Source organism: Anopheles gambiae, chromosome 2, assembly GCF_943734735.2.
Source record: "Anopheles gambiae chromosome 2, idAnoGambNW_F1_1, whole genome shotgun sequence".
In the NCBI taxonomy this organism is placed as follows: domain Eukaryota; kingdom Metazoa; phylum Arthropoda; class Insecta; order Diptera; family Culicidae; genus Anopheles; species Anopheles gambiae.
This window is the reverse complement of record NC_064601.1, coordinates 106,201,108-106,716,365: the sequence shown is the minus strand read 5'-3', so window position 1 is coordinate 106,716,365 and position 515,258 is coordinate 106,201,108. Positions and strand designations below refer to the sequence as shown.

At 46.2% G+C, this 515,258-nt stretch overlaps 25 protein-coding genes and 4 long non-coding RNA genes across 62 annotated transcripts in view; 12 read left to right on the top strand and 17 right to left on the bottom strand.

Moving 5' to 3' along the window:
• Window positions 1–1,688, bottom strand: part of LOC4576429 (putative uncharacterized protein DDB_G0271606) — a 6,329-nt gene extending 4,641 nt beyond the window's left edge. The window contains exons 1-2 of the mRNA XM_001237162.3: window positions 701–1,688; window positions 1–625 (exon numbers count right to left, since the gene is read on the bottom strand). The exon at window positions 1–625 is cut by the window's left edge and continues 202 nt beyond it. Of these exons, the coding sequence (XP_001237163.3) occupies window positions 1–625; window positions 701–841 (766 nt within the window). The 5' untranslated portion in view covers window positions 842–1,688. The remainder of the gene's footprint in view (window positions 626–700) is intronic.
• A 774-nt stretch (window positions 1,689–2,462) lies between these two features.
• Window positions 2,463–25,047, bottom strand: LOC1270304 (uncharacterized). The gene is made up of 9 exons (XM_061645044.1): window positions 24,182–25,047; window positions 16,580–17,945; window positions 7,937–8,117; window positions 4,752–4,881; window positions 4,263–4,403; window positions 4,051–4,120; window positions 3,786–3,943; window positions 3,502–3,709; window positions 2,463–3,118 (listed from the first exon to the last, which is right to left on the bottom strand). The coding sequence occupies exons 2-9, from the start codon at window positions 17,935–17,937 to the stop codon at window positions 2,941–2,943; spliced, it is 2,424 nt and encodes an 807-aa protein (XP_061501028.1). The 5' UTR covers window positions 17,938–17,945; window positions 24,182–25,047; the 3' UTR covers window positions 2,463–2,940.
• Window positions 25,048–29,100: 4,053 nt separating this feature from the next.
• On the top strand, window positions 29,101–35,688 carry LOC5666866 (uncharacterized). Of its 4 annotated transcripts, none has more exons than XM_061644627.1 (3): window positions 29,101–29,255; window positions 32,390–32,538; window positions 32,614–35,688. In XM_061644627.1, exons 2-3 carry the CDS (start codon window positions 32,390–32,392, stop codon window positions 35,474–35,476), a joined length of 3,012 nt encoding a protein of 1,003 aa, XP_061500611.1. In that variant the 5' UTR covers window positions 29,101–29,255; the 3' UTR covers window positions 35,477–35,688. The 4 variants fall into 4 exon arrangements, with proteins under 4 accessions (XP_061500611.1, XP_061500612.1, XP_061500610.1 ...); XM_061644628.1 differs by having other exon boundaries at window positions 29,101–29,271; XM_061644626.1 differs by lacking the exon at window positions 29,101–29,255 and adding an exon at window positions 29,320–31,836.
• Window positions 35,689–38,676: 2,988 nt separating this feature from the next.
• On the bottom strand, window positions 38,677–45,042 carry LOC1270305 (U1 small nuclear ribonucleoprotein 70 kDa). The gene is made up of 6 exons (XM_565448.4): window positions 44,674–45,042; window positions 44,423–44,605; window positions 44,197–44,341; window positions 40,475–40,729; window positions 39,992–40,387; window positions 38,677–39,692 (listed from the first exon to the last, which is right to left on the bottom strand). Exons 1-6 carry the CDS (start codon window positions 44,815–44,817, stop codon window positions 39,508–39,510), a joined length of 1,308 nt encoding a protein of 435 aa, XP_565448.4. The 5' UTR covers window positions 44,818–45,042; the 3' UTR covers window positions 38,677–39,507.
• A 318-nt stretch (window positions 45,043–45,360) lies between these two features.
• On the top strand, window positions 45,361–166,193 carry LOC1270308 (uncharacterized). Of its 8 annotated transcripts, none has more exons than XM_061643672.1 (12): window positions 45,361–45,480; window positions 46,693–47,272; window positions 48,843–48,927; window positions 141,139–141,251; window positions 155,033–155,184; window positions 156,311–156,460; window positions 160,431–160,601; window positions 160,666–160,845; window positions 161,211–163,277; window positions 163,370–163,492; window positions 163,573–163,708; window positions 163,804–166,193. In XM_061643672.1, the coding sequence occupies exons 2-12, from the start codon at window positions 47,263–47,265 to the stop codon at window positions 164,787–164,789; spliced, it is 4,173 nt and encodes a 1,390-aa protein (XP_061499656.1). In that variant the 5' UTR covers window positions 45,361–45,480; window positions 46,693–47,262; the 3' UTR covers window positions 164,790–166,193. The 8 variants fall into 8 exon arrangements, with proteins under 8 accessions (XP_061499656.1, XP_061499657.1, XP_061499659.1 ...); XM_061643673.1 differs by having other exon boundaries at window positions 45,393–45,475; XM_061643675.1 differs by having other exon boundaries at window positions 45,416–45,480; window positions 47,012–47,272.
• LOC133391268 (uncharacterized) lies at window positions 100,961–101,644 on the top strand. The gene is made up of 2 exons (XR_009764750.1): window positions 100,961–101,082; window positions 101,265–101,644. It is a non-coding gene; the product is annotated as an uncharacterized LOC133391268 (long non-coding RNA).
• LOC133391266 (uncharacterized) lies at window positions 100,975–104,233 on the bottom strand. The gene is made up of 2 exons (XR_009764748.1): window positions 101,944–104,233; window positions 100,975–101,645 (listed from the first exon to the last, which is right to left on the bottom strand). It is a non-coding gene; the product is annotated as an uncharacterized LOC133391266 (long non-coding RNA).
• An 86-nt stretch (window positions 166,194–166,279) lies between the features above and the next one.
• LOC3290227 (histone-lysine N-methyltransferase 2D) lies at window positions 166,280–168,536 on the bottom strand. Of its 2 annotated transcripts, XM_565451.3 has the most exons (5): window positions 168,097–168,533; window positions 167,925–167,989; window positions 167,725–167,847; window positions 167,216–167,635; window positions 166,280–167,146 (listed from the first exon to the last, which is right to left on the bottom strand). In XM_565451.3, the coding sequence occupies exons 1-5, from the start codon at window positions 168,215–168,217 to the stop codon at window positions 166,685–166,687; spliced, it is 1,191 nt and encodes a 396-aa protein (XP_565451.3). In that variant the 5' UTR covers window positions 168,218–168,533; the 3' UTR covers window positions 166,280–166,684. The 2 variants fall into 2 exon arrangements, with proteins under 2 accessions (XP_565451.3, XP_061499670.1); XM_061643686.1 differs by having other exon boundaries at window positions 166,280–167,635; window positions 168,097–168,536.
• Window positions 168,537–168,827: 291 nt separating this feature from the next.
• On the top strand, window positions 168,828–176,802 carry LOC4576385 (uncharacterized). Of its 2 annotated transcripts, XR_009764747.1 has the most exons (3): window positions 168,828–169,186; window positions 169,257–170,472; window positions 176,562–176,802. XR_009764747.1 is itself a non-coding variant. In XM_001237164.3 (2 exons), exons 1-2 carry the CDS (start codon window positions 169,037–169,039, stop codon window positions 170,175–170,177), a joined length of 1,071 nt encoding a protein of 356 aa, XP_001237165.3. In that variant the 5' UTR covers window positions 168,828–169,036; the 3' UTR covers window positions 170,178–176,510. The 2 variants fall into 2 exon arrangements, 1 of the variants encoding a protein (XP_001237165.3); XM_001237164.3 differs by lacking the exon at window positions 176,562–176,802 and having other exon boundaries at window positions 169,257–176,510.
• Window positions 176,803–178,009: 1,207 nt separating this feature from the next.
• Window positions 178,010–192,713, top strand: LOC1270310 (nuclear factor NF-kappa-B p110 subunit). Of its 8 annotated transcripts, none has more exons than XM_061643682.1 (10): window positions 178,010–178,156; window positions 178,878–179,089; window positions 184,567–185,043; window positions 185,137–185,772; window positions 185,861–185,965; window positions 186,055–186,750; window positions 186,827–187,094; window positions 188,052–188,499; window positions 188,581–189,186; window positions 189,275–192,713. In XM_061643682.1, the coding sequence occupies exons 2-10, from the start codon at window positions 179,044–179,046 to the stop codon at window positions 189,377–189,379; spliced, it is 3,387 nt and encodes a 1,128-aa protein (XP_061499666.1). In that variant the 5' UTR covers window positions 178,010–178,156; window positions 178,878–179,043; the 3' UTR covers window positions 189,380–192,713. The 8 variants fall into 8 exon arrangements, with proteins under 8 accessions (XP_061499666.1, XP_308995.4, XP_061499665.1 ...); XM_308995.5 differs by having other exon boundaries at window positions 178,017–178,145; XM_061643681.1 differs by having other exon boundaries at window positions 178,040–178,201.
• On the bottom strand, window positions 189,773–209,028 carry LOC1270312 (myosin light chain kinase 2, skeletal/cardiac muscle). 3 transcript variants are annotated; one of them, XM_061643689.1, is made up of 5 exons: window positions 208,404–209,028; window positions 194,260–194,554; window positions 193,811–193,952; window positions 193,517–193,716; window positions 189,773–190,684 (listed from the first exon to the last, which is right to left on the bottom strand). In XM_061643689.1, the coding sequence occupies exons 1-5, from the start codon at window positions 208,435–208,437 to the stop codon at window positions 190,339–190,341; spliced, it is 1,017 nt and encodes a 338-aa protein (XP_061499673.1). In that variant the 5' UTR covers window positions 208,438–209,028; the 3' UTR covers window positions 189,773–190,338. The 3 variants fall into 3 exon arrangements, with proteins under 3 accessions (XP_061499673.1, XP_061499671.1, XP_061499674.1); XM_061643687.1 differs by lacking the exon at window positions 208,404–209,028 and adding an exon at window positions 195,701–195,768; XM_061643690.1 differs by lacking the exon at window positions 208,404–209,028 and adding an exon at window positions 195,398–195,647.
• Window positions 193,760–208,228, top strand: LOC133391267 (uncharacterized). Its single transcript, XR_009764749.1, has 2 exons — window positions 193,760–194,081; window positions 194,199–208,228. It is a non-coding gene; the product is annotated as an uncharacterized LOC133391267 (long non-coding RNA).
• A 1,461-nt stretch (window positions 209,029–210,489) lies between the features above and the next one.
• On the bottom strand, window positions 210,490–213,849 carry LOC1270313 (ninjurin-A). Of its 3 annotated transcripts, none has more exons than XM_061644313.1 (5): window positions 213,587–213,849; window positions 213,217–213,454; window positions 211,689–211,727; window positions 211,383–211,628; window positions 210,490–211,306 (listed from the first exon to the last, which is right to left on the bottom strand). In XM_061644313.1, the coding sequence occupies exons 2-5, from the start codon at window positions 213,370–213,372 to the stop codon at window positions 210,935–210,937; spliced, it is 813 nt and encodes a 270-aa protein (XP_061500297.1). In that variant the 5' UTR covers window positions 213,373–213,454; window positions 213,587–213,849; the 3' UTR covers window positions 210,490–210,934. The 3 variants fall into 3 exon arrangements, with proteins under 3 accessions (XP_061500297.1, XP_061500298.1, XP_061500295.1); XM_061644314.1 differs by having other exon boundaries at window positions 213,558–213,848; XM_061644311.1 differs by having other exon boundaries at window positions 211,383–211,727; window positions 213,587–213,848.
• Window positions 213,850–216,517: 2,668 nt separating this feature from the next.
• On the bottom strand, window positions 216,518–217,936 carry LOC4576528 (ninjurin-A). Its single transcript, XM_001237165.2, has 2 exons — window positions 217,671–217,936; window positions 216,518–217,590 (listed from the first exon to the last, which is right to left on the bottom strand). Exons 1-2 carry the CDS (start codon window positions 217,707–217,709, stop codon window positions 217,219–217,221), a joined length of 411 nt encoding a protein of 136 aa, XP_001237166.1. The 5' UTR covers window positions 217,710–217,936; the 3' UTR covers window positions 216,518–217,218.
• A 97-nt stretch (window positions 217,937–218,033) lies between these two features.
• Window positions 218,034–219,639, bottom strand: LOC1270315 (microfibril-associated glycoprotein 4). Its single transcript, XM_308999.5, has 2 exons — window positions 218,334–219,639; window positions 218,034–218,249 (listed from the first exon to the last, which is right to left on the bottom strand). Exons 1-2 carry the CDS (start codon window positions 219,308–219,310, stop codon window positions 218,117–218,119), a joined length of 1,110 nt encoding a protein of 369 aa, XP_308999.5. The 5' UTR covers window positions 219,311–219,639; the 3' UTR covers window positions 218,034–218,116.
• An 895-nt stretch (window positions 219,640–220,534) lies between these two features.
• LOC5666899 (tight junction-associated protein 1) lies at window positions 220,535–241,341 on the top strand. Of its 2 annotated transcripts, XM_061641689.1 has the most exons (5): window positions 220,554–221,448; window positions 226,388–226,723; window positions 234,664–234,747; window positions 235,024–235,219; window positions 238,182–241,341. In XM_061641689.1, exons 1-5 carry the CDS (start codon window positions 221,428–221,430, stop codon window positions 238,325–238,327), a joined length of 783 nt encoding a protein of 260 aa, XP_061497673.1. In that variant the 5' UTR covers window positions 220,554–221,427; the 3' UTR covers window positions 238,328–241,341. The 2 variants fall into 2 exon arrangements, with proteins under 2 accessions (XP_061497674.1, XP_061497673.1); XM_061641690.1 differs by lacking the exon at window positions 238,182–241,341 and having other exon boundaries at window positions 220,535–221,448; window positions 235,024–236,259.
• Window positions 241,342–241,487: 146 nt separating this feature from the next.
• On the top strand, window positions 241,488–249,725 carry LOC133391103 (uncharacterized). Its single transcript, XM_061641688.1, has 2 exons — window positions 241,488–243,376; window positions 244,373–249,725. The coding sequence occupies exons 1-2, from the start codon at window positions 242,312–242,314 to the stop codon at window positions 246,023–246,025; spliced, it is 2,718 nt and encodes a 905-aa protein (XP_061497672.1). The 5' UTR covers window positions 241,488–242,311; the 3' UTR covers window positions 246,026–249,725.
• Window positions 249,726–264,689: 14,964 nt separating this feature from the next.
• Window positions 264,690–267,900, top strand: LOC133391200 (probable serine/threonine-protein kinase kinX). Its single transcript, XM_061643043.1, has one exon. The coding sequence runs from the start codon at window positions 264,965–264,967 to the stop codon at window positions 266,987–266,989; it is 2,025 nt and encodes a 674-aa protein (XP_061499027.1). The 5' UTR covers window positions 264,690–264,964; the 3' UTR covers window positions 266,990–267,900.
• Window positions 267,901–272,755: 4,855 nt separating this feature from the next.
• Window positions 272,756–275,492, bottom strand: LOC1270319 (uncharacterized). Of its 3 annotated transcripts, XM_309003.4 has the most exons (4): window positions 275,077–275,492; window positions 274,882–274,999; window positions 274,263–274,418; window positions 272,756–273,803 (listed from the first exon to the last, which is right to left on the bottom strand). In XM_309003.4, the coding sequence occupies exon 4, from the start codon at window positions 273,786–273,788 to the stop codon at window positions 272,991–272,993; it is 798 nt and encodes a 265-aa protein (XP_309003.3). In that variant the 5' UTR covers window positions 273,789–273,803; window positions 274,263–274,418; window positions 274,882–274,999; window positions 275,077–275,492; the 3' UTR covers window positions 272,756–272,990. The 3 variants fall into 3 exon arrangements, with proteins under 3 accessions (XP_309003.3, XP_061499030.1, XP_061499028.1); XM_061643046.1 differs by having other exon boundaries at window positions 272,756–274,999; window positions 275,077–275,329; XM_061643044.1 differs by lacking the exons at window positions 274,263–274,418; window positions 274,882–274,999; window positions 275,077–275,492 and adding an exon at window positions 273,922–274,218.
• Window positions 275,493–277,766: 2,274 nt separating this feature from the next.
• LOC3290224 (uncharacterized) lies at window positions 277,767–282,483 on the bottom strand. Of its 4 annotated transcripts, none has more exons than XM_061643040.1 (5): window positions 281,823–282,483; window positions 280,458–280,724; window positions 280,100–280,395; window positions 278,602–280,033; window positions 277,767–278,510 (listed from the first exon to the last, which is right to left on the bottom strand). In XM_061643040.1, exons 1-5 carry the CDS (start codon window positions 281,854–281,856, stop codon window positions 278,458–278,460), a joined length of 2,082 nt encoding a protein of 693 aa, XP_061499024.1. In that variant the 5' UTR covers window positions 281,857–282,483; the 3' UTR covers window positions 277,767–278,457. The 4 variants fall into 4 exon arrangements, with proteins under 4 accessions (XP_061499024.1, XP_061499025.1, XP_565459.3 ...); XM_061643041.1 differs by having other exon boundaries at window positions 280,109–280,395; XM_565459.3 differs by having other exon boundaries at window positions 278,602–280,395.
• A 6,583-nt stretch (window positions 282,484–289,066) lies between these two features.
• On the bottom strand, window positions 289,067–295,208 carry LOC3290220 (uncharacterized). The gene is made up of 4 exons (XM_565460.3): window positions 294,924–295,208; window positions 291,232–291,357; window positions 290,840–291,130; window positions 289,067–289,337 (listed from the first exon to the last, which is right to left on the bottom strand). Exons 1-4 carry the CDS (start codon window positions 294,967–294,969, stop codon window positions 289,306–289,308), a joined length of 495 nt encoding a protein of 164 aa, XP_565460.3. The 5' UTR covers window positions 294,970–295,208; the 3' UTR covers window positions 289,067–289,305.
• A 9,628-nt stretch (window positions 295,209–304,836) lies between these two features.
• LOC133391263 (homeotic protein female sterile) lies at window positions 304,837–447,616 on the top strand. Its single transcript, XM_061643670.1, has 5 exons — window positions 304,837–306,385; window positions 309,359–310,617; window positions 426,632–426,822; window positions 436,071–436,733; window positions 439,225–447,616. The coding sequence occupies exons 2-5, from the start codon at window positions 309,852–309,854 to the stop codon at window positions 440,173–440,175; spliced, it is 2,571 nt and encodes an 856-aa protein (XP_061499654.1). The 5' UTR covers window positions 304,837–306,385; window positions 309,359–309,851; the 3' UTR covers window positions 440,176–447,616.
• Window positions 426,810–429,390, bottom strand: LOC3290223 (uncharacterized). The gene has a single exon (XM_061643671.1). It carries the CDS (start codon window positions 427,437–427,439, stop codon window positions 426,849–426,851), a length of 591 nt encoding a protein of 196 aa, XP_061499655.1. The 5' UTR covers window positions 427,440–429,390; the 3' UTR covers window positions 426,810–426,848.
• Window positions 430,128–436,171, bottom strand: LOC133391264 (uncharacterized). Its single transcript, XR_009764746.1, has 2 exons — window positions 436,041–436,171; window positions 430,128–430,961 (listed from the first exon to the last, which is right to left on the bottom strand). It is a non-coding gene; the product is annotated as an uncharacterized LOC133391264 (long non-coding RNA).
• Window positions 447,617–472,758: 25,142 nt separating the features above from the next.
• On the bottom strand, window positions 472,759–493,951 carry LOC1270324 (zinc finger protein GLI2). Of its 2 annotated transcripts, XM_061642821.1 has the most exons (4): window positions 493,541–493,951; window positions 477,078–477,656; window positions 475,076–475,349; window positions 472,759–475,000 (listed from the first exon to the last, which is right to left on the bottom strand). In XM_061642821.1, exons 2-4 carry the CDS (start codon window positions 477,653–477,655, stop codon window positions 474,356–474,358), a joined length of 1,497 nt encoding a protein of 498 aa, XP_061498805.1. In that variant the 5' UTR covers window position 477,656; window positions 493,541–493,951; the 3' UTR covers window positions 472,759–474,355. The 2 variants fall into 2 exon arrangements, with proteins under 2 accessions (XP_061498805.1, XP_309008.5); XM_309008.5 differs by lacking the exon at window positions 493,541–493,951 and having other exon boundaries at window positions 477,078–479,266.
• LOC1270325 (cilia- and flagella-associated protein 44) lies at window positions 484,263–492,459 on the top strand. 2 transcript variants are annotated; one of them, XM_061642820.1, is made up of 10 exons: window positions 484,263–484,572; window positions 484,662–484,824; window positions 484,904–485,213; window positions 485,275–486,766; window positions 486,847–487,485; window positions 487,555–487,662; window positions 487,743–487,778; window positions 487,988–488,171; window positions 488,232–489,932; window positions 489,996–492,459. In XM_061642820.1, the coding sequence occupies exons 1-10, from the start codon at window positions 484,457–484,459 to the stop codon at window positions 491,019–491,021; spliced, it is 5,775 nt and encodes a 1,924-aa protein (XP_061498804.1). In that variant the 5' UTR covers window positions 484,263–484,456; the 3' UTR covers window positions 491,022–492,459. The 2 variants fall into 2 exon arrangements, with proteins under 2 accessions (XP_061498804.1, XP_309009.5); XM_309009.5 differs by lacking the exon at window positions 487,743–487,778.
• Window positions 493,952–496,155: 2,204 nt separating the features above from the next.
• On the top strand, window positions 496,156–497,263 carry LOC4576547 (uncharacterized). The gene has a single exon (XM_001237166.3). It carries the CDS (start codon window positions 496,217–496,219, stop codon window positions 497,147–497,149), a length of 933 nt encoding a protein of 310 aa, XP_001237167.3. The 5' UTR covers window positions 496,156–496,216; the 3' UTR covers window positions 497,150–497,263.
• On the bottom strand, window positions 497,264–502,363 carry LOC1270326 (THO complex subunit 4). Its single transcript, XM_309011.5, has 4 exons — window positions 501,834–502,363; window positions 499,092–499,320; window positions 498,796–499,002; window positions 497,264–498,705 (listed from the first exon to the last, which is right to left on the bottom strand). Exons 1-4 carry the CDS (start codon window positions 502,089–502,091, stop codon window positions 498,584–498,586), a joined length of 816 nt encoding a protein of 271 aa, XP_309011.4. The 5' UTR covers window positions 502,092–502,363; the 3' UTR covers window positions 497,264–498,583.
• A 4,723-nt stretch (window positions 502,364–507,086) lies between these two features.
• LOC1270327 (DE-cadherin) lies at window positions 507,087–513,226 on the bottom strand. 3 transcript variants are annotated; one of them, XM_061646484.1, is made up of 3 exons: window positions 512,715–513,224; window positions 512,245–512,325; window positions 507,087–511,421 (listed from the first exon to the last, which is right to left on the bottom strand). In XM_061646484.1, exon 3 carries the CDS (start codon window positions 511,374–511,376, stop codon window positions 508,233–508,235), a length of 3,144 nt encoding a protein of 1,047 aa, XP_061502468.1. In that variant the 5' UTR covers window positions 511,377–511,421; window positions 512,245–512,325; window positions 512,715–513,224; the 3' UTR covers window positions 507,087–508,232. The 3 variants fall into 3 exon arrangements, with proteins under 3 accessions (XP_061502468.1, XP_061502467.1, XP_061502466.1); XM_061646483.1 differs by having other exon boundaries at window positions 512,245–513,226; XM_061646482.1 differs by lacking the exon at window positions 512,245–512,325 and having other exon boundaries at window positions 512,715–513,223.
• Between the last annotated feature and the right edge of the window lie 2,032 nt (window positions 513,227–515,258).

The following is a 515,258-nucleotide window of genomic DNA, read 5'->3' as shown; positions in this document are numbered from 1 at the left end:
CCTGTACCGCTCGGTTAGCATTGTCACCATCGGTCTTGATGCCAACCGCCTGTATGATCGAGCTGAGAAAGTCACTGCCGGTGTTTGCTGCCATCAGAGCAGGCGGCTGCTGTACGGTTGTTAGCGAAATCGTTGGCATGGCTGTGCCGGCATTGCTCACTACCGTGCCCACCGTACTGCCGTTGACCGTTTGGACCACGCTTTTCGGCACGCTGTTTATCAGTATCGGCGCCGTGGTACTTATTTGCTGCTGCTGTTGTCTTTGCTGCTGCTGCTGTGGTTGTTGCTGTTGCTGCTGCTGCTGCTGCTGCTGTTGTTGCCGTTGCTGCTGTTGTTTTTGTTGCTGATGCTGCTGCTGCTGTTTCGCTTGCGTTGTTCTAACCACCGGCACCGAGGGTGAGATATGTACCACACTTGTCTGCGGCCGTGCCACCGTCTGGGGCAGCTCCTTCGCCTTCACATCGCGGATGTAAACTTCTCCACCGTTCTCTACGCTCGGGGAATTGAGACAGCTTTCCAGCAAGCTTTGCGCCTTTACGGCCGTTTCGCGGAACTCTTCGAGCGCTTCCACCTGCTTTAGACAGGCAGTACATACTGATTTCGGCAGACGATCCGTCTCGTTGATCTAAAAAAAAAGGGGAAAAAGTGCATTAGCTTAGTGCTACTAATCGGTACGCGATTAAATTAACATTATCCTTACATTTATACGCAACGATTCGGTTATCTTGTTGTGTATTTTCTTCCTGCGGCCCTCCTCCGAGTAGATGCCCACCCGCGCCACATTACTGCTCGCGCACAGGCGGCACAGCTCGGAAAAGTAAACCTTCTTGTACTCGGCCATTGCTGCACTGGAATGGTTCTGGCTCGGACGACCGCTGCGACCACAGCATTCGTGCCCTTGCGGAGCAGCACCACCGTGCGTTCGGGACTGTGTTGGGTGTAAATGACTAGAAGACAGCGCGATACGCGCCACAACTGATACCGCACTTTTCCCGCGCTAGGTTAACCTCTTTTCGCTTTGTTGTTTATCATCTTTTTTTTTGCACAAATTGTACATCAACACATGCCGTTTTGGCGACTACCACCCCTCCATAAATGCACACACACACACGCACACAATTACAAGCGCGCACACTGTTACCTGCGAAGCAAACACCCGCCAAGCTTGCTTGATGCGAACAAACACACAGCGGGAGGAAAAGGACTGTCACAAGCGCGTCACACACAAATAATGCACTTTGCAAACGCGTTCCCACAAACAATTCAACAATAAGGATACACAGTTTTGCTGCCAGCCAGGCCCTTGTCTTGTCGAACGCAACAACAAACCGCCCCCACCACCTTAACAGTAGCGAAGAAGAAGAAAAAAAGAAACGGAAGCGTCTAATCAATTGCACTAGCACCAAAAGGAACACCACCACCACCACCACCGACTATTGGTTCGGCTCGTTCAACAATGCACGGTACGGCACAACACATCTCGCAACTCCATCGCCGACAGAATCCACCGAAAGCCGCAATCACATAAAACACACGCCCGCGTGCACTTCATTCGACTTTTCCTACCGAGGCACGAAAAATTTCCAGCCCCGACGCCTGAGGTTTGCTTTGAGGGTTTTTTTTGTTTTTAATTTTACCCCGTTCTGACAAAACAGCGAGCTCACGCACACACACGCACACACCAACAGTACGGGAGGTATCGTTTGGTGAAACCAAGGTTAATAGTGCGCTGCTGCTTGCTTGCTTTTTGACAATTTAGCATGAATGACGTTTGCGGGAGGTGAAATATTTCACGTTTGAAAATGTTCGGTACGAAATGATTGCCATTTTATCGAATAACTATGGGGATAATTTGAAAAGAGAAGTAGCTTAAAGCAAAGAAAATACTTTTCTCAATGTGTCGAAATAAACATTCAGTTTTGTAGAGTTATATTTAAATTATATGTTCATATTGAAGTTATATATGGTCGCGTGGATGACTGACTACATTTGAAATGGCAGTTATTATTATTATTGAATAGAGACAGCGCGTCCCACCATGCAGGTCTCAACTTACACGACTTCATTATATGCCCGTCAAGCACCGTATGGACTAACCATCCTGCTAAGGGGTAAATCGATACTTCACTGATATCAAACCGCAGTAGTAGTTAGGGCCGACCTAGACCGACTAATTAGTGATGAATGGGCGCCAACTAAAGGAATAGTAGTAACATATGGGACGCGTAATGCTGGAAAAGCAGTCGAATAATTTAAATTACCGTATCTTCATTTTGTCTGGCGTAGAAGACATGAACGAGGTTACACTACGTACAAGCTCCTGGTACTAAGTAAAACTAATTTTCAATCCTTGACACAGGAATGATGATGGAAATAGCCGGGAAATGAACCTCATTCGATATTTACAGGAGTAGGAACGTCGAATAAACTAAAAAAAAATATTATAAGTAACCACATATCACTGTTGTTTTCATCCTGCATTGTTGTTAAAAATAAACTTTATTTCACTGCTCAATTTCCGGATCGATTATTCTAATGCATCTAATTATTATCACTGTTGAAGGGCATTTTCCTCCCCATACAGCTTATATTTTACATCGTACATATAACATACCGCTATGTATTTTTAGATAATTTCTTACTTTCCACTCATACACTAATGAACCTCGCACCTGTGGACAGATCACTTAAATGCTAGTGGGTGTTACATTTACTTCACATACGAATCATTGTATCTTTTACCTAGAGGTTCGATACAAACTACCATCCTCGTTGGATGGTGGGTACATTGAGGAGAAGACGAGATGTCGCATCAACAGAGAGCTTTCATCGCCATATCGTGCGCATTATAGTATTCTAGAAGACTAAATATCTCAATCTCTTCTGTACAGTTTCAAACGCAGACACACACACACACACACACAGGTCTGGAGAGCTCGTCTAGTTCCGTACCTTCGCCCTGACCGGTACCGGCGAGTGTGATGGCGTTCCATTCCGGCTGTCGGTGGTGCTGCCATCCACTGAAGCACGCCGCACCGTTTCGGCCGATCCGTTGGATTCCAGCGATGCTTCATACTTTTTGATGAGTGCATTATTGTTTGCATACGTCACCTCAAGTCTACGATGAAGCAGGGATTAAAAAGATGATCAATCTTAAATTGCTCAACCACCAACTCCCCCAAAAACCAAACGTCTCCCGAAGCGCATGCAGAACAATGTGGCTAATCCGTTCTCCTTATGCCGATAGTTTGGATGAGTTTGGCCAATAAGGTAAAGCGAAATTTGAAACATGCAGGTCTTATCTGACCTTATTGTTAGCGGAGGACGGCCTCGATGAAAGCATGAAGGACGAGTTAGTCAATTCAGAGTGAGGTTAGTTAGCTTGGCAATTGAATGAATTCAGCGTTTGGTGTACAGCGGTTGTTAGTCATCCGATCAACACGGTGTACCTAAACCGCAAGCGATTTCCCTTCTTTTTTGTTTGGCTCTGTGAACGCTTACTTTGGTACTTCCAACGGTCGGATCAAGCTCTGTATGATCTTCCGATTGGCCGATAGTGCCGGACCACTCACGCACAGTGTGGCCGACTTCAGATAGTTGACCAGATCCTTGGTGTAGTTCTCTTCGCCCTCCTTGCTGACCACCGCCTTCGTGTCCTTGGAGGAGTTAAAGTTGAACGGAAATACTTTGCGGAACTTGGAGCGAAAGCCTGCAAAAATGAAACGAAACACCGATGCGGTAAGACCACCTCGAGCACCAAACAGAATGGACCACTGGAAACATACCATTTTGCGTTGGCTGTGGCGTAATGCTGCAGCTGCGTGCCTTGAGCGCATTCTTGTCCACCGGTAGGTTGATGTCGTGCGACCACCGACCGCACGGTGTCGATTTGTCCAGCAGTCGGGCCCGGGCGCACTGTTCTATCGTTTCGGCACAGGTGTGCCTGTCGGGTGATGATGTAAAAACGGAGAAGGGAGGAAAAGAGAAAAACGACTCAGGATGATTAGATCCCGTTTGCTTGCCTGTCGGGACGGGGTTTGCTTTGCTTACCTGCCGCAAAAGCGTGCCCACTGTTCCGCCCTAAATCCTCGTCCGGTATCGGTTTCGACTGGCGATGCCCCTGTCCGAGGGAGGGAAAACACGTAATGACGAAAGCAAACGGAAAAACACGGACGCCGCAAATCGGGTGGGGGGAACAGCAAGAAAGGTAAATGGAAAATATCTTCACCGAATAACGTACGGCTCACCGGTCTGACACTTACCAGCAAAGAGCAGCAGCTTGGCACAGCGCGTCCTGCCCTGGAGGGCGGCCTTCATCAGCGGCGTGAAGCCGAGGTTGTTCTTTGGATCGATGATCAGGCTGCGACACTTGGTGATCAGCATGTTGACCACGTCCGAAAGGCCTGGTGTGAGCGGGAAGAGATAAGGGGGTAAATAGCATTAAGCTAGTTTGGCTTTCGGCTGTCCAGTTTTTGATTGGAGGATCCAATGACTCATCTCTGAGGATTTGAAGGATCTAAACTCATTTTAAATTTCATTTTAGACAGTTGCTCAGTGTTACAATTGTTACTGCCAGTAGTGTATGCTACCAACATCACCACACCTCATGGCCAATGACCTCAAAGAAGGCTAATCATACAACACGCACTTGATACATTTCAAACTAACACCTTCTGCATACATATATTTTCAAAAGTTCCGAAACATGAACATGTTGCATATCAATAAACCATTCCACCCCGTACACTTACCGGCCTGGGCAGCAAAGTGCAGCGGCGTGTTGCCCTCGTTGTCCGGTTTGTTGACATCGATGCCGGGCAGTTGCAGGAACAGCTCCAAAAAGTTGGTTAAGTTCGTCGAGCAGATGTACGAGATGGCCGTCTGGAAGTAGCGGGAAAGGGACAAACGATCAGACCTCTACGTACCAGCACGCTATGTCACGTATGTATGGAGTTACATGGGGTGAATTTATTATTTTTACGATTGCCAAACAAACACGAACTGGGACCAACCGACCACCGTTTCCCGGTGTACTCGGAAGTTGGACCGCAGAGTATAGGAAGTAGCCAGCTGTCACGTTGCGACACGCAGAAGGTTAGGTAAAGGTGTTTTGCAACCGATCAACATACTAATTATTGCGATCAAAATTCGATGTATGTCAAGTTTCTGTCAATTTTAGGTACTATTTAAAAGCAAATCATTAGATAATCTTTTATAGAATTGGAAAATAGTTTGTAATGTGCTCGTTTGAATACGACACAAATATAGTCTCTCGCGAAACAACAATGTACAGACACGTTAAGCCTAATATTTACATTTACTATAAATAGAAAAGACCAGAAGGCCAAACCGGATTAAATCGCTTCTACAACCGTAAGGTCAAGTTGTATTGACGAGTCTTGATTGTAATGACGAGATTTGAAAATAAAATCATCAAGGTTTTCGTCTTCTATCAAAGGTTGTTGCTAGCGATATTATGAAAACAAAAGCATATTCGAACCATAATTTACATCCAATCGCCGGATGATGAAACCGAATAATAACAAGCTTATAATAAAAGCGTTACAGTTCCATTGAAATCATGTAGAATTTTTCTAAGCACGTGGCAAGGTTTGGCAAAATATTGCAAAACAACAACATGTACATGGTTCCGCTCATAATACGGCACACGCTGGTGCACGAACAGCACGAACTGTGGCGTAGAAAACAAACAGGAAAAAGGATCGGCCAAGCCAACAAAATCCAAGCATTTTAATGCATTCCACTGCCACCGTCCCGTCGCTTCAATTGTGCCATGGGAACTAGCTAATAAATGCCACCTACAGGCACCAAAAAAACACAAACACGATTTGCGATCTGCCCTGATGGTCGGGGGAAAACCTTTCTTTCATCTGTCGAGCACGAAATGGATTACAATTATTAACCGGACCGGCGGGACCCCGTTAACACGTCCCTCCGCCAGCGGGAGGCGGAAAATGTGACGCCCATCAACAGCGTAAACAAATTGCGCCGTTCGCATCGAGTCCGACTTTTCCAAACCCCATTTACACCATCGTGAAGAGCACAAAACGATCGGTTTTCTTTCATTTTTGTTGTTGTTGTCTGCTTGCCGTTGTTTTTTTGCATAGATCGTTGCAGTGGTATAGTGTTGCACTTATTAGAAGAAGAATATTGTTCTTGTCTAGAATAACATTTAAAATTTTCCACCTTCCACCCCACTCCAATCACACCGCTGTTCAGCATCGTGATCAACGTGCAAATAGTTTACAAATCACCGCTCGGAATGGGCCGGCAAGGGACGGAAAAACAAACGCTCCAAAGGCGGACGGTAGTGTAAACGTATTGTTGTTTTACGCTAGTTTCGCCACCTTTGCTTGTTGTCCTTTGTGGCTGCACCGTGGAGTTTATGTGCCTTTTAATAGCTCCCCGGAAAACTATAAACCCAGTGGCATAGATGCTGCTAACGCGGACTTACGAATTTCCTTTTCCCACGTGTTTGTAAAGCGGAGAAATTATTTACTACCGAGCAGAATTCATGGCACAAACGGTCACCCTATTATGGTCTCCGGTCTGTTTATCTCTACGTGTGTGTGTGTGTGTTTGTCGGGAAATGACTGCTTTTCGAAAGGTTTCTTTTTCAAGATGAAACAGTCTCAGATGGGTAAAAGTAGCAAAAAGCGTCATGTTTGAATGGTCAGTCGTGGATGATTCACTTGGATGGCCGAGCGGGAAGATCTGGTTTGCTGGCGTGTGTGTTTAAATGGACTAAACCGATCTGGTGCCCCATGCCCCACGAAAACATCCACGCCGACACAATGCGGCAATGGGAAAGCGATTAAAAACCTTCCAATTGAGTCAAGATTTGCGCGGCGGCTGCGACCGATCACGTCAATGCTGCAAATAGCTCAAGCTGACTCGGGCGGCACACCGTGGAACGGTTAATTAATCTCGGGCAAAAGCCGGCAAAGCTTTTCCAGGAAGCATTAGCTTTAAAAACTACATTTCATTGCGAACTGAACAAGAATTGTTAGCAGTTGTATACTGGACGAGAATTGTGGGCATTTTCAAGCATACTCGCAATTATATAAGCAAAGAACAAAACGATATTCATTTCAATTTACAACACTGTACCTTTACAGATACAGAAATGTGATGCTGTGTGCATAATGCAAGCCTGTCAAGTCCGATGACACGCTCCAATTCGTTGCTATGCTATGCTCATTTGAGAGAGTTTCAATTATTATCCTGAATCGTACGAGAGCTATCACTCAGCAGTGTGCGCCGAGCGTACGAAAGGAACATTGGAGCCATTGCTCTTCTATAGACACGCTGGGAAAAGGACAATAATTTGCACTTTATTTACACCCCAAGGCCAAATAAGGAAAATGGTGCATTTCCATACCACTTGAAGGTATGTTATGTGTGTTACCATCCACACCGGTGGATACAGGGTTTCCCACGATAGATTGGTTGGTTCCCACGATTTATTGGTGCGTTCCCACGATTTTTTGGTCATTTCCCATAATTTTTTGGTAGCAACCCACGATTTATTGGTCGGTTCCCAAATATTATTGGTCGGTTCCCAAATATTATTGGTCGTTTCCCAAATATTATTGGTCGGTTCCCAAATATAATATAATATAATACCGACCAATAATATTTGGGAAACGACCAATAATATTTGGGAACCGACCAATAATATTTGGGAACCGACCAATAAATCGTGGGTTGCTACCAAAAAATTATGGGAAATGACCAAAAAATCGTGGGAACGCACCAATAAATCGTGGGAACCAACCAATCTATCGTGGGAAACCCTGTAAAGATACATCCGGCTAAGCTATACTGATTGATACTATTGTGTAATATTTGTTTTCAAATGTGTTCATTCTTAAGAAATTCGATAAAATTTCTCCAAATAACGTGAAATACATACCCTTCCGCTGCGATCCGTTGAGTTGAGATTCTCCTTTGAGATACCATTCTCCAGTATGTCTCGGAACACTTCCTTCAGCAGATACTCGTTAGCGTCGCGCGATGCCCGCAGCAGCGTCGTCACCGTCGGCACCTGTTCGAGACTCATCCTGAGGGCGCGTATTCGCGAGCTGAGTGTTGGACTGAAAGAAGAAAAATAGAAACGAATGACAAACAGATCTTGAGTAAAGGTCCAAAGAATGATTGCTAGTTTCTTAAAAAAACGCCCCAATTATAGTAAATTAATGACGTCAATTTTCGACCCAATTGCAACAGCGACCCCGGGACTGCTCAGGGCATTTAAAAGAAGTATTTCTTCTCCTCCCAAACCACAAAGTTGGCTTCAACTCCATTGCACCATTGCAACCGGCTTAATTTCGTTCCAAATGGCCCATGTCACTCGGCAACTCGGGAAGGGATTTTGTACACCCCTCGCATATTCCCGCCTGTGTTGCATCGCAAAACGGAGCATTGCATCAGAGTCTTTCACACCGAATGCCGTTGACCGAGCAGCGTGTGCTTTACCCATGTGTGTGTGTGTGTATTTGGGTCCTGCCCAAGCGAACAGCATCTCTTACACGAGCTCCACAAAACCAAGACGTGAAAAGGCGACGAAAGCAAGCAATACACACACACACCCAACCCGGTAAAAAGGGCGGTGTTTATGCTGCGGCGAGGGCAGTAAAGTAGTACAACATTTCCCACATGGGGATCCCACTAACCACAGCAATCATGTTTTATTTTTTCTCTGCTACATTCCCAAACTACGCACCGGCTGCTTTCGCCAGTTTCTTGCCCTCGATCAATCGATATAAATAGCAGTTCTTGGGCACCGAGTGCTGCAGCAGCACAACCGCCGTCGGACGGCGTTGCTTCACTACCAAATCACGGGGTTAACATCACAGTTACATGTCACCTCCCCACGAAAGAAGGAAGGAGAGGGGCGGTTCATCTCTCTCACCGTAAAGTGCATTGCTGACGCAATACTCTTAGCGGGCTGCGTTTCGTGGAAGTACATCGTTTCCGGTGCGAGCGCGTACAGTGCCATCGCGTACTGCCCAGTGTACTACTACTGCAAGTACCGCCGTTCCAGAAACTCTCCATCCGCGCCATTCCATTCTACCTACCAGCAGTTGAGCGAAGTTGATGAGTGATTTGTATTTTAATAGGCTCATTAATTGAGACGAGACGCACGCCGAATGGGTCAGAAAGCAAACAAGCCATCAAGCCAAACGCAATTACACGTAAGTCGCTTAGGCTGAGGTCACAGTGGTACAAGTCGCATACTAATGAGCGCTGCTTAAGGAAGACTTTAAGGAGGAGCTGGTGTCGTTGAAATTTACCTTCAATGCACCTTGACGGCATGGTTAGGTGCGAATGATTGCAATACTAATCCAATAACTTGTTCAATGATCCATTAGATCGTTTACTAACAGAATAATTAGATAAAATGCTTACCGCGTCTATTTGACTACATCCAGAGATATTTCTAATTCCCTCACTATGTGTACCACGTAACACACAATAGCTGTTTACACTGACTTTAAACTCGTTACGTGCACCGACACGTTGAAACAGATGTTCGGTACACTAGCTAAATTCCTTTTAAATCCTTTCAATCTCTTTGAAGTGTTACAAAAACACCAAACCAAAAATGCGCTCTTTCGCTCTGGTTGGAGCGCCTTCAAGATGCGTGTAGATGCGTAGTAGCGCAAAGTGGAACCCGTCCGAAGTGCAAACATGACGCTTGGGGAATAGTATTTTTAAACACTTACTCGAAAACGATCGTACGCACCCGGCACATGCCACAGATGGCATTAGCGATAATAGCACGCTTGTGAACAAGTGGTTGTGAACAACGGGATAGGTCGTCCATTGGTTACAAGGGCAGAGATTATCTTCTTTGATCGTTACTACAAAGGAGATCGTGTTTAGGATGTGGTGGAATGGTGTTGAAAGATGCTGAATTTCTATAACAATTGTACATCACACCGTTGGTCGTTTGTTTGGTCTAAAATTTCCAAGAATTTTGAGCGGTGTTCTACAGATCAATGTTGCAACGGATCAATCATCGATCGGGTTCGATCAAGCCGATTAATCGATCAACCAGATGGCTACACTTTCTCGACGTGCGATGATGGATACCGTTTTTGTCTGAATTTCCCGTAAGAAAATCAATGCTAAGCCCCAGCTTACATGCGATCTTCAGAGGATAGGATCTCCCGACATTGTTGATCTCCCATCAAGTGTGGCCGGCTGATAGGGACCGGGATCACTTGGTGAGACGTCAGCAGCCACATGTGGTATGGGTTACGGTTTTCCGCGAACGAAGAAGAAACGTGTTCGCACGAAACGTGTCTGTCAGTGATCGCCGCCTTGCTAGACTCGAATCTCGACGAATTTGATGCTCCACTGAACGCTGAAGACGTAGAGCACACATATTGCGTCTTAGCTCCTATCAACGTTGTAAAAAGAAGGTCAAAAAAGTGCAAAACCATAAGCGAAACACACGACCAAAAAACTGAACCCGGGACGCATCATCAAATGTACTGGTTTGGGGCAGAGATTTCGTAACCGCTCGGTACAGTCGTACGTACGGGCACGGGGTACAATCACTTCTAACCTCCAATCTGTGGCAGGCATTCTAGTTCGATGTTTACGTTTGTGGCATTCGGAGGTATGCTATTTTTTATTTATTTTCATACCCCCCATCCCATCACTCTCACTCTCTCTCTTTCTCTCTCTCTCTCTCTCTGGTACTACCATACCGATAGTGAAAGTTATGCGGCACGACCTCTTGGCGGGGTTTCGGTTTCGGCTGATAACGGTGCTAGCGGTAAATGTTAGCAAACTTCAAACCATTCCTTCCTTCACTCAATGTCACTAAAGAAACAGCGGCGATTAACTAATACACTGTATGGGGCAAGATGTGCCAGCCAGATAGGAGGGTTGTGATGTATGCATGTGCAAACTGGCAATAGCAACTGGATTGATGTTTAATTAGCTTTCCTGGACATCGGACCATTAGTTGTGGAGCGTTTTTCTATCAGCCTGTGTAAATGAAACCCGACACAGCTTTCGTGCACGAGCGGTAGTTTAAATACGGTATGATAAATTATCACAACATTAACGTCCTTGCCGCATACACAATAAACACACACACACACACAGATACACACGATCTGCTTGTATTTTCCCTTGGGAAGGGGCAAAGACGAATCTTTGTGGAGTTGGCAAGTTTGCACAGGCGTTGAAGCGGTGTCCATTTTTCATCTTCATTTCCAGCGCGGCAGTACACGCCCGAAAATCCCCAGTCCTGTACAAATAGGTCCATCCATGTTCTACCCAGAAGAGTGGTGATGGGGTTACTCTGTGGTGGGGCTTTAAAAAAAACCTCCATATCATCCCTCTTTTGCAAGCGAAATTGCTGCGAAACACGTCATCACGCTGCCGGATCGCTGCGGCTCGAACTGGCCGCCGGACCGAAGACGCAGAGGTGGTGGCCGGCATGTGCGATACATTCATCTCTTTGGTGGGTAAATATTTATCCTACAACGTTTCTTTCTACCGGCGCGGCGTTGCCGTTGGTTCGTTGGTGGTAAATTTTGCTTCCAGTTTCTCGCCAGCTCACACACCTTCAGCGGTTTTAAGCAATTTTTAGATATAATTGTTTCTTCGTTTGAACAGCCGGGACGGGAAGTGACAATGGCATACTTTGTAGATCACCCACCCAATCCACCCGGCGTAATTCGTGGCGGGTCAATTGATAGGGAATTTAATTTGTACAGCGCGCGATCTTCCTGCCTCCGTAGCTTCGTTGATTGATTGTACCTTGTGAGGGGAATTGGTCGTTCTCTCGCCATGCACTGCTTTACTCAACGTCGGACGCAACTGGACCGCATTTCTTCCGTGTTCCAACTACTAAACGCTTGCTGGACTGCTGGACTGCTATTAATAACGCCACTGCGATCGATCGATATGGACGATAAATCAGACGAAGATGCATGCCTGGAAGGTACAACCCCTTTGAAGATCACTTAGCGTGAGAGGCTGGCGCAGTGATAAAAGCAACCCACTCTTCCTCTTCTGCAGATCCCGGCGATAATTCTCGCACGTAAAGCTGTCGTGGGGCAGCTAAAACAAGTGAGTTTGTTTATTTTCGTACGTGGGGAGGCGGTCAAAATGGTTCACTTCACTCCCCCGCGGATTTTCTGCCCGCATCGAAGTGCCCGCTAGGTCCGCCACAGAGCGCCACAGTTTTCGCACAGGTAGCGCTGCTTCTGTTTGGCTGTTAGTATTTATCCATTTTGTAGTATTAGAATCTGCAGTGCAATGTTTAACTGAGGCGCTCTAAGTAAATAGCTTCTGCTGCTATGACTGCTTTGAGTAATGTGTGCGATAAGTGATTGTGCGTGTGTGTGTGTGTGTGTGCAGGTGTATTTATCGCAAAATACTCAAACAAATCTTCCGGTAGGCGAACATAAAAATGGGCTCGATGATAGGTTTCCGACCAGACCGATGATGCTTGTTTGTTTGCAAATCTGGCCAGCTTTTGATTTACGAACTGACGGGTGGAGCAATCTCCCTCTCTCTCTCTCTCTCTCTCTCTCTCTCTCTCTCTCTCTCTCTCTCTCTCTCTCTCTCTCTCTCTCTCTCTCTCTCCCTCTCTCTCTCTTTCTCTCTCTCTCTCTCTCTCTCTCTCTCTCTCTGTCTGTCTGGGTCAAAATCTTTGTTCCACCGACGTGCGTATTATCAGCTGCCAATTACCGCACATGCACAAGCTGCAGGGTGGTGCGTGCCGAGTCAATTTCAGATACCGATCTGGACCATTATTTATCGCGCAACTCCGGAGCTGTTGGAGCTAATTACTCTCTGTGTGTGTGTGCTTTGGCCGTACCCGATGGCTCGTGGAATCCCATTTCTCAAGTCACATTCAGCGTCTGCCAGCTGCAATTGAGTTGACATATCTTTGTTCGCGATCGCAAAACGATCGAGCGAAGGTTCATCGTTTACAGCAACTTCCCCCCCCCCCCCTCCACCCCTTTTTGGAATCAACGGTTGGTGAGAAGTTTACCATACGACCGACGTAGCTCAGTGTTTACAAACTGTTACCTACCGCTTGTTGATAATTACTTTCTTCCGGCCATCTTGTTCAGGCGCTTCCGGTGTTTTGGATGGTGAACCTCGAAAAACGCCTTGCAGTATGCAACTGTCGTTGCACGAGCGGACTTTTACGATGCAGACTATTAGTTGTATAGACATCCGCCATCAGCAACTTTGATTTATGTGAATTTGCCGTCGTTTGGCTCGTTGTACAGTTTTGCAAGGTTTCACAGCGGCAGTGCTGTAACCACTGTCTACCGTGTTTTTTTATTTGCCGGATGATGATGATGATGATGATCACGATACTATCGGTGTTGTGTGGTTTATTCTACCTTTAATTATCTCACTCCTCACCTCAACCATGGCCATAAATAATGTGGGACGCGCGGTGTGCACGCTTTCGTTCATAATCGCCTATCGAAATCGATCTGGGCTGCCAACGACGCCGTCGCCGCCGCCGCCGCCACGGTTGCCGAAGCTGTTAACACATCGCACGGCCTGTTCGTTTTCATGCATGTCTTTTATTTCAACATTTCTGTGATGACAGTTTTCCTCCCAATTTCCCTGCTCCCAATTTCCCTGCTCCCAATTGGGAGGGCGTAGGAGGGAAAGGTGCTGTGCAAAAATAAAAATCACACACACACACACACACACACACACATGTGCGGACCTACCGAGCGCGAATGTTTGTTCCAATTTTTCGCCTCCATTTCGAAGGACTACAGCCCTCGGCTGTGGGATGAGGTTGCGTTTTTCGGTAGCCGATCGTTAATGTCAAATGCCACACGGCCACTCTCAGTCAGTTACGCTTCCCGCCGTACTTTTGGGGGTTCGGTGGAGCGTGATGGGTGTGGCATTTTTTTCTGTATTATATTTTCACCTTTTTTAAACCCTCCTCCGATCCGTCCTACCACCTACCTCCCTTCCAGACAGCGTTCGTGGGGGATCGATGCTGGATTGATATTTTTAACGGACAGCGTGCAGTCCGTGTTTGTTTACCTATTCATTTCCGCGGCCCAATAAGTGGCGTTTAATTATATTTATGTGCTGTGTGTGTGTGTAGCTCTCCCCTTGCGCTCTTGCTCTTTCGCTTGCTGATTTTTTTTCTCCACCCTTGAGTTGCTAAAGAGTTTCTGCACTCGCGTGGTGCGGCCGGCGGAAAAGCTATGAAGGGCAAATGGAAACCGACAGAACATTTGCACCCGGATTTAACATTTCCAAATCGATCGCTATCTGTTTCGTGCCCGGTCGCCGGTTGAATGATTAAGCAGGTGAGTTTTTTTGGGGGGAGAAAGAAAGGCATCGAAAATTGAACCGTTAATATCGGCAGCACGCGTGTGCAACGATAAACATGCGAGTAATTGCTGCTATCGGGGAAATTGAGTTACCCGAATAATTATGGAACGTGTATTAAGGACAGGATTAATCGTAATTGAACGTCCTACGGTGAGCTGTTAAGCCATCACGTGCAGGATGTGATTCTCGATAGTGCAAGGGATGTAAGAAGAATTGAAAATATAGATCAGATTTTATAATTAATTCATTGCATAAGACTCAAAATTGCCTCGGACAACACAGTTCATATGTAAATTACAATATTATTTGTGGCCCATCAGACATAAAAGACATCGTAATCGATTCATAAAACACAAGAATCAACATCAACCACATCCGATACGACGATGCCCCGATCATGCTTCAGCCGCCCGATCGATCATCAACCGACGAGCTCGTTTCGCTCAAAATTCACCATCAAATTAATGCAGCCCGCATACACCGCGAACCACAGTGGTGCAGTTTGAAAATAAATATAACTCACGATTTATACTGCCCGTGCTGTTATGCCCGCGGCGTGCTGCGCTCCGACTGCGTCCGGCACACACCGTGACGCACGTGTTTCAGCTGCGCCGCTGGAGAAAGGCGTACGAAAGCGGCAACTAACGGTCGGTGTCGGCTGGAGCTTCTGCGAACTTTTTTTTTTGTTATTGGCCAACGCACAAACGCGGTAGTTCGTGGAATTATTTATCGCCCCAGTTGTCCACACACCCCACACACACACACACACACAGGCACGAAATTCGCGAACTAATAAAACCACGGAAGTTGATTATTATTAGCCAGCGTGGTGGATTTTCTCGAAAAGTCAAACCACAAACAACTGCATGCCCGCGTTCAGGAGACTGGGAAGTGAAACGGAAAACAATAGCCAATGCTGTATAAATTGCACACAAACGTACACGCACGACGTCGTAATCACACTCGAGGGAAAGACTCACGGAGACGAGCGAACGAGCACGACCGTACACTACGAGCTGTTGGATGGTGAATGAGCCAAACGGCTCGGCTGGTTGGTTTAAAACGCGCCAGACGGCCAGCAATCCCGTACAACATGGTGAGGATTTTTGACGTTCGATTATCGCTGCATCTCGCTCATTTGCTCTACCCGGCCTTTGCTTGCCTACAATGCTCGTTTCGCAGTGAGCTTTTGTAAGTCCCTCTCCCACTTCACTTCGAACACTTCGTCCACCATTGTCCATACGCCTTTTGTTGTGATGGTGAGAATGTTGTCCACCAACACAATCGCACACCAGTGCGAGCTTTTTAGCGGCCTTCTTGAACTCACCAAAAACCCTCACAACGCTTTTCGAAAACGATCACCAGCGATTTGGAGCTGGCGATCGTTTATCTATATAAATCTATATAAATGGTCATATGATCAGATACGTGAGCATCAACACCAACGACCATTATACAAATCTTGCTTCAGTGCTGGTGGTTTATATTGGAGTTTAGTATTTAAGCATCGTTAAAAGTGCTTTAACGGCTTTCCCCGATTTCCTCAGCGCCTCAAAGCCACCAGCGAATGAAGACAGTACGTAAAACGCCACCACCGGAACAGCTGATACGATAGCAAGTGGGATGGCAGAGCGAAGATGTAAATATAGCAATGAGGGGGACGTGGAGGGAATGGTGATGGGTATATATTTTTTAAATTTTGGCCATTTAATTTTCTCCACCAACCAATCGCACTCCAGTGAGCACAAACCCTCACTCAAAACGTCAAAAACCGTCGCAACTACTTACAAAAAGCATCGCTAGCGAGAGAAAATCCCACCAATTTGGAGCGTGCGCGTGGAATTGAAATGTTTCATGCGTCGCAGCCAGTCTGCGAAAGCTTGCAAGCAGCCGGTGTGAAATATTTCGAGCTTTAAGTGCATACCGTTCGCAGGGGTTGAGATTCATCGAATTGATTTACGTTGTTTAATGAATTGTTTAACGATTTTAATTTTATATAGTTATGGTAATACTTAGACCAATAAAATGGTCACATGCACCTTAGTCATAGGCAACAGTAAACATTGCTTAGTAAACAAAATGGCTAAATTAAGGAAGATGACGAGGTTCTCTCATAAGTTTAATACTGAACTGCTCATTGCCAATATTATAATCAGAGCATTTCGAACGGTTTGCAAACACATTTAAATCAGTAGCTTCCACTTACCTTTTCGTCTCCGACTTGCCTCGGTCCGGCCCCATTAGCACCGTTGTACTGACCGGTGCGCTCGGCTCGTGGTTGGCACTTTCCAGCTTCTTCAGCGCTCGATTCGTACGCCACCGCTCGACAAAGTCCCAAAACTGTGCCGTATTACGATCGCGTCCCAGGTTCGTATCTCGCGCACACCTAAACTTGCCATCGTCCACCAGGCCGCCCTTGAGCAAATCGTTCCCATTCGCCGACTGATCGCCGGCCGTCGTCCCGTTCCGTTCGTCACCAGTGCCCGTCCCGCTACCAACACCACCATTACCGTCCTGCTCACTGTCCTCAAACTCGTCCTCCTCCTCGTCGTTCAGCGTGGCCGAAACGGCCGTCTCCATGCCCTCGTACCGATCGGTGTACTCTGGCACGGCCAAAAACTGTCCGCCCTTGCCGTACATCGAACGATGGTTCCCGTTTCCAGCCGGCTGTCCCGACTGTCGAATAATACTAGACACGTTGATCTCCTCAATCCGCCGATCCTTTGCGTCCCCACCTCCGCCGTTCATCTCACCCGACTTGCCGTGGGTCGTGCTATCCTGTCCCCTCGCCAACGCACCGTCCATCGGTGCCAGGTGTGGCGAGATGAGTGACTTTGACTGTCGCCCGGCCGGTCCAGCCACACCGCCCGGCAGCTTGCCCATCGATTTCGCACGCGTCCTCGCCGTTAGGGGAGCCTTCGCCGGGTGCGTCTGCGATCCGCTGCTCGCGATCGTGCGCAGTATGATGGTGGGCTTCTTGGTCGGGTGGTTCCACAGCCCGCCAAGATCGTCGCCCGATCGCTGCCGACTACCGGCATTGTTGTTCACGTCCTCCGAGCTGGGGAACTTTTGATTGATCGATGGCAAGGATTTCAGCGACCTGCTCGCTCCGGTGCCTCCGGACAGTGACGCGGAGCTGTTGTTGCCGGCCTTCTGGGCGAAGGCTTTCTGGCGTGCCGTTTTCGCCTCGTTCGAGCTGCCCGGCGAACCCTTGGGCGACGACAGCTCACTGCCACTGTCGAGCGAGCTTACCGAGGGCCGCAGATGGAGGACGATCTTGTTGTTCAGCTCCTTTGGCTTGAAGCCGGCCGAGCTGGCGTGCAGGCTGGCGGTGGCGGACGTCGGTGTGGGCGTGATTTGGAGCGATTGGTGGGCCCGCGTCTGGGCGGCGGTGGCAGCTGCGGTTTGCTGCGACTGGCTGATGAGCGTCCCGTTCACGTACTGCATCGTACCGTGGGCCATGCGCTGCTTCTGGACGGGCGTCGTCGAGGGTACGGCCGGGACGGCTGGTTCGGGCAGGGAAAACCGTACCTTCCGGTTTGTTTTCGGCGGTGATCCATCCATTTGTACAGCTGAAATGGGGGAGTAAGGGTAGAAAGTTTTATTTATTTTCTCACTGTCGAATCGCAAATAACGCAGGAAAATAATCAAAAGCGAAAACTTTATTGCAGTTGTGCTTGTGGGATTTATTTCTTTCCCTCCCCCAGCATCGCTGTTTTGATAACATCTGTCACGTACTGGTTTATGGTTGTGGGTTGTTGTTGTTATACACTTCTTTAACACCACACGTGCAGTTCGTCCCGTAGCATGGATACACCGAGGGCAAAAAAGAAGCGAAAAACGATGCCATAAATCAAATCTAACCAGCAAAGTGGGACTGCACAGGGGGGAAATAACAATAACCAGATGGGACGCTGCTGTAGCGTTCAACTTTCTGTTTTGTTTCGTTCGGTCTTAACCGATTTAAAAGCTGAAAAATACGCACAGCATCTGTTTCATGGCATTGTGGGACAACACCAATTTAATTGACAAAGGTGCGTTTTATTTTCTTCGAAGATCGAAACACATTGAATCATTAGAAGGCTTTAAGAATAATTATACGAATAACGTTTCCTTTATTTAAACGTACACATCAACAAGGAATAATTTATTTCCCCAACGCGTCCATAGTGTGTGTATAAATAACAAACGCTACCAAGGAGGAGGAGGAGGAAAACAAACGAAAGCAATCAATTTTTTCTTTTCTTTCACACCAATGTGCGATAAAATGGTATTGCCAATGGCAATGGTCGTGTTTTGCATCAACAAATGTGACTCATAATTACAAATTTAACGCCAATGGTAATAATAATAATAAACTTCGCTTTCGCCACATCGTAAATCTTATTGGTTTTATGTCGAATTAGTAGCAGTTCGTGGGAAAGGATGTGCACAGCAATAATGTTTGGCACCAGAGGTATTTGATTGTTTTTTAGCGAATCATAAAAGTAAAAAGAAGTCCCTGATTCTCTCATAAATAAGTAAAGTTCTCTATATATGTTCAAACAATGAAACCGAACAAATCTGGAACAATAAACTATCGCTCCACTTGTCAGCGACAGTTCCCCGTTCGAATAGACATATGTAAAGCAGGTTAGATCGAGTGTCAATTTGGTTAAAAGCACGTATCGGTAATCTCACGACACCGACGTGTCTCCGTGTTTCGGTTCGCGCGTTTTTTTTTCCATACCCCACACCGGAACCGTGCACCAGAACGTTTGCCCATTTTCGTTCCGGGCCGTGTCGTGTTTGCACGCTCATCCGTTCGGGGGAGTGAAAAGTGAATCGAGCAGCTTGATCGAGATTGTGCGTTTGTGTGAGTGTGTTTTCCACATTCAACCCCCCGGAATGACGTACGCCAAGCACCGTAGAATGACGCATGTATGCCACTGGGATAGGCAGTAGGTTCGATCGAAAAATGGCCCCCCCAAAAAACACTTGCGCACCTAAAAGGCGCGGGATTCGGTTTAATCTTTGCTCGATTTTGCCTGCTGTTCTGTTGTTGATCGGCAATTTGTTTTCCAGCCCGGCGATGGTATGCGAGATCCGCCTTGCGTTATTTTGCTATTCCATACACCTTTTCCCTCTCTTTCCCATCCATCTAAAAGGCAACTTTTGGCGAGACGAGTGGCATGAGTTGCCGAAACCTGCTGCAGGAACAAACGAACACGAACTATGGGCCGATTGGAAATTTTCCATCGAATGAAGTGGTTCCTAGCCCCTCCAATCCCTGCTATTTCCTCCCCTTTCGCTTCGGTGTACACATTCCTCCCGCCCGACAGGTCACACTCGGAAGCGTCGATTATTGATTACGTCGTTTGGTGTCCGTGTTGCAAACTCTAACACTTTATTTATTTCTTTGCCATTTTTGTTATTCCGAAGCGAACGCGAAGGGACGCGATTTTTTGTTTTGCGTGAGTGAGTTTTACCCCTTTTGTTTTGTGCTTCCCATTTGTTTGTTGCCCCGTACGTCCCCGGGCAAGGAGCGGTGGGAAGGTGCGATAGGACGAAGGACGGAATGGGCAAAGAGCACGCTATAATAGAGATAATTATTGGCTGAAGTCATTGCCCTTTAGGTAAGGCCCTTCAAATGGAATGAAGTGAGTAAAAAAACTACTTTGTATTGATGCGGCATGCACGTGAAACAATTTCAACGCACACCAGGCGCCTCCATCGCTTTTTTGTCAAGGCGAAAATATAAAGCAATCATAAACAGCTAACTACGAAATAGACATTTAAATAAATTTTTTTAGTTTCAAGTTTAAGGTTTCTCAATTGATTTGAGTATAGGCTTCTTCTCCTCAATGTCTAAATCATACAAAAATAACTACAAATATATTATTTTTAACATTCAGCCTAACTCGGAACATTAAGGCTTAGCTTAAGGATAGCTTCTATCTGAGGAAGCATCACAGCGCTTTAAAAATCAGGCAGTTATTCTTAAAAAAATTGGCAGAAACTCAAGCAATATTATTATTAATTTTTGAATCTAGTGTTCTAAAGCTAGGTTAGTGGATTGAATAAGCGTTTAGGAAGTCGACATAAATTACAAACACAATCTGTTTCCTAACATTTAAGACTAATGACTATAATTATTCAATTTCAGCATCATTTTTTGACAATTTTGGCTAGTTGCGTGAACATTATGTTTAGGAAAAGCGACTGTTCGACTTTTAGTGGAGCTTACATAATTCACGCCTTTGCTAGACAGTTAAAGGTATACAATTTAAAGCTTTTTTTAAGATAACGATTTGAAGAATTTTTGCTTCCAGAAGCATTGCTAAAGAGTATCCTCGTCGCTGTTTGAAGAAAGTATTCCGATACGAGCTTTAATCAACTGTCCAGAAAGGCACAAAGTCAAAAGATGGTTAGAAGTATAAGCTGTCCAACAGCCGGCACTTTCACCGCAACCATTCCAACACTAAGCCCATCAATGCCTCAAGGTCACATGTTTTAAACCAATTTTCCTTTTGGATTCCCCCCTTCAAAGTGGGCACATTGGCACTGCTCATTGCTCTGCATTGCTTCTCATTTTGCCAACGATTTAGTGCCCAAATTGTTGCCATTCAGGTTCAGTTATCCCCTTTTATCCTCTTCGCTGTAATATCGTTTGTAGAAAAAGCTCATCAATCAGCGACTGCTTTGATGCCACTGCAAAGCACACGCGACAACACGCAAGAAGTTGTTTTTTTTTGCACACTCCGCTCAAGGTGAAACCGTGTAGGTATCTGCGCAAGCAAAACATAGCAAAAGTAACACTTTGAAGGTTCTTCTTCACTGTGGGACTGGTTGGAAGGATGTATCCATACCGTGGAGCGCCCGATAGCGTGACCGAGCGCTGTAGTTGTAATCGAATTCGCTACACTTTGCTCACATTATCTGGCGGTGCTTTATACGAGGCCGCCCCTTTCAGTTGTGTGAATAGTTTTGCCACACTAAGACGCTGGGGTGGCTTTTCACACTCTCGTCGGCCAAAAAGTGGCTTCATTATGCGGCGTGTGGGTGTGTGCCCGGGGGGTTTCTATGATGGTGCGATATTTACGCCAACATGATTGGAATGATCGTAGCACTAAAGGATCACACGCTTGCCGCCATTAGCAGCATGACTTCTTGAGTGTCTTTTGTGCGTTCGTCGTTAGTTACGTGTTGTCGCAGCAGTAGGACGGGTCGACCGAAGAGTCTCGTGCTGCTTCGACTCCCCCTAAATAGACACACGTTTGTCGTATCCCATTACACCGTGATGAATGGGCGCTGGGCACGCCTGGGCGGGGGAATTAATACGGGCGGTAATTTATGTATCGTGCCAGCATAGTGCGAGCATCGCGTGTGTTCGAAGTTGGAGTAGGTAATGGTTGAACCGAGCCTACCCGCTGCGGGGAAGGCAGTTTTATTTCAAATCCAAACCGGGTCACACACTAACCGCCAAGTGTCGGTTACAACCGGTCCCCCGTCAAGGGGTAGCAGAACGGGAAGAGTTTGTAGAATCATTACTCCAGTAATCGCTTTTCCAATTCAAGGTGTTCCGTATCACACTTTGTCACACACGCACACGTGGCACATTCGTTTGAAGCTACCTCCCGTGTGGGTCACGTGTAATATGCTCCCGATTTAATGCACTTAGCAGAACTCCATCAAACTCCTTATGCAATGTTGGGCGCCCCCATCACTAGAATGCCTTACAGACTGGTGTACAGGACCACGTGACCTTCGAGAACCTGGAAGTGTCTGATACCCGATGCACATTCACCGACCCGAGCAATGTTTGCAACGTTAAATCGATTTTCTTCGCTTCTTAGTGCAGGCCGGTTTTCCGCAAAACTAAATCCCCTCGCTTGTGTGTGTGTGTGTGTGTGTGTGTGTGTGTGTTTATGTGTGTGTATTTGCAAGCGCACTGGGCACACGATCCGCGCAATAAAGAACGGGCGGCGTTCATACGCGTGGAAATTGAAAGTGACGCGCGGACACGCGGACAAACGCGAGTCGAGAAAGTGAAACAAAGGCAAAAAAAGACATGAGCGGGAATAGCAAAATCCAATCTATTTTTGCACTGACTGTTTGCTGTTTTTCCCCTTCTTTATTCGCACAAGTCACTTGCTAACGCACCCGAGGGGGACAGCTCAAATGTTTGCACACATGACCTATTAAAAGACGGCGTACCGGTCAGCGCCAATTGTCCGTGGGAGGGAAGTTTGCGGGGTGACTGTACTGAAGTTCACTTGTATTTTTGCACTGCAGCTTAGGGGTTTGTTTGGTTTTATGAATGATTTTTTTTATTAGAAAAAAATATTAGTAGTAGTGTTGTTGCTTTCGAAATTTTTACAATTCTTGTTTGAAAGGTTTGAGAAGGATTCGGCAGAATTTAGGGAATCATGCTGACAGTATGTTTAAATCTACGAATTTACATGAGTTCCATAGAATTGGAGACGCCACAGTTTCAACTGATTCCTAGTTGTATGTAGCCCAAACATCTTCAACAAATCTTTCATAAGGATTCGACTACAAGAGTAATGGAACTTTGTAATAAATGTAAAGAAATGTCAATCAATAATGGAGCTCAAGCAGTCAGGAAATATTATCAATGGATATTTCATTTAATGTTTTTAATAATTTATAGTTACAGGGTTTTTCAGAGGTTCTACTAGTTGTGGGACACTTTCGTGACTCTTTCTTGTGGGAAATTAACTGTATTTGAATAAATGATGAGAATTTCTCTACATGGCACTCATTTTACACAAATCCAACAGGAATTTCCAATGAGAATGTCCAAAAAGTGTGCCAAATAGTGCAATTCCCATCGTTCAAAGTTCATTTCCCATAAGAAACAGTCCTACTACTATGAAAACTCCCTGAAAACAACAGTTTCATTATCCAGTATATGTTTAAATTCCACCCCAATATCAAGCAAATAATTAAGTTACAACGAAACCATTTCAAAGGAACATAACCTCCACTTCCATCAGCTGGTAGACGCGGAATGTACGCATCTAAAGGTGGAATTCCCTTCACCATCGCTGTTTACTTTTGAACGAGGTCAAACAGTAACCCTAAACACGCATCCCATCCCTCCCGAAATACCTTTCGACGCCAATCGCCACCAACGGCCGCCAAAGCAAAGCCAACCGCAACAACAAAAACCCCGCGAAGAAGATTGATCTATTTTCGTACCGATATCGCTTCACCCACGCTTGAAGCAGCCACACCGCCCCAGCGTCCAGTAGCCGAACCGGACATGCCGTCCAAAACATGCCAAGCGATCCCATTTTGCGCTCGATTAGCGTTTTTTTTTTGTGTGCGGTTTGCCACGGTCCAAAAATGTTCCCTACTTCAACTTTGTAAAGCTTTTTCCTCTCTCTTTCTCTCTGTTTTTTTCTCTCCCTTACACTCACTCGACCGGTGGTCTGATGGACGACTTACACTAAATGGTCTGGTGGAACGAGTCTAATGAGCTATGAATTAACCTTTTCCGCCTTCCCGATAGGTCACGGCGACGGACGGCGTGGGATGCTGCGAAGGACGTGAAGATGCGTTTATTTTTATGCCAAAAACGGTCGGTGCCTTGGTCGGTGAAGGTTGTCCCGGCTATTAATAACCTTGACACTAAGTTGCAAGTAAACGACGACGACGACGACGACAACGACTTGCTGCCACGGGATGCGTCTCAGTAAAGCAAATGTGGAAATAATGGAAAACCTATACCTCTTTGTAGGCTTGTTGGTAAAACACACACACATTAACTCTATTGTCTACGGTTATTTAAATTATATTTTACCTTTTTAAAAATTCTGTTGGTTTTTTTATGTTCAATCAGCTGCAAAAGGTACTCGTAAATGGCACGTTCTTTCAACTACTTCAGCATAATTGCACCAGCGTGTGAAGGGCACCTGTTTCCTTCACGGCGGAAAATCACATTTAACAGTTGCAAGTTTTTCTCCTTTCGACCCTTTAAGGGTAGGTTATGGTTTGACCCCTTCTCCGTTTAGTTGCACCCTTTAATTGTGGCCCACAACCATTAAATCTAGTAACCATTTGCTTTCTATTCACGTGCACGCCTCCTGCGACGGTGGATCGAAACCGGATCCATCAACTGTTTACCCCCGCGCACGGTTCAACTACCTTTTGCGTGTGCTTTGCTCTGGTTTCATTCTGTAGCCTCCATCGCTTCCCGAAACGCTTCCCCCAGCTCTTTCCTCTCACTTCCGTGACACTGACGGGTGTGTTGTGTCAAGCCCCGGTGGGCTCCAAAACACTCACTTCACAAAATCAGCACCAGACACCCGGTACCCGGCCAGCCGACCGCCACAACACAGCGACAACCGCGACGCGAGTTGACGAGAACTTCACCAAGGGGGTGCTGCTACCGCCACTGTTTGCTTTGATAGGCGCTGTTTTTTTTGATGATGCTTTTGTGTTTTCTCATTCCTTCATTTTGACACACTTCGCACAACACTTGTCAGTCGCACTTGCCCGGTGGTGCCGGTGGTCGGTAAATTCGGCACCATTAGCCGAACGATCCAGAAGCAGCTTGGTGGAGCGGGTAAGGCGGAATGGAAATTTACACTCATACACCTCAAAAAACCCACACACACAACTCGTTTTTCACGTTTGAAGGAAAAACTGCACGAACAACCTACACGACGTCCGTCGATGGTGGCGCGAACCGTGAAACACTCGTCGACACCTCCGGTGCGCCTCCGTCGACGGTTGGACGGAAAATGAGGAAAAACTGAAAAGCGCTGCAATGTTTTTATAGCCAAAGAGGTGTGCGCGCACACACATAGAGACGTTCCGAGCCGGCGTCGCGTCGTTTCACGCAGTCCAGAGCGGAAAGGCGAATTTTGAAGCGAACGAACGGACCCGACCCGGGGCGTAACGGCGTGGTGAGAATTTGTGTTGATTTTTTTTTTAAAGAAAAACGGGAAAATGTTAACTAACGCGGCGGCTAGAAGTTGAGCAAAGAGTTGAGGCAGGTCTAGGGTTTCTGTATTTATTGTTAGAAAATTGCCTTGTTTTAAACTTACCCTTCCCTGTTGTCTTATGAGATTTACCTTGCCAAGGGTTATCGGTCGCCGTAAATACTCATTCGGGCGACGTAAACCCTCAATTGGGCACTGTCATTTCTATTACAGCCTTGTGAAGTATAAATCGAACATAGTAAAGAACGAAAGCGGCCAAAAAGATTTTTGGTCGTAAAATTCTTGTTCGCAAAATCCTTGGTTGCAAAAGGCTTTGTCACAAAATTCTTAATCGCAAAATTTTTCGTCACAAAATTCCTGGTCACAAAATTCTAGGTCGAAAATTCCGAAATAGGCCACTTTCATTGTTTACTATACCTGATTAATACTTCACAAGGTTCGAATAGAAATGATAGTGTTAAATTGAGAGTTTACATTGTCCAGATGAGTATTTGCGGCGTTCCAGTGCCGAATTGGCTAGATAAACCCTGTATTTTGTATTTAATGTATTTATTATTCAATATTTAGAGAGATTTCATTATATATTATGACGAATCCTATAGTACACATACCCAAGATCTATGTTCGGACCCACTTGACCTCAAATCTGTTCCTATCAGTGGAAAAATTGCATTGGAAAGATACGAGGTTAGGTTAGGTGGTCTTATAAACGTGTAAGGATCTCCTAAAGTAGTCCGGATCTCCTTGATTAATAAGCAGAAAATAAGGATGATATTGTCCATTCTACCATTATAACCACAATTGAAATGCAATGAGACTAATTATAAATCATCTTTTTTGTACGGACCTTCAATGAACTTTTTGGCAATCCTTTTTCCCACCACAATCCACATACTTCACACCTTGCGTGGTTCTCAATCTTCAAATTCAACGTCGAACTCATAAAACAACCTGTACCGCGTGCCAGCGAGATAGCATGCCAAAAAGAGCATCACGCAGAGCATCGATTTGCCGTGACCATCGCATACCCAACGAGTCCCAGCATTGCCCAACGGGAGGAAGGGTCCAGTCCTTCGCTATTTATTTACACGAAATCATAATCCCACCAGCCAGTGCCACCAGCCAGTGCCGACGTCGTCATCGTTGGTCTGCCCTTACTGCGCTGAATGGCCCTGAAGCGTGCTGGCATCGTGAAATGAAATTTAAATAAAATACAAATCCCGCCAAACACGCTCGGCCAATGCACCCGCGGGCGCCTGCAACCGGAAACAAATCCTCCACCACCAACCAACCAACCAACCAAGGGTTGTGTGTAAATATTTTAATGGCTTCGAGTCGATTCATGACTCATAAACATGCTGACATGCATGAGCCCGGCAGCCTTGTACGGTGAACCGGTGAGGAATCGATCGTACTAATGTGTTCGGGCGATCATCTTCACCTTTGACCCAGTGACGGGCTACTAGTGGCTGTAAACAGTTTTACACCCCATCTCACCTCGTTATGATGTACTTTGCGGAAGGCAGTTTTACGATGGTGAGCCATATGTGTGGATCACATGGAGCGTTTGTTGGTTGGAGCTGGGACTGGGTACAGATGTGACACACACACCGTAGCATGAAGGCCGTTGCTACGTAGATATGGAAACATGGGGCAAAACGGACAAGCAAATGAATTTATTACTATACCCAATAATTATTCTTCTATTTATTGTTCATTAATGAAATAAAAGTAATAAAAGCCTTCCAAATAACACAATAATCGAAACATCAAAATATCACAGGTTCGTGTTTCGTTTTTTGACTGAGACAGGTCCAGATACAGTTCATGATGTGGAACAAGCTCAGTATTCAGTTCGAAGGCCGGTATGGATTGAGGATCAATTTAAAGAACAGTATGAGTTCAGAATCTGTTCCAGGATGGCTGGGGAATCAGTTCCAGGATCATTATGGATTAAGGACCCGTTTCAAGTTCAATATGGATTCAGAATGAGTTACAAAATCAATACGGGTTAAGGACCCTTTCAAAAGCCGGTAAGGGGTAAGTGTTCGTAATTATTCGAAAGTTAGCATAGATCTAGGATATTCATATTCATATTCATATTTATTTGTCTACCTTTTGGTTACACAAATGCTTAAATAATACTTATTACCTATGTTCCTAACCTAACAAAAATTAACACGAATTATCAAAAATTTGAGAAAAAAAAATTTTTTTTAGAAAATTAGAATCTAAAATTTAAAAATTAAAAATAAAAATTAAAAATTAAAAATTAAGGCAGCACGGGATTATGGAGGGTTCTGATGCGGGATCGGAAAGAGGATAAGGGAAGGTTGAAATATGTTCGTGAATCTATGGGTATAGGTTCAGGATCAGTTCTTAGACCAACATGAGGTTAGGATCAGGTCCAGAACAATTGTAGGTTTAGTAGTTTCAGTTCAGCAGGGGTTCGATATCAGTTTCAGGACCGTTACGGAATATGGATCAGTTCCAGGATCATTTCGCGTTAAGAACCCTTTCAAAGGCCGGTATGGGTTCAGGATCCGTTCTAAGATTAGTATTAAAATCAGGATTAGTTCCAGGACTATAATAGGTTATAGGAATCAATTTCAGCACCAACATGGGTTCGGTGAATTCTGTATAGGTGTATGGTCAGGTCCAGCGTGGAATCTTCCTGGATCGACAAGGGTTTGGGAGCAGTTCCAGGACAAATATGTGTTTTTGTATCAGTGCGTTGAATTCAAGAGGAACCTAGAAATTGAATTGTCATAAAAATGCTGTTATGCGCATCCTGGAGTTATTATTTACTCTCTAAAACTATACTGCGAAGCCATCTAACCTGACAAAATAACGTGTTAAGGGCAAAATGGAAGAAGTGCCAAAGCCTAAAAAAAATCTCCTTTACAATTTGCACGAATTGTAGTAACACTTAATAAAGCTTGTTTTTGTACTTAAAATAAACATAGTTAAAAGTGTATTCAAACATAGTGTACTTAAAAAATAACATAGTTCTACATCTACAACTAAATTCATATTTTTTTCATTGGTTTTAAAATAATCGATTATAAAACATACATAATTTACCTGTCTAATCATACTCAACAAAAGAGGTTTCCATTGTACCCTGCTTTCCCATACATATGCGTCTCCCATTCCATACCACTATTAAGGGTTAAACGAGGCATGCGACAGTGCACTTACACCAGTGTCACCAGTGTAAAGTCTTGCATGCAGTTCACCTGGGTGTGCGTAAGTGCCGCACCGTGACGTCATCGTGGCGTTACATTCAACGGTCCAATAACCGATTGCACCCTCCCGGTCGGTTAAGGGTGCCGTCTACCTTCATAGCATACCAAACGGTTTAATCGAGAAACGAGCAATCGCGAGAATGATTTTAACAGCGTAGAGACTATCCAAAGCGACGAAACTGATGTGAGATTGAGAATGAGAGAGAATGACCTCCACCTGCACTGAGAGCCGCTCTGCTCTCGATCGGCAGCTTCCCCTACAAAAAAAAAACCTCCCAAGCGGTGGGGAACGGATAATGCACCACACACCACCACCACTCTACCCCCTCGTCGTTGCCGTCGTCGTGTAAAGTGTTTGCACAAACAATAGAACGTTTGCCTTTCCCGCTGCCCTTTCCCGCTCTAATTCCAGACCCCACCCATTCCCTCATTCGTGATCGTTCGTTCAGCAAAAGGAGGGGGTAGAGTGGGGGATTTAAGGCGAGAAATGCGCCATCGCGGGCGATGCACGATGATAAAATATGCCCCGTGTGCGGTGTGTTAGTCTTCGCCCGGTACCGATCGCGATCGCACCGTGTTGGAGCAAGTTTTTAGAGCCGTTCGGCAAAACAGAAAAGAAACACGGTTCAGACACAACCGAAGCGCGCACACACCGCAACACGCCACGGGGCCCCCTGGAAAGGTGAGCCGGTACCAAGGTGCAACTGGCAAGGGTCAGAGGGGTGAGCCGAGCGGCCATAAACCCGTTCCGTTCTAGTTCGTGAAGTGGGGGGGGGGGCCTTAGATTCGTGAATAGTTGTGAAGCGAAAGGGAAGGAAGTGTGCCCCTGTGGAGACAAGACGTTTGATTAGCAAGCCGTTGAAACACTCTGTTGTTCATACCGACGATTAGGGTTGGCGTTGGGGAGTGTTTTCGTCCGTTTGATGTGGCTGTTATCGTAACCAAAACAAAAATCGAGGGGTGGGGGGAATTTTATCCAGCAAAGCCTTGGAGCGCCATTGTGGCGGGAAGGTTACCGATTGGCAGTTTTTGATACCACTTTTCTGTTATTCTGTGAGTGTTTGTGAGTGTGTGTGTAGGTCTGTACGAAATTCAATTACCCTCCCAAAACACCCCAACTTTTGCAAATAGCACAATCACGATGATCACGTTTTGCGAGCAAGAATCGTTCCTCTTAAATCGCCGTCGTACTCAACTCAACGTCACAATTAAGATCACTCATTACCGATTGTCACCCTGCGCGCAATTAACCGACGCAAAGCGCAAAAAGGAAACGAACCCAAGACGGGCGCCGCGTCGTGATGAGTCGCAAGTTGTACCGCGATGGATGACATCATCATCATTAACATCGGTTTTGAATATACTGCGCCGGTTCGTTTGCACATCACTGTGTGGGCTTTGAGTGTGTGTGTGTGTGTGTGTGTGTGTGTGTGTGTGTGTGTGTGTGTGTTTTTAATTCTCCATCCCGCCCTGTGTGTGCCCTGCTGTGTTTATACGTATGACCTCCAGCCATGTGGCCCGGTAGTCATCGGTCAGGTAGCACTGGAAATGGCGCCTCAGAGGAGCACGAGCAAGCGAGAGTCATCGAACGCGTGTATCGCTTGCGGAATGAGCTGTGCCGTGTGTGTGTGTGTGTTTCAGAATGGAATGTAAACAAATGGCATCCGTGCAAACGTGCGAATCAACGTAGCTGTGTATGATTGTAGCAAGAGAAAAGCATTTAGAACCACCGGACACCGGTGTGAGTTGCAAAACTATATGCCCCACTCTCCCGTGCCCGTGGGGAGATGATCGTGTCATGTGACCGACACGATCACGTAATCACGTTTCACGCCTCGCAGATCGGACCTACTAATCGGGTGGGATATTAGGGTGAGACCCGGCGAGTTTGGAGCCTATTACGCTTTTCACTCTAAAAACTGGAAAATCATTTATTGGACAACAATTTTTGAGACCTCCGGAACCGATCACTAACTTGCTGATTGTCATCGTAATGATATCTCCAATCGGATCCGATCAAAGGTTGAGAACGAGGTTCGCGTCGTGTCATCATCGAGCTGATGTACATCATGGGAATAGAGCCTCCACTTACTGGTATCACAAAACACCCCGCCGTGATTGTTAGCGATTCCGTTGACGAGGTGTGTACAACCGTGTGTACAATTTACTGACCGACCGATATCGGCCCTCCCGCTTTGTGTTCATTACCACTGCCACCGTAATGTTACGTACGTGACATGACACACACGGGAGGGAGGGAAGGAGAGTGGGGTAAAAGGTACTTGTCCGCGGCTTATTACAGCTGTTTTGTAGTCATTTATCAGAGGTTTTTGCTGTTGTTGCTCGTAACATCGTTTGGAGCGGATGGGACATTGGTGACTTCCTCGTTGCATCACGAGTTGAATGTCTGGATGGTTCGTTGAGAACATCACGTTATCTTTGCCCAACTCCCAGTTGTATTGTGGAGTTGTGTTCTTTAAGAACATCTGATCTCTAGTAGGAATAGGTATGATCCTTTGACTTACATGATACGTTTTCACGCAGTAACGATCTCCACGGATTTCCCTAGTGTAACGAGTACAATCAACAAACGGTTGCCATTTGCCTTCTATTGACCTACACAAACACACACACACACACACACACCCCTCTTCCAAGGTTCAAGGCAGTGCACATCATCACAAGACCTTTTAGAACCTTCTCCAAATAAACGTCCCCCATTCCATTTGCCAATTATCCAAACACCCAGTTTGAACGCGCAATTATCGGGCGCATGCAAATTTCGTATCATAATTGTGTCGCTAGATTGGACATTTGGTGCATTGCATTCAATCGGTGGCTTCTTCAATCGCCGGGCCTCCAGATCTTTCCCCATCCGCCCCACAACCCATAGACAAGGTTGTTGTTGCAGCACCCTGGGTGCTAGGCATCATACAGAGGAGTGAAGAAAACAGCCAATCCCCAAGTTCGGGGGGCCACATTTTCAAACGGAAGCTAATTGGTTCGAACCGTCCAACCGTCGAGTGAGGGGGGGAGGTACGTAGCGGGGGCCGGGGTCTACAATTAGCACAACCGAGAAGCTGGAAGAAGTCGCGTTCGGCTCCCAACCGTTGGCGGAGGCGCAAATGTGAGATGTAAACATGGGGCGAGCGATGCGAACTCTAAATGTTGACTATTAGCAGCACGAGCAGTGGATAAGGTGATAAGAAATCACTCGGGACAGGTTTTGTGGATAGCAGAGTGCTCCATCACATCACAATTCGGTAAAAAATGGGAGTATTTTTGGTACATTGAATGAGATCATCTGCTGTTGTCTTGTATGCGGTGAACTCTTCAGGAATTGGGGTCTATTCCAATGGTTTTGCAGTAAAAAACGGCGTTTTTCTTTCAATTGGAAATAAGATTTGGCGTTGAGTGAGTAGTAGTTTACCTTTCTTGGAGCAAGAGCTTGAGTGTTTCCTGTCCTATCCTGTCCACTTGTCATCGAAAATGCGAGGAGGTCGTGGAACTATTATATTCCGTGGGGGAATATGACTAATAACAAGTTGCCGTAAAAGGCGTGTTCCGTACGCGAGGTACAGGCAGCAGCGTCATCGCAGCTTCCGAGAGAGAGAGTGAGCGAGCCATTGACGGGTTTTGATGTCTCCCATTGGCATCGTGTGTTGATTGTGTCATTAAATTACATCAATCTGTGATCTGCAGCGGGGCAAGGGGTCACCTAGCAAAGGTCAATTTGTCTGGAGCAAGAGCAACAGTTGACCGTGTTCGTCAATTTCCGTCACTTACTTCTTGTCACATCACTCGTTCCCGTTTCAGATGGGCAACACACTGTGCAAAGAGCCACGGTCAGGCTCGTCCCCCGGCACGGGCAGTGCATTCAGCAACTTCAGCAGCGTAATCTGCCCGAACGGACTCGGCAAGGGCAAAACGCATCCGATGCGCAAAACGTACTTCACGCGCAGCGCGTAAGTAACTCACCACGCCTCTCGGGGCCACTTCCAGTTTTCCTTTTTCAATGTGTCCATTCTTCTCCTCCCCAGTGTTGATGCGTCAAAGAAAACGACCTCCGCCACCGGTTGGCAGAGCGTGGGACTGTTCGTGCCGGACGGTTCCGGCCGCCAGGCAGCGAAAGTAATCGACACACCGCCGGTAGCCCCGCCGCGCAAGAAGCGTGGCGCCACGCTGGACGGACGCTACCGATCGGACGAGGCGCTGAAGGTGAAGAACGGATTTCAGGACGTTTTCGGGCGCGAAAGCCGTCGGCACTCGTGCGACATTTCGTCCGTGACGCGGCCGGCCAGTGTGCCACCGCCACGGCCCGACGATGTGGCGGCCCTGCCAGCCCGACAAACGTCCTGCTTCGAGATCGACGCCAGCAACGATGCGTTTAGTGACTTTTCCAAGGTTCCCACGACGGCGGAGCTGGAGCGTACGCCCTCCACCTCACAGATACCGCGCGTGGGCAATCGAAAGTCGGACAAGTTCTTTGGCGAGCGGCTGGCCGACTCGCTGTCGCTCGAGCAGGAGGGTCAGCAAGGCGCGGAAGTGCGAAAGCAGCCGAGAAGGGAAAAATCCTCCGCCTCGAGCTTGGTGCGGGATGATGTAGATAAGATCGAGAAGTTTGTCGAAAGCACGGAGACTTCGGCGGAGGTAAAACAGAAACCGGAAAAGAAGCCCACCGCAAGCGACGAACCTGCCGCTGCCCCCGAAAAGCCCGAAGGTGAGGAAGATCTAATGAAGTACATCGATCGTACGGTGGCCAAGGACAATCAGATCGGTCGGCGGGCCGAGTTTCTGATGGCCATGCTGGAGGACTACAACGATAGCGTGCGGTACGAGGGCATGGAACCGGTCGAGGAGCCGCTGATCGTGCCGAAGCGCCGCAAGAGCAAGCACATCTGCGACGATCACGACCACATGCACGACAAGCTGCACGCGCACGAGCGGGACGCATCGGCCGGCGGTGTCGTGCGGACGGAAGTGTCCATCGAGCAGGCTCCGCGCAAACCGAGCCGTGATTTCTCCCGCTACAAACCGATCGATGCGGCGGAACCACACGGCTCCTCGGACGGATCGGACGTCGAGCAGGGTAGTGTGGTGCGACCGGCTCGAACCAAGCAAAAGCAGCGTGAAAGTGCCCCTCGTGCAGCACCACCACAAACACCACCTCCACCAGCGCCGCCCCGGTTCCAGAAGAGCCACTCGGAGACACAGTTTACCAACGCCGCCTCCTCCTCGACACAGCTGGCACAACCGGCGCAAGATGACGACGAACCGAAGGCGCACACACCGCGCATGCTGAAGCGCATCATCTCCATGCCGGCTACCGAGCATCTGGACAAGGTGCCATCCCGTCCGGACACGCCGCAACGTCCCACCCTGACGAAAAGCTCCAGCTCTGGCTCGTTCTCCGTCGTGGACCTGCAGCGTACGCGCATCAGCGTGGAACGGTTCACGCCGGAAGATTTCGTGCACCGGGCCGGCGCGGACGAGCTGGTCAAACCAAAGTCGAAGCTAACGACGCGCAAGATTTCGTGGAAGTCGAACGAACCGCCGACACCGGTAGCCACCGATGGGCCAGCCGGTGCCAGCTTCACGATCGGTGGCACCACCGTGGTCACGACGTCCGCTCCCCCGGAGGTACCGGCCCGCCATCGCTCGGACGCATCCCGGACCGAACCGGAACCGGCAGCGCCAGCCAAATCCGCCCCAACGTCCGCCGCCTCCTTCCTGGTGGACGACGTGCAGGACAGCAGCCTGCGCCAGTTCTGTCTCGGTTCGTTCCTCGAGTCGAGCCGGGTGTTGCCCCATCACGACGTGGTCAACGTGCTGGACTGCGTGTACAGCGCCACCGACAACAAGGAAAACATTCTCGAACAGTTTCAAACCTTCCTGGAGGAGGCACTGACGGCCGAGCTGAACGCGCCCAACCCGACCAACCCGAACGTGCGCAAGCTGCGCGAGAAGCTGTCCCAGGCGCAAGAAGCTGCGGACGGCGATAGCCAGCTGGAAAACGAAAGCATCAAGCTGGCCGGATCTAGCCGCACATCCTGCTCCTCCTCGGAAATGGACGACTGTTTCGATCCGGAGTTTGAGAAGATCGAAAAGTCGGAAGTGGTCGGCGAGCTGCCAAAGATAGAGCACGGTACGAGGCACGGCAAGCGTCGCGATAGCATCGAGTACATGAGCGATTGGTTCGGAGGCGAGTCGGACGGTTCCACGACGATGCTGTCCTCGATTGGAGCGGATGAGGCGAAGGTAAGCGTACCGAAGCCAGCGCCCAACGGCAGTGGGCGCAGGGAAAGCATCGACGATGTGGGCGGCTGGTTCGCCAATCACAACGCGCTGCGTCCCTCGTTTGGGGAAGAGTTTGAGGAACCGAGCCGCCGGTTACGACGCGGATCGGATGGGTTCCTCGGGTACGATCTGCAGCGCCAGTATCCGTTCGGCAAGGGGCGCGAACGGTCCGACTCGCTGTCCGCCGAAATGTTTGAAGACATCACGAAGCTGCACGAGCAACGATCCGACCAGCAGCAGCAGGAGCCAGCACGGCCCGTTCCGCAGCATCCGCAGCGGAAGAAGATGCTCGAGCACCGGAACAGCTCCGATGCGCTGCTGATGAAAGTACTAACACGCTCGAACCGGACACAGCAGCATACTAGCAGCGACGAGATACAGGAAAACACGCCAGCTGAGAAGGGCGATGAAAGTGATCCGCTGCTGAACGAAGGTAACACACAGCACCGGGACACCGTTTCCGAAAGCATGCCGGCACAGGTTGCAGCTGAAGCAACGAAACGGGAAGTACCGTCGAAGGAGACACCAGCCGTAAGGACGGACGCTGAGCATGGTGAACATTCCACGCTGCTGAAGTTCCTATCGAAGGAAAAACTGATCGAGTGAAAACAAAAACAAAAAATGCCTGGCTCGTCTAACACCCGAGTTCGAAATTAGTCAGTATTACTATTTGTTACCGCACCGCAGCCAAGAGTGAGAGTGGCCTGTGGCATCATTCTCGGAGTGAAATGTTACACGCTTGATGCACTGCAAACTGTTCAATAATACGTTATTCTTGCCTTATTTTAGTGATAGAATAAATGAAGTTGCAAAATAGAGATCGATTTGTATTGGTGAAATTGGAGATATTGAGAAAAACGTCTTATACGGTGCTACAACCGCTTTGCGGTCTAGATCTGCTGGATGAGTATCCAATCTGTTATCCCGGTCTTAATGATGGACGCATCTACACCATCAGGCTACCTTAACTACGGCCTAGCACTCCCTCTCTGTCCTGGTTGACGCCTAAAAGGACTTTTCGGTCTACGTCCTGGTCTAGGAATGATACTGTTAAGGTACGATATAGTCCCAGCGACAGGTAGTCCTTTGAGATGAACTGGTCTATCAGGCTATAGAATGACCGGTTGATCTTTGCCTCGTTTATTTGCAATCTGAGGTTCTCTGCCGCCTACTCTATCCCTTGGTAGGCTGGCTTCATCTACATAGGAGAGCCGTAGTTTAATGACGTCTATATCATAAGCATATGCCAAGAACTGAGTTGACTTATAGCAGATTATTCCCGAAGTCGCCGTCGGGAAGATCGTCGTACATCGTATTGCATCAGTCATCAAGGTGTATGTGAGTACTGATAGTGTTATACTCTTATTCGGCGCTACAACCGCTTTGCGGTCTAGGCCTTACTCAGGAGTGTCCGAAACCGCTCACGGACTTTCGCCTTCTATCTTGATACGCTGCGCGACAGTGAGGTCGCCGTACATCTCGTATAGCTCTTCGTTATAACGGCTTCTCCAGTGTCCTTCCACACACACGGGGCCAAAACTCTTTCTGAGCATCTTGCTTTCGAACGCGGCCAAGAGGGTTTCGTCATACTTGGACAGTGTCCATGTCTCAGAGATGTATGTGAGTACCGGTACTGTATAGGTGCTATATAGTCCCAGCTTCGTCCGTCACGAGAGGTTGTTTTAGGAGAACTGATTTCTCAGGCTGTAGAATGACCGGTTGGCAGCCAGCATCCTTTCGCGCAACTCAGCTTTCATGGTTTTGTCGTTGCTGACCTTTGACCCCAGATAGGTGATTTCTGGAACGACTTCAAACGTGCGTTCACCTATCTGTACGTCACGTCTACGTAAGTTTAGATTATTTATTGGGAGGGCCGCTGATGTTGCCACCATCAGTTTGGTCTTTGCCTCGTTTATCTGCAATCCGAGGATCTCTGCCACCGGCTTCTACTACATAGGAGAGCCGCAGGCCAATGATGTCTATATCATCAGCGTATACCAGAAACTGGGTTGACTTATTCTCGAAGTCTCTACGCTATCAAGCGCCAAGTTGAATAGGAGATAAGCGTACCTGTTCTCCCTGGCGTAGACCTTCGGTGGTAGCAAAAGACCCTGAGAGTTTTCCATCCACCATCACCTGACAAGTCATTCTAACTAGCCTTATAAGTTTTGCCAGGAATTCAAATGAGCTCATTGCGTCGTACAGCTTTACCCAGGCTAAGCAGCTATCATATGCGGCTTTGAATCAATTAATAGATGGTACAGTAACGGACATTAAGATAGGACCCTTTTTTTTCAATGCACCGTGCACTTGTTTTGCCACGTTACTCGTGTTTGTGTGTGTGTATGTGTGTATTTGTGTGTGTATGTGTGTGTGTGAGTGTGTGTGTGTGTGTCTGTTTGTGTGTTTGTGTGTGTGTGTGTGTGTGTGTGTGTGTGTAGTAGTAGAAAGTGAATGTGCTTTTTAATGTGTATTTGCAAGTGCGCGGGTTTGTGTCTAAAAAACATAGCTTGCCATGATGTCATATTGCGTTGAAATTATTCTTATTATGTGTGTTATCATGTGAAACATTGTGCGTTTACACTTGGATAAAAACTAAAGTTTGCATCGACAGCAGCCCTTGTTCCTCGGACGAAAACGCAGGTGTGCTGTTTCATGAATGTGAATGCGACACCGGTGCGAAATGGACACACGCACAATAGCAATGAACTCGGCATTCTCTCACAGGTGTTTCTCCAGTGCACGCCATTGAAAGGCCTTCGTGCATCTCTGCGTTGCACGTTGTGTGCGAATGGTAAACTTTGTGCGTGCATTGAGCTGGCGCGCAGTTGTTCTTTTCAATGGGCGTTTTGTTTCATGAGCGCGGCAGTATTCTGTTCTCGATTTTGAAGGGAAGACGCTTACTCGCGTACTCGTTGATAGTTTTTATCCATGCGATGTTTTCGCTGCTCGACAACGATGTAATGCATCGCGTATAGAAGTAGAACGCAGGCAGAGCACGGGATCAGCCGTGTCCAAGTTTTTAACCAGTGCGTTCTTGACGGTCCAAGCAAGCAATGTTAGTAACAATGGGTCGAGGTAAACGTTGTACCGATTATCAGCGCCATATGTAAAAGCGAATGGCTGCTGCTGGCATTAAGCGCAAAAGGATCGAGTTCGTAATGGAACGATCGCGCACTTTTGTGGCAAACGCGCTTCGGACAACCGAAACGTGCTTAGACAACTGAAACGCGCTTGGACAACCGAAACGCGCAAGTCAACCGGATGTCCTCAGAAGACCACGGCGAAAGAAGACCGTAACATTGTTAATATATCGAAAACACACTGATCGCGAGGGCGGTGGTCCTGCTTATCACACCAAAAACCTAACCCAAAACACAAAAAAGCTACTTACAAATCTATCCGAAACGACCTACTTGTGAAACAAACACACACATCAATACACATTCAAACATACATCCACACACACACACACACACATGCACACACACATACACACACATCCACACACACACACACACATGCACACACACATACACACACACACACATACACACACATACACACACACACACACACACACACACACAAACACATACAAACCACACATAAACTTGGCCCAACGGGTGCACGGTGCGTTAAAAACCCAATGCCCTATCTTTCTGTCCGATACTGTACTTGTTATGTCTGTATTCTGTCATCTTCTCCAAGATCTGTCGCATGGTAATAAAGTAACTAAAGAACAGTAAGTATGTTTTGAGTTCTTTCAAAAAGAGTTCAACTGTAATACAATATGAAACATTTGGTTTACCTCGTTGTTTTTTCTTTACTTCTAGCTTTATTTACCTATCCAAACACAGTGCTACAAGAAAATTCGGACGTGATGTGTCTCGCCCATAACCGTGGTTTGTTTGGAAACTATTGCATTTAAGAGCCGACGTAGAGTGTGCGATTAATTGCGCTTACTGTTTGGCATTTGGACACGATTTGCCGGAGCTATATTGTTAGGTTGGGGGCAGTCGTTTTAGAATTCGCTCAAGCAATGTGTGTTACACGCGATGCATATCAAGAAGGTGCACATTGTATGCTCCTTAATTTACCCCGCGCCTTACCACATTAAATGCACACATATAAAACAATTTCAACTTACACCGAGAGAACCCTCTTACGCACGGTGGGCAAACAACTGGTATACCGATTTTCGTACAACCTGAACGGAGAAAATGACCTTACCTTACCTCGCAAATTGGAATACCTGGTAGCACTAAGCTCGGGCCCGGACATAATGAGCGCCCGCGATTTTTAAGCAATTCTTTGACCATGCAGAGGCCGTTTCGCCAACCCAGTGTAAAGTACATTTAAAGATTATAGTGTAGAACACGCCGCGTAGCACTGCTTGTATTGTGCACGAAGCATATCTCCACACCGCCACGGTTTGCAGGAGAAGAAATGATTACGACCTAAGAACGTTTAAACCTACAAAAAACTGCACAATTCGTTTCTGCATGTCACCTCCCTTCCCGTTTCGTGTGTGTGTGTAAGCTGGAAGCTGCATCAGAAAGGCGCGTCTCGACGGACAATCACCAGTGAGAAACCGGAACTGGTTCGTCCTCACCATACACACTGTTACAGCCCCGCTAGTAGCCCTGGCCATCGTCATAGTCGCCGTCGTCATCGTCACCATTCCCGGTAACGTAGCCGCGTCCATTATCCGCTCGCAGATGTGGAGGAGGTTCGTTCGGGCGATACTTTTCTTCCTCCCCGTCCTCATACTTAACCTGCAACTGGTACTGTGAGTACTGGGCACTGTAGTCGGGATAATCTGGTGAGACAGAGAGAGAGAATAGTAAAAAGTTAACATTAGTGTTTGTGCAATGTTGGAACAATTTTTAACATTAATGAAGCATTTTTCATGCCCGCTGAGAAAAATGTACGAAAATTAGATACTACCAAGCAGTTAACCGCTTCACAACTGATAGCCCTGAAAATTCGCTTAAGTGCCTAAGCACTACTCTAGCAACGTCCGCATGGGGATCAACGCAGCAGCACCCCTTATGCTCATCACAGGAACTGCCACGGATCGTGTTGCATGGACAATGGACATAAACCCCCTACACTTACCATCGATCGGTTCCTCCTTGATCTTGATCTCCCCTTCCCGGAACTCCGGTTTGCGCTCCTTACGCTCCGCTCCACCGTTGCCGGATGCGCCGCCACCACCACCACCACCACCACCACCGCGTTCACCACGATCGCGATCGCCCCGATCACGGTCGCCCCGCTTGTTGTGGCGGCTTTTCTCCGCCCGATCGCGATCCCGCGAACGGCTACGCTTGCGCTTGCGATCCTTGTCCCGGTCCCGGCTGCGATCACGCTCCCGGTCCCGCTCCTTCTCCCACCGATCGCCACGATCGTCCACTTCGCGCTCGCGGCTACGCCTTCGCCTGCTGCGATCCTTCGACCGGCTGCGGTGGCGCCGATCACGATCACGAGAACGAGATCTTCGGCGCTCGAACCCTGTGGAACGAGGAGGAGGAAGAAGAAGACAAAAGGATTAGTGTGTCTATTAAGGTCTTAAGGGAAAAGCTCCATTGCGTCACTTACGATTATTCTCCGGTCGATCCCGTTCCCGACGATCGCGATCCTCCCGTTCGCGCTCGAGCCTGTACCGCTCCCGCTCGCGCTCATTGTCCTCCCGGCCCGAGTGCTTGATGTTAACGTCCGGTCCACCGCGCCGCGTACCACCCAGCCCGCCGCCCAAACGCCTCGGCAGCCATCCCTTCACTGTGCGGGCCCGCTCCACGTCCACCAGTACGCGCTTACCGTCTATTTTCTTACCGTCCGCATGTTTGTAGGCCGCTGTGTGTGTGTTTTACGCCCGTGACGGGATGATGGCATTGCAGAACCGAGGAAGTGGGTGGGGGGGTGTTTTATCGTTCAATACATTTTCATACACATTCGATTGTACAACGCGCGTAGAGCAGAGGGAGGGGGGAGTTATGACACACAGTGACACACAGTGACAATAGGCGACAGGGCGGGAAAAAGAGAGTCAAAAGAAAACAGAAAATAGTACAAATCGAAGATCGAGAACACACGTCGGCACGCGGGAGCCCCTGGGCCAACAACACTTTCCCGGGTTTTGTGTGTGTGTTTTTTTTTTTGCCGACAGTCGACATGCCGCGCACAACGACACACGAAGCGAAGGTATATGATTTTTTTTGTTTGGACGGGGAGGATCAATGTTACGAGAGATGGCAACTGCACTTTCTGGCGATTTTCACGAAAGGACAAGTTCATACAATATAACACAACAGGTGTGAGATTCGTCGATGTAAACACACAGTTTTACTAGCGTTCCTAACAGAAGCAGATACATCGTAGGAGAGGAAATGTTCTTACAGAGTTCTGGGCGTTCATGAAAACCTCCTAACTAAACAATGAATCACTTTCACCGCAATCATCTTTGCAATCAAGGTTCAACTTTTAGGCGATACCTACCCGCGCGAAGAACTTATAGCGATTACCATAAACTTTGGGGACGGCAACAGCCACTAAAGGGAAGTCTCAACTACCAAAATGTTCGTTTTTTGTTTTATCGCACCTCTTCTCAATCAGTCAGTTTAGTTTTGCTGTACCATTTACCTGCATTGTGCGCACCATACTTACGTAAGGGGAGTAGGGAAAAAAGGTTGCCAAAATTTGCGCAGAAAACAAACGGTCCGAAAATTATCCCTTCCTTATATGTGTCCGTCCACGCGTGTGCATTTTTTTACGCAGCGGCGTCGGAACGTGTGAGTAGAGGGTGGGAAGGACGAAGGCGTACCACCGCTAACAGACGTTTTAAAAAAAAACACACAAACAAATGGTATGACCGCGTGGTGTACCTACTAACCACCGGGCGGCGGGGCTGCGCGGTATCATGGTATAATGAACCCTTTTGTGGCAAGCATAACCGTTGCCTTTTCGGTTATGCTGCCGGAAAGTGTTTGAAACTGGTTCCTGTATCCAGATGATTTTAGTAATGTATTGTAGCTTGTTTTTTTTTGTTTTTAAAAGTACTTTTTGTTACCATACATCGTTTACACCTCCAGTTTACGGCAAACATACTAACCCATACTTATTTCTTTTATCATTTACACTAACCATAACAGCAGCAGCAAACAGCAGACAGCCTTCCGGATCGCCAACAAACACACCCGAATGCAAATAGCAAGATTTAAAGAAAGGACTTACACGTTTCGTTTGCTTCTAACTTACAACATACAGCATAGGTCCCCAGAGCTTACTATCGTTTGAACACCAGTATATCACAATCAGCTTACCGTTTGCGAATACTTACACGGTTTTTTATTTTGTGGCGTGTACGAAGCGTTTCCGTTCCGGGGTGGCGGATTTTGTTTTGTTTGTTTTGCGATAGAAAGTGTATGCATTTATACGAAGCATCAAATCATTATATATTCACAGTGGGTGCAAAATTGCAATCTCAAAGCCTGACGTCATTCCGGTAAGCTCCAAAAGGAGCTCCAAAGTGAGTGCATTTGCCGTTCCGGCAAAATGCACAAAAACTATCCACTGAACCAAACATAGATCAGCGATTATTCAACACATTTTGCTTGCAAAATAAGCAAAACTATCGACAAGATCGTTTGCAAATGCTGCACTTTTCACCAGTCACCAGTGCCGCAAAACGACGCTGTTAATGTCATACAAAATTCTGATTGAAACAAAATAAATGTCAGCGTTACGTACTCAATTGTGATAATCAAAGGAGATGCTCAAACAGTTTGTGGAACCAATACTTGCTTGGTGACATTTTAGCAACCAACGCTTGGTCAGTCTTTTTGTCATGACTTTTTTACTGTATTCAATTCTGCACTGACATATTCATGACAAATTCCTACTGAAACAAAATAATGTCAGCGTCACGAGCTCTACTTTAACAAACAACTAACGTAGTGGCTAAAGCCTACGACTTCAAGCAACGAAAATGCGTTATAATTTCACTGAAAATCTCGAAATTCGACTCATGCTAATGTTCGAGATACTCTATTGCCTCCGGTTCGCATTAACAGCGTATATCGGGGAGTGCATGTATTCCAAAAATGTCAGTGATTATCACCGACTGAAAATGTCATGACCAAGTGAGTGACCAAGAGTTGGGTGCTAAACAAATTGTATATGATTGATCCACCAACTGTTTGAGTATCACCTCTGATCATCTCAGCCGTATACGTGAGCTGATTTGAGCTTCGTTTCAGTCATGAGTGTTGGTGACTGAAGCAGTGGCATTTGGCAGCACTGTTCACGGCCACGAAAAAAATCATGTTATGCTTGCGCCGGCATTAAGCTCAGCTTGTCAGTAAGAGAATCTGGTTTGACTCAAGCACTCGCACGGGTATCAACAATGACCATCAAGCTACCACGGATATGTTCATTGTTTTCGGTGGTGATTATCACGAGATTCTCATGACATTTTGCAGCACTGCCTGTCACTATGTCGGACAGACCCGAAGAGAGCTACACTATCGCGCAAGTAAAGCATCGCTTCACGTGTTCTGCTGCTGTATGGATGAAAAGGTTTGCTTGTTTTTTTTTTTGTTTTGGAACCAGAAACTATGTAGTGACCGACTGGGAATTTGCTATTTTATATCATTTCTTACCACACTCGCTTTGGAACCTACTACACATACAAACCTACCGACCGCAATCACCCAGGCGCATTACCTCTCGAAACAGAGTACCGATAATTTGCGTGTTTGCTTTTCTTGCAAAGTTGTAAGAGTTCCGCCAGAGCGAAATCTACAATGAAAAAATGGTAACTCAAGCAAAAGTATCGTGTTAGATTTTGTGTTCGACTCAAACCTTTCTTACGTTGCTTGCTTCCATGACATTCCGGTGGGTTTTTGGGCACACCCTTTCAAATCAAACCACAGCAGGGCATGCAATCCTTTTGTAGTGGAAACTAAATTCAAACTGTCTCTAAATCACCTCGCAGAAGAGTGGTTGAGGCTAGCAGCCCATACCACACCACAAGAGACCACCAAGTTATCGGTAGAACGGGTACACACTATCGATAGTGGTTTCCCGCATAAAAAAGAGAGGAGGGGGGAAACGGACGCACAATAGAGGTCGTGCAGATGGCAGTTAACCTACGGGGAGGGTGATTATTTACACACCGATCGCGTGTATGCTAGATCGCGCGGAAGGAAAAGGTCGTTTTGGGATGGATGGAATCACGACGCCACCCTTGGACCCAGCTGTTTCCAGCCAGAGCAGGGGGAGGGGCAACCGTGGTTCTATAGTATTCAGCTCCCGGTACTTACCATGCATGTCTCGTTCATGTTCATACTCAATAAAGGCGTATCCGCGCGGCTTGCCCGTGTCCTTGTCGTTGATCATGATAATCTTCTTAATGTTACCGTAAATTTCAAATTCTCTCCGCAGCTTCGATTCCGAGGTGTCATAGTTCTGCAAAGGGGTAAAGTGAAAGCATGAGCGTGACGCTGCCTTGTGGCCCCGTCGGAATTGGCCTATTTGGCCTCTACCTACAATCCGAGCGACGAACAGTGTTTTGAAGGGATCCTCCGTCGCTTCCAGCAGCTGGTTCGGATCCCAGGTGGCAATCTCCCGCTCGAGCTTGTAGGCGACCTGTTCCGCCCGCTCCCTGCGACGCCTTTCCACACGCTCCTCGCGGGTTTCGACGCGCGTCGGCGGTGGCGTATCTTTCGGATCCTGTGTGTGTGTGTGGAAGGTTTGTTTACATTGACATTCGATGTCCACCTCTACGCCCTGCAACTTACCTCAAAACAGTCGAGAAACGCTCCCACCCCCAGGTAGCCCTGCGACTTCTTCTCGTGGGGCAGCTTGTCGGGCGGCGGAAGGTACGGGATGGGGTCGCGGGGTGCGAAAAGGGCAAGCAAGTTCGGGGGTAAATACTGCGTCATTGTGGACCGCTTTTTTCACTCAACTTTTCCACCCAATTGATGGGGCAGACTTTCGAACTCGTTGTTGCCGTACGCTAAACGTGCTAAACACCGTTTTAGAACATTGGAAACACAATTTTCCGTGCACTGGGAAAAGCCTTATTTTCTCTTCAGCAGCCACACGCACACTGCATCGTACGGGTACAATGGCGTGAACGAGAAGAAGAAGAAGCATATCACTTTGCTGAACTGACAGCGGAAATGTCAATTGTGAATGGAACGCTTGCCGAAACGCTTCAACTTTCAAACGAACCGTTGCGGTGTGCAAGAAAATGTGTCTCGTGAAAATGTAGTCCAATCGTTGGCGGTCACACTGTTTCTTTCTCGGCACATTTTCTGCCCAGTCTCAGTAACACAACTTTATATAAAAATAAGCAGTTTAACTAGCGACCCTTTTTTCAAAATTAAGTTCCGCTAGCGAATTTCGCAGAAAAGGTTTCGTGTGGAAGCGTTGTCACAGCCCGGTGAAAAGTATTGCACCCTCGCGGCCCGTCACGCCTGCTGTCAGCCAAAAGCAAGCAGCTCTCCTGTCACAAAACGTGTGTATGTGTGCCAGTGTTTGTGTGTGCCCTTTAAAGCGAGAAGAAAACGCGAATACGCATCTCGGTCGTTTTTGGATGTGAGGTAAAATTACGCGCTATAACCCCCGGACACTTTCAACACTTCCGTGTGCAGCTTGGTGCGTGTGTGTGTGTGTGTGTGTGGCTGCACACCCGCTGCTGCAATTCGGTGCAGTGACCTGCGTGCAGCAAAGGGGCAGGCACAGGCAAGCGACAAATAAACAAACCTCGCGGCTGCCTCGCCACACGGACACGGTGCACGTAATCGTGTGGTGTGTTCCTCGCCCGTACCTACATACACACAAACACATACACGCACAGCGAGCTGGTGCTGCTGCTGGAGCCCTTGCGAAGAAGTGCGTGGTGGCGTAGTAGAAAACAGAAGCAGCAGTGTTTTGTTGTGCCGTGTTTTTCCCCCCACTCTCTTTCGCGTAATTCCTTCGACACAGGAGCTTCCCCACCCTGCAGTCGCTTTCCACACGGTCAATGGACGCACGCACGCACGCACGAAAGTGTTGTGTGCATTGTGAAATAGTAGTAGTGGTGGTGGTGGTGGTGGTGGTGGTGGTGGTTGGGTGCGTACAGCAAGCGCGGAAACGGAGGGCGGATTGTGTGTGTGTGTGCGCGAGCGAACGAACGAGCGCGGGTGCACACACCAATTCTGCTGCTGCTGGCCCGTCCCGTCTGTGATAGCCATTTTGCTTTGGCAGCCGAGAGAGTGCGTGCCCCCCCCCAGTGCACAGTGCGAAGAAACAAAGAAACATTCAAGCACGGACACACACATGCCAGCAGCAGCAGCGCCAGTGAAGAACGATTTATCCGTTCTTGGTGGCAAACAGTGGACAAAATATTAGGAGCCCTTCTTGCGTGTGTGCGGACATGTCGTCGTCGTCGTCGTTGTTGCGATCTTATCTGTTGCGAGCAGAGCTTACATTTGTCGCGCTATCAGCAGATATTGCATCCCCCCTTCCACGCCACTGCCCCTTACCAATCAAGCCCCGATGCCGTTTTAGTGAAGCAAATTCCAAGCAATGACAGGTCTCCATAGTGTTTTTTTTTGCGTATTTGTTTCCTTCTTCTTCTACGTTTTCCTGGCGCACACCGGCAAAGACGAGAGGCAGCAATCCAAGGAGCCCATACCCATGCCCTTGTGGCGCTTGGCGCAGCTTCTTTTGCAGCCTAATTTTGACACTCTTAGCAGACAGTTTTTAATGTCCCTCGCTTCCCCCCTACTAGTACGTCCCTGTATAATAAATGAATTTCTTTTCGATTTTAGGTAATCTGTTGTGTGTACATCATCGCACACACCGAACACTCTGGGTAACGCGTGCTCTCTCTCTCCCTCTCGCTCCCCCTCTGTGTGGCAGTGTTTAGATGTGTGTGCCGTACACGACGCCGGTGCCCGTTCGAATTCCCGCAATCCTTTCTTCGTCCTTCCGTGTTTGGTGCGCTCGTGAAAAAAGTGTATTTCTACGTGCTCTCAACCCCACCCCTAACCCCGGTAGTCGTTGTTTCGTAGTGAGTGAGTGTGCGTTTTTTTCTTTTCTCTATTTGCGATCTGTGCTTTGTGAAAACTGATTGTGCTGTGTGACTAGGTTGAGAGCACGAACCCTGAACAAGTGTGGTGCTACAGCTTGAAAGTTACTGTAACGGTGCGCCGTGCAGCTGTATTGGGAAGCGAACCCTTTCCCCCCGCCCGGCACCTTGTTTGAATGCCCCAGCAGCAAGCGGTGCGGGAAGTCACAGAAAGCGTCCCCATCCGTCCCCCGTCCCAGTGTGATCTGTCCGTGTTCCAGCCACAAACATTGACGGCAAGCGGGTCCGCTTCCGTGCCGCGGCAGAGAAAATGTTTTTCGGTAAGTGTAACGTTTAAACGGCGCAATTGAATTGCTGCACTTTTGCCACAGGGTTTGCTGTTTGATGTCCGTCGCTGGCACACTTTTCTTGGCGCGCAAAGTCCTTCAATCATTGAACATCGGAATGAATCGATTTACCTGACGAACTCAGCATCACCACGGACGAGCGTTGGAGCGAAAGTCACGATAATGGGATGTACGATATTTTAGTCTTACTAATCGGACTGTTGTAATCATGATGTGTCCCCCGTAAGGGCGTAAGAAAAAGATAGGGCAAAGGCTGATAAGTTTTTTTTTGTTATTTTGGTGCGTGTGCAACCTGTGCACGGAAACAGTCCAAATCTAGCCGTGCGCGAGAGTACGCAGGCAAGCAAAAAGTCCAGTAGCACACACACACACACACACACACACGCGAATGGCACGCCATAGTACGGTCGGGAGGAACCGGCAGCGGCAAGCTGCCGGCACCGGGAGCCACCGGGTGTGGAATGATAAGCGCGATAGGAGGAGTGGTTTTAAACTCGCACCAAATCTACACACCACCAGCAAGCAGCAGCAGCAGCAGCTCGGTACGGAAGGCGAGGTTAGCGGCGTACGCTGTAACAACGATTACAGCCGCTGCCGCCACCGCCACTACTAACACCATCGCTGCTGGTAGGTTGTGCTTTTGCCCGGGAGTGTGCGATACGTACCCCCGATATATGCTGGTTCGGTGTGTTCGATGTTGCGTATCGGCAGCATGGATCAGAAGAACCGTTAACACCGAGACGGAGATTATGTTACTTGCTTTGTGCAAATGAAGCTGGTTATCTAGCTAGCTTTGCGTTGGTGCTAGTGTGCAAGCTTGTAAGAGTTTGGAAAAAGTGTGGTTTAAAGGTTTAGAACAATAACGAACGTTTGAATGTACAGCTGAGTCAGAATGTAAAGATTACAACGGTGTGCTGAGGCAATGTGCTTGAGTGGAAAAGTTGTTTGGTAAGCGGTTGATACGCTTATCTGGAATTTTATCGATGAAAAGCAGATAAAACCTTACGTGATGCAGTCCAGCGTGTGTTGGTCATCATCTGTGATTGGGATTTCCGCGGACTGAATTATTTGTTTTTTTTTTTTTTGTTTGTGATGAAAAATGATCCATATTGGCTCGTTTTCGTGGAACTTGTACTTGTCCATATTTAGCTTACTTTATCCCAATGCAAGATAGGTAAACAATTAAGCGAACAGCAACAAATAATCAAACAATGGAAAAGAAATGGTTTTGAAACAAACCGCAAAATTAAACACCGATCAAAGCGCCATCTGTTGGATTCGCCCCACACACGCACACCATTGAGCAGTTTACGAAAACCGCCGCTCGTATGCACGCTGGCGCTAGTGTGCACCATGGGGAAGCGAAAGTAAAATGTGCTCGCTCGTACGGCGGCTCGACGGGGCCGGTGGTAAAGGCCAAGACATCAACCCAGCTTAAAATTTCACCACTAATTCACCACCTGATGCTGTACTTGCCTATTTCCCCACAGTTTGCCATTCTAATGTTTAATGCAAAATTTTCCTTCTTTTTGTGTGTTTACAGCTCCAAATTTCGGTGAATTGTTCAACGAGAATGATCCAGTTAATTCCCTGAAGAAGATTGCTACTGCCAAGGAAAAACATGCAAGGTATGTGGGTTTGAATGTTCCGCTAGCTCTATGGTGCGATAAAAATGATTTTCAACTGTTCCGGTTTTCAGTATTGATTTGGTTCGGTTCTACACACAGAAATTAATTTTTAAGCATTTAATTTATTTTATTATTATTATTTTAAAAGTGATGAATAATGCGCGTAGCATACGCACAGTGCACAGAATAGTTCTCTACTCTTGCTTAAGCCGTGGAGTCAACTTCCCCCCCAAAAAAACCAAACCGAGGTCACCGAGGTTTCAAAATCGCGCACGGCGCGTAAACAACGAAGCAAGCGAGAGGGCACCAAGAAGAAAGTAGTGCACCAGCCGCACCGGCCTCCGTACATTGGAAATGTATGCGCAAAACCGCGCTAACAATGTTGCACCGACCGAGTGTGGTCGGTCTGCTGGGCTGGCCGTGTACATTATGCGAATCAGAAATGCGACGTCGGCCGTTTTGACTACCTCAACATGAAGCGCCTTAAAGATGCTGCTGATGGCTGGCAAGCAAAGATTGCATACGGTGTGCAGCCCAAAGAGCAGTGCAATTAAAGCGCAGTGCAATGGCAACATTCGCCATACGGAGCGACACATATCCCCGGCGGCACCGGCCGGCTAGCCATTCCCCCCCCCCCCCCCCCCCGCCGTCCCGGAACGCTGGAACGATGTACCGTGCTAAAATGTGTTTCCTACACTGGGGGAATGCGTGCAGTGGAGCGCAGAACGAAGCGAACGTGTGGAGCGGGCAGACCTTCAACACAGACCGGAAGCGATTCCCAATTTGCCGCGACCGAAGGAGCGACGAGCGTTGTCTAGACGTGGCGTTGTTGCATATGTGTGTGTGTGTCTGGGTGTGCTCTTCTTTTCTCAGTGTGCATGTGCAACCGGAGTAGCAGCAGCAGCAGCAGCAGCACTGCCTTTAAGATGCTGTTGCGCCGGCAATGCGCCACGTTTTTCGTACGCAGCGCCGGTACCGGTGAGACGGGTCGGGTTTATACATATATATATAATTATAATTCGGCTGTGCGACGGATTGAATTTTCGCCAGTCCATTTTGCGTGCATCTTCTTGCTCTGCATGCTGCGTTCGCGCCAATATAATCTACAGTGCGGTACCGATTTTGTTGCCGGGAAGCGAAGAAGCGTTGCTTATTTGAAAGTTTTGCAACACATTTTGTTGCTATATGATGAAGAAACTTGTATGTTCAAAATATATGTAAAGCAGTTCTTCTTTCGCTTTTTGTATAGTAAAAATCAAACAAGCCGGGGCCCACTTGAATGATATCGAACTGCGAAAGACAGGCGATGCGGCGAGCGTACGAAGATTTACGACGGGTGCCGGCATCCGCAACCATACAAAACCCGATTGCATTTCGCTCGATCGTGTTTGATGTGCAGCTCCTGTGGGGCAGGGAGGGAGGGGAGGGAAGATTGTTCATTTTTTTTTTGTTGCAATTCGCGCCTTTTCTAAAACGCGCAGCGGGTGGTGCGTTGGTGCGAGCTGTTTGTCTGTTGCGGTTTTGCCGTTTTTGAAGGCTTTGAACGTTTTCTTTGGCTTTCAGTGAGTATGTGTGTGTGTGTTGATTTTGTTTTTGTTATATTTATATTTTTAGCCACAACACACTTTTTGGCAAACTCTGTCTGATGAGACTGATTTGCTGCTTCTTGTGGCTTCGGCGCTTGTTCTTTCTCAACGGTCGTCTTGTTTTTTTTTTTCTCTCTCTCGCCCGTCTCGTCTTCATTGACTGTGTGCCCGTGTGTGTGTGTATTTACACACACACACGAGCACAAAATTCGAACATAATTTTAGCACACCGGCGTTGCGCGCCCGAAACTGTCTAGACGCGCAGCACGCATCCCACCACCACCCCACCACAACCCAGCCCCGAAGTGTTTGGGCAGCGCGCGCGCGCGCTTAAAACTAATTTTTTCGCATTTGTTTTGCAATCTATTTTCGGGCCGCGCGTGTTTTATTATGTACGCATGATTGTGTGCGTTTTTTTGCATTTTGTTAGTGCGTCCGACTATTGATGGCTGAGGTGGCTGATTCGATTCGAGCATTTGACTGCTGCTTGAAAAGTAAGAAATTGTTAAGGTCTATCAAAACACAAACGCGAGACAGCACAAGAGTATGTGTTTGTTAAACCTAATTAGGGTAAAGCTTGCCAACGAATAGAAGCCCGACGAATTGTTCAATATTGTTTTTTTCGTGTTTCTTGTACTTTTAAAAGCAAAAAACGTTCCTAACCACCTCTCCATTTCCTTGCAGTTGTGTGCAGTGCGCTTCGGACAGGGCGGACTGCCATCAGGAACACACACACATACATCATAGAGACTGTATCGAATATCGCACAATTATGCCATGGTCTGTACGACGGGCGCGCGCGCGCAACTTGCAACAATGTAGTGCGTATGCTTGCGCATAAGGAGGCCGACGAACAAAACGACGAACAGTGTCGAGACACACACACACACACACACATACGCAGACCGGTGGTGGGAAACGGAACCGATAAGGAAAAGTGCAAACCCACCACCCTTTCGGTGAGAGTGCCGCTTTCTAGCCTGCTCGCCACTGGCCCCAAAGGATCCAGCGGGGCTTGCTGGAGATGGGGCGTGAAATTGGTGACAAAACACGGGCTGAGAAGGAGCAGGCTACAACGCTGCAAGACGAAGCGTGTGTGTGCAAACCCCTATACACACACAGACACACATACTGCACCGGCGGTAACCCTTAGCCCCGTGTGCGACGCCGCGGAACGGTGGTGTGGCGGGTGCGCGCGGCTGCAAAACCAGACGACGAGGTCGACGGACGATGGTCTCGTCTCGGCTTTCGACGAGTTCCCGACCTACTTCAATGTGTCTGGCGCGTTTCATTTCTTTCCCTGCGTGCGGTTCTTTCTCTTTTTTTTTTGCATGCTGCCGCTGCTGCAGTCGTGTGTGTGTGTGTGTGTTTGCGCCAGGTTACTTAAAATGTGGCCCCTTTCCGTTGCCTCCTTGCACGCATGCAATGTACGCGCGAGCGCGCCGGCGATGTCACAGTGACACACCGCCCGCCCGCTCTCCCCGAGGGTCACACACACACACACACACACCTAATGAACGTCACTGTCCAGGAGCTGGGGCGAAGCGGGACCGTGTGTGTGTGTGTGTGCGTTTGTATGTGACAATCCGAATGGGGTAGCGAAAAAAGGGTGCGTCGGAAGGGAAGATGGAACAGACAAGCCATCAGACAGGCTTTAGGGGCAATGGGGGAATGGCTCGAGAGGGGAGGAGGGGTCTGGTGCTGCATGCACCCAACACCCATTTGTTGGGTGGTGAGATAGATGCAAAGCAGTTGCTGCCGCGTCTCTCTTCTTTGGTTTTTAGACAAACTGTCTCTCTCTCTCTTTTTACTCCTTTTTTCATCTCTCCCTCTCGCCTGGGAGATGCAGTGAAAAGTGCATGCGAAAAAGGGGTGAACACGTTTTTCGACCTCCTCACCGGTCCCGGTTTACCCTCTCCCCCTCCCGACAGGATGTGTTTTGTGTCGCAGAGAAGGAGAGAGAGAGAGAGAGGGAGATGCGTGCGTATATGTATCCTTTTGTCTGTTCCGGTTGGCAAAAATTGCCGACTAGGTTGGAACAGATTCAGGGCAACGGGCTGAATCCTGAATTCGGCGCGTGCAGCGGACATCAAAACTAAACCCCACGGGTATGCACGAGCATGCTGCAAAACTTTACTCCAAATTGTGCAAAAAGCTTGTGTTATGCCTGCGTGTGTGTACGTACGTATGTGTTCCAGAAAGGGTTAAAACCCTTTCGGGGATTGCGCACCAGGTTGCGGGTTTAAGAGGCCGCCGGTGGAAGCTGCTGCTGCTGCTCCTCGCGCACATTGAACGAGTTTTGTGGCCGTTTTGCAACGTCTGTCTGGCCGGCAAAAAAAAAGGGGTAAAGGGTCCTTCTGAGCCATCCAAACTCTGTTCGTGTGTGTGTGTGTGTGTGTGTGCTCGATGGCCATTCTCATCTTTTCAATTGGTCCTTCAAAGCCAGTATCTGCACGTTTCGGCGACGTGCGTCCGATCGTGCGTCCAACCAGCTGACAGAGGGACTTGCAAAGGATCCGGAACGGTGCAATCGAAATCATCCTGCAGCGACTGCATATATGTGTGTGTGTGTGTGTGTGTGTGTGTGTGGCTCTTTTTTTTGGGTAGACCTCCAGCAAAGAGGCATAATTATAATCGAATTTATTTGGAGTTAGCTAGCCCGCACACAAACGACCAGGGCGCAGGGGGGTTTGCTTTAGCTAAGGGATGAAGGTGAAGGAACCCCTTTCTCTGCGACAACTGGTGTAACAGTGAGTGGTGGTAGAACGGCCACATTGGTGCTGTTAATTGCGATTGCGGCCCCTGGTGGTGGTGGTGCCGTATGATCCTGAACCCGTTTTGCTTTTGTCCGACGCATACACACACACACTGCTAGGTAATGTGTTAATGTGCGCGGTAGGGTTAATATCCTGTTTCTCACTCGTCCTCGGCGGTTTGATGGAACGCACAGGAACGATTTTACAATTGTGCGTACGCAATAAACACACACACACACCCGGTCACTCGGGTCACTGTAAATCCAAACTTCATTATATTACGATTTATTTCCTCGATAACACCGGGGCGCGCACGGGCTTATCCCGCGCGCGGGTTGGGTGGTTTTGTGTGGCAATGTCCGGCCAGTTGTAGAAAATGATCACATTTTAATTAGAAATCTTGCACTGGTCGGAAGGTCAAGCGCGCGAGGTTGCTAGGAGTGCATCAAGAGAGGGTTAGGTTTAAATTAATTAGCGTTCTTGAAGTAATTGCATTACTTGAAGAAGGTACATTAAATGGTGGAGCGAAAGTGAGCGTGAAAATATGTTTAATTTTTAAAATAATTTTTCACATTTTTTCATCAAATTGTGGGGTCTTATACACCTAATGATGAATTATTTCAGTAAAAGTTGAAGACATTTAAAGCACATTAAATGCTTTTATTTAAATAAACATTTAGTTCAATCCAAGAGGGGGGAAATTTCAATATTGCCGGTAAAAAGCGAACAAAATACGTTTTAAATGTACAGCTTAATGGTAGAAAATGTTGCAATTCGTTGGAAAATAGTATTTATTTTCATTTTAGCTTCATTTTGGATGGTTATTTTACTTAAATATTAAATATCTTTAATATCATTGACGTCACGTTCTCTTGTAGTGGTGGGAGCTCGGAATCGGACCGGAATCGATTCCGGAGCCGATTCCGAAGCCGACTGTGGAGTTAACTCCGAGTTGAATCCGGAATCGGAGTCGGCTCAGGAATCGGAATTGATCTGGGAATCGCAATTTGCTCCGGAAACGGAATCAGAGTTGACTCCAGCATTGGAATTAGCTCCAGAATGAGAATCAGAATTGAACAACTACGAGAAGAAGCGACATCAGTCCGGGAATCTCCGTGAGAATGGATCGTTTACAAGTGAATTTGGATTCTTTGTGGCTTTCAATACGTAGTATTGACAGGGACACGTCTATTGTACAGGGACGGTCCGATTGTAGAGTCGTCAATTCGTACGACTTAACAGAATGTCCGTCATAGGTTCAACCCGCATATGGACCATCCCACCGTAGCATGGACAGACTGTGCCCGTCCACGTGAATAAAGACTTTAGAGGCCGGCATGTTCCGGTAAGACGTTTATGCCAAATAGAAGATCATTGGACCCAAACGCGTATTCTTACGGAGATGTCGAAACCGGCTCCGATTCCGAAGCCGATTCCGGAATCGATTCCAGTAAACTTTGAAGCTAGCCGGAATCGATTCCGACGAAAATTTAATTTTCCCCATCACTATTCTCTTGATCACTGAATGTGACTTCATTATTTTCTCTTGTTTTTCTCGAATTTGTAGACAAAAAGCTGATCTTTATGAAATGCGAATTATTAAGACACGATGGTGAATTTCGATGCTTTCTCGTTTGAAATCAGTTTTAAAACTCACACTTAAGCTCAATTTTAGCGTGCAGATAAACCAGCCTTGATCGTATCGGAGCTGTGTGCATTATTAAAATTAATACTTTTTAACATTTTGTCGTGCATAATGTAACTACAATACAGCAAACAGTGTGTATTAATAAGCATCTAATTGCTTGCGAGAGTCGCACTACGAATGAACGTCCTTGTCGATGGTGCGAATATATGAATCTTGCTCGTAAAACAATCGACCCTGTTAATGATGCTTGTTAGTGTCTTACCAACCACTCCCTACCACTCATATGTGCACCATATGTTGATAGATTTTTGGTGAAAATTTAGCTTTTTTTTAGGCCATTGACACGCCATAATGCTGCCGGTTTCTTTTTTCTTCATTATTCCCCCCCCAAAAGGTTTGCCTCCTTTTGGTGCGGCGCACCGTCATCCCTTTTATCCCCCCCCCCCCCCCCCAAAACAGCCGTCCACCGGCAGCCAATGGGCTTTTCCAATTATTGGCTTTAATTTATTTTGAATAATAAAATTAAAAATGCCCTTCGTTCCTCTTTGCCTCTGTGTGATGCACGGCAAAGACGGCGGATGGTGATGGCTGCGGCGCGGTGTCATTAATGCACCGCTGATCCTGCTGCCTGCTCGCTGTTAAAATGCATTCCGTCACATACACAGGACACCAAGGGGGAAAGAGGGGGAGGGGCTAGCGGCAGCAAACGGTATGTGTGTGCGCTCACAGCACGAAGGAAGCACAAGAAATGCACCCCAAAATTGCGGCAGCAGCCACAGGAGGGGAGGGCGGGGCGCGGAAAAGAAGCCGCGCGCAGCACTCGGAACGGTAATTTCGAGTTGTAAAACGTACAGACGGGTGAAATGGGGGGGGGGGGGGGGAAGGGTGCACCTGGAGGAGCACCCCCAGGTTGTGTCCGTCGTCTGTGTGGTGTATAAAATTGTCCGAAAATTATGTGTGTATAATGGGATGGAATTACAAACATAAAAACGGCATCGTAAAAGTGGAAAGAATTTTATTCTTCCCGTTTCAGGGGTTTGCTCAGCTTTCTAATGAAGAAAGGAGAGTGTAGAGCGAAAGGGGGGGGGGGGGGAGCGTTGACGGAATTTGTGCATTCCGTCGTGTGTGTGTGTGCATTTGCACCCGTGGTGGCGAGCCCTGCTGCGCTTAGTCATGTGGTAAAGAAGTTATTTTGTTTTGCTTTAGTTTGGGCGCTTTTTGGGGGGGGGGGGGGGGGTTTGTTTCTGGTAACGAGCGCAGCGGGTGTGTTCATTTCCATTTTTATGTGTTGTTTATTTGCTCCCTACGACCGGCTGCAATGCGTGAAAGCTTTCGCTACCAAATGGCGAACAGAAGGAGGAGGATTGGAATGAAAAGCGTGTAAGAAGTGTGCGGAAAGAGATGCATTTTTGTGTTTTTATGACAAATGGACAAAGCGCTGTCAAAAACATCAGTCATCAGTTGTTTATTTTTTGTCGAAGAATCCTTTTTGAAAGAATTTTGGAGCAAATTGCATCATTCGGTTTAGACATTTCTTCACTAGTGTCTCTTTTAGTAAAATTTCCCTTGCCTATTCGATGCCTCAACAACGATACAACCGGACCTCTAATACCTTTCCAGGACACTCTCAAACACCCCATTAGTTCCGTCTGCTAATTTATCGGTCGTTTGATGCACTTTATTAGTGATAGTTAATGATCGAGAACATTCTCCTTCTCTAGCAGCAGCCAGCGCTTTGCCCCGGCGCTGACGTCTCGTAAATTTGATCAATTTAGCGAGAGTAGAAATGTGTTTTGCTTCGATAGGCATGATATCTCCAAGGGGGAGGGGGAGGATCAAAAATTTGTCCTACCCTACTGTTTATTGATTAGACAGGGAAGCGAACGCCTTGGTAGAGCGTGTTCATCCTAGCAGTGAGCCACCTTTTGCCGTTAATAATTTTGCTCCCCTCGTGGACCTTTTTTTTCGGGCTTCCGATTCCTTTCGATAGTCAAACCGAACGACTGAGGAAGTGTTATCGATTCGATCTTAAGCCACCTTTAGGGACATGTCGCTGTTCCCGTTCAGTTGGCAACGTATTTGAGGGGAATACACTATTGATATCCTAACGTCCTGGAGCCTCGGACCCCTCGAGTGTTGTTGTACAGATGGCGCCGAACCAATTGCGATCACGATCGCGAAGAGCGAAACATGTTAGTTAAGGTGTGTTGATGTGGGATTAAAAGAAAAAGGCAGATTACAGTCACACTCCTTGTGTGTAATGCCCGAATGTTCGCTCTTGGTAATGAGGCGGGGAAATGTGTATCTTTTTACCATCAAATAAAAGGGACAGTGGCGTTCGTATTCCTCGTTTTCGGTAGCGTATGCTATACTTTGCCGCATGCTTTCTTGGATCTTTGATTAGTGTATACACACTACAGCCGCACACACCTGTCGCTTGTAAGCACCTTGAATCCTGCTCACTGATATGATGAGGTAGCCATCTGTGAGTGTGTTTACGTTTCTGTTGGAGGAACGTCTTCGTTCGTGGGTCACACATGATAGAGAAAAACAGGTCAACGATCTTATTGTATAGGGCACGTGCCCTCCAATGCTTTGTTTCCAAAAACCTTCAACTCCGATGATGATGGCTGAAAGCAATTGAACGATTCGTCGTCCTAATATACTCTCTTTTTGAAGAGAAATCTGAACCTTTACTTGAGGTTCAAATTACCTTCCTGTGCGCGCATTTAATGGTGTTGTTGTGAGCTTGGTTAGTTTTGGTGCAGTTTTGGTCATCAAATGAACTGATCAAAGCGTTTCTCTCAAGAGTCTTGAACCCAGTACGAGCTTGTAAGTTAACTCCGGCCTCCGAATTACACTACGATGGTAATCCCACAGGGGCAAGCCTATACGCTACCAGGTTCATATTATTTTCACCTTTCCCATCGTTATCTTTACCGTGTTTGTTCTTCGGTAAACTGTCCCGTAGCGAATGCGGCCAACGATTCAATCAAATCGTGTGCTTGCCCGTGTTTGAATGTTTCGTTTGCTTCCCTTCCCCCCCCCCCCCCCCCCTATTCAGCACGTCAATCGGTTTGCTGTTGGTTGGAACAATTTAACGGAAAATAAGCGATGCTGCCAATTAATGGTTTGAAATGAAAATTAATGATCACTGGCGCAGGGTGCGCGCCCTCTCGTTTTTCGCAGGTTGAGTCGTACGGCGTTTCCTCCTGCCCTCGGAGTACGGAGAAAAATCGGTCGTTTGCAAAACGCCACTGCTGCACCAGGACAGGGAGCAAGCACGCTGCACTCATCCATCATTGCAACTTTCCGCTTGCGGATGATGCGGTTTGATGACAATCGGTGCGGGTGCGTGCGGTGTGTGTGTGTCACTGAAAGTCGAAGCGTACCAGTACGTCGCTCACCGGGTTGTGTCCACCCTACCCTACTACACACACACACATAGCCGTCCACACCCTACACGCCCACATATGGGATCGGTTTTTGGCCGTTTGGCGAACATGTGGATGGGAAAAGGCGCACTCCCAATCAGCCGGCAAAAATGAGAAATTGATCATCCTTTCAATATGGTAACAGATGTGCGCGCTTGCACCACCACCACCATCACTACGCTGCATCTGCAGTTTGTATCCAAAAAAAAAGGGGGAAAAAGGTCCGAAAGGACACGGGTTGGGTGTGTTAAGCTTTTGCCTTACCGTGCCGTACGGTGCCAAAAAAAAAAAAAATGAAGGGGTTCTGTTTAAAGTTGTTTGAGCAGCAGTCAAACAAGGAAACGATCCTCTTTCTCTCTTTTTTAATGTATGATTAGAACATTGCAAACATGCGCAGCTGATTGGCAATATATAGAATGACAATTTATCGATTGCAGCTAATCAGCTTTCCGGGCAAGCAGCTCGTTTTATGCAAGTTCAGCAGCGCACTTTCTCTGCTTCGATATGGTCGTTCTTCGACGTGTGTAATACGTGCTGTATTAGTTTCAATTAACTCTTGCGCTCAATATTTCATCGCGAACGGTAAGCTAATGCACATACACACCATTGGGTTCTTCTGAAACCCTTTGCTAAGAGGTAAGAGCGTGAAGGGACAGCGAACGTGATAGAGAATACAGCTAAATCTGATAAGAAACTAGCTGTTCCAATCAGCCATCTTGCTGCCTTGCTGGTCCTCGGAAGATCATCGGCAGAAGTTAAGATAGTTCGTGCTCTGATATCTATTTTTAATCTAATCAGTTCCTTTTCCAATTATGCCGTGAACAGAAGGATATTGTTATATTGACCAATTTCATTACCGAAGTAAAATACAATGAGCTTGTAAATCGTAATCCGAGCTGTTGAGCTGAAGACGTTCACGTCCAAAAAGTCTGAATTTTTACTAGTTAGGTTTCATCCGTTGAGTTCTATTTGAATTTCTAGACCAAAACTGCTTCACGCCCTGTTCTACGCCTAACAGCGCTGGTGACAGCAAGCCCATAATTGTTGGGAACATCAACAGCAAAAAAACATACAAACTTCCTCCCGAAGCGCAGCTTCCACACGAAGTACGCTGGGAAGCGTACGATGCACCTCGGTGTAATCTATTTCATGTGTCATCCAACTTCCGGCTGTCGCTGTCGATTTTGTTGCCGTAAATGTCATTTCGATTCAAACATCTGTCCGTGTTTTTTTCTGCTGTCTTCTTTTTCTTCTTTTTCTGTGCTGTCTTCCTGCTGCATAACGAGATGTAGAAGCGCATTTGCTGCGATGCATCAGAGCGCGACCACGGCGCTCAGTGAGTGCGAGAGAGCAATCACGGTGTCTCACTGCTGCTCACCCTGGCTCGGTGTCCTTTTTCCTGGAAAAGCCGAAGTCGGAGTGAGTGCCTCCAGTTGTGCCGTGTGTCGGGATGTTGCCGAGATCACACCGGCATGGTGGTACTGTACACCCAGTTGTGTTGAGACCTCCGAAAACCTCTGGACGGAAAGAAGGGCCCAAAAATGAACAGTAATGAAGGGTAGGGCGAGCAGACCAAACCAAGCCAAGCCTGGTTGTTTCGAGCGGATGCGGCGCTGTACCGATTCTCGACGGTCCTGTGGGACCTAAGCTCACACATACATACATAGAAACACACACACCCAAGCGTGCGTACGTACGTACTAGATATTAGCCCTAAACACTCACACACACATTTGAATAGACAGTACAGAGGAGAAAGGAAGAAAGGGAAGGAAGGAAAAAAAAAGTTATTTGAAATTGTTGTATGATGATATGCCAGTTCGTAATGCATTTAAAATTTCAAACACAAACAAGCTTGAGAGTTGCAGAGAAAGAGCGAGCTAGAGTTTAGAGAGGAAAGAGAAGGACAGCGATTGTTTAAAACGGATTGGCTTTGCCCGCTCGGTCGGAAGGTGAGAAGCCCGAAAGTGGGAAACAAGGACCCTGGCAGAAGAATACTCCCTGGCCCGGGGATTCGAGTACGCAGGAGAAGAAGCAACGGTAGGGGAAGAGGAGAAAGGACCCGTAAAACCCAAGCCCTCTCGACGGCACGCAGATGTTATAGGTGTGTGCTGTCGGACGGATCGGATGGATTACAACACACATCATCGTGTGTTTCGTGTTATTTTCTTCTTTATCGGGGAGCGTTCGTCGCAGCCCCGACCGCCATGTCGCTCACAACACCGCACGTTCAGCTGTCGCCGGTGGTACACGGTCTCGCGGTGGCCTGGGTAGTGGCTGGTGGCTGGAATGGGGCGCGCTTTTTTGGCTTTCCTCCTGGAGCAAGCTTTGAGCGATTCGATTCGAGCACTTCGAGCTCTCTCTCTCTCTGGACAGGAGAAGGAAGTGTTGCAGTGTTGTAGGTCGCGCAAATAATTGCAACCAGCGACTAATGATGGCTCATTTGTTGCATGTTTCCGAAATGCAAATGAGCGGGCAGCGTGCGTACACAACATGTTAACGGATGCGAGCTCGAACGAGAAGCGATTTGTTTTCGTTTAGTTTTGGTGCTTTTTGTGTGTATTATTTTGGAGTAAGGTAGGGGAGTAGGGGTTGGGAAAAGAATGACCAAAAGTGTAGTAATGAGTCGTGTTGATTTCTGCATCCTTAGAGCTAGTTAGAGTTTGAGTTAAAATTGAACCTCCATTAGTTACGCTAACTGCAGCGATTAGGCATAATGCGGGAGGGGCGGCGCCGGTATGTGTTTCGAGTTCTTTTTAACTGTTAAAGGCATTATTGACATTCACATGACTATTATTACAGCCATTATCTACGGTAATTGTCTTCTTCATTTAAAAAATTAAGATCATTTTACGACTCCTGAGATCATCCGTAGGTCTCGTTAACGACTGTGTTAATTCAATTTACTGCTTAAATTTGCACATTTTGCAATGCATTTTATAATTTTCTTTTTTGTAATGCAATGCATTTTATAATTTTCTTTTAATAATTTTAACTGTTGAGAGTTCTAAATGACAAATTCCGTATTGCTTCAAACTACGGACACTTTAGGCATTTTTGGCATTTAATATTTTCTTATTCATTCAATTTTAATCGCTCAAACCGCTTTATAACTCACTTTACTACAGCAAACCTTCAACATTGAAGGAAAAATAAAAGGATCTAAATTTTTTTCTCGAAACGTTGCATAAAATCTTGCGATATTTTGCAAATTTGCAACGATATATATGTAAATAATGCCGCACAGTTTCGAGTAAAGTTTCAAATTACGGACGTTTTGATTCGAATTACGCACAGCCTCAAAATTTCGTCTATAATCTTCAATTTCACACTCACACTACAGTTTTTAGTGTTTAATTTATTTTAAGATACAAACACCCAATTCTGAGTGATTTTGAGTGATCCTCCTAGACCGGCGCAGAATTAACAGTCTTAAAAACAAGGGGGTTTGGGTCTTTTGCAATTTTTAAGTATTTGAGTACGCGTGAAATTTGTAAAATTAATTTTAACAATTTAGCATAAAACTAACTCTCTTTCGTATGATACGTGCTAGTGATGTGCTCTCTGGAGCGCACCCACGTCTCCGATCCGGCTCCGACTATTGTTAGTCCGATTTCGACTCCGGCAAAATGAAACCAGTAGATCCGCCGGGAGTTGAAGTCGCCCTGAGTCGTCTGGAGTCGCCCGGAGTCGCCCGAAGTCGCCCAGAGTCGCCCAGAGTCACTACACTCACTCTGAACAACTCCGAGGACTCCGGACGACTCCGAATAATGCAATGCGGACCTATCTTCCGGAGTCGATTCCGAATTTATCGGAGTCGGATCGGAGCCGACTCCCGATTTTTGCCAACTTTACCCATCACTACTATGTACTCTTACCTCTTATTGGACTTCATTGCTTTTGCCAGTGATGAGGTACTGCTATCTGTCTGGGTTGTTCGTTGCTGTTGCATTTTAATTTGCCATCGTTTGAAATCACCGACCAACGTGTTTAATTATTCGTGCATGGGTGTGTGTTATGGAATCACAAAATTAAATCAATTAATGTTAAATTCAATTAGCTTCACAATCTAAACTAAAATTCCTGCACTTTTGCTGCAAACGGCTTGAAGGGGTGCGCGCTCACCTCCCTACCAGCGAAAAAGGACACCAAAACGGTGGGGCAAAATCGATTTTTGATGTAATAACGCCAATGAGACGAAATAACCATTCCTTTTGCTTCCTTCCGCCAGTCTGCGCACATCCATCAATGGTGGTGTACAATTAATTCGATATTGAAACGAAACGGGAAGTGTTTATTCGAAATCCGTATTGCATAAATTAGCGGCCCAGGATCGATAATAATCGCATTAATACAAGGGAGAGAAGGAAGGCACCGTTTAGTGCAGGACTTTGCCCACCGAAGTGTTGTTGTTTTCAGATAGAATGTTGGTGGTGGTGGGTGCTGTGGGTCGGTCACCCTTTCTCAACAAAAACCGGGGGTTAGCGTTTGCGATAAAGTGGACGTGTAAAGCTCGATTAGTTGACGGATTTTCCGGTTCTCTCCTTTGGCAGTTGCACACAAGTGCCCGTGCTAAATTGGGACGGTATATTTATGGCTGTATGTGTGTGTGTGTGTGTTGCATAAATGAGAAATTAATTTTTCGATTCTCCACCCCTTTTGATCGATTGGTGGATATGAATCTGAATTTCGGTTCTATTTCTACCCCACATTGAATTGGAAATAATTCTACAGGGGCACGGCACAGCAAGCAAATCTTTTCGGAAGTGATGATTTTCTTCAACTGTATGTGCTTGTGTATGTTTTCTCCTCTCTCTGTGCGTGCAATCCCAACGTGTGTGAAAAGTTATCCTCCAACGAGCATGCCTTGGGCCAAGCGAATGTGCGAATTTATTCCCGGTCCCATTTGCTGTGGGCCGGAAGTAACGAACAGCGCTCTACAGAAACGCTCGATTGCACGCGCCGCCTCTCTCTACCGCCTGGAATGTTATATGTGTGTGTGTGCGGGAAACAAATTTGCATACATTATGAAATGATTAAATAAAATTTATTTACCACCAGGGTGCCGTTCGAAGCGGTGAAGCATAATTTACGACAGCGCCCTCAAACACACACACACACACGCTGGTTGGTGTGGGAGTGGGGACCATGGACGCTCTAGGCAGCCGAGGGGAGAGGGGTATTTAGCCCCCGAGGGTGAAAACATGCCGTTGCAGATTAAGCTAAAGATGCGCGAGCTATGGGCAAAGAGGGCTCTCGGTGGTAAAAGAAGGATTGGGAATTTGTCGTTTAGTTTTACATATTTCAATCATGATAGAGACATGTGTGTGTGTGTCTTCTAGTTGTACGATGAAGATGAGAATGTCAGGATAATGTTAGCGAAACAGTGAGTGAATATAGTATAGGGGTTAGTTAAGAGATGTGAGATAAAATCTGCAAAGAAAGGTAGAGGTTAATAAGGCGAAAAACGTATCATCTGACGCTTCTTATCTGCGTATATGTATCTTATTAGAGAAAAAGGTGATGATGAAATGGGTACTCAGAATGAAAAGAAAAGTAAAAATGTCAGTGGAAATATCTAAGCGCTCGATTAGATGAAAACTGAGGCTTTTCTGTGTCGATGAAGTTAACGTGGCTTATATGTGTTTGATTGCATTTATCAAAATATCGATCAACATGTATAAGATTTGATACGAAATGAAATGATTCGCTAAATATTTACATTGTTTTCGTCAATAAAAAATTACATTTCAGTTAGCTTTTGTCATTTGCAGCTGACATCAAAATCTTTAATCATCAAAAATCTGAAGATTTATGAGAAGTAAAATAAAAAAAAGTATTTAATATTACGTTAACTATTTCAATTCAAATCAAAAACATCCAGGATGGAAGGTTCTTTTGATTGAATACAGTTTTTTTTAAAGATTTGTTTTTTATTTATTTTCTTATATTTTTCTTTATTTCTGTCAATAATATTGTGATTATTTCGACTAGACGGCGTAAGCCATCATATTTTGCTGCTGCTTGTTTTATCTGTTGAGGTACAGTTTTCAGTGAAAATATTGTTGTGATTTGTAGTTTCGAACCTGCAACCACTGTTATGTAGGACTGAACGCTTCGACACGGAACCATAGTGTCACTCATCTAGGTAGACGCTAAACAGCATATTTAAATGCAATGGTCCATGCATTTCAAAGGTGACTGATTTTTGTGGGAACTATGTGCGATTAGATTTTCTTGCATAAAAGAAATCTAAATGACGTTCATGAAAACATGCTTCCTTGCCTGTTAAAGATATTTTACTCACTTCAAGAACAGAGCATTTTATTCCAACGCTGCCGTAACAATTATTGTCAAAACCATAGCAACGGCTCCACTACTCTGACACCCGTTTTCATCCAAGAACACCCAAGCCGGCTAAAGCTTTTACATTTGTCATATTAATTTTAGTTCCCCACGCCCCTCCCTAAAACCGTCTTCCATCCAAACTTGTCCGGGACAGGGCAGATAGACGTTCCTGTTTTCTATTGTGTTTCAGGCTGCGCTTACAATAATCCCGCGCGCAGCAATTGTGGCCGAACAATGAAATGCATTTTCTTGCAGAATACAATTAAGCGATGGGCCGATCGGTCAGCAAGGCGGGCTTTTCGGGAGGGGTCAGTTTTTATGTTGGGCACGGGCGCATAATTGCATTTTAATCATTCGTCTGGTGGATGGATGATGTTGAGAGTTTTAGACGACGTTCGGTAAATTCTGAATGCTCTAAAAAGTAAAGAATGTACACGAGTGCTGTTGGCGATGGTAGAAGAGTCTGGTTGAGGGAAAACTCTGTAAAATTGAATCCTTCTATAGTAAGGTTCGCCGTACTCTCCATGTCTACCCGCTCCACCCCAGCAGGCAAGTATAATGAATTTCTCTTCAAAGGGTTGCTGCCGGATTCAGATATTGCTGTGTTTTAATTTTCCGTGCTTTGAACGAGAACTTTCCACGGCTTTTGGGGTGGGATGAAAAGTCGGTGGCGAAGAATATATTGAATATCTCCACACCAAGCAAGAAGACAGGAGAAATCCTGCTCCTGTCGTCGGTCTTACTGGAGCTTCCGTTGGCAGTGTAGCCGGCGAGCGAGCAAGGAGGTGTGCAACAGTATGCCCGAGAGCAGCGAGGTACATACATCCGATGCGTTTCATTTGCAGCTGCCACAGAAATTTGTGCCTTCGAGGGAATGAAAAATGAAAGAGAAAACGAATCCCGCTGGCGTTTTTCAGCGTCGTCGCTGCTTCACAAAACGCCTAGACTAGGTGTGGGTGTGGCGGAAAGGGACAATGCACAATCCCTCCGCTGAGCTGGGATACAGTTTCGTGTTTCAAGTCGATTGCCACGTGCCATGGCCAGCCGTCGATTGGGGCTTTTCGACTTTTAAGCACAACGTTTGATTTATTTAGAAATTTCCCTTGTCACGGAACGCGCACACCGTGCAAGTTGTGAACGAGTTCGCTCTAATCAATTGCTTTATTTTATCCGCGCCTTTATAAATGTAATATGTCCGTATTGCATCTATCATTTCAAATTTATTGCCGTGGGTGTTTTTGTGGTTTTCTAAAATGATATTTAACAAATTTTCCAACGCTTCCTCGCCATTCCTTTCAGAACCGTCTCAGAAAGGTTTCCTCTCGTGCGCTGTCACTATGGCTTGTGGTTTGGTTCGTGCGTCTGGTTCCGCAAGGATGGCAGCTGCAACTCGCCAGCAAACGAAGGGATCCCGCCACATGCGCCTCCTAGCTAGTGTGTGTGTGTCGCGCGCGTTCCTTTGCGTGTTTCTTTGGGAAGCAAAGAAAGAAAAAAACGCTTGGGCACGTGGTAAGCCGCCGGCAAACAGACGGCACAACGGCAGGATACCTTGGTGCGCTGCTCTGGTTCTTTTGCGATCCGACGGCTCGATTATTGGCTGGGTTTACGACGTTTCTCGATTCCTGGGGGCACCTCAGAGGGGCACAGGAAGGAAAAAATAAATTACAATCTTGGTAGAATCTTGCCGAAATTATTCATTTATTGCATTTAGCCCGTTTCGGATCCGGTCGGATCGGCCCCAGTTTCTCGGATGCATTGACCCGGGTTCGTTAGCTCTGGAAAGCTGTCGCTCGTTTATGTTACAGCTGTTCCGATACGTTTGTTTCTGGGCGTTTGAATCCTTCTTTTTTTTGGGGGCAACATTTGCAAAATTTAATAAATCGATGGGTTTTGAATTTTTAGATGGCTTTTGTTGCATTGAAATAACATTTGTTTGCTCCACACGCATTTTGAAGGAGTTCAAAGCTAAAAAATCTATTTTTTAAAATATTTATTATACCTTTGTATGCTCCGTAAACCGCGATTCGCGATGTGAAGGCTTTATTATTTAAATTAAATTGAATATGTGCGTTAAAAAAGTGGTCTGACGGAGTTATAAAATAAGATGATGTATTGCAGCTGTTTTCAATAATTATAAACGTTACAAAGAACGGATTGATACGTTTAATGTAGTAAAATTAATGGCTAAAAAGATTGCTTGCTTCATTATTTGTCCGCTCTGTCATTCGCTATTTAATTATGGTCGTCGCCATCCTTAATGGATGTCGTATGCAAATGTTTAGTAGAACAAATGCGTATAAAGCACACACCACGTCAAAGCTATCAAGTGTAAGAGTATATTGCTTTAGGAGTTTCTTGTGTTTGGGTATTCTACTACGAAGCAGGTCAAAAACATCGTTCCAGTTGTCAGCAGATGTTATTAACTTCATCAAAAAAAAAACTGAAAGCCAGAATATAATTCCATGACCTGAGCGTGAATTCATCTTCCTTCGTTGTTCCTTCACGGTTGCTCTGCTTGGACGCTTCGATACGGGCGGGCGGGCGGGCGGGGCGGGGTGTCGCGCTGTTACAACTCGCGCACAACCGCGCACTACAGCTTGATATCGGGCTCGTGCCATCGATTCGAAAAGGGAAAACTGACCGGGGCGGTGGTGGTGGTGCTGGTGAGCACTTTTGAAAAGTGTGCCATCGCACGTGCGCGAAGAAGCTTCATCGCATGTGTTTGCCCATGCCCCCTCTACATCACCGGGATGCTTGCTGTTGCGAGATGCCGCCGCCGCAACTGTTCAAAGCACAAGCAGCAGCACACGAAATAAATAAGAATTATGTCCGCGAACCATCTGCTGTGTTGGGAACAGCTATGCGGTTTGTGGGGGGCAAAATCGCACACACACACACATAAACACGCGGGGAAGCCCGTGGTTCCAGGGTGGAGGCGCTCGTCGCCCGATCGAAGCGTCCAAAGGGACAGGTGGTTTTTGGCGTTCGGCCTTTCTGCCAATCGTTTGGCACGAACCGCTTGCACCGGTTGCGTACGGGTACGGCTGTTGTTTGTAGGGGGTTGTTTTTATATATTCTTGCCAGTGTCAAGAAGGGGGGTTTTTGGAGCTCGCATGCATAATTGTGACCGTGTGTGTGTGCTGAACGATCTTCATTTGGCAAGGGTCCTCTAGTCGATTTTTTGGGGCTCTTATTTTTTCTTCTATATCACGTCCGGAAGGGGTTAAGTTCGATGCATCACAATTATCGCTTGTAGTGAGATGCCGATCTGCAGTAAGCACGTTTCGTCGATCACATTGTGGATCTTTTCCAGAAAAAAAAGACTTCTTCTACCCTGCAGGAGTGAAGTCATTACGGCGACAGTAATGATGACTGATGTATGTTAAAATGGTTTGAGGCGTTCTGTGTTTTTCATTCCGTTGTGTTCCATTGCAGTATTCATCTTGTGTGTGTGTTTTTTTTAAAGCAGCATTAGTGCCTTTTAATTATAAAGTTGTTAATTGATATTGGTTTTACTCAAGATGCAGTTACAAAGATAGTGTGAAGATGTAAATGATCTATCTGAAAATATGATAATTTAAATTACCGGTTGGTTCAGCGTTTACTTTGTTTTACGATCAATAATTAAGGTTGCAATTTACATGGAATTTTCGGAAATCACTTCAATCCTATTAATTGTAAAAGTTTGACAAGTGTGGACAGTTTAGTTTACAACAAATCATTTGATCAGCATGCGATGAAATGTTCACTGCTACTTCCATTCCTTACTTATTTTTGTTCTTCAACGAAGCTCAGAAATGATGCAACTAACGGTGCAACAGGCTAGATCAGTGCATAATGCATTAGTCGAGTGTCGCGCATTTTACACCTTCCCGTCGTTTGGACAGGCGTACGCGTTGCGTCATGAATGTAAATTTGCATTCTCATACCTGAAGTTCCGGTTTCGATCGAAGCCGTTCGAGCGGAAGCGTCGTTGAGACACATTTGTCGCTGGTACTTCACCGCGGTTCTGATGAGTGTTGCAACCGGAGATTCACTTCCGCAATGAGCGTTTACTATTACGGCAACACTTATTGGTATCGTGGCAAACAGTTGAAATACACTGTAAACCATACTTTGGATTGAATTTTGTGTATGAAACCAATGAATTAAAGTGTTTTTTTGTACTTCAAAATGGTTACTTTGAGGAAAATTGTTGGAGAACCTGTGTCTGTATGTCTTTGTGTTGCGAGTATATTTAATGGTTTTACATTTATAAGACTGTACTACAATTGACATCCACTGGAAGGTTGGTTTGCTGGGGCTTTAAATTCGTCCAAAAATATTACCCTTCGAAAGCTTCCTGTCATAAACGCAAACGATCTTAATTTTAAATATACCAACAGCCGGATTTAAGTCTTTTCCTTCCACGACCCGCTTCACTCTGCTCCCTTCTGTACGCTGCTCAAGCAGCGTGCACAGCTATACCTTTTGTAAAAAAAAAGAAAAACAAACGAGTCAGGAAGAGTAATTTCTTAAGGCTCGCTCACACTGACGATCAGCTTACACCGATGCAGCTGCTGCTGCGGGCCGTGTACGAAACACACAAATTTGGAGAACGGGGCGCTGCGAGCGCGTGCCAACACACGAAGCGCGCCCGAAAACAATTGGTTTGATTTGTGCGGCCGAGTGTGTCTTGGGAAAAAGAAAAAAAAAACTGCATATCCAGCTTGCACAGAATTACAGCCGTGGATGGGAGGCGAAAGGGGAAGAAAACGATAAGTCTTTTTGTTGAGTGTATGAATTTTCGCTGCAAATTTGGAACTGAAAAGCTAACGAAATGTGTGATGGACAGGCAGGCAGGCGACTGCAGGAACTCCTGCTACAGGGAACTGCTTTTCGCTTCAACACTATGTGCAGGAGAATACCGTCAAACCAGGGGTCAAAACTGAAGAGATTCGTGGTGGCGAGAGGTCGATGAGAGGAGTAGGCGTTTACAGGCCAAACAACAAAAAAGAAGCAGAAAATCCCCGAAATCAAGCAAACGCCAGGTGTGATACGGGAAGAAAAGGACGCATTTGTGGCTCTGGTGTAACCGGTGGGCAAGGGCCAGAGAGCCAGTGGTAGTAGCAAAAGATCTAAGGTGGAGTGTTAAACATAAAGCAACTCAACAAGGAGGATGTAAAAAAACACACACACACCAACACATAGCTGTGGGCACGTGGCACATCGTGGTTTGCGGGCGCAAGATGCACAGTCGTTGCATCCTGCGTTTCGTGTTATTTTTTTTGCTTTTTTCGTTCGACTCGGCTTCCATAACAAGCAAAGGCACTCTCTGCTTCCTCAGACGGTGAAGGTGGACGGCGGCGGCGGCTGCAGCATACATACCCGCCTTGACATTGAATTGAATAAAAGCTGAGCGCCAGGTGGTGCCGTTCAGCCGTTTTTGTGAAGGATTTTTTTCTTTTTGGGGTTGTTGTCAGAGTGTTGTTAGCTGTTCTTCGCTGGTTCCACCTTTTTTTTTTCTGCACATGCTGGTCCCGCGGGACACGAGACACATGTGGCTGTGTACGATCTGTCATCACCGTCGCAATGTCAATGTCGTCCGGTGCACGTCTATCCCTTTTTGTGTGTGCCAAACAGAATCAAATTGAGGTAGATGCTATAATTTTGAAGTTCAGTTTCCAAGAAAACGATTCTTTTCTTTCCCCACTGCATTTGGCATTACAATGGTTTTTGAGTCTTATTCTGGCTTCAGGGCTTAGACTTTTCAAAACTTTGTGATTTAAGCGTACTGAGGCGTGTGTTCGTGTCAAATCTGCAATGGTAGGACGACGACAGTTGGTGGGAAATCGATTGTGCGTTTGCGTACAGCATTTAAATGTGTAATGAATATCTCTCAAGAAGCTCGCAGCAGCTCACACACGATGTAACTGCGTTCTTTTATGGCTACATTAATGTGCTCAGCTTTTCACATCCTTTCAATACCACCCGGCCTAAGACGTTTGGGCGGCGTAATTTGTTTCTTATCTCACTTCGCTGCAGACAGCTGCCGCGCTTTCACCGTTCAGATTCGCTTCCAAACGAGCCGAAATGCGGTTTTTGTTCTTTAGCCGTGCAGTGCGATAGAATTGAAAAGCGGTCCTTTCCTTCGCTCCATTTCCATAAGCCAACGCTGTCTGTGTGTGTGTGTGGCTGTGTTTTGTGTGCCTTGGTTGTGCAAATGTCTATGGTGAAAAGATGCCGGGTCCGGGTGTGCCGTTGCGAACCCACCTCCTAAAAGGATATTTGTTGCAAATTCGTTGCATCTCATCGATCTCTCTCTCTCTGCTCCTCACCTGCAGCTGTCCGGGGTGCGTGTGTGTGTTCAGCACGTCCCGGCAACGAAACGATCCTTCAACCATTACTGTTGAGTGTGTGTCTGTGTGTGAAAATGCTTTCTTTTTGCGTCTTGCTTCGGATGCCAGTTCCCATCAGGATGGGCGTCTTTTATTGAAACCTTTTCTACGGGATCTCGGCTTTCTTCTTGGAGTTTTTGCTATGTTGCTTTCTTTTGCTTTCTTGTTGCAATTTTCTCCAACGTTCAGGAATAGAGAAGTGTGTGGCCTAATAGTGGTGCGGCAGGGTTACACCTCACGGATCGAAATTCGTTCGACGAGCTTTAAATAGATCGCTTTCCGTCCAGATGTGCTCCCGGACGTGTCACGGTGATTCAATTATATGAAGATAAATCTCCCAATGCACACCGACCACCATCACTATCGGGCACGGTTGTTGCTTTTGCAGTGTGTGATTTACGAGGGGAGTGAATGCTGCCATCCCGCTGTAGGGAAAGGTGTACCCATTGGTTGAGTAATAATGCACAATAATTCCTCGTGCAGTGTGGGCAAAGGCAGGAAAGGGGGTTCCATTTTCTTTCGGTAAATTTGGCAATTCTGTCTAGGTTTTTTTCCCTCTGTGAGTGTAATAGGCAAGAGGTGCAAAAATGTATAAAAGAGCACCGCTTTAAGATATATTATTGTATCATTAATTGTGCTAGCATTGAGGAGAACGCGATTAGGTTTCTTTTTGCCTATTTCTGTGCATTTTTTTTTTGTTTGTTCCTTGCTCAAACCCTCGGGCTTTAATGTGGGCTGGGATCCCAAAATTGGATCATGGGAACTTGCAACAATGTGCCTCTGATTTGCCACACTCACACACAGGATGTGGTCGTTGTTGGCGAAGGGAAGGGAAAGGGCCGGGGAAGGATTACGTTCACATTGATTGCCCTGTGTTGTGCAAATTTGTCCCCATAAAAAGGTACATAATTATTCGATAAAAAGATAAACATGAACGCTTCGAGCGACAGGAAGTGCATCGGAGATCCTGCAGGACGGGAAGTGAAGCGAGCGAGCAGAGAAACATTTGTTGTACGGTCCCGTTTTAGTGTGTGAGTGAATGTACCACGTCAACCGAAATGACACGGAAGCGGAAGAAGCCACGCTTTCCTGTGTCGGTTGTGAGAGACAACCCGCAGAATCATTGACAGAGCAGACAGTGAGCTGTCAAAATTGTACACACATCGAGCGAGTGACGAGCAGTGTAGTGCCAAGGAAGAGGCCTCCCCGCATCCAAACGGGGCATACAGGCTGAGGTACTGGAGTGCCAGCCTTTTTGCTTTGGTGCTTCTCGTTTCACTGGCATCGATTCGGGTATTGATATCCGATTACATACTGGTGTTAATGGGCCGTAGGTTTTCTGTCCGCCACGTTCTTCTCATATAACACCACAGACGCACCAAAAATGAGAAGGCGTTTGCAAAAATCAGGATCATTCCTGAGTCCCCCTTGCAAAAGCCTAAATGAATGCGATTGATTGTTTTCAAATGCTTTTCGGAAGCAATGATGGGTAGGAGCTATATCCAGCAAATGTTGCAGAATGCGACCCGCTCGAACAGGACGTGACAGTTTTTGGCAAAAATGGTACCATTTATCGGTGGTGTCAAAATCATTTCATCGCAAAGTTGGCAAATCAATCCAATGGGTTCCTGTCACTGTTTTTAGAATTGGATGGGCTGAGATACGTTAGGGGTTTGATGGCTTTTGATCAAAATGGGCAATGTGTCGAACTCGTACGATTCGCTATTTGTGGATCGATGTCTGTCACAGATCGGAAGCACGTCTGATGTTGAATACGATGGTACGCAGAATGGTTGTTGAATTAGGGCTTTTGAAATATGAAGCATGGTTCATAATTGTTATTTAATTTGTATCATCATAAAACATTACGTTGCCAAGAAATTGACATATGTTAAGGTGTCTTTGAGACATTTACTGTGATGTTTGTCCTATATACTATGATTGTTGTCAGTGGAACATACTTAGCTTATGATCTCTATTGAATGATCCTAATTCATCCTACTATTGGGATAGTTAAACTTCAACTCCAACAAATATAGGCTTTTCTCCTAATATCTTCTAATAACAGTGGAAAATTTTGGAATTATTTGATGCTCTAGACATTTACCAGAACAGTAATGCTTCTAATTCTAATTTGTTTTAGTGTATACTAAATTTATGTATGCTTTAATTTTTGATCATTGACATAACATTTTATGAGCAACATTTTAATTCTTTCTTTAACCCTTTCCTCATTCCAGGTATGTTCCAAGTTTCCGGTTTCATCTGCAAAGTAATTGTTTATGAAGCGGTTTATACTTATGACGCTAATGTGGTAAGCAATTCTTGTAATTTTGGTATACAAATATTCCATTTTGTTTCACTCAATTGCTTTATTTCGTTGAGTTTCCAACCTTTTATTGGAGTTAAAACCTTTTAATTGAGTTTCAACTTCTTCTTCTTCTTCTTCTTTGATACAACAACCGTTGTCGGTCAAGATCTGCCTGTACCACTAGTGGGCTTGGCATTCAGTGACTCATTGATTTACCCATAGCAGGATAGTTAGTCCTACTTATGGATGAGTCTCCAATACTGTCGTATATAATCTTGAAGTTTCAAACAAAGTGCATACTATTTATTTCCATTCTTTGAACACGCTAGTCATTATTTCCAATTTTCTGTACCGTAATTAGCTACCATGCTGATCGATCTTTCCCGGCCATATCCTAATGATCTTGGGATCTTAATGTGGTTCTAGTTATCTTTCTAGCAAAGATGAGGGTTCAATGTCGTACAATGTGTTGAAGATAGTTTTCAAATTCTTTTGCCATTCTAGAAAAGATCATGTTGGAAATGCATTTGCGATCCTCATCTTTTATGGTCTGGCCACATATGAGGGTTGAGCCTAAGCTACTTGATTAGCAATCAGCTGCTCCACCTGAAGGTAGTTCCCATGCACTATAGCTGATTACAAGTTATGATTATGCCTATTTTTGGAGGAACCGAAAGGAAACGGTTCCTAGATGTGTCAGAGATTTGTTTTAATGTTTTCACACATTTCCGTAAGCCCACTCATTTGCCCTCCGCCGGCATTCGGCACCGTGGGAACATTCATTACGATCAACGTCAAACAAAAAAAAAAGATTATTGCCGTGCGGCAAAACACAGAAGATATGAGTGCGCCAGCCACAGCAAATGAGTCTTCCTTTCCGGTGCGAGTGTGTTTGGCTAAGGGTTTTTTTTCTCCTTCTAAGATAAATATCATTTACTTCTTTCTATTGCTTTTGTTTCTCCGTCTGACACACACTGCCCTTCAATCGCTCGAAGTGTCATGCACATTTTCGCAAAGGTGTAATACTTAAGAGGGCTAGGGGGGAGGGGGGAATTGTTTCTGAGGCCGTAAAATCTATCATGTCAATACACAAAAGCCGTCTAATTGAAGGACACAAGGCACGCATGCCGCACGGCGCAGCGTAGTAGCGTTTCGCACACTCCCTTGAAAATCGGGTTGGCAGGATGTAAAAATGGAAAATAAACTTGATTTTTTTCTTTCTCTCGCTTTCTTGCGTTCTCCTCTTCGCCGTTACAGTATTGGCAAGAGAGGGTTCTTCCTATTATACTTCCGCATTACGAATCCTTTTCAAGCGACGAGACGAGACAGGACGAAGGCCGATACAGATATGGATACGACCCCTTGGATTGCAGCCCGCTTGTCTGCCCTTTTGGAAAGGAGGGCCTCTTGGACAAGGGGCGTGACAAGAGAAGTGAGGTGTTTAATTTTACAGGCATTAGAGACATGTATGTATCGCTAGAATCATCGATAGGGGGAAGGAAAGTGGGTACGCACACACATACACACAAAAGAGAGAGGACGCGATAATCTGCAACGAAAGGAAATTAATTGCGAAAAAAAAAACGACTACGGCGGGTACTGTATTGAAGAGGAAATTTATTAACTGACACTCGAGAAAACCGATACTAAAAAAGGTTGCTGTTGATTTAGAGTCTGTTTTATGTTTATATTCATATGCTATAGGCAGCAAGGATGATATTGTAGAATTTTCATTTTAACCGTGCTTGTACAAATAATATTTTCTTGAGATTGATTTCGAATGAAATTCGTTTATATCGATCGGTTCTAAACTCAAATAATTGCGTAAATTACTCGTAAAACATAATTACGCTTGCAATACGTGTGGGGACTCATCCAAACTTCGAGTGCAGCATACATAAGACAGGATGTGAATAATTAGATATGTATGTTGTGTTGCTTTGCATCATTCTTTCCGCCTTCAAACGATCGTGTATAATCGGGTCGAGCAGATCTTTGATCACTGCACGAAACCTCTGCAACGATGGGAACTCGAGCCTTTTTTGGCTTGGCTCTTACCTCCCTCTCAAATGCAAAAAAAGGCTTCCTTTACCTTGTGTGCCTTTTTTTCAGTTTCATCATTTGTTTAACAAAAAGGATTGACATCAAACGCGCAGCATAAAATCTCCGCGGCGCGATCGGTCGTGCCTGCGCCTCGGTGCGGGACGGTTCGCTCGTCTCGCGCGTCTCTTTTCTCCTCCCCGGTGTCGCTGGGTCACGCTCTCGTGCATCGCGTTATGTGTTTCAACACCTCCATTAAGCAAAAAATATTACCTTTTGTCTCTTCTCTTCAGCTTCGGGACCTTCTGTCGAGGGTTTTTTGTGTTTTTTTTGTGGGGTAGTGGGACCTCCTGATGGCTGACGGTTCTCTTCTCGTTAAAGACCGGCATTTGTCTTGTTTCCTGCGAAATTCAAATCAGCTCAGCGCACCACTCTCACACAACGGCGCTCTGGCCCGATGCTAATGTTCTTGCCGTAGGTGTGCGTGTGTGTATAGCCATTTTTTCTACTCTTCCTTGATCCCATCTTCACCTCGGTGATGGAGCGAATGGAGTTGGAACGGTTGGATCGGTGGTCCCTTCACTGTGCGCGCGGTGTTAATGGTGGCGCCACCGCCACCAAAAGTGTTGCATTCCAAGGGGCCTGTGCTGTTCTGCTCCACAGAGGGGGCGCGGGAGCGAGATCCTTTGGGAGCGGGGGGGCATCTTCTGGTGGGGTTTTTCCCAGCAGCCCTACTGCCAGCGAGCGATACTCGTTAGCTGGCGGCATCTTCCTCTGAACCAGGTATGCGCACATACACACAAACACAGCATTCGTTCTGGATTTGGTAATCAGCAGTTTGAGCTGGAGCCCGCAGGGCACAACCAACAAGATTGGGGGGAATATTGGGATCGTTTTCGTCTGGTTTTTTTGTTGCTGTTGTTTTTTTATTTGTTGACGGTGGCTCGTTTGCTGCGGCCCTGTCTTGAGGCGGAGACGAGGAGGGCAGAGAAAAGCGGGTGGTTGCGCCCGTAAGCGTTTGCTATCGTAATTTTCTCTCTTTTGGCGGCCTTTGTCTCGCCGAACTGCAACGTCAGGCCATCAGGCTCGGGGAGCTTGTTGCATCTGCATTCGCGCTCGGAGCATCAGGATAGGAGGTATGAGTGCGGTGGAGTGAACGATGCCTTTGGCAACCAGTAAATTTATCCCGTCGGTTTGAGTTGAGGCAGCGCTCATCTGCAGTTCCCACCAGTCCCAGAGATATACAGTGTGATCTCAATTCTGATCAACAAAGAAAGAAATTATTGGAGATGTAGATGTCCTATTTGTTCAACTACTATGTTAATAGTATATTTGTGCTTTTCTGATGTTCGGTTACGGTAAGTTAATTGCCAAATACTCACTTGGAATGTTGAAATGTCCAGACACAATTCTCAGCACCTACTGTGCACCCAGTTCGGACATTAGTTCCTCTCCACACCACACTCTCGGCTTGGCACGGGGTGGCCACCCGAGATTGGGTTATTATTTGGTGCAGAAAGGCAGACATTCTCGCCCTCTCTCTCTCCGCCTCTCCCCTTCTCCCTCTGTCCACGTCTTGTTCGATGCACTTTCGCATTCCTCCTTCGCTTGTGGTGGAATCTTGTTTTGTTGTCAGTCTGTTTCTTTATACGCTTCGTTCTCATCACACACACACACACACACATCTCACCGAACACCCCGGGGTTGGTCGGTTTGATTTCCTTTTCGGCATGCTGGCTGCCAGCCCCACCAACCGCCACTCCAGCCAGGCCGGGGAAGGGAAGGGGAGAGTGAGAACATTAATAACCACGATGAGATGATAACAAGGGCGCGTCGGTTGGTGTGTGCAAGGCGCGAGACCTGTGCGCCACTTTTTGACCTGCAGGTTTTTATTTTTTGGTGTTGGTTTGTGGGCCACGGAGTATCCGGGTAAGGAGGAGCCAGGAACGAGGTTCGTCGGTAGGTCGATGGCACCTTCTCAAAATCTGATACCGACGATCGAGCGAGCGGGATGGGGACCGAGCAGCGAGTGTTTTAAATGTGTTTCAATCCTTTTGCGGTGTGATGTGTGTCTCCCCCTCCCTGGGGGGGGGGGGGGGGGGGGGGTGAGGCAGCCTGGGAAGCCGATCTTGTTGTTGCTTTTCGTTTCGTATTTTGTTGTCGATAAAAAGGTTGTAGCCGCCGTTTTTCGACGAATTTCGGGGAGAGAGAGAGAAAAAAAACACATCTAACATTCCTTTCGCTGCCTTTAGCATACACACGTCCACCAGTGGCCGATTGGGGGTGGTGGGGAGAGTTTCCAGCCGATGTCTTGGCAGGAGAAGGACGAGGGATGACGATCGTTCATGGTTATGCGTTGCGCGCGTAGGAATTTTAATTAAATCGCGTTCAATTCGGTCACAACTGGTAGCGGCTAGCAGCGGGCGAAGCGAACGAGATCGGCGATGAGGATTCGGCGTCACGGAGACACACAGCCAGTGTCCGGCAATTGTCGTCCGACTTGCGCTGCCGTGTCCCCGTTGGCTCATTCATTATCCCTGGAAATATGGTACAGCTCATCATACACACAGTGCGGCGTTCTTTTTTTTTGTGCGCGCGAGTACCCTCTCATGATGACTCATGCCGAATACAGTGGACACAGACACGGAGTTCGACACCAACCGAGCTGTATGTGCCACTGGGTGGGTGGTGTCGTAGGGTTTTCAGTAGGATGTACTAAAAAGTTGGTGGTTTTAAAATGGCACTTGTGCCGAGTAGGTTAGTGATTCAGCCATTCACGCTCCCGTCTATATTAGTCAGCTGGCGCCTCATTCTCTCTTGCTCTTCGCTCGTGCCGCAACGGTCCTGATCTCGGTGGTGGTGTGGTTGTGACGTCGGTTGCAACGGTTTGCTCTTGTATCCGGGGATGCATGATTCGTCTCACTGCCCTTCTTGGAACGAGGCTTAACGACAAACCAAATCGTTGTAAAGAGTTATTCGCATTTCGCAGTTCGATTGCGCGTTACAGTGTTCTCCTCTCCCCAGAGCACACCAACGTAAGGTTTGGGCGGACAGAAGAAACACAAAGTGATGACGTGGGCCCGTGGTGTGATGCGATGACGCATGCGACACTCTAATCGCGCACTGCAATTGGCTACATGAGCTCGCTGTTGTGTACTCGACAAAGCATTGGCATTGACGCACGGCGGAAGAATGAACATTCCTTTTTCGTGAACTCCGGGTGTATCAGCTTGCTTCTCTCCCTGGGGTGGTAGAACGCAAAGGAGATGTCCACGAAAAAAAAAACCACTACATCATCGCACCGCTTTCCAGCTGGTTTGGGACCGAAATTCTTAATGGATGGTGTGGTGGAGATGACCCGCCACTTCCTAGGTTAGCGAGCCGCGGGTGCGAGCTGTGGTGCGATAGCCAAGAGGCTATCAGGTTCCTATCAGCATCGATGGCCTCCGGGAGCATCGGTGGTGGTGTGCGTCTGCCGGCTGCGAGTCGTAGTTGGTGGCGTTCGGTCCAAAGTACGCCATCAACGTACACCAGAGATCATGAATGTTCGCTCCGTCCGATGCCACCGGGGGTTTGAAGTTGTCAAAGCTTGCAGGCCTATGCTCGTCAGGTTTTTTTATTTACTGCTATATATGTGTGTGTTTGTGTGTTGTATTCCTCGTACAGCAACGACATTTCATTCACAATATTCCAACGCGTCTGTATGCGTTGTAGCAGCCTCCTTCCTGCGTTTGGAGCATCAGGCAGCAGGCTCACTCCCTCTCGCAGACATGGGCCTGGAACTCAGTCGCACTCGTAGCTATGATTTGTGAATGGAATAGCCACAACAACACAACCGGAGCCACGGGCGAGCGTCGAGAGGGCGCCATAAAATGTGGAAGGAGCGTGAACAAGGCGCAAAAGGTGAAAGCTGGGCAGGCATGCCGCTTTGGCTGTTGGTTTTGTGTTTTGTGGGCACCTATTTGTTGACGGCCCAAGTCCTACGAGCGTCGGTTCGTTGTATATCGCGTTTGCCTCATTTCTGAGCTGGCCCCAGAATCAGGGCGCATGCCGGCTCGTGGACTTAAGTTACCGACCGACAGACACACACACACACACCTCTGACACCATCCTGCCACCTCCTACCCCGATGTCTTCACAGAGAAAGAACTTGTGTATGCTCGACGTGGACCTCCACAGACCCACCACGGATGACAGTAAATAGAGAGCGTCAGGGAGAGAGAGATGAGAGGGCGAACGCATGGGGAAGGGGTGTAAAAAAAGAAGATGAAAAACGTGTAAACAAAAAAGGCTAGAAAAGGCGCCCTATTTTCACCGCGCACCGTGGTTGGGGCCGTCCGCACTCCATCGCTAGAGCATCCCCATTGGCGGTGGGGAGGGCTGAAGTTGTGGGGATAGTGTTGTCTTACGCCTTTCTCATCATCTTCCATGCCTAACAGGAAATGCTCGACGCATTCCACACATTCCGATGGTGATCGTAAGCGTCATATAGTCGTCAGACACAGCAAACAAGCAGGAGCGCGGGTAGGCAGAGGAAAAGGCATGTGTGGTGTGCTAGGGAGGTGCCCTAGCTAAAGCGCGAAGCGTTGGTTTAACTGTTTGGCTGCGTACGTGCGTCCCGGGGTACGCAGCCTGTTGTTTCAAATATTCAGTTTTGTTATCGGCTGCGGGTTAAAGGGAAGGAGGATCTTTAAACTGTTCCAACAAAATCCAAACAAGTGCGTACGGAAAGTGTAAAGACTGTTGGAGCATTACACATATTTAGGTCTTCATGTGGTTCTGTTTTCCCAGGAAAAGTTTGTCGGCGCCCGATCGCAATGGTTCCATCGTTGTATGTTGTCCATCACACTTGGGGCGCGCTGCATACCGGCACGTTCGTGACCGATCAGTAAGGTGTAACCTAGTTTTGTTGCACTTTGTCGCCGTGTTGTGTTGTGCCGGACGCGCTCATCCTTTCCCCGACCCCCATTGGCACATGCTACGTAGCACATGTACCAGAAGAAGTGTGCCGACACATTGCTACATTGCATTTTGAATGAACACAGACTCGCACACATTCGATCGTTCCTTTCTCTCATCTGAAACCCGTCACAGCCGCACCAGCAGAGGAGAAGACGGACGTGCGATGCACACTGCGGGGTGCAGAGCAGTAGTATTGCGCGCCTGAAAACCAGGCGCAGGAATTTCGTCCGCTTCCTATCCTGAGCCACCGATTAACAGCGCGCGAAGAGAGAAAGAGAGACAGATCCCCTACTGACTGCTGATGTTGGTAGGTCGGAGCGGCTTTCATTTCGGGAAGCCAGCAGCATGCCAATCGTGACCGATGGTGGTGGAGGTTGGTTGTTCATTATCATCCGATGTGTTTACACACATGCGCCTCCGTTTTAGGGAAGATGTGCGCTCGTGCTGTCCAAGTGGCCGTGTTGAAAGAAAGTCGAGGAAAGAGCCACCGTACCCGGCCCTCCTCCTGAGTGCGTACACCCTGCCGACTTGGTTTACCCCTTTCCAAGGAAATTTGATGCACCGATGACCGATGGAGAAATTTAAGCGAGTCTTTCTCGCGAGATGGGCGGCAGTGCAAGAAGCTTTTCTTGCCAGGGCGCCAATGACGGTCTGCGCGCGCGCATATGCTAAACATCTTACCTCCACCTCGCATCCCAATTGGAATGTGCTCCACACAAGCACGCGTCTGGATACGAAAACGAGGTTCTGGAAGCTAACGGAGCTAACCGTACGGCTGGGCTAACTGGTGCCGTCGGTCGAGCTGCATAATAAAAAGTGCAGCCAACGCTGCAGACACGGAGGGACATTAAAACGTCCGCGAGGCGAATTGGACTTTTTATTGGAATTAATTTGCTAAATTTACATGCATTGCAGTGGCCGGACGGTGCGATGCGAGTTTGCGTACCCACCCCGTTGCCAATAAGTCGTTTGCGTAGAGAAGATGAGCAAGAGTACGTAAGAACCGATTGTTGCAAGCTCTGTTCAACAATTTGAAAGAGGTTTGAAAAGTATTTTTCAACGATTAATTACTTGAGCTGTGAACAATGTTTTGAATAGATCCAATGAACATCATTACGTAGCATGTCAAATCTGACAGCTATCATATGTCACAACGAATAGCTACAACTGTTCCGGCACTATCAGGCGTATACTATTCTTGCAAACGAATCATCTATGTGACTCTAGATAGTCCAAGTCTAAATAAGAGTAAGTCTCTGAATATGGAAATTCAAACATAAGATTGAACAACTGTGAAGAATACATAATTTCTCGCAAAACAAAAGTCATCTAGATGTCAACTTGACGACTTTTTTGTTTGAAAATAGTTCATTTTGGAGTTGAATTTCTCGGCTCAAATCTAAGCAAAATTCTGAATAGAATTAACCTATATATGTCTATTATCTTGTAATTCATCATGTATCTTCAGACTGTTGATGGGGTATCTATTTAGAACTTCTCAATACTCCAGACATTATCGTATATCTTGTATTTTTATTAACAAGAAGAGATACAACAGTCTTCAGTGTACAGTCAGTTGACAGATGCCTTACATTTGTCAGCGTACACATATCCAGTGGTGACCATTAGCTATCCGTGATGAATGAATCGATTTGATTTATGTCGCGAGACATTTTATTGAGGATATCTACCGCCACCTAGCTCCACCGAAACCCGGCGGACACCTGGAAACACTTCACTCAACTGGCTAGAGGTGCGATTAACGCCCGATTCCGTGTGTATGCCCGATATGTTTATCAAACATTGAACCATTCTTCGAATTCTCAAATAAGCCCCACGATGTCCCAACACAACATTAAGAACCGCAAATCGCGTTCGTCCGTTACGAAATATGGGTGCTTTTTTTGTTGGCCCCCGCCCGGCACCACCGTACAGCTTATCACACTTCCGTTGAAGTAAGTGTTCGATTCCGAAGAAGCGCTGGGAGCGATTATTTACCGAACGCTTCAAAATATTGACCGCGCGTCGTGCGGTTGGTCCGAAAAGGTGATAAAGGTCTCCCGGCTGGTGCTTCTGCTGCTCCTGCTGCTACGCCCGGTATTGACGGCCTGCTCGTTGATGTTGGGCCACCGTCTTGATCAAATTTATGGAGTGAAATCCAAAGCAGGATGAAGAAGCGACACTAAAAAAGAAACAGATCTCTTATGCTATCGCTGTGCTCCAGAGTTGATAGTGGAGTCTTTTTTTTCATTTTTTTCTTTGCTTTCTATATGTGATAGTTAGCTGGCAACACCTTTTTATCACACTCGGCTGTCGTGTTATGCTTCGTGGTATGCAGGTATGCTTTCGACATGGTTCTAGTTCTTCTCCGTCCGGTGCTCCGGTGCTAGAGAAAGATAGGTGGCCAGTGGATTGCCCCAAGGAGGAAGAGCATGAAAAAAACGCACTGCTGCTGTTGGGGGGCGACTATTTGCATTTTTGAGGGCTTGTTTACTTTTCGGTTCCGTCTGCAATCACGCCTCCCATCGCGTCGCACCTATGTGCGCACGCACACCTTCCCGGAGGACTTGTTGGGCCGTGCGTTGTGGTTCCCCCGTGCACAAGAGAACTTGAAGCTGTGGGAAGACGGCAATCATATTCACAGCGGCAGTGGGTCCGGGCGCCCCCTGCTGTACCTTTGGCTCTCCCCCGTGTCGATTCCCCGGGTAATATATTATTGTTAGCCAAGCTGCGCCACACATGCTGCCGCCGTCGCGCGTTGTGTTTGAACGGCGCTGCGCTCGCACTGTTGTAGTGGATGGACTCTAAAGCCGGTGAGGTGTGGTGTACGGGTGGTTACCGTTATTGAGGTCAACCCTGATCGAGGATGGTGTCAATGGTGGTGGTGGTGGTGGAGGGTGGGGCATAGAACAGCAGCAGGGTACGGGTGCAAAGCAGAGGAAACCCTTTTTTGAATGGAGCATACCGACGACTGAGGCAAACCACACACCCATACACAACACATGAATGAAGCAATTTCATTCATACTTTCTCGCGAGACACACACAACGTGGTCGGTTTCCGTCCCTTCGCCTCGCGGATCACCACCCTCCTGCCGTCCACCGGGGGCGGTCCACTGTGGGTGCATTACGATGCGACGCCTATATACATCCGCTAAGTGTGCTTGTTGCTGTTGTTGTTGTGCCTACTACTAATACTACTACTGCTACTACTGCTGCTTCTACTCGCGCTTTTGCCGTGCACTGTAGGCGTTAGGCCCTGGTGGCCCCAGGTTGCACGCACGCATATGCTCCGCACGAAGGTGGGTGTAAAACAAAAGTCAGTCGGGGGTGGTATGCCGGTGATGAGGGAGTGCGGACACTAGTTGAGAGATCGTGTCGGTAGCATTTAGTAACCGTAACGGCGGATGGCAATCCACAATGTGTGTGTGTGTTGTTTCACGGTGGCGCAACAGGGGTCCAATACGGAGCAATTTGTATCGTTACGAAAATCTATGCCGGCCGCCGCCACTTCCTGTCTACAGCGGGAGGTCGGGGCATAAATCGCGTGCGGCATTCTCGGGAGGAAGTCTTGGAATGTATGTCGGACACGGTCGGAAATTCTGGGATGGACGTAATTCTTCCTGCGATTTGTTTTAGTACAGCTTATCCAGTTAGTGGATGTGATAAGGGCTATTATTTGTCTTAATTATGGTAATAGTAGCGACATCAATTTTAGTGATTTTGATGTATTGAATGTGATTTTGGAAATAGAGACACATTGGAATATTAGCGAAATCTTTCATAGCTCATTTTAAAAAGATGATCTGTTAACCCAAGTAAGTTATTTTTCTGTCCAACTAATAGGATAAGTTCTACTTATTTATGAGAGAGATATAGAAATGGTAGCATGTAGATTTTAGTATGTTTTTATATGGTAGGTTTGATTTTTGGGTACATCTTCAATCAATTGAAGTGTTCTGTTCAAGTGATTTGTTATTTGTTATTCAGGCTATAAAACTAACTCCTTCAAATGAACAATTCATTCACTTATCTACGTCTCTATTTGAAGTATGTGTTTGTTATAAATATGGAATAATTTGTGTATTACGGAAGTTATTTTTAAGTCGCTTCAGTAAGGTGACAGAATAACTTAGTATCGGTCGGTAATGTCGATATAGATCGTTATAACTTCTTCTTACTTTGCCGGTCAATTTCACCTCATAGACATGATTGTTTGATAATGAATTTTCAATGAATCAATCAATAGGTGCGTTAGAACCCATTTTTGTCTGAAAGTCACTAATGTCCTCTTAGCAGATTATATTTCAATTTTACAAGGTATTTGAGTTGATTTGTGACAGTTTATAGGTTATATTACAAGATAAAAAACTAAATCCTGTCGCTTTAGGAGTACCAACTTAGGAGATTCCTTAGAGGAGGTTTCAAAATCGCCATCACATTCATAATATTTTAAGTACTTTCCATTTAATTGTCGACAAATGAATGCCACGAACACATTGTTTTAGAAACGGCATAGTCTAAGATTATAAAAAAGTTATCAATTGTAAAAAAAGATTATTTAGAGGAAAATTTACTGGCAACGACTGCATAATTAACTGTTGAAAGTACATATTGCTTACCTTTCAAGTAATATCTCCTCGGCTAATGGAGAAACTCTTACTTGCAGTTGCTTTGGATAAGGTGTCGCTTATCTGCAATGCATGCGCGCGATCAGTATTCACTCCAATCCCACCGAAAACTGCTGAATCGCTTCCATATTGTGCAAATAAATGCATACCCATACCCCTCGAGTTCACATTTATTGCACTCTCTGAGTCGTTCGTATCTGCACTTTTCGGCGATTGCATATCAACAAACGGATGCGATAGACGTTTCGATTGCTGTTTGCCTACTGCTTGAGAGTGCACAATTTTCGATGCCCACGACTCCCATTGAGCATGAAATATGCTGTTTTTTTGTGGCTATTAGCGTTACGATGTACCGCTGCTGGTAAATATTCGCAATTTTTGGAGAAACAAAAATTGGTAAAACCACTTAAGCGCCACCGAGGGGGGAAATGGATTGTTAAATGAGGTCATCAACTTTCCGCCCAAAATTGTGTTCTGATCGAAGGGAGGAGTGGGGGCTGTTCGTGCAGTGCAGCGAGGTCGGCTCAACCGTCATTACACATCATCATCACCGGTCGGTCAATCACTTCGATCCTCCTCGGTGCTGCACTTCCCCGGCTGCTGCTCTCTGCACAAATGAACACCGGAAATAGCCTCCCTTCATATGTAACCTACCCTCCGCCATGTTTATTGCTTTCTGAGTCGCGCGGTGGAAGCAGATTATACAATTCAAACGGAACGCATCGTGTGTATGCGCGCGCGCGCATATTAGTGCATTTGCAACGGGCTTGCCCAACGCATCAGCGAACCTAAGAATGATGGTGGTGTTGGTAGAGTGTGTGTAGAGAGAGAGAGAGAGAGAGAGAGAGAGAGAGAGAGGGAGAAAGAGAGAGAAAACGCGAACAAGAGAAAAAAAACAGTCAGTAGTAAGCATCATCAGTGTTGCCGTCACCACCAGCACACCACCACTGCCATACGATCATAAAAGATTAGTTCAAATATGACGCGGATTTTCATTCATAAATCTCATTCGCGCTGGGAGTCGAGTGGGTCCCAGCACCCAGCACACGGGGGCGGGCACGGGAAGGAGAGGTGTGCATCAGACCGAACGAACGTTGGCTCTTTTTCTATTTTGTTTTGTTTTCTGTCTACATATAGAAATATATGGCTGTGTGTCCAAAGGCGCTTGTGGAATGAGAAAATGGTAAAGATAACCGACGTTCGTGCGCGCGCTCGCGCTCTTAGAGAAGTGTGCTGCACATGCACATCCGTAGAAGAGTCGCGCATAGCTTAGCGTAAGCGTGTACCTTTAGCTTGCAGCTTCGTGCATTTCGTTGCACCACGGCGGTTGTCGCGGATTGGATGCGGTTTTGGGGATGGCGCACTACTGCCTCCGTGTGCTCCAATGTGCTCCTTTCCACGCGCTCTGCCACATTCTTTCCAGCGGACTTTCTTTTTTCAGCAGTTTGTTCCGCACAAACAGCAGACGGAGACGATACAGATCGTTGACGTTTCGTACTTCTTCGGAGTGATGGGACGAGGAAGAAGAGTTAGCTTGTGTTGCAAAAATGCGCGACGGCGATGCTCCTGTGTGGTAATGTGTTGTATGCCCCGGAAAGTGCATTTCATTTAAATGCCCAGCGAAATACGATCCGTTGGTAGGATTTCGATGGCTGCTGATGATGGCTGCCAATCAGATTTGCTCCAGTAGTTGATTTATGCACTATTTGCTACAGGCAAACTTCATCTACATAATATATATAAAGATAAATAAATGAGACATTTGAAGACATTATTAATATAGCTAGTTAATCCCAAAACTTTAGACTATTGAAATCTTTGAAAATTCTACAGTAAACGTTAGTAATTAGCAATATATATAAAACTAAGAGAGAACACACAAAAAACCGTTGACAGTTGAGTTTGAATTTGGAGAATTCCGTTCCAGGCCCGCGCAAAACAACTCCGACCTTTGTGTCCTCCGTTTGTGCCTACCCGCGCATGCAAGAGATCCTATCAATGCACCAGCGGGTTCGATCGGTATGCAGCATACAGTGTGGTAGGAGTACGCAGAAGAAGAAGGAAGGTCAGTAATCACGACGTGGCAAGCTGCGAAAAAAACAACAAAGCGCAGACGGGAACATAAAACGAACGGGCGCAACGCGGATTCCTTCTCCAATTCCTTTGTAAGCCCACCGAGTGTCCTGCGGCTGCTGCCGTCAGTTTGTGCTCTCTCTGTCTTTCATTCTGTTTGCTTTTATTGCACTCCCCAGGCGGTGGGGATGCAACAGATCAACTTGCGCGTCGGCGTCCCCGATCGTACAAAGTTTTGGCAGCGAGGACCGTCCGCGAGACGCGCACCAAACAAAGTGCAATCACGTTGCACTGCGCCAAAGCCTCGCCGACTATCCGCACCGAGCTGGCCGTTGAGCAAGAAGGTAGTGGAGGACGACGCAGCGGTTGTAAGGTCCTCGTGCGGTTGCATTCCACGACGAAACTTGTTTTTGTTGCTTTCGGGAATCGTATTATTCCTTCTCCGTCTCGCTTGTGTTTGCGTTTGCTTGGCTCGTACGGCGCATACGTGTTTGTCTGAGACGCGCCATAGTATATGGTTGCAGTTCATTGAACAGAAAATTAAATGCATGTGGTCATGTTACACACGGAGGCACTCATACCGTCGTGGCACTCTTATTGTTCGGTGTGTGTTCGTAGTGTCTTGGGTCGTGACAGGATCGATTCATAAGAATTCTTCGCGGTTCACAATTTTCAGTTCTGTTGTTTGGAAAATGGGTATGGATGTTTTATTTGATCATTTCAAAAATCCATAAACAATCTTCATTACGACCAGTCTTTGAAATTTGTCTTTGAGCCTTAAGGAACTACAGGAAATTTCAATATGACAAGGATCTTATTAGATCTGGTATTGTTGGTACGGTTTGAAAGAGAATTCAGAGTTACTTGTAGACTTTTAAGGACAACACTAAATGCTTTAAGGTACATGCTTAAAGCTTGCTTCCACGAGTCATTTTTCTGCAAGCATTATTGTCTCAAAAATGCAGTAAAAATGGTCTGGTTAAGTAAGACATAAAATAAATGATTCTCCTTCGTATCGTTGGCAGAACACGATCCATCCCAATCCTTAAATACTCGCCGGTACCGCCATTCTACCACATATTTCCCCATCCATGCACCCGGGTCCTTCAAAATCCTACCCGACAACCGCGCCCTGGTCATTGTTATCTCTCGATTGCAACTGCCTACCAAATTATTATGTTGCTTTCTCTTCTTTCCTGGGCCCCGTGGCCTCGAACTCCAACTATTCTCAAAATCCTCCTGCTCCAATCGGCGTCGGTTCCTTTTTTGCGAGTTTTATTACGCTTCTACTCCTTTATTTCCAACGACGCGTCTCCCTGTCCACCTTCCCGGTCCATCTACGGTCGAAATCCTCTCGCAACCCTCCGACGATGAGATGGTATCGATTGCCGAGAGTCGTAAAAGAATGCACTCTCGTAAAATCGCACACACACACACACACACACACACAAGCAACAGAAACGTAACTGCTCTGGCAACTATTGCAGTTTGGATTTCGTTACACACGATGATGGGCTACGCTGGTCAAACGAGGACATTGGATGCATTTTTGGCTGCTTCTTCTGCATGTTCTACCGCGTTTTTTTGCCTCGTTCCATTCACCGTTCCACTGACGGGCTCTTGCTTTGATTGTTTTTTTTGTTGTTGTTGGTTTGTTTTCCCGCCAAATATCTTTGCAGCGATCGTGTCGTGGCGAGGCTTTGACTTTTGGGAGGTGTTCCTTTTCCTGGAACGTGGGTAGTCCTTAAATGGGGACTTGAAGAGGTATTGGGCAGAAGACGAAATAAAAACAAAATCATCGCAAAAGTGAAGGAGGAGACGGTGGGAATGGACGGAATAAGGAGATTTCGGTGCGTACAAACAAGGAGGCTTGTCTGCGCCACCGACTGCAGCAAATCGACTCGCTCGATTCGCTTCCCTTTCTTCTCGTTCCACCGACGTCGGGTTGCGGCGAGTGCATTCCTTGCAGTCTGGGATTTTTGGTAGTCTGGCTGGTTCGTTGTTTCTCGGGTGTTAGTTTTGCTGACTTGAGGTGAGATTGACCGACACGAACTGGAGACGTTCGCTTCCTTTGGCTTCAAAGTTTTGTGAGGAAAGTCGCTTGACGGATTCTATCTGGATATTGTTATAATTGTGAGCCTTTCACTCATTGGCTACATCGTCTGTTTTGTATCTCTGCGGTAGTTATTGATTAGCATGCAGTTTTCCTTCGTTGGTTAGAAGTTGAAAAGTGCAATTTCAATTCCACCAGTTTCACTTGTGCACGAATAAAATCAACTCGAAAATGTAACTACAGTTTTCACGTGTTATTCCCTAGACAGACTCAGATTTATTTACCGCTTTTTTTACATCCGTTTTTTTGTACGACCGTAAAAACACAGCCGATTGCTGGCTAGTCGCGCTTGAGTCATGTGTTGAGTAAAGTGTTTTTGAAAATTGTATTTTCTTACATACTAATAAACTACTCAGCCCGTGAGTCACCTTCATTTGCTTAAAACCATCGATGTATTTAGCGCGTGACTCAGTGGGCAAAAAATAATAACTGAGAATTTTCTGCTAGTCATTCAATTTTCCGACATTTTATCGATTTTAAATTAGTTCGTCCGATTGTAGCTATCCTTGCAACAAGCACTCAATGAATCATTCCTGGTTGGAAATGAGTGAACGCTTTATGAATAAAGCATCTTTTAAATAGATTTTTCTGTAGCATTACAGAAAGAAGACACAGTTTAAAGTACGCATAGATGCTCAGCAGAGGAATTTTCAAGCTCAAGATTCCGGATGTTTGAATTTTACGCACTATTTGAGTGGATCAATTGCCTAGAAATGAAAGTGAAATTTCCTCCTAATGAAACGTGCGAACAAAAGTCAAGACAGGGAAAAGCGGCCCTGAAAATAGGCCGCTCCTTTAATTTGTGATCATCTTTCGCTCTCTCCATTCAATGTTTCCCCTATGCTCTCCATCGGGGTTTGCTTCGGAAAAGCTCTACTGCAGGAGGAGAAGTCTACTACCACTGTAGAGCCTGTGGTATGCCGACAAAGCTGTACCTTCTAATGTTTCAAACACTGTGTCGTAGCATGCGTGCCTGTTTTCGATCGAATTTTACTCGGCCAGGATTGCGATGCGTAGCCGTTTGTGAAGTTGAGATCCTATTCAAAAAGGCTCGAAAAGCAATGTCAAGCACAGAAAGTGGCTCACCGGAAAGGCTCCACCATGAAGCGCATGTGCGCCGCCAGGTAGAGTAGTTGGTGGTGCAGGGCTGGCCGGTACGATGTGACCAAGGGGTGGCGTGTACAAACCACTGTGCAAGAGAGAAAGGCTGGCAGTGGTGGGAGGTCGCTTTGGATTTCATTTCACGTTAAACAACCCCCTTCTCTGCTTCGCTCGTGAGTATGGCATGGCAGTGTGTGTGTGAATTGTTGGTCCGTTTGTTCCGGCTTCTAGGGTGTATGCGTTTCATTCTTTAGCATTTTGCATTTTACACAAGCCCCGCTAGGGCGGTCTGTGTTGAAGGGGATGGCCCGTTCGAAGCGGTGTGAGTGTGCTGCGTTTGGCTGGGATTGGCGCCAATTTCAAAGTTTGCAGTTCTGTTCTGCATTACTTTGTAGCTGTTCCGTTTGCTGTCAAAAATGTTGAAAATGACATATATTGATGATTGGAACAGTTGCTGAAATTGGTTGGAAATTCACCAAAAAGATTAAGAACTGTTTCAGAATGCATCCAGAAGTACAGTTCATCACTAACAAAGCTCACAGAATTGGTGTATCCAGTAAACCTTTGGCTTGTATGAGCCTCACTATCGAAATATGATATAAAAAAACCCACTGGATTATATTTCCTTACTAGAGCCCTCAATCCCAAATTCCTAGGCATTTTTAGAGCAAGGTCAAAGCAGCGGTAAATGATGTGAACCGGAATGAAATGGGTTGTTGATATAGAGGTGCGGGCAGGAGGAAGTTGCCTGTGGCAACGGTAAAAATGAGGTTCGGAAAATTAGAAGCTGCGTAGTAGACCGCGGCAACCTTGTATCAACTCATTTAAACGCTTCATTCTGGCCGCTCTTCATCGCTGGGGCTGGTGGGATGCTCATTTCTCGTGCGTGCGCGCGTACACGAGTGTAGTTTCGAAGCAGTCTCTCCCTCTCTCTGCTATCGTCCGTAAGAGGAGGGGGAGGGGAGTTTCTCTCGCGTTACGGTAGATCCACCAACATCTTGAAATAACTCCCTTCTCTTTAGGAACTTGCACTTAATGCGGGTGAGTGGAGGCGCTCTAGTAGCAGCAGTGGACGGTTTGTGAGGTAAGATTTGCTGCCCAGCTTAGACACTCACGTCTCGCGACTCTTTTACGTTCTAACCGGTGGCTCTTTCAGGGCGTATAATCTACCAACCTTCGGGTGCCATATGTGGTGGAGATGTTTTGCAATGGACATCTAATGAAGGGGTCATCCCATCTTTGTATCAAAACATTACATCCAGAACTAGAACATATCAATGTATCCTATTGTATTATCTTTAGTTAGATTTTGATATCCAAACTGACTCTCGTACAGCGCTGATAGTTTCACCAGACTCGAAGTAGCACCAATTGAAATGATATCCACCCCTATCGGAGTGTTTTTACCCTTTGCTTATAAGTCACTCACTCTCAGCGAGTCACAATAACTGCGAGAGCACAGCCCCAACGCTGTAATCGCTGTCGCCACCATCGTCATCATCGTCATCATCATCATCATTCATAGCGTCATTTTAACCATCGCCATTCGGTTGAAGGGGTAACTCAAGAGAGAGAGAGAGAGATAGATAGATAGAGAGGGACACACTTTCTTCTATTTTATCTTACCAATTTGCCACCCTTGCGGCTCTTACCCTTATCGGAGGGTGGAGCACTCACGCGACAATATGCTCTCGGTCGGGTGGCTCTCGCGAACTCGGCTGTACCATACACCCAGTCTCTCGCCTTGGCAGTGGAGCAGCAAGGGAGGGTGGGATGGGGGGTGGCAAGATAGGGGTGGAGTGTGTGACGCGACATCGCTCCCCAAGATGTGGGGAGCATATGCTGCGAATGCGGATGGAGCCGTGGATGGATCGTGCGAAATTCGCGTCGTGCGTCGCGCGTACCCGGACTAAATGCGCAATTTGCTTCGACCGCGGTCGGTGCTGGCCAGGGTGCCGCCGGCCCCGAAAGGGATGTGTCCGTCAAGGTTGATCGTGAATTAAATTGAATTCGGCCATCTTGTGGTTCGCCCATGTCGGTTTAGAAGACGGTCGTTTTAAGGCGAGTAGGTGCGGGAGCGGAAGACCGACGTGATTACGGTCGTGTATGATGATGTTGTGCTTGATGGTTAGGCTTGATGGTGTAGAGACAGAACGTGCTATACGAGGTTGCATGAATAGAAAAGATAATAGATTATGTTCATAAATTTGTTGAATATTTACGCATTATTGGTAAAATAATTCTTATTATTCTTATTTAGATACAACTGTAGGCATGCAGGCAAAATACAGAAGATAATCAATTGTTCAAAGCAAAGCGTGCATTAAATATTGCTTTATTATCACAGCAGGCCATTTCTGTATTTAAACTTCATCAAACGAGCAGATAAAGTGCTTTCCTTAAGCTTGGTAATCCAAAAATGGAGACAGAATCGTTACATTATGACTTATAGAATGAAACGCTGATGCGGTTGTTTATTGTGTTAAATGAAATGTGTTAATTGTTACAATATGCATTTTTTTTACTATGGGTCCTTGAAATTATATGTTTTATGTTTCAGCATTTCTTCACACATCTTACAACATATTTGATGGAAAAAAGGTTTATCAACAGATTAATATAACTATGATATACAATAACTTTATCTTAATCTAAATCCTAATGATATATCACAGTAGCAATAATAAGACGTTGGAAACGATTAAAACGATTCATTTGCAAGAATATGAGTTTAGATTTCCATATTGTTATGTTCTCTGTATACGTTCCACACTTGGAATTTCCTTTCGAAAATGGTCGACAATATATTGTTAGATATCTCGTTTGAATTTCAAGTTTAAGTATCGTATGTCAATATTAAAGCATAGATCTGTTGTATAGCTTTGAATGCCTTGAATTCTGAGTAAATTCGTGTTATAAAATGGTTTACTAGACAGCACATTATCGTGTCATGAAGTCTCAATCGCTGATACCGCTTCTTACATTTAACTCGATTGAGGACATGATTCAGCTATCTGTATATTGTTCTTACATACTTCAATAGTAGGACCTTCGGAAAGATAATTATTTCTTCGGTCTTGGTATCTTTAATGTGTAAACATAGTAAATTTAACATAAAAAACAATTTTTGAACGATATTAAAACGAACAACGATGCTGAAAGATATGTAGGTCTGTGCCTAACTTATTTGTTGTTTCTTGTTGCTTCTTTATTGACATTGCTTTATTGGGGTTTTATGATTCTAGCCACATTTTCTATATTGAGTTTGATACTTGGTGACTGAAATCATGTCAACACTCCATACAAAACCTCACGATCGCTTCAACCTCAGAGTTTCAGCCTAGTTTATTTTAGCCTGGAAACAAATACCGATTCTTCGCAGGCTCCATCAGGCAAGTCATGAATGTTAGATTTTTTTTTTGACTGAAACACAAATACATTGTCAATATATGTTAAGAACTGTTTGATTCAATATTTCCAAATTTTATCAAAAGTTTTATGATCCATGTGAAATTATAAAACTTGTCGGAATTGTCAAATGGATACAGCATTCTGTTTTCTAGCTTAAATTATTGAAGATGGTCCTATACTATAGGTGTTATAAGAAACCAGCACAGTGTTGGATAAGGAGTTTGAGGAGAAGATAGTAGAATGGAATGAAGGATGATTAGGAGAGGCTATAATCAAAGAAGTGGGATATGGAGCTGAACATACGCATGTCCGCATGGCAAAGGATCTATTATTTCTGAGGCTACTCAAATTCATCTGTTGAAATTCGTTCAAATCTGAAAAGTCGTTTTAGTGTATCCATGAGCAGTCAAAAATTGACTAGAGCGATTTTAGTTTCTGGTTTATGTTGCACATAATTGCGAAGTGAAGCCGGTCTCGTGGTACAGTCGTCAACTTGTACGACTTAACAACAGGCCCGTCATGGCGCTGCTATGGCGGGTAATCCAAAAGTCACTGTAAGCCAACCTCGTAAGTGGTACAGGCAACCCCTAGATCGAGATCGGTTGTTGTGCCAAAGAAGAAGAAGAAAAATTATAAAGTACTTGAGTAGATAATGTTGTCAGTCACTGTGGTCAATTCGTCCTTTTATTGCATATTTTTCAAAACATCTATGATATGATTTTCTTTCCCTTACAAACATTCCAGCAATGCAATGTAAGGTACAAATGTATCACCCACGTGGTGTTAACAGATAGCCGAAAATGGTATTGATCAAGCAGTCGGATATTAGTTGTCCGATCTCCACGCCCCTGCGGTGGGGAAGACTGATAAATGGGAACGACTAAACGGCGGTGAGGCAAGCGCATATATAAGCCAAATGCATTTAACGATGCAGCCGCAGCTGTTGTTGTGGCGCGCGTACGGTGTCCTATTTTAAGCTTCGCGCTTCCAAACTCAAGACACAATGCGCGTTTGATCTAACGCCATCGCGACTGTGGCTGGAAGGGAAATTGCGTTACTACTGGCTGTTACGCGCACCCCGGAAAAGTCTATCGCGCGATAAACAGCGGGAAAAATGTGCCCGCTCCCCCGAATGTTGTCGGCAACTGGAGACACCCGGTGCTGCAGAGTGGAGGGAGAGGAACGTACCGCCGTGCCTAACAAGGGGGTCGGCGTGCGTTGTCATCCCACGCGCGCCTAGACCCTGCCTGTGTCTTGGCAACCGCAAGTTCTCCTTCATTTCCACCCAGCACAAGACGGATGTGCGTGTGTGTCTCACCCCAGTTTTTTCTTTCCTTTCCCGGGACTCATTTGTCTTCACGTCTGGCTTCAACTCATCATCACACACCCGCCATCCTGCCGCTACCGTACGCAGTTTCGCTCCCTCCCCCCTTCTTTGCGTTCACTGCAGTAGCAGTGTTTTCCGTTTTCCACATCCGTTCGCTTGCGTATGCCAGGGAAAACGACTACCGACCCTTCCATTCCTCTGGCCGAGGAATTTCCCCGTCCGTGATCGTGACTGGGGCGGGAGGAAAAAGAAAATCTTCCGAAAATGTCTTGCTCCCATTCTTGATCTCGGCGGGCACCCCCATGGACTGCTATTGCTGCAACGGTACCATGTGTGTGTGTGTGTGTGTGTATGTGTGCATTCCGCTGCATGCGCTACTGCAGTGTCATCAGTGTACCCGCGCACATTTTCAACAACAACACCAAAATTGAAAGGGGGAACGGAAATGCTCACGTCCGCTTCTGCTTAATGGGCACGGGGTACGTGTGTGTGTGCAGGGGTATAGTTTAAAAATAGGCAAACCACGCGACAACTGAGAGATGCAGTCTCCGGTTTGATGGTGAAAAAAAAAGGATCCCCCTCGAATTTTCCAATTTCCCTTAGGGGTCTCTGCATCGCTGGTAAGGGAACGCCGCACAGACACAGTCGTTTTGTCGTTGGACTAATACACACATTCTATGGGGTCGTTCGCCCTGTGCCCCTGTTAGACAGGACGGGTCTAGATGGAATACGAAACCGTGTTTAGCCCCCTCGGTTGGAATAAATGCAACTATTGCATCGAAGGGGGGGGGACGCGACGCGCGCATATTGATTGCATTTGATTTTTGGGGTTTGGTAGCAATGCGCGCACAAGACGTCTTTTGTCGTTTCTGTCCTGTGTGTTTGACAGGTCGCATTTTCTATTCTGGGACCGACTGACGGACTGACTGACTGCACACTCCGCGTAGCATTACCTTCCTGGCCGGTTGCACCGTTTATCGTACCCGATTGCCGGTTTAATAGGTTGCAATTCGTGCGTAATAAGATTGGGGGACAGCGGCTGTGACGCCACGCACACGCATGTGATGATTATTTTAAATCTTTCCATTTGCCTCCCGAGAGCCAGGGGGACGTGGTCTTTGGTGCGTTTAAATCTATTACCGTTCTGCTGAAAAATTGTCCCCGTAAAACGCATCGTAAGTCTCGCAGAGTATCTGCTTGAGGGCGAAGCAGGGAAATGGATTTCAAACGCGCGCAACAACACCCTATACATGTACGCTGTGTGTCCAGAAACGTTAAGAAAGTAATGTTCTTAACAGAGCGCAATAAACGGTGATAGAGAATGGAGGAACGAGAGAATCTTCAAAATCTTTTTCGAGAAGATGTAACCGGGGGAAGGTAAAATACTGCTTTCATCTTTTGTAACGACGATCTAAAGGTTTTAAATTGCTATTGTTTTAATTTGAAATGAAACATATAGATTTAGTAAAAGAAACTAATTTCATGAAAAAGCTATGGGATTCACAAGGTTTTAGATCAGGCCCGATCATAGTTGCAGTTTGTTGCACCGCATGCATTATCCGTGCTATCAAGATCCTAAGGTTAAAGACCGCTATCGAGATGGTGTTAGTTTTGGACCATAATCTATGTGATCCTTATTTTGTCCATGAAATTGAGTACACTTTACCATTGTCCTTGAAGGATGTTATATTTTTGCAGTAGGTACGCTTTACGATCAAAACGTAGAATAATTATTTTATGGTAATCCTATTCCTATTATGTAATGAGACTCAATTTAAATTTGAAAGCAACTAGTTTATTGAAATATGAAATTCATACCTCAAATATGAAATATGAAACCATATAACAATCGGTAATGTTTCAATAATTTATGTTTCATAAACAATGCAACTTTTTTTCTTCTGACTAACCTAGTATCGGCCTCTAGGTACCAAAGGGTTTGTGCTAAAGTATACTTGAAATCGAACATAAAATTGATGTTAAGCAATACCAAACCTCATTAAAACGCTTTACAGCATCATGAGCCTTGCTTATTGCGAAAATCTTAGTATCTTGCTTAGTACGAATGAAACATGCCCAATGATTAAGCATTAAATCAATAATTTAGCATTTATTCAGCTACGCTGAATGTGATTTGATAACGGATTAGTTGTTTATTGCCTTTAGACGATTAATTGTCTTGTTATATGCGCGTAAACATAATTAAGTATGTTGAAAAGCAAAATTACACATTAAATACACAGCAAATTGAATATGAGCTGTTAAAAACCATTAAACCATTAAAAACCAGCACGTCTACCTATGTAAATAAAGATGATTTGCTTGTGAATAGGTGGAATAGCAAGCACTAGTTGCAACAATCAACAAAACCATCAAAACTTTGTTACCAGTGTGGTTCGAATAACACTGCACAAAACTTATTTATTTCGTGTACATTGCAGCATTTTGAATCCTTTGTCATGCTGCAAGCATAATACTGCAAACTCAAACCTAACAAACAAACAAAAAACGGAATGAAATTCCAGAAATATGCCAAAGTTTTCTATTTTCTCATATTTCAACCTTGTCCCACAAGCGAGGGCGGTGGAGCCGAGGATTAGATACGATTTTACAATAGCCGTTTACTCCTCGTAATTCTTCGGAATTCCAGTAGAATTTCATACAACGGAAGAATGGTGTGAGTTGGTTTGGCAAAAGCATCCGTAATCGTTTTTCCAGATAACGTCAGATGTCAGCTCGTTGGAGTACTGGCTAACTCTGGCCAGCACGTACGTAAATCTCTACGGTTGGTCACATTTCTTTGCTTTCGCAAGGGATGAAATGTCCTTTTCTTTGCACACTTTATTGGAATCCAGTAGTCTGTAACTTTCGTAAGATGAGGTATACCTGATGTTCCTAACCGGTGTCTTAAGAGTGCTCTGTTCCTGTAGTGTTTTCTTCTTCAAAATTAGATTATGTTTCGTTTATATGGAATATTTATTCCGTTGCTATGAAAATAGACTATTTAATAGTCTTTAAACATTTCGTTAGCAATCACATTTAATGTAATGCCAACTATCATAATATTGCAATCATTTTTGAAATACAATGGGACTTTTTTCTTCTTTGATTGGGTTATGATTTGTTTCTTTCTTTATACACAATCAAATTTAGGTTTTAAACGTTCAAAAGTTGCTGCCATAAGTTTGAATAGTCATTTAAATGTTTCCTTAGATTAGATAGAATATTTCTTTAGTTTTTCTTTGAATCTAACATCGACTGAAGTATATTATATACTCTCCGAATAACACAAATTCTCATAATTACTAAATTACGTTCAACAGTTGAACCTGATCGTGGCTGCAAAATTCCCCAATTGAACGATCCTTACCTAGTAGCCTTGAAAAGTGTTGCCCAAAAGCGACAAAAAAGCTCCACCACCAATAGCAGCAGCAGCAGCAGCAGCAGCAGCACGAAGCTCTCCCTTTCCACGATGGCGACCCGCGGCTCCCATTTTGTTTTTTCGCCGTCAACGCTTGCGCCATTTGCCTGTCCCTCTTGGGGCCGTGTGTCGAAGTGTGCATGTGTATGTGTGCGTGGGGTGCGTCTCACGCGGTGTGCGGCACGTTATACGCGTTTGCAAAATCTCAACCCGTACAAAAAAAAAAAAAATAAGAAGAACGGACACACTCTCACACACGACCACATATTCGTGTGATTCGAATTTGCGTGCTCCCGCGAAATATCATCTCGCCGGTTCTTTTTGAGCGTTTTTTTTTTCTTCGCTTTGCTCTTTTCACCACCTTCTTGCTCAATCAATGGTGGGCGAGTGAAAGAAATGGCACATCCGTCATCATCCTGCCTACGCACACACACACACACACATGCAAAGGGGTAAGTTGTATGAAATAATTGGCGAACACCGCCCCAATGAGTGCCCAGTGTGGGTTCTGTTTCTGGCAGTGTGAAGAGAGGAGGATGAAATGAAGATTTCCGGACAACAGGGGGTGATAACACGTTTTTCCCCAGTGCCAAACGCGTGGTGCTGAGAGTCCCACGCTCGGGTCGCGCGCGTACACCGAACTTTCATTTTGTTTTTGCGTATCTGGCCCCGTGGGTAGAAGGAGCTCTCTCCCGCGCACGGGTAGCTCTTCTCTTGGGAGCCGCGTTTGCGCTAGCGGAATGAGCGTTTGCGAAAACTGAGCAAGAAGTGAGTGATTTTTGGGGATGAAGATGATCGTGTCGCGAATTTTGGGGGGCCGTTTTTCGTCACGTACCATCTGAGTTCCTGCCGTGCGATTGGAGAGAAGTCAGATGCGTAAAAAACGGGGGACGATAGCTCTCACGCAAAAATAAGAGGGTACTGCTCTCTGGGTTCTTCTTCCATTTTTTTTGCACACACCATTCCCAAAAAAAAAAAAAAAAAAAAAAAAACAACGGAGAGAATGTTATCGTTGGCCGCACTGTTTCGTTGACCGATAGTAGTAGAATTGTTGTTGGTTTTCATTTGCAAAAAAACATCAACCACCACCACTACTACTGCTTGACGATAAAACCAACTGTACGACTTTGTAAGAATGCCGGCGGGCAAGGTGAAGGAGACGCATTCATCATCATGTGATGGAATTTTCGATGATTCCGACGGGAGAGCGAAAAGGATAGAGAGAGACCAAGATCGAGAGAGAGAGAGCGAGATAGAGAGAGACCCAAGAAATAAAATCTTGTCATGAATGTGTGTTGTAGTTTGTACGAAAATGGATCGATTATGCTTCAAGAAACCGCAAAGAAAGCAGTAAAAATGGTTTAGAGATATCCAATTGTTGGTACTTTGCTATTGCCATCCAGTAACTTGTTTTGCTGTTCTCATAGCTCACATTAGATTAACGCAAGTTCCTTACGTTCCGCCATACTCAGCAAAAGAAAGGTTTAAATTTGAATGGTTCAAGCAAATGCAAAATGCCTCAAACGGAAGATTCTTCAACATCAACCCGATTTGAGACAGCAATTTGAGACAGGCTAAAACAGCGTGAAATACGCGAGCGCCTTATCGCATCATCCGCGAGCACATTACAACTGTGGGTACCCCCATCGCATCCCTTTGTGGCCACTTCCCCTTGCGCAGTCTTCCGTATGGTGGCTACGGCTCGCCGGCTAACTCTGCGTACGCTGTTGTAGTATCGATCTGTTTTAGCCATATTGTTTGGTGGTAGTAGCTTCTCACGCGGTTGTCTTAAAACCCTCCAATGCTCTGCGCTCTATATGTATGTGTGTTTGCAGTAGCCGTGTCGGAGGCGAGATGTGGGAGCAAGAAACTCACAAGTAGCGCTTCACAGTGACATTGATAAAAAGTTGTTTGGATTCAGCTTGAGGAAAAGGGGCTCGGGGGTGACAACATTTCGCGAACCATCTCCCATGGTTGAGAAATGAGAAACTTAAAAAAAAACTCACACACCCTCGCACAAACACAATCTCAACCTAGAAACTAGCGCGAGAGACAAATGCCGGACAGCTAAAGCAAATTCGCAGTAGTCGTGCGTGTCTTGTCTACTCTTAAGTGTTAACTCACTCACACGTTCTCCCTTTGGCTCTAACCTCTCCGGAGCGTATGAGCAAGTGCGTACCCAAAACCGGTGGGCCTGCGAGACGAGCCTTGGGCACACCAAAAACACGCTGCGGCGAGGAAACGTCTGAGAAACTGAGCTTGCTAAAGCAGTGTTGTGGATTTTTTCTCTTTCTCTCTTTTTCTCTTTCTCTCTCTTTCTCTTTTCTCTCTTCTCTCTTCTCTCTTCTCTCTTTCGGGTGTCCCACCAGCCACCCACCACTCACGTTGAGCGTTGGTACGATGCCCCAGGTCCGCTAATCTTGTCGCGGTTAAGATTTTAACGACGCCATTTCGGATGACGACGGGCAGCCTCCCCGCGATCCCGTATGGGTGACTCCGGTTGATAAGCTGCTTTGGTGAATTAAAACTCCATTTTTATTGAATTCAAGGCCCGCCGCAACTTTGCCGGGTAGGGCTGTGTCTTACCAAAGCAGCTGGAACTGTGATGTGGTACACGGTAAGCCTAGAAACAAAATCCAAAAAAGTAAAAATAGCTCCGGATAATAAGCTATTTTGAAAGCGGGCAAATATTTGGCGTACGGATTGTGAGGACGACTCTCTGTGTGAAGCAATGGCTTTCGGGGCGCTGCCAACTCCCGAACCTGATCCCGAATAATTCAAGCGCGATTTTGTTCGCAGATGGGTCGCTCCGATGTCGTCATCCGGCTAGACGTTTGCTGGTGGCGCGTACCGCAGGTGAAGATATTACGCGCATGTCCTGCTGTTGCTCCAACAGGATATCGTCACAGGACCCGGAGCGGTGGGTGTACACAAGAAATCTTCTTTTCCTCCGGCCCGTTGCTGTGTGCTGCTCCTCTCGACAGGGCGTTTTTCGGTGTGGAAAAGGATGCGAACCTCTAAAAAAATCAAACCTTTGCAGTACAGTGCACTGCTGAAGGGCCGGGCGTGGTCATGAATGTGATTGTGCGAACAGTAATGAGTTGCAGGAGATTTGACGCCTCTTTTGTAGAACTCTTTTTGATAATAAACATATTGTGAGGGGATTTAGTATCTTGTAATCTTTTTTACTTCATATTCTCTCTATAGTTAGTATTCAAAGCTCTTTCTGTGATCTTCTAAAGTTCGCATGGATTTCATGTCTTACACATGGTTTTCAGTTGGTTCAAATGATTTTTTGTGGACAATAATTTTGATTCTACGGTTAATTACAATATCTGTACTGTTGTAATTTTTATTTGCTTAGATATTTGGCGTAATTGAACTGTTTTTTTTTGTGTATGTTGATACATACATTGACAAAAGCTGAACTACTCTGCTGAGATTTCCAGAAAGTAAGAAAGTTACCATTGAACCCAACTGCATTCTTCCAGTTTTTTCACACTGTACAATTCTAACAATGTACGTAATTGTTGAAGATTTTACGCAAAATATCTTCCGAACACCCAGAAAGATGAAAAAGTACCTAAAAGAGGTCAATTTGTATCACCCGGTTCAACATTCATTCAACAATATCCTTCTCGAAAATGAATAATCAATCCTTGCTTTTTCTTCTTTTCAATGTCTGCTCATCACATACCTTCCGTTCACAAACTCTATTAGTACTATTGAACATCAAATTCGGTGGAAGCAGTTAATTCTTCGTATCACAGTTGATCTCTCAGAATTGCGCCATTCATGGAAGATCAAACGTCTTGTGTTAGAAATTGTTCTATCCTGCTCACTTGTTACACTTTTTTGCACCACGGTGACAAACACGGCATACAAAACAACACGCAAGTACACACTTCCTTATAGCGCCAAATTCCAATCGCAAGCGACTCCAGGAACCAGGTTTGTGGTTAGACCGTTGCAGACCACTACCTTCCTGGAAGAGTGATCGTACATAAAACGATCGTGTACCGCCACTGCGAACGCCGTACCAACGAACTGCACCAACACAAACGCACACAATCGGTAAGATGCACCCACCTCTTCTCCTGGCTGAGGAATGCATTCCTATTTCGAATCGTTTAGACCTCGATGTTTGTGCTGTGCTGTGGCTTCTACGTACTCCGTGCTCCAGGTACACGGAACCACCCTGCGCTGCGAGAAAACAACTTTCCGAGCTCGCTCCGGCACCAGCACTGGGCTGGATGATGTGGTGCTTCCTCCGTTTGTGACAATCCCTTCAACCTGTTCTTGCAGATCAGTAGCCCTATGGCAAGAGGAAAAGAGCAAGGTAGAAACAAAACCAAAAGTATGGCAAGGGTGGAAAAAGGCAAGGAATCAAGAATGTTTTATTGACTGATGCATACTAGGGACACACTATTTGCTGTTGCTCTTGTCTCTTGCTTTCCTTTTTTTTCCTCTTGCTTTTCCTCTAGAACTCTAGAACAATGCACAACTATTCATTATACAAAAGCGCATCGGAAAATGAGTTTCAGAATGTAGCGAAACAAAACAAAATAAAAAATAGAAAACAAATCTAACCCCACCACCAGAAGCGGAAGATGACAGACCAAACAAAACATTGCACCGCAGCTCGGGCAGTGGAAGCTTTCCAAGAAGGAAATGCATAGTTTGGATGAAAGGTGTGTGGGCTTTTGTTCCCTTTCTTCGTCCAGTGCCGAGTGACAGCAAATGATATGTGCAGTTCGGTTTCTTGGATCTGTTCTAGAGCGCGCGGCTGAAATTGTAGAAGTCAGTGTGGGAAAGGGATGCAGCAAGAAAAGAAAAAAAACAACAAAACATTCACCACTCGCTGCACCGCTGCAGCGGGATAAAATGGTGAAGCCAGCTTGCCAGTGAAAGAAGAAGAAAAATTAAACAGCGCACAGCATCTCTGCTATTGTCGCCGGTGGAACTGGAAGTTAGAACCGCCGCGAACTAACTCACCGCGGAACGATTCCCTGCACCTACTTCTCAGCAGATTATTTCCCGCTGGAATGCGCGGTGTCTATACACCTTCCTATCTTCTGCATCCTCCTTCTGCTGGCTGGAATTTCTCGACGAACGGAGAGATGAATAAATAAAAATAAAAATATAGGTATAACCGTACGGGAACGAAAAAAAAAAACGGGTGGCACACAACAAGGAGGATTCCAGTTTCTATTCTTCTGTTTTCGTTTGGTGGCAGTGCATTTCGTTGCCGCTCTGTGCACCACTTCGTCAGTTTGCTGGCACTGGTGCAGAGCGCACTTTTTTATTTACTTTTTATTTGTTTCCTTTCGCTACTTTTCCGCTGTTGAAATAATGCGGCTTTCGGAGGAACGACGACCTCACAGCGTTCTCAGCTCCCGGCTGCTTTTGCTGCTGACTGTGCTTTGCAGATGAAGTGATGAGGACGGTAAGGGTAAAGAATGCCGAATGCGCATTGATCGATAAAGTGCATCCGTAACGTTGCCATAGTCTTACGTCAATTAAACGTCTTACAGTTTAACTGCATTCTTGGTTGCACTTGCTTGCCGATGGCTCGTGCTTGCTTTCGAGATGGATATTTTCACATATTTTTCATTAGACCATTAGACCAGAAGTATAATAGAAGGAACAACCACCTGTAGACATTATCAACGTATTAAATATTTAATATTTCATTACTCGAATTCATTGGAAATATGAAATGCAATCAAACATATCCTGCTGGTCTATTTTAGTTCACTATATATATACGCCCATATACACCGTGACTTACGTTTTGATCGTTCTTTCTTTTCTTTACTTTCAGGTTTGTATTTGTTCTTTTTCTCTCTTCAAGAGTAGTAAACTGAAGCAGCAATTGTGTTGTAAGTAAGAGCCGACAATGATCCTTCTGATAAATTAATCTAAAAAAATCTGACAATTCAGCCACTGTTAACGGAAATATCCATCAGCCGAATATTCTCATACCAAAATGACAGTTGCGCCAAGATGGATTTGAAATAGTTCGGAACATTGTATTACGTTGGAAAACGTCGTTTTAAATGATTTGAATAGAAACATCTTTGACAAATACATTTTTAAGCACTAAAACATCAATGATACGGGATCTAACTTGCAACGAATGAGCCTATGTTTATGTTACTTTAATGTTGGAATGCTGAAGTTAGTTTGACGCGTGGATTTGTAGGGAGTGTAGCTTCATTTAGAAACGTCAAAATCTCAGTGAGATATTAGCTAGGATCGTAAAACTTCTCTATATCACATTATGCTGCTCTTAGAAAGGATCACCTTATGTAACCTCGTTGCGGATTATCGATTAAAAGAAACAAGGCGAAAAATACTGTTCATTGTTACTTAAATTATGTAACGTAGCAATAATTGCTTGTAGTACAGCTACCCCAAATTGCTATAACAACTAACAAATATAAATAATGATGCAGTATATTGGGAATCATTCCGTGGAATCTTAAATCACGTACTAGTCTTCTCTCAACTAGATGGTTTCAAAAGCGCCCGTTTTTAGCATTCAATGTTTTGGACTTTTTTTATCGTAAAACAGTTACTGGCGCCCTTTCCGTTTTAAGTTCGTAGGATGATATTTTAGCCTGTCAGCCTGTTTGCATTGTATAGCAGTTTTCGAGCAGCTATCTAAGGCGGCACTCTGGCACCAATCGAACACGACATCGAACATGAAAAATGTATGGAATTTGACATGTTCGATTAGATAACCATTTTTTCCAGTTCGATGTCTTGCCATTGTTTTGATCAGGTACTCGAATCTAATTCTAGCTTTTAGGCCAAATAATCTAGGCTGAAAATCGCAGGTTTGTTTTGTGTGTGGTTTTGTATGGAGTGTTTACATGATTTCAGCCTCCAACTGTCAAACTTCATATAAAAAAGCTAGCTAGAATCGTGAAGGGCCCCACTGTTGGTTTCACATGTGTGTACATGGCTCAGTAGTGTGGTTTCTGCGTTGCATCAAACAGTACTACCACCCAATGTACCAATGTTCGAAGCGCGCGCGCTCTGTTGCTATGAACAGGTTTGGTTTTATACCAAAAACCAAAATCCTCGAACGCAAAAATATTGTGAGAAGGTGGTTTGTTTGACTCAGTGGACATGGAAAATGGTTCTCATTTTCCATCTTCGCTCTCCCAGTTCGTTCGCTCTCGTTTCTCCCATATTAGCTCTCTGCGCTCGTAAGGATATGCGGTGGGAAAGTGTCCTGTTTTTGGAGAGCGCGACGCGGGACCATGCTCTCTCCGATTGCAAATTGCTGCTAGTGACGGCTCCCCGAAACCTGAGGGAAACTTGCCGGTAAAACATTGCGACTCGCCCCATTAAAGGAAAATAAAACCCATACACACGTAGCGGCGAAACTGTGTGTGTGTGTGTTTGCCTGGTCCGTCTTTACACACCAGGTTAGGGCATGTGTCCACAGAGACCGGAGGGGGGCAATAGACGCAAGGATACTCTCGCGCTGCTGGGAAATGTGAGGGCGCGTGCGGGTTCTCGGTACCGCTCAATGTGTTTTCCCGATTCTGGTCGTGCGGGTGCAAAACTGTGTACACACAGAAAGGTTCGAAAATTGCGAAAAATCGCTAAAAGAGAAGTTTTTCACGATTACAAAAGTAGTTAAATACAACAGACATGATGCATCAAGTGGAAAGGTGTTGTTTGGTGCTTTTCAAGCTGTATTAATGTCATCTTTCGGCCTACAGACAGTAGAATGCATCTATATGTGGATTTAGATAGGATATCGCAGAAATGGCGTAATGTGCACTAGTACCTCGTGAATGATGCGTGGAAGATGCTGCAAAAAGCTTGTGTTAGTGTGCAGTAGACTAACACGAGTGAAGTGAAGTGGACTTACGAACAAGCAAATAGGCTGTGTCCATGCGTATGGGACGAGCGATAAGTGTGACTTTATGAAACGAAAACTCACAAAATTGTTTGGCAATAATTTAGTTATGGCGGTGCTTGTTACCTTTCTTGGTAGTTTTATCAGTTATTTGATTTAATATTTATGTGTTCATTGTGTTTGTTTACAACGTTCTGTCCCATGTTGCGCATCGGCATTGATTTCAATGTGTTTTGTTACGCCTTTGCAAAAGCATTTTCAGTCTGTAGTGCATATATTAACAATTAAATCACAAAATGGTTGAGTTTAATGATCATATTTTGCCAAAAAACCTTATTTTATAACCAATTTTTCTGTGTACATTCGTGTAAAAATCATATTCCACACAAGTGTGCTCATGAGAGTTCTTTTGATTCTCTCTCTCTGCTGGATACATACTAACAGGGATTTAAACAGTGAGTGAGAGAGTGATTTCCACAACACAGGGAGAGAAATAAAAACGCCATCACACATACACATACATACCGCGCAAGAGAGGAAAGAACTTTCTCCAAAATGTGATAAATCAAAAAAAGGAAAAATGAAGACGTTGAGGAACGCGGGGTAGGAGGAACAGAGAAGCATCGCCCCCTGCGTAAGAAGGCTACGAATTTTAGGAGCATAATCGATAATTTTCCGTCTATTCACCCATGTCTGCATCCTTGTAGTACGTCTCTGCACGTATATGATGAAACGGAGTGGTTGAGAGTCTTTTTACTGTAGAGCACTACCACTACCCTTGAAGGCTTTTTGAGGTGTGGTAGTAATAGAAGCTTGAACGTAGAATTAAAATGTTAATATACAAACGATTTCGTTGGAAAATATATGATGATTTTCAAGAGATCTTTTGCGGACCTGATGGTGGAACTCCTGAAAGGCGACAATGTGGTCTTATTTGAATCACTTATCTTTATTTCGTGCTAGCGCATGTGGACTACTTAGCCTTACAGACTCAGCTGAAAGGATTAGGGTAGTATCACAAGTAAACCAAGCTTAAGGATTAGGTTTGCAAGATGTTTTTCTCTGCTGTGTTTCATAGTTGTACATGAAAGTAATGATAAAAGCAAAAACTCGAGAGTAAAAACTCGATATAAAGCTTACGCTATCTCTTTCTATCTCTCTATCTCTCTCTTCCTACTTCTTTTGCGCTCTTTTCTCATCCCCAAACAGTGGGAAGAAAAACTCTCCAACAAATGCACTCTCCAAACGAGGCACGAACGCCCATAATGTGGCTGTATAGGTGAAGAAAACCCTCACCCCAAGGATGTACACTGGCTGGGGATGTATGCGTGTGTTAGTGTCCAGCTTTTTATACAGCACAAACATATTTAAGCATCCCGACAGGCGCACAAAAGCATTGCCTCTAAGAGTGAGTCCCCTTCGTGTAGACAATTTTCTTCGCAGGTTAGCCCAATTGTTCCACTAAACCAACTTAAATGTTTTACCCACTCTTGGGGCCTGTTTTTTATGTTTGTCGATTTCTCTGCCGTGGCTGTAACGGTGTCATTCGTGGGATGGTAGCATGTAACTTTTGTTGCTGACAGGTTAGGGCGGTAACGGTGTACCAGGGCTGGGGGTATGGTTCACTTGTGTATAGGGTTACAATGGGAATTAGCCCACAAGCCACAGAAACTCCCAGATTATACTGATCAAGCTTTGGTTGGCGGGTGGAGCGTTGGAGGGCAAATGTTAGCTATTTTTGTGCCATTCGAGAGCCGGTTATTGTAGAAGGCATTTTTAGACGACAAATCCCTTTCTCCATTTTCCACCTTTTTTACGATCTACGTGAACCCACGAGCCTGGTTGTTACCGGCGTGTATTTTTACACCTGTGTTACTGTGTCCTTTCGGTTTCAAGTTCACCCTTGTGTTTGTACATTGAGTTATAAGATGTTGAACTTTTTCGTATAGATTTTCTTAACATTTCTTGAATTTATTGTAGGTTTTTGGTTGTTTTTTTTTATAATTTCTTTGCGTATAGTTTTTGTGTATAAACCTTATTTATTTATTGGAAAAATTCTTACTGATAAGCTAATGTCTTGCTATGTGTAATTCAGATCATGTGTGCCAAAAGATAGTGTTATACAACGATGTACATTGACTGACTCACAATGCCTCTAATGCTATAAGTGATCCCAATAAGCCATGCAAAGCATGTCCTTCGCACACAAGCGCAGGGCCTCCGCGCGCGGTCTTTTAGTGGGGCAACCGAACAGCTCCTCCAACACAATAAATGAGGACGATTATCACCACCATTCTTCACCGTTTTTGCCGATGGACGGCAGTGCCGAAACCGGCACCGACAGGTACGCCGCCATAATATCCGCCATTGCGGCAACCGAACAGCAGGAGCTGGAGCGCTGCAACGAGCGCAACCGGTGCGTGGGGCCGCCAGATGAAAGCGCGCTCGATCACAAGTTCGACCGGCTGCTGTCGGAAGTGCACGGTCTGCGGGATCAAATTGGCGATCGGATCGAGACGCTCAACCGACGGCTGACTCAAACCAACCGCCTCTTCCTGGCACATCAGGACTATGGGCAGCGATCGAACCGGGCCGGCGATCTGTTGCTGATCGGTGTGCCGACCACCGTCCAGGGCGAAGGGCTCCGCGAGTGTTACGTGCGCATTGCCCGCCGTCTCGGATACGCGGAAAGTGAAATCCCGATCGTGCACATACGCCGACTGGAGGTGGTGGGATCGTCCTCCTGTGCGGATGTGAAACCGTCCCGGTACAGCGTTGCTGTGCTAGACAACATTGCAAGGACGCGGGCCGGGAAGCTGGCACGGACCGGGTCGATCGAACCTTCCGTCCAGCCACCGGCTGTGCACGTGCAGTTTGTGTTTCGAAACGCGCGCAACGAGTTCTATCGCCGGTACCAGGAAGGTGGCCGGGCAGGGACGGGACTGGCGCTGCAAGATTTAGGCTATGGTGGTGCGGACGGCCGAGTGTACGTGAGTGAAAATCTGACCCGCGGGAATGTTAGCCTGAAGGCGGAAGCAATGCGGCTGAAGCGGGACGGAAAAATCAAGAGTGTGTTCACGGTAAATGGACAGATCTACGTCAAGCGTACGGTGGACCATCGGCCGGAGCTGGTCACGAGCAGTGTCGATCTGTTGCTGCTGGATGAAACGAAGATGAAAGCAAACAAGTAAGGAGACGGGCTTTTTTTCTAGTACATTTCATTGTTTGTGATGTCTTCTTTGTTTTTATTCGATTCAACGTTTTTATTTGAAAAAAAATGACTTTTTTATCGGAGATTTAAAACAAGATAATACGACAGATAATTGTTTTCGACATCATTCCCATGAAAGGAACTCCGGTCAGTTATTCGGAACATTCGCCATGGCGGACGACATCGCAGTTTTCGTTTCGCGTGTAGGCATATTTTTGAGTTTTATTGTTTTAACATCTCAGTTTTCGCTACAAAATTGTTGGAGTAGACCCACATCAGGTTGGTCCAGAAATTGTCAATGAAACGCAGCTAGATGATGTTGGGCAGGTTCGCTGACTAGGGTACCACTTCATCTCCTTCAGCCGTTTCATATCCTCAAAAGATCGCTGCGAGTTTTGGCGTCATTAGCTGCAGCTCTGAAACAAGTGAACGCGATTTCCGTTTTCTGACATGTATGTTAAATGTGTTCCCCAGGTACTTTTTCACTGCTAGGTCGATTGCATCGACCTCCCGGCCAAGCGAACGCAGTGATGCAGCCTCTTTGCCCACGTTATTCGTTGTCATTATCCTTTGGAGCTTCTTATCGCTCAGGGTCGTCGGTCATTTGGAACTGGACATTAGAATTCTTTGATTTTAAGACACTTTTGGGCGCGATTGAGTAGTTTCTGTTATGTTTTGTCATTAAGCGTTGATTTCGCTGATGGATTCACAGTAATAATGCAGGCCGTCATTCATTCAGAGGAATGATAGGACCACGAAGAATATATTTAAATTTGGGACGATTCAAAGAGATTCTGAAAACTATTTTTTGGCGAAAGGGAATTGGTGTGGTGCAAGGACTATAAATATCTACATATATTTTACACTACTACGGATCAGTCCTTCCAGTGCACAACGTTTCATACAAAACTCCCTATTTGTTCGCTCACAACAATCGCCAGAAGAAGAAATCCCCTGCCATAAGTGCAACTAAAATTAGATCCACCTCAATCCACCTGTAGTTTAACTAGCATCCTTGGTGTTGAGCAAAGCTATCTGAAATGCCTCTCACATCAATGGTACAATAACCTGATGCATTTCTTAGCTCCAATATATATATAGCATATAAACAAAGAAAAAGGAACCGTTGCTCCAATTGCTCCAAATTCACCCAGCTCTATTGGACTTCACAAACCCATTCGTCCCTACTACCGATGACAGAAACCCCCTGTTCTACGATCGGTGGAAAATAGGTTGCGGCTAGGGCGCACTCTGCCAACCACAGTTACTGGCACAAACTCCGCTTAGTTCACCCGCTAAGGTGTTTTTGGAAAGGGGGGGGGGAGTACGGGAAAATCAAACCACAATCGATCGCCCTCCATAAATAGCAACCACCGGGAGGGGGGGGGGGGGGGAGAACCGTCTTCGCGTCCTCGGACGGAGCGTTTTCATCGCAGGGAGGGGTCAATAATAACTCATTTTATCGTCCTCTTTTTCGACCGCAAGCGCTATAGTCTCATGCCTGGAGCGCCTTCTCGGTCTAGTGAAGATGCAGATGAGATGCTGCGGCGGTCTTGCCGGCTCGTAATGCAGTTGCCGCCATGGTTCCCACGAATATAAAATTGATAATATTTGAAAGCTACCCCGACAGCTATCTTTTCGCCCTTCAACTACCTTTTTCAGGTGCACGGAAAGCGCAAGAAGCGCTCTGCGCTCTGGTCGGTTTTCGTGTGTTGTCTGTGTGCAAGGGGAAATATTTTCCACAAACCGCAACCTCCATCGATCGGTTGATCGGAACTCAAGAATATGGAGTAACAACATAACGTTGTCTCCAGCAGGGAGTAGCGTTTTAAGCAAGACCGATTGAACTATTCTCACTTTTCCCGTGGGTAAATCTTTGACCCTGTGGTAAGCATTTGGTGCGGTTTCTCGCTTGATTGGTGCCGGCTAGTACAAATCACTTTCGTGCGTCTGGGATTATAATGATTCAAATGAAGTTTTGATGCACTTTAATGGGTTTTAGAGGGTGCTAATGCTATTCAACATCACCTACAATTGTTTTCCTACCATACGAAAGACTTTTTATGTTGTTTTTCTTTAAACAAAGTATCGCTTCCCCCGTTTGACAGAATTCATAATTTTTAATAAATGCTTTTGAAACAATTTGACACATGTCATTTATGTGATAAGGGATTGGTGACGGAATCTTTCGGCTGTTTTATAATGAATTTAAATTTCCCAATCACAGCCATGCTAAAACTTGTTGATGATAAGTTTTTGCTTGCTTTTAAAATCCTAATTTGCACTGAAGATTTATAAAAAAAAATCGTTTTTTCGACTCCTATCGAACCTTTCCCCATCCTGTCAAACTTGTGTTCCTATCGTGCATTTGTACCTTCTACTACCAACAGCGCAAAAAATAAACCTCGAACCCATTTTGCATTCGCACACCATGGTGAGCCTGCGACCATCTTGCTCCCGGGGTGACATAAATTTGCAATCACTGTCCGCATCCACAGCAGCATCCTTTGCCGCCTTTTGCCGTCGCTCACTGTTATCATCACGCGCGCGGGGCCACTCATAATGATGATGGGCGTGGCAAAGCGGAAGACGCTAAAACAACCCGATCAGCGAAAGGTGGGTGCGCAGCACCACCTCGAAGGACAGAGGACAGGTGCTTGAAAGTTTTTGGAGGGCTGTTGCCCATTTTTTTTTGCAATGCACTTCTTGCGGATGCTAGAAATTAATGGAAAAGGATTAACAATTAGCAACAGGGTTTTTTTTTTGGTAATTCTAGTACCACAAGCACTCACAACCGCTCACAGAAAAGAGTTACGTGTGTAGTAAACAGGCCAGGAAATTATGCAATAAATTAGAAGCAAGACGTGCTTTGGGCTGACAGTAGTGTTGTTTTTTGTACATTTTATTAAAATATATTGTCACACAATTCAAAATGCGTTAACTTAACTTGAAAAGTAAACGCACATTCATTCCGTCAGCTCGAAGATATAGTATTTTACAGTAGTGGTAGCAATTGCAAGGCATCATTAGTACTTGTTTTATATGTGTTGTTGCGCGCCCGTAACTCAACAAGAGCTTCCCATTTTGGGCTGGAATGTGAAGACACCGCCAACTGAGGCTTTTCAACACCGTAAGCACTCGCGAGATCTTCCAAACCCCCAGCAGCGGCAGCTCCCGTTCGTACACGCGCTCTCCGAGTGCTGCTTTATCGTAGTGTGGGAATGTTGTTAAAACCACCACCCCAATATCATATTTGGCTCCCCATTTTTTTTTTTATTAATTTTTTTAAGCTCATCATCTCCTCCACCCCCCTGTCGAAAAAAAAAACGGTTCACTTCGCTCTCGGCTACGTGCGAGCAGCAAATGCTCAGCGCTCCCAAAACCACTGCTCCGAGTTCTCTCTTGGGTTGCCCCAATGATCCTCATCCTTCTGCCCTTTCGGCACCCTCCCCCCATCACCTCTGCGCCCAAAGGTTTGGCTCTATGTGTGTGTGTATTTTTTTTTTTGTTATTTTCTTTCCGGCACTACGGTGTGCGCTGGTGTGTACGCAATACACGCGGTGCGCGCGGCGGCGATGACCTTGTGGCGGTTCGACCAGTTCGTTGAACCTTTTGAGTGAAACGCGCGCGCCAAAAAAAAAATGCGAACTACAGAAAAGAACAAAATAATACAAACACACACATACAGGGGAGCGCGTGCGACGGTCAAAATGTGTAACTAACGTTCAACCGTCGCGCGAAATCAAATTGGGAATCTGTCGCGCGCGTTTTAGCTACGGACACCCATCCTCTCTGCCCGCCGTCCCTCACTGTCGTCACGGTCCCGGTCGTGCCCTTTCGATGCCGTCTTGCTCCTCCAGTCCAGCTAAGATGCAGTGGACTTTGCTGCTGCTAAAGTATGTGCATGGCTTGATGTGTGGAGTTGGCTTTTTTTTTTTGGAGGGGTCGGCTTTGGGTAGTATCACTTTTCCACCTATGGTGTGTGAGTATGACGAGTAAGTAGTGCCAAGTACCATCAACCACTGCGGATTGATAAGTTTGGTGAATGAAGTAGAGCAAAAGCTTCATTGTTAGGTTTTACATAATCTTGTCTTATGTCAATGAACAAAAATGTTTGAGACGCGATTGTGTAACCTCATGTATCCTTGCATGATCCTCCGGAGGACAAAATCTCTTAATTTTCCACTATCAATGCATTGTTCCGAAATAAAACCGCTCCAACGATCGTGTTCCGTACACTTTACAACGTTCTTTCATCCCCCCTCCTCTACGCCCGCTCCTCTGTCCTGAAACACCCATCTATCCATACGGTGCCGCATGTTGATGATCAGTGTGGCGCCGCAACGATTAAATACATGATTGGTTGTTGGTGATGGTGTGCTGCGGTGATGGGCCTGCCTGCTGCGCATTCTTTCGAGCCTTCTGCCCGTGTGTGCGTGTGTGTCGTGTTGCGGTCAACACTTGAGCGCTCTCGCTGTGTCACACGTGCTCCATTTTATCTCGGGGCTGCGCTGCTGTCTCTACCCCTGCTTACACTATGGCGATGTTTTTTTTTTGTTGGGGCGCGACGTGATAAAAAGAGATACTTCTCCGCGGCACTTTCGATTGCGATTTGATTCGAAGTTACCTGCTATTTGATGGTGATATGTTTCATATTACTATTTGGTGGGTTTAACGAGGGGGAGGAAGGGGCACGAAGATCATGATCAAGTTGAATTCGTTGTTCTGTGATAGAAAATAGCGCTACAATGAAATTGGATCTTACTGTGTTTTACTGTAATGTAAATTGAAAGTAGTGGTAGGTGTTAAGATGCCAAATAAATTCTTTGAAAAAATGTTTCATATTCTGGCAAATGCCATGGGTAATGAGTTAGGCAAGCTAATCCAAATAAATTTAGTACAACGCAATATTCATGGAGACGCTTGGTACCTCACATTTCTCAACGAAGTAAGGAACATGAATACTTAGTACTAGGATTTTTATCAATTACGAGATAAAAAGGATTGCAATTCTTTATAAATAAAATTTTGGTTATAGACAGAACCTTTTGATTGCCTTTTTGGAGCTTAAACAATGCTAATGTAATCCTGTATATATACATTACTGTTTTTTTTTTAATATTATAGTATAGATTATAGTTTTTATCAGATAGTATAGATCTAAGGATTTCAAATGAACATAACTACATGATTGACCAGTACTAAAAACTGAATGAAGTCCAACACATTGGAAGATTAATATCTCTTCATCTTCAGTTTTTAGAGCTCAAAATGCTAACGTTCCTACTTAATGATATGGTTCCCCTATTTTGAGATATAATCAAGGACCGTAAAGATATCAGGTCAAGTTATAAGCCCGTTTTGACAGCTAGGTGGAAGAAGAATCGACGAAGAAAACTGACAGTTAGTTTTCCGCGTTTGGCGAACGCTTCAAGTTCTCGAAGGAAAATTTCCATTTTAAATTGGGTGTTCTAATAAACTAAAATATTCACCCAAATTGATCTCCATCAAATATTGACCATGCAAAACGTAAACAATCCATCAATACATATACAAGCGGAAAACCATCTGTCAAAATCGGAGCCCAGGGGGGGATCGCCAAAAGCGCTATAACTACACCTCATTATACATTCCACCTTGGATATAATAGTGTAATTCCCCATTATATTGCCCGAAAAGCTACTTGCTAGCATTGCTACTACGTTCAAAGCACAGAAAGCGCAGTAATCGATCAGTCTGGTTCTAATCTGATCAGCTATCACCCATCCCATCCACGCTGTAATCTAAATCGGGTTAAAAAAAAAAAGACGTAAAAACTCCTACAATTTTGTGATCCACTCACATAGGTCCCTCGCGCGAGCTCAGCCAAGTGTTCGCGTGTCTGTGCATCGCAATAAAGATATTCAAATTGGCCAAAGAGTTCTGCTTAGCATACCCAGCAGTAGCGCGTCAGAGTTGGTGCGCGTTCTACGTGTCCAGACGGGGACTAGTCGCTTTGGATAGCGCAACCGGCAGCTCTGGTTGTTTCGCTCGCATTTCTTTCTCTTCCTCGCTCTTTCGCTCTTTGCCTTCTGCACATACACATACACTTTGTTTAGTGCCAATAGGCTGAAGACATGAGAGACACACACATTCCTTGGTGCGAAATAAAAAAAACGAACTGAGAAATGTTAACAGAATAGTGCAGGACAACGTGATAATGGCGTCGTGCGAGCGACGAATAGATTGTTAGCGCCATCAAAATCGCCAACAATGGCTGCTGTAAGAGCAAAGAAGAGGACGAGGCACGCGTGTGTCTGTTTAGCATTGATTGCATGCATCTTGTTACCATATCCAGCATGCCAGTACATCGAAATAAATTAATCCAAAACAATGAGGGAGAATGATATGGGTTGGGTTTGTTTCAAACAAATGTATGCTGAGTTTGCTGCATATTAAATATGATTCGGCTCCGGTAGTGACAGATTTTAAACGGGCTTTTATTATTTTAATATTCATTATTAACTATTAACATACACTATGCGCTTTAAGAACTTGATTGATTGTGCAACATTTCTTGTTTTGGAACTATATTGTGAGAAAATTTGATTGCCAATAAAGCTGTTAAAGTAAACATTTCTGTTTCTACAACTTATCTCAGTATATAATTTAACATCTCTGCATAAACTATACACTTTTGCCTATTTGTCACACTTGCCCGGCACTTGAACGAACTGTTTCGTTCTTTTCGTGTCTTAAATAACGTTGAGCTCGTTGAACTCCATCATTCCTTTTCGATATGATGGTAATAACATGGAAATTCTAACGCTCTGAAAGCTTCAACCCTTTCCTTCTTTCCTTTTTATTTGTTGCTAGCGCCATATTTCACTTCCTTTCCTAGTTGCGCCGTTCCAATCCTAGAAAATCCCCGTTGTAATCTAGAACGAGACAGTCGGGAGTTTCAACACCAACGGTGTGGAATCCCACGATGCATGGTTGAGGGAGCACGAGTTTTTCCATGGTGCTGTCGGCAATTCAGACCAAAAATGTAATTATCACACTTTACTGTCAATTCCACCAATCATCGTGCACCCTGTTGCATATCGATGCGCGCTCCTGTCTTCGCTGCTAAACGGTGTGGGCGAGCGGTGCCGAATCCTTCCAGCCAGCGGACCGGATGCGCAATCATCAGCTGGGAAAATGAACTGTTAATGGAAAACAACGCCCCCAAGGCAAATGGCACTGATTTCCTTTTGCACTGGAGCGACTAGTGCCTGGGAGATGCGAGCATCCGCAGTGGATGGCAGCATCCTTTTAAGGGTGGAGCAAAGTTTCGAGAGCGGAAGAGCTGGAATATTTTGATACTACGAGTTTCCTCTGGCGTTTCTTACTTATCCTTTAATAAGGATTCATCTGCAATGATTACAGTTTCGTAGGCAGTGTATTGATTTTTCATATGAAAGTCATGTGCCTTACGTGCATATTAAGTGTAGATAAAATGTACGTAATATTAAAGGAAGTTAAAAAATTAAAACAGTCCTACAGAATTATGAAGAACCTTGCGTCTCCATCTTTAGTTGGTTTTAGTAAGTTTCTACTAAAAACAAATTTACGAATTAAACCTGTTAGGTATTCGAATAACAAGTTGAATGCAGCACTTGGTTTTGGTTATAATTTACTAACATTTTATTTTTATTTCTCTTTGCAGGTAAGTGTCTTTGAGGACAAACATGGAACTATACGTTCAGATTACTTCAATCAGTAAGTGTTCGCTTGAATTATCAACGAAGGGAAACTATTTCCAGGCATATATGAACTTTAAAATCACAATGCCATCTCTGAACCATTTGTCTCTTAGTACGATCATCCAAAGGAGAGGTTAACGCCGATGATTGCTCAGGTACGAATAAAGCAGAATCGCAATGCCAAGCAAGTCTTTTCTAACTACAACTCAAGAATTTTCGCCAATGAACAATTAGTAACGTCCTAACGTCTTGTAACGAATAAAACATCACAACACCAACGGTTTCAAGATGTCATTTAAATGGCAAAGAACGTTTTAGTACTTAAAAGAACGTATTAAAGCTGGTCTACAAGAACTAAGGATCTGCCATTGACTTCAATCAAAAGTATTTGGAATGTTCGTCTGTCTGAAACAATGGTAACTTGTTTTTGAGCAGTTTGATAACGAGTTGATCTTTTATTAAATATTTACTGTATCTTTTATGGAGATTATTGATTTTCGTTGCATATGTGTATTGATAACCATGAATTGTTTGATGGTCAAAAAATAATCAAAATGATGTGCCTAAAAATGATTGTAAACGTAATCCTTCCCAGTCAAGAATAAGGTACGCTAATGCAGACACGAAAGCAAACCAAACAAACCACTCTGAACACATCGATCTGAACCCATTCTCACGCTTCCTTTCTATATCGCTTGTCTCTTGTACGCCACTATAAAAAGGCAGCACACCAACACAGAAACGGCTGCACCTATCATACACACACCCACAATATGATGCAGTGTCGATCGGGGCCTTACGATCGTTGTTTATGCTTTCCATCCCTTTTGCTACGGCCACCTCGAGCCCTCATCCTCCGCCTCCTCTTCCTCCTGCGTGTGAATCCACTGTGACGCACGCTTGGCCTTGTTCACGCACACACACACACACACACACACCATCCGTACCGTCAACGGTCGGTCGTGTCTTGGTCGTTGTCGTCGGATCAGGTAATTTCTCAACCAGAACAGCAAAACGCAAAACGCTCTAGCAGGCAGGCAGGGCAGCGTCTCTGATCCTTCCAGGAATTTCATCCGAAGCGAAGCGGCGCAGCATAAATGCCATTGCGACGCCGCTTCCCTCCCTCCCCGCCACCGGTGGCTCGACCGGCCAGCTCTCCCTGTCCCCTCGTCGGTTGAGAATGCGTCGCTCTAACGTGTTTTCGGCACAGTGGGCTTTGTTTTTGAAATGTGTGTTCCTTCCCGGTCCGGGCGAGATGCATTCGAGATATGTGCGTGTGTGTGTGTATGTGCATGCACACACTTCCGCGTCTGGTTTTTATGGTGCTTTTTGGTGTTGTTTTCGTCTCTCGATCTCTCGGTCGGATGCGATCTTGCTGCTGCTGTTGCTGCTAGGCATGTTTGGTGGTCGCCGTCATTCGCTTTGGTGGTCAACTAGACACTCTTTCAAACTGTGAAGGTTCGATGGTAAGGAGGGTTTCGAGAAGTGGTAGCGGAGTTGCGATAGGCTTCGTTTTCTTTGATCCTTCTTTCCATGCTCGTGCTCTTTCCCGCTCATGCACACGCACGCACAGCGGGTTTGGTTACACTCTTTCACCTTTCTCCTTATTCCCCTTATTCTTCCCCCTTTGTGCTGTCTGGTCGGATTCTTTAAGCCGGATCCCGTTATTTACAACGCCATTAGCCTCGAGACGCTAAGGATATACGGCTGCCTCTGCTGCTCGCTGCCTGCTCTTTTGTTTGCTGCCTACTAGAGTGTTGGTTTCGGCGTTGATGTGTTCGAGCCGTCTGTGTCTGGCAATGAATGAACGTGTGTGAGTGTAATCTTCCTTGTTGACGGACGGCGGAAACCTTTGCCACGGGGAAAGGGGGTTGCTGCTGCTGCTCGCTTACGTTACGCGCGCTTTTCTTGCGTTCAAAACATTCAACTTCCCTCGAGTGCGTCGGAAGAAAATGAAGCAACAGAGGAAAATAAAAACCCGGGAATCTGAACCCGGCATTGCGCCTCGCTGCGTGTGAAGCATAGTTAGATGTAAGCTTTCAGAGCAAGCACGGAATGTGTAAGCTTTCATTTCTGGCGGGAAAAGAATCGTGCGCGCGTTGCTCGGTGAAAGCGTGTTTGCTTTATTATGTTTTGGGTTGGTCGAAAATGGTTCAGTGCTGATGCTAGTGCTTTCACTACTATTCGTCTCTGTCCACCGGTAATGTTTGGGCGTTTTCGAATTGCTTGTTGTTATCGGTATACTTCCTCAGCAGGAGAGTTTCTTACCGTTACGAAGTCTGCGTTTTAGAACACATCTATACCAAAGATGGAGAAACCAAACGAGGAAAAGTCATTGTCCGCTCGCATGTGTACACGTGCAGATTCTATTAATTATATTTTAAAGCACGAAGCACCCAAGACAACTCGGCAACTTCGCAACGGGCCGTGTGCGTGCTCGCTCGCGCTACCTTTGCGTTTATCGCTAGCGCCTTAAACGCTGCTAATTGGGATATGATTTAGAGTAGAATTAAAAGCATATCGGATTCGGGAAAAAAAACCCAACCTGTTACATATACACCGATTCATTATTCTTCGTCTCGTTCTCGGTTGGTTTGCTTTGCTCTGGGGGGTGTGTGTGTGTTTTTGTTTATTCATCCGATCAATTTATATGCTCTACCATCTACCCTTATCGTGTTCTAGATGGGATTTTAAAGTGTTTAAAATTAGAAAAACTGTATCAGCGATAATTATATGATAATGAGAAGAAGCTTTACTGAAGTGTTGTTAGAAATCAGAAAATTTGTGTACAATTCAATAGGATTATCCAAGACAGAGCGATCCCTCAAATCTTGTTGATGATACTGTGAAAGTATTATTCACACAACTTTACTACCTAATGTCTCGCGACACTGTGACAATGACAACAAACATCCATTCTAAAGATTTAATGATACTGGAAAATTACATGAAGTTGTAAGATTTTTAGTCATTTCAAAACCACTCAACCATGACAAATTCTCAATAACCAACCACACCAATGGTACTTTGTTACGATGGTGCTACCCAGCGTGTCAACAAACGGTGTCTGGCCACTCACGATGCGTCAATTACAGCCTTAATTTGTCGTGCTTTATGGAATTGAGCCGTGGCATTACAACAGTGGCTTACAAACAGCGTCAACAACCCCCCAGCAAAGCGTTACGGGCAAGCTTCTGTTGCTTTATGGAGCGAGGCGCCAAGATATCGGGCTCGGGCAAGAAAAATGAACCTCTGCCGGCCGTCGTGGAAAACACGAGGAAACAGCGGGAAACAGTGGTAATGGTTGGCAAATTTGTGATTCGAATGAAATCTCTACCACCCTCGGCTCCATTAAGCCGCCCTCGGCAGCTTCTCCCCCAGCCCAGTAGTGTAGATGGCTTACGCGTGGCCCATCCCGAAGCTCAAAGCCCCAAAAACAGGAAGCACACGAAAACACAGACACAGAGTCAGCAACCCAACAGCACGTGACTGAGATGATTATGACATTAGAAGACGAGCAGCCACCTGATGAGCAAATCCCAGCAAAGTGTATCCGTCCGTTTCGTCTATCGCATGTTCTCCTCCAGTTCGCGGATCATTTTTCCAGTGAGTCCAGTGGTGCCTGGGTTTTTTTGGTGGTTTAGTGTAAGATGGTGCTGTTTGCATTTTTTCGGCTTCCGCCTGTTTCTTGTGCTTTGATACGCGACACCGTATTCCACCACCATTCCAGTAGCAGCAGCAGGCACGTTGTGTCATCTAGTTCCGGTTGAATTCTCACCCTTCCTGTCCGAGCCCTGTCTGAATTCAATTCGCGCCGGGCCTGCACTGGTGAAGTTCTTAGGGGGGGAAGCATTTTCACTTAGCCGAATGGTTAATACACGATTTGGTGATTAGTAGTTGCTTCTGTTGCTGTGGCTTTTTCTTCACGTCGTTGTCTTTGTTGTGTACTGCCGAACTTGCAAAGGTGTGCTACCTGTAAACACAACATTAGAGCTTTATCATGGGAAAGATTTCGATGCGGCTTTCTTGTGAGCAAGCCGAGGACTGCTAATGAGAAGTTTATTCTTGCCCAAGATATGGTAGAAACGCTATCTCTTTCGGCTTTCGGGTGCCGACTTACACCCGTTCTGGGTCGTTTAATGCGAGGCACGTCTAGCATCTATGCTGTGACAGGCACGAGATTGGGCGATTAGTTGAAGTTTTGCTCGAAACATCAAACCCATTTGCACTGTTGTGGTAATATATTTTCTTGACGCTGTGTAATTCATTGATATATCGCTTAATTTATGCCTACAAAAATGGAAAAGACATTAAAAACCCAAGCTGAGGCTCCCTTACAGTGTAGATCCTGACATAGAAGACGCATGAATTCAAAGAATAATGCAATTCTTGAAGAAAAAGCTTTTCCATTGGCTATGCTGCACAACATTGAAGTATCCAAAACTGCTCCATTTTGTTTGACTTGATGCGCAATGAATCCTGATGCAAATGATCTTCTCAATGTAAATGAAAGTTTTTAGCGGCGTGCCTAAACTATACCAATTGCACCCGCAATTGCATAATTATTCTGCCACGGTAAAGAGAAACTGTTGTGTGTAAACAACACCGGTTCCCGCCCCACAGGAACACAGTTCCTGCTAGGTGAGTGAAACTTCTTCTTTGGAGGTAAGGTTTTGGGCCCGCAACCTGCCCGGTCGTTGATGGCAACAACCTTTCACCGTCAGAAACGAAACCTGCTAATTTGCACCTGGCGGCCGCCCTCCCCGCCCGGTTCCCAATAGCAGCATGTCTGTACCGTTTGGGGAAGTTTTCTTTTCGCTTCCCAATTCATATCCCCGTGCATGCATCCGACCGGACACGCGCGCGCGTGTGTATGTGCAGCTCAATGTGTGAGGTTTGGATTGTGTTGTGCGTTGCTGTTATTATTGTTGTTATTTTGTTTTTATCTTTTGTTTAACATCTTAAACCTCGCTGCACGACTCGCTCATTAGCGAAATGCGGCGAGATGTATCCCCAACCGGCTGGCAGGCAGGCAGGCTATAGCTGACTGACCACAGTGTGACCGCTCGGGGAGAATTTGCCTTGATGCTCTGACCTGACGCGCGTTTGACAGCGAAACCACGCGGTCCAGTTGATTTTGTTGTTGCTGTTGTTTTTTTATCACAAAAGAAGCTTTTCCCGCAAGCAGCAGGGTAACACCATCCACTTCCTCTTCATCATCATCGTCATCATCACCGTCGTCATCCCGTCCAGACCATTTGGTGCCACACTTGCTAACGATTCGCAAGGCTTTCGGAACGATGCGCCCTACGATGAATTATTTATATTAGCACGTTGCTGTCGTTTCTGCTGTGCGCGCCTGTTGTGTGTGTGTGTTTTTCTTTTTTGTTTTAAATTTTCCCCTTCTCGTTGGCTTATCTGGCTAGTTTTTTTTGCAAACTCCTATCCCCCTTCGTGCGTGCCAGTTTGGTCGCAGATTTTTAATGTGCGATACTATCAATGGACACGGGGAGATTGATTAGCTGTGGGCAGTGGATTGCTTTTTTTGTTCTTTTGATGCTGCAGGTTTAATGATGCTCTGGTGGCATGAAGAGTTGAACTTTGCGACTAATAAGCTCCGGGGGATTGGATATTTGGATAGTGGTATAATGAGGATATAATTCTGCTGTTACAATTCAAAACAGATGTGCGATGAATTTATTGCATTGTAAGATCCACGTTCAGTATCTTAATATTTTGGAATTATTTGGAATTATTCATATGTTTTAATGCATTTTAACTATTACGTTATCCAAAAGAGCAAAGAAGTAGTATTGATAGTATTGTTCATCTAGTTATTAATGAATTTCTGGTCAAATTAGTTGTAGCAATGCCCAATTCACGCTTCAATCCCGAAAGTGTTTGTGGCAATCTGCTGATTTTCAAATCCTGCGCCGAGGTCCGCCAAATGTGTTTCCCTGTAGATAACACTCGTTTGTTTGGGGCAATGTTTCACATTCCTATGATGCCATTATGTATATGATATCAGCCTTCGGGAGGGGACGATAAAAACGAACGAACGAACGCGTGTGTACCGCTCCAGAAAACCGTTTAAGCTAATCGGCTACAAAATGGGTGCAATAATCAACCATCAACGATTGAGATACATCTTTCGCTAGGTAATTATCGCTCATCACTGTTGGCCGGGTGGGCTTTACAGAGCCTCCCCCGGACGGTCAGGAACTAACTATCAGTTACACATTCTCCGTGGAACGGGCGGCCCACGCCCTTCGCATCCAAACGGAACAGACGGTGGAAGTTCGACGCAAAGGAGGGTGGAGGTTCGGGCAAAAAGCGTTGGTGGTGGCGGCGGCATGACGCAAAGGAGAGGAAAGGAGACGTATACTACACTACACAGACGCGGATAGCAGACTGCCTGGCTCCCCGGGCCGCGGATGCTGCGAGCAGAGGGCGATGGTGGAGTTGACGTCGAAATAAATCGAAAGATGTACTGGCAAGTGGGTGTATGAAGCTTTCTCCCACATCCTTTAGCTTTTTGGGGGTGTTGTTGCAACATTTATTGATGATTACGAAAATTTGAGTGTTTGGGTGAATTTGTGAATTACGATTGATAATTTGATTTAGTTTGTACAAAATTTACGATACAAATGAACTTCAAAAGAACACTAATTAAAACTCGGTTATTATCCCAATTAAAACTTGTAGAAAGTATCAATCACTGCCAAAAGCATTTGATATACAATATTTTATGTTTATGTTGATGCGGATAGGGAAACATTGAGCGTCCTACCTAAATGATTGAATTTCGTTGCACGATTAGAACATGTATCCACTTGAAAGAGAGCTTTTTATGTAAGTTAATTGGAAAAAATAAATCGCCGATCGAATTTCCTTCTTTTTTGTGTTGTATCTATCACTAGTTGTTAATTTGAGACATGTTTTAAAGCAACCCAACCTGGTGAAACTCTGCCGACCGTCTACGGCGTGAACGTGCAATGTTTTACTTTTCTTGCAACAAGGAGCACGCGATAAGGATCTACCGCCTCATTGATTTGTTAGGGAAAACCATCGCGTATCGAATGTAATGACCCATAATACGACGCACAATGATCCGTGCCCGTCACACAAACAACAAATCAAGCTTGAACCCATAAAAATCCACAGGAATGGTGTATGGATGCTTTATTTTGACGCGCAAAGGAAGCATTTTTGCTCTGCCTTTGGATACGAAAAAGGACTCGTTTTCGGGACGGTGCGTGTATCATTGAGCGTGTGTGTGTGTGAGAGCGTTTCTACACGACCATTTTTTCCGCCATTCTTGAGTTGGTGCATGATTGTGTGTGTTTCTGTTTGTGTGCGCCATTATAACGCGCGTTCCGTGCGTGTCGCGTGCGTGCCGTTTCTCTTCCACCATTGCTGAGGGCGCGCTGGGAAGAGGAATACAAAAAAGTAAAGTTAATGTGCTGGCATGTATGTAGTACGACACATGGAGGAGGAGGACGACGACGACGACGACGACGACGCAACGGCGTAGAATACGAGCGAAATTTCTGCCCGCGGTCACTCATTCTCTGAAAACGGGGCTTTGGTTTTGTGGGACGAACTCACGTCGCTGTCGGTGGCGCTGCGAGAGTTTTGTGCTCTGCAAAGCAAGAGCGAGAAGGCGAGAGCGCTGAGCGCCCTGTCGCTCGCTCTCTTTCGCGCCCGTTCTGGCGTAGGGCGCACTCGCTCGCACACACCGCTGCCCTACACGGTTCATCAAACAGAAAGGCCGAGAAACGGCACCTTCTCTCTCCTTGTGCGCATCCATCTCGCTCCCGCTGCCTGCCATCGTTCGCCTGCGCCTGGCCTGGGTGAGTGCGCGCGTTTCGCCGAACCCAACCGTCGGGCCGTGGGCTCGGCACCGGATTGGGGAACGCCGCACCGCTGAGAAGCACGATCGCGCGAACCCAAAAGAGCGCACACGGAGCGCGGGCACACATTCTCCGCACGGTGCTGTGCTGTCGCATTTGGCCTGAGTGCGTTAGTGGCGACGGAGGTACGTCGAGCGTTGATCCGGTGCGATTGCGTTTGTTGTTTTTGTTATTGCTGCTCCCAGCACGGTTGTGTGTACCTACCCACCCCTGCCCTGTGCTCACTGTGCTGTGCCCGTGCGCGCTCTCCCTTTCACCTCCTGTTCCCGCGTGTGTGTGTGTGTGTGTGTGTGGTTGCCGTCTCCGCGCGCTCGTTCACCATCCATCGCCACCCCGCGTGGGACAGATGTGTGTGATAGTTTTTGGCAATTAATAATTGCGCATGCAAATTGTGTGCGTGTGTGTTGTGTGTGTGTGCGCGCGGGATTCTTTGCTTCTCTGCCAGACGTGCTCTGCGCCCTTGTAAAGAAAGTGAGAGCACAGGCGGCTAATATTTGCTACCTAACAAGCTGTCCCAGTAGAGTGGGTGGAAGATGGCCACAGGCAGGCAGTGTGTGAGGGTGTGACGATTGTAACAAAAAAAAAAAAAAAAGAAAAATACAGCACGGTGAAACATTTTTGTGTGTGGTTCCAAAAACAAATGGCTGTGCAAGGAAGTAACACTGAAGAAAAAAGTGTGTGTACACATGTGTGCTTGCTTTTTACGTGAAAAACTCAAACTGTGCGAGTGACAAAACACGATTATTGTTTTTTTAGTGAAGAACACGAAACTAAACTAAAGTAAAGAAGTAACACAAACACACAACAAAATACGAAACGAAAATTCCCTCCGGAAAAAGGGAGAAAGAAGGGAGCGAAAAACAATGCGCGAGTTCGAAGGAAGAAGCATTCGCCGCACGGCCGTGGCGGAAAAGAAAATGGTGGCCGCCGCTACCGTTGTTGTTGTCGCCGACGACGACGGTGATGAGCGGCCGCATCGTCGATGTCGTCGCGGTGCTGCGGAAGAAACGCAATATTTTCGGGTTCACCGTAGCGACCGTAGTACTACCACCACCACCATCGGTCACTTGGCGGCCGACGACGATGACGATGATGATAATGATCACGATGACGGCGGCGACCGCGACGATGATGATGAAGTGCTAATGAATTGTCGTCATTGGCTTCGCACGCCGGATTAAAGCGAGAGAAAGCCACCAGCGTGCAAGCGAACGCGCGCGCGCGCGCTGAAGTTTATGCGCTCTCTCTCTCTCGCTCTATCGCTCGTACACTGGTGTGCGGTGTACGCGTTCAGCTCTCGCGCTCTCTCACGCGCTGGAAATTGGAAGGCCCCCCGATCCGCACGTAAAAACACGCAGAAATGCAGAGCCGTCGTGGTGAAAAAAAAACGCGCCGTGCGGTGGGTGATGTGTGTGTGTGTAGGTGATGCGAACGAATTTTTTAGTGTGTGTTTTCCTCCCCACCCCTCCCGCTGGTTTGCGGTTGGAAGCATTTTTGTTTTAAGACACGCTGAGAATCAATCACACATTGATACAAGAAAAGGCTAATGCGCGCTTGGGCCTCCTGGTAGATCGAACACCACGGAGCTTTGGTGCTGCGCGTACGCAACGAACGCGTGCATGGGTGTGTGTGTGTGAGTGTTGGTGTGTGCTTGACTGTGCGCACCCGCTACGCGGTAGTCGTGGTTCAACGTCCAACGTGCGTCTCTATGTGTATGTGTATTAGTATACATGCGTGTGTGTGTGCGTGCGTGCGTTTCTGGCAGTGCGTTCGTGTGAGATACTCATGTGTGTGTGTGTGTGTGTGTTACGGTGCGACAGGGCGAGGAAGGAAAAATAATGCCGCGTGCTCTTCTCGCTTCTTTTTTCGGGAGGGAAAGAAACAACACCACCACTACCACAACGCACACAAACGAATCGAACCGACCAAAGAAAAAAAAAACCCGTCCGTACGTGACTGTGTGTATGTGTGTGCAGACGACGCAGCATCATCTTCATCAACCTGATGGAATTTTTCACTCGAACTTCCGGATTCGGCTGCCCAGCCAGCCCGCCCCGCGGTCGGTTCCCTTGACGGGGCTGCGCGCGCGCGCGCGCTCTCTCGCCCGTTTGCGCAAGCGAGATGCAGAGTGTGCGGTGGATGGTGTTCTTCGCACCAGGACAGCAAAGGATAGCGCAAGCGGACGTATCGGGCTGCGACTGTGTGTGGTATTGTTTTCGTATCAGCAAGCTCTTGCTCGCTCTCTTTCGATTTGGGGTGGTGGCCTTGGCGAGCTTTAGCGCGCGCAGAGAGCGCGGTGGAGGAGATGTCCACGGGCCGACTGTGATGTGCGTGATGTGAGCTTGGGTGAGTGAGAAGGGCATATAACTATGAACCCTCTGCCGCCCTCCTCCTGCTCAACACAAATGCCCAACGGTTCCCCTTTTTTTCGGTACCATCCACACGCGCGCCGTGCGTTATCATTGCGCTCTGTCGGTGGTGTGTGTGTGTGTGTGCGCGCGCGTTTGTGTTGTGCTTCCTCCGCCTCCCTCTGTGTTATTCCGGTGTGGTGTTCCTGCACGAGGCAATACCCAGCTAACAATTTATCGGTTTGACCGCGTGGAGAGCGAGAGAGAGAGAGAGAGAGAGATGCTTATGTTTATCAGCGTGTGAACCATTCGCGATCGAATCAATCTTCTCCGCTCGAAGGTGGACACAATTTTGTTTTGGCTTCTATCCAGCCCCGTAAACACCTGCACACAACCACAGACCCTCCAGCATCATCGCCTATGGGAAATCGAGTGTGGTTTTTCACCCGTGAAGAAAAGTGCGTGTTTTCGGCGGGTGCGCGTGCGCCTTCGATCACAGTACACACTCTAACACACACACACACATACTTTCTGAAACCTCACACAGCACTTCTTAGGCGAAAATTTGTGGAAGATGTTGATACATTATGCTGCGCTGCCGAAGAAGAATGTGGAAATTTGCTGTAGTGGAAAAAAAACATGACTGTACCAAACACACCAGTAGTGAAGCAACCTTGCTGTTCTGATGGGAGAAAGTATTGCGCTGGTATGAAACGTTGAAGGTGAGTTTAAATCCAGTGTAACGAAACGGAAGAAGACAGTGCTATATTATCATTTCGATGCCGATTTGAACCAAACTCTGGATGAAGCTTTTTTTTCGTCTAAAGAAAAACGCCTTGGAGAAATGTATTGCATCACGCAACGGACGCAAAAGAAGGAGGGTGCATTATTGATGAAGACAAGTTTTCCCGCCCGTTCGGGGGTTTCTTCAATTCCTGTTTGTTTCCACCGTACCTCCGTTGTGTTTATTTTGCGTTCCGTTTTCTGCTCTACCACCCGCACGCTCTAATCCCGGGAAACACTGCTGCCTGCTGGAGAAAAGGAGACAGAGAGAGAGAGAGAGAAAACGCAGAGAGCGTGAGAAAAGCTTTCCGAGCGCTCCTCTTCGTTGATGAGCTCTGTGATCCGCCGTAGTTAGAACGTAGTGTCGGTAGAGTTGGACGGGAAGGCAGAATAACCGCGGGAGCGCATGAATCAAATTGGAAAGCGACACACGCACGTGTGGGGTTGGGGGGGAGGACGAAGCACACATGCTGTATCGAAAACGGTGCTTCACTTTCCGTAGTAAATGGTGTGATCCACAAACTGGGTGGATCGTCTCATCGTCTGGCGTTTTTTTTTTTTTTTTTTTGTTGGGGCTCGACGACTCCCTGTAGCAGCTACTCCGTGCGGCTCTTCGCACGTTCCTTCTATTTCTCTTTTTAGCAGGGAGCAGCACACATTTGTTACGGTCGGGACGATGGTTCAGAAAAGAGATAGAATATAAAGTACACACGCACACACACACACAAATGGGGTGAAATGAATGCCGATCAAGTGTGTGCATGCCCTTTCGCTTGCTCCAGATTAGCCTGCCCATTGCACCAAGGCTCAAGGTGTCTCGTTTTCGCAGACGCGTACACGCACTTGGAGCCTTTTTGATGGGATGGTCTGTGGAGGAGTGTGTGCGTTTTAGAGCGGCCAGAGAGGATAAATTCCAGTCCGCGCTTTTTTTGCCTCTTGGATATGGATGTGCTCCTCCCTTTCGCTTATTCTCACTACTTCAGAATTTTTTAAGAATGATTTAAAAAGCTGTTTTTTGTTATTGTAAGGCGAGATACGTACATATGAGCTTAGTAGCTTAGTAACCTTTATGAATAACAGTAAAAAAAAAATCTTTACTTTTATGTAAAATACAAATTATATTTAAACTTGTTTGTTTCGCTTCAAATGAGTTTGTGAAACCAATTTTAGTAATTTTACATGCTCTACCATGCCTTTATCACATCCGACCTTCAATGGTAAGGGGTGTTGCGGAAATATGGGTCGTAAATTGTGCTTGTTAAACGTGTGCTGCACACTGCACGTAAGTAAGTTCATCTGGAGCAAAACAAAACCCTCCCTACCTCTACAACACGTACAAATCCAGAAATAACGCGCCTTCCGTCTTTATTCGACTCTTCGACACCGTCCCGGGAAGCTAACCGGAAGCCATCACGACGGCGGACCTGCCTTTATGTATTGCCGCCTGCCTGAAATGTATATTCGGAATGTGTTATATATTTTGTCATCGTCTTTTTCCTCGCTGTGACTTCATCTTTGGGCGGTAATAAGAAAGAACCGAAAAAAATATATATATGCAGTCGTTTTTGTCGGCTGGGTGACAGAGGGAACTTTTTTTTTCCGCTCTCAAAACGCGCCACTCTTCACGGTATTGAGAGAGAGAGAGGGAGAGAGAGATAGAGCGAGAGATAAAAGTGTGAATGAAGATGATCGCCAGCCAGAACAAGATAAGATGATCGAAAACGACGAGTAAAATGGTGGCGCGCTCGGTGTCCGAGGGGTTCTGCGTTCTCTTTTCTTCGTCTCCTCATCCAGTTTGGTAAAGATTTGGATTCCCCACAACACACACTCACATACATACCTATATACGTATACGTACGACGCACCAGTGCGAGACGAGGCTTCGCTCCGTGTGCATTTGCTGGCTGGCCTTTCGCTGTGAGACTACTTTGCCCCTTGCTTGTGAACTCTACCTCCTGTCTTCACCGACGAACTTTCATCATCATCATCGTCATCGTCGGTTTTCAGAAGAATTTGCACGAAAGCCGCACAAGGGTGTAGTACCCGCTGCGCGTAGAATGAAGAAATGTGCGACGGGTTTTTTTTGTGTGTGTCTTTGGCTCTCTTTGCTCTGCGAACTCAGACAACTCTCTCTCTCTCTCTCTCTCTCATTCTCCCGCTCGCACTTGAGCGGAGAGCGTGCGGGATGTGCGTATGTGTGGTCGTCTAAACGGCCGCCATTTTGTGCTGCGCCGTGCGACCGAGAGGTACGCGCCGGACGGTTGCGTCACGCTCACTCCAACCGAAACGCCGCACCGAGCGTCGTACGGCGGCAGTGTGCGAGTGTGAGTGAATGGAGAATGTCACTTGGGCACCGTTCCGCTCTTCACGGCTTGCTTTTGCGCTTCTTGTGCCTGCTGCCGCCTTGCTGCCTGGGATGGGATGAAAATATGTGCAACCTTACAGCCTTTCTAAGGAATCTTCCGTGCGCCGCTTCGGGCCAAATTGTGGATGTTTGCTCGTCGTTTGTTTGCAAAACTTTCTCAAAGGATCCAAAATCTGTTTAGCGACCGTTTGTAGGTAGCTACGGTAAAGATGAAACGCAAATGCTTCAAAGAAAACGGTTGTAAAATTCATATCAAGTTTAATTTTCGAACCTAATGCAACTTAGTTGATTCTAATGGTTAACTTCAATAAATATAAAACGTTTTTGCTTCAATCAGCGCGGTTTGAAATTTGGATTAATGTAATTTGTGTACCTTAGTACGACAAAAAAGTAAACATTCCGTAGGAAAATTAACATCTAGTCCCACCGATACATACTCACACGTACGTACAGATATTGAGCACACACCAATTCGGTATTATAAAGTTAACAAGACCGAGCATGCATACGGGAGAATACCGCTTGGTCCCGAATACACCCCGTCGAAGGGAAGGTACCGTTGATGACGATGACGACGATGACGATGGAGAAAGTAGCGTGGGAAAGAAACGCCCCAGCCGCAAGACAGTTTTCTTGTGCGTGTTTTTTTGATGTTGCTTCTTTTCTTATTTTTTGTGTATGGTACACTTCGTTCTCCTATCTCTCTCTCTTTCTCTGCTTTTATGCCCCTTCTTTCCATATCCTTTTGCTCCCATGACCAATAATGAAGCTACGGGTTTCCCGAACAAGCCGGTTGGGTTTTCCATTCACAAAATATTCGTTTTTTTTGGACTGGGGCATCGGCATTAGCATTCGCTTGGCAGCCGTCTTGTGGGTTATAATCCTTTGAAGTTATGAAACTGTAAATTGTAACTAAATTCCTATATTTTGTGCACCTCGTATGGACCCATAAGTTCCTGTGAGAACTTAGAAACCCCTTTAGAAGCTACAACATCTTTGTGTTTCTACTAATTTGTGTCTAATTGACAATATAAAGCTATCTTCATTAACATGCAAAATATGTTTCCTTATTAGCAGGACCTACCAAACAAATTACCACATTTCCGGTACTTTTTTGGTCGCCTTCAAACCATAATATGAGACATATGGTTCTTGGGGTCCAAAAAAAGGCGACCTAGAAGCACTCCAACACACGTAAACATGAAGAATTCAACCTAAAACATAGCAAAAAACCGTGCAGAATCGGTTCCATTAACATCCCGTGCTAACGGAACATGATGCCTCCCGAAAGATGGATGGTGTGTGTGTGTGTGTGTGTGTATGTAGGAGAAAAGAAACCTACTCTACATGTATTCATTCATGATATTCGGTTCCTAGGTATATGGCTCCCTCTTTGCAGGGGGAAGCGAGGCAAAGAATCATTGTCAGAGCACTACAAAAAAAAAAGCCAGACAAGTGCTCTCTTTCGTCGTCATCCATTTCGGACGCGTACACACATCTTGAAGGCAACAGCAGCAGCAACCAAACGCTTCCCGCTGTCGCGCATATGTTTGTGTCGCGGAGTTTGAGCCGGGAATGATGGACACAGTGTGACCTAGTTTGGTCGTTTTTTTTTTTTTTGGTTTGTTTGTTTGTGCATTAATCTCTATTTGGGGCGCACGCAGAGGCCCGCGTGGAATCGAGTTCTACACTATCATTCTATTTCCTCCCGTACGTCCATAGCAGCTCGCTTGGGAGAGTTATGTTTTGCAAGAATTGGAGCCTCCAAATCCGCTTCCAATTTTCGGCTAATAGTCCACAGCCCAACGATACACATTTTTTTATATGAAATTGTCTCTGTGTCTGTGGAGAGCTGTTTGCAAAAACGTGCCATCACGCGGCACGGAGAAACAACATTGAGCAACGTAAAATATCGCATTCCATTATAATTCCACCGTATCATCTCCGGTTTCTCGGAATTCCCCTACATCATCATCTCAACGCCCGTTTTGCGTGGCGCAGTAAAAAACAACAACCATCTCACCGACACTACGGATGATGATGATGATGATGATCATCGGTCGTCTCTTTGCGAGATCGTTTTCTTTTGAATTGTGATGCTGCTGTGTGTTGCTCGTTCTGGGGGCAAAACTTTGAAGACTGGATCGACCTCCACCAGCAGCAGCAGGTTCGCTTAGTCGGTGTTGTTCGCATTTATCTCGGAGGGAGGCTCTAATCAAGATGTCGGTGTGGTCTTTTTTTGCAACGTTGCGAATGTCTGAAACAGACATTTAAAGATGCCGGACACTTTTTTTTTGCATAAGAATATATCAAAACATTGTTTTTAATAATTTGTAAACTCATCCAAATTATCCTGTTAATATCCTACACAAGTGCTGAATGATTCGGTCGCTTTAATGTTTCTTCTAAATAGCTTCAAAAAGAACTTCCTCCGTTTTTTGCATTCTTACCAATTTACTCACCTTTCCAAACATGTGCGGCACACCTCTCGGCCACCCTGTCTCTGTGCCCGTGGCGTGTTGTTGTTCTTTGGTAGGCACTGTTGTGCTGTCTGTCTATCGACACACACACACACACACTGGCTGGCTGAGAATGTGTGCAACAAACCGCACCAACCGCACCAACCGCACTTGCTCCTTGCATATGCAGTGTGCGGCGGCGAGTTTTATGTAAATTTATGCACCTTGAAACCCGACCAAAAGAATTGGAGAATTGGTAAAGAGGGGGTGATGGGAGAGAGGATCGACAGGCACAAACATAGGAGGAGGAGAAGAAGCATAAGGATAGCGAGGGGGAAAAAACGAGCCGTGGTGAAACATTTTTCGCCGTAGTGGCTTCTTTTTCTCCCCTTTCCGTTCCTGCTTCTTCTCAAATCAACGGTTTTTGTGTTCTGGTTGTTTGATTCCTCTCTCCCTCTTTCTGTCCCCCCCTTCTCCACACACACACACACACACACACACACACACACACACTTCCAGCCGCTCAATGGACGCTTTTTTGAACGTTGTTAGGCGGATTTCTCGGCGTGCGGAGACATTGAAGGGGAGAGGGTTAAAGCACAACCCGATGCACACACAGATACACCACCAGCGTATGTAAAACCCCTCTTTCCCCTCCCCCCCCTGGGGTACATGATGATGGTGTGTCTCGGCCGTATCCGCCTTTTTGGGGAGGGTGAGCTTTTTTGTTGTTGTTTTGGCGCACTGTAGCTCACTCGTTTTTTCCCACTTCCAAAGAAAAGAAGGAAGAAAGAAAGGGTTTCCTCCACGATATATGATGGTGCTCGTTTGCATTTACGAAAGCTGAGAAGAAGTGGTAGAAGAGGAAGGTATAATAATACGAACCATACGATGTAAAGCAAAGCGAAGAAGAACAAAAAAAAAACACACACAGAATCATATCGGGGTTTGGGTTGATGTCTCTCTTTTTCTCTCTCTCTCTTTCTCTCTCTCATTCTCTCTCTCTCTCTCTCTCTCTCTTTCCTTCTCTATTTCTCTCTCTATATTGCTCCTGCTTCTGCTGGAAAAGATTTCGTTCCCCCGTGCACGGCGTGGAGAAGAAATTAAAAGGCGCACGGTCGTGTCGTGTTGTGCGGTCTTGTTTTCGGGCTGTGAGCGGCATTTTTCATGGCCCTCCTCATACCCCACCTTCCCCTAACCGCTTCTGGCCACCGCTCTGGGTAGAGCGAGAAGCGGGGAGGAAAGCCCGAAAGAACTTCAATCTATTTTTCTTCCATTTCCTTCACCCCCTGTTTTCGGGCGGGATTTCTGAATTGCTTTCTGAACGAACCGGGAGGAGTGCAAGACAAGATCGTTTCCAATCTACCTTAGTAGTAGTAGTAGTAGTAGGTAGTTGTGCAGTAGTAGCAGCGGCGGTAGTAGTAGCAGCAACAGCAGCAGCAGCAATTGTACTACTAGTGCTTCCCTCTAGTGTTCTCGCTCGGGTGATGTGCAACGATCCACAGAGGGGTGTGGAGAATGGGGAAAAAGGCATGCGGACGAGAAAGAGAATGAGAGATAGAGACGCGGTTTGGTTTTGTTTGTGCCTGTGTGTGAGTGTGTACAACATGCCTCCTCGCTCCCCACCACATCATGTTGGGGATTGACTGCAGCAGCAGCAGCATTGGGTGGCGCTGGGGGGCCCTTTTTTATCAATGGATTTAAAGTTTCATTCATTAATGATTCCACGCCGCGCGCGCGATCATCAACGACGGCAACCGTGGGGGGGGGGGGTCTCCCGACCGTTGTTTGTGAGAATGTTGTTTTTCGTCGCCTGCTTCTGCTCGTTTTGTTCAGGTGGAGAGCAGCGAGAGATAGGGTCAGAGAAGAGGGAATTTTGTTTTTTTCCCGCTTCTTTTGCTCTTCTTTCTGTGTTCTTGTTTTTTTTTGCTCGTTCATTCGTTGTTGTTAATTTTGTTTTTGAATTCGGTTTCCCCGCGGTAGTGCACTCCTCCCCCTCCCCCCTCCTCTCTGTGTGTGCGAGCGAGCTGCATCTTTTTCTCCTGAGCGCGCGCGCTTCCCTCGTGTACTGCTGCTGTTCGTTTTGCGCGGCCCGTCCTTGTTAATTATGTTATTGCGTCGTTCTTGCCAAGGTTTTCTGTTCTCGGAAGGAATATGTTTCTTTTTGTTGTACTGGAATGTTTGAATAACTTTTGATATTTTTTGTATATTTCACTTGATAGGAGCGTATTTACAAAAAAAATCTTATTACTTTTTATTCGCCATAAAAAGTTCAAATGACTAACATTTTGTTTTCCTTTTTTCTCTTCTATTTTACAGGTATGTAAGGTTCAAATTGCAATGCTTCGTCTGGCGACAAATAGCCAATAGCCGGATACGTAAGTTCCCGGAAGCAAAAACTTTGAATGGTGGTACTGAAAAAAACGAAAAATATTATAAGAAAAGGAGCTAAATAATATTAGCTGTAGGAACGAAATTGTTCAAAAAAATATAAACTCCCTTTTTTGTTACTTCTACCACCACCCATTTTCAACACGTACCCTCGACCTTAGCCCACACCCCCCCCCCCCCCCCCATGCTCCTCGAATGCTGATGTGTTGTCATATGTGTGGTGGCGCAGAGCCCGATCCAAAGGAGGTCAATCGAATTCCACGTCGTGCTAAAACGGGCGAGTGAAGCAGGGGGATGAGGAATGCTCTTCCACTTATTCCTCTTGCACCTCCGGGTTCGGTTACCGATCAACAACCCCTCGCAGTCGCCTTCTTACTCTGCGGTTTTCTCGCTCACTCACAGCGATAGACCGCGGCCCGGGACCGCATCGGTATGCAGCGTCGCCACCGGTCGTGATGACGACGACGATGACGATGATTGTGTCGATGATGGTTGTCCAGGTATATCCGTGGGAAAAGTCAACAAAAGTGCAGCCCGCGCGCGAGCACAGCATGATGTTGTTGTATGTATGTAGCCGTGTCGGCAAATTGACTGCTTGATGCGCGACTGCCGAAGAGCGAAGAGGACGAAGCGAATATTGCAGCCCCCGTATCGGTGAAAGGGAGAAAGAGAGAGAGATAGAGATGGAGAACAAGAGCGAGAAAGAAGGCTCCTGAACAACACACAGCCACATAGTTTCGTGTATGTGTGTTCGTTTTGGTGCCGTTGATGCTCCCCAAAAACGGTATTTATGTACTTTTGGGTGGGGCAGTTCGGGGGGTGGTGGTGGTAGCTCAATGTTGTTTGTTTTGCTTTTTTGAGGTTCCAATTGCGCTTCTTGCGCTGTGTTGCTGCTGTGGCTGCCGTTGTATTATTGCCCCCTTTAAAATGGGTTGGGGGAAGGGGGGGGGGCATCGAGGGCGCCCATCATGCTGTGCACACTCTTCACTGGCGTGCTCACAGGTGCAAAGGGACGGTTGCGGGAAGTTTACTGTTGATACAAATGTAATTGAAACACATTTTTGAGGTTCGTCGCCTTGAACCTTCTGTTTTGCTGCATTAACTTATTGTTTTTGCAATTCGTTCTATTTAACTATGGTAAAAAATTGTTCATTAAGCTTGAACTTCCCTTTCCCGCCCGTCTCATCGTTTTAATATAAAAAAAAAGAAACAACGAAAACATAAACACGCCTGGCATTCATATCATATTCACCACTCGAACGACGACAGCGGCATATTTTTAACCCCATACCCCCCGAGGGCATCGTACTCCATCGGAGTGTGTACTGGCTTCTTCCCCTGCTCAGTTACCAGGAATCTGTCCAAGCCAGCCCAAACAAGAAGAAAACTCTGCACTTTTCATGTGCCAGCACTGTGTCCAACTCCCTTCCTATAAGTGGAGGGAAAAGCATTGGGGAGGGAAGAACACAGCCTGCTGCCGGCCTCGCTGGTGTACGGGTCCCTCGCTCCTCTGCACACTCTTTCCATTGGAATGTGGCCTCCGAAGGGTTTTTGGAGCTCTTCTTTTAGGTCTGCTTCGCCGCTGGGGTAGGCTTGTGTTTTGTGGCTCCCATTTCTACGGAGTTTTACCTTACACACACACACACACACATCTTCTTACCAGTGGTGCGATCGCGCGCCATTCACTTCTTGTGTGAGGAGTACTGAGGAGTATGAAGCTTTGGTCTGGTTTAAGGGGCGCACGTTATAGGGAATAGTAGCCAATTGCCAAAGGGATACATTGATCCAAATCGTTAAATGAAGTTGTCCAGTTGCAGAAGAATTGAGAGTTTTGAAGACGTTTCTCCAAAGAAAATTATTTTGTTGAAATACCATATTTCGGCATGAAAAGGAGCCAAACTTTTGATAATATCATTGAAAACGTCAAGGAATTTGGCGCAGAATATGATTTGGCACGACTGCTCCAACTCAGTAAGAGACGATCTTGATGATCTCGCCTTGCGAACCGGTGCTACCCAGGCGCTACACGGCTGGATCGGTAATTCTAACCGTACTACTTGACCAAACACACCCCCCCAAAGCCCCACATTCCTGCATAAAAGCGAGCCTACGATCAGCACACAGGGGATCAGAACACATTGGAATGAACGGAGCCAGCAAAAGGAGAAAAGACGCGTGGAAATATGCTAGTCGGCGGGAGGACTCCTCGTGGGATATAACGGGTTTGGCGGTGGCGTTCGGGAAAGGTGTGCGTGTGTACACATTCCAAGGAAGCCGTGGTGTGTAGAGGAACACGCGCCCAAGCCCGGTTGGAGCAAAGAGAGTATGGAGAAGATTGTTTTGCATGCCAGAAATGTTTGTACCTCAACCTTCTCCTCCTTCTTCCTCCACCCAGGGGAACAACAATTATCACTGTTTGTGTGTGGTTTGTGGTGGTTCTTCTCCGCGAATAGTCTAGCGAGGAATTAAATTGCTCCAAAGCGCTCTGCCTAACTGCTTCCAACTTCCGATACAAAAGATCGGCCAATGCCGTAGTTACCTTGTTGCTCTGTGTGTGTCTGTGTGTGGGGCATAACATGGAGGAGGAATATTGAAGGGGAAGTGGGTTTTTTTTTGTTATTGGTAATACATTCTTTGCCACAAAACACAAACGCTTGCACGAAAACACAACCGGGGAGGTCTCTGTGGAGCAAACAAATCGATCGACCGCTGTAAGCTTGGCTACACACCACACCGCACCCCCTCCAGAGAGGGAGCAGGCGGCGGTGTTTTGGGTTGTGGCGTGGGGGGGGACTGGTCGGATGTCAATGACCGACAAGTGAACCAGTGTGTCTGTTGATCGATAGCGAACGAGCGTGCATAAAGGAGAGTGCGTGCATGTGGCACACACACACACGCACGCAGAGCATGTATGCCGGCCGGCCGGCATACCCGGGGTGTCGTCGTTATAGGTCTTCTCTCTGTGTGTGTGTGTGTGTGTATCGGAGTCATAAGGAAGGCAGTGGGAAGGCAGACAAACAAAAACCAGCCCTCCGCCTCTCGCCGTACTCCCGGAACGGAACGAAAACAATTCCCCTCGCCCCAATCCCACCCATCCCACCCCACCCTTACTCCATCAGCCTCGTGGCCGGAGTTAACGATGGGTTTATGGGCAAGCCAAGCCCCGCGGGACAGAAAGAAAGTCTGACTCCTCAACGCAACTTACCTCCCTCCTCTCCCCGTTGCTACACCCCTCCAATTGTACTGGGTGGTGGGTTGTGCTCTGGGTCCTTCACATACCTTAACTTTCCCGATCGCTTCTTCTCCCCCTCTTATTTCGCGCGATCTCTCGTCCGCCGCGATACGACGATCATTTGCCGCCGCCGTTCAAACGTAAGCGAAATCAAAGGGATCTCTTCCTTCCATTTACATTTAGAGAGAGGAAGAGTAGGGGAAAAAGGACCATGGCATCCCCACGAAGGGGCATGGGGTGGTTTGTTGAAGTTTTGGGAGAGATGAAGTGTGCACCCAGATGTGGGAAAGCAACAGAAGCAAACCAGAAACTCGATGGCCGTCGTCTTCGTCCGTCTTGGGCTTCGTAAGATGCGTGCGTTGGGGAGATTTACATTTGAAGAAAGGCTGCTTGTTGTCCAGCCTCTCTCACCAAAACCCCTTCAACAAAAAACAACAAAAAATTGTTGGGCAAAAATCAATTGGCCGAAGGACCGAAAGATGCTGATGATGATGGTGATGATGGAGTGTGTGATACGTACATGGGGAAGAAGAGCCTGTTACGGCGAGCTGTGGGGGAAAAGGGCGAAAACAAAAAACTCGTAACACCGCGTTCCGTTCTGTCTGCGGCGGCCCCCGGGAGCTCGGGAGTTGTGTCCTCCCGTTTCGCGTCCTCCCTCCAGCCCGTTTTTTTGTACGATCGCTTATGGTCATGGGCTGTGGAAAAGAAGGAGTCTCCGTCGTCGTGATATCAAATGGTGGGGGGCGGGGAGCGGGAGACGCTCACAACAAAGCTAGTTCGTTCATACCAATTCTTCTTCTTCCCTGTGTTTGTGTGTGTGTGTGTATGTGAGGTTCATCTTGTTTCCATCTCTTTGGGATTCCCTTCGTTTGAAGCCTTCGCTTGCTTGCTTTCTTCGTTCGGGCGGCATCACCGCGCCCCCGGCCCCGCTACCTTGGAATGTGTCCTGTCCTTCCCTCGGGCAGTCTATCTCGCAGCAGCAACAGCAGAAGCATATTTTCATTGGCTTTTATTTCTTCTTTTGTTGTGGCTGTTGTTTTCTCTCCCGTTTTTTCTTTGCATAACTCCTTTTTTTCGATCATTTCTACTGTTCTATACTCTTGCTGCTACTCTTGATGTGTTGTTGCTCTTCTACATTTTCTTATAACATGCTTCCTTTTTTTAAAGTTTTGCGTCTTTTGAAATACCCGTCTTTTGCAAGTCTTTTTGCTGCTGCCAGCTTTTCTTTCCATTTATCTCGCGCGCGCGCACGTTTGTTTGTACGCTTTGGGCATGGAAATGATGCTAGTGCTCTTTTCGCACAAATCGACAAATCTTCCCCGTCTTTCTGCTCGCTCGAAGGTATTTATGTCACCTAACGGCCACTCGGTTGTGATGATGGAATGGAATGTCTCCTTGGCTTGTTGGGGCTCGGGCTGGTGGCAGGAATTGGAAGGGAGGAAGCAGCCGCGGCGCAGAAAAGGAAACATGGTTCGTAGATAAAATAAGAGAGAGAGAAATAAAAAGTTCAAAAAAAACCCCGACTAGAAATCAACATCTTTTCGAATCGGAAGAAAGCAAAGCGAAGGAATAGTAGGGATATGCCATACTCCGTGGCGTTGCGACGTTACGGCAGCAGAAGGAGAGAGAAAGAGAGTGTTAGTGTGTGTGGTGGCGAATGCCAAATTGTCATACGTTGATAGGAGGATTGCCGGGGGGGGGGGGGGTGGGGGGGGAAGAGAGCATAAAGGAAGCACAGTTGGTAAGTGATGGTATGCCAATAAAACACTTGCCACATTCCACAGCCCCGATGGCCGCGATGGCAGGGCGGCATTTTACAGTTAGATTTGTGTATGCATATTTTACAAGCACACAGTGCGTGAGGAAGGGATGCAGGGAGATGACCGGTGAGGCTCCAAAGAGAACCGGACAAACGCGCTGGGAGTGATGTGTCCCGCCCGACTGCTGCACGAAGAGAACCGGCTTTTTTGAGGTGGATTCCTACGCGGGATCTTTTCTCTTCTTTGGGGGGCCTTTTTTGTTGTTGCTGTTGTTGGCTTGGGCTCCGAACCCAGTTCTTCCAGTTGGAAGTTGGATCGGGCTGGGGCTTTGAAGCTAGCGATCGCGGTGTGGTCTCGGCGTTACTTGTTATGAAGCTTGTTTTCCGGCTTGCGGTGGGGACTGCAAAACATCCCCGCAGGGCACGCTGAATCCAGTTTTTGAAGGCTTATGTCCTGTCAGGAGAATTGTTTAAGTGCAAGAATATTGCAGAAGATACAAATTGATCCAACAAAGTTATGCCCTAAATTGAATGCCCTATACATCTCGAGACTCTAGAACCTCTCAACTAACCATTATTCTTCCTTTATCCTACCCTATGTCTTTGCAGAGATTGCTATCCGCGTGTACTGGAGCACATCATCAACACACAGTCACCGCAGGTACTGTGCCGAGACTACAAGGAGATTCTGGGCACGCTAGACATCATCTCCACCGATCCAGGTAAGATCACAGTACTGAATACAAACCATTGATTAAAACTATGCTCAAGATCTGAAACCAATGCTCAGGATTTAGGCAATCATTGAAGAAGTCACTGGTCTGATTTATGTCCTTCTCTCCCGCCTACTTGCACACATCTACGTCCTCCTTTTTTGGTGTATACTGTTGCACCACAGCAGCAGGGCCTTATCGCACGTTAGCGCGCAACAAACCCTGCTATTATTATCGGAACCTTTCCGCTTTCCATTTGCCTGCTGCTTTGGCGGTAATGCATTTTACGGACTCTAAAATTAACCACTTGCACAAGAGAGGCGCGCACTGGTGGCTGCAAAAAGGCGAAGCAACATCCCCCGAAGGAGCAAGGAGCCACCATCACCGGACCCGACCCGACGACGGACGGCTTTGTTTTGATTTGATAACAGAACGGGCGCTTGCTGCAGCCGCAGACGATTATTTTTGCCACGGCCGCGCGGGGTTGCTCATCGCGCCATTCTTCTCCTTCTCGCTCTCTATTCTTCACCCCGCAACAAGGGCTGTAAAATTGAACATGAAAACAAACTGTGTTTTGGTGAGCGATACAGGATGGATAGCGGAGAGGAGGGGGTTGCAAATGGAGTGAGGGGCGCACACTAACAAAATTGCATTTGTTTTGTTATTGCACTTTTGCGCGTTCGTCGTCATCGCCGTCGTCCACGCTGTGTGGCGGCGCGCCATGTATAGGAGCTCTCTGCTCTTCTCTCTCTCTATCTCTTCCTCTCGATTGTTTACGCTCGCCTTCGTTGATTGTTGCTCTGCCTTCATCGTTCTTATTCCGGGTGTGGTGTTTTTTTTTTTTAAGTTCTGTTCTGTTCCATCTGCGAAATCGTTTGCGCGCGGGTCCCTGTTTTGCCGTCCTCGTTGGGTCATTGAACGAACACAAAACAGGCGCCGAAACACGCAGACCTAACAAAAAGACAAGCTCTCTTGTGCGTCGTCGTGGGGCTGTGCGGGCCAGCATCATGTGTGCGTGCAATTGATGTTTACTTGATGATTGCTGACTTGAAACAGTGGAGATATTGGCAGTCGTTTTGTTTTGCTTTTTTTTGAGAAGGTTCTAGACAGAGATTGATGAAAGGAGGACATATATTAGTGCTAGAGCTGCATTTTTTACACATCAAACAGTTATAACATTAGCCTGCTTTTAGGGATGATACAAAATTCTTGATTAATTCCTGCTAAATTTGCAAAAAAAATATAAAAACTGATGCTCCAAAAATTAGGGGTCTTCAAGCCAAAATATCGTGTCAATTGTCAAAAATTCCAAGAATAATATCTAAATTGTTCGTTACACTCTGAAAATAGACCTTATTTAACGGCTTTTCAAACGGCCCCTCCTCCCTTATTACATCTTGGCAGTGCCTGGGTAGGTTATTAGCTAGCGCCAGTTGCCGGTAGAGCTGCATGTAACTTCCAACCCACAGACACAAACCTCACAGCAGACGTGGCCAGAGCAAAACAGACACTGTGTGGGAGATGGCGGCGGATGGATATTTTAATTTACCGCTTAAAATAGATCCAATCGACCGTCGGCAAGGCACGTTCCAAGGAATTGCATTTATGCGAGCGGACGGGCGGGTGCATCTTTGTAGCGAATTCCAAAAACCTTCGCAACGCCGCCGACGCCACGCGACGGAAGGAGAAAGCAGACTCTCATCTTCCCTCTTTGTGTTTACTATTACGATCTCTTACTTCCTTTTTTTGCTTTTGCTTTTGCCTCTCCCCTTTGGCCTTAGGTAAAGAAGACCAGATAGAAAACACACACGAAACATACTGTCTCCAAAATAGAACGGCGTGTGGCTGCGTGGTCGGTCTAACACATCCGAAGGGGGGGGGGGGGGGGGGACCCCCAACGCCGCGCACTCATGTTACGCCATGTCAGCTTCTTGAAGACGGGGGGCGTATAGGATGCGCCAAAGCGCGACCCCCAGCAGAGAGGGACACAGGCCCCAAGCAGACAGACAGTAAGGGGAGGGTCCCCAAAACTCTGCTGCCGCCCCATTCCGGAATTCCCCGCAGACTGACTCGCACGCAACAGCCGCACCAGCCAGTGAATGACACAAGAACACACTCTCCAAGAAAAAGTGGTTGACGGGGTGGATGGGTAGTAGAGTGGAGGTGGGGAAAGAATCTTTTCTCGGGCGCGCGCGTTGATGCTGGTTGCTGTTTCGGGAAAAGTGCGCGCTCGGAGTGTGTTGTGCTGCGCGCGCTGGCTGGCCTGGCGGAGGGTGTTCTATTTTCGGTTGCAATGTATTTTCCTTTTAGCCGAGTGCAACCGCCACCGGCGCGCACCCTGCTCTGCTTCTGCCCCCTTTTGACCCGTGTAAGAATTGCATGATGCGCTTCACGATCGCGATCCTACTCGAAGCGCGCTGTAAGAGAGCGGGGTGGATCGCATTTGATCCGCCGGGCGCGCGCGGGATGAGCATGATTGCCGCCGAAGGGTAATTTGAGACTCCCCAGGCCGTAACTTCCTGTCTGGCGGACGACGACGACGACGATGACAGGGCCCGCGAGAGAAGAGGGTCTTTGAGACTGTTTCTTTCAAGACTGCAATCGGAGGGAAAAGGTGTGTACAGTGGTGGTGGTGGTGGTGTGGCACCATGGATCTCAGGCACCGACGTGAGTGAAGAGCACACATGCAGCGCACGCAACGTGCATATGTTTTTGGTTTCATTCCACTATTGTGTGTGTGTATCTTCCCTTCTTCCCCGGTGTGTTCGAACGATGGTTCCGTATCTTCAACATCCGGTCCCCTCGCTAGATATGATGATGCTCTGCTTCTGCCCTATTATGCCCTTCTTGGTGTTGAGGCCCAATTCTAAAGATAGCACAGGGACCTCTCGCACTTCTTTTCCTTCTAGCTTGTCTGTTCTGCTCCCTTCCGGAATCTTCCCCGAAACATGTGCGCCCTCCTTTCTTGTTGTTGTTTGTTGCGATACATTTATGTTTTCGTTCTTTTTTGTGCTTTCCTTGGGCTCATCCTGGAGCTAAATCCCGGTGCAGGAAGAAAAAAGCTTGTAACAACAGCATTTTTTTTTGGAGACAAAACGAAAACGGTCATTTTTTCGATTTCTTGGTCGACCCGTACACCCTAAGCATGGGAATTGATTGGAAAGTTGGTTGTCAGCTCGTTGGTGATCTCCCCCCCCACCCGTCATCGTCGTCGTGTGTTAAGAATATATAACCTAGAATTTCGATCGAATCTTAGGATGTTTTGTTGTTGTTATTTACGACAACCGAGTAAATGAAGAGCAGCAGCGAGGAAAGCAAAGAGGGACCTTGTGTGTGGTGTGCGGTTGTAATTACTGGGAGCACGGAGGGAGAGAGAGAGAGACAGAAATAAAAGGGAACGATCATTACAAGGAATCACGGCAAACAACCTAAACAGGGCGAGCGGAAGGAAGCAATCCATCTTTTCCTGGCTAAAAACAGAATGATGGCCCCCGATGACTCTACTGCGCCTACTCTGGCACACCCCAGCGCAGCCATCCCCTTGTGAGGAAGAAATATGCTGTAGCATATTTCTATCACCAGCAGTGACGGGAAGTGACGCAGCAGCAGTCGTTGTCGTCTTTACTGGACGGCCCCAGGTTTTTTTTCCCCCTGGTGTGTGTTCTTGGAGGATTTACTTAGGCATTAGAAGCACACCCCATGAGATAAATCTTTCACCGTCTCCAAGACGTTTCTGTTTTAGATGATATGAGAGATAGAAGAGGAAGGCGGGGGGGTAGGTGCATAGATGAGCAGCACAATATTCCCAATTCGGCTCGAGCTGTAATATAATTGTTTTATGCGTGCCGCCCTAATCGTCGCACCCGTAATATCTTAACATCGCACAGAATAATCCGCCTAAATGTATGCAATGCTCCCGACATGTTCTGTATTCTGTTCTACTAGATTCCAATTGGATTGCATTGTCACACTCCAGGCAGAACTTTCGCTAGTCAATGTGGTTTGAAAAAAGCGATAAAAATATCTCTTACCATAATTAAACGAAATATAGCTTGCGTAGTGGAAAATAGCACACACCAATGTGTGCCTGGTTAGCATACGTCACGCCGGTTAATTAGGTCTGTGCAACAGCCTCTGAGATGCTCTGTCGATGGAAGGAGGTGTTCTATTTTTGATAACTGCCTTGGAGCAAAATAGGCATCTTCATTGACCGTAACGTAATTTTGCTTATTTTATCTTTTTTTTTGTATACATCTTTTCCCCTTCCCCAAAGCTTCCAAAATTCACAGGAAGCAGGATGGATGGCGCGAATGGTGCTGTGTACCGATCGATGCGCTATCAAACGGAGAAGGATATCCTATTTTTGGGTTATGTGGATGGCTCTTAGGAATAGCGCCAAACGATTTCCAGGGCCCAAACATGCAAAAGCGATAGATGGGTAGTGCTGCTACTGTCGCCAAACCGCTCCCCCCCCCCCCCTCCCCCTATCTCTCTGTTATGGGTTATAAATTAAATTTCTGTTTCTTGTGGGGACAGGGAACACAGGGAATACTGTGGCGTGAGACACTGTCTAAAAATAGATCCTCCTTTGAACGAACCCTTAACGTCCCTTAAGCTGGTCCTCGAAACAGGAAACTACCCATCGCAATGGGGGAGCCGTGGTAACGAAGTTAGCGAAAGGACAGGATACAAACCAAATTCTGTAAGGTTTGTTGCTAGTTTTGTTTTCGCTTTATTTCTCTCAATAGCAAAGTGATTTTAGCAATAAAACATACAAGAATTTAGCCCGCCAAAGCGTGTGTGTCTTAGCGACATCAACTACCACTGCACCAACGGAAGCCAACACTTAAACGTACGTCCGGACGTACTTCCGCTCGTTTGAGACCTGCGACATCACCACACACGATGGTGGCGGCGACGGGTTTCGCGCTCCGTTCCTAATGGCAATTCCTATTTTGGGTTCTGTTTTCTGCACACGCAAGCAAGCAAGCAAGCAAGTGCGCGTCGTTTTGGCATCGTTCGGCGAACGCGCACAGAAGAGTTGTTGGCGTGAGTGTGTGATAAATTGAAACTTCCTTCCTTCCGCCTTTTGTGATGTCATGGCTAAAGCACGCGGGGAAGACGGAAGGACAAAGTGTGTACTGCCGCCGGGGGGGGGGGGGGGGGGGGGGGGGGGGCGGTTAATGTCCAGCAGCGCTTAATTACGATGATCGACAGAGCGCAAGGGTTAACAGTTTGAGAGCGCATACATTTAAACAGAAATGGATTTAGATTTCATACCATTGCAAATTACCCCGTTCTTACACTTTGCATTTAATCAATCATTTAATAATCCCGTTACTTTGGTCTCTTTCTCTCTCCGTCTCTTCCACAGGTCAGTAAAATGTAGAACCGATCATCCCAAAAACACCAGCTTTCCCACAATGAATAATGGGGTTTGGGTAACGTACACAAAGAAGATCCCCGAACCAACTGCAATCTTGTTTCTTTCTAATGTTTTTTTTTTTTGGTTGCATTTTTACCGTTTTGTGTCACTCCAAAGAAGAGGCTCTTTAAACGCAAACCGGAAAATAAAGCACATGTGTGCCTGGGTTTGCTTTTTTGTTTGTTTGTTTTTGTTGCTGCCTCCATTCTTGTGCCCTCACATCTCACTGCTTTTTTTATTATTTTTCCAAGCCCAAACTGTCAATCAACTCACTTCCGGCAGAGCAGGGTTTTACCGCAAGCGGCGAGTCGATGCGAGTCTCCAAAATGCTGTGTGTGTATCATTTATTCTGTGCAGAGACCGGGCGCGCAGAGAGATGTAGAGAGCAAGCATAAAGAGACAAGTGAAGAGAAATTGAAGAGAGGAAGAGAGTCCACTTCTATCGCATTTCCGTCCCGTGTGGGTTTTTTCGAGGACGGGATGACGTCGTTGCTTGCTGGTCTCGGCGGAAAGAACGAGAGAGAGAGCGCAAAATAACTAACGAGAGAAGGGGCGAAAGTATAAAGCGCAATTTAGGCGGAAGTACCATGTCCGGTGGATCATGTTGGCTTTTGTTTTATACATTAAACCCTTTGTGAGTGTGTGTGTGCTGCTGTTGTTGCCCTGGGATCGATGTCCGCGAATACACTTTGGGTAAGCACACACATCGCACTTCATTAGATTTGCAACAAAGTATTTATCTCTCTCACTCTCTTTTTCCTTCTCTCTCTGTGTTTATGGGTGTCTCTTGTATGCATTGGTTGGTGGTGCACCAGAGCATCCAGCAGAACAACGAACGCGATTCGTCACCGATAGTAAAATCTATTTTTCATTGCTTCTTTTAAATATCCCCACCACCACCGCTCACTCACTCACTCACTCACTCACTGATCGTGCCGAAGCAGTCGGGTGGTCCGGTGTCCATTACTGCGATTAGATTTGCTTCATTTACCACCGCCGCTAACACGCCCACCCTCCAACGTGTCCGGCGTCAGCGTTGACTTCCGATTTAGCACCAACGACCGAGAAACCGACGCTGCGAGCATCCGGTGTCGCCGGCAATGGAATAGTGTGGCGTTCGTTTTGCGCGCTCCTTCCATGTCACTCCCGCCAAGAGCCTAATTGATTGTGACACCTACCGCACGCGACATTTAAAACAAAAAAACAACCCTCAGAAGTACAGCTATTTCTTTATGGACCGGTCGGGGTTTGTCCACCAAGTGTCTCCAGCAGTGTCTAAGTGCACTGACGCTCGCTTGTAGAAGGTGCAGCGCCAAGACAAGCAAGAGGAGACATCTTACCGGGAACGGAAATAGTGCAGACATCCGGAAGCTTCCACCACCCGGTTTTGCATTTGGTTTTCCTTCTTCCTCCCACAAACGGCGGGAAGGTGTGTTCAGCAATTGAACAAATAGAGAATTGGTCATTAGCTGTGTTTTTATATCCCGCCTGTGGAACGAACTTTCTTCCAGTATGGCTTCCTGTATGTTCTACGTTTTTGTCTTGTCACCACCCCGTGTCTCGGGCCCAAAAAGGAAATGGTGGCTATAATCAATTATAAATTAACCGTGTATATTAGAAGACTGAACAAGCACCATCGAGCATTTGAGTTGCAGTAACATTGCATTTTGGGACACTTTAAATGGTTTTACGATTAGTTTAAATTTTCAAACTATATTTTCATTTCAATATGAGCTTTTTCTGCTCTCATTAAGTTGTGACATTTCCATCAGTTCCGATATGAAACGTCAGCGTGCCGAGAATACAGACTAAAGAAGCTTTTCTCTTTTTAGTGCATCGATCGATCGATACATCGAAAGCCTACGCCTCGTATTGTCCTTACAGTGATAGAGTGGCCAATTTGAGCGAAAGGGGAATGCTGAAGTTGTCGCGGTAATACCTGCACCCTCCTCCCACCCTGTTGTTACCCATTACCCATCTGTGTGTATCCACACACAAATCAATAGGCGAACAAATGAATGAATGGTGGGATGAATGAACGAAACACGGTTGTTCTCATCTTCCTTCCCCCCCCAGCATTTGCTCGCAATGACACCGGACACCGGCATGCCGGGTCCTATGAACACATACAAACGCACCTCAACACAGCAGTGCAACTAATACAAATGATACACGTGAATGTCGCCTTCCACCCGCATGCCTACTACTTTATCCTCCATGCCGCCATCATTATCTGAACATGAAGCTCGCTGATCGATACAACAACATTCCCTTGTTCTCTCTCTCTCTCTTTCCATCCTCTTGCTTCACCCAATCGGTGACACTATATTGGAAGCAGAAAATCACGAGCACAGATGATAGTAGAGTCGGCGGTCGATGCGAATGCTGTTCCCCGGGCGGTGTGCGAATCCGTTATATATGCACAATTGAAATGTGCACTATATTAAATAGGTCTGCGTTTGTTATGCCATTATGCAAAGCAGGCTCCACAGTTGATAGATATTCCACGCATAAGACCACCGCAAACCGTTTATTTCTTGAAACAATTAAAGCTTATTGTTGAAGCGAACGATTTGGCACACGCAATTACACCAAATAATTTATTTCCTTTTTAAAGAAGGGAAAGCTATAACATATGTGTCTTGTCTTCTTCAGCATTTTGCACGCGACGGCCGGGGAAACACTTCCTTCCAACAATTTCTACTAATTTACTACAAAGCAATGGAGACGCCTGGTGTAGTATAAAAGTGGTTTAAGTTTTTAAAAAGAAAAATCGAAATAACGGAACAAAACGAAGGTGGCTTCGATGAATTACTCTACCGTGTTCCCCCCTGAAAGCTCCCGAAAAGCTCCTTGCTTTGCCAGGTACGAGTGCGATTAGTTTGTCCGTGCGCTCCACGCGCTTCATTGCGCTCTAGTGCTTGTAAAGCACGTTTTCTGCCCTTGCGCGAGAGCATGATTGGTGATTCTGAATGCATGTATGCCGATACAACCATCAGCTGAAAAATCAGCTTCTTCCGATGGCAGTGATAAGAGATGAAGAGGAGACTATCAACGCGGCCCCATTCGTCATGCGTTTTGACTGGCTAAATCTTGCTCTCACGCCTGCCCGTAGAAAAAAAAACGGTGGCAAACGGTGTGGGTTCGGTCCCGGGTCCCCGTCCCGGGCACAAAAACCAGGCGCGCCCTTTTCATCCTGCCCGTGCTTGTGTTAGTGTATATGTGTGTGTTTGTGTGGGAAGAGTAAGAGAAAGAGCGACGGTGCTGCTACTCCTACTACGCTACCGCTCAAGGGCAAGAGTGGAATTGGGTTGGGTGAAGCGGTCCCAATAAAAAAACGTTTGGGAGTTTCTTTGGGAGGTGTCCCCCTTTCTCGCTCTTGTCCAATTTTCAAATGCTTTCCACTAGCAGTTTCATGAAACCTTCCGAGAAAAAGAACTATCTCACATGAAATATATGAAATTTCGTTTTGCAGCATTTTGCATGATGCTTTTAGTAAGAATTTTTGCCATAAAAATCCTTACATTTATTCGTCCCACACACCAGCGTTGAACATCGCTACATTCACCAATCAACCAACCCCGAGGCTCGGAGTTGTCACCTGTCCTCTGCCGTTTACGTAATAATCCATCAAAACTGTGTGGCCGCTCGGAAAGACGGTAATGCGTTGCTCGCCGCCGTGCCTGTCTTACCGCTTTCCCACACTTCCTTGGCGTGGAGCCGAAGTTGCTACCATTTCACAACCACATGTACAATAAAAACGCACACACACATCCTTGTACAAATTCTCATCATCGTCTCCTCATCGCGATAGCTCCTGGAAGCATCTGTGTGTTCGTGAATGAAGGTGCGGAAAAGGGCCATCCTGCGGATTTGAACAGCAAGTAAAAAACCCTCACAACACCCACACACACACACACACACGCTCATAGAGGAAAATTTCCTCTATCTCTCGTCCTCGCTGCCAGCGCTTCGCTTGCCGTTTTGCTCTCGCTCGGCACCGCCCGAGAGGATGCGCCGACTTGTGCGTCGCCATGGCAAATCTCAATCTCACAGGGCCTCCCCGGTGTGCTCTCTGTATAAATATCGCTTTTACTTTCTCTCTCTCTCTCTCTCTCGTTCTGGCTTTGAGGAAAAACTGCCTCTGTGTGTGTGCGTGTGCGAGCAAACAAAAACAGAGAGAGGTATTTATTTTGCGCGTGTAGAGTATCCCCTTAAATGTGTGTGTTTTTTTTGTTGTTGTTGCCTTCTTTGCGTAAAAGATGCGAGAGAAATGAAAAGCGCACGAGAAAACGGTACCACCAGGCAGAAAGATTTCGGTGAAAATTCGCGTTCGACAAATGGAAAAGAAAAGGAGCATGATGATGATGTCTGCTCGGGTGGGCATTATTTTTCATTTTTCACTCCTATTTTTAAGAAAAATGTAAAAAAAGTTTTAAAAAATAATAAAAAAAAACAGTTCCATGGGATATTTTCAATTATTTTTTATTCAAAAAAGTTCAATAACTTGATAATTTGTGATACGTGTCTGTGCACACGTACGCTTCTTATAGATCCTCTTATGCACCAAACATTCAATTATTAATTGGACAAATGTGGAAAGCTGTGATAGAAATAACAGCTGCTAATTTTTCGATATACTTTAAACGGAAAACCTGTACCGGAAAAACCGCCATTTTTACATATGTTGGAAAATAATTTTGCGAACAAAATAATGATCTATAAACATTTCCTTCGGCAGAAAGGCTGTTTCCAGCAAATCGTTATTGAGTTTGCTCTATTCAAATATCCTCCCTTTTCTGTCGCTTTTTCGCGAAACCCCCACACATACACACACATACACACACACACAGAGGCACAGCAAGTTCCGCCCTGACGCGAGTCCCACACCCACGGTTTTGCCGAACCGCTCTCACTCTCACTTCATTCAATAAGAAGATTCAACGGTTAATGGTGGCAGCAGCATCCTTAAGATGAGCAATTACTCTTATCGTACGACAACGGCCGAACGGCAGCCATCACCACCGCCAGCCCCCCGCACTACGACCAGCGCACATTTGTAGCGTGGTAGGCACGCGCAGGATCGCTCTGCCGCCTTCCCTGAAGGGACAGGTGCTGGTTGTAGTAGTAGTAGTAGTAGTAGTATTAGTAGTAATGCGGGAAAGACTTCTAGTAGTAGTATTTCCAGCATCAGTAGCAGCAGTAGTGGTAGTGGTAGTACGGTAATGGCACATTCAACCACCACTCGCGCGTATATGCGCGTTATCTCTTATCAGTGAGAGAGGGCGAATGTGTTGTATACGTGTTTGTGTGTGTGTGTGTGTGTGTGCAAAGGACATGCCAATAATGGTCCTGTGTACCTTAATGGTCGTGTTGCATGCAAGGACCGTACGTACTAATCGCCCACCCATCCTCCCACAATTGGTCGCTGTATGTGTGTGTGTGTGTGTATTTGGCTGTGTTAGAAGCAACATTTGCTCTTTCCGTTTTTCCGTTAAATCTCTCTCTCTTGCTCTTCTTGAAGAAGGGACATATCGATGCTGAAGGGATGCTGAGCATGTTCCGACCTGTTTTCCGCTCGTTTTCCAAGATCAGAAGGAATACAGAGTGGGTGGGGGTGTATGTGTGTGTGTGTGTTGGTGATGGAACGTAAGGGCGCTTTTCTCGTGTGTGCGTGTGTTGTGCACACAGTCGGTGGGCCAAAGTCCTTCTAATGGCTCTCACGCTCAACCCGCTTACGACCACGGCGACGACAACGACGACGACCGTCACACTATCATAATCACCCACATACTCACACGTGGGAGAACAATATCATCCCGTTTTAGCTGTTGCTTTGCCAATGTGTATCCCAACAGCACGGCATGCACACTCGCAAAACACACAAGTGTGTGTGTGTGTGCCATCTGGTACGTTGGAACTACTCCCCCACGCGAAAAAAGCCAGTCGACGGTGCAGCATCGGCATGTCCAGTTCTGCCACAGTTGGGCAAGAAAAGGTGTGTGTGTGTGTGTTGTGCGCCGATTTTGGCTCGGGCGAGGAAATACCAATGTGCGGTGGCTGGCATACCACACGCGAGTAGCGATTGTGATAAGATGACGAGCCAGCGCCCCAGTACACCGTGTGCCTGTGATATTGTTGTTCCGAAAACGGTTAGGATGTGAGATGCATCTCGTGGGTGCGCTTGGAAGCATCGTTATCACATGATACGGGAGCAGTATGGCTGTGATAATAGACCTAGCGACAGTGAGTCTCGCGGGTGACAGTTTAATGGTGTGCATTGTTACAAAAAAAACGTGATCGCGGATATCTTTACCCCACCAATGAAAGGTTCTTGTGACAAGAAAAGGCAAAGGAATCTCGTCATGGTGTTCGTGATATAGAAAATCGTATTAAATTTCATCTGGAATATTTCCCCCAAATCGTGGGTGAGATTTCTGAACTGAACCATCATTTCGCACCTGACCAGGACGTTCGGTGCTGCTACTGTCAGAAGGTACATGACATAACCTCGATTTATTAGGGTGTAGCGTCCAGCGCTCTATCTTTCTCAGTGCTGTTCTCTCTCTTTGCTGTGCGTGGAGTGGAGGAGTATAAGATAAACGAGAGAGAGAGAGAGAGAGACAGTGAGAGAGCGCAAGATATGTTTGCAACAACAAATCTGCTGCTCCCTTGTGGTACGGCGCGGAAGGTGATGGTGGTGTACGCACGGAAAGATGTCAGCATAATCGACGTCTTGAAGTGTGTTCTTGAACTACCAACGCCCAATAAAAAGTGATCTCATTGCAATTGTATAGATGCTGGATGTTTGGAAAACTGTTTAGATTTTAATGAAAAATATATCAAACTGGGTGTCTTGCAACGGCTGCTCACTTCAGTCTGTTTCGATAAGAGAAAATATGGAAAATTCTTCCCTTTTGGGGGGGGGGACGCCTGAGCATAAATCAACCGGTTGATTTTGGTGCTTTGTAACCGCATAGTAACTGTCAGCTCGATAGTTTGTAAAGGACAGCGCTCCTTGTCGTCCCTTTCCGGTTCTTACCACATCTCCGATTGATCGATCCCGCAAAAACCAGGGGCTGGTGCTTTGGGCTTTGATAATGGTTCCCAACCGCTATGAAAAGGAATAGTTTTGTGAGTTCTTTGCCCAGCCCCTACCACCGCCCAACCCGTGCAGATCGATAAATAGGTTCAAATAGGTTTCTGATGCCCTAAACCCCAAAAATGTTGGTGTTGGAGGCGGTTTTTGAGGATGCCATGCCATGTGTGTGCCTAAGGTAAAGGTGATTCCATTGAAGACTTTTGTGTGACTTCAGTTTCGGTGTTTCAATGGTTCGCTACTCGTTGCCATAAGTTTTTGATTGAAACACACTTAATAGGTTGTGCTTTTCTCGACTCTTGTTGGGGCGCATGGTGTGTGGTTTTTAGAATAAGGGGTTTGTGCCTTTAAAGTTCTTCAACAGTTTTCGCAGTACGTTGCTCTTGCCTGCTCCACATCCCAACCGCCGCACCCTCTTTTTGGTGTGGCAAGCTTTACCCATCCCGCACGATCAGCAGAACATCATATTCCCTCTGATCCTTCATAGTTAAGCAAAAATGCTATATGACGTTCCTTTCCGACAAGAAACAAAAAAAACTGTTTTACAACAAATGAATGAATGCGCCGTTGCTCGACGCGGAACGCGAATCACCTTCTCTCCTTAGAGCAGTGCTAGATGATGAAAAAAGTTGCACTCATTATTACTGCTGGCTGGCGAGGGCGCGAATCTCGGGTCCTTTATTTTTCCCAGCAAACCCACTCACCCACCGCTGGAGTGCTGTGCGCACCCCTGTAACCGATGAAAAGGTAAATTAATTAGCCAGAAGTGTAGTAGGAGCCGAAGCGAAGGCGGAGTACCTACCCACGAGAAACCAAATTAATTTGAAATGAAACGCAAACACAGTTGAAACTCTCTGTCTCTCTCTCTCTCTCTCTCTCTCTCTCTCTCTCTCTTTCTGCACAACACTCTATAATATTGCGTGTACTTTTGTACGGTTCGCGCAATGTTGTGGGGAACCGTCACACACCGCTTAGAGGGGTAGTGATGAAATCGACAAAAAATAAAATTGTGTACGCAAGTCTTATTTCCACTTAGGCTGCTCTTGTTTAAGCAGTAGAAAGGACCGCTCTGCCCCCAATATGGGCTTGTTTACCCTTTCCCCTCCTTGTATATGATATTCTGAATCGATGAATGAAAACTCACCTGTGGGAAGGTGGCTTGTGGTTTTGTTTGTTCCCCAATTCAATTGCCCAAAATTGTTGCAAATATTATGTGCTTTACTAACATTTCCCTTTTTTTCCTCTTATTTCTCCCTTTCGTTGCAGATGAATCCGTACGGCTGTATTTGGCCTGCTGGTTGCAGAAGTACTGCGCGAGCTGGTTTGACCGAGACCAGGACCAGCAGAGCATATTCAGCAAAGCGTTCCTGGAGAAGATACTGCAGATCATCGTCCGTTACCTAACAGACGAACCGAATGTAAGTGTGCAATCAGTCCGGGACACAGTGCGCGGCACCGAACGTGTAAAAGTTATTAAGAAACTATCACCACTCCCGGCCCCCATTACGACGACAGCGAAGTATCAATAGAATCCTCCCGCTTCCTTCTGATGAAGTAACAGTAATCAACACACCCATTTTTACGCCCAATGAAAAGTAAAACCTCACCGCGACCGAGGGTGGCCAGGTGGTGGTGTTGTTGGAAAAGGAAAAATCAAAACTATCTCCGCGAACGTCAGTTCATATCCTCTCGGTGGTGGTGGTTCCATTCTCACGCCCCATTTACATCGCATGCGAAGGAGCTCTACCGGTTGAAACGTGTGTGTGGTCTCTACCACCATCACCATTGCCATCTTCTTCGGTGGCCTGCTAGCATATGGCTGTAGCTTTCTGAGCTTTCTGAGCGACACATCCTTAGTCCACTTCTTGAGCGCGCGACCGAGACAGCGCGCAATAGTGGAAAAAGGATACAACGTGTACACTTTTTGGGTGGTAGCGGGAGGCGAAAAGAACAGCTTTTCTCATCGCTCGTTGTCCCCATTTGCGTTACATAATGTTAACAATGTTGCTGGCGAACAGGCGCGGGGACGATGAGGATGTGACGATGGCGGGGTGTCCTCGCCTTTGCTGGAATTTCCTTGATGCAGCAAGTGAAACTTCCGTGATGATGTACCGAAACAAGTCTTGATGATGTGGTGTCGTCTTGCTTGTGTGACTGTGCTGTTGCTACTTGTTGCTGGATGGAACCGGCATGGCTGATGTTCCTTTTTTTTCTCCCTTCTTTTTTGCTAAATGCCATCAAGAGGCCCTTCTGTTCATCAACAGTTTCATCTTCTCATTTGTGCGAAGTGATGTGTGTTAGCATGGTTTCTAATTATTGCTTCAAACGAGAGGAGGCTTCAAAACTTTTACAGTTGCCTCATTTGCCGAAATGAAGTGGTACACACCTCTTGGGACGATGAGGAGAGCTCTTCAGGTTCAAGAATTATTTAGCGGAAATTAGAATGTTCCGGTTTTGTGCCGTAGTGTCGTCCTACCCATGTGACACCTGCCCGTTTTAATTTTGTTGGATTAATGCAATCACCTTTTTCCCTCCTTCCCGTAGGTTCGTGCATCGACATTCGAATCGCTGACGTATCTGATCGAGAAAGGCTACCTGGACCGGGCGACCACGATCAAGCTGAACATCGTCGAGGAGCTGGTCAGCAAGCCGATCAACGAGCAGTTTATGGACATGTGTACCAACTACATCCATGTAAGTATATACGTTCTGCTTTCTTACTGCTTCCCTCTACCCTGCGAGGTTGATTTTTCTCGCTAATTCTCCTTGTGCGTATCATGCCCCATGTGAACGGAGAACCGTGCGCCAAGGGCTTGTTGTTGTACACCTGGGCTTCGTGAGGGCTGTTCGTCTTACTATTAGCATACTATCTAGCGGTGTGAAAAGTGTGCTGTTAAAACGAGTGTCATAAAGTGTGATTACCGTACCCTTCGCAGTGTATAGGTTAGGGAAGTGGATTACACTGAGGTGCGGAGATGAAATTCTGTTAAAAGGAGAAAGGCGTATAGTATAACATTGAGTTATTCGTTATGAAAATGATTACTACTGTATACTGCTTTCGTCTATAGTGTTGAATCCATTTCTTGGCCTTTTCGTTCAAGTGAACGACCTTTTCATAGAGGAACTCTCCCTGGCTCTTTTTCAGAGAGAGCCCATCATGGTGCTGATTCTCCTTTTATGCTCTAGGGTTTCTCTGTACTACGGCTGTTCGTTCAGAAGGAAAATCTTCTATTATAGATCTGATTCTATGCACCTTGAGAAAGATGCATTCGTATCTTAGTAATCTTACATATTCTTAGTAGATATTCTTTGGCTAAAGCTTTGCTCAGCTTTTGGTGAGACATCTCTTATGGACATAAATAGAATATCGCTTACATTGTATGTACTTTTCTTGCAATTATTATTCAATAGAGGTGTGGTAGTCGGTAGTGTGTATAAGAGTGGTAGAAACTACTTAGCTTTGGTAAAACGCTTTCTCACTATACTTCAACGAGATAGTGTGGTGTTGGGATGAAGTAGATTTAAAGATGAGTGATGTGAAGAAAAATAAACATAAGTAATGGTGGTCATTATCTCGATTGCTTCATTTCTCTACAACTTGTGTGATGTTTTTTTTCCCGATGTTCTTTCTAGCTCTACCTACTTACTTCTACTACTAGTGGTGATGGTTTGATTTTGTATTGTGTGTGTGTGTGTGTTTGCTTGTTTTTGGTGCGCGTGTGTGTTTTATAACTGCAACTGCTACTCCGGTGATGGTGGAATTACTAAGCACACAGGTGTGTCGTTGGGCTGTATTTTGTCTGCAAGAAAGACATGGGTAGTGAGATAGTGGCGTTTCAACCCGTGACGGCTGGCGCCGGCTTAGTACTGGTAGATCTCACTACCTTGTCTTTCATGTTGATAGATACAATATAGAAGTAAAAAGGTATAATGGTATATAAGTGGCAAAGCGGAACCGGTGATATCTCTCTGCAACCGATTTTGTGCGTATGCCAACAATCTTACTTAGCTAGCTGCTACATAAAATACGATACATATGCATCCTTTGTACTACTACAGTTGCGCTCTTTTCTCGTCTGCCCATATATTAAAGAAATTTTAAAACTGTTGTTCGCTTTCCTGTATTTCTTTCATTTTCTCATGGTATGCGGTGGTGGTGGTGTGTTCTGTGGTTTGTTAGCTACTTGGCTTGTGTTATTAGATTTTTCTGTTTGTCTTTTGTGTGTGCCGAGAGTTTCTTTACAGTTTTGTGAGTTTTGTTTGCTTGTTTTGTTACTAATGTTTTTGTTTATAACTAAGATTTATAATGTTTTACAAAAAAACGTTTCGCTTAAGCTTAGGCTCTTTTTGTTTGTTTGTGTATCATATTGTTTGTGATTTGATTTTTCTAATTACGTTCTAGGTATCATTTAACAATTCTTATTTTATTTTACGGTACAAATATTTACAACAGTTTCATTTTTTAAGTAAATATTTTTTTTATAATTGAATTTACATCTTTTGTTTTCCTTAAATAAATTACCAGCGCATAATTTAGTTCTAAACTCTACTTCAATCTGTTCCATTCGATTGGTCTCGTCGTTTCTTTCGTCCCATTTTCTTAATCCACAAACGAAATAAATTCAACAAAAAATGCCAACAATATATTGGGTGCCATGCATTGTCATCAAACTTGGTTGTTGTAGCTTGCTTTGATAGTTGCTATCACAGCCAGCTTTGATGAGCAATGCGTCACTTACCTACCTGCATCGAAGAATCGCCCTGCGATGGCTTCACTTGAAAGACCTCTTTTTTGCTCCTTCATCATAGTCGATCTTTCAACGATCTTAACGATCTTCCTTCACCTCTTAAATCTTGGTCTGTCGTACAGAGTTAATGTAATACAAACCGTATCAAAAACGAACCATATGATGGTTCACGTAAAGTACTGCCACTCGCCATTTTTATGCCCGTGTAGTTTGTTTCGATCCATGAAAAGCCTGATTAGATAGATTTTACCAGTAGCGATGGTCTTGTAAAGTAGAGAATGAAAAAAGCAGTAGAACTATTAGTGTTTCATAGTAAAAACAATCGTTTATAAATAACGTTGCAAAAACGAAAAGCGTTTCATCAATTTCGCGTGAAGGATAACAAGAACAGACATCAGGAAATAGTAGTAGAAAGAGCAAAAGGTTTGTTTTTATCTTTACCTATCAAAAAAAAGAGCGCAGTACCGTAACCTATTGATGCGAAAAACCACACACAACGGACTGGGCTCATCAATTGGTTGTGGCTATGTGTTTATCACCAAATAAACCGGACTCGTTTTCCGCTATTCACTATCATATCACAGCCATTTTGATGAGCTCGGTCGGGTGCTGAAACACATCTGGTCTCTCACTCTCTCTCTCACTCTCTATCTCTCTTAATCTCTCTCTATCTATCTCGGGTTGTCTCGTCTCTGTATCCCATGCGCGTAATCGTAATGTTTCCCTGCCATGTTGTTTGGATGTTTTTTGGAACTATATCGAAATGTTATGATTTTCTCTGGCGGTTAACATAAACAATGCAAAATTTTCAATATTTGTTCATTAGTCTGCTTGTGATTCGAATTCGAGTTTAACCTTTGATAATCCGTTTCATTTGCATCTTTGGCACAGCGCGACATATTTTGAGAAACCTTACTTTAGCTAGCTGCAATAGATAAAATATGTAAAATCTTTTCTATTGATGCATCTTTACTGAATAAAAAGTGAAAAAATCAATATGAGAAGTTTGAAAAGTGTGGAAAAACAGGGGCTGCTCGTGGTCAGGTCGTAAAAATGGTTGTGCCGTGTCGATTTAAGAAAAGTTCATATCACAGCCATTTTGACGAGTTTGACCACTCTTGAGCAATGTACAGCGTGGGAGGAAGTGTTACTTACATCAACGACAACAACAACGTGTCCCTCGTTGTCACTTTGACCCTCTCAAAGTGGCTGTGAAATGCGTCCTTCATTGTGTAAGGGAAGATTCCTTTTTCGCATATCACAGCCAGCTTTGAAGAGCGTCACGGTGGCGTAAACTCACCACCACCAGCAGCAGGCCACCATCTCAACGAAGTTTTAAAGTGCGCAATCGTGTGTGTGTGTGTGTGTGTGTGTGTGTGTGTATGTGTGTTTGATAAAGTGACGTGTGAAAATGATTAAATGTATTTATACAGTTCTACAGTGACGTAGTACAGCAGTGTTCCAACAGGACCTTTCTCTCGGTACAAACGCATGTCCTGTCTCTCAAAGTGGCTGTGAAATGGTGCACTTTCGATCCGATATCTCATATCACAGCCAGCTTTGATGAGCTAGGCCGTGTGACGCTTTCGCCTAAAGGTTGTTTCCCAGTCGACGTGTCATGTGAGCAAGGAGGACGAGTAGGGCGTGAAATGAAATGGTTATCCTCAATACCACCACCTCGAAGAAGCCAACAGGGTACAACAACACTGCCTGTTCTCATTTTCGCGCAACAAACTCTCTCATTCTCCTACACCGATTACAATCATTTTCTAATCCTCTTCTCCAAATGTTTCGTTTTTCTTTCTTTTCATTCCACCATCGACTTTATGGGTTTTCTCCTACCTTCCACCAACACAATCCTAAATGCTTAATGCATCCGCTTCGCCGTAACGTGTTCGGGGATTGCCAAAACGCAGCTGATGGTGAAGATTGCCCCGCTGGTGGGATGCGCCAAGACGCACGAGCTCCTGTACACCCGGTTCGTGAAAATGTGTACCTGCAAGATCAACTTCGTCCGCAAGGAGTGTGCCACCGCCTTTCCGGTGATGTGCGAAGTCCTGGGCAACGAGGTGTTCGAGAAAAATTTGGTAAGTATGCGGGCAACGTTCAAGCGTATTACATTACTAACCTTGTTTTAACCCTGTTCTGCAGCTGCCAATATTCATGAAGCTGTGCGAGGACGAAATCTGGACCGTGCGCAAGGCGTGCGCCGAGGTGATGCCGTTCATTGCGCTGCTCTGTACGCTCGAGAAGCGGCGCAAGGTGCTGGTGCCGGCGTACAAGAAGTTCATGTTCGACACAAGCCTGTGGGTGATCAAGGCGGCGCTAAAGGTATGCATGCTATGTAACATTACAGGGTTTTCCAGGGGTTCTCATAGTTGTGAGACAGTTCCTTGAGTCTTTGTTATGGGAAGTGAACTTCATATGTTGGAAATTGGACTCTATGGCATCCCGTTTGGACAGGCTTCTTTGAAATTCCTATTGGATTTGTCCATCAAGAGTGCTATAGTATAGAGCCCAATTCCCATTGTATTAAGTTCATTTCACGCAAGAAGGAGTCAATACAGTGTCCCACAGCTATGAGAACTCCTGAGAAACCCTGTATTCCCTTCCTCTTGCAGTCAGCTCCAAAAAAGCATCATTTTAATGTTACATTTTTGTGTTACATTTTTGTGTTGGGCGATGCTTCTCCCTAGAATCTGGGCCGATTTTTGGCAACGTTCGCGCAGCTGCAGATACTCGGCCTCGCGTACAACAGCAGCCTCGAGCTGTCGATAACGAACGCGGCCGACGAAGCGTTCCAGGAGCTGATGGGCAATGCGCGACAGCTCGCAACCGGCAGCCAGCAGCCGGCGGCGAGCGTGCTGCTGAAAAACTACGAATCGTACGAGCAACGGTTCAAGGACTCCATCCAACGGCACGCCCTGCTCTCGCTCGTCAAGTCGGCGGACGATGAAAGCTCGGCCTCGTGGAAGGCGACCTCCCCGCGCTCGGAAGATTGCATCAACGTGGCGGCCTACCTGGCCTCGGTGGTGTTCGTGGAGGAGCATCTGTCCCAGCGGCAGTCGACGGGCTCGACATCGGACGATGGCGGCGGTGGCATTTCGAAGCTGACCGACCTGTTCTTCGTCCGCCACAAGTCGCTGTCCTCGAGCTCGTCGATTGCGTCCACGTCGCCGACACCGTCCCCGCTGTACCGGGCCAACCAGAGCTACGACGAGAAGAACCCGCTCAACCGCTTCATGCGCTACTGCTCCCCGCTCAAGAACAACTTCGAGCACGCGTTCGCCAACCCGTCCGGGAGCGACGGGGGCGACCAGGGCGGTGGTAGCGATGCGTTCGATAACCACGGCCACTGGGACTCGGAGGACGACAACTTCGGGTCGAACCATCTGCCGGACCTGAGCCTGGCCGGGGTGGACGTGGAGGCGGGCGAGGGTGGCGGTAGTGGCGTGATTTACGACAGCGATAACCCAAAGCATCAGCAGGCGGACGGCGGTGGTGGCGGAGCGGGCGGGCTGGACTTTATCATGGAGGCGGGTGCGGAGGAGGACGAGAATGCGATCGACGAGTGCTTCAACTCGCACCAGTTCTGGTACATCAGCCCGGGGCTGGCGCTGGATCTGGAGTTCATTGACAAGGAGGAAACGGGCACGGCCGGCGATGAGGCGTCCGATGCGAGCAATAACAACGTTCGGGAGCGAAACGAGCGGCGCAGCAGCAGGCTGGTGGAAGCGAAGGCGGCGCCACTCGCAGGGGCTACGGCGACCGATGACAGCAAGAACAATAATTTGACCCAGCAGCAAGCCGGCGGCGGCAGCACTGGCAGCGGTAACACTGAGCCGTCGCCGACGGCTGCCACCGGCGGTGAGACGGGCCCGTCCTCGGCCGCCATGGTGGTGGAGGACAACGAGAACCAAAATGACAGCGACTCGAGCTACGGCAGCATCAACAACAACGAGACCGACAACAACAAGCTGATCTACATGTACGAGGATCTGCTGCCGTCCCAATCTCAATCGTCGGCGGCAGCGGCGGCGGCCAACAGCAGCAATAACAATGCCGGTGCCGGCACAGCGGCTGCTGGAGCAGCATCGGGTGGGGCGGGCAGCAGCAGCAGCACCGTGACGCCCACCATGACGACGGTGGAACGGATCCGGGCGGCCGAGCAGCTCAAGACGCTGATCCGCTGGGAGAACGAGGAGGTCGAGTGGAACCTGCTGGAGGACTTCCTGCACATGAAGAACGTCAACATGGAGCTGTGCCAGGACTGTGCGTACAACTTCCCGGCCGTGGTGCTCACCTTCGGCGACAAGTTTTGGCCCATCCTGAGCCGCTACTTCTTCGACCTGTGCGGGGACGTGCAGGACTCGGTGCGGCGCACGATGGCCGCCTCGATCAGCAAGATCGCGCTCATCATCGGGCGGGAGCAGGCCACGCGCGACCTGGTCCCGTCGTACACCGAGTTCCTGCTCGATTCGGACGACATCAAGTTCGAGGTGGTGCGCACGCTGGCCGAGTTTCTGCGCGTGATCGATGCGTGCGAGCACGAAACGCTGATGAACCATCTCGGCATGTGTCTGCAGCCGCCGCTCAGCATGATGAACTGGCGCTTCCGCGAGCTGGTCGGGCAGCAGATCATGGAGCTGGCCCGGATGCACACCGCCATCCGGAAGGAGAACTGTCTGCTCTTCCTGACCGGGCTGTCGATGCGGCTCATGCTGGACAAGTACGACAGCGTCCGGAAGGCTGGCATCGATGCGGTAGGTTTGCGGGCTTTATTTTTGTGGTCGCTCTCTCTTCCTCTTTGCACGGTCATGCGTTACAGTCCCGTTTCTTTTGTTTCTTTTTCTAGTTTGTCGAATGCAGCCACGAGTTCCAGCAAAATGACAAGGTGTTTGAGTTTTTCAATAAGCACTTTGCCTCCTACAGCAACTGGCGTCGCCGTCAGACGTATGTGATAGCGGCTGGAAAAATGGTAAGCTCTTCGCAGTCGCTTCCAGCTGTAACAGCCTGATGGCTAAGGTTTTTTTCTCTTTTGCTTTCCCACACCATCAGCTCGAGACTGATCGCGTCGAAGTAAAAATCTTCCGCAAACATGTGTTCAACAATGTACTCAAATTGGCCGACGACGCGGTGCCGAACGTTAGAATACAAGTCGCCAAGTGCCTCAAGGAAATTATTGCTCCCCATCGTACGTATCTTGTCGCCCCTTGATCCTTGCTTTCTAAATAAGTTGTGATAATTGTGTTAACGTGTTACCTCCGCTTTGTCTCTCCTTCTCTGCAGCCAACTTTGCAAACGATCCGCAGGTCGAGCCGACGCTGCAAAAGCTGCGCACCGATAAAGATTGCGACGTGCGGGGCCACATAGACGGCTACCAGAGCCTGGAGGAGGAGATGGCGGCCGGCGGTGGGTGCGGTGGTTCGGGCGCTTCTAACGCCAGCACAATGATGATGACCTCGGGCGACAGTGAATCGCACCACGAGTCGTCGTCGTCGTCGTCATCACCGTCTCCGTCGCCGTCCCCTTCGGCGGCCCGTTCGCTGACCAATTCGTCCGTCTCGTTGCGCCTGTCGTACGCGGAGGCCACGAGCGGCTTTTCCTCGCTGATGCTGGACGATCAGCAGTTCTACTCCGGTGAGCAGCAGCAGCAGCGTCATCAGCGACAGCAACAGGCCGACGAGGAACGCGAGCTGAAAGATGGGGAAGGTGAGGAGGTGCAGCTTGCTGCTGGTGCTGGCGCTACCGGTGCGTGCTCGTCCGAGCGTGGTGTCGATGTAGCGAACGTGGAAATGCATGGCGTAGCAGGAGCGGGGATGGTAGAGCGACACAACGACCACGACAACGGCGAGGACGACGAGTGTGGCGAGGAGGCGATCGAGCAACCGACCTCTTCCATGTCGACCGACGACGATGCGGCCTACTGCTCCGAGATGGAAACGTCCTCGGCCGTCTCCACACCGTCGGCCGCACCGGCCGCGACACTGGCGACCATTCCATCGCAGAATGTACCATTAGCGAGCGGCAGTAGCAGCAGCAGCAGCAGTCAGGTCGTGCCATCGTCCGACAGCATCGCGGACGACCTGTCCTCGGATCTTGTGAACGGCGAGAGCGTACCGACGACGCCTCCCTCCCGCACCACTGCTGGCACTGGTGGCAGTGCAGCGGCGAAGAAGGGCGCCGACAGCAACGGTGGCAACAGCGGCAGCAATAGCAGCACACCCAAGATGCGCGATAACTTCTTCAAGCGACGCTCCAAAGGCAAGAAGTAACTCGCTTTTTGCGGGCACGGGCCTGAAGAATGCTTGGGAGCGCGCTTGCACCCGTACCCAGCACCGTTTGGTCGACACGCCGCCCTCCCGCCAGCCAGCCAGCCAGCCAGCCAGCCAGCCAGCCTTCCCCCCACACAAACCAGCTATTAATACTTAGTTGCTGCACAGAGCGTAATGATAAGTGCGCTGGAGGAGGATGAGGGCCGCGCACAGAGGACGACTGCTGCGGATTTTTAGGCCGATTGTTAATACTATTAATACTACTACTACTACTACTCTTAATACTACTACAAAAACAAACAAAAAAACCCGCTGTCATTACTTCCTCTTACGACAAGAAAACAAGCAAAGATCAAGCTTCTGGTGTATTAGCAATTTATGAGTTTTTGTTTTAATTGAATATAGAGCGAACAATTCTTCCTCGCGTTCCCCCGATTGACCACCGATAGGAAATGGGATGAAAAAAAACAACCAGAAAACCATACAAAAGTGTGTAGGCATCGATTCCCAGCTAAAAACGCGCGCACACACAGACACATGCATACACGTGCACGGTAGCGTTCGAATTCGATTACACCTCCGTTTAGTAGTAGGAGATACAATCGCACGTGGCGTGCCGCGCACACGGAGAGGTTAGGTTTTGTTAATTTGCTGTGTGCTACTACTGTTTCATCTTGCTCTAACTTTTTAAACTATTACAACTGCACCAGTGTGTACATTATCTGTGCGTGTGTGTGTGCGTGTGTTCGCGGTTATTTCGTTTAATTTAGCATAAATGTATCCCTATTATTGAAACACACCGACGAACCTGCTAAGAAAAGGGATGCGCGCAACACATTGTGAGCAGACGCGAGAGGAAAATACAAAGAATCGTTGAACCCTTTTTTCCCCCCAATCCACCGTTTGTTGTCTTTTTTTTTTATTATTTTAAAGTAATTTGCAGCAAAGAGTAAAGAAAAGGCCAGAGGTGTGTGTAGAGTGTGTAGAGCACGGAACGATCATCGCGGACCGCCGGTCAATAGTTTCGTGAAGCAAAGAGGGCAAAGAGTTGTTAAATAATATCTTATCAAACACACACACACACACATAGAAACCGGTGTTTCTGTTATATCTTTCCAGTATAAAATTCTAGTAGCAAAACAGACCGAAAATCAGGCTAGAAAAGCAAAAGCGGCAACACGGTTGAGAGGAAAAAGGGATATGAAAGAGGAACATGCAAAGACGATGGGCAGAAGTAGAATATAGACACACACATGATATAGGGCAGGATGAGGAAAAGAAACGAAATCGATGTTTTTTTCGGGATCGATCGACTGCGAGGTGTAAAGGAGGAAGAGGAAGCGCGATGTGATTAAAAGCAAACGAAGGATAATGAAAAGAGAGATTGATGGGATGTAAAATCGACCAACGCGTGCGTGTTGCTGAATTGCATATTTCCGAATTGAAACGAACCTCCGAAACGACGGGCAAAGAATCCGGTGCAGCACGTGTAAGTGTGTTTAAAGTTTATTATGTTGCTCGTTTTTCTTTCATACATTTTCCTTTCGTAGCAGTTTTCTGATTTTCCCATTTGAATCAGCCGTTAATCGTTACATATGCTTTTGTTACACAAAATAATTCCATTGTATGATTTTTGTTCAAAAGCAAATTAAATGTAGTACTATCACTCGTAAATTTGACTAAAAAAAGAGTGAGACAGAGCACACATATCGTATTTTCATACCCGATCTACTAAGGCGAATACATCGAGAGAAAAGGCTATCGTGGGAAGGGCATTACACATGTATTTGTTACAACGACCGTAAGGCGATGCTAAATCTAACCGTATTCTAATAAAGAAGGCGAACGATTAAGATTGTATGTACAAGAATGCGCTTGTCCGACATTCTCGCCCATCAAGGCCGTGGTACAGTCGGGGGGAAAATCTGACTGTGTCGATACGACGAAGTACCGGGAAGATGTCTTGCTGGCGTTGAGGGAGTGTAAGGATGCTGGCGCTGCTGTTTCAGCTGCTGATGCTGCTGTTGCTGCTGTTTCAGCTGCTGATGCTGCTGATGCTGCTGATGTTGCTGTTGCTGCTGTTTCAGCTGCTGATACTGCTGTTGCTGCTGTTTAAGCTGTTGCTGTTTCAGTTGCTGCTGCTTCAGTTGTTGCTGTTTCAGCTGTTGCTGTTTCAGTTGCTGCTGTTGCATTCCCTGTGCCATTCTAGAGCTGCCGGCAAAGCTTAAGCTTGAGGTTGGTGTTTGCATGCTCGAAATGCCAGAATCGTCCGCGAATCCACCATCGCCCTGGCCGGTTACAGCGGGTTTGTTGCCCTCGCGGAAGAAACGTTCGTTGCTAGCTTGTGGTGTGAAAAGCTGTAATGATAACGTGGATAAATTAACGGTTTTCGAACCCTGAAATGCAACCGTCTTCTCCATTGCTACCCTCGCGTGTTGCTGCTCCGCCGGTGTAAAGCTGCCGTCCGTTACTGTTGCGGACCGGTTCGATGGGGCAGGAGTACCGAAGCTAAAGTCAGCGGATGATGATTCTGGCGATGCCGCAAACGTTACCGTTTCTGGCCGGCCTTTGTCCTGGTATCTGCGACTGGCCGGATCGCCATCACGATTCGCCAGTGCTAGTTGTGGTGACGCGCGGTTTCCTGTCAACGGCTGCAGTGGTGTGCGCCCTGCACAACCGGCGCCCTGCACAACAGTGGGACCAGAGCCGTAGCGGGGCGAAATCTGGCGCAACCCTTCCTGCAGGTTCCGTCGGTGGGTGCGAAACTTTTCATAGCGTCGTTGCGTTTCCATTATCTTCTGGCGCATGGCATTTTCCATTTCCTTCATCTGCGTTACCGCGGATCGCTGTGGGAAGGAAAGAGGACGGTTGGTTGGTTGACTGTTTTGCCAAGCCAAAGGTTCGAAATTGGCCTACTCTAAACGACCATACATACACAGCGCAGTATTCCACGTATCATATCCTCGCGCTGTTTGTGCTGGAAGATGACACTCTGGTACGCAACGCCAAAAACCTTCAGCGAACCCGGATCGTAGTACATCTTCTCCTTGCGCTCCATCTGAAAAAGGATAAAATTTCGTTAATTACTTCTTAGTATAAAGATGTCGCTTTCGACCGGTTTTCGTCCTTGCTCGCCTGGTTGTTCAGCTCGGTGAAGCGCTCCAACGGTTTTTTGCACAGCGGACACATCGTTCCACGATCTATACGAAGCGTTTGTGAAAAGAGCAAGGAAGAGAGGAAAAAAAATAAATCCACAACAAACAACTAAAGAATGTGTGTGTGTGTGCCACTGGCTCACGCTACCTACTCGTTTTGGCCATGCACAGCTTGCAAAGCACATGACGGCAGGAGAGATGGTAAAACTTTCGCTCCTTTCTCTCGAACGAATGAAAGCAAATGTTGCAGTGTATCCAGCCGTTGGTGGACATTCTGGTCACGTTGGTGTTGTTACTACCGTTTCGGTAACTAAATAACGACGCACTGTTCCCGGGCAGATGTTTGGTTCGATTGTCCTGCTTCCGTTTGACATGTTTTCCATCCAACAGGGAGCGCAAAGTTGACCTACTGCGATGTAACGTGTTTAGGGACAAAATGCTGTCAAATGTTGAAAGTTTTGATAGCTAGTATGAACATAAAAATATGCTTCAGAATTATTGTTTTCAATAGAAATTGTTAATCACAAAAAACTATTCATTCCAACGATTTTCTGCTGCATTACAGATCGCGTTACAAAGCGTTACCCACTTTCTGCCTGATGTGTAACGCACGATTGAGCGGGAAAGAAAGTTTGACAGCTTGTTTTATTTTCAAGCAAAACATCTGTTTTGAAACATTTCACGCCGACCGTTGAAGCGATGGAGTTTAAAATAATATTAAAATTGTAGAAGTTGCATTATAACCATCCGGTTTAGTTTAAGTAGTTTCGATAGTAATACAGAACAAATTGTTTGCTTAGAAGTGAGGTCAGTTTGAATGAATTGAAAGAAGCAAACAATCAATAAGCCTAGAAGGCCCGTTCAGCCCAATACGTCATAATGGGACGTCAAAGCATTTGTTTACAAGCGTCATACAACACTTAGCTTTCGACTAGTCTTCACTGCCAGCTCGTATTTCTCGCATTAAAAGGTCAGTATTCAGTGTACCGTGCCTAATAGCTTCGTGTGCTTTACTTTCCCATATAGGTGTTGTGGATATTGCCCACAAGACGAAGAGCATTGAGTGCCCGTGCCTTCAACAGCTGTGGTAAGATGCGCGACGGATCAGAACACCCGTGTCGCGTTTGTCTGGCGGAAGGTGCGCGGAACATTTTCAATACCAACACTATAGACGATGCAATGTGCACCTTCGCTTCTATCAACCACATTCGCCACAAGCTGCAGTACGTGACGCAGCTCCAGGTAAGCGCCGATACACCTCACGCAGCGTCGAACCTAACGATGACACGGTACCTGTGTGTCCCTTTTGCAGGTAAACGAGGACGATGGGCTACCGTTCTGGATCTGCGAGCTGTGCGTCGTGCAGCTGAATGTGGCCTACCACTTCAAGATGGTTGCTAGCGAATCGGACAGCGTACTGCGACGGCGCCTGAAGGACAGGGAATCACCCTCGAACGTCACTCGCGATGCATTCGCGTCGCAGCAAACGCAGTCGATCAATCCAGACCAGCCGGCCATAAAGCAGGAACCAGCGTCTGACATTGAGCTGGGTCCTGTGACAGTGTGCGAAAACGATTACGTTTCCCCACCCGAGGAAGCGAGGAATGAGCTAGTGGTTACACCTAACGAAACGGACAAAATCTCGGGCATGGTTTACGTACAGAAAAATCTGCTCAATCCAGCCGAGGATGAAGCCTACCTGAAGAACATCTTGGAAAATAAAGTCATCGCCATACCGTACGAAGTAATCAGCGACGGTGGTGCCACCAAAGATCAGCAAACGTTGAGTACGACCACCCCTACGGTCAACCAATCGCACAGTCAGGGTGAACCAGTGAAAAAGCTGGGCCAGAAAAAGCGCAATAGAAGCAGGTTGGAAAATCAGCAATCAGTATCGTCGTCGAAGAAAGTGAAACGCACACCAAAGGAAGGGACAATGAAAGGGCAGCTAACTCCCGGTACCGGCACCGAAGCTAGTTCTCAGCCGGTGGACGACAAGCACGGCGGCACACCAAACGAAAACGCGAAGCTTCCGTCAAAGGCTGCGCTGCGCCAGCGGCGGCTGCAAAAGGTGCTAGAAAGTTTGCGCATCGACATGGTGGACGACAAGCTGGTGAACCGGTACGGCTTGATGCAGAACATGCCGCAGGTTATGCCGCCGCTTGCCCTGCCAAGCAATCCCATGAAGCGGCGCAACTCCATCTGCGTATCGTCCTTTAGCCAGTGGTTGTAGCGTGAGCATATTCTTAACACGAGTACCAAATAGGTTTTAAGAGCTTTGTTTTGAAGACGCGTCATGTGTTTTTCGTTGAGTTTAGTGAGATAGAACTACCTGTTAATGTATGCAGCTACGACATGCATTCCTATACCAATTGGATGAACTTGTTCGGACGGAAGGTTACACTTAGTCTTAGACCACTCAAAAAGGTACATTCAGTACGTAGCTGTTTGCACCCGGTTCATATATGTTATCGATCGTCTTTTTTTAAACATTCTTAGATTATCACTTTCGGTTAAGCAAATGGTAGGTGTTGCGTTCTGGAACATGGTTTGTTGGTTCCTTTCCCCCTTGACGCCTCTACGCCCTACGTTGTGTTTTGTTGTGTCGTCTTCGATCGCCAAAGGAGACAAAGTAAAGAACACGTCCGGCTCGTATCGAGTTTCATGCGCTAGTGCCGCTTTATTCGCACACATACTTAATCACAAATTGTCGATCGGCAGTGCTGCCAGAAAATACATTTAACTTTTAATTCCCAACTGACAAAACAACCGCAAACAATTCAAAATGACCGTTTCATAACCCTTACATTCCAACATAGCGGCCACCTAAATTTACCAAATTTACCTCTTTCCATTACTTCACAAAATGCCTGACTTTATGATATCTAATTCACTCTCTCAAACGGAAGAAGACTAATCCTATTCGCTGGCCTCTTATACAAGCCGTTCCTAGTCCTGATACTAACGACTCTCACTACGCCATCTGGGCCAGGAAATACCTCAGCAATCCGTCCCATTGGCCAATGGTGAGGAGTCTTCCCATCCTCTTTCAACAGGACCATTTGTCCTACCTTTAGCTCTACTACTGCCTTGCCGCGTTGATGTTCGTTATGTAGTTCGCTAAAATATTCCCTACGCCAACGCGCCCAATGATTCTGTACCACTCTACGCAATTCCTCATACCGCTTCAATCTATTGATTGGTACATCACCCACGTCAGGCTCCGGTAGAGCGTTCATCGGAGCCCCGATTAGAAAATGCCCCGGCGTCAATACATCAAGTTCTTCCGGATCCTCCGACAACGGTGTAAGCGGTCTGCTGTTGAGTTGAGCTTCCACTTGTGCCAGTACCGTCGACATCTCCCCAAACGCCAGCTGCCGATCACCAACAACCTTCAGTAGGACGCGTTTTGCCGCTTTTACCGCTGCCTCCCAAAGGCCGCCAAAGTTCGGTGCATGGGGTGGGATGAAGTGCCACTTAACGCCAGCGCCAACAGCATACCTCGATATATCCTCCACCGCCGAATCGCTGTTCATCAACGTGTAGAAGTCATCGATCACCTTACTCGCTCCTTGGAAGTTGAGACCGTTATCGGAATAGACCTCGCTGGGCAAACCCCGTCTTGCCACAAACCGACGAAACGCCGCTAGAAATGCATGAGTTGATAGAGACTCCACAAGCTCGATGTGAACAGCCTTTACTGAAAAACACACAAAGATTGAAATATATGCTTTTTCAGCTGCTGCTCGGCGATGCACCGGCTTCAAGTAAATGGGTCCACAGAAATCAACCCCTACGATCGAAAATGGTCGAGCTGGCATAGCACGCGACACGGGTAGCTGTCCTGGTGGTTGTTGAACTAACGCGGGATTCATCCTGAAGCATACCAGACAGCCTCTGCAAACACTATTGACCAAAGATCGTCCTTGAATTGGCCAAAATTCTCTCCTGAGTGCGCTCAATGTTGTAGTTGGCCCACCATGAAGTGCCAATCGATGATAATATTCTGCCATTAGCCTAGTAAATCGTGACTTCTTGGGTAGCGCCAACGGAAATCTGCTACAAACTTGCATGGCTTTAGCGCGATGCAAGCGGCCACCAACTCGGAGCAAACCATCACCGTCCAAAAAAGCTCCTAATGTCTTCAGTGATGATTTGGGACGTACCGTTTGTCCAGCAGACAACTCCTTGATCTCAGCCGCAAAGTATATCCGTTGTTCTCTTTTCACCAGTCGAATTTTCGTCTCTGCTAGCTCGCTCACCAACAAAACACCTTTGTGTTTAGGATCCAGCTTTCGTTGGCAACAACGAATAAATCTCATACAATACGCAGTGATCCGCAGTAATTTGTCATAGTTGGAAAACCTATCACACCAATCATCGCTCTCGCTACTTACTGCGGCCACCAATGAGCTCTTCCTTCGTTCCAATAACTCCTCTTCGGGTTTTGCCAACACACCGCTAGCATTCTTCTTCCATTCTTCCTCTGATAGTTGTAACCACCCTGGACCATGGAACCACAGCTTCGATGCTAACAGCTCGCTCGGCATAGCTCCACGCGATACAATATCGGCAGGATTGTCAACGCCCTTCACGTGCATCCATTTGTAGCCATGCGTCAATTCCTGAATTTCGGATACCCTATTCGCTACGTACGTAGCCCAAGAATGGGATGGTGCTCGAATCCAATGCAACACGATTGTCGCATCAGTCCACATAAAGGTTTCCACGTCTGGAATTCTCAACGCTTGGCGTACCACTTTCTGCAACCTTGCTGCCAGTAATGCTCCACAAAGTTCTAACCGGGCCAAACTGACTCTTTTCAGCGGCGCAGGACGAGACTTTGCAGCAAGCAACTCAACTACCACTTCCCCGCTGCTACCAATCGTTCTAACATACACGCATGCCCCATAAGCCGCTTCAGATGCATCCGAAAAGCAATGTAGTTGAACAGCAACAGGATTATGCACAACAGCATGGCGCGAAAACTTAACCTCCTTCAGCAACCCGAGTTGTGATTGAAAAGCATACCATCGTTCTTGCATGACAGCCGGTATTTCTTCATCCCAGTCATCAGTTGCCAACCACAACGATTGCATATTTATCTTGGCCCAAGATGTCACAGGAGCCACCAGCCCCAAAGGGTCGTATATACGTGCTACCAAAGAGTAAACCTTTCTACGGGACCAGCTCTCGTTGTTCATCTGAATGTTCGAGTCTATGTACAGTTGGTCCGATTCTGGTAGCCACGCGATACCTAGAGTTTTTATTGGCTCCTCTGGAACTTCAAACATTTTAACGTTGGATGTTGCTCTGTCTTCCGCTGAAACGCTAGATAAAACATCTGGTTTGTTAGAATTCCATTTAGTTAGATGAAATCCGCCCTTTCTCAACAATAGCGTCAGCTCAGCTTGCAACATAACTGCTTCTTCTTCGCTAGAGGCACCACCAATGTAGTCATCAACATAGAAGTCCTCTAACAACGCCTGTCTCGCCAAGGGAAAGTTTTCCCCTTCATCAATTGCCAATTGCTGCAGTACTCGAATGGCCAGAAAGGAGGACGGGGCAAGTCCAAATGTGACCCGCTGCAACTCGTAGACTTCGATGGACTCAACAGATGAGCCTCGCCATAATACACGTTGAAAACGAGTGTCGTCGGGATGCACCTTGACTTGCAGATACATCTGTTTTATGTCTGCCACTAATGCCACGCTCCTCATCCGAAATTTCAGCAACAACGCCAACAAGTTCTCCTGAATCACAGGACCAGTCATTAACAAATCATTAAGAGACTTACCACCGTCGGTAGAGGCCGATCCATCAAACACAGGTCGTACCTTTGTACTGGTACCGGACGCCTTGATTACCGGATGATGCGGTAAGAAATAATGACCATGAGCTGCCTCAGAATCAGGGTTCGCAGCCACCTTGACTAAAATCCCTTTGTCGATGTAGTCGTTGATAACCGCCGTATACCTTTGTTTCAACCATGGGTCCCGATTGAAACGTCGTTCTAACTGCAAAAACCGTTTTCTCGCTATCGCACCGGACGGTCCCAATTGATTCTGTAAGTCACACTTAAATGGCAGCTTCACTATATATCTCCCTTCACTATACCGCTGATGAGTTTGCACAAAATGTGCTTCGCAATCCCTTTCTTCCTGACTATGTTGAAGCGGCTCACGTATTTCTTCAATAATCCAAAAACGCTCAATTAAATCGTCCAACCTAGTACACGTGCCACAAGTAACATAATTGCTACCTTCAGAAGCCAGCGGAACTTTCCCAGTTGCAACCCATCCAAAAACAGTACTAATAAATGTTGGGAGCGCTGGTAGCTCGAGCCTAATTTTACCACGGTTGTCCGGTTTCAAAAAAGTCGCGTAAAATTCGGAGCCCATCAATAAATCCACTTCAGCATCACTATCGAAATTAGGATCCGCGAGCACAAAATTCATCGGGAGATTCTGCCTGCTAATTTGATTTCCAGTTACCGGCCTGTAGCTAGAAATTCTCGGCAACACTAGAAACTGCATACGTTCTTGATAGTTACAACTTTTGGAACGTATGACAGTCGTTACCGACATCGTTATGTCCACTTTCGAATGTCCAACTCCCGATAATGCCGTTTTACTTTCGTACTGCGGTAACTTAAGCCGCGCAGCCAAGCCCTTTGTCATCAGGTTCACCTGAGACCCACTATCGATCAATGCTCTTGCTGACAACCATTTGTTACCACACGCACGCACACTCACTATCGCCGTTGATAATAACACAGAAGTGCACTCTCTGTTCGATGACGCGTTCACCACCACATTTTGCGTGCCACTGGTAGATGGAAGTTCTTCACGAACCGACGGACCGATCGTTTCACTTACATTTTCACCGTGTAGAAGGGAATGATGTTTACGATTGCAGATATTGCATCGCGCACGTGACCAACACTTGGCTTGAAAATGCCCTTGCCTCAAACAATTAAGGCAAAGCTTCTTAGCTTCAACCACTTCACGACGACGCGGCAACGTTAAACTCCGAAACGAGTCACAATTTTCCACCATGTGCGATCCATCACATTTTGCGCACTTTGCTTCTGCAGCCACATTAGACGCAACACGACGTTCACTTGTAGATTTGCCCGCCGCCATTGGCCTATCCACTGCAAACGCGTCCATTATGCGCGTCTGTGTGCGCAAAAAGTTTAACAAATCCGTCACCGTTTTTTGCTCACTTTCTTCAACGTGCCTTTCCCACTTTTGTTGGGTGCTTTCATCCAACTTTGAAATGATTATCTGAATAATCAAACATCCCCACTGTTCGGTCACTTCACCTAACTGCTTTAGAATTTGTAAGTTCCTTTCGAAACAATCGATAAGCCCATGAATACCCACCGTGTTCATGACTTTCATCCGTGGCCATTGTAGCATCGCGTTAACATGACGCTTTTTCAAAATATATTCGTTAGAATATCGCTTTTTCAAAGCATCCCAAGCCACATCATAATTCGCATTACAGGCTTGCAAGGTATCCACCACCTTCAGCGCTTCACCTTTCAGAGAACCCTTCAAATAAAGCATCTTTTCAACCTGCGACAATTTCTCGTTCTCATGAACAGTAACAACAAACATGTCGTGATACGGGAGCCATTCGTCATATTTTCCGGAAAATTGAGGAAGCGTCAACTGAGGCAAACGAACACTATTATAATCATCGCACACGCGTTCCTGTTTCACACTCGGTATCTCCGCTCCAGCCCGCAGCTTTCCCAATAATTTTCCTTTCAATAGCATGACTTTGTCTTCAATCTCACCATAAAGCACATCGTTATCTTCACTGTAATCTTTTGCGCCAATATTTCGAGCCAAAGCCTGAAACTCCCTCCAACGCTCGTTCAATAGATCGAGACGAGGCGTCAATTCTGGGAAATCACTCTCTTTGTACTGCGCCAAAAACGTGTCGATTCTTGTCAACGATTGCACGACTCGGTCGCGCTCGCGCTTTAGGATAATCATATCCAGTTCTTCTGCTTGTGTGTGTTGCATTGTATTGTTCGAACCCGATGCGTCAGAGAAACCGGCAAAATCTTCACTAACCGACATTTCTAATACGCGACACAAAATGCATACACACGCAAAGAACACCCACTAGCACAATGATTTCTCACGCTTTCGCGATTTTTTCTTATTCAGAAATCCACCAACGCTCGATACGGAACTTTCAGATTTCACACGCGTTACGCGATTTTTGCCAAAAGAAATCACACAAAGTTCTTCACTTTAACCAGTCAAACCAAACCGCAAATATTAGACCATCCTGGTCACGGCACCAATGTTGCGTTCTGGAACATGGTTTGTTGGTTCCTTTCCCCCTTGACGCCTCTACGCCCTACGTTGTGTTTTGTTGTGTCGTCTTCGATCGCCAAAGGAGACAAAGTAAAGAACACGTCCGGCTCGTATCGAGTTTCATGCGCTAGTGCCGCTTTATTCGCACACATACTTAATCACAAATTGTCGATCGGCAGTGCTGCCAGAAAATACATTTAACTTTTAATTCCCAACTGACAAAACAACCGCAAACAATTCAAAATGACCGTTTCATAACCCTTACATTCCAACAGTAGGATTTCGAAAGCGTCGCAGATAGCCCTGCAATCGATTAGAAATCTCCACAAACTGATCTGCACATTTAGTTACATTTTTTGCCGTTCCCTTGACAGCAGACTTTTGGGAGCAGAGCAACGTAGCAGCCATGACCATGATAGGGCTGGAGATGAACATTTTTAAGCACGGACAAAGGGACACCACGAACAGTGTGTCGAACTGCCGAAATAAAAGGCTTACACGACTGGAAGAAAACCAAAACGATTGCCATAGTGTTTATGTGAAAGAAACTATAAACGGGAGGAAGCTCGCGAAAGAATAGATAGCGAAAGATTGTATAGCACGCCTAGTGATAAGCCAAGCCGCACTTACTTTCACCTGGTGCACTACTCCACCGCTGGAATGTCCGGTGTTTGGCAGCACCCCGGGTAGTAAAAGCCGCCTATTATCTGTGCCATCGATATGGCACGGACTTTGGCACTGTGCGTGGCAGATAAGCGGAAGGTGTTGCCTTCGGATACCAGATGCTCTTTGTGAGTAGTGCTTTTAGTACTCCCGGAACCCCAACACATTCGCTACTCGCAATAGCGCAGTGCGTTGCTGCAATGTGCAAACGCTCAAACCACTCTCACACGTGAGCGGGGGGGCCCATTCGTGAGACGCGGTTATGATATTAATTATTCACCGTGTACTGTTTATTGGTAGTTATTGGTAATAACACACGTGTTTGCAGTGTGAGAAGTCGACAGGGTTTTTGTTTTGGTATACAGGCTCCCGGGGGGGCTTTTCCGAAACAAAAAAAACGCGCACACCCCCTTCCTTTCGATGCAGTTTGCGATTCTCGATCGGATTGCAATGCATTCCTTCAATCTGTGAGTCGAACGTTTGAGCAAAACGTTACAGATATGACGCATGCATGCCGACGTTCCAAAAACGGTTTCGAGGTGCGTGCCGTCGTTTGGCAGCTGATTAGAATAGCGCTAGAAATGATGGAACGGACGCTGAAACACACACACACACACGCACAACAACCTGTTGCTTCACCCGCGAATACCCCGAAAACAACCGATCGTTCCGTGCGGGGAATCACACACGCTGAACATCGCCGCCGCCCGCTGTTTGGAGGGGGGGAGGGTTGCTACGAACGTGATATCTTGGACCACGGTCGGTGGAGGGAGTTGAAGTTGAAGTGTGCTGGAGGATGGGCCGCATGGAAGTGTACCCCCACCGCCGCAGCGGATAGTGGAGCTGTGCCTTGTATGTGTGTGTATGATTGTGGTCTGTCGCTTTGTTTCCAGTGTTGCGTTGGTAACGAAGTTGCTAGGGTTGAACAAAAAAGCCAACTTTTTTTAAAAGTGTTCAGCTTTTCTTTTGCCAACCCCCTTTCGGGTTGGGAGCGGGACAGGGTAGAAGATGCTAAGGGGTCGAGAATGCACTGAACAGCGAATGGTGATGGTGGTGGCGGGTAGTGTTGGTGGTTTATCGCGCTCCAAACACACATACATCGACCATTGAGTGCGCTCTCGCGCGCGCGCCTGTTGTCTCTCAGCTTCACCAACCAGTGTACTAATGTGAGCCTTCCGGAGCGGATGCGCCGCACGGTGGTACGGTAAAGGTGCTATTGCGTTTCTCCAGAACCGCGTCAGCTGTCGTCAGCAAGGTGCAAGAACACGACAACACCGCAAACCCACTCCCAGCCCCACAAGTGATTGTGTTTGGTGCCTGTCGTGTATCGGCATTTTGTTAGCAAACAAAGCAGAGGCCGCCGCAGAGTGATTGTGATCATTTGCCGCCGAACGCAACCCGTCCAAAAGTGCAATTAGAAGAGGGCCCCATAGTGTGTGTGTGTGTGTTTCATGTTTGTTGTTTGACGGTGTTTGATTAGTGCGTGTATTTCTCCAGTGATACACGGTGCACAATCTCGCTCTGTCTACCGATACGGTGTACGGTTTTTAGAAAAGCTGGGCCAACTGAGATTGTACCGGCACTGGTTGCCTTCTTGCAAGACAGGAAAACAAAACGGAGCTCCGTTTTTTCCCTGCCTGCGGCAAAACCGCGCTGACCTTGAAAGTGACGTCGAAGCAGAAGGGCGAAGCAGTTACAGGCCCGGATGCAGTTACGTTTGTTTTGTTTTTGCACGTCCCACCTGAGGTGGCAACCTGTTGCCGACCGTGTGTTGTAGTCTTGCGCGCGCGCGTGTGTGTGGGTGTGTTTGAGTTCCAGTGAAAAAACTAATGCGCTTTAAGGAAGATAACAAACGCATTTGTGGGTTCAATATATCTTATCTCAAGTGCGCGAGTTGTACACAGTTAGTGCATTGCCCGTTCTAATTCTAGGTATTCTCTGAGCCCGCTTCGAACAGAACTGCATACAAACCTATACTAAACCCAGTGTTTGTGCTAGTGTGTGTGTGTGTTTGTATTACGGATTTGTTGTTATTATTGTGTGGTGTGTATGTAGTGTAAATCGCTTGCAAAACCAGTGCGCGAAAGCCAGAGCAACATGTCGACGCTGCTGAATTTGGACAGCTATCGGCATGAGCTGTACGGTAAGTGATGTGTTTTAGTAATAGCAGTGGTAGTGTAGTAGTACTAGTACTAGGAGGAAGAGCCCAGCAAACCGTAGCAGCAGTTGCGCGCCGGTCGCAGTCGGCATTGGAAATCGGTCGGCCGCTCCATTCGCTCCCAAACGGTCGTGCTTTTGTGAGTGTGTGTGTGTGTGTTTGATTGCTGGGTATGTGATTGGAGGGGGGGGTTTGCAAACGAAAGCCCATCAATGGCGCAGCCCCCGCACTTGATGGTCACTGCGCACTGCTCTTTGTTCTTGTGCCGGGAGCTTTTGTTTTGCACACATCCCAAAACACATCAAACGTGTGATGAATCAACAGTGTGTCATGCGCGAGATCGCCCAACCAGCGTGACGTGTCAGCGATGTCAACTGCGACCACGGCTCGAGCACGATCGGCTCGTAAGAAACTTCCTCCTCATTTTATGATCGCTCACAATGCACTCTCCGCATACGAAAAGCAGCAGCGCGTTCTCGTACTCTCGGCTTGGAGTTCGGGTTAATGGGGGAGGGGGCACATTCTCATTATGTATGCGACACGCGCGTATCAAAAGCACGTCCACCAGCCGTTTGCTTTGTATTTTTGCGTGGCTCTGTTACTCTTTGCGCGCGCGTGTTTGTGTGTGTGCGTCCAATCGGTGACGGGGCGGGGAATAAACCGGTACGCGCGTTCGATCAGTGGGAAAGCCCCAACGCGTGTTAGCGATGATGATCAGGGGGGAGGGGGGACGGCATCTGCACGGCGCCGGGTCACGGCTCCATGCTGCTCCGCGATCCGCGGGATCTTGTTTTGGTATTGCTGGGGAATTCCCAACTGTTTTTAACCCTTCGCGCCTTCGCGCCCAGCCTCTCAGCGATCCCCCCCCCACCCCGCTCGGGTGAACGAGTTAGAGCAATCGCTTCGATGACTCTGACGAACGACGATGATGATTCGTCAGCGATATATAGCATATGACATAGTGGGCTGGTTGGAGCAGATAAGATTGGTCATAATTGAGGAGGATTACTTGGAGGAATTTCAATTAACTGGGTATTATTAGTTGCAAGATCTCTGGATCGTTCGTCTGGATCTTTAACTTGTATGTTGGGACTCTGGCTATACTTGAGGTGATAGTTAAAATGGCCATGTCCTGGGGTTGACCATTCTCTTGATACAGTTTTCAACTCGTACGACTTAACAGCATGTCCGTCATGGACTCAAGCCCCCGATGGACCATGCCTCCCCCAGACGCAGAACTGACTATCCTGCTGTAGACAGTACGAGCATAAGTAATCAGTAAGTCACTGAAAGCCAAGGCCCACTAGTAGTACAGGCAGGCCTTGACCAACAACGGTTGTTGTGCTAAAAGAAAAAGAAAAATAGCGCTAATAAAATTTCTCTTTCAAGTTAGGCACGACTTTCTTTTAAGGTTCTTTTGGCCTTGCTAAGAATGTGCATTGTCTGCTCGGTGTCCAGGCAACAATGAAGATGGCTTCCCAATCTCTATGACTTTAAGTCGTCCCAAACACAGTCTTTGCATAGGTTAAAAAAGATGCCCCTAACAAGCACATTGAGGATCTCAGATACAGATAATTGCACTTTATAAGCAAGTTCACTAGATAATTTGTCTATCTCACTGTTGTGAAGGGGAAAGAGTTGAGACAGCATCATCATCATTATAGAGTTGAGAAGATTTAATTAGTTATTCACTGCATTAGAAATGATACTAGACGTTGAAATGATCGCTTATTTTTGACGAATATTGTATGTACATAGTCAAAATCTTTGTACTCTACTGCAAGAATAACTTGCTACTTATGCTGCTCGATTATTTTGTAGAATTCTTCTTCTAAATGTTAATGGAGGCTATTATTTCAAGTTAGATATATGCATCTTTAAAGAAAGACTCTCCATGTCTTTAAGATCTTGCTTGAGTAGCACCAGTTTACTTTATTTCGCAACTATACAAAGACCCGATCAATTTGAACCTCTTATAAATTTCACACGAATCTTGCCTTGTCTGAATTCTGGAATTTATAAGCTTTGAGAGATTTGATAGGAGCTAATGCATCCTCTTGAACGTTTCCTGTTTATGAAGTCGGCTGATGATACGTGATTCGTGTGTGTTTGACGTCAAAGGGTAACTCACGTGCCCTCCTGGGTTAGGAATGCCCTCTTTTCTTCTTCCCGTGTGTGTACAGCCCTTATCCAGAAAGGAATCGATCCACGATCTTTGTGGGAATGGACACTTCTACCACCGGGGCCAATCCTTATGCTATAGAGCTTAAACCCAGCAATCATAAAACAAAACTGTCCGCTTATTTAAATCGCCAACATCCATAGTGACAATTTCCTATCGATTGGGGTGGGTTTTACGCACGCTTACCGGCTTGGCCACTGTTTGTAGAATGGTCACAAATCGGTGACGATCGTAAACCCGCGAACAAGGTGAAGAAGCAGTATAAAAGCGAGAATGTCGTCATCGTTTCTGCTGCTGCTGCTGCTGCTGAGTGGTTGTTAATTTATACCCCCCCCCCCCCCCCCCCCCCCTTCTCGTCCTGGTCTGAAGACACTGCGCACTCCTTTGACGTTAAGTCGAAGATGCGGCACAGCGTGTGTTGTTGTGGCTCGGCCATCGTACGAAGCGGTTGTGGCGATCTGTACACCATTTGTTTACCCCGGTCCCCTTTTGTTTCGGTGCAGTTTTGGAGCCGGCATTTTAGGCGCGAAAGGTAATTTTGTGAGATGAGTATGACGTTTTGTAATTACGAAGTTGCATTACGATTGGTGGTTACAAATGAGCACAGTGCGGCGAGCAGGAGAATAGTTAACTGAAAGTTGTCATAACATTAAAGTGTTTAATGTTATCACTTTCTTATCGCCGCTGCATAGTCTTTTACTTTTTACGTACGGTACGTGTGAGCATTATTGTTTGTTTTCGCTTTTTTTAGTTGTTGTTGTTGGGAGTATTCGCTAGAGCAAACCACGTGCTCAGCAGAATGGACGGTGGGGAAAATCCGGCCCCAGTTGACTCACGCGCGATGAATTTAATGAAGGTGCTAATAGGAAATGATTGAAGCATTATTAATTTGCCATTCCATTGCACTTGGTGGCTGGTTGTGGAAACTTTAAAGATTAATTCAGCTGCAAAAAAAAAACTGGTTTGAAAGGGAACGGGAAAGATAAGATGAACGATTTTCTCACGTGTTTGTTTTGTGATGTAAGTTTTTTAAATTATTTCAAAGCATTTCAAAGAATCAAAGAAAAAATAATTCCGAATTATTTTTTTTCTTTAATTTAGTTTATATTTATTTAGTAGTTGGTAATGTTTTACAGTATATTCCATTTTAGTAAATAAGCCCAAAAATAATACAAGATTTTTTTTTTTAACTGCAGCGACCAAAACATTCCATTCATTAGCATAAACAGTATAGAGACAGAACAAATTATGGTCCCAAGTCCTTGCTTGCGTCACTGGACAGAGTTTTGGAGAAAGAAAGTATCGGCGAATGACGCCAGATTGAGTTTTATTCCGTTTCGATGGCATCCAGCTCCAGCAGCAATCACACGCGACGCTGCCCGATCTGCGTCATTCCGGTGAAACCTATGGAAAATAACAACACCCACCCACTGTGCCCGATGTTTCTGGTGGTCCCACCGGTATACGAAACATTTTGGTTAAATTTGAAACCCCAAACCGCCGGTGTGTTGATTGAGAATGAGAGAATGAGGACGAACCAATAATTCACCAAAACAAAGCAACTGCGCCTGAAAGTGCTAATTTACTGCTAGCGCGAACGATTACACTGGGTGAAGGTCGCACAAGGCTATCGGCAGGTCTTCAACTCGTTTTACACTGATAAAGTCCGCCAGCTTCACCGCGTAACTGCTCGCCCATCAAGTGCACAGTATTATGGATGCATAAGAGGACTGGTGATGCTGCGTACGCCGTTCCGTGTTCGACGCACTTTTCTTCCCTTGATCATCGCGTGATCAACGTCGACGCTGGCAGGATCCGTTCGAATGACGTTAATTCCGAACGGACGCTCGATTTGAGTCCTCACGTTTGGATATTGGAGCGTTTCGATCATTAGCGGCAACCCGTTCCGTTCTTGACGTCATACGCGGCAGGATTAAGTAGCTTACCATGTACCAAAAGTACCATGTTTGGATGAGTTGGAGTTAAACTTCAGTTAGGCATCTTAGGCGTCTATCGCTTCGAAAGCTTTCGCGGGATGACACCGTGACTCATCGCGGGGCACAGCTGTGGTACAGTACCGTTCCTAAATTTAGAACGTCCTCTAGACGGCTGTATGCTATTTTACTGTATTTACTTTCTTCGTGTGAGCTATTTTGAGGCTCCTTCCAGACTTTATTTGTGGAATCCCGGTTACGTCACAAAAACAGAGGGGGGGGGGGGGGGGGGGTTGCTAAAATTGGAGCATTGGGCGCAGCAGGATCACTCACAGTGACGTCCAGTGTAATCCGCGGGCTTGTACACACGGCCCTGATGACGTTCATGTGGAGCACAAAAAATAGCATTAAAAGCCATGCCCGAACAACGGGGGCACGTACTGTACGAATGTCGGGAAAGGCGAATGTTATCGCGACTATTATTGACTTACATACTTGTTCGCGCAAGCGGGCACCCCGATATCAGTTCAGGCATAGGCATGAATGAATTGGAAGTGAGATCCGGCTGGGTAGAGGTAAAAAAAGAAGGGAAGAATAAGGGGGGGGGGGGGTGCCTTATCAGTAAGATATCAGGTCGCAAATCGATTGCGGGTCCCTTATCTGTTTCCTCTTCTGTTGACAAGAAGCCGCACTGTTTGCTGAAGGGATCAGAAGCTACGGCCAGTTATTGTTGGGTTCGGTTTGAGAACTCTACTCTGTCTCTCCCTCTCTCTGTCTCTCGGGATTCATTCAATATATCCCTAACAGCACTTCCCGTTCTCCTCACTGCTTCGACCCGTCCCGCTCGAGCGTACGAACAGCTCCAGCGCTTGATCGCGTGCGGCCCCCGCGAGAGCTGCGAGTCTCTCAGAGTCGCGCGCCGGCGATCATTCAGTTGCGTGTCGGCACCGATACGGTTAGGATGCAGCAGCACTAGCACTAGCACGTTGAGCGAGCAGTATTATGTCGCTAGAGCACTGGTCGGTCGCGCTGGATGTACTGCTGCAACAGCTTCAACAGCAGCCGCCACACCATTTGCTGGACAACGCTCCCCCCTACCATTTGCAAACAGGTACAGCGGTACGGGCCTTCTTTGCGAGCCTGGAGGGGAGGGTAGCTCGTGGGTTTTGCCAAGCTGCAAGTAAGAGTGGAGGTGGGCCCACAGAGGTGTGCTGGTGTCGCGCTTCCCAAACCGCGTGCGACAAAAGCCGGATCGTGATTCACTGGGTTTCTGGTGCACGACGACCTTCTTTTTTTTTTGAAAACCAACCGTTTCCAATTTTCCCGCCTATTTCTTCTTTTTCCAGAGCAACAACAGCTGCTGGGCACGTCCCCGATCCAGTACACCGTCCTGTCGATGGACACACCGTCGCCGTCGTCGTCGTCGGCAGCAGCAGCAGTGGTCAGTGTTGGAGAGTTTACGCTCGGCCCGGGTCGCACCTATGCCAGTGCGCTTTCGCCATCGTCATCGTCCGCATCGCCATCGTCACCGTCGTCGGTCGCATCGCCCAACAGCCGGGCCAGCAACATGTCCCCGGAGTCCAGTGCCAGCGATCAGAGTGCTGCCTATACGCTGCAAAACCTGAACCTTTCCAGTAGCGCCGGCACGATGAACTATCCTGGCATGGGTTATCAGCAGCAGCAGCAGCAACAGCAGCAACAACAACATCAACATCAACAACTTCAACAGCAGCAGCATCACTATTACACACCGCAGCTGCTGAATCTCGACCAGGAGCAACTGCAAACGCAAACCTTCACCTACGTCACATCGTCGAACGAAGGTAAGACACTGTGACGGTGTCACAACCAAACGTGCCTCCTCGATCATCTGGTCACTGTCACTGTGGTGTGTGTGTGCTCTGTCCCCATTTCAGCGTTTGCCGCACCGGAACCGAACTACAGCGAGCCGCATCTGGTGATCCTGGAGCAGCCGGTGGACAAGTTTCGCTTCCGCTACCAGTCGGAGATGCACGGGACGCACGGTTCGCTGATGGGCAGCCGGACGGAGAAGTCGAAGAAAACGTTCCCGACCGTCGAGCTGCGTGGGTACGGTGGGGAGGCGAAGGTGCGCTGCTCCCTCTATCAGGTGGATCCGCAACGGCGCGCCCCCCATTCGCACCATCTGGTGATCAAGTCCGGCGAGCTGGATCTGATCGATCCGCACGATCTGGATGTGGGTGGCGCGGCGGGAGCGGCTGAACCATCGGAGGGTGTTGGCGGGGACGGCAAGTATGTGGCCACCTTCCAGGGTATGGGCATCATACACACGGCGAAGAAGTTCATCGCCGAGGAGCTGTACAAGAAGCTGCGCAAGCATCGGCTGTGCGAGCTGAACCGGGAGCCGACCGAGCGCGAGGAGCAGCAGATGCAGAAGGAGGCGGCCGTAATGGCGCGCACGATGAACCTCAATCAGGTGTGCCTGTGCTTCCGGGCGTATCGGGTGGAGCCGGGTACGGGCCGCTGGGTCCCGATCTGTGAGCCGGTCTACTCGAACCCAATCAACAATATGAGTAAGTGTTGAGGATTTTCCGGAGTTACGGAGTTACGGGAAGGTGTGTGTGTTGATGGCGACGATCGTGTGCTCTCTCTCTCTTCCAGAAAGTGCACTTACGGGCGAGCTGAAGATCTGCCGGCTCAGCACCACCGTCAGCGGGGTGGACGGTGGCGAGGAGGTGTTTATGTTTGTCGAAAAGGTGTGCAAAAGTAAGTGAACGCTTGTGTTGTGTAGTATTGTGTTGTCAAAGTTCCGGCAGAAGTGAACGCTAAATTCTCCCATAATACCTCTGTAACAGATAACATCAAGATTCGGTTCTACGAGCTGGACGAGTACGACCAGGAGGTGTGGCAGGAGATGGCCATCTTTTCCGAGGCGGACGTCCATCACCAGTATGCGATCGCGTTCAAGACGCCACCGTACCGGCACAAGGACATTACCGAGCCGGTCGAGGTGCTGATGCAGCTGTTCCGGCCGCGCGACCGGTGCCAGAGCGAGCCGGTACTGTTCAAGTACAAACCGCGGCCCGGCATGATGGTGGTGCCGGGCGCTGGTGCTAGTGGTGCGTCGCGCAAGCGGCTCCGCATCAGCTCGGGCAATGTGTCGTCCGAAATTCCCACCGTCATCCAGAACGACCCTAATGGGCCTGTTGGACCCGCTGGAGTAGGTGGTGGTGGAGGTGGAGGAGGAGGTGGTGGCGGTGGTGTTATTGGTTCAGGATCAACTACACGACTACCGCCTCTGCATCAACCATTCCCAATGCTGGCCAATCATGCTGGCGGCGGTGCCATTCCGGAAGGTCAAGAACCCACGTCGACCACATCGCTTACGACGTCAGCCCATCATCCGGACATTATGAGCGGCATCGGTTCCACCACCACCATCTCCAAGGAGCTAACGAAGGCCAGCATCATCCAGGAGATACTGAACATTCCGACGACGATCGCGTCGGACGTAGCGTTCGACTCGAGCGACTTCCCCTGCAACTCGGAAGGTACGAGCACTACTATTCCTACTCTCTGTGACACTCTTTTAAACGAACGATTTTTTTACCCGCTTTTGTGCGACAGAGTTCAACAAACTCATCCAAGAGATCGGCAATCAGCAGGATCTGGTCAAGCTGGAGACGGACGCAGAAACGGCTGGCGGTGGCGCCACCGATACGGAAAGTGTGCTGGGACGGGCGATTGCCGATCTGGTCGCGTCCGGGGACGATTCGCGGCAGGGCGAAATGTTGCGCAAGCTGCTCGCCCTGATCAAGCTGTTCGCCGGGGACGTGAATCGCTCGCGGCAGCTGCTGGCCTCCCACTGGACCGCTGCCAATCAGCAGCAGCTCAAGTAAGTTGGTTGCAAAGAAAGTACACCATTTCCTCCAGACGCTCCATCATTGTTGCACTCCATATTCGATTGTTCTCGCCCGTTCGGTTGATTGATTTTGAGGCCTAATATGGGGCATTTCCTCTCTCTTACTCTCTCTATCTTTTTTCCCACCTCTCTATCTCTCGATGTACTTGTGGGTGCGATGTCGGTGTGTCTATGTGGTTTAGGTTCGAACCTCAGCAATGGAGTAGTCATTACGAGGAGCACCGATGGTGACCGATGCTGTCCTGTTTTTGTCACTGTTTTAAACATTTGCAGAGTTTATAAATGTAAATAAATTATTTGTTTCAAACGGTTCTTGGTGTGTCGTGTCTGTGTCCCTGTAACCGTTTTTTGGTGAATTCCGCCTGAGAAATCTGTACTCCCCAAACTCTTTTGGGTATTGGTTGTGGATGGTTTTAATGCTGCCAGAACTTCTGCAGAGAAGAGTTTCTATCTCCGCACGTTGGGTTTTTTCTTGAAGCATTCCGAACGCTTTCCGATATATTCGGGATTTTCGCATTATCTTCATTTAGGCTTTGACCGGGGGTGGGAGGGAAAACCGGATATTCTGGATTCCCTGGAACTGGAGTTTAAGCCTCCGAAACTGGAACGCTTGCCGCTGCTGTCAGCAGGCAGGGTGCAGCAATAATGATATGCTGTTTAATTATTGACGATGAGATTTATGCCTTCGGTTGGATGCGGCTTGTAAGATTATCTCTTCCCTTTCCCTTCCCCTTACGCCCCCTCGTCTTGCGAACAAGATTAAACATCGTGCAGTAGTCGTTAGAGAATTCCTGTTTTACTTTGTCGCTTCGTTTTGTCCCCCCCTCGGTCACCCCCTTGTTGATGTAACTAGACTGCGAGAGAGCAGCGATTAAAGATGGGATTTGTTTGATTTACACTGGTGTGTGTGATTTATTTTTTTTTTTGCAGCTGCCTGCACGCTGCAATCCGGCGCAACGATACGACGATCGCCTGCAAGCTGATCGAGCTGCTGCACGAGTACCAGCTGGCGGAGGAGCTGCTCGATCTGCCGAACGATCGCAACGAAACCGGCCTCCATCTGGCCGTGTCGGGCAACAGCGAGCCGATCGTGAAGGCGCTGCTGGGGGCCGGCGCGAAGCTGCACTACTGCGATTACCGCGGCAACACGCCCCTGCACCGGGCGGTCGTCGAGAATGTGCCCGATATGGTGCGGCTGCTGCTGCTGCAGGGAGGTTTGCGGCTCGACTGCACCAACGACGACGGGTTGACCGCGTTGCAGGCGGCCGTGTATGCTCGAAATTTGAAAATCACGCGCATCCTGCTGGAGGCGGGTGCGTCGGTGCGCGAGAAGGACCTCAAGCACGGCAACAACATCCTTCACATTGCGGTCGACAATGTAAGGATTTTTGGTTTTGGTGGAAGCGATGACGCTCTAACTGGGGTTTTGCTTTCTCTCTTCTGTTTTTTATTGTGGCAGGATGCGCTCGATATCGTGCACTACATACTGGAGGAGGTGAAGGAGGAGCTTGGGCGGGAGCGGAACAATGCCGGCTACACGCCGCTGCAGCTGGCCGACGCGAAGAGCCACACCGGGCAGGGCAATAACAAGCTGATCGTGCGGGAACTGTTGCGCCACTACCCGGATGGGTTGCAGAAGGAGGTGAAGAAGGAGGTTGATGCCGCAGAAGACGACGAGGAGGAAGAGGAGGAGGAAGAGGAGGAGGAAGACGAGGATGAGGAAGGGGGGGAGGAGCACGGGCAGAGGGAAGCATCGGCACCGTCCAGCAGCGTGCTCGATTCGATGGATCTGATCAACGGTGAGCGGGCCTCCATTGCGCGACTGCTGGAGGAGCACGAGCCGGAAGCGGAACCGCAGCGTAAAGCCACCAAGCGGTCGGACAGTGGCCCGGATCGAACCGAGCCCGATACGCTACTCGACGAGCAGTGCCTGGAGGAGCTGTGCCGGCTGCTGGACGCAGGCAGTGGCTGGCGCGAGCTCGGTTCGCTGCTCGACTTTCACTCATTCTTTACCGTGTGGGAGCAGGCGCCCAGCCCGGCACGGATGTTGCTCGGGTACTTTGAGGTGAGTAGAGTGCTGGATGCCGTTCACAGCGGTTTGCAAACTTTAACTAACGCTTCGTGTATGTGTGTGTGCGATTGCTACATTGCAGATGCAGCATCTCCACCTGGACCGGCTGATCGATATGCTGCGCGTGCTGGAACTGCGCGACCCCATCCGCAGCATCGACGAGATGATCTGCCGGCGGATGAAGTGATACACATTGCACATATGAGTTGTTGTTGTGATTTGCTGCCTTCGGTTGGTTTGGAAGCATCGGTAGGACAGCCTGTGGCGGAGTTTCTTTTTGTAGCATTGTAAGCAACACACAAACACACTATTTTACGCTTTTACTGTACCTTGTTTTCGCTACATTTTACGTACAACTACATCCCAGATACATTCCAAGAGTGTAGGAAAAAAGCGAGTCGACCTGTTCAATCCAAAGCTGGTGGTGGTGATATCACGCGTTACTCCCGCCAGCATTACTGCAAACGTGACTGGGAAGAGTTGCATTGCGGTGTGCTTAGCAGGACAGTTGATGACACGGTGGCGTTCGGTTGCGGGGAGGTTGTCGGAAAAGCAACAGAAAAACCCGTTTCGGAAACTGTGCGGTATTCCGGTTAATCTTAATTTTATTGCTAAGTATATAACAGGTAAATTACAACCTATCCACGATTCCTCGACATTGGAAAGGAAATAGAATTCCAGCCTCCCCGGCGGGCCTACCCCGGCGGGCGGGGCACGGAACGGTAGGACGGAAGCTAGAACCGGAGGGTGGAGGGGCGGGTTTTGCATTATGCAACGCTCCACAGCACGAGCGGAACCATCGGAAACCGGTTTCGCGTTCTGTCGCTCGGGGCGGCAAGCAAAGGGGTACGTGTGTGTTTGTGTTGAGAGTGGTCATGGCGATAAGATTATTCTACCAGTGGACGGGTAGATGGGGACAGGACGTGTGTGTGTGTGTGATTTTCAGTTGCAGTTGCATTCCCGGTCGGTTCACCGCACGCTCGCTCTCCCACCAGGCTGCTCCATTCTCCGGCGCTCCGCTTGTTGTGGTCCCTTCCCTTCGGGTCAATCTCTGTGTTTGTGCGCGCTTGTGTGTCTGTCTGTATACGCTTCCGATCCCGTTCACGTGTCCCCTGCCTGCGTGAGCCCAAACCCCCCCCCCCCCCACTACACCAGATCGTAATCGATCCGCGCGCCCATCCGCCGCAGCGCGATGATCGTATTGACCGCCTTGATCCAGCGCTTCTTGATAACATAGCGTTTCAACTTTGTTTTTGTCACAGATAGCTCGGTGGTGCTCTGGGCGGTCGTTTCCGCCAGCCACGGATGCCGCAGCGCCTTCCGCGCGGTCAGCCGCCGCTCGCCGTCCCGCACCAGCAGCTTGCGCACGAAGTCCTTCGCGCTGTCCGACACCGCGTCGAACGATTTGTAGTCGAACGTGTACGCGCCCTGCAGGACGTTCGTCATCGTGGCCTGGTCGTCGCCGCCCACGAACGGTGACAGCCCGGAGAGGCTGTTTGGCGGGTTGCGAACGAGCGGGTTTGTTTGTTTTTTGGTTTTTGGCGCATTCGTGGGGGCAAAAAAGATGTTTGGAGCATTGATGAAAGTGTGCGATGCGATGCGTGGTGACGCGCGTAGTGGTGACAGTGATGAGAGCGGCAAGACGCAATTTACGTGACAAAAGTGGATAACAGGGGAGAGAGAGAAAAAAGAGAGAAAGAAAGAGAGAAAAAAAGCGTGAAAGGAAGAGAAATATGAAAAAAACACTAAAGCGAATGAATGAACACGAAAACGGATGTTACACAGCACAGTTGGAGTTGCATTTCCAGAGCAGTTGGTGTGAGAGTAGTATAGCACATTCTTATCTTATTCTTATAAGGAATGTTTGATAGTAATGCAATCTAATGTCTTTAATGTCCATTTTTAATCAACCACACACACATAAAGTCATTATTTTTAACGAACTCTCACAGTTGTGCTCTGGGAACGCCGCAGCCGACTTGTAACGAACTGTTCACATACAACTATCTCGTAAACGTTAGTGTCACAGGGTGCTGGAGTTTAGTGTTGCGTAAAGTGCGCAAACGAAACGTGTACGATAATCAATTAGTGTGTCAGGGCAGCAGAGTGTGGCCAACAGCTGGGCAATAAGGTATCTCCGGCATCTTGTCCAATTCCCGGAAATGGACTTTCCAAACGATTCCATGCAATGCTGTACAGTCGTATAAATGTTTAAAATTATTTATCTTTCCCCCGCCGAACGTGTGTACGAGGGGGGAATTTCCAACACGTGCTTGAAAGTGCGTTCGGGTATTTTTCACCCCTCATTAGCACGAAAGATCCCGTGGTTTTGCAGGTCCACAGGGGAAGGGAAAAGAATACGATTAAAACATAGAAAAAAATCCAATCGGCACGGGATTTTGGAAAATCGCACGCTCGCTCGCTTGAAATAGATGGGGAAGTTTCACCCTTTTGCTATGCTAATTTCCACCTGTGCCGGGCGCGCTCTGTTATTATGTCATGTACTGTGGTATCTCCGAAATGAATGAAGTTGCAAATGCACCAAGCGATCGGGTTGATTTGTATGCGCGCGAGTGTATGCTAATGAGGGCACCGTTGCCGGTCACGGGTCCCACGCGGCTGAGTTGAAGAAACTCAGTGCTCAGGGGGATTTACCGGTGGGGATAATGTATGAGGAGGGGGGATCGATCCTCCTCGAGCATTGATTACGGTTTACGGTGTGATTAAATCGATATTCGTTCGCATTGGCTGTGTGAGGTGTGCAGCAGTTTAATGATCGATTGGAGCGGTGAGGAGGGGTTTACATCCCAAAAGGGGGATTTTCGTTTTCAAAGTCACTTTTTTCTAATTTCTTTTCCATAAAATGGGAATCCTTTACATTCGTTTAACACGTGGCCATGCATGGGGATGAATGGAAGGCACACACACACACACACGCCAACAGCGGGCAGTGATGGAAGCAACGTGAATTAAAAGACGGAAAAATCACGAATATTTACGAACGTTGAACGATAAACGGGCAGGCACAGTGAACGCCAGGAAGAACCAATTAAATTGAGATGCATCCGCATCGTTTCTTCCCACAGCTCAATGCTGCGCCCCTTGCCGTTGATGGTCCAACAGGAATGGTGGGAACGGAGCACGAAAACGACGCGGGCGCGATCGATCCGTCCATCGATTACCGGTAATAAAAACCAAATCAAAACGGTATGTTACCAAGAACACTTCGCTAGTGAGGAAACATATAATTGCAAACACGCTTGAATTGGCGGCGCAGTTTTGCGTGCGATCACAGTGCTGGTCAATACGTGATCAGTATTCGGGCACACAAAAAAGGAGATTACATTTAGGTGAATTAGGAAATTGTTTGTTTTTTTTTTTGCTTATTTAGCTCTTCAGTGCCACTACAAAAATGGGAAAAGAAAAACCAATTAAATGGGCTCCAATTGATGAGAAAAAAAGGAGAAATAAATTTAAAACAATACTATCGAATGTTGTAAGAAAGTAAAACTAAAAAGAAATACCAAAACAAAGAGGTAACAAAACAAAAGAAAGGCAAAAGTAGAAACAATTTAAAACAAAATGATATGAAACAAAAAGTAGTAAAATAATAGAGAAAAAACTACTAAACAGATAAAAGTAGCACATTACGAAGTAAAAATGGAAACACAAGTAGTAAGAATAGTGAAAAAAAAGATGCACAAATGAACGAAGTAAGGACTCAAACTACTCCGCAACAGCAACGGAACACCCTGTTTCGCGAGGGGGTAATGTAAATGTCGTCCGGATCAGACACACAAAAAAAAACAGGAAAAAAGGACAGAGGAAGAAAGCGTACGTACTGTGAATGGTTCTTGTGAATGAACCACTTCCCCTACCGGGCGGTTAGCGTAAGCGTAAGCGAAAGACACCCTACAAAGTCAGCGTCAGCTGAAGGCAAACGGGAGAGCGTGAGGTGAGTTATTTCCGGTTGTGAAAAACAACCAAACAGTCCGCAAGCAAAACCCTGTGGCCCGGCCACGCGCTTGAAGAAGACGCGCTCGCTCCTTGCGCTGCTGGAAGCGCGAACGCCGCGCGTCACGCTTGTTTCGTGCGCCGCGCCAATTAGTAGCTCCATTACACCGTTACACGCGTGTGAAGCGCAGTAATGACTTGTCAGGTGCACCGGTGCACCAAGCGGGGTTATGATGGTAGCGTTCGGCTGCATGTTTAAATCCCAGGCGGAAGCAAAGCAAAGCCGGAAAAAAAAACCGCGCGCTGAATGCAATGAATGCGGTAACGAAGCGGACAACGCACAGTGTCAAGGTGTGGGGGCAGTACTCACAGTACGTAGCAGATCACGCCCAGGCTCCACATGTCGGTGTAGAAGTAGATCTCGTCAAAGTTGAGCACCTCCGGGGCGGCAAACTCGGCCGTGCCGAACATCACCTGCAGCTTCTTGCCCGGATCGTACCGGCGCGCGAACCCGAAGTCGATGATCTTGATCCGATTGCCCGTCTTTGTGAGGCAGAGAATGTTTTCTGGCTGCAATGGGGGGCAAAGATGAAGAAAATCGGGTGCATGTGAGTGTTTAAATAAAAAAAAAACGAAAGAGACGGACGGATTGCGGTTGACTCACCTTCATGTCTAGGTGGATGATGCTCCGGCTGTGAATGTACTCCATGCCCTCGCAGATCTGCCGCATGAAGACGGCGCACGCTTTCTCCGTCAGCACGAAATCGTCGTCAATGACGCGCTCGAACAGCTCGCCACCTTGAATGCTGCAAGTGCAGAGGGGTGACATGAGCGCTAGATGAGTGGCTATGGTGGTAGCGGGAGACCTGGCAGACGTGTGGGGCCGCACGTTCCGTGCGAAGGTCACACCATTCCGAATGGGGCATGACGGCGGGGTGAGTCGTAATAGTCGCGCAGTGCGACGCTTTCGTAGCGTGTTTAACAACTGTTGCGCCGTTTCTAACGCCATTTTCTTTCTGTCTTCTTTTTTTTTTTGCTCTCCATCTCGGTAGGACTCACCCGCCACCCGAAGGACGCGAGACCAACAAAACACTCGCACACGGGCATACTTACAGCTCGAGGATGACGTAGAACTTGTTCTCGTAGTCGAACGCATCGTACAGCTGGATCAGCCGGGGATGGTGCAGGCAGCTCATGATGTCGATCTCGCGCACCATGTCGCCCCGGTCCTTCTTCTTCTTGTAGGGGATAATCTTGGCCGCCAGCTCTAGCCCGGTCGCCTTCTCGCGGCAGTGAAACACCGTGCCGAAGGTGCCGCGCCCGAGCTCGGGCAGTATCTCGAACTGCTGCTTCGGGTCGACGTCCAGCTTGAGCTGCACCTCCCGGAACGGGAAGGATGGTGCGAGGTCTGTTTGGGGGGAGGAAAGAGGAGAGAAAGAGTGAGTGAGGAGAAGCATTTGTTTAGCCATTTTGTATTTGTGTGTCGGGCAGCGAAAAAAGGGCCAACACGTGGAGACCGTGGCAACCTTGGACTGGACAAGTCAATGAAAATAAGACACGGTGGCGGCGGCGGTGGCGGTGGCAGTGTTGGTTTGTTTACTTGGAAAACACACACACGGATCGCGGTAAAAGTGGATGATTTTCTCTCCTCGTTGACGCTTTGTCTAGGTGCGTCTCGCACAGTTCGTTCGGTGTGGTGAGACGTAGTTTCTAAAAGTTGTTATTAGATTTATCTACATGTGTTTTTGTTGTTGTTGTTGTTGTTTGATTTCGATGGGAAAGGGGAAAAGTAGGATTTTTCTTTTTGGCACTAACGATCTACGCGATCTTACTACTTGCGTTATATGAGATTTATGTGAAAATCCGAATCCGATTCTTATTGGATTCTATTGGATTGGCATCCCTGGGGCAACAAACGTATGTCTCTGCTACTGAAACAGTATTTGTGTGGAGATGTCACTGTTGAACTTCATGATAGAAATAAGAGATTCAAACAACAATCAAATTGCCACTACAAACGTTTGTTCGTGCAGTTCATCTCTTTCATGCATTTCAAACAGGAATTGTGAGGATCTTTCTTTGTATTTGCCTTTCTATTCCAGATTTGAGGACAATAATACACACACTCCAAGATGTAATCCCTCACTTCTCACTGTGGCAAACTCCCAAAACTCCTTAATGGACGAGACCTTCGATATTTTCCATTCCATTTAAGCATAAACGAAGTGATATTGAATTTGGAAGAATTTACCGTACAACGTTGTACACATGTTTCCAAAACTTGTTGTTCGATGTATGACGTGAATTAGTCGCTTTGTACTCCAAAGCTTAAGCTGATCATCTGGAACAACGATTGCGCGCCTTCAAAATGTTCCTTTGCCACTTTAAACGTATGAAACTGCTTAGTCACGGGTTTCACTTTAGACTGCTTGAGAACCAATAACGCTTCTTGTTAAGAAAGATCTTCCATCCTCTCTCAAAGAAAGTTGATACTGTTACTGAACACCCCCAAATCATTCACAGAACTTCACATCAAATATCTGCCTTTACTCACACCGCGGTTTGCACAAGCTCCACACTCTCGCAACGTCCATGCTGAACTGATTTCCATTCGCTGCGACTTTTCGCAACCGACTGAAATCAGAGACACACGAACGCGATCGTACCTCACGCTCCCAGCAAACCCATCCCGCATCGAATCGCGCTTAATTGGAGGTAGAATCCACACCTCGGAATTGCGATCCACACCTTTCCTCACACACACACACACACACACACACACACCCACTGTTTCGAATCACGCTTCATATTTCGTCCTTTGGCCTCTCGGCGCCATTGACCGTGGCCGCAGCAGCTACGTTCAGCCCCGGCTGGTTCGGTGCTGCTCCTCCGTGTTAGTGTCGTGTGTGTGTGTGTTTACTGATGCTGATGCGTTGTGACAGGACTGGCCTGCTCTGCCTCCAAAGCGCGCGATCGTCGTGCCCCCCCCCCTGCCCCACGTGGGGAGTGTTTTGTTGAACCTTGTGAAATCGGGTCGGACATTTATGTCGCTTTCGCACCCGCCCCCGGGATCCCGCCCAGTTGACCGTGACAGGCCAGAAGGGACCGGTGATGGTACAAAACAATAAGAGGAGAGTCAACGGTGAACCAAACGGCGACTGCGAGAGTCAGAGGACACCGTTGCCGTTCGAGCGTGAGGCCATTTATTCCGCACTATCTCCAAAACATAAAAGAACGTCTGTTGGCTTTGCATTTCTGGGGACGTCTTCTGGGTGCGAGAGAAGAAGGGGAGCGTGGGAGAGAGAGATCGTGGTCCAATAAATCAAATCAATTAGGGAATTAAAGCGTGACGGTGCTCTGTTTCTGCTTGGCATCGGTTGGCAGGGTGTGTGGTTTTTCGTTCTACCGTGACCAATGTCTGCGGTACGGTGAAATGGGGTTTTCGTGAGCTCTAAACCCTGTTCTCAAAAAGCGCGTCGCATCGTTGCACGTTTTCGTTACTTGAACTAAAATAGTGTGAAAGACCCTAAGATCATCATCATAATATTTGGTAGAGCAATCAATTTTTGCAACCAACAACACACGATCAGTGAAATGTGATTTTTATTGCCAAAACAAACGATCTTAATCCCATAACAAACCTTCGTCGTATAAAGTGAAGCGTGCTGCGTGGTTGTAAGTAATATCGTTTCACTTCCATTATACAACCTCCAAAAAAAAAACAACAGCAAGGGATAATCATTTGGTTGAACGCTGATGGAATTAGTGATGTACTCTCTGGAGCGCACCTACGGCTCCGGCCCGACTCCGGCTATCGTTAGTGGTGTTGGGGGATTCAGGATTCGTAAGATTCAAAGATTCAATCCTTAGAATGATTCAATCGGATCGGATCCCATTTGTAGGATTTGAATCCCTAAAAGATTCCTTTGCGAATGGGATTTGATTGCGACTCGATTGGGATTGCGATTCGATGGGGATTCAATGGGGATTCTGATTGGGATTGCGATTCGATGGGGATTCTGATTGCGATTGAGCTTGCGATTGAAATTAGAGGCTGTCCCCGAAATACGCTATTAATGGGGGTCGAGAGAAATCACCGATCTCTAATTTCGGAAGTCGAATCACGCAGTTTTCAGTCAAAATATAGCATGTAATGAAACATTTAATGAGAAGTTTTTGTCACTAAATAAATTATTCGATTTAATATTGAATGAAGGTCCGCGTATCTCGGGGACCTGTACTAATTATGATGTAAGTACTGTAAAGTTAAATAATTAAGAGTAAATCCCCCTCCAGGATTGGGATTCGAAGATTCGAATCCCTTCTGAGATTCATTTTTCCCATCACTAATTGGTAGTTCGATTCCAACATCGGCAAAATGGGAACCACTAGCTCCACCCAGAATCGGAATCGTCCGGAATCAGAGTCGTCCAGAGTAGGAGTCGTCCGGAGTCGTCCGAAGTCGCCCGGAATCGGAATCGATCGTCCGAAGACGATCGGTGTAATGTTTTTGTGGTCAGGCATTTCATTTCGTGGCGTTTTTTCCTCTTTCACTTTGCGTGTGCACTTCCTAAGTAGGTCTTGCTTTCTAAGACTGGAAGGTTTTACGATACTAGCCAACTGCTTCATATGGAAGTTGACAGTTGGGGGCTGTAATCATGTCAACACTCCATACTAAACCACAAGCAAAGTGCACGCAAATTTCAACTCATTTTATACAGTAAAAAGAAAACAAAACGATTTAAAAATGCATCATTGTTTGTACACAAATGGTGAAATCCAATATGGCGGATCGTAATTTTGAAATGGATACAACCCGCATGATGAATATTGTTCCATCGACAGGCTGAAATTTCAGCTTTCTGGCTTACAATATGGAAGAGGCCACTACCGTTTTGTGCCCACCGGGGTCAGAGTTCGCTTTTCGCGTGCACTTCATATAGAGGCCTTTGTTTCGAAGGCCGACACCGGACGTCTTCGTACAACTCCGACTACGGCTTACTCCGGGCGACTTCGACTCCAGACGTCTCCGACTCTGACCAACTCCGGGCGATTCCAGGCGTCTTCAATTGACTCCATAACGGCTGGGGATAATGCCACCGGAGTCTGTTCCGAAATTGTCGGAGCCGTATCGTAGTTTGGCCAACTTTACCCATCACTAGAGGGAACACGTGTCCCCATCCCCGTGAAAGGATTGTTTAGCTCAGCTGTTCCACCAGCCGCACAGTTTGTAGCATCGCCAAGACGATGAGACACCATTTGTTGGTAGGAATTTTCCGCACACACACACATACAGACGGCCAGCAGTGGCAGGTACAGCTTCACACACAGCAGCAACACCACCAAACAACCATTCAAAAACGCGACTAGCGGGTTTGCATTGCGGGCGGGTGTAAATAAATGTTAAATTATTGTTCTACCGAAACAGCGCCGCAAACCGAACAGAGCTCTCGATGGCGTCGTTCTTTTCCTTTCCGCCGTTCCTTTCCGCACGAACAACGGCAGCCACATAAAAATAGACGCCACGGTTCAATCGGTGACACGCGTGGAGTTTTGAATTCGCTGAAATTTACCCACACCGGCCTGTCGGGCCTCGTTGCCATCCCTCTGCGATGCCGATTGTGTGTGCGCGAAAGAATCGGCAATCGCCAAGCGTTGTTCACAATCGAGCTAGTAAAGCAGAGAGTAGAAGGAACCGTCGAAGAGTTCAAGAGCAAAATGTGCGTTCGTTAGGTGGGAAAGATTCACGGTGATTTTAGCGGTTTAATGCCGGAAAAAAGATACGAGAGGACCTTCTTAAGTTACAGTCGTTTGATAGCGCAATTTGAGATCCTGTTCGAGAAAGATCGCGATGTAAGATCGAGGTATTTGAAGAAAGAGATATGGGTTTATTTTTGCTTATGATCGCAAAACGACAAAGATAAGCGCAAAGATTAGTACAGAACGACTTATTTTGAGCATTTAGCATCCTTTGTCGATCAACAAGAAGATTCAAATATGGATGGAATATGTCATAAAAGCTTGTTTGTGTTGATAGGACCACTTAAACCTAAAGGGAATAAGTATTTTACTACTAATTACATTGTCCTTTGCTTAAGCAATGCTATGGCTGGGTTTGTAGAGCTGAAACTGTAACAAAACGATCATTTCACCCACTGACTATTCTCCTTTGATTTGTAGTTAATTTTAATAACTAACACTCGTACAGAAACATGTATGATAACGGCCCCAGCCTTCTAACGCTACATTGTCTGTTAGGAACAGCTCAGCGTATTCCCTATACCCGTTCACACACACCAATACCTGTTCAGCGACGCTCAGTGGTGGTTTTTCTGGGTTCGATGGTTCTATTTTCGGCATTGACCACTTTGGCCCCACCACCACACTAGCGAACGATTGTGTCCGGCTGACACGATATGATCTAACCAGCCAGCAGCAGCAGCAGCCAGGAACAGCTGGCCCGCAAACAGCGCGGCTTTTCGAGGATGATAAACCGTCCGGATCAGCAATCACTTTCTCCGTTGGTGGAGGAATGCGTCTACCGATGGAACCGTGCTTTTTTGATGGCATGTCACATAAAAATTTGTATCTCTTTCCCCTGTGTGTGTGTGTGTGTGTGAGGGCATGGAGAAGGAAGTATCAATTTGAAGCGTTCAAGCGTTTCCGTTCCACACGCCCGGACCGCAACCACATCTGGTCGCTGAGGCGGACATCTGGAGGGAAGCCCGGCCCGGTGATGCCGCGTGACAAAATCCCTCTCACGCCTCACTGTAATGGTGTGTGTGTGTCTGTTTTTTATGGATTTTTGTTTTTTCTTCTGTTTTTTTTTAGCTCGATCGTGTGGCCAAACACCCAGCCAAACAGGAAATGTTCTTGTCAATCTCTTCGATCTGTGCAGCCCCAACCGCATCAGCGTCCCAGCGTTTGGCGTTCCATCGGGCCGTGGCTTTGGCACCGGTTTCATCGCCAACAGTCGCCAAATTCGGCACACATGTGTGGAGGAGCGTGTTTGTGTGCGTGTGTGTGTTCCCTAGTACATCGAACACAGCCCTTACTGCACAATTTACTCTGTTTTTCGGCACCAAATTTTGGGACATCATATTCACTCGGCTGGTGGTACGTACGCAGAGGGTAAAAGATCAAGTGCAAGGCAGTACGTTGATCCATTGTCGACCGAGGGGCAAATGGCGATGGCGACCACGGTACCGATGGGAAGCGGCCAAAGTCGTTCACTTCTGAGTCGCTGTGACTTGACTGACCAAGCGGCGATGGTAATTAGTCGTAAAATTCGTTAAATCTTTCCCGCGCCTGTGCGTCTTACGGTGCCGGCCAGTGCCAGTGCCAGTGGCAAGAAACATTATTCCGAACACGTACGTTACGTGCACTTTGTGTGTTTGTGTGTGTGTTCGGTGCGGTGCCAAATTTGTTTTAGCGAGCGATTCATCAACATAAACATAAAGCGGGGCCTGTGAATGTTAAGGTTAAGTAAAATGGATTGTTTGAGTGGGAGAGGGGGAAAGGGAGATAACCTGATGCGGAAAGGGTTTAAATATTCACGTGTGTTTGCGTGCGCAATAGCATGCATTATGACGCGGAGGTACTTTCAAAGATAAGATTAAAGCCTGCAATAAAGGAGAGTCTTCACTGTAAGTTTAGTTCAACTGTGTCATATTTGTAGCTCTCTCGAACTTTATCGTTCTTAATGTACCTTAAATTACATCAGCAGGACGGATTCAAGTGATTTATACTTGCGATTAAATAAGTCGCGATCGTATTACAGGGTTTTCCACGATTCATTGTTTATTTCCCGTAATTTGTTGAGTCCGTCTCACGATGAATTCGCCGCTTCCTATATTTATTTGAATCGTAGCATTAGATAGCAATACAATTAAACCAAAAATAATGGGAATGATTCAAACAACTTTGGGAAGCTTCCACAAATTTTCCGGAAATAGTCAATAAGTCTTGGGAATTCCTTCATTGTTTTAAGATTTGTTCTACGTCCGTCATACGGTTTGCACTAGTGATCGGGAAAGTTGGCAAACATGTAGAGTTTTGGAACGTTTTGAAACCAACTGCGGAAGCATTATCCGGACCTTTTAGAAATCGCCTGGAATCGTCCGGAATCATCCAGAGTCGTCCAGAGTCGTCCGGAGTCATCCAGAGTCGATAGGATTCGTCGGGAGCCGGCAATAGTCGCCCGTAGAGTCGTCTAGAGTGGGCCGGAGACTGCCGGTGTAATGTTTTTTAGTTAGCCACAAACACATTGCACCGGCATGTCTTCGTCGGACTCTAGGCGAGCTCAAATGTCTCCGACTCTGTCTCTGGACGACTCCGATTCCGGGTGGAACTTTGGGTTCCAATTTTGCCGTAGTTGGAATCGGGCTTACAAATAGCCGGAGTCGGAACGGAGTCGTCCGGAGTCGCGGAGCGATCAAACTACTATTTTGCACGCTGTATTGTATTTGCATGTAATGTGTATGTATTGGTTTATCTGCCCATGGGGGTGTTCGATATAACGCGTAAACAACCTTTGTTATCCAAAATTTTCCAACTGTTAACAAAATTTCAAGAAACAACTCCATACTTAAGTAACATAAGCATCATTATTATCAAAGTTTATTGTGAAGGAACTAAACCATAAAACATTCCAATCAGACCGTACAAAGATAAAGTACAATTGGATATTACAGCGCTACTCCAATAAGTGCTTTCTTATTGTATGTATTCTTGTATATATGACATCTCTTTTCCTACTGCTGCATTCCCATATTAAATTAAACGTAATTTAATCCCAAAAATTTATTCAACTTTGAGATACTAAAATTTAAAATATTCATTAAACCCCTATGACCTCTGCACAACAGTGCACAATGAGCAAGAGATTGGCTTGCCTTCATAATTAGCCGTACCGTTTTTCTCACTCGACCTGATTTAGCTTAATTCTTCACATTTCCTCTTTCTCTACCCTCAAAAAATTCGATGAATGTTTTAGTGCCCCTTTTTTAATGAACCCTTTTTCAACCCACTCTCAGGACGCTCTCGAAACAATTGCTTTCATTCGCACCTTGCTTCCGGCGTGTGGCTTACCTGTTCCCTTACAAATAGTGCCTTTTAGTCCCGCAGTCGAAATGGCGCAATCCGAACAAAATGTTTCCCCACACCTTCCCGCGCTGCCAAGATATTCCCCGCGGGTGCCAGACAAACGCTCGAGTGTGTTTGATTTATGTCTCGGTGACCTTCACGATTTATAACGCTACTGTCGCGATCTGTCGCGCCGCGAGGCCATCCATTAGCGATCGTTCGTAGTGGTGGTGGTGGTGGTAGAATCAAGAATGAGTTAAGGCGGAGAGAGAACCACTCACAGAGAGCGTGAGAGAGAATTATAACATAAGATTTTACTTGAATTTTTAATGTGTCAGCTTGGTAAAATAGTTTCCATTACAAACAGTTTTCCGAAATTATTCTTATTCAGGTTCAGGTTTGATTTGTTTGCAAGGATGATTCGTGCACCTCAGTTTATCACCTTTGGTACGGTCGTTGGCTGGTTGTTCAGCCGTTGGCTGCGAGGTTTCTGTCGGCTGATCGGTCCCATCTGGCACCGATCACCGTCCGGGCAGGCAAGCGAACGTGCGGCACTGTTTGTGTTTGTGGTGTCTTGTTGTGCCCTCCGTCGGGCGCGCCTGCCTGTGTCTGTGTGTTGGTTGTATCGTGTACCAGCTACCGGGCGTCTCCATTGAATTTGCGCCACACAGCAGGCGTGGCGTTGCTTTTCCTGCGCCACACATGAACCACCTTGACATCCGCGTTTACGAGCATCAGTTGTGTGCCCTGACCTTGGCGTTTTGTCGGGGCTGCGTTTTGTGTTATGGTTTGCGGGTTATGTTGGTTACCCCTCACCGGGGCACAATGGGAGTGAACGGAATGCTTTCCCTTTTTCTTGTTTGTTGAGGGTCTAAGCAGAAACCTCGACGCAAGGTGAGGTTATTAGCAAATGTTCGCACTCAGCGGTATGCGGTGCTAATGCCATGTCGCATTACATACGCGGGAATAGTTATTTATTTCCCACGGCACGGTTCGTTTTCTGTTCTGTCGTTTAGTAGATATTTTAGCATTATGCAATGAGGGTTTTGTGTTGGACCAGGATGGTGTAAACAACGCCATTCGGTGAATGAGTTAGAAAGGCAAATGGGCATTTTTATTTTCACCATTCATTCACACTTTCGATCGTTTGATCGTTCGTTTGAGCGATCGTTTTGAGGCCTCGTAGTGTTGTTGAACTCACTGTAGGATCACGTTTTAAGTAGCTTCCATATAGATGAAATTTCCTTTCACAAATACATACGTTAGTAAGAAAAGAAAACAACAGCTTAACCTCTCTATCTAGCTTCCGAACCTATCTCCATTAGCATGCAATTGGCTACCAAATATTTGCATTCATATTACTGGCTGTTTTGCTGTACTATTTGTTACTTTTTCCACGAAACAATAACATAAAGTTTATTTCTTTGTGCTCCTTTTAGCAAACGGATGGTCGCAATGATTTTAAAATAGAAATTAGACTGTTACTACCAAGAAAAGCGGGTTGAATGGATTTTATTTTGTTTTCATTTTGATTGTTGCACGTTGCATTGTCACTTCATACCATCTATCAGTCGTATTGCCTTCGAGTTTCAGTGCGCTTTTGCTATACCAAAACAACGACCGAATCTCAAATGTGTATTCATTTGACAAAAAAAAACAACCGAAAAGTCAGTAAATTTTCCTTCAAACGTCTTTCTTCATTCCGCTAAAAGTGAATGTTTGCCAATAAAAAACAAAATAAAAAAAGCACCACAATAATTATAAAATCTCTTAAGCTTCCCGCTCATCCCAAACCTTTCCACTGTCACGCCATCGTACCGTTGGGAGGGCGAACGAACGCACGCAAATGACGCGAACGCATATTGGCAGGCGTCACACACCGGCCAGATGTTATCGCCCATTTCGTCGGCATGCGACGATACACAAAAACGGGGAAAGCAAAACCAAAGCCACAAAAAAAAAAAAAGAAAAACACAGAAACAAGCAGCCGAGCCCGAGACGCTGCTGCACCATGCCCCCAAAATGCTTCAATCGGGTAGCGGGATCATCACAACAATGCACACGCCGTTGCGGGATTCCTTGCGCACTGGCGTGATGTGATGATGCTTGGCCCCGGGACCCGCCGTCTGCCAAATGCTGGCCCGACTGACTGCTGCATACGAATTGGCACGGGTTTTGTGTTTTGGAGATGCTAGCCGGCACGGAGGAGGAGATTGAAGAAGATTCCGTTGCCGATGTTTGCGATTGGGGTGCGATTTATTTGGTGCGTATCGAAAGACGATCATCGTTATTTGCGGGGTTTGGGCCCGAACGGACGGCAGTAAAACCCGGCACTGTCTGATCGGGGAATGGGATTAGATGTTTTTAGTGGTTCGTGCAGTTAATTGGAGCGGATGGTCTGATCGCTTGGCGGCAGAAGAGCGTTTGGAGGGAAATTAGGTTGTTGTTGAGTGTCTGGGAGCGTTTGGTTGAGGTTTTTAGAATAACGTTATTTAAATAAGTTTATTGTAGCCGTGTTATAAAAGGCTATATTGTTTAAGCTTTATAGGAAACGTTTGTAGTATAGGTTTGATTTTTTACATACAGTGAATTAGGAGCGATTAGTGTATCAATGTTTCAGAATTATCGATGGATTTATGCACACTAGGCGCCTCCATCTGTTACAGTCATCCACAACCGAAAAAGACAAATAATAATTTACTAGAGAAACAAAAACTTATTGATTGACTTATAAACGGCTTGCTGAAGCGTGGTTATGTTTATAGAATCCCGTACAATGCGTTTGACGTTTCGTATCGATCATCTCATCAACTACACCACGTGTCGAGGCAGGAAAATGTTTAGCTTTGCCTGTCTTCGCTCGAGGTATGTTCGTTTCTTTCACACACACACGCGCGCAAACACTCCCCCCTTCGAATGGTCATGTAGCAACAAATCTCTGCTAATCCCGGGTATCAATTATCACGTCCACGCACACTTTGCAGACGGATCAACCGGGCGAGGGCAGTGCCTTATCTTCCTTATTTTCGTGCAAAGTGGCGAACGTTCGCTTTATCGTTCTCTCTCGTGTGTATGTGTGTGTGTGTGTGTGTGGTGGATCTTCCCGGTCTTGTCATGCAACGCTAGCTTGTACACGAAACGTGCCGTTTCAACAAAACACTGGTAAAATAATAATAAAACCATGCGCCTCGCCCTTCCTCCCGGATCTCCCCGGTCGTAGGAAGAAAACATCACCATCACCGCCGAAAAGCATCGAAATGAGACATTTCAATTCTAATTTTAGTTGACACTATGCCAAAGTACCAACCGACTCTTCCCCATCCGAGAAACGTTCCGTTGATGGAAGCAGAGAAAAAGAGCGAAAGAGCCAGTAGGTCACTTTTGGCTTAGGCGATCGCTTGCCCCGCGGGACGGGAAGGAAATAATAATTTTCCACTTTAAGCGATCATTCCGCGATTTCGATCATTATGATGGTGTTTGCACCGCTCGGTTGCAACGGGCAGGAGCGAGGGTTGATTTATTGCTGGCAAATATTTTCATTGACAAATAAGCCAACTTATGGACGAGCTGCAGTGTGTGATTCGTTAAAAATCGTGGCGCGCGTGTATGTGAGAGAGAGAGTGTGTGTGTTTGTGAATCACATAATGAGGTTTATTATTGGCGTTTTTGAGTGAGGAATTATTTTTATTAAGCTTAACAAGCGTGTTGCATTCCACTGGAGGTAAACAGCGTGTTTTTGGCTCGTGGTAGAAGATGCTGCCGGTGATCGTTAACTTTGTTTCGATGGCAAAACGGCAAACCATCTGGATTGGAGAGTGATGTGGGAAGGGAAATGGCACTGTTTTTTGTCATCCTTCGCATGAAGGATTGGTAATAATGATCACCTACAGCAATACATACTAATTCAGAACCATTTAATGAGTAATTAAACAGATATATTTTAAAAAATTGCGAATGTTTGCTTTACTATTGATTGCAAAATATCTCCTCCAATGACTCTTTATGGATGTTTAATCCTTGTTCTATTGGAACCAATTTCAACAGAACACAAAGTCGTATTATTACTAAATAAAATTTTCTTTAGTTTTATATTAATAATAATAATAAAAGACTGATTTATTCTAAAAGATATTTTTTTGCAAACAAACGACATGGGCAAGATTTACAGGGTTGTCCAGGGGTTCTTATAGTTGTGGGACACTTCATAGATTCTTTCTTATTAGAACTTCATATGATGGAAATTGGACTCTATGGCATCGTTTTTGGACAGACTTCTTGGAAATTCGTATTGGATTTGTCCAACTAGTGTGCTATAGAGTCCAATTCACATTACATTAAGTTCTTTTCACGTAAGAAGGAGTCAATAAAGTGTCCCACAGCTATGAGTACTCCTGGACAACCTGTATATCAAACATATTATACTTTGCCTCAGTGTAGTGCATTAATACTATCCATATTTTAAGACAAAATTATCAACAAAACTTAGCACAATTTCTCAGCTTCTCCATGGATCGATGAAGCCCTTTTCTTTTCTTATGAATGAACGCCCCACGTCATCCATTCAAAAATCTACCCATCTTTACCCGATCATCAACGTGCCGATTGCAGCAAGCAAGCACCGTACCGCGCATTTTTGCGATCGTTTTCTACTCACTCTTTTCGCTTTCATATCTCCCCAGCACGAGGATGAAAAATGTGCATCATATTGTGACGATTTGTGAGCTTCTTCGCCTGATCCGACCGTTGCCGGCAGCAAATTAATCAATCAAGCGGGCGGCGGCTTTACTTTCCACTCAAAAAACTCAATACCAAATCGATCAAGCGCAGCACGACCGAGGCCGGCGTTGGTCGGTTGGTTTGAGTAATTGCACCGCCAGCTGGATGGAACGGCTAGCTCTGCGGCTCTCCGAAGTGCGGTCTCCATAGAAACAGCTAGCCGCCTGTTGGTCGGGACTAATATTTCAGCATAAAGTTACGAGCGATGGGTACGCCTGGTTGTTGGTAGAATTGGAGTAAAGCGCGCGCCCGAGCGCCCACGTGCCCGAGAAGCACCTGGAGCGTACATTATAAATGCCGGCTTTGGAACGTATGAAAAAAAAAAAAAACAGAAAAAATGACTTGCCACCGAAATCGTAAACATTTCAAACACCTTTCTCGTTTCTGTGTTTGTGACGAATGTTTATGAACATGTCCGCCCAATCAGTCCGCAGGAATATTGTTGCCATTATTCTTCCTCCGCGAAACGGTTTTGGTTTCTCCCATTTCCATTCAATTCTTTTTTACCCATACAAACGGCTACTTTCCCTTCTGTCTCCTCCCTTCGCTGTCGTTCATTGTCGTGTAAGAAAATGGCGTCGAGAGTCGCACGCCACTACAGTTGGCCACAAACTCACAGTCGTATTTGACGTCAAACGGTCACCCTAATTGCGTTTGTGCCTGGTCTGGCTTGGCGGTTCGACCCATCCAAGCGAACCCCTTTCGACGAAAGTCAAGCCGCACGAGGAAAGGAAACTCGAGAGGTATGTACCACCATGTACCACCCTCCGGTTCCCGTGGCAAACCGTGGTGGCCGGTGTGGCAGGAAAATAAACGAGCTACATTGTTTACCGATCGAGTCTGCGGTAACGGCGTCGTAAAGTACAGGCCGTCGGCTTACGATTCGCACCGCGGCCACTCCAGGGATTGAACTGGGGGAGGGTTGTTTTTTTTTCTTGTGTGTGGTTCGGTTCGGATTGGCAATCGGCACGCGGAAATGGCCTATTTGCGAACGGGATGGAATTAGGGTGAGCATTCACACAGAAGGTTGATGGTGTTTTGGTGCTGAGTGAGAAAAGAAGGATCTAATCTGGGTGAAAGCATTAGCAATATGTTGAATTGTTTAATTGAGCATTGATCGCAGTATGATCGCAATGAAAGTAAGATAATAGTGTGAAATTAGTGTACACTGTAACGTGAAACACTTGTTCCAAAATTGAAATAAATGCCCTTTCGATCTTCATACTTCTACGTCTCATTATTTCAATCTAAGACTGATCGCACAGAATAGAGTCAACTAGTTAACAAATTGTTCAAACTTTTTCCAAATTTTCAGAGATTAAATTGCTGTTGTAAATTCTTGTATAAAGTCTACTCTCATGTTCAAAATCTTCTTAACGACTGTCCACTTTCCTTACCTGTGATAGGATAGTTTTCATCGACTTTATACATGCTGCTTGCGGTTGTCTTTGTCGCTAGTCTTACAGTGGAGGTTGTCTTTTGCGTAGAAGCTTTCAGCTGGGTTGTATCCCTCGTTGGAAAGAAAGAAATAGGCCCCGGGAACAACACCCTTCAAATCACAGCTTATGTAAGCAAGCTGTTCCGATGCCCCGTGTTAATAAACCGGGCTCTGATTTGCTACACTGTGCGTTACTTTCAACAGAGACACTGTGGAGCACGAGCTTACAACCATCACTTTCGTATGCATCCCACTATCACACCATGATCACTACTTGTATAGCTTATCTTGATCCAGATTTGGTTGATCAAACCCCAATTCAATCACATTTCACATACGGACGATCACTTCACTTCACCAGGACAGCGCAAAGATGTGTGTCTAAAATACACTTTTACTACACTTCAGCAAAACTACGTTGCCGTTGCCCGTTGATCAGATCGGCTTGAACGCAGGTCCTGTGTTCTCCCCTAGAAAACGTTACGCGACACTGACGGCGGGCAAAGCATCCGTAGGGAAGAAAACGCCGCGTGCGGATCGGTCCAACAGGCCAGATCCAACTCACCGCTGCTTCGTGCAGTCAGCTGGGGCTAGCGGGACTTTGCATGGTAAAGATCATCCATGCGCGCGCTCTCTCTCTCATTTCGGCATATGCTCTTGAAGAGATAGCACGTGTGAGATCGTGCTTGAGGTAAAGTTTTCCCCGCACGAGTTTTCTCTCATGGTAATCAACACAAACGCAAACTTCTCTTACGGCGGAAACGGAGCACGAGAACGGTTAACCCAGACTTACTGACCTCCAAATCATGCAGACGTCTGGGAGAGATGCATTGTACCATCTAGTTAAGGAATGTGGTCGCTGTTCGAATTCATTATTCGTATGATACTGATATATTATAATGACATTAAGAAACACTTTATTGGTGATGGCATTGACCAGAATATTTTGCAACAATTATCACATTTTCTATGTCTTATGACAGGAAGGATTGTTTTTTGAAATAAAAATAATTTAATGTAATATAAATATAATTCAACATTACGTTCGTTGTAGGTGTGCCTCCCCTGACTCGGTTGAAGCGTTCTTGAACGCAAGTATCCGTAAGCTCGCAGCCCAGTGGGGAAAAGTTGTATGCAATCCCTTACAAAACGGGTAGGGCTTAACAAGTGCTAAAGACGATATTTCATTCTTTGCTGTGAGTATGAAATCGGAACACGATATGCCTTGTGACAGAGAAGTCATCTTTGTAGGAGTGAAAGGGACAACATGCAACTTGAATTCTTTCCTGAAAGTAGGCAGTGATGGGTGCTTGCGTCATATAAAACTGGTGGAAACGGTAGGCTCACATTTTGTGATCAAGATTTTTGTGACCTAGAGTTTTGTGACCAACACTTCTGCTACCGAGAGCTATGTGACCAATATTTATGCGAACAAGAATTTTTGGAAAAAAAAAAATCTTAGAGCTCATGTTGGAAGTCGCAAGTCGCAGACGCAAGTCTTAAAATTGGCTGCAAATGTACTGAAAATCTCGCCCCGATTGGGAAATAGAGCACAATAAAATGAAATTGGTTTTAAATTTTAATGACTTAACATTATAAAATACGTTTTACGTAATCCGTGCTCCAATCTTGACGATATTTGTACTCATTTTGTATGAAATTTTAGGACTTGCGTGCAACCTGGGTCATAAGTTCTTTTTACCGATACTGCAACCTGGGTCATAAGTTCTTTTTACCGATATTTTCACTCATTTTGTATGAATTTTTAGGACTGCACGTAAGTCCTGGGTTATAAGTTCTTTTTATCAAAATTTTAACCAAGAATTGCGACCAAGATTTTTGGAAACAAAAATTAATTTAAATAGTTTGCATTTGAATCTAAGTATCACTGTTGTCCAATAACCCTGCAATCCATAAACAATATCAATATCTTTCATGCAATATCTTTCATGCAATAGTATAATGTAAAAGCACGAAATATTGTGCACAGCAGTATAACACAGTGATTACAGCCATTAAAATGTGTAGAAAAAAAACACTTTATATTTACTGAGGAATGTTTTTATCATTTTTCACTTTATTGTTTATACAGCTGTTTGATCAATTGTTCTTCTCTCTTTACATTTGAAACGCCCGCAGTGGTTTGTGGTGGGTGCAAAAACGAACTCTAAGGTCAACGAACACACGCAGTGAATGAATGATATATTAAGAATGTTAATATCTTTTTTAGTGGTAGTGTTCACGAAAATGCCTATCGTTAGTAACATTACTGATAATCAATTTACAGTAATAACTTTTCACTAAAAAAGGTTCATAAAATATATCATTTAATTTTGATTAAAACAACCAATGGACCATGGTTAAGTTATTTAGATCGAAATCGTCGCAACTCCACTATTTGCTCCTATCACATCCTAACCTAAATGCTACTCTAGATGATACTGACAACATAGTTTAAATTACACAAACTCCCAAAACAGCGCAGTGCCGTCACACGACCGGCTGCGTCTCGGCAACACCAAACGCCGATATCAGCACGTTCACGAGCGTAATGATGAAGATGCCGATCGTGATGAGATTGTTGATCCGATCGGCTTTACAAAAATCGTTCTCCTTCTTGATGTCGTACCGGCTCTTCCAGATCAGCCCAATGCCGACCGCCACCTGCGCAATGATGCTGGTCGAGATGAACACCAGATTGACGTAGAAGTACGGATGGCGGCTGTACGACTCCAGCACGTACCGGAGCTGATTGGCGTTGGCGGACAGTAGCGCCAGATCCATCATGCCCTGCGCAAGGTTCTTCTTCTGCTGGTACACATTCACGTCCGGTATGACCTGCCCGGTGGCCGTTGTTTGAACCTGGGGGAAAGGGGTAAAGCCACATTAATAACACAATCATTGGAACAGCACAACGCTGCACACCCCCATTACTCACAACACGTGTCCCATCGGCATCGAATGTCGGTGCAAACCCTGGGCGATACGTTGGCCCGGCCGGTGCCTGATTGCGACGACCGCCGCGTCGTCCCGCCCGCGACACACCCGTATCGACGGACCCATTGTCGACCGGGTCGAGGAAGCCGCTGTCGATGCCCCGGTTGCTCTTGGGATCGTCCAGATCCACCCCATCGTCCAGCTCGTCGTCGTCGTCGTCCAGCTCGGGCCCAGCCATTGGCGGTTCCTGCCGAGGAAGATTCGATTCGTTAGGTATGGGCAGAAGGGGAATCGCATCGGTACGAGCCTTCTCTGTGTCACGCTTTGCTCGGCGAGATGGTGAACGCTGCTTTCGGAGAAAGGAGAGAGAGAAAGAATAGAAAATAAAAACAATCATTTTACATCTCAAACTGCATTTAAAAAAAAAAACACCCATTTCACACCACCCGTGAAGAGATCGACCAGTTTCTGCGCCGAAAGTTGTTACTGACCCGCAATCCGCAGCAAGCTTCCCAGCGAGAGATCAACGAACGCGCCAAAATTGCTTAAATTGCAGGGTGAAAGTTATATTACTTGCCGCGTTTCGTTTGCATCGAGTGCATTGCATGCGCGATGGTTTCGAGATGTTAAAAAAGCACTTAAACATGAGCAAATCATAAGCGGAAACATACGGCAGACAAGATAAGTGTAGCGGATCGCGAGGCGGAAGCGTCATCGGAGGTTGATATGAGCCACAAGCATTGGATTGGACCGTTGGCGCCCGTCGTTATGTCACGTACGGTCAGTGTTTTGTGTATCTGTGACTTTTTTTATCAAGCAGAAGCGTTGAACATGTGTCAAGGGTGTCGAACATAAATGTAGCCTTATTATAGTTTATAAAAGAAATATTTTATGCATTGTTTTTACTGTATGTTTTTGTTTATATACTCCAAAGAGTTCGACACCCTTGCGTTTGAAGTCACAAAGAATGCTGCCTTCGTGTTAGAACTCGTTCGCTTATCACACGCTGTTCACACTGTTTACTGGCATTAATTGCACTTATCATGCGCTACTGGCAGCAAGCGAAACCAATCGCAAAACGATGCTGTAATGCTGGTACGAAAATTGTAAATTAAACACAATTAAATGCTCTTACTCCATGCGCAAAGCGAAGGATTAACGTCACTGTTTGCAAGAGGGCTACGAATAGCCCCCCGGCACAGCGTAAGGGTGGGAAAGTAGCACAAATTTAAATACAATTGAGCTGCCAAATCCAATCAAATCTGTACAGCAAAGCACAGTAAAACAAAAACAACGCCAATCAGCTGCCAATAAAAGGGGGATTCACTCACGATATGGATAGAATTTCATGAGCGGCATGACAACACTGGAAGCAGCGATCAATACCGCGCGTTAATAAGCTCTAAGCAATCCGCTCCAAGGACAGACGATAAGCACAGGAATGCGCCCTTTAGGGGAAGCAAGAAGCATAGAGCATGTTGTTAGAATGTTGTCACTCGATCGGTGTGGAATCTGTAATGTCATCAAACCGGTTCGGGTGACAGTCGAACGAATGGTGTTTGCTGGGTCCGTGGTGGCGGAACAACAATCGCCTTGTAATCGTGCGGTTGAGAATTCATCTTATAGCGCGGAAAATACCGAGCTTCAGCATTATGTGTGGAGTCGCTTCCGCACAACGCCGAATCAAATATGCGTCATCGTGCGCCTTTCCCGCGCCGCACTATGTGCGTCGCGCTGACTGATGCGATTCAGGGCGCGGGCCGCGATCATCATGCGATGATCAAGCTGTACCGATGGAGAAGCATAAAGCGAAAACACACAATACCAATACTCACACTGTTCGACCGGCTACGATTGCGACCGTTGGGGCGTGCGGCAAGGGTGTGCGCTGGGTTGGCAGTGGTGCGGCCAGCATCTGGCATGTCGCTGCCGGCGCTCTCTTCGATGTTTATTTCCACCGCTGATGTGTCTTTCTCTCCGGTGGACGTCATGATGTTGGGCAGATCGTTTGATCGTTTCGAGCGCAAAATTCACCTCTCACTCACACCAGTGCAAACTGATTCGACTTTAATTCTACCGATAATGTACCGTCAGAACAAAAAGAAAACAGCAAATGTTAAATTATTCACAATTATTTCACTTGACTGACAGGGGTCAAACACACACACACACATACCCCACGGGGAAGGGGTTACAACAACACACCGTTTGTGCGAGTGTCTTGCGAATAATTACACCCGCCCTGGATCCACTTGACCGACTGCTTCCCGGTGAATCAAGCAGTGGAAACAATAAGCCGTTGCCCGTTTTTCGACTCCGGCCCCGACTCGAGCACCGTTACACACTCCGTTGGGCACGTTGTTTTTTGTCTGGACAGCAACACACGACACGGAACGGGGTGGAGACCGATGTGTAAACACTGTACCGCTGAGCGGCTCGACACGAACTGAGCGCGCGTTTGGCGCTTTTGTGCGAATCGGGGCTGAGTTTTGCGGAAAGTCGAGCTAAATGTATCCTTGCGTTAGTTTGTGTGTGGTTACGGTCGTAATACGGGGACGGATGGGTGTGTGCGGTTGGGTTGGTAGAGAAGTGTTTAGGTTTAGCCTTTTAGTGCTTATTATACGTATTTTAGAATTTATTTCACAATATTAAGGTAAATGCGTGTAAAAAACGTCGCCTACTGTTTAAGAAATGTAACAAAGTTTTATAAAAATTGTAAAAAAAAACCATCGATCATCCTTAAAATTGATCAACTATAATGTAGTAATTCGGTTCGATGGTATGTGTTAGATTTGCTTGTTCTTTGTAGTATTTATTTTTTTATATTTTTACAGTTCTAGTTTTGAATGTTGCAAAACGAGGTTCAGATTTGATTGTTTTATTTATTTATTTATTTATTTATTTATTTATTTATTTATTTATTTATTTATTTATTTATTTATTTATTTATTTATTTATTTATTTATTTAGTTATTTATTTATTTATTTATTTATACATTTATTTATTTATTTTTGATGATATTTGTTACATTTTTCTTTATTTGTTTATGTATTATCCTCTTATTTCTCATGATATATTTTACTATGTGTTCTATTCACTATAAATTTAACAAAGTTAATAACATTCAGTTCGTTTGCTCCATGTTTTCATATTCCATCTTTATTCATGGAATTTCTTTATCCAACATTTATTCAATAATTGGGGTTTTTATGCTTTGTATGTTTTTTACCACGAGCTATTTCTCATTTTGTTTGTTAATTATGTATGTATAAACATCTTATTTCTGACAACTTTTACTAGGCATTGTCTTATCTACAAATTTAACATAGTTAATGGCTGGTATTATTGAATCCGTTCGTAGCGGCGGCGTACGTCCCGACACTCATTTTCCTAACGTACTAGATGGTTGCTACAGTTATTCACCGCGGCGTTGTAGGACCTATCTCAAGAAATGTGTTGTCATCCCCAGAATTTCATGTGAGCGCCGTACGTTCCCGCTACGAACGGATTCAATAATACCAGCTAGGCATGTGTAAAATGAACGAGAATCGCACCGTTCGAACAGTTCGGTAAAGTGCACGAACGAACGAGGTTCTTAACAAAAAGAACGACCAGGACTTTTGGAAGAAACTGACTACACCGAACGCGTTCGAACGTTCCGTTCAGTGTTCGACGGCACACATAAATGTGGTAATAAAACGTGCAAAATCATATCGCTTTCTCCCTCATTCTCGCACCGTGCGAACGGGTCGTCAGAGATCAAAATGTACCCTGTTGGTGTTGAAATCGTACCCATACAACTCAATTCCTCGAACGCCGTCGAATTTGTCCAGCAGTGTTCGATACGTGTGCTGTTGGTGTGGAAATCGTATCTATACGACTGAATTCATCGAACGCGTTCGAACTGGTGTTCGATCTGTGTTCTGTTGGTGTGTAAATCGTACCTACACAACTGAATTCATCGAACGCGTTCGAACTGGTGTTCGATCTGTGTTCTGTTGGCATGGAAATTATACCTATACAATTCAAAAGATCGAGCCCGTTCAAACGGATTAGTCATTGTTCGCGAATGAACTGAACTGAATTGATTGCGCTCATCATGTTGATCCATATTTAAGTAGTTTTTTTAAATAGAATCCTTAAGTGTGTATAAGGCATGGGGTACAATATATGCAGGAGACATTTTTGCTCGTATTAGTTTTTTACATGCTAGTTTTTGCTCGGTTTTGCGATGGATTGTGTTGACCAGACAGCCGAGTGTTTAATGTTTTTAAATGATTGGTTTCAACCGCAGAATGAGTACTTCTTTGGCTACAGTATGCGTCTATGGTGGGTAAATGAAAAAGATAACGAGCGTTCTTTGTGAATAAAAACCTCATGAAACAAAGAACGAAAGAATCGTCGTTCGCGTTCGGTTCTTTTTGGTGAGCGAACTAGTTCGTTCGCGTTCGGTGAAAAGAATCGTTTTGCCCATGCCTAATACCAGCCAATACCTTTCAATTCGTTTTCTTCCATCTTTTCACACGCGTCATCCCACCAACAAGCTGACCGTTCTCTTTTCGACCGTCCCACAATTGCGTGCTAACCGGTTTCCAATCGGTCCCGGTTCGGGCCGGCTGGGCTTTTCGCGGGGAATCCATACGAACGTCATGTGATATGTACGCAGCCCCTGGCTGGAAGGGGTTGAACAGCGGCGGGTCCGAGGGTTCGCTGGCAGCGGGAGCCGATCGACGAATGGTGGACTTAATGGACGGCGAGTTTTAAAGTTCGTTCTGCTTTGCGCCGTTCTGTTCTTCTCGGCACGCCTGACGCAATGGGCCACTCGGGGTCGGAATTGGGAATTGGAAACACCGGTTTTCGGTGTATTGCTTGGTGGCTATACGTTTGTGTTTCGCTTGATGGTGCCCGCTCCTGAAACGCATTGGTCGCATTGTTCGTAAATTGATCGTGTAAACACAGGCGGCGGGTTTAGAACCATTTTTGTAGATAAATTCCATTTTTGAGCTACTTAACACTTGTGTGTTACAATGTCTCACACTGTTTTCAGAGAAAATGGTTGGGGTTTTATTTCGGGGGTTTTGTTTATTTAATTTAATTAATGAAGTCATTGTACTCTAGACATGCCGACATGCGTCTCTAGTTGCTACTTATTGTTATTTTATTTGTAAAACAAAGTTCTACCAAACACTGTACAAGGTCATATTTCTTCGCACTATGAGGGAGATAAGGGTCGTTGCTTAACCGCATAATATCATTTATTACCCCGGGCGCTTGCTCTTCTTATCTACTTCTAAGTCGTCGAGTTTTGGCAAATTTGTCTTTCCATTTTTGCAACCCAAGGCAAGCTAATAACTGCCCTGCTGCTGTAGAAGCACTGTTCGTGTTTGCGGGGAGGAAAATAATTTACATAAGATTAGCGTTGCATAGCTTTGGGGGCATTCTGTAGAGGAAGTTTCTGTTGTGCCGGGGTGTTCTTTACGAGGTATGTCGTTTTCATGTTGTGTTGCATTTTTAAATATTCTTGGAAACCTGTTCAACAACACCAAGCTTCACTGCGATGTGTAGGGTTTTCCCCATGCAATGATTGATGACTAACGCTACGGTAGCAGGTGCATCGTAAAGTGTAATTTACACACGCATTCGATGTGGGCGCTTGACGAATTTTCACTCTCTCTCTTTCTCTCTCTCTCTCTCTCTCTCTCTCTCTCTCTCTCTCTTATTTGTTCCACCTTTCACACATTTTGGCGCATTTTACGCTTTTGCACTTTTTCGGTACGACGTCATTTCAATTTGCACTCTAGCCAGTTTCGGACACTCACACTCGCAACTTCAACACTCACGCTTTACGCGGCGCCACCCCAAACGCGGAAATCATCACATTGACCAGCGTAATGACAAAGATGCCGATCGTGATGAGGTCGTTGATCTTGTTTGCCTTGCATATCTCCTTCCGATCGTTCACGTCGTACCGGCTGTTCATGATCAGGCCGACGCCGACCGCTACCTGCACCAGCAGGCTGACGGAGATAAAGATTAGGCTGAAGATGTAGTACGGATGACGCTCGTACGTTTCCAGCACGTACCGGAGCTGGTTCGCATTGGCGGACAGCAGCGCCAGATCCATCATGCCCTGGGCTAGCGTTTTCTTCTGCTGGTACACATTCACGTTCGGTATTACCTCGGGCAGCCCGGCGGCACCCTGTTCGACCTACAATCAGGATAGGTTGGATGTAGATTGAGTGTATTTCGATTTTATATGCTCCCCTAAAACCAAAGGGCCATACTTACGGTAGGCGACAGTGCACCGTCGTTAATGTTTAGGGCCATTTTATGCACCCGGTGGGAGGGATCGAACGAACGAACGAACGAAAACAACAAACAAAGGTCTCTATTCCCGGGGCCGGGTCTGGTGTGTGTGTGCGGCCAGATAGATTCCTCGACGACAACTAAGCGCGCTGGCGGAATGAATACAACAAAATCGTGCTCGCTGCAAACGAAAATAAACCGCGGTAGTGTCGGTGCGCGTGGGATGCAGGGTTCGTCGCTTGGGTTGGGGGTTTGTTTTTTTTTTAATGTTACATTTCTAATTTTTTTCTTTTAAGTGAAATTTGTTTGAATAACATTAATTGACTGTAATTTTTTGAATGAATGTATTTTTTTATTCAGTTTTATATATTTTTTTTATATTTTCTGAGAGTTTGCCAATTGACTTTTATTTTAAATAAACATTCATATCACGTCATTAATTTCGGTCTTATCATCATCTTCGACGACTTGAGCGAGTAATGGTACCCACGGAACGATTTCCAAACCATGCTCGTGGCGAACTCTTTCGTTTCACCGCGCAAATACTTTCCGTTCAAGTTGCTGCAATTAAACAAAAAAAAAGAGCAAATAAAACCAACAATCAATAAAGCCAACAGGAATTAAACGAAGGCTCATTAAACTCACCTTTGATGGCAGGCTCTATACCACCATGCGCCAGTGTACGTGACCGCACAGTTCTCATTCGATGCATCTCGGTCCGCATCTTTCGTCGTAAAGGGCATCCCCTTCAAATCGCTCAACGAATCGCCGGCCGTACCGCTGTAGCCGTCAATAACGAGCAGCGCAAACTTTTGGCCCACATTGCCGATCGCAAACCGCTCGTACCGGGCCACCGTCCGGTTGCCCTCGAAATCCTCCAGCAGGATCGCCAGCTCGTGCGGTGCCGACTCGGTTAGCTGATGGATGTGCCCCAGGCCCAGCCAAAACTCGCCGTTCAGATTGCCGAACCCTTCGTAGTACTCGTCCCAGGCCCGGTAGAAGTTGACCGAACCGTCGAACCGCTGCTGAATCACAACCCACCCGCCCGACTCGTACTCCTGGTCGCACCGCACCGTGATCGGTTCCTTGAAGGGATACTCGGGCCGTATCTGGTACACGCCGGACGCTGCGAACGGGACCTTGCCGCAGGACGGATACACCGCCGACTGCTTATCACCGCAGGGTGGCAAAGCGGGCGCCATGCTGCAGGTTGCGTTACGCTTCAGCAAATACTCGCCAAGCTGTTCGCTCGTTACGAGATGGTGCTGTTTGGCCAGCAGCTCGGTAACATCGCGCTGCAGGACGGTAAAGTTTTGCTGCGCGTGCTGGTCGCTCAGCCCGAGCAGCGTGACCGTTGTGGCGGTTTGCTGCGCAATCCAGGCTAAGTTTTCCACCGACTTTACGAGACTATCGATGCGCGTGCTTAGAGTGGTGATCCTTTCCTCGGACTGTAGCTGCTTCTCGATGAAATGGTACTCGAGGGAGGCCAACTTTGCCAGCAACATTTCGAAGCCAAATCCGGACGGTGCCGTTGCTGGAACGGATGCATTTTCTGCGACGCTCACTGTGGCCAGAGCAGTGTGGCAGTAGCACAGCAGAAAAAGCGATAATTTGGTTCGCATTTTTTTGCACCCGCTTCCGACAACACTTCACAATGAAACTTACTTACAGAGCGTGTGGAAGTGTCGCTTATATACGAAAGAGTGGAGCGACGACGCAATCAAACAACAACAAAAAACCGCATCCTTTTGGGATTAACCGCACGGCAATGGTATGGGTTTTGGTGAGATGTGATAAAACATATGTGAAACACGCAATACGTTTATGGTTCGTTTGTTCTGTAGAGTAGAGTACTGATGCAGCAGCATGTATTTGCTTCTTTTTAACGACGCTTAACGTCAATAATTTATGACACACGCTGTAGAAAAACCTGTTTATAATGCAATTTTGTGAATCTCTCGTGCTGTTAAGTTTAATCCAATTAAATTTATCTGTATAATGTTTTAAAAATTTATAATCAGAAGTGAATTCACATTTTAATTTAAAGTTCAAAATTCAATCTAAAAAATCCTATAAAAAAAAGAATGATTCTTTGTGAATGAGAAAACAATAAATCTTATAAGACAAGTGTTTAATTTGAAACGCAGGCGCGGTTTGTTTTCAGTCGTTGAAATGTTTCCGAAATGTTTCAGTTTGAAATTGCACAGTGAGTGGTGCCTGGTCCGATTCCAGCAATCGGTTTTCTAATGCTATAAAATATATTTTTAAATATTCGTATGAATTTGAAGCATCTAAGCCTTTTCCAACTATACAGGGTTTTCCAGGGTTTCTCATAGTTGTGGAATACTTCCTTGATTCTTTCTTATGGGAAGTGAACTTCATATGATGGTAATTGGACTCTATGGCACCCTTTTTGGACAGGTTTCTTGGAAATTCCTATTGGATTTGTCCAACAAGAGTGCTATAGTATAGAGTCCAATTCCCGTTACATTAAGTTCATTTCACCGAAAAAAGAGTCAATAAAGTGTCCCACAGCTAGGAAAACACCAGGAAAACCCTATAATGATGATTTTTCACATTTATGCTAGCCATTGGCACTGCTTATTTTTCTATTCATGTTGGTTGCTGCTGAGCAAAAGGCTTTCGAATTATTATTAACATTTTCATAATCGTACTCATATCTATACCTTAAAAAATAATAAAATATACAAACAACAGTCCATAATTTGCCTTCCTTATTTGACATATGATTTTTCAAATTAAATTAATGTTTCTTTCATAAACTGTCACCACAAATGTACGCATCAACCATCCACCATTGCGATAGCGCGCACGACAGAGAGAGAGAGAGAGAGAGAGAGAGTGCGCGCACGCGGAAGAGAGCAAAAGGCCTACACTCTCTCACACGCATCCCTTCAAAGCAGGAAAACTCCGTTTTCCAAACGCAAAAGCGCCGTGTTTTCCAGCGGTGCTGTCATTCGTGTCGGTTCGGTCGGTGCCGCTGCCTAGCGTCTCCATTTGGCGTACGCGACCACGCGCGCGCGCTCCTCTGTGTGTGCATATGTGTGTGCATGTGTATGTGTACAGTGGAAAAAGTGCAATTCTGGGTGGGTGGAGTGGCAAACAAACAGTGGAGAAAGAAAATAAAGAAATTACCACTTTCAACCGTCGGTGCCAGCAGGGGTTGTATAGTTTCGTAGTCCCGTGCCCATTGCCCTTTGCCCTTTTGCTACAGCTGTGCGTCCGGTGGCGATACGGGGAACACGGAAACGCAAAAGAAGTAACATCGTTTCGCACAGAATTCGCATAAATAGAAAAAGAAAACACCCTGAAAGTATTAAGCGCAGGTTCGGTTCGGTAAAAAATCATCGCAACTGCCCCAACACAACCTGCCCGCTCCCGACAATTGTGTTGCGCAAAACATTGTTGCGGGTTACGGCTTATCTTCCGTCGGCCATCGTGTGCCGCCTGAGGAGAGTGTTTTTTTTTGTGTGCATTATTTGTCTGTTTGAGTTCGAGTTCGCTCGCGTGTAAATGTGTGCTTGGAGTGGAGTGTAGCAAGTTTGGTGCAATTTTCTAAAGGGCGTAATGCAAATACAGCGCCGTGCCGAACGTGTCCGTGTAGTGCTTCCCGTGCATTAAGCAACCTCCTCCGCATAGTGGTGGCCGCAGGGGTGGCTGGCTGCCGTACGCAACGGCGTAAATCAAACCCCCCTCCGCGTACAGCCTTCGGCCCAACATGTCGTCCAACAGTGAGCAGGTATTACGACGCATTCCCGTTTCTCGGTGGGAGAGTTGTGTTGGGAAGAAAATTCACCCCTTAGTGTGCCATCCTTGCCAACGCTTTGCCCTTTTGTCTTCCGCGTGTCCTTTTTGACTTCCCGTTTGATGGTTTTCCGATTGTTTCGAGGAAGGTTAATCAAGAGCGAGAGAGAGAGAGAGAGTGCGAGAGCGAGCGCGCTCGTCTACGATGTGTGAAAAAGAGCATCTGCGTGTGTATGTGTGTGTGTGTGACTGTGTGGTTATATTGGAGCATCGTTGTGGTAGTGTTTGGAAAAAGGCTCTGCAGTAATAAAACGGGAATTTTGACCTTCCAACCAACAACGTCCAATGTCCCGTCCCGTCCTCCCGATGGCAGCAACAAACCCACAACAAACCGTTCGAGACAAGAGTGTAGCAAAAAACCGGGGAAAAAAAACATCCCTCATAAAAGGGATGAACGCTCTCGGGTGCAGAATTTTAAATGTCTCTATTCCCTCGAGACAGAGAGAAAAAGAGAGAAAGTGAGAAATAAAGAGGGGTTGTTTCATGTTTCATTTTTGTTTGCTGCTTTTATTTACTACGTGACCATTTTCGCCTGTCAAAACGAAAGTAAGCAACCGCTCCCGGTCCCGGCCTGCTTAGACGAACGGTGAAACTCTGCCAAAACAACAATAACTGCAACGCCGTGAAGGCGTTTTAAGGGTGACGCAAGCGGGGGGGTCGGTGGTTGTGGTCTAATTGTGGACGTTTTTATTACGAACGAAGGGAAGGTACTGCCATATTACCTTCCAGTCGTGTTTGACGACCTTTCTGCCAAGTTTCTATGCAACAGTGTGTGAGCGATAGGAAGGACACGTTTTGCAGGTGTTTTGTGTGTATGATGGGTTGATATCTTTCGGTCCCAGGCGGTTTGATGTTGGAGATTCTATTTGATTCTTTGCTTTCTGAGACTGATTAAGTTCTCAAAACAGAAAGCACCTAAAAAATGAGACATTTAAATACAATTTTAAATTGTAGATCTTCTATGCTATCCACTGAGCGATAAGAACCATCCCGCACAAGATCTACTTCTTTCTGAGTGACGTAAAGCTCCCGTATGTCGATGCAGGGGGCTCGTGCGAGTGAAACTCAATTTCAAAGGCACCCAGTTGCTGCACAAACCATATCCGTGCGCCTCTAATGTGACGTGATTACGCTGATGCAACTTAATGGTGCCCCCCGCCCCCTCCCCCCCCCCCCTTCGCAATGCAATTTCTGCAACGCCCCCATACCTGCACTCCGCGCGTTGTTCGGGGAAGGATACACGCAACCAACACCAATACCAGCGCGCGCCAAGCAATGACGTCGTACCCTTCGTGGGGCACGACCAATTCCGTACGTCATCCGGTTGCCCACGGGTGGGTGTCTCCGTGTAGCTGTGTGTGATTGAGTGCACTACGGGATACTTACTCTCTCGCCACTCCGTCCATCCTCATCAGGGCCCGTCCGTTTGAAGGGACGTTAATTTTATTTTTTTTAATTAATTTCACCTAGCAGGAAAGCGTAATTGGTTGTCAGCGGGACAAGCGTACGGGCAGGGTCCTTTGTGCAAGAAACGATGGCATTTCGTCGAATTGCGTCTTTCCGTGCCTGTGTTGGGTTTGGCAATGGAGATGGCGACAGCGGTTCGAGATGCAAACGGAGATGAGTTTAATTTGCAACAGGTTTCGTCCGTCATGTTTTACCGTCTGTAGGAGGGATGTGTTGCGATTTATGCCCCTTCCGAGGGACACCGAGCGGTTCGGGTGGTAGGGAGGGATGTTCTAGGATGAGCAAATTCAATTACCTGCGCTGCGACCGTACCACACCGTATCGGCAGTGGGCTCGGTAATGATGCTCCTTACCACACAGAAACACACACACACATACAAACAAGCACGCAGGCACGTCAGCGATGGCGTGGGTAAAGCATTTTCACATTCAGTTATCGGGAAAATAAGGGGTGACAAAGTTTTCAAACCTCGTCAGGGCTGGTTGATGATTGAGGCCGACACTTGGCGGTAAACGTGTGCTGGATCGTGTTAAGATTTTAATGATAGAAGGGAAGCTTCATCAATTTTGATCTCTGATGGCTGGATTGACGATTTTATTGATATTTTATACTGTATACATTTAAAGTATACAATTTACAATTCACATACATTTTACTTACACTTCATGGTCCAAAGGCTAGGCGTCTCCATTGCGAAAATAGATTTAATCTCATTGGGATTCCTATAGGAGAATATTAGAAAGCTCTTTGTTTGGCTTGTTATTGGTTTCTGTGGGATAAATGAGATATAATAATCATATTAAAATACTATTTTAATTTTAATTATTTTTTTCTATTAAAAAACCCTGATATTAAAAACATACACCTTAACACTTTAGTTCTTGCAGGGATAAAACCGTGATGTAATCGTTTTTAATAACGAACTTCCCTCTTGAAAACCCATTTGGTCCGTCGGTTATGTCGATGATTTGCTCGTGACGCTACAGACGGGAAGCGATAGCTCCTGACCCGACCCCCATGCCCGTTACAAAAGGTCGGCGAAGCGAACCGCCCCATACGTTCATTATTTTCCGTGAAAGCCCTCCCGCCCACCATACCATCCCAAAAACCGAAGCCCCCCACACATTCCACACAACCGGCAACCCGAGGTTGCCGAGATGCCGCCGGCAAACTATCTGCCCCCTATCAAGCGCACCACAAAGTTTGTGGCACGAGAATCCGACACCCGGGCACACACACGGCGCGAGTCCCTGCCATCACTGTCCGCGAGGGCACCGCGTCATCCCGCGTCTTATCAGTCGCCCGGCACACTCGCTGTAGATTGTACATAGATCCGGGGCGACCGCAGTTTGTGTTGTGCACCGCTGTACAGCAGGCAGCCAGCACAGATAAAGAGAAGCAACAGAGGGAGAAAAAAAGAGAAGCTAAACGCTGGTAGCAAAAAACCGCACATCGCGAGCAGTGTCTCTTCGCAGTGTTCGGTTTCTTTGTTACGGTGTGTGGCTGGCAGCTGAGTCTGTGGTATTTGTTTTACACCGGTGTTGTAGCGAGCATCCCGCAGGCTCCTCTGCAGGCTGGCTGTAGCGAAATTATGGTGGAAAGTGGGTGTGTGAGGTCGCGGACGGGAAGCGGAACCGTTTTGACGCTAGATTAAAGGGTAATAAATAAAATTTAAGCGACGTTGGCAAGACATCATTCCCCGCTAGCACGGTGCACTGCTGTTGGGAGGCGTTGATGGTGTTGTTTATAGCCAGTGCAGTAGCGCTGCAGCAACGAGCAGGTTCTAACGGTGCGTGTGTGTGTGGGTGGGGGCGACTAGAGAGATGCTTACGACTTGAGTTGAATGACTTTTGGGATGTTAGAAAGGGCGAAAACAGCATCCCGAGCTTCATTATTGAGCTAATGAAATTTATAATTGTCATTACTCGTTAAATGCAAAGTTCAAATTGACAAAATAATCTTATTTAACATGATTCAATTTAATTATGCCCCAAATACTACATTACTTCGCATGGCTTAACATGTGTTGAATTATTTAAAAACACTTCTAACATGTGGCAACTCCCTGTGGACGGGGATTTTGTGACCTTCTTTTGACGGTTTTATACATCTCTTCTTTATTTTGCCATAGCACACATCGAATGTACGTCATGCCCCCTTACTTCAACCATAATACAAATTAACTCTCTCGAGATTTAACCGGAGCTCCACTCCAGAACGCCCGTCGTCCCTTGTTTTTAATCAGCGGTGAATATGAATTCTTTGCACACACATGCACGATTCATTTCAAAGGTTTGCTCTCCCGCAAGGCTGTTCTGTCGGCATTTGATAATAATGTCTACGTGATTTGCGCTCGTCTGGAAGGTTTTCATTCGAAGAATCATTGTGAGCCGCTCACAAAAACCACAGAAGAGACAGCAAAAACTAAGAATAAAAACCCCTCCCGTACCATACAATTCGAAAATGTCAAAAGTGCACCCAGTGAATGGGGAATACCTTTGCATGGTTTGTATGTAGAGAGATGGTCGGATTCCTTTTTTAAAACGGTTCGGCGTAGCGCAAGAACTACGCGCATCTTGCGCCACAGCAGCAGCATCAGCAGCAGCTTGTTTTTCCACCAGCAAACCACTTTTCTCACGTGGAAGCAACATGAAAAACAGAAGGAAAAAAAAAACAAAACAAACCCCCAGTAGGCATTGCTGCAAAGATTGAATGACAGACAGTAGCCACCGACCGACCGACCGACCGACCGACTGACTGGGTCCCTTCGCTCCCAGGTTTTGGTGAAGAGATATGGGGACTTTTGTGTGTGTGTGTGTGTGTGTGTTTCGTTCTTTTGTATCATTTTGCATCACGTTCGCTTCGTCCCTACCCGTCGTAAATGCAACATTATTGTTCGGCTCGGATTGTGTTTGTACACTGGTCCCTCCCTGGCTTTATGACGTCCATGTATTCGCGGCAGTGCAAACAATCCGAACAAGGACGTTTTTCCGAGAGTCAACCGCACAGTGGCGTGTGTGGTTTTTTTTCTCCCCCTGCTCTGTCTCGACAATTTGATGTTAAATGATGGCAAGCTGGGGTCACTGCGCGGTGGGAAGGGTAGCAAATGTGAGGTTCCATTTGAAAGCTACCCAGCACTCATTTGCCCTTGTCTGAGCTTTTTGCGTTAGTGAATGAGCAAATCCTGTATCTCGGGGGTTTTGTGTTGTTTTTTTTTCTGCCTTTATTCAACTGTACACTATCATTGAAGGATTTTTCTCACTTGTGGTGTGGTTTGTCTCGGATAAAAAAGAGTCTAAAAAATTGTGATGACATTTTTACCTCGTTATTACGACGTCATTATGTGACTGCTGGATGAACAAGTTCTCACTCATTCACTCATTCACTCTTTCCCATTTGCGAACAGAACTGCGAGGTGCAGCTCGCGGCCGAGATCGAGGTGCTGAAGAGTGCGCTGGCGGACAAGCACACGCAGCTGATGGCGATGGAAAGTGCCTGCCTGCAGGAGAGCGACCGGCAGGTCGAGCTGGAGGACAGCATCATCGCCTGGCAGGACAAGTACGAGCGGCTGTACGAGTCGCACAAGCGCGTCCAGAAGCTGAACCAAAACCTGGAGGACAAGCTGCTGAAGCTGGTCGACCGGAACTCGGGCGAGCGGGCCCAGCTGACGAGCGACGTCGCGACGCTGAGCGTACGGCTGGCGCAGGCCAACTACAACATCCAGAGCCTCAAGCGAGAGATTGTGAGTATAGTTGTGTGTTTTTCTGGGTGTAGTTGGGACTTTGCTTTTTAATGGATAAAGCACGTTTTGAAGCGATTGAACGCACTGCTCCCAACGACTATTAGCGACGTTCGCCGCTTATCGCCACATCCGAAGCATTCCAGATCGTGTCTTAGATAGCTTCAAGCGTCTTTAATCGCCATTTTAAGATGCTTGTACGATACCATCTCGAACGCTTTAATGCCCTCATAATCCAAATTCAATTGCGGAATGAATTATTAGATGCTACTTATCGAAAAAAAGTAACACTTTGTACCTGAGCAATTCCCTGAAAAGCATTATATCAGGAACAGAAATGCCTCGAAGGCAACAATCACGTGGAGCAGCTCAACGCAACCCGAGCTAATTCACCCCCATCGGGTGCCGATTGTTCGGGCTGACCTCAATCCTGCCCGGATCCGGATCGAAAAGGGGAACATGATTCGATTAGTAACACCGTTCATGTCCGGATTCTAGGCTCCTCCTTTCCACTTGATCTTTGCCGTTCGTGCTTCACTCACATTCGTGCCGGGCTCGAGTCTCATCGATTGGCTGTAGTCTTTTAGCCGCCAGCAGCACCATGGAATCGAATTGGCCTCCTCAGAGCAGCAACGCAAGAACCCGACACATTTATCGGTTGCTGTTGCTACTTCTGCTGCTGCTGCTGCTGTCGAGATTCACTGGCGTCGGTCCAGGGAACGGACAACTTCAAATCTCCCTCTCACACACACACACACACCGGCTTCGCTTGAACTTGAACCGGGAAAATCGGTCGCTGTGGATGAAAAACGACCGTGGATGACTCACGCCGACAGGGGCGCACTAGGCGGCGAGCACATTTTCGGGGGCGCCAACCCAAAATGAATGTGTCTCGGGTTGACCCGGTTTCGGGGACCCGGGGGCTGTTGGTCGCCGCCTGGTGCGCTACATAGCGGACGTAGCTGCAATTGAAGGACATTGTGATGATGTCATCCACACTGCTGCTGCTGCTGCTGCTGCTCAGATCTGTGTACATGCAAATGGAGATTGGGAACACAAAAAAAGAGAACAATTGAAGCATGTTAATAAGCGCCATCACGTGATTGGATTTTCCGCAAATCGTATAGCAACGCTTTATAGCGTTCAGCTTATGCTGGTTGTGTTGCAAATCTTTGCCTCTGGGCCTCGGTGTCGTTGGAAGGAGAATGAGCTTTTAGATAATTAGCATTGCGGTGATATTGGAGCTAATTCGGAGAGGTTCAAATGTGATTTGGAATGCAAGAGATGCTCAACGTTTTGTTTTGGATTGAATTGGTTCATCATCAAAGTTCAGAATAGCGGCAAGAAGGTATGCTCTTTAGGCAAACTGAAGAGTGACGTTACAAAGATCCACATTTCTCCACAAAGACATCACAAAATAGACACGCGTTCTAGATATAGACTTGTTCAAAAGCATCACAAATAAGAAGTATGCTCCAACAGAGTTACGGTTGTGAATGTAACCCCAACAGGACTCTCAGAATCTTGAAAAGTGTGGAGGTTCGGACCTCTATCGGAGCTTAAACACGTGTTATTTACAACACAAAAGCCAATGCATCTTAACCCCCACCCCATGGTCCATCGAAAGCAGCTATCTGCCATTACTATACACTCTGGCTCGCCCTATTGAATGCTGCTTACATGCTCGATTGAAGATACAACATCCAAATGTCTTCATCCTGTCAGAAAAGTACATCGCCCGGTCCAAACCTCCGAACAGCTCCGGGTCGTGCCAAAACGTTCCCTGAAGAAGCGAGAGAGAGAGATGTTATTGTATTGATTTTTATTGATTATAAAAACGAAGCATAAGCACACACAAAGACACACACACATACAAGCGCTACCTGTTGGATTGGGGCTTGAAGCATTGATCCCATTTTGCGCACACGATTGCGCACCCATGATATACAGAGAGCGAATTGAAAACGGATGAAGGAAATGTATCGGTGCGGCCTTTGCAAAAACCACCCTACACTGAGTGTGTGTTTATGCTTCCTTTCCTCACTTCACTTTACTCTTTCCGGCGTTTTGCCGTCGATGGTGCGCTGTTTGATGAGTGGATTTTCCATACTTTCCCGGACAAAAATAGGGCACCGTGCTGCGGTTGAGTTCATCTTACTTTTTGTCCCACGGTGCCACCACTGTGACACAAGGAAGGGAAAAAAAGGGGTCGCTCATGTACTTTTTTTGCGATTTTAGGGGTGAACTAAGCGAAGGGATGCTGCGACGCAATCCCCCTGGAAGGGTACAAAATTGATTTATTGTACAAAAGGAAGGACAAAGTTGGAAAGTTGTGTGTGTGTGTGTTCGGTTTGCGTAGGCTGAGGATGTGTGAAACATATTTTCCCAGCTGGGGGAGGGGGGGGGGGCGGAGCGTACCGGGTTTGGATACTATTTCGGATCTACTAACATCACAGCACAGTACCGAAACAATCTGCGGTTTGGCATTATATTCCCATTACAATGGCCATAAAACAACGTCACAACAGCTTTTATCCCCCACAGCAGCCCCCCCCCCCCCCCCCCCCCAGCAAAGTGATTACTTCCAGCCGGTCAACTTACCGGACAGCCGGACAGTTATTGTGCTTTAGCGCCAATAGCCGGAATACGGTTCAAATAGCTTAAGGGAAAATGGTGCACTCCATCACACCGAATCCATCGAATCCACAAACACAGCAGGCTGGAACGCTCGTTAGTGATCCTTCGCGAGGAAATAAAACCGGGGGAATTCGAACCGAATCGACAATCCGATGGTTCAGTGAGGCAGAATAAGTGTCGTCAACCTTGCCCGCGTTTGTGCGGCTGGGAACGAGGGGAAGGAGCGTGTGCTTCAGTGAGCCGAAAAATTGGACCTTTTTCCCCATGTGCTATCATGCTATGGAAATCTGGAGCAAGAAAAACAAAGCAGGCAGCACCCCACATCCCAACCTGGGAAGAAGGGAAGGGCCAAGAGCCTCATCATGCTACATCAACGTGCCGGGGAAGTTCAGCAGAATCTCTGGTTGCTGGTGACAGATATGGTTACTGCTGCTGCTGCTGCGATTTGCAACAGTATCACTGGCGCGGAAGTTTCCCGGTAGCACGCTGAGCCGCGCGGACGCACACGGGTAACGAGCAAAAGCACCCTCGCCCCGTTGAAGAGGTGCAAGAGCATAAATAAATGGGAAGGGACCGATACATGTCTTGTAGCTCCCCCGGTGTAAGTATCGATGATTTGCTCAAGCAAGCGGAAACGTCCTTCTCGTCCGTCCGGACAAAGAAAAGTGGATTGCTCCAGGGTTCGCTCACACCTTACCGCGTCGGGTGGGGTTTGCTCTATGCTCGTTCCGGTTACGTGTAAATCGAACCGTTTACATGGTGTGTGCATGGCAAGAAAGAAAAGGAGCGTACAAGGATCTCTTGAGCAAACAAATCCCGATGCCCCGAACGTTTTTCGCTTGCATCAGCATCGCGGTACCATTTTGTAAAACCATTTGCAAATATGCATAGTTTTTTTTTTTTTTTGCTCGGAAGGGAAAATATTATGCAGTCAGCAATTTCTGTGAAGGAAATGCAACTCGTCAATTTTCTCGCAGGGTTTTATATGGCTTTTGAGCGCTTTCTAGCCATGAACAAACGCTTCAAAGTTTTGTTCAAACTCACAAAAAATTTGCTGACACCCCAACAGTGATCAGCGCCCGTTGACATGGATACGACAGCAGTGGTGAAAAGTGGCAAATCATTACAACAAAATGATCACTTTGCCTGCTCGACGCGGATGTGCGGAGCAAACGTGAAGCAGCGTGTATGAAATGGACGAATCATGTTTAAAATCCTCTTGACCTACAAAATAAAGTTCCTGTGGCGAGCAGCAGGCCGTGTCGTAAATGGCGGAAAAGAGTGGGAAAAAACACAACCCATTAAGCAGACAGTACACGGGTTGCCATTAAAATAAGCTTTAAGGCCGGGCTACATTGATCGTACTCGCAAGGGTAATTTCGAATTTCACTTGAGCATCTGGCGGCGGCTAACCGAAGCATTTTGCCAAACAATTTGGAGCCGCTCCAGAAAATACGTTATTTTTCCATGTTCTTTACTTTAACTGGACTGAAAAAGCTTTGTAATTGATAGATAAATATGTTGTGCAAGTATTTCAACCGTTTTCGCATCAAAAAACCGGTGAAAAAAGTAATTAATTTTGAGATCCGGCACGACTATTCCACCCCGACGACCAAAAAAATCTTCCACCAGCTGCCGCCAGATGCGCTAGTAAAAATCAAAATTACACTAGCGAGTGCGTGCAATGTCCCCCGGCCTTTATGCTGCAGTCAAAGTTGAAAAAAAAATTAAAAGAAAATATCGTCTAACTTAAAAATTTGAATCTAATCTAACAAATAAGGATTTTTTTCTTCAATATTTCGTTCAACTTTCTTCTTCGCTTCTTTCCTTTGCTCTTGTCTAAAATCACTTTCGAGCCTTTTGCTTTTGTCTAGCTGTTTGACAAGAACAAACAAGTATCCTTTTACTGAGCTCAAGAAAAACTTGTATTAATTAAGAAACTCGGGTTTTTTAAAAGCTTCATCCATCGACATTTCCTCTCTACCTAAAACCTCCCAGAAAAGAAAGAAAATGCCCACCGACAAAAGAAACTTTGACGTTGACGGTGTGAATAGATACCGCAAGGCATGGCCGCAAAGAATGACTCGGTAAAACCCGACACCGACACAGTCCAGCGACGGTCCTGTGCCTATCCACCAGTCGGTAGGTAGGTAGGTGATAATCCAGTTCCGTTTGCCAGCTGAACTGTTGTGGCATGTTTGCCATGTACCATGTACCTTCCAGTTTTCGCCTTTTCATTCCATTACTACCGGGGACGTTTGGGACGCTCGGGATCAGTGCGATGATCCGTTTCCGTGTTTACGAATGTATTTCGGGCCGCTTTCCGGTTTGGTGCGATCCACTGTCCCGTTTCCTAGCATCCGTAGGGTGAGAAAAAAGAAAGCGATTGGTGATTTCGTTTGGAGCTGTAATACAATCTGATTGGAGCGTGGGCGCTGGGAAAACAAAGCAACGAGCAGCCCGGCCACTCGATGGATTACGCAGTCTATATTTTGCGTTATTACTTTGCTCGACTGCCTCAAAGGATTAGACGCCCGTGAGCTGATGGTACCCCTCGTGCGTGGATAATCATGCCGGTGGGGCCGGTGTTGTGCAAGATTTGCCGAGAGCAACTGCTTACCCACTCAGCTCGGTTGTTTCGCTACTCGTGCCGTGGAGAGCAGATCATTACGGTCGTTATGAAATGTAGAGCGTGAGAGCGATTAGAGTTGACAGGTCTTATGGTGGTAGATCGCACAAACGCAAACACACTCTCACTCTCACAGACACGCACTAACAATGGGTCGTGGGAAGGATGCGGGCAAGGATCTGTTACAGCGATGATATGCCGGCACTACCGGTAAGCATCCCGGGCAAAGTGGGTCTCGTTTGTTTGCACAACCTGTTACAACTACAAAAGGGTGGAGATTAGCTGGATCAATGGTCATGGTGCCATTGGGTTTATGGTTTTATTTCCACCAACCATCCGTTTACAGTTCATTACTTAACATAATTTAGCATTGCAGGACGGGGGTACATTACCATGGCTGCATAATTAGCTTTCAACACGAAAGGGGGGTTTTGTCACACCTAGCTTGCGTTTTGTGATGCAAACAACCGGAAAATTTGCACCACAGCATCATTGCGGAATTTTAAAGTGCTCATTCTCTGAATGTATTCCAGTGAATTGGTAAAAGGTAAAAGCAAATAAAGCATATTGAAAAGCAAACAATTATAAAAAAGGTGTAGAATAATAGGAATCAATATGAAAATAATGCTTCTGTGGGCAAAAACTCATACCTGCTGCAGTTTAATACATCACAAAACTTACACACTTGCCACTAGCACATCCATCAGCTAACAAGAACCCTCTAATACAATAACAAACATGCCGTAACCCCAACTACGTGCTGTACAGCAATCGACCATTTCCACCGCAGACACCACTCACTGGATGCCATCATTTATGCTTCTGAGAACGCGTAATGTACTGTAATGCTACACTCGATCCCCCTCTCTCTCTCTATCTCTCTCTGTCCCAACGCATACGGATGCTTGACTCGAATTCCGGCGCACTTGGGTGCCCCCATCGGCCGCACTGTGTATATAATTAAATTTTTCCATCTCCGGTGCCTTCCGTTTTTTCCACCACGCAACAACCAGAGACACACATCCGAGCAGAAGAATGGCAACGAAGGAGCGAAAAAGGGAAACCCTCGGGTGAATAGCATTCTTCTAAGACGCGCGAGTGAGCGGTAGTTTGCTGCAGCTTCCAGCTTTGCTCGGTCTGTTTGCCATTCTTTTGATGGTTTTGCGCCATCGCCGGCGAGGGGTTGGAAATAATTTTTTCCATTAATCTTCCTCCATCATTGTGGCAGACCGGCGGCAGCTGGTGTGTAAGTTTTTCCTCGCAAGAAAAAAAAATAGCATATAAAGGGAGGAAAAATTGCTCACCGAATGCGTTGCAACCGGCGGCCCGGTGGCTGCTCCGGATGGATGGATGTGTGCAGATTGGTAGTGTGCATGTGTAAGGTTGAGTGGGTTTTTTTTCCCTTATCTATTATTTGTTGTTGCTCCGTTTATTGCTTGTGGGCTTTTGAGGGATTTTTTTCTCTTCTTTTTCTGCTTCTTAAGGCATCAATGGCTCACTTTCTGGCCGCACTTTCGGTGTCGGGAGGGAGGAATTAAAAAATGTATAAATACACATCCATCGTCGAATGGGTGGGTGTCGCCGTAAGGATAACAGCATAATGGAATGCTTTGTACTACGATGGTGGGGATGGAACCGACGGGTGCACTACTTGACCCTATTTTGATCGTGTTTGAAAGTTACTTCAGAGTTATATATAACTTTATTTGAACTCCAAAACTAAGATACATTTTAAAAAATTATAAAGTTGGTTTATGTTTCATACGATAGCAAATACGAAATAATAATGTCGACTCCTTGTTTATTTTGAACATTGGGCCAACGTCTGAAAACCTGCGATCTTGGCTGTATTTCATTTACACTATTTTTCCACATATTTTTCTTTGCAAAGACCAAATTTTGCATTATTTTACAGCATTTTCAACTATCCGCCTGAAAGTATGCAATTTTCATCTCGATCCAACAAGAATTTTCCTTTCCAATTGCAACGAATACTCTTCAATATTTACAGTGAAGTTTTATCAGAAAGACACATTTGAACAACAGGTGTTTGTCCATAACTTTATGTGTATTAGTTGATGTTCTAATTTAGATGTTGTATCAAGCAATATAATTAAAATGACAAATTAATGATTGATCAATGTCTATTAAATATGCAACGATCTATTTGATAATAGATGATAAACTATCCACAAATACACTCTCTAACTTTTACATTTTACTGTTAGAACTGTTTGACATGTTAGACTACCTGTAGTTGTAGAAAAAATAAAATAAAAATCACTACCCAAAGCCACCCCAAACGAACGCAACGAAAAAAAGGTCAAAGAACTGGCAATAACCTCCGGGCGTCGAAGTGTGTGGTCGGGAAAGCGAGACAGGGCAAAGCAACGAATCAATCTTTTCCCACTTTGCTATGCTTCCGTACTAATGCTGCAAAGGGGAAGGGGAACTGCTCTGCTCCTTTCTACACCAAATGACTTCAACACGACGGCTCAAGTGCAACCGGAAATGGTGCGCTTTGCGAATGATTGAACTCCTGTGCCTCGCGTGATTGCTTAGTGCTTCACCGGGAACGGATAGAAACTGAGGATTGTGTGCTTTTCCATCCATCGTATTTTTTTCCAATTTTAATCTTCTCTCTCCCTATGTCTCTTTCTCTCTCTCTTTCTTGCAGGAACGATACAAAACCGACATCAGTGTGGCGATACAGTTGCTGCAGTGCAAGCCGGACAGCTTTGTATCGCCGAAACTTTCCTCGGTAAGTTTTAAATGGGATGTCGACTGTAAGAAAGTTGTACGGCAAGGACGACACATCGTTGCCGGGAAATGTTATCTACGCGCGTGAGGTGCAAGGTTCATGAATTATAATAAAGAGGACCGGTTTCTCATCCCACAGGAGGATGACGTGAACAAACGTAGCAAATTTTGCTACTTTGAATATGTAACTCTTCTCTCTCTCTCTCTCTATTTTCTGTGTGCGGCCATGCTTTACAACTGACTTTTGCTTCCAATCTTTCCGTCCTTTCCTTTCCAGCTTCCGATCGAAATTCAGTCCAAGGTGGCCACGTACATGCGCCTCGACACGAACTCACACTCCGACTCGGAGGGCAGCACGAGCGGCGTCGGGATGGCCACCACCAACTCGTACCACGTGCTGCCAGCCTCCGACAGCCCGCCCCCCATCTGTCCCTTCCCTCCGACCGCCATGGTCTATTCGATGCGAGGGCTTGGTAAGTGTTAGTAGCCGAGGGAGGCGTGTAGCGGTTTGCATAGCTTTTTCCTCCTTCCAACGCACCCGCCCGTCGGCCGCCGTTTCCTTCACTGTGTGCTTGTAGTGCTGCGCTGCCGCTGCTGTATGCTGTCGATATCCTTCTTTTTTATTTTTTGCATGGCCAGTGGATTTTTGTAGCCACCCGTGGACAACTTTGTAGCATTCAAAAAGTCTTATTTTTTTGTATGTGCGTTTGTATGCACTTGTGCTTGATTGTTTGAGCAATATTGTGTATTTATTTTGCTTTCCCTTACACATCACGGGCTTTTTAAGAACGAAAATAAATTAGTTAGTTTTTTCTCTTTAGTTTGTAATTTATGTTTCCCTCTTTCCGCGAGCCTTTTCCTGCTTTCGGCGCCATTTTCAGCGAAGAAATTGGTGCTTTACGGGAAGTTTTCTTTTTTACTATATTACTTTATGTGCATATCGGCTTCCTCTCTATCTATCTAGCTATCTATCTCTCTCTCACTTTCTTTCTCTTTCTCTTATTTATGCAGCAGCATTCGAGCCCATTAATTTCCATTATCAGCCGTTGGCACTTTGCTTTGCCGTTTCACTGCCCCACGATCGCGACCTTTTTAAGCTGCTGCATGAAAGCTTATTCTTTTTAGCTTTTCAATACCTTTTTTTTAGAGTTAGCTGATGCGTTTTTCTATTTTTTTAAGCAAATCTATTGTGATAAAAATAGTCTAGCACTCATTACCCCCTCGTCACGTTAATTAGTACCTTTGCAAACTTTGCTCCAGTTTCGAGCGCAATTTTTTCCCCCATTCACTTGCCATACTAGGCTTAAACTTTACTCTTTTCTCAGTAACTTTCCCGTTAACGTTGAATGCGATACAAGAACCGCCCAGTTTCGTCAAAGTTTTTTCGCGTTCCTTCTATCCACCAAGTATTGGCCACAAGAGAGGTGTACACAGCGCGTGGCAGCACGCTGCATGCATGCAGTTGATGTACCGGTTTTTTCTTTCTTTCTTGCTGTTGTACGTAGAACGCAAGCTGTTTGCACTGTTTGCAGGTTGGAAAATGTATGCACAAAGCACACCTTCTTCACACCCGATTTTTAGTTCCTTTGGTTTTTTTTGTACTGTTCTGTTCTGTTCTACTTTTAGTATGTAGCGCTCTGGTTGTAATTACTTTTAGTGTTTTAGCGCGTAAGTCGGTGGTACTTACCTGCATGCTTTACGTACTGCAGTGGTCGGTGGTTGGTGATGGTTAGATTAAGATTTGTTTGCACTGTGACTACCCCCTTTGCGGGAAGTGCTTTTTAAGTGTCATAATGCTGTGCTAATGCTGTAGGTAAGGCTTCCTCGCACTATCGTTAATTGGTGTCGGAGATTGTGTCTGTGCTGTGGAGGGTTTCCTTTTAAAAAAGGTCACTCCTCGTCGCTGTTTGCTAATGTATTCCATGTGTTGGTATAAGAAAAGTGTAACTAACATAGATACTAAGTTTAAATGTGTGTTTGTGTTCCCAAGTTTTGTACTTCTTCGTATGTGTGGTGTCTTTTACTCGCAGGCTTCACCCAAGTAGATTTCAGGACTTTCAGCAGGTGTAAATAATTGAAAAGTTTGGAGTTTGTCTTTTCCTGAAATTTGGCGCATTGCCCAGACACGATTTCTTCACGTACTGCAGCTATGCTTGGAATGTAAAACGCATTCGTGTAAGAAATTGGAACTGCCACACACTGCTCAACCAAAAAAAAAAAAAAAAAAGGGGAGGACATTAAAGATGCAACGTTTGGAATTTCTGACGATATTTTTGTATTAGAGCTTATCCTCTCCAGTGAATTCATAAGATGCCCAAAAGTGTCGTCATAGCTTATCATTGTAGCAACACTGCTGATGTTCATAAATGCATTTATTTATGACCAAAAAGCGCTTCTATTGAAGAAATTTCGTATGTATCAAAGAGGATGTCGCAATATTTTTATATGGGTAGGTGACAGGTGATGCGACCAGACAGCGACCAGAAGGTGATCCTGATTCGGTGATTTCAAAATCCTTGATGCAGTCGATGTTATAATTTGATGAGATATGGATGAACATTACGGATCTTAGTGGATGTTTTCATCTTATGGATGATATCTAGGTTTCTTGTACTAAGACTGAGATCTAGGCATATGTTATTATTTAATTTTCGTCGAAGGATTCAATTTTGGATATCAAAATCCTTGATGCAGTCGATGCTATAATTTGATGAGATTTGGATGAACCTTAGGGATCTTAGTGCATGTTTTTAACTTATAGATGATATCTAGATCTCTTGCACTAAGACTAAGATGTATGCATATGTTAGTTTTTCAATTTCTTCTAAGGATTTAATTTCATTTAAATATTATATTATTATTTAGTGCCTTGACAATTGTACATTTAACTTCTTCATTGTATCTTATACCATCAATCTTCGTTAGACACTTGGTTTCTGGTGCAAATAGACTCAACTAATTGCAACACGTTACGCTAGGCAAACTAACATTTTTGGGTATAACCATTGGGTCGAATGCTTACCGGAACATTGACATCTAGTTTAACTTCAAACCAAGAGAGATCAGGTGCATCTAGCAACATTTCTTAAGCTATTTCTTTAACAAACGGGATAAAACGTAATCCTTTTTACAGGCTTTCCAGCATCTTCCAACCCTGTATCATCGAGAAAATCGCACCACCTATCGCTCAACATTGCAATTCTCCATCTTCCTTTTGCTGACTCTTGTACTGCTTTGATGTGTTCGACACCCAAGCAAATCACTTAACCATGACCTAAGGTGCGCTTAATGGGTGGAACATTTTTGTGCCCCAGTGCTGACTGTTTTCCAGGCGCCCGCTAACGATCATAACGCTCGCGCACATTCACGTCCCCTTCGAGATGAAATGAAAAATGCAAATATGTGAACCCTTTTTTCTTTGTTTTTTTGGCTTAGCTCCCCCCGAGTGCCATTCGAACCCGTGCGGATGCGGTTGTGAGGTTTTTTTGTCCTTCGTTTTTGGGTCCTCTAATGATGCCGCAGGACCACGCAGGCACCACACGGGTAAAGGCAATAAAGCAAAACCGCGGGATTACTGCTAATGGGTTTGGGCCGTTATGGATACGATATGGCGGCAGACGGAGGCCCGGCACCGACAACATTGTTTCGGAAGGATAAACAACGGCTAGCAGCATTGAGCGTGGACTCAACAGCTAAATGCATACCGGCTACCGCCGGCAAAGAGAGAGAGAGTGAGAGAGCGCGCTCGCGGGCGCGAATATCTTTTACCCATTATCATAATTTCATTTTAATCGAATCAAACCAGGCTCAGGCTTGGACAGGAGCACGAACAACAAGGAAGCGAAGCGCCCCGAAAAGGTTAAATGTGAGCCAATTTTAAGTGAAATGAATACGACGAACGCATCGTCGGGTTTGTGGTGAAGTGTTTTTGGACCGGTAAGTGTTACCCCGTTGGTGGGGTTACTATTTGCACAAAACTTTCCCAAAGTTTCCAAAACTCGGGTTCGGTTTAAAGGTAATCAGTGTTGATTATGCAAAACCGCAAAACTCCGAACGAGCAGCAGCAGCAGCCCGGCAGTTCCCGGCTTAACATAATCAAGCTGCCAGCAGTAGTAGTAGTGCTCGGAGTGCTTGGAGTTCAAACAATATGATGGGAGTAGAAGTGTAAACAACCGCTCTCGCAAGGAAAAGCTTGTGCCGATCTTGCAAACTCGCCGTCCCTGTTGCGGGCACGTCCCCAGAGCCGAGTCTGTCACAGACACAGATGGTTGGATAAATTATTAGCTAGACTGTCATCAACAATCACTCCGGATTTATATCGCATGCCGGTTGGGGACGCAGTTTGACGGTGGCGCTGCAGGTTGTCGCACGGAAAGTGGCAGCGACACCGTTGGGCAAGTCAGCCATGCCCCGTCGTGAAAATGGTACCACTAAATTGACATTATTTATTTAAGGTCCAGAAGTACAGGGCCGCTTTGTTGCACGATAGCACGCATTAAGGGAAAGGAGCGTTGTGACTGTGTTTGTTGGCAAAATTCGTGTGCAGTGTACCCTAAGCCCCCTCCCGCTGCACAATGGCTGGGAGGCTCGTGAGCTTAATTTATGCTGGCCGGTAAAACGCTACCAAGCATTACCATAAACACCCGCCCGGTGGAGCCCAAAAGGTGTTCTACTAGCAGGGCGCCACTGCTCGACATTCCAACGAAGGGAACCAGGGAGTAATGGATGGTGTGTGTGTGCCAATTTATCGGTTCCTGTCTGTAGTGTACCCAGCTTGGGCGCCTCTGTGTGTGTGTGTGTGTGTGTGTGTGTGTGTGTGTGTTTCACTTTCCTTTCCTGTTGAATCGGTCCACGCAAAACGGCGATACCTCTATCGAAAAGGCACCCTGGCACCCCTTCTTGTTGGCGTCTTGGTGGCGTTCTTCGGTGCACTGGCGTTCGGAAGGAAGGAAGGGAAAGTTTCCTGCCAGTTTCAAAAACCGTTTTCCGGACCGGAATCGCGTGCTTTTTTCCACGTGTTATGTGTGTGTGTGTGTGTGTGTGTGTTTGTGCTGTTGTTCCTACTGTTGTCTTTAAGGCCCTATTTATATTAGTTTTGTTTTTTCTTCTCTCCTCCCCTTCTTGCCTCCCTTATTACCTTTCCTATCAGCTTAGCTATACAATTTTGCCCCCAAACTAGGAGGAGGGGTCTTTCGCGTGTCCAACCGATATCCCGTTGAGGGGTAGAGACTAGTGATGTGCTGTATGGAGCGCACCCACGATTCCGATCCAACTCCGACTATTGTTAGTTTGATTCCGATTCCGGCAAAATGGAACCACTAGATCCGCCCGGAGCCGGAGTCGTCCGGAGTCGGAGTCGTCCGGAGTCGAAGTCGTCCGGAGTCGGAGTCGTCCGGAGTCAGAGTCGTTCCGGACGACTCCGGACGACTCCGACTCCGAACGACTCCGAATGACTCCGAACGACTTCGACTCCGGACGACTCCGACTCCGAACGACTCTGACTCCGGACGACTTCGAACGACTCCGACGACTTCGACGACTCCGAACGACTCCAAATGACTCCGGACGACTCCGAACGACTCCGAACGACTCCGAACGACTCCGACTCCGGACGACTCCGGACGACTCCGAACGACTCCGACGACTCCGAACGACTCCGAACGACTCCGGGCAACTCAGACTACGGGCGACTCCGACTACGGGCGACTCCGAACGACTCCGAACGACTCCGAACGACTCCGAACGACTCCGGACAACTCCGGACGACTCCGGGCGACTCTGGACGACTCCGGACGACTCCGACTTCGGGCGACTCCGGACGACTCCGAACGACTCCGAACGACTTCGAACGACTCCGAACGACTCCGACTCCGGGCGACTCCGGACGACTCCGAACGACTCCGACGACTCCGACGACTCCGAACGACTTCGAACGACTCTGGGCAACTCCAACTCCGGACGACTCCGACTCCGGACGACTCCGAACGACTCCGAACGGCTCCAGACGACTCCGGACGACTCCGACTCCGGGCGACTCCGGGCGATTCCGGACGATTCCGAGCGACTCCGGGAATTGCAGCGCGGACCTACCTTCCGGAGTGGATTCCGAATTTATCGGAGTCGGATCGGAGTCGACTCCGGATTTTTGCCAACTTTACCCATCACTAGTAGAGACGAGCAACGGGAGGGAAAGCAAAACACGAAACGTTAACCGATCGAATAAGCCTCGGACTGCTTTTGCCGCGGTGTATTTATAGAAGGATATATTTCCTTAACTTAGAACGTCAAATACCTTGTCCCCTCTTTCTTCCCTTCCGCCCCTTCGATCCCGCTCAAAGCCCCGTTTTAAATGCTGGATCCATCATCCAATCTCCCATACCCGGGGGTCGGGGTGTGTGTGTGTTTTTCGTTCGTTTCGTTTCGTCCACCATAAATCCACCCGGTGTGTTTGATCCGTGCGCCCGCGTGGAGGCAAAACGTGCATCGCATGCAATATATAGCCTGCGCCATCGCACCACTCTCATAGGCCCGCTTACAGTTTGCAAAAATGGATACAAAAAAATGGAATGGATAGAGTAGAAAGAAAAAAAAACAACACACACAGAGTAGTAGCATTGCCAGCGTTGTTTGGAGGATCTGGATAAATCAATACTTTTACCGCTCCCGGGTTTTGTGTCGGGCGTTGTGGGGTTGTGTAGTGAGAGTGTGGCCCTGTTTCATTAGTTTCCATCCGAGTGCACACGGGAGTAGAGGCAGCCCACTGAATGGCCACCCCCAAAGTTCGTGTCGGTCAAAAAGGTTCGTGCGGAAAAGCAGACAAAAACGACGCATAAGGGAGGGTTAAACGTTCGCTGGCTGTTGGTGTTATGTGTGTTCCTCTCTTATCCAACGCTTGTTGCAGTAGCAATCGTGTGTGTTTGTGTGTGTGTGTGTGTAGTTCGGTTGGAAATAAATAGATTTAGGAAGCATGGCTGTAATCCTGGCGCTTTTTTGCGGACCCTGCACTGGCGCACTTTCACGTTAATCTAGCTGTTAGGTGTAATAAATGGTGTCTGGGCTGGAATGGACGGGGCTGGTGGACTTTCGGTTGGTTTGACGCGCGTATACGCGTGTGCCCGAGATGCACAGAAATCAATTTTAATCTTCAATTTTGAAACATACGAACACGCATCAATGGAGAGTGTTTAATTTAATTCCACTTTTAGCACTTCCAGCCGCACGCATAAAACCGCCTCCAACAAACCACTTTCCACCGGCCCCAAAATGGAACTAACCACTTTAACGTAACAAACGCACGTTGAAGGATTTAATTAACTTACTTTCCTTTCCTCTCGCAACCCCTCCATTTCATTGCACACTGCCCACACGCAGACGGTGGCAGTCAGGACGGACAGCTGGCGGGTGGCAAGCAGTCGAACCACGGGCAGCGTGAGCCGTCCGGCCAGCAGCAGCAACAGCTGCAGCAGGAAGCCCCACTGGTCGTGCCGCTCGGCACGACGCCCGCTGTCCCCGGCACGACCGACAGCCTGCTCGGCGACGGCCAGAACGTCGTGTCGCCGTCCGTGATGGCCAAGTTCCTCGAGGACGAGCTGAAGTCGAGCGACGCGCTGCTCGGCACACCGATCAAACACTGTGATACGTGCGTGTGCCCGCAGGGTGGGGGCGGTGCGGTCGAGTCGGCGCGCCTGCACGCGTCCGGCTCGCTGCTGCTGGCCGACCTGCTCGGCAGCGACCAGAAGTACTACAGCGTGGCGACGCAGACGCTCGTGCGCGGGGAGCACGCGAACGGCACCAACACGCTGCTCTGCCTGCGGTGCAGCAGCAACCTGAACTCGCCGTCCCACCACAACAGCCCGTACATGCTGAAGCTGATCAAGTCGAGCGACAGCGTCATCTCGGAAACGAAGAGCAGCGTCTCGGACTACCTGACCACCCCGGACAAGGTTTCGCCGACGACGGCGGTCCGGCCGGGCGGGTCGGCGAACGGTGCCGCCTGTGGCGACATTGGCACGGGCGGGGAGGGAAGCGATACGTCCGATCCGCTCGCACTGCTGGTGGTGCCAACCAAGAAGGACGACCTGATGGTTAATCCCATCCTGGGGCACCATCGGCTTGCGGTGGAACGGTCCACCGCGCTCTCAGCGAACCAGACCGACCAGCATCATCTTCAGCAGCAGCAGCAGCAGCAACACAACAAGCTGGCTGCTGGGAAAGTGCCGACGACCACACAGCAGCACACAAAGAAGCTGCCCGGGGATGCTGCCTTCAAGCAGAGCAAGCCACCGGTTTGCGGTGGCAGTGGTGGTGCTGGACAAATGACACCGCAGCTTAGTCGAGCCGAGCCGACGGCATCGAAGCTTGCGCACGATTCGCCCTCGTACATTATTAAGGACACGGATCAGATGAGCGGCAGCCACGCGACGCCGATCTCCTCGTCCACCGGGAATGGCGGTGTGGCGGGACCGTCGGGCAAGTACGGCACGTCCGCTAGTGGCAGTGTGGGCAGCGGGCTGTACCATACCGTCGGCAGCACCAACAGCCTGTGGAGCAGGACGAGCAGCAAGGATCCGGAGAAGGACGGTGCGAAGATGTTCGAGATCTTTAATCGCAATCTCATCAAAACCATCAAGGTGAGAGTGATTTGCGTGGAAGCGGCACCGTGAAGCGTTAGCGCCAGAATGTATGCAATCCGCGGAGCGCGCGTGCTTAAAGCTTCGCAGCAAAGCGAAGCTCTACGCGCCTGTTGACAGTTTGTGTTTTTGTTTTGAAAAGCAACTGGACTAGTGATGGTAAAAAAGAAGTTTTCGTTGGAATCGATTCCGGATAGCTCCGAAGTTTTCTGGAATCGATTCCGGATAGTAGATCGGGAATTAGTTTCTAGAATCGATTTCGGAATTGGCTCTGGAATCGGAATTGGATCCGGAATAGGAATCGGCTCTGGAATTGGTTACGGAATCCGCTCCAGAATCGGCTCAGGAATTGGCTCCGGAATCATAATCGGTTCCGAAATAGGAATCAGTTCCGGAACCAAATTCGGCTCCGGGATCGGAATTGTCTCCGGAATCCGGCTTCGAAATTGGAGTCGGTTTCGACATCTCAATAAGAATAGACGTTTAGGTCCAATGACGCTACGTATTGATAGCCACAAAGAATCAAAACTTGCTTGTAATCGATCCATTCTCATGGAGATTCTTGAACTGATTTCGCTTCGGAAACTTCTTATTTTATTTCAAGAACTGATTCTTGTTCCGGGGCTAATTCTAACTCTGGAGTCAATTCTGATTCAATTACCTTGAGCAAATTGCGATTCCTAGGTCGATTCCGATTCCGAAGCCGACACTGATTCCGGAGTTAATTTTGATTCTGGAATCAATTCCTAAGCCAACTCCGGAATTGGCTCCATCATCTGCTCCGGAATTGGCTCCGCAATAGGAATCGATTCCAGCATCGGAATTGGCTCCGGAATCGATTCCAAACACGGAATTAGAATCGGGTAGGTCCGATTCCGTGCTCCCATCACTACACTGGACGATCGATCCACAACAATTGCTTGTTTCCTACAAATCTTTTAAATTCTGTATGAAATTACCTCCACTAATGCATCATTTTCACTCTTTGCTTTTTAGGCTGAAAATCCCAAGATGTCAGGTCCGCGTATCTGTGCGCTGCGAATACAGAACGGTTCGAGCAACATCCTGCTGGACAACCTCGTCGACGACGGTCTCGAAGGGTTGGACTCGAAGCCACCGACCCCGGTCATGTACACGCGCCGTGCCAAGTTCCTCGACGAGGAGCTGCTGCTAGACGACGATCCATCGATCGGGCTGAACGGTGCGATCAAAACCACCAACCTGCCGACGGCAACGTCTTCCGGCGAATCCATTTCACCGCCCGCTGGCTACACCAAACCCGTGACCACGCCGGTCAAATCCTCCCAGGCAGCCGGTGGTGCGCTCGGTCCCGCCGGAGACGGTGGACCGGATGGGCACGGAAGCCTCATCAGCGGAACGATTAACCGCGTCGATGAGGGTGGCGGCGGAGAAGCTGCCAGGGGTCATGAGGAGGCGGGCGGTGGTAACAAGCAGGTGTGCAATATGAGCACCACCACCTCACCCCACTCCTCCGACCGGCTGTGTACGATCGGGGAGGAGGTGAGCAATTTGCTGATCAACACCAAGCTCGGTACGGCCGCGCTGCCCAAACCGCGCCTCGACATCAACGTCAACAAGCTGGAGGGTATCGACGTGACGTCCAAGAAGTCCTGCACCCAGTCCAGCTCGATCTCGAGCGAAATCGACCTGCAGGAGAGTGCGATACTGCGCCGCCAGCAGCTGTCCCGGGTCGCCGAGTGGGTGCAGAACAACTCGAAGCTCGGCAATGCGGCGGAACCGCTCAGCAACACCGAGTCGGACAACGAGCCGACGGCCGGTGGTGCGCTGACGGCGGACAGCTTGAACAACAATGCTACCGCGCCCGGCCTACCGCCGAAGGCTTCCCGTCCAACCGTGCCGTCCACCGGTGGTAAGCCGGCGGGCTGCGAGGCAAAACCGTCGATGGGCCGGCTGGGCCACCCGTACGGTCCCCCCGGTACCGGTAGCAGTCTGCTCAATGGTAACTACGCGAGCGCCGCCACCTTTGGCGGTGGCATGAACGCCCCCAAGCCGGACCGGGCCATGACCGCTGGCGCGAAGCACGGGTACAGCAACAATCTCAACAGCAGCAGCCTTCCGAACGGTACGGCCTCGGCGTCCGGCCTGCTGGACTACAACAGCAATGCGACGACGGTCGCACCCGGACCCACCAGTGCTGCGCTCGGTGCCATCCGGAAGGGCAGTACCGTGACGGTGCTGCGGGATAGTGCGCTTACCGGACAGTGCCTCGCGGGTGACGAGCGCCGGCTGGCGCCCCTGCCCGACCCGGACCCGCACCACCCGGCCGGCAACGACGACGACGACGACGATAGCAGCAGCGTCGATCTCGCCCAGATGGAGTACAACGTGAAGCAGTTTCTGCTGAAGCAGAACGAATGGTCCACGGTGCGGCGCCAGTCGCTCATTTCGTCCTCTGCCTCCAGCGTGAAGGGTCGGGGCGGCGACGAACCCGTCCGGCCGGTGCGCGACCCCTGCACGAAGGGGTTGTTTCCCGGGATGGCGGTAGCGCAGCAGACGCAAGCACCGTACCAGCACCATACTGGCACAACGGGCGTAGGCGGTAGCAACATGTACGGCAACAGTCACAAGTACCCGATCAATCCACACCGGACGGAAACGAATCTGTAAAGACCCAACCAACCAAGCAACTCCTGCAACAGAGGGGGGGGAAAACTACACACGCTCGCACAAACATGCTGGCCCGTGCCAGGGAGACAGGTGTCCGGAAAGAGGGGCGAAGCGAGGGGCAGGCGGAAACCAGAGCTTCGGATTAGTTAATGGATACATATACCGAACGTTGCTTACAAAATAAAACATTGTTGATCGCGTAGTCGCATAGCTATGTAACAGATAGTGAAGATAGGTCACACCACTCACACACGGACACTTAGGCAAAAGGGCACACGCGCCAAGATCGAAGCACAAAATGGGGGGAAGGTGACCCCGCAGCAGGTAGGGCTTATCATTGATAAAGTTTTGTGTGTAAAGTGCAACGGTGCATGTGCAATCGTGCGTTGAGGGAGAGAATGAGAAAGAGAGAGAAGGAGAAAGAGAAAAAGGGAATCAAAGTGCTCATTTATGTTTAGAGTTAATTGCCAAACATTCGCTGTAGTAGTAAAACGTCCAAAACCAAAAATCCAATATATTATATACACATAGCCAGTGCGCTTTGCCAAAACCGGCGCCAGGGGGAAAGGGGAAGCCTGGGAGGGGGAAAGGTTAAGAGAGATAATTCCAATAATTTAGTTGAGGGTTTATTTTTCTCGCTGAGTATGGGTGAGTAGCTTGGCTTTGCTAAGTACGCCGCACAAGCACGCTTAACCGGTTAAGCGTAGTATGTAAATGTGTTTATTTTTATGATTCGGATAGTGTAACTGCCTCATACTTATAGTTTTCTACATTCTGTGGACGTCGCAACCCTCGTGGAACATGCGTCTGCACCAGCTGGGGTGTCCAAAATCAGTTAATAATCAAAACAATGATTGAAACCAAACCAACCATACCAGAACTGCTAGTGATAGAGAGCAAAAAGAAGAAAAAAAACAGCATTAATGTGGGCGGGAAACAAAGAGGGAAAATATAGAATAATCAATCAACTTTATAATGCATTACCAACCCAACCCCAAAAACCACCCAACGAGCTGAGAGTTCCTTCGGCAAAGCGCGACCAGTGAGTAGAGATTAAACGGTAGTGTCGGATAAATCAAGAAGCGAAGTGTACATGTATTGTCTGTTTGTAGTATAAGCAATGGCTAAAATAAGGGCGGAGATGGATGTAAGAAGGGTGAGCGAGTCTGTGTCGTATTTTTTGTTTTTATTTCGCCAGCAGTGCTGTACTGTTGACACTGCAACACATGTAACCATGCCTTTTTTCCCTTCCCCCGTTGATTGATAGTGTGGAAAGCGAGAAGGATACGGAAGCAGGAGCAGGATATTTACTCCCACTATACATATTAACTATATATATATACATATATAAGCGCGGGCATCGGGCAGGAGTAGCACACGCTCCCCTTATACTTCTCCCTCACACCAAAACAACCCCTCTTCTTCCTTTGAGCATATGGAAAAGCAAACCTATATACACCACACAGCGTACTATAACGATTATATCCCAACCGTTGCGTGAAGAAACAAGAACAACAAACAAAAGGACGTTCGTGGCTTGGGCTTAGTATCTTCCGTAGAACGAAAAGGGCGCAGTGTTTCTAGTGGAGTTAGTAAAGAAACCGAACTACAACATAAGGCATCCAAAGCAAATGCAGAAGCAAAAGCCTGTATCCTGTGCGTCGTGAAGGCGAAGGGTGATAATATGTATATCTGCAGCAACAGTTCGAAACCAAAAACACAAACAAAAAAAAAAAAAAACAAAAAAGCATAACACAGACACAGATAAATTACAACATTTTCGCTTACATGCGTTAACATTCATATCTAATCGCATTTATCGCAACGCGCAAGCGCTATATGAAGTGATGCGCATCGTACGCGATCGCTCATGGATCGTTAAGTGCATGTTTTCGCCCTTACTTACTACCAAAAAGCAAAGCGAAATTTCGCCCCAAGGCTCTCATTGGTTCGATGATGCGAAACACCCATGCCGCGCGACAAAGAATATACTCCTTTAGATGGCTTCATGTGATATACACCCGTATGTAAACAAACTTAACTATTATATCATTCCCCTCTTTCCCTCCCACTTTCTCGCCCCCCCCCCCCCACCATCCCATTGACCAACCATATAATCATCGCACAATATAGAATGCCTGCCTTTGCTAACGCTTGCCTTCAGTTCTACGTTATCCTTTCTTCCCCTCGTTTCCGCTTCGCTCCCGTTGTGCCCCGTTTCCCCCCAAAACGTGTGCATGTTGTGGCGTACCTTTAGATGTACCGTTCTGTGCAAAACCGTTCCACAAAACTAACCTACTAACAAATCTCTATCACCTTATATCACCTGCACTATGTACTATCACCACCGGGAGAGGATCTGTGCTGCGATATTGTAACGGGGAAGAATATATCCCCTATCCTACCAAGAGAAACTGCAACTACGCTTTAATTTAAGGACGATCAGCTTACTAACTCGTAACTCGTAACACACTATATTTACATCGTAACGCGCGTATACCATTGATTATAAAGAAAATGCCATTTTCATCGATCGATCGAACAATCCACATTCCCCAAGTTCCCAATTCCCACTTCACCATCAATCCATCCATCCATATGCGTTGGTCATATCTCGTCTCATATCGCATTACGTGCCCGATAGTGCTGCATTCCAGTTGTGCATTCCTTTTTTTTTTACTTCCGATTGTGGGCAATGACGTTCTTATCAGCCTTCGCCAACTAATGAAATTCCGTTCGGTAACAAACCGGTGCGAAGGGCACAACGATGCAAAGCGCCCAGAAATATTTGGTGAAGATTGAGAGCGTTTTTGTTCCCAGACTTCCGGGTACGATAGGATGGTTTGAGGAGGCTATCTAGGCTTTGCTCGTTGTCCCTTTTCGTTGGACAAACAATTTTGGGATCGAATGGCACAAGGTCGGCAAACGGCTAAGCTGCGGAATGGAATGTTTTTTGTTTTGATTTCCTTTTTCTGCTTTGTTTTTGTTGGAATCAGTTTTCGTATTTTGTTTTTCGTACTTAAAAGCAAAAAGAACTCATTTCTCTTTTCTTCGTACATTAGACTAAAACAACACGAAACTTACAATTCCCAACACCGAAGCAATACAAATCCATCTCTTCCAGTCTGAACAAACCCGTTTTCTAAGTAAGCAGCCCATGTTTTTAATGGTTTTATAAGCATAATTAACCCGTACAATATTGTGCGTCATTTTCATTCTTCCGTCGCTAAAAACTGCCCTAAACGAGCACAAAACTAAGACACAAGAACAACAACAACAACAACAGCAGCCGTAGCAGCATTAGAAGAAACTAGACACGCACAAAGCGAAAGATATACAGCCAGGCATGATGATCCCCTCCACCTCCCCTCCGGAGGCAATTATGGCCCGTTTCCTGTTTTCCTTTCCCGTCCTTTGCTTTGCTAATGTGTGTTGAACATTACTTTACTCCTCGCTTTGCTATCAATATCCTTGCATCCCTTTGCTATATTATGAGCAGCAAATGAAACGAGCAGAAGGAGAAGATAAGATCCTCCGCATCCACAAACCACAGCATAAAGCAAGAAGAAGGTAAAACAATGCGAACTATGACGTACCGATGATATTTTGAGCCGTCAGAAATGGAATGAAATATGCTATTATTGCAACAGCAGCAAAACAAACCAAAAAACCAAGAAAATAAATGTGTTTCCAAAACTGACGACCGTGGTTGGTGGTAGTTTTTTTTTATTAGAAAGAAAATTTAATAAAGAACCATTTGTGTTGCATTAGGAGGGTTAAGAGAGGTTCAAGATTTATTTCAAAAATACAAAACAGATGTGAAAAAATCTAAAAATTTCAGTACCTATTGAGGTGATATTGCTAATAATAGTTGTAGTGCTCTAAATACGTTGAATAACATCAATTACAACTAATTTCGTTACCTACTGAAAATATCAATACATCCCAAAAGATTCACGAATCTGAAGGGTTTCCAAAGATTGTCAAACAACTTGAGCTGCTTCTGATCCTTCTTCTTGGCTATACGGGCTTTCGAGACTTCTTGGCAAGTACCATGCAGTCGGTTAATCTGTCGTTGCTACTTAGGGACGGTTCATATGAGGATTGAACCCTTGACCCCTTGACCTTGGTTAAAGAGAAGACGACGCAACCGGCCAAAAATTGAAGAAGTACCTGGGTAACATTAAAAAAACATAACAGGATGCAGAAATCGAGTTCACTTTGAAGCCAGTGGCTCAACTCAATCATTTTAGGCAAATTTCGGCAGATATTCGAAATGACACCCTAGTCCTCTACCCGGGTCTAACATCCCCCAGCTGCGTCTCGTCGAAATTTTCTGAACTAAAATGATGCAAAAGCTTCTACTCCAACAATTTTGTCGCGAAAACTGAGGAGAAATTGATGAAAAATCGAAGGTAGATCTTAAACACATGCCTATATGCATGTCTTTCTCCGTTATGACCGCCAATGGCCTCCGCCAATCTCGAATAACTGACGAAAGGCCTGCTGGCAAGGCCCTACATACAGGCATGTTCACGAAAAGAAATTATCTCTCTTAATGTTTTTTTCTTCTACAGCCATAATGTCTCCCTAAGGAGAATATCCTTCAAGCTGCATATGCGATTTGGCAGCCGAAAATCTCTAAGCAAAGTTTTTGGGTAACAGTTCACAAAAATATTGGTCTTCTATAGTATTAGTTTCATACTTCATTAATTTCCTCAACATGAATATCTCTCTAAGCTGACGATCACTTGCAGATTCGCCTTAGAAAGATTTCACTGTATTATGACAGTAATTTTCATATAAAAAAGGTTTCAAAATGCAGCTCCAAGTTTTTTCACGTATAATTGACTACTTATAGTATAGGAACTATTGGAACATGATACAACAACTATAAGAACCAAACCACCATCAACATGAGCACATCGGAGTAGTAAGAACACATGTATTTCCTGTTAAATATATTGTATTTAGTGTTATAGATGCTGCATATTTGAGAAGATATAACGTATTTCAATTTCTATATGATAAATTATACATATTTTCCCTTAGTGAAACATTACTTTTTTAATTATATTTGTACCATTACAAATTGCCGACTTATTGGTACACTTATCCTACGAACTAATCCCTAAAACAAGATATTAGAAGCATTCATTTACGATGGTTTTGTGGCTGTTCTTAAACAAAACAAAAGAAAAATATCTGCTCCCAGCATAACACAGTTTTTCTCTTAGCGTTTACAGCCCTTATAACCTCGTTCGAGCCGAGAATAGCCCATCCTCTCCCTCTCTCTCTAATACTCATCCACAACAGCTAATCGCTGCCATCCCGTGCACATGATGGAATGGTGTCATGTAATCTGGCTGGGTTATGGTCACCGCTGCGTATCCCCTTCTCGAAACCATTCTTCCAGACATTTAACACACTTCCATCAAGCTTGGTGGGCTCGGCGTAAGCGTAAAACAACATCCAAACACCACCACTAGCACTATTAAGCAAAGCCAGCGTGCCCCGGCCAGTCGGTTGGTCGGGTACGGTGCAGCAAACTTGTTTGCCCAAGAATAAAAGTGCATCGACGACCTCATTTTCGGGGGCAGTGCGTTGCGTTTCTCCACAGCCATCTGGTCCACGAACTGTTCCAGTTATGTTGCCGGCATGAGTTGGCCGCATTCGGGCTCCACTACCGCTCGAGCTAAATATGCTCGCTCTTCTTTATTCCTGTTTTTTTTTTTTTTTTGCAAAGCTAATGGTCGTGCAGCAGTTTGAAACGATTAAACATATAAGTTGCATAATTACAATCATCCCCAACCCCTTGCCGGTGGGGTTCCTTGCCGTGCGTCTAGCTGGCCAATTAGCTCGGGACGCTTTTGCGTCCGTGATCTAGCATGACCACTAAGTGTGTGTGTGTGTATAGTATCGAGTACTCTTTTTATACTCCTCCTCTAGTGCTCCCCTTGTGGTCGATAATGAATATTTCATGTGGCCGAAACAATTTATTATGTGGCGCCGAGCCAGAGCCTCATTTGACTGCGACGTGACGAGGATGGGCCAGCGTGATCGTGCGATCGTAGAGTCGTAGGGGGGAGGACATCGACGGCCTCCACCTCGCGCACCGCTGTTTCACCGATTCAATCGCACTTTCTTTCGTTCACTCGGTCAAAGTCAAAGTCGTGTCTTTCACCGAGTGGACCGAGAGGGCGAAGTCGCTCCGGAACCTGGCACAGCTGTGCATTGGGAAGAAGGGATGATCGTTTCAGATCGTGGGTTGATTGGAGCATGTTTCTTTCGGAATTGAAATACATTGTAGGGAAATAGTTATTTTCAATTATGTTTAATGCTTTTTGGAGAAAAGTATGAAAAATGGTTTAAAATGCTTTGCTAAAAAAATAAGACCAAAAAGATAAGATCGAAAGACCACTCGTCACCCTGGATACGCGACGATCCTCCCCTTTCCATTCTTCTATTAATCAATTTCCATTTCCGATCGGTTAGATATCTGATACACGCTTGCCGCTGCTTTCATTTCACTGCACGGCCATTTCAATCACCTTTAATAGAGCGCTCCGTTTATCGATGAAAACGTATCGTGCATGTTTTAACCCCAACCGCGGAGCAGCCAATTTCAAGGGCATCGAATGGGGGAGGGGCTCGGGCGGAGGGAAGGCAAATCACACGGTGAGCACCAGATCAGTACGTTTGAATTTGAAAGCCCTCCCAATGCGCTCGAAAGTGGGTTATCGTGCGGTGGCTATCGGACTTTGGGGAAACGTTGCGCGTGGTTCGTTTTCTGTCCCATCGATTACAGTCCAGAAAGCGGCGTGATCCGTTGCGTTGCTGTGTCGTAGATCACGATTACCGATCAACCGGCCTGACAGGGACATGCAATACTTTCACACTCGCCCGCGTGCTCGATTCTATCAAACCCGCCTTTGCCTGCTGTGCTGCGTTCTTTCCTATGCTCATGTTCTCCCACCGTAACACGTTGGAAGGCAATTTGCAAGCTGTCCCTAGAAGACACCGCAAACCTTCCACCACCACCATATTTCCTTGCGATGGCGTTCGTCTCACTCTCGGTGGAATCTGTTTTTTCGCCAATGTGCGAATCCAATTCCGACTGTGTGCTACCAGCATTCGCGCAGACTCGCTCGCGTGGGGGTCATTCGCCAACGGCAGGATCTGGCAGGCGGGCAGCCTACAGTGGCCGTATTTTACACCGACCCCGGGGCCGGAGGATTAATTTATGCAAACGATTCGTGTAAATTATAACGCGAACAGGCGAACACACGACGATCCCGGTCGCGGGTGAAGCGAAAAGGCGCGCATCACAGTGGCGCAGCGATTTCACACACGATTCGTCTACGAATTCTCTGCTGCCCCACGAAAGCGGGCACCAAGCCGGGCCAACACCGAACCGAGTCGGAAAGTCGGAAAACGCCCCGAAGGCATCCCGTCAGGCCCGTCCGGGGCTGTTGACCCCAAACGAATAGGGGAGGTGTGAGCAGAACGAAATGGGAAGAAAAATACAAAAAAAAACACAAAAAGAGCATGGCGGAATGTGGATCCTTCCCGAAGCGGAGGGAAGCCACGATCACTGTGAAACGATTGCAATGTTTGTCGTTGGTACACGCCCCAGTACAATATCTGATCGTCATATATTTATATCTCTCTGGCTCTTCCTTTCCCACTTCCTCCCTTTGTCTCTCTCTCTCCCTCTCTGCTGCTTGTGGTTCGTTTAGCCCGTGTGCCCTTTTTCGCTGTCCGCGATTCCCTTGCCTTGCCCGTTGGGCGAAATTCAATCCAATTCTTGCTCCCTTCCGTCGGCGGAAGGTTCGTTGGGTTTGATTTTTTCGTAATCCTCGCTGTCTTTTCGCGCATTAATTACGTGACCACAAGCTGGGTGATTAAGCGGCGGACGCACTAAAGTACCGCTGGAGGCTTCTAGACCGGAGTGACTTCGCTGCGGAGTCGCAAATCGCAAAAGCTCGTTCTTAATCACGTACCATTTCAAACTCTCTGGCTGGCTGTGTGCTGGCTGGGTACGTGTTTGTGTTCGTTTGTGTCGAGATCCGGTGCAGCTTTCCATCATAAATAAACTTAATTAGCGGTCAGTAACCAACCCAAACGGTCCGGTGTTCCGTTCTTGGGGCTGCTCACATTGATTGGTGTGATTTTATTGTACTGAGTTGGGATCGATATTTTCCGCAAAAAGTTCGTGCAGTTTGTTGCGTTTCTTTTTTTTTAATTTATTTTTAGAATGAAAAACGAACCAGCATGTTGTTCGAGCAAGGCGAAAGAATGAAAGGGTAAGTAGTAGATTTTATTGATTGTTTAGTGTGGAGACAACCTTTAAGAGGAGAGCAGCAATTCAGAATTATTTCGCAATGTTTCCTAATGAGGCAGGGAGTTTGATCGATACAGTTGGCTTTGTGTTGTTTGAAATAGTGTTTTACAATCAAGCAATACGATCAGGTTCGATTGCTCTTCACTGCTAATAACCGATAATTTTCTTTAATTAAATAATGTGTAAATGTATTCTTTTTTATTTGAAGTTTTTTTATAGAATTTGTTAACATTTTTTATATGAAATCAGATAATACAACTGACATAGTTCGCCCGAAAAAAAACCAGTCAAAAAATATTTTCAAATATAAAAAGTTTGATTTGATCACACATTTTATTGTATGAATAAGTCCCAAGTTCTTTTTAAATGTTTTAACCTTTCATAGTGGTGAATTTATCCATACATTAATAAAGGGATGACTATGGCCTTGAGGATATGAACATCATATATGCCAAAGAAATTTGATTTTTTTTAAATTGAATTTTTGAAATTTAAAAACATTGAATTTGTCATAGTGTATTGGAAGTGAAGGAACGATGTCATTGAATTGTGGGAAGGAATCCAAAACATGTAGCCTACAATAAACCAATAGATGAATCAGTCGATAAATCATGAGACCTAAAATTTCCTAGAATTCCTAATATGTCAATAAGAAACCCAAAGTCCTTGGGAAACGCCTGGAAATCCATACAAAATCTGGATGATATTATTCTAACCCGCAAAACACTAAGTTGTTTTTTGCGTGATTTTTAACCAATTTTATCAAAAAGTTGAGCTAGGACTATTCATTTTTATTATCTTTTATGATGTCTTTCTTCGTGTTTTTTGCGAAAATATAATTTTTAAATAATTCCAGAGAATTTTGTTATCAAAAAACCTATCGATGTATTATATCCAATTGAAAAGGTGTGTGACAACGTCTCGGAAACAAAGAATATGAAGATACAAGAACATTTTTATTTATCATCTTAGCACCAGCACCCAATTGCAAACAGAAGCAAAGCCAACCACCTACCAAAGAGGACAACAATCCTATCCTGCGAACCTTTCATTAACGGCAAACATTCCGATGCTGCATTCGTTTGCTTTTCCGCAATTTTGCGCAAACCAGCGTGGAATTGAATCGTTCCGCCCGACACGGAGAACACTTAAAAAGTAAACAATGAATAAATAATTGCATTCTGATTTATAGCCCACGGTGCAGCCACTGTTAAGGGGGTTTCCTGGTTCTCTTCCCGATTGGAAACTGGTCCACCAGGTAACAGCGCACGTTCAGCAAAATTCAATTTCTCCCTTACAAAGCGCACCTCATTTATCAGCCCCGTCCCTAGCAGCGACCAGAATCCTGCCTACGCCACAATTCTTACAGCCGCTTCTTCTACCCGGGCACAAATCAAAATCGCCTTGATTGGAAGCCCGGAGCCTCCCCGGTGCCCGGCCGTGATTGATCATGACCTTTAACCGCATGCCCGCACAACGCCCGTTCCGATCGGTCCATTTTGAGCAGCGACGAAGAAATGCGTGTAAACAAGGAAGCGAACAAAATCACTTCTTGCCTGTACGTACGATCGGAATGACACCTGTACAGTACAGCCGTGCGGCTACAATTGCCAATCGATTGCTGTACCCTTCTTGCACCTTTTTTCCCCTGCTGCCCTGCGTTGGGGCGGACACGATTCTTGAACCAGGGGCGCAGGGCAGCAGTGCACGTCCGCCCGTCTGGTGCAAGATTATCGCTCGCTAAATTGCGATGCATTAAAGAATGTCTTTCGCTTTTCACTCGCCCGGACGCGGCAATGATCGCGGCGGGCACATTGAATTCTCAATCAGTCCGCGGCGTCCAGGGAAGGCTTTTGGTATGGGATGCACGTCGCCGACCCGATCCGGGAACGAACTGCTCGTCATACACGCCTCATCCGTTTCGCGCCGTCTCGCGGGCGTTTATGTAGCAGACCCATAAGCTGCGACGTCAAACGCATGTCCAGCTGCAGGCAGTCCAATAGCAAAACGCGAGTAGAGCTGGGACAACTGGGGGTGGTGGTCGTGAATTAAAACGAAACGCAAGAGCACCGCCGCAATTGGATGCAATTTCAATGCGATCGACCGGAGAGCGTGCGTCACGATGCCCGCCGTCCCCGAACAATGACGCATTATGCTGAGTGACCAGGTGTGTGTGTGTGTGTGTGTGTGTGTGTGTGTGTGTGTGTGTGTGTGTGTTCGGGAAGATCCGTCCCGGTGGTGGCTTTCCTTTGTCGGACACCAAGTGGAAACTGAGCAGGCGAAAATGCAGACTTTGCGGAAGAGAAGTCGACACACGCGGCCGCCACATTCCTGCCCCGCGGGGTCGGAATACGATTGACCGAGTTCAATTAATCAAGACGCGCGAGAAATGGCGACGGTTGGGTCGGGGAAGGGGGAGGCACTGGTGGCCCTTTATAATTATAGGAAGCCGATATAAATAGCACTGGTAGTGAAATAAAGAATTATATTGGTAATTAAAGGTTTGTTTTTTATTCTTATTAGTTTAGATTGATTCAAGGCATAATTCTAGTTTTATTGATGTTTCATCCCTTAGATGTCCTCATAAACAAATGGAATAAATGAGGTATCTATTATTATCATTTTAATAATAAATCTTTAGTAGAGTTAAAAAAATTCACGAAGTTCAGAGATTGGAGTGATTGCAATGATTTGCAAAGTGATTAAGAATGAAGAAAAGTGTTGATAATTATTTCAGCTTTCACACGCTCTTTAAAGACTTATAAATACAATTTATTGAAAATATTCTTTACTAATCCTTTTCACATTCAACTCACTCCTCCTCTGACCCATCTAATGACTCAATATGTTGTAGTTTAAACCGCTGAATATCTGTGCTGACCAGTGGTCCATAAATCCTTTTACTTTTACTGATATTATAGGATCAGCCGTTACTTCATGTATGCAGATGATGTGAAAATATTTCGTCCAGTTAACAGACCTTCCGACTATAACGAACTGCAAAGCGTGATTAAAATGATGCTTTGTCCTTTGTATAGATAAGTGTGCTTTCATCTCGTTTACTCGTGCCCGACAACCTATTTATTATAATTATGACATAGATGGACAAACGATTAACCGTGCAGAACCAATTCGCCATCTTGGTATCTTACTAGATCATAAACTAACTTTTACAAAACACATAGAAGCCATTATCAGTAGAGCCAATAGGACCCTAGGTTTAGAACGGAAAATGACGAAAGAGTTCAATGATCATTTGTGTATCAAAACACTGTTTAACAGTCTAGTCAGATCTATTTTAGAATATGGATCAATTTTGTGGTGTCCATATACTGACCGCTGGATTGCAATTGTATACATAGTATACATAGTATAATCGTACACAAGATTGCAGCGTATACATAGAGTAAAGAGCATTTTTCACATAAACTCTTTTTCGCTGAGCGCTGAGTCCTACATATAATTAGTAGGATTCAATTCTTCTTCACTTACTCTTACTCAGTGTGATGATTTTTAGATCATAGAAGCTAGTGACATGGTAACGCCTCATACTAAAATGAAGCTTATTCATGGTTAACATCCAATTCGGCTCCTACTTTGCGATGCATTTATCAGATTCTAGAAAAATATAAAACACTATGAAAATTGTACAAGGGACTGCTGAAGAGTGTCCGATTTTGAATACCTAGCGCTTTATAATCATCCCACATGAGTAACGTTGCGCTGGTAGAAGAATCGTGTAAGAATTATTTCACAAAAATCTCATCGTACACACTACAGTATTGATAAACAAACTCCTCTCTGAACTTCTTGCTCCTTGTTCTGCAGTATTGATGAACAGAGAGCAAAAAAACACAACAATTTACCACATGCATATTTGAATCAAATTCATGTAAAGAATTATCTTACGAAAGAAATCATTAATCATAACATTCTACGAAACAATTTGTACAAGGCATAGAAAACACACACAAATGATACAAGTGAAAAGAGGCGAAGAAAATATCGCGAAATGATAGCGATCCTACCCACCGAAGGGTTCTCGAACCTTCCACACGGTGGAACGATATGAACGATGGACGCTTGCCCGTGTCAATGCCAAGGTCGTAAGTACAGAGCACTGCAGTTACTCGTTCCATGTTGCAGTTTTTGGCCGCAGAGCACTGCCTTCCGGCGTGTCTGACCAAAGTGCGACACACTCATCATTGCCCAGACTTTGCCTCCTATCATACCCTCACGATGCTGCTCCCTACTTACCTCACTTGTAAGCAGTGTGTTAACTAGGTACGTAAACACTATCGGTACGAGCGCAAACCAGAAAGCAACATCCGGTGTCTCAGCATACGGAAAGCCCCGTTGGCAAATGGGTGCAAATATTGGACAGCATGAAAAAAAGGCAACAACCCTACGCGAAACGACAGCGAGCAAGAAGATATTTATTTTATACCGTGATTCCGGAACAGTTTGCTTTCGCTCGGGTCGCCGAATTTCGCGGCTCACAGCAGCACAATCACACTTTCCTTTTATGGTTTTACAACGGGGCAGCAGGGGGTCCGCGTGTATGTCGAGATTTGGCCGCAATTTGACCTAGATTTTGATCGACCGTCTGAAACAAAAACAAAAAAAAAAACAACTCCCCCTGAACTGTGTTCGTATCTGACCACCAAAAAGGGCCATCGAAAAAAAAATACACACAAAACCCCGGAGCAGCTTGGGGAAGCAAAACAAGAATGTTTCGTTAAGGTCCCAGGTTAAGGCTTCAGTCGATAGTAAAACTTCCCCATCGCTCCCAACCGGATCGGTCCATTGAGCTCCGAGAGCTTGACAGCTTGATCAGTCCGAGCCTCGAAAGCCATCATCCGTCAACTTTTTCCTCCCCATTGCTTTGACCGGCCTCCTGCTCGGTGTGCCGGGCCCTGCCGGGGAAGCGGAAGGCGGTTAGAAATTGTGGTTGTTTACGGCACACCATAGCGGTCCGTCCCTCCGGTTTCAGGGGAATCGGGATTAGCCACACATCAGTTGACCCTGTTTGGCTGTTTATGATCGATGTATATGACGTTGTGACGCGCGAAAAAAAGTCTTCCAACAACACCAGCACGGTGACTCGGAACTGCGCGCCACACGGTGAAGCTAATTTCACCCGTCACATGCAGTCGCCAGCACAGTTTTGTTTTGGTGAGCGAAATTCCAGCGGTCTACTCTTGCGACGCTGACAGTGAATTCTTGTTTTCTGCACAGCCATCATCCCCGTCGCCGCATTGGCGCCATTTGTCAAACGGTCAACCCTGGGCCCAGGGGGGTTCGTCGCCTGCCGTGGCGTTGAAGTCTTTCGAGCCAAAAAGTGTTGCTCGCAAGCCGGCGGACGCTTAAGTGAGGTGATTTATTTTTAAAGTTATTATTTTCTGCCCGTGTTTTTCATGCTTACTGCGCGCGGTGGAACGAATTAAACGCTGAAGATGTAGATGCTATTAATTCCTCTCTCCCTTGCGGGACGACCAGAACGATCACGACGACGACGACGACGTCAACGCTGATGACGATGAGCATGATGATGATGGACGTGATGGCGGTCCGGGCCCATTTCTCGCCTTATCATCAAGCGCCATCAGTGCTGCCATAAGTGGCACCATTCAAACGCTGTGGCATTATTTTTAGCACGACAGTGTACTCGCGGAACAGGATTCTCTTTTCGTTGCTCGTGCGCTTTCCTCCCCGTCCCCCTCTGGAGCAGCATATGATCGAAAGCAACCTGTCAAAGGAGTAAAAGCGCACGGTGCGGAGAAAATGCTTCTGTCCAGAATGGTGCATCCAGTGTAGCGGCGGGGGAAGATGAACACTCGCACGCGTATACCAAATGCACTCACTCACAATTGCAATGAAAATAGCAATAAAAACGGACGATAATAAGAGCTCTCGCGCGCGGGGCAATGCTGGCGTCCAGCAAGAAGCAGTCCAGCAGAAAACCTGCCGCATCATCGTGCGGCTCTTGCACCGCTCGGGACCACTCTTTGCACACACAGTGTACACACACTCAAATTGCATAATAACATGCATGCGATCCGGGACCCGGGACCCACACGCCTCCCTAAAGATCGGTGGCTTCTTCGGAAGCTTCTCGGCGTCTCACACCGCTAGAAGGCTTCGAGTTAGGGCAATGGAAAGAAAAAGGGCCACACGGACACACGGGCGGGCTGAACCTGTTTTTACTGCAGCAAAACCTTCTGCCTTCCTCCTACCACCCCCGCACCCGTTGCCCCTCAGGAGAATAAATTAACCTTCTCGAGCAGCTTCAGTGAGTGAAAGAAAGCAGTGCGCGAAGCGCTGGCGATAAAAATAAAAACATTTTATCTTCACCGTGCTCGCGGCGAATGCACATTCTCGGCCAGAAGTACCACCCCACTGGGCGGCCCTGGGATGGGGTGGGTGGGTTTTGATCGGGTCAGCGTCCCGTAGCGAGCGAGGAAGCCATCGGATTGGTACGGAGCACCGATTCTAATGAGTGCGTGATGGGCCGGGACAAGCGTGTGGAATGTCACCACAAGATCAGTCAAATCGGTTCGGCTCCAGCAAATGGCTCCATTAACGAGGGAGGGTTTATGTTTTATCGTCACGAGAGCGGTTTGCTGCGTTTGTCGCTTAACGGGCGTAACAGTTCTTTCTTTCAGGTCAGTTTTTTTTCATTCTTCGAGAAGTTTGGACCATTGTGTGTCGTTCTAATCTTCTAATCGCCCGTTTTCGGTCCCTTCCCCTGCTAATGGCAGCGGCAGAATGGTGCATTTGTGGATGAAGAAGAAGAAAAACAAAAAAAAAAACGGGACGTAAAGCGAAGCTTTTAAGACGAACGATAGTATTATGTTTTGAAAAATTCCATCCCTCCGGGCCGGGTGAAGATTGCAGTCCACTATTAAGGGCTTAATAGGCCACTGACCCAACCGCCGATGTAAGGTGATATATCCGCCGATCTAGGCCTAGGGTCGTAGAGCCTAAAAATAGCACTCGCCATGCTGCCGCCGGGCTGGCGGAGAATCAAACAAAACAACAAAAAAAAAAGGGACATCGCCCACCAGAACTCATTGCCATAAAGTGTGTGGCTTGGCTGTTTTCCTTCCCTCTACACTGTTGCCCCCCCCCAAGGGGCTGCTCCAAGGGGCGAGCGGGAGAGAAATTTTATTGATCATGAAGTCCCGTTAACCTTCCAGCACACGGTCCCAGCTTCATCGAGCGGACTTGGCAATGAGGGGATAGCAGCCACGGTGGTGGAGTAATTTATTCCGAAGCCAATAACGCAGGGCCACGGTCACAGGGCGCCCCGGGTTTTTACCACACAAACAAGCACACACACACACACACATACACACTGTCACTGTCCCAGCAGCCCCGGGAGTGTTGAACTAATTTGGCTGCGGCGACGAGCGACGATCTTCTCGCAAGATCGAGCAAGAAAGTGGCAACGGCAATATAACGGCAGATCGGAGCAAGCCGGTCCAAGCGCGACTTAGTTTGGCCTGCGTTTAACTTCCAGTCCAGTTCGTTCTACTGCCACCCGCTTCTGACTGCCCCAGGATGCCCCCTTAGAAACAACAACCATTCTTTTGACAGCAGGAAGTGAGAGACGGTTCTCCTATCCCCGTGCACGGAGGGGCGTAGGACTTTACAAATGCCACCGTTACCGCACAAAAATCGCATGCCAACCAAACAAACAACAACCGTACGGGATGAATAAAACACGAAACAACACACCAGCGCGAAAAAAAAAAACCCACCGTGCCCTGATATGCCCTCGTAAATGTTGATTGATATGGCTTGGTCAGCGCGGGCCCACGAACCTGTCTCACGGTGCGAAGGGATGCTGTGACGACGGGTTGTGAGCAGCACAGCACAAAACGGGCCACAGACCGGCGCAGGGATTTTGGCACTTGACATTAGCATTTCGCCCGGTTGTAATTGTAGAATGTGTGTGTCTGTGTGGCGGCAAGAGAAATGGGACGGCGGTCGGTTCAGGGTGTCGTTTATTGCTTTATTTGCTCTTTCTAATGCCTGGCCTGCGGATGCGGTTTTGCTCGTTTAAGCGGGATGGGTTGCGAAGGAAAGCGATGCTGCTCTATGCTCTTTGAGTGCGCAAATTAGTCTCCGCCTTGGTGCTGTTACTCTTTTACAATGGAAAGCAAAAAGCTGTGTGTGTCTCTGCACTTGGTGGATTATTGCGGGTTGAACGAGTTTTAGGAAAATGCCCGGTCATTGTTTCTCCATGGCTCCATGGTGAATTTACTATGACATGCTAAGTATACGAAGGTATGTATGTTGCCTTGTGTGCTACAAAAAGGTATGAATTACAGTGAAAAAAGGAAAACATTAGCCTAATGATATAAACGATAGAAATTAGGATATCTTTAAAATAATTAACTATTCATTTGAAGCTTTAACAAGAATAGAGTACTGGATGCAATTAACAAATATTGATTTGTTTGAGAACTAAAGAGATCAACATTTGTTAATTGAGAACTTAAGAATTGAGAACTAAAGAGCTATTGAGAACTGACGGAATAGTCGGATGTATCTGATTCTGATTCAATGAATCAGAATAAATCTTTGAAATGATTCAATGAAACTGCCCCTGCATCGCTGTAAAATGCGTAAAATGTAAAATGCTATGCGATCATGCCGGTTTCGAGGAGTTTCGAGGTTGATAATCACAAATCTTAAAACATGCATGAATCATCAATCTGTAAGGTAACGTATGTATGTTATCCACCTTAAATTTTTGTCTCTTGGTTGTGACCGTTCGTTTAATGGCATGAAAGCAGCTCATTCCAGAGTATCCAGATGTTGTGCTTAATGGAAAATATTATTAAGAAAAGTTTTTTACCACAGATTTTCAAGAGGATCCAGATGAGATTTGATCTCGCGAACTGTGTTGCATTAAACCAAGCATATATCCATTCCACTATGTAACCATCTTAGTTGGCTAACTGTTTTGAACGTAAATAAAGCGAACCTTTCTACTTCGGACTTTAAAACGATAGTGATAAGAATAACCTTTATTTTCCTTTCAAAGAAACCTTCTTCTCAACGCTTACGCTGCTAAGCAAACGCACGTACCTAACAAAGAGCTTCAGGATGGCTTGCAGATGTGCTTTTTTATTAGAATTGCTCCATTCTTTGTAAAATAATTCGACTCAATCGACTCCACTATATCACAGAATCAGCCTATCCGATCACACTAACTCGCTGCTGTTTGCACAACTCCTCGGCCTCGGCCTCCGCCACGTTCCCCGTTCCCCTTAATGATCAATCGATGCATTCACACTTGGCCACACAGCATACGTACACGCACATACACACACACACACCCCTGTGGTGCCAAGATCGTTCTGACCCTAGCCCTGTGCCCTGTACAGCATGCGCGGCATGTAACGAGATGCATCGAACAAGATTTTCCACGCCCGCAGTAAGCATTTCCAATTGCTAATTTATGATTGTGTGCTTGTGTCCCCGTCCACCTTGCCCTTCCCCGAGCAGGAGGGGAGGAAAACAAGACACCGGTCGACAACAAAATCACTCTCCGAAACAAGCTCCAACAGGAGAACCTCCCTGCCCTCACCCACCCCCGGTTTTCCGGTTGGTGGTAGTGTTCTCGTTCGTTTGCAAAAGCTCGTTCTTTCTGCGATCCTGACGCGATTCATCGCGAACTGTCTCCCCCACCCCCCAAACCAGACAATTCCACACCCTTCCCCCCCCCCTCCCCCATACAGTACATACTTTCTCGTTCGTTCTTTCACCCGCGGCGCATAATGCGTTTGCTCGACCCGGTCGGAAGGGATGCACGATAAGGGAAAAAGCTCAAGGAAAGGAACAAAACCGAAACCGTACGAGCGGAAGCTCTCGTGCGCCAGCACCGAAAGCAAAACCCTCCTCCTTCTTCCCTCCACCCGCAAGGGAGAGTGCAAAGAGGATGGAACGATAAGCATAAGACGACAGAAGACAGTACGAAGTGGACGAAGAGCTGTGGCAACACAAGACACGAACCCGGTCGATCCCAGTGCAAGCAAACAGAGAAAGAAGCAAGGTAGGGATGAAGGAAACACAAAAAAAGCACACACACACACACACAGGGAAAAGAGAAGACAGCTAACGGGTCATCGGCTGCGTGCGGGCGCCTGCCCGGGCACAATGCGTGCCCACTTTCCCTTCGCACCAGCACCGCAGCCCGTCCGGTCGCCGCGGCCCGGCCCCCGTCCCGTCGTCGGCCATCGTCGGTCGGGCCGGGACCGAGCTGACCGTCGAGCGCCGAGCGGCTCGTATAAAACCGAGCTTCTTTCTCATTTTACATTCAGTCGGATACATTAATTGGCCCGGTGCAGATCGGCCGATCGTCGTCCCCCGGTTTTTTTTCCCATTTAGTAGCAGAGCAGCATCACCGCATCCGCCTCACAAAATTCTTCCTTCCCAAAAGGGCGACTAAAGCGACAAAAAAAAAACGTTTGTGTGACATTCGGTTGTATTGTGTGTGTAGTAGTATACCTTGAAGTGAAGTTTGTTGCGGGGTTTTTGCGGTAAACCCAGCAGAGAGCATCGATCAAGCGGAAGGACAGACAATGCGACAGCTATTGCTGATCTGTGCGCTGGCCTGTGCCGTCGGCGGTGTGCTAAGTGCTTCGTTGACGCGCGTCGGCCGCGAGAATGAGCAGGCGGCCGAGCAGGTCGCAGTGGTCCCGCAGGCCGAGGACGTGAAGGTGGCCGAGCCGGCCGAGCTGAAGCGGGCGGAGATTCCGGTCGCAGTTGAGGAGGAAGCCGCCGCCGCTCCGGTAGAGAAGACGGTCGAGCCGGTCGAGTCCGAGCGGCTGGCCGAACCGGTGGCCGACGTGGCCGAACCGGTGGCCGTTGTTGCCGATGCCGTCGCTGATGCTGCCGTCCCGGAGGCTGCGGTCGTGCAGGCCGTCGAGGAGGCCGTGGTGGCCGCCGAACAGCAGCAGGCAAAGCTCGCCGTCGAGGAGGCCGCTCCGGCGGTCGCCGAGCAGGAACCGGCGGCCGTGGAGTCGCTGCGCACCGTTGAAACCGTGCCGGAGGTGGCCGAGCCCGTCGTTGCGGTGGTGGAGAACGCTGCCGCACCGGTCGAGGAGTCGGTGCAGGTCGTCGAGCCGGTTGAGTCGCTGCGCAGTGTCGCTCCGGTGGCGGAGGTGGCCGAGCCCGTCGCGGTCGTTGTCGCTGAGGAGGAGAAGAAGCCCGAGGTGGAGGTCCCCGCTGTGCCCGCCGTCAAGACCGTTGCTGAGGTGATCCTGGACAAGGCCGAGGAGAAGGTGGTTGCCGTTGAGGAGCCAGCGGCGGTGAAGGAAACGGAAGTGGCCCCGGTTGAGTCGCTCAAGTCGGTCGAGCCGGTGGTTGAGGTGGCCGAGCCGGTCGCTGTGGTGGTCCCGATCGCTGAGGTGGCCGAGAAGCAGGTGGCCGTGGAACAGGTGGTGCCGCAGCTCAAGTCCGTCCTGCCCGTCGTTGCGGTCGAAGAGTCGGTTAAGGTCGTCCCGGAGGTCGTCGTCGCTGAGGAGAAGCCGGCAGTGGCCGCCGTCGAGCAGGAAGTGGCCCCGGTCGAGTCGCTGCGCACCGTTGCCGTTCCGGAGGTTGCCGAGGCGGTCGAGAAGGTCGTCCCCGAGGTTGTTGCTGTGGTCGAGCCGGTGGAGGAGAAGGTTGTCGCTCCGGTTGAGTCGCTCCGTTCGGTCGCCCCGGTCGTCCCGGTGGAAGAGCCCGCCGCTGTCGATGTGGTTGCCGTTGCCGCCGAGGAAAAGGTTGTGGAAGCCGTCGAGGAGAAGGTCGTCGCTCCGGTTGAGTCGCTCCGCCAGGCTGCCCCCGTTGAGACTGTAAACGAGCCGGTCGCGGTCGTGGTGGAGGAGGCCAAGAAGGAGCAGGTTGCTGCCGTCGCCGAGCCGGAAGCCGCCGTTGCGCCCGCCGTCAAGGCCGTCGTCGTGCCGGAAGTGGTGGAGAACGTGGAGAAGCAGGAAGCTCCGGTTGCGGTGGAGGAGCCGGCCGGCGTCGTCAAGTCCGTCCCGATCGCTGAGGATCTCGTGCCGGTGAAGGAGGTGGAGGCGGAGCCGCACCAGGCGCTGCGCGGTAACGAGGTGCGCCAGGAGACCGGCGGCAGCTCGACCACCCGCCCCAACCTGCTGCAGCAGATCATCCAGCCGGTGCAGGGCTTCATCCAGGCGACCCCGCTCGGCCAGGTGCTGAACCGCCCGTCCAACACGCCCGCCGCTGCCCCTGCCGCCGAGAACGGTGCCGAGGTGGCCCAGGATGAGTCGGCCCCGGCCCCCACGACTGGCGCTCCCAATCTGGTCCAGCAGCTCGCCCAGAACGTGCAGAACTTCTTCAACCCGAACGCGGCCAACGCCAACGCGGAGGCGGAGTCGACCACCCGTCCCAACATCATCCAGCAGGTGCAGAACGCGGTCGGCTCGGTGTTCAACCGACCGGCGACCAACTCGGAGCAGCAGCAGCAGCAGCCGAACCCGATCCAGAACATCGTGCAGGGCGTGCAGAACTTCTTCCGACCAAGCACGGCTGCCCCGGCCACCCAGTCCGAGGGTACGGCCAACGCACCCGCCGATACGCCCCAGGACACGCCAGCCGCTTAAGCCACAAACACAACACAACACTCACGCACACACACAAAAGCCATATACAGACACGCAAAAAACGCTAGAGGGAGAGGGAGGGAGAGATGCACAGTGCACAAGTGGGCGCGTCAAGTGTTGATTCCTTTCTTTTTCTAAGGAATGTAACTACTTGCATTGCACCCCGTCCCCTGAGTAGGGGTTCGTCGCTTCCCTTTTTAAGACTTTTCTTTTTTTCCATTTTAAAATGCAACAAAACAGCATAAGAACGCCGTTCGAAGAAAACTGCAAAAAACGCCATCCGCGGCCAAACCGGCAGGGTGCGGACCGACACAGACAGCAAGGCGCGATGTAAGAGAGAGAGAGAGAGAGAGAGTGAGAGTGGGCGAGAAGGGGGTGAGAGACACATTTCCTAACTTATTTATTTAAACGCACACGCACCGTCGGCAGTCGGTCCCGACACGGCGGCCAGGGGGTGGATCCCCGGTTGGGCGGCAGTTTTTCTTTCGGTTTTTTATTTTTATTTTTCTTAATTTATTGCATTGTGATTCTGTGAGCGGTAGAAGGAAAAAGGGGAGATAAGAAGCAACAGGTTAAAACAAACAAAAAAAAAAACACACAGAAGAAACAGAACGAGCGAAAAACACGATCATGTCGGCAGGATCATGGGCTCTGCGAAAGAGGAATGGCAAAGAGAAGAAGGCGTAGAATGGCGACCGGATTGTTTCAGGGCATGCTAAGATTGCATAACACAGCAGGAGATAGCATAGAGAGAGAGATAGCAAGAGAGGGGTTGCCACGATGCGCGTTGCAACAATGTGCACGCGCACAGGCAGGAACACCGTCCACACAACTGTGGATGGTTGACGGCAAACAAAAAAATATGTAAGCACAAAAAAAGTAATAAAATGTATAAAAATTTGTAAAAAAAAGCCTTCATCTTTATATCAGTCTTTATTTCTTAAATGTAGCATCTCGTTTTTTCTGCTTCGTGCGCAGAACACACGCGTGATGGTGGTGGTTCTTGCGTACCACGAATCTAATTTATCCAGCGCACGATCTTAGAAATTACGGCACTAAAACGGAACGGCAAATAATTGCACTCCCATTGCATTGGGGTTCGTCGGTCTTACCATGTTGCTGTGGACAAGTCACTCTACACCGCTCGGGATACAGGGGCAAATGCCCTCACGGCTCCGCACAGCGGCAGCACGACACACGGGCCAATTTTCTTCTCTGTCTGCCTGCCTGCCTGCCTGCCTGCCTGCTTTCCATCTACGGTCACACAAAACTGCCCATTAACTGGCTGGTGGCGGGCACAGGAAGACCAAGAGCGCACCAGCGATCGGGCCAATAAATTGATTCTTCGCGCAGTTTCAACCCATCTTCGGTCCGGCCCCTCCAGACACACTTACACCCCGCGTCTCTCGTTGGGAAGAGATTCTTCACCACAGAAGCTACCCCTGGGCTGGGCAGCCGCGCCAGATGTGTGGTGCGCACATCGCGATACAATTGCGCAGTGCGCAAACCGTCAAGACATGAGGGAGGGAGGGATGGCCCTTTTGCTCGCGATGGGTACAACGGGATGGTTGCACACGGTTCGTGGAGTCAAGGTCAAGTTCAAGTTCAACGAAAGTGCCCTCAAGCGAGGCAGGAGCGTTTGCCAGCGAGACATGAAGTGTAAGCGTTTTTGAGCTCACTCATTCGGTGATAACGCTGTTTGACGCGAAAGCAGTTGCAGATTCTTTAATTAAGATCTTTTTGGGACAATCTAGTCAAGAGATGATGAAAAGTTCCAACTTTTGGGACCTTAACTTCAGGAGAAACTAACCTAACGGACTAGGTATTTTGAAACATAACGCTTAAATTAAATGAACCATTTATCAATAGCAACTAAATATTGTTGAAGTATTAAAGAAATTGAGAGAGTATTTTTATATTTAAAAAATTACTAAAATATATAAACCAATGATCAAGCTCATTTGAATTGAGCAATAAGCTCTTGAGAGCTTAAGCTATTGTAACGCTTCAATCGTAGCGCTTAGTAGTTCTAATGTCAAGCAACTACTAACAATATTGTCACTAACGCTTAAAACGCTTGATAGTTCTATGTATATAAATTTCAAAACTTGCAGCATTTTCCAAGTCAGTTTCGAATGTAAACATTGTTATTCATCGCATCCAAGAGATTTTCAACACATCACAAAGATCTGTCAAACTCTCAATCTCGCTTGAGACGTGTTGAAAATCATGCTGTAGAAATTAAAAATTATTATGATGGAAATGAAATGTCAGATCGACGTGGAACAATATTTTGCTTGCGGTGAATAACAATGTTTACATTGGAAGCTGATTTGGAAAACCCTGTAACGTCTGCGATCGTCCTATAAATTAGCACATTAGCTATGGTACTACATGTAGTTACAGGGGGTTTCCAAGTTATTTTAGAATGTGTACATCATTATTCACCGCCTACAAGATGTTTTTCAACAGCTGTCAAATGGTGTACTTGCATCATAATCAATTTTCAATTCATACACATGATTTTCAACACATCACAAAGAACTGTCAAACTCAATCCAGCTTGAGACGTGTTGAAAATCATGCTGAAGAAATTTAAAATTATGATAATGGAAATGAAATGTCAGATCGATGTGGAATAACATTTTGCACGCGGTGAATAACAACGTTTACATTCGAAAGTGACTTAGATAACCCTGTAAGAGATTGAGAGAGAGTTTTTGGATTGTAAAAATTAATTGAAATATATAAAAAAAAAACATAATCGAGCTCATTGCAATTTTGTATTAAGCTCCTGCTAGCAATTTTGTAACGCTTAAAGCGCTTAGTACTTCTAGTGTCAAGCAACTACTAGCAATATTGTCACAAACGCTTAAAACGCTTGATAGTTCTATGTGTACAAATGTCAACATTCAACGTCGCCGATCGTCTTATAACATGGTTTCACATTAGTTATAGTACCATAACCATTTCCATTTATCCATTTATGCCATTTCGTTTAATATTTTGGTTCCTCCGGCGAGGTCGAGTATCACCACCACAAACTACCTGTAAACTGCGTCTTGTGGTTAACTATTTATGACATTCTTCAATCGTTTCCCAGCGATCGTTCTGCCTAGTTTAATCTAGCACGTACATTAAAATATATATTTCAGCAAAAAAAAAACCCCTTCGCAGTAACGAATTTCTATCCCGTCCATCGCGTAGAACGCTGCCTGCTGCGAGAGCGCGTCGCTCGGCCATCGCTCGACGGCTGGCATTAAAAATAATCAGCCGCACATCCTTTTTGCACGGTTTTTGCACGGTTTTCCAATCCCCGCAAATTGCTATCGTCCGTCTATCGCGCGTCCCGGACAGGTTTCGTCCCATCCTTCTATGTGTGTTTTTTATGTTCCTCTTCCCGAACCACATCCGTCGGTTGTAAATTATATCTTCAATATCTCCCTTGTGTTTCCCCCCCCTGTCTCTCTCGCTCTCTCGTGCCCTTACTTCCTCCCTTTGCTCCCCTATCTCCGACGCGCCCGACAATGACCCGACACGACCCGTGGTCAAGCAGGGCTCTCGCGCTCGCCAAACGGAGCAAAAGAAAACCACCAACCTCTGCTCTGCTGCTTGTGGTGGCTTCGAACACGGACCGCTGTTAGCGGTAAGTGGCGAATGTGCGAAATGTGCCTTAGATGGACACCACAACCTGACCGAGCCCGTGTTTAGACATCGATCGCCCATGGGGCGCGCTGGTCCCGACGATTCGCTTTCGCGTTGATGCATCTCTTCGGCACGCTAGAACCAGAACCGAGCAGCCGGCTTGCTCGCGATCACATAATAATATAATTGGCTGTGAACGTGCGACTGCCCTCTCGTGGAGGGAGGGATGGTTTTGCGACGAGTGACCGGAATGGGGGCTGAAAGATGGGGAGATTTTTGCAAAGATTTATAGGAGTAAGTTAATGAACCTCTCGCGTTGGCATCGGTTTTGTATGAAAGGTTCGTTCGCTGTTCTCCGCTGCTTCTCCGCCTGGGAAAGGATCGTTAACGTCGTGTTGCGTTGTGCGGCACAGGGTAAGCGACGAACCGGGCCGGGCAGCATTTATGAGCAGCAAATGGGCGCGCACACGGAAAAAAGGGTCGGTAGAAAATACTGCCCTGTCAGTGCAAAAAAAAAAAGAAGCAGAGCGAAAACACTCCAGAAAGTGTTCCTCCCCGTCTGCTGCCCCAACGACACGTGTCATATGCCTCCGCAACCCGCCTGTGGAAAACGCGATTTATGCGAGTGGTTTGGCGCACGGTTTGCGGGTTTGTGAGGGTGAGGGCAAACGCACCATTTGCCTTAGGTGAACTCCCCCAGGGGAGCAATCAGGCCGCGAGCCAGATTCTAAAGGGATTTGTGGCAGAGCTAAACGACCAGTTTTATTAAGCCTTGTCAATCAACCTTTTAGTCGCGTTTGCAGCCCGCCAGGGACTTTACTTTTCTTTCTCGCTCTCTTTCGTTCTCTCTTCTCGTCAGCATAAAACGAATGGCAACGACGAGTGGCGAAAACAAGGGCTGCAATTAATTTAAAGCACACGCATACATTGTGGAAGCGGTCCGCGTACATTGACCGAAGGATGCACCTAACGCGCGCTCGCTGCAATCCCAGTTTTCACAATCACGAAAACGGCGCTTCGATTCGCAGGAGCTCCAATGAAGGTTAATGCACTTTACCCTTTTCCTTATTTTCGTGCGAAACTTTCAATCTTTTCACCCCTTTTTGTGAGTGTGTGTGTGTGTGTGTGGAGCGGTTGCCGCGTGCGGGTTCCGGAAACACAAACCACGATCGCTGATTCGAATTTCGAGCAACCAGTTCACTATCAAACCACACTTGCGGCCAGGGTTCTTCGGCTGCTTTTTTTTGTTTATTTCACACGCATGAATTAAACATTTGGTGGATTCGCGCATCCACCCAGGTGCGGGTACACGCCGGGCGCTTGAGCGGCTTTCGTTTTCATTCGACTACTTTCTTTCACGGCACGGGCACAGGATCGATACCGGTTTCATGCTATTTTTGGCCATTTTTGGGAGTGGGAGCAGTACTTCGCAAACAAGGCAGGAGGAGAGGATGCGTGCGAAGGCGATCCCTTGGGGGAGGGGTTCAGAAATAGCATTAAACGGCGAGGGAGCAGAACGTGCCTTTCCCAAAACAAGCTATTAAACCGTAACCGTTTGCGATCGCTTAAAATATTCTACAGTTACGCATCGTTCCCTCGCCAATGCGTGGCTTGCTGCACGCGTCGGGATTATGGCGAACCAGACACCCGGCAGCACTGAACCTCTCCCCACCGAAAAAAAAACCGGTTCTATAAACCCCCCAAAACGGATCATCTCAACAGAGACCGGATGCCGGTATGAAAAAAAGCAAACACACACACACGGATCGGTGAAAACGATTGGAGTGAACGGAGAGAAAAAAAAAATCCCGCACTCACCAAACAAAAAATACGCGAGAAGCCCAAATCATACAAATCAACAACAACCGAGGGCGAAAATGAAACTTGGCCCCCTCTCGGTGTTGCCGGCGCCACGCCGGTTTTTTTGGGATGTTGGATGTTTCCCTACTGTAAATGAGAAAGAAAGTTATTTGCATATCGCATTCGCAACGCTGGTTCACCTTTGTTCCCTGTGTGCCGATAAGTGAGATCGCCCTTGGGGGGGCGGGAATGGGCGGGCGAAATGATTCGGATGTGTCGTGAAAGGCGTTACGTGTGACATGTACAAAAAACAAACGAAAGTGTGTTGTTACACTGTACCGCGGTGTCGTGCTTTTTGAACACGGCTTAAACGCGTATGTCCATACGAGACCGTTCTCGCTCTCTTGGTATATATATTTCTATAGCTTACACCCTAGTCGCTGCTTACAGGGGTTAAGGAACTCTTGAAACCCGTCTCTGGAATTGTTCGACAACTGTTCTACCTGCTGCTGCTGCTGGTTATGAGCAACCAACTTATACTCTCTACCCACAGCTACTACAGTAAGTCTTTGATGCTGTTTAACACATAGTTGAAAATGCTGTCCGGCGCTATCTCCCCATTCAGCACGTAGATGTCCTTCCGGCCCTTAAACTCCCGATAGTGCTTCTCGTACAGTGGCCACACGCACATCTCGAAGTAGCCGACCACGTCCGGCGGATCGTACACGCGCTGCACCCGCCGGGCGTAGCACCGCTCGTACGGCAGATGGATGTGAAACTTGATGCTGCACAGATCGCGCGTAAACGAGTGATTGAACAGCAGAAAGCCCTCCAGCAGCAGCACGTTGATCTTGATGTTCATGCTTTGGTACGATTCGTTTTTGGACTTTTTGATCAAGTTTGTCGTCCTGCTGCCGGTCCCGTTTTCATCGTACTTTGCCAGAAAGTTGCTCAGGAAGTGGTCGGCGAACAGATTGAACTCGTCCATCGATTCGACCCGCTCGCCCATCTCGCTGTCCTCGTCGCTGCGAGCGCGCCGCAGCTGGTGGCAGTTGTACAGGATGAACTTTTGCCCCAGCACCTGCATAATGTCCTGGCACATGCGGTCCATATCGAGCGAGCCGAGAATCTCCCAGTTGATGTGGTTGAGCTTCTTCACCATCTCGTGCCGGGGGCTGTCGACCGGCAGGAAGTAATCGTCCTGGCACAGCGCAACCACCTTGTTGAGGATGAGATTTTCCTTGAAGAAGGTTTTGTGCAGGTGGGCGGTAAAGTATGCTTCGAGCGATTTGGCCAGCGTCGTCTTGCCGCCGTTCGTCACCCCGGATATGCCGATGACGAGCCACGTCTCCATGGTGTGGCACGGTCGCTACGGGCGGGGTAACAAGGGAAATGGTTTTACAACACTTTTCACTGTGTACAACAAAATGCACGATCGACCTAGTACTAGGGTAGTGGAAACACTGAGCAACCGTACTACAGCGTACCTTTGCCGAGGGTAAATCATTTAAAACAGGGCGATAAGAACGGCGGGCCGTCGTCCGCGGTATGGGTTGGTAACGCGTGATCAACACGAACCGCTGCACGAGAATATGATTATGGTTTATAATCATTTTCTCGTGTGCAGCACGACGAGCGTGAGGGGGGCTCTAACGTAAACCTTTAAAGTGAATTTCTTATCTTGTCTAGTGCCTGCTCTAAACCGCTCATTGCTGTTTGTTATGACATCTTTGTGCAAAGAGCGTTTGTCGTGTTTGGTTTGAAGATTTGAGCAACAGATTAACGAAAACGTTCGCTTTCACACACACACACACACCCGCTCGCTTACCTGTGCGTTACTGTGGTCGGATAAATCGCGCTCCGAGATGGTCCCGCAAATGGTACAGCGAAAAGGCCGACAGTCCGCCGAGCAGCACCACACCGAACAGTGCCGGCACGAGGAATGCAAACTTCATCGGTGGAAACAGCGCATAGATCCAACTTTCTGCAAATGAAGATCAATTGAATCAGAATCAGGCGCTCGTGCACGACACAATTTAAGACCACGGGCGCTACGAAACGCAACCGCAATGCAATAGAACCAATTAGAACCGTGTGCTAGCGAACCGTCGCCTCGTACGGAACGCGTAATGCTTGAGAGAGCTCGCGCGCGCCATGAGGGTCAACATGTAAAGCGCGACCGAACCGACCCGGCTCAAGGTTATTGGTGAGCAATGTTTTTTTGCTTCCGTTGCTCGCGCAATCCATTAGATTGATGTTGGTGCCATCACGCACGGGCCGGGGAGAGGTGGAGGGAGATGGAGACTCCTCTATTGTCCATCAATTGCGTGAAGCTGTTTTGTGACTCGCACACACAAGCACATGCTCAACACACGCCTGTGGTGGTTGTTTTTTCCGTTCCCTGCGATCGATTCTGTGCTGTAAACAGAACAGAAGCCCCCGCTTACCATCCCTGGCGTCGATCACGATGAACGGCAGTACAGCAACCCACAGCACGTAGTAGAGAAACGCGCTAAATGTAGCGGCCAGAATCAGCTTCCCCAGTGCCGCATTCGATGCCATTCACTGCAAGGGTACGAAAATAAGTGCGTTAGTACGGGTATGATGGTGCTATTTCGGAACGACGCGAGCGGATGATAGACCTCCTGATGCGATTGCTGCTGCTGCTGCTGCCGGAGCTGCTGCCACGAAACACGTACTTGATCTTATCTAATGCTTTCAAATGGATGAAGCGCACTTGTAATTGTCTCCTCGTCAGAATTGGCCTTCGTGCTTGGAGAAGAAGATGAAAGAACGAAAAAATAAACACTCACACAATCACACACACAACGCACCGATTCGCGATTGCCGCCAAATGACGTCTTGTTTGTTTGTTTACATCCCACAGTGATGTAAACAAGTGGCGATTTGGGGTTATGGTTTTTTTTACTTGAAAAAATGTTTAAAATGGAGCGGAAAAGTTCAAATTGCCTGGGTGCTACTGATTTTTAGTATATTTTTATTGAATTGTTTGAATTTTCATTAATAAAATTGGTATTATGGCGTTTTATAGCAGCGGCCGATGACAGGTCGTTCACGGTGGGAGTAGAATTTAGAACAAGATGGTCAAAATTGCACGATGAGTGCTAAAACGATTAATATTTAGTACATTTTTGCCAGTTCAAATTTTAAACAAAGCTCGTTGGAATAAACAGACGTTAAGATGTCGATACCTGAAATGAATTGTATTTTGAAGTATTTTTCGTACTCGAATAATGATGGCGCATACAAGATTGGAAAAAAGAAACGTACGATGAAACGCATTAGGATGAAATGTTGCAGTATAGTTAAACATTTATTGGCAGATTTGCTGTCAGCCAATAGTTTTGGCAGGGTTCGTTACTAAAAGAACCAGAACAGTAAACCAGTTTTGGTCGGTCTCGTGGTACATTCTAGAGTTGGGCAAAACGCACAAAAAAGCGGAACTGGGTCCGGATGATTCCAACAAATTTCGAACCCAGTTCCGAAGGGTAGGTTCAATCCGAAAAGCCGGAACCGCCCGGAATCGTCCGGAATCGTGCGGAGTCGTTGGAACAGTCCGGAATCGTCTGGAATCGACCGGAATCGCTCGGAATCGCCCGGAATCGCTCGGAGATGACCAGAATCGCCCGGAATCGCCCGGTCGATTCCGACTGTTCCGACGATTCCGGACGATTACGACGATTCCGGACGATTCCAGACGATTCCATACTATTCGAACGACTCCGCACGATTCCAGACGATTTCAGACGATTCTGGACGATTCCGACGATTCCGGTGGAACTAGCGATTCCTTCTCTCTGGAATCAAAATCGGAATCATACTTGCCGGAACCGGAGCGGAACCGTGGGTGCGATCCGCAGAACCCATCTCTAGTACATTCATCAACTAGTCGTACGAGCATGCCCGTCATGGGTTTAATCCCCAACTGGACCGTGCCCCCATACGTAGGATTGACTATCCGGCTATGTGTAGTCAGTAAGTCACTGAAAGCCAAGCCCACTAATGGTAGAGGCAGCCCTTAACCGACAACGGTTGTTGTGTCAAAGAAAAAGAAGAAGAAGAAGAAGAAGAAGAAGAAGAAGAAGAAGAAGAAGAAGAAGAAGAAGAAGAAGAAGAAGACGAAGAAGAGAAAAACTTTTTTTAATAAAAGATTTTATGGTTGCAGAATATATTCTAACCTGTTTAGAATTCTAAAATCACGATAAACACGTAAATTTCCACATAAAATGCGCCCAAATTAGGTAAACGGTTAATGTTGATTTTCCATTTGGATCGATCCCCATTATGTATATGAATTTAATCGAGTGTGTTGCAAGTATTTTAGAGTTTATAAATTTTCTTACGAAATTGGTTCTAATAGACATTCTCGTAGTAGATAGCTAACTCGTTAGATCTAACCCAGGATCCCACCAAATAAGGATCGTGATGTGGTCCGAAACCAGTATTTTCGGATGCGAGAAGAGCACATGTTGACTAGTAATATTCAAAAATATATTCAATACATGTCCATTAGACCCTAGTGATGCTGCTAATTTAAATCAAATTGTATCCGAATGTTGAAGATACATCGGCTGAGATATCGTTCAATTTTAGTTTAGTTTAGTTTAGTGTTTATTAATCGATGGACTATAAAACTCTCTCGAGTCAAATTTTGATTACAATATACATTAAATAACGAACAGAACATGTATATATTGTTATTGTTGGACGCATTTCGAACACTTAAACGTGAAGTCAGTTCTGCTATCGTCATTCTAGGCTTATAGAGATCGTCAGCTGAATTTAGTAGACGGCACATACAAATAAGGAAGTTACGAAAGACAAAGGTTGTTCGGGTTTCAGCGACTGCCTGCATTGACCGGCGACGGAGTATTCTGGCAGGAACATAGAGGTGAATCCACGAAAGCAGCTCAGGACAGTCGATGGTTCCGTTTAAGGTTCCCGTGATAAATGCCACCCTGGCGTGCTCAACACGTTCGGCGAGGAGCGGGATCCCAAGCAGCAAACATCTAGTCCTAGTCCTTTTGCTAATGAACGTGTTAGAACGGCATAATTTGATTTATTTTTTGAATATCTGGCATCTTCCTGGCCATGTTTTAGGTCATCCGGTAAGTCTGATATGATAATGTATGCTTAAATCCGTTATCAGAAACCTTTGGCAGCCTCTCGAATGTCTTCCAATATTCCTCGCGTTCCTCGTACATTCACAAAATAATCAGTATCACCACACTGGATATTTCACACCTTTTAATCATCATAACCTCATAAAAGTATCCCGTTCTTTCACCAGTTCGCTTTGCTAAGCAAAACATTCTTTCTAAGTTTTATTATTAATCATCATCACCATTTTATTCATCCGCACGTCTACTCCACTGCCTCCTGCCAACCACATGAAAGAGATTGCGCAAGGAAATTAAAATAATCTTACATATCTAAGCGTGTCTGTCTGTAGATGTGTGTGTATATGTCTGTAGATGTGTAGGTGTGTTCGAGTCGATTCGACTGCAAATGAATTGATTGTAAAAAACAAAAACAAAAGAAAACCAAAAGAAGAGAAAACCCGGTAACAAAGCAACGGTTCCCGAGGTGAGGAATCCAATAAATAAATAAATCACTAATTACGTTTTCTTCTTTCCCTGATCGCCAATTGGATCAAAACAGGTAACTCTCTCTCTCACTCTCCACCCAATCACTCAGCTCTCAGGTTGCCCGCGCTCGAAGCGATCGAATTTTCCCGATCGATGTTTAAACAATTTACGGCGGGAGGAGGAAAAAACCCCAGGAAAGATGAACACGGCAATGGATCAGGCGGCAATCGATATTGTTTCACCGTTTAAGAGATTACCATGCCCCACCGCTGGTGTGTGTTGTTGGCAGCATCATTTCCGTTCCACACTCCATAATCGAGGGTAACTACTACTACTGCCGGCAGCCTGAGTGAATGAGTGAAAGCGGAAATGAAACTATCTGCTGTGGGCCCGTTTGTGCCAGGCACAGGTCAATTATGCGTTCCGCGAGGTCGTGGAACATTCGCCGTACGATCGTATCTCGAGATCTGGAGAAAGAAAGAAACACCGAAAATGTGGCATGAACACAAGGTATTTAGTTCCAATTTGGAGCTGGAGAGATGATCTTCGGCTGCTTACCGTCATTACCGCACGTTCGGGCACAGCGCAGCTTGCCCCGGTTCGAGTAGGTCACACCGTCCGTGCCGCACACGGGCTCGTACGCCTGGGCGACCGTGTTGCGAATGCAGCGCCGTTCGCAGCCGTGCTGGATCTGCTTGGGCGTTCGGGTCGGCGCACTGGTGGACGCACTGGCAGTGCTGTTGGTCGTCTGCGCACCCTGATCGATACGATCCTGAGCTTGGGGCTGTCCGTCCTTGCTGTCCTTGCCGGTGGATGGCGCCGACTCCGTGCTTGTTCCGATGGTCACTGTCGTGTGCTTGACCGGGCGCAGCACCGAACCGGCATGCTGGCTATCGTGATGGTCCGGCTCGTTCGTGTGCTCTACCACTGGTTTGACTGCCTGGGCCGTGTCCTGGTTGCGACGCCCAAACTTCCAGTAGCTTTGAGCAGGTCCACCGTGATGCATCGGATGGTGCACCGGATGATGTACAGGGTGGTGCAGCTGCAGGTGAAGCGTTTGCGCCCCCGGACCGCCATTGACCGCGTGCTGTGGCTGATGAAGGGCCTGTGGTTGGGGCAGTGGCAGATACTGGGGAGCGGCGTAGGCCTGCGGCTCGGGCAGATGCTGATGGTCGGACGTCTCGTTACCGTGCGAACCGTGGAACTCGCTCACGACGTTCTTCTGGTGCGTACCGGGCTTGGACGGGAACTCGAAGTACTTCTGGATGAAGACGTGCGGCTGCTGATGGTGCTGCTTCTGGTACTTCTGCTTAATGTGCGAGCTGTACGTCTTGTGGATGGGCTTTTCGGCGGGCGTGTCGGCAAGATGGTCGCCGGTCGGTGCACTACCGCTCGCCTGCACATTGCTGTACGACGTCGCCGACTGCTGGCCGTGCTGGTGGTGGGCGACCGGGGCCGACTGCGGTGCCGACTCTTCCTTCGGGAAGTAGTAGCTCAGATGCGTCTGCACGGTTGGCTGTTGTTGGGACGGCGGTGCTGCTACCGCTTGTTGGGCCTGCGCGTACGCTTTCGTGTGCTGCGACTGGTCCTGCTCGGTGACGATCGTTTTCGGATGGTAAAAGTTGGTGGACACGGACACCTGCGGGGACTTCTTCGGGACGACCTCCTGCCACTTGCTGCCACTGCTGGACGCGTGGTGGTCGGTGGCCGGTGGCGCTGCATGGATGTAGAGCGGCTGCGATTGGGGCGGCTGGGGCGACTTACCCTGCTGGCTGCCGACGTAGCTGGTGGCGCCCCCGGCCGTCGGCTGCCCGTAGTGATGGTGCTGCTGATGGGCCGGATGGTGGTGCTGATGGTGGTGCTGCGGCTCGGACGCCGCCGGCGGCTTCGACAGCGGGATCGCGTTCACCTTGTAGTGGCCGACCTCCTCCTGCACCTTGAAGTTGAAGCTGGCGGGCAGCTGCTCGGGCTTGACGAACGCCGGCTTGTCCTGTACCAGGGGCGAAAAGGAAGGCTGTGGTTGACCAAGTTTCAGTAGCTGATCTTCAGAATTTACGGCCGGTACGTAGTTCGGGGGCGGCGGCGATGGTAGCGTCTGGGCCGGCACGGCCTCGGCCGGTTTGTGCGAGATCGACAGCAGCTGGCTCGGTTTTAGCGGCGCGAGCTGATGGTGATACTCTTCCTTCGTCTTCTGGGGCGCCACCAGGTGATGGATGTCGGACGGTTTGAACTGTGGCGAGGGTACGAAGTGGTTCGGACCGTGCTTGGAGAACCCTTTCAGCATGCCCTCCAGGCTGAGGATCGGCAGCATGTGCTCGAGCGTAAACATCTCACCGTCGTTCGTATGAAGCTCTGAAAGGCCCATCGTCAATTAGTCTAAAGCGGCAGCAATCTAAAGCGACCGAATTGCTTACCAGGATAGGTGCCATACGTGGCCACACCGCCGGACGCGATCTTCACCGTCGGCTCCTTGAAGTAGATCTTGCGCCGCTTGTCCACCGGACGGATGATCAGCAGCGGAATCTCACCGTTCGAACGCTTCGGCTTGCGGATGAGCGTCTTTTTGTACTCGGTCACGCTGGGGCTGGCGACGCTGTCGGCGATCTTGGACGTGGAGGCCACCGCTGGCGCTACGGCGGGGTTGGGCTTTTTAAGCTTATCCTCCGCCAGTACCAGTGGCGCTAGGAAGGGGAAAGTTATTGATTTAGAATATGACTTTTCTGAATTTGTGCACATACTGCAGTTCACAGGAGTTTTGATAATTATAGAACACTTTCCTACGGGAAGTCAACATTATGTGCAGTGGGCTCTAAAACACTCTTTTTGGACAGACTCATTTGGAATCCAATAGGAATTTTAAGCTTGCCTGTCCAAAAAGGTTGGTGAATTGGTCCAATTTCCATCACGTAAAGCTCACTACCCGTAAGAAAGTGTTAATAAAAGCCCTCCTTCTTTCTAATATGAATCCCTGAAAAAATCTTCTTATTAATAGGGTTGAGCGTTCAATTGCGTCAGAGCTTCAGTAGGTCCGTACTTTGAACCTAATCTTATGTACCTTAACAAAAATATCTTTCTGAAAGCGTCAAAATGGACTAAAATAAGAGTTTTTCTTAAATTGTGACAATTTTGCAGTTGAATTAAACTCATTAATATATTCAAAGCTAACTTTTGGGCATTGGAATTAGTTAGAATTTTGAGTGATGAATTACTCAATTTGAATAAAGATTTACAAACATCATTTGTGATAATTCAAAATGCATGCAGATGAATTGTAATCTCCTGTTTAACATTTTTTAGACTATTTCCTGTGACTATTTTCGGTTGCACTATCTTGATTTCCGATCTTTGGTATTCCAAAAAAAAACTCAGCAGACATAAATCCCGACGAATAAAACACTTTTTCACTGATATCGTTTTTCCTCTACTACGTTTGATTCTGCAATCTCAAAGAACAAGATTGCAATTAGAGAAGAAAAAAACAGCTGGTGGAATTAATTTTCTTCAAAAAATCAAACCCCCATTCTCGCCACAAAACCAAATTCCACTGCCGCCGAGAATTAATTGCAAATGCCATCTCAAACAGCAGCCAACACATGAGATGAAAATCGAAAGAAGGAAACCCCCATAAACGGAACCGAAACGCTAAGCGAAGTAATTTGGTATAATGAGTTGGCCACCAATGCAAAAAACCCGCGCACGAACCGGAGCGTGTGGGACACATTTTAAATTACAAACGGCAAGGGCTGCCTGTGCGACCGTCCCCGGCCGTCCGCGCTTACCTGCCACCAGTAGAAACAACCACAAGGATCGCATCGTGGTTTATTTTTTGTTCTTCGTCACTCGCAACGCACGTTCGTCTTGCCTGTGGATGTCAAGGAACCCGGTAGTTGGTTTTTCCGGCCGCGCTCACAGAATTCCGCTTCCACAATGCTACACACGTACAGCACACGTTCACACGTGAAAATTAATTTCCACCTTTTCAATCTTTGCAGGGAAGGTTTGTCGCTGTGTCTAGCACGTTCCGACCCGGTGCCTTTTTGCTTTCTGCGTGGATCTCAAACGTGTTTTCCCAGCAGCGTTTTCACCAGAACTCTGACACGCACACACACACTCTCACTCGCTAATAGTTTTATAATTTGTTCGGGTAGTTTTCCAGAACAAGGATTTTCACTTTGATTAGATTTGTTGTTCTTTGTTCGCGTCTTGGGATTCCGTTTTTCTTTGGCACCCAGCACATGCACGTTTTACACACTGCTTGTCGCGACCACCGTACACGCGTGAAAGGTGGCAAACCCTTTTTTCCAAGTCACTGTGACGCGACGAACACGCTTCACACGTCGTGCGTTGTCTAAAACCTTTTCCGCTAGTTTCGTTACCCACAGCACAACACGGCTTCCGTCCCGGGCAAGCGCTGGCCAATGAATAAACCTTCCCCGGGCGGGTGTACAAAATTTTGAAACATTTTCGCGCCGATCCCCAGCCCCTTCCATGGGGAGGGAAGAGGAGTTTTCCCATCCCCGTTGGACCCGTCCACCGAGTGTTCGAGTGCGTAGTAGCTGTTTACGGTTTACGACCTCTCCGAGCCACCGATTCCTTTTCCGCGTGCGATCGTTAGCTGTGTTTCGATCTTCGCTTTTGATCTCCACTTTCTTGACACCGTTCGGCAGTTCGGGCCCGGCCCGGGTGAGCTTTCGCGCTGTACGTTTGGCTTTTCTTTCTCCTCACTCTTTCCATTGGGGTTGGGGTTTGTTTTTTTTTTTGTTTTGGGGTGGCCGCTGGATGGAGCCGAATAATTTGGTACGCACACGATAGAAAAGCGGGGAAATTCTTCGACTGTGCTCCGTGTGCATGTGTGTGTGTGTGTGTGAGTAAGTTCAGTCGAACCGTTCGAAGGTAATACGGAAGCATTAAAGTAACACAATATTTCTCACCGACATACAACAAGCGTCTCGTTTTGTGTCCATTTGTTAAAGAGGACCTAGATAAGGCTTTGATTTATTGCATTGGTTTGGCGAGGTGAAGAGCAAAATGATTTTCAATTCCAGCTCAGACCTGAGGCAAGCATCGTACCTGTTTCTTATGCCGGCTGCTCATGAAACGTGAAACGAAAGTAAAATGGACCATTGTGAGAGCGAGCAGGGTAGAAAAATGACATGTTTTGGTGATAGAAAGCAATTGTCACCTGTCCCTGTGTTTTTCTGCTGATATTTATTGGCAATTGGTTGGGGAATTATATTCAATTGTGACTTTTATTTGTGCCTTTTTAAAGGTTTTTAAAATGTATTTTATCGTTGTTCTTGTGTTATCCCCATTGAGCGTAAATTGTATAGGTTTGTTTCTTGTATTTAAAATTCATTTTAGAATTTTTTATTTCTTGTCATTTGTGTTGGTTAATGTTAGCACTCAGTTTAAATTTTTGTATTTTAAGGCGTGTTTTTTTCAATTTCTCAATTTGTATTCTTTAATTTCTTTTACAATGCTTGAATAATTTAGAGCTTTTTTATTATCTTTGTTTATTGTTACTGCACTTTATTGTCTCCTTTTTATAATTCAACTGTGTGCTATTGAACATCAATTTGCACATCTATTTTGTTCGATTTTTGGTTTATTTTATCTTGAACTGAATGTTTTGTAATTTTTTACCGTAAATTTCATAGTGATGAATCATTTGAATTTCTCATTATTACTTCGTTTATTTGACAAAAGAAAAGAGAGTTAGGCTGTATAATTTAAGATAATAAGCCTAAGATCGATAAGCTATAGAAAATTATACAACGACCGAAATACTTGAACTAATCAAAATAAATCCAAACTAATAGATGCATCGTATGGGACGCTTGGCCCCGAAACGACACAGCTGTCACGATACTGAACCGATTACAAATTGAAAGAAAGTAAAACAGTAAGCAATGCCGACTGATACAAGCTGGAAAGGTTTAATTTTTTCACTGTACAAGGTAAAATCGACACCGTACCGGCCGCGGGTTTCAGAGGTTTAAATGCAGAAAATCTCCCCCCGGGTCGGGTCGGTTTAATTGAAACAGTCTCGTCGAATTTACCGCCGCCGGTGACACGCTTTGCAGGTTGCATTTCGTTATGAAACGACACCCAACCAAATGTTCACGCACCCTGGCACGTCTTTCATAGGCGCCACGAGGGGTTCATTTTTCGAATGTTTTCATCTGCTACCAATGGCAATCGTTTTTTTGTCTTTCTCGGGTTTGATTTCGGAAAATGCAACTTCACCGCCCAACTGCCTGTCTGATACGAGCAGTTTCTTACCCGTCTCCAACACTGCGGCTCGTTTTCATTTCACTGATTTTTCCCGCTTGTCTTTCTTCCTCTTCTTTTCACCCTCCTGTCTGGCGGTCGATGCTTTTTAAACGCGCATTAATTGTTTTGATTTTCCTGCCATCTGGGTGGCTCAGAGCACGAAAAACGGAGAGCGCGGCACAGGACAGACGGAACGGGTTTTTAATGGGTTCCGGGGAGTCATGTGCTGAAAATTAATTGAAAACGGCAGAGAGACAGCAAAATTAAAAAAAAAAGGAAAACAAGCCCCAAACGGTAACAATACACTCTTTGGTTAGCATCTTTGGAATTGTTTGGCGAAAAAAAAAATGGAAAGAAGGAAGATCGTGCAGGTGCATTATCGAAATTAAATTTGAGGTCAGAGACGCGATCACTTTCTCTGTTCCTACACGCGCATACACATCCGATTGGTGCCGTTATGGGTTTCTCTAGCCCCAAAAGCATCGGGCCAGCCGCACATGATAGGCTCCAGATACAGAGGCTGGCGGAAGCTGCACATACAGAGGTTGTGGAGTAGATTTTTATTTTATTTTCGCGGACCGGTGAGTGCGCGTACCTGCCAGCATGGGGAGTTAATTATTAGGGAGAGCAAAAGACAGACAGAGTGAGAGAGAGAGAGAGAGAGAGAGAGAGAGAGAGAGAGACAGAGTGTAATGAAAAATCTCGCTAATGGTAAAACTCTTCCCAAAAATGCCAAAGAAATCAATAAAGCACGGAACGGATGGGCAAACGGCCGTTCCGCAAACGGCCCATGATGGAGTAGGGAAAAATTATATCGAAAGGTAAAAGGGATTTTTGAGCGCCGTGTCTTTTGAGAGGGAGGGTGAGATGTGCTATTGTTGGACAAGTTGCACCACTTTTAATGAAGCTTTAATTAAAATGTTTTGCAGTTGAGTTGTTGCCCCTGGTGGCTTGCAGCATAAAATGAAAGGTTATGAAAAGGCACAACAGATGCAGGTACATTGCCCAACATAATACAATCAGAAACCCACATTCGTTAAGTACATTTATTTGTTGAACCATTTCCTAAATATTTGTCTCGCAATTCCGCTTCAAATGTGCGAAGAAAAAAGGGAAAATGCTCTCAGCTTTCACCGGGGTAAATTAATGTCCTGGCAGACACCACACAATCAATTACCGCAAATCATAGTAATTATGCATCGAGCGCATCCAAAAGCCGCGATCGGTCACATCACATCTTTTCAACGCTCGCAGGGCGGCCATCTTCACACGCCTTTGACCGTGACCAGCGAATCAATAATTTGGAGCAGAAGGAAATAATTTCTGCCAAGGCTCAGGCTAATGATGCATGAGAGCATGTGTGTGAACGAGTTCGTGAGCTTTCATTTTCACCAGTAATGCACAGAAGACGCCTCGCCTGGTCCGCTGGGCTCGATCGAGGCAAAAGCAGTTGAATGGTGTAGAAATCTGCCATCACTTTCTACTGGGCCTGGCGGCGGGGGGTGTTTGTATGTCTAAAGGAGAGTATGGTTTGATTGTTGCATCTTTTTATTAGTTTGCTGTTTGTGGTGGAAGCAAAAGTGAACAGCCCAAAGCAGGAAATTCCCAATCATTAAACCCAAACAGACAAACACTTGACACGGAGTCAAAACAGCTTGCCCCAAAGGGAAGGGACGGATGAAGAACCATTGGGAACAGGGAGACTTAAGCATCTTCACGCACTGAAGATTGCACACCGTTCTTGCAGTGACTGGTGCGTGACGAGATGCGTTCGATCGGATGGCCGGATAAACGTCTCCGCCCCGGGAGATTTATCGGGCAGTTGATGTTTACTTTAGCAGCTTGAAAAGAGACTGGAATTCCCCCTTTGGTACACATACAACTAGCAATTGCCCTGTGTGGAGTGATGCCGGTCGCGAGAGTTCTTGATGAATGAGGTTAGGGCATGCCGGAGGCTATGCGCCACGTCTCATTAGGTGAGGACTCTGATCGATGCTAATCAAAACAGCTCGGTTAAGGGTGCAAAGACAGGGGTGAGTGAGTGTGTGAGAAAACTCCCATTAGCACTAACCAGTGCGAACGAAAGTAAGTGTTGCGTTTTGGGACATTTTCTGTGTTGATGTTCGATTTGTTTCTTTAGTATTTGTAGGGAATCATACATAGGCACACTGTAGTTTTATGATTTTTTTTATGGCTATAACTGCTGAAAAGGAGTTAATTATTTATTGTTTTTTGCTTTTTTATTAGAGGTTTGTTAACTTCTATGTTTTTTCGTATTTTTATGTTATATATTATCCACTTTATTTGTATGTATATCTTAGTCATTATTTTAGAAACTTTTAAAAACAACTTAATCAGATTTAGTTGTAAGCTTACTTTTTTATTATATTTTATATTTTATTTTTTTATATATGATATACCCTGTAGGTTACAAGAGTTCTGAAATTTTCAGATAATTGTTTTTTCTATATTAAGCCATGTGATAAAGAAAAAATATCTCCAAAACTCCAATCATCTCCAATAATTGCTAATTATTATAAAAGTAATAGAAACAATATAAAAATGCAACAATTTAATAAAATAACCCCAAAAAATTGTAAATGTGTCTCTATAGTCCCTAAGCAAAAGTGTAACTACGATCATCTTACCGATGCGATAGCGATTATCTCGATCGCGATGTTAAACCTTTTCCCCGTTCACTGTACCAATGAAATGTTTTTGCACACTTCTCCACAATAAACACGTGTTTATTTTTTGTTTATTTTTCTTTTCGTCCACCATGCTAATCAAACAGAGGCAGCAATTTGAGCCATACCCCCTTCTACGCCAGACAAAAAAAAAAACCCCGCGTCCCATCTATTTGGCTAGCCTTTCTTTTGCCTTGCTGTTTTTCGCCACTTCGTATCGGAAGATGCTGGCGCAAAAACACGAATCGAAACAAAAAAACCCCGACCCCAAAGCATAGGTTTGAAAGAAAAGAAGAAGAACCACCACCCGATTTGGCCCAATTACATTGACATGATTTTTGGCATCGACTGCCGCTTGCAATCGCAACTCACATCGCCCGCACGGCCATTAAAGCTGGCCTAGACGCCAAAGTTCAGCCGATTGAGGCTTCCCGTCATTTCGTTCCATCCTGGTCGTTTCGTTTGCCTTGCTTCAATTACGGCTCGGTACGCGCTCGTGGGTTTGTGCTTGTCGTACATTTCGTCAGCTTGTGAGGGCGGCTGGGGTTTGGGATGTTTTTTTTTAGTGTCTTTCTTTCTGTTCCTCCGACCGATCATTCCCTTACTTTTGAGGCTAATGAAACGTTTCCGTTTTGAGCTTGTGGGGCAGTAGCAGCAGCAGCAGCAGCAGTAGCGATTGCACCGATTGCAGTGGGAGGAGTTTAACGGCATCATTTCGGTGGTCACTTCCTGGCGGGGTTTGAAGTGAAGTGTTAAAATATGCGTATTTACTGCCCTCACCCGGGGGAACGGAGAGACTGGTGAGTGGTAGTCGCTGGTTTGAAAGGGCCGTAAGAACACAGGGCAGTTCGTTTGAAGCGAAGAAGGTACATGGGGCTGGGCAAATCCACTGTGTAACCCAATTCCAAGTGAAGTGTCGATGGAGAATGTGCTGTTACGGTGGTGAAATGACAGGGCAGTGGAAGTAATGTTCTTGAGAATGGACTTGTCATGCCATTTAACTTTAGGGGGCGTTAATAGCGCTTTAATCTCATACCGTGGTGAATAAGTCATTACGGAGGTTTTGGAATCATTTGCTGGGATGAGAAGAAATGTGAATCAAATTCAGCTTGCTGTGAAACATACTCGATCTAGATTTAATCTACAACGAATGCTTTAAAGATGTTTGAGATGTGTTTGATTGTTGTAATATACGTTTTGCTCTATTTTTTTTATTTTTTTTTATATTTTTTTCATATTGTTATGCAAGTTTTAAATAATGTATTAGTTTTTTTTTAAATATACTATTAATTTGTTCACATCATATCGATTAACACGAGGATACTATTTGGACAATGAACTATTAGAGATGAACCGAATCATTCCGGATTGGTGAAAAGACTCTAGCAATTTTCCAAATAACACAAATAACAACAAAACAATGGCATAACACTGAAAGCTAAAGAAACAAAACATTCGTTTCTGGTAATTATCCAAACACTAAACAAACCAAAAAAGCTCATCACAGCATGAACATAATTACGCCACCCGCTGGAAGTGCGTGGGACTCATGGGCTCAACTTTACAGGAAATAACCACCCGTGACGTACCGTGCTCGATGTGGTTTCTTTCACGTAAACCATCTTTCCGCCACCATTATTAATCGGTTCGGCATTAGTGCGGGCGAAAAAAAAGCCCTTGTTGGCTCGATTTGGCTCCGCCAGCCAGCACGCAGCCTAAACGCTGCCAATTAATCATGCCATTAACGACGACAATGCCTGCCACGTGGAACCGCTCGGCGCACGTGGTTGCGCAAGTGCCTGATGCTCATCCCTCGCGCGGCGGAAGGCGAAACGGTACTTTTTCCCATTTTTCCGGCACGTTTTTTTCATCTTCCCTCTTAAGGTGACACTGCGGGAGGGCTAATGCGGATGGAAACGATCAATCGGCTTCTCGTTAGATATCCACACACGTGCACAGATACACACACACGGTGGACCATATTGATCGAAATTGAAATTTTCTCCTCATTAGGAGGAAAAAACGCCAACGCATAACGAAATGATACCGGATGATGGGCGGTGTTGTGTTTAGCGATTTTGTTTATTATTTTTGTGCCATATTTTCGCTACCGGGTGTGGTGTAAAAACTAGAAATAAATTAGAAATCTTCGCTCGCCTATCTACCCCCTTTTTGTACGCATCCAGTCGCCTTGCGTCTAGTCGGGCTTCTTAGTCTAGTGGGAGGGTGAGCAATGCAATGCTGCGACGTTCGGGTGCGTCTCGGATGCATCGGACAGAAGCGACAGGTTGCTGTGGCTGGCCTAGCAAATGCCCGACTTTTTGATCGAAACTCCTGTAGGAAAACAAAAGAAAGGGTAAAGAAAAACAGTTAATAGATTATTAGGCAAGCATTTCTGGCCCCCGCTGGCACTCCTCCATATGGCTCATTAGGCGCAGACGTGGAAACGGTTTCAGTGTCGTTCAAATTATGTGTGGAATTATGTGTGCGCATAGTTTCGTTTCACTTTCAAATGCTGATACGGTCGGTGTTTTGGGATCATTTAGGGGGGAAAGTGATGGGTTTTATGATGCTCGTTAATGGTCTTCTAGTTAGACGTAGAGTTGGAGGTAGAGGAATAAGCAAGCTTGAACGATGCTTTTGGAAAAGTATGAAAGAAACGATGAGTATTTAAACTTTAGGCTATTTTGGAGTATTGCAGTTCCTTGATTTGTCTCTTCAAAACTTGCAAAATTATAATCGAGTATCAATAAGTTCGAAGTGTTTTGATGTCAGGTATTGTCACTGCAACTGATTAGGCAATATTATATTGAAGAGCCACATTCGATACAAGATCGTTTTTGTAAGCTCTAATCATGCCAATTTTTATGTAAAAAGGTATGCTTCAAGAGTTTTTTAAGAGAAATTCTGGCACTATGGAAAAAAACGTCTGCCTTACGTTATCGTGTATCGCGGTCCCTTGATAAAGCCGTCAAAGCTAAAGAAGGAAGAATTAAGCAAAACGGGGCAGGCCCGTGGTACAGTCGTCAAAGCTAAAGAAAGAAGAATTAAGCTAACCGGGCGGGCCTGTGGTACAGTCGTCAACTTGTACGACATAATAATATGATCATCATAGGTTCAAGCCTCATATGACTCGTCCCTTCGTAGCAAGGCCTAACTAGGTGCTACGAAAGCCTATATAGGCCGGTATGTCCGAGATACACGTTACGTCAAGAAGAAGAAGAAGAAGAAGACGAAGAAGCAGAAGAAATTAATAACGATCAAGATGAGACAACTTGTCGGAAGTGGTTTGCTTGGTTAAAACAACGTAATTGTTTGATTTAAAAGACGAAGGATGTGAGGATGTCTTACAACTAAAGGCGGTGCTCGGTAAAGATCCTATACAAAGACATCAGGAACTTCCAAGTACACTTGGAATATCTCAGAAAGTCATTTGGTATCTACGAAAAGTAATTGAAAGTAAGATCCGAAAGGTGGACTGAACTGAACCGAATCTAACAGGCGACGAACGCCGCCAGTTGTGACCAACATTAAATTATTATAAAATCATCATTTTTCACCTTAAAAAAATCACGATTGGATAACACCAAAACCTCATCGGTACTCCTAATAATATACATACAGCAACAGGCCCAAGTGCGTGTTTTTAGAACAGAAAATGGAAAAAAGGCATAACATCAATCGGGCTTAGGTCACGCAAAGCAGACAATTACGGCGTTTAGAAAGCTTAAGATCAAGGCGAGCATGTAAACCGTTTACACGATCTAATGATCGCGATAATCATCAAAACTGGCCATTGCAAAACAGCACCATCGTACAAAACGCTCCTCACTTACTGGGCTTTGCTCCGCACCGGTTGGCGCACTCCAGTTTGTACTCGTTGTGGTAGGTGGTGTGGTCCGTACCGCACACCGGATTGTACTGCGACAGCGTGAGACAGTTCGACATGCAGCCGTAGAAGGCCCTCGATCGTGGCGCCGGCTTGCTGTCGGTCACTTCCGCCGAAAGCTCGGCAAGCGGACGCACCGCTACCGGTTGGGCTGGTCGGCTTTGCTCCACCGCGTTCTCCCGCCAGTCGGTGTTGGTTTCGAGGGCAAATGCTGAACTGGCTGCCGGTCGATTCCGCGCTGAAGGGATTGATTATAATAGACAGATCGGTACGGGGTAGATTAGAGCAGCGTTTGTCTTAACGCAGCGGTTTTTTTGTGAGGGGTAGGAGGTAGCTTACCGAATTTCTTGCCCAGCGCGAACGTAAGTGGAGCCCGCTGGAGCCACGGACTCTGGCGACGAACCCGCCTTGCAATGACATCGGCTCGGCTCGGTACGGCTAGCAGCAGCAGCGCCAGGCAGCTCACTGTGGGGAACGGAAATTAAACAACATTTCATGGGTTAGTGGAGGGAGAGGTGGTTTGGATTTGAAGGGCTATAATTCCGCCCCAACACCGTTAGCTTCCCGCACAACAACTGTGTGAGCGTGAGCCCGCGCTCGCGCGCGCGCTTTCGAAGCATTATTGCATCGGATTATTGCACCGTTTTGGACCGGCCTGACGTCTAATAATGATGGTCCCTCGCGGTCAGTTTTCCATCACTAGGTCATCATTAGCAAACCGGTGGCACGCAGACGCAGGGAAACAGCAACGACCAACGGCATTGTGGCCCTCGCATAATGATAGCCAGCCACCAGGCTGTGATCAAACGCGAGCCCAAAAATCAATCGCCCCGGTGCGATCAAACTTCTCCAGCGATGACCTCCACCGAGTAACACACAAATGGACGATGGTCGTTTATGACGAGCGCGTTGAGCGCGGGACATTGACTTGCGGGCGCGCGATGGCTCTGACGTGCCGTGACGCGGCTGGTTCCTTGAACTTGAACGTTTTGGGGGCTTGTTTTTTCCGCTTGGAAGCGCTTTTAATTGGATTTTGTGCAGCGGAGGGGTTTGAAAACGTTCAGTTCGATCGTGTTTGGCTCAGTTGATCGTAAAGATCGCGAATTGTTGCGAAAAATGAGCCGCAGAAAAGGAAGTGCGGTCCATTCGGAACCGGATTTTGTTGTGTAACGGAATGAGCTCTGCTGGAAAAGGTCATTCCGAGTGGGGGGTGATGGGTTGGATCGGATGCAGAGGTGCGAAATAGTTATGAGATGGCAATAAATTCTGCCAAAAACTAACGGTCGAAATGGGTGAAACTCGGACTCGGTTGCATAATAGAAAACGGACGAAGCTGAGTGATGTTGTTTTATAATGAGCAAAGTGGAAGGTTTTGATGAAGCAAATTGTTATCATAAAGGACGAATTGTAATGATAAATGATACATATTTATTTTTAACCAATTTTAATGAAGGCAGGATTGTTGAAGCGTTTAATGTTGCTTTCATACACAAAATTGATATCTGCGATGTTCCCTAATCTGTTCGCGCTTGCCGTTGCGTGAAATATGGCTCGATTTGGTCCACAATCGACAACAAACCTCATCCACTTTCGGCATGCCATGGCAGGTTTCTTCACCTTTTTTTTGCCACCCAAAACCGTATCGGCTACGCATGGAAATCGTTTGGATGGAAATTTTTCCAAGCTCGATCAGATAAATATGCCCCCGAAAAGAGAAATCCTTCCTCATGGAAATGATGCGGCTTTCGAGCGCCGGGGACGAGACGAGATTCGGACCGCTGTCGATTTTGTGAGGCTTTTCTGCCACACACATTCTCTCCTCCACATTCAACCAAACTTCCACACAAATGCACACGGTCTGGCTGAATCTGTTCGGCTTAGTTGTGTTTGGGGTAGGGATGCTGGAGCTTTTTTCCTTCCCTCTCTATTCATCTCTCTCTCTCTTTGTTTTATTTACTGACAGCCCGTGTACAGCTCGGTCCGCGTACAGGGCAAAGTGGAAGACGAATTCAATTAGCCTCAAATCAAAAGCAGATCACGTTCGGTAATTATTTGCCAGCGATTATCGGCGGGTGTCCATTTGATGGAAATGTGCAAATCTGTGGTGAAAACATGCAACAATAGCATACAAAAAAAAAACACACACACACACATACAAATAGACAGAAGCATACAAAACACAGCAACTGCTAACATGAGCTGGTTTTCAAGTGGTGCGATGTGTTAGATGGAAGATTAATAGTAGAACAGGTATGATGAAGCCATTCAGGTGAGATAGACGAGATTTTTTACAGTCTCCAGACGACATTCAATGATTATGTTTATAGCTTTGTTTTCGCATCATGTGTATGTCCAATTAACATAACTAAGAGGTCCTATGTTGGAATATGTAAATGGGAGAGTCTTTGAGATCTGTCTGCGACGTGAACGACTTAGCAAGGCAGTATGAATGTGAATGAGATTTAATGAATTAAAGTTAAAACAATTTATAAGGAATTTGTTTTGGAAATAGTTGAAAAATATAGATAATTCTATCCTTGACATATACGAATCTTATAGATTGTCCACAAAATCGAATCTAAAGAGATATTATCTCATTGAACCAAAGTTTCTACACCATTGTCTTTGATGTACTATTGAAGTCAGTATTTTATATTGACATTGGAGGAATAATTCTGTTCCCTTTACGCCTCTTTAATCGCTATCAAGTCGTAACTGAGACACTTCCTTGACAAACAGTCCTCAACACTTACTTTGTGGCGAACTCTAAATTGCAATCATAAAATCATCAACCAACCCCGACACAACAATCAATGTTAACCACACTCAGCTGATGAATCAATTTCCGGACCTCATTGGTTCGTTTCCTTGGTGCAAATGTGCCAAAAAAAAAAAAAAAAAAAAAAAAAAAACAAGCAGAAAACCCGTGCACTCATTGCACACATTGCCACATGCAAATTTGAAAGCTCATCAACAAAGGCATCGCCAATGACGTCAGTGGGGCGAATCTTCTGGTTGCTTCGCAACAAGAGCAGAAGAAACCTTCTGCCATCGCTCGCATGCTGCTGCTGCTGCTGCTTCGGCTTGCGTTGAAGGTGAAGAAGTTTTTCCACATTTCCATACAGCCTTCCATCTTGCACCTCCGGGGCTGTAGACCTTCGGACGGCGCGCGATTGCAAGCGAGCAAAGCAAGGCGTAAGCGCAGCGGCAGGCTCAAACAAAAACAACTCCCCACAGCATGACTCATCAAAGGACGCGTGCCGTATCCTTCGGTTGCGCTGGTATGTAATTGTGTGTGTGTTGCGCATTGAGCATCCAGTTTGAGCGGTGTGGTGTTTGTATGCATGTTTGTATCGGCCACTGATGATGTTCAAACAGCCCCGCCGCGAACTCGCGAAAGTAGCGCGAGGAGCGCTTCTGCCGATGCGTTGATGCGCGCGATTGAACGCGCACGTGTGCAAGGGAAAGTGTATGTTTGTTTGGCAAATGGGGGAGCTTTTACGCAGCAACTTTGAGGATGCAAACATTGAGGTTTTAAAGCTCAAGGAATATTAGATACTTAGTTTAAGGTGAGCACCTCTGCAGCTTTTGTTTTCTCGTATCAGTATACGGAAAAGAACGTTAAATAAAACATTCACAATTCGCAATAAGCCCTCTAAACCTCACACGATGAACTTCGTACGGCTCGTAATGATAAAATTTGAATTTTAAAAGGATGCTTAACATTTTACAACCATTTTTGATCGTCTTTCTGTTCTCTGGCTCGACGATTTTCTACCTCATTCTTGTGCTTTTTGAATACAAAGCCATTTAAAATTAATATCACACCCAGTGGAATAATTCTTTGCAGTGTAATGTTCACTACCCTCTCCGCCAATCGACACTGTGCTTTTCCACCACGAACGATTCAATCAACGGCAACACAACAAGCGGCGAACCAGCGTTTAGCGCGATACACTTCCGCGGTTTTACGACTCATTACAGGCGGTTGGGTACGAAACAACGCATCACGGATCACCAGCGCTACTCACCGACCAGCAACACTCCGACAACCGCAACACGTCCATTCCGTTCCATCGCTGAGCCCTTGGATCCACCCTTGGATGCTTGGAAAATCCGTCCAATCTTTGCCTTCTGCGAACCACACACAAACACCGTGTCGAACTGCAACTTTAGCTACACTCTGCTACGCGGGGGCCTACTAGTTCCGGATTCGGCAGTTGGGCTGTGTGTCGCAAGCGACTCGTCCGGAGCCAGCGAAGAATCGACGCTAACTGACCGCTTGGTTGAGTCCTGCACAGGCTCATGAAGGCTCGAAGTCGCGATCGGCGGTGATCGCGGTTGTGGTCTGCACGGTTCAAGGTGCAGCAAGAACGGGTGGTCGGGCAAGGGCGGGGGAAATGTTCTTGATGCCGTACGAATGGTGCTCGACCCGGGCTTGAGAGGCAGTGGAGGGGGGAGGGAGAGAAAATCGGAAGTCCAATGTTTATTAGATTGAGTGGAAATACAAAAAGCGCAAAGCTTCAGCAAATGGAGGGGATACTAAACCCAGGGTGGTATTAAAAGAGAGAAAGATTGGAGTTTTTTTGCAGACAGTTTTGAACCGGTGTGACGCTTTGTGATGTAACAAATCATCCCTTGAGTGCTTTCTGCATGAGAATAATGTGTTGTTCTCGTTGCATCTCCAAATGATTTAATGCTAATTTATCTCTTAATCAGACATTCTTATCGCCGTACAAATTGATCCTCATTTCATTGAGTAGATTAAACCAACCTGCCTTTACTTTCATCAGAGTCACTCGAGGGTTAACACAACAACACAACGCTTCCATTTTCGGGTAATCAGAGGGGCCCGATTTCCAGTTAGCAACTAATTTACATTTCCGTAACTGACCATCCCCTACAGTAGTCCAACACAGTTTTTTTCAGACATCTGAAGCCGGTTTCTTCCTGTCCGAATTGTCGCGAATCTGATAGCTAAACAGGTTCGGCAGCGTTACGATGTGTTAAGGCGTTTCTAGAACGATTCTAAGCTTTTGCCTGTCCCTGCGCTGGGTCAACAGAAACTTTGTTACCAAGCGTGCTGGGGAGATTGAGACCACCACCACCGAGAAGACAAATGATGATTGACCGTTTGTGGTCTCTGCGCTCTGGTTGGACGTTGGACCCACCGGGTATGTGATGGAGCGCACGTAGACATCTTGGAAAGAGTGGATGTTTTGTTTTTTGTTGTGGTGTGACTCGAGTTCTGCGCGTTGGACTGTCCCTGAAAGGGCATGCATGTAACAAATGCTCTTAAAGGTGACATTGTAATTGTAATTAACAGCAATGTTCGTTTTTTTTCTTCATTGATGTAATGGAGCGGTTTAAGACGATTTGAACGATATTTTGGTAAAATTTGCCTGTCGGCCCATGATGTATGGAATGATTTGCGTTGTTCAACATCCCCATTTATATGAGTTTTGTCGAAAAGCTCGAAGGTTAGACATAAACTACTAGGTCTACACTGATCGACTAAAACTGACCAACAAACGTGCATAAATGGTTAAAATTTACGAACAGACCAAAGTATCTAGAAAAGAAGACACAGAATAACGACATTTCACATGGTTTTGAAAGAATTTGCTGTCAATTTTATATACAATGAATATGATAACTTCTAAGTCATACGTTAAACAGTAAGTTTTATCAAATGATTCTCATGTAATGCCCTTTTGTGATTAATAAAAATCAGTTGTTAGACATCCTCAATTTAAACATTTATGTCTTCCTTATGACTTATATTTTACGTTCAACCTAAAATCTTTTTTTTATGTCGAAAAGTGAAAGTGAAGTGCCATCCCCTTTAAACATTGATTTAACATTAAAGTCAAACACTTCGTGCGCTCAGCAGTAGATGAAATAGCAATAAGAACCAACCAACGAAGCGAGGACCAACCAACAAACCAATCTGTGATGCAGATGAATTTCTCAGAATTGTCTTTCTAATTTATACAACACCATGCGCCATGTGTGTGTGCGCGCGCGCGCGCGCACCCGACTCGACACGTGAATGACACGGCTGTCAATAAGAACGCCGCGTGGCTGCGGAGATGAACTATCGTCAGTGTGCTGCCCCCATCCTGTACCTCATGTACGGATCGATTTCACACAAACACTCAACTCCCACCGTAGAAGGAACGGAAATCGATCCAGGCATACCAGGCCCGATGGTGCTGGTGGTCTATGTCGCTCTGTACCAGTTTCCCACGTTCATTCGCCGGGTTCGATCGCTGCGACGAAGCGTGAACGATGATTTGATGAGAAAACCGACCTCCTAGGGAGGGTTTGGGGAGGGGGGGGGGCCTGGATGAGCGCACACCCCGGCAGTTGTATAATGTTGCAATTTATATTCGCTCTACGGCGTAATGATGTAAATGTCCTGGGCTCCGTGTCCTGCCGAGGCTGCTGTGTGGAGCAAAAGCGCAACGACGACCGAGGCGAACGAACGAAACGAACGTTCCGATGGTCGTCCGGCCCTTGCCAAGGAAGCCGGCCCAGTTGCCAAGGTCGTCTCTACGTTCATCGTGGAGGCAATGCTCCTTACTGGGCAAAGGTAAATAAATAATGCTGCTCAGAATGAGCTTCATTCTAGGAGGAAAGGACCAGCAAAAAAAGAAAGGAAAAACAAATAGAGATGTGGGTTGGTGGGTGGGTTCGCACGACGGCAGAGGGAAAAAAAGAACATCCAAAACATTCCATCACCTGAGAGCGAGAGAGCGAGATAGCGATACAGAGGGATAGAGAGAGAGAGAGAGAGAGAGAGAGAGAGAGAGAGAGAGAGAGAGAGAGAGAGTGAGAGAGAGAGAGAGAGAGCAAGTGGAAAGTTTTTCCCCACGATGATGCTGCGAAGGAGTTTTGCCGGATACAACCTTACGCAAGTGTACGGCATTGGCATTGCGAGAAGCAGAGAAGGAAAGGTCTTCTTAATTGCATATTTAGCAGACAGTTCAAGGTCGTGTCGTCTGGCTGGCAAGAAGCTGGTACGGCGGGAGCTGTGTCATGATGATGATACCGCACCCTTAAGGTATGCTGCGAGCTTCATTAAAACGGAGAAAACGCGTTTACGACACCACAATCAAAAGACGTGCGTTTGTGGACGTTATCAGTGCCACCAGTACAACCGCGTAATGCGAGTGGATGGTAGCATAATTGGGAAAAGGACAACTTGTTTGATAGACATTAACATATTAGCCATTAGACAGACAATGTGAAACATAAATTCGAGCACCAGATGTCATTTCAATGTTACGTCCCAGAGCAGAAATGCTTCAGTTTGCTAAGAATACTCATTAAATTATTATTACACACCAGCTCCTCCATTGCTCCGGGCTGAATTCGTTTCGAATACAGCCCCACTGGAAAATGGAAATGAAAACTGCATATTAATTTGCGGAACAATGTGTACATCCTATCAAAACACTGTTGCGTACTCGATTCCTTCTTCCGTTGCACTTTTCAACCTTTCACCGCTCCGCCGAGAAAAGGGATCCAAAGCAAACAATTCTCCTTTTTTTAAGGGGCATCTCCTGGGTGCAGCAGTGCGAGCAAAGAAAGAGCCCGAGATTTTATTTACGTACAACCATCCTTGCCCTCTCCCATCAACCCGTTTTATGTTGCGCATTTCCCATTAGCTTGATTGAGAGATGGCCAAACATTGTGGGCCTTTGCACACAAGAAACTCACCTACCCGCATCGATCCTGATTCTGATGATTTAGACCCATTCTTTGGCGGTACAGGGGTAAAGAAACAATCGGTCAATCATTGCAAATTAGCCAGCAACAACCCCCTGGTCGGCCGACGAACACGCGCTGACCAAGTCTAGAAAAAGTGGGTGGTTTTTAATATGCAAAAGTGTTGTTTTTGTGCTGTACCACAGTTCCCGCGAGCGTTGTCAGCGAAGGTTGAGTAAGGTTGAATTTAGCTTTCCAAATCCGGCCTCCCCCTTTTTTCAGCGGGACTGGTGGGGGCGGAAATGCAATGAAGTCACCGGAGATGAACCCGACTCCTTTCATACAACCGAGCGTGTTCTGTTGGCCCGAGCATTGTGACGACGGGGCCGTCGGCACACGTGATTTTCAATCACTGAAGCGGCAACCCAAAGGGCATGATCCAATAATCAAACAAAACATCTGCTGAATAGGAGAATTGGAAATGGTACTCCGCCTCCTTTTGGGTCGGTTCAGTATCGTTTGGGTTTTTGTTTATCTCGAACTGTTTGATTGTCTGTCTTGTTCCCCCCGGGGGGCAGTGTGTGTGGGCAGAATGGTGCGCGAAGGTGCGACAGGTGAGGATGGAAATTTATCGTGACTAGACTTTCCAGCAGCCCTGGGTCCTTGGCGTTCGATCCCAGTAGCTGCTTTGGCGAAGGTTGCGAGATGGAATGAAGAAATTTTGCACCACTGCCAGCTCCCACCGAAAACAATGGGCAACCGGTGTGCTCCGGTAGCACTCCTGTCTAGGAGGGAAAAGGGGGAGCTAGAAAATCACGACTCACAGCGGCGCCCCAGGTGAGTCGGCAGGACTTCCATCGCTCGGGCTGTGGATGTGTGTGTCTGAGCCATTGGTGGATGGAATCCGTCTGCAATCCCTGACGCTGGATAAAGCGTCCGTTCGAGATGCACCTGACGCAATAGGGATGCGGCACAGCCGGCCAAGGGATCTTTCGCGCGGAACGGACGGTGATGAGAGGGGAAACACGAGGTAACACGTCTGGCAAAACGGTGCAAACATGCCGGGAATTTTAAGCGAGCAGCGGCAGCTAATGGATTGTTTTAATCAAATTCGCTCCGTCTTTCTCTCGCGTTGGTGGTGGAAGTCCAGGTGTGTGCGGGCTAGGGTAGTGGACTGGGCGATTATGTGTCCGTGATGGTATTGAAGCGAAGGAAATTAACTTTCGACCCGATGCCCTGAACTGTTTTGGCCCAGCCCGACGTCGTTAGCCGACCGACCGGTGCTCGCCGACCGAGCCCCCTCCAGCACAGTGCGGGATTACACCGGGCCGATTATTGTGATTATGTAAATTTCGAGTTGATTGTGTTCGGAAAGAGGGCCAGCCTAGCCGGACGTGCGAACGATGTCGGGGGGCGGGTTAGGGATGGCTGTGAAGGTGAGACTTTTCAATTTACAGCCTAAATGTTGTTAGTCTACTACGGCTTGGACGCTAAGGCGCTGGCCGTTTACGTTGCGCCGTTCCAGATGAGTACGCAAATTGTATCATTAGATACAATTTTAGCATAATAAATAGTTGGCTGTGTGCTCGTAATTGAAAATTGCAAACAGCAATTTTAGAAATGATAGTTATTTCAGAAAAAAACCCATTTGGTTCATTTGTATGTTATTCTAAGCCAAAATCAAACAATCGAAGAGGGTGCTTAATTTTTGGTTATTATTTTAATTGTTTTGTTTTTTTAACAGATACAAATGAACTTTGAAAATGTCCTGTAAAAAAACAGATTAACTGCAGTTTACCATTAATTCACCACGATTTTCTCCTTATACTTATGCAATATGCAGTACATTGAAAAAATGCGCCGGAAGGTATGCAATAATACTGTTGCTCTTGTTTTGTACAAGGTATGCAAAACGTCCCTACTTCCAAGAAGGTATGCAATCCGCAGGTCCTGAAACGTCCATAATTAAGACATTTTTTTGTACATTTGCACGATTATTGTAGAGATAAAATTATAGAAAATGTCATATAACTGTCAGTCTCTAAAAGCCAATGATCAATTAATCATAAATGGCATCAATTCAAAACGACAACGTAATAAAATAATAGTCCTTCCACAACACAGTTTTTTGGGCTTAAAACAGCGCTCTCCATACAACACGCCATGAATTACAATGAAAGGAACCGTCCGCCTACGGCACGTGCCACTGCTCGATCATTTTTTAATACATTACCAAAGGTGCCAACGGAGTCCTGACCATAAACCATTACCCCCACTGCATCATTCCCACGATGAGCCGCTCCATTAGGCGCCAAAGCGAAGTGTGCGAAAAGTGCGAAGGGAAAAAGTAGTGCCAATTCCCTCCCACCAAACACCAACGGCCCAAACGGCGATGGATGGGTTGAACTTTGTGTCGTGAAAATATTTTACCAACCAAGCCTGGAGAATCTCCCTACCTCATCCGTACGGTGCGACGCCTTGAAACGCCACCCCGTTTGTAACGGGCGCAACCCGTCGCAATGGCTTCATTCTCCCCTTTCCGAGCTGTGCGTGACGTGCGTGTGGGTACGCGTCCTGCATAAGCGTGGGCGCATAAGCGCTACACACGACGGTACGCAGCGACAATAACAAACCGTTTGTTGGGGTTGGGTGGGTGGATGGATGGGCAGGCGAGTCTGGAAGCCCAAAATTTCGGCTGAAGCGGCGTCAAGCCGTCTGGCCGTTGCTGCCGGATCCGGCACAACCTACGCAATTTGTCAGCTCACATCGGTTTCTTTTTGTTTTTTTTTTGTATGTGTGTGTGTGTGCGAGCACTCTGTGTGAGCAATATTCCTGATAGCTTTCCACGACAATGGCCATATTTTATGTGTCTCGCCTGGGCTCCCCCTCTCACTGTTCGACATGAGAAGGTTGGTTTGGAACGGCTCCAAATAGCTGCAAAGCGGATACGGACAGGGCTGGAGGAATGGATGTCAGCCACGAAACGGTTCCGAGTGGGCTTACTGAGCTGTAGCAGTGGTGGCAGCAGGGCCAGAAGCGTCCAAAACCGAGGCTTAGGTCTTGAACCTTCCCCAAACATTACTAAACATGACTTCATTCGACGCTGCAACGCAGCAGAGCTTTCCGCGTTCGCTCGTCATGTAAACAAGCGGCACCGACTGCACCATCTGCATGCCCGAGAACTCCCCCGTGTCCCTCCCCCCACTCCCTCCCAGACGAGACAGATACCGCCCGGGAATGTCGAGGAATGTCGGAATCTCCACCGGGACATGACAGGAGACGTACGCCTTTGCCAGCGTAGGCTTCGAGCGCACCGAACCACCGGGCGCGCTAGGCTGTCGCTAGTCGTGCTGGTGTGTTCCCACCTGCCCCCTCCCCGCCACCCCATTCCCTTGCTATGACACAACCAAGCACGAGGCAGAATGGCGTAGGCAGCGAACGACTACAGACACACAGACACACACAGGCACAGGCACAGTGTAGAGTATCTCGATGTCTAGACAGCGACTAGACATGCCTCGACCGTCAACCGCCTCCCGAGCCGGGCGTGCTCCGTCTACTGTCTCTTGGGACGAGACCACCATCGTTCCGAACGCTCTACCACCCTTTCCGGCCCCATCAGCCGGGCGAGGCATAACGAAGGAAGAGGAAAAAAAAACACCTCCCCGCCTCAGCCTCAATGTCAGCTCTCATCGGGCCAGCCTGTCACGAGCTGGCAATAATCAATTTCGTCTCCCGGCCCCAGTTCCAGCTCTCGAACGCTCCACAGAACCGGGTCGTGAAGACAGGCCGCCCCATTTGTACCACCACCACCACCACCACCTCCGGGGGAAAGACACAATCGAAACAGGGGATCTGCAGACCGAGACAGTGCTGCTGCGGTTTTGGTTCCAGGCGGGCATTTTGCGGTTGCAGGCCCGAGAGCATCGATGGAACGACCGGGTTCGGTTCGGTTGAGTCGTCTTTTGCAAAAAGCGTGGTTTTGCATTTGCCGACTTGTTTTGCAACGGTGGTCGTGATGGTGGTGGTTCTTCTTTCCGGTGGGAAATGTTTGTCGGGTGTAATTATTCCACATCAAACAATTCGGCGCTGGATGTGGATGTTTGTTTCGGAAGTTAAGTTTTGTGATTGCAATGATAGACTGGCGCTGGCGATGGTTCGGGTGCGAATCAACTCTCTGGTGGTTTTCTGGTCGCACAACTGATTCACCAGTTTTGGTTTTGATGTTTTACCTTTTTTTTCGATAAGAAATTGAAACCAGACGATGTGGTTGGCGATAGTAGACTTGACGCAATGAGTCACATGTATGCTGAGTAGTTGCTCAGTAGATTTAGTTGACTTGAGGACTAAGAGTTTCATTTTGACTAGTTCTATGTATTAGCTTGTTATTTAACTCTGATGAAACTTCATTATTTTAGGAGTTTTTTGTCGTCCATAAATATCACATGTTTGGTTCAGATATCTCTCAATAAATAAAAAGTAATTGTAGAGCATTATGAACTGAAAAAAGTATTAAAAATAAATAACAAAGACATTTGTATTTGGGTTCTCTCTTCAGTACATACATTTATAGTATACACAGCAGCTATTTGATTGATGAGTTTCACAGTACTGATGTTCAATATCTTATCTTTTTCAGAAGGCCATAAAATTTAGATATTTAAGATACCTTAATGTACCAAAAATGAAGGTTATCGTAATCCAGTCTTTGAATAAATGGACCTAATCATGAGCAACTATACCAATTATATATTGGGATCATATAAATGAATCTCATCATTAGAAGAATCCACGAGATAAGTAGGAGATTTAGTCCGCCAATGTAACTGTTAGAATATAGAGCTTCCCATACTTTAGTGACTCATTATTAAACTATTTTATATTTTTTCAAACATTTTCAACATGCTCATCATGTGTTGTGTTCTTCCCCCATAGGCAGGACTCATGTGACTTATGACTATAACTCATCATGAATATAAATTATTAACAAGCCAAGTCCAAGTGTGGCTTTCGGCATGCCTACACCGACTACGGGTTATTGTGTCTTATAATAATAATTATACAAATTGTTCCCATTTATTAACAGTTTTGCTGATATTTTTGAATTTGTGCCTCGATTTATTGACTATTTTGCTAATACTTTTCATAAAATTGTCATCAAACTGTGTGGCGGACTCAAATCCACGACCCTCGAGATAAGAACACCTCGAGTTACGACGATCTCACTCAAACTTGAATATATCGTGTAACCGACTTTTGAAAATAAAATTAATATACTACCGAATATTATTTTAGTTAAAATACCCTTCAACTTGGGATGTAAACTATATATTGACGAGATATTCGACTTAGGACTTTTTCGACTTACACCTTGCTTTGGAATATTTTTTCATATCTCGGGGATCACCTGTATACATCATTCTTAACACTTCTGTTGTACGGCTGAATATGAATAATAATTCAATATTTTCTTCTTCATCATCTTCTTCTTCTTTGGCACAGCAACCGTGGTCGGTTAAGGACTGCCTGTGTTGCTTTAAATTATTTTTGTTTTGTTTTTATATTCAGAAAGAACGGCATTCGAAACAGAATTAGTATCTTCCGAATATCTTAAGAAAACAGAACACTAGTCTTTGTCATGGAATTATTGGTTACTACCCCATTGCCATTCATATGCATACAAGCATCTGCTTCAAATGTAATGCTTTCTTTTCTATGATGTTTCCCGCAAAAGCCAACGTGGACAGATTGAGCCAACGAGCGTACAATTCAAATGGCCTGCATGAGAGCAGCTTTAGATGACGAGTGGGCCAACTATTAGAAGACACACAGCATCAGCATAGAGAAGCGCACCGACACACGCACACAGGCGGGTGCAACTTTGAACGCGACAGGCTACGAGCGACCAGGAGTCTCCTTCAGTGGCGGCCACTTAGTTTCGAGTAGCGCGCGATTTCCACACCACCGCCGGGGGGTGTAAGGGTGTAAAATCACCCCAGCAGCGGCGGCCACAGCTTCAGCCAACGTTCTTGCCACCTCCGCCACCACCACCGGTTCGCAATTCCTGCCCGCGAGGTGAAATATTAATGAGCCAAATAAATAAAAATAAACATCAACACACACACAAACGCACACGGTGTGCGCGTAATAAAATTGGCGCTAACCAAGCGGCAGCCGGAAAGAGAGTGTGAGAGAGAGCTCGGGCGCGCCCGCAACTAGAAGATGCCGTCGTCAGTAGTGCGAAGCTAACGGTAGCGCGAGGACACAACAGCACACGCAACAGCCGGTTCTGTTCGGGTGTCTACCCCTCTCCCTCCCCCACGGCGCCATACGCCACACGGAGCGCGTTCGCGTTAGTAGACACCGGAGTGAGCTGCGTGTGTGCGCTAAAAAGAGAGTAAGAGCGATCGGGAGCGCGAAGGAAAAAGATAGTGCGCAAGAGCGAGAGAGGCTGTGGCAACATCCTCCATCCTCGCATGTAGAGTGTAGAGCGTACCGGCGTGTGTGCGCGCGCGCGCATGCACCCCCGTGAGACGTGAGATGAGCGCGCGATTCCGGCGCGGTTTTCCCGATCGTACGAACCGCGTGTTTTGGTGAGCTGTGTCTGTCCCCATTGCTAGCTGTCAAACGGGGGCCCTTTTTTCGCCCCACTGTTTTCCGCGTGCGTGTGTGTGTGTGTGTCTGTCTGCAGCAGTTCGGTCGCGCACGGTGCGCGCTTATTGTGATTGTTGTGTGCACCACGTGTGTGCATCGATATTCGAGATTGTGGTGCGTGATACGTCGTCAGAAGAAGAAGAGGAAGAAGCAGAAGAAGAATAAAAACAGCATCCCCTCCCTCGCCCCCTTTCCCACTCGTTTATTAAAAACCGCGGATCAAAAGTGTCTGCTGGGAGGATTCCACCGCCCCGTGCGCCGAGACGGTGGGAGTGCGCCATCTTGGTTGCCATTCGCGCGTCCCGCCGTCGCCATCGCGGTCGCGCAATTTTGTCGTGGCATTCGACGGCCTTTCCTCTGTCTCCCTCCACCCGGTGTCCTGTTGTCGCGTGTGAGTGTGTGTCCCAGTTTATTATTAGACCTCGTGAGTCTCGTGAAAGCCGGCCGAAAAGTGCGCGCACCCCGACAGCACCAGTGTACGGGTACGGTACCGGCAGAGCGTATTTCTGTGTATTTGTGTGTGTGTTCCTCAATGCAAGCTGCCCCCCCCCCCCCTCTCTACAGCTGTGTGCCAACCAGCAGAAGCGTCAAGTGCGTACGGGTACTTCCCGGCCCTGCTCCGCCCGAAAGGGGTACAATAATTTGCAATTTCATATGCAAACTAGCGGATGCACTTGCACCAGTTGCGCGACTGTCTGTGTGTGTATGTGTCCGTGCATATCCGTGCTGGCGGGTCGTGATTTGCATTTGCGGTTTGTGCAGGAACCCATAATGCGGTCTCGGTGTCTGGTGGCGTGTGCGCTTCGCTGAGACAGAAAAGGGCCATTCTGGGTGTCGCCGTCGTTCGTCGTTCAGGTGTTGTGGCCTTCGCGGCAAATGTGTGCTCCAGCGGCTAGCTGGAGCTAGCTGAAAGTAGTGAGCGGAAAAGTGTGCGCGTGTGTTTGTGTGTGTGTGAGAGCTCGTTTTATTCATCACAAGTGCAACTGACCCAGCGAGCGAACGGGTGCGCGCGGTGCCGTTCCGGTACACCACATCCGGTGCGGAACTTTGTGCTCACACACGGGAAGCTCGGTGTAGGTGCGTGTGTTTGTGTTTTAGAACGTGTTGGAAGTAATGGTCATCCATGGTAGGTGCTCTCCGTAGTGCTCTTAGCATGCTAGCCAAATTTATTATCAACATTGGCGGAGTTTAAGTGATGTTATGGATGAAATTGGAACAGATGCGCTTCCAGAGGAACTGTCCCTTCCAAGTGCGCCTACAGGAACTAGAACCAAAAAACGCGTAAAAAGGGGCCACACAACGAGGCCGCCTTGCTCGGGGGGGAAAAAGGGACGTGAAAAGGGAAGGCTTCAGGACCGTACCAAAAACCATTCCATTCTATTTAAAGAACTTGTCTTTTCCTCAAGGAGGATTTGCAACCAAAATGCTCTCTCTACGATATATTATTTTCACCCAGAAACCGTGGCGCGACACAACGCGAGCGCGAAAAATACCGCACAGGGCCAAGAAGATCCAGCGGGCAGCGGGTGGGGCGAGCGTGGGGAGGCGCGAGAGGGAGTCTGCAGTCGCGCTCACGCTCTCGTACAGCAGCTCTCGCAACTCGCAACTGCCGCTCGCGGTGAGATGAGGCAGCCGTAGGTGAGCACATCGTGAGCGAGTGAGTGAGTTTTCATTCTTTGGGGCCAGTTGTTTTTCTCACCATTTCAGTGAAAATACTGTCCACCGTTCTCCTTTCCCCTGTCCTTTGCCAGCGAAGGTTTCAGCTCCACATTGGAGTGTCTGCGTGTGTATGTATGTGTGTGCCTTGGTAGACATGCGCCGTACCGTTTGTTTTGACGGGATTCCACCAGGCCAGTGATAGTGGCGAACGGCTTCCCCCCCCCCCCCCACCCTGTAGCTTTCCACCGAATGTCTCGGTGGTCTAGTGTTTTTTTTTTCGTTCGCGCGAGTACGGGACTGCAAAATCATCTGTCAGACGAACCCCCGTTCCACGTGCCGTGGTACTCCTCGTTTGCGGCCACTCTTTTCCGGCGAGGAATGTGGAGGGCTCATCCACACGAGACGAAGACGATTATAGCGCTTTTAAGTCGAAATGAAAACGGAAAAAATGGTTAAGCTGCCAGCCAAATCGGGCGGACGTCTCATCTCAATCAATTTCGACATTTAGTGCTGAAGATTTCTCTCTCTCTCCCATCTCTATGTGGCATCCTTCGAATGTCTACTGTACAGTCGGCAAGCAAAAGCCATAAATATGTATCCGGTATTGGAGATTGGGCCCCACTGCAGGTCAACCGTTTCCCTCCCTGCTAAAGATCAATCTTTTTTTACGTTTCACCTAGATCCCCGTTCTAGATTCGTGGCCGTTCCACTGTCCCAAACATTCCCTCTCTCGTCATGTCAATGCGAAACTCTGTAAGCTGTTGATGAGGGAGGAAAAGTAGTAGCAGTAGCAGCAAGAGAAAGACGAACGCAAATCCTGCAAATGTCATCACTCAGAGAAAAATGAGAGCTAAATATAAATATATTTTCTTGTCGCTAGCCCCCATTTTCCAACCCCTGTCTACCTTCGAAACTACCGACCGTTCCAATGGATGGTTGGCTTTTTTTTTTTGCTTCTCTACCGTTTTACGATGATTATGATGTAGAGCGACGGATACGGACGGGCACAGTTTAAGAAAAAAAGGATGTAGCTACAGGTCGCTCCGGTACGCTGGTGGTGGTCGGAGGTGCGCACCAGGTGCGGAAGAGCATATTTTTCGCGATGACCACTAAGTTGGTAGTAAATCAAAACGTACATGTGTGGTATTTTAACTGCCTGATATATACATCGCCATGTTTGCGTCGTCGTCGTCGTCGTTGGCGACACAGCGCGAAAGGACGCAACAGTCTCGTACCGGGTGCTATAATTGAAACTGATCGAACTGAGTTGTTGCCTGGGGATGGGGAGGGCCTGTCTGACGGGTAGTGAGGTGAAACATGCCGTGAATTATCGTACCGGTCGGTGGTTGGGCGAGCCGCTTGCAGCTTACAGGGCTTGGAGGGATGTTTGGAATCCATCGCGACTCTAGCGACTGGCCGCGCGCTATTGCATAACCGAGCAGGTGGATCGGAAACGGTTTTTGAGCGCGCATTTGGAGGCCTGCCTGGTTTAGGGTGGTTGGACGTATTTATATGTATGTGCGCGTATGTGTTTGCCGTGTGGCGCGTTGAGTAACTTTTTAACCTATTTTCAGTTTTGAAAGACGTATCGAAATGGCGTTGAATGAATTAGTAACATCGTAACATTCAATACAAACTAGTCTTTTACATATCTTTTCGCTTTATGAAATATAGTTAGCCTGCCTACCCAGAGGCATGCCATGAAAGATGGTTGGAGATTCCCAGAGGCTCTAAAGTGTGCCTTATTAATGGGAAACTATGGGATAAATTGAAAATAATTTTAACACTACTACAAAACATATTTTTCCTTGAAGTCCATTTTGTGATCGAGCAAAAGTGAACTTGAAAGTTTTACTTTTTATATTTTATTTCACATGCTTAGCCAAATAGCCAAATTTAGCTCTTTTACTTCAAACAATATGGCATTCTTTAGTTATTTATAGTAAACTACTTATTAGAATTAGAGAAGGAACGGCCGTATTAGAATAAAGAAGTACATACAATTGGAACATAGAAGAACCACACGCCGTATTAGAAGTAATATAATTTTCTATTACCTTAATTCAGAACGTATAAATAAGCTACATAAATACTTGTTTTCAATATAGAAGTTCTGCAATTTATGACTAGAAAATCATGTTTAGAAAATCAGGTATAAAAAAGTTAATTGATTCATGAAAATCATGTAAAGAAATACAAATAAACGATTGAATATTCATATAACTCAAATTGTTGAAATGTTGCGAACAAAATAGAGATTCTTCGCAGATTCTCTTGTACTACAAATCAGATACTAATTAAAATAAATAACCAAACAACAAACTTAAACAATAAACAAATGTTTGCCTACATAATACACAACACTATAATTTTCTACGTGTTTTCAAATAGACAAACAACAGCTAATTAATAATTTGCTTTGTTTTATTTTTCTTTTCAGATAAACAAGTGCTGAAAAGTGAAACAACGCAAACAAACAAACAGAAGTCTGCAAACAAATAAGCGTTACAGTGTGGGTTTGAAGTAAAGTTTTGTGTAAAGTAAAGTAATAAACAGTGATCAAATACAACTTAAATACAAAAAAAAGTGTTATTTAAAGTACAAAATTTGACAAGTGAAAAGTGCACACTGTGTACAAGAAAAAGGGGAGTAAAAATAACAAGGTTCATTTTCGTAGTGACAACTGCCACCGGAAGCACCGGGTGTCGCGGGCGGAGGGGAGCCCCGGTTTAGTGCGCGTGCATCCTCCTTTCCGGTTGTGCGTGCGTGGTCGGCGCGTGATGGTGAGGTGCACCGCCGGGTGGCGAACGGCAGCCGTGGGTAGCTGTGGTGGCAGTGGGTCACCCCAACGGTGAACACCGGTCGTCGCAGTGGCCCCCCAGAATGTGTCCAGTGGTGCCGCGGGGGCCAGCCGAGCGTACGGGCTCATACTAATGCTGCTGACTTCACTGCTCTCGTCGGCGTGTTCCCTAGCGGTGCCATCGGCGGCACAGAAACACTACAGCGGCAGCGGAGGCGGCGGCGGTGGGTTCAGCGATCAAAACCACGGCACACTGTTCGCCCCATCACCATCAACCGTCGGCACCACACCGTCCACCCTGACGCTCCTTCTCGTGGTGCAGCAGCAGCAGCCGCCGGAGCGGAAGCAGCATGGCAACCACCGGCGACCCGCTGAGCCGGCCGCTGCTCTCGGAGCAGACGGGCAGCACGAGTACGGCCAGCGGCCCGACCATCCCGATCTGTACAATCTTACCCTGACGGCGATGCGCCAGTACCTGCGCAACCACCTGAACGCGTCCCGGTACGGGAAGGCACCGCGCAAGCGCTCCCATCTGCACGTGGACGCGGTGGACGTGGAGTTCTACCGGCGGTTCAAGGAGTTCAACACCAGCCAGGCCGTGCTGGATGGAGTGGCCGGTCTGGGGTCGTATGCGCTCGGTCCTACCCCGAACGGTTCGGTCGGGATCGGCACGGACACGGCGGATCGCGATGGTCCAGCGGAACCGTTGCCGAGCGTGGTGAACGTTACGCCCGTGCCGGTGGTGTCCTCGTCGGTGGCACCGCCGGCCACTACCGGCCAGCGCGATTACAGCGTCCTCATGGACGATCCGCGCGGCTACATCACGGTGTCCTCCTCGTTCCCGTTGCGGCCGGGCAAAACGTCCACCACTTGGAACTCCACCTTCGCCCAGCACAGAGGTAAGTGGCGCAGGGTGAACGAGACGAGAGGGGCCGGCTTGTCGCTTTAGACAACGGTAATTTATATCCCCAGAAGAGAGGAGGACAGCAACAAAGATCACGCACACGCAAAAGAAAAAAAAATGGTCCATCCCGGACCCGGCTGCTCATTAAATCGCTCATTTTATGGCCATGACCGGCGACGTGTGACACTTTTTTGTGTGCAACGGCGAGTCTTGTGCTTGACTTACGCGTCTCTCCATGTCCTACCCCACCCCTCAGCGATGATGATTCCGGATTGAGTGTCAAGTTTTTGTTCGCATCCCGTTGATGGTCACTGCTCCTTTTGCTCCTTCTCCTGCTGCACGGTGGTTTCCTGTTGCTCGCATTGCATTTCTTGCGCCGTCTGTCGCGCTGTTTAATCTCTGCCCCAATGCGTTGGAATGACAGTGTCCCCATGATCGCTTAAAAGAGAAATAAGGGAGGGAAGCAGAAGAAAAAGATTATGCCAAAAACCAAAACGCAACGCAAGGTTAAGATTTCATTGCAAATCCGATTTTATTCATTAACGAGACGGGCCCAACAGCCCAACCTGAGACGGCAGTGGGGAATAATAATGATTGGCTGCATTTCGATGCTCGTCGAGACGGTTCGGGCTGGGATGGGTGTCACATAAAGCTGCACCACGGCGGATTTGGCGTATGGGCAAGATTGATTCGGACGCAATGAAATGGACACCACGAAAGCCCTGGAAGTGCGGCTCCAGCTGCGAGAGAATTAATAGACTGCAGATAGGAGAAAACCAGCTCCAAACAAAAAAAGAACGCATCCAAGATGTCTGGAATTGGTTTTCGAAACCGGATTCGCACAGACGATGCATCTCTGGGCTGGCCGAGTTTAGTCCGGGTGTCTCTGGTCCGGTCCGGCGAGCCACACAGCCTCGGCTGCACAACATTGCATATTCATCCTTCCCTTTGCCCGCACCTTCAAACTCCTATGGTCCGCTTTTTCTTGCGAAAGGTTCATGGTTAAATGGTAATGTGCGAGCGGTTCGTTTGGCGAATTCTAGACCCCTACGTTTGCGATTCATTTGGCAAGGAAATGAAACGAGATTTGAATGGTAAATTGATGACCCCTCCCTCCCCGGATGATGCGTCAATGTGTCGTGTGTCGCTGTGGGAGCGTTACGAGCTTCCTTGGTCGCTGTGGACGAGCCCGGGCGCGCCGCTAATCGCATCCAAAGCAATTGCAATGGATTCAAGCATTATGCAAAAGAAAAGGGAAAGCATCTGCGAGTTTTGCTGCAGCTTGAATGGGGAATTGTGCGAAGAGCGGGCAGATTTAAGGTCACTGTGAATAATTATTCCACAAACGGAAGGGAAGCTGTTACAGAAGTTTCTTCAATGTTTAAGCACTGTCGGACGGCAACTTCAGCTCTAATAGTAGGACAACGGAGGATATTAATCTAGATCTCAATCTCGGTTGAAGCCTCGCGAGTAAATGACTGAAGCACGTCTTCGTTCGGGTGACAATTTTCCTCCGCTATTGCTTCTTCAACTCACTAATCTGCAGTCTGTTTGAGGATTTGAAAAGACCGCTTCGAAAAATCACTATCAGATTGATGGAATCAGCGGGATCTTTTGTAGAACAATGGTTATTTTTATCTCTCTCTCGCTCTCTTCTCCAGAACTTTGACGTCCCCAACATTGGTGGTGGCCACCACAGCCAACCGTTGCGCCAGTTTGATTGTCCTACTGCCTGTCGTGGTTCCATCTGTTGCAGCAGCAGAGTGTGCCCTCGCTAACGCTGTCCAGTCACGAAATAAACAAATTTGTATCTAGTTTATTTATTTATGCGCTGCCCGTGGGCAAGGGTCGCTTACGATTGGCCACCGTGTATTCTGATGCTGCTCGTCTAGATTGAAATTTGCCTGCCGCTGCAACAGCGCTGATAACACGCACTGATTGTTTCCCTCCCTTCTATTCGTTGGGGCGAGACCTTTCGAAGTGGTCGAATTTCGGACGGATCCCACGACCTAGATTCGGTGGGGTGGAATTTCGGTGCTTTCGGTCACGTTAGTTGCCGGCTTACCCTAGCTTTCTGGGGGGGGGGGGGAAGATGCTCATTGTGCCACTGACAGAACACTGAAGGGTTTACTAGCGCAGGGGGTTATCATGCTGCCGATCTTGCAGCGGACTTAACGGGTCCGTCCTCAGAAGAAAGAAATCCCCACCGGTAGCGGATCCTGATGGCAACGAAACTGACCTACGGCGCGGGCAAGAGAAACGTTCAAACTTTGAAGTTTTCTAGCACGCTGCCTGTCTTGCTTTGACACTGCCCCATGCGCGTTGCGCTCATTTGCATAACAGATAGAAGTCAATTGATAGCGCACCGCATCGGGCCGGGTCCGAAGATTCGCCAAATGAATGAATGGACAAGCGGTATGTTTCGATTGCGGAGCACTGATAGCGCATGGGGGTGCTCTCGGAAGAAGAAGCAACGTGGTAAAAGAGACATGCTCTCTACCCGCTAGCTCAAAGCTGCACGCCGAAGTAGCATCCGAGGGTGTGGCTGCAGTGGTTGGTTTTGGCACCGAGGAAGCGAAACAGCGAAAAAAAAATCAGGGAGGGTGGCTCATCATTTTCATTTCGTTGACTTGCAAATTTATGCGCGAACTATCTCTTTCGAGCGTGGAGTGTGTGATATGCTTGCCTTGCCGGTTGTGCTGGGGGGTATGGTATTCCGAATGCGACTTGATTAAGTTTATTGTCGGAAGCGAACAGTTGTTCAGCGTGGTTTGGTCTTTTGCATTGCTTGGTAACGGGCGTCTTGTGACGAATGCCGTCGGTGCTGATTATTTTCGGTTAAATGTGAAAAGAATCAAACAGTTTTGGCTTGAGGTAATTAATTAAGAAAGAATTGTTGCATTCATTGTTGCTTCTTGCACTGTCATGATGTGGATAAGAGAGATAAGATACGCTTGAAATAATCCCCAGACAACGATAACCAGCCAGTTCTGAAGGAGATTGTGAGCCTACATAGTTAAGGTAGATACAAAACGTATAAGTAGAACTCTTTTCCGGTCATTTAAACATCTTAAAGCTTTAATATTTATGCTCTCAACACTTTTTTGTTGGTTGTAATTATTGGGAGATTTAAATTTCATAAATTGACAAGGGTGGTTCAACAGAAAATATACAAAATTGACTCCAACGTGGACGTTAATAAGAAATAGAAGGATCTAATCTATCCCTACCAAAAAGTTTTGTATATACTGATGTACAGTGGTTACGATTTTTACCATTTATAAAATTCTAGTTTATATATGAACGTCAAGGTATGACATTATTTCGCTTCTTCGAACTTATTTAAAGTTCAGCAGAATAATCTATCAAATGATATCAAAATATTGAGTCTAGCTGAGGAGCTGATCAAGACATTTGAAAATATCTGCGAAAGTTGCTAGAGTATCATAAATTCATCAAGTCACGGCTTTGTCAAGTAAGTTTAATTCAAAGTTGACATCAACATCGCAGATGTTGAAATCATAGAAAGTTTTGTTGAAAATTGTTTGGAACTTCTAGTAAAACAAATAGCATTTTTCGCAATACAATACTTTAAAAATGAAGCAACGCACTGTTGTGCTTACATTCCCCACAATTTCCTGGAATTTCAAATACTACCCCCGCTACAATCTTGATTTAAACTCAAACCATTAGCTGTGTGACAATGTGTAAACAATTGCTGCACTATTTCAAAATTAAAACCGGGCCCAGCTCTTATGCAATTCGTTCGTGCATTGCAATAACCGTTCTCAATGCCAGTGCCACGTTGTGTCCAGAACGTCCTACAACAACGGTGTCCGTTGCAGTTATTGCAACACTGTGCCACACTTGCCAATCCTGTTGCCAAACGGTCACAATCCCCGTGCCCATCAGGTGGGTGCACACGAGTGCAATTTTAATTTCCACCTCTTTCATTTTACCTCTTCGCTCGCACCCTCTCTCGCTCATCTTTCTACACAGCCATATTGGGCCATGTTGCTTGCGGGGTAGAGTTTCAGACTTAAATTAATGCTCACTGTCGAACGATTTATCCTGGGCCTCCCGACTGGCCAGTAATTATCGTGCACAGCCGGATGGTGCAATCGTCTGGTGCCGCCGTACGAGTGCAACTTTACGTACCGGTACAGCTGACCCAGTGTAGTGCACAACGTGTAACTGCTACAGGCACCCCGCCGAGTGTAGGTACTGTCGGTGTGGCTGGATCCTCACGTTGGTCCCTGGCGCGAAGGGACAGTTGTGGGAGTGTTATCGTAAGATTTACGTTTAGACAAACGGAAGGCAATGGGCAGGATTTAGCATCGACTCTCCATTACCGGTGTACCGATAAAATTTCCCTAGCGATGTACTAGGCCACATAGTGCAGGCTCTTCAGGTCTTTCGAGGTCACCAGCAGCTGGTGGAAAGCATCTCGTGCATCCTGGCAGGCACATGCAGGCACATGAGAGCGAATGTAGAAACCGGAGAAGAAAAAAACACGTATCTTCACTCTATAATTCATATTTAAACGTTCATCGCTCGAAAGCGAGTGGAAAGGCGGGGATGGCGTCGTTTCGACCATGTCCAGACTGTGGCGTTGTAAAATCGTAAACGTCCGTTGAACCAGCAAGCAAATAGGCTGCTGCGCAAGTGTCGTGCCCGTCTTCGAACCGCGGTCGTTAAAATGGTTCGTAAATGCGTGCGCGCACTTTTGGAACGGTGTTCAAAATAATACTAAAAAAATGGTACACACACGCACACTCTCCCTTACCATCATAAGCCGAACCAGTAACGGAATTAACGTGAATGCAATGGAAACGACATACAATAATACAACAAAAAAAAACTCATTCCCATAGCACACAGGGCTCAAAAAATGAATATAAAATTGCAATGGATGACGTTATGTGCTGCAAATGAGTTTAAATGACGTAAAGTGTGAAACTGCAACGGTGTCGGCTGGTGACCGTATGTGTGTGAGTGTGTGTGTACACTTTTATGCATTAACCGCCATAAAATGACGTTGAAATTTGGCATGAAAAAATAATTACGACCTTTACCATCTGTCTGCAGCCCGGACCATCCGGCAGCGTGCCCCAATGTAGAAACCGAGCGCAAATCCTCCTGCAGATTGACAGTGGCGAAAGTGACAGCAAGCGTGAGCGTTGACGTGGTGCAGATGAGAGCTGACGCTTCCTGCCGGGCCCGGGGAATTTCACTCCTCCGCTGCAGCTCCGCTTGGACTTGGAAAATGGCCGTAAAGCTTTCAGCAGCGATTGATAGCACTGCATCGGCGGAACGCTGGAGTTGATAGCGTCCCGCCTGCGAACTGGACTGGCAGACGCTGTAACGATTGCCGCCGCCTGACAACTTACAAACCTGACCGACCGACCGACTCGCGATCGTTCGGGGTGCGGTTATTGGGTGGGAGTGAGCGACAGGCATCCCCAGACCGGAGCCTGAGTAACGGTTATGGTGCATTGGCTGCAACAATTAGCCGCCGTTTAATGGCCGGCCAGCCGGGAACGATAGCTACGGGGCAGACATCTGCATGCGCACGTTAAATTATGACACAACAATGCTCGTGGGGTGGGTAAGTACCTACAAAAAAAGGGAACGCAAACGGTGCTGATAAAAATGTGAAAGTTTGCCATGTGGAGAGTATGGATGATGATGGTTTACTGCATCAACCGAATTGCAAGAGGGTAAAATGTTTGTGATAACAGCTCCTGGGTGAGCTGTACAATACCTAAATAACACATTCATTATGTAGGACATCATATGGTAGGAAAACGTAAAGTCTTTTGGGGATGATGTTTGAAGTTTGTGAACTTATTTAATTACTGTTACTGTAATCCCATCATTACTCTTGGTAATATTGAAGATGCTTAAATGAAATTTTCTAAAATACTTCAATATGTACCAGCAATTCGAGCTGCTCTTATGTTTACTGGCAGCGTCAATAATCAGAATAAATGTTTCCGAGCATCACAAGGAACCATATCAATTAGCTAACAGTTGCTCAGTTAATTTCAATTCTTTTTCACAGCGAAAAGAACCCCGCTTTCATTCGCTAATACACATCATAACATTATCCTCTTTACATGCACAACAAAGATCATTCCTTTCCTGTCCATGATAATGCTTTCGTGATTTGTAGCAACCGTTGGCGATAATGAACTGATTCCCTTTTGTATGCCAATGCTGATGCACTTCTTCCCTTCTCTCTCTCTTTCTCTCTCTCTCTCTCTGTCTCTCTCTCACTCTCTCTATCATTCACACTGCACATGGAAGAAGTCGCCCTAAATCCCATCGTTGCATTCATCCATTCTCTCTCCCCCCTCGCCCTCCCCAGGGGGGCAATACTTTGTTGCTAGCTGGAACAGGAATGTTCTGCGATAAATCCCGCACGCTGAATGAAATCATATTTTGCATTCTGTGATGCAGAGTGATGCGGGCGTGATCCCGCAACAATCGGATCTACCCGTAGCTGCGGCTGCAGACGCAACATTGCAACAGCCCAATCTGGTGGATAGGGTGGGAATTATCTCGCAACAGCACAACAGTTTGTGGCAGGATTTGTCTGTGCATCTCGCAAAGGGACAGCAAATAAAAAAGGAGTTTTTTTTTTGTTGTTGAGAGGATTTAGCTTACAGGAAACGAACGACAGAGACTGCGTTTGGTACGCTTGTCTGGGATTGCACTTTTGATTGGCTGTGTGTGTGTGTGCGAGGAACCCGGTGCGTTGTGATTTAATCCCGCATAAAGCTGATTTATTTGCATGCCAATGCTGTCCGCCAAAGCCCGACCCGGTGCTGCCAAGGAATCCGGGAAAGTGATTAAAGACCTTGGGAATGGAGATTGTAAAGCCGACTGAGCCGTGCGTATCTGCGAAGCTGCAAGCAGCGTGTTTTTTTATTGCACGCGCCAGACCTGATGAAGCGATCGTTATTATTCGTAGAGCTCGACTTAGAGGATATTGAAGAAAATTGAGATAATAGAGTTAAAGTTAAATGCATTTTTTTTTATATTCTTCGACTTGTTAACAACTAGTTTCTGGATCATTTCTCATTCTTCATAATTTAAAAGTAATTTTCCTATAAAGTAACCTGCTTTTTTTAAGCAGAATTTTAATAAAACAGTTTATTTGACTCAGTAACAGAACTACGTCTTACAATTTCAAGTTTGTCTTTAACAACGAGGGTTTAAAAAATGCTCCAATACCCCTTCCAGATCTTGAACTAGTCCTGGCTATTATGTTCTATCTTTTACGATTCTCAAGCTGTTCTTGAACCTGTACCTCTACTAATCTTGATTTCATACCATGACCCTGAAAGCATTCCGGTCCAGGAACAGAATCCAAATCTGTACGTGTCCTAGAACTGATCTCAATCCTATACTAGCCCCATACAAAGCTAAAAACCATATCGGCCCTGGAACTGATCCCAAGCCAGTCCCGGAATTTGTCCTGAATCCATACTGGAAACTGATACTGAACCTATCAGGCTCTAGAGACTGATTCTAAACCCATGCAGGTCTTGGAACTGATTCCGACGCTATTAAGATCATGAGGATGATTCTGAACTGATTCTGATTTGATACTGAACCTTATAAAAATGCCACAAAATAGCATCAAAATGCAGTACATCTTCGGCTGAACGGAAGATTATTTTTTTACCTCTAATCTTTATTATAACGCTGTCATGTATCGACCATATTTCTTGTTATTGTGCTATACGATAAGCGCTTTGCTTGTCTGGTTATGAATTCACACCTCAGCTTATTACCCTCCAAATGCTAATAAACAGTGAAGTAATTTGAAAATGAATTTCATCTAATTGACCATCATGCTGTGCTAATAAACAGACGGAAATCTCACAACAACTCGTACTCAACAAACGAAACGCAGTCAATTTAGTAGTTTTATACGAAATCTACTCTACGCTTATCCCTCCAACATCAAGTAGTGTGGTACCGTGGTAAGACAACCCCCAAAAAGTGCACTGGTAGGTGTGTATGAGTGTAAATCGCACGAGAAGCTTTCTTCCCGTCGCCCCACAGCAGCTGCAAATAAAAAGCGTCAGTTTATATTAGAAGTCACATATCGTTTGTGGTTTTTTATTTGCGGCCCGCAGCAGTCGGGACACGTGCTTTGCAGATCGCAAAAGGAATAGGAGTAGGAGGGTGGCTGACTTACTCGGCTGACAGATACCGGATACCAGGGCCAGATGAGCCCACACGACTGTATTCGGTTGGTTTTCGGTTTGCCTTTTTATGCAATTTGCGCCCCATCTCGTGGTTTAAGCGAAGGAGGGAGTCGCGGAGACGAAGAGATCGACAGCGTGGCAGTCTCGAAAGTTTTCCAAACAAGGTTGGTTGGCTGGTGGCAAAAGTTCTTGCCGGGCCTGTGCTGCTGTGGTCGCGAACTCCGGTGAAGCTGCTATGGTTCTCCTCCGCCCGTGTTTGTGTGCGAGCAGCAGTGTTGTTGTCCCTGCCCTGCCCTACAGCATCAAAACCACCAACAACTGATCTCATTTGCTGAACGAGTGTGTGTGTGTGTGTGTGTGTGTGTGTGTGTGTTTGTGTGTGTGTGTGTGTTTGGATAATTCGGTGTAGCAAGGGCAAGGGTTGGAGCAGGTCGGACGCTTTTGGCTAAAAAGTTTGCCCCGACAAGCGCCACCGCCCGGCGAACATAAGCAAATGGGATTAAATTTGGCAACAGTTTGTGCTTCATAATTTATGCAAAATTATGAGTTTATAAATCAAGCCGTTGCTTGTTCGGACCGGGTGGGGGGGGGGGGGTGGGCATCCAGCTGCCAGCTGGAATCGTGCAGTAGGAATCGATCCCTTCGGTTAAAGAAAAAAGCACGCCCTGTGGGCTACGACTGCCCACGGATTGGGGTGGGTGCAAATATCTCACATTTCCAATTTCTTGCAGCCGAAAACGAAACGTGCGGGAATGCATTCGATCCGGCCATCGTGTTGTGCCCATCGTGTCCGCCGGCACGAAAGTGAATCGAACCTGACGGTTTCGGCAACTGATATCTTACTTGGGCGCGAAATAGCGCGATCGTAACATGAACCCGCCGGTCGTGACTGTTTTGTTTCGGGGAATAAAATTTTATGCGGTTCGATACACGCTGCCTGCACGTCGAATCTGTCTGTAACCGCGGATTTGGCGAAAGCTACAGATCAGCGGAACAGATGAGCAGTTCGAAGTTGCGCTGCTACTGCGGGCCAGTGTGTCGTATTTTATACGATTTGATGATTGTTTGCTGCTGCTGCTCACTTGCGGTTGCAATGTCGATTTTGCGTGACTTTCCCGCGCCTTCTGTTTGTCTGCGGGATTGTCCCTATTGAACTTGTGGAGTAGTGTTATCGAGGGAGAAGAAAGCATGCAATGATATTGCAATTTTATTAGCGATGGTACCATGGCACGCTGAAATTACCCTGCGGGAATTCCATGCCAAGTACTTGTGTGAGTTCAGTACCCCTCCGTACATGGAGATGATGGAACATCATTGCCATAAGACACTCGTGCTTGAGGTTGGCGTGGATTCTGGAGTACGTGGATAGTGTTGCACGTTTCTCATCTTTTTATTGGCGTGCAGTAGATGGTAGTAAAACGGTGAGCTACGGTGTGTTTTGAAAGAAGAAATTGTGAGTTATTTCATGATAAAGTAATGGTGCTTTCATTGGTTTGTGTAATACTTTATACTTTAACATCACTTTCTTTTCTTTCATAAGATGTTTTTAAATAATAATTAAAAAAGATTATTGTACGGCTGATAGCTTCGATTTAGACACATAGCTTAAACATTAAATTATAATGTTCTCTTTTTAATCTCGCTGTCTCTGGTTCCTCTCAACACTCTAATTCCTGTTTGAATGTTTTGTAGACATGTTTTCAGTAAAATATAGTTTTTTTTTTCAACATTCCATCATCAAATTTACGTTTAATTATTTTAGGGGCATTTTTAACATCAAAAGATCATGTAATAAGCTAAATCGTCGGAAAGAAGCAGAAAAACACAAATTTTCAGTGAAATATGAAAAAAGTACATGATGTCTGTAAAAATACACACAAGACATCAATAAGTAAATGAATCATTCGAACAAATTATTAAACAAATATGTTAACAGAACAAATGATATAAAAGCAATAGAAATGATTAAAAACTATGATCTGATAACAGCAAAAGAGTGTAATAAATAAATGGATAAATTGAGGTGTATAACAAACAAACAAGAAGTTAAATAATTCATACCGCCACAAAAAATTCAAGGTAAAAAATTAGCTTAAATAATATTTATTGAGAATAAAAGTAAAATAAAAGTAAATGTACAAACACTTGCTGTTTCTGTTAACTAAGGTATGTTTGATCATTTGAAGCTGCTAGCGTATCTAGAGCTGAGTGGGCACCAACATCATCAATACTATTTAAACATTCAACAAACATCTGTCACGAAAGGGAATCAATGACTTATCTCCAATTTCTACTGTTGCCGATGGTATTTGAAATTCTCTTTGTTAAGAAAACAATTCCCCCGAGCTTGGCCCGGGGAAAATCCCTTCCGGTTTAGTCCGATTACGCTCCGCGTCGAGGATCACAGCACAACAAAGCGCGCAAGGCATACGCGAGGCGTTCCAATCACGCCGTGGAAGCATCCGTAATGCTAATCCGTTCCGTTGCTCGGGGCGATGTGAACCGTGGCCCACTGGGGTGATGGGTTTGCCAAGTGTGTAGTGTTATCCTCTTACAGGTCAGTCGCGCCCGGGACAGCTCAGACAGTCAATCACGGTAATCTCTCCCTTTCTTTGCCCTCGTTTGTGTGCCGAATTTTCACCCGAAAATATTCCCCCCCCCCCTCGGAGGAGGGGAGGGATTTCAGTTCTTCCCAAACATCAAACTACCATTGGACGAAGGAAAATTGGATTTATCGGAGCCGGGAGCTAATTTGACCGGCCCGGGTGCCGTCAGACCTTTTGCAGCTTAGTAGCTGCTTAGCCAGGTGCATAACGATGCCTTGTCGTACGATAAGACGCTCCCGCCCGGTTCCGTTCTCCGTTCGTTCGATTTTGTCCACGCGTTTGCAAGGTGTCGGTCGAGTCTGACGGTCTGTCGCGCGGAGTTGTGCGGTCGGTGTACCATTATCGTCATTTGTTCGCTCGGCTGCATGCTGGTCGTCCCCACTCCCCGTTCGTTTGCATTCGTGACGGTAGGACGCATCGCCGCATGGAGTGGGAGGCCGGGAAACGATGGATGGAGAGTCTCGAGATCGGTCACCGCGCTGCAGCCACGTGTCGAGGGGGACGACGGCATTTGCTGGTGGGGTTTTGGCGCATGCATCGTACAAAACGGCACAAGTGGTCGCTTTTGGTCGCGCGCCACCGTATTGTTATTGTGCGCGCCTCTCGTTTTCTGCTGTGTCCTGTGTGTGTGTCGAGGGTTTTTTGGAGTGGAGTCGGGTCCCCGTCTAGACAGGGACTAGACTTCATAAAAAGCGCCCCGAAAGCATGCATGCATTTTCACGCTTCCAAGCGCGCTTGTACACACAGTCACACACCAAGGGCGACAAGGACAATAAGTTAAATTGAAAGGGAGAGTGGGAGGGGGGGGGGGGGGGTGGCTAGGGAGGTGCAGCACACAAACATTTTCAACCTTGGCCCACCGCACCACCAAAACGGCACCGAGGTTCGTCTTTTGGCATCGGTTCGATGATGCATACTACAGACCGGGCGCTTACCTTTGATCATGCCAGCCGTGTACGGGGTGTGTGTGTGTGTGTGTACAGTCGTGCAACAATTCGGGCGTTTTCTTTCGTTACTTTGACGCAAAAGAAAAACGTATGATAACTTTGTAGTTCGATTTGAGCGGTTTTCTGAAGGGGAGAAGGAGTGTGAAAATCCAATTCAACGTATTGTCTAGCCGATTGTCGTTCGACAAGATGGAGAGAGAGAGAGAACGGGGTAAATATAATAATTCTTTTCAACTTACAAAGCATGAATGAGGAAAAAATGAAGCACCAAAATATTTTTAATTCACAACTTATTAAAGTCTTTTTTCTTTTGAATTTTCACGGAATCACAACGTTGTAATGGACTACGACCAGGGCTGCCGGAGTTGTTAGAAGAAACATAATACTGTGTAAGACAGTTGCAGCACTATGGTTACTGTTGGTTTGAATTAAAATGGCAATCATTTCTCCTCTTTAGGTCTCATTACTGTTTCAGTCGTCGTGATTACTACAGCCGTTGCCGCTAAATTTTGACTCTAACTCACCTATTTTTGTTTCGAAGCTACCATTTTTTTGACATCGTGTCACAATTTTTGTCTCTGAGGCATCAATTTTTGACAGTGCGCATCAATTTTTGTCTCTAAGGTATCAATATTTGACTTTAAGTCAATCGCATTATTGACAAAACTTTAAACTGTATGTTCCAAAATTATTGAAATTAAATAAAGTATTTAGTCATTTCTATGATAGAATTCAAAATATAATAATTGTTACACCAATTTTGGAAGTTTCAATGGTGTGAAAAAATGGCATGTATTTTCAAGTGTAAACAATGTCTTCAAAATTTAAAAAAAAATTGTAATTTTTTCTCAAAAAACTATCAAATTACATGGTTTTTGTATTTTTTATGTGATGTAAAATAATAGTTGTCAAAAATGTACTGAAATACCTTTTAAAAGTATGTCTGACTGTTGACTGATGAGGACTGTCAAAAATGGATGCCTGACAGCCAAATTTTTGGTGGCAACGACTGTAACTTATCTAAAGGAAAGTTGTAAAGTATTTCGTTTGTTCACTACCCATATTAACACTCCTCATATATTGACATATTTTGTCCTAACTGTTGTATCATTCTGTTTTGCCTTTTTTGCGCCGAAATGAATGCAATCGAAAAAGTTGCTGTAAATTGATAACCCTTTCAGCTAAATGAAATCAACTTGCACAACAGCCAAACCACCAAACAAAAACAAACTACAGCCACAGCCTTTCCACTTTCAACTGCCAAAATCCGTTTTGGCATCGGTGTGCATTCCCGGCTGCGGACCGGCCGCGCAAAATAGGCGGCAGCAGCAGCAGAAAAGAATATATATTTTGATTAACATCCCGCTGTCAGTGATGGATGATGCATGCGGTTTTAATATGCAGATCAGCAAGCAGCGCCCAGACCAGCCCAGCCAGCCAGCTTGGCCAGCAGCATAAAGCGGCGGCGGCAGCGGCATGTTGCCTCCCAATAGGTCAATTAAATGACTGATGATCATCCAAATGCGACAGCGAACGCTTTGAATTGGAACGTCGGCCGCCCCGCGCAGCCGTCTTGTATTCGCTGCGGTCTTTGTGTCTCCCAATACAGGGAGGAAGAAGGAAGAAAGGAAGAAAAAAAACGGTGCCCATGTATGTCTCGGTTGGATGGCATGGTGGGAAGGAAGGAAGCGGTACCGTCCGTCGGGCACGATCTGTCCGGAGGTGCCAAAACCAGACATTCGTCATTTCGGAAACGGTTGGTAGACGACGAACCGGCACAAATGGAATAATGGTTTTAAAAAAATGCACAAAATGAGTAATAAAAGCGAAATCGTGGGACGTACGTTACGTTATAGGTAATATATTTAAAGATGCAATGGGTAGTTTCGAGTCCGCTCAAACAATTCAACTCACTTTTTAATCCCAAATCTTCAGTGTTTTTGATCACGTGGCGTGAAAGGGCTTTAAAGTAAAGCTCTGTACATTTTTTTTTTGTTTCAATCATCCACAGGTTATTGCACTTGCACAACCCGAAAAACACCCTATCATAAGTGTCAAAACGCAAGACAAAAGCAAGCAAGCAAGCAAAAAAATGCAGACAGAAAACGAAAGACCACAACGAACACCAAAACAAAACAAAAAAAAAAGCTTATCCGAAACCCGAAAGTGAGCAAAATAAATGTCGTCTGGAAATTTATGCTGCTGCTTCTGCTGCTGCTGCTCCTAGGGTTGGACATCTTGGACTGGTCGCCCCGGGGAGGGTGTTTGGACTGCGGCTCGTCTGCGGCATTCCGTGCCGAACGTGAAAAGGGGTGCAAAATCGTCGGTTGGCTCGTTCGTTCGGGTTCGGCGGTGGTTCATAAATTTCAGCTCTAAATGATCGATTAATTATGGAAACCGTTTTCGATCCTTTTGCGCGACGTGCCGGGCGCACTTTGTCTACCGAAAACTCGCAAACACGTTGTGCGTGTGTGTGTATGCATTTTTTTAGCTTCTTCGGTTGGCTCAATTACTATCCCGACGGACACACCCGACTTACGGCTGGGATGGACGAGACTCCTTGATAAGCATATGAAAACCGGTCCAAAGTGATAAATCGAGCGGAGAATTTGGATTAGATAGACGAAGGGGGGTGGCTTCTCTGCAGCATTCAAATGCATTGGCAATAGCATCCATGTCGTGTCTTTTCGATGTCTTCGGAGCTATTTGAAGCAGTTTGAAAGATGTATTTCAACAAAAACTTTTTATTGTTAACAAAATGCTGTAGTTATTTACCAAAATTTATAATAATCTTTCCTATGTTGAGATTTGAAGATAAAAACTGCAGGCCTCATTAAATAAGCTTGTTGAAAGGAGAGTCGGTGGTTTATCAATGATTCGAACGTGACCTTTATAGTTTTTCTTATCTTGTTCTATCTTCTACAATCTGCAATTATTTATACACGGTTTACAAGACCGTCGCCTTCTTGCGTTCAATAAAAACCGTCCAGAAAGCTTCTTAATTAACTAAAATGGAGAAACAAACAACTCCCCAACCCAACCACGCGCTAGAAGAGCTGCTCGTCACAATTTAATGTCTCCCTGACCGAAACTGACCAAACGGGGTCACAAAAAGGAAAGCGTCCAGCACCTCCAACAGCCAGCCACGCTGTCTTTGTGTCCTTTTCTTTTCACTCATGTTTTTTTTTCCTTCTTCTTTTCTCTTGCATTCCATCCCTGGCAAACGGTACCGCCTAATGACCTCGATGAAAAGCATTTAATAAGGTTGACTCGGTTTATGTGATTTTTATTACCGCTCGTTCATCCCGGCGATAAATAAACACATTTCACCCGGTGCAGTATGCGTCCCGGGCTGTGCACTGTTGGCCCGGGAGCGAAGCAGCGAAGTTGACGATGACGAACGCCGAGCGGGGGCCGAGTGTGTAGCGAGCCACTTAAACTGTCGTCACTGGAGCAAAGGGAGAAATTTGCGATTTAAATAACAAAAGTAAACATCCCAGCAATTTATAATTGTCATTATCATTAAGGAAAGATGTTTCTTTTTGTTCTTTTGGGGCGGGTTTGGTTGTGTGCTTCTTCAAGCCACCAGCCTTTAAAAAACCTGCATTTGACAAGCGGTGTACATGGCGGTGTAGGCTTTCCAGTTTGGGGTTGTTTTACGAGCCATTTTCTGCGTGCCGACCGACCAAAGGGCACTGCTACTTTGCCTGCAGTCTGCAAGGCTTCCCGTTTTCCGTTTTAAGACACACACACTGCATGGCTGACGGCCGGTGAAAAGGAAGCAAATTAAAACATCTTCAGCCTCGCCGAGCTGCGTTGCTGCTTATTATCCCTTGCACGGATCGTGTCGTCCACGACTGCACGACGCAGACAAATGTTGTGCAATTTTCGTGCGTTGTTACATTATTCCTCAAGTGCTGTCTCCCCATGCCCATGAGTTTCGGCAAACAACGATTAAACCGTAAGAAGACAACAATCCAAACACAGCCACCCCGGGGACGAGAGGAACCAGAGGAGCAAATAAAAAAAAAACGGAGCTACAGCAAAAATGCAACAATCGTTGTGTTCCAGCGTTGCCTAATTTGCTTAAAACCACGCAGCCGCGCAAGGTATGCGATTTCGCTTGGTCACGGTGGTGTACAGGGCGGGGTGGTCCCGGCTCTACGATGCACCATCAATCTCTGTCGCAAAATTAATTTCTCTCTCAACTGCACATGACATACGACGCCAAATATCTGGCCTGGCTCTGGTAACATCGGCAGCAAAGCCATGCAAAGCAACCGAACACGCCGCGGCCAGTACAAGAAAGAAGAAGATCACCCAGGGAGGAAGACGCACACACACACACACACACACACACACACACACACACACACCGGGGCGGTCAGGTTCGCTGTGCGTACGCTGTCAGATTGGCTGGGCGAAATATTAATTATTCTCGAAAATAATAAACAATTACCGAAAAAAGGAGGCCCCTTGCGCTGATTTATCGCTACAACACGACATTCTTTGGGGGCAAACGGTGCACTGGAACAGCGCAGGATAGCAACGTGTATCATCCCAAGGGGGTTCGTTGGCCGCCGGTGTTGCGCATACGCACTACAAACAAAAAAAAAAAACACACACACACATTGTAAAAAAAGTGGCACAGTGGTTTTTGTTGCTGTAACTACAAAATTGTGCTTTGGCCGGTGGTGGCCCTGGTCAGTGGTAGGTTGAAGAAGTGCAATTGCAAAAGCAGCTTTATGTACTTCTTGCGTGGTTGATAGATGATTGTGATGGTTCATTGCAGTGTAGTACTTGTTGGGGCTGGCTAATCTTGTAAAATAGATTTTAAAAGACGTGTAGGTATTTATTTTGGAAGGTTTCTCTAAAAGGGAAAACCATCATGCAGCAGTCTTATTGGCATTTAACATTAATAATCTAATAAATAATTTTGTACTGTTTTTCATAAGATATTCCTTCTGAAGTGTGGAGTCTGAATATTACACTTAACAATTTCTTTGGCAATTTCAAATTCACTTTAAATCACTATTTACATATCGCAGATGCTTTCATTATCTTTTTAAATTCATTTCAATAGGAGCTTCATTTAAATAAGTCTTACGAAATACATTCCTGAATAATATAAGTCAATATTTCTACTGCACAATATCAAGAACTTGGGGTAGATTATCGATTAGTCTTACCTTAAATAATCGGCCTTGAAATAAAGTAAATACGCGTTTCACAAAGTCTGTTGTATTGCTGTTATGTTATTCAGGAAATTAAATTAAAAATATAAACTAGAAATAATATAACTGTTGCCATATCATACATATTTAATGATTGATCAATGAAATAAAGAAAAAAAATCGAGTAATATGTGCACTTTGCATCCTCATTCATTTAATCATTATGTGGACCTGTACAGGAAATCCATCCAAGAAGTGTTATACATCTGATACACGAATTCTGAGATAAGCGTGTTTTTTACGGCCTTTGAGCAAATTGAAAATTCAAAAAGTTTCAGAATTGTTATCTCCAGTCAGAATCATATCAAAACATTAATTTTAGTCACTAAATTCTTACCACTTCAAACAAAATTTCGGAAACTACCTATATTTTGGTTGTAAACTAAAACTTTCGCAGATATTCCACATGTGCAGTTGCGTCCCAGTCTGTATGAATAGCGTTTCTTGAGAATAGCCTGTACTTGGATGAGCAAGTGTGCATGTGTCTGATTGCTTTTTGATGAGATTTTGAATATAATGCTGGAAGGAATACAGTGTCGCTGAGCATTGAGAGCTTTTATTAAGGGCCAAATTAATGCCCTACAGATTATAAGAAAAAATGAATTAATCAAAAACAAACTGTGGTTCTTCCAAGCATAGCGTGTTACACTGCACCGCGCCTTGACAATGTCTTACTTTAGAGCGTTCAGTCCTTTAAAATATCTTCCTAATAATCGTCGGCGTCAGGTTGAAAATAGCTATCAGACCAGTAAGCAGAAAAGATACCTTAAATCAGCAGGAATTGATTTGCAGTTCGCAGGACCACCCAAGACCCATCCTGGCCAGTACGTGAAACTACCCATGCACCAATCACATGCAACGTCAGTCAGCTTGCTCTGGGCATCGTAAATTAAACAGACCATCCTTTCCTTTCCAAACATACACATTGTTCTACAATGTTTGCACGCTCTCGGCGCCTCGTTAAAAAGGATTCCGCTTCCCACCAAAAGGAAAAAAAAAGCAATCCCCACGCTGGAAATGCGAGAAAGAGCTGTAATTTGAGCTGTCTAGTGAAGTGCAATTTCGCTCCTTTGTTTTTGCGGTGGTTTCCGCCCTGCTTTTTGGTTTTCTATCGGGACTCCCATCCGGGGCGCTGCAATTGATACTGTGGTCGATAATTCATCCCGAGCGGGCTACAATGTTACAAAAGCAGCTCACCTTGTGCGTCCTTGATGGCGGCTGACGGTTGTTGGCTCTCCACTTACCACTTAAAGTTAGCAAATGCTGGATCATTTAAAACTAGCCACACAGAAGAAAGAGAGACAGAAAAAAAACCACGACACCCAAAAATATCCCTTCCATCTGCATCAACAATGTCTTGCAAGTTCGGTTCCGGAATTCCGGCAAACAGACGATCGGAGACGCGCGCCTGCAGCGGATGGACTTTAATTGCAGGGATCGTGGAGTGTATCGGGCTGACGCCATCAGCCGTAAACCGTACGGCCTTCCGGGCTCCCACCACTCGCACACGCACCCGGGACGGGTACAAAGTGATGTAAAGTGTCTCGAAAGTTTTTGCACCAAACTTGCTTCACTTGGCGGTGGTTGAAAAGTGCCACACACCCCAGACCACACCGAACACGGGGCAGGGGCCGGTTGTCTGTCCGTAACGTCGCCGGCAGGAAAACCGTCCTTAAACAAATGTTACTTCCGATCGGCGAGTACAGTGGACCGTGGTATTGGGCCCGATTCGGAATATCTTAAATCAACTGTTACCCCAAAAGTTTATCGTTACGCTTCAATGCAGCAGCGTCAGTGGCAGCAGCCGGTCGCTTCCGGTATAACTGTAGAGCGGCGGAAAGTTATTGGCTTTAGGGGAAAACTGGACGCTACCGGGTATTTTGGGGTGTGAAATATTTCAATTGAAAAGCCAGGCATAGAGGTTCCGACGGTGCTTCCGCCGTGTCGGAGGAAGTCACTATCGTGCGATACGCGAGCATAATTATGGTGGAAAGTTTAGAAAGTTGCTCTGTTGTATTTTTCTAACGGTTGCGGCGGGCGAGGAAAGTTTACACGGAAGCATTATGTGCATGCTTAAAATGTTCTTGCTGTGGCATTAGTGTTAAGTGTAATGGAAGGATCGATGGACAGTTTTCCAGTAATGGAAAAGTTGCAAAACAGTTTGCAAAATTTAAAAAAGTGTGTTACATTTTACTGTTAAAGTGTTATGTACTGTTTTTTGTAGAGAAATACATAAGAATGTAACAATTCGAAATAAAAATGCCAAGTTTAATATACATTTTTTTATAATTTCAAAAAATAGGACGTCATACAACAACCGTAAAATCCACGCTCTCGTTTCTCCGCACTGATGCTGTAGCGCCATAAATACATTTTTTAACTCCAAAAACATAAATACCGATCATAAATCGTTTCAAATGTTAAATAATAACACTACAAACAACACAACAACGTGCTATACAAGAAGCAAACAGATCCAATATTCAACCAATGAAAATATGGCAGACGCACGGAAATGGAACACATCGGAAGGCTGAAACCATAAAGTTGGTTCGTTTCGGCATTTTCATCTCTCTCGTAGGAGGAGAAAAAAAAGAGAACCACCAAAACCAAATCACCATACATCGAAATGTCGCAAACATTCAAACAAAAAAGGCAGAATCTATTTATTGGTGCTATTTCGTGACGAAATTCCACGATGCAAGAGCATACTCGCGCACGCAAACTCTCACAAATAGGAGAAAAAAACATGGAGCGTGTAACAAAATCACAACCGACCGTCCGTAGTGTGGGATATACGCAATTGCATTCTGGCGCGGGACAGAGCTTGTTATTTTTCCGTTAACTCAAACGTGAGCAGCAGAAAAAATGGCCTGTCCGTGCAGGGCAAAAGAAAGCAAAATCTCGCTGGAATACAGCAGAATCCTTTTCCGTCGCGAGGAGTGATGTATGGGCGTTGGGTGATCGTAAAAATGGGTTAAATTAGTGAGCATTTAATTAACGGACTCACATTGTATTTGATTTTTAAATTGTCATTTCGCTGTGATCGTTGGGATTTTGCGTTGAAATTGAAAATGATTTACACAGTTTTATTTAAAGATCTTTAAAAGGAGACAATTAAGTATGGCCTGATGATGGATTTCGCGAAAAGCTATTGTTAGATTTAATATTCCAGCACATTAATGGTTGTATATACATCAAACCAGACAGAGCAATCATTGTTTTCTGCATAAGATTCGTATACAAGACAGGATCCGCAAACGACTACATTAAAAAAGGGAATTGATTTATCCCCTTTATTTCTTTGCAACAAAATACGACACAAAACAGGATGTAAAAATTACTTACGAAAAACGAAAGACAACCAAACACCTGAAAGACTCGTTCTCCGTTCGTATTTTTTACAACCTTTCCCTGTCACAAGATCCCACCATGATGGCAAGATCGCCTGTCAGTTACGCGAGAGATCACAGCTTGTTTTTTGTTTTTGTTCTTGCTCCGTGCATACTATTGCACATTGCACGCCCACCGGCCCCGAATGCAACAATGTTGTAAAACGCACACTGTACACAGGGTGCGCGTACGATCAGCAAACCGAGCCCCACCCCCTGTCACGTTCGGCTATCGGTCAAAGTGATCGAAATTATGTGCGACACATTGGCGCGTCAAGGCGCAGCGAGGCGTGAAACGAATCTCGCGGTTTCGGTTCCCGCTGGCAGCACCCCTAGGCTGCCAAGGCCGCCCAAGCACGATGGGTTTCGGGGTTACCTATCCTACCTGATTGTGCTGATGATACGCGACTGAAAGCGACATCCGGTGGCACGAAAACACGTGCGTCTGTCGCAAGAAGGTGCTATGTGGTTCGCGCGGTGGTGTTGGGGGGGGGGGGGGGGGGGGATTTTGTAATGTAAGGAAAGTAATGCAGTCAAAAATTAATGCTCGAATGTTGTACATTCGGGGGTAACGCGATGGGAAACAGGTTTGTGCTTCAAGCGAGTTTATAGTTTATTTTTGTACGATTATTCGCAAGACATGTTGTTGGAGACGATCGGGTCTGAAGGACCAATGCGCCTGAAGATATGCAAACTGATTGCATAATTTACAAAATTTACAATATTTGTTAATACACACATAAATGATGATTTCATGATACATATTTACAATGTTATCACATATGATACAATATATTAATATTTCACGTTCTGTTTTATTTTCAGGTAAGCTTATCCTTTCTCAACATTAAAAAAAGAAGGGCAGCTCGATTAATCCCTACACTACGTCATCAAAATATCAAAGTAAGGAACAACAAATGTAAGTCACTTGACGCTAACCAGCGTGTTAGTCACCCTAGAAACCGTACAATTATAAATGCAAATCCCAGATTCAAAGAACCAATCTCGGACCACGACCTGTTTCAGTGCAAATTTGCTCCCATTTTACGCTCATTAGCCTTTCTCCGAAACCCTTTGCTGTGCCGGTTCGGAGAGCGTGTTGAAAAAAAAAAAATATTAGAAAACATCGCATCAGCTCGCTCAGCAGAAAGTGGGTGGAAAACAGCACAACCTGCCAGAGGTCATCGGCGGGCATCGAATCTATGTTCGCGGATAGCAACAAGAAAAAAAAAGAAGAACAAACGAACAAAACAAACGAGCACGGGGAACGAAGCCAGACACTATTCGGACAGTGTTCCACATAGCTGCACGACCGCCCGGGTGACCCCCGGTGTGTTCGCGAGTGCATCGGTGTGCATCGGTGTGCGCCACTGCTGGAGAGAGAGCGCGCACAGTCGCGATGCACAAACCGCTGCGAACTCTAACCCGGACAATAGCCTCCGGTGCACTATATCGGCTGAGTGCACTCGCCTAACGTTCACGCCCCGGGAAAAGTGGAAACAAAAGCGAGCAGAGGGCAGAGTGTGTGAGCGAGGGGACGAGAGGACATGGAAACTAGAAAACATCCCGCAAAACCGTGGCTAGAACAGGGATAATGACATCGAGTGGTGTGTGGCGTGTGTGTGTGTTGATGGCGTCACCAATCGTTCACCAAACGGAAAAAAGGGACCGATGGGGGTGAGCTGTAGCCACCCCTTTTCGGCACAACCAACGAACCCGAGGTCAACACCGGGGAATGAATGGAAGCGGGGGGGGGGGGGGAAGATGGAGAAAGAGAAGAGAACATCGATTGCATGCGCCCGCGTACATAATGTAGTGCAATCCGAATTTCCGTCTAGACTGGGAGACAAACAGAAAAGTGCATTGGCCAACAACGAAACGAGACCAGTGCACCAGCAGTTGCTTCTCTGTTCTTTCCGTTGCTTGCTCGCACGCTCGCTCTCGTGCTTGTTCTCCTTTCATTCACTCGATTGCATTCGGGTTTGGAGTTTGGTTTGCACAAACACAATCTCTACAGGTTGCCGTTTGCTGCACTGTGCAGCTTCTCGCCATTGCAACCATTCAGTGTCTCGTTTCTGCACTCTTTCCATCTCTCTCTCTCTCTTTTTCTCTCTTTCTCTCTTGCACACACACTCTCTCTCACTCATATAATACGACGTTTTGTTGCATGTCGTGCTTCCCCGCCGGGTGGACAAGTGGTTCGGAGCAAAATAAAAGGGAAACAGAACCGGAGCAAAGGCCCAGACCGAAACCAGACAGTTAGTTCCAGGGGACTTCCTCGCTTCGGTCACAGGAGGAACCAACAGTGAGGAGAGGGCAACAAAAATCAACGGCACGGCAACGACCGTTTATGCATCGGAGACAGCCAACTGTGCGAAGTGCAGTTGCATCGTCGGGCGATTGCAGCGCCGCTACGCTCCGAAAGACCATCATCGCCCGTGCGCACCACGGACTCTCGGCATGGAGACTTTCGGCGAACGTGAGTGAGTTAATGCAACCTTCCCGTGCAATGGCAATGTTTTAGCCAACGCCACGATGCAAACTTTCCCCCTTTACGCTCCGCACCGCCGCTGTGTGCGTGAGCGCCGTCCCGTCATCGTCTATCGACAGGCCAAATTGTGTCGAGTTGTGGCCAAATTGTGCTATAAATTCTCATTCAAATCCACTCAGCCACCCCCTGGGTTTTTTTTGCTCATGCGGCAACCCGAAAGGTTTGAGCTGCTGTCCGGTTCAATAATCTCATACTCGTTTTGGCTGCCGGGGCGGACAGGACAGTACCGGAGTCTTGCGAATGGCCAGTCGTATCGCATAATCTCGCCTTTATAGTCAATTATTGACCTCAGTCTTATCTTTACGACAAGCGAGCGAAAGATGCTATCGGTAAGGGATGGAATGAAAGTCTGTCTGCCATTTACCTTACGCACCTTGGGAGAGTCTGCGGTGGAAGATTTCATCAATATTACCCCCTTCAAAAAAAATGTTGAAGATGATGAAAGAGATTTTAAGGAAGGCAATAATGATAAAAGGGAAATATTGGTCCGCTGGGAGAAGGTAGTATTAAATGAGATTTTAAAAGGAACGTGTAATTCACAATCTTGTCCACCACTGCTTCAGGTAAGTGCAGTGCAGTTGAGTACGGTTGCATAGCTGGCCGATGGCGAATCGTAGCCATAAACAGGGCAATTTGTGCTGTAAGCATTCACAGGCAGGTTAAAAAGGGTTTCTGTGCATGATCTTTATGATGGATAAGCTGATTTAATGGTTGTACATTAGCAACGTTTTTAGACTCCACAATGAATACTATTTTTATGATTGAATGAAAAACCATTATCTGTTCATTTTATGCCTTAAAGTCATCGTTTTTAATACAGTGGTTATAAAAATTTTAATCTTCCATTATTGAATTTAAATTTGTCTTAGTTAGTGTACTTCGAGGAAGTAACTTATGGTTAGAATGTTATATAATCGGTGGAATGTTATACGGACATATCTTTTGCTAAAATAGCCCAAACCTTTGTTAGAGAATCTCTCCGCATATCAAGAAACAATGCATATCCAAACACATTTGTTGTAGTTTCTATCCAAACATTTTGAATGTTTAATTTTCAATTCTGATTTCAATGTCATTTCTTACTTACATCATGTTACTAAAACTTAATGTCATCCACAAGCATATGGGCCTGATGCAAAATTCCATAGACAAATGAAATCCGCATTGAAAGCAACATATACTTTCATTCATTGGTCGATAAAACTGCCTCTTAAATAGTATGTCATAAGTTAAACGTATAAAACATACTTACAAGCAACATCAGATTACGTGCTTCCAATAGTTCTTGATTTTTTTTAAACAAATTTAACAGAAACCATTGAAACAAATCAATCGGATTGCATGATATTTAATGTATTAAAAAAAGCATTTGAACTCAGTTCAGAAAGCAACATACTTTAATGTTTTATAAACCATTCCAGGTGATTAAAAGTGCGAGGTTTCAATAGCTAACCGTTGTACGGTTGTACTGTTCCTTAGTTACGCGGTTTTTGTAATCAAATCAGTACAATTTCTTACGGGGAAAAACGTGATATTCGACATAAGCGAACCTATCAACTGCGTATCTCGGCAGCAAACTGTTCTTCACTTTAGCTTCAATGTAACCCCCAATTGAACTATTATCTTCCTATCCCATTACAAACGATCTATTCTACGATTCCTTGTTTAATTTGTTACGTTTTCAAAATACCAAAGAACTAACTCAATAAAATCAATCAAACAGCAATCAATCAATGCAAACAAAAATAAAAAAAAACACCACACAGCCAATTCGTGAAATCAAGCAGAGGCAAACATTCAACGATCATATTTGATTAACACCACATCAAATAAAAAGTTTGAGGTTGATTTACCACATTCCTAAAATGATTATGTCACATCGTTTATGATCTTTGAAGTAAAACACATCAGTTAAATTTCGAAGAATTCTAGACTAGAACTAGACATGTTTAAATCACCTAAACAAGCCATGATTCATTCAACAAATGCCAACGAACGGTCCGACAAATTCGAAATGAGTAACGCACATGTTTTTCGCCCAAACTGTTAAAACATAAATAAGAAACGGACCTTTTAAATTTCTCAAACTTTACCTGGAAAATGGCCAAAAGCCCCATTAGGGCAAGCGCCTGTAATTAGTATTGCAAACTTCACACCGCGATCGATCCCCAGCGACTGAAAGTCGTGATTTTGTGTGTTCTCTTCTCGCATCCCTGAAACTACCCTCTCTCGCCTCTCCAACATAAATGCCAATTTTGGGCATGAAAGTGCCCGTTGAAAGTGCGCCAAATGGTGCAGGGTGCACCCGTGCGTAATCCATTTCCAGCCTTGCAAACTAATTTATGCACCGGCCTGTCGTTTGTGTGCACTTGGGAGGAGAAGAAACAAAAAAAGAAAACCCCGAAAGAACCAAATCCATTTCCACTGGTCGCGCGGGGCCCTAAAGAGCGTCAAGACGCGTCCATGATGCGTCGGCAGAGCGAAGCGAACAGAGGCAAAGAAAACCCTCCCTGGAGCTTGGCGAGTCTAGACAGCGCCGCCCGTCAAATAGGGACAGTTGGTGCAATTGGTGCTCATCAATAATTGGCATGAATAATTTTTGCATTACCACTGGGCGCTTCTCTAAATGGCGAAAAGGGGGAACAAGCAACAACACACTCACACAAAAAACTAGTCGATCGACAAGACAAAAACTTGTATTCCTCCGCACGGAAAACTGGACTGCCGCGCTAAGAAGCGAAATGAGTGAATGCTAAGCTGGAACGACAGACGAAACAAAAACTAAAAAAAAAAAGCACCAAGTGCAACTGCGAGTGTAAGTGCACGACGGGTAGGACGACAGCACAAAAAAAAGCAACATGAAACAATTGTGCAATGAAACAGACGCCCTGTGTCGCGGAGGGCGAGCCGCTCAAAATCCGCCCCATGTCTGGTGTCCGTCTGCGATGCGTTGCGTTTGACCTCTCCCGCCAAGCTTCCCGCCTGCTAGCCCTCGTATCGGCCGACTTCCGGGGGAGAGGGAAAAAACACACACAAAACCTTAAACGAGCGAAAACCTCAGGGTCGGAACTGCACCCGCCAGACAGATAGAAATCAATGCACTTGGGCCGGGATTGCTCGACCGAAGCGAGGTATCTGTGGGCCCTTGGTCACCTCTTCCACTTCACTATTCCCCACATCGACCCTACAGCAAATGGTGCATCTTTGTTGTCGATCTTGCAACGGGGAGCAATTGAAACGGGACAGACCGGGTGCAGGTGAAACGGTGGAGTGATCAACAAAGCAGCGCGACGCGGGCCCGGTACGGTAGACAACGTGAAACATAATTGCATTAAAACAACGAAACACAGCCAGTGGTTGAACCGGTCGCCAACGGAAGGAACGGAGGGTGCATCACACAACGCAAGACCAAATAAAAGTAAAAGCACAAAGCACAAGGCACAACAAAAAAAGTGCAAGTAAGAAGGGCTGGAGAATGCAGCTCGAATGCGATCGGATTGGATAGGGATAGGCGGGGAGCGCAGAGTGAGTGTGTTCTATCGCGATAAGTCTTGGTGTAAGTAAAAGAAAATAAATAGTGATACGCGGGCAGGGTTTGAGGGGATGGAACAGAGAGAGAAAGAGAGAGATAGAGAGACAGAGAAAACAAGCAACACTGGAAACGCTTTGGCGACTGACCTGGGGCGGGGAAGTGTCTGCTAGGCGTTACGATAGTTTCCTCCGGTACAGTGAGGTACAAAAAAGAGGTGATTTTAAGCTGTTTGGTTAGAAATTGTTGAGGAAAATTCTTTACTTGAAGTTTCATTTCATGTTTTGCTCATAAAGCGATTGAAACTTTGATGAATGGTAAACACAAATGAATCAATGAAAGCAGTGCTCTCCAACCTTTTTTCGGATTGCGGACCTCTTGGCTTTGGAAATACATTTGCCGCGGCCCACATTTTTTAGACTAAGTTCAAAGTTTTGAAACAAAATTATATTTAAATCTTATTCTAGACGTGCTAGTTGAACATTTATTCTTGACTGTGGAATTGTTTTCCCACAATCAAGAATAAATGTTCACGATTGTTCACGGGGCACGATATGAATATGTAATAAGCTTTTCTTCTTCTGTCAACGCCAAGCGGACCACTTCTGTTAACGCCACGGACCACTGATTCGAAGGATCCAATTTAGATACAGTATGGCCTTGAACTTTGACCTTGACTTGTGTGACAAAACGCACAGAATGAAAATGAAATTTCTATTAAATAATCCTTAATATCCATCCAAAATCACAGCTGTAGCCGCTTTTTAACCCGCACTGTACCAGTCTGCCAGTCAAGGCCTCCGAGTGCATGGCCGAGCATAAACAGTTGCAACGGCAAAGACAATGAGAAAAACGAGCGAGATCAGGAACGGGATGCACTCGGGCAGTTGATGCAACATGTGCATTCGGAAATAGTGTTACAATGTAAAATTCCAACTGCCGCCTGCAGAGCAAAAAATAGCCCATCCAAAGCGAACGGGCGCACCACCGCTTGGGAGTGGGGCCTTTTCTGTGTTGCCAATTGTTGCCGCTCACTTTTATCTTTCCCCCGGCATTGCTACATTCTTCGGTGCAGCAAATCCTTGCAGCTCCGCAAGCTCCATCGAGCCGGAAGGATGAAAAGTAATTCCACAAAAGTGAAGGGGAAAAGGATTGGTGGAGCAAGGAGAGAGAGAGAGAGAGAGAGGGAAAGCGAGAAAAACAGGCCTCCAGGGTGCAATTGCAACATTGCACTATTGGGCCAGGGCACAATTTATGCACAGGACTAATGAAGAGCAATAACGAGCGTGCAGGCGGTTTGCTTGCTTTTTGCAAGGACAGCCGGCAAGCATTAGTCCGGAGGCGATACCATGATTTAACGAACGTACATACTGTTTCCGAGGATATTTATGTGTGTTTTATGTTGCGAGCGATTTCCAATTTAAATGAGTGTCCTTGGTGCACTTTAATGATACAACATATTTTATGTTTTTAACACAACTTCAACGGTATTGCATACTGCTCCCTCTCATGATATCTTTACGTTCGTTTTTCAGTTCCGTTTGTTTAAACACAAGAGTATTTAACAAATTTTATAAACATTATTTTCCATTAAATATTGTTCTTTTCTTTTCCCTTTCATAAATCTTATCACCCTGACAACAACACCGTTGAAACCATATTTTGTCTCCATTCATGAAGCAACCCGAATGCTTTACAAGACAATGCTACTACCATCATCATCGCCCAACTGGGCAACAGTGCCCAATCTCCTCCGGTGTGTATTTCGATACCGGGTGTCTAGACGCAAATCAGCATTTTCGCACCCATGTCTAATTCTTCCCACTGGTTTTTTTTTGTTTTTACTTCTGTTTCCTCTGCATTTCGTTTCGATCGCTTGAGTCACCGCTCGGCTGCTCGATGCGGGTGGCCTTACGCTTCGTTTGCAATCTTGACGCAAACGAATCCTACGAAACCATCGCATCCCAACCACCCTTATGAGGGAGGGTGGATCATGTTCCCAGTGCTTACTTGGGTGATTCCGCCCACCTCCTGCCAAGGGAAATTGCCCATGAAACACGGGCATATCGACAGGGTAGATCGGAATTGACCAACGAACCTTCACCACAGCCCGGGTTGGGCCACGTTTCCTAAGAAACTGTCTATTGCTTGCCCTCAGCGCACAAGGCTCACCTTTCTCGGGTGAATTTCAATCACAGTCGGCCTTGCCGGTCGGTCGGGGTCTCTGAAAAGCAACCAAACGAATGCACCCGTTCGCGTCATCGATGAACTTTTCCCCGAAATCCGCGCAGCACCGGTGCTTTGGGAAAAATGTCCACCCCTTCAAAGGGCATACGGGCCTCGATTGTCCGTCGGTGTTTGTATGTGTGTGTGTGTCTGCAGCTCTGTCGCGTCGAAGTGCTGCACCGGGTTCCCGGTGCATCGTTGCAAATCGTGCAAGCTATCCGCGACTGCCAGACATTGTCTTGTCGTTTTAGTTTGTTGTTATTGTGTTTTGCCTTTGCCGGTGCCTTCGCCTTCGCTCGCCTTATGGAAAATATATAGAAACCGAGAACCGCTACATGCGAGCGAGACGATGTGTTAATATTTCATGAGGTTTTAGCTCGGGGCAATTCTTTGCGCCCGGTTTTTGGTGTCTGGCCGACCGCCGTTGCCCGAACGGTGCGTTGTACCGATAAGCAAAGTGTGATTAAAAAATCACGCAAAGCAAGGCTCTTGAGTACAGCCTTTTCCAGAGTTGTGCGAATAATACGTTCCGGAGACATTTGTGTACTACGATTTTTAATGAAAGTCTAATTTAAACGGTTTCCTCTAAAATACAGATGATAAATAGATATTTTTGTCTAAATTTAGTACTTTTATGAAATTAATTATATATGTAATAAAATTCGTGCAGAAACTTCGGTAACATCTATCTGTTAAGTGAATTCAAACTTTTATGAAAAATACAATTTATTTTGCATTTTAAAATTGTTGGAGAAATCTCAGGGAAAGACTATACTATATTGATAGTTTTTGAAAGGTTGATAATTGTTTGCAGGTTGATTATTACTAAATTTGGTTCATTCCCGATATGTTACATAAGATTGTGGTTTGAAAATGTAAGATATAACATCATGGCTTTTCACCCCCAATATTTACTTTGTCTTGCAGAGACAGTTGAGGGTTTGGCTTTTAGCCGTTTAAAGAAAAATTCAAAAAAATAAAAAATACTGCACATTGTCAATTTTTCTACATAATGTTTGTAAAGATGCTGAACTGAAGATACGTCTCCAATAAAAAAAAAAAACTGTGATTAAAATATATATCATTTAGCCTCGAACATTGGTATCGCGTACCGGTCGGGCAGCACGCTTTGCCACTTTCTGCAACCGAGTCGCATGACCTCACCGAGCCCTTCGGCGAGGTCAGATAATCGACACGGCCCGAGAACGCCACTCGCCTCTGCCAAAAGCCAGACACACTCCACCTCACTCCTGCCCACCCCTTCGTTCCCCACCCATTCAGCAGAAACACAATTTTGAAGCCATCGCCGCGCCATCAGCTGGCAGTGGCGGCCGTCTCGTGCGCCCATGCCCCTGTCGGCGGACGCTATTCTTCGCGACTAATTGCATTAAATATCAATTTTCTATCTGTCTGCACCTTGAGCCAATGTTGTTGTGCATGTCGAGGGTTTGTTTTTTGCCCGTTCTTCCTTTCCGGGACGAATTTGGCATATTTCGGCCAAACGAAAGCAGTGATTGGATACCGCCGCGCGATAGAGCGGAAGCAACTGTCCTAACGTTCCTGTTTTTTTTTCACCCTCTCTGCTTGGAGCCACCGTAGTCAATCTTCTGTTCAGGCAAACTGTGGGCCTTCAGCTTGAGCAAATCAGCGCTACAAGGAACTGCAACGAATGTAAAGTGGTGTTCCCGGCGATAAAAGTGAATGCCAGAGTTATAATGTAATCACATGAAAATTAACGACTGGAAATACTGGAGCGCATCCCTGCTCTGTGCATTAGTGAACACAGGCGGGAAGGAAACGCCATTGCTGTCTCGCACTACATCGCTCCGGGACAGATCTGGGTGCAGAGAGTGAGTGCAGCGAGTGATGCAAATTTAACACGGTTACTAACGAAGTGATTGTGTCCGTATGGTGTGACTGTCTGGAGTGTTTTGATTCAAACAAAAGTGCTTCAAATTATTTAGAACTCCAAAATTTATGATTTAACAACACGATATTCACATGTTCATTTCTCGTCATCATCACAGATCTTGGTAGAGCACTTCCCCATTCAGCAGTGATTTGTTAGCGAAAATAAGCTTCAACAGTGCAATCTTACGCATCCCATTAGCCCTTCATTGTCGCCCTTTCCATTCGATGTGGCAATGTGATGCATCATTTGACATAATGTACCTACCCATTACGATTGCCCACCGCACCGCAGCGCAAACCGAACCGTGAACTAGCATCACAAGCAGCATCATAAAAAGGGCTGCGCATGGATATGCAACACACTCTGCATCGATGGAACGATGTTTTGACTAGCTCCGTCAAAGCTGCCATCGCGTGCAGCATCTAAAAGGCACGACAGCACACACTTGTACGGGCGCGAACGTGAATGTCGATCAGTTTACTGCTTGGGTGACGGTTGCCCTTGGAGCAGTTCGCGTCCTTACGAGACATAACAAACCCAGGGAGCCAGGCAAGGAACGGGGAGGAACAATCCGTCATTCGATGATCATTATGCTGTACCCCCCCTAATGGGCTCGAGCCGAGTGTATCGGATGGGTTGTTATTTTTACACAGCTTCTCTTTTGCATGGCAGGTATCTTTGGTTCGCTCGATTCATTCGGAGTGTCTGCTTTCGCCGAAGCTGGACGGTTTATTATGACTACGAGCTGGAAAAGACCTGGCCCCGGTATACTTCTTGAGAAGCGTATTATTCTTGTGAATGAAAGGAATCCCGCTCGTATGAACTTGGTATGAATGCTCCTTTTTCCAATTATTCTACAAGCGCTTGTTTTCGTTTTTCATTCATCGATAAAAAAGAAAAGCTAGAAAGCTGGAAGGACACCGTCCAGCCAGTTATTATGTTCGTCCATTGCACCATTGAAACAATCCTGCAAAAGGCAGCCGAAAAATGAAATCAATTTGTACCGATTGGCACTCTGGAGACGATACACGATTGCATTATCTTAATCCTCTTGTCGGATGTAAGCTCGGATGGTCGTTTAATATATGTTGATACCTTCTGGAGCAAAAAACAAGAGCGGAAGAAATGAAATGACGGGAAACCTCTTAACGCACACTCTCTTTTCGCAGCGTTTTGGCTGGCAGACGACATGCATCAGAAATTTTTGACACGTTCTTAGCGCTCGCCAGAACCATTGCCAAACGCCCGATTGATGCAAACCCCGCCCACCCTTCCTTGGAGCCCCGTCATCTACGGTCACGCGTGACAGCTCCGGGCGCACGGCGATGTGGCGGCGCGTATCGTGTAATCGTGTTACATTTCAATAATTGACAGTATTTGACAGCCCGTGCTGGGTCGTGCCTTTGGCCAGAGGTTTGCTAGTTGTTGCTTTCGCTCAAGTGCTTAAGAGGCAACGGGGAGTTATGTTTCAGCGCTCGGTGTAACGATGATTAAGCTCGACAGCACGATAACATGACGCATTGATCCGATAGTTGGACCGGGAATGGAATGGAGGGAGGTGATGGAGTTTTCTTTTGTTTTTGTTTTGGGACAAGAGGACAAATTAATGAGGAAATAAAAAATATTGGAGAATTTGGAGCATCTACTCAACATTATATAAACGTTATATAATTTTTTTTTTTTGAAGAAAATTGTATAATTTAGGTAAAAAACGAAAAAATCACAAAAATAATAATATTGAGAGTATAAGACAATAAAATTTGATTGAAATAAAATCATTAAAAAATGAAGTAATAAATGAAGAAGTAAACAACTGTTCAAAAAAAGAGCATAAAAATATCAAAATTTGAGTTAAAAATACATAAAAATACTCTAATAATTAAAGAAAAAACACATAAAGAAAAACAACAACGAGGAGTTTAAATATCTTCTACAAAATCCAATTGGTTTTCAGCACTTTGCTCTTGGATAGCGTCAAATGCACAAACTCGACTCGAAACCAGACTCATGCACAATTATATCAAGCATGCAGTAGCGAGGACAGCGGGGAATCATCAAAATTATTTTCTCAAACGTGCAATAACATCTCTCGTTTCATTTCGACAACTGGCAGACGGACTGTTCGCTACTTCTTCTTCGTCTTCTTATCCTGCTTGATGCCTTGTTTCGTTCGCCCGTCGTCCTCCGAGTTGATGAGTCGAAAGTTGAAACAATCATCACGAGAACTGCTCGAGTTTCATTACACTCCAGACATCCCGTCGTCGTCGGACGTTGGACGTTGCATCCCCTGCGCCGCTCGTCTGCGCGCCGCCCCATCGACCGAGACCCGTCAATATTGGTCGCAATCAATTCGGGGTCTGTCTCGAGTTTCACTGCCACGCATCCCAGAGCCAGGAAGAAGAGTAAAGTAAGGGCAAACGAACCGCACAACAAAAAAAAAACGGGGAAACAAACAATGCACATCGTGTCTCATCGTGCGCCATTGGTGCGTCGTGTCTGGCGTGTCCGTTTCCTGTCAGGCGGCGCGGCACGGCACTCGGATGCTTGGATGCTGATGCATTTGGTGCGTCGGCCTGTCCTTCCTGCACTTGGACGTCTGCCGGTCCAAATGACAATACCAGCGAGCAGAGGGCAAAAAATATGTATCTTCGATTTTATTTGTGCCTTCGATGCAACACCCAACAAAGGAAGAGCAGGGAGAGAAAGACAGAAAGAACGAAGAGAGGCAACGAAACCAGTCCCGCTGATAACGAGCGCGTCCTCCTATTTGGGCGAATGTTTTGGTTTTGCGCCACAATTGGCCATCATGGCTCCCCTTTACCCGTCCGTCCTGTGCTGTAGAGACGGGGAGGGAGAGGGGGTGTGGTGGGGTCGACCTCGTTTACGAACGCGACAGTGAGGCGTCGTTGGAATCGAAGGCAACAACAAAAAAAAAGTGCATCACAAAGCACATTGCACAAAGTGCATCACGCTGGTCGTCGTCGTCGTCGCCGCCGCCGCCGTTTTTGCTATCTTATCCGTTCACTGACCTATTGCTGGCTGGCTGGTCGGGGAGACAACACCGTGTCCGAATTGGTGTGCAAGTGGAGAAACACAGTCGTGCTCTCTCTCTCTCTCTCACACACACACACGATTTGGGTCAACCATGACGGGTGCATCCGAATGCAATCTCCCCCTGAGCGGCACAAGCCCGTCGGGCGTGCAGTTCCACCCGCTGGGCACACGCTTTTAATGCCACCTCCGGTACACCGATAATCCGACACTGCCCTTGAGGGTAGTGTGACCGCGGGCGTGTGTGTGTGTGTGCGAGCGTCCATCGCGCGGTTTCCCGCGTGGTTTATGCGCAAACCGGACGCGATAGAATGTCTGGACGCGCGCACTTGAACGCACGGCCGATGCCGAACGAGGTCAGCAGTTTCGCCCGGCTGCACACTGGTTGCGTCGGGGCCTGGTGCGTTGTGCTGGAGTGAACGGGTAGCTGCACTGGTGCGCTCGGGTGTTAGGTTTCCGGAATTTCGATGCAGCCCATGAATCATGCCACCCGAAGTATCCGATAGTTAGTATGGGCCGGTCCGGTTACACACCGGATACTGGCGGGATCAAGTTGCAGAACAAATAGAAATATGCGCCTACTAGGAAGGAGGGAAGCGGGTGGGGATGGGAACGAAAGGGACAAAATAGTGTTGTCTGGCATTCCATTGCAAGGCATATTAGTAATAAAGCATATGCAACGGAAGCCCAACATTATTCAACATTTTTCAATGTGAAAGTGGAGGTTAACACATTTGTGACACATAAGCTGCCTGTTCAAGATGTTTTGTCAGTTTTTTGGAATATATATATACGTCTCTGGAATAAAAGTATTTGACAACAGCTTAGAAAAAGGCATCTCTTAATATTTTCTTAGGCTCACTAGAACATGAATGTGAGGAAAATCAGCATTGTCTGTAATTGAATCCAGTCTTAGTCATCCAATTTACATTATCTGGGCATATTAACAGTAGTTTCATTCAGGGTTTTCTATCTTGTACAATCCAATATACAAACCTTTACATTATAGTCATTGTTGCTTAATCAGATACCAGTTTTTAGCAATGCATGTAAATATTTGGTTCTAAGGCCCTAGTTTTGTCTCATTGAGGCCTATTCTGAAATTGACATCTAGCTGAGCAAAGGTCTAGAGAACTGCGTGTGCAATGATCGTTCGAACAATGTCTCGGACATTGAGGCCTCGTGGAAACTAGTCAAGATCTAAATGTAGGAAACTTATTTTCAAAATCTACTGTGGAATGGTGTCTTTCCATAAAACCTACAAAATATTTCACAACTGGGACTACCCAAAAACGAGCTCCACTCGAGAGTTAGCAGTCGACTCGGCTACCGGTCCTCGGCAATACGGTGGTTATAATACAGCTATCATGGACATCAATTTAAGTAGATTTCTTGGGTTCGATTTTGTACAGTTTGGAACTATTTGTTTCAGAATTCTTTAATACAAAACACATAATCAATTAATAAATACTACGAATCTGATATCAATTCGCATGAAGTATGTCAGGTTAACATGCATATTCAGACACAGACTTTTCATTTTGTTTGCAAATTCTTCACATTGAACAGTAAAATTACTTTATATTCGTGTCATGTAACACATAAGATGACACTCTTCCCTTCAAATATGCAATTCATTCTTCATAATTCATACAAGAGGCAATACATTATCAACTCTATTAAACAGTTGAGTTCTGGGAGAATGATTGGTGAAGAAAATGGATCTAGCAGGATCTACCCGCATTTAAAATCACTTCATCATTTCACAGTTCAGCTCATCCTGCCACCCCAGCGACAAACTACTCCATTCTAAGGTGGCAGGTTGCTTAATAACCATAATTCCAACTACTTCTCCATTAATGTTCCAATTATTAATGCAGGATCCATCTCGTTACGATTCCATCTGTTTCGCAGCCATTGCAGCCAGCAATGGAGAAACGGATTTATTTAATGCAACCATCGCCATGATTCTGGGAGGGGGTATAAGTTTTCTTTCTTTTCCCTTTTAAAAACAACGCCCAAAATTCACTCACTTCAGAAAAGTCCCTTCGGTTCTTCGTTTTCCTCAAGCAAACGGGTTCAGTATCTAGCGTCGAGCTGTAACTGGAAGCATCTTCCCCAAAGGGTATAAGATAGAGCAGCAACCGGGGAAATGTTACTTCCCAACGCCCGGGGAAGCTGGCACTGGGACAAAGGTGGGGCAAAATTTAATAAAAAGCACACAGCACAAATGCACAGACCCGACCCGGAGAAGGCTGCAAGGTAATAGAATAATAAATTGTTCATCTTTCTATTGCTGCGCGACGGGAATGAATTGTTCTGCCAGTTCTGACGCTGCCACCACGGAGTTCCCCTGGGTCGCGTTGCCAGAGTTTGCAGAGTACAGCGTTGAATACTGCATGGCTTGCACGATTGCTTTGATTGTGGTGATGCTTGCGGAAGAGTGTGGGAGGGGCAGGAATGAACCAGAAACGTGGTAAGACACTGGGAAAATGGTTGCGGGATGCTGCAAAGCGAGACACAGCAAGTGCACTCAGTGCGGTGACGGGCGAACGGTTTACGGTGTACAAACCTGAAGACATATGTCAGCGTATCCTCTGGCTGACTCTCGGAAGCAGGAAAGCTAAACAATCGCACATCGGTTCCTGCACTCCCGGATGGATGGGGTAGGTTGGAAGGGTGAAATACCGAGCAAAGGTTCGGACGAGTCGGAACACAGACAGAAAGTCTCGCGACGCGCATAGACATCACTTTTTCATCCATTCACTATTTATGCGGTAGTTTGCCGTGAGAGTGGCGGCATTCGCAATTGCGAGCTCCCAGTCGCTTTGAAGCAGACGCTCGTTCCATCCGTGGCGTTATGGAAAAGGTGCTCCAGAAGCATCCAAGACCAGTGCTGGGTTGAGTTAAAATCTCTTCCTCGACAATACCCGAGCCCAGAGATTCTAGCCGTCTTCGTCGATGCTAGCGGTGTGAATTCTTTTTGCACCAGCGTCAATCTCTTTCCTTCCGTCCTCTTCCTCTCCTCGTGGGTGGTCTTTGCCGGCTCGAAACCCGACCAGACAGAGCCCGTTGTCTGGTGAAAGATTCCCGTGAATTGCAGAGATACTTAGGGCTTCCGTTTGTGCTTCCGACTGTATTTTTTGCCGCCGGAAAGCGAGCCCGCCCACGGTCCTTGAGACGTGTTTCGGGAGAGTACGGGAAGTGGCTTGGTATGTCCTCTCGCACAAGTCATTTCAGTTCCATTTTTTTCCTGTTGCTATTTGTTCGCTCTGTGTGTGCGGTAAGCTCGTGTGAAAAACGTTTCTATCGCGATGCTCGTGACTTTGAAGGGAATGGTGCGGGTTAGGACCTGAGACCCGTTTTTTTTTGCGCCATACAAGACACATCGCTCATCGGTGTATGATTGTGTGAGTGTGTGGCATACCTTGAAGCCTTTCATTTTCACCGTCAGGACGAGGTATGCTACCGTCTAGTAGCGGTACAGGGTGTTGCAGCGGTGAAGGTGTAATTTACAAAGTATCATGGTGTCACCTCCCAACAAGTGCGGTCACAATCGGGAGCAACAAAATTTTACGATCGTCTTGAAAGTTTGTCTGCGCATGCAAGTCTTTCAGGTCCTTATTACAAAAATCAGTCAGTGTTTATTATGTTAGATGAATACAGGATCATGAATAATGGGAGGAAATAAAGTACACAGCTCTTAAACTATGGTGGAGACAAAACATGAGTAAATGATTGGACTGATGGGGTTTTTCAGGGTATACAGACGAAAGTATTAAAATGACTAATGATAATTGCGCCATCTACTGGCAAAACGGGCTTGAATATTCTCAGTGTTTGCTAATATGAAGCTTAAGCAAATACTTCAACGACCGAAAGATGGTAATTGTACTCATGAGCCTTGTGTCCATGAATTATTCAAATGAGATTATTAAGCAAAAGAGCATAAAATCAAATAAGAAACGAAATGAAATTGTAGACTTTTATTCTTAACGATGATTATTATTACAATACCAACGAATACATTCATTTAAAGTCGAATCAGGCCACAATAAAAACATAACACAATCCCTCGGACTTACTTGCCACGCTACAACTTAACAGTAATGAAATTAATTTAACGGCAACATAACACCAAATTTATAATGCCTATTCGAACCGAAACTCTTCGGATCCCGACCGGGAAGTTTCTTCGCCGCCCCGGGAAACAAATCCTAACAATTGCAAATTTTACGATTCCGGCTGGTGTTTTTGTGTTTGGTATTGTGTGCGCCGGGAAGTAAAAACAATAAAACATATCACACAAACTTTAACCCTTGCAGCACTGGGCAAATGGGTACAAAAAGTTCCAAAATTGAACAAAAAAGTTAAGGATATCAAATTATGAACAGAACACAGTAACAACGCCCCCCCCCCCCCCCCCCCTCGTTGTCGACGGTACCAACAGCGATTGCTGGCATTTCCCGTCTTTCCGGTTGACGTTGGCGCGGATCGTAATAAAATATCAGAAACATTGAATTTATAATGCAATGCCAATAAAAAGTAATATCGACCAAAAGCGCCATAAAATCTCCATTGGAAAAGTCAAACTTTTTCGCATACTGCACCGCTGCGCGGTGCCACGGTGAAAGGCGAGAACCACCCCATCGATAGAAGACGAGACCACCCACCGATCAGGCGGGTCTGGCGTGTGCGGGCTGAGCGTGTAGAGAGAGCGTCACAGTTCCAAAGCGCAGCAGGCAGGCAGAATAAAAAGTGCACTCACCGGTACACTGATCCGTACCCGTGCTGCCCCGGATCGAGCACGATGAACGCGTATGCGCACATGCTCGAGGAGGTCATCTTAAGGGTAAGGAGGCCGGCCAAAATCGCGTTAAATCCAAAGCCATTCGATTTTACGACCGGCGACATGTCGTTAGTCGAGCGTCTGGTTCTAAGCGGGCGAGCGGAGTGCATACGTAAGTGCGAAGAAGACGGAGGAAGAGAGGTTAGTTTGGTGAGAAGATATTTTAAAAAGTTTTTTAGTTTTGAAAGATAGAAGTGAAACAACAAAAGTCCATTTTGTCTTCGCGGGAAACGAAAATTGTTGAATTTGATTAAAAGTTTGATTTGATTTGTAATTTTGAACAATTTAGGTCATGTGAAGCGTTACAGATATTCTTTCTAGGTCTTTATGGAGATTGAAATATAGCCAATGTTTGGTTTGATTGCGTTTTCAAAAATCCCGACCTACCAAACCCGATTTAACAAATATAACCTGAAGTCTTAACAAGTCCTTATTGAACAAGATTTCATCAACTTAAAATGCAAATTGAAATGCTCAAAAGCAGTCAAAAAATCAATGCGACTGCACCTCATCATTCGTATGCAGATGCGATGTGCAGTTGGAGCATGTTTGGGGCAAAAAAAACAGGACTTATCCTCTTCCATTCGCTACACATTCAACCATTTCCAATGGGTGCATGTAGCGATGTATTAAAATTAAAGCCAGTAAGAAAAAAAGGGAAGAGCGCGCGCGCTCTCAAAACGCTCCACGGAGCCGTACATAGGAGACGAAGAAACCGAAAAGCTTCCCTCCCCCAGTAAGAACTGTAGCGATCTGATGCATCTCGTGCGGAATCGTGAAACCCATTAAGGCATCGCTTTTTCCCGTGCCTAACGTTTCGGTGTCTCGGGAATTACCGCCGGTAATGGATAAGAATCGCAAAACCCAGCCCGCCGAGCGCACACAGTGGAAACGAGGGAAAATTAGTGTTGGTGGAGCTGGCGGGCTGAGCTGAACTTCATCGGGCGATCGTTTGCGAAATGCCGAATCCCCAGAGCGTCCTTGCGCTGGTTGCGGCCCGGCACGGTGGAAATAATATGCAATGTAAAATCATCTTTCGCCTTGCAGACGGACGGTTTTATCTGTTCGTCGCGGATCGCGGGCCGGTTTCTGTGCGAGAAATCTTAATCCACCAAGCAGTGGTTGGAGATTCTCAAGATGTCCCCCATTGCTCCCAGGACTTGTGTCCCACACTGCACTCCCTTTGTGTCTGCACTCGGTTTGGCGACGGTATCGAAATTAAAAGTAAATATTGAAATGTGAGCGGCAATAATATTAATACCGCGCTGTGTACCGTCGACACTGGTCTCTCCTTGGGGTCGCTGGGGATGGATAGCACTCTTTCCACCCTACTGAAGGGGGAAAGGAATAAAAAATGTGTGTATTTTTTGTTCTTCCCCCGTTTGGTTGGTGGAGTTTTGAGAGGCAATTCCTTTTTTCCCCTCTTTCGCTGCTTTCGGGGTAATAAAATCTGAAAATTATATTTCCTTTCCCGAGCGTACCTGCCACTGCCCGCACTGCTCCGTATCGATCGTGTGCCCCTCCCCCCGCGACACCCCCCCTGCTTTGATTGGTTGCAGACGACGCGGAAACTTTCCCAGTCTGCACCGAAAGGGGATAAGTGCATTTTAATATTTGATACAACGAGACACTAAACTCTGACAGTAATCGGAATTTATCGTACATTGTCAGATTTTGTGTGTGCAGCATTTCGCGGTTTGGGCCGCGAGGGGTTGCATTTTTTCGGTGCCGGGATTGGCCATTTCCGATTGGTCTGTCTCCGGCCATCCGTATCGCATGCCTTTGCACCATTGCAGACGGCAGCGCTGTGCGATAATCCTGCCGGATCGGGAGTGCAATGGTTTTTGTGTGTGGTTGGGCGCGTTCTGCGATTGAGCCGGCACGCAAAAATGCAGTTTCGATTGGTGGGACGTTGTCGACCCCCCCACCACCCCCTGAGGGAACGCTGCAAATGGTGCACCATCACGAACGACTGATACGGTCAATCGATTCCACTGAGCGGTGCCTGTCTCGAGAATCATAACTCGGACGGCGTTCCTCAATCTGATTGAAGGTTAAAAGGTTGATTGAGAGACTTTTTATTTTTATGTTTGTGTAAATTTTGTACATTATATCAAACCTATCATCCAACAAGATATATAATGTCATAAAACTTGATTATTTTTATTAATTACAAAAATAGTCTTTTTTCTAATTTTATTAACAAAGGAAAAACTATTACAGTATTATTTATATTTCAAATGACATTCCAACTATCATTAAACTAATATTAATCATCTAACTGACATTTAAAAAAAATCTATTTCCTTGATGGAAAAAGGTTTTGACAACTAATTAGTGATTAAAGCATATATTTAATCTAATAAAATTGTTAACTTTAATCTTTTTTATATGAGCGGTGTGATTTTATTGCATTTACTTAAAATTCGAAAGGAAAATTGTAAATATCCTAATATGGAAAAATATATAGTTAAACGTTGTCTTCCACAACTTGAGTAAAATCTGTCAAATTGTTAAACTTCCTGTCACTCCCAAATTCAATAAATAATCAAAAGTCGATTCGTCGAAAATAAAGGATTCTTGAATTATTTTATAGCATGGATTAAACATTCGAAATGATTTGCAGAATATAGTTGAACAATAACATGATGCCACCCCATTCATCTTCTTTTATCTTTGTACTGAAATCTTTCACTCATAAACTGGAAGGTCATCATCCTTTCGCAGCGCACAATCCCTTAATGCACGCTACATCATTAACTGTGCGCTCGGACCACCACCACGCTTTGCACTACCAGCGCTCAATATGCCACTATCGAACTCTCATTAAACCCGTTTTATGTCTGCTCACTGTACTTGCCCGGGCGATCGCTGCAGCAAAGTGCATCGAATAAAACTTTATCACCTGACGTCTGCCTGCTCACTGGGGGAGAGACAAGCGACAGCAGACACGTCTCCAGCCCATCACAAGACGACAGTCGGTTAACCGTTCAAGTGGCAACGCTTCGGAACGGAAATTTGTCTCCCGAATCGACCCCCGTAACGAATAAAAAAAGAAAAGCGACACGTGCCATATGCAACGGACACAGTCGCTTCCGACTGTCAATTACGATCGGTACCGGGAGACCGGGTTCTGTTCATAACTCGCGTGTTTTATCGGTAGCACGCGCCACCGAAAGTACCCTTTGTGTGTTGGTTGGGACCACGAGGAAGAAAGAGAAGCAAAAAAAAAACGGACCAACAAAACGACAGCACCGTGGCAGCAGCACACTGGGAGCGCTGTCAACAAGCAGCCAGCAAATCCGACAGGGACACCGGAAAATCACGCTGGAAAATTACGCTCCAAGCTTTTGACGTTAACGAGGTTCAAATTTTTGCTGCTGCAGATGCAGAGCGAACCGTGTCATCTTCGTTTGATGGTGCGGATTGGTACCTTCGTCAGTAGTATTATCATTGGCATCATCATCATCATCATCAAAATGGGGACGCGCTTGTCGTGGAGAGGGGGCAGCGTCATTATCTCGGAAACGTCTCGCTTGAATCGCAATCTAGCACAGGAGGTTATGTTTACCGGGAAAAGGGGATAAAAATGTAAGCTATCAGCTCGTTTGCAAACGCTTTCGCATTCGACATATTTCGACACCGCAATGGATCGTGGTGAGAGCGGCGAGGATCGAGATCGAGCGATGAGGTTTTATTCGTAGCGAGTTTGTTGCGGTGGAAATTTGTACCTTTCACTCTTATCGCGCGTGCAGACGTGCGCAGGACACGTCAAAGCACATGAATTCTTTTTTTTTTTCATTTGAAAAAGAAAAACCCCCATATTAGTAGCACGTTTCGTTTCGTCTTCTCTTCATTGCTCCCGTCTCAATCCTTTCAACACACGGCTGCTTGTACGGCGAAGCTGCTTTTTCGTGTTTCCCTCCGAAAACGTACCGAGATAATGCTACGAATGAAGCGCCCGCCAGTACATTCGTTCGTGCCACGGACTTATGCGCAACGATATCTATCAGGTAAATCCCTGGCAGGCTACGTAAATATTGGCTCGTCAAAGGATGTGCGCCCGGTGAAAGTGATCGGAGAGGGTTTCTTTTTTTTTTGGTGGCTGGTGCGTGCTTACACCACTCACTCGTAATAAGTACCAACAACACACACACACAAACCCGAAACTGGAGATGCTGAAGTAAGAAACCGAATCCAACTTTATTTGATTTTCTGCCCATTTTTTTCCTTCGTTGGAATGTCTTCTACTCAGCAAAAAGAAACACACAGAAAGGAACACACATCACATCGTACACAGCGCTAGACGCAATTCCCCCTGGAGAAGTGCTCCTGCTCGCTTCGGTGCGTGCTGCAACGAGAGGCCCCCGAACACCGGCTTCCAAGTTCAATCAGAACGCCAACCTGTCTGTTCGAATGGCAGCGGACGTTCGTAGAAGGTATTAGAGTTTCTTCGACCCTTTTTTTTCTTGCTCAGTGCTCAGTCTAAAAAGCGAAATCCCCGGATCGAAGAGCAAACCAAATATAAAAGGGGCACGCTAGACAGATCTATTCGGTGGGGAGGGGAGAACCTCCACCCGGAACATTATCATCAACACCTACTCGGTGATGGAGGGCGAAAGTGTACATCATTTAGAGCAAAGTAGATGAGCCCACCGAGATGACGATAAGCTATGGTTGCTTGTGGGCTTGGCGTAGCATACGTTCTGGGTGTTGCAAGTTCTGGCAAAAGGATCACAGTGGGCACTATCCGGAAATTCTAAGCAAAACGAGCAGAAGACGGGACGGATGGTTTTATAAGAAGAAAAACCTTATCATCTCATTCCCGGAAGATAGTGGAAGGACTGAAATCACATTCTAATTTAATCAATTTCTCAAGATATGGTTTGTCCTTTCCATGTCCGTTGGAGCCAAAGTAAGGAAAAGTTATAAAACTACTGACAGGAGATCATGAAGTCTTCAAAACTCTCTATCAAGATTTTCGTCTTCAGAAGAATAAACGACCTCAAAACTATATTTAATCCAACAAATGACTGTATTTTCTTTCATTTTTCAAAGAATTTTCCCAGAATTTCTTCATCCAAAATTCGCCTTATGCCTACAATTCGAACGCAACTCCCCCATGAATTGACTCGAGCAATTCTTCCCATCCCGCAGCGGAAATAGAATATCGCTCATGTGTGACATAGCTACATATGCACACTATCAGAGAACAACTGATAAATTATGTTACTGGCTAATCGTTTTGTTCCACACGAGCGGCCTCGCTAACTTGATGTCTTGCTGTTCGCCAAGAAAAGCGAACACGTGGTCTGGAAAGCTCACCAGGAACGGGGGAGGCGAACGACGAAACCGTCCAACCGAAGGGGCCCGAACCCGGTGCCCGTCAGGGGGTCGGAGAAATTCCGTTTAATCTGGTTACGGTTTGGCGAGCTTGTGCTTCCCTGTGCAAAGGGCACGGTATTTGTGGGTAGCAAATCTCGACTCGGTCCTCCCCACGCAGCAAAAAATCCCAAACCCGCTAAGTGGCAGATTGGTGGCTTTTTTGTGTGTGTGTGTTGCCTATTTCTCTCGTTCATTTGCTTGTCTTTTACAGCTTTCCTTTCGCTTGCTAGTTGGCTGGCTCAGCGATTTTCATCAATCACCTTTGGAGGGGTAGCGGAGCGTACCAGCTAGGTAGCTTTTATCCATTGTTTTCCACATTTCCCTTGGGTTTGATGCACCTCTTCAATGCGCCCTTTCGAGGACCTGCGGGACCGCGTGAAGGACCTCCTCGAAGTAAAGAAAACGAAGCGAAGGAAAAAAAAGCAAAGGATCGCCCAGCAATGCCTTACGCTTTAACCGTGCCCCTCCATTAATGAAGTGAAGTGAAAAGCGTCTGTCTCGCGATAGAATTACTTTCCAATTTTCAGCTTCACTGCAAACACCACCGAACTCTCCTAGCGGTAGCTAAATGAAGTTTCGCTTTGGTGACGCCGCGAAAGCACTCAGCCGTTTTTGGGGTTTCTTTTCCCTTTTTTTGGTATCGCTACAGCAAAAAACCTATCGAACGCAAATGGGACAAGCTGGGACAGGCAACTCATTCTGGTTGTGTTGTTAGACAAATGTGAATGTTTTGTAGCTACTTTGCGCGCCGGTCGTCCCTGCGGTAGGGCACAGGACAGGTTCACAGCGGCAATGTCTAATAATATCGACAGGGCAAGATCCTTTATTACACCGGACAGCACCGGAGAGGGCCAGAGAGTGATGAAAATGTAATGAAAACCATCGATTCAGATAGTAAGTAAGGGATGCGAGAGCTTTCGCCCGTACAATCGCCATCATTGCAGGATCGAATTTGATCGGTTTTGACACGAGTAGCGCTACTTCATTACTTTCAATTGACCGAATTTGCTCCTCTTGCCCATAAGCCCGGTCAGCCAGTCGATGCGCTGCGTTTAATCAAAAGTTTATCAACTCCAATCAGCCTGGACGTGGGCGCAATTGCTTGCGCCTGCCTTCAAGCTACCTGCTCAGCACGAGAAGCAATAAAATATTGAATTCTTAACGAGCGAACTTGAACGCCACAAATTATTACACGCTCCCTTAAAAACACTTTCACCCCTCCAGGCAGAGAGAGGGAAACTTTTGGGCGGAATCTTTCTTAAGCGAAAGAATAAAATGAGAGTGGAACGGACGATTGTTCCAGGCGCGCGCGTAAATCACAATCGGCCATCGGTCTCGTCACGCTGCTTGAAGGCAGCTCGACTTCTAGCGTAGCGTGGCGGCTCGAATCAGCTTCACGTGACGTTTATCCTGCGCTCGTTACGCTATCCTTTCCCTTGTGTGTATGTATGTGTATGGGCTCCTGAGCTCCTGTATCCTTTTTCTCGGTATAATTCAATTTATTTCCATCATTTCGTTTGTCTGGTGCACTTCGGTTGGGCGGAGTTTGGGACCGGGGTCAGAAAATAATGGGGGAGTACGGCGAATGCGTTCCGTCTGGCGTGTAAACGTGTCGCAAACTCGGGCTGAAGAAGCTGTTGGGGACTGCTGCTGCGTTTGGAGGTGTGTAATGAAATCCCTTTTGATAGAATGAGTGCAGGAGAGGGTGTAATGTGCAGTGTTATATGTATGTGAGGTCATGTAAGCTTCGAACAAAGGTTCGTAATAAGTTATGAAAGCACTTTGGTCAAATGGAACCATTTTTAGTGGACCACGCCATTGCATTTTGGTGCGTTAGGGTTGGATGATTTCAATGAGGAAGTTTAACAAGAGCCACATAAAGCATGCTTTGATGAAGTTTTGATTAGATCCTTGAGATGAAATGTTGTAAGTTTCCTACTCCAGACATAACCCCTTTTTGGTTTATTAATTTTAGCTCTACAGCACCAAATTCTCCAAAATGTTCAAGTTTTGCTGTATTTTTAGGGATTTTACGTAGTTCAGCAAACTGCACTCCGCACACAAAGAGAAATATGATTATTCTCCTTTTACAATGCTTTCTTTAGCAGGGAAACCCATTCCTCAAAACTGTGTTCAAACTTGTGTGCGCTCTCTGTGCTAAACCCGCTGCAAGCCAGTGCCTGTCTGCTAGGGAACAATGTCCGGCAAAACGTCATGCACAGGTTCGGCCGAGTACGACTCGTTCATCCAGACCACTTGTGTCCAGTGTGTTTGTGTGTGCTCGCTGCGTCCCAAAAGTCATTACAGGACGGCCAAATAGATCTGTCCCAGTCACTGCACCACTGCATTTGACACGTTCCTCTGGAAGGCTGCGTGCTCCACGTGAATCGAAACGGGATAGAAGCAGCAGCAGTAGCAAAAAAGCATCATTAAACGTATACACACACACTTGCAGCACCCGAAAGGACGAAAGCGAACGGACAAATGTAAATGCATTCGTCCGGATCAGCTTTTTTTTTCTCTCCTCCAGTTCTGTCTAGCGCGGGAGCTAGACGAACGGCAAACGCACCCATTCCTCCCTAATGGTGGCTCGGGAGTTCGGGAGCGCTCTGTAATGGGATTACGACGTCTGGCAGTGGTCTGGGCAGTGGTGCGAACTTGCGCGACACTCACGACGGTGGAGAGTTCGGACGGTTCGCACAAAACCAAACGCTTACATCAATCCTTCGCTGGATGGATGGAGTCTCAGCACCGTCGTTATCGCGCACCGCACAGCAGCGAAACTATTTTCGGATGAATAAACGCTCGTTTGCTGGCTGGCATGTTCCTGTGGTGAGAAGCAATGTTGATGGCAATGCTGACCGGTGGGAACCTATCGGCATGCATGCAGAAACGTGCAGTGCATCCAGGACGCACCAAGGATAATGCACCCATCAGCCTCAGAGCGCCGTGGACGGAATCAGTCTTTCCCCACAGGATACGTAATTACATTTCAAAGAAGCTGGAGTGCTCTGCTTTCGGTTGATCCTCATCGATCCATCTGGAGCTCGAGTTCAGCTGGCGATGGAAGCCATTTGAACAATCAGCATGGCAAGAGCGGAAGGAACTTCGGAATAACTGATTGATTTATATTAATGCGCTGGAATCCAGACAATGCGCATGAATGCACAAAGTGCACGAATTAAGTGCAACTGCGTGTGTGAGCGGTGGTGTGCTTCTTGAGCTCGAGTGTAATGCATTATTTGAAGCACTGCTTTTAGCTCTAAATCGGACTTTATGGAGCACAATCAGCATTCATAGCATTTCCTGCACAATGCAGTAATAGTGGAAAAGGCAAAGCCACCCTCCCCTTCTTATGTGTGGAATAGAAATTATGGAAGGATCCTTACACATGCTTGTTTATTACAGATCTTGTCATTTGAAAGACGTTTTCATTTTTCACCTCTTGAACTCAAATTCCTACTTCCCAGACAGCTGAAGCACAATGGTCTTGTCTTGTTGCAGGGTCTTGTCAGGAAAAGAATTAAAACGAAATAAAGCCCAACGGCCATCCCAGTGCCGGATGTAATGCTTCGTTACTGATTGTAATTCCCTTTTCCCTAATGAAATGTTAAAATCACCCCTGTCCAACTAGCCCCGGAAACGGGAAACTCGATGGAGCAATAAAAGCTTGAGCTGGGCCAGAAACCGACGACGGCGATGTTGGTACGGGAAGTGCAACACGATGCCAGGGCGATGTAGCAGCGATGAGATCATTTGCTCCTAAGCCACACACCATCCCAACGCTTTCTCTCCCCGTGCAAAGATGGCATGCGTCTGTGCTTCTAAGTCATCAGCCTTCGCAGCGTACGGTGGAGCAGCTCTTAGATATTACCTTGTTTCCTTTTTGTTGTTGATTTCCCATTTCAACCACAGCACCGACGGGGGAGTAGTTAAAACTGCACCAGCCAGAGGCCCCCAAGGCAACTGATTCAACTCCAGACACACACACGAATGCGTCCTGCTGCCAGGAAAGCTGACTGTGTCTGGCACTGATTAAAAGGGCATGAAGTTGTACTGGGCCCCCTGGCCGGGGAACATTGAAGCTTTGGAAACTTCAGCACAAGAGAGAGAGACAGCCAGCCAGCCGGCCGGCCGGCCAGATGTAGGAAGTCTTTCTCATCGCATGTATGATGATACTGTGCCGTTGGTCGGTGGTGTGGTTCTCGCTCGTGTCCCTTTGCATCTCGAACGGCCTATGCCAGTGTGCATTCCCTTCTTCTTTTTGCCTTTCCTTCTCCCTTACACACACACGCACGCTGCCCGTTGTTTCCCAAGTCTGGTAGTCTGGATGTCTGGCAACGTGCCTACAGGGGCAACCTACACCACCGGTCGACTTTAACCCATCATCGACACGCCACCCGAACACCTGCAGCTTCCCGCGGCCCCCTTCTCTCGATGTCTTGGCCGGACATTCACCATGCCCTCCGGCCTGGAAGCGTCCAGTTGCACAACATCAGAGACACAGGCATCGTAAAATCAGGCGAGAGAAGAAGAAAAAATTGGCAAGACTGGGCGGCATATAGAACCGGCTTTTGCAACGGTGGCGAGTTGAGAGATTCCAGGGCCAGGGCCAGGGGTTTCGGGTTTTTGCGTTAAAAGCATCCATTAATTAAGTCCTAAGGTTCTCCCTTGGGGCGTATGAGCCGTAGACGTAAAGGAAAATCTGTTCGCTGTGCAGACGCAGACACGCAGCCACAGCCGCTACAGCCGGATCAGCAGCAGCCCCAAGGATCCCAAATGCTGGAGTGGCGGATGTGGCCGGTTTTGTCGCTAGAATAAAGGGACGGATATTTTGCAAAGAATCGAGGATAAGAATCTCCCCTTGGTCTCTCCACTGGGAATTGGGTCTTTCGACGTTCGAGGAAGGTCCAACGGATGCAGCGGCGGCAGCAGCGAATATCAAGAGTTAATGAAACCGAAATGTGGTGATTGATGATGTTTCAATCACGGTCCGGGGACCCGCCGGATCCGTCTTCAGTGCTCCTTCCCGCGCTACCAGGCTCCGTTTAAATGTTCATTTTCCATGGTGAGAAAAGAAACCGAAAAGAAAAAAACGCCAAATGGCGGACAATCATTTTTATCCTTCTACGAGACGAGTGTTTCCTTTTCTTTCTCCAGGTTTTATTGCAGTTTCAAGCCAGTTTGGGAGATCTTTTCGTTTCCTCGATGCATTCTGCCTGCCTTGCCTTCCCGTCGACGTCCCTCCTTTGTGGCTGGTAGCAGGGCGCGTCGGAACAATTTTTCAATTTATTAACTCGTCGTCCCATCCCGCAGGACGCGCAGTCTGCCCAACGCCCAACGCTGCCATTAATGCTGCCAGCAAATGCATTCTAAGGCGAGCGGCGTCGGCGTGAAGGGCCGGTTGATTGCTGCAAAAATAAAAGTGCGAAAAATGACCCCTGTCAGACACGGCACGGTCCAGTGGTGTTAGTTTCAGGCCTCTCTGTTGTTTCTTTTTTTATTGTTTGCCTCCCGAGACAGGGAAGAAAGAACACTCCCCACTTACGGGAGGGCGAAAAAATTGCATGCCCAACGCACCGCGACTGCAGTTCAATAATTTAAATGGAAATACAGACTCATCTCGCAGAGAAAGAGACACTGGAGAGAGATAGATAACACAGGAACTCACACACACACACAGGAAAAGGGTATCAAAGGACGCGACACATCACGCGGTGGGGGAAAGGAGAGACGCGGGAACTCCAAAAATCACTTTGCGCCCAGTGTGCTGGAGGCACTTGCGAAAAGTTAAGTCCGCGTCGTATCTGACCTTCCCTTTGCCCTCGCGGGAACCTCCGGATGCGGTGCCAAATGAAAGGCACTTGAAGTACTGCAGCAAACACACGATAAACTCCCGCCAGTTGCCAGATTCCCGTGGCAAGAAGCTCCGGGGGTTGCTTTTGATGTTTGCCGCGGCCTGGGGTCGGAGACGCGAGAGATTCTTTTTTTCTCTTTCTCTCTCTCTCTCTCTCCATTCGCCCTTTGCCGACCGGAATTTGGAACGACGGCGACCTCAGGAGGGACGGTCCATGGTCGTTCGTTCGTTTGTTTTACGAGCCGCGATGTGATCGGGTTTATCGGGTCGTGCCGCTCAGATGGTGCGCAGTGTTGCTTAATGTTGCCGCGGCTTTTTCGCGAGCACAAGGGGATGGCAGCGGAGAAATAGAATGGTTTCGATTATACGCGGAGCTCATATTTATGTCGCTCGCCCGGTCGCTGCCGAAGCCGCCTTTGCTCTGTTGTCTTTATTTCAGAAACTGTTTACCGAGCGCTGAGCGAACAGCACAAAGGGGGAAAACAAAGGGAAGGATTGGATTGGATTGTTTATGTTGATTTGAGTCTCTGATTTTGCACCGTGCTAATCAAACGTGGAAGGCAATTAGACGGGGCAACTCATTTGCTTCGAAGCGACGCGTGAAAAGGGTTGCCTTCGTTTAGACGCTAGCAGCCGTCCAAGCTTGTTCGCGCGCGTCTTACGACATCGCCTCTCGAAAGCCAAAACCAAATTAACTGAAGAGCGTGAACTACACTCATTTCACTCGTCGCCAAACGTTCGAAGATAATGAACCGAACGGTGTTAGAGCGGGGTTGTTAGACCGCGCACCCGCACCGGTTCTTGTGCGATGGAAACTTGGGAAACGATGCGACAGCACAACACACACATACACCTTTCCATTGCGCTGTCGCCCATTGTACTGGAATCTATAAAATTTCTTCTAATTACAGAAACTACGTTCATTGCACACCCACCCACTGTTTCCTTTATCCTCTGCCCTCACGTGCACTGATTGTGTATACCACACGGGTGACGATGCGGGCCGCAAAGGGAGGATACTTTTGGTGGGTGGTAAGCCAAAGGTGATTTCCATTTCATGCTGCAACGTGTACGTCCCAGCGTCGCAGTGTCGCAATGTAATCCACGTGAAATTTTCGATTAGCTTCTCTTCGGAGGTCAATTTTCAGATTGATGTCATTGACTTTTGCAGGTGCCGACCTGTGTCTGGAGTTTCGTTTTATGGAGTTGGCATAACGAAGCAAATCTTAGAACCTTTCTTAGGTTCAGCAAAGAGATATTTTAGAGCAATTTATGGACTTTCTTATTATCATATTGGACAAGACAATTCATTTAAACTTTTCTTGTTGAAGCATGACTGGTTGATGTTGTATAACAAGGTGTCTAACAAATATTTTATTTTTCAAATCAAAGCCTCCATTAACTGTGCGGTCATGTTTTTCTTTTTTGAAAAGGATTTAGCTGGGCATGCACCTGTTATGTGACACTTTCCTACATTTTTCGTTTGATTTTTGCGCTTCGCCCTGTGTGTGTACTTACACATTCGCTTCAAGATAAGCATTACACGCAGCAGCTGCATAAACTTGGAACGAAACGCCACACTGTGTTGTTTTTCCTTCCCGACATTCATTTCCATACGCTGGGTAATGAGCTCGACAAAAAACAAATTATCGTTCATTACACTACCGCCGCTCTATCGTTGTTGTTTGATTTTTCCGCCGGTCCTATCAGGTCACCTCAAACCACCGATCCCTGCCTTTGCTTGATGTCGTGACCGTAGGACGTTCAGAGTGTGGAACAATAAACGACTTTACTGCATTTATCAGGACTAAACGAAAGGATGAACGTAACCATTTAACAGCGCGAAGCATGATGATGATGACGATGATGGGTAAGACAGCTTCATTCGCCTAACTTTCGGTTGGGTTAGCAACAGGGAAGGGGACAATGGGGAGACGCAAAAGGGCCACGTGTATCGCTCAAATAAGCCCGACGTCGGTGGATGACGATGGTAACTTTTCCCATTTTAAGTACCGTCAAAATGAGAAAACAAACGAAACAAACGAAAATTAAATTAACTTCAAACACGTAACCGTCGCGTGGTTTTAATTCGCGTCTGTCTGTGTGGGTGGGCGTATGGCGTGAGGTACCTTTTTGTCCAAAGGGAATGTGTTACAGGTGTTGAGCGCGTTGGTGGCACCGCAAGGCAAGCTATTAAATCCCGCGAAAAACCAAACAAACCGCACGGAATCGCACACGTTCCTATTGTTTCCTATGATGAGTGGGGGTTTTTCAAAGAGATAGAGAGAAATATTTGTGCAAGGTGTTGATATGTTAGAACTTTAAGGTGGATTGCATGTGGCACTGGCACGGACAATAACGTTAGTGATTGATAGCTGCTGTGAATGTTAGTGTGAACTCATAATTGTTTTATAATGTATGACTGAGATGTGAACCTTGAATATCTTTAAAAATCAAGTAGAAATATTGAATTAGAATCGAATTTGATAGATTTGATAGCTTATCCACAAGATGATGCTGTTCGGGAATTGCTAGCTTACCATTGCCTTTGTACATTATTTGCTATTTGATTCCTTTTGACCCTTTTTCCTTTTAGGTTTACGGAACTATTATCAAACCAATATAGTCTTCTTTGATGTTTTTATGCATTCTAAAAAGACTAGTGGCCCTGGTTGCTCTTTGAAAATAAATTATGACCTCAAATGTCGTACATTCGACCGTATAGCCAAGTATCATCAATTTTACCCCAAAAACCGTGGTGTTGTTTTGCATTTTGGCCAAACTATAATAGACAATTTATAATATTCATCCGTTTAAAAAATATCGATAAATACAGGGTTTCACACGATTTGTTGGTTGGTTCCCATCAACTTTGGTGGGTTCCCATAATTTTTTGGTGCGTTCCCTCGATTTTTTGGCCGTTTCTCAGAATTTGTTGGTCTAATTGTATTAATATCCAATCGGAAAATATCAATAAATTATGGGATCGAACCAAAAATCTATGGGATACGATAAAAAAATCGTGGAAACGCACCAAAAAATCATGGGAACTGACCAATAAATCGTAGGAAACCCTGTATTGATCCGTCAATAGCTATAAGACTGCAAGTTTCAATAAATTCATTGAGCCTTTACATCATATTACCAATAAAATGACACCTTGTACAACCTTTTTTATTATCGTTTAGATAATAAAAAAATGAATGGAAACCCGTGTGAGCAGATTCATTGATAAGTAAGTCCACATCACGCCCCGTGCAGCTTTTACTTGAGCTAGGAAGTCCACCTATTTTGACGCGCTTAGAACCGAAACATACTCAACAAACAAGGTGGCAACAATTCGCCGCCCGCTTTGCCACTCTTCGGTAAACAGCCGCAAACATTAAATTCTTCCCTCCCCACCGTACCCTTGAGACATCTTTTGGCGCCGAGACAGGCAGCTTACCGCTCAAGAACGAGAAAAAAACTCGATCTACCTCTTCTAATTCACACCCCCCATGTAAGAGCCACGCTTAAAGATAATCCACCGCAGTAAAGCTGGGGAGAAGTTGCTTCGGGCGGATGGCGTCATACAGCCTCTCGGGCAGGCGGTTATTCACCTGCACCTGTCTGGTGCGGTGCTGAAGCTGCTGTTGTTGATATGCTTTTGCTCGCTCGTCTGGTGGTTTATCACGTATGCACCGCTATTTACACGCCAAGACGAAAATACGGCGAAATTAAATCGCCCCCAGATGGAGCCTGCCGTCAACCGGTGGTGGCGAGTCCTCGGGTTTGCTTGGTGCAGGCGTCACCGGCCACCACGACGCTTGACAGGTGTCATGTTTCTCTACACCTCCAGCGATGGATTGGGGATTCAGATTTTGCAATTTCGAACACTTGCCGTTACGATATCAATGCTGCGCGGGCGAAAGTGATTGCGTTTGCTCGCCCCAATCGGTGCACTGCGGTTTCACTTTGAGCTTTCTCCCTAGCCATCTCAGAAAAGGTGACCAAAGCGAACCGATTTGCCGAAATCACTCGTCCATCATTGTGCTGCCAGGGAGAGAGCGAGGCAGGTTGATTTAGCTCCGACGTACTAAGCCATGTTTCATCGTATTTTTAACGCCTGGGCGCGCTGGTCCGTGGTGAGCTTTTGTAGCGCCACCCATAAATCTGTCCACGGAACCGACGAAGTGCGGTGCAGCCGGAAGGGCTACAGGCGAGCAGGTTGGTGTCTTGGGCGGTGAAAATTTATTACCCTTACCTAGACAAGCGCCTTAGATCATGCTGGAGATTTAACACCGCGGATGGTAATGGTGGAGCTTCTTTAAGGTGGTAATAACTACAGGCATTGTTGGTGGACAACGCGTTAAAGCGTTTCAAGTGTCAAGCGAGTCGCTGTTAATGGAAGGTTAGGCAGACGATTAGATTTAAGCTACACTTTAAGAACGGCAGAAGCCTTTGAGTGGTTTTTAATTATTAATACACATTAGAAGTTAGAAATGCGTTGAGGGATGTGTAAAGGAACATTGAAGCTTAAATTCGTTAGTCTCCTTTTACTTGAAAGACATATGAGTTCAAAACATTATTTGATGTTTGAAATTAACATTGCTAATGCCTCTCATAATTTTGGGGTCGTTTTTTTTCGTGTTTTCGTAGGTGAAGTGTGCTTTATGGAAAGGGAATTGCACTCTTCGACTCTATTGGATAGGCTCTTTTGGAATCCAATGTGAATTTCCAAAGAGTCAATAAAATATCTCAACATTCTGAGTATTCCTTATAAACCTTGTACCTATACTTCTTTCAACTCATATCATATTTTAACGCAATAACATTTAATTCAAATGGTTTTGTCAGTGCTACGTTGGAAGGCTCAAACAGAGCAAAAAAAATAAGGAAAAACAGCACAACAAAGCAAATTACACTGTCAACATGTACACGAATGTACGAATGAATCCATTAACACGTTGGACCATTTTCATGTACCGCATGCCCAGCTGCGTAAGCTACCGTGTGCAAGAAGTAATAGCCGCTTGCCATGTTCCCAGGTTTGCCTAATTGTCACTTCTGTCCACATTCATTTTGGCAAAGAAACATTCTCCACAAAATGCATACTCAATCCATCGTTCCCCGTACATACTCACCATTCACTGTACCAAACAGCTACAGATTATATGCACTTCAACAGGAACAACTATTCGCATGATGGCCCTCGTGTCATTGCAATAACCCATACACACACACGCGCGCGATCCCAGAGGGCTTCCGCGGGTTCACAAGGCTAAAACACTCGCCCGGCCTGGATGGATGGGAGGGCCCCGACACAGAGAAGCGTTGCAAACCAATTTCAGAAACATGTCTTTTTAAAATAAATGGTTTTAAGCTACCGGTATTTTCCGTTCCGTTGTCAGTTTTACTGCCCGCTTCCAGGCGCGGTTCGAAGCCGGCGGTTGGATTTGTTTTTCTTCGCATGGCACACCGCTCCTGGCATTACCCTCCTTACTTGGGCGTTGTTGTTTTTTTTTACGATCACCATGTTCACATCCGACCATCGCGCGGGTTGCATGTCGTCGCCGCCCCGCATACCAGACAATTGCTGCCCGGTAGCGCAGCAAAAAGCTCGTTTTTATTAGTCGACCTGCGGTGCGGACGCATGCACGCCGGCACATTTGCCAATGCCCCCGCTTTCTCATCTGTGATGACCCTGGCGGCTTTACCTTAATTTGATGTATTGTTTTGAGCCGGGGCCGTTTTATGCGTCTAGCGACTTCGGCATAAATTGAGGTTTTTGTGGCCTGGCAACGTAGATAACGCCCGGGAGTTCGGTCCTCCCCCCCCCCCTCTCGGAGGCGACAAACGGATGCATTTCATTGGCTGTCATTATCGGAAGTGCTTTAAGGGCTTTTTTTCTGTTTTGTTTAACCTTCTGTTAGTGTTATTTCTTACTATCTTTGTGGTAGCAAGTGGAGTCAGCAGTTTGACACTGATGAAAACAGTGCAGAAGTCGGTACTTGTGGGCTAAGTTCATGTACAATAAACATTAAATAAATTGTCATTTGTTATCGTTTTAAGCTTGTGTAAGTCATTCCACTGCCAGCTACCGGATGCTATAAAGATTGCTTTTTATTTTCTCGTTCCAGGTAAGACAGGCGTTTTCATTTTGTTTCGCTAATGAAACCACCGCTAAAGGTCATGCACAACTTCTAACAAAACCGGTGAGTTCGGTGCTCTTTTCGATTACGCAGAAATTCACATCATAATGCACACACCGTAATGATTGATGTAACCTCAAGCGATGTATCCCTTTTTGCGTTCCGAACGTATAGCAAACAGTAAATCCAAATCTGCTGCTTATGGCAGTGGAAATTACTTAAAAATTAATCTACTCAACCCCTCAATGCACTGTTACCACCTTAAATGCTTTCGGTGCGATAGAAATGGGCAACCGAAAGCAATCAAACATTACTCAAATGAACGAACTCCTCCCTCATGGTCGTGTAGGAGAAGAAGCTAGAGCGGGAGATAAAACAGTTTTAAAAATAACAAAACAACAAAGAGCTGAAGCTGTATTCGTTTTCGGGAAAACCCCCAAACAAAGCCCGGTGCCATTAGCCGCAGTGAGATCAAAGCCTTTTCGCCCGAAAACCGTCTTCCAGGGCGCGTTGACACTTTCCCCCATTTTTTTTATTGTGGTTTATGGTTTCTTTGCAACACACAGCCATCCCGGTGGCGTAGTTCAACACGTTTGCAAGGGACAAATTTCATCACAAAACAACAGCACCAACAGCTCAATGTGATCGAGAAAAAAAACCCCCGCTGAACCTTTTAGCCACTCCAGCCCAGCCGCCAGCGGAAAACTGCAAGCTCGACCGTCTTGAAAGCACTTCAGACAGGCGGGCGAATTTTCCGTGCCGATGCCGAAAAAGGGGTGACGATTGAATGGCGATAAACAACCGTCGCTGTGTCCTTAGCAACGTTGCAAACTGTTAACAACTTAACAGCAGCGGCAGCACGGACGACGGAGGATGAAGAGGCACGGCGGGCTGGATTAAACTAGCGAAAACCTTTGATTTTCTCGGCTCCCAGTTGTCCCGTCCCGTCTCAGCACGGCGGGGCGAGCAGGAGATGCTACTCGGGTAGCCCCCGCGCGACAGCTGGCCGTGTGTAGTAATCGGATTGTCAGCCCGACTCCGGTTTGCAACTGATCTCTTTGCTGACAGCGCGAAACGCCAGCCAGAGCCCGCTCAATTAGAAGTAATTAAAAGATTTGCTCGGCACAATCCTTTCTTTGCCGAATGCGCTGGGACAACCACCCTCAGGACGGGTGGGCCAGAGGACACGCTGTTTTGTAGTGGTGCACACTTTTCCGTTTGCGATTTTGCGTCTCCAGCATGGGTTCGAAGCCGCGGGGAGTATGCGGAGGGGGATTTTCTTGAGCGAACTGGATAATTGGAGCCCGTAAATCAACGGCACTATTCATCATCATTTATTAATGCTGATTTCTTGGGAGTGATATCGATGGGGGAGTGTTGCTGTCAGCTTGTGAAGGGATTGATTTAATGCTGCAACGGTTGAAGAGGTCTTTTAAGAAAGGCTGCTTACGCTGTCGCGCGAGCGTTATGTGTGCTTCAATGGCATTTTTTTAACTTTTATGTAGTTATTATAATCATCGTTTGTCCATTCTCAAGTGTTCAAGTTCAAGTGTCATAATTGTGTTTGAAATTGTCTTAAATTTACTATAAAACTCACCTTCACTCAATCTGGTTTTAAAGACAATTTTAAACAAGTTGTTTACTAAAACAACACATCTTAAACATACGCTTATAAAAGGTATAATGAATACCGTTTCATCATCCAAATCACTTCATGCTGCCATGTGTCTGTTTGCAATCACTTCTGAAAGTTATTGCTTTCTTGTGGCAAAAAATTGCACAAGGATGCAAGGATAATGGTTTCTTTACTTCATGCAAGCCTCCCGTTAAACAAATTGACCAATATAAAATACATAATAGATGTATTCTTTAATGAAGCACGTTACAAGCTTCTTATGACATCTTGGAACTTAAAGGCTGATGTCAACTTACAAGAAATTAAACCGAAAAAAACCTCTCAATGTAATCACGCCAACCTGTTCCAGTTGGCGTTTTGGTAAGAAGCTTTCTCAGACACAGGCCCAGAATGCCGCAAAAACAAACCAACAGCACACCACGAGCTCACGACATCGCCCGGCCTGACAGCCCGTCAACGGTGATGGTGTATTGAATTTTCGGAATCGTTAAAAATTAACCACTCGCTTTAGGGCGCTCGGTTTGGAGGAGCAAAAGCCCCAAAAAAAAGGGCAAAAGAGTTTACCCTACCCTTTGTCCGATGAGGCCTGCGTGGATGGACAACAGCAGTTCATTTTTTCGTAACTAAATTTTCGCGTAATCACTCGATCGTGTACTTCGGGGCGATGTTGTTGTGCCTGTCTGTTTCAATCACTTTTCCATTCCCCGAGGGCCGTGCAGCATCAGCTCTTAGCCATCCATCGGGCTGTGCGGCCTGTGAGGATGCGATGGATAGGGTGGAAGCGAAAAATTGCATCCTTACCCGTTTGATTGACGTGTACTTTTTCGCAAAATAATTTTACATCGTTTCCCAATCATCTCGGCGCACATCGGGTCAGATGACGGCGGTTTGGTGGCTGTGGTTCGTGCGTTGCCTATCGTTCAACGTACTTTTAAAAGGTTTTGTGGCCTTTCAGGCAGAGAGCAACGGAGCAATGGTGGCCGTTTTCTTACCCCATCCTGTACGTCTCGGTGCGTGAAGAAGATGTTTTTTTTTTGTATTTCTGCTAACAAAACCGTCTGTGCAGCCGTATTCGGACTGGTTTTCTGAGTACCGGTTACGGGTCATTACATGATCGGCGGAGTGTACTTTTGGAAGAAAGAAACGAGTTTATGATTGTACATTTCATTAGAAAACTCTTTTCCGATTAAAGTTTCAGGGAAACAAGAAGGTTAATGCAATGTTACATCATTTTCTATATTAAAATATATGAATTTACTGTAAAATTTTGGATTGGCAAATTCTTTCATGTTCTTCTCTATCCAAGTATGTGTTCAAAGGGTTCGTCCCCTTCCCAAGGAGTTCCAATGATAGTTTGCTCTTAGCAATCCTCCACCTGTGTACTCCTTCCCAAAGCAGCCGTTACAGACTGCTGCTGCTGACTACGAATTCACTCAGCGTTTCATCTACTGGTGCACTCTGCAGCACTCCTCTTGTACCATTCCTTTTCGACTCGCCCTTTCAGCCAGATACGCTCAAGAGCGTGCCCCGGCCATTGATGACATTTGACATTTAGCTACCCTTTTGCGACTGCCTTTACGCCACATTCTGCGAGCTTTCTTACGACTGTCGGTAGACTGAAGCACAGTCGTACTTTCTTCCCTTTATCGTTCGTCCATGAGCGGCCAAGCCCTTTCAGCTCGCTTCTCGCCGTTTCTCGTTTTTGATGTGTTGGGCTTCCACGGCAAAAGTTAGCCTCCCCGAAAAGCATCTTCTCGGGCCACCGGGCGGTGATGAATTGGTGCGACCGTGCTTGAAGCACTTTCCGTAATTTCTTAGGCGGGTGCCCTTCGATATTTTGCAGGGCGCGTTAACTTTTGCCGCTTCACAAGTTATGCGCTCCGCCAACCACCTTTGGTTCGAAGTTGTTTGTGTGCAAAAGGAAACCCCGGCCCCGAAACGACACACAACACGGTTTGCCCAGTTCAAGCTTTCTTTCGCAGGATCTGTTTTTTTTTTATTATTGTTTGACACATTCGGTCAACGTCGAGAGCTGCCCGACCGAGCTGTTTGCTTCATGACGGGGCACAAATGTCACACCCCTTGCTGATGATGGCCCAGGAGCGCCATTTGTTTCGTCAAATAAAAGGACTCTGTCGCTCTCGCTTCCGTCCATCATGCGGAGAGCCATCGTCGCTACATGGGGGAGAAGAAGCCTGTCAAAAAATTGTTCAACCTAACAAGATTAATAACCGGCACTCCATCAGATTTTTAATGAATTTCTCGTCCCGGTGCAGCGCAATCGACGCGACCGATGCACTTTCGGACTCGGGCGCTCGGGAATTTGCATTTTTATTTTCGGGATGCACAACAAAAGACGGGACGGAGAGAGTGAAGGTTGAAACATCTTTTGAGAAGAGCAAAAAAGAAACGAATGGACGGGGAACGGGGAATTTATGACGTGACAAGAAGACACCAGCCACGATGCATTCAGGTGCGTTTCGTGGCGTGGCCACGATAAACCGCGACATGTGCTGCGGCCGCGCACTGACGATGATAAATGACAGTTCCGATGGATGTGCGTGCATAAGAAATGCATGTCCTGGGGAGGTGGGAGACACGGAGCGGCCAGGGGTCGAACGGATGGGGAATGAAAGATGAAAGGCGGATGGAGACCCAGGCCCAGAGGTAACGCAGAAATGCAAAATAGAAACACAAGTTGACAGCACTCGCACTGATCGATCGTCCGAGGTCATGTGTGAGGTGAGCTGACTAAAAGATGTATTTCGGCTTCGGTGACGCTTTGTTTTGTTTTTTTCATTCTTTCAGATGGAAAAAACGGGTGATGCTTGCAAGATGAAAGTCCAAGAAAGGAATGTGCCCATTTCAGCACACAGAAAAAAAAGTTCCATTTCAGTTTAACGTCTTATCACAGCACGCAAGATGCTTTGTTTGAGCGAATGGAAAGATGATATTCACGAAAGAATAAATAGGATCGTAATTGCAATCTTCATACTTTGCAACACATCCTTGCAAGGATCGTCATGGTCATTTATTTGATCATGAGCAAAACATTAATTGCAGCAAACAAAGCCTCCCAGCGCTTCGTAGTCATTTGACTCCTCAATTTAATATCCTCAAATACCCCAAATGCCACTTCCAAACCTACGCCCACAAACGCGCAACAATTTATTGCCGAGGCTCGGGCTTATTCTCGCGCACGAACAGTCCAACACGGCCCCAGGAATAAGCATAATCCGTTAACTTAAATGCTTTTTGTCTGGCGTGCCGGAATTCGTTCGTTTTTGCCATCCCTTACTGTGCGCCATTGCACCAGCCTTCTCGATAAGCCGCACCAATCAGACAATTTTGGTTTAGTCTGTCTTTTTTTTTTTTTGGTGCGAATGGGATGTCTTGGGAGATTTTTGTTTCTTCTTCTTCGTCCCATGGTGCATCTCCTCCTCCAAACAAACCAGACACATGCCGGCACATGCCATGACCGAACACTGAGGCAAGGCTTTAAGTAGATTGTGATTTATACTCATTCGCCGTAATCTTCTAATTAATTTCAATAAAAATCTTATTTCCATTCCAACCAATGCGCCCGGGAACGGGCGTGGGGACCATCGCGCACAGACAAACATTTTTCGACCAAAATTTCGTCTTATGGCGGGTTGCTTCCCCTTGCAGCTACCCCAAAGAAAAAAATGGGAGCTTTCAATTGAAGTTGCACGGACACCGACCGACGAAAGTTTCGTGACTCATGCTGCCGCCGTGTGCCGTCGTGCAGCCAGAATTTATGCTGCAAACGCGCCGCACGAATCTTTGCCGCGAGACCGGCGCGGCATAATTCACCATCAAACGGAACCGGCGATGGCACCTTCGTACTTTTGCCTTCCCGCCAACCCGCTGACTGACTCTGGACTGACGGAGGCAGGCAAGGGGAGGCAGCGGTGGAGAGGGCGATGGTATGCAAGATTACAACCGCAATTACCCGGAGACAGAAGTCAGACATGTTTGACGTGCCGGGGTACAAACAAAGCGCACTGAGTCGCGTGACACCAATCTCTAGGACGCGATTCGTTTGCGCTGGTTTTTGTTCTGTACGGGAACTTTCGTTGCTGATTTCTTAGCCCATTTCTTTCTTTCATGTTTTTTCTCTCTGGCCAGCGAGAGGTCATTAATCACAATGGAAAACGTCGCATATGGGCAGCAAAGTTTGGCAACCGTCGACCTCAGCGCGCACGTTTTGTTTGGGCTTTGGCGTGTCGGTTATTGTGATTAGTACACAATCAGATTGGACGACTCATTTACCAGCCCCGGTTTAATGCTGGGGTTAGTGACGGTCAGCGGCGTTTTTTCGGTACATTTATTTCGCATTACATTGTGGGAAGCTTTTTTGTCACGGATTTATTTCCCAGCTTACAAGGCAGTTATTAAACGACATGCCATAATTTGCCGTTTTGGCCCTGCTCATTCCCTGCTTTGGTCCTGCTTTGGGTTGCAGCATGAGGTTAAGAAACCAGTCATTATTTTAATGAACACCGCATAAAGATAATTCACTGTGGTGTTAACTAGTTAGGTTATGATTAACGAAACAAATACTTCCCATGGTGCATGGTTAATGTCGCTGCCGATGAGATATAGCATTCCGAGAGTGTTTTTTCAGGAGCTAAGAAATTTCTCTTGTTCACACATGTGATGTATCATTCACTAGTGAGGAGATGACCATAGGCTATAGGACTTAGTTTCTTTTGAAGATATTCGAAAGAAAAGATCAAAGGACGTTTATTAACAAGCTAGTTCATAGTGAAATCAAGTATCACATTTCAATAAAGTTTGGAGAGTGTCAATACTCTTAGTGTTTTCATATGTGTACTAATAAAATTGAGGTCTTTGCTCTTGTCCTACCATCTTGAACTTCACATGATTTCTCAGCATAAGACGGTTTGCATATAGTACCTGAAAGTGTAGATTTGATATTTCGTTCTACACTCAGTGCTCCTTGGACAATTAGTCAGACTTTACCCATCAAAAAGCATGACAAATTTAGCTATTTCTTTAACGGTATATTCAGTCTATGATTCTTCCAGTAGCATCGTTCAAAATTTGTGTTTATTTTTGGGAGTAGTTCAACTCTAATGACTAGTCCTTCCAATCTATTTATGATGCAATCCATCGTTAGCACTTAGATCATCAGATTCAGAAGAAAAATAGTATATTTCATGGTCTAAGTTGTAGTAAATTACGATTTTCTGATGGCGGGATCATTCCTTTACCATCACAAAAAACGAAGGCGAATATTTTTGCGATTCAATCATAAACAACCTGCAAAACCATGAACCCTGCACGTGACATAGGATTTCTCCTAGGTAGGATATTGTGACTTTGACAGACATTTTTGAACATGAATTGTGTCCTCTAAGCAAATTAAATGTGTGTTAAAATAGGATTTAATGATGTTGACTTGGTCTGACGCTACAATTGCTATATTTCCCATAATGCCCGATTTTAAACACACACACACATTTTGCAACATTCCTACAATGCATCTAATTCCACGATTGTACTATATCGTTGCTCACAATTTCCGTCGCAGGCGCGTTCCGGCTCTGTGATCATCGGCACAAATCACACTCAACAACATCAGCCAACACGACGGCGCCTCGCGTCAACGCGTTGCTTCCGGCCAGCATCCTTTCGCGCCGTTCTGCCGTCCCCAATCGCGCGTCTCGATGCGTCTGTCTGCCGCCTAAACACACGCACACAATCGGGCAATCGGGTCCCGCTGGTGGCAAACACATTCCTATCAATTACCACCGGCCACAAATAACCGTCACCCGGGAAGTAATTATCCCATTCACCGGTGTGCAAATTGCACCCCGAAGGTCAGTCCCGGCTACGGCCTAGCCAGGCAGGCCGTAATGAGACAAATGATGCCGCTTATATCTCACCCCACATGTCCTCCCCAATCGGAAAGTGAGCCATCACCGAGACCGAGCGCTCGTGCGCCCGCCCGGTGGCCGATGGTTATGATTTAGTTTGCATATTTTATAGCCACAACTCATCGAAACTGTTTATTATAGAGCGATGGTGCGAACGTTCGGCCTTTGCCAGTGTCTAGGACGCACGGTGGCGGCAGCAGGTTGCGCGCCTGACCGCGTGTCTGGCCAGCTCCCGTACGGCGGCTCGCGCATCACACGTCTGGCATGTCTAAAGTGCACCCCATAGTGAGTGATTGTGCACCGGGCTGAGTGCACCACCCTCTCGACACGTCGTCAGGCGACTGGCAGCAGTCAAAAGCGGTGCAGCTCTGGTGGATGCTGTGCAGCCGCGAACCCGGCCCGGCAGTCGGTTGATTAATTTAATGCAATTATTGTCGATATAAAGTTGATTAATATTTAAATAAACAACGCTTCCATTCGACCGGTCCGTTTATTAGGACGTCCTTACCGATGGCGGCTGTCGGCGCTGTCATTAGCAGGGCTAGTGCGTTGGGCTTTTGGCAGGCGAAGGAGTCTTGACTCTTTTTCGGACATCTTCTCAAGATGTTCAGAGATACTTATACACGGCTTTTGCATTAGACGTTGGCGATTTGCTACAGTGTGCAGTTAAAACGGCACACGGTGTGTGATTTGCTGAAAAGAAGCATCGGCGAGGTGACTTTCAGCAGACAGTCAGATGGGTTTGGGGAGGTTTTTTGCTTGAGCCAAACTTGCAAAAAGCGCAGCTAATAAGCAACCGAACCATAAATCATGCGAATAAGCGCTGCATCCGAGGGGCTAATTTGAGGTGCGGTTGGTTGATTATTAAAATGCTGCTGTTTTCGGAACGGCAGGCAATAAAGTCGTGTTTTGGGGCAAATCATGAATCATTGCTCAAATAAAATCATTCCGGTTTTTTATGGTGACAAGGGGATTAAATAAGCCTTTTATAAAATATTGAATGTTTATAGTTTAAAACTTTTTTCTGTAAGTATTTTGATCTGCAAATAAAGCCAATAATAAAGCAAATTATAAATGGTTTTGTAAAGTTGCACAGTTCACCTGAACGCAGACACTTTTCGTTCCATTTTTTCCATTAACTGCTAATACAACATTCAACAATTTAAAAAAAAATCAATCATCAAATCCAGATCAAACGGTATCTTTTTCTCACAAAAATAGGAAATTCTTTTCCATTGAAATTCCATTCCCCGACACTGCATGCGTAGTGTCCAACGGCATGCGATCCGTCCCAAAAAGTCCCGGTACTTCGTCTGGGATCGTGCAAAACTGACTGGACCGTGACATGTTTATGATGTCCCCCCCGCCCCTGTCAAGGCAGGTCCATGGTGGCCGGGCGCGCTTGTGGTGACATTCGTCACTGGCAGGGGCCAATTCGCTCTCTCCGCGCTGCACGCTTGATACAACTTGTGCAAAACGTTGCCATTGGAAACTCAGAAGGAAAAAATAATAAACGAATGAATACAAAACAAAAACTCCCGGACGCTGTCGGACGGCATGCGGAACATCATAGGTCAAATAACATGCAGCGACCGAAAAAATCACAACGACTCGCGACTCACGGCAAACAAACAAGGGAAGAGAACCCTTTGGCGAAGGCGTGATAGGGAGAGAGAGGGAGAGCTACGGCATGGCGACAGTGCGCTTCCCAGACACCGCTAATTAATCGCCGTTAATTTTTCGCACTAATTGCATATATAGACAGATTGAAATTGCATCAGACGGACGACCCGACCGGGGTCGTACCGGGGAGGACAGTTGGCCGATCGTAGGGAGGCCGAGCCGGGAACGGGGAAAGAAGCCGATCAAGTGTGTGAGTCAGGGATGTTGTGGCGGCAGTTTAAAGCGTATGATTCAACTTTTTTTTTGTGTTGCTGTTGCGGTTGGGTGCTAACAGACAGCACGAATACGGACCCAGCAACAGCGACAAGCAGTACAGTGAAGTGAAACGTGGATGTGTTTATTGATGTAGTAGAGTGGAGAAGAATTTGTTATTGTTTGAGATTGATATCCATAACTTCATACTGCAATTTCGTAGCATTATTGCATTATTTTTGTGTTTTTTAGTTATTTTTATAGCCCTGTATTGGCTGGTTTGTTGTTTCGTGCCGAGATACATAACTTTTAAAATGTTTCTACATTTTATCATGGTGATACATTTTAATTTGAAATATTTAAGATACGTAACAAACAGGACTATGCACTGTTGATTTATCATGTTTTTTTTTTAATTTTGTTGTAGATACACATAAGACAATAAATGTTATTTATTTGTTAATATTTAAGCCTATTTGCAATATTTTTACAATTTATATAGTATCTTTCAAGTTTTTCATTTAGTGTTTTACTTTTTTGTTGGTATTCTATAAGTATAGAATGTATTGTTGATCAACCGTGTTTTTCTTTGAATTTTAACCAATTATGCCAATTGCTTAGTGTTTCATTCTTTTTCATGTTTGTTTCTTTTATGGCCATAATGCTGTTCATTATTCTTTTTTACTACTCCTACATCTATCAACCAATGTTCTAGACAAATAAACGTTTATGAAACATACAAAAATCAGTTATATCGTAGCTCGCGCATAAAGCAGACACAAAAACACAATGTTTTTTTGGAAATTACATGAAGTTGCTCTTTTCTCCTATCTCTAGTTTAAAGAATTCAACGCCCATTGGTCACTGGGGAAGTGCTAAACAAAACTACAAACATCTCACTGTACTACTCCAAAACAACCGCCACTCAGACGCAAACGCACGCACGCAAATTTCTCAAAGCGTTCCCTCCTCCCCCGGGAGGACTGTTTTGCCAAAACAACCCCATCCACCGACCCGAAGCCAACCTAGAACCGAACCTTTAATGACGCACCTCGCTATGCCCCCTCCATCCCTGGAGCTTATCGGTGGAGCGTTAAATGGTGGAGGCTAGCACCGTAACTCATCCGCCCGTCTCATCTGCTTACGGGCAGCGAGCCTAAACCTTGGGCGAGATAAACATCAGACACTTTGCCACCCCAACCCTGCCTGGCGCTTGTCTAACCGATCCTCCACCCTGCGCCCTCCGCCCGCTAAGGCAAACCGCCCGTCACCCGTGTGTGTGTGTGTGGTGTCGTGCGCGCTACACAGACTACGACCACTTGTTCTAACGCGGACGCTGCTCGTTGCTGTTTTCTAGTGAAAGAGGGTCACCCATTCGAGTCTAGGTCTGCGTCTGGCGTGTTCTTGTCTGGCTTTTTCACCCCTCCTTCACTGTCCCTCTGCCTCACTTTCAGGCGTTACCGGGAGCGTTCTCGACCACCTCGACTTGTCTGCATGTCTACGGTCGTGTGCAGTCTGGCCCACGGCTCGGTTCGGGTTGGCTGAGTTTAACTGTTTTTCGTTGAAACTCACCCCCTTTCGCTCCCTATTCACAGCTTATCCCATCCCCCCCCCCCCCCCTAACACACACACACACACACACTCAATACTCGTTCAGTTTGCATTGCCAAAGGGGTTTTTTCTACCAAAGAACACTGTACAAGCGGTGCAAGGAAAGGTGATGAACGGTGACAGTAGACCGTCGTCGTCGGGTCGAGGGGAGAGAGAGAGAGTAGAGAGCATTAAAAACTGAACGAAGGAAAACGGGGGGAATATTTCGTTTCCAAGACACACAGGAGGGCAGGAGACACACGCAAACTAATTCACCCAATTATTGTACGTCTACACTATGCTGGCTTTGGCGGTGAGTAGATGAGTGAGTAGATCTACTATTAGAACGACCCACAACCGGTCGGCTGCTAAAGAGAGAAGCGCTTAGAGCAGAAGGTAGGACGAGGTGTCTGCTTCAATATTTGCTCTGTCTTCATCATTTCTCATTTCGTCACCCGTTTTGGGGTGGAGCGGAGGGAGAATACCAGTGCCATTATCCTTGCGGAGATTTCACCCCTTTCGAGCGTTGCCAAATGCCGCGTAGCCGATGTCCTGTGACCGGTTAAACAGTGGATACTTGATCGGATCGCTTGCTGCTTGGGCCTCCGGTTCGTTACTTATTTTCAGTTTGTTGGATGCCTAGCTTTGACACCGTGACAATGGCTGTCCTTTTGGCTGCAAATGCTGTGGCCATGTGGTCTATCATCGTGGTAGTAGTACGACAAGGGATTGAGATGACTCATGGCATGACAAGTCTTTGCATACGCTTTATCTTTTATTATTGTAATATTTAAACACTTGGATAGACTTGGTTTAACTTTTTTCAGGAAGAATGCCTTTCACATGTAACACAATTCCTCAGACGCTCTCCATAAGTAGACAAAGTCCTTCGATGATGTAAATTTTTGTGTGTTTTATGTATCTTCGTCTTCTGGAGGTAAAAGAATCTAATACCAAAATATGTCACCCTTTGCATTAAATCTGAATTTCTTATCACAATCACAAAGCATGTCTCAACATTGGTTCCATTCCGCATACCACCTTAAACCGTGTGCGTTGACGATGCCGTGTCTGCTGTTAAAAAAAACCCAAAAAAAGAGACGAATAACGAACGTCATCCACTCCGTCCCGTGTCTAGCCGGGCAGGATTTGGATGGCTCATCATCGAGTATGGTTGCATTCTCCGCTCCACTCAGCGGGAGGCTTGCAGCGACATCTCACCACCACCACCATGTCACGAAAATCAAACATTTGCTACCGCCCGCGAGACACAAACGGTGAGCCAAAGAAAGTCAAACAAACCCGAAACTAAATAAAAGCAGCAGAGCAGAGCGGTGTACCGAACATCCATGACGTCTAAGCGTTTGCGTTTTTTTCGCCTCCTCCCCCTCCCCTCCCCCTGCCTATTCGTGTGTTTGAAGGGGTGTCTGCATGTGTCTATGTGCATGTGCACTTCTAACCACCCTCTGCCGGTGCAAACAAGGGAAAAAATCGCACTCACAGCCTTTGCCACTGCTCTCGTGACTACGCAAAAGCAACACTCGACAGTGTCTAGGGCGCAGCCCAGGCACAAAAGGAATTCAAAAACCCAAACAATCCGTTTGTCTGCGGTGAAGAACGGTTGAGGTTGCGATTTTTATTTTCGCCTTTTTGGCTTTTTCTATCCGAATGTTTGGCCATGGCCCGTGAGTAGTTGTGTTGTTATTCGGCGCTGGCTGTCTTCTTCTGCTTTTTCTTTTCGGGTTGAGCCCATTTCAATTCTACCGGTTCGTGGTTGTTTTTTTTTCTTCTGGTGTGTGTCCTCAAATACCACACCTACACCCGCCCGTTCGCAAAACCCATCCTTTCCTACCTCCTGGGACCTGTCTCACGCACGGTTTGGCAGCACAGTTTTAGGCAGATACCACGAAAGCCATGCTCCACACTGCTTCTTCGCTTCGCTTCTTTGCCAGCATAAATATAGCGACCACTCCTGCTCTCCATAACACTCTGTTTCCCTCTTTGTGGAGCTGTTTGGGTTCGGTTTCGGTTTGTGACACACAAAAATATGCCATCACTCGGCACAGCACTTCCCTGTTCTTTTTTTGTATTTTTACGGGTTTGGAAAGAAAACACCAACCCAAAACAACCAAGAATCGCAAACCCAACCAAAAAACGATAAATATACGAGCAAATATTTTTCAATGTCACACCGCATCCAGCCCTGTATCGTCAGCCAGCATAACGCCATTGTTGTCACCGTGTCCTTCCCTGCCCCAGTGACGGTGACGATGGAGATTAGTGCTCAACCCCGGGGCAACTGCAAAGACTCCCGCAAAAAAAGCCTTTTTCTCAAGTGGATAAAGTCGTTTTCGGTTGGAGTCGGTCCGTGAGGCTCAAGAAGGAATTGAATATAGATCCTCAAGTGCGGTCACGGTGATGATTACAGGGTGCTGGCGTTCTCTTTTTTTAAAGATTGAAACGATTTTCTACTCACATTTAAGTAAGTCTCAATTACGATACTAACTTCAGAGCAGTTGCCCATACTTCCAACGGTTAACTTCCAGACAGCAAACACGTGCTTTCGTGTCTGGGCGGAAATGGGTTTACGCTACTTCCGGGAAGGATTCTCCCTTTTCCGTCCCTTGTTGCTTGCGTCCCCGAAGGGAAAACTGTGAAGTGTAGCACAGGGTGCCATTTTCCCAGGCTGCACCTTCCAGGCCTGTGAACCGGCATCTGCACTTGTGCCCTTTGCGGTCAAGGGCAGGGACAACGAAATCGATTTCCTGAAATTGGTAGACGAAGCAGTTCAAATGGAGTGTTTTTTTCCCTGACGGGGGCACCATTAAACTTGTTCGTCTTGTTTTGTTATGTTTTTGGTTAAATGTTATTCTTATTCAGTGTCATATTCAAGCAAAGAGGTTTATTTTAATAATATTTATTTTTGGGTAACTCTGTAACACACGAGTAACAAATAACTAATTAACATCATAAAAATCAAAAACTATTAAAAAGATATTTAATTTACTTTTATACTTCAGTAAATTAACAGGTTCAAATGAAGAATGAAGGTATTATGCCTTCAGGATTTTTTTCAATTCTTTAGAGAAACAAATTGTATGTTCTTGATATCATTCACAAGATCTCACTTTAGCTTGCCGTTTTCACTACATGCAGAGCCATTCCACGTATCTTATATTTGTTTTAAACTAAATGGAACCTATTCACAGATCCAATTTCTCGAGAAAAACGACAAGCAGCAAACCGTCCTTCTGATCCTAACTTCTCCACTATCAAATGGAGACATCTATCCGTCTGCCCAACGCACAACGCTACTGCTAGACACTAGCACCACCCACCCGGCTTACCGGGTAAAACCGACCATCCGAGGGTTGGGGCATCGTTTAATAACAACTTAACCATTATGCTAACCCAGCCCCAGACAGGTGACCGACTTGACCGGTGTTCGGGAAAGTTTTATCGTTAGTGTCGTCTCGCGCACTCGGTCTTCGGCATTTTTGGCTGGGCACCACCACCCTCCCTAGTCTACATCGGCTCGTCATTTCACCCATCATCACCATCATTGGCCGCGAAGCCCTACGACATTAGCACGTCGTGGGTTTCGTGGCCGGTACATGATGACCCTGAGCGTGATGACAGACGAACACGCCGTTTCGGCTGTCTGTGCTTGTGCTTGTGTGTCGACAACGCGACAAACAGGTGTGTCGCTGTATGAAAGTGCCAAAAAGATATTCTTACCATCGTTGGCTACAAACACATTGTACGAATATACCTTCAAAAAAAACGAACCGATCGTTTGAAATGTGTTCCTATGATTAGGAATGGAAATTGAAGATAAGGGTATATGCAGCACGCTTTCTGATCACATGAAACGATGAGCCGTTTTTATTTAATACACTCTTTTCCTACCAGCTTAAAGTATCAATTTGGTAAGCAAAAAGTTAATTTAATATGTTTAACAAATCAAAACAAATTGTAATTGAATTGCCGTAGCAAGCGCTCAAACGGTAGCCATTTCACTGCCCCAAAAATGAAACCCAGCGGGACAGCAGCGGTTCTTTTGGCTGCCCCGGAATCCTTTTCGCCAGAGCGTGGCTACCGCTCAGCGATCGTATGTCACAGGCTCACAAGACCCTCTGTACGGCGACCGATACGTGACATCCATTAGAAAAGCAAAGCATCGTGCCACGTGGTGCGATGCTGCAAAGCCAAACCAGTTTCCAGTGTAAGGGAAGATTTCGTGACTGTGAAAACAACATCCTAATCAAATGCTTTGGGCAACATACTTGTTTTTTTTTTGGGAAGGGAACAGGTTTGGCCTCTTGCTACTGGTGTTACTGGTGAACGCTTTTTATTGTTTTTATGTTGTTTTTTTTACTCTGCAATAGGAAAGGGTTCTTTGCCTTTATTTATTTTTTATATATTTTAATTTAAATTATAAAAAAGATAAATGCATCAAGGTTGAAACGTCCACGAATAAAGGATTCACCCAACTCTTCTAAACGCCAATCGAACAGGATCATTGAAAGAAACCAACCATTAAAAATTCATACAACTCACTGTCATCATTAATCAAACGTAATAGTGAGAAACACACACACATGCACAGACACTGGCTGCAATCATCAACAAATCACTGCTCAGTCATATCAACCGTGCGCGGCGTAACGGCAGGCCGATTCATTACCTAATTGAAGGTTCATTTACAACGGCGGGAACGAATCGTTTGCAAACGTCACCTAGGGTTTCATCATCATCCTATGTGTGTGTGTTTGCCGACAGCCATCAGTTTGGCGTGTCGTGAAAAGAGGGGTAGCAAAGCAGCGCCGAAACCGTCAGCGAAACCTTGATGTCATCAAACTTTATGACGATCCTGAAGGATGGGGGACAGACTCACGATTCTGCCGGCTGGAAACAATCTGCAACGCGTTCTTTGGGACCGACCAGACAGGGTGAAAAGAGCAATAGAGATAGAGCGAGAGAGAGAGAGAGAGAGAGAGACAAAGAGAGAGAAAAAATGGACGCGTATGACAAGTCATCAAAATGCTTGCCACCATCTCCGCGCAGGACGCACTGCCATGTCCACGTGTGCAGTGGTTGTTTTCCACGTGTTTTCAACGGCTCAAAACGAGCGCGTGCATTAGTCCTTTGTGTGTGTGTGTGTGTGTTTGTGCTCGCAGCTAACCCCTTTTTTGATAGGATTATCCTCGAGCTCGCCCTGTACGCCGAAACGGTAGCAGGCTGGAAATGATTCACGGCCTACGGTGGGTTCCCCGTACGCTGACAGACACGTGATGGAAGGCTCCTTGTTGCTAGCGCCCGGGCCTAGGGGTGGTTCCGCAGGCTGGCTGATTTTCGGTGTGGTGCGATCGTGCGAGACTGATACCGCCCGGCCAGCCAGACAGCAGACCCACCCTTGCAGGCTGCTGGAGTGCGACGGAGGCTCGAGCGGGAACCCTTACGCTTATGTTGCTGAAGTAATAAAATAATATTCATAACACACGTCTAGTCAACCGCATCCCGTTTATGTTGTAGCTTGCCGGTCGATGCTGCGTTTTTTTTTTCTTTCTTCCCGCGTTTTTCATTACGTTCAACAGGGTGGAAGTTTATGTTTTACGGTACAAATATATACACAGCAGTTCGTCGCCTAATGGGGTTGAGGTTTAGTGTTGGTTGTCTGTCTTTGATCGCTTTATTACTGACCGTTAAACGCAATCAATTGATTATTTCGTTGAACGTTTTGATTCACTGTGAGTTCTAATGCGCAGAAACTGTTGCGTTGGAGAAGACGTTTGTAATCAACTGAGCTATATTGTGTGAAGATTACAGCTAAATTTGCAATAAAAAATGAGATTAGAGCTTTAAACGTATTACAAAACTGATAAAAATAAATCTTAAACATCAAAAAGGGTGGCATGCTTGCTTTTTGGGAGCTATTCGTGATTGCAATCGTCGAAAAATAAACCAATTTATTGTATCACACTGCCCATCTTTGATTAGCATCAACAATGCATTAAAATGTTGTATAAGCATTGATAATTCTCACAGTTGGTTGTTGTATATTGACATTTCTTGCGTGATTTTTATTTCAATACTCTGTGAAGACCCACCAAACCAAGAATAGAATTGTTATCGTAAAAAAATCTTAAAACAAACGCTCATTTGTGACACGACTTGATTAGGGATCACCTCAATGGTCGTCAAAGTACTTATATGCTTACATGCTAGCCTTTTAACCTTTATATATTTCATAGTGTGTTCAAATATTTAAGACAAATATCATTTTTACAAATATCAGGCCGGTCTCGTAGTACAGTCGTCAACTCGTACGACTTAACAACATGCCCGTCATGGGTTCAATCCCCAAACAGACCGTGCCGCCATACGTAGGATTGACTATCCTGCTATGGTGGGGAATCAATTAGTCACTGAAAGCCAAGCCCACAAGTGGGTACAGGCAGGCCTTGACCGACATCGGTTGTTGAGCCAGAGAAAAAAAAAATCATTTTTAAAAATTTGACAAGAAAATTCAACAAAACGTTGAAGTTAAAAAAAAAACTATGTGTTCATTGATTTTTGTTATTTTTTGTAGAAAACTTTATGCTTTTAGATATTAATTTAAAATGCTCAAATTTAAGAAAAAATAATACTTTAGCTTAAATTTTCAATTTTTTACAAAATCTATGGTAATGGCATTAGCAATACATTGTTAAATTGAAGTTTTTGAGCTGTTAGTGCTCAATAGATGAAAATTTGAAGAGCTCACATATTTGAGAAATAGCAAAGTATGCTTACACTGCTCAACTTAAAAAAAAGTTCTGCTTTGAAAGTTTGATAATATTTGAAAAAAAAAAATTACAAAAATTCTCAAATATTTCAATTATATTTGACCCACAAAGAGTTCCGATCACTTGCTATGATTTAATGCTTCTACCCAAGCAATTTTTCTAAAATTTTCTCCAAACCTAGAACGTTTAAAGGTAGAATTTTGATTTGTTTAGCAAGTAAACAGTGTTCTGGCAATAATGGAGCAATAGCACTACGAACGGTAATATCAACACTTAAACTAAACAACAAAATCCCCGTACGCTTTGCCATCCAATCGCTGCCACCGATATTGATTGCATTTGGAAAAGCTCCCCCCCCCCCCCCCCTCATTCCTGTTTTGCGCATACACGTTCCGGCTGCTCGTCGATCATTTCGACCGCGAGCTTAGGGTGCCAACTTACATTTCACGGGCGTCGGCACGATTTACGATTACGACGATGTGGGCTGCGAGAATTGACTGGTTGAGAACTCCCCATCGCATCGCACGGTTTGTTGTTCCCGAGTCGAGCTGCATGTGCTTTAGCTGTCGATCGACAGTAAAGTTTGGCAATTCTTTTTCTTCGCTTCGCGCCCCCCAAAGTACGGTTCCCCAGAAAGCTTCGCCTGCTGTGAGGGATTAGTCTTTGTTTGCCTACCGTTCCCGAGTCGTACCAGAGGTGAGTGAAACCCATTTGCTCGACGTTTGTCAGTGCCATCGAACAACGCCTCAACGTCTCAGATTGATTGCCACCATAAAAAACACACACACACATACGTGAAATTGGAACCGTCCGTTCGTTGGGTAGAATCGGTGGCCGTTTTTATTTTTCCCTCTCGCCGCAAACCTGCAAACGCGAAGGTGAAAATTCATCGTCTTCTGGCACGGAAAGAGTAATAGTATTGATGCAAACATCAACCACACAACAACAACAGCAACAAAACGATTCTGTGACAAGCGGGGTGCCGATTTGAGTGGCAAACAGAATTGCGTTTCGAGTGTCGTATTTTTGTGCTGTTACTACTCCATGACTTCTGACGAAGTGGTCCGATTGAGCTGGTGGTTATTGTTGCGTCTAACTTTTTACGGGCACATTCCACGTATCCAACGGACGGCTGTGCACATGCTGTGAACGGTTCCAGTTTGTAACAACGACGAACAATCGACGCATGGAAAATTCGCATCGTAAAAATATTATTGCCAAGAGCGATAAACGAGAACTGGCTGCTGTTGTTGGCTACAGGCTGCATCAAATGCACTCGTTTGCTGTTGTTTAACAAAACATGTTTTTGTTTCTTTCAAATTGGCCTATTTGATGGAGAAAAAAAACAAACTGTCAGATATGAGCGTTGGTTGCAATAAAAATGAGCACTGACCTAAAAATTAATGACCTAAAATCTAATAAAATCAATTGGCGAGAATTGAGCTACACGAAAACAAGAGATGTCACCAAATGTGCTTGTATGATTTTTAGATGAATTTCATAGACAAATGGTAAGACACAACCTTATCAAATCTTATCAAATCTTATTAAAATAGTAAAATGCTATATGCTATATTATTTGAATTGTTTTTGTGAATAACTAAAAATTAGGCTTCTTCTGTAACAACAATATTTTCTCGCAAGACACATTTCCCCAAAGGTAAGCTCAAGAGCGAAGTGATACTGATAGCGAAGCCTTCCAGCCCTCGCCAAGGCAATCTGCTGAGCCTGCTCGCACACAGCACGTATCGCGATGGAATATTTCCACAAACACTTCCAGGTTGCATTATCCTCCTGCCAGCTGGCGGATGCCAGGGTAAGAATGCCATGACGGTAGGCAAGGGGGAAAGGGAGGCCAGCTTTTGCGCCAGACATTCACGTCCACGAATTCCGTGCGTCGGAACGGTTAAGCCTTTTAGGCAGAAAAATATATTGCCCAAGCCCTTACCGGTCTCCGGACACGCACCAGCCTTCAAGCTCCCCCCAAATGGCGAACGTGCCCCGGTGCGATGCGAATCGTGGCCATGGTATCGAGGTACTTTGCACAAACGAAAGCAAGCGAGAGAAAAAAAACGCACACACACCCAAGGCAAATAAATAACATCATTACCGTCTGGGCTCTCTGGTCTCTCGGTCTGCAGCATCACTGGGAGACACTGGTACACAGGTATCAGGTAGAACGCACTTGGCCAACAGCAAAAAAACACACACACAGCGTACACCAAACCGGCGTAAGCAACGAACGTTCAAGTGCGTTTAATATTTCTTCTTGAGGGTGGGTCACGCAGCCCCCCCCCCCATCCGGGTCGCAGTACATCCGTAGCTCCTTTTTGCGCTGAGGCTGGAAGGAACGATAAGGATGAACCTGCGCAAGACGATACAGTAATAACCGTTGCCGAAACGTAATCCGGTCTGCGTGGAAATGAAGGGCAGAAGGCACAGGTCGCAAACTGCACACCGGGCGAATAGACACGACTCGCAATCTTGCCGGTTTGTGAGCCCATTTGGCTAAGCCTTGTGTCTGGTGGTAATATATAGCTTGGAGTGTATCTGTACTTGTTCGATTTTTGTGTGATTTTTTTCTTCCAATAAACTGTCCAGTGTTTCAAGCTGTTTTTGTTGTGGAAATAACATGCAAAATTTTTATGTTGTGTCTGGGAAAATTCTACTAACAATTTCAAATCATGACCTATTGATTGAGTTGGAAAACCCTGTAAACTGCCAAAAACTTTCTACAGACACGTTACAAATTGTGTAGAAATTATGACAAATTTGAGAGGAATTTGAGCAGACTTGTGATTACGTTGATGCAACGCGCTTATTTGGTTTCAATAGTTTTAAGATCTGAATGAAACAAACTCTTGTTGGTTATGAAATATTTTACAATATCCAAATAAACTTAATACAGTATTTAAAATAGTTACCATGCATTGATAACTTAAAGTAAAAGGTACAGCAACGACTGCATTAGCAATTCTTGGCAGCCCCCGATGTAAATATTTAGAAATGATCAATTGATTATTCAAAAACCGTGAAAACCCCTAAAATTTGTTGTCCTGAGGAACGCATTTACTTAACATATCTCAAAAATTTTTGAGGATTGTTTCATTAAATCGTAGTTTTTGTAATGATTTTTGTATGTCGCTTTCAACATCGCTAGGGAAACGATTATTTTTTCCATCAAACACCCTGGGAAACTCTCTATCTTCCCGTTCAAAACACTGCCTCACTACACTGCGCGTTCGTTCCGTGCAACGCGCCAAAGTCAATCTTTCCCCCCGCCCAAAAAAGCTTCGCAATGGCGTGCAAGAATGCAACGACCAGACGGCAGACAACAATTGCAACACGACGGATGATGCGTCGCTCACGCAGTGCATGCATATAAACACACACACACATACACATTCAAACCCGTACAGACAAATCGAGTGAAAACCCGCCGTCCGACCGTACCGACCGACCGGACGGACGTGCAATCGACAGCGAGCCCTCGATTTCGCTAATCGTCTGGCCCCAACGCAATCGCCGACGCTGTGTTATGTCTAGCCCGGTTCGAGCCGGCAACTAAGCGCAACCGAAGCGGCAAGTGCAGTTTGCTGGCAAGTGTTGTTTGCCCTGCGTGCTATGTAGCACCGGTTCTCACGCAGCCCCACGGAAGTTCTCGAACCCGGCAGCTGGGAGGCTTCTACTGGTCGTGTGTGGGGCTTTTTTTTGGTGTGTGTCGTGAGGTGATTGTTAGAAAGGCGGTTCCCATTATTCATCGATATGTCTGACCCCAAAAGAACTCTAATAGGCTGGTCTGCAGTTAGCGTGGTTGTAGGAGAAGGAAACTGTTGCTTATGAGGAAGTGAATTCGATACTGTGGCCTTCAATTACTGCAATGAAATGATGAAAAAACGGGCGCTATTGCTACCGATATGTTGTTTAAATTCGTGAAGATGTGATTCCATATCTTTGTTAATGCTATCCATCACCAGACGAACACACCCAGACTGATTGCAAAAAAAAAAACAAGAACATTGATGCACTACAACTGCAACTGCCGTACACGTGCATTGGCTCAATGTCGTGACGATACTGCAGACCGCAACCACTGCCAAACGTCGTCCTGTTAAGGGCACATGCCTTCCTTCCTGTTCTATGCCCGCCCTAAACTTGTATCGACCGATCAATCAACCGGTGTTTGTGTGTGTGTGTGTGCGACCCTTAACAAGACAGAAAAAGGGTGCCCATCTTGCGCGGTGCCCTTTATCATTGCGACTACCCGGACAGTGCCTGCTTTGGCTTTTCCTGCCGACCGGTTTTTTCCCCAGAGCCTGACCCTGACGGCTCACCGGACGACCTCGGCCGGCGGGCTCATTCGCAGACAGCGCAGAATTGCAATCGGGGCCCGCCACAAATGTGCACAAATGTGCAGCGCGTATCGCCGCATCTAGTTTCCCTGCATTCGATCTCTCGTGCCAACGCACGCCACCGCACGATTGCGATCTGCCAATGGTGGATGTTGTTATCGCTGATTGCCCTGAGCGACGGCGATGCGCAATAGGGAAGACACACACACACAGAGAGACATCCAAGGCCAAATTACTGAGTAGAAGAAGAGGAGGAAAAAAGGCCCCACGTTCTAGTTTGCAAACCGTTGCGTTTCGGTTTAATAAATAAATCATTTAAAATACACAAGCATAACGGGTTAAATTTGCATAGCGTTTAATTATTTTTAAACATCGCAAATTTATGGCAAAACACATTTAACGGACAGGCTCACTAGCCAGAAAAAAAAACAAAACCAATCGATTAGCCCCAAACAGTGTGCATGCAGCGCCACAGTAGCACGAGATGCGCTCAAGACGCGTGAAAGGCGCGAGACACAGCGAGACTGTGCAGCGAATCGCGTTAAATCCGGGTACCGCACCAAATCACCGACCGTTTATGCCAGCGCTGGTGTGTGCGCTTCTCCCCCCCAAACCGATGCTGCTTCTTCCGCCATGCCCGATACGAACGGTTGGAGCGGCTGTCTGGCTTCCGAATGCCAGACGGTAATAAAATAAAATTGAAGGTCGCGCGACCGAGACCGAAACACTCGGGCTCCTCGGCACACCTTTCGCGCCGATGGTCCGATGGGTTTATGCTGCCGCGGCGCGAGCAGACGATAATGACGTTTCTCCAGCATGGCAGGAGGGTGATGGCTGGCTGCTGGGAGAAACAGAAACACCGCCAGAATTGTTCGACGGAAATGACACAACTCCCCGTTCGATCGGGACGATTCTTCCACTTTGCCAGCTGGCCTGGTGGGGCTCTGTCCCATCGGTAAGCTAAAATGGCAACGTTTCGGACTCCCTCGGCCACAGAATCCGTTCAAGAGGCGACGAGTTTTAATTCAATCAATATTGCCAAAGCCTTTGATCCCCGTGTACGGCAAATACGGGCCCTTGAGTGTGCCGGCAATTGCTGCCAAAGAAAGAGGCTTCGAGGTTCGAACCCTTCAAGGCCCCTTGCAAAAGCCTTTAATGGTCGCCGTTGGTCGCTGATGTCGCTTATCCGGGACGCGATGATTTTTATGATCATCCTCCATCGGACCATTTGCCATTGCACAAAACCACAAAAGGCGCACGGCCCATGTAAGGCCCAAACGGCCAGCTCTGTTAAGGTTCGTCGTGTTTGGTTTTGACCAAACAGCGACCTCCAACCATTCGAAATGGGGCTGTTCAAACCTCGAAGGGGCGCCTGTGACAGGCGTCTCCTGTCGGTGGACGTCAGTGTTGCGTATTAGCCGGGCAAGGGCGGACGGAAGATTCTTACGACCGAAATGATTTACGAACGCTGGTCGGTGGATTCGAACGGTTTTTTGGAGAAGGATTATGACTTTTCGGTGGCAAAGGGGGGGGGGGGGCGGTTTTATTACTATTATAATCGACACCGTTTAGGCTGCCTTTGGCCAACCAAAGACGGTGGTTTGACGTGGGGAGGGCAATCATAAAAATTGGTTTTAGAAAATGACTTATTGCTGTTTGCGTTCTTTGCGCGACGGTTTAGCACTAAGCAGCGGCTTAAGCCAACGTTTGATGGCAAAACGCGCATCGAATAAACTTTGATTTTACGGCGGATTTGGGCCTATCTGGGGGGGCCAAACATTTCTGAAAAACAATTAAAATATGTTTGCCAAAGTTTTTCAAGGACATCCCGCTTGCGCTTGCAAATCGTTCCCCGAAGACCGCCCTGAAGGAAAGACGCCAAAGATTATTTCCAGTAAGCTCCCCAGTAACCTTGTTGGATTGAATTTTCTGGTAAATTCTAACAATGGTAAGCTCAAAATCTGCTAAAAACAATGTGCTGCAGCTGCTGGAACCAGGATTAGGATTTATTTTTTTCTTTTAACACACCCGAAACCGAAAATGTCACCAACATTCTCAAGCTCAACAATAAACCACATTCTCCAACCATGTTTCTGGCCTTCCCCCCCCCCCCCCCCCATTCTTCTGGCGCTAAACGGAAAAACGAAAGTGAAATAACTCGCCCTGGGACGAGCGAATTGTGGCGATCGTTTCAATTTACAGTAAATAAAAGCTTTCAACCACCCTTGGACCCCCCCCCCCCCAAGGCACACGCTCCTGGCTCGTATCAATCGCTCACAAAACGACGGCGCTACGCACCACCGTACCAGAAAATGGGAGGAAAAGGCAGCTGAGCGCAGGTGGAAAAGATGCGTATTAGACGAAACATACTGTGTTTGTGTGTGAGCTCGCACGTAAAATACGCACGTCTCTGTTATGCTCCCCCACTGACACCGGAGACGGCGTCGAGACGGACCAAAAATAGCATCACGGCCGCCCTTTTTAACGCCTCTAACGCGTCCGCTTTCCTCGCCAAACGAGCAGCAAAAGGTGAGCTTCAACAGGAGAAAGAGAGGGAGAGAGAGCGAGAGAAAGAGAGAAAGAAAGGCGATGGCCAACTCACTCACTCATACGCCCAGACACTGAACAGCCAGACAAAACCGGGGTGTGTGGGGAGGTTTTCTAATCCGAAACGACCTTGCGCGTAGAATAACGGATCTCGGCGAACCGTTCCGGCGAGAACGCGAAGGAAGGAACGAGAAGCACCGACAACCAGAATGTGCGTAGCGCCCACCACAACCCACTTCTAGATTCCTTTCCCCCCAATTCTCCTCTCTCCCCATCCCTTTTTCCCTTCTCGTGTTCCTTCCCCGTTTGGCAATCGATTGAGAGCCGCCGGTGTCCATTCACGCCCCACACACACACACACTATCCTGTCTGTCTGGCTGTCCGGTTTTCGCTCTGCCCGGTGTGCTTTCCTGTCTCGCTCTCGCATTAACAGGAGTGGGGGGAGGAGGGTGGGTGTGCAAAACAATACCGGGGCGTCTGGCACGAACGCACGCAACCACACACCGACACACACACACACAGAACCACACGCGGCGAGACGCGCCCCAAACCTGTCCGTCCTGTCTGGTCTGGTCTGTCTGTCTGCTGTCTGGTCGGGTCTGGTTTTTGCAGGCCCGCGTCTGGCCGTGCCCTGGCCGCGGCCATGGTGGGCTGGCCGCCTTCGGAAGCCTTTCGGGTTTTGCTCGTCGGCCCGTTTCGGCGCATGTCTGGGAAAAGCTGGCCTGGCTGGTCGAATCGATGAAGCTGGGGCACCCAGATAGAGAGAGAGAGAGCGTTGTTGAGTTGAGAGAATTAGCGAGATAAACCGGCGCCCTCCGCCATGCCATCCCCAAGGTCGTGCAGGGTTGAGACAGTGGATGTGGGAGAGTGCGTATTCCACCTCTGGTCACCTGACCACGTCTTGTCCCTTGCGTTCGATAAAGTAGCCGATGCGTACGATTGCCGTACGCAACCGAGAGCACACCATGAGGCCCCCCAAACAGCATCATCAACATCATTCCCCGAGCGACAAAATGCGTTAGACGATTAGACACGGAGAGAAACAGAGAGCGTGTGTGTGTGTGTTTGCTCCTAGGACACTTTGCAGCCGACACCCCGGCGAAAGAGAGAGAGCGCGATCCGGAGCGTAAATCATCGGACAGATCCGGCCGAGACAAGGATTTCCTCCGTTTGGGGCAGGGGCAGGGAATGCGCTTCTTAAGGCCGCAACTCTTCTCGGCCGGTTGAGCCTACCTCACACGTTCGTCCAGTGTCCGGTCGTCGGTGTGATGCCCAAATGGCTCTAAGCATCGAACGAGCGGCGAAAGGACACATGGTGTATGTCTGGTCGGTCTGGTTGTGCTGTCGATGTAACAGAGCGATCTGTGCGGGTGGATATTATTATGCAAAACAACCTGGTTTGGGGTAGAAATGGAAGTTTAATTTTGGAATGTTGGCATGAAATACAATTACAGATTATCTAGGGCCTCGAAGTGGACGCATGACGTAAGAGATGTATATTAAAATATAACCAAACAATTACAGACAGCATCACTGCACATAGGCTCAAACTACCTCCAAACGCATTTCTAGATGGCATTGGGTGCATTTGAAACTAAGTATAGGATATAAAACATTAATTAGAATATTAGTGTTTTCTAAAATGAACTAAACGCCAATATACTTTGAAGAATTCCAATTTAGTTTGGTTTTTGCTACTTAAACAATTACTACTGCTGGTAAGTGTTGGTGGATGATGAATATAACACAGCGTTTTCTTGCATTTCTATGCCACCTGTTTTCAAGGTAACTGCTCGTTAGTCCCTCTATTTCTTCTTCTTCTTCTTCTTCATATTGTGGTTAGCACAATAACAAGGAGGTGGTCCCGTAGTAAAGTCATCAACTCGAACGACTCAATAACATGCCCGTCATGGGTTCAAGCCCAGAATGGACCGTCCTCCCGTAGCAAGGATTTGACTATCCGGCTACTTGGTAATGAATTAAGCATCGAAAGCCTGTATAGGCCGGCATGTCCGCGTAGGACGTTACGCCAAATAGATGAAGAAGAAGAAGAAGAAGAAGAAGAAGAAGACAATAAGAACAACAGTTGGTCTAGACCTGACTCCCTAAGGCTCCTATGCCCATGTGGGCTATCTTTGACGTAATTGGATTTATTCAGTATGAGACCTATGAGACTTGAACCCATGATGAACTTGTTGTTAGGTTGTAGCACTTGACAACTGTAGCACGAAACCGACCTCTATAACATATAGCACATTTTATCTACTGGAATAGAGTTTGGAACAGAAGTTGATTTGATCATCGTATAAACCTTGTCCCTTCTTCACATTCTCACATTCAATTAGAGTAATAGACCTAATGCGACACAAAAATACCTTTTTTATAATATAAATTATGCTCTGCGGGGAATAACACAAATATTATTAGACCCAATGTCATCAGCGCATCGTCATCACACTGTTTAATTTAAATTTCGCGTGAATATGTTGTCGAGTTATTACTGAATTTAAATCTTCAAAGATTCTTTCAACAATTCATTTGTCTTTTTTGACTTTAAACCTTAATTTTATCATATCCGGGTTCATCAACTAACCGGTACACACAGCAAGATAGCAATCCACCTAGTTTATCACCCTTCATTCCAGACATCCCCCCCCCCCCCCACCCCTTGACAAAACAAAACCTTCCCGTTCTTTTCCAACCCCAATTCCCTTTAAGTTACAGCCCCGTGAATTAGCTGCATTCTTTCCGTGTTTCGGGATGTTTGGGCATTTCGTGTGCTTGTGTTCTGTGTGCTGTAGCGTCGGTAGCCCCACCCTTTGTAATCGAGTCGACACCGCCCCATACAGGATGTACGGCACATGCATGCTGTTACCGGGAAGTTGCAGCAGACACGGGAAAATAACAAAACAAACATACCCAACCACCCCCACACAGAGAAGACACGGGGCTGATTTTCTCCCCCTTTTTTGCTCTCTCCTTCAACCTTCCCCCTTCCTCCCTCCCTCTTCTTCAACCTCTTTCTCACACTCAAACCCCCGATGGGGACGAAATTGTACGGTTTGATTCATCCGGGAGCCGCCGACAATCATGTGATAATGGGAAGATAATAGATAGCAGCTTCCGACGAATCGAAGCGGTTTGTATTTTTTATCAGAATTTTAAAGGCAGAGGGAGAGAGATCACACAAAAACACACAGTCAACACAGCCAACAGTTAAGTGATTGCTCCTGCACTGGATGGGGCACACGGAACACGGAATGAATGTTAGACTAAGAAATTAGCTTCATTCATCAAAGTCTTCAGTTATCAATGGACGGTGGTGTTGTTGTGGCCTGACTGATACTGCTGTTGATGATGGTGCTGCTGCTGCTGCTGCTGCTGGTTGTTGTTTTGTTCCAAGATTGCGATCAAACACACTGGCTATTTGCATAAACGAGAAGCTGAGATCATACGGAGCAGCACGGGGCATGGGGCGTAGAAGCAAAGCAAAAAAGAACTTCAAACTTAAAATTGGGGTGATGTTAGGGGATGGAGAGAGAGAGAGAGAGAGAGAGAGAGAGAGAGAGAGACAGAGAGAGAGAGAGAAGCTGGAACAACAACAACAACAACAACAACAACAACAACAACAACAACAACAACAACAACAACAACAACAACAACAACATAGCTAAGCAGATCGAAATTTGGCTGCCGACAGCGACCACAGAAAGAGATAGAGAGAGTAGTGGGAGAGATAGAGCAAGAGAGAGAGAGAGAGAGAGAGAGAGAGAGAGAGAGAGAGAGAGAGAAATCAAACTCTCGCACTGTGGTTAGGGTGGCTGCTGCTCCTGCTACTGATGATCGAAAAAGGTAACACCAGTAGTTTATGCTCCCATGGAAACGGTCGCCGCCAGACAGTGGGTTGGGAGGAGAGGGAGGTGTGACTATCGGACTGCCTGCTTCGGATGCTTCAATGACAGCACACCGCACCGCGCACCGTTTGACGTACATGTTCAGCTGGCGGTGGTGGTGGGGCAGGGGCAGGGGGTGGCGGCTATGTCTGCGAATTTGCATGGGCGTAGGCAATGTGAAGAAGCCGGGTCTGTTGTTTGAAAATTTCCTGTCTGGCCATTGTGCATTGGCGCTCTCGTTTATGCGCATACATTTTGACGCCGTTTCATTCGCTCGGCCTCGGCCGGGCCGGGACCCCTCGCTCGGTCGCACAGGCCCTGATTCATCTCGCAGACAGCCGGCAGCAGGCTAGAGCTCTCTAGCGCCATGTGTGTGTGTGTGTGTCAGGTTGGGGTGTCTGTCATCTCGACGCTCGCTGTGAACGGTGCTGCGAGCGCACACCGAACGCACAGACACGTGTTCAGCGGAAGAGGGTGTTTGCGTTAAAAATTGCCGGATAAAATAATGACGATGACTTTGAACATGCAATTGAGATCATTTTTTTTGCAATAAAGGAAGCATAAAGATAAAATGAGTAAATTGATGTTTTCTGTTTCAAATCGAATTGCAACACTTTTCCACCCCAACATTTGCCACAGCAAAGGTAACAGGCGGGACCAGACACCACAAGAACAGTTGTTGTTGGTTCTGTAGCATCGCCCAGACGCTCGAGACACATTCTCCTTCTCTCTCTCACACTCTCTCTTTCACTCTCTCTTTCATCCCCTTTCTCTCTTGCTGCACGGGCTGGTGTGAGTAGCAGGCGCTCCCGTTAATCGAACGGGGCACGGAGCGAGAACTACAAGGGAGACAGGGCTTGCCGGGGCAGACAAAAGGGAGCATTATTTGTGCGCGCCGGCATACAAGAAGAGGAAAAGAAACACACACACACACACACACATACATCTCATCCCGCATTCGTGCTCTTCGTTGTGAGCTGGTACTCTCGAGAGTCGAACCAGCGCCATACAGGCACGCAACGCATACATACAACGCAGGGCAGACGCTCCAGAAATCCGATATACGGTTTCGGGTTCGTCGCGGGGTGCTAAGGAGTGTCTAGCCAGAGGGGTGGCACGGGGGTCGATGGTAAAGCAAATTTGTGTCCACACACACACACACGCGCGCACACATATGGCATAATACACATGCTCGATCATTACACATCATACACACCGCAAGCGCTTGTGCCAAAGGGAGAGCGCACCCAGCGAACAAGGGAAGGAAATGAACGGGAAATGCTCTCTGTCTTTCCCTCTCTCTCTTTCTTTCTCTGTATCGCTCTCTTCCTCTCTCTCTCTCTTTCCTTCCAGACACAGCATTTTTTTGTGTTGCTTCCCTTATTGCGGTTTCAGTAGGCTGGAAAACGCAGACACCGGCACCGGCGTGTGTTTGTGTGGCTGTGTGTGTCGCGCAAAACCGTCTCTAGTGGCGTGTCTGCATGCAATCAAACACACACACACAAACACACACACACACACACAGGGAGTAGCGTGTAAGGATATGTTTTGGCAGACGCTTCCTGTACTGCTCACTCACTCGCAGTGCCGTTTCGGATTTTGCATAACAATTCCGTTCCCGGCGAAAGGGTTCGTCGCCTGAGCGTGCGATGGAGCAGCCTGGTCGGTGGTGCATAAGGTGGCGCACCAATACCAGCACCACCACCACCAATATGGCAGAACTGTCTGCGGTTTGTTTTTTCTTTTCTTTCTGGGATGCTGCTGACTCTTTCTTGCATAGAGTGCACTTACGAGCAGCATAGCATAAGGTCTGTGAATGTGTAACAGGATGGAGATAGAGGGAAGAGAGACAAAATTGAATAGAGAGAATACGAGAGAGTTTTTGATGTTGTGCATTTGTTTTTTTTGCATCTCTCTGGTTTTAAAGTGGTGGCTGAAGTGTGAATGGTTCAAAGAAAATGCAAATAACTTGTTTACTAATAATCTTCAAATATCATATTTACTACATTTATTAAGTATTTTCTTTTATTTTTCATATTTCAGGTAAGCATTATGAAAACAAGAAAACTAATTTTATGTAAGTATAATCATTTAAATTAAAAAAAAAACATAAATCAAGCTGCACAGTCATTTGAAGTTACAAAAGAAAAACATTTTGGTTTTTCATTTCAACTTCACTTTTAAGTTGGCCTTTTTGAAGTTCTTGGGTTCTGAATGAAAGCAATACATTTAGTAGAATTTTCATGTATACCGTGTCAATGCTCTTATTCTTACCTCCAACTCTTCTGGATCCTTTGGAGACGTTTTGGTGACATCCTGTGACGTTCTGTGTTTGAAAATCACAAAACAAACTGCCTGTATCAATTTAACGACTCGCGCCTTTGCCTGGGTTACATTTGAAGGTTGCATTTTGTTGTTGTACCGGTCTCAATACTTCATTTAACGGACTCACCAAAACGGAGTGGAGAAAAATGATGTCGATGGTTTCGGTGTTGTCTAGACTGGGTCTCGCAGAGCGGTTGGATTTGCCGGTGTTTTTTATTATTATTTTTTTTACAAAAACGGGAGACGATACGGAGGCACAGGGATGGGGCAGACAATTTTGGACAAATAACCCAGAAGGGCCAGGAATTCCATCTGGGTCCGGTGCAAGCAAGGTTTGGTGTCATTTTTTTTATGAGCGCACGAACACCTTTTAAAAATTGCTTCTCACTCCCGCAGCCGCAAGTGGTCTGTCCGGAGGATCAGTCCCGCTCCCGTGAAAGGATGTTTTTAATTACGCTCATCACCAGACCAGACGCTGGTGTCTGCCGATCGATTCGGTTGCCCCAAATCCTGTGCCCAATATCGGTTGACGCGAGCTGTTGAAAAACGCGGTGGATTTTTTAGAGAAAACACTTTATTTACTGTGGTATGAGGTTAAATCAAAAAATTAGTCCACATGTACCGATTGTCGAATTTCAACTAACTGGTTAGGGGCGGACCAACCCTCCTCCTTATCTCCTAATTTACCGTTTTTATCCTCCCTCTCACTCTCTTCTCTAGCGTTGTCACCTGACAGACTGTTGGGCACTCACGAGTTTCCAACATTGTCCCCCCAGTGTACCACGGTTGAGGCGGTTGAATTTGTTAGTAACCCGTAAACGCTGAACGTGTAACCCGCTTGAGCTTATAGCCCGTAAACGCTGATCGTGTAACCCGCTTAAGCTCTATAGCCCGTTACACAGAAACGTCAATCCCGCTTAACAATGGTGCAACCTCTTTTTTCGCCATCGTAGCCTGCGACACTATCAACCGTGGCTACACTTCCTATTATCTGTCAGGTGTTTTGCGTGTATGTGTATGTGCATTGGTTTGTTTACTGTCTGCTCACTGTTCGATCTGTTGCGTCGTAACCACGCGGTTTTACCCCAATTACTCTAAGGAAATTGCACATCCGTGCGTAGACCTATCGTACGTTTAATGGGCCGTTTTGACGGTGGCTTGACTAACATGTCCATTCCTATCAGGGTTTACTACCACGATTCCTCCCTTAGGCCAACAATTCCTAGGAATTGTTACACGCCACTACAACTATATCGCCTATTTCTGTCGGCCGCACCGGTTCGGACCGCTCGGTTCTGTGGTGAAGTGTAGGTAAAAACTCTGCTACATTTGTTCTATTCACATCGTTTGCTAACTTCGAATATTTTGCCATCTTCTGTTTTAGAAACCCATCACGCTTGAACGCCTTTTTGTTGTAGGGCAAATTGACGCTGTCGTACCGCCACAAAGGTCCCATTTCGTATCGCTGTCCGTTCGTTTCCCGCTCCAATATTGCCAACGCTCTTTCGTCGTCCCTAGGCCGCAACGGCCGCACTGCTTTGTCGGACGCGGAGTTACAAGAGAGGTTGTGAAACGGGCGGCCCGAGAAGGACCGGTTTGAAGGACTCGGCTTTGCACTCGCAACCGAGCAAGGCCCATAGACAACCCATCCAAGGCGGGTTTTCGAAGCGACCGGTTCGTTGCAGCTTGCATTCACGGTCTTCAGAGTTCGCGTTATGTTGCAGTTGTCTATGCCTATGAGGATGCGAGGCACGGCGTAAGCGTAGGATTCGAACTGGAGACCTCTCAGATGAGTATAGCGTGCAGTCAGTTGTGCTACGTTTACAGATTGTTCCGGAAGGGCAAGCTCTTTGACCGTGTGTACTTCTGATAGTTTGTATATCGCATGCGACATGTTTCTACCCGATATGCGCACCGATAGCCTTACGGAGTCTTGTTCTTCTCTTGTCACGTCTCCCGTCCATTGTAGACACAAGGGGTACGGTGTCCCTGTAACTCCAAGCTCCTGTGCTAGTCCGTGCTCCATAAACGTGGAAGTAGAGCCGTCATCTAAAAAGGCGAACGTATCTATTCGCCCCCTGGGCCCGTGCAGCGTAACGGGTACGTATTTTAAAAGCGAAGAGTTTTTCGGTCCTGAATGGGTAAGAACGTTAGCGACACCAGTGTACACGACCTTACCTGAGCCATTTAGATGATCGCGCTGGTGAGGGCTGGCTGGTGTCTGGTCATTTACGTGGAGCAGCTCATGGTGTTGTCTGTTGCATCCGTTCACCGCGCACGGTGCTCTTACGCTGCATCCACCTCTATGGTATCCGAGGCATTTCCGGCATATCCTGCGTTCACCTACAAACGATCTTCTGGTGGCAACCGTTGTCCTTTGGAACTGCTCACACTGGACCAGAGTGGGACAATCCCTGCCGCACAAGGGACAGACAGTCAGCAATTCTGGTGTATTTTGCGATGAAGATGGATCACCAAGATTCTCATCCTGCAATACCGTTGCGTTGCAGTAGGCTAGATGAACCCGCCCAGTACGGATCGGTGGCCGTCGATCGAGTTGCGCTGGCGGGGCACGATGGGGTTGAAACCGCTGAGGCTGGGTGCGGCTGTGATGAGTTGGGGGTTCTGGTTGTTGATGAGTTGAGTCGCTATTGTCCATGATGGACATCACGTCGACAACACCACAGAGATCATCTGCTAAGTCACCAACCCATTTTCCAAACTCCAAAAGCGTCACTTCCGAAAGTTTACTCCTCGTTCTCGCCCAGTCGATGCATAGGACGGGGGGTAGTTTCCTGACTAACTCCTTGAGTAACGCCACGTCGTACATGTACCCTCGTAACCCGGAGGCCGTCATCGTTCCTACCAACCGCTTCACCGCATATCCAAATTCTACGACCGTTGACAACCTTTCAATCTTCGGTGGTGCCATTTTTCTGATCTTCTCGGTCATGGACTCCACAATCAGATCTGGTCTGCCGAAACGCGCCTTTAGAGTCGCCATCACCTCATTCAACCCGTCCGGGAAGGACAAAAGGTGGCCTACCGCTTCGAACGCCGCTCCTCTCAACGCATATTGTAGACGGCCAATGTTTTCGTCATCGGTGTAACCACATGCAGTGTTAGTGCGGTTATACGTGGCTATGAAAAACGACCACGCTTCTGGTTCCCCGGAAAAGATCGGAAGGTCCCGGGGCACCGGTTGACGAGCAGCTATCTGGCTCTGACTCAGTGTGCTGGTGTTGAAATGTGGTTGCACATATTCGTGTTGTGGTAGTATCGTGTGAGCCGAATGTGTATGCGAAGTGTACGTCGGGTGTGTCTGTATAGTGTGCGCTGAGTGAGAATGTGTCGCGTGAGGAAGAGTTTGTGTTGCGTGAGGATGCATCCTTTGTGACGGTAGTGTAGCGTAGGTCGACGCAATCGCGGGGCTCGGTTGAGGGAGTTGGGCTTGCTCAGCAGCGGCGCGTTGCCCGAGGTCGTTGCCCCCTGAATTTTGGCCTTGCGTAAGGGCTTTTCCCGCCGGGTATATTCGACGCAAGGATTCCTCGAAATTCTTCACCCACCCAGCAAACTCCGGATAATGTGTCCCCCCAGTGCCGCCGTGGTTGGGATGCTCAGCGATGGCCGCCGAGCCATTTTCGTCTTCTGCATCCCGTAGCATCTGCATCTCGTGCTCAATCTCCTGCAATCGTCGTCTTCGCGATTCGCGAATGTCATCGCGGCCCTGGTTCGCACCGTGGTTTAATGCGTGGAACGGTGAACTTATCCCCTTACTCTGCCCCTCTTTGCGAAGTACCGCAACGTTCGTTGTGGTGGCATCGCTCCTCGGGGTGCTTCCTTCCGTCGTTACAGTGCTCGATGTTCCCGGGGAGGATGGATCGTACCTGTGCCCGCCAGAGACGTTACCGCTTTCCTGCGGCGTTTCCGGACTCGCTGGTAGGTTTTGCTCCACCCGAAGCGTACGACGCATTTTACGTTGGTTTATTTTCCCGTTCCACTATATATCACTTGCGCGCGCGACTTACTGTGCTTTCTGCTCTGCGAAACGAGTTTTCGATCAACTTTATTGGCTTTTTCGCGCGAATGCTAATTTTTTGAAATGTTGAAAAACGCGGTGGATTTTTTAGAGAAAACACTTTATTTACTGTGGTATGAGGTTAAATCAAAAAATTAGTCCACATGTACCGATTGTCGAATTTCAACTAACTGGTTAGGGGCGGACCAACCCTCCTCCTTATCTCCTAATTTACCGTTTTTATCCTCCCTCTCACTCTCTTCTCTAGCGTTGTCACCTGACAGACTGTTGGGCACTCACGAGTTTCCAACACGAGCATACCGATGGATAATTATATCCCGTCTGCGGTTTGCGGTCAGGACGCTCGAGTCCTTTTCGCAGGACTGCAAAACTGCAGCGCAAAGCCCGAGCCAGAAAACAAAAATCCAAAACCCGGCCCCGAGCAAAACCTCCACCGGTCGGTCCCGGTCCCAGTTTGGGCCAGGATTTGCGAACACAAATTTCAGTCCCCAGACCGTGGAGTCCTGCCCGTCTACAACACATTACCCTTTCCTGTGGACACTCTGAGCAGTTTTTTTTTTGTTTATTCTGTCGCCATTCATTCTCTCCACGCTCTCCGTATTTCCTTCTCTTTCCATCGCTCGCGAGCTGTTGCGCACCTCCGCCTAGCGCTCGCGAGCAAAGAGCAGAGTGCGGCGTTAAACGGCGGTTCTTCTTACTGTGCTCTTGAATTGTTTTTTTTTATTGCGGCCTGCTAAACTGCCAAAGCGCGAGGTGCGTTATTCTCGGAAAACAATTGAGAAGAGAATGGCAGCGAGCACGCTAGAAAGAGAGAGAGAGAGAGAGAGAGAGACACACGAATGAGCAAAATCGCGGTGGTTGAGTATGAACGAAACGCGTGGAATGTGCGTTTCTGGCATGTTCGCTCTGGGGGAGAGAATTGATTCGTCTATGTCTGTGTGTGTGTCTGCGCCAATAATGAAATTGCGTGCGTCTCCATCTCGCTCGCCCATTTTTGCCGTGCACCCCGGTGAAAAAGTTATCCCAACTCCGCTGCTCATGGCTCCACGTCAAGCGAAGCGAACGAGAGCGTAAAAAAGAGCGAGAGAGCGAGCGAGAAAACACGAAATGCAAATTGCACAATTCGCTCTCGCGATTGTGTTGCGCTACTCTCGCGAATCGTACCGCTCTTTCTAACACACCTGCAGCCGCGTCAAGCTCTCTCTGCTTCCCATTCGCTGTCTCGCTTCCTTAACGCGAGCAAGCATTTTGCATGCGTAAGAGCGCGCGCTCCATTCAACCGCACACAGCACGCCTCTCACTCTGGCCCGCTCTCGCTCGCTCTGGCTGCTACGACGGAGCGTGGCTCCGGTGTCGAGCGGTGAATCGAACGCATCGCGAACTGCATAAGCATTTCGTGGCCGGACCGATGCGGATCCCAAGCACAGCCCAGAGCCGCACACAGAGCCGCACACAGAGCCCCCATCAGAGCCCGGAAGGCATCGCCAGCGTTGAGTGTGTGTTATGTCGTATCGTGTGGGACACTCGCCCGGCATTCAACACTGAGGCAGCAGCGTCTAAAGCGACGCCCGCGTGTGTGTGTGTGTGCGACACAAGCCGTAAGTAGTGAAGTGCGTGCGTGCGTGATTTGTCGGTCGGAAACTGTATAGAAAAGGGAAGGCAAGTGCACAGACGCTGTGAATCGATCGTGTGACAGTTGCGTGTACCGGCAGTCAATTGCGTCCAAACTGTCACTGCGTCCGGCACACAAATACAACAAACCGCACTAGCGAGAAGTGTGCACAATGCGTGTGTGTGTATGACGCTGCCACCGCTGTCGTCGCCCCGCTGCAGCAGTGCTAGGTTAGGAGGGCACACACAACAGTGCGCGCGTCATCATTATTTGCCTCGCCGCTCGCCTCTATGTTTGCTCAGTGCGTGCGTGCGTGTGCGAGTGTGTGCACACAAGTGATCGTGAGACACCCCCCGTCCGTCTGTTAAATAGAGTGTGTGTGTGTGTGCGTGTGCGCGTTTTTGTTGTTGTTACTGCTGCCGTTTTTTAGTCGTCTCGCGGTGCGACGCGTTTTGTGCTTCGCGTCTAATGTGCTTGTCACACAAAACTTTGCCTCCCGCGTGTGTGTGCGTGTGTGTGACTGCTGGGGCAGAATTAGAAGAAGAAGTAACAGGAGAGTAACAAAAAAAACTGTTCATATACCAGCACGAAAGATAAAACAAGCCTCAGACACACACAAACACTCCTCACGAGACATATTGCTCCAGCGTAGCGGTCGGTGTATTAGCTGCCGTGAAGGGGCGTCCAATTTGCCACCGTCTCCGTCGTGTGTGCCTTCCCACAAGGCCTGCAAAAGTCGCGCCGGGAGTCAACCACTGCGTCACGGTGCATCTCGGATAAAACTGTCTTCTTCTGCCTTGACCCGGGAAGGAAGAAACAGCCTTCAGTTGGAACGCGGTTTGCCATCGTCACCGCCCGCTTCGATCGACAAGAAAGAGCAAGCGAGAGAGAGAGAGAGAGAGAGCGAGCTCGCAAGCGAGAAAGGGCAATTGCTAAACGACATCACAAGCGAGACACACTTGTGCGTGTTCGATCCCCCCCTCCGCTGCAACGTCATTGCCCAGTGGGTTGCCGAAGAGATTGTTGAAGTGCTAAAACTGCTGGTCAGTTTTTGAACGTACGCGTGATCTCTGGCTTCCCTGAGCAGCAAACCCCGAACGCGGGCTGCAAACGGAAACTGCATCAACCAGGAGCGAAAGAGGGCGTTTGTGCAATTGCTTCCTCTCGTGTTGAAGCCGTCTGGCGTCTGCAAAACAGCAACAGTAGGAGAGGAGGTTTCGTTCGAGGAAAAGAAACCCTGCAAGGGCTCGGCTGCATTTGTGCGTCTGTGTGTGTGTGTGTGTGTGCACGATGCAACGGTTGTGAACAGCGGCGCGGCGAATGCGCGAATGTGCTGTGATTTAATGCGAATGCAATCGGTACGATATGCATTGCACCCCCCCGGAAGCCGGCCAGCAGCAGCAGCAGCAGCAGCAGCAGCACGGGGTTGAGCGATGGTGGTGCTGCAGCAGAAGAAGCAAACGAAGCAGAAAGGCTGTGTCGTCTGTGTTGCGGTAGTCGTTGCCCGCCTTCTTCCCACCTTTCTGCTTGCATAAACTTCTGTGCAATCTTTGCAAATTAGAGAAAAAAAACGGTGTAAAACTGTGGCGCCGGAGTGTGTGTGTGTGTGTGATTGTGGATGTGTGCATGTGGGAGTGCAAATAGCGAAACCAAGTTCTCCATTGCCTAATCGTGGCTTTTGATAAGTCTTATCGATAATTTCACGGCTGGCTGTGTGTAGGTAAAAGAAGAAAAGAAAAGTGGCATAAAGGGCCTCCTCCAATCATTACCGGTGTTCTTACGTCTATGTGTGTGCGATTGTGTATATAAATTTGCCAGTGTATGAGTAATGTGTGTGTGTAATTTCGTGTGCGCTTGAAGCGATCGGTTTGTGCATTAGTAGCAAAGAAAAGGCAGCCGCAAAAGGAAGGGAATTTTCCTAGTGTGATAAAAGTTGCACCGATACCCGTGTGTAACTTGTGTGTGAGTGTACGTGTGCGTTGTGTGGCTTTAAAAATGCGTGCCTAAACGAAACGCGAGTACGGGCAGCTTTGGAAAGGCGAAAGAATTTTCCATTCGATTTTGCCTCTCGTGTGTTGAGTATATGAGTGTTTGCGTCGTGAGGCTGCCGGCCCAATCAATCAAAGCAATCGTTGGAAAAACAGTGTGTGTGTGTGTGCGTGATTCTGCGTGAGTTTCGTGTTTGCCGCGTGTGGCTTCTCTAACGCAGGAACGAACAGCGGTGGCGCGTCCGTTGGCAACGAGGTATGAATTTTGTGGAAAATTTAAGGGAAATGCCAGCAACAAGGGGGCCGAACGGAGCCGGGCGTGCGTTTTGTATAACAGGTGGTTTTGTTTTCCGCAAACCCCAGAAGGAAGCGTTCTTTATGCTGGGAAGCAGTTATATGGTTGTTTATGAAAGGGTTGTTTTCATTCGAACTTTTACTCGTTAGAAAATGGAATTGTTTGGTCCAAAATTGGTTTGCTCTTCATGTAACACAATGTTTTTTGCTGCTGTTAAATGTTGGATCCAATATCGAGGCTCTTTAACCGAGAACGAAGTGATATTCGAAAAGATTTGGACAGTTCATTTCACGTGGGACACAATTTACCACCTTTTTATATTATTCCCATTCCCATTTTTATCGATGTGAAATGTCTCGCTGAGATACACCTGAGTCTCTTCTCGATTTCAGTTGTGAATGTTCTTCATTGAGAGTTGATTGAGAAAGCGGATCGGGTTTCCCTCTTGAAGCTTTCCAAGAACCCTTGTACGGTCTTCGTCTTTTAATACAAGATTACCACTTTTAAACCCGTTAAACCACTTCATACGATAAGTGACTTCAATTGGAACATGATTATCATTGATTTAACCTAAAATACCATTCTTTTTGTGCTGACATTTTTTTCTTCCATTCCGTCGATAATCAAATAAAGCCGGAACTCGTTTAAAATAAAAACTTTTTCGTTTTAAAAGTTGCCACGTTTCTAGCTTACAAATTCAATGTTGTTTATCACTGCATCGAAAAGACAGACAGGGGAAAGCAAGGCCTAAATATGACATTTCAGAATAGTAGTGTTTGCTGTTCAAACTAATATGCAGTAAATAGTGACCACAACCGACTTAAAAACAATTCTATTTTATTGATACTCTTAATATTTTCCTAAGAACACCTAAAGTTATCACGGGGACCTTATCACTACCGATTTTTTTTCTCACTTTTTTGACTTTTTGTTTTTCTATAACTTGCCTGTGAAAAACGCAAGCAACTTATGCACAAAACACAATTGCAATAATCGCTCCATTTCATTATTTCATTTCATTATTTCAAAAAAAAACAAAAAAAGAAAGTACCTTCTAGTGATGACGCTTAATTGATAAAGTAAAGCAAAGGGGAAGCGCAGATTAAAAAGAAGCTTGAAAAGAAATCCCCGGGTCAATAAATGGTGCCGCTGCTGCTCCCTAATCCGGCAAATCCCTGCACTCCCCCGGTGCGATAACAGGAGCAACGTATGGGTTTTGAATTTTCTCTCCCATTTTCCCGCACTCTGCGGCTGGCGGGACGAAAGGAGCCAGGAGCAGCAGCAGCAGTATGTGTTAATTTTGTTTTGTTGGCACGGTCGGTCACTGTCTGGTTGATAATTTGTTTTGACGTCGTGGGGCGATTGTTGTTGTTGTGTTTTTCTTCCCTTTTTTTGCTGCTATTTTGACTCTCAGACGATTCACTTTCAAAGTCCATTCACCGCTTGGCTTTGGCTGCTCGTTGCGAAGATGATTTGCAGATTTTGGGGCGACGCTGAGAGGAAAAGAAACATGTTGACCACTCCGTATGTTAGCTTCTGAGCTTGATGTCAAATCGAACGTGGTACGCCGTTTTCTTATCACAAACATATCAGTGTGTGACTTTTATGTGCCACAAGCGTGTCGTGTGTGTGTGTGGTTGCCGCAACTGTACAGTGTTTGCGTCATTAATAAAACAATGTCCAAACACAACAGCAACAAAAACCATTTATTTAATGTCATCAAAATCAGCTCTCATTCAGCTAATGCTGCGCCGTCTGTGTATCTACCAGCTTCTACCGCATAGCCAGATGAAGCTACGCATTGGCTGGCTGGTTCGATTTCCTTTTCTAGAATAGGCTTTAGTAAAGAAGATGGAAAAAACCCCGTCAACCCTACCCATTATTGGGCACGACGATCGCAACAGAGCACCAAAAGAGCGCCAGCATTTCAACGCAAATGTGGAGCGTCTGGCCGGGCTGTGGGTCGTGGCACAGCCTCTCCCCCTGTTGGCAGGCCGGTTGGCGATAAAGGCAATAAACGCTCCACCAAAGAGAGGGAGCTGCCCGCCGCCTGCGCCTGGCTGTGTGTTTTCTTCGTCGGGTTCCGGGGCTGCGGTTTTTTTTCCATTCAAACTTCCCGCCTCCCCCCAACCCCCTTCACACCCATATACTCACAAACACATCATCTTCTCACTTAAAACACCACCCCGCACCAAGAAGCACCAAGAAGGGGAAAAAAACACACACACACACACACACTCGAGACGCGCAGTTGGTAGCGCAAGCCCAGACATAACAACAATGTTCTCACAATCGGCGCGACGACGCGCAAACCATTCCGCCAGCTTCTTCATCCCAACTTCTTCCCTCCCTCACCCGGTGGTGCTGTCTGGCTGATAAGGGGTGCGTCTGTGTCTGGACCCGTTTGCGCAATGGATCACGGTTGGACTTTGAATGCAGGGGGGAAGCGGGGGCTGTGGAGGGCTGGGTGATGATGATCGGCGATAGCGTAGAAGAATGTTGCACCCCGGAAAGGCAGGTGGGGTAGCGCGTGTGGCTGAGGGAAGGGGAAGAGAGGGGGGGGGGAGGGGGAGGTTTGGTCTAGCCTACGATGGAGCGGTGTTGTGATAAGCGGGGGGGGAGGTTGCAGGAGGAATGGCTAGGTTTTTTTTTGCCGTCTACAGCAAGTGCTAATTGCTACCACCATTATTGTGCTCCTTTTTTTGTTGCTAAATCATTGAGATGGAGGAGGGAACAAAAAACGGGGCCGTTGGCGATTACCGTGCGTTGGCATTTTAAATATCTGTTAGAAAGTGGAGATGATCAATTTGACAATGTAAGTTAAATGATTTGTCGGGCCCGGGGGGAACCTTTTGTGGGAAGAAGTTAGTTCATGGAGAAGAGATTGACTTCCACGGGTAAGGATTTGCGGGTCTTCTCGGGATGCAATTCCGCAATAATTGCTTCAGTGTCCTTTGTTTACGTTGAATTGAACACTGCTTCTTGGAAGCAACGTTTTCTCCGAAATCACTGTGTTGTTATCTGTATGACGCAACGACGCTTTTCAAGTAACACGTGCTATCGATTCTGAAGAAGAGTATTGCGCAAACAACTCAAACTCCAAGTAGAGGAAAGCGAAGCATCCGAATAGTAGCGATGAAGACGTCTTCATGTTGGGGTCAGTCCCGTAGTACAATCGTAAACTCGTACGACTTGATAACATGCCCGTCATGAGCTCTCAATCCTCATATGGACCGTCTCCGAAATTTGGACTTGACTATATCTGATTGCGAACCAGTCTCGTAGTACAGTCGTCAACTCTATGCTATGGGGGGATCAATAAGTCACTGAAAGCCAAGTCCACAAGTAGTGAAACAGGCAGGCCTTGACCGACAACGGTTGTTGAGCCAAAAGAAGGAGAAGAAGATATCTGATTGCGTGATACTCAATAAGTCTCAAAAGCCTTATAGAGGTAAATACGCTAAATAGAAGAAGAACTGTTAAATGTTATACTGTTTACATTTAAACAACATTTGAAAAGGAGTGAGATCTTTCGTCGTCCAGTTTACCTATTACTATTATTATTACAGTTCACCTTTAAGTCGTCTTCAACGATGTTGAACAACGTTCAAGAACTTTTCAAGCAGTTATACAGTACAGGTAGTTCCCGAGGAAGGCGGTTTGACAGATATTGGCATACATTTGTACAGATTTGAATCTGTATGTTTCTGTTCAATATCTTCATATCCAGCCCATGACTATGCCACATTTTAATTTAATTGCAATGCTACGATATTCTAGAATCAATTTAGAGTGTAGTTGGGTTCCTAATGTCACGGTAATTTAATATTTTATCGGATGCATTCTTATCTATTTTGTTTCAAAACAACTCCAAAGTAGTTTCGTCGATAATTGCTACAAATCTGGTCCAGATGCATTCAACTACATCAGAATCCATTGTAGAGGTAGTTATCAACGGGAAAATAACAGTGGTTTTATCAAATTGTGCTCTGATTTTCACTAAAACACCTAATTAAGGCTGCCCGGAATTGGAAGTAGGTTGTTTTTTTTTTTAAATCTTGTTTTTAATGCCGGACAGCTGAAGTAAATGAAATGAAATATTATTTTAAATATTGATAATAACAAAAAACCAACGATATTTGAGTATAGAAGAGATGACTAGGATCTGTCGGTACAGGGGGACAACGACACTCAGAATTTAGTGTTCAGACTTGCAAAGAAGTTATAAACGAAAAAGGCGCAGTGTGTATACACATATAAAGTTTATTGACGCAATTTTGAGGCTGTCCGGAATCAAATCAACAATCACGGAATTGAATCAAAACATCCTTAATGCCCTTTGTATGACATAACTATCTCCTCTGCTCTTGGTTATCAAGCCAATTTTAGTAATAACTGGCATCTAGAACAACTCTCCTAGAAACAAAACTATTATATGGGCATGAAACAAAAAATTAAGACAGATAATTGGAAGCTTCTAGACCACTTTTAGATTATTATAAACGGTTACTTTGCTCATTTAAAACCTCCCAGTCAGCGTTCTTTTTCCTACGAGTACTTCAAATAATCGAGGAAGCCTTTTGCACCAAGAAATGAAATAATGCTGCGAGTGATGGCGATAAGCTTTTGGGGCGATTTAATAGGAAAAAAGGGTTAGCTAAAACTAATAGTATTACTAATTACCTCTACCCACATACGTGCGCGTTTATTATTTGTTGTTTTAGGTTATTTTTAAAAACATTAGAAATTAAACAAATGTGTTTACTTACATTTTTAAATATAATTGGAATGCAAACACACTCCCGAAGCTCTCCCAATTGGAACGAAAGTGTAGGCTTGTACGATTATTTCCGTTTTCCAGTTAAATTCCATGAATTCACAATCGCAACATTGCATTGGAAAATATCGATTTTCACAGTAAATGGGTCGTACAAATTCCTTAGTAAACCAATAAGGTTCGTTGAAAAATGTTAACTGCGCTGCGAAGCACGCCACCACACCAACGCCCAAGGCCGAGTGAATGAATTTCGAGCCACTGAAAATCCACTCATTCCACCGGAGAGCCGTGCAGTTTGGAACTATGCGGCAGTGTGAGGCCTACAAAACAAAAACCGAAACGACCGTAATAAAAAACCTACCAACCGCCAACTTTGGCGCCCATATGCCCTCGAACACAGTTGCAGCTATCCTGCGTTAATAATGCATAATTATAATTTTGCACCGTTTCTTGAAGCGTACTTGCCGGGGAGCTTTTTTGTGGTCGCTATTATGCGGGTGTCCTTGACCAGTTGCAGTTGCACCTAGTGATGCAGGGTTTTTTTTCTTCACAGAATTGCATCCGATAACAGGCGCGAGCACACGACGAGGAAGCGTTACTGCGAAGGCTGCAAAGTCTGGTGCCGGTTGTAAGATATGATATTGCGTTTTTTTTGCGTTTCGCGTAATTACAATGGACAATTAGGCCCTGCCAGTGGTAGGCTAAAGCCTTATGAAATTCGTTTTATGTAAGAAACTATTTTAATAGCAGTATCGCACAGTGTATGCTATTAAAGTAAGCGTATAGTTACATATTGTTACCCCATTTTAAGGGTCAATTTGACACTTGTTGAGTAAAATCATCACAACTGGACGTGCAGAGGCTGCGGTAACAGTGGGTAAACTGTGCAGCTAGGTCATAATACTATTTGCACATTTCTGTCCGAGGCGGCCGTTTCGCTCCATGCTTTAATTTTTATGATTTTTCCCGGTACAGAGCGAAAGAGCGTCTCCCCCCTTTTCCAGGCTATTCAGTTCAGCAAACAGCAGACGACCTTTGGGGTGCTTGTGGAGTTGTCGGAGAATGAGTTAGAGGAAGCAGCACAAGACAACATACACACACACACACACTCAATCGAATGCCTTCGCCGAAGAAGGTCGTCCGTGATCATTTGGATTCCTCCAGCGGCGTTCGAGAGCAAGGCCCGCTTGCGATTCTGAAATGTCGTAAAATTTTACGACCTTATTCTTCCCCTGCCCGGTTTCGGTGCTGTTTTTTTTTCGGGGGGATGGCAGACACGCCGCTTCTGGCAAGAGCATGGCAAAGTCGTTATAAATTCGCATCGGAGGAGCATTTTATTGAAATTGCGATCCGAAGACATTCGCCAGCCTATCTGGCCATGATGGCGTACGTGTGTGTGTGCGTGTGTGTGTCAGCCAGTGAAAGGTTCGGGTCTGATAAAATAAGGGGTCCCTCCTAGCGTCTGGTCTCCCCGCATAACTCTCCCACCGAGCAGCGAGCAAGGCTGAGACTTTCCAAACAGTTCCCCGACTAACTTCATTTGCGCCGGTAAGGGTAAGCGTAAAAATAGGAAGAAGCTAATAGCAAAAGAGAAAGAGAGAGAAAGCCTTCTCCCCAATAAATCCCGGCTTCCGACTCCGGGTTCTTACGGTGTCCTGCCGGTGTCCTTGTTGCCATCGGGCACAACGGGCCGATGTAAAAGCGATGTCAACGACCTCTCGGTGTGCTTCAGTTTCGCTAATAAATGCCACCCACTAAATCTCCACTCGCTCCGGCAAGGGTTTGCACGAATACAGAGACGCATCAGCCGCCCCGTGAAACACCAACACAGACGTGTCTAGTCACATTCCTAGACCGCGGCAGTAACATAAACGCTGTCTCATGTTTTGCTACTAAAAAGAACCCAACGTTTTACTGTTTGTTTCTTCTAAACTGTATGCGTGTGTGTGAGTGTGTTTTGGTGCAAACGTCTTGTACATAATTTTCCCTAGGCCTATGTTTTCCAGTTGGTTGAACTCGCGCCATGGGATGGACGCCACACGCGTGACGTGGATTAAAGAAAAAAACAAGAACAAACAATGGGGACATAAAAAGTGCCCTCCGTGTTGCTCCACACACTACTTCACATGTTGGTGTCGGTTGTTGTGGTAGTATGATGGCATCTATTCCTTCTTCGTTTTTTCTCTCTCTCTCTCTCTAGCTCGCTCCATCTTATCGTTTGATTATGTTCTTAGCCTGTTTGTGCGTATGTGAGTGTGTGCCAACTCCTTGGGCTTTGAGCCTATATTCGCGCCATTTACCAAAGGGGCCGTGCCGTCCTTCGCTCGATCCTTCGAACGGGCAGAATGGGGGAGACGGGTGACGGGAAGGGGATGGGGCGTTTGCATGGCATTACATTTCCTGCTTGCCGCTCACACACTCTCTGCCCTCTGCCCTTGCAGGAGGAAAAACAAAATCAACATAGCAAAACGGAAGCGAACGAAAAAAGTCAAAGTCCTTTTGATGACGTGTGTGAGAGAGAGATAGAGATGGAACTGTGGTGAGGAGCGACGAAGGAGGAAAAGCAGGCGCACACAATGGCCCGGCACACGGAGAATGTTCCGGTCAAAGTTGAAGGAACTTTGTACGTGAATGGGTTTTGTTGTTTAGCTTCTTTTTTTGATGTTGTGCTGAGAAGGAAAGGACTCGTTTCGGTTTGTTGTTTGTTCACGCACTGCACGAAACGGTCCAAAAGCAACGAGGAACGAATGGCAGCTTGCTGGTTTGTCGTATCTTTTGTGAAGAGGAGAGTTTTTGCCGCAGTTTCGAGAAGAATCACTAAAACAAATTGTATTTCTAGGATCTTTGTGTTCAACAATTTGATGATATCGAACAAAGTATTGTGTGGTAAAAAAACAACATCTCACGTATTGATTCATTAGGTAATTCATAGACACGAGGAACGGATTCCTGATGTATCTTATCAATTTGTGTTACCTTGGCCTTTCTTTATATTTTATAACAAACGGTCTATATCTCTAGAAAGCTTCATTTTTCACTTACTGAATACCTCAAGCAACGCCATCTTCATCGCTTTCTGGGGGGAGGGGTTCCACAATCTTAATTTCTGATGCCGGGCCCATTAGCTGCCAAGACACAGCTTTGCAAGTATTTATGAGGTGTAGTTTTTTTCCCTCTTCAAGAGCTCACCTAGGCACCGTTTAGAGAAAAAAAAACAGACGATGTGAAAAAAATGGAGCTTAGTATAACTAGCCCCATAGCTTCATTTATCATCCACACCTTCCAAGCGCTGCTGTCGTGCATCGAAAAGCGGTGGGCTTTGAAAGTACACGAGGTGGAGCAAGGAAAAAAGAACAGCAACGCATCAACCCTCGAAGGCTTGGGTAGGAAATGTTGCATTACAGTAGATGAGAAAGACGAGGAAGAGAGCAATAAGCCGACACGACGAAACAAGTGAATGTAACACACCTGAGCCATGCATTTTCCTACTTCACTCTTCGTTGCCTCTTTTAAGTTTAGGTCCTAAAGAAGCTTTTTCCAACTCCAACTGCAAAAAAAAACTGCCTTTGCTAGCGAGTGCTCATGGTTTTTTATTTATTTATATTTCCTCATTTTGGAGGGATGAAGCACAAAAATGAGGCTCTAAAATTGTCACCTGCTGTTTAGCAAATTTACGGCCAATTTATATGACCGATCAAAACGAGCTCGAATGCTCCTACAAACTACAGCTTGTTAGAAATCATCACACCGGGATGGGGCGGGAGGACACTTGAATGCAGCTAATTAGGAATGCACGTCCGTCCCCAGGGCGGCAAACCAGTTTTCGGGCCAACCGTTTATAGACCTTTTTTTATTGGAGGCTCGTGAATGGGATGCATGATTAACGGCTTCGACAAGGGGTTTATGTCACGAATATCTGCAAAAAGCTGCGCCAAATGAATGGTTTTTATGAGCAATACAAGCGCGCGATGCGGTTTAAAACGCATCTTAAATCATACGATAATGAGCAAACGAGCTCTTTAGCAAACGAGAAAAAAGTATTCTTGATGGAGGAACAGTTTAATAACGTGAAGGAAAACATGTAAAAGTAAGATTTTATCGTTTAATACTATTTGAAATACGCATCGAAGCAAGAGAAAAGGCTAATGTGTACTAAATGTCGCACCAGAAACTAGAGTTAACGATAAAGAACGTACAACATCGTATCTCAGTCACTTTGTGTCCCTCTGACGTGTGGAATAGGAAACGATGAATGAATTTCAAATTATTTGAAACATCGCACGATAATAAGCCGAGACCGGGAGTACCGTATACTGATAAGTGTGTGGAGGAAAGCAGATTAAAAATATTCTGAAAATAAAACGAGTGCGTAAGAGTGTGTACGTACCCAGCGCCGATGGCGAGAGGCACGGAGTCGCCAACTCCTACGCCGGACACGACCTGCTGGCCAAATTTGTCTACATTACAAATAGCAGACACCCGTAGAAAGACAACCCCCTTTCCTCCCCATAGCTACCACTCTTTTTTGACGCTGGAAAGCGCTAGTGTTTGCCGCACGTTGTCCGTCGGCGATCGGAACGCGATCGTGGCTTCATCACCTTCCGAACTCGCCTCCAGCCGCGGCTTCGAATTGGGGTGAATGACTTCTTAGATGTTCCTCCAGCTCTCTGCCAGATCGCCACCCATTTGGTTTGGGTGGTTCAAATTTTATGTGCAAAAAATTCGCGAACGAATCCATCATCATAGGCACCACAGCACAAGCAAAAAGCTTCGCCTGCCTCAGCCACCCATCCACCCAGGGTTAGTTATGCTGGCCGCCGCCGCCACTGCCGCCTGCTGATTTCCCTCGCATTGGGCAGCAAGGTGGGCTGGAGGTGGTGGCAGGTTTTACTATTCGGGCCGGTGTGTTTGAGTGTGTGTGTGTGTTTGAGTGTGTGTGTGTGTGTGTGTGTGTGTGTGTGTGTGTGTGTGTGTGTGTGTGTGTGTGTGTGTGTGTGTGTGTGTGTGTGTGTGTGTGTGTGTGTGTGTGTGTGTGTGTGTGTGTGTGTCTATGCCGGAGGCCGGTCGACATCCACTTCGCGAATCTCTTCGCGCATCTCGCCGTCTCCTATTATTCTCTCCGCTGAACAGGAACATGACGAGTCTGGTGAAGGGTAAGAGGAGGGGAGGGCTGGTTGCACAAGAGACCGGAGAAGCAGCTGGTGGTCTGGGCCACCTTTTTTTTGCAGCATAGCATTACAAATGAGCATTGGGTATATCAGTGTGAAGCAAGCCAAAAAAACGCTCGCACACACACACACTACTCGCGGAATGGCAAATAGCGAATTGAATGGGAATAGGCAAAGCTGGCGGAGGAGCGCTCGCGTAGTGGCGAGTAAAAGCACACACCAACTAGAAGTCAAGAACCGTGACCGAGTCGTGGCCTTCTCTGCCTATTTCTAGCCGGTGGTGCGCGCTGCCTCATCAAAGGACTGACGCTGGGTTGATAGGGAGGGAAGTGCATGGTCTCTATCCCTTCCTACTACACCCCCAGCGGCGCTGGACTGCGTCACTACTAGCACACCGTGGAGTAGCGCGTTCGTTGACATGTTCGCCAGCGAGAGTCGCTGCCGTACCGTGAGAGAAATAGTGTGTGTTTCGCGTGGTTTCTTTTTGGGGACGGCGGATAAAAGAAAAGAAGCTTATTGTAGTTCTCTTTTTTCTGTTGCTGATTTTGGCGGTGGTTTGCGTTGATTGCGAATTTGGCATAAAAAGGTGTAAAAAGAGATGTGGTGTGGAACAAGAAGCTCGTTTTGGCAATCGTTTGGAAAGGGCATGATGGTGTTGGGAGCTAGTGAATTTGCTCGAAACATCGAAACAGAGGAGCTTTGCATTTGGTTTAAGGAAACGAGAACAACAAATGAAAAATAAGAAGAAAAAAAATCGGTTGAAAATGCTAGGATTATTCTAAATACAGAAATATTGTTTAAAACGAATTAATAAATAAGCACCTTTTTTTAGAATGAACTAAACATGAAACAAGTGGAACATGTAAGCTTTCCACACGACAACTTCAATTTTTTATTGCTTATTTTCTTGCTCATCCAACATGTGCCTTGGTGGTGTCGTGTGAAGCACTTATTCCTGCACGTCAAAGGTCGAGGGTTCAATTCTAATGTTGAACCATCACACCAAAAACTGTTCGTTTGCGAGTGAAATATTTGAAAGACTTTCTTATTTCCACCGTATGTATGAACAAAATCCGCACTAAAAAATTACTAAAAACAAAAAAAAGAGGAACTATTTGGCATTGTTATACTTCGACCCAAAAGAACAAAAGTAAAGTCTTGGAAAAGTTTGCTCAAAAACCCACTGCAGAAGCTTACTGCGCTTTTGTTGACCCCATCTAAATCACCCATAACTTGTTTTTGTACAATCTTTCTCCACATTCGGTGTCGAAAGCACAGACGAAAAAACAAACTAACTCTACCTAACCTACTTTGAGAGTACAATGTAAGCTTTGCCTCTAAGATAAAACATCGCTGACAGCAGGAAACATACTACCCTTTCTACCTCCCGCTGAGTTCGTGCACAGGGCAATGCAAAAACCCCACAACTCGATACAAAACTTTAACACAAACTGAAACAACCAAAAATTTACCTTCTACATGGGTGCCTTTTTTTTGTTTTGGTCGGCCACAGACGCTGTATCCAAGTTGCCGGAAGGGCTTACCCAACCGAGCTTACCGCTCAGAAGCTGTGCGCGCAGCCATGAAACACCGTGTGGACTCCATTTTGGCGCTGTCGACACGCAATCTCCGACACCGAAATGCGCATATGTTTCAGCGCGCATTGACAACGGTCGGAAACCCTTGCTGCAACAATGTTGTCGTCTCAAACACACACACACACGAGAGAGCGGCCAGCAAAGGCAGCAGGATGTGAAAACGCGGGCAAACATGATTGCAGTCGGCGGAAAGGCCCCCTCGAATTAAGTCCAAGAAAAAGTTCAAACCTTCCCCCCGAAAAAAGGGGAAGAAAATGACAAGAGAAATCAGTCAGTGACCGTTTTATTGGATAATCAGCCTCCCCTGTTGGGAGTGTATGTCTTTTTTTTTGTTGGTTCGGTTTTGTTTGTTTGTTGTTGCCCAATCTTACCGTCGCCTTCTCCCTTCGTATTTAAGTGCAATGCGACGGCGGAGATTCGCGAAATTAGCGGTTCATGTGATTTTATTCAACCCACCGCTTCCCCCTACCCTTTCAATGTCGGTTAGCTTTTCGTCAATCAGCCAAATGTTTTCCTTTTTTTTGGTTCGGATCGTCTTTCCAGCACGAAGAATGGATTAATGCGACAAAAAAGAAAAGAAATGACACTATAATTCACTTCCAGAAGGGGCCAGAAGAATGCAATGCGAGATGACACTGCATGCAACTACTACTACTACTACCCGGAGAGATGCATTTCGGGCCGGAGATGAAGAAATGCCACCGTCGCGGCCACTTTTGGCCATGAACCCCACACGAGCACCGGAGCACAAGAGCGTGCGCAAACCGCAACGGATTGGACTAACAATTGCCGACAGAGTTTGAAATGCCAGAAGCAAAAATGAAATACACCGAAATCCGACCGACGGCCATCGGCGGAGTGTGGGGGTTTTGATCCCCCGGTGGTAACGAGTTTAATTGGATAAATGCAGTTTTTCGGCTGCAGCTTTTGGGATGCGAAAGTTGCTCGCTTGCCTTCCCTCGTTCATTATTCACTTACGCAATGGAGCCGGTGACGTTCTGCAGCGGCTTGGTTGTTGGTTTTGGTTTTTAGGGGGCCGTTTGCGGCCAACAAACAGATGCAGTAGCAATTTTGGGAAGCTTTTCTAGTTGCATAATGCAACTCAATTATGCATTTAGCTGGAAAGCATTTGATTGTGCATTTTATTGTCTAATTTGTGGGGTATCAATTTTGTTTCACTTTAATGTTGGCAATAGTGGCTTTGAAACAAAAATAAAAAAATATGTTTATAATTTAAATATAAGGATAGTTGAAAGCATAAAATCGATACAACTGATAAAATAAAAAAAATAAAATAAAAGCAGGTTCGTTGTCTACTGACTTTTTTAAACCTTTTTCACTGCCACTTGCTTCTTGTGCAGGATACAAATTCTTTCTTACCATTAAAAAAAACGAGCTCCCGGTACATGTGTCTGTCGCTGTCCGCAAAATAACAAACGACAATTTCTTTCCCCCCTGCACGCTCATCCTTTCTCCTCCCTTCATCGCCCCGAGGTCTGGCAGCCATCTTTCCGGTTGACTAGCGACAGTTCGACAGATTTATTCCGCCGGCACCATTCCGGTTCTCCTTCCGTTGACCTGTCAATGTCTGTGTGTGTGTGTGTATGTGTGTGTGTGTGTGTGTGCATACCATTTTTTCCCACTGGACATCCGGACGCAATGCAAAAGCGGCGCGCCAGGAAAAGGGACAGTAGTGTGGTCACGAACCGTGTACTCGCCGACGGGCCGGCGGTTCGCTCCACCCGTAGACCGAGATTTCGCTGTCGGAATGTGTGTTTTTTTTTATTATTTGATTTCATTTCCTTCCCTTTTTTGGCAAATTTTAAGTGTGCTCGCGTGTGCGGTCGGCCCCTGAGGCCCGTGGCTGCCGTGGATGATGCACGGTTGTGGGGTGGGGCCTACTGTAGCAGTTGGTTCGTCATGCGAAAGCAGCATCATCCGTGTGACTCTGACGATGGCCATGAACCAATAATAATAGCAAAAAGAAATAGCAAACAAAAAAACGCACTCTCACAAAATAGAAATACTCTCACACTCGTACGGACATTTCTCTTTTTTGTGTCTGTGTGTGTGTTTTTTTCCCTGCCATGGGGTGTTGTTTTCCCACTTGTTTCATCCCATCAGTTGCTCATCAGTTTGCCGCTCAATGGCAAAAGTACATGCAAAAGAGTTGTTGATTTTTTTTGGGCCCGTTTTGTGCCGATGGAGCCTTTCCTTACTTTTTGCGGCACAATACATATATTGCTTTGGGAACCCTAAAAAGTCAAAATAAATGTTGCCCGTGTGTGTGTGTGTGTGTGTGTGTGTGTTTGCCTATATCTGTGTGCACTTTAGATAATTGTGTGTGATGGAGTGGTGCGGCGCGTGTGAGTGTGTGTGCGCGCGCCATTTGGCAATGGTTGATTCGCTTAGCTTCGCCGAACGCCGTCACACACGAAACACGCCGTCGACCAGACGGAACAGCTTAAATACTGCCCCCCCCCCCTCCCTCCCCACCAACTTTGTTTCTCACCCACCCACCCTTTCCACCAGACGACTGGCCGGCCGTGTTCGCTGCCTGTGGCGGTGGCCCCGTTAGACGGAAGTGTCGAAAATGTCCTCGGTTTGCCCCGTGTCTGTCTCGCTGTCTGGCTGGCTGGTTAGCAGGCTGTCTGTCTGCCCTTCAAAATGTGACCGACCAGCACCGCCAGATCATCGAGCAATGAGTTTTCGGTGGTAAGGGGTGAGTGTGTGTGTGTGTTGTTTGGTGGGTGGGTGGTTTGAGTGTTAGGTAATAAAAATCGAATGAATGAGTCTCGCGGTCCGTTGGCGGGCCCCTCTTCTGCTACAGCTCCCTTCCAAACTGTCTAGTTCCGTTTGTTGCGATGAAGTGTGCCTGTGCTGTACGTTGCGCTTATGCAGAGAGCAAGTGAGGCAGAAAGAGAGAAAGAGAGAGAGAGAGACAATTGCATTAGCGAGAAATTAATGAGTGCGATGATGGATCGATTGGTTCGGAGGAGTAGGCGTAAGATAATTGTCAAATATTGATGATGGAATAAATTATCTCCTGCTGTGTTATGGGTGAAGGTCGAATCTTTTTTTGCGTTAATTGGGATTTTAAATTCAGGAGCTTCTTTCTTTGATTTAGTCTCAATTAATGTTTGATGTATCAAACGAGTTCCAGACCTGAATTGAATATTGATATGGATATCCTTAACATTTTCTTCAAATATGGGCTCTAATATCTCATCCATTAAAATCCTTAAAATGCCTACAGATAATTCCCAATCAAGCTCAATGGTTTTATGCTTCGTTGGAGTGACATATTGGGATTCTGCTGAAAGTAGAGTAAAACAATCAGACACCTGCAGAGTTCATCCTCTCTTCAAAACACGTTGGAAGATGTTTCACGCCGTGAAATCCAGCATGAAAAGCAAAAGCTTCAAACTTGACCTCCCAAAGTACACTTCAAACGCCTTCTAGCTAGCTAAAGCAAAGGATTTGGCCGATTTTGAAAGATTGGAATAACCTATATGTATAAAAATTATTGAGCATCTCTTAGCACGACCTTTCACATTATCTCGTCCTATTCTAACTTTCATTATCGTAATATGGATTGATGGATTAATCAATACGGTCGAACTCCTGGAGGTTAAGTTTCCTGTATGTAACCCTAACATTGTTTCTACACGATAATGAAATAAGCATTTAAAAACAGAAACGAAACCGAAACCACTTTATTGTTTCTACGAGAACGACGACTGTCAAAGATCTGTTCCAGTTATCAATTTGTCTTACATAGCGTTATTTGTTCGTAAAGCTTTTTGATAGTCATTAAATGTACGTTTGTCTCGATTATTTTTCAACCGTTAAGGCTTTTGTCCCATCCCCAGTATATCCCCAATAAAGTGATCTTGAGAATCATTGTGACGGCATGTCAGATGGTCCAGTGACATTTCAATGACATGATCATCACTTTGACGACTTCTATTTTCTGATCAAACAGTCCGCATTGATCTGTAATCAAATCCTTTCTACTATATCAAAACATTGTGCGTAGAAATGGCCTGCATTTAGATCCCAAAAACCCACGAAAGCTCGGTAGCACACGGAGGTCGCAATGTCGCGTCTTTGGCTCGAATCTCTGTTAGTCCTCCTTTACTGTACTGTTCTATTTCACATGATGAAGAAAAGTTTCGCGACCTAAATATCGATTTTTTCGCTCGTCCCTCGTCCTCATCCCGCATTATGCACACACATACACAAGCAAACGTTTGTTTCTAGCCCGCGGGTTCAGCTTTTTTTATAGGTTGAGGATGGCGTTCCCTCCTCTTACGCGTCAGTGTGTGCCTCTCTTATGTGTGCCAGTCACCACCAGCGTGTCCGGGGGTTAACGTTTCCGCTGAAAGATGATGCACCGCATGTGTGTGTGTGAGGAAGGCAAAATGATGGCGCAAATGAATGTTTCGCTCATGCTCTCCGGGTTCATAAAGAGGCTTTCCAATCCCGTCGACTAGGCCGTGGACGCAATAAAGAGGAGAAAATATGATGAGGGCCCATCACCACCGCCACTACGCGGGAACCGAGTTCACATAAGGGGAACGTATGTGAGTGTGTGTGTGTGTTTTTATATTCCACAAGGACGGAACCCTCGTCGGGATATCCCGTCACAGCTCAGCCAACGCGCCACGGGCTATGTTTTGCGGGAGGTCAGGGTTTTTTGTTCCTTTTCTTTTTTTTTGCCTAGGAGTTTGAAGGAAAACGGCATGTCTGGGGCAGCGTCTGCCGTCTGAAATAGGCCGTGTCTGACTGTGCGGGGACGGCGGCGCATGCGCATGGGCCCGATGCATGCAAACCCATGCTTTTGGTGGCGGTCGAGGAAATCAATTGTCAGACGGCTGGAAAAATGTCAGCAAAAGCTCTGCCGGAAGCATTGTGGTGGTACTGTACATGGGGACGCGGAATTCATGTATCTGCAATCTCTCGACGCTCGCGAGCAGAACATCCAGGCGCGCTCTGCTCATGCGAAGCAAAGAACTGTTTCGAACGAAGAGGAAAGGCGAAAGAAATGACAGCTTAAAATGCATTTTTATAGCACCTTCTGCAGCGTGCAGCGTTGGGGTTTCGGTTGAATCCGCCCACACCATCTCCACCTTGCGGTGGTCAAAATCCGAATGCTGAGAGATAACTGCTTTTACTGGTGGCTTCAATTTGTATCGGTTCGACTTTAACGACGAGCAATTAATTTAATCCTGCCGTCTTCCCGGGGCTCGAAGAATGCAATGGCGATAAACATTAGAATTTGAATGCGACGGCTTGTTCAACCTCCACCCACACGCTCGGGTGTCCGGATGTGCAAATGCCAAACTGCCGCCAACCCAACTCGCGGTTGAGATTGATACATCCTACTGGCTGCTGCTGCTGCTGCTGCTGCCGGGCCGTTTTATTGGACAATCTCAACGATTTCTCGACTGCATTTAGTGAGCTTTTTTGTTTGCTTCATCCGTGTCTGGTGCTGCTGCAGTCTGTTTCGCTGTCGTTCGTCGCGGATGGATCGATAGAGCGAGGGGAGAAAAAAAAAGAAAGGAACCATTGTTAGTGTGCAGGCCGGAGTGACGTATGTCCTTGTCGGTTGTCGGATAATTCGAAAATAAATTGAACCCTCTCCAGCAGTCGAAGCGGGGGGAGTATGGAGTTCGGGGGGTTGGGATGACAGTGAACTTTTGGCAATGGCACAAACTCTTGCGCCGCTCTCCCTTTCTTTCCCCCCGACGAGCGAGGGACGATTTCCATGGCGACCTAAATTAAATGAAGAAAACCACGAAAACGAACATTTTTAGCTCCAAATGTCTGCTATTTTTTGCTTGCCCAAAAGCTGTGTGTATGTGTTTGTGTTTGTGCCTGGCATTGTAGATTATAGAACCACGTTTTGTTGGGGCATTTGAGGGGTAGTAGAGGGGGTGTGGGGGCGTTTGTAGGGAATTAACATTATTCGAACGCGCGCTGGAACGGGAAAAGGACGATCTGGCAGTGGTTGGGCTGAACATCGGAGCGTCTGGTTCGGGCGAAATGTGATTGGATTCTATCGAAATGTGTCTGGCTTGGTATTATCGCTCGTGACGTATCAAAAACCATTGGGCATGGGGGGGAAAGAGATGACTCGCAAAAATATCTATTCAAGTTGTTTGAAATTGAATTTAAATATAATAAATACTCAAACAAATTAAAAAAAACAGAAAGTTAATTTCTAATCTCTAATACCGAGAACAGTATCTAACAGCCTGTTCAGCATCGTTTCCCTCGCAAAACCAATCGAACAAATACACGGTGTCAACAGCTGGCCGCGCGTCATGCGCCATTTGTTTGACGCGCCACGTCATGCGGCTTAATCGGCGTAAGCCGTCGTAGTAGCAGTACAAACGTCACCAGCCGTCGTCCAGTCCAGTCGATAATAGTTTCCGACACGTCTGATAAGCACTTTTTATTTGCCTAGACGTTTGCGTCACCGCAAAGTAAATGCATTACAAAGGCTACAGATGTCGATTGCTGGCAGAACAGAATTTTCCCTCCACGTATGCGGCCCGAGAGGAAGGTCGCATTTTCTATTTCTTATTCGTGTTTAGTCACATGCTACTACATGGTGTGAATCATTCGGGGCTGTATATGTTTTTTTTTTGGGATTAGCGTGTTTTGAGATTGTGATTGGGACAGTAGTAATCTCCAGCACAAACATTTGTATCAAACAGTGCAACATTGTACGTTCTAAAATACATTTTATCTATCTGAAACGATTTATCGCGATTTGTTTTATCAAGTTTGCTGGAACTAAACAACTTAGGGTAAATGTACTGATAGTGGTGCAATTTGTAGTGGGTACCGATGTGTGTGAATGCATTTAATGTGTCAATATGGTAAATATATTTGAACTTGTATCACGTTGTAATTTAAATACATTTCCAAACACAATCATTTCTACCACAAATGTATGAAAATTCTATATTACTCATATCGTATACACCTCATAATGTTGGTATGGTTCCTATATTTATCGTAGAATGTTCCTATACATAGTGGTGGTAGTCAAAGAAATATAAAACAAAAACTGTATACAACTCTCCTACGTGGACGCTTCCGCGCTGCCAGATATTCAGGCCTTGCTAAGAGGACGGTCCAACGACGGGAAAGTTGTTAAGTCTTGTGAGTTGACGATTGTATCACGGGACCTGAAATTGTGTTTGATAATTTTTTAATATTACATTTATTTCTAATGCTTTTTCTGCGAATATAATACGAGTATTCAGAACACCCCTGATTTTTTCCCAAAATTAACTGGTTTTACTGATGTTATGCCTTTAGCCACTATAGGGACATCCCTGTCTTCTGTTGCTTTAGTGGGACTGTAGTAATAAAAGTGAAAAATTTAGAAGAAAAAATCCAAAAGCCAATTTTTCACGATTATGAGTAAAGCAATTTCATTGCACAGTAGTTTTGTAATCATTTACAGCGTTGACTAAAACATGAGATTGCTTAGGAGATGCTACGGATTTCCAAATAATACTGATAGATTTCACAAGGAAATGTAGTTGTAGGCTAGTATATAACAGAATGGCATCATTTAACTCTTAAACTCTTTGTAAAAGATCAGACAACATTTCGTATTCTACTGCTACTATCGGTACAACCACCACTAAAGGGTACATTTTCCCTTACATGTTATAGCGGGTAAAAAAGTATCGCTTGGTATTACAGATTATTCTTTATTCAAAATAAATTATTTAAATTTTGTTAAATTCTATATTCATGAAACATTGTACCAACTCTTCTGAACATCTTGAAAGTTCCCTTTGCGAAATCCTAACCCATTATCCATATTTTCAAAGACTGAGCTTGTTTTACTAAAGAAAGTAAGAAGAAAAAAGAGCTTAGTTCAGTTCAAACGATGCAGTGCAATTATTTACACTGGCACGAACTGCTTTTCTAAACAAACTTCTCTTCATTGGTCGTTAAAAATGCATTCGCTGCAATAAAAAAATGCACCGATCGTCATGATCACTGATGTTCACTTTGATTCATCGTAAGAAGAGATAGAAAAACCCACCACAACTCAAGCCAGCTTATATTTACATAACAAATCCGAAGCCAAACAAAAAAGCTTTCATTCTTCTCGCCCATCGACAGCAACGGTCCATCTTTAACCAACGGAGCTTTAACGTAACAAGACGCTGTGCGTTGGTGTTAAGGGATGGTGGGTGTACACACCACATACCACCCCTTATCTTATCAACTTCGTTTCGCTGCCCATTCCAGTGAAGCCATCTCCCGAAAGCGCAACTCTTGCTCGATGCACGATGCCGTTTAATGCCGACCGACAGCCGGTACAAAACGGCGGGCGCAAAATGAATGCACACACTCACGACGATTGTGTCTCACCCTATTGGTAGCACACGCGGACACGCGATCGTTTGCTGCTACTGCCTGGCTACTGCTTACTGCCATTTCCATCATCCCAGGGTCGATTTTCGATCGTTTACATCGCGGAATAAAACATCCGCTTAAATGCAGTTTTGCTAGCGGCGGCAGAGCCGACTCCCTGCCAGTCTGCCAGTGTGTAGCAACAGCAGCAGCAGCAGGCACCCGTCAGCGAGACCAGACATAACACACAGAGAGCGAAAGAAGAGGAAGAGCCAAAGGGGGGGGGGGGGTTGGGAATAGCAAAAGCAAAACACAGCAAAACCTACGTACGAAAACGCAAAATCAACACTTCACGTCGGAATGATAATTACGTCGTGTGTGTGCACCCCGAGAGAGGGGGGTGGTGGCGCAGGTTTTGAAGGTGCGTTTGGAAGTGGCAATGATGCACATTCATTGCGATGAGCATTCGCTCTCCCCATTTCGGGTTTAAGCGCGACTGCGCGACGAGACGGATCCCCTCCGATAAGTTTTTGTTTTCTTTTGTTGCTTCTCTCGCTCTGGGCTCTGCTGGTTTTTTTTTGCTGGTGGGGCGGGTGTCTGCGAGCGGTTTTGGAATGGGAATGCAATGCGATGAGCCGGCCCCCGGACACCCGCACTATCGCCATATGTAGCGCACGGTCCTCCCGCCGAACGCAGACACCTCAGTAGCGCCGAAAGAGGGGCCATTAGAAATCGTAGCACGCTACAGACGAAACCGATTAGTGTACGTTACCGCCCACCCCGACCCTGATGATAATGGTGGCCAGTTAGGAGAGCCACATGACTGTCGCACGCGTGTGTTGTGTGTGTGTGTGTGTGTGTTTGTCGAAGGTGGAGGAAGAGGGCGTGTTAATTTTGGGTTTTGCTTGACCGTCACGACCGACGAGAGAGAAGTCGGTCGCCACCGGTTCTAAGGTCGACTGCCAGTGCCATTAGACTGATCGTTTAGCTACCAGCATGCGTGCGATCGGTAGCCAATTTGTATCACGCTGGTTAAACTGCCGACAACGCTATCTGTCGCATCGTGGGGGACACACTCGCCGTCTCCGAGAGCTCAATTATTGGCCATCGTGCGCGAGGCTTTCCAATCATGTCGTGACACGGTTAGAGGGTCGCCGCAGGGAAACTGTGACACGGTTTCCGAAGCAAGTAAAAGTCGGTAGCTACACAGTTGCCACATTGGGGGATTATTTTCTTTTGCCAACTTCTCTTACAAGGATCTGTTTCTTCATTACAACTCAATAAAACATCGTATTTTTTTGCCCTTTTCTCTCCTCCAGGCTACATCTACTGGTTGGTGTCGTTCTCCGTGCTCTGCGCCCTGGTCCTTGGGCTGTTCGGCGTGTTTCGCTGCCTGCGCGCGACGACCACCGGTACGCGAGCGACCGCCGAAGCGCTGACGCTGCCGATCCAGTTCCTCACCGACGATCTTGCTCCTCTAGACGCCAACTTGAACCACCTGCCGGTACCCGTAAGTATTCAAACACATCTCCTCTTCTATAACAGCTCCAGCTGCTGCTGCAGCGTCTTCGTTTGCCAAAGCCAAACCAGCGGAAGCATCGCCGCCACCAGACGGGAAACCCGCCGGCTCACCGCACCATCCAGCTCGAACGTACAGAGCCCCTCGAAGATTTTGCTGCGCAGGGGAAAGGTACGTGGGCAGCGCCGTGCCGGCAGGCCCAGCTCGGCACTCGACTCGGCAAGCGAGTAGAACGGGAAGTAGTTGCACACGAGCTGGAAACCGTCGCGATACTTGGCCGCGGCACACCCGACCCGTTCCAGGCTGGCCCAGGTCAGCAGGGTGAAGTTGTTCAGCACCGAGTACTGCATCTGCAGGCTGGCCGTTATCTTCGGATCGGGCGTTTCGTCCTTCTGCAGGTACCAGTTGCGCAGGACGTCGAATGCGTAGTACTTGGGCAGGTAGCGCTCGACCACGAACGCTTTGCTTTGGCGCACGTTGCGGTAATCGCGGCTGTAGACGGAGGGGTTCTGGAGCTGGGTGCAAGGGTCGGGTTCGTAGCGCTCGCAGCTGGCCAGGTGTAGCCGGGCCATCCGCGCCAACTCAGCGTCCCAGACGAGCTTCTTCATGTTGGTGACCTGGGAGCGGATCGCAAACCGATTCCGCACGCCATTGTGCGCGTCCAGGATGGTGGTCCAGAGGTCGGAGTTGCCCAGGAGTTGCTGGAAGTTGGGGCAGTGCTCGGGGGAGCGGGCTGGAACGGTTGGCTGTAATGGGAAAGGTCAGAAATTGGTTATTTAGTGGAAATTACTAGAAAAAAAAACTGGTTCTTACTTACCCTTTCGCACAGTGTGTGCAGCTGAGCTCCGGCACATTCCAGCTGACAGTAGTTGGTGTACTCGCCGGAAAGGAAAATGGAGTTCAGATGGTGTTCTGTCTCGCCGGCAGTAAGGTTCGCTGCCATTAGAGCCAGCAAGAACTTGCAGAGTACCACGAGCTTCATGACTTTGTTTGTAGAAAAGTCGGCTCGACTAATTGAATTTTCTGTTTTGTAATCCTACTCTGTTATGACGTGGTTGTCAAGAAGTAGCCTACTATGATCAATTATTTAAAGAATGTTGATGTTTTTGAAGATTTTTTTACTGAATGGGATGGATTGAAAGAAAATAAAAGGAGGATAAGACTAATCGTAAAACCCCAATACAGTGGCTCTCTAAATGTATGGTGTACTCAACCTTTGCGCAAAATTTTCCAATATCTTAGCCAATTCTCAAGCTAGATATAAACTCTAGATGCCATTGAATGCCATTGAAAAAATCTTTCTTAGCATCTTGTTCCAACATGGATTATCATATGTTGTCTGTGCTATTCTGGCCAAAATGTGCAAAAACAACGTGATACGAAGTCAAATAATTGATGGTCCTATGTATCTTTGAAGAAACGGAAAAAGTGCCAAAATTTGTTTGGGTTTCTTGAGCAATACGGGTAACTGTCCTTGTCAAGCTAAATTTTAATAAACAACATAGCCTGTTGTTGGGCGTCATGAGTTCCTTAGACATAAATCGTAATAAAACAACCCACAAAATTGTATCCTTTGGACATATTTTGATGAGCGAGTTGTCTGTAGGTTAATTGTTTACACTTGGACAAGATATTTAATTATATAAGTTTCCTTAAATAACTTTTCCAATCAACCTTTTGAGAGCCACTGCAGTTAAGCTATAAATCGTGTTTAAGGCCAATTTTTCGTTTGTATCAATTTTATTTATTTTTTTTATAGTGCGAACTTATTAGTTCAATTTCAATTGCATGCTATCTATTGAATTTTGCTTTTTGATAAGTTTTGCATAGAACGAATCTCCTCAATTCTTAAAAAGAATGTTTTGTCCCATGCTGTTTTTTGTAGAAAGTTGTTTTACCTTTAAACTGTAAGCCTGTTATTACACATCCAACGATTGCCTTCCTATTGCATTTTTACTGCTTTAATGATGCATACCAGCGTCTATTGCAGTGCCAAAGTTAAGCTGTTGTTTAGTCTTTCAAACCCTCTAACCCTAGAAGAAAGTGTAAAAAATGCATTCGAACGCACTTTCATCCATTATATTCTGGGAAGTAAACCCCGTTACGCCAATACGTATTTACGCCCTGGAAGGAGGGGGCCCACCGGACACCGCCGACCTACTTGGGCGTCTAGTTTCCCGCCGATTACTTTCGAAATGGCGCGTCGCGCGTCTCGGACCCGCCCGGACAAATAAAATGAAAAAAACAGTGACAGTCAACAATTTCACCAAAACAAAGTGCGCACTGTTGTTGTGTCGCAAAGCCCTCCTAAGGCTCGGTAACCATTTCTACGAACTACCGTTGGCGACCAACAATCGCGAGTGGGGTGACAAACACAATCTAATGAAATACGCCAGCCCGTTGGTCCACAGCAACGGATCGAATGAACAACAGCCATTTTCTCACAGCAGCGGCTTGTTCCCGCTTTGCGCAACTAACGCGCTCGCGCGACGATAGGATGTGACAGCGCTGAGTTGATGGAGGAGTGAGGGTGACAGGTTGGCAGAAGCAAAAAACGAAAAAAAACAGCATAAATAAATAAACAAATAAAAGCAGGCCAACCCTGCGGGGTGCTGAGAATCGGGGCAGTATGGACGGAGGTTTATCATTTCCCAAGCGAAAGCGAAAGTCTCAGTGGCATGTAGCACACACACACACACACAAACTGCATTCCCACCAGCAAGCAGCACACTATGGGATGGGTGGGATATGCAATAATCGAGTGACAAACCACCACACCAAACGCGGGGTGGCAGACGGCAACGGCGGTGTGTTGGAGGACCGTTTGGTGGACCGTTGCAGCGAAGTCGAAAAGGCTAATTTTAATTGCTCGCATTAAAAACGATGGCAGTATTTTGATGGGTGGTTGAATAATAAATAAATCGCTTTACGCCGTGTTGCGTGTGTGGTTCGAGCAGACCGAACCGAACGAGAAGACCGTGCACAAGAGTAAAAGGGGGGGACTTGTGGCTTTAATTTTTCATCGCAAATTTTTCCCTCTTCCTGTACCATGATTGGAATCGTGAGTTTTTGTTTTCTTTCTTTGGCCTTCTCTTGATGATTGCACGTTAGCGGTCAGCGGAGGGGGGGGGGGGGACTGTGTGACACTCACGGTGGTTTTCATCGACCATGCGTCTCCACGGTCACGGGAATGCTTTGCGAACGATTGAGGCGATTGCAGCGACAGACATTACTGGGTCAAGGATGTGGGAATGGTTTAATTGTTGCGGCCAGCTGAGAAACGGGTTAAGCACGGGTTGATTTATTGCAATTCTATGTGTTTATTGGGAAATTAATAAACAATTACAAATGTTTGCTCATCGGACAGTTGTTCATGGGTTGTTTGCTTTACTGTTCTGAGACTTTTTCCTCTGAAATCGCACGCTTAAAGCAAGTGTTGTATTTGCTACTAGCTTTTTTTTTTAATTTACATTCTTTTAATCGCATTTTGATAATAAACGTTACTGCAAACGTATTTGTATGTTTTTAATTATTTTGAATTGTCATAGTATTGGATGAAGTTGAATATTCCTTTTTTCTAACAACAGCTTTTACGAATCAATACTTTTAAAAAATTATGTAATGGTTTGGTTAAACGCTATGCTGTATTTTAATATTGCCTTTCACATAATATAGCTTTTTTTTGTAATAAAAAAAAACATAACCACATCCACCTGAAGCATTGTCCCACCTGATGGTTTGAAAAACAAAACCACCTTATGCCCGAACCACCTTCCAGCAGAATTAACACACCGAAAAGGCAAGAAATAAAACAAATTAAATCGACGACGCTGCGAAATAGAGACGTTAACGTCGATCGTGAGCGAGACTTGCACTTCGTTTGGCAACTGTTACGGACGCCCACCTGGCCCACCATTGGGCGAAATGCCGCCCCGGATCCGCAGGTGGGCGAGAGAGGCGACAGCACTTTGTGATCGGTCGGTGGTTGGCGGTATATCATGTTCCATAAGCCTTCCATCCTCCCCGAAAAGGGGATGCATCTTGACGTGTCGTGCTCTTTTTCCAGCAACGCGCGCGTACGACCATCGATCACACCCATGCCGCCGGCCAAAGCAGCAACCACGCCGGACCTGAAATCGAACGCAAAGCAAACACGATACATCACACTCGTGAGTCTCAGGCGAGGCTTCCTTTGGGTCGGGAGATTGGACATTTTCCCTCGCTCTTGTTGTTGTTTAGTCTTGTTAAGAGATTCCAGGGAGTGGGGGGGGGGGGGGAGGAGCAGGGAGAGATGGAGGAGATTGCTTGTTAAACTGCTATGATTTGCCATTTATTTTTATCAGCTTCATTTTCGATGCATTCTTTCCGCTCTCTGCAGTCTTCGCGATCGTGTCGCCGTGTTTCCGTTCCGTTGCTGTTGTGTCCAGCACACACACACACACACATTCCGGGCTGGTGGTCGTCAATAAATCTTCGTGACGGTTTCGAGGCGGTCGCTCTCTCTGTCTCTATAGCGATCTGTCTCGAGTCGTTCGCGCCCGGTGCACGACTTCTTCTCGCACTATCTAATCGCACCGTTTTGGCTTTGGACGCGAAGGAGACCCGTTTTGTGTGTGCGCTGTGGGAAGTTATGCATCATATAGCACCTAATTAATTATCGAATCGAAGCATGATTAATCTTCCCAAGCAGCCCGTCACGATATCTTGTAAATGTTAATGTATTGTGTATGCTGGGGAGGTGAAAAAAAGTCAAACCCATTGCGTCACAAACCACCCGAGACCTGAACATCGCGCAACGAAATTGTCATGTTTTGAGGTTTTGGATATCTTTTCTTTGTGGTTGGTTGGCTGCAGTATGTGGTTAAAGTCTTGACCCTTTTCCACCCTCCCAAAAAGAACACCCCCTTCAGGCAGGGGAGAGATACAAAAAAAAAACATCGTACATCGGATGAATAGCAACAATAAAAGAGTTGCATGTTTATTGACTCAAACTGTGTCTGGCGGCGCGGTAAGTTCCGAGGGAGGTTCCGAACATATTTGGAAGGAGAGCACTGTGTGTGTGTGTGTGTGTGTGTGGATATGTCTGGGTTTAAATTTGCGCTTTGTCAGTCGAAATGCAAACTCCCCCCGCCAAACAGCCGAGCACCACTGAGGACACCCCGCTGCAATTCTTTCTGCGTTTTTTTGTCGGAACTGGCTCGCTCGAAAAGTCACTCGGCACAAACGGAGGTTGATGACCAGTGTACCAAACCAAAGGCGTGAGGATTGGACCGGGAAAAGGGGAAGGGGGGAACACACCAGACCAGACACCTCGTGCTGCGACGCAACGCACGCTGCCGCTGTTTGTGTTGGCCATCTGCATGTGCAATTCAGCACGATTCGGTCATTTTAGCACGTTCCGTTTGTGCAGACATGACCGCCATGGGGGTTGCTGCTGCTGCTGCTGCTGCTGCTACGATTGTTCCTTCGACAGCCTCTCCCCTGACCACCAGCTGACCGCGCACAGTGCACTGCAACACTTCCATCAAGTGGCCGTCCAGACGATGACGACGACGACGATGTAGACCGGCACGCTCGTTGAACATTTTGTCTGTTTCGGTGTCGAATTGTATGTTTGCTTTTCGTGTCTCCGGTGCTCTTTTTTTCCTCTCTTTTCCATTCCTCCTCCTCCATTCTCTTCTTGTCATAGTCGCTTGGTGGGGTTGTGTTTGGCTCGGTCCTGGTGTCCCGTTCCATTCTCAAAAGCACGCCAGAGAAGAAGACGCAACCATCATTGCAAATAACGATTGCATCTCGGGATGAGGAACGCTGTGTGGTGTGTGTGTTTTTGGGGATATATTCTTGCCATTCGAACAACACAACATCTTTGAAACATCTCTCCCCCATCCCATGTGCATGCCTGTCCCAGGATTTCGTTTTCGGCAGGGTGACTGATTTGTCTGAAAGATAAACTGACAAGCTTTTGGCGTGAGGGAGAGATGAAGGAGTGTTCAGAAAAATCAGAACCTACGGTGCATTGGTGGACACAAAAAAAGTATGTGCATCGTTTGTGTCATTGTCATACAGCCCGTGGGATGGCCGGCACTGGTGCGGCAGGTCGTCCCTGCTGCCAATTTTTGCAGCTGGTCCAGGCGAGAGGGTCTTCAACAACAAGGCTAGCAAATCTCGACCAAAGCAAACTGTGAAGGTCACCGACGACCCGCGTGCATACTAATAGACGACGCTACAATGCAAATCATGATCATCAATGGTCGGTACCAGGGTACAGTCTGAAGATTCGAGAACTGTTTGGAACGTTTGCAGTTTTGTGGATGCGATGTGCTAGATTTAATCTGTGGGTGGGGGATTTAACTCGAATTTATTGCACTTGGTTTGGTGCATTGGGTGTGTGCAGAAGTGAGCTTTTTTGGAAAGGATGGTTGTACGGGCTTTTGGAAGTCGTCCTGACCCTACTTTGCTATCCTTTTTGACATTGACCCTAATGTCCTAATAATAAAATAGAAAGATTTTCCCTTTTTGCTGAACTCAATGTTGGGATTTCGACTCAAAAGACAATGAACTTGTTCATCTCATATTGAGATAATGACTGGTACGCCACTGCTCGTTGGTTTTCAATCTCCAGTGGGTCCTCACGGCCCTCTGAGCAGAGTATCTTGATGAGGGGGGTAATGCCATTTGCTTTCAATAATTTTCCTCTCTACTGAACGCTCCTAAACCACCGTAAATCTAAGTTGTAAAGTTCCACTGATCACACCTCTCTTCGAGTGCCCATTACCGTTTGTAGCGTATCTTCGACGCAACCAAAGCACTCAAATTGCAATTTGTAAGATATCTGTTTTTTTTTTTTTGTATTCCAATCTTCTTTTCACACTTAACCACCTTTTCAGCAGTGTGTGTGTGTGTGTGTGTGGTTTTGCCATGAAATTCAATTTCATCTTCTGCGCGCGAATCGTGTGTGTGCCTTGTCTTCCTGAGAAATGGCAACATTGAACCAATTCCACTATCAAACCCAATTGAGAGTAATCAACATAATCATGACGATGCGTACGGGGAATGGCAGGCAGAGGACGATGAGTGGGAAGGACGACCAAAGAGAGATAGAGAACTAAAGTATGCATGCATGTGTGTGTGTGTGTGTGTGCGTTGGACAATTCAAGGCGAAACGCACCATTAGATCCGCCTGAATTTCATCACACACAATAGCAATCACAACCTCCACCAAATGCACATTTGCAGCTCTCCGCTAAATTGCCCGTTAGTGCATCAGTGGTAGCTGAGTAGTCGCGTCGGCTCCATAATTAGTGTGTTCTTCGAAGCAGAGAACCAACGGGTCTTCTCCAATGCATGTCATTGCACAGATTGCAATTCCGAGTGCGTTATTTCCCCGTAAGCAACAAAAACCTTCTCTCTTTCTATGTAGAGAACATGATCTCGGGAGGGTTTACATGGACCAAAACTGTGCAAACTGTATGCAGAAAACCACACAAAGATCATTAAAACCGATCATCAAATCGCATCATTGATTGATTGGCTGGCTTGCTGGCCTACTGCATATTCACCACCATCTTCTCCCCCGTGATTGTGTGCCTCCAATCATTGAACAAAACGCTCAACAATAATGTTGCAATGGACGCAATCGCTGGCTAGTTCTTGCTCGCCTTTTTTGTGTTCAATTGCGCCTACACCTCGAAAGCTTCCCTGTGCCGTTGTTTTTAATTGAATTCGTCTGGGCTACCACCCCCCGCCCCAACCGACATCGATATTAGAGCTCAATTAGAGCGGCTTTCGTGTAAGTGGGCACCAAAACATGGGCCCTTGTTGAACACGCATACGCGTTTGTTAATGATAGTGTAGCGCGACTTGTCGGGCGGTGTAACGGTTTTATTGCAACCCTTTTCGGCTGCAAAAAGGAGAGGAGGCAGAGTGGTGAAACCCACTGAGAGCAAAATATACACAGCCGATCGTCCGATTTTCACCCACTTTCGGCTGTCATCGTTACTCTTGGGCGCATTTTTGCAAAGGATTAAATGCTTCCCAACGGAGCGAAGCTTCATGTGCTGTTTGCGTTCTTAAAACCTCGAATTCCTCAAGCGTCTACGCGTTCTTTGTATTTCGTAGCGCGGTATTCGTTCCTGTCATTGGTGCATGCATCGGTACCGGTGTTTGCTGCCCCATGGTGGTGCTATTTTTTGCCTACCGTTTGTTGTTTGCATTCCGCCACATGATTTAAATGACGCTGCGAGAGCCCCCGTCGCGATCCAACCAAAGTGGGCAAACGACTTTCGGCAATGAATTATGGCCATGCACTGTAATGTAATGTCCCCCCACTTAATGGCAGGTTACTGCTTGAGTGTTTAGGCGTTTTTTATCAACTTTAAAGAAAAAGGGTGGATAACTTGTCTTTCTGTGTTCTAAAATTGAATTTAGATAATATGATGATTGCTTCCCCTAACTGTAATAAATTACAATATCACTCCAAAGGTTGACTCCATGTATGTGAAAATAATTAATCGCCCCAGTCACCCGCCAGCGCTATCTGGCCTGTCTGTCTGTCTGTCTGGCCACTCGTAGCACTTCACGCCAGTGACTTGATTTGGTGCTGTTCTACCTTAGTTGCCCCCTCTTCCCCTTCATAGGTGAAACAAGCCGCGTAACGGTGGCGGAATGAAATTTTGGCCCAATTTGCAAACTCGGTTGCGCACCGCCATTTGTGACGAGACCCTGCGAAATGCCCCTGCTGCTCTGCCCCTTCTCTGGCCAGCAATTAGCATTCCATTAGCTTGGGCAATTAATTAATTAATTTGTTTATTACTCGCCAACCACACGCACATTTTGGGCACCTTAGGTAGGATTGGGGACCAAGAACCTCAACTCAAAGCAAACAAACTTCACCTTGCTTGCTGCACATGCCCAACTGCTTCAATCGATTCACTGTGCTTTTGAATCGTAAAAGGAGCGTGTGTGTGTGTGTGTCTGTGAAGGTGTCGGTGGGCATTTGCATTTTGCAACTTCAGCAACTGCAGCACTGGGCGCGCAGCCGACTCGGTATGCGGCAAACGTTTGGCAATCGAAGAACAATTCCCCCTCGAGACCTGTTTTGTTTTTGCGCGCAGTGTCTGTACGCCTTGTCATTGTTCCTGTTCCTGTGTGGGGGGAAGCATTCGTGGCACTACTATTAGTTCTTCTTTCTACTAGAAACTCACCAATACCTTTTTCTTTCTCGCTTTCCCCGCCCACAGATGCTATCGGTACAGTCACCGGGCTGCGCGGGGATGGAGCGGCTCGGCGTTCCTGCCCGCGGTTCCATCGGATCACCACCGTTAAGGAACGAACGGGCGGGCTTCCATCACCAACAGCAGTCACAACAGCAGCAACAGCAGCAGCAGCAGCAGCAACAACAATCGCAACAAACTCCACAACAGCAGCAACAGCAGCAGCAGTCAGCGCAACAGCAGCAACAATCGCAGCAAAACCACCACCGCCATCATCATCATCATCACAATCACCATCATCATCCACACCAGTATCATCAGCAGACGGCGGTGGCGTCATCCGGGCACAGCAACCTGCGGTTCAGCAGCAGTGATCTGATACTGAGCAGCACCACCAGTAGCAACTTTCGCAGCAACAACCACAATCAATCCTATCTGTTCATTCCGCACCAATCGAACAACGTCGGTGGTGGTGGTGGTGGTGGTGGTGGTGGTGGTAGTAGTAGTGGTAGCAGTAGCATCAACTACAAGACGCACTATAGCAATAGCTCGTACGGTGGCAGTAGCATCGGCAGCTCGGCCAGCTCCAACCCGGTGACGACCGGCTTCCCGCACTGCATCTACCATGTGCCGCTGCCGGACGGGGAGTTTGGACCGGATCGGGACCTGCGGATACGGACACCGTGCCAGGTAGGTTGACTTGAAGTCTTGCCTAAGTTGTCCCTTTTTTGGGGTGGGATCTTTTGAGTTGAATGCGAGGAAATTGAAGCTCTGTTTAGGTACTGCTTTTTGGGTAGTTTCCGGGTGAAGATGCTTCATATGTTAGTTATAAAAGTTTCCCAGAATTTCTTACAGTCTTTTATCTGAATGCTTCCTACGACTTGTCAACTACTTTGAAGCCAACAGGCTGTATGTTTGTTACAAAAATATTTGAGAGATTGACAAAAATCCTTGAGAAATAATCCAAAATCCTCAGGCAAACTCCAGGATGTGTTAGTGAAACGTTCAAATCAGTAGCCTTGAAAAGACGTGGCCAGCCATCAGTAAAGGGCATGATAGACGCCTATTCCTCAAGAAAAAACAGTTAATACAAGTGAATCAGACACTGATTAACGTGAAATGAACGGCTTAGTAATTGGTCATTAAAGCTCGACCAGGGATTGACATTCGTGTAATGTCTACACGTGATTCGTGATGGAATGGAATATGGTTTAGCCACATAATAATCAGACCGCTCTCGTGATCATAAAATGACTCAATCGACCTATCGATAGCAGCACACAAACTCACATTCACATCTCACACTACATCCGGTCACACAAACGCGCGCAAATCGAGAACTTATGTGTGTGAGTGGGCTAAAACACTGTAAAGTGCGATCGGATCGTAAAGCTTTAGTCAGATCACTTCAACCACTTTATGATTTAATCATCCGCGCCACCCGGTGTGTGTTCGTGTGTGTGCTTGTCAAGACTGTGTTTGCATTCCACGCTGGCACCGCCAACACACCCTATCACGCCGTCCGAAGATGCATTGCTCGTGGCTTGGCGTGTGCTGCAGTGCTTTCGTTCGCCGCCTGCTGCCCAGACGAGCGCGTTGCACACACGTGTGCTGCGGCTGCGATGACGCAGTAGACGACCAACGCTAATGACGTGCATTCGAAAGCAACTAACGCCCGTGGAGTCGTGCAGTTGGGGCGGGTGAGAACTTTTCCACTTGAAAACAGTGTGCGCACTTCTGTACAGTGCATGTGGTGGAAAATCCGAACAACACCTTCCACGTCACGATGTCCCACTGCGGGCTGAATAGCGACGAAACTTATTACAGCTTCGCGAACAAAAACACAAAAAAGAAGGGAAAAAGCACACAATTTGACCTAGTCAAGTCAACGGGCTTAGGACGGGTCGAAGGACTGGGTTGTGTGTGCGTCCTTAAGCTTGGTTTTGCTGCTGTTGACCTGGTTTTGGCGATTGTTTCGCTCGGCGAGTGCATTCCGTCAGCCACAAGGGAACCATAAATTGTTGCAGTAAAGGCCGGGGAAAGAGCGTCAAGCACACTACAGCTAAACGGCAAACCGTCCCTGTGCTCGTTCTGCTTCGTGGACACTGGGCCCAGGGGGAGGGAGACGGTCCTGGTTGAGGATTTTCATTTATGTAACCCGCGGGACACTATTGTTTCTCGGCTGGAATGGCATGAACGCGGTGAAAAACTGAAGCAGCAAAACTTAAACTAGGTCAAACGCTGGTCCTGCTTGCTACTGCCGAAGGGTATGACGAGAAGGATGTATGTACTTTGCTTCATCACCATTATTGGATTTGATCGGAATGCACTGCTCGTTCGATGTGCGCAGTGTGCTTTGTACGAACGTTGAATATTGTGCAAGAAATAAAGGTCGGTCTTTGTTGTTTCCAGTGGCTTTCTAGGAATGTGACATAGAAATGTGATTCTAGCAAGTTGACAGCATGCTTACATAGAGATGTCCGTTTGAGAGTGCTTTAGGTTCTTTTCCAGAATTTATTACTCAGTATTTTCATCTGTTAGTTATTGAACGATGGCACATGTGGAGTGTATGATGTACATATTCAAGATATATGGATTGATGTTCTTACAAAATATTGGAGACTACTGTTCCGTGCACAAGTCACACGAGGATTGGCAGAGTCGCAGAGTTGTGTTGAACACTAAAACTACTGAAGGTAGAGTCTCAGACCATTCGTCTAACCACCAGATCCTTCCGGATAGATGGGTCAAATCCTAAGAATGAGAAGCCATAGTCGCCGGAAGGATGTTTTAGGCATCGAAATTCAGATGCCCTGGTCCTATTTCTGATTAAGAATTCTTCTGATCTTAATTTGTAGCTATATTAAAGATCTTGAACTACCTTTAGATCAAGCTGTCGTTGCCAGGCCTTTCCCAAGATTCGTATTAATATAATTATTAGATTGTCTATGGCATTTTCCTATGCTTGATGCAAAAATACTGAATTGTTGGCATGCGTGACAACTACTGCAAAGCAGATTTCCTCTTGCTTCCAGCTCAGAATTTATGAATTTCTGGGTAATTGAGGTTGTCTTGGGAATCTTGGTATATCTTGTTACAACCGTTGAACGAATTATCTATCTAAACCCACCGCTAAAAGACCTTCGTTTTAATCCCAACTCTCCTCTCTTTACCTTTCCAGCAATCGGAAATACCTCGAACGTACGTGAAAGCCCCACCGAACAAGACCGTGCGTGACGTGCCCGTGCAGTACCAGTCGACGGGTGGGATCACGACGCACGGCACCACCACCACCGCCACCATGACCGGTACCGGCGGCAGCTCCAGCCTCGCCAGCTCCATGGTGGACGTCGGGAGCTACTACGGCAGCGCGAAGACAATCGCCGGACGGCCGGCGGGTGACGGTGGCCGTCTGGCAGCGGCCACACCCGGGCCCAGTTTAGGCGGTGGCACCACGAACAGCGCCACCTGTCAGCAGAAATCGGTCGACAAGCTGCAGAAGATTTTCCGGTTTTTGCCAGGTAAAGCCACTAAATCTTCCACTTCATCATCATCATCGTCGTCCTCCTCGTCGACGTCGTCGTCGTCGTCCTCTGCTTCCTCCACCTCGTCATCCTGCGGCGGTGGCATGAAGCACGCCAGTAATATTAACAACAATCATCAAGGCGCTGGCACGGGCGTGCTGCCCGGCAGTAGCCACACTAGCAGCACCGCCAGTCTCAACAACAACAACAACGTCGGCGGCGGCGGCGGCGCCCTCGGTAGCATAAGCGGATCCTATGGACCTAGCAGTAGTAGCGTTATTAGTAGCAATCACGCCAACAACAATCGCGTCGGGTGCGGTGTTGGCGGCAGTAGCGGTAGCAGCGGCGGCGCCAGTAGCGCTGGCAGCAACATTCGAGTCGATGGTCGCGGCGGCTTAAGCTTAGCGGCGCCCGGTGCCGGCATCCACAATCACAACCAGCACTATCGATCTCCTCCCACGCCGGCGGTGGTGGCGGCCCCCTCACCGACCTCCTCGTCGGTGTCCTCCTCGTCCACGGCGTCCTCCCCGACATCGTTAAGCGGCGCGAGGCCATCGGAAGCGACCGGCCCGGGCGCGGAACCGGGCCACGCACCCTTCACGATGTGACCGACGGTAAGCGGCGGCGGCGGTGGTGGACGACGCATCGTGGGCAGTGCAGTGAGCAGTCTTTGAATTAGGCCTGCCTTCGCGCGCATCATCTTGCCCGATCGTCGCATCCTCCGTCGTTGGCCGCAGCCGCTTAGTGTCGTACCCCAATTATTTAGCTAATCGATGTCGTGATACTATTTGTGATGAAGAGTTAGAAATGGGCATGGAGTGACGGGCTCTGGAGTGTGCTGGTCGTGTTGCGGTGGCAATGCGGGATTGGGCTGCTAAAGTAAGGGATGGACTGGATTGGGGCAAGCAAACAAAAGCTGTCAAATAGCATTGCGGGTCGCAACGAATCGAAAGGCCAAGTACAAATCTTAGCTCTACTGTGACGGCGCGAGCGTGTTGATCGTTTTCTTCGGTAACGGTAACAAATAGGATCGTTTGTAACGTGTAACGTCTGCTCCATTTTGTATTGCACTGTGACCGATACTAGTCATAGAATTGTAACTCGTGGAAGGTGCCTTTCCACGATCTTACCTTGGTCGTTGTGTTCTACGGCAAAGCGTGTCCTACACGCGCCCACTGGATGTTTTTATTCGTGAAATCTTATTCAAACTAATGTAAAAAAAACCCCCAACATTGAAACATGGGATCGATCGTTGAGATTGATTTTTTGTTGTTGTTGTGTTTTGCTCCTTACAACTCTCCCCTATCGAGCTCATGAGCCTGCTTCGAAGCCTCAAAACCCGCGTCACAGCAATGTTTAAATAGGAAGTAGCAAATATTAATCGTAGAACATGTAACAAAAACACACACATACACACGCCGCTGGAACTAATTTAGTCCGCTCTGACCATATACTCTTGTATTGCCCAGTGACAACATAAACATAAACATAAACATAAACAACACAGCCTGAAGAAGATTAGGCAGGAGGCTGCACACGGGCCAGCATTAAACAGCGATGAAGGGAAGGAGCAGTACATTTAAAACAAAGGAAAGAAAGAAAACGGTAAAAAAAAAGTAAATACACAACAAGAATCGAGCTGTACATTTTATGCGCGTATCTTAAGATTTCTAAGCATAACTAAACTACAAAACTAGATTTTTAAAAGCAAACACCATAGGTAGAGAGAGCGAGGGAGAGAGAGAGAGAGAGCGAAAAAGGATGAAAGGAAAGAATTAGATGGAAACGGTAGAAAGGAAACGAAACGCGAACGGATTGAACCGAATGGGAGTAAAGGAAGGGAAAAGAAGGTGAACAATATTGTAAAAAAAAACTATTATAAATTAAACTAAAACAAACTTCGATGTGCAACAACACGCCCTATGCGGTTTAGGAGAGCGTGAGCGAGCACAGCATTGAAAAGGGGGCGGGAAAGAAGTACGAGACGTACACGCGGTTTATTTAGTCGAAATCGAGCGCAAGAAAGGGAAGAGAAAACACGTGGAAAAAAGCACACACCCACTCAAAAATACACTTATACCAGGTGGCAACCAACAAGTAAACCAATGAATAAAGGGAAAAATAAGCGCGAACCAGGGCCGCGTTAAAGGATAACTATGTGTGTGTGTGTGTGTGTGGTTGGGATGCGTCGTTGTTGCGTTTGTGGTGTGATTCGAAAGAAAGCGTGCCGACGACGTCTGTCTCTCACTTTCTCACTCTTCCCCGACAGACGGGCGCGTTCCTGGCGGACGGCGAAAGGAAGGACGAACTCTATGAGCAGGTGTGTACGTGTGTGTATGTGTGTGCGTTAAAATGTGTGTGTGTGTTTGTGTGATGGAATGGAATCTAGCAAAAATGTTCTATTTGTTATAAGTTGTATTATTTAAGTAAATCAATTTGTCACTTGCGAGAAGTATAGCAGAGTGTGGGTAGGGATGGTGAGTGTGAACCATGTTTGCATGTTTTTTTCGTCCTATGCGTGAGAGTGTGTGTGTGTGTGTGGTAAAACAGTGAGAGAGAGAGAGAGAGAGAGAGAGAGAGAGAGAACGTTAGGGAAAGAGCATAAGCATTCATAGGCGAAATAGTGGCGAGTCAATCAAAGATAAACATTATTCATAGACAAATATGCCCAAAACTACATACATTTGCTCACAACAGCACACATAGAACTGCAGCATGCAATGCTGATCGAAGAATAATAACACACATACACACACAAAACACAGTGTAACTCAAACGTATCGCTTAGTAATCGCTTAGTAAACAGAAGCTCCTTAGGAGGTTGAGGAGGCAAGGCATTCGAATCAATAGTCATACATGTTCTGCAATAAACAGGAAACCGAAGGATAATAATAACGAAATACTAACTACCACCACTACTGGCTACTACCACAACAACAACTACTACTACTATTCATTACTGTTACTATCAATATTGCTGCATTGTATTACCGGATAGAGACAGTTGCCGCAAAGCCATTTACCAACAACAGCAAAATACAATAAAACAAACTACCGCTTCTGCTACTATACACAAATGCTCGCTCGTAATAAAAAAAAACCTACAATTTGTGTGCCACAAATGTTCACCTCAAATTGCAAACAAAACAGCAGCAGCCACAAACACTAACTGCCCCTGCAAAACGGGGTCCACTGAATGCATACATTTTCCTCACACAACAAAACAATAAATGAAAATAGCGCAACAAAACCAGAGAGTAGTGAAACCAGAAAGCGAAGAATAGGATAAGAATATAGAAGGAGTAACAAACACAACAAAACAAAACAGAAGGTAAAACAATGAACAACAGATCAGTGTTTGCTCTCCGCAGCGCCAACTACAGCGAAAAAAGCGAAACTAAAACTATCTTTTAGCTAAATAATGTGTGTACTAATGACTCTTGTGCAAACACCTTTTTATTTAGCGAATGCAACAACCACGCAAAAAAGTAACAAGAAGAAGAAGAAGAAAAAACCGCACACCAGGAATCCACTATAACTACTACCACTACTACTAATACTACTTACGACTACTACTAACTACTACAACTACTTGGCTGGGAATGTGTAATCTTTCTAATAGTATGAAAATGTGTGAAGCACCAGAACCAGCAAAATGAAGAGAGAGAGAGAGAGAGAGAGAGAGAGAGAGAGAGAGAGAGAGAGAGAGAGAGAGAGAGAGAAAAACTGCTGAACAGGGAGCTGAAGAGTTTTAAAGAGAGACGTTTAGTATCTTAACTATTATAGTTTCAATTAGCATGGATTATTGTCAGTACTAATGTTATTATTTAAAAAGGGGAAAGAGGTCCCTTACAAACTAAACCCCCCCGTGCATGTCAAACAGGCTCGGTGAGTGTGGTGTAAAAAAAAGCAAAACAGTGAAACGGCTCTAGCGATAAGAAAACAGGCATAAGGGAAAGTCAACAGGGTGGAGTGTTTGAGATAGGAAAATTTGTAAAACAAGTAAAGCAAGTAAGCAGCAAGGGCGACAAAAAAGAAGGAGAACGGTTCGTCCACGGAACGCGCCTAAATGTAGGCAATTGCATTAACACTTCCTTTTGAATGTAAGCAACCGATGGGGACGGTGTGTTTGTGTGTGCCTGTGCTGCCGGGAGTGAATATAGGGACAGAAATGGAATGTGTTCTTCACACACATGCATGCACACCAGGTAACGAGATAAACAAAAAATATATTTATTGTGTAGACCCCGTTCTTTTTTTGTTTCTTATTTTAATAATGATGGGTAACAACAGTAATGCAAATGTGTTTTATTTTAGATCAAATGGTTAGAAGTAGCCCGATAGCGAGTGAGAGAGAGAGAGAGCAGATCAGGGTTCACCATGTGTGGCTTAATTTGCGCGCGAGTTTGGACAGCTTCAGGGGGAGGGGTTGATTGTTTGTAGACAAACGAGCAGAAAAGAGCAGCAAGATTTGATCTGTTGCATAGTGAATTGGAAAATCCAAACCCTTGAAACTGGGCCAATCTCAGCAAAACAAAAAAAAGGCGCACATAACGAACCTTGTAGCAGAGCGGTGAGCAGAGCTAGGTGAAATGTGCTCGTAACAGAGTTGACAGGCCGGTGCGTGTAGTGAAAGTGAATGTATGACAAATTTGTGATAAATATTTATTTAACGAATGATTAGTATCGACATTTGATGATTCGATGGTGGTCAGCAGCATGTGCCAGGAGGTAGTAACGAGGGTGTATGCGGAAGAGCGAAGGAGGAATGATTGGAATCCCATAAAAGATGTAAAACGGCGGACGAGAGATCAACTTGATCAGCGAAATTAACGAGGATTACTTATTTGTTTTGTTTCACGTCGATTACAGGCTTCCTTTCCATTTTATAACGGAAGGACTTTCCTTTTTTATTCATTCACAAAAATAGGCATTGGATCTTGCCTGGTAGCGATTAAAGTTCACAGCGTTCCACAGCACACAGCGCAATAGTAGTAAAAGGCAGTATCAATCTTACACCCCGCCGTGCAACTGCTGTTTAGCAGGAAAACATCAACATATTTAAATCGGCATTAAACTTGGAACTACCGACAGAGAAAGAGAGCAAGAGACATGATCGGAAAGGGATGCAGCAGCGTGCAGAGTAGAGAAGATGAAAAAACAATGGAAAAAAGAAACTGAAATCGAAATGTGATAAATGGTAACGGAATGGAAAATCGAATGTACGTGTGCGTATGTGTGTGTGTGTGTGTGGGTGTTTGTATGTATGCTCACAGCGTCACGTGCTTTCCCATTGCACAGTGGAGCGGTGTGTGTGTTCATTGAAAGCTCTGGTGTTCATTAATTCAATAAGGGTGTGTTTAGCAACATGTGGATGTGACGACAAGGGTTGATGCAAAAGCGAACCCTTCCAGTTGCGGAAGAGCAGTCGCGCGGTCCAATCATTCTTTGCATAGGCATCGATAGAAACAACAAGAAAGATCGAAAATGATCTATAGAAAAGAGAGGAAAAAAGGACCAGATTGTGCAACATGGATGTGTGTGTGTCCTGTGTTTCTGTCTGTGTGTACTGCGCGTGCAAGCGGGAAGGGGCTGAAGCGAGTTTCTTCGGCTACGGTGATGATGTTTAAACTTATCCTAATCGAATCGTTGTTTTTTTGATAGCGTAGACTAAATAATTAAATCCGTGTTCTGTGCATCAGGCTAATCAACGCAAGTGAGCTGAGCGGGAGAGAAATAGAGCAAGAAAAACAGAAAGTTTGACGCTAAAAAGAATGAAAAATAATTAAAAAAAAAAAAGATGAACCAAAAATTTGATATAACGTGAACGTGGGATGATGAGAAAAATGACAGAATAATCTCTTATAAATATGAATATGAAACAGAAAGGAAAACAATACAGCAGAAGAAGAAGAAGAAGAAGAAGGAGGAAAAAAATACATATTAAGAATCGAACATACAACTAAAGGAGAGAAAATAGACAGCAACCGTAATCGTGTAACGCGTAACGCTTCCCGCGATTACGATCAATCCCTTCAAACCAGGCAGCAGATAAAGCAGACTTCCACATAAGCGCTGGAGCGGCCCCGCAAGTGCTTGGCTTGGCTCTCTGTTCCTGTTTCGTTTTTAATTTGATGCTTTTCCGTACTTCTTTGTAAATGGCGTCGTTTGATTTCAACCATTTCCTTCCGGAGCGGGGTGTAGCTCGAGGGGCGTTTGTTACCGATCATTCAAACGCAGTAAGTGTCCAATAGCTTTATACAAACGAATGATAACTCAAGTATGCATACCAGGACCAGGCGGGGAGAGGTGAGGGGTGGAATTGATACTTTTGTGTGCAGAATAGAGAGAGAGAGAGAGAACAAAAACAAACAACCACAAGAAATGTTGTTTTGTGCAAGCAACTGAAACAATAGAGCAAGGAAAACAATAATGATTCAGAGCAGCAACACAAATAGATATACAACAGGTGACACGATACAACAGTTATAGCACAATTATGTAGTGTAACGTAAGTATGTAAAGCAAAGCTAATCCAACACACTCACACATAAGTGAAAGAGCAGGAACATAATAAGAAATGAATCCAATTAAAAATACAACAGGAAATAAAGTGGAAAAAAACAAACTAGATAAAAGCTCGTTCCTTTTTGTGCAAAGAATCACACCAGCAAATGTTAAGCAGAGTTTAGGTTAAACGCTACAAAATACAAATAACCCATCTGTGCGCGAGGGCACGCCCTCCACAGTACCACGTAAACACAGAACCAGAACCAGAGTTCCGAATGCTTTTACCGATACTAATGCGCAGAGCAAGGCAGCCCCATATATCATTCGGCCGGGCTAGTACAGTCTCCACCCGCAAGCAGTGGCCACTCGGCGTGTAAGCACAAGCATGTATGTAAATAGTGTACAAATAGTGTATCCAAAACATAACGAAAAGAAGAAGAAAAAAAACGACTACAATATAGAGGCGTAAGCGACGAACGCGTTGGCCCCGTGGAGCCGCGTGGGAAAGACATTTTAAAGCATGTGGTGCATGGCGCGTGTTACAAACAAAGCGCAAGCAATTTTATTTAGTGAAGCCTTCATCTAAAGCAAGCCTTCGTATAAACAGACACTTACACGTACACATACATACATAGACATACGTACACACATACGACACTCTGCATCACGTTGGTTGGTTGCTCGTTTTATCGCGTTTTGTGTTCTGACTCCTTTCTGACTCCTGTTCGGCGATCGGTTTCCCATTTGTTTTACAATACTAAAGAAATGCATTATGCAAGTTATGAGAGAGAGAGAGAAGGGAGAGAGAGAGAGAGATGTGCGTGATCCCTGTGGTGATGGGCAGGCAAAGTGGGGAGTTTTCCGCGTGGTAGCAGTAGTAGCTCGAAGCCGCAAAATGCAAATATATATAGTTAGGGAATGAGATGCGCGTGCGAGTATATGTGTTTTAACTGTGAGTCCAGCAAAAGTCCAAACGAAGGAGAGAAAAAGGCGAGGTTGTGTGGTTGCGATGGTGATGGCGCATTAGGAATGAATGTGACTAAGTAAGCAGCACTCAACACTCTAGGAAGGACATGCATGAATTGTATGTGCGTGTGCGTCTGTGTGTGTGTCATAGCGATCAATCGAAGGGAAGAAGCGAAATGGTGGTGTGCGCAAAAGAAAATCAAACAAATCATATTTATTACGTATTGGGGAAGTGTAGGGAAAAGGTGTGCGTGATACACTCGCTAAGATACCGTGCCACACAACTGCGTCATTTGGTTGGTCGGTCAAGGGCCACTCCATGTGCGTTCGTGTGTGTGTGTGTGTGCAGTTGTGGAACGGGACTATATATATTGAATATATATATTACTATTATTCATATGAGTAATACTAATAACAATAGTACTATTGATAATAATGAAAAAAGGTAATATTAATAATAATTATAATAACAAACAATATGGATATGATGGTAAATGATAATAATGGAAAAACAGAAAAGTAACTAAATAATTTAAAGAGAAAATAATAAATAATGAAATTAACATTCCCCAATGTGTTGTCTCGGTTGTGTTTCGTATCACTTCGAGCTCGAACGGAGGTCAGCGGCGGGATCGTTGTTTAAGGTAATATGTTTAATATCACTTTATAAATCACTATACAAATACTACTTAAATTTGGACACCGTTTCCTACGGTAGTTCCTTTGTTGCATATGTACTGCCGGCGAGCATTCATGGGTTCATTAGTGGTTCCAGGACCGGTATGGCTTCATTATCAGTTCCAGGACCCGTATGAATTCATGAGTGGTTCCAGGACCGTTATGAGTTCATGAGCGGTTCCAGGACTGGTATGGGTTCATGAGTGGTTCCAGGATCAGTATGAATTCATGAGCAGTTCCAGGATCAGTATGGGTTCATGAGTGGTTCCAGGACCGGTGTGGATTCATTATCAGTTCCAGAACCAGTAGGGATTCATGAGCAGTTCAAGGATCAGTATGGGTTCATGAGTGGTGGCAGGACTGGTATGGATTCATTATCAGTTCCAGGACCAGTATGGATTCATGAGTGGTTCCAGCACCGTTATGTGTTCATGAGCGGTTCCAGGACCGGTATGGGTTCGTGAGTGGTTCCAGGACTGGTATGGATTCATGAGCGATTCCAGGACCAGTATGGGTTAATAATCGGTTCTAGGACCGTTATGGATTCGCGGTCGGTTCCAGGAACAGTATGGATTCATTATCAGTCTCAGGTCTGGTATGGGTTCGTGATCGATCCCAGAACCGTTATAAGTTCATGAATGCTCCAAGACCAGTATGGATTCAGGAGTAGTTCCAGGTTCGGTATGGATTCATTATCATTTCCAGACCCGGTATAGATTCATGAGCGGTTCCAGGACCGATATGTGGGGAACCTATGGGTTCATGATAGGTTCGAGGACCGTTATGGGTTATTGATAGGTTTCAGGACCAGTATGGGTTCATGAGTGGTTTCAGGACTGGTATCGGTTCCTGATCGGTTCCAGGACTGATATGGGTTTATGATCGGGTCCTAAACTGGTATGGTTTCAGTATTGGTTCCAGAACCGGTATAGGTTCAGTATCAGGTCCAGGCCCGGCATAAGATTCTGATCAGTTTCTGAACCAGTATTGGCACTGTATCGGTTTCACGACTGGCATGGGTTTGTTTTTGGTCTTTGAATGGGTCGTCATCATTTGAATTATGTTTCGAAGCCAACAATTTCGGTCTAAACTAGTGATGTGCTATATGGAGCGCACCCACGACTCCGATCCGACTCCTACTATTGTTAGTTCGACTCCGACTCCGGCAAAATGGAACCAGTAGATCCGCCCGGAGTCGGAGTCGTTCGGAGTCGTCCGGAGTCGCCCGGAGTCATCCGGAGTCGCCCGGAGTCGGAGACGTTCGGAGTCGTTCGGAGTCGTTCGGAGTCGTCCGGAGTCGTTCGGAGTCGTTCGGAGTCGTTCGGAGTCGTTCGGAGTCTTTCGGAGTCGCCCGGAGTCACCCGGAGTCGCCCGGAGTCACCCGGAGTCGTCCGGAGTCGGAGTCGTCCGGAGTCGTTCGGAGTCGTTAAGTCCCGGGTCGTTCGACTCCAGACGACTCCGGACGACTCCGACTCCGGCACCTCCAGACGACTCCGGCTCCGGCAACTTCAGACGACTCCGAACGACTCCGAACAACTCCGGACGACTCCGAACGACTCCGGACGACTCCGAACGACTCCGGACGACTCCGAACAACTCCGAACGACTCCGAACGACTCCGAACAACTCCGAACGACTCCGAACGACTCCGGATGACTCCGAACGACTCCGGACGACTCCGACTCCGGGCCTTTTCGGACGATTCCGAACGACTCCGGATATTGCAGCGTGGATCTACCTTCCGGAGTCGATTCCGAATTTATTGGAGTCGGATCGGATTCGACTCCGGATTTTTGCCAACTTTACCCATCACTAGTCTAAACCTCAGAATACAGGAAACCCTTAAAATTTCGCTGCGCTGCCCTGCAACCGGACTTAAATAACTAATTTAAATAAAATATTGGTACATGTGTTATAAGTATGTTGGAGAATCTTATTTAATTGCATTTATTTTAGATATACCTTCCAATAATCTTTTTTTATTAGTTAGATATGTGTATCGTCTCTTCTTCTTCATGGATTGTAATTACGAGAAAGAAAAAAGAAACTAAATATCCCACAATGCTACCTAAAATTACCGAAACAGACTTAAAAACTGCTTACTGAAGCACTGCAAGAAATTATTAAAATTCACACCCCCAATACCACTCAATTCATTTCCTTCCGATTTCTCCATCTCCACCGCTCGAGGGCAGTCGCGGGAGAAGTTTTACTGCTTGTGAAACCGTCTCGCGAACTGGTTTAAATCGGCCCTTGGCCTTTGCAGATCATTTGACTGATAATTACTAGGAGCGAAAGCGGTGATAACCCTTTCCCCAGAAACAGCTTCGCATTGAGACAGCGGTAAAGATAATCCGTAAATTTGCACTACCAATCTTCAATGTTTATGAGAGATCATCGGCCAAATCCGACCTGGGACCAAAGGAGCCCGGAAGGGGTAAATAGAGGTGTGCCGCGTTCATCGCGCGACCACTCGACGAAAGCGTCCTATTATCACTTCGGTGCGGTACTGTCGAACGAGCTTACCAAAACTTTCTTTTTGACTTCTTTTTGGACGTTACGGTGAGGAAGAACGCTGAGTGGGGAAGAAATCTTAATTAAACGGACAACTTTTTCATTTAAAAGTTTAACTTTACGATGCCCCAACCGCACGCACGCGTGATGCTGGAAGAAAAGGGGAGGAGAGGGAGGTTTAAGCTTAATCTATGCAGTCGTGCAAATCTAGCCGTATAAAGCTGAGTTGAAAATGGTTTAAAAAAGGAAGCAAAGCGATACCGGCACGTACAACATTGTTACAAACGCAATGATTACTGAAAGCTGTTGTTGTTTCTCGGGGGAAAAAATAATTACCATTACAGCCACCCCATCGCGATCGGAAAAGGGCGATGGCTTGTTAATATTTAATTTACATAAAATTTACACATTGTGAAGCGCCATTCCAATTCTTGCCAGTTTTTCCTATTGGTTTGGTGTTGTTCTTCATGCCAGTTTTTCCTATTGGGTTGGTGAAGCTTCGATTGATTATGTTTCTCCCCCGCTTCAGGTAGCTCCTGTTTCGCCGTTGTGTGTGTGAAATATTGTATAATTGCACCAACAGCCTGACATGGCTGGAGTAGAGGAGAATTGGTAAAGCATTGATTAACGTATGATGGATGAATGATAAAGCGGCAATGTAATGTAAATACTTTCCCATTAGCTTCGTTTTTGTTTTGATCAGAATTCACGCTTTCCACCCCTATTGCATCGATACAACAATGTATGTGTGCGATGAGAGGAATCGATTCCGTATGCAAATTTCATGCTGCAAGCAAATATGCATTTTCCCTTTTTTTTCGTTCCCAATCACGCTTAATTGGATGGAAAAAAGCGTTTCAGTATGTACTTGCTTTGCTTGCATCTTCTACACGCCCGTTACTTACCTCTCCCGAACTTAACCCGTTCCGAAACGCACCGAAAACTTACCGTTAATTTCTCCCACTTGACAGTTCGAAACTCGAATTTCACACTTCTGTGCCATTGACACCGCCTTGGAGCTGCCAGCTTCAAAGCTGGCCAGACGGACGCCAGACGCCAGTCGGGCCAGTCCGCTTCCTCGTCTTGTGCTTCGCTCATCGTTTGCCCACGCCAGCAAACCCTGGTGCCGGAAACTCGATTCCCTCCGCTGATAATTCAATTTCACAAAATCACTGAAATACTATCATCATAATAATTGCATTTCCACATGCACATGTTGAGTTTCTGATTCTGATTTAGATTTTAAATCGAATTGGTAATTGCATTGAGGTCGTCTGTCTCCGGGTGTGTGTGTAACGATGCCTCATCACATCCCATGCATCTACTCACATCCTTTCGTGGTGTTTGTGTGTGTGTGTGTGTGTGTGTGTGTGTGTGTGTGTGTGTGTGTGTGTGTGGGTGTGTGGGTGTGTGTGTGTGTGTGTGCAAAATGTGGCACTTCACACTGTCGATGATGGCCTTCGCTTTCGTCCAGCCGCCTTGCTAGGATGGGGATGGTCCGGTGTCCGGCGTCTGGTTTCGGGATAGGCAAAACCCAGCAGGGAATGGGACAGTTCGGGCTCGAGGGAACCCTTGGCGATACAACAGCAGTGCAGTTGCTTGTCAGCCGGAAGGACTAAACGCATCGCACAGCGTGCTGAAGGGTGCTGATGCGGTTGAGTGGATTTAGTGTGCCGACAGAGTTGATTTGCAATGTGATCCCGTACAGAAATTGGCCCTGGAGTGGTAAATTTCTCTGCTGGATCGGATAAAAGTTTGTATTTTTTATTTAAAATGTTAAAAAATTAACCACATGACTTTTTTTCAGTTTAAAAGCAACGCAAAAAGGGGATAGCGTTGAGCGAAACGCTTCATGCTAGTGTTTGCCACCGCTGATGCAGTGCGTGCTGCATACCTTCAGGCGTACTGAAAAAAGTGGGTTTGTATGAGACGCTTTGCAGCTGCACTACAATTAAGTCCCGGCATACATTTACCAGCGTAATGTGTCATTGAGTGGTATACGCTTCCCTTATCCTTACCACAAAACGTTACAAAAGCTATATGTGACCATAATCGATGCTTTCCGTGCCATTTCTATTACATTGTTGTACAGCATTCCCGTCAGCACTCACTGTGAACCTGTGAAAGACATCAAAAAGTTCCGTGGCAGCAGCAGTAACGTTCATGACCATGAATTAAACTTTGTCATGGGCGTATAGTTTATTTTTTTATCTTTTAACGAGTTTCACGTCGCATCCTATCTGCCTTTTAGCCATACGGTGAACCACAATGAGCAGCAAAGTAAGTACGGCAAAGCGAATTAGAAACAAAAACGAAGCTCAAACAATCCAAACAGCCATGAACATGCTCTGCCCCATCGCTCCAGCCGGGGCGCGAAAGTGGCTAAAATATGTCTTCGGCTAACGCAAAGCAAAAGATAACACCGTAATGTGAGCTCCAAGCTCCGTTCGAGAGTAAAGTTTGCGCTGCCCAAAAATGGACCTACACTTGAATCGTGGCACGTGGCGTTTTTTCGTGCGGTTCGGGTTGCGATATGGAAGCAGCCAGCGAAATGATGTCCTCAAATTTACAGCTAATGGTTGGCACAGGTTGAACTTTCGGCAGTCATTGGTAAAAAAAAACAACAAAAAAGTTCGTCTCCTAGCTCCGCTTCCTTCAGAAGCTCCAAGAGAGCAACCGGCTAACCCTGTACACGATGGGTATGTTTATGGTGCTGAGCTAAAGGTTTTGCCCCGATTCAACGCCGCTGAAGCGAACATGAGTTTAATGGTTCTTCTGCTTTTCTTTTTTGCCTGGGAAGCTGCTCGAAACAAACGGTCCTCTTACTGCTAGTTCGGCGACCAACACAGCCGCACAAAGGACCGTCCTCCCCCGCGCCAAGGCCGGTCCGCGTTCCAAGCACCATTAATACGATGGCCACAGCCGGCAACCACTATGTGAACCGGCTACCATAAAGATAAAGCAATCGGTCGCTATCTCTCGCCGGCCAGATTGCACATTCCCGGTGCTTTTCTGCTTCTGATGCTGATGACACTGCTGCTGCTGCTGCTGCTGGCGCGTGTTGTCGTGACCGTTAGAGGAATTTTATGCTTCGCAGATGAAAGTGCAAATTAACGACACTTTTCGGTTCGCTTTCGGTCGGTCTATTAGCCGCGATCGGGTGCGCGAGGGGGAGCGCAGGCTGAGAAGTATGCTTTTGTGGTCGACTGTGTCATTTTGATGGCAGCATTAAGCAAATATGTTCTGTCAATGACATGGAGGGGGTGGGGAGGGGGTGGAGGGTGTTAAAGGAGAGCATTCAAAAGAAATTGTGCACCAATCAATGGAGGGTCCGATGTACCTGTGAAGGATAAAAAGCATTTCCAATCGATAAGGAGTCGGATGGAGGCGCATGGAGGCGCATGGTGTTTGTTGTAAAGATGCTTTAAATTAAGAAACACTGAAATCGTATTTATTCATTTTTTATCTTTTTGACAAATTCTTGATTTTTATATAAATTTTCTCATTTAATTTAATATTTTCAAAAGTATTTCTATAATTTATATTTTAACAAACTTGAATCCATTTTTAAACATTTTGGCACATAACATCCACAAAATTCACTAAATTCAACATAAGTATTTTTTTCCCAGTAAGCTCTCCTGCCATTCATTCAACACAGTCACAAGTGCACTTTCGTCGAATTAACGTACTTAATCTCATTACCTTCAAATCCATCACCATCATTCCTCGTTCCAACGTTCCAATGCATTTCCTCCGGCACCGAAATAGTCCGCAGAGCTCAACCATTTGGCCAATCATTTCATTATCTCTGTCTCTCTCGCTCCCGACTGACCATCATTCACATTATCGTTGCCAGACATTTCCAACTGTAATGCTTTTCGCTCAGTTCCCACTTTTCCGCTGCTTCTGTTCTGTGACCGTTAGTTAAAACACAAATAAAACGTGCTGTAAGTGTACAGGACGGCGTCGCAACCAAAAAAAACCTTCACTCTCTCACACGCGTACAATCTGTTGGTAGATGGCGAAACAAAAAAAAAGAGCAAAAGCAGAGAGTCTAAAGTTTTCCACTTTCCCACTCGGACACTCGGCAAGTTAATCAAAACTTTTTCAATTGCACTAAACGATATCCATGTCCGGGCTGGAGCAAAATTGTAAACATCGCACTGGCGGGCCCGCCTACGACAGCAAAGGGGGGGCAGACACCGGTCCAACCTTCGGCCACAGTGTTAGACGCATAGAGCTGGATGAGAAAATAGAACGACAAGTGCGACAAGAAAGGGGGAAAAAACACAAAACACGACTAGTAACAAATCCTTCTAACGGCAAGAAACGAAAAAACAAACAAACGCTAAGGACGAAAACATTACCCGATAAAAACAACAAACAGGCTCCAGGTCTGGCCCAAAACTTGTCTGATGGTGGGAGGACGGCACGGTGGCGGGAAAGGTGAAACCTCTCAGGATGACCGGGCGAAAATGATCACCTGTCTGACCCTGGGCGGACCGGGCGAACTGTGCTGGTGTCCCGGGACCGGCCAACACTGCCAACACGAGACACGTGTGAATTGTCCATTCTGGGCCCTTGCTCTGGGCTCCTACATTGTGCGGCTGGATGGGATGGGATGTGTGGGATGTATTCGCTAAGACGCTATTCCTGTTCATCGAGCATGCATGCATGTGTGTGTTTGTGTTTGTGTTTATCCGTAACTCCCCGAAGGCTATCATCGTCGAGACAACGGTAAGGAATTTCGGTCTACACAGACACACACCAACACTCGCAAGACGACGCAGAAGGAAACAAATACATCAAATGTGGGAAAACGTTGTACAACAAGCCCGTGGAGAGCGTGGTTGGAGGTGGTGGTGGTGGAAGTGGTCCCGAACTGAAACCACACCTGAACCCAGCGTACGCAGTTGGAGTTGGAAAAATGTCCAGCAATGATGAAAATTTATTTCCTGCCCTTTCGGGGCCATGCCATGCGTTGAACTTGAGTTTTGGCAGGGCAGACAGTGGACTGCTGATTGTTTGTCGGTTGTATTGAAGCTTTTACATTTAGTGTATCAAAATAACATACAATTGCTTTACATATGAAGGACTCAAAAATAATGAATGAATTTATGACAGATTTCCACGCCGACTCCCTTTCTTAAGCGAAATTTATATTTAAAAACCAATGCAAAAGGTACGCCATAACGCCACAGAGTTGTATGTTTGTGTCAGAACAAAAGAAACAAGTGATACAACGAAGGAAGTAATATTTTTGCCATATGCCATTTTTTTTTTTTCATTTAAGACTATTCTTCCTTTTACAGGGTTTCCTACGATTTATTGGTCAGTTTCCATGATCTTTTGGGGCGTCCCCATGATTTTTTGATCGTATCCCATAGATTTTTGGTTCGTTCTCATAATTTATTGGTATTTTCCGATTGGATATCAATACAATTGGACCAAAAAATTCTGGGAAACGACAAAAAAAATCGTAGGAACGCACCAAAAAAAAAAATATGGGAATCCACCAAAAATTGATGGGAACCAACCAAAAAATCGTGGGAAACCCTGTATTAGATTGATTTCTTTCGTTTTTGTTATAATGTTATTGCTGTATTTTTTCTTATTTTTATTTTTTTTTTCTTAGATTTGTGTACATTTTTCTGATCATATTTGCGATGTTAGTCAATTTTTTTAACATAAACATTATTAACGTTATTAACATATTAACATTTTGGTTTTATTATCAATCTTTGTTTTTTTAATGAGTTTTTACATGAGTCCCTTTCCTATTATTATTTTTTTCTTAAATTAGTCTCAATCACTGCCGAACAGAGTTAAGGGAAAGTATAGTATAATAAAGATTATAGCCCATGAACCTAGTATAAATGAAGCTGCAGACATAAATGTGTGTATAAAATTCGAGTAAGAGCAACAAAACGAAGAAAATTAAGCTTTTTCTTCAAAATTTCCCCTTTTTTACAGTTTATTAGTACCATATGGTTATTTGTTTTGTTGTTTGTTTTTATTACATAGAGGAATTTTCACTTAATAAGCGTAGCAACGTTCAACGCAACTGGAGCATTTGACAGGACAAGCGCATCAGCTGTTTTCAGAACGGCATCACGCTTAAGGCAACCTTCGCACTTGATATCACAAGTGCGATACACAATATCACAATTCCGGTGTGGCGGATTCAAGCAAGTGTTGCTGCAGTTGCGTTCAACGTTGCTACGCTGGCCAAATCAAGTAAAAATCCTGTGTTATTCAATTACATATTCAATTCAGAAGTTATAGTTTGTATGATTAAGTTGCTATTAAAATAGTAAATAAAACCATAGTTCTTTCGGAGGCCTCTATGCTTTTCTCTTTTCTCTGTATTTGCTACTTGTGTGCTCCACACCGTACAACGCGACGGAACCGCCAACGCACGAACGTACAGCAAAAGCATGTAGTTCCATCGCTGCGATACCACGATCAGCCAACCTTTCTCTTCTCTTCCTTCCATTCTTCGTCTCCCTACACCCGCTCTCAACCCACCACCACCGTCACCACCTACTACCATCGACACCGAATCCATGTTTCGGTTTAATCGAACATGCTCGCTGCTCGCTCAAGGGCAAGGGCACACGAGAAAGCAAAACATACGACCGGGCGCAAAAAGGAAACTTTCCATCCCATGGCAGGTGGGAGGTGGAGGCGTCAACGTCTTGACAATAAGCAAGGTACGCAAGGGGGAAGCGATGGATGGAGACTGCAGGAGAACGGTGTCCTGCAACCGTACGGGAGAAGTGCAGAAAGTGAAATGGAAAGTTTTTTATTCGACCGTCTTTCGTCCTTAAAACGAACACAACCTTTCGCTGTGCATGTGTTTCCTTCGCTCGCTCATACGTCTCTCCACCTCTCTCTCTCTCTCTTTCTTCCCTGTTTTTCATGTATTTCACAATTGCCAGACTGGCATTTTGTCTAATCCTCCCCATTCCAGCAGTTTGCTGAAAGCGGACGGACGAGTGTAGCACGGTGGGGCAAGGGATTGTTATTTTGACTTGAGCCGGCTTCCTTTGTCCGACCGAACAGCGACCGACCGGTACCTTCGCGGTGCTGGCTAGATCTTCCGGTTCAATGCTTCGCTCGGTTGCTTAAAAGCCATGGTAAATAGCATTTTAGATGAAGATCTCTACCGAAACCGTCGCCTCTAATGCATAAACCACAGCATTTCCTTGCCATCCTTCACGTCTATCTCTCTCTTTCTCTCCCACACACATACACACACACTCTCTCTCTCCCTCTACTTCTTATATGTCAGCTTCTTTTTTTTCTGTGTTAGAATTTACACGCTGCCGCTTGTCGACTCGTTCGCTTTTTGCTGCAGCGTTGCCATTTTTGTTCACACATTCAGCCGAGCTTTTGTTTCGCACACAAGCAACGAGAACGAGATTGATAATGCTTGGGAAGCAGGAAGAGCAAAAGTTTAACAATTATTTACAGCGTATCAACAGCGGCAGACTGGTGTTTGGTTGGATGGCTTTTTGTCTGTTAGCGTTTTGTTTTGTTTGCGTCCAGCTTTTGTTGTGTCCGTTTTTTTGTTTTGGTGCGAAAGAGCATAAATGACTTCCGGAGGCGGAGGATGACAATTTATGAATTTAAGATAAAGGTACACATTATGTTCAAATGATACTGTTCGTTTGCGTCGTGGGTGGTTAACAAAAGGTTGCATGTGGTATTTGTTTTTTGGGCTGAAGTTTCCCTTTTATTAATGGTACTTAATCTGAGCCGCTGAACGAATGTTGGCGTAGAAAAAGGTGTATTATTTAAACAATTCGTCAAATCAAGCGTTCATAGAATTCATGTATTTAAACATATTGGTAGAGGACTATTATTCTACTTTATTTCTATGATTTTTTTACAAAAAAATAACATATTTTTTAGAGTTTATTTCGCTGTATTAACAATGTTTTACCATGAAAATTTATACAATCAAATAATCTGACAGAAATATCAACCCAGACAGTCGTATTTTTTTGTAGCAAGAAACCGTTCTAGTATTTGCATTCCTTTCGCTGTACTACAGAATGTATTACCTCTATTTTTTAGTGCTAGATAATGCTTCTCGAAACCAATCTTCCATCCCTAGCGTGGCCACATGAAACCGTGGCAAATGAGGAGTTATTTCGTCTACACCGGCCAAGAGTCACCGTCTGCGTGTTATGCACATCCTTATGCAAACGATCATAAATTATGCAAATTTTACCATTTCTTACTTTCTTGTTGTTCGGATGGAGCAAGGTGTTTGAGCAAGGTGAACGTCTTCAGTAATAGCGTAAATTTTGCCTGAAAGATTAAGTTACATGGAATTGTTGCACAGTCAAGCACAAACAGCTAAATTGTAGTTCAAAATATGCCAACATTCACTTTCATTTAAATCCTTAAAGCCTTTCACTTCTATACCGCAATACCTATACACTCAAATCTATCCATAATATTTAATCATACTGTTATTCAAATCGAGCCCAAAAAATGACAAATTCAATTCTAAATGAGCAATATTGAACCACCAAAACCTCGCTGATGGACCGGACTGGTAGATTGTAATCATTTATTTGTTTTTCCCCTTTTTAGTCATTCCAAACAATTTCACACACACACACGATTGCACAACCGAAAACGAAATCGCACCATCGTCATTTCACGGTCATTTGCGTAAATGTCTTAACCGCGTCAGGTTGATAGACGGCCACCGGTGTTCAGTGGGTTTTGCGCGCCCTTTCAAGGTGTTGCCAGTTGACCTTGGGCGCGTAGGCGAGCGTAGGTTCGTGTATGGCTAAAATAAATGATGCCGAGTGCAGCAAACGAACCCGAACCCACCCTTCCTCTACCTCTCTCGTTACATGATGGATTGTAGCCCACTGGGTGATTAACCCGATTGGTTTTGACGCAGGTGAAAGGTGTGAAATGCGTCCGTCTGTGTGCTAGTCGCAATTAGGTGCGGGAATCCGTCTTCATTACGGGACGAGGTTTGGCCTGGACCGCCAGACAGGTCGAATCGAATGTTTCCATTTGTTCCTGTACAGTGGGAGGACGGTGAAAAATAGAAGGAAATGAATTAGGGAGCTTTTAAATGAGTGTGACATGGTTGGTTCGGCGCACGGTATTTGGTAATTAAGTTTGATGTTAATCATAGATCGGAAGGCTAATTAAGGGGAAATCGGAGAGCCCAGCGGTGTGCTGCATAGACTCTTACAATGCCGGACGGGTTCGATTCCCATTTATTTTCTAATCACAATGTAAAGTAAAGTTGTGCAATAACGAAAATGTTCAAGAAGGACAAGAGGAAGAAATAATAGATGATAGTGATAAAAGTAAAAAAGGTATAGAAGAAGAGTAGAAGAAGGAAGGAAAAGAAAAAAGAGAAATAGAAGCGAAAGAAGAGGCAGTACTAATAGAAGAAGTTAAAAGAGAAGATAAAGAAAAGAAATAATAAGGGAGAGTCAAATAGGTCCAAATCGAAGAATGAGAAGAAATAATAATCATATGAATAAACATAAGTAAGAAAGAGAGTGAAAGAGAAAGAGAGAGAGAAAGCGAAAGAAAGAAAATGAGAGAGAGTATAAATATGAAATGAAAAAGGGGAAAAGATGACGAATAAGAAGAAGAAGAAGAAAAAGAAAAGAAGAAGAAGAAGAAGAAGAAGAAGAAGAAGAAGAAGAAGAAGAAGAAGAAGAAGAGGAAGAAGAGGAAGAGGAAGAGGAAGAAGAAGAAGAAGAAGAAGAAGAAGAAGATGATGAAGAAGAAGAAGAAGAAGAAGAAGATGAAGAAGAAGAAGAAGAAGAAGAAGAAGAAGAAGAAGAAGAAGATGATGATGATGAAAAACAATTGTACAAATACTCGACCTAAGATTTATTTTGATACGACACTAACTCTTATACATATACTACTAGCTCTCACCCGAACGATACAACCCAACGGCATAACCGCAGTCACATCTGGCTTGCGACTTCATAAATGTCCCACCGCGATCGATTGATTTATTTTTAAATGATCACCTTACCGTCTTCAAAATAGATCCCACCTACCCGAAAACCTGCCAGCGCACACCACAACCAGACAGGTCATTATTATCTTGTGCCGCATACATAACGCTCTCCCATGCACACACACGGACCCGCACATAAGCACCGAATGCAAAGGGGGGAGGGATAGCCGCATGCACATAAGACCAACAAGCATCCAGCCGGTCGAAATGACGAAACGAGCACCTTTTGTGTGTGTGTGTGTGTGTCGGTGCCTTTATGTACAAATACGTCGTTCGTTGTTCCCCGTCCTGCCACTCGCAGCCCGTTCGGTGCCCGTTCGTAAAATGTCTCAAGGTCACGGGGTTGCTCGTCGTACGCAATGGCTCACACGGGAAATACCACCTCCACCGACCCGGGGCCATTTTCCTTTTCGCTTTCAGTACATAAGCACTGCACTGCCACGGGTTTGGACGCGACGTACGCGAACGTTAGCATGGCATCCTTAATACCCGGTCCGGTGCCCGTTCCGAAACCGTCGCTTCGTTCGTTTGGTTCGCTCATTAGTCAGTTATCTGGAGCTTACCATATCGATGTTTAAGCGTCATCGTTTCGTGTTTGTCCTTCACGGACAAGGGGAAAAAGGGAAAGAGCATTTCAAGTTCAAACCATTCCCGAGGGGCTAGTTCGTTGGTAAACGAATCAGGTACGGCTGGCTGAAAACAAAAATCGTACATTTATTTGATTACGTCTCTCTTTCGTTCGTTAAAAATTTGACGACATTTCCCACCCAGAAATGCACTTTGAACCCTCCGACACAGCCCACCACAGACCCCAAACACTTTTGAAGCAATTTTGGAGCAAACTACCTGCAACTTTTTTTGCCTTTCGGCCATCAACTTATAACGCAAAAGGCGTGATAATTGCGAGTCCTAATCGAGCTCGTTTCGTGCTTCTTCTTTTTTCCTCTCTCGACATGATGCCATCTCCGAAAATTGGAACCAGAGAAAGGATTGAGACTCGGACCGGCGTCGTGGGTGTGGAGGTGTAAGAAGGGGTAAAACTTTTACCTTCAAAAAATAAACCTATAGACGTGAACGTGACAGGTTTGTGAAAATTTTCATTCAAACGATGGGAGAGGATGGGAATGGTGAATTGAGCTTTGAAAGGAAGAAAAAATCCCATTGCAGACAGACCCGGTAAGTGGACGTTCCGGAGACGGCCCTTCAGGGACCGACAAAAAACCCACGGTAATGCGAAATCGTGGAATGGAGCGCACGACCATGGGTTGGATCGGTGTAGACATCCGGCGAGCGTTATGAAAAATGGTTAGGACGACCTTGAAAGTGAAGTGGAAACGTTCAAATCTCAGGTAAACGGAAAGATGACATTCAACGGAAAATGTGGGAGAAAAGCCCGGGGTGCGTATGGTGGGTCGTGTACCGGGGAATGCTTGGCAGACGGAAATGACAGCCAAGTGGACGCCAAGTGGAGGAAAATGGAATTTGTTCTTCCCTCCCCCCTTTCCGCTGCCTTCTACGAAATGGGAGGAAAAGAGCAAAACAACAACCGGACGGACGAGAGAGCTCGCCTGTTTAACTCGCTAATGGCTGCGATGGGGTTTTGAGCGAGTAGAATGATGGTAGGTGGGTGTTGTAGTAACTAATAACGAGTTAGTTTTCAGTCCTTAGAAGCAAGATTTGGGAATTAAGGTGAAGTAGAAAGCTATTTAAACTATTTTTAGATTCAATTTCTAAAGAACTACCGTTATCGGTAATTTGAAAGCGCCTAAAGGTATGCAAAACGTATAGCAAATACTGCTTTCTAATCTAACAGCCCTAGAATTGCGTAAGAAATGGTATACATATTTGTCTAAAATACCTATAAATGCTTAAATTATTAAGCTTGACTAATATTTACAAAATAAAAAGAAAAAAATCGATTAAATAATTTAAATTTTAAACAACGTTTGAGCTTAATTTAAAAAATGAGCTATTTTGCATACATTAAGGCGCTAAACATTATGCACTGCAAGACTAAACAGAAAAAAATACTTTTGTATTTAAAACAATCTATACGCTTGCTTATTTGGCTATAATAGGATTGTTGATTCATAACCTTCATTCTTTACTTTTCGTAATCCCATCGTGCACCGAGCTCTCTTTCAATCAACTACTCTTGTAAGTTAGTAAAACCAAATATCCTTAAACAAGTCAATAATGCGATCCAAACCGAAAGTTGATTAATTTTATTACTTTTACCGAATGTTCGCTGGCAATAAAAAGCCCCCCCCCACCAAACCCCACACCAATCGAACGATGCTGATTACAACTGATTGTAGCGTTGTAACGTACCGAAAACCAACATAAAACGTCTTCCCCCCTTTTTTTGTATATGCAAACGAATCCGAATTCGTTGCATATTGCTGCTCAGCTGCCACACATAATGTGTATGTTTCGAGAAGCAAACACCAACCACCACTACAGCAAACCGGTTCGGTGTGAACATATTTTAATCTACCAGTGTCGGCGTCATAAAACGCACCGGCCACGGGCTGGCTGGCACTGGCCCGAGTGTGAGAATCGACCGTAAAGTTGATATTTTACCGACGTGCCGAAACGTTAACAAACGCTCCAAGCAAAACTGGGGAAACCGAGCGGAGAAGCGACCGGTTAAAATTACGGATTTAATTATCGAAAACGGTTTTCGCACCACGGAACGGGATTGACGTGCGACGGGCGGTATTTTATTGGTTTGTTTGTTGCGCAGTTGGTGAAGCATAAATTGGAAACAGGAAAGTTAGTAGTTTATTACTAATTTACACTACCAAAAATCAAACACAATTTTGGTTCAAATTTAGTGTATTGTGTGCAAACCAGTGCAAACCAAAAGCACCATTTGTAACAGAGCCATTCCGCCAAAACAACATCTCACAACAGTCCATTTAGTCCATCGTAAATGTAAACTTTTCAAAACTACTACCGTTTTCCGATTGCATTCCCATTAAATAGAGCGAAAAAAACACACACACACACCCAACCTCACATCAAACGCACCCACAGCCGGCCATTACCGACCGAAGCGCTGCCATCGACGACGACAGTTTGCCGAACCATTCGACTCATTGCCGAAGCTCATCAAAACAGTTAATTGTATTTCGCCTGATGTCTGGGAGCCAATCAATCGAAAACTTTATCCTGCTACCCTTCGAGCACACACACACACACAGCGTCCAATGATGGCCAGATTGGCGCTCGGTGCAGCAAAAGGCGATATTTGCTCAGTCCCTGCCCTTGATCTGGGAGCTCCGTCACGGCGACAAAGTTTGCCCTTCGCCAGGACAACGTATCCTGCGGGCGTATGTCTTTGCGAAAATGTCACACCTTTTAAGGGAGGGAGGGAGGGAGCGGTGGTGAAGGGTAGCAGGTTGGCCACATTCAACCCAGGTGGAAAGCAATAGTGCGGGAGAAAAGCGAGAGAGAGGGTGATTTCCGTCCCGAGGTTATCCGCTTTTCGATTGACTGGACTGATTTAATTACGGTGTCCCGTTAATAAGTGATGGGCTAATGAAATAGTTTTTCATTAAATTTGCATCGATCTTAGTGCGGGCGAGCGGAGGTCGAACGTTGCATCGTAGTGGGATGATGTGGGAAAGCGGTAGGGTGCTGATGCTTCTCTCATTGGTGCTGACGCAATCGATTGGCATCATCGTCGGCGGTGTTTTATTTATTTATTTATTCTTTACCTTTAGCCATTTACCACCGGACTGTTTTAAAGGGTCTTTTGAGCATGGTTGGCCAGTACCAGGCGGTGTGCAGATGCAGTTTTGTCAAGCACTGTGATGCAGTGGCGTGGGATTTTATGGTAACAAAAAAGGGTAAGAATTCAAATAGTTGACATCGTTAATTGGAAAATTGATAATTTGATTATTTTATTCTATTAATCTTAATGAAAATGAAAAAAATACGTTTTACTCATACAAAAGCCTTTAAAAGTGTTTGTCAGTGTCAATTCAGTTTTAGTTTGCTGCAAATAGCCACAAACCAGTTTAAACTTCGAAATAATCACCTCGAAATCCAATTTGAATTTGCAATTGCATAACTTTAGGCGTCTTTCAAATCAATCGTTTCAAATCTAAAAGAGTTTTCATTTTTTATATGAATGCTTCCTTCATCATTTAATAATTTGTAAAACAAACATTTTCTCATATTCAACCATATAAATTATAAAATTGATAAATTAGATCTCGTTTATATTTATTTTTCCTCGTAAAAAAGAGTAAGCATACAAGAGTTCATACATAAACGCCTATCAATATGCAATTTGCTTTAAAGAATTAGTCTTTTTTATACGTTTTCTATCGAAAGCTACCCGTAACCGTGTCGCACACTACTGTAAACGAAAGCAGCATTACATTGTAAGGTTTTGTAACTGGCCTGCATCATCAGCATGACTACACAAACCGCTCGCCATGGGGTAAACAACAGCCGGGGTGGATGTAGCCGAGCGGCAAGGATTAGAATTGCATTTACCAGCACATAACGGCTGCAACCGTCTGGCTGCTGAACGGACGAACGGACGGGCGAGTAGTGCACCATACTAATGGGTGGTGGGAAAATCGATAGCACCGTTCGCGTATCCTTTGCACTGACGCAGGACACACTCCACCACACTGTAAGCTGTGAGGGAGTGTGAGGGCAACGCCATCGACGCCAAATGCAGCTGTCGACTGAAATCAGATTAAATTCAGTCACCCAACTCGTGCCAGTCGGGCGAAAGCACGGGACGGGGGCAGTAAATAGTACTTTACATTCCAATTTCCGTCGATCACGGGAGAGATGCAGTTTTTGAGGAGGACAGTCGGGAGAGAGTGCAATGTGCAGCCGTGTCCTTGGCAGCGTTCGGTCCCGTTCATTCACCGACCATCATCGAAGCGTTGCACTTCGCAACAAGCAGGGCCATCATGATGAAGGGCCGATGGCCAGGCCACCTTCCCGCTGCGTTTATCCAGCTCTCCGTGGATTCAGGTCGCTGCTGGATTACATTCACTCGCTTTGCTGCCTTCGGTCGCTTTGCTGCCTTCGGTCGCTTTGCTGCCTTCGGTCGCTTTGCTGGTTCAAGTACATATCGAGCGCTGCATTGGACACCATCACCAACAGCAATATCAGCATTTGCCTTCTAGTAAGTGCATGTTTTCCCTGTGAATGCAACGGCCGCATCGGCGACAACGGTCCTCTCTGGCTTAGAGGTGGAGTGGTAGTATAAGAATGCTTTTGTTCGAATGACACCGACGTCGTCTTGTCCGGACTGTCAATCGATGTAGAACGTCGATAAATTTTACGTACGAATTGTGTTGCTTGAGGTTGAAATTTTATTGGCTTTGCTTCTGTAAATTACTCTCATTGCATCAAATGTTGGACTCAATAGATCCGATTCTTCCCATCTGCCCCGAACGCTGTGTCTTCCACCTTCCACAATATTAGCCATTCAATCTCAATTCTGCTGAATTGTTTAACATGGCAAACAGCAAACATTACCGCAATGATTCTAATTTGCCTCTTCGCTTAACAAGCTTTAACGCATAATTTACGCAGCACGACAACGTGTCCGTGGCATTCCCACCCGAAACCCCCTCCATACCAACGTTCCGTGAACAGTCTCCTTACTTAGTTGGCGAGCTCCACCTGTCTGCGGCATACATTCCGGCATACTTTCCGACGGAAGGTGAGAGCTTTGCCGTGTGACACTTTCCATCTTTCCACCCCAAACCAGACACGTTTCGAAGGGGTTGCTTTACGCTCCTTGGCGGATGGGGATAAAAATTCGCTCGTACCAGCTGCTTCTCCCGTCCCGAACCTCACCCACAGACGCCCAGAGTGAGACAAAACAAGAGCAATCAAAATTTCCATTTTCACTCATTTGCATTTTATTATGATCCTCGTCAGCACGTCCCCGAGACACACACACACATACAGCCACTTGTGGTTCTCTCTGTACGTGCGTGCGTGTGTTGTGTTTGTGTTGTGCCACAAACACCAGTGCTGGGGCAGAAGGAGACACGTTTGCCTGACTGATGGATGCTTGCTAATGAATAACCTTGACGAAATGTGTGCAGACATTGGACGGCGTCCTGCAAAGAGGGTGCGAATGCTTCCCGACACACCACCGTCCTCGTCTCGCCCCCTGATCTGTCCGTCTGTCTGTGCGCACCCTTTGCATGCATTATTACGAGTGTGCCAAAGTCCCCCGGGCGGGGATTGAATGCATTTGACGCGTCACTTACGGTAGAGCAGAGAGGTTTAGCATTACGCTTTTAGCTTGGTAGCGCCGTGACGTCACGTGTCGTCACATGACCCATGGTGGGGAGAGGAGGACGATGTGAAATGCAAACAGTCGAGGTAGATTGCTCCTTGGAGGGAATAAGGAAAATCAGACAGTGCTCGTGGTCATCGGCGTCGTGATTTAATTAATTTTATTACATTAAGCAACTCAATAGCGGAGCTAAGATTTACTGTAATAAAAGAAAGAGGATAAATTATGTACGTTAATCAAAAATGAAGCAATTTTGACTCTTAATATAAAAATACAATCATGCGGAGTGCCTTGCTGAGTTGGGCCTTGCTAAGCGCCAGAAGGTATGCAATACAATTCTTTAAATACTTTTAGTAACTATGGACCATTAAAAGAGGCATATGGAGTAAAAAATCGTCGCATAAAACTATTGCATACTTTCAAGCGTACAGCAAAGAACAAGGAAAGATACGTGGCTCGTATTGCAGAGCTTTGGGCGTTTTCATTCAACATTCCCTGCCCCTATGCAATCAGTATACCAAACAATGCTTTGGCTGTTTTAAAGGATTGTGAAGTCGGGGAAATCTATTTTTTTTAAACACTTTTTTTCTAAATTTCTAACAAAACATATTTTTCAAAACAAAGCCACCAATCTCAAACGAATCTGTCATACTTGATCACTAACAATCGTAAGTTGATTCGGCTTTGAGTAATAGCTTAACGTAGCGCTTCTCCTACCACATTTCTCTCACGAAAACAAATGCAGCCCAAGATTGATAGTGTGCCGGGTGCGTTCCACACACAAAAAAACCTTTATACCATCATTTTTCATCCCCAATTTGTGTTGATCGCTGCCTGCAAGCACACAGACACACACACCACTACCACCATAGTTAAATGCATTGCCCGGGACACAGAACTTTCCTCACCTCTTTCGTTGTTTTTTGGTACTTTTTTGCAGCTCCAATAGCCATGGCCCTCATGTTTGACACAGCGTTTATACCGTGTGAGTGGCAACTTTCATTTAAAACTTTTACCTACCCCAATCTCTCCCAACCGCTCCCAATCAGTCACAGTACCTCGCGCCCTGGGGACGATGGTTTTTGAACTCTCCCGTCAGTGGTTTGGTGGATTGAGTGGTTGGCTGGAGCGAAGACGAAAAGTGAACGCACCCGCACGACGAACACAACACGCCGACTCACATTCGACGTGGCTCCCGTTTTGTGGTTGAGACATCGTCCCCGGTGCATCCCGTGCGGGTGCAGCTGGGACATGCAGTGCCAACGTTGCTATCATCACAGCACACAGCGAAGGGTCCGGCATGGGAGACACGGGTAGCTGGCCCCAGCTGGCTGCTACTTGCTCCATCGCGAGCGTCATTTTCATCGGGCAAAACTGCACCGCTAACTTTATCGTACGATAAGTCGTCTCCCGGGTGGATATTCTTCGATTGGTGGTACTGTAAAATGCGTTGGTTTTGACTGGTGCACGGGTTGCCGCTATGCGAACTTTGTGAGAGTCTTTAGCTACGAGATATACTTTTGTTATTACTTTATGCAGGCCAACCGCCACCGGGACCGATTACAGTAACGTACCATCATTGATGCTTTTATGAAAAATTATACTAAAAGAGTTTTTCAACAAATTTTTAATTATTCAATTTGATTTTTATTGTTTAAAACTTGTATAATTCATGCATATGTTGTACTAATTGAGCTCGAAGCTAATACTAATCAAACATACTTCTATCTGCAAAACTCCATGACCATTACTGTGAAAACCGCTCGGCTCACGGCAACCAAGCACACCAAACTCCATTATCCTGTCCGGCTCGACTGGTCATCCTTTAGCGTCGGGATCAGGCTCGATTCGTGCATACACTCATACAGACACACCAGCTACACCAGCCAGCCAGTAGCACCACCAGCCAGCAGACGTCATCAATTTCGCACACCCATTTGTGCGGGCCGGACTGCAGACAGTCTGGGAAAGTTTTGCTTTTTCCTTCCCACTCTGTCCACTCTGCTCCTCTTTTGTGTGTTCATTTCCTGTTTTCTCATCGCCACGCGTAACACGGTGTCTGCGCGTTGGACTGGGGCAGGTGGTGCTACCAAAGATGGTGAGGATTTGCGCGTGCAGAGCAAACGCCAGTGCAGTGTCCATGGTCTTCCGGCGTTGGCGGCACTGGTGCTTGTTCTTCGTGGTAAACAGTAAAACAGACAGATCCGAGAGGTTCAGATGAGCATAAGAGAGAGACAGAGAGAAGGAGATTAGTTGTAAAAGTGAGAAATATTACAGAATGTTGAGCTAAATGTTAGTTTGGTGGGAAACATAAAGGTAATAATGCCACTATATTTTGTATGAATTATTTTTAGGGACATAAGCATGAAAAATGCAATTTTATTAATTTTTTGTTAAAAATGATTACAAACCAGTATTCAGCATATAGGAAGAAGCTCCTAAAAGATCGATCAAAGTAATGTTTAAATTTACCAAATTACAACAACTATCTCATATAGGCTATCGTACGGAACCGAGCACAATGGCGTATCTTGAGTTTTCGCGTCTGGTGATTTCCTAACGAAAAAAAGTTTATGTTTCGGTTCAAGGGTAAGAAAATGTGGAAAGAAAAATTAAATATTTTTACTGAAAAAAAGCATGTATCGCACCAATTCTATAAAAAAGCTTTTTAAATATAAGTAAAATTAAAAAAGAATCAATTGAAGTACAATGTATCAAACGTACTACGAATAATTACGGTATAAAAGTCTGTTTTAAACAGTTTACTGTACTGTTAAAGTGGCAAATATTTGGTATAAAAGCCAAGTGAATCTTAGAAAATGATTAAAAAATATTTGAATGTTTAATGTTAAAATAATTACATATTTTATAAATAATATTGATTTGAATATTTTTAGAGGACATGAAGTTATTTATACTTGTGTTACAATTGGAGCAATAAAATTCTCATATTAAAAAGATATGTTCTGTATTTACTATATTTTAATCACCTTTATGAAACAGTCCTACAGGACATGTGTTTTGCCCATAGTGAAAAGTAATGAGAAAATTTGCTCACCTCTCACACTCGAACACATTATCTCTCACTGTAGCGCTACTGTACCGATGAAGCATTAAATTTGTTGAATTTTATCATCTCACCTTGAGCAATCTGAACTATGGATAACAAATAAGCAAACAAGCCATCAAATTTCTAAACAATTCACGGGAAAAATGAGACACTTTTCGATAACCTTCCTTGTTCTCATCATTATATCCCAATGTGTCCAGCAGAAAGTTTACCATCCCGTCCCGATCCCGATCAGGTTTTCGATTTGAGTTTTCCAAAAACAAAGCGAAAAACTGCAAACACACACTAGCACAAATTTTACTTCGACTAACTATCATTTTTTCCGACTTAGTTTGCAATTTTGTGCAAAGTTTCGTCCCGGTAGCATCGTCTGAAGCACACCAAAGAGTGCATCGAGTAGAGTGTCCGGTGCCAGTGCCAGTGGAGTGCTTCCGTTCGGCTATCCACAAAATTTAAAATTCGTTTACTTCGTTCACCTTGCCCTCCCGTTCATGCCGTCTTGTTCGTTCGTTGCGGAGCGTGTAGCATGTGTCTGACGTTGGGCGCTGGGACCGGAAACGACGTAAGACGCCGTCTGCACGTGAGCTCGCCGGCGGAGTTCGTGGAAAGTCGACGATAATGAAAACTCTCCTCCTCGCTCACTGTGTCTCTTTCTCACCCCTGTGAAGGGGCAGACGGATTTGCATCTGGCACCGTTTTGCATTCCAGCGCCAGAGTTAATCGCCGAACGGTGGTGGTGGTTGTGGTTGTGATGCATTCGGGCAATGGGGCGAAAGGAGTGTAGCTGTCTGGCCGACTGTAAATGAAAGGCTTTCGGTTCCCTTCTTCCACCCCTCGTTGGACTGATCGGACGATGCGCTTGCTCTGGGTAAAAGTGGAAAGGCTTTATTATTACTCCTGTCCGGCCTTTGCACCGACCGGTGGAAATTAGCCCTCGGGACTTTATGACGTTTTTTTTATTATTTAGCCAGACGACCCCGGTTTGTTGCAGTTGCCCGGTATGCCAATATATGCTCTCATCCATCTCGTTGACTTGCTTTTATTTTTACACCACTCTCCGAATACAATGTTTCGTGCCGTTAAATAAACCGAATTGGACGGCATGAAAGCAATGTCAACACATGACAGCACACAAGCGCTTGGCCAGAACACCATTGACTGGGGAAACGCAAATATTGGAACAAAAATTGCAGCAAAAATGTTAAATCAAACCGAAAGGTCCTCACGGAAACGCTGCTATCTCCGTCCTGCTTTTCCGATCGCATCATGTGAACCAAGCAGTGCTTCAAGTTTGAAATTTCGGTCGCAAATGTTTGCGTTTGGGGACTTTTTTTTGCCTCTGCCGATGGCAACTGTGCCGCAGTAGACATACTGTAGCTCGTAACCCTTGGTTCATGAGGCCTGCATACGCATATGGTTCTAGCGTCAATTAAAAACCTGTTGAAGTTTAATTCAACCGCTCAATGGCATCTAGGGTAATGTGTATGCAGGAGGGGGGAGTTTGGGTTTGATTTTTATTTCATCAACCGGGACTTCATCAGAATGCAATATTTAATGCTGCGGAGGGGTTTGAGTAAGACGAATTGATCATTCGTTATGGAAAAGAGCGAATTGCGTGGTTAGTGCACTCAAATGGGGGAAATATTGATTGGTTTACCGAAATTGGTTTGGTTTGGAAGCACTTGGTATGTATTAAAATATCATTTATCTTTAAAATGAAAATAATTGTTCAATATGGTAGCATGTAGGAGCGTTTGAAAAATAATACTGAAAAGGGAAATATCAAAAACTGCACTATCTAAAACCAAGAACCAAAGAACACACATATTTTCTTTTATATATAGTTAACTTACCCAAAAAGACCAAAAACTAATCAGTTTCAACTTAAATCGCAACAAGTTGCTCACCTCTGATGTAAGTGTCGTGCAAATTGCATAACCTTAGGCAAACTAGAGGAAGTAAATTGCATTACTTTTCTTTTTTTATTATTCCTTTGTTTCCAAAATTCACAGCACCACTCAAAACGGAATGCCCCATAAATAACGCAACAAGCTCGTACGCGGCACGACTAACGACTTAATAAATTCGCCCAAAACATTCCAATAACATTTTTCTGCCCGATTTGCATTGAATAACGCACCACCACATCGTTCAGGTTAACGATTTCCGCTTTCTGTGCGAAAAAACCCCCCCACACTGCAACGAACAGTGGGTTGCCAACCTGACCCCCGGCCCGAGTTGATAGTCCATATCGTGTGTTGCTCATAACTTTTCGAACCCTTGGGGTGAAACCGTTCTCGGCCAGCATAACGCATGTTAATTGAATAATACCAACGCACGTACCGGCTCTCTTATCACCGCGAACCGGTGTGTAATTATTGCAGCGACTCAAATGCTTTTTCACCCCCAGAAGAGGCCGGAAACCATTTGTCCGGAAACGTTTTCCAGCTCGGAGTTGCATTTAAGCAGTCTTTCGTAGCGATCGTACTGAAGAAGTCTTGCAGACCGCGTCCAACGGAGCTTGTAACAGAAGTTAAAAACATGACACAACAGAAGCTACGCCTGCTTGTGCTACTATTTGTGCTGTTGCTCTGTAACTCATCTTTCGGGGATTTGCCGGATGATACACAACAATCACCAACACCGCCCGATGTTGCTGGCGATCTGGATGCACGGGCAGGACCGTTGGATTTACGACCACCACTTCCGACGACCACTGCCAGTGAAAAGCCAACCACAGCGAAACCTCTACCCGGCCTGGGTGAACTGCTCGGTGGAGGCGGTGGTCTACCGGAACTCGGTGCCGGTGGACAGCAATCGAGCGGGTCGCCCCAGGCATCGCTGATACTGGGCACATTTCAGGCCATCATTACGCCGTTCAATCCGGGGATGCTTGGAACGGTGATTGGTGCACTGGGTGGAGGAGGAGGTGGCTTGGGCGGAGGTGGTGGTGGTGGTGGAGCTCCCAGTTTACCTTCCTTTCCCATTGGGTCGAAGCCACAGAAATAAAGCTTAGTGGACATCAACATAGTGGACATAATATTTTTCTAAAAAAGAAATAATAAATGCCAAAACTAAAGGATGTTTCTGATTCCAATTTGCTACTTTACCCTAGTCCCTTCACTTCCCGAAAAACGCGCTTGTTGCTTTTGGTTTGCTTTATTCAACCACACCACATAAATGGGTTAAAGATTGTAACAAGTAAGTATTTGTTTTCGTGTTGCACTGCATTAGTTAAAAGAAGTTGAGTTTCAATACACACCACAGAGTGTTGTTCCGTTTGTTTGTTTTTCTATAATTGTACTGTCACTCTCTCGCACACAAACACGCTCTCTTTCTTTACTCTTTTTTTCTGTTTTAATGTTCTCCTCCATTAGTAACACCTATTCTCGTGCTGTTCTATTCTTGCTCTTAAGCTTTGTCCTTTTCGACATTCGTGTTTTCTGTCTCATTCAATAAAAAGAATAGAATAAAAGGAGAAAGAAATGTTATGTACTCCTTTCTTTCTCTCTTCTTGTTTCTTCTTCTTATTCTTTCTCATTCTTTCTTCTTCTTTCTTCTTCTTTCTTCTTTCTTCTTCTTTCTTCTTCTTTCTTCTTCTTTCTTCTTCTTTCTTCTTATTTCTTCTTTCTTCTTCTTTCTTCTTCTTTCTTCGTCTTTCTTCTTCTTTCTTCTTCTTTCTTCTTCTTTCTTCTTCTTTCTTCTTCTTTTTTCTTCTTTCTTCTTCTTTCTTCTTCTTTCTTCTTCTTTCTTCTTCTTTCTTCTTCTTCCTTCTTCTTTCTTCTTCTTGCTTCTTCTTGCTTCTTCTTGCTTCTTTCTTCTTCTTTCTTCTTCTTTCTTCTTCTTTCTTCTTCTTTCTTCTTCTTTCTTCTTCTTTCTTCTTCTTTCTTCCCATTCTCCTATTCTTTGTTTCTTCTTCTTATTTCATCTTCTTCTACTTTCTTCTCATTCTTCTTCTTATTCCGTCTTCTTGTACTGCTTTTTCTTCTGCTTCCTTCTTCTTATTTCGTCATCTTTCTTCTTCCTATATCTCCTTTTTCTGTGTTCTTCGTACTTCTTCTATTTCCTTTTTCTTTTCCTTTTTACTTCTTTCCCCTTTACTTCTATTGTTCAGCTTTCTTCTTCTTTCTTGATCATCTTTTTCTGCTTCTTATTTCTTCTTCTCCATTTCCTCTTTCTCGCTTCTTCCATCTCTCTTGCCATCAAAATCACAAATCCTTCTAGCATTATTGTTCTAGCCTACTAAACCTACACTTGCACCATTTTATTGTGTGTGTTGTTGTTGTGGGGAGCTGCCCGCCCGCCATATGAAGTTTAAAACATTCGCAGCACATTGCACTAGTGTTCGATCGTATCGTTACAGCTAAACATGTAGTTTTTGTTAGTTTTGCTCGCTTGCGGCATTACACAATAAAGATAAACGTTTTGTTATAGATATGTTTTGTTTGCTTGCTTGTTTGCTTATTTGCTTGCATGTTGTGTGTAAAATATTAAAGTAATAATAATAATAAAAAAAACTTGTTTCCTTACAGACTACAAAATCCATCAGTTGCGTTGCAGAACACAGTTAAAAATGTTTGTTTCAATGCAGAAACAAAGGGAAGGTGGTGTGGGACAGGATAGGGAAAAGGGAGCACGGGAAAGTAAGGTTATGGGGATAAGTTACGCTTACTACGCGCACCTCTTTTAAAACAACGAAATAAAAAAACCAAACAACATCTCCTCAATTGCATACTTTCATCGGTGATGTACACTGAGATCGAGCGGACCATCTTCCACGTCCATCTTGAGCAGCCTCGGCACCTCCGGACGCTCACCCGCCCCGGCAGCACCGACGACGACGACACCTTCCCCGCACCGTGCGTCGTCTTCGCGCGATGCCGTACCGTTGCCGTTGTCCCACGGTTCGAGCTGCTCGCCATCCATCAGCTGGCGCCGGGAATCGTCCGCCTGTTCCATCAAGCCCCAGTAGCTGGCACCGTGCTTAAACTGCTGACAGCACCCGGGATGCTCGCAGCCCGCCAAACGTTGCGGCCCGTACTCGGGATAGAGCCGGGCCTCCTCGTCGCAGCACACCACATCGATCAGCGCACCACCGTCGTCCTCGGAATCGTAGTCCGGATAGGAACCGGTCGCATCCGAGCGGGGCGTACTGTCCTGGGAGTAGCTTTCGTACTCCATGCAGCACACATCCGGCAGCCGCAGGGGCGAGCAGCCGTCCAGGTTCGCGTGCTTGAACGTTTTGACGTGCTTGCGCAGCGAGGACGGATCGGTGTAGCGCTTGTTGCAGCCCGGCACCTTGCACACGTACGGTTTGTCGTTCGAGTGCGTTCGGGTGTGCTTGAACCGATCGGAAGAGTTCGAGTACGCTTTGTTGCATCCCTACAAGTGGCAGAGCAAAAGCAGAGATTAGTTTACACCGCACATCCAAGATCCAAGCCTGCTGGTGCAACTTACCTCCACCGGGCAGACGTACGGCTTTTCGCCCGAGTGTGAGCGGAGGTGAATTTTCAGATTTTCCGCGCGCGAAAAACACTTGCCACACTTGCCGCACTGGTGCGGCTTCTCCTTCGTGTGGGTGCGCACGTGCACCAGCATCTTGTAGCGCGCGTTGAAGCCACGGTCCTGGCGCAGGCAGCGCTCCCAGCGGCAGTAGTACAAACCGTCCAGCCCGATGACGGCGTGCTTCTGCGTAACGTGACTTGCCAGATCCTCCAGCTTGAAGAACACGCTGCAGAAAGAGAGGGAACGATTAGTGGGAGTTTCTTAGCGCGCGGTGTTAGTGCTGAAAGTGAGCGAACGGGTCAACGTCACGCACAGGCCGGCTGATATTGTGCCGATAAGATATATCGACCTCGAACACACCGGCTGGCCGCAATTGTTTGGCCGCACCGGACCGAGGTCCCCGGTTTCCCCCGGGTTGATGATGATGATACGATCATTATCTCACCGCATGGTCGCGGAAAGGGCTTGGTCGTGGTGCGGGTTAATCAAGCTTTTCGACGAAGGTTCGAAGGTGTTTTGTGCGGCCGGAATCGTTGGCTCATCACAACCGGAAATAGATTTTGGGATTTTTGCCTGTTTTTTTGTTTGCAGGTTTAGCAAGGCTTTGGATGTGGTCCACTGGTCGCTTGCCACCACCATGGTGTAATTATTTCAATGTTGCGAAACCATGCCTTATCAAACCTGGTGTTTGACCAAGGGGCATAACAAAACGCGCTCAAAATAGGCACTACCGCCACCACCGGCGGTGGTATACGTCACGAGTTAGAGAAGCTGTAAATTTGCTGCTCCGCTGGCAGGGAATGGTTGGCGAGGGTGAGAGCGTGCTAACGCATTTATCAGTAACGCGCCTTTGGATGAGCCAAAGCGGGCGAAAACGCCTCGCACGAGATGGGAGCCCAATCAAAATCGAGGCACAGACACTCACACACACAAAAATTTCATCAGTAGGCGCTAGACTACTCAAGAGCACTTGTTGATAAGCCCTTTTCGCCGAATTCATGTTCAGAATCTGAGATTCTAAGAATTGTTTAAAAATTTCAAAATGATTTTCAAAGCATTTTCTGCTTAAAAGTCCTCAGTTTTGACAATACAATTAGATTTATTATATTATATTTACATTTCCTTCACCAAAATATGCTAACTTGATTCCAAATTTGTGGTGCTCTTCGTACCACTGGAATCGTACCACGATAAACAATGAACGATGAACGAGAGCTTCTCGCTAGATTCACGCTGACATCTGCACACGGTACAACAGAAAACGTGCGACTCAGGGAAGGCAGAATAAGAACGTGGCCCCAAAGGGAAGAGGGAAGGCTGGGGCTGTCTGTTTGCTTTACGTGGTTGGACAGCCGGAGGAGCAAACGTTCGCTTCTTCTCCAGTCTCATCTTGGCTCTTATATCTCGCGACAATCATATGATCCGCGGTGGCGAGGAAAAAGATAACAAACTGCCTGGAGAGATCTTTTCTGGGAGTAAAAAAACAACTTACGATAGTCGGTACATGGTACAGGGTGTCACCTGTCCCGTTTTAAGAGTAAATAAAATAAGGAACTTTCCTTGAAATGCCTCTAAATTACAAAAAAAGTCTAAATGATCATTGGGTTGCAATGCTCTTACTGCTGATTTAAGACTGTTGAAATCGTAACAGAACTTAGAATGCTTCAATTGCAGCGCCATCTGTCTGCTGCAGCCAAAAAGCAAATTAGGCTCAAGTATATTAAGCTTTTTTATAAGTTTCATTGAAGACTGTTGTACGTGTTGCATTCAAAGTGCAATAGTATTGACTCCTTCACAAGCAATAAATGAATTATCTAGCTCTATCGTAAATTCTGATTAGTTTTAAACGAGAGCAGAACAGCGCCATCTAGTAAGAAGTACCCCTATTAGAAATGAGACAGCGAAATTCACAAAATATCCCACTTCTAATCGACAAAACCATCGCCTTCCTTACCAGTAACAGTTTTCCCAGCGGCAGACAAACTCCTCCACCGTGTCCGGCTCGGACTGCGAGCTGCTCGCGTCGGTTTCGCCCTGCATCGGGACGACCTGCTGATTCTGCACCTTCATAATGACGGAGTTGCGCTGCGCTGCCGTACTGCCGGTACCGAGCACTTCACCCCGACCCGACAGTGGGCAGGGCGAGCGATCGCGCAATGGTGGTGTGTGGGGTGGTGAAAGCGGCCCTGCCGCAAGTTGATCCTTTCCCGACACGGCAGCTCCCTCCGTGCCGGTGTTGCGCCCGTTCAGGTAGAAGTACAGTGGCGATGAGCCGACAGACGTAGGCGACGAGCCGGTTGATGAGGCCGGCGACCGAAGACGATCGGTCGGCACGGGTACACCGGCGGTGGCGGCGGCCGCTACCGCCGCTACCGTTGCGCTGGCCGGCATCGAGCCCGGTGGCGACGATTGCATCGGCAGGATAAAGTCGTACGGATGGTGGTACGGGGGCGTTATCGGGTGGTAGCCGCCGAGCCGCTCATTCTGCACCGGCGGTGACGATTGGTAGTAGTAGAAGGGCTGCAGGCCCATCCTGTACGGGATGGTTTCTTTGTTGATTAGCATTGTTGTGCCGTGTGTTTTGTCGCGACGCTGGTTGCTTTTTGCTTTTATATTTTTTATGTCATTTAAGGTTAGATGTGCTTTCTTTGGGTTAAAGCCGGTGTCGAGACAGCCAGAGGACACTACGACACTGTCACAACACTGGAAGCGTTATCTTAACGTGTTAATTACTACTCATTCCGGGCTGTTAGCAAGTTGCGGCTTATTTGCATTCACCATGAAACACACACACACACAAGCACACGTTGGAACAAGAGTTAGCACAAAATGCACACACACACGTAGCAATGATCCACCGATCTACTACCGATCACTCACTACCAAGATGGCCTCTTTGTTCTAATCTTTTCTTGCTCTCACACTCCCGCTTTCACTGATTCGATTTCTTTTGCATTTTCGTCGTTTGTCGCTCGTCTAACTCTAAACGCTCTCTCTCTCCCTCTCGGTCACACAGAAGTTAATAATATTGGACGGAACAGCAACACTGTGCGGAGAAAAGCGTAGCGCAAACAAGACGGCAAACACACACAATCCGAATCCTCCGAGGCGCTCCCGGCATGGATCCGATCCTTCGCCCGGTGCTTTATCAACTGTAGCACTCAACCACGCGCGACCTTTTGTGCTGGCGAACGAACCTGGCGCGCGGTCCGAGCGGTACGAGTTCGAGATGCTGACTAAAGGCCCCCCACCTAACCGGAACACATTTTAACGCTACTACTTGTGTGTACGACCACCAACACACCCAGCGACATCTCGGTCAGCGACTTACAGCGTTCTTATCAGTCTCCCTACCAGGCTAAATAGGCAGGGTGAGCGAAAGAGAACCACAAAGAGAAAGAGAGAGCGAGATACTGACTGTCAGTATCACCTCCCGGGGTGTGGTTGTGTGTGTGCGGTGGGCCCAATGGATGATAGTGATTTTGGACAATTGGAGGAATGGTTCTGTGTGAAACGAGGGAAGGTTATTCCTATCTGTCGCTGCATGGCCTGTGTGCACACGCCTCGCCTCGAAGGCCGTTCCTTCAAACGCGAGTCTCATAATACGCGCACGTCATGCCGCCGCCCTGGGGGAAAACGTTGAAGTAGGTCTGGAACACGAAAAGTGCCCTTTCACGGTGTGCTGCTCCGGTAGGGGGGTTCCGTTATCAGAAGCAGGAAAGGAAATGATGGGAAGGCATCGGGGTGGCCTAACCGTGCCTCGACAAATCCGAGCGCGTCGATAAAGCCGTCCCGATGACATCTTCGAACGCATCGGTTCGCTACAGACTGGTGGCGTGTGGGGGCTTTAAGGGATATTTTAAGATACAATCCATCTACTATTGGACGGGTTCGACACTATCAAACGGAAGTTGATGGGTAGTGACGGCAAGCGACGCTTGGAGTGGAGATGGAGACGCATGGTCTTTCAGCTTTTTTTTTTAAATAGGGCTTGATAACAGACAACTGAAGAAGAGGAGGAGAAGAAGAAAGCGGACAAGAAGAAGAAGAATAACCATAATAAAAAGACAAAGAAGAGAAAGAAGAACAATGACAAGTGGAACGGAAGAAGAAGCCGAAGAAAACGATAAATAACATGATGATGATACGAATAAGAAGAACTATAACATGAATCAATTGAGACAAAAAAGGAAGCATAACAAAGAGAAGAACAAAAGAGCACACAGGAAAAAAAGATGAAACATGAAAAAAATATTAAAAAAAAAAACAAAAATAAAAAAGAAGAAAGAAGAAGAAGAAAGAAGAAAAAAAAGAAAAAGTTAAGAAGAAGAAGAAGAAGAAGAAGAAAGAAGAAGAAGAATAAAGAAGAAGAAAAAGAAGTTAAGAAGACGCAGAAGAGCAATAAGAGAAAGATGTAGCATGAAGAAGTAAAATAAGAAAAAACGCTTCACAAAACAATGTGTTTTTACATTATAAATAGAAGCCAATTGAATGCAACTTTTCAGTCTTTTTATAGCATTCTGTTTGATAATTTGAGGTTATGGGTTAGAATTGAGGAAAAACGTAAAAATACTCAAGAAACGCATCATGATCGAAATTAGAGCCTATGCAGTTTCATGTTTTTTTCAACAGCTTCGACAAACCTGATAGATAATCTACCGTAACCTCAAGTATGTTCAGGGTCACTTGTGGGCCAAAACTGACAAAAAGCTCAAGGCTCAAGTGGAAGATACTCAGAGCAAAGCCCTAATTCCATAGATACTAATGCAAGGGACTCTGGGGTGTGCTAAGCACGTCATAAGAATCACACCGGACGTCTAATGCTATAAAGATTATTGCTTATCTATGCATACTGATTGCAATCGATGGCGTGAATTGAGTTTGCCCTACATTTGTAATAAACAGTGTCCAGTGACTGACCCCGAAAGATTCCGAACATTTTTAATAAGTTTACTAATATGAAATAAAATAGCTCACTTAAGCAAGCAGAGACGCCACCTGCGAAGCGTTACACCAAAACCAACGTAACAAGCGTCTAGGAAGGCGTTATCAAAATAGCAATGAATGAAATCGGTCCCACTCCAAACAAATAGTAGCGCCCCAATCAGAGCATAAAATCTCATCAGATGCACACGATCGGTACTGTAGGTCTAGCTATCGATATCGCATCGTCTAGACACTCCGCGTGTCGCTTGGACATACTACGTAGTAGCTTCAGCATCAAGGAAGGCTTCAACGTAGCGCTGCATTCGCGATAACCCACGATTCTATAAATTCTCATTAATCCGGGTCATTAGTCCGTTGGTGGGATTCACTCCCATTGAGCTGCTCGCTAGCTAGTGCAAACTGGATTCACGTACACGATCGGCACCAATAGACTAAACCACCCGGGCGTACCGATCCTGTGCAAACCGGTTCGGAGTTCGATCGTGTTGAGCCACCGGTACATCACATGCCCTGCAACGCCATCAAACAGGCTCAGGGTCGTTCCGTCTAGTCGAGGTTGGTAGCGAGTGAGCTCCCATCGAGCGGCGGACAACTACGCATCGCTTTGGACCCCAGCAAGGGACAGCCGGCCTTACGTCGATCGGTCCGGCGTGTGGTGCTCTCGCCAAACCTAACCTCTCGCAGAGTTTGTTACGTCCACAATTTAATTCCCAGCATTACTAATATTGACATTCGTCGGGCATCGCGGTGCTTGTGATAACGTCAAGACGCCAAGTGCACGGTAGTGCACTTTGATAAGATCCGGTACAAACAACCGTCCACTGCCCGTCTTCCGGTGAAAAGTGGGCCCCTTTAGCTGAGGCTTGAGGGTTGTCGTGACGTTATGGTAATTTGTTGGTTCCAGGGAATTGATTGTTCATTGGAAATAACCCGATTTGACATCAATTCTGACTCGAAGACACTTTCAGATGCTTCAGAAATTCCCAATCGGATCCTGTCATCGGACCACCCGGCTATTTCATTTTGTGTCATCTCACCCCCACTTTGGCGAAGCGCTTCTTATCGCGCTGCACGTCTGGAAGCGCTCGTACAGCACCGATAAAGCCGAACGCACTCCGTGGTACCGGATTGTCCAGCACGCCCGGCCAGGGATTGAACCGGTTCGAGCCAGTTCCACCAACGATTAGCATGCTGTCGCGTCCCGTCTGCTTCTACCTTCTTATCGCGTGCGGGCGCGCGCAATATTCCGTCAATTACGGAAACATACCCGACTCAGCCTGACAGGCACAATACTACTCGCCTACAGGGGGGGAATTCGTGTGTGCCGTGATTCCAGCAACAGAGGTGTTGGTGGATTTTGTGTGTATTTTTAGGGTTTTTATTACCATTGGCCGCCTGATCACGCAGGCACTGTGTAGGCTCCCATTAGTCAAGGCTATAGACTTTGAACGGGGGAAGTTTCGAGTTGGAAAAACACACACAAACACACGTGTTGGCAGTTTTTCGTTAGTAATATGTGGCGAACATTACATCACTTCCTGCGTGATCATGCGTCCGACGACGGCACACGCCGAACACATGTTTTTGGAAGCTATACGACCCACTCTAGTACCTTCTAGTTGACCATAAATAAGCCCTTGCCTCAGTGTGTGTGTGTGTGTGTGGGAATATCTGAAGTACACCTCTTGGCAGAATGTAATACACCCATCACACAGCTTGTCACTTATTGACGCGCGGCCCCACACCAGGACCGAATCCGATTCTGCTCGGTGAGGGAGAAATTAACCCTTCGGGTTATCAGCGCGAACCGGTTCGGGCTGGTTCTCGATCATCCCCCGGGCTCCGGACAGCCGTTGTGCGCAGATCGGGCGCTTATCGCAACTACACGCTCCGTCCAAGGGCCAGCCGGACCACCGAGAGCATTTGTCCTACTTTGGACAAATGCATCAATACACCCCGCGGAGGGAGGCGGTTCCGCAGGGTATGTTACACCGTCGAAGCTCCGCGCACTTTGCCCTGTAGATCATTCGCCGCAAAATCAACCCCCTCTGGTTTCTTGGATGATTAATTATCGCACCCTTTGCTCCGTTCCTAGGTTTTTGTTTGTTTTGAAGGCGTCCACCAAAAATAGCACCCCCCAAAATCGGTGCCCGCTCACCGAAACCAATCATCCGCTGAACACGAATCCGGTTCGTGTCGGTTGGCTGCGGGCATGCAAGGGCTGCGACTGATAGCGACCCGGGGACTGGAGGATAATTTATAACGGAAAGCCGTACTCGCTAAAGGTGTCTCGCCCTGTTGGGGCTAGGGGACGACCCCGTGGCTCAAGGATCCCCCCATGTTTTGTTGCGTGATAGGAGAGGCGATTTTCGACCGGAGTCCGCGACGATACCTTGGACCCGCTGGTCTGGGAAACAGCTGGACCAGCGCTGCGGGCTTATCAAGCGGACGCATCTGGTGAAACTGGCGCGTGGTGTTTCATCAGCTCCGTGCGGAGGGGAATTTATCGATCAGACGGTCAATGAACCGGGGAGGGAAGCGGAGGGGGGAGCATTAGTGTTTGTTACAGTTGCGAAATACGAGACTATTGGCAGGTGTATCGATGATCGGTTTTTGCGGCTAGGAATTGCATCGGAGGGGAATGCAGTTCAAGTTGAGAGTTCAGCAAGACGTGTGATATGAATGCAACGTTGATAAGATGACAATGTATGACGTTGTTACAAATACTTATGTCTATAATGCCACAATAATAGATAACTTGTTGAAATAATAGTAAGCTTGTATATGACTTTTTTTTTTCTTTGGCGCAACAACCGCTGTCGGTCAAGGCCTGCCTGTACCCACTGGTGAAGTGAGCTTGGCTTTCAGTGACTTATTGTTACCATAGCAGGATAGTCAGTCCTACGTATGGGGGTACGGTCTATTCGGGACTTGAACCCATGACGGGCATGTTGTTACGTCGTACGAGTTGACGACTGTACCACCAGACCGGCCCAATATGACTTATTATTGCTAGTTTATTCAGCTGATTGCATGGCTACGTAAAATAACTTCAGAGGATAATAGGCTAGTACTGGATACCCAGTTACCTTTACAAACAACTTGGAATGTAGAGAGATACTTACCCGAAGTGATAGTTGAACCTATATCGATCGGATCCTGAACTTATATTATTACTAAAACTGATCTGAATCCTTGCTCTATCCATTAAGATCCTGAAAATGTTCCTGAACTCATACCATCCCAATGGCTGAGGTACTGTACCCACACCGCTCTTGGAATTTATAGAACGCTTAAAGATCCTGGAGTATATTCCAACTCCATGCCCGTCGAGGAACTGATACTCATTCTGGCTTTGAAACTTATTCCCATGACACTGTTTGCAAACCTATCTGGAGCTAATGGACCGATTCTGGAGCTCATCTCCTACCCAGACCGGTTCTGGAAGTTATCCTAAACCCACACCATTCCAAGAACTTATCCCAAACCCATTCCAACCCAAATACTACACCTAGATCTGATTCAATCAGCAATATTGGTGCGTTTTACACTTTACTAGATTTGGTATAGCGAGATAACTCAATACTTTAAATTTATCACAAATTGTCATAATTTTTTTCGATTTTTAGGATTATTCAGCTAAAAAACGTAAGTTGTTGCCGATTTTTTTATGCAAATTGCATGCTTTTAGGCGTAGTTTGGTAAACGCTTTTTCCTAGCAGTAAATGTTGCAATAAAATGCTTTCTATAACATTTATTGTTCAAAAGCTCACTAAATTGATCAAATAGCGTGACCAGTTCTCAAGCTAGAAGCCAAAACTTTGACACTATTTGACAGGTAATCTGTCTGAGCATCGATTAACCCATTAAACCATGTTTCGAAATCAAACAATCGATGGAGTTCTTACATGAACCTATCGAACAAAAGTGTCACATTTGAGGTCCTAGTTTAGTTTAAATAAGCAATAAGGGGTACTGTCCTTCTCAGACTATATGTAAATAAAGAAAAAGACTGTTGTGGTCAATATGATTTCCCTTAAAATCATATTAATATAAAGCAAAAGAAATAAATGGTAATATGTCCATAAATTACAACAAGAAAAAATCCCCCGGTAACGTGTAACCTCTAGTCACAAATGAGACAAATATATTAGAGAGATGTCACGACATACGCTAAAAACTGTGTTAATGTTGAGTGATCAATGTAGTGAACCACCGTAAATTTTACAATGCTGCACAAGGAGCAGCAGTCAGCCAATATGTTTTTTTCCGGTTGCTATAGATTGTCATGGTTACCGGCTGCGTGCCGCTTAAACAGTTGGCATCGATACGTTGCCTATTCCCGCACAAACACCTGCACCAGTAGAAGCCAAACCTTCAAAAGCGATGGAACGGAGCTCAAACGAACGGCCGGCAACCGGGCGCTACGATGGAAAATCGCTCATATCGAAATCGATCCGTAACTCGTCCTGTACCATCCCGAACGAGCTGCTGGAGTTTGAGTGAGTAACATCCTTGCCTGGAAGATGGAGCAGTAACATCCCTTCCCGCAATCCATTCCATTCAAACTGTCTGCCCATTTCTTCCCCAGCTACTCGTACGGATACGACTGCAAGCGGTTCTTTAATTTGTGCAAAATCGCCGAAAACGTCCTGGTGTTTGCGTCGGGCAATTTGATACACTTCTTCGACGTAACGACGCACACCGTTACGACACGCCGCAGCTCGACCGGGGGCGGCATCGGTTGCATTACGGTAGCTAGGGCGCAGTCCTGCGAGTGTTTGTTTACCTGAGTTGCTAACAATGTTACCCCAATGTTTCGCTCCTATCCAGACCAACCCGAGTGAGGAGTATTGCCATCTGACCGTGGGTGAGAATGGCGTCGATCCGCCCATCATCATCTACCAGTATCCTGAGATGACGGTCGTTAACCTGCTGACGGGCGGTACAACGAGCGGCTACTCGCGCATCGACTACACCGTGGATGGTAAGCTGCTGATTTCGCAGGGCATCGAGCCCGACTACATGCTGACGGTGTGGAACTGGCGCGAGGCGGAAATCATTCTCCGCTGCAAGTCGTTCTCGAACGATGTGCTGAACGTGATGTTCTCGCCGAGCGTCCCGGGGCACATTACAACGTGCGGTAAGTTGGTTGCTATGGTAACCATCATCCATTCTAATACGATACCTTGTGTCCAACGCAGGCCTTGGTCATATCAAATTCTGGAAAATGTCCAGCACCTTCACCGGATTGAAGCTTCAGGGCGAACTGGGCCGCTTTGGCAAGACGGAGATATCGGACATCGTAGGGATTTTGCCACTGCCCGATGAGAAAGTCCTGTCCGGCTGCCAGTGGGGCAATGTGCTCGTGTGGGAAGCGGGTCTGATTAAACTGGAAGTTTGCCGCAAGGGCCGCAAACCCTGCCACGATGGGCCGATCACGCAGATCTTGATGCGCGAGGGCGAAGTCATGACGGCGGGCCTGGACGGTCGGATAAGGATCTGGTTCTGGGAGACGGTCGAGCTGGCCGATCCACCGGACGACGATCGATTTGTGGAGATCGAACCAATAATGGAGTTCCGCATCGGAGCGGAGCTGATGTGTTTGGTGCGCCGGCAGGGTGACTTCCAGTGGTACGCACAGGATGGCAGCGGTGGGATTTGGTTGTGCGATTTAACCCCAGCGCATCACACGGAACCACCGCAGCAGCTGTTCAAGTGTCACGCGGGAGAGATTGTGGCCGTGCAGGCAAGCCCAGTGTCTAGCCACGTGGCCACACTCGGAGTGGACGGTATGCTGTGCGTGTACGATTACGCCAAGCGGGAGCTACTGCTGAGCCATCGATTCCAGTGTGCCGGACAGTCAATGATCTGGCTGCCGCCAACACTCGACCCGACCGGAGCCATTCTTGTGCTAGGCTTTGCGGACGGGTTTCTACGAACGGTTGCCGTTAACCTGCACGAGGGACACCTTTCCTATCCAGAAAACCGAGTCAATCTCATACAACTCCTCAAGCCACACTCGAAAACCATCACGGCGCTGGGTTTAAACGCTCGGGAAACAATCCTCGTGTCCGGCTCGGAAGATCAAACCATCTTCGTGCATCGCTGTGTCCGAGCGAGTCCTCACGCGACGCTGGAACCCATCGGGCTGGTCTACACCCCGTCCGCCGTCAGCACCATTAGCTGGAAGCCGGACACAACCGCCACCGCACTGGTCGGCTGCCGGCACGGTCAGCTGCTCGAGGTGGAGCTGCCCGAAGCGCCCGTCGACTACACGACCATCTCCTACCATCTGCGGCACGTCGAGATCCGGCAGCTCACCTTCCAGTCGGTGAAGTCGGAGATCAAGCGCAATCTGCGCGTGGCCGAGATCGAGAAGCGCAAGCAGGAGAAGCGCGCCCGTAAGCTGCAAACGCTCGAGCGGATGCGCATCGGAAACCCGAAGGCGGAGATCAACGAGGAAGCGTTTTTGGCCGACTCGGACGAGGAGGAAGAGCTGGAACCGCTGTACATCCCGAAGGTGCCCAATCCAGTGCTGTGGGCCCGGTACACCGACGAGGACACGCTGTGGCTGTCGATGGGCGGGTACGATGCAGGGTACGTGTACGAGTACGGGTTCGACGATGAGGACCCGCTGTCCTGCACGCCCATACCGGAGCTGGAGGATGTCGAGCTGACGTGCTATCTGCGAGAGTAAGGCCTTCCTTTCGCACAATAATTCCCCCCACTGTTCAATAGGCATCTCTAATTTTGGAGCGTTTTATTCCCCCCAGCACAAACTACACCATCTTCGGTACGGGCGACGGTGCGATACGGGTGAATCGAACCAAGCGGGACTTTCGCGACCTCAGCGACTACTGGACGTTGCCGATGCACGATAATCGGACGGGCAAAGTGACGGCACTCGCCTTCAGCCACGACTATGCGTACATCTTCAGCGTTGGGGCGGACGGTAACCTGTTCGCGTACCGGTGGTTCGGTGAGGGTGAACCGTTCCAAGCCATCCCTCCGAAACCGCTCGAAAAGGGTGTCAAGCGCGTGTTCGACATCGACGAGCGTGACTATCCTTCGCTGGAGGAGCAGAAGGCGCGCCAGGAACGGGACCGGCTGGCGAAGATTGTTTCCGACCGCAAGGAGGCGGTGCTGCGCACCGTCGCCAGCCATCGGAAGCGTTTCGAGGCTTTGCTGGAGCGTAACCGGGCCCTGCCGGAAGCGTTCCGCATACCGGTGACGGACTTTGTGCTGGACGAGCGCATCATGGACGATCTGCGGGAGCAGCTGGCGGCCGAGCTCGGGCTGGTCCATCGCCGGATGGCGTTCGATGTGGAGAAGGTGCGCATTGCGGCCGGCAAGCTGCAGCAGTTCTTCCTGGAGCCGCTGGAAAGCTACCCGATCGAGGTGTTGGCAGTAAGGTAACGGGTTGTGACCAGACAAGATCTTTGCAATCGTAAATTAATGGGGATCCATGTCTGTTTAAGCAGAAGTGGACAGTCGGTGAAGAGTTTCCGTATCGAAAAGCTGGACGATGACTACTTTCAAACCGTGCAGCAGGTCGAGAAGTTGGTCGCAGAAGAGGCAGAACGTAGACGGTAAGTGTTGCTGGATTCAGGTGGAGTCGTTTCTTATTACAGCATTAATCAAATGAAATCTTTTTATTGCAAATGTTAAGCCGCTTCATTGAGTTGTGTAAAACTCCGGAGGATAGGTTTGTCTTTTTTCTGAAACAAAAGTCGTTTCTCACTGTTTGTCTATGCACAGAGCACATTTTTCAAGATTTTGGAGACAAGATTTAGCATTTTTGGGATACTGATGTTACATTTCGAGGCACTGATGTAGTACACCATGCATAATAGACCCTTAGATTCTGTTAAATTGATCAAAATAATAATAATTCCACCTTTGCTGCTGTTTAAGAGCTCCCGAGACAACTTCCGCCAAGCGCAAGGATCGCCGAAAGGACTCCCAAATGCAGCGCAAAGAATCGTTCCTCGAAGGCCTATCGCAGTCGACGATCGACTTTAAGCTCGAAAGCAAAATGAGACGCCTGCTGGCGAAGTACCGCGATCGCAAGAACCAAGAAACGATACGCCAGCAAGAGGTGAGTGGTGGACTGAATTTAACCAAACAGCTCGACCAACAATCTTCTCACCCTTTTCAGTGGGAAGAACATAAAGCCTCCAAGCCGGACCCGAACGCGAACGATCCCGCCGACGATTTGGCGATCAAGGAGGCGGCCGGCTCGATCGGTGACTACAATCTCAAGAGCGATCCCGACTACGAGCCGGCCGAGGAGCAGGTGGAAACGACCACCGGCAAGTACCACGAGCTGTTGCGCATACGGCAGGAGATGTTCACGTTGCGCCGAGACTACAACCGGCGGGTGTTTGCGCTGCGCGAGAAAAAGGTCGAGCTGATGCGGTACATAGCGAAGCAGCGGGCAAAGTTGGCAGCAATCCACGAGGAGCTGCCGGCGGAAAAGCGCAAACAATTCCCCCACGATGTTACGCTAAACTTGAAGGTTGAGTACGCCGACGATCAGTACAAGTTCGAAGAGGATCGTCAAAATCTGGCCGCTCTGGAGCAACGGGATCGGAAGGCGCACCGGCAAAGCCACGACATGATACTGAAGGAAGTGCTCGGGCTGACGTTGCCCCCGGAGCAGCAGGCCACACTCACCCTAAGCAAGCACGAGCGGGAGTTGCGAGAGCTGCGCCTTATCGGAAAGCTCTTCAAGCAGGACAAAATCATCGCCAAAGCGTCGGCGCGCATCGAACGCTTCGACCGTGAGCTGGACCGGCTGGCCCAGGAGCGGCTGCAGGTGGACACCGATGCGAAGCTGCTGGAAAACTTTCAGCTCACGCTCTACCAGGAGCTGTGGATACTGAAGGACTTTAGCAAGATCGAAACGGCCGTCCTGGACAGCGTGGAGCAGGTAACGATCGAGCGGAACGGACTGCTGCAGGCCGTGCAGGACGCGCGGGTCGCGATCGAGCAGGTCGAGCTGGAGATGGAGCAGATCCAGCGCGAGCAACGCTCGAACCTGCAGCGCTTCAACTCGAGCTGCCTCGACAACGACTACACCAAGGTGATGAAGCGCATCTACAAGAAGAAGTTTAAGCCGTGCAAAATCAACGACAACGAGTCGGACTCGTCGTCCGAGTACTCGTCGGAAGACATTGAGGGGCTGGAGAACGCGAACGAGGGCGAAGTGAGCAAGGTGTTTCTCGATCTTAGCCACTGTCCGGCCGGCTGTAACCCGGAGCTGTACAACCTTGCCATCCAGCTGCGCAACGAGAAGCTGGAGCTGCAGCGGCGCCACTACGGGGAGGAACGCTCCCTGAAGGAGATGCACCGGCAGCTGGAAAACCTAAAGCCCAAGCTGGCGGATGCGGAAACGCGCCTTAGCGAAAGGAAAAACGAACTGCTGGAGTTGCGGCGCGAGAAGCAGCGAAGACTCAACGATATCGACACGCTGATCATAGTGAAGATGGATCAGATGCAGTACTTCCGCACCGAGACGGAGTTCCAGGACGTGGAGAACAGTTTGCTGTTCAATCGGGAAGCGTTGCTGAAACTGTACGCGCGCGTCGATCAGCTGGCGGCGGAAACGCTCGAAACCAAGCGCAAGCACCGGGTGAACGTGGTGCATCTCGCGCGCATGAAGACGGACATCAAGTTCATGCGGCAGCAGCTGGTATCGCTCAAGGAGGAGATCAACGAGACGATGATGAAGAAGTTTGGCCGCGTGATCGATCTGGACGAGCTGGAGGAGACAATACTGCGCCAGTACACGTTCGAGATGCGCGCCAACCTGGACGACGTGCGCAAGAGCTACGAGGAGCGTGCCCGGGAGCTGAAGGTAAGTCCGATTTTCAACATTTCAATTGCTGCTCAGTGTCTGAAGCCGCTTTATCCCCCGCAGAAACTGTACGCCAAAAAGCAGGAGGAGCTAAAGAAGGTCATCCAGGAAGGCACCGAGAAGCTGCACATCCTGACCGTCCTTCAAGAGGAGTACAACAACCTGGAGAAAGCACTCGCCCACCAGAAGCTGATCCTAGAGCGTCGCAAGCAGCCACCGCCGACCTACTCGGAAGATCTCAGCAAGCTGCGCGAAATCGCCAAAATCCAGAAGGAACAGATCAACACCCTGCAGCGCGAGATCCGCACGCTCAGCATGAAGTGCAAGCCCCTCTCGGCCGAAAGCCCGGACGTGGAGGTTCAGATACCACCGCCAGCGGTCTGCGGCAAACCGGTCCCGGTCGCCGACGAATCCGTCTACAATGCGGTGATGGACTCGGCCCCGCCCAGCACCCGGGCCAGCTCGCCCGACAACTTCCTGTACAACGAAATCTCCAGCCTGATCGACGACTTCCTGGTGGAGCAGCTCGGTTCGCGCGTCCTGCAGTCCGACATCAAGCGCGTCGTCAACCATCTGGCCCACTATCTGTCCAACATCATACACAACTTTGCGCCCGAGCACGCGAGCGATCTGCTGCCGCACATTATCGAAAACTTCAAGTCCTTTATACCGGAGGAGCTGCTCATCACCATACCGCCCCAGGCGATTGCCGAGCTGATCGAGAGCATCTTCCGCACGTTCAAGGAGGGGTATGACATCGACACGAAGGAGATACTGGGCGAAATCGTCGGCAACAGTCTCGAGATGATCTTTCCCGCCTCGCAGAACTACTCGCACAACATCCTGGTGGACATTATGAAGCAGGTGCTGGCGACGCTGCACATCGCGGACGTGAACCATCCGGAGACGATCGCGTTCATCGCGAACGGCATCCGGCACAAGCCCGGCATCGATCCGGACGGCGTCAGCGTGGAGCTGATGTGCGACGAGATCGTCCAGTACGCGCAGGAGAACACGGTGGACGAGATCGGGACCGATCTGATCCGGGGCGTTCTCGAGGGCATTCTGCAGTGCGTCCGGGAGCAGTAGGAAGGGGGACGAACCTGGGTCCCAATAGCTGCTCCTTCCCCCTCTAGGGTGAAGCATCTCGAACCGATTGTGTTTGCCTTGGAGATTGATGTGTGCAACGTGTGGTGTGGAGTACGATAATCGAAAGGTGTGCGGTGCGTGCTTTGGGTCCGCGCGTCCGACAGTGTGTGCCGGCGTGTGGTGTGGGCCCTTAGCGACAGCAGTACCAGCCCACACGGGTGGCCGATGGGTCCCATGCGAAACGATTGTCATGCGTCCGTGGCGTGCGCCCGCAACAATGACGACAGCGTGGTGGTGGTGCTGCTGCTGCTGCCGCTGCTGTTATCTATCTTTCCCACCCGACAATGGGGGCAGCCCAGCTGCACACGAGAGATGCGTACGGCGTTATCGTGTGGTGGTGGAAGTAAACAACCTTTTGCTAAATCCATTGCCAAACTCCCCCTTTTTTATACAAGCCTCCATCCCTCCTCTCATTTTGAGCCAAAAAATATGGACAATACAAGAAGAGAGATTCGGCATCGATGTTCGAGGGAAGCAAAGAAGTCTTGTAATACTTCCACCATGCTTCCTACACATTCTGAGATCGGTTGGCCTCTATCGGGTGGTTAAATCTTTTCACTGCTACACTTATCAGATCACTACGATATATTGTCCAGAAAGTCATCCACCGTGCTCTCGCGATTAACAGGCCTTATCGCAGCGAATGCTCCCCCAAAAATAGCCTCACATCGACAGAGAATGATGTTAGTCACCGGAAGTTTTTTCGAGGTAGGGTTTTTTTCTCCTGTCCCTCGCATTGCTTCTTGACGTGTGGGAATTTGCTATGGTTGATTGTGGCGATAACATCGCGATTGTGGGTTAAGGAAAGTGTTTGGAAGTACGATTAACGTGGAGAAAACGTGATTTTAAGCCCTTTTTTGTTGGGCGGGGAAATTTCAACTTTACGTGTTTTCCGCACTTGCAAGATAAGATTCGTACAGAAAAGAGGAAATGTGATGCAATCAACTGAAATGTGTTGCTAATTCATTTGTCTAATCATATGTTTACGAGTTTTACGTGTTACTAATCTTAAAAATCATGCAAACACACACACTGCTTATCGGTACGTTTAAGTAGTCTACGGTGAGACCTTAACCGTTACGGATTAATTGCGCCTAACAGTATGCAATCGTGTGTCGAGTGAGCAGCATCATGCAGCTTTATAACGTGTTTGCTTACTTTTTCATACAAAATTTGGTTAAAAATCAGTTTCAATAAGTACTACTACTCTCCTTAGTACAAGATGATACGTTTTAAGGCACAGAATAAAAATAAAAAAATGACCCCGGCTCATAAACAAACGTGCATTTAAATGGCAAAAATATCCTCAAGGACACGCCGCTCAGGCAACCTCGCCACTCCCACCGTGATTTGTTTGCGCAAATTTATCACCTATTCAAATGGGGACCTCTTCACCTCTGTGTGCAAAAAACAAGACATCATCAACAACAACAGAATAGTACACACACACACACACACAAAAACAACCAGCCTGACTGGCAGTTTTTTGCACAGATAAAGGCAGCCGACACGCACCGGGCACATGATTTCCGGGGCGCACAGGCCTAAAGTGTGCGCTAGGACACACACACACACACGGACCACGTACCCAACGGTTTTGTGCACGTTATCAGCAGCTGGTGTGGGCTGTGTGCGGTCCCATCATTAAAAGTGGGTTTTGCGCGTCCATCCTTATCGCGTTTGCTCGGGTTGCTTTCCCGATGTTTGCGTCCGTCGGTGCGATGGTGTGCCCGCAAAATCCCCCATATGTCCCACCCCAATCCCTATAGCGTGACATGCGATCCTTGTTTGCGTCGGTTTGGCAGTGTTGTGTGCGCTCTGTCTAAAAAAAAAAGAAACGAATTTCCTGCCACCAATAATCTATCCTCTGATACGGCGGGATCCCGGTGCCGTTGGTACACGTTATTACCATTTTCTTCTTCAATTTGATGAGTTTGTTTCCCGTCCTGTTCATTGTTTGCGTCGGGCAAGTTGTTTGTTCGTACCGATCGCCTCCCAAAACCGAACGATAAACAATCTGTGCGCTACGGTGCCGTGCGCGCACACACTTTCCAATCGTGCGCTGATAACGGCGGGCGGACGAGTGCGCTCAGTCCTCAGACTTGTGTTTGTGACTCTGCCCACTCACTAATTAACATTTCCAAACAACGTGACAGTGTGGTTTCTTCTTGTTGCTGCTCTTTTGTTTGATTTTGATTTGGCCATCCGATTATTGGGTTTGATTATAACATTCTTTTTTGCTTTGTTTTGCAGTTGCCTTGGTGTGATAATAATTATTCACATTTCGTATCAATAAGTCCGGCTGCTTTATCAAAACAGCAGCCCACTTTCCTTTCTTTTTTCGTATCATTTGCACAGAAGCTTGTTAGAAGCGAAAAAACAACATTGTTGGTTAGAAGAGAGACATTTCAAACACACAGTTAAAGAATGTAACGCAATCACAGCACTTTCACACTCACCATTTAGATCTGCTAAGGGTAAATCACTATGTTCACAGCACAATATAGACAGCTTAAGGTAACAATGTAAAACAATTAAAAGCAAAGCAATCTTCAAACGGTCTATAGCTGGTTGCACTGCAGCTGCACGTTCGAACTGTGCACGTGCTGGACCCGAATGCCACGAGGTGACTCGCGTGAATCACGACAATCGCTGCTGGCGGTGCGACCACGATCGAGACTCGACCACACCGCTGCTAGCGATCGGCCTCGGCAATGAGGCAAAGTGTTGGCCCCCCGGATAGAGACCGCAACGGGCGCGCCACGGTACCCGTGTACCCCGTGTGTCGGTTGAAAATAGAAGACCCCGCCGAGGGAATGGAAAATAAAATTAAAAAAAGTGTCAGCTGGAAGCGCTGGCGTTATTTTATAATAAACTTTGATTTTCTTCCTTTTTTTTGTTTTGTTTCGGTGAATATGTCTGTAATTTTCGTCGTTCTTTAATTTCCCGGTATTGGTGCGCGTTGTGGTTCGGTCCTCTACCTGAGCTGATCCGTCGGCATGCGCCTCTCTCGCATGGGTTCGCCGGTAGTTTTGCTTTGCAGGAGATCAGCAGGATTTATAATTATCGAACGCGCATCGACGTTCGAGATGGATAGAGAGATTTTGTTTTCTTTAGGTGGTGCTATTCTTGAATCTTTGCTGGTAATAATTGTCATCGCATGTGACATATCTGTGGTGTGATTGACTATTTTTGTTTTGAAGTAATTTTAAATTTAAATAACTAAATGAAAAGTGTTTGTATAACATCATCAATCGTCTATCAACAAATTTTGCATTGAAGATGAAGAACATCTTTTGAAACAATTATCAGCTGTGTCACCGTTTCAATAAATATTAATCTAAACCATCATCGAATCTAATTCCAAGATAATTACTACTTTGTATTAGGGATGGTTCAGATAGGAATCGATCAATTCCTGTCTATTTTGGGTTCGAGGGACCTTCTGTGCAGTATGGTTAGGTCGTATATAATGCTTTAAGCAATAGGACACATTTTAGTATTAACTGGGTCACGTTAATAGATGCTACCTAAGATTGTCTTTAGCTGTTATCTCACTTTGCCGTTGGACAGGATATGCATTATCTTAGGTCCGTAGTACAAAGTACAGTGGAGCCCCGTTTATCCGAGGTCATCGGGACTCGATCTCACCCGGATGCTCGAATAACACGGATAATGAGTCAGTCTTATATATTTTATCACAAATTTCTGACTTTTTTTTGTAACTTTATGTTTTTCCAATGAGAATATTTGAAATTTGCCATTTGAAAAGCGTTTTTTGTTGTGACAATGTGCTCTGATAACGGTTTTTTTTTTTTTCAAATATCCTCCTAAGCACGCAATGTCACCTTTGTATTGAACTGTCATGTCTCATCTGCACGGATAAACAGACAGCCGGATAAAAGGTACCCGTATAAACGGCGCTCTACCGTATCGTTTTCGGCAGATGACTAATTCTTCTTATTTTATTTGGCGTAACGACCTATTGAGCCGGTCTGGGGGTACAGTCGTCAACTCGTACGACTTAACAACATACCCGACATGGGTTCAAGCCCCGAATGGACCGTGCTCCCACACGCGTAGGTCTGACCTGACTCTATCCTGCTATGGTAACAGTAAGTCACTGAAAGCCAAAGCCCCATTAGTATTTTGGTACAGGCAGGCTTTGACCGACAACGGTTGTTGTGACAAAGAAGAGAAGATAGATCTATGCGGTCAATACAGGCTTTCGATACTTATTTTAGAATACCACGTAGCCGGTGAGACACAGTCCTTGCTACGGCGGTCGATATGAGGCTAGATCCCTACAGGTATTTTTGTGTTTTAAGTCAGCTGAGGCGGTCCCAGCTCCGCACGACTACACGATGGACCTGGTTGGTGGAGCCTTGCTGCCTAGTTCAAATCATATGAACAGATGGATCAAATCGTGATGTTCTACTGTACTGTATTATTAGAGCTGACCTTTACCCTGTTCTAAAGGATTTATTTTTATAAATAATCTCTACTTACTTTTCATTGTCGCTGTGCCGTGCTTCCGCTATAGCTTTCCAGTGGCCTCGAGAATCATACGTTTTGAGCAACCACAGTAAAAAGCATGACAACGAACCAAGGCCATCTTGATCGCTAATCACTTTACGAGACGGAACGGTGGCATTAACTTTCTTGTAGAGCGTGATGACCCCTGTCGACTCTATTTTGTATCGAAACTGTAGTATTGCACATTTTTCGGCTGTTTGCTCTCTTTTACAAGAATACACCGTGAAGTCTTCCAATTAAAACTTCAGTATCTGTTGGAAAACTCATGTCCAGCAATCGGCTTCATGATAGAACCAAGCCATAAAGACACCAAAACACTCACTCAATCGCATCATCTCAGAAGTTTTTTACACTGTTTAACTACGTCATCAAACGTTAACAATTATACTCTTTAAAAACGGTAGAAGTAAATGCTTTGACTAATTAAACAATTTCGCACCGCAATTCGTCTCTAAATTCGGTTGTTTTTCCAATTCCTCTTTGCTTTGCTTCCACGAAATGTCAAACTTTTGCCGGCAATGTTGTTTGTAAACAAATGTTTTGACAGGCACGAAATAAAAGTCGTGAAATTCTCATTATTTCCACCCAAAGCCTGTACAATGTGCGATACAATCGAGTCCGCCTTCGTTGCCATCAGCCGGCTAGCTTCCGGCTCGGAGACCACACACAACGTCGATACCGTGCTCTTCCCGGACGGTGGTCTGCGGCCCGGCGAACTGATCGAAATCAGTGGCGACTCGAACAGCGGCAAATCGTTGCTCTGCCTCGAGCTGATCGCTCGCATCATCCTGCCCACGAGCTGCGGCGGCCTAGAGCTCGGTGCGGTCCTGATTGGCTGTGAGAACAGCTACAGCAAAACCGTCCTGCTAAGCATCCTGGAAAAGCACATCTTGAACCACGCGGAACCAGCACTCGCCAGCACGCTGACCGATCCGCACCAGCTGGAAACCATTCAACGCGCCGCCCTGAGCCGGCTCCATCTGATCACGTGCTACTCGTTGGAGCAGTTTGAATTTTCCCTGCTCGCACTGCCGGCCCTGTTCGTGAAGCAGCCCCAGCTGACGTTCGTGCTGATCGATTCGATTGCGACGTTCTACTGGACCAAGTGTACGGCGAAAAACCTCATCCGGCAGGATACGTACCAGAAAGCGCACTGCAAAACGTTAAGCCGGCTGGCGGGCAAGTGGAAAAAGATCGTCCTGTTCACCAAACCGTCCCACTTTGGTGGACGACAAGCATCGGGGCGTGATTTCGAAGCGAACAGCGCAGCGGGAGCACTGTCGCTGGACGGATCTACACAGGCATCGTCGTTTGCGGGTCAGCTTACGCCCTCGATGAGCACGGCGTCGTCCGCAGTCAGTTTGATAGACCATCGGATCGAACTGACCGAAATAGACAACCCGAGTCCGGGTGGGTCGGAGCAAGGCAGTGCCGACCAGCGGTTCAGTGCGTTCATTACGATGGCGGACAAGCAGCAGTACGTGCGCTTCTATCTGATCGACAAGTACGGGATCAACTGGATTGAGGCCTAATGTGCTCGCTCTGTATGATGGGTAAAATGTTACATTCCTCCAATTGTTGTCGCGTTCCGGTTCTTTCTCCTTCAAACTAAATTGTTGTAAATAAATTGAAAATTAACAGCTCTATTTTCCTCCTATCGTTTTACATTGTTTTTTTTACGTTTTATTTCACGAGTTTCGCAACTTTTCCTCCTTCCTTTTCATTTGCATGAATTTCACACAGCGCGCCGTTTACAAATCTGTCCTTATACAACTAAAATTGTCACATCCGCTTGAATCCATTTGTTTGTGTGTATGTGTTGGTGAATGAAAAGAGTTCGTCCATTTGTATTCCTTCTTCTGTGTGTAATCATGTACGAATAAACTAAAACTCATAAATCCTTATAATGGGTGCGGTAATCGGGTAATTCATACTGCACTTGCTGAACTGACAATGAAGCCGCTGATCCTATGCCGGGTCAAATTTTCAACTAACAAAACCTTCTGCGCCACATGGTGCAGAAGCGTCACTACTGCGCCGCAACGGTATTGAGAACAAGTTTGGCGCGCGAATTACAATGAAATAGCTAACGCTAGGGTAAAGGACAACCGTCTTTCTCCTAAGATAGTATTAGCCGGTATGCGTGGGGGTGCACACACGCTGACCCGAACGGAGTTAGTGCGGGGTTAGCAATTTAACTAGCTTAGCAAAACTAAAGGACCATCTCCGCTGCTGCCGGGCAAATAGGGTGGTAAATCAAACTGATATTAAATCTTAACTAGCTGATTTCGGTTAGTAGTAGCGAAATCCTCTCGTTTTTGTTTCCACGCTGACGCTGTACTGTAACGATTGTGTTCACTTTTCTTGTCGATTTCTTTTTAACGCTCTGCTCCCCTGTTCTTCTGGCAATCTTATGTACAACGACGCTGCACTGTATTCTTGGTTTCAATGGTTTTCTGCACTTTGCGTGCATAGTAATCGAAACTAAATCCAACGCTTGATCGCTGTATCTTCCTTTTCCTTCCCAAATAGCTACAGGGGCTGGCAGAGCTCAACAGTGGCGCAAGTGAGAACCGTAGTGAAAGCACCGATCTTGTCCTCACAACCTCCAATTGTTAATTATCGACCAATCGTCCAGCAAAACGAACGAACGTTCTGTGTTTGTAGGTAGTAAGTAATTAATAGTAGTTTGTTTTTCTTCTCTATGTTCTATATACACAGGTCTCGCACAAGACGTTTTTAAGGTGTTAGAATCATGTCAATAAAAACATGTGTCCCAAGACAAACGGGAGCGGTACGCGCCCGTCGCGTACCACACACACGCATAGGTCGTTTGTCAGATAAAAAAACGTCTTCTTACTCCTCCTACTCCTTCTCCTATTCCGCTTCGCCACGGAATACTGTTCTTGTGTGTTTATGCGAGACAACCGAATATCAGTGAGGGACGTATCGTTCGCATTTGCGCCCTACTTCATGTCTTTGGTGTACGCATCTAGCTCGGCATCCAGCTCTTCGGCCGTTTTCGTTTCACGGGGCTGTCGTCTGCCGCCACCACCACCGCCGCGACCACCACGGCCTTGGGATTTACCTAAAAAAAAAACAAAACAAACGCACAGAAGGTGCCATGAGGTTAGATTGATTCAATGTTACATTCAATTAGCACGCTTGCATTACTTACCACCAGCTCCGCGGCCACCGGCCGGTTTGCGCGGGGAACGTGCGGACGCCGATGCAGCCAGCACTGCTGGACGGGGAACACGTGGGGCAGGAATTTCCGAGGTCGCCATCTGAATGCTCATCGGGCGCCCGTCCAGTGGTACACCGTTGTACTGCTTCATCGCCTTGATCGCATCGGAGCGTCTTTCAAACACAACGTCGGCCGTTCCTACAAGGCAGAGGACAAACAAAAAAGAAGGAAAATTGAGTAAAATAAAATACAGTCTCGTCAATTGCTTAGCCACCACCCATACTTACCAAGCGAACGGCCCGAACGGTCGTAATGTACCGAGGCGCTTCTCAGCGGTCCAAATTCAGCAAACAGCTCGTTGATGTCCGTCTCCGACACGCCAAAGTCCAGGTTCGATACCAGCAGCTTCGCCGCACCGCCCGGTCCGCCGGCACCGAGTCCACCGGCCGCCGCCAGCAGCCGGTTCTTGCGCGGTCCCTCGTACATGTCGTGCTTCCATGCGCTGTTCACGTCGCCCTGTGGAATGATGTGACGAGGATGGAGGTGGAGGGAGGTTGTTTGGAATAGTCATCACACACACGCGGTCATCGATTTGATCTGGGTCTCTAAAAGGTACTCCTCCTCCATTCTTCCCCCCGATGCGTTCGCTTTAGCCTCTCCTCCATCCGTTCCTCTTCCTTCCTTCTCAGGGCCAAGCAGCGTCACCGAATCCGTACAATCCAAAACCAAGCCCAACCAAGCCGAAAAGGGGCACCACCGCAGGGCAGCAATCGCACCATTTTTACCAAACCTCTCATTCTCTACCCTTCTTCTTCCGCTAAGACGAGGGGAACAACAAATTCTACTTCCATCTAGTGGGCCGTCCCTCTCTTGCGTTTTTACCGTCCGTTTTCCTTCGATTGCAAGAAATTCGTTTTACGTTTGTTTTCGCATTAGCCTTCCATTCCTGGCACGTGTTTAATGCAGGTTTGCGCGCGCGTGTGTGTGTGTCTCATTTTCACAGAAGCTCGTAGGTGTGTGCGTGTGGTCAATACCAACAGTAGAGAGAAAGGGATAACCGCGACGACTACCTCCCTCGACGGAGTTTGTTCGCCAACGAAACCAGCTGGCTCTTCCAAGGGCTGGATCATCACACCGAGTTCCTGGCCGAACTTTTCCAACCATTATTGACAGCAGCATCATCATCTACGAGAAGCTCATCGATTATGGTAAACAGCTCTTACGTTATTAATTTCCTTCCCGCGCGCATAATGCCTCAAACATTGTGTTGTCTGTCCTGCGCGACAGCATGATATGCTCGACAAGATAAGATTAAATTTGTAAATATGTGTGTGTGGTGTGAGTTCAAGTGCGTTTCGGCCAAATCCGGAAGAGCTACAAAATCAGGAAGACCCGCAGCAGACGACAATGAAAGAGAGTAATAAAGAGATGCCACCGCTCCCGCCGCTGGAGATGGGTTTTGCTCGGAAAAATCGTAGGAAAATCGTTGAAACCGTTTTTTGGATGGTGCTGCAAAATGAATAGTTGCGTTTCTAGGAATGTCAAATGGGTTAAAGGGCAGAGTGTGTTGTGTGTCTGGAGCTGGCACTGTGTGTGGTGCGCTGCTGTGCACTTGCACCGAGCGTCGATTTGGTGAACAATGTGGAACACAGCAACATCTTCACGCTGACATTGGACACACATACACTCACATTAACACACACACACACAGCATTTCGCTTTCCTTCTGATTGACCGATTCCGAACTAATCAAACGCACACTTTTCCCGAGAGGCACCAGCATTGTGCGCGCAAATTGAAAATTAACTTTCATGGAATTTTCATTTCTTTTTTTTTTTGTTTGCTGCATTATACAGCATGAACAAAACACACGTTCAATGCACGCACAGGAAATTGATGAAGAATTTCTACATCCTCACAAATTGCGGCGACAAAGGTTCTTTTTTCCGTGGGTGGGGAATCATCGGAGGGGTGGAGTTGGAAAACGCATGGCTTGCTGTTTGCTTCACCATACTTTGACAGCAGCGTGGAGAGACGTGAATTTTGAAACATAACATGTCGCATAAAAACACGATAATTTCGTTAAACTTATTAAAATTTAGTGAAGAAATGGACTTTTGGAACTATTTCTGAAGGAGCTTTTTTCCTGATCAAATCGAAACTTTTGAAAAATCATATTAGACACACAACACGCACACTCTAATCGCACACATACACAGTGGCGGATCGTATTGCTTTTCGATTTTTTTCACACTTTCCATTCTTATTGCTCGTTGTAATACCACGCACCACACACCAAGGGCCCTGGGAGGTTCAGGGCGACGACCCACGAACGATCGCACACGGCACGCGAAAACCAAACGCAACACAACGCACAAACGCACACACACACACAGATACCACTGCAAATCGCGCGTTTGGCCGATGATTCTGTCACCACTACACACGCACACACGCGCTCCACTGTTTGCTTCTCTTTCTAGCGCTCACCGTACGGCAAGCGGGCATTTTTCATCACCGATAGACGCCATCTTGAATTGAACCAAGGCGTCATATTTGCCGATGAAAGAACATTTTACGGCGCAAAAAAGAGTTCAAAAAAGGTCGCTTCCTTCCCAACTTGTAAATGCATTCTACAACTAGTAGCTCGTAGCACGGAAGAACCTTAAATACGCACAAAAATGTCCACTCGTTTTGTTCGAAACGGTTGCCTCTCCCCCACTCGTTCTGCTACGCATTTGCGAGGAATTGCCTGACCAATCAATTTCACACGAATCGTAAGAGAAGAATGATATCGCCCTTAAGATCCGCAACCGTCCAGTTGTCATCAAGCCAACCTGGGGCAAGATCCCGTTGTAGGATGAGAGATGGGGTAAGTCCCTTTTACAGCCGCGGCCAGGCCAAGGGAATGGAGATGTCGTTTCGGGTCGCTGCAGCTGCTGCTGCTGCTGCTGCGATTGCTCGGAAGTTGAAGTGACCGGAACAAAGGAGTTGCTAAGGCATTTGTCTTATTCTCATCCATCGCTTACCCGCCCGTAGCGTGCCCGGGTGATGCCACCACGGGTGCGTCCCTTCAGTACGCCACCGCCGCCGCTCGCTCCGCCGTTCCGCTGACCGCCCGAGCGGAATCCGTTTCGGGCGCCACCACCGCTGGCACCGCCGCTACCCGCTCCCGGTCGACGGTTCGAGCGGCCCGCTCCACCGGCACGGCCACCGCCGCCGCGCGGACGGGTCGATTTCTGTGACTTGATGATTTCATCGAGGCTCATCTCAATTTTGTCCACCATTTTGTTCTTGATGCGGGGAGCCGTCGTAACGTCGGAGGTAGGTGCTGTAATGATGTGGTTAGAAACGCTACGTAGGGACGATTTCCGCACAACTTTTACTGCAATCGACGCAGGTACAATTAACCGTTGATGATAAATACAAATTGGTACGCAAACTGATCTTAATTTTCACAAAAATGCTGTTTTCTGGCGGAGCAGCAAACTTTCGCACTCTGTTCACACGCACCCGAAAATGCAAGTGATGGTGATGAGCATTTGAAGTTCTGAACGAGAGTGTAAACGTCGGCCCATTTTTTGACAGCGGAGACAGCACCCAATGAACATTTTCGATGGGGCGCTTCAATTGAGGGTCAAATAACATTTCAAGTAGCTTAACTGATCCATCCAAAAATGTCTATTTGAAAACTGCTCGATAATTTTAATTATTTTTATTTATAGAGAGCCTTTGAGCCTGCATATATTAACATCTAACTACTTTCAGTTAAACATTCTTGTCTTAATTTAAGCATTCCCAAAGGTAATGAAAATGTTCTATTCGACAGATAACAACCAACTAGGATCAAAACCGAATCTGACCAGTCTTTTAATTCATTTTCTTTAAGGAAATAGACTTCGTCTCTACTATACTGAGTGTTTCAAACAAAGTAAGTATAATACACAGGCTAATCCCGAACGATTTGTTAACTACACTGTTGAAAAGCTATAGAAATGGTTTGCCACGTGGAAGGACGGTCGCTTGATGGTGCGGGTGAGTATGTTTTTTTTTCTTTTTGGTTGTGGTTTTGATGTTTTTTTCTGGTTTGACACGTTATTGACTTTTTTGTGTCATGTTTTGTTTCATTGTTTTTTTTTGTATTTTTTCTTTGGCTACACGCATATATTTTCAGGATATTGTCCATTAAGTACTTCATGTGGATTTTTTTGTTGTTGTTTTTTTATTTTTTTGTTGTTGTTATTTTTATTTTTTTGTTGTTGTTATTTTTTTTTTTTGTTATTTTGTCTGGGTTCCAAATTGTTGAACGACGTTTACGTGTCAATATAAAGCTAGATAAATATATATAGGCGGTCCCCGAGATACACCCCAAATAGCCAGAATTGCTTAATCAGCTCATTTTGGCACGCTAAAGATCGCTGCTTGAATTCGCCTTTTGCAGTAGATAAACAGCATCAAAGTTCTATGTGGGTCTTTCAAACAGCGCCTAAGCAGCTTCCTTATGCCACGGTGCCAGGGATTATTTTTCTTTGTGTTTTATTTTCAAGCAAGCGTCATCGAACAACAAGATTTTTTTCGTTTAAACACATGTGTATATTTTTAATTTCTTTGTATTGATGAATTACACACAAATTTACACAATTTACTGATAATTCACAATCACTTCACTCAATATTCATTCTTCAATTAACGAATCTAACTTGTGCAGCAGCAATGAGATGATTGCCGGCGTCAGTCTTTGACACTTTGACCAGAGCCACCTAGTACCGATGACATGCATTAAAAAGCTATAAAGTTCCACCAAGTTCAGTACCCTTTCTTAACAAGCCTTCAAGTTCCATCATGAACCCTACACATAGTGCTAATCAGCCGCAAAGTTTCAAAGAGTGCCATGTGCCTGTTAAAAAGCTCCATAGTTCCGCAAAGTACCGTCTATCTCTTAATCAGCCACAAAGTACGACATCGGAACGATTTTTCGTTAAACAGCCCCAAATCAGCTATAAAGTACGAGCTGGCTATTTGGGACGGTTAATGGGGACCTAAAACGGCCATATGTTGTGCCACCGCGTATTTCGAATGTCCCCTTAAGTCGAATTTCGTAGTTTCCAGCCAAAAAATCGCAATCACTGCTTATCGATGAGTGAAAAATCCGCCCAACATTTAATTTCAATCCATACGTAAACTAGAACCCAGAACCTATGCCAAATGATGTTAAAAAATCGATAATGATTCATCAACACTGAAACAGCACATTTCAGATTGCTTGATAATGTTAAATAATCATTTTATCAAGTTGACTAAACTAACCAACAATGGGTGCAAAACTGTCATGTACCAATTGTTGTGCTACAGTGGAGCACCGTTTATCGTGGTACCTTTTATCCGGCGTTCCGTTAATCCGTGCTGTTGAGAAATGACATTTCAATACAAAGGTGACATTGTGTTATGAGGGGGATATTTGAAAATGCGGTTATAAGAGCACATTGTCATAACAAAAAACACTATACAGGCGGTCCCCGAGATACACGGTATCTCTTATACGCGGATTCGGAGATACGCGGTTTTCTAAATTTGACAATTCTTTGAGCAAATTGTACTGATTTGACACATCAATTGCAAATTGCCAAATAATTTCCGTTTTGATCGAATGTTAAAAACTATTTAAAAAGGTTTAAAACAGTTATATTCAGTCAGAATAATATCAAATAATTCATAAAGTGACTAAAACCACCCCTTACATGCAAAATTACACGAAAATTAGTGATATTTCAGCTGGAAATCACGAGATTCGACTTACGCGGAAATTCGAGATACGCGGTATTTTGCGGCCGTTTTCGGTCCCCATTAACCGTGTATCTCGGGGACCGCCTGTAATTCATGGCAAATTTCAAATATTCTTAATTGAAAAACATGAAGTTAATAAAAACAGGGTTTTTTTATACCAAAAAATAATATAATTTGTCAAAAATTAATCAGGAATTGGTGATAAAATATATAATTTGACGTATAATCCGTGTTATTTGCATATCCGGGCGAGGTCAAGTCCCGAGAAGCCCGGTTAAACGGCACTCCACTGTATCTTCATGCCTATAAGTTTTGCTATCAGATAGCAAAAATCAGTTGTATCATTTCGCATCGACAAATTTGACTAATAACATGGGGTTTTTTGCACTTTTTCCCATATACATAAAGTTAAAATCAAACAAGGACACATTCTAACACAACTATGCTATTTATATATTTCTAATTATTGAGGAAAGCACTAAAGCGATCCCAATATCAACACGAAATCTAAATTTTTTACACAACTATATATTATATCCACAAAATAAATTCCACTCTACCCCAGTGGCCACGCTCCAGCGAACAATCTATTTCGCTGAGAGTGCCAAATGTAACTATCATTGGGAATATTGAATCCGGGCTAGGAACCATTTCCCTCTATGAAACTCGTGCAGGCCGTGGGCCGAAAACTTTGCAACAATTGGGCCAGTCTGGTGGTACAATCGTCAACTCGTACGACTTAACAACATGCCCATCATGGGTTCAAGTTCCGAATAGACCGTGCCCCCATACGTAGGACTGACTATCCTGCTATGGTAACAATAAGTCACTGAAAGCCAAGCTCACTTCGCTACTGGTTACAGTACAGTCCTCTACTACGTACAAATTTGACATTCTAAACCTTTTCTCAATATATTAAATTTTATTAGTTTTCAACATCTAGTTATCAAATTTTATAATTGTAAATTCCTTAAAAACATTCACTTTGATGTTAAAAAATTATTTTGTTAGATCAAACAATCCTAGCACATGTTTTGGACTAGTACAACAATTGGTACACAGCTAGTATAACATTTGGAACACATAGCACAACAATTGATACACGGAAGAGATTTTGGAAAATCGCTATTACTTTTGTAAAAAAGTATCCACTTTACAAAATGTAAAAGCAATGATGCTAAGCAAACAAAAAGCAAAAAGCTATGATATGTGTATCTACTGTACCTATTTATTAATTTTTATTCAGTAGTTTCGTCACAATTTAGTTTTAGTCCAAAAACTGTACAAACTCGTCCATAATTGGTGCAGCTTCCTAAAGGGTACTTCACATGGTAGCAACGCAATCAGTAATCCAACCGATTAGAACAGTTTTTAGCCTGTGCGTATGCAATCCACATCGCACCATTAGAACACCATTGATTGCATTGCTTCAAATTGGCTGCCTATCTAGAACGGGAGATCAATGCAATACAGTCTGAACTCACTGATTAAACTACGATTACGATTGAATATGTGCTTTTTAGTTGGCTCGTTTCTCCATACAAAAAAAAAATGAAATTTGCTTAGGCCAATTTGACGTATTTAAACACTCATACGCGGTGAAATGTACACCAATACCAGCGAAAAAATTGCAATATTGCATTTGCATTTGAAGCAATGGAACCAAGTTGTGCAATCAATTTTTGAACACAATTCGTTGTGGATTGCATACGCGCATGCTAAAAACTGTTCCAAACGGTTGCTTTGCTGATCGAGTTGCTACAATCCCCGGATTGCTCGACAGCTGAAAGACTGCGGTGGGGAGACCCAGAGGGCCCTTCACCTCATGACTCCACATTGGCAAAGGCCGATCTCATACCTCCCGTGGTGCTGGTGCAGGTTAGTCATAAAGATTTAATTCTTTATGTCAATAAAAAAATCAGACCGATATCTTTTAAAATCTTGGAGAACTATTCATAAATGTGATAAAAGGTATAACATTTATGCAGTCTACAGAAAGTCGAAGTTGGCCTTTTACCATTTTGATCTTTTTGTTCTTATCATTTGATTATATTCACGTAGTCTTAAGCTCGATGTCACAAACATGAATAATTTTTTTTTATTCAAACACCCACAAAAACGGATGTTTTTGAACACTTCTCCACATTGATGTATCTAAATATTTGCTTAATATTCATTTGCTTCTCGTCTTTTACTTGTATTAATTAAGACATTATGTAGAAAAACTGATAAAAAAGTCTCTATAACTTCTTTCTTAATACTTTTAAATGATTTCTGTTACTACGGCGAACGGATCTGTAGGCCACGCAAAGGATGTGGCCTTGTAAATCAAACCCGCTCGGGAAACAGCGATCGTCTCAACCGTTCGACACCAATGATTAACCTTCCCGCTAGTTGCTCTCTCAAGTAATTTGAGGAGCCTATGCCGCAAAAGGGAGTGAAGAGGGATGAGAGATTTCTTTCGTGATCCGAATATGCAAAATTAAAAAAAGACAAGGTTTCTTAGAGTTGCAAAATCCGAATGCTTTCTTTATTCCATGTTCGGTCCCTTTTATACCCCCGGAAGCCCATACATTTTAGGGTGTTAGTTTATCCTTTAGTTAGTTTAGGATAATTAGTACATAAGTGTACGTACGCGTGAGTGCCATGTGTTAGTGTTTGTGACGCATATTTATTACGCTTTTACACGCAGCGTACCCGGTTTCTAGTTTAAGGTGATCGCGCACCTCGCGAATTTATAGTCATGAAATTCATGACACGTTCGTTACGGAATTAATAATCGCAAACGTAACAATTTCATTACTTTAAAGTTATGAAAAACAATAATACCCTTTTCAAAATTACTCTAATGTAAAAAACAGATATGAGGTGACCGACTTTAGATAACCGTTACTGTATATGTATAAATATAAAATAAATGTAGGTATGAGATTCATTAGGGCCGCTAGAAGTTTTACAGCCACCTATCCTTTGCAAAATTACCTCGTAGAAAAAATACACGATTTCAGTTATTATTCATTAATGTTAGCTTAAACTATTAGCTGCATTGATAATATGATTTATCGCTATTTCATTATTTTTTCTTCTTCTTCTTCTTCTATTTGGCGTAACGTCCTACGCGGACATGCCGGCCTATACAGGCTTTCGAGGCTTAATTCATTACCACGCAGCCGGATAGTCTATCCTTGATACGGGGGGGACGGTCCTTTCTAGGCTTGAACCCATGACGGGCATGATATTGAGTCGTTCGAGTTGACGACTGTACCACAGGACGCCTCCCCCCCATTTATTATTATTTATCGGCCTGATTTTTTTGCACCAGCATAACCAAAGAGTATCGCAGTCTATATGTGTATTCTGATAAGCGGTATAAAAAACTGAAAAGCTGAAGAATTACATGTAACGCAAAAACACAAGGTGAATAACGCTGTTTACATTGGAACATCTTGACTCGGCACATCATGTAAGGTGATCGCATGAAGTCCAATATGTGTTCACCACACGCGATATATTTTTCACCAGCTGTCTAATATTGTTTTTGCAGCACAATAAGTTTTCAATTTTGTTTTTGACCAATTCATCTAGTCTTTTTATCCTCCAGTGCATAAAATAACTAAATAATTAGTTATTAAGATGCATTTGTCTTAATTGGAAATAAACGATTTCATGTTTTGTGTTTCCAGTTCATTCATTGAATACTGATTACATAGTTTTAACTTAGTTTGAACATACTTCACCGAATAAAATATAGCTAACATTAAAAAGAATACTATACCAAGTTCAAATATCATCAAATAAAAAGATTTATGAACCGAATTGGACCACTGACTACTGAAAAAAACGTTATTTTCCACAATCGGCAGCATGAAATCTATCATATGTCCATTGATCGTGAGCTTTCGCATGCACCCATCATAATCTATCGTTTGTGGTATACCCACGAGGTGTAATGGCCAATTGTATAACAAGCCTTTGGCAAAGTGATTGATTGTACCACCCAACAAAATAGGCATGTTGCCTGGAAGAAACCCTCTTAAATCCTTATTTTCATAGCGACTCCTACTGCTACCCTTCAATTTGTTGCTTGCAGTATGTATCTCAAACCGATGAGGCTCTAACACAATATCTACTGTTGTAACTGTATGTAAAATCAGTTGTTGATGCTCGAACCGAATCATTCCAGTTCCATAGTCCAATAGTAAGACCAACATACCATCGTTGATTTCCAATGCCAGAAAAGGTGGCGTCTTCAAAGATGGATCATACTTCAGAGGACCCATGTAGAATACCAACCCGTCTTTTTGTCGGGGCAATAACCCAATGCTGATGTTGTTAACGTTGCCACTGTTGATCAATGGATAGATGGCATACCCACTTCCATCAAAACAGATGTCCAATTTCTCACATTGGGGACCTTCGAACCCCATGGGACAATTACATTTACCATTCTGGAAAGTGCCACCATTCAAGCATGCTACCAACGAAGATTCTATCTGTGGGATGCATTGTGCTTGCACCAATGTGGTCATTCCCACAAACGAGCTAGTGTTGGTGTGTACTACGATTGGCTTTTGTGATCTATGGACCCTATTCTTACATGCCTGCTTACACATATGACCCTTTGCAATGCATTCATCTATGCCAACCGACACAATCCGATACCCGACGTCTTCCTCCAATTTGCGTAGATGCAAACTTAACACTGCATTTAAGACCTCTGACGATGTGTAAATAGTATCATCTACTGCAAAGAACACGTCCAAGAATGCACCCCGGGTAAGCTTACGATTGTTGATCGTGAATATGTCCACCTTATCTGGGTTGGTATCCAGAATGCTTGCAATGCTTTCCTGAAGTCGATACATGGGTGTGTTGAGCTCACTCAGTGTCTGAGATATGAATTTCTCAGCCGTTACATTGTAGAAGCGAATCGATCCACTCTGGTTGACTGTTTTTGTCGAGATGTTCTTCACTGTCACCGTTACACGAGCAGATACTTTGTGTCGTGAAAAATCGGATGATTCTTCAATCACTGTAAATTCTAGATTGTATATTCCTTCGGGTGTGCCTTTTAGCATCATAATCATACCGCTCTTGGAATTGAGCTTGAAGTGTTTCCTGGTTCCTGTACTGGCCCTCTCATCCCAAAGGAACAATTTATTTGAATTATCTTCAATATCATAATCGAAATACACACTTCCTATCAGTTTATCTGTAAGCGTGCCTTCATAATTGTGAACCATAATGAACCTATCGTTGAAAACATCCCTCTCCTCATAACTTTTTGAAATCCTTAAAGCATTTTGAAAAGATATGCCATTACTGGTCCGCTGTTCTTGTCCGTGAATATTAGTGATTGCATTCTGGGGAATAATGTTAAGATCTCTGTTGATTATTTTAACTATTAACGTGTGAGAGCTCATGTTTGGTTTATTATTTCGAAATAAGGCGGATGGCGCGTTGTCTTTGGCCAATATTTTAATAAAATAAATGTCCTTTTCGTCATCATTGAGCCTATTTTGTTTCGTTACTGTTCCGGTGTGGGAATCAATTGTAAAATGCAGCTGATTACTTTCTGCGATGCTATACGAAATTATATTGTTAGCCGACGTACCATCCAAATCGTACGCGTGTATTTGGATTACCGGTGTATTGTCGATGAGTTCATGCTCCAGATATGATACAGCTTCAACGATCAGCGGAACATTATCATTTACGTCCAGGATCATGATCTTTACCACAGCCTCCGTCGCTAGATCGTGCCTGTTCGTAGCTCTCACCGTGATGGTGTATTCGGTGATCCTTTCATAATCGAGAGCTCTTGCCAGCTTAATGTGGGCTGTATGATTAATCTGCTCCAACAAAAATGTGTGTAAGGAATTAGTTTGTTCAAATTTACCTCTAACTATCTCAAAAATAACGTTGCTATCGTTGTTTGTATTTGAATTCGCTTCAAACACTGCCAATATCTGATCAAATGCAGTGAAATTTTCGTGTAATATGACAGGAACTTCTGGCACTTTGGTGAAATATGGTAAGCGTTTGTCATCGTCAATTATGTGTACTTTCACATCAACTTCTGGGTTTTCTGATTCGTTTTCTATATATCCTTGGTTGTAAGCGCGAACACGAAGCGCATAATACTCTCCTGGGTTGCGATCGATGCGCTTAGCCAGTGTGAGTACGCCAGTATGTTGGTCAATCTCGAAATAACTGCTATCTTTATATTCCTCTACAATTTCGAAATTAACAACGTTATTTGTTTGCTCGTCGATATCCTTTGCAGTGATGATGGTCACTTGCTGGCGAAGTGTCGTATTCATGGAGACAAACGCTTCATAAAAGTCTTTATCAAACACTGGCGGGTTGTCATTGATATCTAGAATCGTCACTTTGATCGTGCACACATCATCCAGACTGGGCTGACCGTTATCGGTCGCTCGTACTGTGATGTAAAACTCGGTATCCCGATACGGAGGATCTCGATCGAAGATGTATGCCGAAAAGATCTCACCCGTATCTTCATCGATGGCGAAAACCCGTTCTTCTCTCATTTCATTTAAAATGCTGTACTTTATCGTTTGAGATTGGTCTGGATCAGTAGCGGCCACGCGGAGTACAGATGTCCCAGGTTCTTGTTCTTCTTTCAATGTCGGCTTGTATTCTCCACAATTGTGAAAGCTTGGTTTATGATTTACAGGTGCATTGAAATCTGCTGCAGCAAGACAGTGGCAATGAATCCAGTTTGATGAAATCAGCAATAGGACGAACCCTATTTGTCTCGCCATTTTGTCAGCTTATTCATTTAACACAGATGAGAAGTGGGAGTAGTTCTGAAAAAAGCAAACGTAGTTTTTAGTATAATGAGTTTTACCATCACTGCTTAGCTCTTGTGGTCCCGCTTGATAGATTGTGGTGGAGCTTGTAAATGAACTATATTTTATCTGGGCGCGTGCAAGTTAATTTAATACGATTTAATGTCAGAAATTCTCATTTTAACGAATGATCCTCTATCAATGCCAAAGATAATGAAAATAGCAATAGTTAAACACAGTACAAACAAAGAGCGAAATGTAACATAAAATGCATATTTTTTTAATCTATTTCACAATTTTATCGTACTTTCTTAAGCCATCGTATCTGTTACCAAAATGGCAAACAGATATCAAATCAATCACATCGTGTAAAAAAATAACATAACCTTTTGAATATTATTTTTAATTTAATTTAATCTAATCTTTATCAGATATAATTTTGCACGTCACCATTAACGTAATGCTCATGTTCGTACACAAAATTACTTTAATCAACACAACGCATCTAATAAAACACAATAACATTTAAAAGAAGGAAATATCTCGAAACACTTTCGTGGTCTATTACTAGTCTTTGGCTTCGAATAACCGCATCATCTACACATCACCAACAAAAGTATATCCAATGCATTGATTACAGGATCTTAAACTGCATCAAGCTTTTATAAATTATGTAAATTTACTTTCAATTTCATTTGGTTTTCAACTTTCCATATGATGTTTACAATGTATGTAAACGGTTTTCCTTTACATTAAACTTTTTGTTACACTCTTTTTACAGGTAAAAAGGCCAAGCAATAAAGAATTCCTAGAAAAAACTGGCACATAATTCATCACTCACTTTGCCGCAATGGTAAATTTTACATATTTCACATACTACATGTTTACTACATCACATAATTGCTAGGTTCGAAACTTTTCACTTATTAAATAGATTTGTTTTGTTAGAATTGTTACTCTTTTGAAGGTATGTTATGACAAGTACAGGCGTCCCTCGAGTTACGACCCCCTCGAATTACGACGATTCGCAGATACGACGATTTTGATTTTGTCAGTTTAAAGTTTTCCTTGAAATGAAATGGATATATTTTTTGAATTTCTGTGCTGATAACCGTTACAAACACATTTCCACAGATTCCACAACTCCCTGGCCTTAAATATCTATATCGTATTAATTTTTACCCAAAAGTCGTTTACACATTATCGTATCTTATTTCAAATAAAATACACGTTTTCACAGATTCCGACTCTTCAATTTTGGTTATAAACTTTATATTCACAGATATTCGACATACGACTATTTCGACTTACGCCTTGCTTTGAGACATTTTTTCAGTACCAAATACAGTCCTAACTCGGGGGACACCTGTACACGCAACTCACTGTTTAAATTTGTACATTGAGTGCAAGCTATATACTTTCAACGCTATCAGTTCGAAGTAGGGTGCTTTGCTCTGTTCAACGATAATTCATTGTAACTAATCAGTTTCGCTTATCAAACCAGCTTGAAAGTAGATTATCTGTTTCTTAGAAATCGTAAAGTCGAAAACCGATAAGACAATTCGAACTAAAAAGATGAATAAACATTTGAGTTGAGTTGAGTTGTAACATTTTTCATTTAAAGAAAATTTAGGGATGAAAGACAACTATAACACACTAATTATCATAAAAAAATGTTGATAAATGATTTAAATAAAGTGACCTGAAATGGAATTGCTGATCAACTTAATCCTCGAGTTTTTCGAAACTCCCGTGGACATCGGTCAAAATGGGGCATCAAAAAGATATAGGTTCATGTATTCGGTGAAACAATAACGACTATTACAATAAATTAGCATTGTGCAGCATTTTATTAAGGAAACCAACACATGTTAAACGAATCATAATTTTAATTAAATTGGGGTTTTCATGATTTTAACCAATCTAAATTCGTATTTTTATCCACCCGTCAAATTGACGGGTGTCTGTAGAGATAGGTATATAAAAGACGCCCGTAAACCTAGTGTTAAAATTGTATGTCTATAATATTACGAAGAAAAACAAAAAAACAGTAAACGCTTATAGATCGGAGTAACGATACGAAATACAAATAATCTAAGAGTCAAGAGTATACAATGTGTAGGAAGTTTTTGGTGGGTTTACAAATTAATTCACAATAAAGCATATTTTGAGGCTGAATGATATTTTGTAGATAATTTTACATCCCCCGAATAACAATGTAGCAAAAAAAGCTAAATGCTTAATAACACTGTGTGCGAATGGGAACAAGATGAGTTTGGATTGGCGTTTTCGGAAAGTCTATCCAACTTGCAGTTTTTACGCTATTTCCGTGTTCTTTCGGAAGTGCATATTCGGAAGTGTATGTTTTGTGGCTACTCTCGGCCTCAGCACAATTTTTCGATCGAAAAAATTCGATAGGCGCTCACGTAAAACTGACAGTATAACTATTTCTTTTATACCCCTACATGAAGTTGGCCCCCCAGGTAAACAATTTTTAAAATAATTAATAAATAATTTTTTATCACCCAAAATATTGAAAAAGAACCAACACATTTACCAACTTGCTTTTACATAACGTTTTTCAAAAACATCAACCTTGATTTAAGGAATTTTTCTGATACTCGATAATTTCCGCAGCTCAATGCGTCGCGGATTTTGCCCCATACAAAGCGGAACGATCGAATTTTTGTAGCATAGTTCATTTTGCTCGTTTTTTGGGGCTCCAACGACCAGAACGTACTTACTTTACTCTTCCGCGCTGAAAAAAAAATCCTTATATGTTATCTCAGGTGTTATGTTATCTTCAGTTATGGTTTATTTTCAAAGGAACAGATTAATCAATAACAGAAAGCAGAATTCAGAGAAAAGATTACAACCACGCTTTTCTAGGCTATGTGGCATTAAAGCTACGTGGCATTAAAAGAGCAGGGTGAATTTTATGTATTTTTATTTCACGAAGAACTAGTGACACTGTTTATCAAGAATCGTATTTCCCAAGTATGATAAAATATAAGATAAAACAGGCGCTTACAGAGTTTTCCAATTGAATAAATAGAGTATGCTGTTAATCTCAGCATCTTTTATATCGATGTCAATATTTTCCACGGCTTAATGCATGCATCCATATAAAAGTTTTGAAAAAAAAGCTTGTTTTTGACAGTTGGAAAAGAGTTATCACACAAAATCTAGTGTAACTATACATTTCTTTCTCATGAACGTGGCATGGAGTAGTGTTTTCAGTAATTTATCACTTAAAAACGACCACAATCAGAAATCTAGCGTCTTAGCTTTGGTCCTCTTGAACTGCACATGATGAGTTCGTCGTAATTTCGGGCACTAATCTGATTGATTGAATTGATAATTACAGTATAATTATATATTTTTTTGATATTCGTCAACTTTTTAAAGAACAAGATTATTAACAAACGTCGTAAAAATTATCGAAAATAAATTCAGACCACTGCATGAACAACAACTAAAACCTCAATGCATACTGCGATGAAACTATTGAAGCTTTTTCATCCAGCTGTCAACACTTTCCCACGCTTTTTGATCAAATGTTCTGGATGACTCAACCTCTGTATTCTATGGACTTTGCGATATTTCCTACATTCCGATAATATCGACATTGGAAACAACATTCATTTTAAGCACATCTCTTGGAAATGCCGACAATTAAATGGCTACCATTCCCATTTCCTTGCCCTTCTTCTTCTTCTTTTTTGGCACAACAACCGCTGCCGGTCAAGGCCTGCCTGCACCCGCTAGTGAATTGGGCTTGGCTTTCAGTGACATTTTGTTACCGTAACAGGATAGTCAGTCCTACGTATGGGGGCACGGTCTATTCGGGACTTG

Bases quoted from the DNA above. Each gene is read 5' to 3' on its own strand.
- LOC3290223 (XM_061643671.1), bottom strand. From the start codon at position 427,439: ATGAAGAAGCTCGTCTGGGACGCTGAGTTGGCGCGGATGGCCCGGCTA.
- LOC1270319 (XM_061643044.1), bottom strand. From the start codon at position 274,047: ATGATTATAAACCATAATCATATTCTCGTGCAGCGGTTCGTGTTGATC. The intron at 273,804-273,921 runs GTACGCTGTAGT...CCCCGCCCGTAG, and splicing joins ATGATTTACCCTCGGCAAAG to CGACCGTGCCACACCATGGA.
- LOC1270312 (XM_061643687.1), bottom strand. From the start codon at position 195,740: ATGGACGTTGCGAGAGTGTGGAGCTTGTGCAAACCGCGGT. The intron at 194,555-195,700 runs GTGAGTAAAGGC...CCCCCCAAACAG, and splicing joins GAGCTTGTGCAAACCGCGGT to ACCTCGCACCATCCTTCCCG. The intron at 193,953-194,259 runs GTAAGTATGCCC...CTGCACTTGCAG, and splicing joins TTCTACGTCATCCTCGAGCT to CATTCAAGGTGGCGAGCTGT.
- LOC4576547 (XM_001237166.3), top strand. From the start codon at position 496,217: ATGTGCGATACAATCGAGTCCGCCTTCGTTGCCATCAGCCGGCTAGCT.
- LOC4576528 (XM_001237165.2), bottom strand. From the start codon at position 217,709: ATGGCCCTAAACATTAACGACGGTGCACTGTCGCCTACC. The intron at 217,591-217,670 runs GTAAGTATGGCC...TCCTGATTGTAG, and splicing joins ACGGTGCACTGTCGCCTACC to GTCGAACAGGGTGCCGCCGG.
- LOC1270325 (XM_061642820.1), top strand. From the start codon at position 484,457: ATGGAACGGAGCTCAAACGAACGGCCGGCAACCGGGCGCTACGATGGA. The intron at 484,573-484,661 runs GTGAGTAACATC...TTTCTTCCCCAG, and splicing joins AACGAGCTGCTGGAGTTTGA to CTACTCGTACGGATACGACT. The intron at 487,779-487,987 runs GTTTGTCTTTTT...CTGCTGTTTAAG, and splicing joins TGTAAAACTCCGGAGGATAG to AGCTCCCGAGACAACTTCCG.
- LOC1270315 (XM_308999.5), bottom strand. From the start codon at position 219,310: ATGCGAACCAAATTATCGCTTTTTCTGCTGTGCTACTGCCACACTGCT. The intron at 218,250-218,333 runs GTGAGTTTAATG...GTTTAATTGCAG, and splicing joins TATAGAGCCTGCCATCAAAG to CAACTTGAACGGAAAGTATT.
- LOC133391200 (XM_061643043.1), top strand. From the start codon at position 264,965: ATGCGACAGCTATTGCTGATCTGTGCGCTGGCCTGTGCCGTCGGCGGT.
- LOC3290220 (XM_565460.3), bottom strand. From the start codon at position 294,969: ATGGAACGGAATGGACGTGTTGCGGTTGTCGGAGTGTTGCTGGTCG. The intron at 291,358-294,923 runs GTGAGTAGCGCT...CGTTCCCCACAG, and splicing joins TGTCGGAGTGTTGCTGGTCG to TGAGCTGCCTGGCGCTGCTG. The intron at 289,338-290,839 runs GTAAGTGAGGAG...GTTTTCCTACAG, and splicing joins CCGGTGCGGAGCAAAGCCCA to GAGTTTCGATCAAAAAGTCG.
- LOC1270310 (XM_061643679.1), top strand. From the start codon at position 184,223: ATGTCGCTAGAGCACTGGTCGGTCGCGCTGGATGTACTGCTGCAACAG. The intron at 185,044-185,136 runs GTAAGACACTGT...TCCCCATTTCAG, and splicing joins CGTCACATCGTCGAACGAAG to CGTTTGCCGCACCGGAACCG. The intron at 189,187-189,274 runs GTGAGTAGAGTG...GCTACATTGCAG, and splicing joins TGTTGCTCGGGTACTTTGAG to ATGCAGCATCTCCACCTGGA.
- LOC1270308 (XM_308991.5), top strand. From the start codon at position 108,528: ATGCAAAGCATGTCCTTCGCACACAAGCGCAGGGCCTCCGCGCGCGGT. The intron at 155,185-156,310 runs GTAAGTGTGCAA...TCCTTCCCGTAG, and splicing joins ACCTAACAGACGAACCGAAT to GTTCGTGCATCGACATTCGA. The intron at 163,278-163,369 runs GTAGGTTTGCGG...TTCTTTTTCTAG, and splicing joins GGAAGGCTGGCATCGATGCG to TTTGTCGAATGCAGCCACGA.
- LOC1270326 (XM_309011.5), bottom strand. From the start codon at position 502,091: ATGGTGGACAAAATTGAGATGAGCCTCGATGAAATCATCAAGTCACAG. The intron at 499,321-501,833 runs GTAAGCGATGGA...ATCATTCCACAG, and splicing joins CCCGGGCACGCTACGGGCGG to GGCGACGTGAACAGCGCATG. The intron at 499,003-499,091 runs GTAAGTATGGGT...TCTGCCTTGTAG, and splicing joins CCGTTCGGGCCGTTCGCTTG to GAACGGCCGACGTTGTGTTT.
- LOC1270305 (XM_565448.4), bottom strand. From the start codon at position 44,817: ATGACGCAGTATTTACCCCCGAACTTGCTTGCCCTTTTCGCACCCCGC. The intron at 44,606-44,673 runs GTAAGTTGCAGG...ACACACACACAG, and splicing joins CGTTTCTCGACTGTTTTGAG to GATCCGAAAGATACGCCACC. The intron at 39,693-39,991 runs GTAAGTGTAGGG...CTGTCTCACCAG, and splicing joins CAAGGAGGAACCGATCGATG to ATTATCCCGACTACAGTGCC.
- LOC3290227 (XM_061643686.1), bottom strand. From the start codon at position 168,217: ATGTCCACCAACGGCTGGATACACTGCAACATTTGCTTTCATTCGTTC. The intron at 167,848-167,924 runs GCGAGCAAGGAC...ATCCTTTTTCAG, and splicing joins TCACCGAGCTGAACAACCAG to ATGGAGCGCAAGGAGAAGAT. The intron at 167,636-167,724 runs GTATGTATGGTC...TCCTTCCCACAG, and splicing joins TACGTGGAATACTGCGCTGT to CGATCCGCGGTAACGCAGAT.
- LOC5666866 (XM_061644625.1), top strand. From the start codon at position 30,634: ATGTACATCATGGGAATAGAGCCTCCACTTACTGGTATCACAAAACAC. The intron at 30,715-32,389 runs GTGTGTACAACC...TTCCCGTTTCAG, and splicing joins TTAGCGATTCCGTTGACGAG to ATGGGCAACACACTGTGCAA. The intron at 32,539-32,613 runs GTAAGTAACTCA...TCTCCTCCCCAG, and splicing joins ACGTACTTCACGCGCAGCGC to TGTTGATGCGTCAAAGAAAA.
- LOC1270313 (XM_061644311.1), bottom strand. From the start codon at position 213,372: ATGACGTCCACCGGAGAGAAAGACACATCAGCGGTGGAAATAAACATC. The intron at 211,728-213,216 runs GTGAGTATTGGT...CTCCGAAAGCAG, and splicing joins ATCGTAGCCGGTCGAACAGT to CGTTCACCATCTCGCCGAGC. The intron at 211,307-211,382 runs GTGAGTAATGGG...CCTTTCCCCCAG, and splicing joins ATGCCGATGGGACACGTGTT to GTTCAAACAACGGCCACCGG.
- LOC133391103 (XM_061641688.1), top strand. From the start codon at position 242,312: ATGGCCAAGTTCCTCGAGGACGAGCTGAAGTCGAGCGACGCGCTGCTC. The intron at 243,377-244,372 runs GTGAGAGTGATT...TTTGCTTTTTAG, and splicing joins ATCTCATCAAAACCATCAAG to GCTGAAAATCCCAAGATGTC.
- LOC1270304 (XM_061645044.1), bottom strand. From the start codon at position 17,937: ATGGATGGATCACCGCCGAAAACAAACCGGAAGGTACGGTTTTCCCTG. The intron at 8,118-16,579 runs GTAAGTGGAAGC...TTCTTCTTTCAG, and splicing joins GGCAAGTCGGAGACGAAAAG to TCCAACACTCAGCTCGCGAA. The intron at 4,404-4,751 runs GTAAGTGTACGG...CGCTCACACCAG, and splicing joins GCACTTTGCTGCCCAGGCCG to GCCTTTCGGACGTGGTCAAC.
- LOC3290224 (XM_565459.3), bottom strand. From the start codon at position 281,856: ATGCGATCCTTGTGGTTGTTTCTACTGGTGGCAG. The intron at 280,725-281,822 runs GTAAGCGCGGAC...TCCCCTTCCTAG, and splicing joins GTTGTTTCTACTGGTGGCAG to CGCCACTGGTACTGGCGGAG. The intron at 280,396-280,457 runs GTAAGCAATTCG...TGGGCCTTTCAG, and splicing joins CACGTATGGCACCTATCCTG to AGCTTCATACGAACGACGGT.
- LOC1270327 (XM_061646483.1), bottom strand. From the start codon at position 511,376: ATGGCGAGACAAATAGGGTTCGTCCTATTGCTGATTTCATCAAACTGG.
- LOC1270324 (XM_309008.5), bottom strand. From the start codon at position 477,688: ATGCTAATCAACAAAGAAACCATCCCGTACAGGATGGGCCTGCAGCCC. The intron at 475,350-477,077 runs GTAAGGAAGGCG...CTCTTTCTGCAG, and splicing joins CGCTGGGAAAACTGTTACTG to CGTGTTCTTCAAGCTGGAGG. The intron at 475,001-475,075 runs GTAAGTTGCACC...TGCCACTTGTAG, and splicing joins CGTACGTCTGCCCGGTGGAG to GGATGCAACAAAGCGTACTC.
- LOC133391263 (XM_061643670.1), top strand. From the start codon at position 309,852: ATGCTGCTGACTTCACTGCTCTCGTCGGCGTGTTCCCTAGCGGTGCCA. The intron at 310,618-426,631 runs GTAAGTGGCGCA...TCTCTCCTCCAG, and splicing joins CACCTTCGCCCAGCACAGAG to GCTACATCTACTGGTTGGTG. The intron at 436,734-439,224 runs GTAGGTTGACTT...TTACCTTTCCAG, and splicing joins GGATACGGACACCGTGCCAG to CAATCGGAAATACCTCGAAC.
- LOC5666899 (XM_061641689.1), top strand. From the start codon at position 221,428: ATGTCGTCCAACAGTGAGCAG. The intron at 221,449-226,387 runs GTATTACGACGC...ATTTGCGAACAG, and splicing joins TGTCGTCCAACAGTGAGCAG to AACTGCGAGGTGCAGCTCGC. The intron at 234,748-235,023 runs GTAAGTTTTAAA...TTTCCTTTCCAG, and splicing joins TATCGCCGAAACTTTCCTCG to CTTCCGATCGAAATTCAGTC.
- LOC4576385 (XM_001237164.3), top strand. From the start codon at position 169,037: ATGCGCGACGGATCAGAACACCCGTGTCGCGTTTGTCTGGCGGAAGGT. The intron at 169,187-169,256 runs GTAAGCGCCGAT...TCCCTTTTGCAG, and splicing joins AGTACGTGACGCAGCTCCAG to GTAAACGAGGACGATGGGCT.